Genomic DNA, 576,716 nt, shown 5'->3' with positions numbered 1-576,716 from the left:
TTCCTAAAGGGAGGGGGAACATGAAAAATAAGAATATAATAATATTTTACTAAAATTAATATAATTTAGGAAATAAGATGATGCATATATCTGCTTCTTCATATAACTGAAATTTAACCCTATATGTACTAAAACTTTCTTACTCGTTTTTGACAGACCTCTTTCAAAAGGGTTTTGCTTTATTGCCTCCTTAACATTCACATTTGTATTTAGCATATATTTACTATTTGATAACTTATTTGCCGAACACTGAACATTATGCAAAATTTTGCTTTTTGACTCAAGGTCATTTTACATTTATACTTATATTAGACATGTAAGTACTTTTCCATTTTTCAGTTAACTTCTTCAGTGTAACCTGTCACTTCTCATTGTTATCATTGTAACCTGTTGTAATTTCATCCTTTCCTTCCATCTCTTTGGTTCACTGGTTATTCTGTGATTTGAGGAAATAGATAACCTAGGCATTTGATTGCATTTTAAATCAGTCCTGGCTGAAGGAGAGCTTGATGGCCTGGCCTTTTGAGTCTCTTTCATCTGCTTTCAGGTTTGGGCTGTATTCAGAAAGTTAAGGTGGTAGAGAGTCTGTCCTCTGAATAAGCAAGGTTGTTTCAATGAGTGAAATCTCATATCCAGGGCTCATTGTGAGCAAAGAGAGGTGATTCTAACAAAACAAAATGTACAGCTGCTGAGGGTGGTGTGTGGTGGGAGGAGGGAGGAACTTGGAGGCCAGTTTGGGGCTTGCTGCTTATTCGCTCTGAGACTTTGTGTCAGTTCTGTGAATGTTCAGATTCCAAACTTGTTAAATGGAGTTAATTATGTGATTCAGAGAGAGTTAGTCTCAAGATTTAATGAGAAGGTGTTTTATGTTCTCTTAAGCATAATATTAATGTTAATTATAAGTGTTTTTATTGTAAAGATAAACAGAATCCTAAAAGTTCTATGTTTCGTTTTGAACTATGGCCACCATTTCAAAAATAAATAGATAATGCGATTTCTGTTTCTAAAAGAAAGTGAGGTTTCTGTTTTAGGACCATTACAGAAGCTAATGGACCAGGAGTGAGGACACTTGTGTTTTAAAGCTGATTCTGTACTGTACTTGCCGTGTGATTTTGAGCAAACCACAGTTTCACATTCTTCAACTGTAAAATGAGAATAATATTCATCTTGCCCACCTTTTTAGGATTGTTGCAAGGATTAAATACAAGAATGCATGTCATAGTATTATGAGAAATTTCTGTGTTAGTGCCACCCTAGCACAGTGCCTGCCTCCTACGCAGAAGGCACTCTGAAAGAATGAATGCCTTAAAATAAAGGTGAAATAGAAGATCCTACATGCTGGCTTCTATGTCTAGTGGTTTTTTGAGCTCTTGATTTACTTTTATTTACCTGTAATGCTTATATTATCTAAGTACTTAGTATTTGCCGTAATTTTACTTGTATAAAATTCTCACAGGCCTGAATATAATAATTAAAGATCATGACATTTTTTTGGGCCTTGAGAGGGAACTAAATGATTCCAGGACAAACCATACTAAATGTTTCAAGAAGTTTACTTTTATTCCCTACCAAGAAGTATATTTACTTGTTTTTTCTTCCAACATAGTATCTTTATAACATTATAGTATTTCTTAATATCCCCCCAATTTTTTCCTAAAGGACTATGTATGTTTGGCAGCTTTGAACAAGGATTTGTCCATTTAAGTACTCTCTTCCATCTACATTTAGGTTGACAATAATCCGTGATTTATACTACGTAAGCATAGGTCACACACTAGTTACAAGGAAGAACATCACTACATACTGTGTATCCAGAGATCGATGTGAAAAGTGCACGCTCACATACCAGCACACGCAGATGACAGGCAGCGACCCCTAAAGACTCCTCGTACTTTAGGGCTGTAAAGTGTAAGCTAGCTATTGAGCAGCTTCCACTGCTACAGATATTAGTGGATACTTCTTTAAAATCTTGAACTTATTTTTTCTTGTGAAGTTTAGGTCTTAAAAGTATGCTTTTTGTGAAGTATCAGTCATTATAATAGCATGTTTATGTGGGGATCTTCAAAGTCAATATATATCCTAAGAGCCTTTTCATTTTTTATTCAGTTGCGTTTGGGGGCTGGGGGGTGGGTGAGAAGTGCTGGATTGTATCAGAATTGTTACAAAGGTGGTTGTGTGAGATAACAGTTCTCTCTGTACTCAGTGTGGATCAGCCAGGCTGATAGAACAGAAGGAAAAGTAAGTTCTAGGGAGGACCCGTTGTCTGCACATTAGGACCTGTAGATCAAGTGAGTCCAGAAGCTGGAATGGAGGAAAATCACATTCTGGAGTGTCTGCTATGTGCCAAGCACTGTAGTAGATCTAATCCGATGAGGAGTTTTGATTCCTTAACCTACAGATAAAGAAACTTGAACTAATAATAGCAGCTAACATTGTCAAGTGCTTATTACCATGCATAGCAGTTCCTATGTAAGTAGATTTGTCTTATACAGATGGTGCCAAAAAATGTATACACATTTTAAGAAAGGAAAACTATTAAAATTGTAATTATACCTATAACAAGAGATGAATACAAGTCACGTTTGACTTCTGCAGTTACAAGCGGTGCTCAGAGTAGTTACCGTCGGTGTCCAGACACTTGTGATTACAGCCAACTACTGCTTGTGCTCAAAGTGTCCATTTGTATACACTTTTTGGCACCCCCGGTATAATCGTTAAAACTCTTTGAGGTAACTGCATTTTATAGATGAAGGAACTGAGTCAGGCTTACTCACTAAGTGTTGGAGGCAGGGTCAAAAGAAGAGACGTTCTGAAGGCATCAGTGGGAACAGGGTGTTTTAAACCCTTTCTTCATGTGGATAGCTTTATATAGTTTTCCTTGTTTTTCCCTGATCTTGTGGATCCTTAATTAATAATAGGTTGTCAGGATTTATTGCAAAAGAGAAAGTTTGGAACTTTATAAAATCAAACTTAATGCTTTAACTTAAAGGGGGCTCCAGGGCCTAACTTGCACATTTTGTAAAAGGATCTCCTGTTTCATCCACATGGAGTTTGACCTGCTCAGTAGCTGCAACTAAGGTCCCTCCCTGGTACATGGACATTTCCTAAAGGAATAGAGGTGCAGGGGGACACTTCTGCACACTGTTTTTTGAGAGTTCAAGGCCTCACTGCCCAGGTGTGAGTAGCTCCTGATCTTCCCACCCTCTCCTTTGGTAATACTAAGTTCTTTAGAATATCCAAACCAGCTTCTTTCCGTTAAAAAGTTTGTGATTTTTGTTGCAGTTGTAAGAGTCCAAAGGAAACTGATTCTGACTCTAACTTTTACATAACATTTTCTTTACTTTTTTTTCTCATTCTATGCTGTTTAGCATATTGGTTGGTAACTTTATCCTTTGAGGGGGAAGGGTAATGGAACTAAGGCCCAATAAAAATGTGCGGGGGGCAAGATATAAAATAAGAGCCATAAAAAGGATCACACAATTATATTTTTAGATTGTCATTTGACTCACAAAATTTGTTTGGGCATTTTGCAATGTTGCTTCCTTTTCACTTTTTGTGTTTTTAAATTTTATTTCTACAGGGGTTATCTGATGGGTTAGAGTACCTTTTTGAGAAGAAATTCGTGGATACTGGATTTGCTCCTGTTCATGAAGTTTTAAAGGCTGTACCAATCCTCTGATGTGAAATATAGAAAAGGATGAAAAGCCGCAGAAAAGAAGCATCTAGTGGAAAACATGGGAAGCATATTAAAACTCGGACTACAATATCTTCTTGGTATTGAAGAGATAAGCTTATCATAGTATTTTTTTCCTGCTGACCTATACTGACGTACCAACAATGTTAAGTAGCACTTTCTTCTCAGTTTTTCATTTCTTAAGGAAAATATACTCCATTTCTACAACTATAATTTTGAATAGAGTGATTATTTTTTACAACCCCCTTAACATTTTTTGGAGATGACATTTCTGATTTTCAGAAATTAATGTAACAGAAAGCTGAGGACTCTGGACAGCTGATCAGCTTTACCTATGGTGCTTTGCCTTTAAACGGTGTGTGACAGTACATTATTTCAGATACGTATGTAAGACTGTTTCCTGAACATTTAGGTGTATGAAAGGAGCAGAAATAAATAATTTTCTAATGAACACCTTTTATGTTTGTTTTTAAATTGACTGATGATATTAACCTTTTGGTCTACAGTTATTCAGTCCCATCTTGTGACTTTAGCTGCTGTTTGTGGCCGAAGGCCTCAAAATGCAGGTGGCAGGATGTCTTGTGAAGTAGCAACCCCACATCCCTGTAAGTGCTCAGGCACGGGCTGCATATCTGTGTCAGAGCTGTTGGAAATGTGATGTGTTAGATGAAAGTTCCCTGCAGCCATTCATTTGCAGTAACTAACACAATTTTGAGTGCATCTAAAAACATCTCTAGACCAGTCTGGTCTTCTCATTTCTTCCCACCAGGCCTTTCGGTTCTCCCTGAGTGGCCATGAACTTTACTTTTCTAGTGGCTCAATTCTCATCCCAAGACCTGTAAGTTTACAGTAAAATTTTCTCTCAGGTGAATTTTTTTTTCGAATTCCAAGGCTGATCTAAAAGTTGCTGTTCATTAAACTGAAAAAGAATCATTTATTCAAGAAGTTTTGAGTACCTATTATATGCCAAGCACCACTGAGGATTATAGTGGTGAATGAGACAGATAAAGTCTCTGTCTTCATAGAGGGAAGAGAAGATAATCAAAATCTTGTAGGGAAGCCAGATAATCAAAAGATAAAAATGTTTATAAAATGTCAGATTCTTCTAAATGCCACACAAAAATCAAGCAAGATAATAGTTTATACTATGGTGATGAGAGATGGGTAGAGCTCTGCTATACTCCAAAGTTCCAAAAATGGAAAACAAGACCTGCATGTACTCACCAACTTAGAAGATTTGATTTAACTTTAATTACATTTTTCATTATTTAGACATGTTATAAAACATAAACTAGTTGGACAGAAGATAACATAAGGTGTTAATGGCTTCCAAAGGTCTTTTCCTAAACGACTGAGTTGTGGACAGTTCCTTTTAAGCTCCACCAGGTGGTGCTATTGATATTTGGTGTATTTTTTCTCTGTCACAGCTCTTAAGGTTTTGTTTTGTTTTTTCTTTTTATAATAAATGCACAATTACTAACTACAATGAAATATATCTAAATAATGTTTCTGGTAAAATTGCAATGTTTTACGTGAGGAAAAAAATTGTTGTACCTTGTACTAGATTTAAAATGCTTTTGGAGATACTAGACTAAAAGGTCACAGCCTGACAGCAAGCCTGCCAAGCATTATTAACATCAGCAGAGGTTAAGTAAATGAGAGAAAGAGAGAGTAAATTAGTAGACTAGATTTGAAGCAAACCAGTCTTTGATTTTATCACAGGATTCTCCAGGAAGTGGGTGCTAAAATACTTAGAAGTGCCAGATGGTTTAGTGAAGAGGAACTCCAGCTACAGGTAAAGGAAGGACGCAGAATCAGCCCGGGGAAGCTGTTATTTTGTGAGGCATAGCTGACGGTTGCCGTCAGCCGAGTGGGGAGCACTACAACAGAGCCTGCCTGTCAGGAGTATGTTGGATGGAAATGGCTAGACCGTTGTCCCACTGCCTTGTCAGGTCTTTGGCCACCTTGCAATTACTCGCAGGATCTTGGCTAGAAGCTGAGGTGCACCCTGACAAAACTAACAATGTGCTGTCAGCGAGCCCCACTTCTTGCAGCTCGACAGTGAGTCCAAATGGATCTGAGCCACACATCTCTGCCACAGATTATAAAGAAAACATCCTCTTTACAAGATTAAAGTGAGAGGAAATCCTATATATTTTGCTTATAAAAGAAAAATTAGACTATATTGTTAATGTTTGCTTGAATTGGGAAGTGTGAGGTAACAGGTTCTCAGTAAATGGTGTGTTTCTAAAGTGTAAAGCTGGAATAAGGACTCTTTTCCCGTTTTGCTAGTAAGTAAATTGACATTCATTTGCTACCACAGCTTGAACTAAAACCCAGGTCTTCTGCATAGCAGGCTAATTGTTTCCATCATGTGCTATTTTCTGGTACAGAAGATCACTTCTTGAATGTAGTAATAAGAAGTGTACACTTATTTATAAAAGACAATGCCAGATGATGGGTTACATCAGTGAGCAAGAAAAAGACAACCTCTGCCCATGAGGAATTTCTAATCTGGTGAATCTACACAAACAGGCCAGTTCTCTTTGCTGTAAGAGTCCATGGGAAGAGCCCTGAAACCCAGATTTGGGAAGAGGTAAGGCTTTCATTTGTTTTTGGAATCATGGGCTGCTAATCTGCCTACAAGTTTCAAGTACAAATATATTTTTTCCAAAAATTATTTTACTTGTTTTTCTTTGTTTTATTTATGTACTAAGACTCTTAATTGCATTTAGAGAAACTCACTTAAGCTATCTTAGAGGGTTGGCTGTTAGGATACTAGAGTATCATGCTAAGACAGGCAGGCTGCTGGGGATTAGGTGTCCTGGAATTGAGAACTTGGTGCTATAAGGTCCCTTGTTTATTTCTGACTTACTCTGTGGGTCTGCTGCATGCTTTTCTCCCCATAAAACTGATCACTTCTGTTACTCTGGGTCAGAGTGGTGGGAATCATGGCTGCCAGCCTATCTTGATCATTACATTCAACAGCTTCAGCCACTCTAGAGGAAATTACCTCGATTTGATAAAATTTTAATGGCACTTTCTTGAATGGAAACTCCTACATCATCCCTCATCTTTGCCTATCCCTCCCTAAACCACCACCCCCAGCCCTCCTGTACCCGGTTGTCGAGCTCCCTCCTTTCAAGGTTACCCCAAGTCCAGTTGTTACCAAGTTTATGGCATTTAGTGTAAATAATTTGCTATAAAGTATGTGAGACAACACAAAGCTTAATTGCATTATCCACAATGCGGCCCTCGAACTTCTGTTGAACCTGCCAGTGCTGGGAATGTTTTTACCTCTTGAGGTGAATTCCATCTTCAGATCTCTGTGTCTTTTAGAAAGCTATGTCCTATTTGCTTTAGCTCATTGATTTCAGGTCCATCCCTTCTGTCTAGATCTAGGCATACATAACTAGTACGTAATGAAAGCCAACATTTCAAACATTAAAACCCTTTCAGGAGCCTCCATTTTTTCCAGGCTCACCATTTCTAGCTTTTCAGACTCAGAAACATGGGGACTGATTCCTTTATGATCATCCTCTCACTGCAGTGTCTATATTCCTTCAAAAATAAGTCTCCCGAGAGATTCTGTCCTGCTTTTGGGATGCTTATACTGAGATTGACATAGCCATTTTGGTGACTACACACTTCTCCAAAGCTGTGCTTAGGAGCACATCCTTAGGAGGGCATATCTCACCTCATTCTCAGCTTTCACAGACTCATGTTATACCTGGTCACCTCTAGGCATGGCTGGTTCTGCCTGGGCATCAGCATCTGAGGGTTGCAATGGATCTCAAAGACAAGCAGGTTCAAACTCATTTATCCAGATGAGGAAACTGAAGCCCAGAGAGGTGGAGTGTGTTGCTCTGGGCACATAGCTTTGCCAGAGGTAGGAAACCAAGTCTCCTGACTGCCAGTTCTGCGCACTGTCCTGCACGCTGTCTTAGCCACATTGTGCTCTGATCACTCAAAAGGTTAAATCTGAAATTCTTCAGGAAAATTAAAGAAATATCTTTTTTTTTCCTCCCTCTGAAGTCCAGTAAATTTTTTTTTTTTTCAAATAACTCTAAGGGATCCATGGAAATTTTTACTCCAGTACATCTCAGCTTCCTGAAATCAGTGCTATTCCGCTTAAACATACGGTATGTCCCATCTTAATATTAGCACCCTTCTCCCCACTGCACTGTTTCCTGCACAGCTAAATATTCTGGCCCTTTAGAACCTTGTCCAATTTAAATAAACATAATAGTCACATATTTCTAATAAGAGCACAATTGCCTGCTCCTTGGGACAAATCATATGCTGGTATCAGGGTTCAGCAAAGGTCACTACAGATCTATAGGGGCAATACCACGAGCCACTAGGACCTGACACTTGGGACCAATCAGCTTTGGGTTCATGTCCCAACTCTGCCAATTACTAGCTGTGTCACCATGGACAATTATTTAGATCCTCTGAGCGTCGTTTTCCTCTTAGTAAAATGCAGCTGACTGCCTACCTCATAGGATGTCCTGAGAATTAGATGATGCACAGCCTCCGGAACATACTCAGTGCTCCAGAAATGTTAGCTCTGAACTTATCTTTTGTTGGTTTCCCCTTCACACTGTAGTTTTATTTAATGCATGATTACACGTACTCCCTTGGGGATGGGAGTGGTGGAAATGTGCACACGTAGGCATATGTGATAAATACAGTTGAAGCAGGGTATGTCTGCTTTTAGATATATGTCCACTTAAAGTGTTTTATGATTTATGTTGTATCCTTTGCAAGGTGGAAACAGTTTCTATGCAGCATGTGACATGACGCCACTGCTCCACTGAAGACCAAGGAGCCGCCTTTGGTTAATGGATGGCATCTCGTCTTTCTAAAGCCCATTTCTTCAGATGCCCCCTGTCAAGGATGAACCTTCACACAGGCCATGAAGTGCTTACGTTGGCAATTGCTGCACCTCAGAAAAAGAGTTTTCTATTGAGAGCACAGTGTGGGTGCCAGTCTAAACACCGCCCTCAAGGTCTGACCAGGTTAATAGGTTGGAACAGCTGTAATTCAGAGTCCCCAAACTGCCGTCCTACTTTGATACGACAGGAAATTATCTAACAATTTTAAGCCCACATAGCAAATGTGCCGTATCTTTGCAAAACATGACACTTTATATAACATATTTCAACTTTGAAAAGTGCTTTTACATCTGTTATTTAATCTTAACAACAATGCCAACCATCTTCCAGGTCTCTTACTGTCATAAGAGGAAGTGGCGGGCTTAGTCCACAACGGAAGGTGCTGTGCTGGGTACTTGGTCCATATTACTTCCAATCCTCACAACGATTCATTCTAGTAGATAGCATGGTCTCCATTTCACAGGGATCGGCTGGGATTGAACTAAAGTGTGCCTGGCTCACAATCCCTTCAGCTTTCTGCAAGGACATCATATGCTTTTTGTCCTATATCCTAATTTATGGTCTAAAAGCCAGTCTCTTCCGTAGTTAGAGAGTGGGTGGATACTTTGAAAGGCAGGGTAGTGACCAGAAGGGGACATGAGGAGAGCTGATTGGGTTGCTGGTAATGTTTCCTGATCTGGGCACTACGTAGATGGGTGTGTGCACGGAGAGGAAGTGCATTGAGCTGTGCATTTATGATGTGTTCACTTTTATGAATCTTGTGTTTCAATACAAAATTTTTGTAAGCCAGTTTTTCTTTTCAAAGTGTGAGCTCTTTACTTATCCCCAGAATCTAACCGTGTGCCTGTTCGCTGCACTAGACAAAATGAGCTCATTTGCATTTTGCTCATTTACGATGGAGAAAGGAGAGCCAAATTCACAGAATCAGGGCAAGTGTTGCTTCTTCTAAGAGTGTTGCTTAATTTTTTGGGTCATGGACCAACTGAGGATTTGATTCAATTATGATAAAAAGAATAATCATCAAAACGTGTACTTTCTATATCAAAAATGTGCCAAACTACCTATTTATCTGTCTGTCTATCTATCTATCTATCTATCTATCTATCTATCTATCTATCTATCTATCTATCTATCTCATTTCATCTGTGCCATAACACTCTGAGGTGGACATTGTGATTCTTATTTCATGGATGTGGGAACCAAATCTCAGAGAGATAAGCAACTTGACTAAGATCACACACTCTGGAATGTTCAATCCAAGACTCAAACCCAAGTTTTTCTGGTGCCCAAACCCATCCCCTTATCTCCTGGGCACTGCTTATCTAGACACTCTTGCCAAGAGAATGGACTCTTCCCTCTTCCTCATGGCCTCCAATACACACACACACACACACACACACACACATTCCTGTTATTTCAAGGAATGCATGAACCTCCTGAAGCACATCATCCATAGGCACTTTTTAAGAACACTTTCAGGTTGAAAAAATGACAGGAAATTTTTTCAGAAAGGACTGGACTATGGAAAAACACTCAGATCATTAGTTTAATGAAATTGTAGCTTTGATATCTTACATTCCTTTGTTTCCCCTGTAAAACTTGATACATGTCATTTTTCATATTAACACTTTATTATATAATATGTAATACAGTCAAAAGGATATATGAAAGAGACATGTAAATTGGGAAGCATAATAAAATGAATTAAATCTTGTGAACCAGTAATCCAACATAAGAATTAAAATGTTACCAGTGCCACTGAGCATATCTTTGTGTTTTATATTATCCATTCCCCTGCCTTCCCTCTAGAGGTAGCCACTGCTCTGAATTTTGTGTTGAACATTTCTTTGCTTTTTAAATAATAGTTTTACCACATTTGTATGACTATTTAAATAATATATAATTTAGTCCTGCTTGTTTTTGAGTTACTGTTTAACACATTGATAATTAAAATTATGTACGGAATATTTCACTATGATCATAATTAAAAAAAACTATTTTCAGTTGAGGTCTGTCCTGATGGGGCTTTTTCTGTAGACTTACATCGTTGGAAATGCCTCATAGAGTCAAGATGTGGTTTCCTTTACTCGCAGATCTATGTGTTAGATCTGTGGGAAGGAACTACAAGATAGAGCTGCTATTATGAAAGATCTAATAGTCAACACATTTTTTTATTTTAGGTATTGGTGCATCCCAACAATCTATTTTGGGGTGTGACAGCTTAGGAGCAAATATGATTTGAAGTTATCCATGGTTAGACAGTGGGTGAAATGAAAGCCAGGCAGATCCACCTCCTCTGACCACCTAAACATGTGGGACAGTTTTGAACTATGTCCATATTCAAGTGGAGATCACAGAAACCCAACTAAAAGAACTGTGGACTGACTGACATGACAACTGTGGATTGAGCAAAAGTTCTTTATAAAAGGGCTGTCTTGAAGATTAAGGCTCAAAGTCAGGAGGAACTAAGGCTGTGGCATCATAATGTGAAATTCCTTAAATAAAAATGTATTAACTTTAAATAATTTTGCCTATGCCACACATAAAAAAGACCCTTTACACTTTTAAAAATATGTATTTTCAGTTTTATAAAATTTTATTGTCATATCTTTCTGGTGAATTGACGTTTTGTTATGTAGTGACCCTCTTCATATTTGATAGTGATTTGTTTTGTCTCAAAGCCTATGTAGTCTCATGTTAAGGGGGCTAATTCAACCTTTTGTAGGTTAGGATTTGTCATGTGTATTTTTCTATCATTTTCTTTCAAACTTTCTTTGTTCTTGGGTTTTAGGGGTGTCTCTTATGTATATGATGCAGTTTTATTTGTGTTTTACTCTGACAATCTTTGTTTTTTAATGAGCGAGTTTAGTCTATTTTCAGGAATTGTGATTATTACATATTTAGACTTTTCTATATCTCATCACTTTGTACTATTAGGTTGGTGCAAAAGTAATTGAAGTTTAGAGGTTAAAAATAATTGCAAAAACCGCAATTACTTTTGCACCAACCTAATATTTATCTCACTTTCTCAATGCTTCTTCTTCCTCCTTTCTCACCTTTTTTGGGTTGATAGAATTTCTTTTCTTTTTTTTTAAAATTTATTTATTGGGGAAGGGGAACAGGACTTTATTGGGGAACAGTGTGTACTTCCAGGACTTTTTTCCAAGTCAAGTTGTTGTCCTTTCAATCTTAGTTGTGGAGGGTGCTGTTCAGCTTCAAGTTGTTGTCCTTTCAGTCTTAGTTGTAGAAGGTGCAGCTCAGCTCCAGGTCCAGTTGCCGTTGCTAGTTGCAGGGGGCGCAACCCACCATCCCTTATGGGAGTCGAACCGGCAACCTTGTGGTTGAGAGGATGCACTCCAACCCATTGAGCCATCCAGGAACTCAGTGGCAGCTCAGCGCAAGGTGCCATGTTCAATCTTAGTTGCAGGGGGCGCTGCCCACCATCCCTTGTGGGACTCGAGGAATTGAACTGGCAACTTTGTGGTTGAGAGCCCACTGGCCCATGTGGGAATCGAACCGGCAGCCTTCGGAGTTAGGACCATGGAGCTCTAACCGCCTGAGCCACCGGGCCGCCCTCTTTTTATTTTTTTATTTTTTAATCCTTAAATGGCAGATAGCATTTTCCAAAGATGGTTGCAAGAATAGCTCTTGTCCTACTTGTTTTATATAGAGCGACTTTGCCACACTCCCCATCTAAAAGTGGAAAGGATCTCTAGGGTTGCCAGGCGGGAAGTCCCACCCGTTCTCAGGAATTTCTTTCGCTTTCTCGTTCCCGAATCCTGAGAAAAATTTGTCAGGAAATTGGGAAAATCGGCTCCTTGAAGCCAGGTGGTTGGTAGTATTGGCCGTCACTTTGTGGAAATGATTCATCATGGAGAACGGAAAACAGTTTATATCTCGGGATTTGGGAATGGGAAAGCGGAAAAAAATTCCTGAGAATTGGTGGGAATGCCCTACTGGAAACCCTAGATTTCTCTAACCCTTGCAGCATTTTTGTTCGACAGAGGATGGCAGAAGTGACCCTGTGCCAGTGCTGAGCAGAGTTTTTCACTGGCCTGGCAGCTTTTGTCTGTTTCCTCTTATGCTGGCTCTTGGAACCCAGCTGAAAGAACACGAGAAGCCCAAGCCTCATAGAAAAGCCACGTCTGGCTACTCCAGTCAATACCAGCTGAGCTCTGAGCTGGCCGCCACCATCAATGGCCAGTCCTGTGAGTGAGGCCTTGTGGACATCCACTCCCAGCTGCCATCTGATTGTACCCGCCTGAGATACCCCAAAGGAGAACTGCCCACTGAGCCCAGTCGGCCTTGAAAGGCTTCAGAAATGTTAATAAACTTGCTTTTAGGTGCTAAGTTTTGGGATGGCTTATTATGCAGCAATAAATAACTGTGATGGAAATGTGGCATTGGCTTTGGGACTGAGTGATGAATGGAAACTGACAGGGTCTTGAGATGGAGAATGCAAGCTAGAGGGGTTTCGAGAAGACCACAGGTAACAGTCAACAGGCCCTCAGAGAAGTGTTGATGAGAGCTTGAAGACAGCGAGGAAAATGACCTTGGAGGCTGAAGAAAAGGGACCCTTGTGACCTAAAGGCAGCAAGTTTGCCAACACTGCTGCCTACAGTAATGTGGACAGTAGAAAGGGCACTGAGAACTCATGGGTCCCACTGGGAGATTTCCAGGCAGAAAGTGTGAACTACCTTCTTCTAGCTGCATGTACTGAAATGTGAGAAGACAGAGATGTACCAAAAAAGGAATTGCTCAGTTTTTGAGCTGGGTTTAGAGAAACAGAGAACCCAGAACAGTCTTTCCAGGTAGCAAATGAAAGCTGGTGTATTTAAAACATAGTTTATCCAAGAAATGTCTCTCATGTATTCTTCTTAAAAGATTTTGTTGTTAAATTGGTGATTAAAAGTTTAATCTTTAGTATACCATCTCTCTGTGTCTAACTCATAATTCTCACTTTTAGTTGCATTGCACCTTTTCAATTGACAAAGACCTTTCCTGTACATTACCTCAATTCCAACAATCCTGCTGTTAGGCATGTAGGAAAGCTATGATTAGTCCATAGTGTAAATAATGGCAACAACCACAGTCATCCTTCCACCTTTTCCTCCGATTTTGGGGGTCCTACCGGAAGCACCCTGTTATGCTTTAGATAGGTGATCGCTCATCCTTATAGCGGAGTATTATGATTCACAATTTAAGGATGAAGGATATTAAACCAGAGAGGTAACTTAACCAAGAAACAGCTAGCAGGGGTGGAACTTCAATTCGAACATTAGTTTGACTTCAAATCCAAACTCCCAGTTTACCATTTTCCCTGAGAAGAGCAAGTAGCAATTTTAAACCAGAAAGCGTCTTCAATATGTGCAGTATTTTTAGCTTATAAAATTTCATACTTGTCTGTTCACAGTCAAGTTTTTTCAGACTTACTATATGTGAATTATAATTTTGACAACTTGTCGTACTTTCTCCATTTCTTCTAGTTAGCAATATACAATATTATAATAAGCTTCTTCATTTGTGAAGTAAATGGATCAGATGATCTGTAACACTTCTTTCCCCTTTGATATTCCTTTTCTCTTTAAATTTTTTGACACGTGGTTTTTCTAATCATTGTCTGTAGGGCTACGAATGAATTCCACTTGACCAGCAGATGGGGCCCTTGATCATTGAATAGGCAGAAGCGTTTATTGAGAGCCTCCCAGGCACCAGGCCTAGGCACAGTCCTGTTGCTGCTGCTTCAGATTTATATAATTATGTTCTTAGGCCTATCTCAAATTATTGTTTTTACATGTGGTAAAGATTTCCAGGGAACACTTACTATTTACCAAGAAGAAATTTCTTGGGGCTGCCGGTTAGCTCAGTTGGTTACAGCGCGGTGCTCTTAACAAGGTTGCCGATTTGATCCCCACATGAGCCACTGTGAGCTGCGCCCTCCACAACTAGATTGAGACAACTACTTGACTTAGAGCTGATGGGTCCTGGAAAAACACACTTAAATAAATAAAAGTAAAAAAAAGAAGAAGAAATTTCTTCATGTGGAAAACCGGATTCAGTGATTACTGAGACGTCTCCCAATGTTTAAATGCCATGATTTGAGGCCCAGAGTTAAATCCCCGACTGTCCTGTTAAAACAGGAGCTGATACATCTGATCCTCTGTGGCCTTCAAATACCTCCCAGGAACTCAGAAGCTGGGAAATGCATCTTTTTAAGGCTATAGTGATCATATATAGGAGTGAAGCCATGCAGAGAGTTCAAGAATATTTTCAATTTATGCATACATTTTTGATACTTAGTATCTTTTATCAGTAAATACATACTAATACTAATGCCATCTTTCCCCCCCCCCCCCGAGGTACCAACTAATGATGCTTCAAAACAGGAAAAAGAAAAATCCAGATGTTTCTGAAACTTTGTTTTCTCTTTGTTTCTCTCAAAGCTCTCTTAGGGCTTTTCAATATCAAAATCAAGTATTTTTATTTCATAAACAGCCTTGTTCATTGCAGGGTGGTGGTTATATTGTACTTGCACATTTCTGAGTAAGAGCTGTCTCGAGATAGAAATGCACTTCAGCTGGTGATACCACTTCTCCCTGTTCAACAATCAAATCATAGGTCTGCCAGATCTTTCAGTCACTTCCTGAAGGTAGACCAGGACAAACGACTAGCTCTTCCATTTTCTCAGCTTGGAATGTGTCCTCACGAAAGGTCACATCCCCCTTGGCATAAGCCTCTTCTAGGAGGTATGGGAGGTTGAGTCACCTGTGCAGAGCTTCACAACAAGCTCATCACATGCCTGGACCACGTGGTTGGGTGTCCTCTGCCCCGGGCCGTGCCTGGTCAGCACTTTGAGAAGAGCAGACAGATGTACCCAAAAAAGCTGAAGAGTGACTCTGTCTCTGGGTCTTTTTGGTCTAACGTGAGGATTTGCTTTTTCTTTCTTTCCCGTCCCCCGAACCCCTCAAATGTCACATACCCTGGTTGTTACTAAAGTCAAACTTTAATGAGGAAATTGCTTTTACATCAAGAAGGTCTGTTGTTTTCCTTGTCATTCAAATTCACCTTGGAGCTCTTCCTCTGAGCCTGTTAATCAGTATTTCTGAACAGACAGGGAATAAATAAGGAAAAGTGCTGATGCACCAGCCTTAGCACAGCATTCCGTTCTCTAGGACTTTTAACCTTTTAAACCCCTGATTCTTGTCCTCCAGAGAATTTTCTTTGAGTGTGGAAAGCTTTGTTAGGTATTAAACATAGCTAATGTTTACTGATGGCATACTGTGCGCCGGGCATTGTTCCCAGCACTCCTGTGTCCCCTCACGCACCCTCACACTGCTGTGAGGTAGTGCTGTTAGTCCCATTTTGTACATGAGGAACCTGAGGCTCAGAGAGCTCACGTCACTTGGCAAAAGTTGCACAGATACGAGGTGATGGACCTACAGTCTGGATCCAGAGTCGCTGCTCTTAACACGATGGAGTGTTCCAGGTACATGTCCTTATTTGACCTCACAGGAATAGGAACCTTTTATTTTTTATACAGAAGAATCAACTAGATTGGAAATTGCTTGAGTTCAGGGTCTGATTCTGTTTCTTATTTACTTCTGTACGAGATTTTCTGCACCATAGCTCTAGTTTATATTCATATTCACCTGTTGTAGCACTTACTACATTTTACCTGTGTAGTCTCACTCGTTTGCATCTGAGAAGTAGGCATAGAACTTCGCATATAATAGGAGCTTGATTTATGTTTGGGGACTTAAGTAGAAATAACATTGGGGGAATGCTTTAAAGTTTATGAAATACATTGCTCGACTTATTACTAATTACAGATATTTAACACAGCCTTTAATTTGCTGGAATTTGGAATGTTTTTATACACGGTTTCTTTGAAAGCATGTTAGTTTAATCCTATACAAATTCTGTGTACCAGGTTACATGTAAGTGGCTTACTTCCTTTTCATAATGCAGCTTTTTGCATGTCATTTAACTAAACTCAGGCATGAGAACAGAGTAAGTCAAGGAATTTGCTCACATAGGTTGTTCATGGCTTCAGCAATGAGCTGAACTAAGAAAAATGCAAATGAGAGCACTGATTAAACTAGCGGAAGATTCCCATAATTGAGGTAATTAGACATCTTGAATTATAAATCAAGAAACTGTAAACGTAACACTGAAAGTTTGGGGACAACAACTCCAATCCAGGTGGTCTAGGCGCAGTCTGGAGACTTGCCCACTTGTGCTGTGGCTGGTCTGCAGGTGGGTCAGGGATAAAAGTGGGGGAGGATTGGATTGGCCCAGGAAAAGGAACACCCCCAAACCATTTGGCAAGGTTTCTCCTGTCCATCCCGGACAGAGGGGCCCTTTGGCCAGTAGACTTGAATACTGAACTGTTTGGCAGGATGATTGCAGTAAAGGAAAAAAAGTGCTTCCAACTCTTATTGGAGAGACATTTTTAGGATCACCTAACCACTGAAAACCTCCATCTGACAGTACCCTGACTGCACCTAGTATGTCCCTCATTACGACTCCCAGCTTCTTTCCTAGCTAAATCTTTGCACTTCGTTTAAAACAGCATGCGTGAGCACAGCCATGTCCTTCCAGGGAGAAAATTAGTTTCTCTACTTTCCCTCCGTATCCCATGCCACGGAAGATCACAAATGCTTAGTCTATGCAACTAGTGTCATGGGCACTGTAAGTTAGGTTGGAATTGTATTTCACACCTTAATAACAGGACGGTTCCCTTAGCACAGTACTCACCAGGCAACTGGGACTTGAGCCCCCTTGGGTTTCCTTTTTATCTCTCTTAAAGTACTAAGGCCCACTGCGGATTTGGGATTTTGGTTCATTGTTGCGTGCTTCCTTTCCCCTGCTAGCGCTCTAAGCTCTTTGAGGAGGCACCCGTGGTACCCACTCTGCTGTACGCGGCTTAGAGCTGTGCTCATGGGAGGGGCTCAGTAAATCTCAGGTAAAGGTTACTTTTTTTTTTTTTAAGGTTACTTTTATGATTTGCTTATCTGTTCACTTTTATTATGGAAATTTTGAACACAGGCAAAAGAAGAGTGAATAGTTTAGCTTACCCGCTGTTCAGCTTCACCCATTATGAACTCACGGCCAATCTTGTTTCATCAATGCCCACTGCCATGGCCTCACTCCCATCCCAGGTTAATTTGAAGTGAATCCCAGCTAATATTTATCTAGAAACAAATATTTTTGAATATTTAAGTGTATTAGGGTATAGCTATTAGGCCGGAACTACCGTATTCATTTGAGATTCCATACATATCCGTCACATTTCACAAATTGTTCTGAAAGGGAAGTCATATTATATAAGTCCAGCTCAAATACTATGATTCTGCTCCTATTTAAATTCTATCACTATTCTTCTCTTGACATGTTCACCTGTGACGAAAGTATTCCTGCCCAACTGTAATACTTTTGCCTCCAGCCACTTGTGTTCTTAACCGAGACAGACCCGAAGGTTTGTCCTCTGAGACAATCTTGGCATGACAGTTCCAGGAGGCTGCCAGCGGAGTAAACCTGACATTCCTCCTTCAGGACGTCAACGTGGGGCATGTTTTCCCTTATTGCTTACGAAGACCTGATGGGTCATCTTTTGGAAAAACATGAAACGTCTGTCCCAAAGGCCCTTTACGTACAGTAGTTTAGATTACAGCTCCACTGAGCAATCCCTGTACAGAATCATCTTCCTTAACTTTCTGAGATGCTGCTATTTCACCGTTCAGCGGAGCTACCAGGGCTGCCCTGGCAGTTTGGTTCTCTGGGTCTGACAATGGCCCCTGGCCATTTTGGATGCAGTGGTTGCCATGCTATTCCTCCTTCTAATGGGGATAAGAGTTGTGCTGCTGCTGATAGCAGCACAGTTCCAGAGGGAACAATTATTTCATTTACTTGTAAACCCAGTCTGAGTCTGATTCAAATAGGCAGGGCCTGAAAGGAAGGCTTTCTTCCCAGAGCACCCAGGCAGCAAGCCAGGAGGCAGTGGGGCACAGTGGCAGAGCTCTGGGGTGAGTCGGGTTTGAATCTGCCTCCACCACCTCACTGTGTGACCTTGGGCAATGTACTTGACCCCTCAGTACCTCAGTTTTATTACCTGAAACAAGAGGTTATCATAGCACCTATAAGTTGTTAGGAGATTAAATTTACTTGTTCAACAAATATTTAAAGAACGCTACTGATTGTCAAGTTATTCTTTCAGATGCTGGTGATACAACATAAACAACATAACATAATATATGTGTAATATAATGTAAACAACAGAAAGAGCTTGTCCTCGTGGAGATTATATTCTAAAGGGGGCGATATAGCCAACCAAACAAGTATATAATGTCAGGTAGACGAATGTTATAAAGCAAAATGAATAAGCATAAGGGTATGAAGTTACTGGAGGCAAAGCGCTACACAAACACTTGATGTTATTATTACTTCTCTAATCTAGGTCTAAGGAGCAACCAGACCCATGGCTTAGCTGAGGAGTAACCAAGATTATTTAAAGACTCTACATGCATGAGTGTACACTTCAGAGGAAAAGAATGATCGATCATTCATGTCAAATTGTGACTCTGTACTTGGAAAATGATGTAATTGGATATTTTTTTAATGGTAGTTGGCAAAGCAGGAGAGGCACTAGAGTCTTAATAAAAGCCACAGGAGCAGGAAGAGGGGAAGGGAATAGAGTAACAGAGTCAAGATGACTAGGTGACCCAGACTTGGAACTGTTGGACGGCCAGTCTACCATGGTACCCTGAGTGGCCTTGACTGCTACAAGGCTTTCTGTCTTCATTTCCCTTTGGTACTTTAAAATACCTCCCTATTAACTGAAGCTGAAAGAGCCAAATGTCCACTAGATGATGCTGGTTACATATGGCTGTGAACTTTTGCTCCATGGAGCTATGACCAGGAAGGGAAAACAAAGTGCTGAGCAGGGAACATCATTCTTTCCATCCCCTTTGTTGTTCCTGATCAGGACAAACCCTGAGGAATGTGGTTCAATGACGAATACACTGGGGAATCTGAAAAACACTGCAACTCTAAGATGTGATAGGTTTTAACACCCCAACAAAGATGTAGGTTTGGAGTTTGAGTTGCAACCCTTAAAAGCCACGCTGGGGCCTTTTTAAAGGCTAAACTTGGGGTGACTCATGGACTTCTTTAGATGTGGGAGAGTGGTCAGGTCAGGCCTCCTGGCACTGTCTCTCCTGGATACATAGGCCCTTTGCAACCAAAATGATGAGTGGACAGGGAGCATGGGTCAGAGCAATGATGCCTGTTTTGGGCTTGGAGAACAGTAAGACTGGCTTGGAAAACGCAGAAAATATGTTGCAGATACTGATTCATTCACTTAATATGTGTTCAAATTAGATCCTGTTGAGAGACGGAGTGACCTAACTCACTGTGCTCACTGGGGGAGGGCAGTCACCCTCCTAGGGCCTTGGCTTCCTCAGCGGTGGAGAGCATCAAGTTTGGGCAAAACTAGTCTCTAAAGTTCCAGCTCTAATAGTCTGTGAGTCTAAGGTGGAAAACCTATCAAGCAGGTACTCTGGGTTACTTTATCCTGTGGTATTTTATTTAGTCTGATGATTGCCAACGATGGGAACCTAGGGATGGATCAAATGACATGAATATAAAACATACAAAATTTTGTAAAGAATCAAGTTATTTTTAATTGGGTCACTGTTCAGCCTCAAGATGAGCAGCAGGTGACAGTTGTTTTGTGTCAGATTGGATAGAGCAGGGATCATTGTGGGTGGGAGAATCTCCTGTAGTTTCCCTTCGCAGCAAGTTCCTTCTCTTTCTTCAAGCTCAGTTCTCCCTGCAGACTTTGTTGCTTTCTACTTCGTGTTCCCATAACCCTTTGACCATTACTGGGCTTATAACAGTGTGTTGAATCAGTCTATAAGTCTCTTTCCCCCTCTAGCCTTTGATCTCTTCAAAGGCAAGGACTGGGTCTTATTTATTGTTGCATCCATTATTGTACTTGGAATCTTGTAGCTCTATAAATGTTGCTGAATGCTGAATGATATCTTACTTAAATGTTTATGTTCTGCTGACACTGAGAGACAAACTCTAGGAGCAGAAAATCATAATACAGCCAGTTCCTTATGAGTTTAATTAAATCTGAATAGAAATCTTTACCAATTGGATTTGGAACAAAACTAAGAGGCAAAAGCCAAGAAGATTGAGACCTGATAACCTAGTAAAATATTGAAAAACGACAAAATCCTATTGGCCTCTGTTGATTAGTTAACAACAATAAACTTGGCAAACTCCTTCTGGTGGAGAGCCTGTCTTCCCTGAACACGCACAAGTTCCTGCAGGAAGATTGTTGGCAGCCCATGCTACTGAGGGGTTGAGGTGAAGGTCACCCAGCTAGTACCTCATCAACACGAGAAACCAACAGAGCCCATGGATGGCCTAGTCCACAGCAAAGAGGTGCTTTGGTGCCAGTATTTGAATTTTATTTTCCTAACAATTTACCAATCACAGCAAACTGATCTGCCTGTTTCATTCATCATCTATTCAGTAAATATTTGTATTGAATGCTTATTATTTTCTAGACATTGTTCTAGGCAATGGAGAGCTTACATGTTAGTGTGGAAGACAGATGATAAATAAGTGAGTGAAATATGGTTAGATATGAGAAATGCTAAAGAAGAGAAAAACCCCAGAAAAGGTGGATATGAATTTGGGGGAGGGTGCTTGCAATTGTTGATAGGTCAATGAAGGCCTCACTGAGAAGGTAACTCTTGAGTAAGGAAAGGGAGGACGTGAGGGAGAGAGCTGTGAGGCAATTTAGGGAAGAGTAGGAAGAGCAAGTATAAAGGTCGTAAGGTCAAGTGGGCCTAGTGAGTTCAAGGGGTCCATAAGGAGGCCATGTATCTGGAGGTGCGTGAGCGAAGGGCAGAGCAGTAGAAGAGAAAATGTCAGAAGATAACACAGGATCCTATCATGCTGGGCTTGGTAGGACATAATAAGGACTTTGCTTTTAATTCAAATGGGATGGGATGTCATTGGAGTGCTTTGAGTGGAAGAATGACTCAACTTGACATATTTTAACAGGATCAGTTTGGTTGCTGTGGTGAGAATATCTCAAGAGCAGTTGCAGGGAGACTAGTTATGAGGAGAGTTACAGTAATATAGGTGAGAGATGATAGTAGCTTGGACAAGGCTTGGGATAGTGAGGGTAGGGCTAGCGGTGATGCATATCAAAGGCAGAACCAACAGTGGAGACTAAGTAGAAAAGGGGGAGGAAAAGCAGGCAAGGGGGATGTCCTGGAAACCAAGTGCAGAACGTATTTCATGGAGGACAGAGTGATCCACTGGATCAAATGTCCCTGCTAGGTCAAGTGAGATGAGGACTGAGAAATAATCAGTAGGTTTAGCAATGTGGAGGTCACCGTGGGTCTTGAGAAGAGCAGTTTCAGAGGTGTGGTGAGGGCATTGGTATTAGAATGGGAGAAGAGACATTGGACCAGTGGGTACATGAAATACTTTCAAGGATTTTTGCCAAAAAGAAATGGAAAGAGAAATGAGTATTGGTCAAAGGGACAAGTAGGGCTTAAAATCTTATTTTAAGCTAGGCAAATTAGCAATATACTTGTAAACTGAAGGGAATAATTCAGTAGAGAGAGACAAATGGATAATGCAAAGGACAGAGAGGAGAATGGTGGTGCAATGTCCTAAAGTAGGTGACAGAGGATGGCCTTAGCTGGGAGCACAGACAGTTGATCCATCCATAGAAAGTAGAGAGAAGGTATGGTGCTGGAGATTGTGGATGTTCTTTTCTGATTGCTTCAATTTCTTCAGCAAATCAGGAGCTGGAGATTTCAGGGAGAAATGACAACATGAAATAGCCGTTTTCTGGCAAAAGGAGGAATTCTCTACATATTAGGAAGTTGATACTAGATGGAACTAGTTGTGAATGGAGACATGTAAGCATAGGTAGGATAACATTTGTCACTGATGACTTAGGGAGGATTCAAGTACCAAATTGAGGATGTAGTGATGGTTAAATATTCCTTTCTCAAGTCTTTAATATTTTCTTTCAGAAACTTAAGTCTGGAAGGATTTTCTAGTATTATATGTAAAATCGCAGATGTTGTATAAAGATATAAGCATTTACACACACCTATATATAAATACATGTATTTGTATGTATGCATATACATTCTAATTTACATAAGACTTTCAGAATTCCATCTCATCAAATATCAATAAAATACTTAATAAACTCAAAGATGAAAGCAATCAAATTCACTAAAATCTGAAAATTTAAAATTAAGAATTCTTATATAATAACCTGAGGAGAATGTCTGCTATTTTATAAGCACTGAAAGTCCTCAATAATCTTGCAATAATAACATTTGTACATTCTCAGCACTCAAAGAACTGCTGGGAAATTGCCTCATTAACCTTTATAATACCCTTGTGGGGTCAGCAGCAATTTGATGAGATTTCCATTCTCTATGGTGGACAAATGGAGACAGGGAGATTTGAAAAAAAAAAATTGTAGACATAGCTCAAATATAAGTAAATCTTGTGTTGAGTCCTGTGAGAGTCCTCAGTTTAGGGGCATAAGAATGAATTAAAGTCTATTAATCAACTTAAGATGAACCAGTCATTTTAAACTTGTATTACAGATCTCAAGAATAGAAAGTCATCCTAGAAGAAATGATGAGAGCAAAGGGGAAAAAAGAGAAAATTTATTGAGCACTTTCTATTTGGGTCTTTTAAACTGTCTCCAGTTATAGGTGTTAGAGAAGCAAGGACTCATTAGAGAGAGCAAGAAGTATATGAATAAAATGAATACTCTGAACAAAATAGGAATTCCAAAGCTGCTAAAATGAGAGAAAGGAATGAGAATGAAGTGAAACAGAAGAATCACCATATTAAGTATAAAACGGAAGGAAAGGAAAAAGCTCTGAAATTTTGAAATCTGAGAGAAATGAGCTGACTGTAAATCATATGGTCTTGAACTGGAGTGTGTGTTTTGGGGGTTGAGGTGAAGGAAAGATTTGATAATCTCCTAAAAATAGAATTCCTAATTTGACACCCAAATGGCCTTCTGTTAATAATAAGCAGCAGCTAACATTTATTGAGAATTTACCATTTTCAAGGCACCCTTCTTAGCACTTTACATATATTAATTTAATCCTTATCGCATATCTATGAGGTAAGTACTACTATTATACTTATTTTACTGTATGAAGGCATGAAAGTAAAGTAATCTGCCCAAAGTCGGTCCTTGCATGGAGTGGTCTGATGATCTAACTCAAGAATTTATTACGGATCTGCTAGGATGAGCAGCTACATGTTAGGTCCATAATAAATACCTGTTGACTGAATGAATGAACCACTGAACACGTGACCTGGCACCCTATTCAATGTTAGGGAGAGACCCAGGCGATACTCAAAGTACCCAAGATCCTAAGTGAGGTAGTCTGCCCTCTCTTTGACCATCTTTTCCTCCCTGTCTTCCTTTAGGATTCTCCTTACCCCAAGTCCCCACTGCTTTCATCCTATCCCCAGCGCCTCTGGTGTTTCATTCACTCACTGAAACCAACTTTTTCTCCAAGTTTAAGTTCTATGATCTACCAACACTCATCCTTCTTCATATTCTCTCCTGAGCTAAAAGTGAATATTGTTAATAATTCAGTCATTAACATCTGCAGTCCAAATTTGGCCACCAGAAACTATTCTCAATTGTTAGGAATCAGAGACAAAAGCGGAGGCCCTGGAAACATGTCTTCAGCTAGGTCATTCCTGGGGATCGTCCTTTGGTGGTGTTAACCCCACTAGGTCATCATGCTTACGTCTTTTGAGGAAGCAAAGCTTAATTCTGTATATGGAAAACCTGGCAGACAAGCGTAGCAACTACGCTTCCATAGGTAGGGAACATGCAAAAATGTCAGCCACAACAACTGACATCCATAGACACACAGATCTTTGCATCCTTTTTTGCACGTCTATGGAAATAATAATAGCCATGATTTGTTGATTGTCTACTATGGCCCAGGAATTCTACTAAGCACCTCCTATGTATTCTGTCACATGTGCTCCAAAGACCCCAAGAGACGAGATAACAGGCTCAAGCACTACGTCAACTAACACAATGAATAAGTAGAGAAACCAGAATTTCAGTTCATGCTCTCTAAGTCCAAAACTGGTGCTTTTTTATACTTCAGCTCTGTAACCCAAGTGCTTTCTACTTGTGAAAAAGATGGAAACGAGCATGGTCCCAGGCTCTCCAGCACCTCCCTGAGGAAACGTTCACAGCAAATGTTCTTCAGAAAGCCATGAAAGCTTCACTCATCTGTTTCAGTAATTACCACATTTATTTTCTGGAAACTCTTGTAAGTCAAGTCGCACAGGCCCCAGGGAGACACACATTCCTGTTCTGGAGGTCAGGCAAGAGCGTTCGCCTTGGCCCCATTGTAACTTCTTGTCACTGAGGTGACCTGAGCAAACCACTGGAATGCATCCCTTCTCAGGCCATACCTACCACCTTGGGTGTGGTGATGATAAGAAAATAGCCATTCAGCACATTCTGCATCGTCCTGAACTTTGAATTTTAATCCTTTGTAGAGAAGTTTCTTTCTGTTTACTCTCTTCCCTTTCTCATCCACTGACCAGGAACTTGATAAAGTGGTTTTTGTTTGTGTTGATCTCAGATGCTCTTGAATTGTTATCTCACTCCATCTAATGAGTTGTAAATCTCCCTCAAAGTAACCCCTTAAGGACAAGGACGTGGTCTTGCTTGTCATACTGGATGCCCAGCACCTAACCCTGTGCCTGGTATACAGTAGAAACTCAATAAATGTTAGCTGAATGAAGGAAAACATCAAACTTCTCTACACTGAAGAAAAATGGCAAACTGCCTTAATCCTTTCACCCTAGAGTATTTAGGAATTTTGTAAATACAGATTTCCAGACCTTGCAGTAGATCTGCAGAAACAGAATCTACATGGCAGGAGACTGGGGAATTTTTATTTTTAATAAAAACGCCAGATGCTTTTTAGTAGTGGGCGAATTTTTGAAACATGGCCCTGGGATTTTGAATAAATATACTTTTTACCTGGGTCAGTGTCTCAAAGAGTACTTTATTCCCTGTCATTTAACATTCATTTATTGAGCAACTACTATAGAATTTCTGAGTCAGTGCCAAGCATTTGACTTTTTCCTTGCTATGTAACATTGTTTACAATGATTCCAGGCTATTTTTCATTTAATTAATTCTTTCACGTATTCATTCATTCAACAAACACATACTCAAAGTCCTTCAGACATCAGTTATGTCCAAATATGTTTGGTTGAAAGAAGAAATGTTAACTGAAGTTATATCTCTCGGTCCCTGTTCAACTGTTTTCACTTGGTTTGACAGGCAGTTTAAGGTGGTGGCCAAGAATTGGGGAGGAGGGAGAAGCAGGAAGAGATGTGGCTTGGCCCTTTGTCACTATTACAATACAGTTCTGCCAGTGGCAGTGGACAGACTCTGAGGGACTGTCCCGATTCCTTTATTGGCCACAAATGTGGTTAGATAAAATATTATGTGCCACTGGGGCTTGGAAATTATTCCTTTTTCAATACAAAGATTTTTGAGGGTGAAGGTTATAACTCTGAGTGATTTTCTCCTGCTTGTGCAAGAAGTTATTTAATTGCTAAATTGTTCTTGCCACTTCACTTAAGACCTTGTCTTTACGTATGGGATCTTTCTTGCTGGATGGTACTATTTATTAAGCAGAGCTAAAATGCCAGTTGGAATTGTGGGCTTGACCCTCTGCAGTTTTATGTGTTAGGGGTGTTTTATTCATGGATGTCAAAATCAAGTTAAATAGAATAAGTGTGTGGACAAAAAAGCACTTTTGTGCTCAAGAGACCTGTCTTTCTTTGGCACTGGATGTTGCTGTTATCTGAGCCACTTTGGTGACTCTGCAGAAGGATATATCCATCCTGTCTGCTTCCCACTGCAGCCTCGGCCCCTTCCCTGCCTCAAAACCCCTCACCTTCAGGGTTTCTCATTTTACCTTTTTGACATCAAATAGGAAGAAAGGTTGACAAGCCAGCCCCTCAGATACGTGAAGTGTAACTATTTATTTGTAACTATTGTGTAACCGTCATCCCAAGGAATACTCAATTAATAACTATTAGTCAATTATTATTAATCAATTATTACCATAGTCCAGAGTCTATTCCTCTTCCTTCCTTCTTTCCTCCCCTCCTTCCTTCCTTCTTTCCTTCCTTCTTCCTTTCTTCCCTCCCTCCCTCTGATAAATTTCTCTTGAGAATCTACTATATTGGGGGCACTGTGCTAGAGGAAACAATATAGTTGGGAAACTCTCCAAAGTTGTCTGTGAACCAGGTGTATCAGACTAACCTGGGGTGCTTGAGAGAAAGACTTGAACAAGTCTAAACCTATTTTAACCACATGACATAGGACAAAGGGATGCATTGTTAGCAAGAGCCCCTGGTCATCCCGATGTACATTAACGTTAGAATGGCTATTGGATCGGGAAAGATACAAATTCTGTGACTGAGGAGTTTATCCTTAGTGGAGGTATTTCACTTCCTGAGTTTTAGCTTTCTCAGCTATAAAAACTCCAGGGTCACTGTGATGAATGGAGGTAATTATTGTAAAGCAGTTCCTGGCACATAGCAGGTGCTTAACAGATAGTCATTACTTAAAACTAGATGCCATGGAGGATAAAAATTTTAGTCAACATAATTCTCACCACCTTTAACTTTTCCTAAAACCTGCCCAACTTTCTGGCAACAATGTATCTCCTCCACATCAGCCTTAGCTGCTCATTGAAATCACCTGGGATGCTGGTTTTTAATATCCTGGCAAGGGGTTCCAGACCAATTGCATCCAAATCTCTGAGGCTGGGATCATGATTTAAAAATTCCCCCGGTAGGGAGGAGATCCAAGATGGCAGAGTAGATAAACACTGTGCTTGCCTCATCCCGTGAACACAAATCAAAATTACAACTAAATTATAGAACAATCAACATGGAGAATCACCCGAAGTCTAGCTGAACAGAAGTTTTACAACAAAAGATATAAAGAAGAGCCATGTCGAGACTGGTAGGAAGGATGGAGACACAAAATGGGCTGGCCTCAAACCTCCATGTGGCGGATGAAAATTGGGCGGGATACCTTGGCCACGGAGGTTTCTCTTAGAGGAGCAAGAGACCCCAGGCCCACACCAGCCTCCCCAGCCCAGAGTACTGGTGCCAGGAAGAGGAGCCCCTGCAACATCTGGCTGTGAAAAACAGACCATCCGGATGGGAAGGAAAGCTATGAGAAACCCAGACATCCTATTAAAAGGCCCGCGCAGGCACTCACCCTGGGCTCTGGCGGAGGGACGGTGACTCTGGCGGCATCAGGGACATATGAGCAGAGACTGAGTTGTGGAACTTCAGGGTGAGGACTAAAGGAGGTATAGTCCTCATTTTCCCTCTATGGGGCTCTTCTCCCAGGCAGCTGGCAGGCGGGAGCCATCTTTCCTGTGTTGTGCCTGCCCCCACAGGCCAGAACTAAATCTGATTGGTCTGGTGAGCTCTGCTGCTCCACCCTGTTGACTCTTTGAGACCCTGCTTCACCCAACTTGCATACCACCAGAAGCTTAATCAGCTGAACCTTACAGGAGCCAACAGGTGGTTTCAGACCACAGCAGAGCACCACACAATTAGACCCACAAGAGGCACATACAAAGGGCGGTCTCAACAGGCACCAGAGCCCACTGGGGCAAATTCCACTCCATGGGGTATGGCCCTGAACAGCAGCCCATCAACTGTGGACGTGGCCAAATTCTACATCCAGTCAGCCTGTTCCCCAATATTCCCCAATTTAAAAAAATGAAAAGAATGTTAGAGTGACTTCTTTAACACGGAAAAATAAAGAGCAAAATTATGAATAATAAAATGGCAATAACTACCTATCTCTCAACAATTACTTTCAATGAAAGTGGATTAAATGCTCCAATCAAAAACATAGGGAGGCTGAATGGATAAGAAAACAAAACCCTTACATATGCTGCCTACAAGAGACTCACCCTAGATTGAAAGACACACACAGACTTAAAGTAAAAGGATGGAGAAAGCTATTTCATAAAAATGAAAAAAAAAAGAAAAAAAAAAAAGGCTGGGGTAGCAATACTTATACCAGACAAAATATACTTTAAAACAAAAGCTATAACAAGAGACAAAGAAGGACTCAGTAATCCCACTTCCTGGTATTTAGCCAAGGAAACCCAAATGCTACTTTGTGGGAATGTGTGCATTTGTATGTCCATTACAGCATTGTTTACAATGGCCAGGATGTGGAGGCAGCCTGGGTGTCTGTTGATGGAAGAATAAAGAGTAGGTGGTACATATATGCAATGGGACATTGATCAGCCAGGGAAGGGAATGGGTCCTTGCCTTCTGTGGCGGCATGGATGGACCTGGAGGGTATTGTGCTGAGTGGAGTGTTAGACAGAGAAAGACAGATGCAATGTGGTTTTGTTTATATGTAGAACCTAAGGAACAAAATAAACAAACAAAACAGAAAGAGACTCATAGATACAGAGAACATTTTGATGGTTGCCAGATGGGAGGGAGGCTCGGGATGAGTGAAAAAGGCGAAGGGATTAAGAAGTACAAATTGGTTGTTACACAGTATCATGAGGATGTAGGGTATAACATAAGGAATATAGTCAATAATATTTTAACAACTGTATATGGTATCATATTGGTACTAGATTTGTTGGGGTGATAGATGGGAGGAGGTTGGGGACACGTTGTAAAAGAAGGAGGGAGGAAGAAGTACAAACTGATAGCTATGAAACAGTCTAGTCAGAGGGGTCATTATTTTTATTAGTTTCTGGTGTTCAAAACAATGTAATAGTTAGACATTTCACTCCTCACAAAGTGATATCCCCCCAATCTATTTCCCCTCTGACATCGTATATATCAACCACAATAGGGATCACTTTTTAAAGTATGCAAATGGCTAACCATAGCTTATACCCCTGAAATTTATATAAAATAATATTAAATGCAACTGTAACTGAAAAGTTAAAAAATGGAGAGAAAGGTGAAGGGCAGTAAGTGGTCCAAATTTTCCGGTATAAAACAAACAAGTCATGGGGATGTAATGTACAGCATAGGAAATATAGTCAATAATATTGTGATAACATGGTACACTGTCAGATGGTTGTTGGACTTACCACAGTGATCACTTATTTAGGTATGTAAATGTTGAATAACTATTGTGTACACCTGAAACTAATATAATATTATATGATAACTATATTTTTAATAAAAATCTTTTTTAAAAAATGAAAATTCCCCAGGTAATTCCAGTGTACATCTGGTCTACACTCTCTTCATTCTCTACCCTTTCCTTGTCTCCAAGAACATACATGAGCCCTCTAGCTCTTTTTCGGAAAATAGCCAGTGCCTGTGTCATGCCATCTCTAGCAGTTTAGAGGGATGTACTTTAGTGGTTGTTTTCAAAAGGGGTAGGTCCTGGTGTCTATCCTGTTTATTGTAAAAATGGGCACCACATGATAAATCTGGGATTAGGGCTGCATGACAGTGTTGGTGAGAACTGTTATGAAGCAACCTTCAAAGAGCACAGGTGGAGCTTAAAAGGGACACTTGGAGAAGAGCATGAAGAGCTGTGACAGGAACAGACGCTGAGGGAAGCTTGGAGGCTCTGCTGGAAGGATTGGTGAATGAAAATTCTGTACGTTTTACCAGAGAAAAAGGGGGGACATTTCCCTCTAAAACCCCCTTCCACTCTTAAACTACTTTAAGACAAAAAACAGCCAACCAACTAACTAACCAATATAGATCTGAATTAAAAGGATAATGGGACATTTCAGGGACTCCAGGACAGGTGTGCAGTGAGGTCCAGGAGGCACCGGAAAGGGGAGCCACCAAGCCCTCATGGCTCTTTCTCTTAACCTCATTTTTCTACCTCTTTATGTATCACTGTTTCACTGATCTTTCTCTGGTAAACAGACTTTTCTGCTCCTCTGGGCACAGGGCACATTGCTCCCTCACAGCTCCCGACTTTGTGTTGCATTTCTGGCTAAACAGAGAGGCTCTAATGGCTCTTTGTTCCAATTCCAATTTTTGCAGCAGAGGATCTTATTGGTCTTGGGGCAGGTATTTCTTGTGTCCACAGACAATTACTTTCTCTAAGGTCCAACCAGAAGCTAATTTTGTGTGCAGTTGGTAATTGTATATCCTTCAGATGTGGAACAATTTGGCTATCAAATGTACTTGTGACAATTGGGGTTACAAGGCGTGTGTTCTTCCTCCATCATCTCATTTTTCCCGCAATCACGTATACTCACTGTGCCAGTCTGAGCAGGAGAATCATCATACTTGTTTGTTAGTGCTCTGATATGTGGCCATCAGCCACAGAGAAATGACACAAGTTGGAGAACGTACCATTACTGTGACAGTCATTCATTGCAGAAGCAGAAGACATGTGAGCATGTTTGTATGCATGAATGTGTATGTATACCCACCACTTCAGTCTGTAACTTGTCATTACACAAATTTAGATATACAGTAAAGGTATACTGTACAATTTATTAGTTTTGGGACATTGGGCAAGTCACCACTTCTCTAAGACCTAGTTTACTCATCTGTAAAATGGAAGATAAAAATAGCACATTATCATGTGTGGAGTAATTAAAATAATACACCTGAAGTGCATTATACTTAAGCAAAATACTTGGCATATTTAGCAACCACTTAAAATATCTTAATCCTAATTGCTTTAATTTTTATTATTAGGGGACTAATCTTGGTGCCTATCTCATAAGAGCTGCAAAGGAGAATATATATATATATGTATGTATCTGACAGGTGTCCATGGAAATATTTTAAAGAATCTCAATTAAGGACAAATTATTTAAAAAACCACCATCATTTGCTACAATGTGGCAGAGCTTACCAGCAGGGGTCAAAGGCTACAGATTCACTTTCTCTAGAGGCCAGGACAGAGTGAAAGGGGTGGAGAGAAAGTCCATTGCCAATTGCTGTCTCTGGCAGAAGGCTGATTTAGAGATAAGCATTATTAAGCAAGCTTCACTTTGCCCTACACCTAAGGTGATGAAACTGACAGATGTCATGATTTCCAGAAAGAGGAGGCGATAACCTCACTCCCCAGTCAATATTCCCTTTGTACAGGACAGTGTATGTTCAAGGCTGCGGGCAGGGGACTCCTGAACACGTAATTACATAATTCTCATAGAGGTTGTCCTCTCATCTCTGGTGGATTCTACTAGAGATTGCTGGAGTGTGGAGGGTGGAGTAGAATCAGCATTTTTTGATTATCTGTCATATGCTAAGCACTGTGCTAAGTGCTGCTCACAATGTTGTAAGAAGAGACAAATCTGTGATGCAGGTATTACCTCCATTTTACAAATAGGAAAACTGGGACCAGGAGGCTGTTGCAGAGGCTGCTGTGCCCTGCCCATGTCCTCTTGGACTTCACCATTCCAGTATCTGTGGAAAGTGTCATACTGCAAGGACCTGTGACTCTGCCTGAGCTCTTGCACTTGGTCCAGGCAGGGATCAGCCAGAGTTGTAGGCAACTTAATCCTCCCCAAGCAGCCCTCAGCTAATGATGCATGGGAATTTGAAAGTAAGTAAATGCTTTGCCCTGTAGGGTGGGAAACTCTGATGCATTTTCTCACTGTCTCACTAAGTTCCTGGCAGGATGGAACTCAGGCTGCCCAGAGTGGTAACCCGCTCTGTAACTACTCACACAGATGCTTTAATCAGGCTGGACTCTTGGGAAACCCAACCTGAAACAGAGGAGTGAGGGGACAACTTGGAGATTAGGACACAGGCAAAAGAAAGCAGGTGACTATCTCAAGAAATGTAGAACCAGGGACTGAAGTTCTGCAGTCCTGGCTCTGTGACGACAGCAGAGGAACTGCAGTTAGAGAATGTTTGTTACGAAAGAGAAGACCCAGACTTAGCTAGGTTTGCAGAAATGGGCAGAAGGACTGATCTCAGAACACAGAGACTATGACAGCCAATCGTTGTGATCAGATCTCAGAGCAAAGGAGAAAGCCACAACTGGGCTGTCCCCAAGGAGTATTTGGGGCTGTAATCCAGATGGTTAGATAGCTAGGCTGTGATTTTGTTCCTTTTTATATGCAATCCTGTAACAGGGACAGCTTGCTATTCATACTAACACCTTTTCCATGCCACATCCTTCTGGGCTCAAAAAGCAGTTCCTCTCATTCCCCCAGATGGCCCAAACACCCTGGGCTAGAGTGTGTGTGTGTGTGTGTGTGTGTGTGTGTGTGTGTGTGTGTGCACCCCAGGCCCCTCCCACTGCTAGCAGTCGCTTCTGTTGTCCCAGCGGAATTATTTCAGCAAGAACAACCACTGCCTGTGTTCTACGCCAGCAAGTTAACCTTGCTCTGTCCCAGTATTTTTCCTAGAATTCCTGGGCCCTGGGACAGTCAGAGAACTCATCCTGGCATGAATAGAAATATATTCAATTTGCAAGTCCCATGTCATTGTCACTGCTGATAATAATAATAATTAAGAATAATAATAAAATCTATAAAACCCATCCTATTTTCACATGCTTTTCTTCTTTGAATATTTTCAAACAGCCCCTGTCAGATGAGGGACAGCTTCCATGTATGAAGGCCCTTATTCAGATAGTGACAGGTGGCTTTGGGTTGGGGTTACAGACTGGGCTACAGATCCTCAAGATCCTCAAGGCAGTGAGCTTTCAATTTGACTCCATTCCCTGTTAGTAGGCAGCCCAGCAGTCATTTTCTTCTCTGCCAACCCCCAGTTTCTCCCACCTCTCAGTGCAAACAAAGGTGGAAAAGGAAGAAAGCAGCCTTTCTAATGCTGTGTGAGGATATAGACTCTGGAGTGACTGGGAAGAGACAAGGAAAGGAGTTGCTCTGAGGACCCCACTAGTCTACACACAGCCCCATATATACACATAAACACACATATATACATAGAATAATTAATGTGTAAATTATGTTGCTCTAACTACAGCTTGCTAATAATTCTCCACATAGCTACTTCCAAATATATGTAATTAAGAGCTTCTTACAAATGGGCTTTTACATGGTAGAAAAAATTTTTCAATCTTTTTTCGTTTCTGAATTGTGTAACACATATAAAAAGGCTTTCTGCACTCACGATTACATTTTCTAAAATTCTCCCATTTTTATCTAGTTTGTTTATGTTTAACACTTAAATCTTTTACCTAAGGGAATTCAACCAAGTGTAAGGTGTGGACCATGGATATAACTTTATTTTTCTTCAGTAGTCTGCCTAGTTCTCCCAACACCATTAAGAAATAACCCACCAATTATGAACAGTTTAAAGACAAAGATATGTGGTGTCTATAGCTTATAAGTGAGTTGCATATGTTTTGCCGTGTTGTATTTTATATTATTGCTATGAAAAAAGAAAAACCAGGTTTACATACCTATTACATGAACTACTCAGGAAAAAAGTTGTTCAATATGCTTAGATATCTTCATAGTTATAACATTGTGCCTTTGATGAGACACTGCAATGACACAAGAATGAAATACATATAGTAGCATTTAATTAAAATATTTAAGACAGCAGAGGCAGCGTATATGAAAAGTCAACAGAAATTTTAAACCTCTATAAAGCTATGTTTTGCATTTTTTCCAGAGAGCCTGTAGAGTAAGACAAATGGACAAATCCGGCAGAATACCAGGACAGATTAGAGTCAGTCTGGAGAAGTTCCAGTGCTAGAGGGAGGTGATTTTGTAAGGGCTTTCGTAAGTCACCATGTAGATGCCTTAAGTCAATTCTATTATTTTTGAAGGGATCAAAAATGCTCAGTTCTCTGCCCCATGTGGGTGCTCATAGGAGTGGAGAGAATTAAACTGAATTGGTGGTGGGAGCAGGATTTGGAGTAAGAGGGTGGAACACTCTACACTTTACATTCTCTCTCCTTCTAAGGTATTTTCCCTTAGCTGCCTTTTAAACATATTTATAAGTAACCTGGGAACTTGATTCCTTTTTAGTTCTGTAACTGATTTTACTATTTCCTTATGTAATATTTGATTACACTAAATGAGGAGTAAGAAGCAATCTTTGAGCCAGTATAGCCATCATCAAGTGGCCTTGACAGCCTCAGCATCTCCATCAGTCCCCCAAAGCCACCCCCCAAACTCCTATGTGCTAAGGAAAAACAAGGTGCTTACCTTACAAAATTTCCTCCAAGACCAGGACCCCAATTCTCGGCAATCTGATTGGGATTGCTGCCCTCAACCCCTTCTCTAGAAAATCACTTCTAAATATCTCTGTTTGCTATATATAATTCTAAAATTATGTGACCATATTTTCTTAATTATGCCAAAGACGAGAAGAAAAGCAGATGTTTTCATGAGATAACACTGAAAATGTTCTCAGTAGCATTAAGAAGAACCTTGTAATGGAAGGGTTTTTCTTGTTTGTCATTTATTCATTCTCATTCAGTCAGCAAGGAATAAATATGTACCTGTTAGGAAATGTTAGCTTGCAAAAATAGGAAACGCAATTCAAACTACCTTAATGAACGAAAAGGATTTATTGACTCATTTAAGGTCCAGTGGAAGATCAGGCTTTAGGATTGATAATTTTTTAGTGGTTCAACAATGTGCTTCTCTCCGCAGAGGTAGTACTGTTATCTCATGCTGGCTAAGTGTCTCTAAACATTCCAGATTCACATCGTCATACCAGGAGAGCTCTTTGGTTCCAGGATTTGCTCTGCTAGGATCAGCTTAGGCCAGTGGTCCTAGCACTAGTGCCCAAGGAATGGAAATGCTGATTGACTTAACCAACGTGTTTGTGTGTGTGTGTGTGTGTGTGTGTGTGTGTGTGTGTGTGTGTGTGTGAGTGAGCATGCACACATGTGTGTTTTATCCATTTGAAGCTCTAACACTGCTAAGATGAGGGAAGGAGGAAGGCATGCTGGGTCAGCAGTCAACAAATGTCTAGTATAGAATGTGTGCTCCACTCTGTGGGAGATAAAAATATGAATCAGAGCAACCTGTGCTCTCAAAGACTTTGGGAAATAATTGAGCTACATATATTCCCTGAATCCCTACACACCAATGTGTGTTTACTACAGTATTACCTAACTTTGATGCTGTGATCAAAGTCCCATGAGAGAGAACACAGGTACGTTTTACGTGACGCTATGGGCACTGCTGCCCTGGAATCACAGCTCTTACATAATGAAAACAAACTCATACACATTAAAAAAAAAAAAAAAGTAAAGAAAGCATTGGATAAGAAGAGGTAAAAAAGCTAAAGCAGCCAAGGTACTAATTTCTTTCATGTGAGTGTATCTGCTACTTCTCTGTTCATTTGTAACAAGTATTTCATTCTGCATTGGGGAAAGAAAATGAGACATAGTCTTCCTTCCTAGCGCACCCTTATCATAAAATATTCCCCTTTATTTTAGAAATTCATTTGCCTTGTCTCTCACTTGGAAACTATCATTGTGGTAGAATGAATAATAGCCCCCAGAGATGTCCTATACGAATCCCGGGAACTCTGAATGTTACTTTATATCCAAAGGGACTACACAGATATGACTAAATCAAGGATTTTGAGAAGGGGAGATTATCTTGAATTATCCTCCTATGTCTGATGTAATCACAAGGGTCCTTACAAGAGGGAAGCAAGACAACCAAAGAAGGGAGACGGGATGACAGATAGAGAAGTTGGAGAGATGAACTTTGAAGGTGGAGGAAGTGGGCCAGGACCTAAGCAATGCAGGTGGTCTCGAAAAGCTGGAAAAGACAAGGAATCAGATACTCCCACGGGAGGCTCCAGAAGGACCAGTCCTGCCAACATCTCCTTTTTTAACTCTTTAGGATTCATGTTGGACTTTTGAAGTCCAGGGCTATAAGAGAATAAATCTGTGTTGTTTTAAGCCTCTACATCTGTGATAATTTATTACAGCAGCAAAGGAAATGAATACAATCACACTCTCTCTTCCCCTGCTCCCAGACCTTGCAGCAACCTTAGAGAGGTCTTTATCTACTACACATCTCTTTGCTTAAAGCTCTTCACAGGCCCCTCAGAGTCTAGGAGCTAACGTTCAAATTCTTTTACAAATCACCTTCATCTCCCTTCACCTTTTCTTCCTCCTCTTGTCTTCCATCTTCCCTTTCTCTTCCCTGGCATTTGTTTTCACTCTAAACTTCAGGACTGCCCTGGACAGAGCTGATTGCTCCCTTTTCAGTGTTCCTACCACACCCTCTGTGTACCTTGATGATCCGTAGCACATACCAACCCGTGTGTCCTTGTGTTGTTTACATCTGCTTCTCTTGGCAGAGTACTGGAAAAGTACAAGAAATATTTGCCAAAGGTGGGTGATCACGCCTGTATCACCCTATCCTGCCTCCAGGTCTCCCGTGAGCCACACCATCTCTCTTTTCCTTCTCTAGCATAGTGCAGATAGGCTTTTCAATGATTTTCTGTGTTGCAATTTACCAAACAGACCTACATCTCCGCCCTAGGCCTTCTGGCCAGAGAAAATACTCGAGCAGAGGCTGGGCCAATAGGTGTTCTTGGTTTGAGCTTAACCCCCCCGCACATATGGACACAAATACAGGAAGAGCTCAGCAGGGGAATATTTTTAGAAGGAAAGATAGACAAGAATTTCAAATCAGGGGAAATCAATTAAATTTAATATTTAGATTTTAACTAATGATTTCAAAGTACTGTGAAAAACCCTCACATGAGGGTGGAGATTCCCTCATTATTGTTTTTCTCCCTTTCCAGTCTCACTCCCCACTTCCTCACTTCTGCTTCCTGGGATTGTCTCCAAAGCAAACATCTGCCCCAGCCCCTTGCCTCGGGGTCTGCTTTTAGGAAAACCCAAACTAAGGCATTGTTTAAAACCATATGGCTACTCCTTAGGGAAAGTCATGACTTTTATGACTTCATTACAGGGATGGAGATAAGAGCATTTTTCTGCCCTTTCATTTTGAAGTCTCACTGCCTGTCCTATTCTTCTGGTAAGGTAGAGGATACTATGCTTCTCTTTCCCCCATTGGCAGCAGCTCCCCCTCCAAGGGCCATGTCCATCTGCACTCCCAAATTATAACACCCAGAATCAAGCCAGATCAGATAGAACACTAATGTAGGACTATCTAATGCAAACATGCCATTAAAAAAAAAAAAAGAAAAAAAGACTGTTTTCTATCACTCTTGGACTTGACCTGTGAAACTTTCAAAAAACCAAAAAAAACAACAACACATGGAAACAATCACAATGAAAGGATTTCATGCATTTTTGGAGCAAAGCTTATTTATTCAAATTATCTTTATAGTTGGATTCCATCATGTTAAAGGATTTTACCAGAACTCTTAGGTGTCATATTCAAAGCGGTAGATTTCTTATTTCATAATTAATATTATTATTATTTGGTAGAGATAAAGGGACTCAATTTGAGGGTTCAGTTAGAATTTTATTATATTCCCTGGAGATTTTTCCTATTAAATATGCAAATTGAATCTTTTGTTTGAGGATCCCAAAACAGTTCTTGGTAACAATGATAACTTTTCACATTTCATGGAATGGCCAACTACATCTAAAGAACTGCAGAGGCTTTATTTTTTATTCTAAGGTATCAGAGACATCTTGACTTTTATTTTTATAACTTTGATTGTCAGAGAAAATTCCTTGTCTTGACCCTCCTTTTAAAGCAGGTGCATTGGGACCTCAATGGCTAGAATAAAGAGGATTAAATTAACCTCAAATTCTCATGCATCTGTACTGCACTCCAAGGGCTGGGGTGGTCCTGATTTTCTGAAGAATAGAATTTTGACTCTTGATTCACAGGTAATGTGGAGTCTCAACCTGACATCCTTTGCCCTAAATGGTGGTAAGAAAACTCCCAGCCCACAGAAACAGGTGACTCTAACAGTTCCCCATTAAAGCTTGGTTACAAGCAAAGAGATCCTCTGAGCACCTCTGTGGAAGTAAGAGATCCTCTCTGCCTACACCCCAAGCCTATCATAGGTCAGAAGCTTTGAGCCAGAAATACCCTGTGGACTGAACTGTTCTTCCTTACCTGCCCACCCAGATTCATGTGTTGAACCCCTCTAATATGATGGTATGTGGAGATGGGCCTTTGGGAGATTATTGGGTTTAGATGAGGTCATGAGGGTGGGACCCTCATGATGGGATTAGTGCCCTTCTAAGAAGAGACACCAGGAAGCTTGCTGTCTCTCTCTCCATGTCATGTGAGGACAGTGTGAAAAGGCAGCTGTCCGCAAGGCAGGAAGAGAGTCTCATCAGAAACCTGCCATGCTGGCACTCTGATCTCAGATGCCCAGCCTCCAGGACTATGAGGAAATAAATTTCTGTTGTTTAAGCCACTTAACCTACAGTATTTTGTTATAGCCAACTCGAACCGAATAATAAAAACTCCAGAAGCACAAGTTGGGTATGTAGAGGATTCAAATATTCTTGCTTCTCCCTTGGAGACTTTTCATTAAACATAATTCTCCTGTGTTATCTCAATTTTTATCCATCTTGAGGATTTTCTAAAAACAGCTCAAAAAAGTCATGGCCTACTACTTAAAGCAAGGAGGCCCTCAATTCTGAGAGAAGCTCATCCCAATTCACCCGACGTGAAGGGGGGAGCTGGTGGGGCACAGCAGGCCCTTGCTTGTACCTAGCGAGCCGGGTCTGGGTCTGCAGGGTGGTCCTGGGTGGGCTTCTTCGGAATCCTGTTGACTCTGCCAAGTAAATGTTGATGTAAGAAACATCCAAACCTGTCGAGAAATTTTATAACAGTTTAAGCCAAACCGATGACATATGCCAGGGAGTAAGATCTCAAATGCTCCAGAGAATAACAGTTTTGCAATTTCTTTTATGTATTTGAAATTAAGGAAGGCATGTACAAAAGATTACATGGAAGTGGGAGAAAGCAAGGTGGGATTAGATTACAGGTTAGTTAACAAGATTATGTGCTTTCTTCAGGGTGGTTACACTTCTGCAAAGAGGCATTTCAAAGGTATGTTAACCTAGATGCACAGAAACAATGACAGAGGTTGCTTAAGGCAAAGATAATCTTTTATTAAATAAGTTATATGCTTGGGAGTGACTACCCACTATGACCTGCCCAGTTAGGCATTTACGATCAGATCACCTTGTGAGGTTACTTTTCACAGAAACCCTTTTTCTGTCCATAGAAGAAACCCTTCTGAATGGATGCTGTTGATGCCCACCCCAACCAGCCTTCTTTAGCAGGGGGAGCACCCAGCCCCAGCTCCTCGGAGGTTGGCTGCTGATGGCTCACAGCTGCCCCTTTCTCTGGAGAACTGACCTCGACCCAAGGGAGCTGGCTATCGAGACATGTCTGGAAACTTAGCCCCTCCTTGGCCTATAGCCAATGACCGCCTAGTTTGTAAAGGCCAGGCTCCGTTGCCTGAAGGTGGGTTAATTATATGGTATCATTTGTCTTCCAAAGATCCTGGTGAATTCTGTTAAGGCTACATTTGCTGCCTTCTTTCTCTGACCTCTCCTTTTCCCTTAGTTCCTTAATCCATTCCTCCTGAGAGCTCATCCAATAAATCACTTGCACAACAATCCCTATCTCTGGCTCTGCTTCAGGGAATCCGACATAAGATACCCTTCAATTAATAGAAAATGCATGCGTGCACTGCCGGTGCTATAGGGTAATGTTAAAAACTGTGTATATTTGTTGTTCAACATTTACCATTTCTAATGTCCTTTGAGACTTTTTCTTTTACCCGTGATTTAAAAGTGTATTGTTTAGTGTTTAGAGATTTTTCTGTAAACATTCTGTTATGGCTTTTTAGATTAATTCCATTATGATAAGAGAATATACTTTCTATCATGTATTTGTCAGGGTTCAATAATAAAAATGCAGCTACTAGGAGATATATATATATATATATATATATATATATATATATATAATATATACTACATATTATAATACATACTATATTATATATAATATATACCATATGTATACTATATATACACACTATCATACATGTTATATATAATATATATATCATATAATACATATAGACTATATGTCACAAGGTATATGTATATCTTAGTGATTCTGCTTTTCATATACACACACATGTGTCTATGTTTATATTTATATGGATTTGTCTGCAATGTGACCTATGCAACGTGGTATAACCTCTGCAAGACAGGACAAACATTTGGAAAGGGAAGACAGAAGTAAGGAGGGAGAGCAAGAAGCTGGTCTCCAAAGCAGCAGCTGGAACCCGTGAGGACCGGCTAACACCTATGTCAGTTTTGTGACCTCTGACCCTAGAGGTGGGTATCCTGCATTACTGGGTCCTTTGTCACGGAACTCAACACATACCTCAGGTCTAGGAGTTGAAGGAGCTAAGGTCCCAGGGAAAGTGGAGCAGCTCAGCCCCATCACTGCCTCACACCAAGAAGGTGAGTCAGCACACCCGTGACAATATGTGTTAGCTACAAAGCGCCTGTTGCTTCACTTGCTCCCTCAAAATCTCATGCCAGAATCTCCCTTGTGGCCCACCATCACTAAAAACATACAGGGAGAGGAATTCAGGGACATACAGTTCAGCCTAAGCAAGTTGACCCATTACAAAGCCACCATGGTCCTTCCTTCATCAACTTGGCACCTATTCACATCTCTTTAAACCACACTTAATCTCCAAATAAAGACAACATCAAATTCATGTTTCCACCTAACATGATCCTCCTATACCACATACAACCCAAAACACATATCCTTTTGCCCATAAGAGGATGCAAAGTTCTGTAAATTTTTAAATTTGGGGGTGATACTTTTCTTTTGCACTGCAGATATACTTTTCCTTACCCCTCCTGTATATTAGCAGTACCATTTTCCCTTAATGATCGGAATCAACCAGCCCAGTGAGTTAGTAACCACCTTCTTGCCTGTTGATTCAGTGGCATGAGAGCCCAAAGTGGCCAGGTGGCACTCTCAGTTTCTAGGAGGAATCACTGTTGGGTCTTTCAGTGGAAGGATTACCCCCTTTGGAACCAAGACGTCTAGACCAGCAGTGCCTAAAGCTCTGGGGCTAGGAAGCAAACACTTTTCTAGTGGATCACTGAAGTTAACAGTGAGAGGACTCACTTTCATTTCTACCCCTGGATGGCCCATCCCATGAATCCTGGCTATAGGAGAAAGAACACCATGTATTGCTCACGAATTCAGATAATTTACTGCATTCTGGAGGGCATTTCTCCAGCGTTGCAAGATGTTGGCACCATAACTGAGTCTTTCACAGGCCATTCCATCATTCTTGTAAACTAATTGTTTCAGGATGATGGATGGAGAACATGAGAAGACCAGTGAACTTTATGAGCTTGGGCCCTTTTCCACATTTCATTTGCTGTGAAATGAAATGAATTACTTGAGAAGTGACGCAGTGTGTAATACCATGACAGTGGAAAGTTATTCTGTAAGTCCACAAAGCAGCTTTCCAGGCAGGAAAGGAAAATCCATATCCAGAGTAACTGTTTCCTCTAGTAAAAATACCGCCCTACCGCATCTCTGGTAGAAGCAGTATAATTTAATCAACCTACCACAGGTAGCTGGGATTGGTGCCATACTGGAAGTTCAGGGTTGGCCCCTGCTGTTGGCAGATTGGGCATTCAGCAGGGCTGTAGCCAGACTGACCTTGGTGAGTGGAAATCCATGCTGCTGAGTCTGTGCATAACCTCCATCCCTGCCACCATGGACACTTTTCTCACGACCCCATTGGGCAACGATAGGGTTGACTGGTGATTGCTTCTGACCATCAGGGGTAACTGGTGTTTCTAGAAAAGCAATCTTTATAATTGAAACCTCTTAGAGAAGAGGGATTAAATAAAGAAGCAGTCAGGAAGAAAAAAAAAAAAAGAAGAAGAAACAAATTGGAAATCCCAAGATAGCCATCAAAGGTTAGGATTCGCAGAAATATCACAGAGCCAATAGTTTGGGAATAGAAGAATAAAAGCAAATTCGTGAATATGTGAAAGGACTGAGTGATTAGTTTTGTCTCTCAATTTTCTCTCTTTCACCTTTAAAAATTATTATCACACCAAAAAGAACATGCATTAGATGTGAGGCCTAAAGGGGCCTGGTAGAAATCCTGGTGTCCCCAGGATGTTCTGAAGGTACCAATGTTAGGGGACCGTGGCTCTCTGCAAATGGTTCTTGTTTTCTAAATCTGCACTTTCTGCTCCCACAGTTCCATTTCCACATCAAATCTGGTGTTACTGTTGCAATTTTCTTCCCTCCAGGGGATGGAAAAATGCACTCTGGATTTCTATTTTCCTTAAGGTAGCTGCTATTTATTTCAGTTCAGAGATGATATTGCTGTTGGTATAAAAAGAGCCATGATGCATTCAGTCCGCATTAGGTGTCCAATGTTTCATTATATTCAAGTCAGTATTACCTAGTAAAATCATTGTGCATTTGTTACTGTGTCACTTGGATGAGTTTTCCTAATTGATATTTTTGTGTCTGTCACTGACTGTGTTTTGCTTTTGCTTGTGTGGGAGAGGAAGAAACTGTCTTGTACCTTTCTAGGCTCTTTCACTGAGCTGGTCTAATAATTAAATCTAAGTGATACAGATTAATAAGAGAAAATAACCAAATTTAATTATATACATGCACATGAGAACCCCACATACATAAGAGAGTCAGAGACTCCACATACGTGAGAGATTCAGAGATAGAAAGTTAAAATGAGGTAGATGTGGCATTCTGAGTTAAGGATAAGGTAAGGTGTGTTGGGGCTTCAGAGACAACAATGGTCATTGTAGGACAAGAAAAGCAAAAATTCAGTAATTAGAAGTTTTCCTTGCCATATAGATTCCGTGTTTCCCCCAATGCGGAAGAGACCTAGCCAGACAATCAGCTCTAATGCATCTTTTGGAGCAAAAATTAATATGACCTGGTCTTATTTTACTATAAGACTGGGTATAATATAATATAATATAATATAATATAATATAATATAATATAATATACCGGATCTTATATTAATTTTTGCTCCAAAAGATGCATTAGAGCTGATTGTCCAGCTAGGTCTTATTTTCAGGGAACATGGTAGGTCAAAAAATGTTATCTCTGATAACAAGGCCTCTAATTCAAATTCTTCTAGGTAAAGGGGAGGGCAGTAGTTTCTCTTGAGCGTTAAGGCTCTTGGTTGCCTTTAGCTCAAAATAGTCCACATACCACTGAGGCACATATTGAAGTGTCTTGTTCTATATCCCTACACTTGCTGTAGTTCACAGCCAATTTATCAAAATAACTGCTTTTAAATGTCATTGGTAGATTTGACCATTCACATCAACGGATTGCTCCCTTATGCATCTGACTTCAACATTTTTATCTATCTATTTTCTAATAAATATTCCATTTATTCATGCTCAAAGTGCCAAGTTAAAAAATAAAGACGTTATCCATCTTGAAATAACAGAGAAAACTTTGAGAAAATATAGACCTAAAATATCTACTTTCAGACAAATAGGAAAAGGAGTTTCAGGATTTAGAATTAGATGCAATACGTATGCAATTACATAATCACATATGATGTAGGGATCTATTTTTTAAGAAAAAGTTCCTCACGCTCTCGAGCCTTGTTACTCAGAAAGTGGTCTGAACCAGCAGCAGCAGCATCCCCTGGAAACTTACTAGAAACAGTACCCCTCAGTCCCCACCTCAAATCCACTGAAATCAGAATTTGCATTTTAATAAATTCCTATGAGATTCATATGCAATGAAAGCGTGAGAAGCCCCACACCAGAAAACAACCTTAGTAATAATGTACTATTCTGGTCTCCTAGAACCCTGTTTGTTTTTTGCTTACTGTATTTGATACAATAACTTTTATATATCCATATAATGGAATCACGATACATATGAATGTTATAAATATATATTTACCAACATAAAAAGATGATCATACAATTAAAAATTTTAAATGCACTTAAACATTTTATATGGTTTAATTTTTAAAAAATGTATACATATGTAAGTTTATATAGAAAAAAGTCTACTCCAAATATCAATAATATGTGGGAAAGGAAGATTACAAATGATTTCTTTTTTCTTATTTTTCACTGTTTTCTAACTTTTCTAAAAATGCGTATGTATTACTAGTACAGTTTTTTAAAATAATAAAAATTTTTAAAAAATAGAAAATTGAAACTGGGATAGAGACGTGTCAGGAAACATACAGCTCAGCAAGCATCCAAGGCAATGCATTCCCTTGTATCTTGGATGGCGGCCTGAGGCCCACAGCACAGACAACCTGGAGAAGCTGTGGTTTCAGCTCCACCTCCTCTAAAGACTTTGCTGAGTAGAGGGGGAAGTTTGGACCCTGATGCAGGCAGGTTTCCCACTTGGTTTGTGTTACCGACAAGGTTGCTTCTGGTCAGCTTGCTGAGTAAGTAAGGACTGGGCAGCTCTGTGCTCTGTCTCTTCTTCATCTGTCTTCTCTGCATTAGCATTGGTCTTGACAACAGCACCACTGGCATCCGGTTTGATTTTCTCTTCCTTAAGATGCAAGTTGCTCAACGACTGGACAGCTGCTTCCTGCCTGTCCACCGTCCACGAATTGGTGAAGTCCATGGCCATGGTCCTGGGCATGGATGGGACGCTGGTGCTGATGGACTCTCGGGCCGATGCAGTGTGATTGTGGGCTACCCGAGGTCGCTGTGAGTGCGGCTCTGGTCCCACTGAGAGGGAGGTCATTGGCTCTGTCACTGGGGACCGAAAACGGTGCATCCTGAGTCCAACATTTTTAAAGCGCAGGTAGAAAAAAACACTGGCCCAGCAGTGATAGTTATCTGGGTACCAGTTCCAGCTTAGCCTCTAAAGATATCAGGCACCTCATCCAGTCACTTAACATCTGTAGCCTTCAATTTATCCATTGAGCAAATGAAAGAGCTGAACCAAGGATCCATGCTAAAGGAAATAGTAAAAGAATATTCCTCAAGAAAAAGGAAAATAATTCCAGACGAAAGGAAGAAATGAAGAGCAATAAAAAGAAACACATATATAAAACTATATATTTGGAATTTGCACTACTAGGTGATTCTTTCCTGATTGATTGTTTAAAATTTTCATAATAAAATCTTGGGGAAAATATATAGAACAAATTTAAATACAATAAAAATGATACAACAAAATATAAAGTGGAGGGGGTTCACACAGTGAGAGGGATATAAATGATAAACGTCTAAGTTTTGCTTTGTCTTGTGCACCTGAAACTAATAAAAAAATATATATATATATATATATAAAGTGGCTAGTCAGGTGAAGGAAATTGACATGTTTGCTCAAGATGGTGGGAGGTAAACACTATTAAAAATCAGGGATCCACCATTTCAGTAAAGACGATGATGGCCACATTATAGGCACACTCAGTGGTGGCCTTGACAGGTAGTGGCAAAGGAAACTTGTCCTAATGTAGATCTTTGGATGGTGCACCTGGTCATCCACTGTGTGTGGAAGGAGAAGGAGGTGAGCATATATATGGAATCATGAGCAGTGGTGACTGGCCTGGTTAGCTAGTCAGGAGCCTGAAAGAAGTATTAGAAGGTCTGTGACAAAGGAGCTCTTGGGTAGAGACACATGAATGAATATACGGAGTTAATGCCACATGTTAAGATTTTTTGTATCACATGTTAATGTCCACCAAAAAGCAGCTACCACAGAAGAGGTACTAAAAAACCAAGTAAACAAAATGAGTCGGCTGGTTAATGCTAGCCAGCCTGACACTAGCCACTCCACAGTAAGCATAATGGGCACATGAGCATAGAGGCCACAATGGCAGAGATGGAGCAACATGTTGGCTCATAGCATGGACTCCCACTTACCAAGACAGATCTAACTATTGACCCCTCTGTATACTTAATCTACCTGTAACAAAGACTAACACTGGGTCCCTGGTATGACACTATTCCTTGAGATCAACTAGCTGCTTGGTGACCCAAGTTGACTACATTGGGCCCTTTCCATTCTGTAAGGGCCTGTGGTTTGTTTGCACAGGAAAAGACATCTATATGGGGCACGGGTTTGCCTTTGCTTTTCCTTCTTGCACAGCCTGAGCCAGCACCATAATCCAGGGATTTACAGAGCACCTAATCTGCAGGCATGGAATCTCACAAAATATATTACCCAAAGGGGGAACCCACTTTACAGTGAAGATGTGTAGGTTGGGCCCATGACCATGAGATCGACTGATTGTATTACACTCACATCATTCAGAAGCTGCTACTCTGATAGGGCATTGGAATACCATCCTGAATGAAGGTGTAGCTAAAGCACCAGCCCAGAGGTAGTAATCTGCAAGAATGAGGTGGCATCCTTCATAATGTAGTATCTGCACCCAATTAGGGATCTCTGTAAGGCAGTGTGTCCCCAGTAGGATCCTGGATTCAAGGGGGGAAAGTAGCAATGGCCCCGCTCACCATCAATGACTCAGTGGAGAATTGTGTTCTTCCCATCTCTATAACTTTAGGCTCTGCAGGGTTGGAGGCCGTGGTCCCCAAATGGTGCACTTTTGCCAAGGGAACAAAGCAAGAGTCATGTTAAATTACAAGCCATGGCTGACACCTGAGCATATTGGACTCCTTGTGTCAGGAGCAGCAGGTGGAGTCACCATGTTGGCAGGGTTAATTGACCTTCACAGCAGGAAGATGTAGGGCTACTGCACAGTGGGGGAGGTAAGAATATGTGTGGAACTCAGATGACATGCTTTGGTGTCTCTTGGTAATTCTTGCTTAATTGTGAGTGTGAAAAGACAAGTGCCACAGGCCTGGTCTGAGAGCGGCATGGTTTTGAGGGACTCACACTCCTTATGAATGAGGGTTTGTTGTCACACCACTGATGTCCAGAAGTGATTGCTGAGGGTGAGTGGAATTTTGATGGTGGAGGAGGGAGGAGATGAGGAATACCAGTTGTCGCCCTAAGACTATTTGCCGTGACAGGAGTTGTAGTTTACACCACTAACATCACTCTTCTAAGTCTCTCTTCTGGAAGAGAGACCGATTGAGGAGCGGCTCCCCCAAATGTGTGGGGAAGTGGATCTGCATCGCACAAGAGGTGGACTTGGCAGCTCTGAGAGTGCTGCTCAGCTTTCATGCAAGAGAGAAGTGTGGCGAGGATTGCAGTCAGCTGATGGCCTCCAGCTGCAGCATTTAAGTCAGATGTGCTGTCCCTGAGAGCTCTCAGCCAGTGAGTGAAGCCAACATAGATACCAGAGCCTGGCCATTTGTGCCTAGCGCAGCTCTCCTCTGTGGACAATCTTTGCACTGCAGCTCTGCGATTCGCTGGCAGAGCCTTTCTCAGAGCTGTACCTCCATCTGAGACTTCCTACTCAACCCTCCTTTCTGGTTTTTCTCCTCTCATAGGTGTCAGACCTGAAAGTCTTTCCTGACAACTCCTGCTCCCTCACTCCTTGAACGTTCACAGGTTTTACTCCTATCAATCTCTTGCAGTTCTAATTATGTTGGTGTTAGATCCATTGTGGGACTCTATCACGAGTCTGAGAAGGTGCAAACTGATACAGCCTCTCTTTTGAGGCCACAGAAATGAGGCAACTACTAGGACATCACACACAGGTGGTCTCTGTTGCATTCAGGAAGGAGTCACTAATTTCTTTATCTCTCTTCCTTACAATAAAAACCTAATTTTTAGATTTCTGGTCAAAGTGGTGCAGTAGGTGAATGCTGTGCTTACCTTCTCTCACAAGCACATTAAAATTACAACTAAACTACAAAACAACCATTATAGAGTATCGCTTAAAATCTTGCTAAACCAAAGCCCTACAACTAAGGATGTGTAGAAGAAGCCACTTTGACACTGGTAGGAAGGGCAGAGATATGGAACAGGATGGTCCCACACCTGTGTGTGACCATTAAAAATTGGGAGGGGTATCTTGGTTGCAAAGTTCCATCCTGCAGGAGCAAGGGGTCCCAGCCCCTCCCCAGTCCAGGGTTCCAGTGCCAGGGAGAGAAGTCCCCCTAACTTCTGGCTGTGAAAAACAGCAGAGATTGTGACTGAGTGGGACAGAGGGCATTTGGAGTTCCAGGTGCTCCTCTTAAAGGACCCGCACAATGACTTACCCACCAGCAGAATCACTGGCTCTGAGCTTAGCACTGGGGCAGAAGCTGGAGAGGCAGCAGGGTCATATGGTGGGGAACTGAGTTGTCTAGCTTCAGGATGGGGGCTGGAAGGGCAGCTTTCTCCTGGCGGAGGAGCTGATGGAAGCCATTGTTTCTTTTGTTGAGCCCTCCCTCTTCATTGTGAGCAGACGCAGGCAGCAGCCATATCTGAATCTCCATCAAACTGGCTAACTCTGTTCATTTGCCCCACCTTGGTGATTCTGAAACCACACCCCATCCAACTTTTGGGAACACCCAAGCCACTTCCAGTGGCTTTTTTGTACAAACCGCTTGCCTTGGCTCATGCTGCAGACTTTCCTAGTGTCTCTCAAAGGTTTGCAGAACCCGCACAAGCAGCATCTGGCTTTGGTGTGTCCCATACCTCTGGCTGAGCAGCCCTAAGTGACAGCTGGCCTTGATTCGAGGCTTAGCCTCTCAAGGCACTTCAAAGCATGACATGGATGGTGGCCACCTGCACATTTCTTTTTGGCTCCTACTGGGTGGCCCCTGGTGGAGCAATGGCTGCAGTTAAACTTGACCTACAGTGGATCCACTCCAAGGTGGTCCTGGGGCTGGTGCCCCCAGTGAGAGCTTTGAAACAAGTTGGAGCATTACCCAGCTGCCTCCAAGTTTGACACACCCAAGGCGCAAATTGGGCAGGCACTAGAGTCCTGCTGAGGCAAATGCTACTCTGTAGAGTCAGCCTCTGTGCCACAACTCCTCCACTGAAATGCCAGATGGGAGGGGGTTCGGGGTGGGTGAAAAGGGGAAGGCATTAAGAGTACAAATTTGTTGTTACACAGTAGTCATGGGGATGTAGGATATAGCATGAGAAATATAGTCAATTACATTGAAATAACTAGGTATGGTGCAGATGGGTACTGGATCTATGAGGGTGATGGATGAGAGGGGAGATGGGGGCACTGTGAGAAAGGTGAAGGGATTAAGAAGTACAAATTGGTAGTTACAAAATAGTCATGGGGATGTAAAGTATAGGGAATATAATCAATCATATGGTAATAACTATGTATAGTGCCAGGTGGGTACTAGTCAGGGGGATCACTTCCTAAATTATGTAAATGTCTAACTACTTCCCACTATGCTGTACACCTGAAACTAATACAATATTGGATGTCAATTCTAATTGAAAAATTTAAAAAGGGGGAAAAGATAAAGAAGTATAAGAGGTTTAGAGTTCCAAATATAAGACAGATAAGTCTTGGGGATGCAATATACAGCATAGGAAATATAGTCAATCATATGTGACAGCGTGGTACGCTGTCAGATGGTTGCTGGACTTATCATGGTGATCACTTCCACAGCACAGGGAATGTAATCAGTAATGTGGTGATAACTCTGCATAGTGCCAGGGGGGAACTGTTGAAAAACTATGATGTACACCTGAACCTAATATAATATTGTATGTTAGTTATATTTTAATAAAAATCTTAAAAACCTAAGTTTTAGATAACAAAGGAGAGTGGAGTGTATTGAAGAAAAAAGTCTTAGTTTTTTCTTATTTTATACTTGGAAGCCTAACACAGTGTGGGTTTTCTCCTTCCTCCCTTGAGCATGTATACTAGCTCCAGTAAGAGGGGACAGCAAGGGGTGCTCACAAAAGGGCTGATCTGTGCTGGGAAGGTCTGATTAGCTCGTCATCATCTTCTTTGCTAGAAGCCAACCAGAGACCTCTACTCCTTTTCCTCTTTGCCAACTCTGGGAACCAACCTCAGCATTATCCAGCCAGGATCCAGAATCGGTTATACTTTTAGGAGTAAAAAGTATTTAATAATGAGGCCTTGCATTTTTATAGCATTTTTATTTATGACAAATTTAGGAAGATTTTTACAATAATTTTCCTCCCAACATCCTTCTCAGTTATGATGAAACTGCCATAGCAAAATTATTACCTCTTCTTGATGGAACAAAACATACAGAGAAAGTTTAATAACTATTAGGAAGGCAATAGAGAGATTATGCAAAGTCAATACCAAAATTCAAATATCTCTCCATTCAGTACATTTCCCAAGTGGATGTCTCATGGCACCAGCATGCAATGAAGAGCCACTTGAGGTTCCAGGTTTCCTCATGTCTGATTAGATTGTGTGTGTGTGTGTGTGTGTGTGTGTGTGTGTGTGTGACAAACTCGATGGTGAGAAGAGGAAGAGGAAGATGTTTGGCTCAAAGTTAATTTCTCACCTGCAGGTAAGTGACTTGCCAAGGTGACACAATCCGAGCAGGCAGAGCTGAGTCTTCTGACCGGGAACACAGTGCTTTGGCTCCTGCTGCTGTTCCAGCTACATCATTAGAGTGTTTCTGGGTATATTTTTTGTTCCTCGACCCCAGGTTCCCACAGGATCACGATTAACCTAGTTCCCTAGTCCAAGCTCCCTGACAGAGGTCTGAATTATTCATTCATTTTTAACATTTGGTGTATGTGATTTTTTTCCAAATGGTTTTGATTTTAGCACCCCAACCCTTAATGTTCTCTGCAAAAGAAAGACAAACACTGCGCTAGTAAAAAAAAATTTTGGTTTACATCATATTTTATTTTATTATAGTTCATAAATATATTTTTATATAAATGGAATCATTATAGAATTTGTATCTTAAGGCACTAAGTTTCCAATGTTAAGGAACTTACTGTACTTTGCTCTCTCATTTCAATCATTAAAACAGGAGGAGTAAAACTACCAACGTAATATTCAATGTGAAGCTTGAATTTAGTAGAATAAATTAAGTACATTCAGAAATCTCAAGTACGGAATCAACAGGCTAGAGGCTGAACAAACAATCTTGACGTGGTTTGATCATCACTTGGTTTATTCTCACTACTCACTTACTTTTTTTATTTACAAATCTGAATGGAACGCAAATTCTACCTTTAGAGAGTACAACAGAGGTGTTAAACGGACGCGACACTTCTATTCATTCAGCACATTTATCTTGCTTTAAGACACGAATCTCTCATGTCTTGAGCCTTTTACTGAGCAGTGAATGTTTATCCGTGCACAATCCATTTCTCTTTTGGCTGGGATTTTCTTTCTGGTCCGGAGCACCCTCACTGAGCACTTCCTTAGGCATCTGCAAGACAGGTGCACAAACCCAGTGGGTGCCCGAGCTGTAACCTTCCCAGCCTCCCCGGGGCTGGTCCACTGGCTGATGGACAAACAAAACACAACACAATACTTCCTGTTTCTCCCCACCCCTGAGTAGTGTCTTCCACAGATATTTGACATGTGATGTCAACATACAATTTGGGACTCCAAGCCAACATTTCAGAAATGTGTGTTCGCTTTGCTAACTCCAAAGGAGGATGTCCCGTGGTGAACTCTTTTACTTGGAAGCTCCTTTTCAATGCTTGCTCAGTTCTTAGACCTGTAATTGTGCCCTAGACAGATAAGCTACTCTGGGATAGCAGATAATCATTGATGTCTGAAATTGGTTTGTGCTGTACCAAGAGACAGAAGCGGTCCTGTTAGCAAATCATTTGCTCTCACTCAAATGGCCTCATGTTTTTCAATCAGGAAATGGACTTGCTGACTGCATTGGATGTGCAGGGAGGCTCAAGGCACTGACTGTTCCTTTATGGGTCAAAGTCATAAACAAATTATGCAACAAAGCTTCTCAAGCTTTTGGCCTTACTGTTTCATGACCTGGGGAGCTCTTTCTCACACCCCAGGCAGCTCAGGGAGAGAATGGAAAGGCCCTCTGCTGGAAGCACATCAAATGCAGAAACTAGGCCACTCGGTGCCAGATGGTTCTCAGGCCCCAGCGGCCATTCGAAGTTTCTACTTTAGTTCACTACAGGACCAAACTCTGGAGCCAGGCTGCCAATGCTCCTGCTGATTTTAAAGAGCGGTGTGTGGGCATCTGAGGCAGTGTCAGGTGGTCTTCAGAGCAAATAAGAAGGCGTTTAGGACGTGTATTATCATCTCTCTATATTTTAAAGGCCCTCTTTATGGGCCCGCAGGGTTTTTTGGTTGTTATTATGGGCGTGATCCTATCAGAATGGTTCTTTGGCTTCATTCCTTTCAAGTGGTCTGACACATGCCTTGAAATTTAAGTGTGCACCCAAAATTGCAACAATAAGCCAACCCCAGCAAAGGGGGTTTTATTCTAAAGGTCACTGTGTAATTTTAAAAAATTTACATTCCTTTTACGTAAATTTCTAAAGTTTGAAATGTTTCCCCTTAAAAATAAAGTAGCAGACTCTTACCTTTGTTCGGCAAGGTGTATTCTCGGAGATCACATTCTCAGTTTTGTCTCCGGTGGCTTCTTCTAAAACTATATCAAGGAAGACACAATGGAGAAAACAGAACATAAAAATCTCAAAAAAAACCCTTTGGTATCAATAAGAAAATCCTTATGAATAAGAGATAAATATGTTAAAAAATGTGTCACTATGAAAATTGCTGCTTTTAAGCTTTTATTATACTGTGTTTCCCCGAAAATGAGACTTAACCAGACAATCAGCTCTAATGCGTCTTTTGGAACAAAAATAAATATAAGACCCGGTCTTATTTTACTATAAGACCGGGTAATATAACATAAAATAATATAAAATATATAATATAATACCGGGTCTTATATTAATTTTTGCTCTGAAAGACGCATTAGAACTGACTGTCCAGCTAGGTCTTATTTTCGGGGAAACACGGTAGCGTTTCATCATTATCATTTACAAGTGGCACTGAGCCTGTGTTAGCTATGCCTAGGTCACTTCATTTAAAGGAAATTCTTTGACCCATCATTGACAATGCTTAAGAACTGAGTTGACTTTTAAGTACTCATGACAGACTTGCCCCAACCTCTACTCTTTCTTCTGCCTGGCCCTTCAAGGGACCAGAGGACACGCAGTCGTGTGCGGGATACTTGCCAGGTTTGGGTGTCAGCATCCTCTTAGTCTAAAGGCAGTGACTTATTACAAACAACTTTGGCTGACTCTTGAGTTCCCAAACATTAATGATCTATTTTGCATGCTACATTGATTCCTGGCTTTTCAGCCTTGTCCTAAACCTAAAAGACTGATAAGGGATCAGAGAAGTTGAATCTTAAAAGTATAACTGAAGCAACAACAAAAATTCTAACATTTGACAGTACTTAATGTTTTTCAACATGGTTTTACATTGTTAGTTTACTTTCTAATATCAATTTATGCCCATGACAGAAAAATGAATTAATCTAATTATATAATCAGATAAATAAGATAAATTCCTATGACAGCCTATAATACTGAATGACAAACAAAAGTCCTCAAAAATTATATTGTAATAAGTGAAATACTTAAAATCAAATGATTCAGCACATAGCAAATAATTGTTAACCCGTAGGCTATAATTTTTATTAATATTTCACATACTTTCATGGTACAATGTTGAACTACTATACACTGCAGCATTTGTGGTTCATGGTACAATGCAGACATGCAGTTTTTTAAAAACTGAAATGATAAAAATAAAGCTGTGCCATTTCAGTAAAAGCTTAGGTTTGGAGTTGTGTGAGTACAAAAAGAAAATTTCGATTTAACTAACAGTCCATGATGTTAATATTTTTCAGCTCTCCTTTTCTAATTCTTACTACAAAGTTAACACTCAGTTCTGCCTCCTTCACTTCTGTCATGAATAACAAGATATACAGCCATGTATGACCAGGTTGGGGTCGGGGGGCACGGGTGTGGGGGGCAAGGAGGCATCTAAAAAAAATTATCTGTGGACAGACCTGTTAGAATACCATCAAGTTGGTCCACCATAAACTTTGCATCTTCTTTAGTGAAGCACATAGGTGGTTTTAGTTTAAGCACATTTCTGTGAGGTCCATCAGCACTGAGAAGCACTCGCTTTTCTTTCATCCTAATTAGCATGCAGGAAACACATGTCAGTGCATACAAACGATAACCAAGATTCTTTACGAATGATGTGAACACAGCGCAGTTTAGTATTCTGCATACAAGAAGCCCACATTTATAAATTGCATGTGTCTTAAACTTTCCTTATTTGGAGAGATGGAAGGCAGTAAAAGAAGTTTTCAAGAGGGTGGGCAACCCAGAACCCGGACACCAAAAGGGGGTGGGAGTGCATTTACTTGTAAATAATGTGCTGAGCCTCAGCTGTGGCAGGAGTCCTTTTCTGATGGTCCTTTACTAAGTCAATTCCGATAAAAAGGCCAGTACCCCTGAGAAAGGTAAAGAAAGAAAACTTGACACACACTCTCAAACATTGCATTGTCACAAAAAATTAACAGTCTCTAAACTTCAGTTTAAATTGAGGCTGAATGTGACTCCTTTTAAGGGTAATTGTAATTGATTCTACCTAATCCAAAATACCAACCCAGTGTCCACAACTCTTTCCAGGTTTTGAAACAAGTTTGCTTTTGTCATCCAGTTTCCAGCCCCTCCCCCACACACTTAATTCAAAAGAAAAAGGCTTAAAAACAACCTCTTTAGACTATTTCCTTTCTCAGGACATTAATGATGATAAATGTTTCATGTTTATATGTATATATACCTATGCAAAATATTGAGTTTTCCAGGATATCATTTTAAATAATTTTTAATAGATAATTTAAAGTTATTTTAAGTCCCTTCTTTTCATCTTTTTGGTGCTGAAAATTAACCCAGCTTTACCTTTTTTAAAAAGTATACAAGTTAGGAAAGATATATACCCAAAAGTTAACAGTAGTGATGATATCTGGGTTCTAGATTAAGAATGAGTTTTTAAAAATTTTTTTTTATTTTCAGTGTTTTCTAGATTTAGTTTTATGCAATTTATTTTAAATGTATCAGGTAAAATATAAGTTATTTTCATTTGGAAAAATGAGTAACTACATAACAATGTCATGATAAACATACCTGATATCTCCTATCAAAGTGTGCTTAGCCTTCTGTTTATTCAGTAACTCAATAAGATAACTCCCTACTCTTGTGGCATTTCCTTGAAGGTCTTCATTTTCAATGACATCCAGGACAGCCAAACCAACAGCAGAAGACACTGGATTTCCTCCATACTTCAGAAAAAAGACACATGAGAAAACATGATAGTTGAATTAGTGGTATTGCTTCATTTATAAGAAATGTGGCTCATACATAAGCAAGTAAAGATATCATTTCGATAAAATTTTCTCTTGAGATATTAGTTTTGTAGACTTAGAATATAGCATGATTCTATTCATTCAGAATAAAAGGAAAATTCATTCCAAATTATATTCTCCATGCTTCATCACCAGTATGCAGGAGTAGCAGGAAATTTATCGGTTCAAAAAAATAGAAAATGTATTGGGAATTAAGGATTTCAAAGTGTGCCTCAGTGAGTGGGATATGTATTTCTGTCCTTGTATAGTTGTGTGGAAACAGCTAAGCAATGACATTTTTTCCAAATAATTTATGTCCTTAGAAAACAAATCCTGTTATACATATTGTACAAACAATAATAATTTTTCCAAGCTTAAAGCTTATGACTTTTAGGGATAAAACCAAGGAAATACTATTTCTTAAAGATAAAAATTTAGTATCTCCTATGATAGCCATATAACTTTTATAGTACTGAATCATCTAAACAGAGATGTTTTGGAAATTTAAATAAACTTGTAAATAATGTGTTGCGCCTCGGCTGTGGCAGGAGTCCTTTTCTGATGGTCCTTTACTAAGTCAATTCTGATAAAAAGGCCAGTACCCTGAGGAAGGTAAAGAAAGAAAACTTGACACAAACTCTATCAAACATTGCATTGTCACAAAAAATTAACAGTCTCTAAACTTCAGTTTAATTTGAGGCTGAATGTGACTCCTTTTAAGGAGTAAACAAAATATTATCATCTGTTTATGAAATATCATAACCTCTAGAGTTGAAGAGAACAGCCATCTATCAGTGGAATAATTATCAAGAACATTTGAGGAAAGGGAAAGATACAGAAGGGAAAATTCAAGAATTGTTCCAGTTAGATGAAACATGGTTAGATCAAAGTTTGGCTAGGGTCCTGGGGTGGTTAGCTGGCAATACTGAGCTTTAATCTTCAGTAAATAGGCAAGAAGTATAAGAACTGCATTATTGCCCCTCTTAGCAGTAAAGTCATAGACAAAAATATACCGTATTGAAATACTCCATCCCAGAGCTGCTGAAGGCTTCTGCAATTTCTTTGGTTGTTATCACGCATGCCACTGGATGGCCATTGCCCATTGGTTTTCCCATTGTGACAATGTCTGGAACAAAGTCTTCACCATGCATTTGGAAGCTCCAGAAATGTTTCCCAACTCGTCCAAAGCCTACCTGAACTTCATCAGCTATAAACACACCCCCTGCTCCGCGAACATATCTGAAAAGCAAAAAGGACAGTCTTACGCCTTCAGGTCGCGGAGAGTCCCCACAGCCACCCACAAAGATACAGATTATGGAGGACTTAAAAAGTTGTTTACCTGGAGCCTGTAATCTTTGTTAAAAATACATCAGTGCTCAAAACCCCCAGTGACATCTATGTGATGCCACTGACTGAAATGCAACCACATAATTTCCAGATTAGATTTATTCTACATTGTTTGGGTTTGTACTACTTAAAGGAAGCTCTACTGCAGTATTTTAAGTGGGAAGAGAAAGAAGTGAACAAGACGTAGTGTTTAGGAAGGTTAATCTTCAAATTTTTCCTACTTGGTCAGGCTTAGGCACCAGCCAATCAGAGAGGATGTCAGGCTGGGGCTGGAGCAGAGTCCTAGAGGCCCCCGCGCTGGACCATGTGTACGCCCTTCATTTGCCGGATCTTGGGAAGGTGGAGAAATTTCCAGAGCCCTGGGGTGGCAGGCACTCCGAAGTGACTGCTTACCAGCTAGTTAGGAAGTATGTCAATATTTTAACAACCAGTATGGCCCTACGGAATTGTCACGGTGCCCTCAGTTTGACCAAGGGTGCCCACATCCAGTACATACTCTGCCACTTTCTGGAAGTAGCCTGCTGGAGGAATTATTTGTCCGCCACAACTCTGCATGGATTCAGCAATAAAGGCAGCAATCTATACAAGAGAAGATGGGGTCACAGTCCATTAGGTCCCCCTCATATCACCTAAAAAGAGGACTTCTTATAGAGCAGGGTTTTAAAAATGGCTGCGAATGGACCTGTGGCAAGGGAAAATAGGCCATTTGATTAAAAAGAAAAGATGTCTATGCTGGAAAAGCAACTGATCTGAAGCATTAATTTCTGAAAGTCGAGGGTATCCGTGAAACTTGCCATGAGAAATGGAGGAGAGGGTGCTTTCTATTTCTCCATAATTAATTTAAATGCAGTGTTTTCTTTAGGATCAACTGAATAAAACTGATGTTTTGATCAGTATTGATATGAATCTCTAAAAAAGTTCCCCAGGCTCTAAATATATGACTGTGGTGCCTATTTCCTCAGCTTGGTGAAATAGTGCTGCGTGAGCCTGGAATTTCCATGAACGAAATGGGATGGTGACCTGAGGCCACTGCTAGTTACTGTGTTATATTTCTAATTCTTGCCCTGAACCATGTCTAACTCAACAGAATCAGGCAATTCACAATAGGAACTACAGAGGAAATGTTCTAGAGGCTAAGAAAGGAGAAGTAGAAAATAGACAATGCTGAACTAAGAAGAGAAAGCATGAAAATGAGATATGCAGTCAAGAAACCAAGGTTCTCGTCCAGAGTGCCTCTTAGGAAATAACTGCCTTACCTTGGCTTAAGTCTTTCGCTTTAGAATATTTCATTTATCAGTTATAAAATGAAGTCGTTGGACTCAACAGATTTCTTGTCTACATTTCCATCACTTTGTAAGCACATCTAATATTCGGAAGCATCCGTTTTATATTTGCTCATTGCTTTCAGCGTTGTTAACATGACAGCATCAATTCAAGAACTACTGAAGGCTAATGTGCTCAAAAATTTGTCCAAACCCCTTTAGCAGTGAAAAGACCATAAGATCTGGGAAATGTAAATTTTGTTTTCCTGGAAGCAGTGTTCACTGTTCATGTAAAGAGGTAAAGGCTGCATGTGAGGAGGAAAAGAGTATGAAGCTCCTACAATAGGCAGATATTAGGTCTGCCTGCACAGGTATCACATAAAAAGATGTGAAAATCGAATGGATTAGGAAGAAAGAGAAGAGAGTTAAGAAATGCAAACGACTCTCCAGTCATTAAGACAAAAATACATGAATAGGAAAAAGCAAAGCCTTCACTTTTATCTCAGTTGAGATTTTATCGCCATGTCGATGCCATAAGCACGTTAAAGGCAAAGCCTGTAGCACATCTCATTCAAACTCCACGTACGTCACCCTCAAATGAGCTGAGAATTTAATGTTAAGCTGAAGACAGTGGGGCAAAGTCTGAGAAAATGGAAAGTCTCTTTTCTACTCTGGAGGATTCTGGTTCTGTCTTAGAAATCCAGGCCCAGATTGGAAGAAACGTTTTCTGCCATGACTTATCTAAGCTCCGCGGCTTTGGGAAAGTTGAACCAGTTGAAAGGAAGTGCCAAGGCTCCCTTGTGCGTCCTGGAGACAGCAGTGGTTCTGAGGCTCCAGGGCCACTCTGTCCCTCCCATTCCCATCACCATATATCAGCCTCTTGTGCGGCTGTTCATTAGAGTAGTCTATCACTGGCATATCACCTTCCTTAATTCTCTCTCCTGCCCCTTTGGACCGAGTCTGCATCCCACTGGGAAGGTCAGAGTTAGGCCACCAGCTTTGGAATAGGCACAGTGATTACATTTCCAGGATAAATAAAAATAGATAACCTTAGAGGTATGATTATAATAATGCGCTTTTTGATATATGAACCAAGTGAAAATGTAACCAGAAAAGATCAGAAAGGGACTTGAAATCTAATTCTTTCCCATCTCTCCAATGTATCACAGTGATTTAAGTCCATTTTATAAAAGATGTTAAAATGTTTCCCAAGCTATAAATACAAACCTTCCTTCCATTCTTATGAGCTTCTTCAATAATTTTCTTCACTTCATCTGCATAAGCGCTGGCTGGGTCGGCATGGTCTTCTCTATATTTTCCTCTGTAAGTATCTGGAGTTGGTGCCTGAAAACATCAAATGATACCATTTCTCATGATTTGCCTTTTGGACAAGCTAGCCTTTAAATGTTGGCAATTCCCCACGAGAGCACATTAGAAAGGTGACCATGTAGACTTAAGTGACTTTGCATTATTTTGTTCTATTTCTGTGACATTTCTATTTTTGTGACATTTCTGATCCGTCCTAATTCTGTTAAATACTGAAATCTTTGAATCGTGAATGGCACCTTGGATTTGCTCCTAGCCCGTTAGAAGTCAAGACTGCATCCCTATTCACATAAGGACCAAATTCAAATCAACAAGTGTGATGATATTGTTTGAAAATTTCAATGAATGGAAATTGGATTAACTATTCTAGATTGAAAAATAGATCAACACTTACCAACTACATAGCAATTTGTAATCATTCAGAAAACTAGAGTGCCTTAGCATTGATTCCAGATCTTTAAATTTTGAAAGAAGATATTGATGATTCGCTTAAGAAAGTCTACTGATCCTTAACAAAAGTTTTAAACTTGATTGGTTTATTTACTATTTATTTTACTTAATAAATCTATATAATAATTTAACATAGAGCAATTTAATTTTAAGACAGTCATACACACTTAATTCAACTCTGAATTTCAAGTTGACATCAGTGATAGCAAAAGTAATTAAAGATCAACAGGCAAGAAAAATAAAATGATAGTTGTGAATTAAAGCTATCACTACCACAATACTAAGTTGCCCATTGTGTTACTCATCAATGGATATTTTTAAAAATACATTTTATTGGGGAATATTGGGGAACAGTGGAGAACAGTGTGCTTCTCCAGGGCCCATCAGCTCCAAGTCGTTGTCCTTCAATCTAGTTGTGGAGGGCGCAGCTCAGCTCCAAGTCTAGTCGCCGTTTTCAATCTTTAGTTGCAGGGGGCACAGCCCACCATCCCATGTGGGAATTGAACCGGCAACCTTGTTGTTGAGAGCTCACGCTTTAACCAACTGAGCCATCCGGCCACCCCTCTGGAAGCTCAGCAGCAGCTCGTTGTCTTCATACTAGTTGTGGAGGGTGCAGCTCACTGGCCCATGTGGAAATCTAACCGGCAACCCTGTTGATTAGAGCTCTCAGTCTAACAAACTGAGCCATCCAGCCGCCCCTCATCAATGGATTTTAAGCTACATCCTGTCATTAACTAGCTCTTTGACTTCAGCAAGTCACATACTGCTCTAGATCTTGTTTCTTTTTCATGTTTTCATTTCAATAAAAGGATTGGACTGTATTATCACTAGGCATTCTTCCAGTACTAACATTCTGATTCTTGGATTCTAAAATACTTACCACATGCACAAATTCTTTCTTGACAGCTCTGCCCTTTCCAAATTTATATGGACTGATGTCAATTAAAGATGATAGGTGACCATGGTAAGCACTGAAAAGAAAAAGAACAGTAACCAAGATCGCTTCAAAGAAGGATGTTTTTCTAATACTATGAAAAACAGTATTGCATATCATCCAGGGAGAATCTCAACATTGGTTCCAGATTTAACTATATGGGATCTAATTTTTCATGGCAAGACTGGCCATTTAATTTTTCCAGTTTTCCTTATTTATGTAATAAAACACATGAAAAGCTAAGTATGTATCCTCATAGACGATGTCTTTTTAGCCAGTAAAGAACTTAATTTCTTTAAAGTATATAATATCTGCTGAATTAGACTGTCTAAAGGTAAAAAAAAAATTTATAGTTTCATGAAAAACTTCATACGTATGTATGTATTCTTTAAATGTATTTGATAGTTACATTCTAGTAAATTAAAACAAAATGACCTTGTATCATAGAATGGGCTGTGTTTCTGTTTAGGATGGTTTCCAAAGGATGTCTAGTCGCATATGTCAGGCAAATACAAGTTAGCAAGGAACACACGGTCTCTTCAAGACTGAGAGGTGATCAAGTGGCTATGAAATTCTTTTCTCTTACTTAAAATACAGGTAGCTATGATATTCCCCTTTCTGTGTCTTGCCCAGAGATATAATTGGGAGATCTGGAAGAGAAATATCAAAGGCCCATGAATAGATAAAGCAAAGAGGGAAGGCTTCCGCTATCACAGATTAAGCCATTAGTCTACAGAGCTAGACTAATAAAATTAGTATGGCACTGGAATAAGAACAAAGAGACGACTGGGACAGAGGGCGAGCTTAGAGATACATCCATACATAAATGGTAACACAGTGGACTCCAGATAGATTCGGTATGAGGAGTAATTATAAAGGCAGTAGAAGAAAACAAAGAACATCTTTGGGATCTGGGGAGTTAGGAAAGAGATATTAACAAGATTTAGAAAACACAAACCATAAGATGAAAATTTTATCTATTTGATTTGAACAAAATGAAAGGTTTCTGCTCAAGGATACCAATGACTTAGTTAAAAGACTAAATGATAAATAGAGAAAAGACATTTGACTGTCTCAAACGAAAAGAGATTAATGTCCAACATGGTGGTTCTCAATTCTGCCTCTATATTAGGACCACTTGGGCAATTAAAAATATATATACTGTTTTCTAGAATCCACCTCTAGAGATTCTTTTAATTGGTCTAGACTGGGACCTAGGCATTGGTGTTTTTTTAAAAAAATTCCCTCGTAATTCTAAAACAGAGTTAAGGTTGAAATCCTCTAATATAGACTATATAAGCAACCACAATTCAACAAGAAAAGGGTGGAATCCCAATAGAAAAATGGGCAAAGAATATGAACCGATAATTTTCAGAACAGAAATAACAAATGCATAAGTGTAAGAAGAGATACTCAAACTCATAATTAGAAAATTGCTAATTAAAACAACATCGATACTTTATACCTATTAGAATGGTGGCAAAATTAGAAAAAAAATTAGAAAGCAGGATACTATTATGTTTTGGTGAGGATATGGAAAAATAGGAAGTTTTATGCACTGTATGGTCCTGCAACCATTCTGGAGATGGATCTGGCAGTATTAAGTCAAATTAGCAATGCTTATAGTACCCCTATGGCCTCGTTATCCTGTTTCTGGGTGTTTGTCCCTAAGAAATTCTCAGAAAGGTCCATAAGGGCACATGTACAAGGATGCTCATTGCAGCGCTGTTTGTGGTAGCTGGCGGTAGCCATCACTGGGAGGAATGATAGGCAGTTGTTCCAGCTGCGCTGTCCCCCGTGGCAGCCACTCCCACATGTAGCTCCTGAGCACCTGGAAAGCAGCTAGTCAGAATTGAGATGTGCTGTAAGTATAAGACATACACTGAATTTTAAAGCCAATACAGAAAAAAGAGAGAAAGAGAGAAAATGTTTAATATCTTTATACTGATTACACATTGAAATGAAATTTCAGATATAATGGCTACTAGAAAAAATAAGTTCCCTATGTGGCTCACAATATATTTCTATTGGAAAGCACTGAATTAGAAGAATAGATGTATACCCAGAAACATAGAACCTTGAAACAGTGCTAAGGGAATAAAGTCAGAAACAGAAAGAGCTCTATAGCAATATTTGTAAAATTAAAACAGATGCATGTAAAATAATCTACATTTTACAAAAATAATAACTAAAAGATGTTATTAGAATAGTTGTCTGTATATAGGTAGGGGAGAAGGGGAATAAAAGAGACCCAGAAAATCAACTGTGGTAGCTCCCTCCCACCCCACCAAAGATGCCCGCGTCCTAACCTAAACCTTGGAACCAAAGACTATGTTACATGGAAAAGGGGACTTTGCAGATGTGATTGAATTAAGTATCTTGAGATGGAGAGATAATCCTGGAGGGTCCAATGTCATCACAAGTCTTTATAAGTGAAAAGAGGCAGGAAGATGGTGGTCAGAGACATGAGAGATGACGTGAGGATGGACGCAGAGGCTGGAGTAATATAATGGCTGCCTCTGAAGGTGAAGGAAGGGACCACAAGCCAAGAAATGCAGGTGGCCTCTAGAAGCAGGATAAAGCAAGGAACAGGTTCTCTAGAGCCTCCAGAAGGACCTAACCCTGTTGACACCTTGATTTTAGCCCAGTGAGACCCACTCTGGACTTCTGACATACAGAACTATAAGAGAAGAAATTTGTGTTGCTTAAGCCACTAAGTCTGAGGTAATTTTTTTACAGCAACAATAGAAAACTAATATACCAACCAACACATAAAGTGAGAAAAGTCTATAGAGAAAAAGAAATAAGAGGCATGTTCAATTTAACCCTCTATGCCTAAGATTGGTGGGGTGGAGAGGTAAAAAAAAATTAAATCTCCTTAGTGAAGATGGAAGTTGTTGGATTTCTTGTTTAAAATGTAATAAATTCATGTTTGAAAGGTAAGATTAACTAGCAACTGTGAATAGTCATAAACTAAAGAGAAAGTACTTTTACTTGGCTGCTTGTTTTCTTTAAAATTTGCTCTAAATTTTTATCTTTTAAATTAATTATAGTGCATAATCACAATAGTGAAGTGAATGCTTGGATTTTTAAGATACTAATTGTATTTTTGTCTTGAAAAAGACTGAGTTATACATTGTAGTGTCTCAATAAATAGTTAACATGAGAGAACTAAGCACTGATTCATGCCCATGAGGCCATGACCACAGCACCCAGTAGAGCCTCCCCTGTTTTCATGTACTTGGAAGGAATTTCGGCATCCTGCAGGCCTAAACTGGTGTTGGTCCCCTAATACATAGTAAAAATCACTGTGCCATATAGCCACCCCCCTCTCCACGTGCTTATGGTATTAGTATGGATAGGATCAACACGATTTTGTCTCTGAAGCAGCTTCTTGCTTAGAAATCTTTCATCTAGGACTTACTGGTCAAGAGTGATCACATCTTCGTGGCCCCTGAACTGCCGAGCCAGGCGTAAGGCTAAGTCATTGGCTTCTGATCTATAAGACAACAGAGAGAGGGAACAGTGTCACATAAGCTCTTTTCAAAATATTTCAAAAGTTTAGTTTAAAAGTTACAAGATTCTAACTACAGTGGTCCCCCATTATCTGAGCGGAATATGTTCCAAGAGCTCAGTGAATGCCTAAAACCATGGATATTACTGAACCCTATATATATATTTTTCCCTATATGTACATACCCATGATTGTTTAATTTATAAATTAGGCACAGTAAGAGATTAACAACAATCACTAATACTCAACTACAACAATTATAACAAAACACTGTCATGAAAGTTATGTGAATATGCTCTTTCTGTAAAATTATTTTATTGTACTGTACTCAACTTTTCACTCAAAGGAAGTACTTTCTGGCTTCTCTTCGGCATATCCAAATTGCCGGCACCAGTACTCTTGTGCTTTGGGTCCATTATTCAGTAAAATCAGGGTTACCTGAACACAAGCACTGCAATACCCTAGGTGATCAGACAGTCCACCTGATCACTGAGAGGGCTACTAATGATGAACGGACAGGGAGCGTGTACAGCCTGCATACATTGGACAAAGGAATGATTCATGTCCCGGGCAGGACCAAGCCAGATGACATGAGATTTCACCACGCTACTCAGAATGGAGAACAATTTAACACTTATGAATTGTTGGTTTTTGGAATTTTCCATTTAATATTTTTGGACCACGGTTGGCCATGGGTAACTGGAACCGCGCAAAGCAAAATCTCGAATAAGGGGGAAGCTATCGTGTTCAGAAATGTATTAAGAAATCAGTTGAACTCCTCTCCTTCCCCTTCAATTTTTCCCACCCAACAATCTCACTTCATCCTTTTAATACAAATTCCCCAGATGTCTTCAATAAAGAATGAGACAACTTGGGATATGCAATACGAATAAAGGATATGCTGCCCATTTCTAACTTTAGCAGAGTTCAGTCACCTCAATAGGTGACTAACTTTGAGGACACTGAGAAGCCTGCCTTAAGCCTCATCTCCCTGGGAGGAATGGGAGTGTGAGGGCCCATTACTTGGCTACTAATCTCCGTTGTACTGGCTCAATATTGGATGAGTTCCCTATCTATAAAATGAAGATCATAATTTTTCTATCTGGTTCAGAGAGTCTAACTAGACACAGGGGAAGAAAATAATAATTTGTGGAACATTTTCTATCTGCCAGACATCATGCTGAGTGTTTTGCTATTTACTCTCAGAACTACTCTGCCAGGCAAGTATTGCCATCTCCTTTTTATGGATGAAGAAATAGCCTCAAAGGTTAAGTAACAAGAATAAATCCTCACAGCTAGTAAGAGGCAGAGTCAGTTTTCAGACTGAAGCCTGTTTAACTTCAAGATTATTTTTTGTACCGTCCCAAGGCTCTATCGTCTCCAGTCTTTGGGGATAGTGTTCTTTGGGTCTAACCCCTCTTTGACAGTATAGGATTCCTTAGCAGTGAAAGTCAAATATTATGATATCTAATTTATTGAAAGCAAGAACACTTTATAACAAAATATTTAAATTCTTTACAAAGAAAAAAGAATGATCTTTTGGCTAAAAATTTGCTTTTAAACTATCTTATTGTAAAGGGAAAAGTGAATCACAGAATCACATAGTCAAATATTTACAGAATTTCTAATAGCTAATTTTAACATATATGTACGTATCATTTTAAAATATGAGTTTATGCTGTATATACAGGTTTCCTCCCAATATAACATTGCCTTGTAAGCTGCTCACATGTCATTAGATATGTATTTTCAAAATATACTTTTTAATGTCTGCACAATATTCCCTAGAATGGATATATAGTAATTTGAATTTACAGAATTTAAGAGTTGGAACATATCTATTCCCTTGAATTTATTCCTTCCCTCTTTGTGTTGCAGAAATATGTTCAATTGCCTAAGAAAACAAACCAATCAAAAATCTTACAAAAGTTATAGCTTGTTTGGTAGAGTTCTTTCTTTGTTAAAACACCGCAATCATGCTTTGAAAAAACTACATAGGCTTGTGGATTCTTTAGCTACTTACTCTACTTCCCAAAGAGGTGAGTGGCATTTGACTATTTAGGTTTTCTCACATGAACACCAGACTTGAATATTTTTGCTTTGGTCATGACCTAAGTATCTAACCTTTAGGGATGTTTAAGAGGATGCCTTCCCCATCTTTCACCAAGGAAGCCATGGTAATAAAAAGTTAAGTGGCATGTACATGTTAATCATCACACTGTTACAGGCTGTGCTCAGAAGCTTTGGAACACAAGTCTGGCGTCCCATCGACAACCGGCTCATGGAAGAAAGCAGAAGAACCAGATTGGTCAGGTCCCCAGCATATGACCACTTAGTAAATGGCAAGAATGTCAGGAAACTTTTTGAGACATTTTGTGCTCCACCACAAGGCGAAAAGAAAAGGTATGCGCCAGAGAGTAATCAAAGAGATTGCTGGGAATGGGATAGGTGGGAAGCCTGGAAACATACCCTGAATTTGTAAAATAGCAAACAGAGAGTTTCTCCGGCAGGGTTGCGGAAAGGCGCTTGGCGTACTCGACAATGTTGTCGTGGAGGAACCGAGAATTTGTATTTAGCACCTCCATCTGTTTCTGGGCAGCTTTGACCACTTCTGGGTGACAGTGTCCCACTAAAATTTAGGAGACAAAAACCAAAGAAATAAGTTACAATACTAAATGCCTGGCAAGTGAGGAGGATTCTGAAGCAAGAAAACAAAAATGAGCTTCTTTCTGTTCCACAGTTTGCTACAACTTTTCTCTGCTAGGACTCTGGCCGGGTTCAGCAAAGGAACTGCAGCCCCTGCAATTCCTGAGACGTATATTAATGGGGTCAAGTCTGCCTTACTCCATACAGGTATTAAGGCACAATAAGTCAGGACAGTTACCATGGGCGACGTTGTTGATGCAATCCAGGTACTGTGCCCCATTCTCGTCAAACATGTACTGCCGCTGGGCTCGCACTATTTTGATGGGATCCGCAGCAAAGAAAACTTTGCATGAAGGCCTAGAAATAATGAAAGGAAACACTCCGGTCTGCCAGTGTTTTTCCTTCTCAACGAAAGTCATGATAAGTGGAAAATTACAATTATATAAAGGAAAGGGGAAACACAACCTAGGTGACATAACTTTTTATTTCATATCGGCCTGGAAACTCTTACCTTAATCTTCCATTTGTGACACCGCTCACATTTCTTGTGCTTGTTATATTAAATTTGCCATGATTTGACAACTCTATTTAGAAGCACATGGATCAACTCTTACAGTTCTAATTACACAAAACAATAACTATTTTTCCTTTGGGAAATATTGTTCTATTAGGGAAAAAAAAACCCAAACTTTTTTTTTTTTTTTTGAGGCTTACTATGTGTCAGGAACTGACAAATTCACAAGTATTATCTCATTCAATACTCCCAACAATTATATGAAATAGGGGTTATTGTCGTTCTCATTTTTATAGGTGAGGAAACTGGTGCACAGAAAAATTAAGGGACTTGTTTAAGGTTACACAGCCAGTAGGTGAGAAAACCAGAATCTTATGCCATAGCCCAAGGTAGTGCTTTTTTAATTTCTCTCTCTCTCTCCTTCCAATGTCATTTATAAAGAAATACGTAGCACTAAAGGCTAAATACAAATAACTTAGTGACAAATACTATAAAAGAGATTTTATGGGAGATCATTTCTATGTCTTTGAGTGGTACTTGTCCTGTATCAAATGGATTTTCTATTCTTAAATAATAAAATCCAACTATTCTTCTAAACCTTTAATCCAGTATTTTGAGCATAATAGTCATCCATATTTTTTATTATTTGGATGAATGTCTAGAGTACACATTTTAGCAACATAGAAACATCACAACAGAAACATCTGATATTGACTACATGGACATTTAAAAACTAAAACAATATAATATTCTTATTTTGGTGATTTTGCATGCACAAAAACTGCCAAATGCATAAGAGGTAATTTAGAGAGTAATTAGGTATTTCTATATGAAGGCCATATGCAACTGTTTAGAAAGCGTTTTGATTATTGTGACTAGGTCACCTTAAATTTTAAAATTGCCTAAGATTAAGCATCATCAGCTAAAATAAAACTAATATTTAATAAGAATTTCTTATTGGCTCAAATTCAGCTGTTAGTTTATACCTACGAACTAGAATCCAAAGAAAACCTTTGTTCTGAATATGGGCTGAAAACTGCAGACTTCACCTTGCCTTGTTAATGTACTTTCCACCTTGCCCCTCAGACCTCGGGTAAAATTTTTCCAGTCAGTCCATGGCTACATTCCTCCTTTTACAGAATTTTATCTGCTCACGGCAGAAATCATTAGGTTTTCATTGGGATCTAACTATATAGAATTGAAAACTAACAGAAAAAAGCAGTGATTGGAAAAAGGGAAAGGGGTGGTCGGGTAATGAGGAGGAATGTGACCATTTTGACTGCGGGGTTGAGAGAGCGTCAACTAGACTCCTAAACCCTTTAGCAATTTCCCAGGTCGATATCAGGAACCTCAGTACGAGAACTGCCCAGCACTTCCCCGAAGAGGACCCTGGTTCTTTTCTTTCTTGTGCCCCAGTTCTCTGGCCCGCCCGCTGCAGCGCTTGTTAATTATATGTAAACATGGCAGACCCTGGATTTTACAGGGGCTAAGAGTCGCGGAGGGCCGCAATCATCATTCATTTTTACATGTACCTTAAAAAAACACACACAAAAACCCCGACCAGATCTCACTTATTAATTTCATTTGCTCGCTCCTGGTAAGCAGAATGTTATTCCTACTTTCATAGAAGAGGAAATTAATTTGACAGAGGTCACACTGGTAAGACGACACCCTACTAGGACCAGAGCTCAGGTCTGACAACACTCAGTCTCTTAACGTTCATCAGTATATTACCAAGTTGTTTATAGCGTGGGCAAAACAAACGTAGACTAGAGAACACTGCATTTTTAAATTGAAACGAGGGCAAAGCATGGAAGACTAAGGTGGTTAAATAGCGTCTTAAAGAAGGTGGTTTCAAAGATTTTCTACAGGCTGGGTTAACCCTTTACCGTCTAACCAAGCACGCAATAAGAAAAAGCTCACTTTAAACAAAAGTTGTCAGAATTAGCTTGTTTTCACAGTCATCATCAAAATTATTTTATAGTTTTGAAAAGCTTCCGAGTTGGTGGGAGTGGCGGAGAAGTACCCTTCCTCCTCCCAGCGCCCATCCCAGGAAAGGTGTTTCCCTAGGGCCATTAACCCTCACGTGTCTCCCCCTCCAGCGGGCCCACAGCCCCACTCCTACCCGGCTTGCAGAGCCCGGACCACGCGGGAGGCAGGAGGGCGCCCCTGCAGGCGGCGGCGCGCGTGCGCAGGTGCGGTGGCAGCGGCGGCCGCTGGCGGAGCGTCTGCGAGGCGCTCCTCGCTCTCCCGCTCCCAGCCAAGCTTAAGCTTTTCTGCCCCCTGCTCTGGTTATTCCCCTTCTCTGCGTCTTCCCTCGGGGCTGGGGAGCCCTTACCCGATGTGCTTCCTCCTCAGCGCCAGAGTGTCCTGCTTGCAGTACAGCTCGCACATGGTGGCGGAGTGGCGGGGCGCTCCCAGATGCCTCCCCTGTCCTGTCTGCGCGCCTCCTCGGGAGCCCACGGCCTGCCTCAGTAGCGGGCCTTTCCTCCTCCCGTCATCCAGAGTTGGGTCCCTTTGCCCTGGGCTTCGGAGGGCACTGGTGGCATCGACTAGCAAGGGTCATCTCCCTTTTAAGTCTTGCCCTGCCTTTGCCCTTCCCCAAGCCCCACCCTCCTCGGCCTGGAGCCTGCTTGGCAAGTCACTGGACTAGCCACTCATTCGCCACCCACCCCCCGCCCCCCGCCCCCCGCCCCCTGCCCCTGCCCCCATCCTAACTGGCTGCTGTTCCTGCCCCGCTGATGCTCACTTCCCCTCCCCATCCCTTTACTTCTGACTCTCCTTTAGTTTTCTGACTTTTCTTTGCCTTCGCCTTTCTTTTCTCCTCTGCGTGCGAATTACCCCCTTCCCACTTTCTTGTTTCTTTTTTGTGTATCTCATTATTTTCTTGTAAACATTCAAAGATAGGCGCTGTCTGGAGATACCAAGACTAAACAGTTGTCTCCATTCTCACACTGAGAGTATTCCATTCATAACCTACCATAACTCAACAAAAGTAACAAGTCACAGTCCCTAAGGGTAAAGGACAGACTCAGCTTCGTATATGTTGGGAGTGATAATGTATAGTGTTTTAAACATCTGCTTTGACAATAACTGCACTTCTAATTTCTCTAGTACTGCACAGATTACAAAACATTCACGTGATTTATTTGGTTCAGTCCGGAAAACAACAGAAGGATGAGCAGGAGCATGAGTGTTATCATCCCATTTAATGTGCTGGCAAAGTGAGGTTGTCTCTGTTCCACAATTACACACCTACCTGGTGGTGAACTTGGAATTCATCCCTAGGCTTCTTGAATTCCTTTACGATGATCTTGGCACACTGATCAAATTTGAAGTTAAATAGGTGGACAGAGGAAACTCTAACTATAACATTAAATCACAAATTATTATTATTTCTTTTTTATCCCATTTGTTTATTCAAATATTCTGGTATTATTTTTTTTTAAATTTTATTAGTTACAAATTATTTTAAGAAATGGAGATCATCTGGTTTAACCCCCGTAGATAAGAGCAGAGAGGCACAAGAAAGGTAAAGTCTTATTCAAGGTCACGCAACTACTTAGCCATAGAACTTCTTTCTGTGTTTTGAAAGGCAGCAGAGAAAGCCTAGTTTACCTATAACAACACACTTGATAAATGTTTGCAAATGACCTTTCTCTTGAATAAAGTTGTTAGTTTACATTAACGCACTGCAGGAGTAGAATTATATTGTCTAAGATAGGTTGAGAAATGGACTCCTGTGATGAACAGTGTGTTAAGAATTCTAGGTGTTATAAATGACGGGCAGAAGTCACTTAAGAAATTGAATGAAATCCCAATCATGTAATCTTGGTTTAGTTCCATACCTACAAGATATTGCCAAATGTACATCTACTTCAAACTACCTAGACCTAAATGAAGTCACAGCTAGTCACGCTCCCTCCACAAACCTCCAACAGTCCCTTGTTATATGCAGTGCTTTATAATACTTGTATGTTGTTTATATAATGCTGGACTAAGAGTCTTGAGTTCTAGACATGAAACTATCTGGGCTTCTTGACCTTTTGGAGGCCTAATTTCCTTGTATTTAAAACACACACACACACACACACACACACACACACAAAGGATCTCTCTCTGACTCAAAGTATTATAAGTAAGGCTTAAAAGAGATCATGATTGTGGAATATGTGTCAGGATTATTTATGTCTCAATGCTCTTGCCTTCTTGGTCCTTTTGGGTTTTTTTCACCTGACCTCTCAGTAGAGTTGACCACTCCTTTCTTCTTGATACATTTTCTCTTTTGAATTCTTGAGTCCTCCACTCTTCCTGATTTTTCTCTTCTCTCACGCAACATCTAAATGTTGGTATCTCTCAAAGTCAGGGCCTGGGCCCTTTCTTTTCTCTGTCCTCTTTCCTAAGGTGATCCAAAATGATTCCCTTGGATTTGGAACCCATCGAGGTGCCAGATTTACATTGCCACCCAGATCTTTCTTCTCAGTTCCAGACTCTCCTATCCACTTCCTTTCTTGACATCTCCACTTAGAAGTCTTATAAACACCTCAGACTGCGTGAATCCAAAATGAAAGCTTTGGTCCCCACCCTCCAAACTATTGCCTCCAATGAGCTCCCATCACCAGGGCATTTATTCACTCACTTAAAATATACCTAATGCTCACTGTATGACACTGAATGTTTCAGTTGCTGGAGAAAAACAGTGAACTATAATGAAAGACCTGCCCTCTATGGCTCCCATTCCAGATCTGCACTTTCCAGTACATAGCCACTAGCCAGAGGTATGATTAAGGACTTGAAATGTGGCTAGTCTCAACTGAGACGTTCTAACAGTGAAAAACACACACCATATTTTGAAGACTTAGTACAAAAAAATGTAAAAATATCTCTTATTTATTTTTTATATTATTTGTTGAAATATTTTGGATATATTGGGTTAACTAAAATATATCGGTAAAATTAATTTCACCTCGTTTTAATGTGGCTACTAGCAAGTTTAAAATTACATATGTGGCTGGCATTCATTTTCTATTGGACAGCATTATTGTAGATGGACAGAATAAATAAATAAAGAACTAAATTAACAAGATAATGACTTCAGTTGCTTTAACTGTGGTAAGTGCCTTGAAGGAAATAAACTGAGGGAAATGATCCTAAACCAGAAACCTGAGTCCTGGATTATTCCTTTCTTTTTCTCAACTCTATTCCCGTGTCAAATTATTTTTGAGCCCTGTGGACTCTACTTCAAAACACATCTTAAATCTAACCGGTGCTACCCTATCTACTACCACCCTACGTAAGCCTTCTGCATCTCGCCCAAGGCCTACCCAAAAGCACTCTGTAACTCATTTCCTTGCCTCCCCTTTCCACCCTATGCAGCATCATCAAGTCCTGTCCTTCCATAAAACCCATCAATTCTTCCAGCTTTCTTCTCCGCTTATTCTGGGTCCCTCCCCCCCAACCCAACCTACACACACACACACACACACACACACACACACACACACACCACACACACACACACACACACACACACACTGCTCTCCCTTGTCCTGAGTCATTTCAAGGACTTTGCATTTGCTTCAGTTTCAGTTTAAATGTCCCCAACAGCCTTGGAGAGGTCATTCTTAACAACTGTGTCTCAGTAGTTCTCAATTAATTAAAAAAAATAAAACAAAAACTAATCCTTACTCTGTTCCTCTGTCTTAATCCCCTCTTTGTTTGATCTTTATCTGTCTTGTTCATCGGTGTACCCAGCACCAGCACAGCTCTTGCATATGGTAGACTGATAAATATTTGTTGACTGACTGACTGACTGACTGACTGAAAGAGGAAACACATTTAAAGACTTAATACCTTGCTTTGAAGATGAAAGTTCTTAGGAGCCATATAGCCCTTGAAATTGTTCCTTCTACTTGTATGATGACTGCCAACTTACATTTTTACCATTTCTTTTAGAGAGATTTGACTCATTATCTTTTACGAAAAAGCAAGTTACTGTTGCATGAAAGATCATTTTCCCATTGTTTCCACTTTTGCAATGTGGAATATACAATATTAATCAAGGACGGTCTTTAAATAAAGAACAGACATGCAATAGCACCAAAATAATGATGGATAAAAGTCAATAGGTAACCCTATACGATGCTTTGTCAAAAAAACAAATTCCAAGGTATTTTTTGGTATATTTTTCTCACATATTCTCCATCATATGACTACTTGGTAGGAGTGGTCGCTGGAGTGCCTTTTCTCCCCAGAAGTTGACGTTCGCTCAGTTTTCATTTTGGTCCTGACCCTATTGATTGGCTCACCCTATCGAGTTTGTTCTGACCTGAAGGTCACAGATTTCTCAACTATCTAGGCTTGGGCAAACAAACCGTACTTGTACATGACTGAAATGAGAAGGCACAGCCCACATGAGCTTGGGACAATAAGAATTCCACTTAATAGTCCAATGAGAAGAGTCTGAATGGCAGGTTTTAATTTTCTTGTCAGCAAGAAAGGTGAGTGAACTGTAAGTCCCAAACAACAGAGATTCTCCAGCTTATTATACAATACTCAAGATGGAATGGGAGAAATTTGACTAGTTCCTTACTATTTCCTGTTACCCTGTCTTGCCCTGAGCTACCCTACCTCTCATGAGGACTTGCCTTTTCTGAAAACCATACAACATCTGGGACAAATGTTGCGTGTGATGCTTTGCTGACATGACACATGATATCCAGAGTCTCCTTTGCCCTGACACACCTTGCATGAGAGTGCAGGTCACATGTCTTAACTTCCCCCAGGAGTCCACGCTCACTGATGTCAGCATGTGTGTATAACTGTGCACACAGCTCCTATTAGGTTGGTGCAAAAGTAATTGCGGTTTTTGCAATTGTTTTTAACCTTTTAACGGCAATTACTTTTGCACCAACCTAATACCGTGTTTCCCTGAAAATAAGACCTAGCCAGACAATCAGCGCTAATGCATCTTTTGGGGCAAAAATTAATATAAGACCCCGTATTATAGTAAATTATAGTAAAATAAGACCAGGCAAGCTATGATGTGATATATAAGACTGGGTATAATATAATATAATATAATACCCGGTCTTATATTAAGTTTTGCTACAAAAGACACATTAGAGCTAATTGTCTGGCTAGGTCTTATTTTCGGGGAAACAGGGTAGTTCACATCAGGAGGAGACTGACAGGCCCATCCTTGGAAGTTCAAAACCACTTTAAATGAGCCATTAGACCACACACGGTATGTAGGTATGTGTCCCTGCTGTATACCGATGGCACATTAGGATCATACACACCTATTCCTGTTCTCCCTCCATCCTGAAATTTCCCCCAAAATAAGTCCATAAGAGTCTTCCAGACTTGTGTTTGAGTGTGGTGGGGGTGGGGGTGAGGGACTGGTTGGGGAAAGGGGTGTGGTGGTGGAGTAAAGCTATATTTTAAATACCCTAGGCTCATCTCAGTTCTTACTGGAACCTGTAGCTATCCTGAGTGCCACATAAAAACTCAAGAAGCTGACTACTGATACTTGTGCTTTGTAATGAGCTTATTTCTATTGTTAGCGGTCCAGAATGTGCCACTGTGGCATAAAAATTATTTTGAGCTGTAGGCATTTGAGAATGAACAGATACAGGAGGAGTATTTTTTTCCCCCCGAACTTCTCATATTTGCCTAAAAGCAGAGCCTCCCAAAAGAACTCAGCTGTCATAAATCCTCCCCTCAGTGTTTCACAACCAGGGAAGACTGACTTTTATCGCCTGGATAGAAGACCACTTGAACAGACACTGTCACAAAACTATCATATCTGCCATCTATTCTCCTAAGGGCTCATTTATCTTCCCTAAAAGTATTTTGTTTTCTCATACATGCCGTTTCTTCCCGCCACTAGTAAGATACCTTAAAAAACAAAATTCAACTGAGTAAATTTGAAGATCTAATTGACTTTATTAAGCAATTCACGAATGGGGCAGCATGCCATCTAGCAAATAGAAGGGTACTCCCAGGAGTTACTGGAAGATTTTTATAGGAAGAGGGGTGGGGCAAGGGAGCTATTAACAAAAAAAAAAAAAAAAAAAAGAAAGAAAGAATTATTTTTAGACCAGGACATCTTGTTTTGGGGGGAAGAGAACTGCAAGGGTTTTAATTATACAGACTGCCTCTTCTTTCTAGTGGGGAGGGCAATGGAGAGAGCCCATGTGACAGATTATCTTACTGGTGTTTGACCAGAAAACTTCCAGACTGGTTCATTAAGATTACATTTCTGAGAGAGGTTGAAACTGCAATTAGGTCAGGTACCGAATCCAGGTTTACTATCATGGGCTTTAGCACAAGTGATGGCATTTTGGTCCTGTGCTTTTCTCTTTAAGAGATGGTATATGAGCTCCAAATTCTAAATACCCTTTTGAGTTGCAATTTTCTGAGTGCTTCACGATAAGTGAATAAAATTTTGTCTTTTCTCCCGTCAATCTGTCTTTTGTCAGCTTAATTTGCAGGCCTCCTAGTACAGAACCTAAGTGTGGAGAGAGGAAAATTTTTTCCTCCTAGGCAGTGTCAACTTTCTAGAAGTAAAACCCCCAATACCTCAGAATGTGATTGTATTTAGAAACAGGGCCTTTAAAAAGGTAAAATAAGGTAATTAGAGTGGACCCTAATCCAATATGACAGGGGGAGATTAGGACATGATGTGCACAGAGGCAAGACAAGGTGAGGACACAGTGAGAAGACAGCCATCTAAAGAAACCACCCCTCTGATCTCAGACTGCTGGCCTCCAGAATAGTGACACAATAAATTCCTGTTGTCTTAGCCATCAGTTGTGGTACTTTGTTATGGCAGCCCTAGCAAAATAATATACCATTATTATTTCCTTTTCCAGATGAGAAAACTAAAGAACAAGATTAAGGAGCTTCTCCAGTTAATAAGTAAAAGAACCAGGGTTTGAACAGTGGGAGTCCGATTCTCAGATTTGGTCTCTTAGCCACTGTGCTATGCTGTCTCTCTACGGATAAACTGACAGAGAGGATAACTGGATGGATAGACTGCCAAGAACTTCCTTCCTACTGCAACTGGATAATATGCAACAAGGCCAATACTGAAAAGAATTTTCCAAGGACATACTCCATGTAAAGTCTTGATATTTTCTTCTGGAGAAATTGACAGAGGTTGGAGGCAAATAACAGTCTCCAGGTGAACAACTGATGGGCTGGAGAGGTGTCCCTGAGCTTTGCAGGAATTTTATGGAACGCAGAAGTAGCCTGACGCTCCACTCCCCTGCCCTCCGTTCCAGCTGTTCCTGTCAGTGTTTGCAGTCATGGAGTGCCTGTTTCTTGTCTCCCTTGACAGCCATACATCTATTAATGTTCCAGAAAACTCATATTTCAAGAAATATACTTTTAAAAAACACCAATTCAGATAATTTGAATGTCGGACATGTTATAGCTGAAGTACTTTTAGTTCTACGTGAACTTTTAGTACTTTCTAAGTATGTTTAGTTCTATGTGAACTAAAAACTCTCATCTGCACCCTCCACTGGTTGGGGCATGAAAAGCACGATCTCTAGAAGAACTGATTTATTTCACAGGGACAGGAAGGCATATTTTCCAGTGTACTCTGCGGGTAGCACTGGGCAAACTTGCCTAATGAGAAGAATTACCGGGAATGCTTCCTTAAAGTACAGATTCCCAAGCCTCACCCCAGGACCGTGGAATCTCTAGATTGGGAGCTCCCCTCGGAACCCGTATTTTAGCAAACTTCATAGATTTCCATCATCCGGCAAGTTTGAGAAACATTTTAATAGAAGATAGGCTAGAGCCACCATGCCATTTCAACACATCTCTGGTATTCCTCTTCTAAGATATCAGCATCTCTTGCCTGAATTATACCAACAACCTCTTAATTACGGCTCCAGGCTTCCTCTTGGACCCCCTCCAGTGTCACCCTCGAAACAGCCAGAGTCACACCTTTAATACGAAGGTGGATCATCCCCCCTCTTGTGAATACTTCTTAATGATTTCCCACTCTTCTTAGAAATAAAGCCCACGATCCTAAACGGAGCCTGCAAGCCCTGTGTCCTCCAGCCCCACCTCGCGCCCATTCTCCCACTGCCCACCTGCTTTGTTTGCTCAGTGCAGGTGGCACCCTAGTCCTTCTTGGCGCTGCCTCATCTGGGACCTCAGCAGGAAGCTCTCCTGATGCCCACCCTACTCCCACCTCTCCCACTTCACCCCACCTCAATAATGCTATCTCTCGGCGGCTTCCCCAACAGCCTTTGGAAAGCAACTCTAGCCAGCCTATCTTTGTTTAGGATTTCCATAACATCCCCTACTTTACCTTTGTAGCACTTGTCACAGTTGTAATTAATTAATTAATTCACTGTGTCATTGTGTGTTTAAGGCCTGTTTTTCCTCCCTAGAATTAAAGTTCCATGGGCTGGAAACTGGGTCCAACCTTTCCCCACTCTATTCTTAGTGGCTAGTCCAGAGCCTGGCACATAGTAGCTACTCAATAAATATTTTAAAAATAAATTCCAAATTTAGTCACCAGTGCAACAATCCACAGCTACAAAGTATTGCCCTCCCCACCATGTTGTTGGCATATGCTAGGTGCTTACCATCTCTCCAATCTTCATACCAGCCAGGTAGATATTATTATCTCTATTTTCAGAGGAGGAAATTGAGACTCAGAGATTGAATGATTTGCTCAAGGCCACAGAGCTGCTTTGGGGTAGAGTCAGGACAAGATCTAAAAGCTTGTGTCCCTTCTGTTTTGCCTAACACCTGGGCGACCTGCCATAGTTACCTATCCTCCTCTCAAAGCTTCATTCTTGGGAATTTCTGTGTTTATTCTGTTCTTCACACTGCCAAGCTAGTCTCTGCTAACAAGGAGTTAAGACAGCTCCTCTCAGGTTTGGCTGACACTGAGCATCAGCTGCTTTTCCTGGAGAAAGTCTATGTTGGAGGGTCATAGTCAAACCAAAAAAAAATTTAAGGCCAGCAATGCAGCAGCATTCAGCTTATATGTTAGCTCCCTTTTCTGTGAAAAAGTCCAGAAATGTCAGCCTCTTTTGGTGACTACATACAGAACTAGTTGACACTGCAAGGATAAACATGGAACACGGGAGTGCCAATGCCTCTGGGCAGGATGCCAGGAAGCAGCCTCCCAGGAACTGGCAGGCTTCAGGAGCCACGTGGCTGCCAAGTGCTTGGCTAATGAGATCCCTTTCTTCCTGGTTTGCCCCTGAGACTGAGGGATACAGTAACAGCCAAAATTATATAACATGTATTATCAATTTTTAAAAATGGAAGTAAAGTGTTATTTAAGTTGATATTATGAACTTTTAAAAATGTAAGTATACTGAGGTTTTCATGACATTCTATTTCTGTAGCCTTGCAATGACTCCCAGGCTATTGGTTTCTGATTATATAGCTCTGTGGCAGATTTTGGAGCAGGGGCGATTGCTACTGCAAAAGCCAGAGTCATGCCTCCCTTTGGGAAGGAAAGCTAGCTAGCTACCTTGGAAAGCAAATTGTCTTGAGAAGGTCTCTGGATCTGAAATTGTAGGTCTCAGGGCAGAGTCTTGTACAGAAGACGTCATAAGACGGAACTGCTCTGCCTTGGAAAGGGGAAGGAATGCTTGTTATGGAGATGAAGGACGCAAGGAGAAGAGGGGATGGGAAGAGAAAACAGGAAGAAGAGAAAGACAAGCATCATCAGGGGCAGCTGGGGCTTGTGTGGAAGAAAAGATCAAGGAGAACAGGGCTATCTGGTCCACACATACGATGTTTTCCCTGGGACTGCTGTGGAAATCAGGGGAGCAGGGCAGAATTCCATAACGGGGTCCACAGTGCAGAGTGGGGACTAGGATTCAGCAGAGGCAGGACCCTGGAGCAGAGAAGGAAACAGTGCCTGAACCGCTCTTGGGACGTCCCCCACAATGTATACAGGTGTTGGTTGACACTACTTTCTAGGTTGCTGAGGGGCAGGGAAGCCCCAGCTGACATATCCCAGGGAAGCATCTGTAGAGTCTGTCTCCCTGTCTGTTGTCTTCATCTTTGCCATCTCTGTTTTTATTCATTCTTTTTAAAATTTATTTTTCAATTACAATTGATATATAATATTGTATTAGTTTCAGGTGTACAACATAGCGATTAGACATTTATATACCCTACAAAGTGATCACCCTGGTAAGTGTGGTAACCATTTGACACCCTACATAGTTATTACTATATTGTTGACTATATTCCCTATGGCATCTCTTTCCCTTTTAAGGAAACTGTGGTGGAAGGAACAGAGTTCGGGAGACTGACTGACCTGAATTTAAAATTGAGCTGTTGGACCTGCTTAACCCATTTGGGTCTCAATTTTCTTAGCCATAGGAAGGATGTCACAGGACCTTGGGGAGGTTTAAGTTAAGTGACATCATACATGGGTTAGAGTTCAGGTCCTGGATTCAGACTGCTTCAATCAAATCCTGACTCCGCTGTTGGCAGGTTTTACGATTTGGGGCTAAGTTATTCAACCTCCTTTTATGGAAAATAGAGCAAACAGTAGGTTGTTGGGAGGATCAAATGAGATAATATGGTAAATAATAGTGCCTGGCATCCTTACAGCAAGTGTTTAATTAGTGTGAGCCATTATTGTTAATATATACCTGGGGTGCCAAAAAAACGTATACACATGACTTATATTCATCTTTTGTTATAGGTATATATTCAGTATGACAATGTTACTACAGTTTTTCCTTTCTTAAAATGTGGATACATTGTTTTGGCACCCTCTGTATATTAAACATATATTAAAATGTCTGGTCTTGGTAGGACATTAATAACTTTTGCTGTTTGATATTTTAGAGCTAAGATCTGGGAATTCCCATGCTACTGGCACCTCTTTTTCGCACAAGAATTAACTAAGAGAATCAATTGATCACATACATCAGTTATGAAGGTTCATAGCTTTACACACCTCTCTTCTCATTTTATCCTTTATAAAGACCTCTGGCTAATGGGGTTTAAAATGCTATTGGTACAAAAGTATATTTTATTTGAAAAAAAAATGCTGTCAGTTCCAGGAAATTTATCATTTTTCTCTCAACTTCAACAACCTTCTCATTTGAATTGCCAGTGTTCACACTCTCCCTATGAAGAGCGTGTATAGCTTTTAATATTACTGAGTTTTCTGACACTTGTTTTCCAATTGTTGCTTTAGGAATTCAAATTAAGATTCTGAATGTTACATTAAATCAAGTTTTTTGAAAGCAGGTTCTGAAAAGGAAGAAGCGTCCCAACTCCTGCCTCTGTGGGGCAGAACTCTGCAGCGCTCCAACAGACAGCCACCCTCCTGTGACGAAACGCAGGGTGGTGCCAGAGTCAGGACTTGGCTGGCAGAGGGTCTCGGTTTGAGGCCTGGCTCTGAGCTTATGCCTGTGCCCTGGGTCAGATCATTTAATTTTTCTCTTTGGTTTCCTCAGGTAAAACCGGGTAACTGAGTCTCAGAGGAGAGAGAGTGTCATGCAGGGTCTCTGGTCCTGCTCCCCGTATAAGAATGCAGGATATGGTAAGGCCAAAAAGGAACACCCACGGAGCCATAGGTAGGGGAGTCATACCACTATATTCTCGCTGGTGGCTGGGTTGGAGACACAGAAAGCAGGAGCCACACGATCCGCAACCTGCCGTCTGCTTCTCTGCCAACCAACCCATCAACCCCAGCGTAGCGACGGCTGTTATATCAGTGGCCAATGGCTAACCGGTAACAGCTGATGGCCAACTAGTCACAGCTGATGGCCATCTAATAACTGATCCAGCACCTTTCCCTGTGAGGCTGAGAGCCTGGAAACTGCTCTCTGGGACGCTGTTCCCACAGAGGGTAAATAAATTATCTATATAGTCCTGACATATGGAAATTGCTCGATAAGTGCTGGTTCTGACTCTTAAATTGCTAGGCTACTTGGGTGAATTATTTCAGTGCAGGAAGTAATGAAATCTAGCAGTCCAGAAATTCTAGGAAGCATTTCATGCTGATGGGTGTATTCTCAGCCCTGCAAAGACACTACTATGCACATTCTCCTAATCTTGAATTAAAACGGTTCTGAATCTCGTGACAGTAGCCTCGTGACTCCTTATTACTTGGCAGCCTTAGCTCTCAGGAGAGATCTTGTCAGGTACCTGAAACCTTTTCTGCCTGGAACAGGGTTCTAGTCCTTTTGGGAAAATTTTCCGGGGACAAGAGACCAGAGGAAGAGGCTAACAACTTCATCCTTACATTAAGTTTATTAAGGGAATTTACATACGAGGCGGGATTATCTTCTATGGATATCCTCCTCCCCATAGGGCAGGCACTAAGGGGTTAATATAGGACAGAGCAGGGTGGATAGGGATACTGGGGCATTACCTGCCTCAGATAAGGGGAAAATGTCTATCATGCTTGCCCGAGGCAAGGCAATGGCCTGTTCTAGGAACCAGCTCGAACCAGCACGGCTGTGAGGCTTAGGGGAGGGGTTGATCAGAGAGTCTCTGAGGTGACCTAGGGGAAGCAATCTCTGTTCTACCCTAGATCTAGCCACGGGTCCCACAACGCCCAGGCAGTGGTCACATCATGGAACAGTCTTTCTTCTACAAGTTCCCATCCTCATTTTCTACAGGGACTTACAGCCAAGCATGTCCCTTTCCAAAGCTTGTTTTTATACCTTTAGATGACATTATAATGTGAAATGGTTTTTAAATCGAGGAATGCTAGAAAAATACAATATTTTATGTTATGTTGACAATAATGGTAATAATAATAAGTCCTTAGGGCTTACCTAAGGCTTGGTTTTTTCTTCTTTTAATCATGGTGAGGGCGATGTTAGATAGGCATCACATTCTTTTCTTTTTACAGTTTTGGTAACATCTGGACAGGTTCTATATACAAGAAGGTTATAAAATGCATATTAGTCAAATTGTGCTAATTATCAGCCACAGTAAATTATTTGAAGGTGGAAGAGAGATTTTGGAGTGGGGGAGGGTTATCATGTGGAGCTAAACTATCCATGTGCTTTACATTTGGATAACGTCAGAGTGTAGAAAGGGCTTATTTTAAGGCACTGTGTTATAGATCCTTAATCTCAAGCTCAGAAATGAATGAAAACACACGTTTCTTTACTGCCAAACGCCTATTCTTTTTGGAAATCTCGATCTACTTTCTCATTTGTGCCTCAGTGAACACGCCTAGTAAATAGTGGAGGTCAAGAGGAAAAGTATACACTGTTCTCCTTAGTCTGAAGGTACTCTTTCCCAAAAGAGTCTCTTTCCCTGAAGGTACTCTTTCCCAAATTGAAGGTACTCTTTCCCCAATTGCTCAGAAGTTAGAGTAGAATTGTCAGCTACTCCAGATGCTGGACCCCTCTCTTTGAATTCCTCTGACCTGGAGGGTCACCAGGGCCCAGAGCCATCCCTGGTTTCAGGGACCAGCCCTGTCTAGTCCAATCCCAGACAGGTCCCTGGTCTGCTTGTATAGTGTCACCAGTAATGTATTTCTAGGCCTTTCTCACATAAAACATTTTTATATAAAAGGCTCATATGCAGAAACAAACTCGTCTGCCAGTGTACCAGAACTTCTGCTAAACTCCAATCAAAATGTCCTCACTTGCTAAGAAAAGCCTGATTCAGGGCTTAAAAGCCATGACAGTAATATGAAAGCACTTTTCTTCTGTTTAAGATCCATGAGTTCAAGAGCTGTTTGGTATTTCTTCTTGGTTTTCCCCACAACACTTTTTTTGTGTCACCATTATAGAATTTGTTTTATGTTCCAGGGAATTCCAATGAGCTGATTTTGTTTATATTGATTGCAAATACCATGAGAGCAGGAGCCTCTCATTTTTTTAAATCTTATTATGGGGCTTTGCATATGTTGTGTACCAAAACGTTTTTTATTTAAATGAAGTGTGGGGTAAGAAAATAGACTGATTGAGATAGATATAGAAAAATAGTAAACAAATTTCACTTTTGAACATGATCAAATACTTTTATATTAATTGAATTTTTAGAACTTGCTATCATTTCAATAAAGGTGACTTTGTAAAATGTAACATTACTGTTTTAAAAAGCATGTACATAATTCATTTAATGTTTTAAAATCAAGACTTCATTAGCACTCAGTCAATTTTTTCTGCCAGTTTTCAAATAGGTGGGCCTTTCTGGGGCTAATATTTTGTTTGCAGTTTATTTATTTTAATTGAAATATAAATCTTTATGTTAATCAGCCTGTAGATTTCTGGATTTTATCAAACACACATCTTTCCTGGATTTACTGGAAAAACCTGCTAGTTGTATATGTCAGATTTTGTTCTAATCCTTGTGTTATTTGGATTTGGGATTTGTAGAAACATTTGGTTTGCTTATTTGTTTGCTTTTAATAGTTTTGTTAAAACAAGAGGATGTTATTTGAGAGATAAGACGTGCATCCAAAGGAAATACATTTCACATAAGTGAATTGGATTTGAGGTCACTAATGCTGCCAAGAGGACTTGGAGCTGTAACGCTTAATCCTGCATGAGTTTGTAAGGAAATCATGCCCAAGGGCCTTTGAGGACACACTACTTTTCTGGGCATTCAGGGTCTGCCCTCTGTTGGTGAGATGTGCTATGAAAAATGCCTTTATCCTTCAGAATTCTGCACTAGGTTGAAATACATTTTATTGGTTAGGCATAGTATTTATGGGAAGTCAGGCATGAAAAAGACAGAAAACCCTTCACAAACTCAAAATCAGATTATAATTTTTCTTAGTCTGGGACTTGCAGTTAATGCAAGAAGACAGATTGGGGGAATGCTAAAGAAGTAAGTCAGACAGAAAAAGTCGAGACCCATATGACTTCACTCATAGGTGGGATATAAAACTGAAAGCAACAAAGGAACAAGACAAACAAATAAACAAAAACTCATAGACACAGACAACAGTTTAGTGGTTACCAGAAGGTAAGGGGAGAGGGCGGATGGCAGAAGATGGTAAAGGTGGTCAACTATATGGTGACGGAAAGAGAACTGACTCTGGGTGGTGAACACACAATGTGATATATAGATGATGTAATACAGAATTGTACACTTGAAACCTATGTAATTTTACTAACCATTGTCACCCTGATAAATTTAATTTTTAAAAAGTTTACTAACAACAACAAAAAAAGAAAAATAGACAAATTATAGAAAATTTTAAGTCTCATATTTGGAAGAATAAGTACTTTGAAATTTTCAATCAAATGAGGGCTTGGACACCAGGAGTGTCCATTTTCCTCCATGTACCTAATACACTATTTAACTACATAAAGATGTCCTGATCCTTTTTGTGTACCAGTTACTCCATGATAGTAAATACAGCACTCTTGTTAGTTACCAAAGAGACTCTAATTATTTTTGAGACACAGAAGTTTTCAGTTCAGTGCAGAATACCAGCAATTTAAGGGTTTCTAATTTACAATGAAACTATAACATCATGAAACAATTAAAGTTATAATGTCAATTAAAAATTAAAGCTTAATGGGATCATTAAGCAAAAATAATAGTTCAAAAATATTAAGAATATGTACTATTTTGCATTCTTTTTAATCTCTTATGTGATCTTTTCTTTTGCATTAAAGATTAATATATGTGAGAAATCCTGAGGAAGGAAAACACATTTTAATATATTACTTCCATGAGTAAGTGCTACATGAATGGGCTCTGGAACAAAATGGGGTTTACCATTGACATTTTCATAATTCAAAAAGTATTTTAGGTGATTTCTATTCAAAGTTGTGAGTTACCACCTGTTTGTCCAAGTTGTCTGGCTTGTAGACTTCATCTGAAATATAAATAAATTCCTGTGTTAGCTACATAAAAATCTGTTTTTAATAAGCAACCTCAAAGAATACTAATACCAAAGTTTCTTTATTATGGGGCCCTCTCTTTTTAAAAAGCATCAAATGGAAACAACCAAAGTGTCCTTTGATAGATGATCGGATAAAGAAGATGTGGTATATACACACAATGGAATACTATTCTGCCCTAAGAAAAGATGAAATAGTGTCATTTGCGACAACATGGATGGATCTTGAGATTATTATGCTAAGCAAAATAAGTCAGACAGAAAATGTCAAGAACCATATGACTTCACTCATATATGGGATATAAAACTGAAAGCAGCAAAGGAACAAGACAAAGAAACAACTCATGGACATAGACAATAGTTTAGTGGTTACCAGAGGGTAAGGGGGCAGGGGGTGGTAGATGAGGGTAAATGACATCAAATATATGGTGATGGAAGGAGAACTGACTCTGGATGGTGAACACACAATGTGATATATAGATGATGTATTACAGAATTGTACACTTGAAACCTATGTAACTTTATTAACTACTGTCACCCCAATAAACTTTAATTTAAAAAAAGCAGAAACATTTTTTCAATCCCTTAAAACTTTGCTTCCTGGCAACTGTTGTCAGTTTGGCTCAAATAAACTCATAAGCTTTCAAAGAAAAAAAAAATGCATTGAGCAGAAACAAACAAGGTGCTGTATGCCAAACCCTTTATTTCTAGAGTATCAGCATCACTCCTAGAAAATTACTCAAGTTTTGAAGCAGTTTTCTGGGTATCATGATTTTCAGGGTAGAAAAGCAAAGCTCCCAGGGTGATACCTGTATTCAACTTACTTTTTTCTTTTCTGTCCACCAGTTATGGATTGAAACATGTCCCCCCAAAAGAGGTTGCACTCCTAATCCGCCGTACCTCTGAATGTGACCTTTTTTGAAAATGAGGTCTTCGCAGTTGATCAAGTTAAGATGGGGTCAAGTTAGCGTGGACCCTAATCTAACATGACTGAGTCCTTATACAAAGGGGAAATTGGGTAACAGATAGACAGGTAGAGAGGGAAGACCAGGTAAAAACACAAGAATGGCATCTGTCAGCCAAGGAACACCTGAGGCTACCCCTTGAAATTAGGAACCCCTTGAAACTGCCACGATTCCGGTCTTCTGTTTGTTTGTTTATTTTGTGGTTCCTGGTATGCACTCCAACACCCGTTTATATATTTTACCTCTCATTTCCCCACTTCTCTATGAATCAGATTTTGGTTTTCTGAAAGTCTGACTGTTGCATTCATTAAAGTCTTGGAATACACTGCAAGTAATTCCTACTTATATTTCATTGACACCATGTTGCTTTCCCCCAGGAGGGTTCTGCTTCGTTACATTTTATATGTGAAGGTGCCCTCAGCACTTCAGAAGACAAGTTCAGTATGAACTCAAACTATAATTATTCTTAGGAGATACTATACAGGAAAGTGTTCTGAAGCATGGAGTCTATTAAATGGAAGCTTTTATTGTAATTACCAAGCTCACATGATACATTGCAGTTACATGCATACTTAGAATCCTCTCCTCCATCACTGTGAAAATGCTGATAATTGAGCAGAATCTTAGGGTTATTCCACCATCAAATATTCTAACTCAGAATATTTTATGCATTAAGTAAATTTATTCTAGTTATCAGTTTTTCTCAGGCATACCTTTTCGATATCCGATTCACATCTCTCATGAGTGGTCTTAGTGTAAATGGTTGAATATTTCAGAGTATAGTAAATGTAACAAAAACAGCACCTTAGTCATGTAATGAGACTTGTGTTTCCTTTTTTCTACCTTAATTTTATCCTTACATATTTTGAAATATGGATCAGCTGCTTCTACACAAGAGGGTTGGTTCTGGCTCTGTTTCCTGCTGTCCTGAGACCCAGAAGCACACACACACACACACACACACACACACATCAGGGGTGCCATAAAAATGTATACAAGTGGACACTTTGGTCAACGTTGCTCAGCAGTAGTTCGCTGTAATCAGAAGAGTGTGGACACTGATGGTAACCACTTTGAGCACCTCTTGTAATTGCAGAAGTCAAACGTGACTTGTATTCATCTTTTGTTATCGGTATATATTGAGTATTACAATTTTAATACAGTTTTTTCCTTTCTTAAAATGTGCATGCATTTTTTTCTGGCACCCTCTGTGTGCATGTGTGTGTTTGTGTGTGTGTGTGTGTATGTGTATGTGTGTGTGTATAATGTAATTGATAATGTAATAGTAATATAATAATTTCTATGTAAATATTGTATATATGTTTACTTACATACAATATTTATGTGTATATTTACATATATGCATGAATTTGATTTGGGGGTCTAGAGTTACATTTGAAATTTGTGTCAGTTTAACCACTATAATGGGCTTCTTCCTGCTCTCGGATTTACTCTGACAAAGAAATAGATTATATTATATGGAAGGAGAGTTGTATTGAACTAGGGCTAGATTTTTGGAAATGGGAAGCTTATCAAGAGATAGTGACCCAATTTACTACAAGATTTGATGTATGTGGTGGAGGGGACAGAAGACATTTTTAGCAAATATCATGATTCCTAATTTTGGTTCTGATCTTAGAGAGGAGGAGAAAATTTACCCTCCAGTTCCCATATGGACCAGTTCCAGATGTTGGCCACAGACATTTCAGAGACCAGGGTGGGTTTGCAGCCTCCTCCCAAGAATCCAGCCACATCCTTTTTAGCATTCTTGAGTCATAGAGTGAGAAGTGGAGTTGGGTTAACCAAATGTTCCTCCTTTGTGCCAAATCGTACCTTAACTCAAATTCTGGCTCTGCTACTTTCTAGTTGTGTGAGCTTGGGGAAATTACTTAACTTTTGTGAGTTTCAGTTTTCTAATGTGTAAAATGAGAACAATAATTTATCTGAATCACAGGGTGGTTATGAGGATTAAATGAGATAATACATGTGATAGCATAACGGTATGTGGTGAGCACTCATTCAATGACATGTATTTACTATTACCTCTTTATCTGTACAGATCTTGAATTTGTTTGTGTCATTTTCACAGAGTTTGGCAGCAGCCCTCTGAGAGTATTAAGGTGAACTGATTGATTAGAGCTTGGTCACAGTGCCCAAAGTATATGTAGCCAAAGAACCAATTAGGTTTGGACATGTTGGTGGGTCACTTAAATTCATGCCACTGGACTCATAGCACCTTGAACATGAGCATTTTCTTGGTTCATTGAAAACCCATCACTCACAGCTTGAGCGCAAGTGAGTGAGAGACATTATCTCTGTAGAGGAAGAAGCATCACCAGAGCTAATTATTGATGTCTGGCTGTGCTTCAGTGGCAGCTAGATTCTAGTCCAAATGCAGGTATCTTTAAGAGAACACAACCATACACTGAATTGCTAGGGAGTTATATGACAGAAGAAAGAGTGTTGCAGTTACCTGTGACAAAATATTTATGAATTAACCTTTACTGAGTGTCAATAAAATTGTGCACTATTGAACTTAAACACAAAGAGACTAGTTCCTGAAAAGTCTATTACCCTAATCGAGGTGGTCATAATCTTTTGATTTTTGTTAATATCATGGTATGCCATGTAGTGTCATGCTTGGAACACAAAAGTTCGGTGTTATATACATGTTCTGGCATGTGGAACTGCATGAGAAAGACACTTGAAGTTCTATCTTGTCCAGTGGTTTGACTAGACTGTGAAAACAACATGGGTGAAAAAGTAGCAAAATGCCTCTTTTTCAATGGTTTGCAATTCAGCTGTTTTTTGATGACCTTCCCCCTAATTGTTTATTCCTGAGAGTTCCATATCTTTCTTCTGTCAACAATTAACTATCTTTACACAAGGAAAATTGGTAAGTGTCATGGAAGGTGGTGACATTCGGTATTTTTGAACTCGAGTTATTATTATAGAAGAAAACTACCTGCAGAATTATTTACAATGCCAAGATATGGAAACACCCTAATTGTCTGTCAACAGACGAATGGATAAAGAAAATGTGATTCACTCACACACACACACACAGACACACACAGTGGAATATTATTCGGCCATGAGATAAAAGGAAATCCTACCATTTGTGACAACATGGATCAACCTGGAAGACAGTAAGCTAACAGAAGTAAGCCAGACACAGAAAGACAAATACTGAAGATCTCACTTACATGTGGAGTCTAAAAAAGTCGAACTCATAAAAGCAGAGAGTAAAATGGTGGTTTCCAGGCACTAGGGATTGGGAAGAATGGGGAGCTGTTAGTCAAAGGGTACAAAGTTTCAGTTATGGAAGATAAATAACTTCAGGAGGTGTAATGTACAGCATGGTGACTATAGTTCATACTATGTTGTATGCTTGAAATTTGCTAAGAGAGTAGATCTCAAGTATTCTCACTTCACACACAAAAGGTTAACTATGTAAGGTGATTAATATGATAATTAGCTTGATTGTGGTAATTATTTTATAATGTATGCATATCAATGTATATTTTCACATATTCATACCTATATCTGATTAAGGAAACTATTCCATTTCAGTTTTTATCAGGAATACCAATTGAATTTTATCAAATGTTGTATCTTAATTTCTCCTTTCTTATGTTATATGTTTACCTCCTTTACTTGTGTCAAAAACATAACATATTTAGGCTTCTCCCCCCTTTCTTATATTTTTGGAAAAGGTGATGAGTCAAGGAGGAAAGTACTGTGTCAAAATTAATGCACCTTTTAGCCTAAAAGAAGAAAAGATACCTTTACTGCTGTGGCATTCTCAGAGAAGCACCAAAATTGTTAAATGAATTAAAGAAGAGAAGTGAGAGCTAATTATGGCAGTAAGTTAATGGATAGTAAATTATGGGCAGTAAGTTTAAAACAGCAAGTAGTACAAAATAAGTAGCTAAAATCATTTAAGGATAAATTCTCTTGTCAAACACCTTTACCTAATTGTTCATTATCACTTGCTTTTGTTTATGTTTGTTTTTGCTGAAGGCAGACAGAATAGTCCAGGAAATGCTACAGTTATTCAATACCTAAGTAGCTAAAATATTTGACACTTTGTCCATCTATTGCACATTTCAGCCAACAAAGTGAAGTCAACAACTATTCCTTCTACAGTCTCACCATTTCAATATTCCTAGCTTCTCAGTCATCGACTTGATATATTGTCTCAATATAAATGTGGCTCACCTTATTTCCTTCTTCTCATATTTCAACCACTCCTTTAATTTGCAAGTCAACTAATAATTTAGCAAAAAAAGTTTGTTTCCAGTTGATTGCCTATTATGCACTCTCCTGAAAGATATTTCCCAAATGGGACTTTATCTTGGATCTTGTCATTGCCCTTGAATAATGGTTTCCGGTTGATACTATAATCAGGCTCCAATTCAAGCTAAGAAGTGAACCCTAGTACTTTTAGGGTAGAGATGTGACAGGAGATGAGGGTAGCAATGGAGATGAAAATGGGGAGTAGAAAGGGTGCCAAAGGGTGAGGTGTTACCAGTGAAGACAGCTTTGAATAGTCACTCTTTGTGATAGGAATGCCAACTGAGCAACAAACAAGCTGACTGCTGCATACCTGAGCTATGGCAGATTTTGAATGATTTAGGTCACATAATAGTGTGGAGCTGCATTTTCCAAACTGTGTTCTATGGAAAATGTATCTTTTATCCCTTACATAGACATTCCAGTTCATATTCTTACATTTAATGACCTTACTTGTGAAATACCCATTACTATTTCACAGGACATATGTTTTCTGGAGAATACAACTTGGTCCAAAAAAGTGAGGAATAGTCCGCCTTAGTTTTTGCTGCTATCATTATTTGATATTGATACTATAATTGGTAAGAGAATATAAAGGAAAATTCTGATAGAATTATGTCCCTCTTTTGATGAATTTCTTGTTATAATTTTGAGTTACTAGAAGTCATACAAATTTTAACATAAATTATATGCTCAGTATTGCATTGCATATTCTCACACTCAGTTGCTTATAATATCCTTAGATGGCTTGTTCTGTATCCCTTTGGGTAGTTGCTTTCATTCATTTATTTATTCAACAAATATACATTCCAGGCATTGTGCTGGACATTAAAGACCCAAGAGCAAACAACACAGATGTACCTGTCTCTCTCTCTATGGGAAATGCCATGTAAAAAGTGCTATGATAACTGAAATTCAAGATGCAAAGTTTAAGGACCTAGAGAAGGTTCTCCAGAGGTAACAATGTCTAAACTAAGACCTGAAGAAGAAGTAGGAGTTACAGAGATAAAGTGAGTTTTTAGGAAATGAAAGGATAACAAAGTCATAGAGAGAACATCTGGACGTGATAGAAAAGAGCCTGGCTGAAGAACTGAAAAATAAGTTCAGGGTGTCTAGATAAGGTGCAAGGGAGCAAATGATGAGAGGTAAGGCTAGAGAAGTAGAATTGGACTAGATTCAGAAGGATCTTGTAAACCAAAATAAGGGTTTTGATATTTATCCTGAGAGAAATGAAGAGCTTCAATTTAAAGTGTTTTAAGCAATGAAAGATCATTCTGGCTACAGTGTAAGGCAGGACCAACTTTTGCAAGACCTGCTACTAGAGTAATCCAGGCAAGAGGTACAAGTTACCGGGCCTTAGGTTGTCACCATGGGCATTCTATGAAGATGATAGGCCTAGTATATGTTGAGCTAGAAGAATCAGCTGGTCATGGAGATTGATTGGATGATGAGGCAGAGGGTTGAGTCATATCACAGGTAATTTTTGGTTTGTCAACTGTATGAATGATGATACCATTTCCTGAGATAGGCAGCACGGGAGGGAGAGACTAGGAGGGAGGGCAAGTTCAGTTCACATCTGAGTTTGAGGTGCCTGCTGCACATCCAAACATTGCAATCAAAACTGGAGCTGGAGAGAGATTGGGGCATATTGATGGTAACTTAATTCATGGGTCTTTAGGGAGTTCACTATGGGAGAGAATAATTTGGTGGAGTTGTGGGGGCAGCGCTTGAGGAGTGAATGAGAGGTAAAGAAGTGGGTAGGGTGAGTATAATCAAATTCCTAAAAGGTTGTCTTAGAAGGCAAGGCAGGAAAGAGGGAGGGCAGCAACTAAAGGGGGTACAGGGTCTTGAGAAAATGGAAGACACAAGAATATATTCAAATGTGTTTAGGGCAGAGTCTGAAGAGAAGAAGTTGATGAACAGAACAAGATCCCCGAGAAGCCTGGAGTGGAGCTGGAGCAGAGGTTAGCCTTAAGCAGGAAGTGTGACACCATCTTCTATTATTACAGAAGGAAGAAATCAAGGCTGTAGATGTAGGCATGTTTTCAGTCTCAATGGAGGGATTTGAGGGCATCTCTTCTTTGGTGAATGCAAATAGGTCACAATGTGAGAGGGATGGAGATTAAAAAAGGTTGTAAAAGTTTGAATTACTCACCTTAACCAGGGGAACAGATCATTGATTGTTGGTGGTTGTCATCGCACAGAGAGTTTGAAGACTCTGAATTTATGGATTTCCAGTCAAGATGGTGGAGTAGGTAACCGCTGTGCTCAACTCATCTCAGAACTACATCCATTACAACTAAACCACAGAATAACCATTATTGAGAATCACCTGAGGTATTGCTGAATTGAAGCCCTACAACTACGGACATACAGAAGAAGCCACCTTGCGACTAGTAGGAGGGGCAGAGATACTGAATGGGCTGGTTCTACACCTACATATGACCATTAAAAATCGGGAGGGATATCTCATCTGCAGAGGCGCCCCCTCCCCCCCTCCCCTGAGGACCAAGGGGCCCCAGCCCCTCCTCAGCCCAGGGTTTCAGTGCTGGGGAAAGAAGTCCCCATAACTTCTGGCTGTGCAAACCAGTGGAGATTGTGATTGAGTGAGCTCGAGGGCAGCTGCTCTCCCAGGCACTGCACTTAAGGGGCCCACCCACTAACTTTCTTACCAACGGACTTACTTGCTGTGAGCTCCAGCGCTGGAGCAGCACCTTGAAAGATGCCAGGAACATAAAGGGAGAAACTGAATTGCCTAGTTTCAGGGTGAGAGCTAGAGGTGCAGTTTTTTCCGGGACGGAGGAGCTGGCAGGAGCCATTGTTTTTTTGTTGAGCCCTCCCTCTCACTGGGTACAGATGCAGACAGACGCCATATCTGAGTCTCCATCAAACTGGCTATCACCTGCTTACCTGCCCCACCATAGCGATTCCCTGAGACAACACCCCATCCAACTTTTGGGCACACCCAAGCCAATTCTAGTGGCTTTTCCATATAAACGGCCTGTTTTGGCTCATGCTGTGAACTTTCCTAAAATCTCTGAAAGGTTCACAAAACCTGAACAAGTAGTATCTGGCTTTGGCATGTCCTGTACCTCTTTGGCAGTCCTAAGCCTGGCAATAGTGACAGCTAACCTTGGCTTGCAGCTTGGACTCTGAAGGCACTTCCAAGCACAGTGTGGGAAGCAGCCATCTCTTGATTGCTTTGTGGCTCATGCCAGGTTGGCCTGGGCAGGATACAGACTGTGGCTAAACTTGGCATGCAGTGGGCCCCCTTCTGGGAGGCCCTGGGGCTGGCAGGCCCACTGGCCAGCTTCAGACTGGGCCAGAGCATCACCTGGCCACCTCCAAGGACAACATACTCAAAAGGCAGACTGGGCAGGCACCAAAGCCCTGCTAAAGTTAACCCTGCTTTGTAAGGTCAGCCCCTGCAAACAGCTCCTTCACTGTAGTCACAGCCAGTTCTCACAACCAATTAGTCTGAGGGTCAATCCCTTCCATTGACATGCCAATAGCAATCAAGTCTCAACTACAACAGGAGAGCACACACAATCCACACAGGGAACACACATGGAGCATCCTGCTCAAGTGACCAGGGAGACTGCACCACTGTGTCACACAGGACACCTACTACATAAGACCAGGAAGCAGAACAGTGCTACACAGAAAACAAAACAAAACAAAACAAAAAAACAGTGAGGCAGCAAAAATGAGGAGACAAACATGTCCCAAATAAAAGAACAGAACAAAGCTCCAGAAAAAGAACTAAACAAAATGGAGACAAGCAATCTACTAGATGCAGAATTCAAAACACTGGTTACAGTGATCTCAGGGAGAACTTCAATAAAGAGACAGGAAACATAAAAATGGAGATAGAAAACATAAAAAAGAACCAGTCAGAAATAAAGAATATAATAATGGAAATGAAGGATACATTGCAGGGAATCAACAGTTATTAGATGAAGCAGAGGACTGAATCAGTGATTTAGAATATAAGATGGCAGAAAACACCCAATCAGAACAGCAAAAAGAAAAAAGAATCCAAGAAAATGAGAGTTTAAGGGGCCACTGGCACAACATCAAGCATACCAACATTTGCATTATAGAGATACCAGAAGGAGAAGAGACAGAGCAAGGATTTGCAAACCTATTTGAAAAAATAATGACAGAATACTTTCCTAACCTGGTGAAGGAAATAGATAAACCAACTCAGAAAGCACAGAAGTTCCCAAACAATATGAACCTAAAGAGGCCCACACCAAGACACATCACAATTAAAATGCCAAAGTTTAAAGATAAAGAGAGAATCCTAAAAGCAGCAAGAGAAAGGCAACTAATAATTTGTAAGGGGGCTCCCATAAGATTGTCAGCTGATTTCTCAACAGAAACTTTGCAGGCCAGAAGGGATTGGCATAACATATCACTGTGATAAAAAAACAAGGACATACAACCAAGATTACTCTACCCAGCAAAGCTATCATTTAGAATCAAAGTACTGATAAAAAGCTTCCCAGACAAGTAAAAGCTGAAGGAGTTCATCACCAACAAACCAGTATTACAAAAAATGTTAGAGGGACTTCTTTAAGACAAAAATAAAAAATAAATAAATATAAAAAAGAGTAATATAAAATGGCAATAACTACATATCTATCAATAATTACTTTTAATGTAAATGGATTAAATGCTCCAATCAAAAGATATAGGAGGGCTGAATGGATAAGAAAACAAAATCCTTACATATGCTGCCTACAAGAGACTCACTTCAGATTAAAAGACACACAGAGACTGAAAGTAAAGAGACGGGAAAAAAATATTTCATGAAAATGAAAAAACAAAAACAAAAAACTGTGGTATCAATACTTATACCAGACAAAATAGACTTTGAAACAAAGGCTATAACAAGAGACAAAGAAGGACCCAGTAGTCCCACTTCTGGGTAATTATCTGAAGAAACCCAAAACGCTACTTCAAGGGGATGCATGCATCCATATTTCAGTGCAACATTGTTTACATTGGCCACATGTGGAGACAGCCTGGGTATCTGTAGATGGAAGAATGGATAAAGGTAAGTAGTATATATGTACAATGGAATATTGCTCAACCAGGGAAGGGAATGGGTTTTTACCCTCTGTGGTGGTAAGGATAGACATGGAGGGCTTTGTGCTGAGTAAAGTATGTCAGACAGTGAAAGACAGATGCAGTGTGATTTTGCTTATATGTGGAATCTAAAGAACAAACTAAACGAGCAAACAAAACAGAAACAAACTCAAAGATATAGAGAACATTTTGATGGTTGCCAGATGGGAAGTCAGTTGGAAATGGGTAACAAAGGGGAAGAGATTAAGAAGTACAAATTGGTTGTTACAAAGCAGTTATGGGGATGTAGGTATAGCATAGGAATATAGTCAATAATATTGTAATAACTATGTATGGTGTCAGATGGGTACTAGATTTATTGGGGTGATAGATAGGAGGGGGTTGGGAGCAGGAAGAAAAAGATGAGGGCATTAAGAAGTACAAATTGGTAATCACAAACTTGTCATGGGGATGTAAAGTAAAGCATAGGGAATATAGTCAATAATAATGGTAATAATTATGTATAGTGCCAGGTGGGTATTAGACTAGTCAGGGGGATCACTTCTTATATTAATGTCTAACCACTATGCTGTACACCTAAAATTAATATAAAATAATATTGAATGTCAACTGTAATTGAAAAAGGGGGAAGAAGGTAAAGGAGAATAAGAGACTTATATTTCCAGGTATAAAAGAAAGAAGTTATGGGGATGTAATGCACAGTATGGGGAATATAGTCAATAACATTGTGATAGCATAGTATGGTGTGAGATGGTTGCTGGACTTACAGAAATCACTTCTTTAGGTATACAAATGTTGAATAACAATTGTGTACACCTGACATTAATATAATATTGTATGTCAGCAATATTTTAATAAAAATCTTTTTAAAAAAGACTTTGAATTTATGGTGGGTCCAATCTGTACTGCTGAGTGATTTTCTCCTGTGGCCCTAGACCAGGTAAAGACGCAGAGCGTGGATAGATGTGTTATTATAGGATTTGGCTTTTCCAAAGCGGGCAAATGAAAGAACAGTGGGAGAATGAAGTTATTGGCATCAATGTAGGTGAAAATTTGAACTGTGTAAGTTCAAATTTGAACTGTGTAAGTCCAGTAGGAGAGGCAGTGGAGTTATACGGGGCTGATAAGGAGGAGGCTGAAAGGTAAAGGGAATGAAGTCCTTGTAAGGTTCAAGAACAGATATAGTGGGAGTTATTGGGTAGGATGTTCTGGCAGATAGGAGGGTTCAGAGTGAGGTGTTTCAATATATTACTCCATAGTTGGATCAGTTCCAGAAATTGACAAAATCAGTGTGTCAGGGGAGTAGGTGGCAGAATTGGACAGTGCACAAAGTTATTAGAAATCAGGTCTGAGAAGATAACAGACTCAGGTGTTGGCTGTATTGTTGATTCATCCATGATAATGGCAGCACTTAGGGTGAAGAAGTTCACCAGGAACTGGGTGCCAAAGTCCTTAATGAATGAAGGGATATGACTGGGAGGTCAGTAGATGACTGCAGCAAGGAAGAGTGGTAATAACCAATTAATGTGAGTCCCAAGGAAGCGGGACTTTCAATATTATGGATGGAGAATTAATTGCCTGGAACTGGCAATGGGGAGCAATGTGGATCTGTAGCTTTCTTTCCATTCTTGAGGTATGTGAAGGCTATTGGAGAATTAGCAGCTTCCACTTGAGAGAGTTGCCAAACAGTGAGCTCAGAGTTTTAGATAATATCTCAGAGAGAAAATTCCTTGAAAGCTATTCACAGTAAAAGGAAGGTTGCCACCCTTGTGTTAATGCCACTAACATTTCATTAGATAAACTAGACTAACAGCACTTCTCAAAGAGTGGACCCTGGACCAAATGCATTATCATCACCAAGGAGATTGTTAGATGTGTAAATTCTCAAGTCCTATCTCGCACCTATTGAATCAGAAATTCATGGTGTGGCCCCAGCAGTGTGTAATTTTAGAAACTTTGCAGGTAATTTGGATGAATACTGAAGTTTGAGGATTCCTGGATTAAATCTAACTTCCTAACATGGAGGGGTAGTGAAAGGAAAACACAGATTGAGAGAAAGAAGAATTAGAAGACAAACATTTGATGTTTAAATGGATGACAACACCATGCATACTGCACAAAAGTGCAGATAGTCTCATAAGAAAATCATGGTTCTCACCTTCCCCGGGCTGCTCAACAATCACAATGTGTTTCCTACTGTTTGTTCCTGTTCTCCATAGGGGTAATTCAAATCCTCTCCACTTTCTTTAAACTTTTAATCCTCTTTGGCCACTTGTTAGGTGACATTGCATCCTACTTCATACAAAACGTATCCTTAGTTTAGACTTGATAAAGGTCATAGAACATCTTCCTTTAGTTCAAGAACTACTTGGATTTCTAAGAACTTAGCTGTGTGAACTGCTTTACCCATTATGTACATTCATAAAATTGGTAAGTCCAAGTGAGTTTTGTTATTTCAACTTTTGTCATTCATTTATTCATTTATTGGGAACCTACTATGAGTTGGGTTCATGCTTGGTTAAAAACCCCTAGTGGAGGAGATAGGCAAAGATACAATTATTGACATTTAGATAAGTGGTATAGCAGTGACAAACAAATTATTGGAGCAGAGAAGATGGAGCATCTAAACTTGGCGGGAAGGGGTGTTTAGTGAGTTGACACATGTATTGAGTCTTGGAAGAGCAAGAATTCTTTAAATGGATGGTGGAGATGGGAATGGAAACCATGTCAAGCATAGAAAACAGCCAAAGGGATCCACAAATGGCTTAACATGGGAAGACCTTTGGGTGAGGGTGACCCGTTAAGACATGATGCTAGGTAGAATGGGATCATAAAAAGCTGAGTACTTTATACCAAAGGATCTCAATGATAATGGGGGTCTACTGGAGGATTTTAAACAAGAGAATGGCATGATTAAATTTCCCTGAAGAACTGTTTTTGGTGAAGTTGGTTTTGGCATGTGCCCTTGGCTTATACTGAGGAACATTATAAAAACTTGATGTTACATTCATTGTAGGGACGCCCTAAAATACAGTACCCTCTATAAGAAATCTCACATAACAACATTCTTATCAGTTTTGATTTTTTTCATCCATCACATTATGGATGAAGTAAACATGTTATTGATTTCTTTCTTTTTGTTATGGACACAAAGAAGCTCAGAGCTATACAATTTTATGTCGTATCTTTTCATTATAACTTTCTTTGTGGTCTTGAATTTTGTTTATATATGTTATTCTTGGTTATTTTTAAACTTACATATTTTAATTTCTTTATGTGTTCTTTTAATTTGCCGGAAGTTCTATGTAAAATGAAATGGGAAGATGAATTCATAAATAAGACACAGCCATATTTGCTTTCTTTGAATCCTCACCCTCAGAGTGATATGGAGTATAAGGTGGAGGGGAGGTGGCTATCAGAGGAGGGGAGGTCGGTTAGAAGGGTCTTCTAAAAGTCCAATTGAGAAATGGGGGAGTCTAAACTAAGGCAATAGTCATGGGGATGAGAGGTGGATCTGAGGGGTATTTAGGAGGTAGAATGGGAGAGAATTGATAATGGAGCAGATGCTGCATATGTAAGGGAATGCGTGGGTGGTGACAGGTGGGCAGTGTCCAGAATGATTCTGAAGTTTCTGTCTTGTTTGCTTGGAGGGCAGGTGGCGATGGTATGTTCAGTACAATATAGAAGTCTGCAAGGGAACCGAGTATGAAGATGAAGATGATATGGAACCTCCAGGTGGACATGCCTATATCAGTTGGTCTGGAAGTTAGAAGAAAATGTGCAATGAAATAGAAACTTGGTTTTCGTGAGACTGAATAAGAGAGAAAGTGGCGGAAAAGAGCAAAGGCAAAAGAAGCATGTAGGTCAGAGTCCTGAGGATAATCATAATTATCAGGTGGAGAAGAAAGAGCAGGCGGAAAATGAGAAAGGAAAGGAGAAAACAAGAATGTAGGGACATGGGAACTGAAAGGAAAAATGTCTAGGAGGGTGCAGTGGTCAACTGCCTCTAATGCTGCTGTTAAGAGAAAGATGAGGACTGAAAAGTGAGTGCTTTTAGTCAGAACTTGTAAATAAGTGGTGACTTGAGTGGAGGCATTCATTCATTCATTCATTCATTCATTCATTCTTCAATACATTTAAGTGATCACTATGTACTACATTCTAATTGCACAATGATGACCGATTTGATGTAGTGGAGTTAAGAGTCAATGGAGTGTAAGGAAGTTTAATTCATCAAGATGGAGAATTCTGGAAGAGAAGTGAATTTGGAGGGGAAGCTCAGTCTGGAGGCATTACTACTTGATAAACAGAAAGTACTAATTTTTTTTTTTTTTTAAATCATCATAGCTAGGCATGTGCACTGAGTTGAATGGTGGCATTGCAATATTGTAGGAAAATAGAATAAAATTATTTATGGAGTGTGTTTAAATCAAGAAAACAGGCTAAAGTGTTCATGAACATCAATAAAACTTTATAACAATACAATTCATTAACATTGTTTGGATTAATATTGCAATAATTACACACTTTTTACATTATGAAAATAAGTCATAAATAGTGTAAAAATAATTCTGAAGATCAACTTCTCACAAACTAGGAACACTGTAAACAAGTTAAAAAAACAAATAAAAACAAATTAGAAATTGAACACAATGCAATTATCTTCAAACTGGAAATTGAAAACCACACGCATCTTCTGATTCAGCAATGTCAGCTGAAGAAATTATAATGAAATTCAAATAAGAAATCAAACAGAAAGAATTCAATCTTTCAATTATTTACACTATTGAGAAAAACAGGTTTGTGCCATATTTACAGTGCTAAGACACAACATATTCTTAGAATAATCAATTACATGAGACTGGCCCACAAAACATTAAGAAAAATACGCAGCATAATGCTTGCCAAAATATTTTTTTTTTCATTTTCCTCTTATTTTGTATTTATGTGATTTTTTTGGCAATATAAAAATAGCTGCACATAGAGATGAACTTTAAAATGTAAAAAATACAAATAAAAATATAATATTTTCTAAAGGAAAATCAGATACATACATCTTTTAAAAATGTTAAGTTGCATGAAACATTTACAACAGTATAAAGAATATTCACAGAAATGTCAATACGTAAGACATTCTTTTGTGAACCCAATTTATTAATATTTCTGAGACATGTGAAAATATCCTGCATTTTGAGAAATGATGGTACTTTCTTTGTTATCAATAAATCAACAGATCAGGTTGAAAAAGTCTTCCTATTGCCAAAAGGACAGTTCTGTCAATAAGCAGCACAGGGAATCTTATTCATTTAAATACATTTAAAAAAATCAGACATGCCATTAAAATGTTTCCATATTGGATCAGCAAAAACTAAATCCATTAACAATTTAAGTTGGAAGGGTTATCTCTGCTATGGCATATAGTAAATTTAGCCAATATGAACATATTTCAACAAAAATGGAAAAAAGTAGGGAGTAACGGTCAGTGGAATCCTAATTGGTCAAACATGTCACTTCCACTGGGAATGAATGATTTTAATAGCCAGAATAAAACACATATAATTGTTCTTACTTGTTATTTATGAGAATATAAATTTAGGTTGCTATGGACTTGACTTTCTAGCGATAGCAGGGTTTTTGTTTTGGCAGAAGTTAGAAAAGTTTATTTTTGGTAATGTTAATTATTAATATAACTTGCTTATCAAGAAATAGAGAAAACATCAATATTTTCTAATTCCTATGATTACTTATTAGAAGATATTAAAACACCACCCACCACACAAGCATAACTTACTTCTGGGCAAGATAATATATACGGGGGAAAAAAGTGGTGTTAAGATTTTATGCTAGCATAGAAACATTAAAAAACATAAAAACCTTGGAAAATTAAACTCATTTTCTAAGTGATAAAAATGTAAGCTACCAAAGACAATTTCTCCATAGGTACTGACATGCTGATTCAATCATTTTCCAAAATAGCAAAGGACATGTAGAACAAATTCTGGATGCATAAGTTCTTACTGTTCCATCAGAACATCATGCACAGAAAGTAAAGTCGAGAACAGAATTTTCTGGGGACAGAAATTCAAGACATTCTCATGTTTTTTATAAAATCAAATAAGAAAAATTCTCCAAGACTGCTTTTCATAATAAAAATGAAAACTAGAAGAAAAATTTAGGCATATTTGTGTGTTAGGTACACTATGAATGTATGCAGACTTGTCCAACTCTGGCTTCGTCACACTTAACCACATCATATAAGCTAAAAGATGAGAATGAAAGCTGATAAAAGGCATATGGTATATGAAAAGAACATGAAATTAGAGGATCCATGATCCAAGTGAAGACACATTATCTATAGGTACAATGTTTTGTTTTGTTTTACGTTAAGAAAGACTGGCCATTGAACCACAATTATAGCAAATTCATAAACTTTAAAAATATAATAACACACTAACAGTTTAGGAATGCTATTAAACAGAGAAATGAAATTATCCATAGTAGAGTTGCACTGTCCATAAAGAAAAAGAAAAGAAATACATCAGCACCAACGTGAATTAAAGACAATTTTAAAGCTAAAACACATACCAATTTGGTATCCTTAAAAGATGCTTATCAGAAATGACCTAATCTTGACTTATTTCCAATGTGTTTTTCATGTATTTTTTTCCTCAATCCTCTATTCAATAATAAAAAAATAAAAAAAAGAAATCTAAGAAAAGTACGTAGCTGCCAACACATATATCAGCAGACATACCTTACTAGTTCATTTGGTAATTATGTGAGGAATCTCTATATTGATGACAAAATGGATGGTTGAAAATATTTCAGTAACCAAAAGTTTAAGATTATCCATAGTGGTTAAGACCTAGTAATTCCACCGAACAAAAAGGAGTGCGATCATCCCTTTGCTTCCCCCAAGGAAATAAATGTAATGGAAGTTTACAGCTTCCTTTAATTATGGAATAAAAGTCAACGTGGTCAAGTCAAAGCAAAAACCCAATATACACATAGGACAGCACAGTATTCTTAAAGGGCTGTATTTAAAACAAAAACACATTTTTTTTGTACATAAAATGATTATCTTTTGAGGTATTCTCTTTTGAAGCTGTGCACGTTTAAATAGTGATCCATCTTAATACCGGTTGTTCTAGAGGAGTAGAAGGAAAGATAGGAGGAAATACAGCCGCCAGATTTTTCTCAAGACGCTACTGTTTGTTTTCCTGAAGAAACTGTACTTCTACCCATGTTAGCTCATTTTTCCAATCCATTTAAGACAAATTGTTTCAGAGATCGAACAATACCTTATCCTAACCATGTCATACCGGAGATGGTTAGAAAAATGCCTTCTGTTATTTTAAAAATGTCAAATTGGCTTCAGAGTGTGGAATGTTACTAGACATGTGACTGATTAGATTGATCTAATAGTTTGAACATCTTTCCAATCTTGAAAACTTAATGGAAATAAAAGAAGGCATTTTCTATAACTGAGCATTTGGCTATATAACATGAAAGAGATCATAAGGATCTTAGGATACTTGTCTTATAATTGTATCTTAACTGTTGTTCCCATAAGCCAATGATGAACAAATTTCCTCTCTGGTGGTGAAAACCTATGCATGAAACTAGAAAATTTCCCACAAAATGGCATTAAGTCAGGAGAAAAATCATATTATCCATAGGTTGAAAGAGTAACTACTCCTCATTGACAATGTTTCTCCTAATGGAACTTGACTTAGAATAAGCTATTTCAAAACATGTTACCAACACCTTACTGTGCAAAGAATTACTCACTCTAATACAGTTAGGTAACTTTTGAGCAAGTAGATGAAAAAATACTCGTTTTGGCAACTGTATTTCACAGCTTTTTGAGATCTCAGATTTGGTCTGCGCATAAGACAAACATTTAGAAATGTAAAAAAAAAAAGATAAAGAAATCTAAATATAGACAAAACTTAGATCTAAATAGAACTACAAAAAATAGAAATGAGTTAATATTATCAAATGTGACCAAATCTTGATTTTATCTTAATTGATAATCACTATAAATGTTATAGTCCTCATATGAAAAAAATGTCAAAAAGTACTGAAAAAATTGTTCAACTTTGATACTTTACAATGACTGAACTGAAAGTGGAGTTTCTTTTATATTCTTTTCAATTATTCAGAACAAGACAGTAAGAAGTTAGTAAAAGGTCATCGTGGCTGTTGGTACCAAGTTATTAGGATTTCAACACTTTTCTTTAAAAACAATTGTTCAAAGCAATATGACAAAAGCTGCAACAAATCTTTCCTTAGTATTCCTTGGACTAAGAAAGAAAAGAGAAAGTATTAAAAAGAATAGAAAGTATCTTCCTGTTTCTAGAACTTTGTAGAAAATGTTTGAAATGGGTTGGCTCTTGGAGAGAAGGGAAACTGTCACATTAACTTTGGTAGAAATTGCGGGATGAGCCTTCTTATATCTTCAGGAGAGATTATTTCGACCAACCTCTTCTCAGGACATGTGATTTCTTCAGCAAACTGAACTTTGATGGGACACCCTTCATTCTCAGAAACAGGGGCTGCCATTCCAACAATCTTCCATCCAAAAGAAGTGCTGTATGTCTCTGTCATTTTCCAAAGGCACCCATGTTCACAGCTGCTGGAATTCAGTTTATTTTTAAAAAAGACTGCTGTTCTGGGTGCCTGCATTTGTAAACCTCTTTCCTACTTGGTCACACGAGAGGCAGCGCAGGATGCTGAACCGGCCCTCTTTCCTGGTCTTCACTGCCAAGGGCAGCCCAAGGAAAACTGGCGGCACAACCAGCTCAAACCCTTGATATTTCAACCAAGGTGGCCACGTGAGCCCACAATATTGGAAGCTGTAGATCTGCAGTTGGGACTGCAACTCCCTCAAAATACAAGACCATTTGTGTGAGTACTCTCCGCCACCTTATCTCTTTTTGGCAATAAGCCATGGTGTAACCCCCTTGAGATGACAAAAGAAATAAAAGCTCAGTTGTGATCAAAGGATTCATCAAGTGGCATGCTAGCATCTGAGGTTGCACAAAAACAAGCAGGTTTGGCACACCGTCATGCTTTTTTAGTCAGTTTCAGGGGGTAGTGTGGAATCAATGGTCATAGTGAAGGTGAGTAGGGATGTGACAATAAACTCTAAGATCAGTCGGTATAGTACATAGTCTTAGTTTTGAGTCCATATTTGGTCACAATTTCTTGTAAACTATTTCATGGCACCTTTTGTCCATGCAATTAACAAGCCCAAAGTAAGAAAATAACAAGGACAATCATTCTCTATCAATGATGTGTCCATATAAACACATATTTTCACATAAGATAAAGAGATAAGATACTGATCTATATTTTTTGCAGGCTTCTCACTAGTTTCACATATTGCCCAATTTCAGATGTAAGTGAAGAAAAGATGGACATGTGTACTACTGCAAACGGGAAGAAGCAGCTATATGTAAACATATGTCAGACTTGCAAAATCTGCAATTCAATTTTCAACTATAAATATAAAAAGTGGACCATTATATATACAACTTCATGCTCGGAAGGTTAGATTCATCACTGCAGAAAAACAAACAACAAAAAAGACAAATATATAAAATTAGTGGTCTAGGATAAAAATTCCAAATTAACATTTATTTTAAGCAAACTGGTAGAACCCTGAATAGAGCTTTTTTTTAAAAATCAATGAGTAAATCAATACCTGTCCTATACATTACTTTTCTAAAACTCCAGTTATCAAAATTTCCATCCTAGCTTCAACCCACATTTTCCTCTTGCTGCCAAAAAGTTTGTGGTGTTTGTTTCAGTAACTATTCTGGGAAAGCAGAAAATTAGGATTTTAATATATGTGTGCCATAGTTAAAGTACATGTCCTATTTATAACTTACGTAATCTTCTCCAAGCATTAAAACACACCGTGGAAAAGGCTGAGGATTCTGACCTCAGTTGCACTGTTTATTTCACCAACACCTGACGACAATACTCTACTTCCATTCTTGTTTCATCTTTTGTTTCGCTAGTCCTGCCCAGCTGTGGATGGTGTGCAAGGTAAACCTGCCTGCTATCTGGTCTTCAAGTAGTATTATAGGTTCTATTGTGATCTAAGGTACCATAAATCTCTGGTCCCTTACATCTATAGTTTCAACAGCCATAATTATTAAAGTTTTCTGAGAACAGAAGTTAAGTCTGGAGAACTGAGGAACAATGGTCTTTGAGGTAGACACTCATAGAGCAGATCTTGGAGATGTTGACTTTTACTCAAAAGTAAAAATCAACGAGAAAAGTAGAAAGTCCAGTTCATTAATTAAAAACGTTTATTTTTCTCTCTCCAAGAAAAATAGACGCTATATTAGATATGTTTAAGAGGCAGAGAATTTTGTGATTTTTAGAGATGGAGTTCACTCCATGTTTACGCATCTTGTGTCCACGCCAGAGAATGTGCCTACAGGAAGTACTCCTTTCTCCAAGCTCTCACTTATCTCAAGTTTCAAACAGATGCATTTTTTGAGTACCAATGTTTTGTAAACGATCTACAGAATTTTAAAGATTCTTTCCCACCCCCAGACTTTAAAACTTAATTTAAAAATCTGTCACCTTGTTTTAGGAAGTTTCTGCTGAAAACCTTTCAGCCCTACATGGAAAAATAAGGTTTAGTGAAGCATTCAAAAATACAAAGGCTGTAGGTATTTTTCCTATTAGTTTTAATCACTGGACGGGGATGGATGACAACACTAATAGTCTGTAAGTATTTTCTTAACCATAAATTCTGCCATTTACTTACTGTACCAATTACACTATGAACTGGTACATCACTATTCTTCAAAATTTGGAAAACTGAACAGTATCTAGAAAGGAAAATAATTTAAACAAAGATCAACCCGTTTTGCATGAAAAAAATTATTATGGATAGTAGCATGACCAAGGAGACTTGTTCATTAATTACAGTGATTTATACTGCTGCCCAAATCTGAATTTTCAGTCAAACATTCACCACTGAGCTCTAGAGGCAAATAAACAACATTTAAAAGGGTGATCCACATAAAATGGGACCAACCAAAAGGAATCCACTGGCTGTCTTTTTAAAATATCATTTAAAAAATAATTTGATTTGACTAACAGTGTATTTGAGATAGCTATGTTGACCACATAAGAGATTTCAGAACATTCCATTTTTCTAATTGTTTCTTCTTTTTGGGGAGAGGTTGATTACAATGATTTGCATTTGTGTGGGGGAACAGTGTGGTAAGCAATATACAGTTTTATCGCTGAGTGATTATTCTTTATATGATTATTCTTTATATAAGAAGATGCTAGATTTAAGAGATTCTTAATCTTATGTAGACTATAGTATCTATTCTGTGGAAAAATGAGTACTTAAAAGGGAAATTTCTGATTTTCTGATGCTACTCATATTACCACTAGGTTTGGCATTTTCATGAACCCAAAAGATGATGAGGGCTTTGCTTGTTGCCATTATTATGCCGTCACAAAAAGGAACTGATTTAGAAGTGGCTGAAAATGATGTGAACCCAGTTCTGAGTAGTGTCAGAAGGCTGACAAAGCAAGCCTTTCACATCTCCCTCTATGTAAGGTGTGCCAATAACTGTATTAAAAAATCATGATAGTATCAGATTATAGGTCAAAGGTTAAAGAGTAAATGGTAATTCCAGCTCAGGATGGTATTAAACATTCCGAGAACAGGGGTTATGATGATGAAAGGATACTTTTCTCAGGCAAAGAATAATACAATGATAGGTCCATCTTCCTGAGAACCCCTTGACCTCAGATATGATTGGGATAGTTATCTGACAGTCTGAAAGTGGAGTTTGGGAAGCTACCAAATAAATGACGTTGCTGAGAGAGAAGGAAGGTGTTTCTTTCCCTGGTCAAGTGGGGTGACAGTAGTTAAGCAAGAAAGTGAGTTACACAGGATCTCACCAATGTAGTTGAGCTAAGACGAAACCAGGCGAGTCAAGTTTCTCTTCATCTTTCTGTAATCCTACATAGTTTTGTATAACATGCTGTCAAAAATTACTGAATAAGCCACAGGGTATTAGAGAAAAAATTTCAAAATGATCAAAACAGCATGTATACTTCCCCCTAGCTCATTTTTACATCAGTGGAATTCCTTTATCCTTCAGAAGCACATACACAGTCTTTTATAGTTAGGTTCACACCATTTTTGTGTAAAGGTTTGGTAGCAGAGCACACACACAATTCTTCCTTGCTTAAAGTTCTGCCACTGCTCCCCATCATCTACTTCTTTTTTTTTTAAAATTTATTGAGGCGACAATGGTTAGTAAAATGACATAGGTTTCAAGTGTACAATTCTGCAATGCACCATCTATATATCACATTATGTTCTCACCACTTCTAATTCTGTACTTACAAGCTCGGTGCCTTGGAAGTTACTTAACCTCCTGAATTTCAGCTTCCTCACCGGCATCATTGAGGATTCTAACACCCTATAGGGTCATTGTGAGGATTAAATAAAATGATGCCATTTACATGAAAGGGCTTAGCACACAGAAGGTTAGGGATAAGTTTCCTTCCCTACACAGTGACCATGGGTAGCCACATGAAGATGCTAGAATAAACTAATACCATAAAAGACACAAACTTAAACATGACCAGATTCTCAAGGCATCATTGAAAAAAAAAAAGATCATGCTTCCATTTTCTGCTTTCTCAGCTTTGTGACTAATATTCACAGGGTTCTACCATGTACTGCAATGTTTGCCTAAGTAATTGAGTATAAATAGGAAAAGAATCACAATTAAGAGTAGTGTTAGACAGTAAGGAGACAGGGAGTTTATTGAGAGACAACCGTTAGGAGGGTGCACTGCCTGCCCCTTTCCATTCCAAAGAAAGGATTCGATAGGGAAGGTTCCAAATTACAGTGTTTGCTAGGAACTGTTTTCACTCCTCAGTTTAGGAAGAAATTAGCTGTAAACATACGAGTATTAATCAAAAGGTATTTAATATCCAAACAGCTTTCAGCAATGTCAAATTCAAAAGGTCTGTTCTAATGGAAAAGGCTAGGCCAGGCGAAGAGAAAGGGAGAGTGCTTTTTTAGAAATTATTCCATAAAGCCCACCTTTTGCCAACATCCAGGCATGGGTAATCCATCCGGCCCCTGTTTTAAAGAGAAGAACAAGAATTCCTCAGACTTCTCAAAAGTGATCCGACTCCATAATTCACATGCTCAGAGGCTTAAAAGATGGTTTTCTAGTCATTAGGTAGCTTTAGTCATAGGCATCTTTTTCCAATAATAATAATTAACTCCCATAGCCAACATTAATTAAAATGAAGAAAATTCAAATGTTTTCTAGAGTACACATTTTGAAAATACATAAAGTATAGAAAAAATTACGCCTAATTTTGAAAAGGTAATTTACAAAGCATAGTGGTCTACTCAGTTCCACCTTTAGTAGAACTGTACTATTCCTCTTAATTTCATTAAAACACATTTCACAATTATCTTTATTAAATGAACCAAAATAATTTCACTTCCTGGTCACTATGGTCTATGGTTGAATGCATGACAATGGTGAATAATCAGTGATGAACCATTTCTATCTGAAGTTTATAGTTCTTTACATGCTATCTTTCACTTTTCTATATTGAAAACAGATAGAGAACATATTTAAGTAATTGAATTAAAAGATAGGCAGCCTGTCTATCTTTATAGTAAAATATCCATAGCATTTATTAATTTTTCTATTAAAATTCTTCAGAAGCCAGTCAATAAATTCCAAATAAACAAGGGATTCCTAAATGTTGCAACATTTATTTTCACTTAAAGTGTAAGCACTCTTCAGATACAAATGACACAAATAAGTCAGGGAGACTTGGTATATTATGAGGCATGCTTGTGTTTTCTCCCAACAAAATGATTGTGAAATATTATTTATTATCAATACCAGGCAAACAAAATAAAAGACTGGGCACTTCACATTGATATTTTCTAATTGCAATTATGGACTGAATAAAAATTTTTTCTATAAATACAATCTCTTAAAAGACTTGAGAAACAAATCTATCTTTATAGCATCATGCTTCGCACTAAAGAACAATATAAGAACATGCAGACCAAGTATAACCATCAACACAACCATAAAATGTTTCCCTTTATACCTCAGAAAATATGAAGATGCTTTTTATAAATGTGAAAAAAACAACAACACTTTGAAATAGCTTTATAAGACATTTGGGAAAAATTCGGTAATGCCAGATTGGTACGAGGAGAAGGATCACCCAGTAGAATTTTAGATTTTAGTATGAAGAGGATTTTGAGTTCATGCCAATGGAGATAGGGGAGTTCTGTGTACTTTAGCAAAGTGAGTTTCAAAAGGAGAGACCATTAAATTGGAAAGGTTATGTGACAAAGAAGAGGGTTTGGGCTGCAGACTATTACCATCTTTAGAAGCTCAGAGAAGTTTGGCTTTCTTTCCTACGGTCTCTTAACAGCATTCCCGCAAATTGGCTAACTTTTGACCACAAAAGCTTAACTCTGTAGGTTTGGCCTTATTTACCGCCTTACGGAAAATTATGTGGAAGAGGCAAAAATACCTTTATTTCCTTTAGAGGAAAAGAAAAAAAAGTTCAATTTAGGGGTAAAATCCAACGTTACGGCCTTATTCTGCCTTTACATAGAAGTCTTTTATGCAATTTTAATGTAATCTTTAAATATTAATTGACTAAATTAATATTCCCCAGAATGCAGAACTGGTGGTCCTGTCAGTTGTGAGAACAATGTCAGGATATTAATTTGCAGTCATTGATAGAAATGCATGCGTGCTCTCTTCACTCTGCAGAGTCTCTGAAGGAGCTATTCATGCACATGCTTGCAGTGTGTTTATCATGTAAAGCTTGCTCCGGAAGCACCACTTTACACTGACAGAGATACATATATAATAAACAAAGGGAACTGCATGCAGGGTAGTAGGAAAGAGAAATACTGTACCAATTGGCAAGGGGCATCCAGCCCATCCAGGCCAGGCTGGCCTGGCTCCCCTTTTTCCCCCTTAACGCCACGGAATCCCTGTTTGTAAAGATTAACTCATAATGTTACTAACACAAGAAATCACTTACGCACAAATTCTGCTAAAGAAATAACCATAATAACAAAAGGCTGGGAGAGGAGCAACTCTGAAGTGAAAAGTAACATTCAGTGAAGTATTTTGGATGAAATAAAACAGAGCTTGACATATTCCTACAATGAGGGCTTGTCTGGGAACCGTGACCTCTTTTGAGAAACACAGAATAGCGCTGGTTCCTCTTCAGATCCTACATTCAGGTTCCAGTTGCAGGTCGCTACTTGTGTTAAGAAACCAGGCAGAGCTGGTGTCCAGAGACAAGGTGTGACACATATCAGGATAACCCAATTAGATATTTCTGGTACCTGGAAGTCTGGGTTAAATGACCCTAACCAGAACCCCTGCTGTTACAGGTCCCTCCAGCTTGCTCTTCTCCCAGTTTATCCCTTCACACATGACATCTGGAGACAGAGTTCCATGAGTCAGACATACCAATGGGCAAGGTGCATCTAATCCAGGGGCACCCTGTTCTCCTTTCTCCCCTTTAGGCCCCTTTTTGCCTTTCTTTCCCTTTTCCCCCTGTGGATACAAGGGTTTAAATAAAAGACAGGTTTTATTTGGCGGGGGGAGGGGGACGAGGGGGAGAATAACAGTGATTCAAAAGATGGTTTAGCCAATAAGAGTCTGGAAGGGCATTTACCACTGTTTTCTGGTTTATGAACGTATGGCATGATATTATAAAAATAACAGAGTGACAATGGATTCTGGGTAATGATACGTGGGATTTTGTTTGTGATACTCAGTAAGAAGATAGGAGACCTAAAAGGCCCACATATCAGACAGGAGGACCAGTGCTGACTTAGAGCCCAGTGCAGTAGCCCCCCGTGAACGGGGTGTTTCTGCCATGGATCTGGGGGGGATGGCTACCAATTGTACTGAAGCCAGCCAGTGGCAGGTGAAGTTCAGAGGAATAACGGATACTTCACCCAATTTTCCATACCTGTCAACTTGTTTTTTTAATAATCCTATAATAGATGAAAGCTACACTGAGCCAGAGAAAAAGAAAAGAATTCTAGCAGCTTCTATCTTTCTGAAATACATCCTATTTTATCACATTTTTGTAGTTCTCATTAGAAAACAGTCAATGGATTAAAAATACACTTCTATTTCTTTTAACGTTCCTTTTCAGGAAACTAAGAGCAAATACTTTCCTTATTAAGTCAGGTAAATAAGTTTAAAATGTGCTAATACTTCTCAGCAATGCCAGGTGGACAAACAGACTTATTTATAAACCCAGAATCTTCTTTAATTCACTCTTATTGATCTCATGCCAGGTGTTCACAATGGTAAATGGGTTTCCAGCTTACAATGTAACAAAAGCCAAAAAAAAAATTCTGTTCAAGAGAGGAAAAGCAGTTTGGACTCAGTTGAGCTAATACTAAAAATGAGGTAGGCAGGATAATTACATAGTGGGAATGTAGCCATGGAAATTAGTATTTAGGAATCAAGGTAAAGGTTGTGGAAATCTGCATGGATCATAGGGATGGAGGAATTCAGGAAAGGAGGCAAAAGGAGGAGAAGGTAGGAATGCACCTCAGCTGTTTCACATTAACATAAATATGTATGCGTATTTATAGACAAGAAGTTGGTGAGTACAGAATACAAAATACAATACATATTTAAATTAGTGTATTCATCTGCAATCAGGATGGGAGTTACGATAAAACTGAATAAATTCAGAAGCAAAACAGCATGAATATTCAAAGGTGAAAAGACATATATATAAAACAGAAATATATGCTATGCATTCAAATTAATGTATTCATTTTGACTGAATGAATGAAAGCGCCTCATTTATCTCCTGTGTGCCAAAAAGATTGCATCAGAAGGCTCAGAATCAAAAACATTTGGGTTTCTTTAATACTGGGGAAAGAGAAATTCTGTATGGTTTAGTTGATCATAATCAAAGACAAAGACCTGAGAAGCCAGGGTGAAAGGAGAGCAGGTGTGACAGGAAGTAAGACGGGAGGAGCATTTGGGAGGAAATTGCTCACTCAGGCAAGATGAATGGACATCCCGCCTCAGCAAATCACTTCAGTGCCATGACATACAATTCATTTAAACTTGTTTGAGTGAGCTCTTTTCTCCCAGGAGACAGTGGACTCTTCTTCATGTAGGTGTGACTGACAACAGGTATGTTGAGTATTATTTAGAATCCACTTCATTGTTTGATAGGTAAATCAACTCAGATTATAACTCAACAGAAAAGTGTTGTCATATGAATGCTGACTGATCAGGCTATGGGAATCATTTTTCAGTCATATTTTCGTGAATTTCAAGCTTTATGGAAAATATAGACTATTGTACAAAGAAAAATATATCAGAATTATTATTAATCAACATAGTTTTGTAAGTTAGGGATTCCCTATGTAACACAGAACCATCTGTCATTGTGGGTGTGAGCGCATAAGGGCTCCTGCTAATATTTCTCTCCCATGTCAAAGAATGATATACATAAGGTGTTCACATTTAGAACTGAATTTTCCTAAATATAAAATGTCTATACATGGAATCTGAAATATGGAAATATTTTCTATGGGTGATTAACATTACTCTGAGGATTAAACGTGTAGCTTAATGTTTTCATGAGTTATAACACTGGTATTTTTCTTTGTTTGAAAGATAATTAAAATAAGTATCCTCATAATGGTGACATACTTTTGAGTAAGACTTTAGACTCATACAATCCATTAGGTAAATATAAATGCCTAGAATCTTTAAAACATACACACCTTGAACTAAAATACACAACTGATCTCAAAACATGAATATTTTATAGTTAGAATTTATCATTCAGAATAAAATAACTATTTTTATGCCTCAGTTTCCTTGTCTGTGAAATGGGATGAAATAGCACCAACCTCAGTGGGTTGTTATGAGGATTGAAAGACTTATTTCATGTAGAGCATTTGGGAAAACACATAAGTGCTCAATGACCTTAAGATGATGGTGGTGGTGCTTTTACATAACCACTCCCATGAGCTCTCTTACCAATGGGAAACTACGTAATGTTTAAGGCCTAAAGAACGCACAGCAGGCTTAATACTCTTCGTTCTTTGACAACTCGCATTTGGCCTTGCTTTTCAACAGCTATGAACCTCACTTATAAAAGAGAATTTATAGGGTTTTGAATACAGTGTGTTGTTCAGTAGATCAGGACATGAATTAATCCGAGAAATGTAATTGGTTTAAATTTGAACTGTGAAAGTGCAATTTCAGCCACTTTAAGATTGTCACTATTCTATTGAAATGATGAGTTTTTGTTTGCTTCTTTTGCTGTGTCCAGAGTAGAAAATTATTCTTCAAAGATCCAAGCAAAGGGAAGAGGAAATGAAAACATGATTTTAAAAATCCATAATCCAAATTTTGCTTTCAGATATAAAACCATTTTGCCTGATTCTGGCTCCTATATATTCTGGAGCTGATGGTCCTGAGATAGAACCTAAACACAACCTCAGAAAATACACCGATATCTTTATTTAAAAATATCTGCAGGGTCTAAAAGCAGTAAGTCCTAGTCCCTGTCTAATGGACCCACTGGGGTTTATCAGTCACACTGCTTGTCTCCCATTTTCCAGTCAAAAAGTCAAGATACATGACAAACCTTCTGTCTCTCTTCTGGGAATATTGTGAAGATAACTGAGGTGTGGGCTTTACAGGGTTAGGTGAGCTCTGCCAGGAGATCACTGCACATTTGTGCTATTTCAGTTTACTTTAATGTAATAAATGCCTTTTTTTTTTTGTTTTTTTTTCATTTTCAAGAGTCCCTGAACATTACATCTTTCAACACACTGGTGTCAGGTAGTTGAAAAATTGTAGCCTGGCTCTCTGGGGATTATAATTTTCCTCTGTACTAGACAGTGTCCTTATTTCTAGTGGTGTAGCCTTCTTCATTCCTCTGTGAAGACTTGGTTTTTTAGATCAGGTGTTGGCATGTTTTTGGAGCACAGGATAGAGAAGGATTAGATGTATGAAAGAACTGCACAGGCTGAACAGCAAAGCAGACAGCATGAGAAAAATCAAACAGGCCCATGCTGGGATGGAGAGGTCACCTTTTCTCCTTTTTCTCCTACATCACCCTTCTCGCCTCGTGGACCAGGGAAGCCCTACAGGATAAAAAGCAAACCAAAGAAATCTATTAATGTAACTGTGGCAAAATCATATTGAAAAAATAAATTTAAGATTTCATGTTTCTGAATGCAGATATAAAAAAAATGGCATGTCCAACAATCTCAAAACTTAGATAAAGTAGCACTTAGAAATAATTGTTTACCAACATCTCAATTATCTATATACAACAGGTTTCTTGCTTTCTTCCCCTAGGAAACACACAGTGGAGAGAATATCAAGATCCTAGTTTGAATTCTGACAGGTTCACTGCTTTGGGCAAATCACTTACCTCAGCATTTTAGTGTCTTGTCCATCAAATGGGTTAATGATATCTACTATACAACTGTTGCTGTGAGCATTAAATGTGGTGATATACAGTACCAAAATTACGTCTGTACATAACAGGTGCTCAATAAACAATAATTATTATTACTTTTGTTATTGTTATTGTTCACATAATACAGGGTGAGCAGTGCTCATTTCAAGAGGCATTTAGTTTTGAGATTCTTTATACTTATAGAATTATAAGATACATAGGGACTTCATGCTAAAAGGATAATATTGCATAACAGCTTTGAGAATAGATATACCATTCATTCCCTAAGGGTAGCATGTGAAAAATACTTCAATTTTATGTATATTTTAAAATAAATGGTTCAACTGCAGATGTTGAGCGTATCCCTAATTTGGGAAAGTATTTTGAAGAGGCACTATCAACTGTCGATCATTCATTTTATACCAGATAATCATTTGTTTCTTTTATGTTTATCTTATGCAGACACTAGTTGTGTTTTTCATATTGCTGTTTACACACACAGCCATATGCATAACTATGTACACTGAAAAACATAAGAAGTATTCTTGTTGCTATTGATGATGGAGACCATCAGCATCTGTGATAATAGGAAGATGTTTACTGTGTGTGTATTACTTACATCAAGACCAGGCTCTCCATCTTTCCCCTGCCAAAGAACCATAGTAGCTACGTTAGTGTTCCTGAGTTTCATGAGGAGTTATTGTTTTATTTAAGGCTGCCTGGACATGCAACACCAGTATTAGACCTATTTCAGAGAAGTGAAAAAGATTCTTGATTGATTAGTAACACAAATGTCTTTTACTAAATCAAGTAAAGTGACTGTTAATGTTGTCGCTGAGGGTCATAAAACTTGTTTTCTTCTATATTGGGTTAAACAGTCTGTTATTTTGCTGAAGTTAAATGCTTGGTGTCCAAGTTATCAATCCAGGAGTAAGTTGCAAGCAAAAATAGTGTTTAGTTGATTGAAAAACACACCGGCACTACTAGAGTATGTAAATCAATGCTGTTTTAATTTGATAACAAAGTAGTTAGTTCATAAGTCAGTAAAAAATGTGAAACTGTTTATTGTTAAGTATGGTTTTAATTTGGCTAGACGTGCACCTTGTCTATAAATACTGAGGGTATGAAGGTCACACCTGCAACACTGTTTTTAGGTAAACTTTGCAAATGAATGCTCCCCAAATGTAAAAGGAGTCGTAAGACTGTTGTGCAAGGATGATACATTCACTCCCATAGTGCAGGTTACCAGGGCAGTGCCCTATTGTGTCACACAGCAAATCCACCCAAAGTTACTGACAGGTTGCATTGATTCTGTCAATTGAAATCTCCTTCGAAATCAGCCTTCCTTTGAACTCTATTTTAAAATCAGCCTCTCTTCTAGCACTGACATAATCATGGTTTCAGTTTATTATTTCAGGTCATAAAAACTGGAAGGTACAAGGTATATGGAAGGTACTAAGGGGTTAAAAACCTGAATACAGCATATGTTTCTATTGTGGTCCTCCCCTACCCCATGGAATCATTTATGATTATCCCATAGATAATTTGGAAGCAAACCTGAGGTCTCAATTTGAGATCTGTGTAATTGAGAATCTTCAGAAGACTGAACACTATCAATTTTCTCTGTTCTGACGAGCCCTTGTCATCACAGTAACTTAGAGGTCTCAGAGACATCCACGTCCTCATAAATAACAACTTGAGAAACAACTTTTATTAGCAAGAGAAGTTTTAGTAAGTAACCTATGAGATTAGATGAAGTCTGCAGGAAGTTGTTTTAAATAAAGCGTCTATACCCCTTTTGGTACAGTGCCCTTCCAAAGAAGTGCCAATTATGGGCGTCCAGTCAGACGGCAGAAGGAAGGCGTCATCTGACAGTGGAAATCCAGCTTTCTGGTCAGTATCATTCATCTCATGGACAAAGTCTGATCCTTTCAATCTCGTGAAGTGTGTGGGTGTGTGTCTATACGTGAGTGGGAGAGTATGACACAAATATGACCTAGCTCTGGAGGACACAGTGACATGGGGGTTGTCGAGAATTGTTATTTACTCCTAGAATGTGATTAGTTGGCCCCACGAAGGAGGGGTTAACTGGGCCAGTGACAGGTGATCAATGCATGCTGAAGGGGGAGGTAGCACACATGACAGAGAACTCACAGGCAGACCATAGGGCCCTCTGGGTCCGGGCTCTCCCACAGCTCCCTTTTCACCCTAAAATGAAAGATGGAAAATTCAAATCATACACAAACACCTATAGTCAAACACTTTCCCTAATGATTTATGATTAAAGTCTCTATTTGAAGTATCATTCTATCAAAAATCCAAAGATTCAGGCTCTTCCAGAGTCACTGCCAATGATATAGTAAACGCAATTCAAATTAGACTATTTTACTAAATGACCTTTGAAAGAAGGGCAGTAAGTCAGACTGCTGCTGCCTGGTTTTGCAAAAGAACTGGCACATCTAGGGTGCTATACTTGGGTTTCTTTGACGTTAATGTGAAGCATTTATTTGTTACTAGTTATTTTAAGTTACTACTGTTTAAAAAAAACGTAAGAATAAAATGCCTTTTTTACTTTCTATCAAATGTCTCTTCGTCATCAAGGCCTTACTTGGCCACTCCAGCCCTTTACTGAGCTGCACATGGCACTCACACACCGGGAGACACACACAGGTTATAATCTGTTCATTCTCTGCCCAGCCCATGATGGGAAATATGCAAATTAGGGTGCCAGGGCCTCTGCCTTTGTTACCTGCTGCACCCCCAAGGCTCACAACAGTGTCTGGCATATCAGTACATATTTACTGAATTAATGAATCAAATAAAATTAATACAATCATTTACCTGTTTTGCTTCCTTTCTGAAAAGGGTTTAAAAACTTTTATGCCTTCTACTAAACGCCTGATAAAGTAGGTATGTACTACCTTCATCGATCTCTCTCCAGGTGCCTATTGAAATAGTATAGTTTGCCTGGATTAAATGATCACTTTGAGTGCTTACAAAGAATAAGTGCAATTGGAGGTGGTCCCATGAATATGAAATAATTGTGATAATAAAGAAAGAGTTGTGCTGCATTTCAAATAGTGTTTTTGTCTGCTGCCATCTCCAAAATTAATGCGTTTGTCAATATTTAGCATGAAAACTTCCAGGAGTCACCGTGATGTTTACATGAGTGGCTAAACAGAAAATGTTACCTTCTTATATCACACCCCTGAAGAAGTTTAAAGGTTAGCAAATCTTTTTCATAGGTCAAATGCCAAGTTCAGCTGATAACTGTGCATGCAAATCCAAGTATTTTTCTGTGTTTCCCTATACTTCAGATTCCCATTTGAGCAAATTTCAAACCACTGTTAACATTCTTCTTTAATTTAAACTTGGGGTGGTGGTGGAGCTAATTGGCAATGTCACCTAGAAGTACATATAGTACAGGGAGATTACTGAAAATGAATTATGATAAAAACTTGTTGAACTTTTATTCATTATTACTTTATGTTTATTATGGAAGGAGCAGCAATTGCATTCAGTAAATGGCCAGGCTTTGAAATGAAGCATTTAAATTTGAATTCCAATTCTGGCACTTGCTGGCTGTGTGGCCTTAGGTAAATTTCTTAACCTTTCTGTACCTGAGTTTCATTGGCTGTAAAATAAGAATATTAATAGATATTCTACAATAATTTTTCTGAAGATAAATGTGGTTATGAAATTCATTGTTGCCAAATAACATATCCTATAAATAGCAGCTATCATTATTATTATATAATTAGAGGTCTTATTTTTAATAAAAAGGGCTTGGCAACCCAATGACCATTAATTCAAAATAAATTTATTTCAGTTTGAGCTGACAATGTTATTTATGATTTTAATAAAAAATGGTGATGGTGGTGGGGTGTGTGTGTGTGTGTGTGTGTGTGTGTGTATGTGTGTGTGTGTGTGTGTGTGTGGTGGGAGGTGGGGGCATAAAAGGGGAGTTCACATAACCTGGAGTGGGTCTAGTTTTAAAAAACTCAACAGATTAGAGTAGATTTCATTTGAAAAATCTCCACAGATTATTTTGATATACCTACTTCCTTCTCCCTCCTCTGATTGAGCGTCTCGGTTTTATTTTGTTCTTAAAATGAATATACCATGTCTTATTTGAATTAAGTTCTCACTAAAATATTCACATAACCTGGAGTGGGTTTAGTTCCCTAGGAGTCTGTGGAACTCCTTTTATAGAATTGGCCACCTCAAATAATTATTATAATGACCCCAATAATTTAAGCTAATAATGACGATTCCATTTCACTCATCAATGACTATGTCAGAAGTGGACACATGACCCAATTCTGGCCAATGAAGTGTCGGGGGGAGTCAGTTGGGAAGCTACGGGGGAGTGGTTCCTCACTGCTCAGGAAGAGGCACAGGAAGAGAAGGTCTCCATGTGTGTCCCCTGCTGCTGCCTCACTGGACGAGAGGTGTAGAACCACCATGACCAGTTTGCCTGTGGTCAGAAGACAAAGCCAGCATACAGAAAGGGCACAGAAGCAAAGCCAGGGTCCCGCCTTTGAATGTTTGGTTATATAAAATAAGAAATTTCTTTATTGCTCAAGGCATTTTGAGTTGGGGTTCTATCACTTAGAGCCAAAAGCATTCTAATGGTCCCAGCTTGAAAACTTTTAGGAATGAAATATTAACACAGGGATTGGAATGGCATCTTCTTTTCTTGAATTCAATAATTCCAAAAGAGCTTTTGAACCACTCAAATTTAACATCCTCTGCAGAGTTCCTAAGCAATGACAAGGCCAGATGAAGAAATCAACTGCAGACAGGGACCATCGGGTGCTTGAAGAGCTGAAAACCAGCGCTGTCAGTCATGTAGTTGACGATTTCTGAATAATGTTGTCTGTCAAATGCCCGGTTTCTTTTAGGCTGGTCTAATTTCATTCAGGCTCTGTAATTTGCACGTCTCCACTAAAGGATTATTCTAGAATGGCGCTCTTTCCTGATTCCTCCCTTTAAAATTTGAAACGTTTTCAAGAGCGTCCAGATGGCGCCTCCATCAATTAACTCTGAGAATCACACTCCAGTTTAGCACTTTGGGTGAGGGGCACTTGGAGAGTATTGATATATGATCCAGTTAAGATAGTTAACATGCTGAGTAAATATAAGTGTAACACTTTACACTGCACACCATTTGACTTAAACTATGCTTTCAAAAATTCTTAGAGATTTCATTTGCTCTCCTGGTTAATTCTGCCCCAGCGCGGAGACCTGATACTCTTGTGACACTGTGGGGCTATCGGAAGTAGCAGCTGATTTACCAAATGGTAAACCCTCTTGAGCCCCAGGGCATTCTGCCAAAAGACTACTTGAGATTTGCTGCTCCATTTTTAGTACACGTACTGAATTTCTTGATACGGTGCTTGAATGGTTCAGCAGAGGGAGGCACTTAGCTTTTAAATATTTTTAATGAGGATGATCTTTATAAGTTGTTGGCTTGATCTTCGAAATCAGATCATATAAAGATAATTGCAGACTCAGATTATTCATTCCTTTGGGACTTGCCTCTTTTTAGAAGCATTCTTGGATAAAGCCAACCTTCCTCACCACTACTATTTGTGTTCACTTTGGCCTCATTATCTGGTTATTTTTCACAGATATTTCTTTTCTTCTGCAATTAGGTTGTACACTCTTCTAGATCAGGGAAAATAGCTATTTCCTTTACAGTACTGAATAAATACATGTAGTGTATCAGTAAAAGATTATAGGATGATGAATTAATTACAATGGTATTTATTATTCAATTCAGTGGAGCAGATAGCAAAATAGACTTTACATAAAAGGGAGGAGAGTGTTTCCATTTCACACTAGAATTACACGGTGTTTTGTACATCGCAACATGTGATAAATATTTACTGAATGAATGAATTCACTTTATAGAACATGGAATTGGGATGTGTGCCAAAGAAATCACTATGTGGTCTTCTATTTTAAAGCAAATTATCCTAGACTGATGAAATTCTATCTAGTTTTCAAAAGACCACAAACTTGCACAATGAAGTATTCCAACATTTTGAAGCCCTTACTATTAGGATACTTTCTTTACATCCTGTCCTGGATGGTGGGGAAACTGATGACACGATTCGACACCGACACACAAAAACACTACTAAGTTTTCCAAGGTGAGGAAAAGAAAAAGTAGGAAAAAAACAGAGAAAGAAGGAGAGAAGTTCCAGACAGATGACCAGCTGCTGATGTGCCAGTACATTTTTTTGTGTCAGTTATTTATCTTCTATGCTGTCTTTTTTTTTTTTTTTTTTCCCAAGGATATGGAAACATGGCCTAGCCATAGAGAGGTTAGTGAAAGGTTTTTGTTTTATAATGCACTGAAATTATTTCCTTATGGTGAAGGAAAGACAGGCTATTCTTTTTCTTCTTTTTTTAAAGCAGCATGTGTAACTGTGTGGAAGAGAGTGCTTAGGTTTTGTAATTTTCCTTAAAAAAAGCCATACCTTACTCTCAATGAATACAGTAGCTTTATATAAAAGATTATCAACAAGAATATGTAGACCTGGAAATGTTGGCCCCATTGGCTTCAATTTACTGGGTTAAGGCCAAATAAAAATATCTTCCTTATGTGTTAAGAAGGAATGGTCTGAGCTATTTATTTTAGCCAGGAAAATGTAGGCATTTTTTTATTATTACTATTATTATTATTAAGGCAGCCATAGTCTATGTTAATACTCTGTTGTTCTCTGCTCTCAGTGTGAGAACTTTGAATAGAACTTAAGATGGTATCTATTTTCATTTAATATTAGATAGCTCCTTGTTTCTTCTGGGAAAAGAACTGTTCAGTTCAAATAAAATGGAAAAGACACACTGTTTTGTTTAGGTTACAGCTTAATAACCTCAGGAGCAACTTACTCTTTCTCCTTTGGGACCTGCAGGGCCATGGGGTCCCATAGGGCCATCTGTACCCTAAAAAGAAGACAAAAATAAGATAATATGAGACATATCCCAAGGGCTATAAGAAATGCAGTTACAATTTATCCTGGACTTTTCCTGGGTGAATGATGCCTTAGAATATCAGTGAGACACTCATCTCCTTTCAAAGTGCTTTATAGTTAATTCTTTCATGCCAGTAGTTTTCAAGAAGCTCATGCAAAAGTGCTGAATTATATAACTGCAGATTTCAATGAAGGGCATACACAAAAAGCTGTATATCATATTTAATTATGTATTTCCTCCCTGACTAAATGGAACAGCTTCACTTTGCCCCCATAATCTTAAGAAAAAAAATGTAATTGTTTTTCCTTCACATTATCTCCTGTTCATATTCATTCTCCACTCCCACTGTCACTCCCACTTTCCTTGGCCACGAATGCTCTGCAGCCTTGTTTTCAGCTGTTTAAGAAGCTTGCACAGTTATACAAGTGAAAAAATATTACATAGATAAGAACAGTGTATAACTATTCAAACCAAACTTTCTTCAGCTTTGTTGGGAGCAGCAGGGGGCTTAGAAGGAAGGAATTATTCTTGTAGGTTCTGCTGCCGTTGCTGAAGTCTAGGATTATAAAGCGCAAACCAGGCAGACAAGGATTTAATGGTAGAACTGCCCTCTGACCCCTTGGTTCTGGATTAGGATTTCTGTGGTGGATAAGATCATATCTGAATGAATATAGGAATACTGAGGTGCAGGGAAATTATGATTGTCTGAAGAAGGTGTTTAGAACTGAAGAGCTGAAATTTCTTTTTGATTGTTATAAATGTATCAAGGACTTCAAGTATAGTTGCTCATTTTCAGGAACACTATCCTTATATGTGCAAATAATTTATTATAATATTTGCAAATGGAATCCTTCTGACACAATTTTTTAAAGCATTCCTATTTCTGTTCTACTGTTCCTGTTTATTCTATTAGAGCCGTACGATATGAAATAATTTGGGGTTTTACATTTATCCTAATAAATTCTAAATTTATTCTAATGAATTCTCATCATCTTAAACTGATCTTTTTCTTACTGCTTGCACTCAAAGTCCATCTTCAGAAGACTTCTAAATACTGAGTATCTGTGGCTGAAATTTAAGAGATGTTAAAAACCAAAGAAAAGTGACAAATGACAGAAGACAGACAAGTAATTGGGATGAACAGAGATTTGAAAGTTAGCTCCAATGAAGAAGTTACATTTCTAATATGGACATAAACATAAAAAGGAAAAGCACGTTAAAATAAATTTACATTATTTTAATCCCTTCAGAGGGCGTCTCTCATGTAATTACAGGAAATGTCCACTGGTTGTAGAAATATTTGTCTGGGATTCTAAGACAATGACATCAATTAGAGTGGCCATTCTTCCCACCTAGCATGTTATTCAGACTTGAGCCCAGGCTACAGAAAGATGTTCTACAATGTCGGCTGTGTGACCAGTTAGAGCTGCCACCCAAGCTCTGTCCACCTTTCTCTTTTCTTTGTCCACTTTTCCTTTCACCCCAGTCCTAGGTACCTTCATCATTTGATGAGAGTACATGAGCCAAAAGGGTCTGTCCTGATGCACAAAATTCATCACCACAAACGCGTTGGAGCAAGACGAGGTACTGACTCACCCGGGCTCCTGGCTTTCCGTCTAAGCCAGATGCTCCCTGTGTGATTTGGTTGATAGCACGGTTGGTGGGTGTAACACGAATGACAAGAACAGAGATTAGTATGAGGTACCGATGAAGAAATGTAACACTTCAAACAACATAATACGCAGTCACAGGATTCTGGGATGAATACCACATTGCTACAAATTGTTAGTTAAAAAAAAAACAAAAACACAGGACAATAAACACCCCCACAGATGATGGCATTTTAATGACATTTCCATTTGACAAATTCTTATTTATTTAGAAATCAAGTTAATGAGGTTTATAAAGTGGGCTTTAAAGAGGTTACTGGTAACCATCCCAGGCTGCTAATATCCATATGAAATTCATTTCCTACAGACTGTACTATTTGCAATATTTTTCTTTAGGTTCTGAAGAAAAATAATGGCCAATCTCCTAAAGGGCTCATTATAATAATCAATCAGGGCTAGCATTTCAGAGATGAAGAAAGAGCTCTAGTTTTACTTGTTAAAACAGCATTTATGAGGAACAAAAGCAAAACTTGAACCTGCCAGGATGACTTTGTGGATTTGATATGAACAATAGTCATTGTTTTCTGGGCTGTTCTTACTGTGTTCAAATTAGTCACCACTAGAGGGACTTATAGGAACAGGAAAAGCCATGAGATTTTCATGAGTCAAAACAAAAAAAGAACTGTCCCAAACAAAATCATTCCTCAATTGGCTTCCAATAATCATAGCATCAAAATCTGAATGAAAAATGCTTTAAAAATTTAATGTTATTCTCAGTCAATGTCTGCATCTGTTTACCTTGAATTCCAGGCTATAATTAAAATATGACATTTTCAATGCTTGTTTCAAGAAAAAGCACATTACTTCTTTGAAATGGCTTTTGTATCTCAAAACTCAAATAGGTATTTATAGTCCTTTAAAATATTGATTAGATCAAGGAGTATTTAAGAAGGACAATGCACTAGCCCCATACATTCACTTGGCAAGGCTGCAGAACTAGTTCCCTCTTGTATGCTTCAGATGTAATTAATAATACCTAATGAAAGAAAAAAATTATTCCAGCTGAGAACTCTATCAATGAGGCTATACCATATATATTTTGGATAATTTTAGATTTTTATTTTACAATTCATTCTGTATAATTCTGTTATGAATCAGACTGTAACTGCAAAATATATCTTTAGTTAGCAATGATTGGAATTTTTAAAAAATGTGTGTTTGTTCGTTTGTTTGTTTAATGCCAGCATATGTAGAACTTTTGGCTAAATGTTATATAAAAAATATTACTAGCCCTAAATTTGAAATTAGGGCATATTTTAAAGAAATCAGATTGAGGGTTTAAATAAAATAGAAATCCAAACTTCCTTTTGCCTTTTCGTATTTACTTTCTTCAGAGTCACCATTATTATAACATTTAAAAATAAATAGGGAGATGGTAAAATTTTTGCACTGATAATATTACAATTACCTGCGATGTGAATTAATGGTTCATATATGTTATAGAGGTTTTATGCCTGGGGTCCATTGATCAAATTGGTGTGATTTAACCTATGCTCTAATACAAGGCTTATATCATTCATTCAGTAAATGAATATATACTGAGTATCTACTACAGGACTTATCTATGTAAGGCACTGGCTATTAAGAGATAGTACCCACAGGAAAAAGTAAAACAAGTAGTCAGTAACCTTTTTATGTGTAAATTATGCATATAAACTATTTTCTATTATCAATTTCATGTCCTATTTTAATAATGTAATCTATAATGTTCTTTATTGATTTTTATCTGCATTCACTGAATAGGCAGAATGTTAAAAGCTTGAAACTAAAACCTCATATTCAATAATCATTAAAATTTTTTTTAAATCTTTTTTTTTTCAATTGTTGTGGAAAAAAGACTGGCATAAAGTGCCCGAAAGGTAAAAATCTCCTGCCCCCCTTTTTGTTGTTAAAAATAAAAATCTCTAAACAACTGCAAAATACTTCTTCCATCCTATCCATTATTACCACAAGAACCTCATAAGACGGCATTTTCAAAACAAACAACATACAACATTTAGACCACGATACGGTTGATTAATATAAGGGGCCGCAGCACTGACCTCACGCCATCAGCAATGGCCAATTGCATACCTGCCACCAACAGAGGGCTACAGTTTGGGTATTAAAGGAGACAAATAAATTGAGGGAGAATTTTGAACTGCACTAAATTATAAAAACTGTTGGGAGAAATTATGAAATAATCAGCACAATCCTTTTTGAAAGAGGAGGGTGATGGGAGAAGAAGTGTCAGTTTTAAAAGAGGAAGGTTGGCACGTATGTAATTGAAGGACAGAACACTTATGGCATTGTGTGTTATGGGGTCTTCCTCTGACAAAGAGCAGATATCAGAGAACACAACTGGGCTGAGCTCTGCACTAACATAATGTGTTCTCCAATTACAGAAATCTTAACTGTAAGATAGTCACCGAGTAAACCAGAGTTGTTGCTTAGGGTAGAAAGGAAAGTCTGAGATTTGCACTGAAATGGAAAGTTTTCTTTACTTACTGGAAGACCAAGGGGTCCTCTGTCACCCTTTTGACCTGGTTCACCCTTCAATCCTTTAACACCATTTAACCCTGGTTCACCCTAAATGCAAAAGCAAATGCCAATTTTGGTTGCTATCACGGGCATTTCAACTGTGAGAGAAGAGAGCCAGTCTCTGAAATGATTGCAGATTCCAGTTTTAGGTAACAGCTGAGTCAGGCTAGATTTGTCTTGTATCAGTTCAAAATTAACTTTTAAAAAATTAAAAATAAACTGAAATTGACAATTAAATAATATTCTAAGAAGCAAAAGATCCTTACAATCAAAATATATGCAACTGAGTTCCTGAGTTTTTCAGTTACATCTCGAGAAATTGGTGTCATGCTACACTGTTCTGACCAAGCAAATCAAAGACAATCCGAGAGCAGGATGTGGAAGGGGGTTCAGTAGAGAAACCCACTCTGCTGCAATGGAAAACTGGAATATGCAGGACAGTGTTAAATACAGTCATTTTAAGCCTTTAAGCATTTTGCCCAGGGTAATGCACTGAAAATATTGCAGCTGATGTTTGAAGTAATGTCACTTAGTGAGTGAGTCCTCATTCACTGACATTGCCATGTCTGGTCCCTACATGGATTATTCAATGCAGTAGATAACAAATAGCCAATTCCAGAAGAGAATATGAAGAGCACAGAACTCACATGCAGTTTTACTAACTGTCCATGTGCCCAGTGTTAGAATAAAGCAGGTTTGAATTTAACTTAGGGTGAAATTTTAAAAAGCTGTGAGAAGTGATAAATTCTGTTGACTCTGTTTTTTTTAAAAATCTAAGAATACAGTACACCTATTTTCTGTCAGTAGTATGTTAGAAATAGAATTCTGACCTGTTCCTTTTCAACTTTTAAGCACAGACATTAATTTCATCAAGAAAATCTTGAAAGATTTATGAAAGGAAGATGATTTCAGTCTCAAATATCCTGTAGAGACTTTCTGGGTGGAGTAGGAAGAGGGAGAGGTTATGTTTACATGGCAGAAGGGCAGTATTTTCCCCATTTGCCTGATGATGAAAATCAGTGCATAGCTTGCTAAATATAAAAAGTCCAGGGCCCCACCTAGACCTTAGTAGGACAGGAAATATGTATTTTTAATAAGCCTTCCAGGTAATTCTTCTCATCAATAAATTCTGGGACACAGCTTATCCTTGGAAACATGCTATATATTTGAATTTTCAAAGGGGTCACAAAGTGATGAATGCATTTGGACACACCTAGTGAAATTTTGGGATTCTAAAGGTAGGATGATCACAGTGCTGCCATTATAGGAAATCCAAATGTGCTATGGTTGGTAAAGTATGACCCTGGGAGTGTCACAGAGCTAGAGTTAATGTGAGGTTAAGGCCAAGGCTCAATAGTCAACTTCAGTTAACTGGTCTAAACTTGAGATACACAACTTTGCATGTGTGTCGCCTTCCAGCAAGTGGTCTTGAGATGATGAATTGGCAGGAAAGCGTTGGTAGTCTGTGAAATTCTTTGCTGAGGAAGCATGTGATACCTAGGAGTGGGCTGAGGAATCAATTGATACCTAGGAGTGGGCATTAATTGAGAAGATGAGTTTATAAACAATCAAATTCAGTGGCAAGAAGACTAAATTTCAATGCTGGGCCTAAATTCTAGTTCCAGATCTGTCATTTAATGAGCAGTGTAATTTAGGGTAAATAACCTAAATTTCCCGGGCCTATAATTTATCATCTATAAAATCAAGGAACAAACACAGGTAATCTGTGAGGTCTTTGAAACTTTATAAACATTCTCTGAAATCTATGTTTTAAGTATGATTAAACTGTAGGCAAAAAGAAAATCATTGCATTTTAGATAGCAAAAGAATCTTGGGCATCTATTCATCTAATGGTGATGGGATATCTGAATCACTCATGGAATTAAAAACGCAGTTTTGGTGACTTTAGTTTGAGGCATTACAATTTGGCTTGTCTTTAGAGGTGCCTTATCATCCAAGGAGAAGCCAAGAGTGTGGAAAGAGGCCCAGAGAGGTTAGAGAACTACTAAGACCATAAAGCTGATAGATGGGCTCTCTCTCTCACCACCAGAATGATGCTCTTACCCCAAACTATAATCCATGCTTCTGAGACATGGTCACTCATGGGTCTTATCAGAAGGTAAGGTAAAGAAGACTAATGAGGCATAAACTCTTCCCATGGTGGGGTGAGTCACCTGCCTGAGGAAACTCAGATTTCTGCAGTCAGACCAATACCTGTGCCACCCCGAAAGCAGGGTGGGCCAGAGGGAGTCCCCAGAGAAGAGAGTGGGTTGCCTTTCTGATGCCTAGTGCCAACATTCATGTGCTACCCCACCGGCACCATTTAAATGCACCAACTCACTATTGGGGAGCTTTCAAGAGTACTTGAACCTTCTCTCAAGCAGCCTTGTGGACTAGCTAAAAATTTCTGTTCAAAACAGAGCATCAAATCACAGGATAACAACTGACATTTCTTGGGTGTTTATCAACAACTGCACCAGCGATTTTGCTAAGTGTTTTATAATCATACCTCATTCAATCATTATAACCCTATGTGGTAGGTTGCCTAGTTGAGTAAATGAAGGATCAGAGGGAGTAAATAATCTGCCCAAGGTAACAGCCTGTCAGGGGCAAAGCTGAGATTCCAATATAGGTCCGCATCACATGTGCTCCCTGGAAGAAGATTGTCTTTCAGGGCTCACTTTAATTCTCTAAGGTGTCCTCTTGGTCTACACAAAGGCAGAGAACAGGTGGAAACCATCTTCATAATATAAGCTGCACTAATGCTGACAAGGAGGGGATACTCTCTATTGTTCTCTTGTTAATCCAGAGTATAGAATACATGACTGTAATTCAATCTTCTCCTCAGTATAGCATACCTCATACACCCCCCTCCATTCTAGACTAGTGACCTCTGGGGGAGTAGAAAATTAAGATACTGGATAGTCAAAGCATTGAGATGCAGTACTGATATATGACAAGAAATATCAATAACATGTACGACTAAATGTGCAACTAAAGTTACTATAATGAGAAAGCATGTGGACTAGTCTGAGAACCTTGTCAGATTTACTTCTAAATGGTTGATTTTGAGTATGTTATGATTAGTGATTTAAGAAACTTATATAGTGACAAGGGAAAAAGGCAAAACGGGGAATAATTCATCTCTAGGTGATGTCACTTAAATTTGTCCTAAGTCATTCTGTTTTATGAGATTTAAACATCTGGATACTTAAAGGCTTAAAGATTATCAACATTACTTGACAAGTAAATAAGACAGGACAGACATGCTTCCATCATGCTTCTCCATGATTAACAAGGAAACAGAAATCAAATAATCAAGGGATTTGTTACATTACCTTTGGTCCAGGAAGTCCATGGGGTCCCTGAAAATGAAAAACACAACTTTTAATTAAGAACTGATTCACTGTTTCCCAGCAGAAGTGATTACATAAAATAACAAAAGAGGTATAAAACAAGAATCTTATTGTTTAAGCCACAGCGAGAGGTAGGCCAGTGGATGTCACCACTGGTGAAAGTTCCTTCCAGCTCCTGAATTGTTCAGTAATAGGCAAATAATTAATAGCAATTCTTTCTGTTAAATACCTGTGAGAGGGAGGGAGGAATCTGAAAGGGTTATATGAAATTAAAAAACAGAAAACAAAGTATTGTGAACCCACACTACTCCTATTTCTCAAATTCCCATCTGAAAAAACAAAGAAATCTAGCTGGAATATATGAAATACTTTATAAGTTTATATGGAATACAGATAGTTCTTAAAAGAGAAATTTGCCAAAGAAAAGTCCCAGACTTTAAGTACCAGTTAAAAGTGGACCTTTTCCATTTCTAACTGCTCTAGCCTCAGGTGTTGAGGTATCTAAAGTAGAAAGGAAATGAAAGATGATAGTCAAGTCTGGAACCCTGTTGTATCAGTTATTTAATTTATGACTAATGAAGGGATTATAATACAGTAGTGGTAAGCATTATTATTTAGAATGCATTTATTTTTACAAAGATGAATTCTTCAAGGTTCTTATAACCAATATTTACCAATGGAAGGAAGTCATATTGCATGCATGAATCAGAGCTTTTCCCCTGTATTTTGTGGAAAATCTAAATATAGAGACTAATTAGCCAACCTAAATTAACTAGAGGTTACTGTGAATTGCTTTAAACTTCCAAGTGATTTCAATAAGCCATTAGAGAGAAGAGTATTTAAATACCCATCAGTGAAATCATAAAACAGTAGGAAAATTTTTTTATCAAGCAATGCATAGATATTTGTTAGGTATGTCTACATTGGAATAATATTTTCTCTTCAGATTAAGTTGTGGATAAACATTTTCAGAAAATGATATTTCATCAAATATTCTTATCTCATTTTAGTAATGATTTAAAATTCCTTTGAACTAATTAATTTTATGATAGAACAGGATATCATGTTTTTAAATTAATCTTCGAACTTAAAATGGATTATGAAAAAGCCAAAAGCATGCTATTTACTTAATTCTTAACAAACTGTTTAATTTTAAGAAAATAAGTTTAATTATAATTGTTTTGTGGATAAAATAGAAATGACAGTTAGTAATAAACAGATGATTGGATCTGGGGCTACTCTCTGTGGCTCAGATCATTGCAATGATGCTCTTTCATAGAGCAGCAGGAGGAAAGAGTGACCCACAATTTATTTAATCCATATGATTAGTTAAACCTTAGACATGAACGTGACCTTAGAAACTGCCACACTTGTCTCCATCCTGCCCCAGTCAAAAGCATTCAAAACACTCTGCATTCCATATTCCAGTCTTAACAAAGCTGTCATCAGGTAGACATTTGGAAAATTACACTGGTTTAATGGCTGCCTTCCTCACTGGACAGACGCCCTATGAGGGCATGGTCATTGTCTCCATTGGTCATTGATGGATACTTGCCGTAAACATTGTATCTACCAAAGTACTATAAACGTACAAAGGAAAAGATTCAATAATATATGTCATCTGTAGAACTGAGCTTCAATTTTTATCATATTATTTTATAAATGTTCTTATTGAACATTTCATTAAAGGTTAGAAACAGTCATTAATTGCTACAAATATTTTGCTACTAATGGCCTAGAACAGAGATTGGTTAAAATGATTTTCTGATGTTGATGTCATAAGGTTGGAGGAAAGCTTGACAAATCTGTCTGTCTTCAACTTTCCTATCACAAAACTATCTCTTCCCAATGGATGTGTTTGGGGAAGTAAACGATAATACTGTAAAGTCAGTATATCTCAAAGCAACTCGTATTTTCTATCCATTCCATGAGAGCAGTACAAAATACAATCTGTTTGCTTCCTTTTCTGTTTGGAGGCTGTTTGGAGGAATGCATTCATGTTTTCTATAGTAGCATGCTCATAAATAAATGATTACATTTTGGAGAGAAGAGAGACTTACCATGGGGCCTGGTGGGCCATGGGGCCCTGGTGGGCCTGGTGGGCCTATGATCTGTATGTCCAAAAAATAAACATGGATTTGGTTACTTCATTTAGACAAGGTGGTTTGGCTTGAATCTTTTGCCGGGGTTCTGCTAAGGCCACTAATAGTTGCAGAGAAAGAAGGATACTGGAAAAAGTGATGTGTTTGATTCTCTAGGTTTAGAAATTTCTTCATGAGAACAAAAACTTAGAAAAAAAATACAATTGTTTCACAAAATCCAGAATAAATCAAAACTACATTAAAAGAAAAGGAAGCAACTGATTACCAAGAAACGCTATAGTGCCACAACCACTATTAAACTTTCATATATTTCACTAAGTAACAACAGGGCTCTAAAAAAAAAAAAAAGAATGTATGTTCTGTATTCACAAAGCTCTACCCACAAGCATTGTGGGAAAACCATTGATTTTCTGCTCAGGATTAGACAGTCTTCTGAAAAATTGCCTCTGGGACATTTTGTCTCTCATTGTACAAGGCCAACAGATATTTCTTCTACAGTTTGACAAACCAACGGGTTGACGGTCTTTCCATTTTTGATAAGCCATCTGGCACAGGTTGAACTAGATGAATAATAGGCCCGTTTCAGAGTTTTTCAGAAACCATGGAAGGTTAGCCATATAGACTTACGGAAGGGCCCTGAGGACCTGGCAATCCAGAGTCTCCTTTGTCCCCTTTCATTCCATTGGCACCCTACAAATAACAATTAAGAGAGTTGAGCTAGTCAAATTATTTCCAAAGTGTAAGAAGCAGCTGAAATTTCTCCCCAAACCCATCATACTCTTGACATTTTTATAATATTACACGTATGATAAGTAAAAGAAGGATTTATCTCCCTGCATTTTAGTCTTAAACAGCAAGCTTCCTCAAGCCCCTAGGACTGTGGGTAACATGTGAAATAAAATATAAAGTAAATGCAAACAAAGTTAGGTTTGATTGGTTAAACTTATATATTTGCTTAATAAATCAGATTATAAATGTTATATTTTTTATGATGATGCTCACTTTATAAGGCAAAGGTCAGTCTTTTAACTATGTTGTCATTGACACTTATTTACACATTTCCTTGTTTTAAAAAAGATCAAGGGCAGTGAGGTTTTCTATTTTTTGTCCTACTTTTTTTTTTTTTTTGCAGTTTCCCCTCCCAATTCTCAGTAAATATTATGAGTGAAAAAACCCCATAAAAACACCATCCCATAGTATCATACACATAAAGAACACATTCCAGAGTAATTTGTTTTTCAATTGTTTTACATTGTTCAATTAATTTTCTTTTATCATGGTTTATTTTTAAATGATCAGTTATCACCATCTTATGCATGCTAAGTAAAAGTGACCAACTTTATTTTACTATATTCTAGTGAAAATAATTCAGGAAAACATGAAGGCTTTTTTTTTATAGTTCATTTGCTTAGATGCTTTAAAATTTGTTTTAGAACCCCAGCTGTAGCGATTAACCAATAATACTCCAATTATTTAAAACGAAGACTATTGTATGAACCGTTAGATGATACTGCAGCTTATAATACAATTCTCCTGCTAGCTTTCTTAATGTGAACACATCACAAAAAGTATAAACATACCGGTAATCCTGGAAGTCCGATGCCTCCTTTTTCACCTGGCATACCTGGGTCCCCCACGTCTCCCTTTGAACCTTTGAGTCCCTACAAAGTGATATGGTTTGCATTTAAGAATCATACTGACCCTTGGTAGTTACATCCTAGGGAAAACAGAATTCCAGATCAATTTTGCCAATAGACAAGTCCTACACAGAGACGATCCTCATTTTCATTTTTAGGTAGAGTTATTTCCTGTAGCAACCTTCTACACTGAATCAATACTATTTACCTACATAGTAGAAGTGATTAAATTCTATGACTGAGGCCATTTAAGTATGGAACACATGGACTTAGGTGTTGACATCATTTCTCCTGATTCCATAGTTTTACCTGGCAGCTAATTCTACATCACCTGTCCTGAAAACAATTGAATGGATTTAATTCTCAAGAGTACAATATACATTTGAACCAGGACCTAGTGCTATAATAACAAAGGTCCAAATAAATTTCTCCTATCTTCACCCACTATACTCCCCTTAAAAGCAGGCAGAAGTTCCCACACCATCAGTTTTCAATGGTCCAATCTACAGACAGGTAAATCATTCACTGCACACTTTTGATCAATCCATGCTTAGAAATACTTCAGCTTTTCCACAATGTTCTTATTTTGTTCTTATGAAATCTCTATGAGGTGATCCAAGTTGTTATTTTTATTCTCATTTTTACAGTGAGGAAATAGGTAAATCTGTATTTTGAATGCTAACAAATCTGAATTTTGTGATACTAATACTGAAATTAATTTATGTTGTTAAGCGTTTTCATCAAAGAGAACTCAATGTGATATGACCAGATGACCCATTCCTCAGTAGAGATAATCATAGCAAGGGGCTCCAAGGCTATACAACCTATTCATCTTTTCTATGCTAAAACCACTGTGGACAGAAATGTGTCTCTTCTTGTTACTTAAGCCTATTTCATAGCACCTACTGAAGAATCACCCACTGGGTGGGTGGAAGGGTAGGTAGGTGTCTCAATGGATAAATGAATCTTACTGGTAAGTCAGACCCTGGTTGATTTTAGGAATCTAGCGATAGCAGAAGACTAGCCAACCTACTGCACTTAGTAACAGAAGAAAACCTTGTAAAGCCTATAGGAAAAAAAAAAATCCAGCTATTGGATATTTAGGGACAATGGATTATGTTGTTACATATGTCAATTTATTTATAATGACTAATAATGGGAAAGGTAATATACAAGCAGGTTTTAAAATTCTAATGTGATCTCTGATTGACATAGCAATCATCTAAAGTCTCTTTAACTACCACGTTTATTTAACGTGACATTATGTAATTTCAACATACATCTCTGATATTAAAATAACTCTTCTCTTAAACTTAATTTCCTTATCTAATACTGTCTTCTGAGGAGTACATTTCACTAACTGTATCAAGAATCCCCTTGATTTCTTATGATCTACTTGATTTTAGCTATTTCTTGGGTAAATAATGGGAGCTCAGAAAAACCAAATAGCTTAAAACTAATCCTGTGATTCGATTCTGAATTTTGAACACTGTTCACAGTCTCCTGGCCAGATTATTTTTGGCTTATCAGCCAAATCCAGCCCAGGGCTTGTTTTGACACATGCTGAATGTTTTTAAAAAGTTTAAGGGTTGTTAAAAAAAAAAAATGATAAAGACTGTATGTGCCCTGCAAAGCCTAAAACAGTTACTTAGTATCTGATCAATTATAGGAAAAGTTTGCCAACCTCTGTTTTGGGGGAAACCCTTGGAGAAACCACCACATTCTGCAAAGCTACTAATGTCTTGCTTGTTTCTGTCTTTTCTAATGATCTAGAAAATTAGGTATAATGTTTTTTGGGAAAAGAAAACATTGTCAAAATAACACAAGCAATATCTAATTTTGTGGAAACTATGGTCACTAATTTTCATCTTGAATTATTTGTATTCACTGACAAAAATTAGGCTATTCTTACTAAATTGGTAATAATTTTACAAGTCTATTGAAAGTTCACAAAGGAACCACTGGTAGATTGATAAGAAGTAGTAAGACAAAACTAAAGTCATATGGTAGCTTGTACTCGTATGTTTCTGCAAAAAACAAACAAACAACAACAACAAAAAAACTGTCTAAAACCAATTTCTTTTTTTTTTTTTTTTAATTTCTTTTTAAAGTTAATGTAGTCTCCAGAACAGATGGTGAAAAAAAAGAGAGGATATCATGTATCAACACTCATGCCTTTTTGGCTTAAAACTATAATAAAAGTAGTGATCAATAATGATGCTTTAAATGACAGTATGTATTCTTTGAAAATTACCTGCTCTCCATCAACTCCTGGGATTCCTGGAGATCCTGGCTCTCCCTGTTAAGATAAAAATTGATGGCTTCCTTCCATTTATCATTGGTAGCATACTAAACTAAATAAATATGTTGCTAGCTGGTAACAGCACAATTTGACTTTCAGCAAATGCATCATAATCCAAGAATACTCTTACATCATACCACATATCTAAACTAAGTGAAATAACATTTTCTTGAATATTATGTACAACAATACTTATATGTAGTTAAGATCCAATGTTTTTATTTTATTTTTTTCCCATGTGAGATGCTAGCTAAAAAAAAAAAAATTAGTGAAAGAAAACTGATAGAGATCATTTGATGGCTTACCATATCCTACAGCAACAACCTATAGGCCTCAGTTTGTTAATTTTTTTCTTCTTAAACAATCTTTATGATTGTTTGAACCGTGGACACAAATTCATTATGATTGGAAATGTGTTACTTTCAGATAAGCCTCACTGAAGGGTATAATAAATCAGATAATAGCTTAATCCACATAAAATTGTTTTTGGATCAATTCAATTTCCTCTACTATGCTAGGAATGAACTAAATTTAGTATTTATATTATGATTTATTAGAACCCTTGACAAACGCAAAATATATAGATTTATGTTTTCTTAACTGAGGATCTTCTATTAAAAACAAACTTAAACAATGTGCTAGAGATTTATTCAAACAACAAATGTCCAGTCACCTTTCGGCTGGAAAGGTACTGAAAAAATTCTTTGAAAGGCTAGATATTTTATATCAATGAATTACGTATTTGGATTCCATTATAAATATCCCTGCTTTCCACATTGTGGAAACTTTGTAAAAACAGGTCTTTTGAGGGTGAGTGGCCTGCCTCACAGACAGATTTTCAAGGGAGCTGACTTGAGGCTGTATTTTTCTAGAAAGGCTTGTTTGGTAATGTTATAAACCACAGTATTGGAATGGCTAGAGCTCTTTTCCCTGGTAAAAACTTTAAGAGCTATTGGCCACAGCATGAAATTTGAGCTTCCCAGTGTTTAAGAAGGCATGACAAACAAATGAAAAAAGAAAAGAAAGGCCTTTCCTTATTTCAGATTTCCTGCTCTTTGTGGTAGCAGCAAAGTTTATTTTGCCACAAACAAGCCTGCTGAGGTTGAATGCAACTGGCTAGCCTTAGTTTCATTCCGTCTGAATACTTGTCAGCACTCTGGGTCCAATAATGATTGCTTTGCTAAACTTTTACCTTTAAAATGTGACCCATGAATGTTTAAAAGAAAAACATAATTCATGAGTTATTCATTTATCCTTCAGCCATCGAGAGTAAGTTGTAAAGTTATTGGATGTGCAAGAGGTTGAACAATCCCCGTTTGATAAAGGAAGGAGAAATGTTAATTGAATAGATTCCCATTCATTCTGAGGCTGAGTCCTGAGTGAGAATGGGTTTTATATTTGACTCTGGTTGTATTTGTGGCTCATGGCCATGTGCAGCTCACCCTAATTATCCCAACTTTCTCAAGGAGAGATCATGGAAAGCATAAAGGACTATGTCAACTAACCTCAGATCTCAATTACAAGACCATTGTGAGGTGTGAGGGGTGGGACAGAGTGACAGTACAGTGGGAAGGGTGGCAGGAGTAAGAGTTAAGAGGGGAAGAATAACCGCTTCCATGTACCCCACTTGTCTAGACATTCATTTGGCCAATTTCCCCATCTTTAAATATCAGCTTGAAGCCATCCTTGATTCCCAAGGCAGAGATGGGCTTTCCCATTTTGATTTTAATCAAAGCAGTTATTCTATTTGTAGATAATTATTGCTTTACTTGCCTATCTTCCTCCCCAGGCTGTAAGCCCCTTGTTGAAACTCCTTAATATACTTTGGTATCTTTACTAGATATTAGTATTTATCACAGAGTAGAGACTCAAAAATTACTTATTAACTAACTGAATTAAAAAGTGAATAGCAATTGGATTGTAAAACAAGGGGGATGTGGATTTTGGCTAGGTCGTCCTTTTTGACCCTTTGGGTCAATGGATGGGTACCTTTTGGGCTTTTGTAGGCCTTTGGGGTGTAAAGGAAAGTCCGGGATGGTGTTGAGCTTTGTAGGGAATGAGGTACGTATTGAGCACTGGGGAGAATTTTGGTTCTGGAGACTTAGCCAAGTGAAGAGATGAACCAGGAATTCAGACCTTGGTTGATTCTACACAAAGGAAAAAGGAATCTGTATATCTCCTGGTAGGTTGTCTACTCCAGCTCATCAAGATATTTACGATAAGAATCCAGACCGACTTGCTCACCAGGAATAAAGATTGTGTGTGACTGGAGCATTTGTGTGAGTTTGAGTGTGTGTGTGTGTGTGTGTGTGTGTGTGTGTGTGTGTGTGTTACATCTCTCAGGGACCAGAATGCGGTGGAGAAACAGAAAGTTAAAAATGCCAAACTGACATTGCTATACAGGAAATCTGTTTGAAATTAAGATCTATGTTCAAATATATCTCACATAGCCAAAGAACTCAGTAATATTTTACTTTATACTCCTTTTTTTAATAGAAAAAATTACATTTTTATGCTAGCTTCCTCTGTTTTTAAGTATCATGAAAGGTAAGTGTACAAAAGCTGGTGAGTGTGTGTGTGTGTGTGTGTGTGTGTGTATGATAGACTTAGCAAATAAACTGCCTTACAAGGCATAAACAAAAAACGGATTTCTAAACTACTTGAATCGACTACAAAAATTCAATGACGAAAGTCATATTTCAACACATGTAACTCAGTTCTGAAAAGCCAGAGTGACTGGCCTCGTGTTAATTGATCAAATGTGCTTGTATAACTAAGCTTTAGATTGGAGGGAAAAATTTAACGCCACCAACAAATTTCAGATATAATCAAGTAATTCTAGGTTTCTACAGTTCATAGCTGGCATGTTGCATTAGATAAGATTTAAAAGGCAGAATGTCTGAATATGTATAACAGGATATGTTATAAAAAAATGATTCAAAAATGATTCCTAAAATTGTCATTTGTGGATGCATAATGCTAGAGCTTCCCTCCAAAGGATTGGAGGGAAGAATATTTTTCAGTGTCAGAGTAAATGTTCCTTCGATCCTCCTCTATTTAAATATTTTCCTTTCTTCATATACCACAATTAGTGTTTCTTTACATTTATAATTTCTGTAAAACTTGTTCTTCCCTTGTCTAATATTCTGTTTTTCTGAATGTCCTTCTTCTAAATTTAATGCCATTCCTATTTCTCTCCTTTACTTCCTAATTTTGCTTTTGTTCTGATCCCGCTTCCTTTAGCCCAAACCTGAATTGTGATTCTTAGCTCTTTTAAGTAATATTGCTAATCTCAGCTTCTCTAACATTTTGTAAGATTCATTTTCAAAGATACACTTATTTAGTATGGGATTCTCTGCACCACATGTGATAAATGGAAACAAGTAAAACAAGAATAACCTTTGGCCCCTGTAGTCCTTGAGGTCCTGGTGGTCCAGGGGGACCCTAAATCCAGAAGAGACAAAGTTTAAAAAGTAACCCAGCACATGCATTAAATTTTATGCTTTAAATAATAAGTATACTATATACCTTCCTAATTTTATCATAATCAAATGTCCCCCAATATTGATTTACAATGAGGAAAAATTTCAACAGTTACAGAATTATAAATACTACCTACTTATACACAAAAACATCAACAAACATTTAGGCCAAAATAATACTGAAGATGCTTTTGAGTTGATTCATAAGACAATGAAAAATTGCTATCCCACATTCATTTTGTTGAGTTAAATTAGCTTGCTAATGTTATCTGTGTTTCTAGACATTTCTCCTCTCCCTCTCCAAAGGCTTTGATTTCCCAAACACCAAAGAACAAAGCTGTATTGTTAAGATAAGGCTAAAGATTTTTAAGAAAAACAGCTCCTTTTTTCTTGACATTTTTCATGAAGCACACAGAGTGATTCAACTTGTAAAAGGTTATTAGTATAAGAAAACATAAAGTTAAACATCAGATAAAAATAATTGCTACATTAGTACCATTATAGGCAGCATGCATCAACATCAAATACAAAGCCACAAACCACAGAAATCATGCAATAGGAGTTACCGTGACAGTTAAGGTGGTAATCCTCTGTTGGGAAAATGCATTGATAAAGACAGTTACCTATCTTGTGTGCCAAAGTACAATAATACATTTCTGAAACAATCAACTTTTTGAACATGTTTTTGCAAGACTGATGTCATCGGAATTGACAAGATACTGAGAGCATATTATCTTCAAAGGAATACAATATATTGTAAAGTTTCTTTTAAAAATTATTTTTAGAAGTTTATTTTAAAAATCTATGGATAAGGAAAAAAGCAAGTGTGAGAATTTTAATTCATCTGATTTAAAAATGTTATGTAGTCAAATAGTATGCCCTAGAGGTTTGTGACCTGAGAAATTTCACTATTCTTAAGAGTTCCATTCTAAAGTACTTTGATTAGAGAAAACCAACCGAAGTATCTAATTGTGTAAGTGATATTTTTTCTCTTTTAGTCTGTAGTGCATTTGTTGCATTATAATCAGCTGTATGTCTGTGTGTGTGTGTGTGTGTGTGTGTGTGTTACACACACATGACTAAAGACAGGAGCTGACATGGGATTCATCTAGTTTTTTAATGTAAAGTGCTAGAGTACTGTAACAAAACATATTCTCTTAAAAGTATGAATCTCCAAAACACCCAATCCCTAATCTATGAATCGTTTTTGTATTAATCTTTTCTAGTATAAGTCTTGTGTTAAATATTCTACAGGATCTATAACCACTTCATGAATCATAGAGGGGAAAACATTCTCCATTAGGGGCTCCAGTCATAAACATCATCCAATTACGTGTCAACTTGTGAAAACTGGTTTAACACCATCCTTTTGTTTCCAACTACTCCATTCCAATTTCTAATTCAGGTTGTTGTTGCTGTTTTTTATTATCGTTGTTTTAAAAAATAATCTTAACATTATCTTATTTCAAACAATTGAGTCTCTAGTGACATGGTGTCATTACTCCTTAGAAAACAATATATGGATGCATGTGTACAAATGGTTCAGCTTTGTACTCTATGATAAAATCAGTTACAGCAGCTTCAGAGAAAACATAGGAGTGCGTCTAAGATAAAGGCAAAATGACCATGATTTTTATACAATCATATCTGTGTAACATAAGACACCACTTAATTTATTCTTAGGGGATTCACCTAAAGCAAGAGCTGGATAAATGGTTCCAAAAAGCTACGTCTTTGCTCCTATAAGTAGATGAATCATTTAAAAAAGGCTAATAGAAAATTATAGAGTAGAAATAATTTGTTTATCATTGCCTTCCAATTACATAGTACAATTTTAACTAGAAAGCAGAATCCTAAGACCTTAAAAAGGGAAGGGAGTTTAAAATTTGAACTCTTGGAGGTTTTTCAACATGCTCCATATATGATTCATTCTCCACCTAAAATAGTTTGTCTTCTTTTTTTTTTCTTTTAAATTTAAGGATAACAACATATTTTATGATGAGGTGCATAATAAAAGAATATTATTAATGGTAACTGAACTATCTAACAGATGGGATTTAAATCATCTTGTTAAAAAACTATACCTCTGAGAACTGAAAATTATATAGGGGAGGTCCCATTGAATTAATAGAACAAATAACAGAAAACTAAATTAATTTCCCAAAAACAGAGCTTTATTACTACTATCTTGAAGCACCAGTGTGCAGACACATAGAGTAAGGCTGTTTGCTCACTTTGGACTTCTTGTATCTGGTTCCTCCAAGTTAAAGCTACATAAAACTCAGTACGATTCTCTCTTGAAGTTATTCAGTAATGATTTGAAAACCAGAATTTTGGGTAGTGATAAGGAAAGGCATGCCATTCTCTCGTGAGGAATGAAGTGAAATGGGAGGCATGCGCTAGAGTGACTGCCCACTGAAGAAGGTAGCGGGCTGCTTTGTGATTTATTCCCTGAGATGCTTATGTGACTCTCTTTAGAATTAAAGGTTATTTTCTTTCATTTCTCATCAAAATGCAAGCTTAAAATCGTGATTTACACTAGAGAACAGGTTTAGTTTAAATGGTGTTGAGGAATTTTAAAAGCTTCAGTTAGGAAGTGGAGAGATTTTACCGCTAATTGTGGAAATGTAATTGCCTGAAATAAAAGTCAAAATAATTGGCTTATGGCAAATGTTCCTGTAAATAACTTTCAATAGAGGCAACAGTAAAATTTTATATTTCTAATTTGATATTTTTACAACTGTAATATACTCCTATTTATCTAATTGTCTTAGTTTTTTTTGCAGATTTTTTTTGAGAGGAAGCAATAACCTAATGAAATCAGCAACGCTGTGAAAATTCATCACTGAATAGAGAATTAGAAAAATAAATGTCTACTACTTCCTCTTACTCTAATAGTTATTTTAGGTTGGTTCGTTTTATTAGGGACTTTTAATCCACTAGAGTACCTTATTAGGAAACAAATAAATAGTTTTGAAGTGAAGAAACTATAAGCTATTTATAAGGACAGCATATATACCTATACTTGTCCTGATAAGCCCCTAAGAATGATAAATCTTTAGGTTGCGATATAAACATGAACTAGTTGACTATGATGAATATTGACTTGTTTACAGTCATATAGAACTCAAGGTGAGAAAAAGAAACTGAGCACAAATATCGTTTCATGTCAAGATGCAGATGTCAGAATTTTAACAAAGTATAGTGTGTTTAGAAACACCACAAAGAATGTTCAGGAGCTCCTGAAAAATAATCCTAAACATAATATCCGATTTTATAGACTCTTAAATCTATTCCAAAATATCCTCATTTTCCAGATCAGATCAATGAAGTATAGCTACATTAAGGGACTTCCCCAAAATGACTTAGCTAGTGAGTAGCAGAAGGGAGCTCGAAACAGCGTCCGGTTTTAGGCGAAGGGTAGCTTGCTCCATACCAGGTCCTGTTCATGCACAGCCTGCTTTAAATAGACTCTTTCACAATTTTTTTCAGAAAATGGCCAATAATATTGGAGCATTCCTTGAAAGGTAAGAGAATGGATATCTCTTAAAGATGGTAGTAAGAATTATGGTAAAAAAAAAATATGGTGACATTGGAAGCAGTTTAAGGGAAATTTATAACACTGCTAATAAAGTTTAAAAAAAAATATGTCCCTATGTTTTATAAGAACTTTGAAAACATAGCAGGTACACCTAAATGTCTTGTTCTGTTTCTCTCTTTCATTACATATGCTGTTAACAACTTTTGTGAAAAGGGAACAATTTAGAAAGCTGGTTCTAGAACTTCACGATAGCCCAGAGGCTACTACTCGTGTGTAACCACTTGGACTGAAGAACACAAAGTCAGGCTCTTTCCTGAACATACTGACCCAGCAGCATTTCTTTAAGCAGTAAGCATGCTTTTTTTTTGGTATTTTACCAGAAGAAAAAGAATGAAAAGAACAGAAAAGGAGGCTGAGCTGAAGATAGATTCTGTAAAAACTATTTATTACTCTACGAGTTAAAAATGGTAGCAAAGGACCCATAGAAATATATGTTTACCATCATTAGAGAATGTTAGTGAAGTCATAAGGATGGCAAAAAAACCAAGCAAGTACAAAATAGCAAATATTTCAAACAACTGATTTGGCTTTCAAGCAAACAAATGGATTGTACATATGAACTAAGTGTAGTCACTCACTGAACCAATAACAGTTTGTTTAATATTTACACCCAGACCTGTACAGTCAGGCAAGTTGCAGCATACAGAGTGAGCATGAGATACGTTTCCTGGAAGTCACCAAGTAACTTCGAGTCCAGTAAGTGGCAAGACTAAAATAAATTATGCAATTTGAGAATAATTAAATGTTAAACAACTGGGCCCTGACTGCTAATGTTTAAAAGGATTAAGAGGAGGAACTCATCTGGATGGTGGCAGTTGGAGAAGATGTAGATGGATCAAATAAAGGAAAGAAGAACGGGATGAACTAGGCAAAAAGAGGGGGATTTTTACGGCTGTGATAAATACAAGCACTTCAGAGGAAAACGTCTGTTGTGGAGAAACAGAAAATTCTGTACAGCAAAGGCAAAACTATAGAGCCTTAAAAGTCAGATGGAGACGTTTGAGCTTGATAGAGTAGATGAAAGGGTCCATTTAGGTTTCTGAAGAGATTGGAGCCATCCAAATAGTGATAATTAAGAAAAATTAGTCTTGGAGTGATAGACAGGGTAGATTAGAAGGGCGAGGAGGCATTATGGCAGAGGAACTGGGTGAGGGCTTGTTGCAATATTAGACCTGAAATAAACAGGATGCAGACCTACTTGGAAATGGATAGAATGGGGGCAACTTCAAGCGATACTTTGAAAAAGGAAACAGTAGCATCTGATGAGATATAATGGATGAAAGACAAAGAATAGTTTTAAAATGACTGAAGTTTCTATCTCAGGAAATTCAAAGACTTTTGGTATCATGAACAGAAACTGGTCAGTTAAAAAGGGGAATCATTTGCTGGTGGGAAAGGTATCCAGTTTAATTGTGTGTACTGGTGGAAGTTAATAAGGCAATGGTGCATCCATACTAGAAATATTCCTAGACAGCTGGAGGTACATACAGATCAGACCTGGTGATGAGAGATTTGGAAGCAGCCATAACATGGAAGAACATGGAGTGATTGTACCAAGAAAAGGCCAGAGACTTGAGGATACTAAAACTTAGGTAACGTACAAACTGGAAATACTAAAACAGAGTGGATCCATCAAAGAAGAAAATCAAGAAGACATAAGAGTAGAGGATCAGAGAGACCGGAAAGAAAAAGTTTCAAAAGGAAGGTGGGCTAGTATACCAGGAAAATGTCACAGAAAAGTCAAGGGCCATTTGCACAGTGGGCTTGGCCTGGAGGTCATTAGTGACCCTTACAAGAGAAATTACAATGGAATGATGATACAGGCTACAATGCAGGAGTCTAAGCATGAAACGGATGAATGGGAAGCATAGGTAGTGGAACAAGCCACACAGTCTATGGTTTTTACTTAATGGCAGATAAATAATTAAATAGTAACAGGAATAAGAAATGCCTATAGGAGGACTAGTTATGTGCCAGGTATTCAGCCATTGCTTGTAACAAACCTACGAGGGAGTTACAAACGAGAAAACTGAGGCACAGAGAAGTAAAATAACTTGTCCTAGGTTATGCATTTAGTAAGCCAGAGAGCTGAGATTTGAACCCTGGCAGCTTCAACTCTAGAGCCACGGGGCTCTATATTGCTTCGATAGTTCTACATTTCAAGTAAGGAGACAAACATTGGTGACACAAGGTTTAAACCTGAAGCAGGTAAGACTTAAGCAGATCTGAAGGTGGAAGGGAAAGGAAAGATTGAAAGATTGAAAAGTGCTAAGAAATAAAGAGGATAAACTGGGGCAGGAAGAAGGGGATGGGTTCAGGACAGGGAGAGAGTGCTTTGAGCAGTAGAGCCCTCCGGGATGCAAGGGGTGTGGAAGCTGATATTTACACACATTACATGGTGCCCACTGGTGTCACTGTTTGTGTCACGTCAGGGAGCTGTCACTTGCCTGCAAGGCTTCGTGAAGGTTGCCGTTATAGTCTATGATCTCGGTGGCTCCTTGATCCCCCTTCTGACCAGGTGGCCCCTATGAAAAAGACCAACCAAGAGAAAATCCTGGGGGTTAGGCTAGGATATAGAGGGGACCGTGGCAAAAACAGAAATAACAGCTTGCAGCTCTCTTTGACCGTAATTCCCGACTAAGACACAACTGTACTTTAGGATACTTAATCATGTTAGAATTCTGTCCTTATTTCAAAGGAGACAAACTGTTTCTAATTTCCTGTCTGTGGTACGTTAAAGATATGAAATCTTAAAAAATAAAGATATGATTCAATCTCTGAAACTGTTTTCTGAGAATTATAAAATGTAGGCTAATCTGATTTGACTTGCAAACACTTACTGGCTTGATCCATATTCATTAAAGCAACCCCTAACATTTTCTATAAGTCGTACATCGCTTCTTCATTCTTTAAGAAGATAAAACACTGTTTTTGGAAATGCCTGGTTTTCCCAACAGGAACAGCATTCCATTAAAATGAAACCAAATACGGAACACAAAGAAGAATACATATATTTTTAAGCCGTCTACCCTATTCACTAGCTCTGCCAATGAATTTCCATTAGTCATGTCCTAATTCCCTGCCTGTGTTTCAAAAAGGCTCTGAAAGTATGGATCATTGTTTTCTTTATAATTGGGTTAACTGAAAAATGGAAAAGTATACTAGTTGGATGGCTATGGGCTTCCTATTGCTCATGTAGCAGCGGGAAAATAGATTGAGAGTTCTTTAGACCTTCTTGTGAGCTAATTTTTGTGTTTAAATCTATATCCTCATTGCTCTTGGTTACTAGAATTAAAAATAATAGGAAGTGGGGGGGTAGCAGCAATAATTATAGTAGTCTACCTCCAGTGCTATTATTTGTTACTATTAGTCAGGTGCCTTATGAAAAACCACATAGACATATACTTCAAATCTAGGCTTATAGGAGGCAAAAGCTTACATGAGAGACACACTCACCCTTGGTCCCAGGGTTCCAGAGTCTCCTTTGTCTCCACGGTCACCCTTTCCCCAGTGAAAAAAGAGAAAAACTTAATTAGTAGTTGAGCAAACAGTCTAGAACTATGTCAGATCTAAGAATGTATTTAATACTATATAGCATCACCCTTAATACAAACTTCAGAAGTGGAAATAACTGGAAGAACAATAACCACTGACACGGCAAATGCTTCTTTAACATGCACCTTGAAGTAAATTAGAATTCCCCTTTCAGATAGTAAAGTATGTTGGAACAACAATATATATGTTAGCTCTCTCACTAGGGATCTTCAAAAGCAGGTGGTTTCCATGACACCCAAAGTATGCTTTTACCTCTCAGATTGAGCCATATTCTAGCCTTTATATGAAAACACTTGGGACAAAGGGAAAAACAGCTAACCACTTCAACTGTCTGTCCTCTGAGAAGAAAAGTGTAAATAATCAAGACAGGGAAGGAATGGAGAGCTCATTCTAGGGAGAATCAGGAGGAAAAGTTCACCAGCTAAGTCTGCTTCTGATGATGGGACTCTAAGGAAAAGTTTTTCTGTAGGTACAGGCATTTAAGACTCAGAAGGTGCTGAAGTGGACAGCAGCTAGCTGGGACGAGTGGGCATGGCTGAAGGTCAGGGGCAGGGCAAACTCAGCTTTCTCTTTATTTTCAGTGCAATACAGAAAATCTCTGAAGTTCCATTTATGGTGTTATTACCCCACCTGGAGAGACACCAGGAGTAGTCCAAGCCTCAGACTGCACATACATCACTCTGAGAACACTCAAAATTCTCAGAAATCTAAACAGGAACATTGAAGAAAAGACTTGAACCTGTGTAGATTTGAAGGTCCTTTAAAACAGCCTCAAATTTATACAGATCTTTTTCTAAATGGAATTCAAGACATTTTGATATGTCTTTCTACATATTCCTATAACCTGGGTAAGGACCAACAAAGATAAGCAGGAAAAAGGATTATAGTTTTTATCCATCCACATTATGCTAACAACATTGATGATAATAATTAAAATTTCTATAAATGGAGAATTAATAATTTCTGCTCTTTTCCTCATTTTGCATTCATTTTACCATGTTATTAGCTAATAGCATCTTAAATAACCTCATTCTGCTAACAGCATATAGATAATTGTAAATACTATAGACAGCATGGAAAAGGAAAGAATTTCAACTGGTGGTGACATTTTAATGCAATGAAAGGAGTCAGCTAACTTAAAAGCAAAATACAACTTGAACATATATCACAAAGAGAGCCAAGAAATGAAAAATAAGATGTTACCATTCATAAATTAAGTAAATTACTTAATTTTTCCAAAGAAACTATTCTTATGAAATTGGAAATACAACTTCTCTTAAAGAACAGTCTGAAGCACAGAACACACCAAATTGAACAAGATGAAACAGACCAATTGTTTGAGATATCATCATAAGGATGAAATTATTGCAGTTTCAGTGTGTGAAGGACTTTAATCTAAAACATGATTCTCTGTGCAAGAAGCAAAGAGCACAGCTCTTAAAGGCCTCACGTTACATTAAAATGATTATCCGGTTACTGACCTTTGACCCCTTTGGGCCTCTAGCTCCTGATTCACCTTGTTTTCCCTATTATAGGAGAATATGAAGATGAACAAGAGAAACATACAGAGGAGATAAGAACAGAAAAAAGAAATTAACAGTGACTCAGAACAACGAAGAATGGAAACACTTTATTTAACTGCCACAGTATCTGGCTCCATGTAATGCTGGCTATTAAAACACTTAACATAAGTGTCAACACTGTATCATTGGTTCATTCTCTGGTCTCCCCATCAACCTTCATTCCACTATAAGTGAAGATTTCCCTCCCACCAGTGGATAGGAAGAGCTCTGTGACTAATTCTCATTAGTCTTAACAGTGTTTGCATAAATTTCCTTTTCATCAAGGAGTAAATCATTTCCTGTGTCTCTAGGATGGGTTATTAAAATAAAGTGTTACCATATTAGTTTACAAGGAGTTTAGAGGAATAAAGATTAAACAGTCAAATAAATCCTTCACTCTAATGTTTTCAAGGTGTGACCATCAAGTCACCATCGAAACTTACACAACACACAGCAATACTTTCTCAGTGTTTTAATACCCAGTGAGTGATAATGTGTTAATGATAGTACCGCCCCCTTTACATTCGGATGTGTTATTAAATCTGTTCATTGAAAGGAACAGAGAAAACTGGAAAAGTTGAACTGTAAAATCCCTTTTGAAAAGAACCAATTTGTATCTACTTCAATAAATTATTTGTGATTTTGGCTATATTAATATCTGTTGAGGAACTTTTAAGTTTTAGTTTCATTTTGCAAAGCAAATGGCACACATTCCCAAACCAAAGAATGTTATTTTTCAACATAAGAATAACTGACCTTTTGTCCAGGGATTCCGGGCTCCCCTCGCTCACCTCTTCCAGGAGGTCCTGCCTCCCCTCGTTCACCCTGTCACACATTGCAAAGCAGGTAAATGGCAATCCGCCTCCCCACCCCTCACCCACAGCTGGCAGATTAATAAGTTGAACAAAACCAAAGAAAGTGGAGAGTTGCCATTTCTTTGTCATGTACCCAGCACTGTATTAATCTCAACATGAATTATCTCATTTAATAAAACAATTGTTCAATCAACTGTATTATTCCCATTTGCTAGATAAGGAACTGGATTGGTAAATGCCTGTCAGATACCTATGTTGGTAAATAGAAAGACCTTTAAAGGGACTTGATAAGGGCTGTCACGATACCTCAAAACAGAAATAGACACATATTTCATTCTGTAGCCACTTTCTAAGTCCTACTGGGAAGAAGCACAACGAAGTGGTTAAAGCTGTACAATGGCCTCAACTTGTCAGGCTTTGTAATCTCACATCCTGGGTCGTAACCCTGGCTCTGTTATTTACCAGTTCTCTGTTTTGGGGCAACTTAGTTAAGTTCTGAAAGCCTCAGTTTCATTTGTAAAATGTAGAAAATTGTAGTACTGATCTCATAACTTATAAAGTGCTCAGCATGGTACAAAACACAGAGGTGTTACAGCTTTTTCTTCTGTTCACATCTCTGTGAAGTATGAACCTGGTCACTGCCCCCAAGGAGCCTAACAAAATCCACATGAACAAAATAATTAAGAATTCAGGAGTAATGCAGGGCCATACGTGAGAGAAGAGGAAACCCTATAGGGTTTTCAGTGATCCAGACTGGCTCCCTGAAGGTGAGACGTGAGCCATGTCCTGAAGGATGAGAAGGTGTATTTTATAATTTTTGCTGTTTATGACCATGCTGTTAATGAGTGCAGGAACTGCTGCACAAACCACTTTACATGCATTATCCTATTCAGTCCTCAGAACCAATGAGAAACGTATTAGTATTTATAGTCTACAGATGAGGCAACTAAGGCTCAGAAAGGTTAAGTAACTTTTCCAAAGTCACAAAGCTTTTAAAGAAGAGAGCTGTAATTTAAAATGGATTGTGCTCAATCTTCAATTTTTGTTTAAGTATTTTTGTATGTTGATCTTTAGAGCATCACTGGTCCTTTTCTTAGGATACATTCATAGTTGGGGAATTTCTGTGTCATAAAGTAAGAACATTTTAGCAGTTTGCCAAATCACCCTCCAGGAAGACGGTGCTGATTTATACTCTCTGAAAACAGAGTAGCGTGTCTGGCTTCCTGCATGATGGGTGCAATTTCAATAATCAAACGGATTATGAATTCAGACAGGTGATAGAATGTTTATGGATGAGAATGGCACCCTCCTCACTGAAGGAACTGAACATCTTGGAAAGGAGAAGAAAGTAGGATTGGATCTGTGATGGGTGATGTAGGGCTTTAAATTCCATCTGTATCGTTCCCTCTCAAAGCCTTTGTGGTTTTACAGGGGAGGTGGGATAGAGTTGAGCAAGGATAAAAGAAGACTCAGTGGGTTTCTCAGCATGAATGGAAGAGAGTGGAAAAATGGACAAGGTGGGAGGAGGGCAAAAGACTTGATTGGATGCAGGAGATGGAAAAGACGCTCCAGAGAGATTTTCCAGATTAGAGACGGAAGCCCTTCTGTTTATATATGGAAGTCTTATTTTTAAAAAGTACCATATTTGGTGTTTCTCTTAATATTTTACAGAAGAGTTCTAAAATAGTAACCATAAGCTTATTTTAGGGAAAAACAAAAACCTTTGAAAATCATTTATCTGTAGTATAACATCGGAGTGGAGTCTACGCATCTTTACCTAGAAACACTTTTTAATTTCAGTGCCCCTAATGAGTTGGTTATCATCACTGGAATTATATTATTTGTTTGTTTACTTCTTTCTCTCCTCCCACCCTCCCTCACACATAATGGAATGTAAGCTTCAGGAGAGTAGAGACTGTTTTTGCTGCATTTACTCTCTATTCTCAAATACTAGCAGAATGTCTGGCAAAAACAAAAACAAAAAACAACAACAGAAAAACTGATCTAATGAATAAACAGTATTATTCAAACTATTCTAAATTATTGGGAATAGGCCCCATTTCTTTACACTAATGTAGGTCTCTCCCAGGACTGAGGTAAAGTTGAGGCTACAGCAGTGTAGAAACAGATGTTTAGCTGCCATTATACATCTTCCTTCATTATGGTTTCTCTACTATGTTGGGGGTAAAAAAATGCAGGATTAGTTTATTTTTTTAATCTGAATTGTGTGGTACAAATGCAGACCGCTTACACAACTGAAAAAAAACAACTAGTGTTTGGCTGGACGAGATTTTTCAATAATCATGACCTTTTTTGTTGTGATACCAAATTCATGTTAAATAGGCAATTTAGGTGAAAATAAACTTCACAATGTTATTAATAAAATGAATTTCCTATCCACATCCCTTCCTGTGAAAAATACAAAACAGGTACAGTACATTCTTTACTTTTACTGGGAATTCAGACTAGTATCTATTATAAAAATATTTGGTCTGCAAAATCAGGCTGGGTTCTTCATGAACAGTAATTAATGTTGATTTTATGGCTCTCCATCTGGGTTATTTGGGAACTGTGGAATAGTTTAAAATCAGTGAACTAAAGAAAAGATATTTAGGGATAAACTCCACTCTGTACTGCCTGTGTTTCTTCTATTTTCCCTTGTTTAGCAAACCAAATGCCGCAGACATTTAGAGGTGTAGTTCATTCCTGGCTGTTGGTGGGACTGACCAGGTTTCCACTATTTGCGTCTATCCACGAGGGCGCCTTCCTTCTCTGAGGCTGCAAGTCTGAATAAGTACCACAGTTCTTATATGAACACAGAATGCTCATTATTCGCTTGCTCTCTTTCTCTTTTTATTCCAGAAAGTGTGTTTCTTGTGTGAATCTGTTCAGGCTAAAACCGGCATTCTTCATATTTTGTTAATAAGCCTGACAGCTCATTATGTGAAAAAGAAATTGCTCGAACAAACAGCAATTTTGCTTAAATTTGATCGAGTCTCAGTTCCCCTTAGGCCACACAGTTTCCATTTACTAGGATTAGAGTTATTTTCTTTTGACCAGTGGGAATGAGGACTCTTCTGTCAGAACAGACCATGAACACATTTCTCTAGCTCCTGGAAATCATCCTGGCTGATTTCTGGTGAATGCAATACATATTAAGGCAAAGACTGCTATGGTTTAAAAATAAAAGCATGTAGTTTGATCTAATTTTGCCCTTTCTTTGATTCATGAGTCTGTCATGAGTCAAGTTCCATCCTCAGAACTGTACCATTTTATGTCGTAGTGTGCAGATAAAAAGAGAACTACAGGCCTGGCTGTATCCACAGCAACATAATTTTTTTTATATGGTGGTATATAGATTGTGCTTTTAGGGCTCTCTCTAGGGTTGCCAAGTGGAAGATCCTGAGATGGTTTTCATTACAGAATCTTTCTACAGACGTTATTCAGGATGGATCCTTTTGGGACGAGGCGCTTAGGATTCTATATAATATCAGCACTCCCTGAAATCTAGGAAGTGATACAGGAATAATAAGAACGTTTGATTTAGAAGTATATACTAAAATCAACGATAAAGAGCAGGAGTTAATGGGTTCTAGCGCACTTCCTCAGAATTTCCCCACTTTTCCATAGGACCAGGAAGCTAATAGCATCACATCAATTTAGGAGCAATTTTGGGGAAAATTAGAACAATTAATATATTCCACGTTTGTGTTGTCTTGACTAAAGCTTTCTAAAATTAATTGCCTATTACTCTACTTAATATGGTATCCCCATTAGAAGTGTTAGGAAGGCGTGGTAGGCTGCTTCAGTTTTCTACTAGGTGAAAACATATGGTCATAAATAGTAAAGTTACCCCACATTTCTTTGAATATAATGGACTAAAAACATGACAAAAAAATTCAGAAAGAAATGAAGGGAAAAAAGACTCCACTCACCTTTGTTCCTGGTAACCCTGGTAAGCCTGGCTCTCCTTGAGGACCAATGAAACCTGGTTCTCCCTTTAAAAAGATGGGCATATGAGATAATTATTCACTTGATAATAAGTAAGTAAACTGATTTCCTTCTACTAGGATTTTACTGCTCTGATTGTATACAGTTTTCTTGCTGAGATCCAGCTACTGACTATAACATGAATCAGATTAGGTTTTGATCAATGAAAATAGTTGGAGCAAAGCTTTGGAGAAACTTTAGAAAGCAAAAGTGGCAAAGCAACCACATAGATGTCTTTATAATTTCCTTTGTCACCTGTAGTCCAGTGCTTCTTACCCATTTACCAAATCCAGTTATGCTTGGGCAGCTGTGGTAGGTGGTGGCCTCTAAGATAGGCGTAAATGATTCCACCTCCTGGTATTCACGCCCTTGTGTAATGCCCTCTGCTTGGGTGTAGACTGGATTTACTGACTCATATCTAATGAACAGAATATGGCAGAAGTAATGGGATACCACTTCTGAGACTAAGTTATAGAAACATTATGGCTTCCATCTTGGGGGCCTTTTCTTGTGCTCTCTCACTTGGATTATTTGCTTTGGGGAAAGCGAGCTGCCATGCTGTGAGCAGCCCAATAAAGAGGTCCACATAGTGAGGTCCGAGGTCTTCCAACCGCCACATGTGTGGACTTGAGAGCAGATGTTCCACCAGAGTAGCGTCTTCAGGTGAGAGCACAGCCCTGCCTGACAGCTTGACTGAATCCTCATGGGAAACATTGATCCAGGGGTATCCAGCTAAGCTATGCACAAATTCCTGTTCCTCCGAAATTGTGAGATGTGAGATAATTCTTGTTTTAAGCCACTCCAGTTTGGGGGGTAATATGGTATACAGCAATAGATACCTGAATAATGGATGTGGCTAGGGAAAAGATTCAGAATGTCCAGCACGAAAGGAAAAATCTCTCTCTTTGCCATATCTCCATAACCTCTTCACTATCTGGAGGAAACCCAGTTGTGGTATAGTAAAAAATATATTTGGTCTTGTTCCTGGTTCCTTGCACAGAGCTCCTAAAGACCTTGGAATTTCCTGAGTGATAAGAGTAATAGAAGAATCTTCTGTTATTCTTAACAAGCCCCTTTCAAACATACCTGAGTTTATGCTAATGAAGTGACTCTTGGTGGCTCCTAGATAGCTTTAGGATGGTGGCTGTGATAAGAAGGTGAAAACTTTCAGCCCTTCCCTGCTCTCACCATCTCCAGAGAGGGGAGAGGGGCTGGAGACTAAGTTCAGTCACCAGTGGCCAATAATTTAATGCATCATGCCTACAATGGAACCTCCATAAAAACAATGGGAATTGGAGTTGGTGAACACATCCACGTGCTGGCAGGATATTGCACCCCAATTCCATGGGGACAGATGGCACTGAGCTCGAGGCCCTTCTGATCTTCACCCTGTGTACCTCTTTATATGGCTGTTCATTTTTATCTTTTATAATAAGCTGTAGTAGTAAGTATGGCATTTTCCTGAGTTCTATGAGTTGTTCTAGCAAACTTGAGTGGGGGTAGGAGTGGGTGGTTGTGAGTACCCCTGAATTTGTAGCTAAGTTAGACAGAAGGGCAGGTAACCAGGGGACCCAGTATTTGTGATTTTCGGCTGAAGTGAGGGCAGTCTTGTGGGACTGAGGCCTTAAGTCTATGGAGTCTAATGCTAACTCTGAGTAGTTTAGTGTCACAGTAGGATTGAATTATAGGACACACAGTTGATGTCAGAGAATCAGAGTTGGATAATCAGTGTTGGAAAAGACACCACTATTTGGTGTCAGGAAACACCTGAGACCAGTGTTCACGTTTTCTTGACTATACTATCCATAGTTTTATTTTCTTTTTAAAAATGTGAACGCAAATGTAAGAGCTTAACTTCCTGAAATCTATAATGAAGCAAGAAATGCAATGGCTCTGTTCCCATATTTCCTGTTTTTTCATTTTTTTCCCAGTCTTTGTTGGATTATTTCTGGAGCAGTTGCTAATATTGTTGATCCATTTGATTTGTTTCTAAGGTAGTGATATTTTAACATTTGTTTTTTGATACTTGGAGTTGAGTAAGAAGGAAGATACAGAGAGGATGTTTTATAAGAAATGTTAAAATGTCATCAAATATTTTTGAAACAAGTGAGCTTTTAAAATATGCTATATAAAATCTTGGGTATTGGGTGGGAAACAAATTGATATCACCACCACAAAATGTATCATATTGATATATAACACAAACGGATTTATCTCTAGCTCTGATGCTCATGGTACTGGTTTAAGGGGGGAAAGGTAGATGGGAATTAATGCTTTAGGTTTATTTGTGAAATTTCTCTCACTCTGTTCTAGCTGTCCCCATGCCCTTGCACGTACTGGAAAGGAGAATCTTAAGAACGAATTTTGGGTGGATCTCTTAATGGTCTAAAATGAAAATCAATTCTATTCATAGAAAGCAATGATGACTATTCTACTTCTTGTGAAGGAGTTTAACTTGTTATTTTAAGCAAAAAAAAAATCATAAGGAATACATTTACTTACAAGTAAGATATTTCTCCCAATACAATTATATATGTAAATATATAAATATTCCCTCTGCACCCTCAAGAACAAAATTGTATTAAAGTCAATGTCTATCATTAATAATAACTTACTGTCATAGAAATATAATGCAAGTTAATAGGTCGAAAGTTCATATGTAGACAAGACTCTTGCATATCTTCAAGTAGAAATAAAATGATTTAATGTTTAGCAAAGCAAATAGAAGCACCATTAAAGCATACTAATAAAAGAGAAGAAAAAACAGCAAACATTGCAAAAATGCATTTCTTATTCATGTTAGTGCTTAGTTTATAAAAAGATGAAGCATGCAGTTTCATAGTTCACAAATAAACAAATAAGGCTTTGTGATCTCAGTGGTCAGACAAAAGTGTTTTTTTTTTTCTTTTAAAAAACAGAACATAAATTCTCCTGAGTAAATGCACAGAAAGTTCTTTTACACAGAATGTTGAGGGGAAATATTTTTATTTCAAGATATAAAGTTAGCAATGCATTTGACAGCCACAACAAATTTAGCACAATTAATACTGGCTAATTCTAAAGACTTTGAGTATGCTTATACCTTATCCAGCCACCCTAAGAAACTTTCTATCATATCCATACATGATATTTATTTATTTCAATTTATTCAAGGAGAAAAATAGCATACTTAACTTTAGGGTCACAGTTTTAAGCTTATTTAATTCCAGAACTCTTAATCACTTTAGAAACATTAGCTCCATCCTCTCTATACCTTCGCAGGATGGGGAGGAAATAATCATTGGTCTCTTTTTTCATCTCAGGCTTGAAAGACAATTGTGGAAGTAAATAAGGCATAAATGTATTGACTCATGGTCCTGATTGAGTCTGTTGGACAGCTTCTCACCTTCCTAAGCTTATACCAGAGGATCTCAAAGTGCCTTTTCACTTGTTCTTATTAGTGTAGAGAAGGGAAAGTTCATTGATATGGTTTCAGATTCCACGTCACCTAACCTTTAAGAAACCACCACTTGTAGAGTTTGGGGTATGATCAAAGAAGAATATCCATAATTTTATGGAGAGACTTTATTAAAATAATCTACCCTTATCCAATTACATATCTGTACAAGGCTGGTTTTTCTTCATATATTTCAAACAAAAACAACAAATTCCAACAGATGGAATGCAGGTATGAGAATCCAGCAGCTTTCTATTAAGCCAGACATTAAAGAGATTTGCAAAAAATAAAAAATAATTTAAAAATGCCACTTTTCTTACTGAAGATTCAGTTATATTTCATAAAACATGTTATTTAATTAACACAGGACGGGTTTTTTTTAAATTTCTGAGTTTTAATTTCTAATACAGAAATGTCAATAAATATAACCTACATAAGCAACTCTCAATCCTCATTTTTAAGCATGTGAAAGGGTTTTGAGACAAAATATTTGAGAACGGTTGGTACAGAATTGAGTTAAAGCCTAGCTTTGCAAGCTGGAATCTAGAGGTGCAAAATAACGGAATATTCTGGCATTGTTAGGGGTGGCTTAGTTAAGACATATTATTATAAGATAACACAAGCAAAGCACTTAGCATGGTCTCTAGAATAAAGTAAGTAAAGAATAAATGTTTGTTATTATCACTGTCTTTATCTATTGGCTCAAAAATGTTAGCTATCATTATTATTGGTAGTAATAGTAACAGAAGTATTATATCTCCCAAACTAATTGATAATATAAAGGTGACTTCTTGTTTCTTTACAACCTGGATGGGGCTATACTCAATACCCCTTAAACTTATTTTAAGAAGTAACCCTGTATTTTCTCAGGTGAATATATCATCAATTTATGATATAACATCAAATTGCTAGAGCATTTAGGATTGCAAAACCAAAATTGTAGAGAAGTGACAGGTTTACTATGACTAAGAAAGGGAAAGGAGAAAATAGTCATACCTATTGAATTTTCCTAAATAAATGCAATCCTTTTTTTAAAAATCTTGCCTTTTTGACAAGGGCTGATGTAGAGTTCAAAATTTCTACAATCTCCTAAAATGTCTAGTAGAAAGGCTATGACAATATATTGTTCTATGTGATAATATATTAACGTGATTAAAAAAAAAAAGCTACTGTTTATTCTACTGTAGTCACAATTCCAGTGAACCAGAATAGAGGAAGACTGGATCAGGAGAAGGTAGGGCAAAGCAGCTGAAACATGATTCAAACACAAAACAATTTGGGGAAATCCTCGTTGGAGTAAAACAACACAAAAATGAGGTTATGTGTTTTCAGGGCAATAAACAGGAGAATAACTATAAAATGATTCTCAGAGCTGTTTTTACATATCTAATCTCATTTAATTAAGGAGAAATAGGAGATTGCTACATTTAAAATTATTCACAGGTATTCGTCTGAGTAGACAGGTGGGAATGAAATACAATACAGGAAACTGGCACTACAATGAAATTAAGCTCTTACATTACTTTTAATGAAGAAACAACTAAAGCTAGAGGCTTTTGTTTTTTTTGGTTTTGTTTTGTTTTTTGCTTTTTACAAAAAAATTACCTGAACTAGAAAATCCAAATTATAATTTCAGTGAGCTATTTTAGGAATAACATGGGAAACATAAGGCAGAGATCCTTTGAAAAGGGCAGATGCTGGCCATCATATTCAGGGAAACACGGATTTACACAGGTAAACAGAAAATAAAATAGTTCCACAACTGACGTGAAAAGAATAAAATAGGATATTTTCTGGAGCAATATTAACCTTTTTAGTTTATGAAAGGTTCATTGTTGTTGTTTTTTTAATGATAACAAAAAAAAGTCTAAGAAAAATGAGGAAAAGGCAAAGACTGTAAACACTGGTTTGTCATGAACACCAGGGCACCAATGAATAGCATACATTACGAAGAGCACTAATTATTAATTCTTCAGAGCCACTTTTTTTCTCTGAAGTTTCCTACACACACACAGACACACACACACACACACACACACACACACACTTTTCTCTTGTTTTATATATATAGTCTAAATTTTCCTCCATCTATCTATTTACTCACCATCTCTAGTGAGGTAGCATTTTAGGTGTTTACTTTTATTATCAGTGAGAACAAGATCACAAAGTCAATTGGGATTCTATTCATATTGGTGCTGCTGATTGTGTGCGGAAGGGAATTAAAAGAATGATGGCAACCAACTGACAGATCTTAAAATGCCACTGCTTGCAAAGTTAGTGCCTAATTACAGAAAGAGAGAAAAGTAAAAAGAAGGAGAAGAATAGTAGAGGAGTGCAGGGGCTGGAGGCAGGAGGTAGATGCGGCAAAAAAGAATAGAGAGGAAGAAGCATCTCAAATTTTCTGTTCCACTATCATGGCCATAACAATTGAATCCAGGTTTACTCTGTTATTGTTTTTGTACTGTTTTCACTGGTCCTGGAAACGTCCAACTAGATCTACTCTTGGACAAACATAGAAAAATATAAACAATATCACGTTTAACTCTTAAAATAAACAGAAAGCTATGATTTAACGAAAGCCTGTAGATAAAATATATACAACACTATTTATCAGAACCCTTAACATAATCCAAAATGTTAATCGCTAAAAAATAGCTGGCACCATATTTTGATACACAAACCACATGTTAACCAGTGATGTAAATGGTTGTCAGAGACAGAGAAATCTCAACTCTGTTAGTGCTATTGTAATATGGCACTAATGCAACATCAAATCCCAAAATGAAGAAAAATTTGGTTAAATTTTCTGGTCTTGTCCTGGATATTGTATCTGATTTCTTCCTGAGTTGTTTCATGAGTTTTGTCTTTTGTTTATAGTTAACATTAATTACATAGCTCACCACCAATAAGTTTATAACCTAGATTTCAAAACCAAGACTGTAACACATTTCCCTGTGTTGAGCTGGTAGAAAAGAATCAAGTAGCTGTGGTTTTGAAAACTAAACTGGGACTCAGGTTGGGCACTAGAAATGCTATGAATTCAGGAGGAAGCACAGTGTAGACCTAGCAGCAAACTGCTGGAAGCAGCCGCAGGGGGGAGGGGATCCATCCGAAAAATCTCACACACATTGCTAATTTGAATGAAAGCTTTAAACAACCAGGGCACATAAAAATGCAGAACCAAGTCTATGGAGAATAGCTATAGCTGAAATCAAAGGTGGATCTTCACATGACCATGAGCCTAATGGTCTCACATTGATCTTTCCAACTATAGCTAACCATTTCAGCAGCCTTTAAATCCTAGGTCTAGAAATATCTCTCTCCCTCTCCCTCTCCCTCTCCCTCTCCCTCTCCCTCTCCCCCTCCCCCTCCCCCTCCCCCTCCCCTCCCCCTCCCCCTCCCCCCCTCCCCCTCCCCCTCCTCCTCCCTCTCCCTCTCTCTTTCTCAATGTGCTCTTCAGAGATCTAGCCTTTCCCTGATAACCAGCAACCACTGAGACAGTGGAAGACTGTAGTCCAGACCTGACTAATGGTCATGTGGTCAGGACTTCCGGCAGGCTAAGACAACATCTTGACCTAAGCTATGTTTCAGTTCCTGAGCCCAGGAAACTTTCCAATGAGACCAACAGAGGAACTCCAGAAAAGCCCTCAGAACTGTCCTCAAGACCTGAAGTGATTCATTACCCTTCTCTCACCTCCAACCAATCAGCTCCCAGCACGACCTCAAACCCCTAACACTAGGTGTCTTGTGATTTTGCTCCATATACTTGTAACCTACAAGCCATCGGGGAGCCAGGTCTTTCAGCACTAGCTTCCCTGTGTCTCTGGGTTCCGTGCATTTCCTGAAATAAACCTCTACTTGCTTTGCTGCAAACTCCTGCTCCAGTCTCCATTAGCTTTGATGCGTGCAGGCAAATGAACCCTTGAGTTCGGTAACACAACTTTGATCTTGTAGTATGAAGCTCAATAAAAATAAGTCACAGTAACTAATAGGTACTATATTTGAAATAATATTCTATTTTTTCACCAAACAAGAGATTCCCTTGCTGATTAGAGTGTCAGTATAGAGCTCTCTCTCTCTTTCTCTCTCGCTCTCTGCTTTCTTTCATAAGTTGGCAATATGTACAGATTTAGGTATAAGAAGGTGGGATCTATTCACTCTATAAGATAAAAGGGAGATACCACAAAGTAAGATTTTGACTAAAGCCACTTTTGCTCAACTCATTTAGTATTACTTTTTAAAAATGTAAACAATCTATTGAGATAGCTTAAATTCTGTGTATTCTGTACCCCCCAAAACCCCAAAACAAAACAAAAATCCCCCCAATCAATGCAAACAATTACTATCTTCACAAAACAAGAGGGCAACAAAACCTGGCCTTCTCTATTACATAAAGGCCAGGGAAAGCTAGGAAATGCCTTAAGAACATGACCTTTTTCTGAAATCTAACAATGACCACCAGTGGTCTCATTAAGTCTTAGAATTTTGTAATACAATCTGAGTCTGATTTTTCTTCAAACTTACCTTTAATACATAGCAAGGAAGTATTTCAGATGACCTTTATCTTTTAAATGGCTATTGGGACAGTTCACCTAACACTTTTTTTTTTTTTCAAGTTTACATAAAGGATGTCCTTCGTATAGATAAGAGGACTCAACAAATTCAGAGATGGAATTGTTAGTCAAGGTGAAAAAGGAAGAGAGAGCTTCATTCATACAGAATGGCTTACCAGATGTTTCCCTATAAACTTCCAGAACTTACCATCTGTTAAATGGAAGGGTGGCCAGAAAGTCCTAACTGATTAGCTCTTGCCCATAGAAAAATCTCTGGTTTTTCGTTTAATACCATTTGTTTTATTTTTATAAGTCATTATCAATTAAAGGAATAAAAGATATCATTTTTTAACCTGTCTAAAAAAACCCTCTAATATACCAGCTTAAACCAAGTCATGTTTTCCATGATATTTATTATCCCCAAGCAGATCCAATTTTCATTGCCCAAAAAAAACAGTACAACAGGGCTTGAAAAATATGTGGTGATTTGCCTGGTTGCTAAAAGCATCACCAATAATTTTGATTAATGTGTCTTGACAATGAATGCATTAGCCATACAATATTATTCTTGCTTAAAGGCTAATTAGAATTCAAGTCAGCATGATACCTGCTTTTGAGGATTACAGCAAGAACATTTGTTGTAATAAGAACCTCCAGGCAGCCAGTTTTGATAATGATTGATTTGTAAAATTATTGAGGGGAAAAAAAAAAAAAGAGAAAGTAGACTCTGTCCCCAAAACACTTATTTCCCTTAAGGATCAAATTTGAGTGTAAATTAAAACATCTTGGTGGTTATGATGAAAATGAACTACCGTAGCAGGTTTATTTAAAACCCAGAAAACATACCTTTCTGCTTTTTTTTTTTTTTCTTAACAGGATTACATCATGAAAGCACATTTGGTGTATTTATTGGAGGTTTCATTCTGGCTGCTGAGCAATCTCTGATTTCTGGTTGTATGCATTTCTTAATTGGACTCTTAAATTATTCAACTGCTCAGATGCACTTTGTGCAAGCAGGAAATAATTATAAGTACCAATAACACACTATCCTTTTAACCAGTATTTCTTCCTTTTCTTCTTTCTCTTAGGAATTTATTTCACATTCTATGTTACTTCCAAAAACTTTCCTCTGCTATTTGTAAAATGTGAGTTGATGTTGCGGAGGAAGGAATCTCATTTTCAGTGGATTCTAAGAATGCCAAAGTAAGTGTTCCCGCCACCTGTAAAAGTTAGTCTTTATATGCCTTGATGTCAAGGATGATTTCATATAATGAGGTACAAACAGTTAGTTATTGTCTCATACCCTCCCAATCGCCAAGTTCTTGCTCTAAATGTCAAATTTTCACCAATGGAGAAGCCAGAACAACAATATCAAGCTTTGAGGGGAAAATACCATAAAAATTTCTTTGCCAACTAAATGATTTGTATGCTTTTCTCCTGATTTGATGTAATTTTTGATGTATTAGGTCTCCCTACTGTATTAATTTTACTGTGTTATATATTTTATTTTTTTTTCCAATTTACTTTTTGAATGTGATGAGATAAACTGGTGGTCTACGTTGAAAGGAGGAAAGCAAGCACTGAAAATCAATATTTGTAAAAAAATGTCTTGGACTAGGCAACACCATGACTGGGGCCTAGAGAATTTCCTTATTAAATGTCGTTTTCCTTTTGCTTTTTGTGTGAATAGGGTCGGGGAAGAGAACTTGTACAGTACCATGTCTTATGCCCAGAACGGTATGTTCCCTCATCCTTTGCTCCTGGAGTACATTTGGGTTATAGGAAAAGGAGAATACTGTGATGCCGTGGTTCAAGAGAAAGCAGGTTACCTTATTGCTCTTAGCATTCACCTGTCACTGCAAAAGAATTTACACCTATTAACCTGTGGAGTATAATGGCTTCATGTTCTTTAGGTTAACATTACTCACATGAGGAAAGACTATACAGAACAGGGAGGTATGTAACCAATGTTTCCAAAATTCTGGGCTGCTCCAAGAGGAAGAAAGAACAATAGCTAAAATTCATATAGCATTTGCTTTATGCTTGGCAATATTTTAGGAGCTACACATATATTAATTCATTTAATCCTCACACCAACCCTCTGAGTTATGGACAGTAATGATTCTCATTTTAGAAGGAAATTGGAGTGCAGAGAGGTTAGGAAACTTGTCTCACATCAGGCTATAGATTCAGAAACTGCTGAGGGGTCGGACCAGTGATTTGGTTCTACACTCAGGACTCTTCATTACTGTTCTATTTCTCCTTCATTACTAGGGTCATGTAATCACCTAAGGGCTAAGTAATGTATCTACATTTTTCAAAATAAGCATAGAGAGAAAAGCTTTTTAAAACAGGGACTTTGAATCTTACTCTTTTATGTAATACCAGGAAAGCTAGTTACAATAAGTTTTGCCAATGAAAAATATATCTGAAGGCTTGTTTATAAAAATAATTTTCTGAGCTCAAATCTTATTCCAGAAGATTAGTCTGCATGGTACATTGTGCATAATTTAATTTTCCCAATTGAACATCTTGACACTATATGAACCATGAATGCATGAAATAGGAATTTCAAATGTCTTCCACATGGTGAGAGGACTTTCCAGTACTTGTGCCGGAAGCTTAAGTGTAATTTGAAATTAAGTTATGCCTGTTCTAAGTGACTTTTATTATGTATGCCTAAGGTATTAGCACTTTTCTCTGAGTGGGACCCTGACGTGATAGATAGACGAGTCTGCTGTCTGTATTTAGGCACTTTGCTCATTTCCTGAGAGCTGTGTGGAAGGCATTTGGATGCTCATTAAGTTTCCAACCATTCCCCGAGAGCAACAGGTGGCAAATCAAAGCTCCCCTGGTATGTCATGGCTGGTTTCCTCAACGTCTTGGAAATAATGGATGGCATTTGCATGCTCTCTGTAGTACCAGCAGATAAGAAGGAGATGAATAGCAACAGGAAGTATTTCCAAAGAATAAACAAACACAAGTCTAGGGAGGTTATGACTAATGTTCTTGCTACCACGCTTTCAAAATCCATACACGGTGGTTTCATCTTTTAAATATTGTTATGCTTTCAAACTATAAAATCATGCTTAACTCTCCTGTGGTTAGCTACCTAATTGAAGCAACATATATTAGAGGAATAAAGAATATCCCAAGTAATGAAGCTATATCATAAAATTATAAACTATTAACTCTACATTTATAAATACCCAATGACTACTAGTGACTATGATATGTTCTTAAAATGTTTCCTTTACAAAATTACTTATTGATACGGAGCATTTACTGCATTATGAGGAAAGCTTATCACTCACATCTTGAACTAGAGCAAGAAGACAAAACTTATTCATCCAAAAATAGAATCCGTGACTTAAATAACATACTAGGTAGTTATCCAACAGTACTTGGCAATTACACAGAAAAGTGAGTGATAAAAAGGTTTTTGTCAATTGATAGCTTCTTGTCGCTATAATCACTAGTCAATGTTAGAAAAGCAAAGGAAAATATCAGCTATGTGATCTCAACAAAATTTGTCTGGCAAAAAATTTGACTATGAGCCTAGGAACAAAAGCATTTACTGGAGGTGGCATATCATCAACATCCTTCCCAACTTGAAAAAGTTCAAAACTTTCAGATTAGTCCACAGAAAACTAGAAAAATGACCTGGGATATTTTTCATGGTGGAGGACACAAAATAACTTAAAGGTAATGATACAGAATAGTAGTAATTGAAATTGTTTTTTGTTTGTTTGTGTTAGAGGGGAAAAAACCAAATACCTTTACCCTATATACTATTCTCTCTCAACAAGGAAGTGCACAACGATTTCAGCACAGGACTGAGGTTCCTGTCATGTGACTCGGTGTTGGCAGCACAGCCCTGCTGACCTACAGACAAGTGCTGTAGGAAACCCCCGAGTCCTTCCAAAATGCCCCCCTCCTTTAAAGGCTTTGCCCTTATTTATAATGCTACCACGTTCTTTATAAATCATGATGAATATGACTTTCTTAAATTTATTTTAAAAATCTATGATCCTCTAATCATTTTTTAAAAACTCTTTTTAAAATGTGTGGGAATTACAAAGGAACTGCCATAAATTTACTCTACAGCACGAAATCACATATTGTTTTATTAAATTGTTTTTGCTATATACCAAATAATGTGGAAATAACTTTGACTCTTTAGTAAACTATTGTCATAGGGTGTATTTTTTCACTGAAGAAGCCAAAAACTAAAAATATATTAAAAACACACATCTGAATTTCTACAACACTAATCTGGAACCATCAAACAGAAAGCAGAACCAAAATTTCTGAGTGCCAACCTGGAAGACAGCTTTCATGTCTGATAATTATACCAAAATATGTACATAAAATATTATATATGATACCATATGATGTCTGGGAACTCAATAATTTAACATATTTTTTCTAAAATCATATTATTTCATATAACACACTTCAAATACAACATTCATGAAACACTATATACAACCTTACACTGAAACTAGGAATATTAATTTTAGAATGGTCTAATGTGCAGTTGAGAACAATTCAAAACTCTATAAGGTGAGAATGTAAGGAAAAATCTACTTGCATTATGCTACCCTATCAAAAAATTATGGAATTTAGAAAATAACTTTAAAATAAGAAGCTGATTTTAAAGGAGTAACTACATCTAATGCAGTAGAACTTTTAAGCCTTGTCAGTTGCCATGTGAAAAATTTTAAACAATTTAAAAAATATATTTCTTCACATTTTCAGATGGTTTAAAAACATGTAAAACAATGTTTCAAACTAAGCTTGAAGCAATTATTTCAAGAGATACATAAAAAGTATATAGGTTAAACTAGTTTAGTGAAATGATTTGTACTTCTCTGTGAGAATTATTGACAGGAAGTGGAAACACAAAACATTTGGGGGGGATTATTATAATGGGTGAATCACAAAAACAGCTGCCTAAATGTTAGATTTATGGGGAAGTAAAGACTCTAATTCTGGTCAAAATTTGATAGGCTCTTAAGAATAAAATGTGAAGGTAGACATTCTAGACTTTCAAGAATTCCTATGACTTCAAATGAAGTGGCTTTTACATTTGCTTAATGGCAAATGTACATTTGCTTACATTTGCTTAAGGGGCATAGTAGGGCATTTGCTTAAATAGCAGAATATACAGTCCAGATAGCAATGGAAAACTTTAGAAATACCTGTGCTTAATTTTTAATTCAAATATTTAATTGGTTGAGATGGTTGGTGAGTATTTAAAGAACAGCACTATATGTTTTTTTCTCTATTTTCCTCCAACTTTCGTGACTCTCACAGTTGCAGTTCTATGAAACCAAGACTGTCCGTGCAGTATTTACCTTTATCCCCGGAAGTCCAGGAAGCCCAGGAAGCCCTGGTTCACCCTACATAGGAAAATCACACAGGATTACAGAACAATATCCACTCAGTCAGTCCCTGGAGAAAAGCATGGCAAATGTTCCTAGCTGAATACTTGCCACCTATCTATATATACATGGTCTCTTTTCAAGAAGTTTGGTGAAATTATACAGTTCAGTCAACTCTTGATTCAGGGATTGGCTGACCATTTCTGCAGATTTTTCAGGGATTTTTCCCTTTTCCTGCCACTTCATGGCTCACTGGCATCTCTACCAGAAGGCAAGGAAGAGAAGTAAAAGGAGAAGAAACTCCCATGTTTTATTACTTCCTGGTAAATGATTTGTTGGGGAGGCGGAAGCTCTTTGCTGAAATGAGGATTATGCATGTATCTAACTAATACCTCCTAGTTCAGTGCTCTCTTACCTCAGATAATCAAGAGTTGGCTGTATGAACAGATGGTTACATCAAAACAATATACATTAAAAGTCTTGCTCACTTAAAAGTATAGTAAGATTTCTTTTCCATTCCTGAATGATGAGAAGATAAATGCATGGTTAATATTATACTTAACTCCAGCCCATATTTCTGACAATTGCTGAGTCTGGGTAACCCGGGTTAGCAATTTAGGGCTAATGGTACCATGCAGCTGTTCCTGAATACAGGTTTGAGATTAAGTGGTACATTTTGGGTGAGCACGCTGGAGTCACAATAAACCTTCTCATTTTCACAGAATGGTCCACGTTATTTTAAGTACAAAGTATAGTGACAAGAGGTTACATTACTTAGAAAATCTCCCAAATTCCACTAAAGAAACATAATGGAATTGCTGGAGAAAATGAAAGCCCATCCTGTGTTTGACTGAGGTGACTATTTGTGGAAATAACATTTGAAGGTAAAAGGGTCACACATTTTCATGATGGTCAATCAGTGGGATGACAGCTATCCTAAAAGAGATAAGAGCATCAAACTAACCATTAAAGTAGTAGAGGGAGGCACTTCTTTTAATCTAAATGCTTTAACAACCCTCATTCCAGAGAAAACCTACTAAGAACAATCAGACACTTCATATTTAGTATTATTACTTTCAAATTATGAAGTCATAACTTGCTCTGGTAATATCACAAAATGAGCTCATATACTGTTTATTAAGCTGTATGGATAGACATAAAAAGGACAATGACTTCCTTGATGGTTTAGGGCAAAGGTGCTTCAGGAATGCAAAAGAAAAGCTATTCTGTCTGAAATGACAAATGAAAGTTTGCACTGTGAACAATAACACTGCGATGAGATTAAGCCAGAGAAGAAAGGATGGATATGAACAATGTGATATTCCATTCAAAGAATATATGTCCACGTAGATTAAACTTTGTACAGACACAACATTATACGTTTTATTTTACTTTTTCTTCCTCTTTCATTCTTCAATCAATACATTTAGGAAAATTTAGGGAAAAGGGTTTGTATCCATATTTTACTGAAGATTCTTTTACTTTTTTAAAAAAAGTATAAGGCCTTGAAAAATACTAAATTGCAGTAGAGTATGCAATACGCACAAGTAAACATATTGGTGATAAATCTATTGTTTTGTATTGTTTTATAAAAGTCCCCTAAAACTCAGGACATCCTATTTGAAACATGTGTGGAAATGTATAGGTTGTAACACCATTTCCCAGCAGGAGTTCTCACTACACCCTTTCCTCTCACAAAATTGAAAGGATCATATGACCAATTTGAAGAAAGGTATTTATATACACATGCATACATAGACACGCTCCCATGTTTTCTAACAATGAGAAAGATGTATAGGATATTATGTAATATTTTATAATGCAGACTGACTACTTACAGAGACTTTGAGCATTAAGCTGTTCCCTATATCATATGTATGTGTATATATGTATGTATGTATGTATGTATGTATGTATGTATGTATAGAGGTTATAAATGTACTTACTAATGAACAAATGTTTCAGGAATTATTATTTAATACTCTTGTATTTTTATAAATTTGACCTTTCCAAATTTATGTTTACTTAAAAGTTGACATAATGAAAAATTATAAAATATTTAATGTTACCCTTTGTGGAACATCTCTTAATATTTTTAGGAAGACATTTCTTCCTATATAAATTTTCTATCTTTATACCATGAAGGCTTAGCTTTTAATTAAGAGATGGTTATTTAATTTCTCCATTCTTCCTGTCCCTTCACTCAGGAACTTCTCTGAGTTGAGTTCTTGGTTATACACAGCCCAAGGTCAGATCTGGGTCATAACTAAGATTGTTTTGGTATTCCATTTGGAGAATACTTGTCCAAGAAGATTAAACTTCATGCAGATATATTATCCTTCTGCTTTTCTTTCCCTTTCACTCTTTATTCTCCATTATAGGAGATCCTTGTCTGCTGTCAAAGTTGGAACCTGCTTCCCTGCAATGTCCATGTGTGACAGACTTCAAGATATAATTAAACTGTGAGGGTCCCTTCCACTATTTTGAAATATCCCTTCGAAATTTAAAAAAATAAGGTAAGGATTATGTGGTGAAACATAATACCTGTTTTATAAATCTACACACTCACTTTACAAACATATAAACGCACTAACTCATGTATCAATCATACACATTGTTGTTGAGTCTGTAAAAGGAAAAAAAAAACCTATAGTGAAATCATTCCTACATTCTGAACGTTAGTCTAAAGAACAAACTTTCCTATTGCAAAATACCAGACAGTGGAAAGCTAATCAAAGGGCTTTTCCTTCTGTCATGATATCCTCTACTTTTCTGGGAATGTCCCTAATGCAGGAGCTTAAGTATCAATGAACCCACAACATAGTTTTGCAGCGGTGAGAAAAATACCACAGAAGACCTCTTGAATTGATTCTATACTCACTTCTGTTTGTCATTTTCTAATCTAAGTAAGCAGCAAGCATGGAAATACTCTACTTTTAAATCAATGCTTGGGTAAGTATTGCCAAATCCAGATATTAGACAAAGGAAGTCATAAATATTGTGGGAAAGTGAGATTGCGTCAAAGGGTAGAATCTGGCCTCAATATTAATGAAAAAGATGCTGCTCATTTCAGGGCACATGTTCATTCAGATTGGTTGTAAGCTTCTCTCAATATAATTTAAAACAGGTGTTTAATGAAATACAAAAGAAATTCAATGTTTCCATATGTAAACCTATAAACTTCCAGAAATGAATCTAAACTGTATTTCTAAATAATCACAAGGCAATGTTTTATTAAGCGATTGAAAATCAATTTGGATCTTCCACTCTGAAAACAGTGGAACCTATATGAGATTTTGGCAGATTTGTTTTGTTTTTTAAAAAGGATGTAACAGTCTTGCAAACATTTCTTTTAGCACAGAATTGAAGAGCAGTTTAAATTTAGCCTTTAATTTTTAAAAACTAAGAGACCTAAAATTAGACCATGTGAGAAGATTAATTGCTTTTTCAAACCAAAGCAGCCAATGGATCTGTGACGATATCACTAATTTTAAGTTTCTCAAATAAAGAATCAGTAGGAAATCTTAGGAATTGAATAGCAAAATTTTCAGAGTTTTGCTGGGCTCTTTGGAAACGTCTCAACTTTACCAGAAACTGTGCTTCATGAATCATTACTACTCTTAGATTCTTAGTTTCAAGAGCAAAATCTAATTTTAAATTAGAGAAACATTGAGAGACGGTGAAAGACTGTCTCAAAAACCACTTTAATCCAAAGTGTTTAAAACAAAGCAATGATCCTCTCAGATTTCAAGAATATAGAAACTTTATTTTATTATGTTTTAAGGTTCCAAACTAACACGAGGGAATTTATTCTCTTTCCCTTTACACTAATGAGGTAAATTCTGTTTCTATTCATGTTGTTTTTTCTTTTTCTACAACATCAGCTAGACAAAGGCAGACTCATGATCTTCAGAGATTTAACCTAATATGGAGTTCCCATTTACTTGTTAGCGATAATACATCTGTTATCTCAAATCTGACTGCACTGGGCATTGATATCCAGATGCTCAGACGATAAACTGCTAACAGTTGTTTCCTGCCTCAGACTGAAATGAGAATATGAATCTAAACATATTCACTGCATGTCCTCTAATTTATCACTGAAGTGAAGCACAAATGATGAAATAAATTAATATGTATCTATAGATTGGTTCAAGTGGTTTGGTTAGTGTCTCTAATTAAATTTCACTTTATGAACAAACCTCTTTGTATGACATTCAGTGCAGATAGATGTTATTCACATAAAAAATCATCAGTTAGGGAAGTATTTGAAATGAAAGGAATATAATTTTTTAAAAAACTGTACATCATTCCCTACTGGGTCGGTTTAGTAAATATTCATTTCTTCTCATGAAAGATAGAAACAGGTAGAGTATCTCTAAACATGCAAGGTAAGTTGTTGACATTCCAACCCAACTTATCTTTGTTAGTCTCAAACGGGTCAGTACATGCAGACTTTAGTTCCTAAAGCTTTGTTTTACATGTACAGAGTATGTTTTCACTTTTGCCGTGGTCAGCTTCAACCCTTTTAAAATGCAAATCAATAACACTTGGCATGCAAAGCGTAAAAACTACAACACTTTGCAATAATTGTTTTTGTATTCCACAGTGGATAGTAGGTATAAAATGGTGAATACAAGACAGTACAAAGAGCACACCAGAATAGAGATATTACCTTTTGCCCTGGACGACCCGATTCTCCTGGTTCTCCCTGGTCAAAGAAAGCCAAAGATGAAAAGGACAGTCTTACAAGGATTTTTCCAAAACATTAGGCCTCTGGACACTCTCAAAGAGATGGCCCAGCTTCCCGGATCACATACATTTCATTTATTTCATTCTGTTACTCTCTGTGTCACTAGACACAGGAATTTTTTTTTTTTTTTTTTTTTTTTTGCTGTGATTAAAGCTCACATACAAATCCACATTTCCATAAAAACCAATCAATCAGAAAGGCAAGAGAAGGCAAGATGTCTTATTGAAGTCTTTATCAGATTTCCAGCAGATACTCTCTGTTGCATTTGGAAGCTGATTATTGCTGGAGAATAGGCACAGAGTTATAACCATTAAAGGTGTTAAAAGAGAAGAGAAAGCAGAGGCTTATAAAAATCAACACTGTAACTCCTGGGGTACAAACACTTGCAAGGCTATCATTACCTTAATTCCTGCAGCAGATGATCCTGGGTCACCCTAAAATGAAACCCATGAGAGATTATTCCAGAGTCAAGGGAATAGGAAACACACAAACACGCAGAGAGCCATTATCGACAGGGGCACGCTTGACAGGCACCCCATAGCTAATGGGCCTAACCAGGCTCGGTAACACTTCGTATCAATATGTCAGCTGTTAAGATGTCAACAATTTCCAAGATAAACACTGTGCTTTTCTAAAAACATGGGTCTACTTTGCATGCAAAATACATAAGGACTACATTCCTTGAAATAAACAGAAACATATAAATACGGATCTTTCCCTGTACCTAGTGCTAAAATTGTATTTTAAAGCAATAAATTATAATTTGGGGATCTGGAATTTTGGTTTTTACTGTTTCTGGAATTTATTAATGTCAGTGACTACCATTTAGTGGGAGTTCCCTGACCCTTTCAGTCCTCAGAAAGTCAGGGTTCAACAGATGAAGTCAAGGGTTAATGATGTTGAGCTGGAAAAAGCCATGTAGCAGGTCAGACTGTCTTCCTCATGAAGCACTGTCACAGCTATGACCGGCATTTTTTTTTTTTTAGCTTTACACTTATTTCATTGTAACCCAGTCACCGGAAAGTTACAGGATGATGAATGACTTGTGGGTGACAGGGACACATGCAAATCTGAGAGAAAATCTTGATGGAATCTGGTTTTCTAACAGGCACTGTTTTCCATCCGGATTTCATAGAGGGTGACTACATTTTGAGAGCAAATGTGTTACGAATAAGCAGATAGGGACTAATGGAAAAGAATATGGAGGATAGCTGAGAATGCTGCTTATTTCTGAAATGAGGCCAGCAAAGGGTGTACATTTCCAAGCTCCTTCTAGCCTTCTGTCTCATGAACAAGCTATAAGGAAAATAAAGGGAGAAGACTTGGTTGTTTGAGATTGTCAAGAAAATAGAAACAGCCACAAGAAGGAAGGCACATATTGGGATTTTCTCAGCTCTCGTATTGGTGCAAGTGCTCAAGGAGCTCTAGGAGTCTATTTCCTTGTAGATTTGGGAAGCTACTCATCAATCTCTCTTAGAGAGAGAGAGTAAGGCCTCAGGCCTCCGTACACGTGCCCCTCCCTTGATTACTCTCTCCTCTTCCTTCTTCCCATGGCTGGCACCTTCTCTTTCTTTGGGTCTCTGCTCTAGTGGCTTTGCCGCAAATAACCGTTCACCAGCCAACCTAGAAACACCCCTCTTGCACACACATCATACTGTGCAGCATAGCTCACTTAGTAATTATGTTTTCTGCCTATTCATTGTCTGTCCCTCCATTAGACAATCAGATTTAGTGTCTATTTTTATTCAGGGCCTGGCCCATAATATATGCTTGATGATATATATGGTGAATGAACAAATCTCAAAAAGAATGTTTTAAGCAAGTCAGAAGTCCAGAATCAACATGAAAACATCTTTAGAAAGCAAAAATAAGAAAAAAAAGCTTAAAAAGGAGAAGGACATAAATTAGCTTATTAAGGAAACTGATATATATGTAAGATTCTTTGACATCTGTAATTACTAGTTCCCAAGGAAAAATTAAAACATGATGAAATATAAAGAGGAGGACCCCAAATACTGTAGAATGATACTGATTTCTCTTACCAATCATTAACATTCAACTGAGTTCTTCATGGGAAGTGAAATAAATGTGACTAATAAAATAATAGTTATTTCTAATTCTACTAAATCAAGTCTGAAAGCCATCAACGCCAATGAATCAGGTTCACAGTATTTTGCACAATAAGACCTTTGTATTCATAAAAGCAATTTTGACTTGGCTAAGTCCCCTTTTTCATCTAACTTATACATCACAAAACTCCCAGGAGATGAAGCAGATATTACTATTTTCATTTAATAGATGAGGGAATTGCAACAACTAGAGGCTAAGTGAATTTTGGACTTCCTAAATTCTATTGCCATGTTCTTTTTTATTGGACTAAGAAAACAATTATTGGTTTATTTCATTTTGACAACAAGACATAAAGGCTGTAGTAAACTTGTAAATAAAAGGAAGTGCCGTGTATTAATTGTAATTTAAAATGTTTTCTAGTGTTTTAACAGAAAGTTAAATCTGTTTCTAGTGAATATAATCCATTCACTAAGGAGAATAAAGACTAGATTTAGTTCTCATAGAAAGTGGATGGAAAAAAAGGCAATTTTCTGAAAGGCTGATTTATTTGTAGATATTGGAGCAGTTTCATATGATGGACAACTATAAGTGATATTTTAATTCTCTTTTTAAAAAATTAGAACTGTGAAATCTCAAAGATTTTTATAACTTTCAAGTGATAAGGCATCTGCTGGAAGACATTCATAAGTTAAACATTTTAAAGGATAATGCTGCAAATAGTGGAAATGTAACAGTCAGTGTTTATAATCCTCATTCCTCTACCAGTGAAAATGAATACAGTATTAAAGTTGGAAAAAACCCACTGTGCCTTAAGTAAATTCCTAGCTTTATAAATCAGTTGGTTTGAAAATAAAAGTTTTCAAGGGGCAAATCATAAATGGGGGAAATACTTTGAGAAGATACTTGAGGTAAATGAATTTGACTTTGTTATTTATCATTGACGCACACAGAGTTTTGTTTTTGGTTTAATTATTTTCAAACACAAAACTCATTATGTAATTATATATGTGTGTTAATAACGTCTATGTGGCTATATGAAGTGAGTGTGGGCACATTTCTATCATTCAATAATTTGTTTAATAAATATTTATTGAGCACCAATTATATGCCAGCCATGTTTTGGATGCAGAGATGCTAGGAGCTGGGAGACACAGTTGCCATTCCCATCCTTGTCCTGTGCATATGATAATCATTTACTTCTACATGTGTACAAAAATATTACTGATTGAAAGCATGAAAGACACTTTCTTTTCATTAAAAAAAATCTGGGCTATGAAGAGATTCTCATGTTTGGAAAAGTCTGCATCTACACAGAAGACATGATAAGCAAATGAATGGTACAGGAAAAAGTTCTGCCATTAAATGAAAATGAGAAAAAGTTGAAAGTAAAAAAAAAAAAAAAAATAATGGTTGTTCATTCAATAAATATTTATTATCTTCCAACTATGTGCCAGGAACTTGGATTGGTGCTAGAAATTTAACAGTTGGTATCATATAGTTTTGTGTTCATTTGTTTGTTTTTTCTTTTTCAGTGAGCTGGATGCCTAATAAACAAAGGATTACAGATTATAATCGTGATACAGCTATGAAAGGGATCATAAAGAGGGCTGTGGAGCATACAGTAGGTAACCTAACCAATTCAAAGGAGGCTGAAAGGTTTCCCCAGGGAAATGACATAAATTTAGATTTAAGTGGACCGAGGAATAGGATTAGAAGCTGGAGGTGGAGGTGGAGGTGGATAGAGAGCAAGAGTGTTCTAAGCTAAGGGAATCATACGTTGTTAATTTAGCGATGGCTCTGCACTGATTGTGGGCGCGCCCACTGAGATAGCTAGCTCTTCATGGTGATTTTAAGAAAAGAATACAATTTAATTGGTGGTTGCAAATATGGGTGTGGCTTCCGCAAAGGCTCAGAGGATGCAAATCAAAGATGATATAAGGCATAAACCAAGAAGACAGTCTATTTATAGGAATGGAGATGGGGGAGCAGAGAAAATGAAGGCACAGGCAGGTAATAGTGAAGATGCATCTGAATCAACAGATACAATTGTGACTAGAGTGGCATGATCATTCAGTGTGCTGCAAAAACACCTACTTTCAAGCGGGGAATAATAGATAAGAAATCCATTTTTATGTTTGTTGGTGGAATCAACACTCCAAAGAGCAGAACACACCCTTCCATAGTGACTCCACACACAATTGGAATCAGTCTCTGGCAGGTCATTCTTAAAGCTAGAGTGCACTGTACTTGCTAGGCATGGAGAAATCCAGCCTAGTGGTTTTTACAGTTCCACAGTGTTTCCAGATGACCAGTCTGGAAAGGCTTAGATTGCTTTACCATCCAAAGGCACTGAGTTGGATCAAAAGGAAAAAAATCCTATTAAAGTGAATCAGTCACTGACGTAATTTACTACATCAATGGCAGAAAAGAAGCATTTTTTGATTTTACATCTCAAACTTGGTAAATGATGAATGAGTTTCACATACTGAAACCAAGGCCATGAGAAGACTGTTTGCAACATGCTGGAAACAAATTATGTGACAGAAGCAGGAAATGTTTAAAAAAACACATCAAAAATTATATTCCAATTACAGCATTCTCGGGGATGAATGCTACAGGTCAGATTACATATTATACGTTACAGATTCCTATTTACAATTCCCTGTTTAGACCCATTGAAAGTTTATAGAAATGATTTCCGTTTTAACTGAAGCATTTCTTGTACTTAATTTCAGTTGACTAATAAAACTTTTTGATAAAAAAGGAAAACAACCAATCTAGTTGATTTCAATTTCCATGTGGTAAGAAAGCTAACATTTACTGAGAGTTTACTATGTGTGAGTCAGTATGGTAAATGATTTGCATTAATACAAAAATAAGAACAGTATTCCTTTGAGATGAACTTGGTCTTTCAAAGCAAAAAAGTTGCTTTACTATTGGAAAATTAAATTTAAAAAAATCTATGACTAAAGAAACAATTATTGACCTACATTACAAAAATGAAGCTTTAAAAATACATCTTCTGAAGCATAAAATTCTCTACATAAGTTCACATAGGCATAGTTCAGACTTGGCATAAAGTTTTTTCTTACTTGAAGAAACTATTCTCTATTTAGATTTCCTTTCTCTAAGCAGAGGTTGGCAACTATGGTCTGTGGGGCGAAATCACCTACGCACCTGTTTTTGTGTGGCCCAAAAGCTAAGAATGGGTTTTACCTTTTTACATGGTTAAAAAAATACCAAAGGAATAATAATATTTCATGACACATAAAAATTACATGAAATTAAAATTTCAGTATCCAAAAATAAAGTTTTATAGGGCACAGCCACACTCAGTTGTGTACGTACTGTCTACAGGTGCTGTCATGCTGCAATGACAGAGTTGAGCAATTGTGAGAGAGAGCATATGGCACACAAAACCTAAAATATTTATTTTCTGGCCCTTTACAAGAAAAGTGTGTTAACTTATGCTTCTAAGCAAAACAAGAAAGTTAAATATAACACCTACATTTATATATTGGGGGTTTGAAATTTTGACTCTGGGTGTAATCGAGATATATCATTGGTCTCATTAGTATTAAACATATTCATGCTATATTTGATTATAGCACAATACTTAAATTTGACAGGTAAATAGAAGCGATTCTCAATTAGGGGTAATTTTACCCCTCAGGGGACATTTGGCAATATCACGAGATGGGTTTAGTTGTCACAACTCAAGGGTGCTAGTGGCATGGAGTAGACAAAGGCCAGGAATGATGCTAAACATCCAACAGTCCCCACAACAATTGTCTGGTCCTATATATCAATAAGGCTGAGGTTGGGAAACCCTGGTCTACAAGAAACTGAGAGTCTACTCTAATTTCTAGACTGCTCCTTGTATACAAACACAATTGCTACTTGATGATACCAATTCATTCCACCACATACCATATTTATATCAATATTTACAAGAAAGAGAAAGATAAATTTCTCTTTATTTTATAAGTATGTTTTTATAAGTAACCATTATCCATCTGTACAGTAAGAACTTTTAAAATAGAATATTCTTATTCTGAACTATAAGCCTAAATGAATAATTCAATTCTTTTTTTCATTACTCAATTACTTAGCCTGATTTAAATTAAAATCTGACTGACTGTTTTATTTTCAGTTTCTTAAAAGATCTTTTTCTTAATTCTTAACATATAGCACAAGTGAAGTAAAATATCCTTCTGACATCAGATATGTCTGTAAGCATGAATCTAAGCAAAAGCTGTACTGATAGACTGGGGAAAAAAGAGATAGGAAGATGAACCACGAGATTACTGTCATATAAATGATGGTTTAAAAGATAAAAAATAATGACAAAACAAAAGCTGACAAAATATCTGGATATAGCAGATTTCAAGTTGAGGCAAATCTTCAAGGCTGCTCTAATCAAGTGACATTTACTTTCAAACTTTTAAATCTCATCCCAATCCTCTGACATGTTCTCTCCTAAAATTGGGACAAATGGAATCACTTTAGGAACTCTCTTTTTATCTCTGCATATAAAGGAAGTGTCCCACTTATACACGAATAAGAGTTTTTATTATTGAAAGCCATATTACTGTAAGCCTAGCTACACATTTTCTAGAATTTGTGACATATCATTTATGTTTCTAATATTTAAATTTGTAGCTAGGAGCTTGTGGAATAATTACCTTTTATAAATTAAATATTCAAATATTTTCTAAACTTGTAAAATCATCTCTGATCTTGTCATATTAAAATACTACCATTCACTTACTTTTCTCAAAATCTCCTATTTTCATATATACAAAATAATATTTCTGCTCATATACATACTCTTCCATATTTCACAACACTTGTACCTTTTCGCCTGTGTCACCTTTGGGGCCGCTCTCTCCAGCATCTCCCTAAGAGGGGGAAAAGAGCGATAGATGTGAAATATATTGGTGACATTAAGCAAAGAATATTACCCATTATCTTAAGTTTTCTTTCAAAAGCACTACCGGTATATATATATATTAAAATCTATTGTAAGTGTTCTACAGAGCTAACGTACTTTTACCTGAGCAGCTGCCTGATGTCACTGGTCCAAATACATTTTATTACAGTGAACGTGGCTGAACAGTTTTAAACTACTCCATCTTATTGACAGAGAGCAGCAATTTCTCTCATTTCTAACAGCTTATCCTGGCTTTTAAAGCCTCCTTAACGCCATCTCTTTACGCCTCTGCTCAAAGCTCCACTGTCACAGACTTTCTCCTGACCATTCCCTCCATGTGCCATGTGCCTCACCACCTCTGTGTCCTTCCTCAGGCCATTCCTGCCACCTGGACCCCTGCCTCTCCTTTCCCTTCGATCTATATAAATCCTATTATTCTTGTCTTCAAGACCATCTCAAATCTCCAGAGCCTCAAAATGTATGATCTGGTCCTCAAAACCTGTGCCCTGAGTGTTTGATTTATCTGTGCCAGCATGTTGGGCATTTGTGAAATGAATGTTTTATATTTTATTAGAAAACTGCTTTTTTTAACCATAGTAAAACAAATTGGGGAGTTTATGCTTCGTTGGTTATTTTTGAGATTTCCTATGTCTATTCCCTTCCTGACATGTGCTTTCTACCCAGAAAGCGATGCATTAGGGGGAAAAAATCATTTATTACCCATGCTTTGCTTCCTTAAATTCGGAATTCTTTCATTTAAATCTTACAGCATGTTGTGGTAGAAGCATCATGGATTTGAAGCCAGAGAGACCGAGCCCAGCTCCAGCACCTACTGGGCAAAATTCTCTTTGCATCCAATTTCTCACGTGTAAGGGCAAGAACACTTTATGGGGTCCTCAGAGATAAACAATATACTGTGTGTAAGGCAACTAGGACAGTATCCGACACACAAGCTGCTAACGATAGCCAGTAGCAACAGTAATGCACTATTGTTCTTCCATTCCATAAGCTGGCATGCCCTTCTGTCTCGCTTCATTAGAGGTCACTTTTCTATCATTTAAAAATTTCCTTAACGTAAGAGAGAAACGACTGATAATGGTTTCCCTGGGAGAAGGAGGCATGGCAAGGGAGGGAGACATTTACTTATTCCTATTTGCTTTTCTTGTTTCAATAAGCATGAAGCTAACCTGCTCAGGCATTTATCTCTGGTGATGGACAACCCACAGAAGCCTGGGGAGCCTGAACCGCTTTATCTGCTGAATCCCGGAACGGTGCTGGCACTACTCCTTTTCCTTCCTTAATTTCCAAACAAGCGTCATCTGATGACTAATTAATTTTAAGTTAATTACCATGAACTGGTTGGATGCCAAGTAAATGTACTGATAATCTATTTTAAGGGAACTTTGATAGGCAGTCTATTAGCATACTTTTAAAACAGCTGCTTAAAAATCCTTTCATTAAAAAAGCAAAATAAATGAAACAAACTTTCCTATTAGAAAGACTGGCTCAAAGTGGTCATACAATGGAAGGACTGACTGACCTGGTCTTTTGCTTTCCTTCCATTGAAATAAATTTTTTTTCCTTTTTTTTTTTTTACCATGCCAAAAATTACACTTACATTCAAGAAAACTGCTGGGTCTTTAGATGTACTTCTTTTGGGATCAGAGGTGATAATACTGATTTTTCAGAAAGATCGGATCACTTACGAAGAGCATTACATAGTACGGTGGTAGTTTCCTATGCAGATGACACACTGCTCAAACACTATTAAAGTAAATAGTATGGGAACCAAGAACACTAGCACTACAATATGTAGAGGGTCTAAAAATAATCAGGAGAACCCAAAGGTAGTAAGGCAGGATGTCTAGGAGAAATTTAACATATGGCACTCTCCTTCTTTTGTTTCTCTTTTTGGTTTTTATGGAAGTTCTTTGTGGGGCAACTCTGTATATTTGCTGCAGGTAAACATCTGTATTCTTTACTTAGTGACCTAAGTAGCAGTAGAGAGATGTGAATGCTTAGAAAGGTACCGAGTGGCATTAGCGAGTAGGGAGAACAGAAATTTTGCAGGCCCAGGGGTTTTTGAAAGCCATTTAAAAGACAGATAATAGAATATTTAAATTTGCTCCTTTTCTTTCCTTTCTTTAAACCTTCTGTCTATACATAAGAATTACACTATTTTCTCCTTCCACTAATTAATTGTTTGGAAAAAAATAGTGGTCATAATATCGATAACTATTTATCTATATCTATCTATTCATACTTATATACAGTTCAGTTGGTACGTTTTCTGGGGCGGGGGAATATACCAGTAAATGCCGGAAGAATCATTCTCACCTTTTCTCCTTGTTCTCCAGGTTCTCCCTGGGCAAAAGAACAAAGATTGATTGACATGTTAAATTATAAAACCTAATTAAGCAACACCAAACAAAGTCAGATACTGAACATAGTAGGTAAATCATATGTGACCCTTTCTTTGTATAGCAATATATAGTTGCTATATGAAAACAAATGGCAAGATGAGTTTCCTGGAGAATTGGGTATAGATATCAATGTCAAATGTAATCTTAATTCTCTGCTTTGAGAGGACTAAAGAAAGATATTTAAGATTATCATTCTTAAACTAGCTTTTGGGACTCTAAGGGGAACAATGTGGTGGCAATTTACCATCTTGGGTGGCTTCTTAGTCTAGGACTTTTTGTTCTGTCCAAACTCAGAATCAGTAAGGCGGGCTAGCACATCCTTCCATGAAGTCTTGATTCAAAGCAGCTCCTGGTACGTGGACTATTTCAGGAGTCTGGAGTCCCACTGTAGTTCCCCAAACTGTCTTCCCTTAACAGGACCACAAACACAGTCCTGAACTTGGGGCCTTCACAATGTCATGAACTCTTTTTAGCCTACTGGCAACCAGCATGTTCTCAATCAGGTGTATTTTAGGAGGCACCAGTACCTTCAGGAAAGACACTAGAATGGGGCAGAATCAAAGGGAGTTTAGGAGAATGTCTTTACTCCAAATGATGACTAGGACAGTATGAGGACTAAAGTGAAAAATTGTGTTCTGAAAATAGTCTCATTTTCACTTTATGCAGGAAGGGACAGGGGATGGAGTGGGAGAGTTCTTAAGCAAATGACACGTTATGATAATATTCCCTTTGTGAAAAACATGAATAAATGTTGCCATGAGATCAACTACTTAAAAAATGGTTTAAGGTGATTATTGTGTTTTTAAAAATTATAACCCACTTTGGAAGTCAGTTTGGAGGCAAGATTCTTTTAATTTGCTGGAAGTCAGCCTGACCCTCTGGCTTTCTGAATTTCTGACCATCTTTCATTGCTCAACATCCATCCGGATGGTCGCTAGGCAACAGAAGAATAGCACTGAGAACATGCATTGAGCATTAACTCCTATCATTTGTTTTTTTTAGCATGGAACAAGAGAGGGGAAAGACAGGACGATGGTTGTAGTACCAGAAGGAATATTTTTCTTTCCTCTCCTGCAGGACAAAGGACAGGTCTATAAATTTTAGGTCCATCCTAGGCGCCTGTCAATAGCAATGTGATCTGTAAAATCAGCTGACAGGCATCTGTGGGTATGGATAAATACCAGCACAGCTGATGGGATTAGACGTTAGTTTTGTACTTCAAGGGATGTTCACTCTTCAAAGGATTTGGGATTTGTCTGCCTGTTTGGTTTAAACTAAACCGACACCAATCTTTTTATATTTAACAGATTCATTTGTTCAAGAAACAAAGAAAACTTGCAATCCAAAAAAAATTCTTCATTACATTTTTTCCCTATTTAGTAATTGACTACATCAATTTTTAAAATTTTAAACATGCCATAGCTTTATTCTGCTCTTCATTTGATTAATTAGTTATGTTTTATAAGTGCTGGAGATGGCCAAATCTTGAGGAAAAGCCATAATGGCACTGTTTAAATCATCTTTAAAGTTTTGTAACTATTATGCAAATTGTAGGCAGTATGTATATGGCGTACATTTTGATATGCCCATATTAAGTGGCCAACGACAAGTCACATTTGAAACGTGGTTTTTCTCATGTTATTCAAGTATCTCAGAATACAGATTTTAAACAGTCATATCCTGTATTTGTTTTTCTGCATCTGGAATGCTAATAAGAATCACAAACATAATTTATTCATTAGTCACAAAGTTCTGTACTGTAGTATATTATACTATTAATAAAAAATTCCATCCAGGTAAAACTAGTGGGATATTAAAAATTGTGTAATAGCTTACGATTTCATTTAAAGTCATATCTCAAATGATTCTGCTTGGTTTTATTTGTACTAACCTTTGGCCCTGGTATCCCGTCCTGTCCTACTGTTCCAGGCAACCCGGGCTCACCCTCAAAAAAAAAAAAGGTACTACTTAATGAAACAGACAAAGTCAATACATTATATAGATCATTAGAAGATACGGTCATCCAATACTGCTCTAAAAGTAGACAGAAACTAAGTGTCTACCAGTGGAAATACAAGTTAGCTTGTTTGGTTCAAAATTCTATGTGCTGGGCACCAAGGATAAAACAGGGCTCATTTCCTTTGTTCAGTGTTTTCTCCATTAAGAAAGCTGAAACAACTTACTAACATGAAATGAATATCTAACATGATGCTGGGTACATTGTAGGCATCAAATAATATTTGTTAAATAAGTAAAAGACATCTGAAAACACAAGACTTCTTGATGGAGAATTTTCAAGCGATTCATCAGCTCAGGAAAATATAGACGAAATCATTATATTGATTAGATATAATCAATATAATATCTAATTTACTCTCTAAATGTGCATTTCCAAATCTAAATCTTGAAGAACATACTCATCTTTGAACACCTACTTAATTCATTTAGACACATTTGACACGAAAATGAAAAGTAAAAATGGCCTTGTTTTCTCTTTCCAATTTCACTGTAAAAATAATTAGAATAAAACATTCAAACTTGTGGCTCTCATTGTCATATTGAGTGATAGGCATTTGTGAAAAAGATGATGGCTATTAGGTTAGAGAGTGTCCCATTTCAGAAAGATGATGATGATGTATACCTGTCATTCTAGAGTCTGAACCAGCCATTGTTTTCCAAAGAGGAGAAGTACCTTGAAGGGCCCAGAAGCAAAGGAGACATACTCTGGCTCTCGATGCTTCCACATGGCTCAAACTATCAACTAGAATTTCATTTTCTTTTTAAAACATTCCAAAGCCTTTTACTGTGTTTTCTAACTATTGGACAACTTCCTTCTTTCACTGAAGATAGTAAAGTTGCTCCTTAGTTGGTTTAAAAAACAAACAAACAAACAAACAGATTTAATTATTAGATTAGCTTTAGGTTGATTTTTAAGCATGTTTTCTAAATCACTTGGAGGGCAGGGATCGTGCCTTACATTTGTGCTCTCAGCACAAATATAGTAGTGTATAATGATAGTAACATTTTTAAGTGCCAGGAACTTTACATTTATTAACTCACTTAATTCTCACAAATTTCTATGAGGTAACATCTCTACTTAACAGATGAAGAAATTAACGCACCAAAAAGTGAAGTAATTTTTCCAGATTTACACAACTGTAGCCAAAATTTGAACTCTCACGATCTGGCTTAAGAGGTTGTGCTGTTAATGATATAATGCATTGCTGAATGAATGAATGAATGAATGAATGCATGCATGCATCTAGAAATTGGGAGAGAGTAAATGATGAGTATTTCTATCCTCATTATCATTTGGTTTATACTCATTTATAAATGACCTTTCAGAATGTATAGAAACCTGAATTGAACCTTACATATAAACATGATCTATGTACACCCAGATAAACTAAGCAATATGAAGCTCATGATGTCTTTCTAGAAGAGCAAAAAATGTTTTACTATTATACTAAATTATTAAAATTGTAAAAATCTTAACTTCCTGGAAGAAATTCTGCTTCCTATATAAAGTTCACTATACTTGTAATTCTTGCACTTCCCTTGGTGAAATGGCAAAAATGTTGACTTAGAATAAAGATGGCCTTATAGGAAAATTTTGATTGGCCATTTGTACATCACAAAGGGTAAGAATGGAAATAGAATTGGAAATAGAATATACCCCGAAAGAGGACTATCATTTTACCCTGTGACCAGAAAAAGAGCTATCAAGTCTGTTTTCTTCAAAGACTCTCCAACAGGATGCACTCATGTCATAACTCATGATTTGATGCAAACAAGAGATGCTGCCAAGATACAATACAAACTTTGTTTAGACTTTCAAAGAATAACCATGGTAGCCAGAATAATAATAAATGGTTAAGCCCCTGGAACCAAACAAAATACATGCTGAAATTTTGAAACAAGGAAGAGAAATGTTGCTTAGGTATCTGCATAACATCTTCCTTAATTTATGAACATTGAGGGACTAAAACTTGATCCCTTTCTTCTTTGATTTTATACATTGTTAAAATAATCTTTTAACATAAAAGGAAACAAAAAAATTGCACCCATAATTCCATCACCCTATAATAATTGTTTTCATTTTGTCCCATTTCCTTCTAGTATTTTTCTTATGTATGCTTATATATTTTTAAGCAACTGTAAGCTGACTACATAGTTTGACATTACGGTTTCATATTATTTTATACCACACATTTGTTTTCACACAGTATTCATGATTGTCTTATGAGTAGTTTCATAATCATCTATCAAAGTTAGGTGTGATCATTTGTTTAATCTGTCCCAAATTGTTCAATACTTAGGTTGTTTCCAATTTTTGTTATTAAAGATAAACTAAACACCCTCAAAATATTTCTTAATTGCTTTCCAAAAGGGTTCTGAGTTTTATCTGCTCGTGTAGGCACCCACTCTGTATTACTTTTCCACAATTTCATCACCACTAGATGTTACAGTATTAATTATTTTTGTGGCTATTTTAAAAGCACAAACATGAGTTTCCTGCTGCTCAATTTTACATTTATCACTTGTAAGATTAAATATTTTCCATGTGTTTATAATTTAAATAGATATCTCACAAAATTTTAAAGCTAAAAAGTGAGTAAGCTGTTTCCTGAACGAATCAAACGAGGATGAAAAGAAGGAAAAATGATGTATAGGATTTTACCTTTCTGATAAATTATATCAAGAAAAATATATTCAGACTTAGAATCAGGGGTTATGGAGCATTCTGTTATTATTCAAACTTAGTTTCCCAGGTGGTGAGAAAGGAATGTTAAGGATAAATGCTGTACAACTCTGAGTACCAAGGCCAAACTGTGGAATACTGAAGGCATTAATTCACTTAACTAACACTGAGTTTAGTGAAAATTTATTATATGTTCTACTCTGGGCTGAGTATTTCATGGCATACAAAGGTAATAGACAGGACATGCCTGTGCCAAAAGAGCTTATTTTTGAATGAGAAAAAAAGATACATACAAAAATAACTTGAGGCCATCTTATTGAAATCATAGAACTTTTTTTTGAGCAAAGTTTTGACAAAATATAATTACCATGAAGCCTCTTCAAATAAAGTTACAATGGTATTATTTTATTACATAATGTAATAAAAATGTACATATGCAGAAAAATATATCAGAAAAGTACAGAAAAAAAGGGGGAATTAGGTTTTGTGCATGTATTAAGAGCTAGTCTTGTTTGTTGGGTAATCTATCCATCTATTTATGAATGCATTTCACATTCACAAGTACTGAAAGACATTCCAAAGATAGTAATAAAGAAAAACAGCAGCTAACATCTTAACTGCAAGTAGTTTGATGGGGTTTTCTCTACTATACCTTAAATTCTAAGACTATTCCCAGCGTATTACTACCAAATCACAATTTGAGTATTGAAGCTAAAAATACGTTGGACTGACTTTTAAGAAGCATGGCTTGCTGCTTTGTTTTCTTTTTCCTTTTCTTTTCTTTTCTCTCTCTCTCTCTCTCTCCCCCCCCCCCCCCCCAAACTAAATACACTTTAGAACTCTAATGTAAAACATCACTCAAGGCTTTTACAATTATTTCAGGTACTGCCATTCAGGGACAACTTGAAAGAATACTTAAAGATAAAAAGAACGCAGTTGTCTCATGGACTTGAGTGCTAAAGGGAAATAGGTCATTTAGCAGTGACATTGCTCGCCATCACTCAATCACATTGTTTTCCATTCTGGCAATGGGAACTTAGAATGAGTCATAGCTTAGAATTTTTACCATAATATAATTTCACATTCACTTGTCAAAAACAGATTTGTTTCCTTCATGTCCTACATTTTCTTAAAGAACTCATCCAAACAGAAGAGGCAAATAACTACAAGAAACATGGACCGGCAGCAAAAGAAGTGGGAAGAGTCAGGGCAATGAGGTTTCTGCTCTCCATTCATATGGATTCCCTATCTCTGGTTTAATTTAGCTTTTCATTCTAGTCCCCTAATGGCAAATGAATATGAACATAAACTTGGGTGAAGGTAAGAGGTACAAAACAAGCAACGTATTTTACCTTGAAATTTATAGAAATGTAGCATTTTACCACATAATTATATTAAGTAAGAATCCTAGCCCCAACCTTCAAGTGTTATTAACACTCTAGAAGAATCCTTTGTGTTTTTGTACTCCTGCACGTGTCTGTGAGCTCCCAGGGATACACACCCCCAGCTGAAGAAGCTGGACGTAAGGGAGAGAAAGTTGACACTAATAACATACAGTTTAGCTCCACTATCTTTTTAACAAGTTTGTGTGGGTTGGCCTGTTGAGCTATTCATCCCAGCAAACAGTTCTTCTATGTACGCTACCTATATATATTTGAAATCTGAAACACAGTCCGCTTGTATATTGGAGATTGTCAATCATTGTACTCAATGAGAAGCAAAATCTTTGGTGACATTATAGTTAAAACAAACACATTTAGAAATGTACAACCTAGTACTGAACAGCACGAAGTAGAAGGAGAAGCTGGGATCAAAACCCAAAAACTGAGCCCCACACCCACACTGAAAGCAGAGCAGCCCATGTTAGATTCTTACACACGGCACATAAATGGAATAAACATAAAATTAGTAATTTACTTGTTGTGGGATGTAAACAAGTAAATTCCATCCATTTCACGGATGTCTAGCACCAATGTATTTAGAATCCAAATGGAAAAGTGTTCTTGGTCCCACAGTATTTGATCCAATTTGCTCCCTGGATAATTTTCCCACTTCTCTTTGAGTCTAGAACTGCTGACCCCCTGTTCTCATGCCGTAAAGACTGTGATATGGACTAATCCTTGCGAATGAGCAGAGTTTAAACTTGTGTTGTCCAACATGCACCACTAACCACATGTGGCTACTGATCACTAGAAATGTGGCCAGTCCTGATATGTGACAAAGTGTGAAATATGATTTTTGAAGACTTAGTAGGAAAAGAAAGCAAAATATCTCATTAATAATGAAATATTATTAATCTTGAAATATTAATTTAAATTATGCCGAAATAAGTGTTAGATATATGAGTTAAATAAAGTCTATTAGTAAAATTAGTATTAACCTGTTTCTTTTTACTTTTCTTAACGTGGCTCCTAGAAAATGCAAATTTACATACGTGGTTTGTATTTGGGGCTTGCATTATATTTCTGTTGAACAGCACTAGTTAGACTATATAATTCTTTAATTATGAGAAGATGTCATAAACCAAAAGCCTTTAAAAAGCAGGGAAGGAGCCCAATCAGTATTCAAGCAAATCTACATACAGCAAAACTTCAGGAGACAGGCTTCACTGTGTGTGGAGTCAAAATCCACCACCGAAGTCTGTCGATAGGACAGTGGGTGTGGGATCCAGCACACACAGGAGCGCTCAGAGCAGAGGCTGCTGAGGGGTCAGGGAGAGCGAGGCCCTGTGTGTGATGTGGCAGCCCCAGTCAGCCTCTGTGCAGCCTGTGCCATTGGCCAGGGGTTAGAAGCTGACTCTAGTGACCTCCTAACCTACCTCTTGGTCACCCACCTGCCCCCAACATTTTCCTAAAAACAAGTCAGCCATACAGCTGCTTTGCTCAGTTCTTGCCATGTCCACCCCACTGTACTAAAAATAAGAGCCAAAATCCTTGCAAGGGGCCCCACATAGTCTGGCCCTGCTGCGTCTGACCTCCCCGTTTGCTGCTTCCATATCACGCTCCAGCCACACTGACCTTTGTTTCAAGATGCTAAGCGGGAGCCAACTTGGGGTTCTCACTCGTGGATCACCTTCCCTCAGATATTCCTGGAGTTAATCTCTCCCCTCCTTCAGCTTTGACTCAGACGTCCCCTTATTACAGGGGTGCCCCGGAATCCCCATCATAGCTACCACTCCCTATGCCCATTGCCTTACTTTATTTTCTCTGTTGCACCAATTACCACCTAAGGTATAATTTTTTGTTCCTTTTTTGTCTTCCTCAAGGATTGCCAGATTTGGGAAATAAAAATATAAGGCACCCTGTTAAATTTGAATTTCAGATAAATAGCAAATAATTTTTCAGTTAAATATATCCCAAAGATTACATGGGGCCGTCATATGAAAACTTACGATTGTTTATCTGAAATTTAAATTTAATTGGGCATCCTATATTTCATACGATGACTCAATTTCCCAGCCCCATCCCCTCATCACCGCTAGAATATAAACATTGTCTATTTTGTTCACTATTCTTTCCATAGGGCCTAGAAAGTGTTCATTACACGTAACATAGTTCAGGACACATATGTTGGAGGAACGAGTGACTATAGGAGAAGCAAACACATTAAACTCACGTGAAGATATGAAGCCCTTATAGCCATTTCTCTACTGGGAAGCTAGAAAAGACCTATAACCATGGTGGCAAGAGATGACTCTTTGTCTCAACTCCAGCAGGACCCAGGAAAAAGATGGGAGAGATGGGAACCGAGCGGGACCCCTCGAGTCATGAAGCTCCATCTGGAACAGGAAGACTGAAGAATAAGGGAAGAGTGTGGGGTCAGAGTGAAGGGTGGGAGTGAGTGTGGGGAGGAGTCCCGTGAAGGGCAGGATGCCAGGAATGAGCTTTGCAGGAAAAGCCCTGAGCGCCTCCAGGACTCTGACAATGGAAACGTGGTTGCCTAGAAGGACTAATGGCTCCCACAATTCTGCCTGTGGGTACAGAGACTGGCCATGAGAAATACTTCCATATATTCGGTTATCTACCCTCTTCCATCTGCTCCTTCCCCTCACCCCATGTGCCTCAGGCGAAGGGTGAGAAACAGCTGGGGCAATGCTGGTTATATAAATTATCATGTTATCTAAAGTCCCCAAAAGACCAAACATACCCACGTGTCATCATTTACCTCATGAACTCAAGCTAACATCTGCTTTTCCCTAAGCAGAAGTCCTCACAAAATAGTGAAATATTTTCGTTGAAAGGATCCAAGCCAGTCATTCTTAACACAGGAAGAAACACATTCAGAGAGGGGAAGGAACTTCTCCAGAGGTAAATAGATGCAAACAAGGAGATGTGAGATTAGAACCTAGGTCTTCTGACTCCCCTTCCTGTATTACTTCTATTTGAACAACTTGCGTCAGGAAAAAAAAAAAAAAAAAAAAATCATTCATTTTTGTTAGGCTTATCTCTTTAATTTTAGCATAAAATAGGGACTTGTTTTGAACTTCCCTAACTTAGGAAGCCTCCAGTCTAGCACCATGGTCTCCACTGCTGGTCCTGGCATGTAGAGCAAATTGCGTGAGCTTCTGTGGGGCTCAGCTTTTCTTCTATGCAGTCAGTGTGTGGGAGTATATTGAATGTTTGCTTTCTCCCAGCTCTAAAGGATTAAGATTTAGTTTTATTATTTGTTGCTGTCATTGGACTAAAGATGTCACTGGTGGCTCTTTATTCCTCAGACATCTGATTAAACTTGGCTGAAGTCCCAGTTTCACAGGTTATGAAAGTCAAGGCCTGCTCTCCGGGTCCCTCTTCTGAAGATCCTGCATCTCTGTTTTGCCCCAGACCCATTCAGATGGGTCAGCAGTTCTTCACCGGTTGCTTCAAGAACCCCACTTTCCCCGGGCCTTTTGTGAGTTCAGGATTGAATGCTTGGTGTTCTTGGGAAGCTGTCACATCACAGAGCATGTAGTTTTTCTTCATCTCCCTGGCTTCTCCTTTCTCCCCTTCCCATCTCACCTTCCTAGACCATCCTGGAAATTCAGCATCACTCTCTCTTATGTGAAGTGATTTGGTAATTCTGAAAAAGCTTCTCCGAGCATACCCAATCCCTAATTCTTTTTCTGTGTCTTTCCTGGAGGCAGAGGAGACTTTGTAACACGGTGAGAGTAAAAAAAAAAAAAACCCAGAAAACCCTTAGCCTGGGCAGTTAGGTTTTTGTTATGCATCAGAGCTCTGCCATCCCTGTAGGGAACTTTGTCTTGTTTCTCTAATCAGCAAACTCCCTCCCTAAAATTAGAGTCTCTTTGTCCACACTGGTAATATGAACACTCATGAGTAGAAAAGTAGACAGGTCTATCAGCCAGGAACTTATTCCATTTCAGATAATATACTGAAATGAGTCTTAAACTGATTAAAATCATAACTAAAGTGAACCCAGTAATCAAGCCTTCATTATCCTTTTTCAAAAAAAGGACAAATGTCTTAAAATGTAAAATAAGAAAATATGATTAGTTGTATCATTAATATTATGGTATGGACTATTTCAGAAATAAGTCTGCTGGTTAGCACTTTTTATTTTAGTTTTCTATACTGTGACTGTAGAGAAAAGTGTACAAAATATAACTTGAACAAAGAAGTTCAAATGCAAAGGGAGAGCTAAGAATTTAGGGGGGTCACAGAAAGTAGCTAAGTTGAGTTTATTTGGGTAAAATGTATACAAATGAGAATTTCTGCCTTGAGCATACCCCTAAAATTTGAAGGTCTGGACAGGAGTCCACATGGATGACCCCCCACCCACCCCATGAGGCTAATGCCCTCCCTTCTCTTCCCAGACCCAGCTCTACTGTTCCCCAGGCAGAGCCTTGGGGGTTGTGTGTAAACTCCCCAACCTGCAAGCTCTTTCCACAGATTCCCCAGTGATATCTGCTCCAAAGCCACCCACAAGTTAAGGGGTGTACACTCTAGCTGTGTGCTCCGCCCTTGGAAATATGGACCTGGGGACAAGGCCAACACAGGCACTGGAAGCAGACTCAGGACAGTTGAGGAGGAATTCTTGCTTTCTGGGTACATGGCATGTGATCTAGAAGTAGGGAGACTGGGCTTTGAGTAGGCATGTCTCCTTGGCCTTGTGGACTCCTCACCCCATGGGAAGGGTCACACCACCAGAGGGACAGGGGTGCTAGATGAGGAGCACCGCTTGCCTGGGTCTAAGGGAAAAACTCTCCAGTACCTCCTTTTTAAATAGCATATGAAAGATGCAAAAGTGAGCAAAAACCAGACAGAGAGCATGATGCCACAGAGGGGTACTCTTTTCTGCATACAAAACACATTGTTCTCTGTGTGTACTCTTATGGGGAGAAAAAGGATTAAGAACAAAGACAAGTGTTAGGAAAACAACATGTCAAACTGAGTGAAGGGAGTTACGTGAAGTGGGAGAATTTGCTAGGACTGGGGGAAGCCTCATACAGCACAGTGAGTGGGTTCAGCTCCCTGTGTGACACAAATGTCTTCTAAATCACACAATTAGTGTTTATTGCAACTTTCTATGAGACTGGGGATCCTAGAAAAGAAATTACAGTGGCAGTAAATAATCAGCATCTCACCTTCCCCTAGCAAGGGACTACGGGAGAGGCTATGGACTATGTGTATTCAATCACAAAGAGACCCAAAAGTTTTTTGGTTGTTTGGGGAAAGACACACACTCACTCTCTGTAGATAGATAGGAAAGAACGAAGCCCCAGGACTGACTGGCAGCATCTGAACAACCATGACAGCAGGACCTGGGATGAAGGCAGCAACGGGGAGACAGGATGAGGAGATGAAAGAACCTGCCTTATTAGTGATTAGGCTTAGCTACTGAGCAAAGTCAAGCTGAAGCCTACATTAGTGCTGCACTTCCAAGTTACATGACCTTTATTTTAAAAACTGGGTCTGTTAAGTATTCTATGACTTGCAACATAATGTGACCTTGATAATACCGGAGGTGCCAAAAAAATGTGTACAAGTGGACACTTTGATCAACGTTGCTCAAGCAGTAGTTCACCGTAATCAGAAGTGTCTGGACGCTGATGGTAACCACTTTGAGCACCTCTTGTAATTGCAGAAGTCAAACGTGACTTGTATTCATCTTTTGTTATCAGTATATATTATTACAATTTTAATACAGTTTTCCTTTCTCAAAATGTGTGTACATTTTTTGGGGGGCACCCTCTGTATGTCCATTTTAAGTTAAAAAACCCAGCGAATTCCTTCTTTCCTAAAGTATGGTTCTTAATAACAAATCTATATATAGCTTAAATGATTGATAAATGATTCTTTTCTCCTGGGAAGACAATGTGACTAATTATTAGTGGAAACGTTAAATGATTATGTCCAACTAGAAAATTTCTAAAGACCAGTAGAAAGAGAACAGTTCTTACTAACATTCACTTATACACCTAAGAGGTTTCTGAGTCAGGAAACCTCTTATTAATGTGTTACATAATAATCCATTTGAATAAACAGTTACATTTATTACTTTCTTTACTTTTTCTGATTAAACTTTGAGTAAATATTATAATCCTTATTTGGCAAATGAAGAAACTAAGGCTCACAGAAGGTAAGTAACTTATCTAAGATCACACAAATACTGAAGAGCAGAGCTGAGACATTCTGAATTTAAAATTCTCACTCTTAAGTCTGGGGGCAGACCTCCTGGCTTTGCAGCTGAGCTCTACAACAAATACCTGGGTGATGCCAGGCAAAGTATTTGTCCTTCCTGTGCCTCAGTTTCTCATTAATAAAATTGAGATAATACTATACTTACCTCCTAGGACTGCTATGAGGAATAAGTGAGCTAAGTTAGTAAGTACTTGAATAAGTGTTAGTAATTAGGATATAATGCACTCTTCTATTCTCTGCATCAGACAGAGAAGACAGAGAAGAGTACCCTGGAAGAAATTTAATTCCTCATAAGTTAATCCTGATTGATAGAAGCTGTTTCACAGCTGGATAAGGGATACTGTCCCCTTGGCAATGTAGTCTGGTATCACAGAGATGGAACTGGGTGGATGCTAACCTCTTACAATGGTCACAACAAATTATTTCATTGCAGCCTGATTTTTAATACAAACTTCAAAATCAAGAGCATCATTAAGAGGTCAGATCTAATGATATACGAACAGGCTTTGTGGGTTATACTGACTTAATATTTTAGCGGTCAGAAACTTAGAGAAAAGGTAGTCTACGATGAAAAAAGGTAGTCTATGACACCCCTATAGTGGGTGATAATATGGTATCTTAGAAACAATTCTAAGACCAAGCTTGTCTGTAATTGAATTTGGAAGTACCGCAACTCAGTGATAGCTACTCTTCCCTTTGCCAAATGCTGTGCAGCTTTTCAGTCTCCCCTGAAGTCACTTTTTCAGGGAAGCATTCCTGACCCTGTGCTCCAGGCCAGGCTGCCCCGGGCTTCTCCCCGACAGTCCTTAACAGCTTTGTACTTTAGCAGATTTTTAGTGTAAATGTTCATTGAATGTTCCCATCCCCAATCAGGCTGGAAATTCCACGAGGGCAGAGACAGCTTTTATGTCAGTGCTCTGATGGTGCCTGGTACTTAGTAGTTAGGGCGGAAAGGATGATTGAAGAAATCAATGAGTGAATCAATGGACACACTTAAGGGAAGTTTTTTTTTAAAAAAAAGCTTTTGAAAATTATGTACACAATTTAATCAGTTCTAGTAAATCAGTATTTTCTAGTAAATTAGTAACATATATAGTGTTTTTTGAATTAAAATGGAAAATAAATGGACTTGATGATATGATAATCCATTCAGACAGAGTTGCTTTGCTGTTTGTTTTGTGACAGCCAATGAGCAGCTTCTTTTCTTCTCACCCACCTCACCCCATCTGTCCCACTCCGCAACTTTTTATTCTCCCCCCAAATATTTTGATTTAGTAGAATGATAACTGGTATCAAATGTGATAGTACCACGCCTAAATAACGTTCAGGGGGAACGTGGTTTTAAAAAAAACTTACTGTCACTGCTTTATTTCAAGCCAGCATTAAATTACCTCTTTCAACTAACTTTTTATTCCTCTCTGAAGGAACTTAAATGACATAAAGAATAGAAATATTGTTTGTGCCACTTAAGTAAAATGGAGTGAAATGTCTCTTTAAAAGTAAGCTTATATATAAAAATGCCTCAGAATGTATGAATCACACTCAGGGATGAAGGGATTTGACAATATGAATATCCTGTGATAGATAAAAATGACGTTTCTTTAAAAACAAAGAACACATTCTATTATACATAGTTACTAGAGGAAAAACAGTCATGTATTCTTCATATTCTAAAATACACAACTGCTAACATTAAAAGATAGAAATATTAATAAAAATGAATTAATTCTCAACTTTAACCTGCAAAAGGGCTTAATTGCTGTAAGGTACATTTCCTGAATTATTACTTAATCTGGAATCAGAAATTAATCACTTCATTTACTCTAAACATCTTCATTTAAAATAAAGTCTGAAATAAAAAAGTCATAAATGTGTTGGGTAATAGATCACAGAGTAAATTCCACTACTGGAAAATTTTAAGCTAACTAACTAGAAAACATACAGAACTATAACATATTCAAATCCTTCAGTAATTTAATTCAGACTGTTCAATGATAGAGTTAAGGTAGCAAAAAAAATGTATTTAGTGGTTACAGTAAGTAAATCAAGAATGAAAAATATTGAGTTCATTGCATAGCCCACTGTATAGACTTGAATAAACAGCTTGACCTTTGGAAGCCTGAGAGATTAAATTTATCTTCTCTCTAAATATACTTACGATAAAAATGTCATTAGAAGTATGCTGTGAGCATGAATGTCAGTGAAGAACTGTGAGACCCACGGATAAGAGATGAAAAGGAACTCTAAACACCGTAACTATAAACTAATTAAAATTTAATGTGACTTAAAAATCACACAGCTATCTATCTCGGGATAGATTCATAGATGATGCACTAATAGCAATTTTTTATTTATATTATATTTTGAAGTTTTAAAAATAAATTCTAGAAAACACTTGAAAAATACATGAAACAAGATCATCTGGTATTTATGTTTTGCTTTGGAAATGATCCCTATGACGCTGTGGCCTCAGAACAATTCCAGCTAAGACAAAATACTTTGTTTAGAATCCTGAAACCCTAACGTTATTTTCATAGTGCCGAGGATGTGTACTAAGGGATGCACAAATCAGATTTCTAATATACCCTATATCTCTCCCCAGACCTCCTCTGCTATGGTATTTACATAGCGATGGGAGCTGACTGCTAGTCAAATAAATTGTCATTATGATGATTTATTCTTATGGATGCCAACTAATGTGAAAATGTAGAAAGAGTAGAAAAGGACAGGGTTATAACAATACTGATTAAAGATTGAAATTTAGAAGTTATATACATATATGCATATATATATATATATATATATATATATATATATATACACACACACACATACGTACATAAATATATATCCATGTATTTTGTAGAAGGATGCTTCAGTTTAAAAAAGTTCTACTACAAAATTATTTTTAAAAGCCCAACTTCTCCAGTATATCTGAGAAGTAGGATTTAATTGACAAATATTGAGATATATCTCTGTGAGTGTGTGTGTGCGTGTGTGTGTGTGTGTGTGTGTGTGTAAGAGAGAGAGAGGGAGAGAGGGAGAGAGAGAGAGAGAGAGAGAGAGAGAGAGAGAGAGAAGGCATCATGGGGCACAAATAAAATACTGATTATACCTTTACCAACAAGATCTATTCATGAGAATCACAAAATTTTTTGTGTACAATTAGCCGGGGGAGAAGAGGGCAGCTTTTTATATTTTTAGGTAAGACACCATAAAATCTTCCCTAACCTCTTCAGTTGTTAGAAAGAAATCCAAATTATGGAAATGACAGCTTTCAGAACTGGGAATAGAAGATGTTCCAAGTTGGTGGAATTGGAAGTGAGATACAGGTGATTTTTTGTCGGTGCACAGTATCACTTAGGGCCTTAGAGATAAATCAGTGCAGCACCCTCTCTCATGTTACAAATGAAGCCGCTTGACCCAGAGAGGAAAAGGGCCTTTCAGAGGCTGCATGTGAGGTGTAAAAGCACAGAGTGTCTGGACCCCAGGACACGCTCCCACACCACGCCATGCTGATGGCTGGGCTTTCAGATAACAAGACGAGACGTGTCCTTCTCTTTCCCTTATCTACAGTCCCTACATCCCAACTAACGACCTGGTATGCAGCACGTGGGGCAGGGGGCGGGGAGGGGGGGTAAGAAGTGGGGAGCCAAGTGACAGATAACTATTTTATATTCATATTTTGTACATTACATTTGTGTGTAATTTTGCATATTCATTTTCTCTGTATCATGAAGTCAATTGGCTTCTGCTCCCAACTTGAGAGTAAGCCTAAGGTTTATTTGCTGATACTCTTAAAGTGTGATAATACTGCTAATATACTTGACAACATTTATTGAGTACCTATTACATTACATTCACTTTAGAGGCATTATCTAGTTAATCGTGCAAGGTCTGTGTTTGTGGTTTACACTTGAGCCTTAGAAATGTTCAGTAACTTGCCCAGTCAAGGAGAGAGGCTGGAAGCCTTCTCCCTCTGACTGCAGAGTCCATCCCTCATCCTACACAGCCTCCCACTTTTTACAGAAAGGTGCTTAGTAGTCCATCATAGATCGTGATGCAAGGAGCGAGATTGGAGTTTAATGCCATGTTACTGCTTATATCAGTCTTTTTCCTAATATGATCTGAAGAACTGGAAGACTATTACAAAAATAAGAAATACTCAGATTAGCAATCAAGGTGACCAAAATTTACAGGAAAGGAGTAAAACAATGGAAAGTAAAAAAAAAGAAAGAAAAGAAAAGTCACCACCAAGTTTAGTAGCCAAAGCCAATCACTAATTTTGTTAATTTGAATGGATGGAAAATGTTCCGGTGGAAAACAAAATATTTTCTAGTTTTCTTTCTTTTTTATAGGAGAAAAATTGTTTTATTTTCTAGTTATTTGCCATATTTTTCTGATGGCTTAAAAAGCATATCCTTTCTTAACCATTGTCTGAAAACTATTTTCTAAGCATTAAAAGTATGTCTTTGGAAAAAGTAAAATTGTAATGTGGAAAAGATGTTTTCTCAAGACAGTTTAAGGACATTGAGGTGCTTTAAAAAATTATGTCACTGTAAGCTCTCTTCTTAAGAGAAGCAAATTCTAGAGATCCAAGACTTATTTCGTGTTTTCTAAGTATAGAACTGTTACTCTATTTAGAACTTTGTTTTTACTGTCTAAATGACCTGCTGTTTCAGTGAAGGGGACTCTTTTTTGCACTTTATTTTCCTAAAGATGATACACTAAATATTACAAATGTTACATAATGACTAGGATTAACAGAAATTCCACACACAAAATTTTAGGTTAAGTTCTATGGAGTAGGAAAAACAAATTTAAACTATATTTTGCCGATATCATCATAAAAGTGTGAAATCATTTAGCTTCCCTAGGTCTTATAGAAAACACTTTAAAAGCCAGAAAGATGTATAGCAAGACATAAAACTGCAATATTAACTGTCTATTTAGTTGAAATATAATTTAAACTTGGTAACTAGGACAAGAAAATGTCACATTCCTTTCTCTTGCTAAGGAAATTGCATATTTCCTTTGCAAAAATAGAGAATATGTAGTCTTCATAAGCATACATATGACAAGTTTAAAGTTGTTTTATTTAAGGTTAAAGACTTCTATAAATTTTCCTGATTGTTTCAAAGTTGAAAAAAGTAAAGAAATGAAGAAGAAAAAGGAAAACATCAACCTTAGGTATACAAGTCTTGTTTTTCACCAATATTAAAAACAATGCTTATGCTATATACGTATTTTGTCCTTTCTAAATATTATCCTGAGTTATGTAATTTTCAAATCCATCTTCTAATGAATACACTTTCACATTGTTGCTTATGTCCTTCTCCATGCTCTGCAATTTCTAAACAGAAAGTTAATCTCCACCAGGATTTGTGAAACAAAATGATATGCATTTTACTAAAAGGAAAACAGCTGTGGCATGGGCCGTTCACTTCTGGTGAGTGTGCACTGTTTGTTTGGTGGACTAAAAGATACCGTGAGTCTTGGCTGATAACATTAATTTCACTTGGGAATTGAGGAATTCTGGAAACAGAGAGACTCTTAGAAAAGAGCAATCAATCAAATTTCCAGAATTTCACTGAAATAAAATGAAGGAAACTGTTTAGTATTAATAGTAACATCAAACACTGTCATAGGGTTTTCCCATAACCCTGTTAGGTAGGAATTGCTATTCTCTCGCTTCTACAGATGAGAAAACTGAGGCCAGAGAATTCATAGATTTTGCCAAAATTCACGGTCTCTAAGAGGCAGACTCATGCTCGTAAGCCACTCAGTAGGCTTTAAATTGTGATTATTGGTGTCTTATTAGAGAAGAAAAGATGGACAAGATGGAGAAAGTCATGAGGGGGTTTATTCTGTCTGTAAGGGTTGGGCTCCTTATGATTTCAGAATTCAATGCATGGATTTAAAATCCTCTGGGAAGACCAGCTGATGGATCACGGATTTCACAGAGCCAGGCCAAAACCTATGAGGGAGACAGGAAAGTCCCTAGCTCAGCTCTCTGGCTCCTAGTACACTGGCCCAGCTAGTGGCTTTATTAGCTGCCACCATGGCTTTCCTGGTCTCTGTAGAGGTTCCAGATTGAAGAGCCAGTCAGTCTGTTGGGAAGCACAAAATATCAGACCTACCTGTGGATAAAGCTAGGTGTTTTTTCCAACTAGTAAGTATGTTGCCAGGATAAAGGTACACATGTACATAGATATATCTATGTAGACCTGTGAGAGTTTCTTTTTTTTTTTTTTTCATTTTATTTCCCCCCCTTATTATTAACAGTACAATAAAAGTGTGCCACCAGAGCTTGGAAAGTCTACTTAATTCTCAATTTTGCTTTACAGTAAAAAGAGCTTGCTTCTGGATTCAGAAGATTCCAATAGATTCCCTCTGTAAGATTAAGTTTTGCTAATGAAAGAAATAATATATATTGCTTTTGGTATGACAAGAATGAACTAGAATGCATTTTGTTTATCACAATTTATGTTAAACATAGTATTTTCCGGACTCCATATATATTTATGGAAAGATATAGTTGTATTTCATATAACTTATCAAAATAAAATGGAAAATTTTCTGAGTTTCTGACTGTTTAATGCATCTTTAAAATTTAAACTACTTTGATCATTTGCACCATAATTTCCCTATATTTCAAAAGTATATGTAGAGGTTTAATAAGCATACAACTTATTACTAACATTACAGGACTGGAATAATTTTCAAATTTTAATCATCTCCAAATGATCAAAAACCTATAGAATACCATATTCTGTAGAACTCACCTTTTGCCCATTTATCCCTGGAATTCCAGGTGCTCCAACAGAACCCTATGGGGACACATGATTAAATTAAATTGATATCACAAACATTTCAATTCTAAATTTATACTGTATTAGTTATGTCAGTCATAACTCTACCTTACTCAATCACATCTGGGAGGCTATATTTTTCAGTTCTTATCTACTGTGTTTAAACATACCATAATGTAAGTAGATTCATCAAGCTTTCCCAGAAACTATGGAGTTAAATTTAGCCATGTTTCTAATTATCCACTTAACTGTAATATGATTTTTTTAAAAAGTCACATCATAAATTGAGATTCGTGGCTATCACAAGGCCACATGGCTCTAAATTTAAGTGCTTTTAGGAAATAAATAGGCTTAGTTCCACCTGGAAAGAGCTTAGCAGTAGCAGTAACTCTTGTATTTCATAAGTTTAAATACCATAAAGCAAAAAGTAATTGAAATAATAACCACTTGTTCAACAATTAGTCAAATAAGGGATCTGTGTTGTAAACTCAAATTTGTTGTATTTGCAGCATTTCCCCCTGGACTTTCAGGGAATACATTTAGGCCACATGAGTATGAATATGGCTAGCAAAGCAGACTAGAAAAGTTGTTACAACTGTTAAGTATTCACTAGAAACAACATGACTTCTGTACACTAAATATTAAAGTACACGTGCATGCTGGGGTGAATGCCAGTGGTTGGACAGAGATGGGGTGAACTGAGAATAAGAGAGCTAATTGTTACCCGAGGAAAATCTATGACATTTACCTGGATACAGTAACATTAGAAAATGTTTTCAAATAGTGATGTTATTTCCCTCGAGACACCTCCCTTTTATGCTCTGGAGAAACCATTTTTTTTTTTTTTTTAAAGACAATGTGCTTATTCTTTGCCTAGCACTAGAAAATAACTTTTTCTTAGTAGATGTATAATATTAGATTTCTTAACAATAAGGAGCTAAAGTTTTAAAAATACTCATTATATAGCTAAAACTGCTCTGATAAATAGTCTATTAAAAGATAGTCATTATATACAAAACAAATAGAGATGGCAAGTTCCTTGGTGCTTTCCATGATTGTATTGAGTGCATCATTAAAGGACTTCCCAAAGCCTGAGGCAGTAATTTTATCCTGGTTGCATGTGGATTAGGGTAGCTTTACAATTTCACACCAAGCTTAATAGAGACATTATTGCAGAGGACAAAGTGTTCCTATACACAAATTGTCTCACAACTCATTGGCTTTTACTTGGTTTGGAGGATTATGTTTCAACAGATGCCACATGCCCAATGCTTAAGGATAAAAAGTCTCCATCTTTGATGGATTCCAAAGATAAAGATAATCACTTTTCCACCTGTTGTCATACAATTGTTTTATTTAGTTTTCTGCAGGTTAAATATCCTTTCTTCCCTCCCCTTGCAGGGTGGGAGGTGGAATGAGGACTTAGTTATATTTTTTTGGCAAAGGGCCATCAGCCTGTTATTGATGTTTATTACTGCAGTACTGATTAATTTTAGAAGTTTTAGACCCTCTCCAGCAGAATATAATGGTCAATTCTGATGACTGTGGATAACGTTGAAATGACAGTCAGGAAGTCACTTTGTAGGTTACCTCAGCAAAAGAAAACACTAGTGGGCCATTCCAATACAGTCACCAAGCAACAAGTACATCCTTTGTTTGGTCATTTGGCAATCAAATATTAGAGCAAGGCTTCGCATTCAATTTTCAATGTCCTATGAACCTTCACATTCAAAGTTTTGCTGTGTTTTACCAGTATTTGAATTAAAAATTCAATAACCTACAAGTTTGGCAGACAGCTTTAAAGCAGTCTGCTCTGGATTTACTGGATTTTCTGTAATGGAGTTGATTAGAAAGCTTATGGTTCATGCTATATGATTGTATTTTTTAGAAAGCAGACTGCACAAACCAGAGGGTTTCAGCATAGTTTACAGTGGCTAATGTCATTCAACTTTCATGCTTAGCCATTAGGCAATAGGAACATAATTACTTTCACAGTATCGTTTATTATACTCTACCTTTTGTCCTGGAGGCCCCAGGGGACCCTAAAAAAAAATTCAATTAACATAATACTGTAACCATTTAAACTTAAATGACCAATTAAAACTGTGCTATTCTATAAGGTTCTCTTAACTGTGATGAAATATGCTCATGTTTTTACATCAAGGAAAATGAAAACTTTCAGTTGGAAGTACACAAGAAATCTTTTCTTCTCTCGTGTTCTCTTTGAAGAACATTAAGCATATGCAGTAAGATCCTGATTTTTTTTCCTTTAAAAAAGAAATAATCTTTGTTATCCCAGCGCATCTGTTTCTTCAAATACCTGCAAATCTATCACACCAGTCTCATTTAGGAAGATTGAGATGTTACTGCTAGAAGCAGTTAAAATGTAGTGCAGTTCCCTTCCCCAGTGAATGAACACATTATATGACTTCTGCAGCTTCAAAACTTTGGTCATCAGATTTGCAAAGGAAATAATTGAACAGCATTACAAATAAACATATTTTATTCTATTCTTCCTCTTATGAAATGTGGCCAATTGACCTGCACAAACATTTGTTTACAAATAAGGGATGACACGGTGAATTGTGGCATCTAGTATGTACCAGAAAAGGGAACAAAAGATGTGGTCAGCTGTTGCACAAACTATAATATTAAGGGGTGGAGTGAGGGAGGAAGAAATATAATATTTAGGAAGACGAATGGAAATATTTACATATAAAATGGAAATGTGGCAGTTCTGAGATTTAGCAAGTTTTCAAGCACAGTCAGTGTTGGAGTTCAGTTGGCTTTATTTAGAACAAGGCATGGCTTTGGGACAGTGGAGAAGATGCACAAAGAGATACAGTTACAATTCTAACTATTCATGTCTATTTTTTTAATTAAACATTGTAAGCATTTTCTTCCAATTTTTAAAAAAGTACTTTTAATTTTAGTATATTTTAACAACGTTATAGACACTCTATCATTTTATATAAAAAGCTCTTTATCCCATTACACTTAACTAATGGGTAGCTTATTTTCAATGAGTGACAGATATTTCAGTTGATCAGCATCTTACATTCATACTCTGAAACATTAAATAAAGCGCTAGAGTGGTCACTAGAGGAAAAAGTGATCATGCATAATTTTTTTTTATTAAAAATACACAATGTTTAGGAACAGTCGAAGAATCTGTTCCTCCTAAATTATTTTGTAATCCTCACAAGACTAATAATCTCCTCCTATAATTTCCTCAGCTTTAGATTAGCGAAGGTACACTGTACACTATCATATATAGATGATTCTTTTAGATTATTCAACCAACCAACTTCTTAATGAGTTTGCTATCTGACATATCTGTGTGGTCAGACATTCTCCCCACCCTGCGCACTCCTTCTATTTAAAATTCTCTCTGTTTTAGATTTTGCAGAGCAACTAGAGGCTATCAGGTGTAAATTCCCTCAACATCATGTCTCTCATCAGTTCAAACCCATTGGACCTCCCTCCTGTGTCAGAGGAAGAAGAGGCTCCTATGCAGGGCGAACGCACTGTGTAGACTCTGGAATCCATCCTTGCCTCCGCCCTCTGGGATTTGAGAAAATCAATTATCCCTGCATCCGTATCAGAGCCTCCTGCTTTCCACTAGTTCCTTCCCCTTAGCACATAAACATGTTTAATCATTTCCTCACTTGGGTAAATTGTTTGGGAAGGGAACGTTAGTGCTAAGTAAAGGCAGAGTTTGGAAGCTGTAGTGAGTAGTGATAGGAGATCTGAGAGTGAAGAAAAGACTTGGGTTTTATCACTGTCTGTGATTCCATTTTTCCAAGCGTCTCCAGAGTATTTCACTTCTTAAAATGTTGATGTTAGAAAGGAAATCATATAACAAAAAGTACATTAATTCAATGTTTAGACTGAGAATGTATATGTTCAATTCAAAAACGTTTGTTTCCTATTATAAACCAAACTTTGCCACTTGAAACAATATTGTTCACTAAAATTGGATACTTCATTACACTAATGTATAACCCTGGAAGGGAATACTTTATACAAAAATAAGAGCAAATGTTAAATCAAGTGATTTTAACTAAAGACTAACATATTTGGTACTTTCTAATTTGGTCTCTGTTGCATGATCACATTAGATCAGAGATTTAGAAAGACTACTTATAACTGAAATCCATAAAATTATATTAATTGAATATTTTAGGACTATTTAATGCAAGTCACAGGATTGCTAAAATGAAAATAAATATGTTTTTCTTCACTTTAGGAAACTACTGCTATTTTTACTAAACTCAAAAAAATAAAAGCAGTGTTTAGGATACAACATCTATTTTGAATTGTGAATACATGTCTTGTGGATTATTCACAACTATTTGCTGAGGATATATTCTCAACTACCCAAAATGTGCACATTCTCCTTTGATCTCACTGGCAGGAAAAATGATAGCAAGCCAAGGAGAGTGTCATCCGTTACTAGGAGGGGACTGAGAATAAAGCAGAGTTGAATATAAGGCACAGACACACACTTGAGTAAGTATACACCTGTGCACACACACACATAGATGCCAAACAGTTGTTTTACCGATAAAGACTTTGCTTTTATGTATGTGCTTTGAGTATCCTTAGATTAATAATACCATTTTATATTTATGATATTGTGGTCATAAAATTTGAACTTACAAATGAAAGTTTCACCACTCAAAAATTGATTTTGAAGTTAGGGTATATTGCTACCAGTTGATTAAGATTTCTACATTTGATTAGTTTTGTGGTTTCTAGTACAAATATAAATATATAAAGTATGGACAAATGCCATAGAACCATTCATTAACTTATCTACCTAATCTTTTATCTTATTTATATTTTCAGCCTGCATCAAAAATCATTATGATAATGACTTGGATAAAGAATGTCATAAGTTCGTTACTTACTAGTCTAACTAGTGTTTCTTATTATTCCTAAAATTAAAGTCACTTTTGGTGTGTTCTAAGATTTCTAAAATAATTACATTATTGTTATCCCCATGACTTAATAAGTTTGGATCAAATAGTTTTCCAAGCCAAAGAGTCAATCTTTTTAGTCCATTTTAATTAATCAGTGAGTTGTTCCTTTCTTAGATATTCTCTTGGCAGGCGCCTTTATATTTCCATATACTTTGTATACAACCAAGTAGACGGGAATAATCTCGTCTCTTTCACTTTTCAAAATAATTTCTTTATATATGTCTCAAGATTATACAGTGTGTAACATATAGAACCTCAACATATTAAGCTATTTTAACTGTAACCCCAGAAGTGTTAAAATATAATTTGAACCTTAAAATATGCTCCTTTCAATATGGGTTCTGGGTATTGTAAAATATATAAACGGTTTTCATTGAAAGATTTTGTATAATGGACATATCTTTATTCAAACGAATAAGTCACTGAAAACTTCTAAGTGTGAAGCAACAATATCACTTGTCTGCAAAGGAACTTTTACACCAAAGTTTTCATGATCTTTCAGAAGAGGCCATGGAGAGCTATGCAAAGTTAAAACTTATAAATGAGTAAGAAATTTACATTGTGCACATGATTTTCTTTCCTATATACGCCACCCCTGCTAGGTTCCATCTCTAAAGTTTATGTAAAATATTGTGTAGAATATGGTGAGCAAGTAAGTTAAAGAAATGTGATAGTCCCCATTTAGTGATTGTCTTTGCCAAAAGTATGTCAATCAGGACTGAGAGGATCCTTTACTCCTTCTGCTCCAAGTCCACCAGATATTTACTCAAGAATATCTCTCTGCTCCAGCCTCTTGTTCAGCTGCATTGTTATGCTCTTGTTCAAACCTGCTTCTCACTCACTAGCTGATGTGACATCCACCTAAGGTCCACTCTGCTTTCACTCTCCTTCAGTCCTTTCTCCTTCAGTGCTGCCTGAGTGAGCTTTTTAACAGGCTAACGGGTTCATATCTTTCCTTTGCTGAAAAATCCTTCAGTGGCTTTCCATAGCTTTTGAGAGAAGTCCAAGCTTTTGCAATAGCAGTTCACCACGTAAGTCATGCTTTCGCATCTCTACACCTCTGGCTGTTGGTTTCTACAATGGGCTTTTTTCTCTCTGGTCCTCTCTCTTCCATGTACTCCATAATTCAGAGCTCAGTATCCCCACCCTGAGCTCTGAATTATGGGGTTATGTCCCCTTCTTTTGTTCTTCCAAGCACCCCTATGAGAGCACTTCTTTCATAGACATTACCAACAGTATTGTAATTGTCTGATTACTTCTTTCTTCACTCTAAATGTCTTTTGTCACACACAGTAGTTGGCATGTAGTACTTGTTCAGTGAACCCTTTTGAGTTCATTCATTAATTCATCCATTTGATAGTTTTTGAATGCCCATTGAATGTCAGGCAATGTTGTAGGCACTGGGGATACAACAGTGAACAAACTAAAGAAAAATGCATGCCCCCCTGGACTTCATATTCTAGTGAATAGAAAAAGACAGCAAACAGATAAGGAAGTAAAATATAAAATTGTATGGGGTAGTAAGTGTTAAAGCAAACAGGGTAAATTGGGGGAGGGGGTGGTCAGTGAAGGCCTCACTGATAGACTACTGGACGGAGCTCTGAAAGAGGTCAGGCAGGGAGCCAGGCATACAGAGGGAGAAGGGTGTCTTGGCTGTGGGAACAGCAAGGTCAAAGGTCAAGAGGTAGGCTCATGCTAAGTGTGTTCAAAGAACAGCAGGGAGGCCGTAGGTAGGAGCACAAGATGGGGATATGGGTAAGGAAGGGAGACCATATTTGTATGGCCTTCTGGGTGATGATAAGCGCAATGGTGTTTACTTTGAATGTCATAAACATTATAAAAATGAAGAAATGAATCCATGCATAAAGCACATCAAGTTTTTTCTTATACCATAGACAAAACAGTGTCTCCAGACAGGAATGTCAAGAGTTTTCACCCTGTGTTCATGAGCGTGTTTCTAACACTATGGGCTTTGCTAACAGCCGGTAGATCAGCTCTAAGTGCAAGAGTGAGTGGAGGATTTCAGTTCGTGGCTTCCATACTAAAACAGCAAAGCCCAAACCATCTTAGTTCCACGATCTCGTTAACACCCAGAGTGGTGTGGGTGCGGATGTAGGTGTAAGGTCGCTAACGTACTTCAGAAAGCCATCATGCAAACGGAAGGTAGAATTATCCACCCAAGGGAAGCTTCAAAGCCAGCGGTTAAGAAAAGGATGTTTTTATAACCATTATGCACTTACTGTACTTTCCAGTTCATAAACATTTTTTTGTAAATTTTAATTTGAAAAAAACTTTTGCTTGTAGGTGATGGAATGGGAAAAATTAATGAATTTTTCTGACACTGTCGATGTTAGCACAAATTTGATTGAGGTATTAATTATTTAAACAGGAGGCAGAGTTTCTAAATGATGTGCTTTCAGATGCCTCTTGGGAGGTGTTTGAAGGCCAGTGCTGGTTGCCTGCTATTAGGAAATGATGTTGTGTGTGAGCAGGGGGAGGACACAGTTCCTGTTCTGTCCCTGATGGCTGACAGTAAAAGGTGAAGCTCTGAAAGCTGCTGGTCATTTCTAGATACAAGAATATACAACCAGCTTCTGTAATAAAAAACACAGGGAACCAGAAAGAGGTGGTCCACCTGTGAAGGGAAGGATAAAAGCCCCAAACGATTGAGCCATTTAAAAGTATTTCCTTTTCGAGTTAAGAAATTTTCCATGATTTAATCTAATAAAATGAAGAAAATACTTTTAAAAATCTGGTTCCATAGGGAAGAATGATAACACATATAATCTAACTTATAGAGTCATAAAATATTAGTATCAGACGCTCTCAAGGGTTTGATGCAGCAGACTTTAATTATACCTTTTTGAAAGATATTAATCTGGTCAAATGCATCACAAGATCAGAAAATCTATAAACTTGGTTTATAAAGAGTAAGAGGAAATTTGAAATAAATAATGGAAATTTGTCCTGAACAAGATTCACTTAAGATGTACTTCTATAAAATTCCATGTTCTACTTGGATGTTTGATGAGGGAAGGTCAAGAAACATAAACCCTAGCCACAATTATATGTATGTCTGGAGTATAATTCAAGCGATATTTTACAAGATTCAGATTTCATAGCTTAAGTGTGTGGAAGTGCCAAACTAGAAACTACTGGGAAATGTTTAGAATATAAGAGAGTGTGCTGAAATGTTTTCAGTGTAAAAGCCAATGAATGATTTAGTTGAACTGGGTATGAAGGAACGCAGCATAAACAAGAAAAGAACGGATGGTGCAGACATGGGAGAGCCTCATCTCTTGTTTTGAGTCTTTCATGGACTCTGTCTTCCATCCCACTTAATCATTTGTATTTTCCCAAGCAGCCTCCTACTGGCCTTCATGTGAAGTTCTTAATCATTCTTCTAGGTTTAGTGGTCATAATTCACTTCCTTTGTGAGCCTTTCCCAATGCACCCAGACAGAGTTTGTTTTTATCCTCTGTGCTTCTCAAGCACATTTTAACTGTCTGTATTTTAATATATTTACATATTTATAAAATATACTCGGCTAGGCAGCAAATTCCTCAGTCCATATATTTTACATCCTCAGCACTTAGGTCAGAGCCTAGCAAAAAAATAATTACTGACTCAACTGAAACAATGAATTAATCAACATAAAAAATATTAAATTCCATTTATCAGATTTCCTCCATTATTTTACTGCTCAAACTATCATGCCTACCTCAACCTCACTGGAAAGAGTTACCAGTTTGGAGGCAGTTGTTTCTGTTTAAGGATCTGGTATTTTTGTTTCAACAATAGCACTCCATAATTTCTATTATTTGAAGAAGTTCCTCTAAAACAGGTCTCATTTAGGTCTTGTCAATAAGATGGCACTTCATTACATTAATTCATAAATATTTGATGAAAAACACTTTTAAATGGAGTAATTATTTTTTAAAATAAATTATTTCTGACTTTTCTATTTTATGTGCTGATTGTTTTGGGGAAATATTAAACCAGGATGACTCATTTACTGGTATTTCTCAAAATCATGAAGCTGTGACCTCTGTAAGGGAGGTCTCTTAAAGCTCAGGAAATTAAAGAATACATTTTTCTCGCTATGTGACAAAACTAGGACCCAAGACTAAATGTTTAGCATTAACTATCACCAGCAGATTAAAGACAGATCTAGGTATTTGAGAATCCACGTTCTGATTAGGTTCCAAAACAGAGACTATCACCTCTCACCATATATCCAGGGCTGAAATTAGCTTGCTCCATCCCTTCTAAATATTGAATAAATTGTTTCTCATTGTTAAACCCAAGATGGAAATGACCCGGAAAGAAAGAAAAAATTAACAGGCTTCCTCTGCCCTCAGTGATTAAGCATACTTCCCCAGTGTACCATAAAGGAAACAAATTTATGGTTCACAAAGGCCTATCACCCTACACTACACTCAGTAAAAAGTATTTTTAGTCAGTTATAAGTGCTTTTCCTATTTTAAATCAACAATGCTGAGAAACACTAGCTGCTGAAATTTAAATATCCCATGATCCACAGAAGGAGGACTTAAATTTAGGGGTATAATATATATTCGTTTACTAGTGAGATCTGTTTTCTATCTAGATCAGCACTGTCCAACAGAACTTTCTGGAATGATGAAATGGTCAAGATTGCTCTATCCAGTACGGTAGCCATTAACCACATGTGGCTACTGAAATGCAGTTAGTGCAATTATTGGGAACTGGATTTTAAATTTTATTTAACCTAATTTAAATTTAAATAGCCACATGTGGCTAGTGGCTACTGTATTGGAAAGCACAGATCTGGCAGAACTGAACTGTAAAATGCATAAGAATGCAATCAGGTGAACTGGACTCTAGTTCTGCCACTGACTACTTTGTATCTTTGTCAAATAATGTATTCACTCTGATAATGATTCTTTATCTACGAAGTGAGAAACTAGATCATTCCTAAGATTTCTTCTGTCTTTTACATTATAAAAATAGCCCCATGGTGACTAGAAATTGATATACTACTACTGTCCTCATGAAAATCAGTCTTTTAGTTACACCTTGCACATTCATGAACACAATAATCTGTAATTCAAATAATCTGTAATATTTGAGTGAATAGAAGAAGATTCTGGAGAAATAGCAGTTTTATAGTATTCTGTTGGATCTACCCTGCCTAATCCTACCCCTGGAGTGCAATGATACTGCTCGGGAGAAATATGTAACCCTGATTCCTTTGTATCAATACCTGATTTACTGACTCACTGATTCATATCATTTAGTCTCTCAGTTTATTGAATACACTAAGTACCAAGCACAGTTATTATATGACGTGATAAATGCTGTGAAGGAGAAGACAGCTTCTCACCTAGTTTGGGGGAGAGTGAATGTGTGTGTGTGTGTGTGTGAGAGTGTGTGTGTGTGTGTGTGTGTGTGTGTGTGTGTGTGAAGTTTTCCCAAAGGAGGTGACCAAAGCAGACATGGGGACTCTGTACTGCCCTTCGCCCTGGGCCGTACTTTAGAGGGTTCTTTTCTGGTTCATTCCTCCTCACTTGGTGGTTGACCCCTGACCTTAGGCTTTGGGTAGGAAGAACCCTGGAGCTCACTTCAAAGGCTGTGAGTGCCCTCTTTCTTAGGCCTGTTCTTCCAAAGGTGAACTGCACTACTGGTGTGCACAATAATAAACTGAAGGAGAGGGCAAAGAAGTGGGGATTCTGAGGTGTGTGCGTGGAGTTTGATCCTGTGAGCATCCCAGAATGTCTACATGTGAGAGCTAGAGTGTCATCAAGAGGAGGGATGGAGGGAGGTGTGGGAGAGGAAGGGAGCAGGCCGGGGCCGGGATGGGGCTGTGTTACAGCTCTCCTCATCCAGCATCACCGCCACGGTCTGGCATGGATCTCCAAGGAGGGCAACAATTCTGCACTTGAACTTTCCAAGTCATTATGAAACTATATCCATGAAGGTTAGAGGATAGAACATACTTACTAGTTTATTAGTTTGGTTTATACCTTTTCAGTATTTAGACATATTGTACAAGGGTTTCCATTTATACTCTTGCCCTAATATTTGTACATTTGCCTCTAATCTGCAGATGTAAGGCACAGGCCTTACATGGACCCAATTTGATTTTGAAGTTTTTTCTTAATCTAATGATAAGGTGTGAGAATTTGGTAAAAGAGATTAATTATAATTTCACGAATACCCTCATATAAGAGTAACATATTTTGCATCAGTTTAGCCACACTAGGTTGGATTCTAAAGTTAAAAGAAATGATAACTTGAGAAGTTGATTATAGGTTTTGAAGGAGAAAAATTTTTTAAAAACATAATATACGACTGTTGTTCACTGTATCTAATTATTTATAGAATGTATAGGTGTACATATATAACATAGATAAATGACTATTAATATATGTCTTCTGCATTAATAATGACAACATAGTAGGATGACAGGATGATACCTGAGCTGGAAGTGGACTCAGGTATCACTTAGTCTCACCATTTTTATAGAGGAGAAATTTAAGGTACAGGTATCTTAACTCATTCATTATGATAGAGTCTATTAGACCTTTAACTGGAACTGTGCAAGCTATTAAAACTAGAGCTGATCCACAGTCCAGGAGTTAAAAAAACCAAAATGAGATAGAGAAGAATATAGACAGTCATCTCTTCAGCCTTTTAGACGATCTTTTCATGTTTATGTTACTTGATTATGTTCTTAAATCACTATGGAAAATGTTTCCCCAAAAGCAGACTTTTTGTTTCTAGGCGACCAAACCTACTTTAAAGCAAAGTTAAATGTTCCCGTCTATTACCACGCTAAAGTGAGCTTTAGACACCTCTATACAAGTCCACGCACACAGGAATTCACCCAGAATGAGTTCCCTGCAGTCGGGCACTCGGATGGGGCAGTGGGATAGCACCAGAAGGGGAAGGCATTATTTCTCTGCTTTCTCTCTGTCCATTTGGAAAACCAAGCATTACAGATTCTGGACAAAAGGACCAAGGATATGGGAAGGGCTCCGTTGGTGTGGCATTTACATGCACTTCATGGAAAATCAGATTCAGTGAGGATAATAAAGCATTAAAACGGTTGCTAAGCCACCCCAGCAGGCAGTGTGTACAACTAAAGTACACATAGTTTTACCAAACAAGATTTTAATGTGAAGATCTAGTCTAATAACTAAATAGGCTAAGATGATTGGGTCATTTTTGTTATTTGTGATTTGAAGGTTTGAGGCTTTGCTTTCTCTGCCAGATGAAAATCAGGAAGAGAAGCATGCCTGCTGTTGTCGCTGATGTCTGCCAGCCTGCTGATCAAGACAGCTGGCAGAGCAAGGACAATTAACTAAAATGATAAGTCTTCTCAGATCTGAGGGATAGAAATGCATTATAACTGGATGTATTGAAAGGGAATCTGCATGTATTGGTTATTTCAATTTTATTTTAAATGAAGCAGAAGCACTTATTTATGCTTATGTTATTAACTAACTAAAAAGCATCATATGTGTTCACTCGATCCAAATGTATTATATGCATTTACAGGCAAAATGAAAATGAACTGAAAATATCTGTGATCTCTTTGACACAGTCCAAACTTCACTTTAAGGCACAATAACAGCAAAGTTTTTCTGGGTTTTAAATTCTCAGACAACATCAGGACCCAAGGAATGACATTTTAAATACTCCTATAATTCAGAACGTATATACTATGGAGTTTGCATATAATTGGAGGGAGAGAGAGGAATGAAGAGCGAGTTTCAGAGTAGGGAAAGTAATTTGGTTTTTGAAACCCTGGATATACACATTTTGTATCAAAAAATAATTTCCGGGAAACTGGGACTAGTTGTGTGTGTGTGTGTGTGTGTGTGTGTGTGTGTGTGTGTACCATCTATCTTTTATGCTTTTGAGAACTATTGCATTTATCAAAAAAATAGTGAGAATACCAAAAGGAAGACAACTTCAAAAATACTATTTTAACAAGGATTTAAATACCTGAAAAACTGAAAAATAAATATCACTCATGCTAGGGTTCAGAACTTTAGCACTTCCAATTGTGGTCAGTCCTTGCTTTGATGTTTGGGCCAGGTTTTATGAGCTAGAGCAGTTCTCTTCTTATGTCGATGGAGTCCAACTTATTTTAGCTCAAGATTCTGTCTTTTAAAATCTCACCCTGAATTTCTTAGAAAACCCAAAGGTCATGTTTACACAATAGATGCACAGCAAGATTAAATAAATGTGGAACTGTTTGAGCTACATGTCTTCTTTATTCTATCAGAGATGCTGTTAGTCTTCCGACAGTTACTTTTGCAATATAAAATATATATCCTGGATTAGGAAAACGAATTCCCCACCTGACACACTCATAAACAGTTTTTTAAGGGCTAATTTTAGATTGTTTCTAGTTTTTTATTTTATTTCATCAACAGGGACATTTTAAATTTTGAAGAATTCTCCAGTGACTTTCAAGACCCTCATGTACGCAAACACTCCTCCATACACAAACCAACAAATGTGGGGGCTTTTGGAAAGATGTGTTATGAAAAGTGTTATGAAAAATTGATAATGTAAGATGATGTGATGTATAGAAGAAGGCTAAAAACAATGACAAACAGCACGAAAGTTGTAAGTGGCACGATCATCGATCATCGCAGTATCTGATGCACTGTAACTTTACGGCTGTGATCCTTATGTTCTGAGCCCTTACATTTCACAGTGTGGTCTTTCCGTATGCCAAGTTGTGCCACCAGAGTTTTGTTTTAACTGCAGTACTTCTCATTTATGAACTCTTTGTAGTTCATAAAGCATTTTTGTATTATTATGACTTCACTAGCTTCTCACCATTACCCAGAGAGATAGGCAAAATAGGAATTTGCCCACATAGTATAGATCAGGAAAAAGGATCTCTGACTATAGTCATATACCCCTAAGTAGTTCTGGTGCCAGAACTACTTATAGTATAATATAGTTTTCTCCCTACCAGACTTTGAGTCAACACACACACACACACACACACACACACACACACACGCACAAACACACATGATTTAAAAGAAAAGAGAAACTTTCTAAGGAAATTTTTCTCCTCATGAAAACTACTATTACATTTCCAGTCTCCTCTTCTCTCTTTGAGATTGGTTAATATATACAGGTGCTATTTAAGTTAACAAACATAAATAGTGGTTTTTAAAAATGATAGCTTTTTAAATCATAGAAATCTTTCACTTTAAGCAAATATAAGATATAAAAATTCAGTTTGCTGGGAAGAAGAATTAAGGGATTATATTACTTTACAAAAAGACTCTGAATTGGATTGCTTTAAATAGCAAAATTCCCCAGCATATTTAAGATATGTTGATTTATGAAATTCTGATTCATACAGAACTTTACAGGAATACATCTGTTATATAAATCCACGCTCACCTGTAATTTACTCTAGAGGGAACTATTGAGTGATAATAATAATAACATACTCATATAGCTCTTCGTTACATATTTTAAAGTGCTTCCCCTAATTTATTGCATTTGTCGTTGGCAACCTTATAAGGAGGCAGAGAGGGTATTATTACCCTTTCTTTACAGATGAGAAAGTGAGAGGTTAAGTGACTTGCCCAAGGTCAGACAGACTATTCATTCATTCACTGCTGTTTGAGTGATGGAGTTTTAACGGGGTAGTCAAGGAAGTAAGATTCTTCCTCCTAATTTTTTTTTAAGCAGCTGTGAAGGCTATTAAAACAGACGTGGATGATCTCACAAATATAATGCTGAACGAAAGAAGCCAGACACAAAAGTGTACAATCTGTATGAGTCTATTAATGTAAAATTCAAATGCAGGTAAAATTAATCTATGGTGGCAGAAGTAAGAATAGTGGTAAACTTTGATAAGAGGGGGTGGTGACTGGAGGGTAGTGGGGGTTTGCTGAGATATGATAATATTCTATTTCTTGACCTAGTTTTTGGTTACATAGTTACGTCACTGTGAAAATTCACTGAGATGTAGACTTATGATTTGTCTACTTTTCTTTATATATATTATAGAAGTTTTCTTTTAAAAAAGGATTTTACATTTAAAAAAAAACAGTACAACGCACATTAGAAGATCACAACATTACACTTTGAACTTAATTTGTGATTTCAATTAAGTTTCTTAGCTGTATTTTTAAAATGAGAGTATGAACTCAATCTGAAGAGTTTAAAGACAGAAGAAAAAGTTTATAGAAAAAAATAGCCAGGATCATCTTCACTCAAAAGTTGCTATAAGAAATGGAAAATTGGAGCACATTAAGATAATAACATAATTCATTTAAGACTAGGTACAACATTTGTATTTAATGATACTAAGCTAGGAATTGTAGGGAAATGGAATTAAGTTGTTATTCACACAGTATATTCTAGAGAGAATATATGAATTTAAGGAAGATAAGATTGTGGTTTAAAAAACATCCATTTGTGTTCTAGCACTGTGTATATTAGGGTGCTGCACTGGGCATCAGGGTAGAACACCAACGGTAATAATAAAAATCGGAGCTAGATGTAAATATGTGGGAACAAACAAGAGCTCCTAAGGGCCCCAAGTAGCCTTCAATATAAGAATGTCTGGGAGGAATATGTTTTGACCATTATCCTGGATAGAAATCACAGGTGCATTCAATTGCCTAAAGCAATTTCAAAATTTATATTGTAGTTTTCCAAGAATCCTTCACCCCCTGTGACCCTATAACCCTGACAGCTAATGCTGCTCTTGTATGCAAAGCTACCACTGATGACAGATGTTTTGTTTAGTTTTTACATATGGTCTTTTTTGTTATTGTTTCATTTTATTCTCTTTAAAAAGAATCCACTATAGTATCCCTCCCAACCCCCCATTATCTATCGGTATTACCAAATACCTATCTTGGTATTATAGGTCAGGAAGAGAGAATTGCCAGGGGAGGGGTTAAATTTGGTCCTAGGGTGCTTTCACTTTACCAGTAATGTTTCAAAGGCAGCTATACTATAGCTATGATTACAACTTGGTGAGTTTTGCCCCAGGAGGGCTGTTGAAGGCATCGTGTGAAGGAAGAAGACTTTGACCTTTAACCCAGTCACACATTTGTTTTAATTCTTAACCAACTGTCGTGTTCCTGTGTATACGTTTCACTAGGATTTAGCTATTTTTTTAAAAGTAATTTTTTTACCCTGAACACCTGCATGTTGCACGTCACATATTATGTGGAATAGACATGATCAAGCTTATTGTGATCCCTGCATCCAGGATGAGTACGAAACGGAGCTGTCCTGTGGAATTAGGGTTATTAGAGTGTCACCCTGTGTTTCCCAATATTGTTCATGTCATGAAATAGATCAGAAAGGCAGCTCTGGTGACAGGGAAGAGACACAGCGAGAGGCCAGGGTGAAGGGCTTGTACTCTTCAGGGCTCAGCAAGCTGCCCCACTTCTCTTACCAGCAAAACATAAACAATCAGGAGAAACTGGGACCTGCCTGTCTATGAGCGAATCCATGTGGAATCATTTCATGACCTTTTTTAATGACAGAGATCAAGTGGGCACAACTGTTTCTCTCTGGGTAGAGCCCTTCCACAAAAGAAAAACTCCTTGAATCACTGTGGAAGCTTTCCTATACTAATTCACAGTTACTCACACCTGATGCCTTTGAAAACATTTTATTTAAGCAAATAAGCAGATCCCTAAATTTAATCTCCCTTGTAGCAGAGCTGCATAAAAAAATTCTCTCCTGTGATCTTCCTAAGAGTTTCTCTGTCACTCCTCCCACCCGGAATCTCCCTCTCTTTTTCTCTTGGGTCAGCTCTGTAGATGTGTTGTCTTGTAACCCTTACTATACAATAGGCCATATTATTTTTAAACTTCTACTAATTTTCACCCTTTTTGTTATATACATAAGACAGATACATTTGTTACATATAATCTTGACCATAGCTTTGAATAACTTGTTGGACTTCCATTATTTTTATAGAAATTGTATAGAAATTTATAGAATTTAACAAAAGAGATAAATTGCAATACTTGCCATGAAGCCTTGTTCTCCTGGTTTCCCTGGTTCACCCTTAAAAAAGAATAATGATAATTTTATTAATGCTATGAACATTAAAAATTTTTTTCAATCTTTTTTTTTTTTTCCTTTTTCTTAGCACCGACTGGGATGCATGAATGTCAAATATACTTCTCAGGCTAAATTGAGGAATGCAAACACAATGCAATACAAAAAGGAACCAATATTCTTTCTCCAAATGCATTTTATAAACATTTGAGTATTTAATAAAAGGACTCTAGATTATAGCAAAGATTTAAGATTATGCCAGAATGTATTCTAAATAAAATTAATAAGAGCAATTATATTGTAAGTCAATAAATGGTCCTAGAAAAATATTTAATTACAATTACAGTAATAACTCATTTGTTATGTCCTGTTTATAATGACACAAGATAATGACATGATCCTTTTTATGAGAACTCAGAACTTCTATATATAGGGCAGAGAGACAATTGTTCTTAGTGCAGGAATTAAATTAAAAAAGGAGCAGAGATTGATTTTGAATTTGGCTTATTTTCAATCAATGATGGCTGAAGGTAACATGCTTTGTTAAAATTGACAGCATATAGTAAAATAAAATTTTCTGCCATATCATACCACTATCATACTATCATAACTTTCTAATATGCAGATTTATACAGAATTCCTTATCATGTTTTATTATACTATTATAATGACAGTCATTGGTTACATGTATTTTCTGGAAAAACCATGCTTGTAATGCCAATATACAGAAGGCGCCAAAAATATATATATATATATTTTTTTTAACAAAGGAAAAAACTGTATTAAAATTACGCTGATGGTAACCACTTTGAGCACCTCCTGTGATTAAAGAAGTCAAACGGGACCTGTATTCATCTTTTGTTATCGATGTATATATTGAGTATTACAATTTTAATGCAGCTTTTTTCCTTTCTTAAATGTGAATACATTTTTTTGGCACCCTATGTATATAGATGTTGCTGGACTTTAAAAATAAGTACTTCTCAGTTTATCTTTATAAAATATTTTTCCAGTGGTTATGATAGTATATAAAAATTAACTCTGAGACTATAAATCCAGTTCAAATTGTATTTGTGGAATTAAAAAAATACTCGTACCTTTGTATAAAAGCTCCATTTCTTACTTAGATGAATAGACTACAGTCATCTAAAGGATGACATAATATTTGGATGGTTTACAGTTTGTCATTCCTTAACTTTATCTTGTTTCTTGGAAGCAATTTATACCTTGAATTTTCTGTAGAGTATACAATACTCGATGATCTGATTCATTCTGTGTGATCAAAAACGGTTTTAACTATTCCTCTTATTTGAAGAGACACTCATTGTATCTTTGTTGGCAACCAGCAATCAACTGGAGAGCTTTAAATATCCCTAAAGCTGCGGCTTTCTCTATCTTTTGAGATATCCTCCCAAGAAAAGGGGAGACATTTTAGAATGAAACCACTGTCTCTGATGGTTCAGTGAGAGCAGTCCCAACAACCAGCAAATCATATGTTCCAAGTTAATTCCTCATTTCATATGACAACTAGCAGCAGATTTCAGAAAGAGAAATGGGGCTTATGGAAGGTTGTCTCAGAAAAGTTTTAAAGCACCCTATGTGAATCATTCTTTGAAAAAAAATACAATATATGAATATAAAAATAAAATATACTAAAACATTAATGACTGTGGCTGCATATTTTTTTCTTTTTGGTTGTCTTTATTTTCAAAATTTTCTACTCTGTGGATAAATATTTTCATTATTATTTTTGTGCTATGAAAACACTAATGAAAATATTTTAAGCTAAAGCAATACATTAATTCAATTCATCAATGAACCTGAATTTCATATCCTAACTTCATAATATAAGCGTAAAATTTTTTCACCTTTTCCATGTAGTTCTTTCAATTTCTGGATTGTGTCTACCAAACCAAACCATTTATCTAGTGTCCTGTGCCACTATATTATTGACACTTGATTAATCTTAATAGCTAACTACTTAGTAACTTAGTACTTAGATCTACGTATTGAGATCACTTTTATTTTCTATGAAATTTTTTGGGTTAATGGAGATCACTTTTAAATCATTTCTATTAATAAGCTTCACATACAAAGGACAAAAGATATTCAAACCATACCCACTGATATTTTGCTGTTTTATTAGCAATTCATTTTTGGTCAAGTTATTTACAGGGGATTTAGTATTAGAAAGATTTAATTTCTTTACTTTTCATACATTCTATGGGAGTTTTTTATCTTTGCCATTGATCTTTGGGAAATGTTATTACTCCCCATGCTAGTTTTTCAAACAAGTCTCCCATTCAAACCAAAGGCATTGATGCACTCTATGGCAGTTAGGACACAAGTGACATCAGACATCTCCAATCACAGACTTCTGGAGGCTTACCTGAAAACCAGCTTAGTGGCTGTCGCCAGGTCTCTCTCAGTAGTGTGTGTGGGTTCCCCGTGGATTGAGTGGTAAAGCTGAATCCTACTGGCAGTGCTTCTTTTCTTGGGGACTTTCCTAGCATCTGATTTACCTCAACCCACTCCACTCACTCAACCCCCTAACCCTACAGCCTCTCCCAACCCCATTCCATTCCAATTCTTAGCCCTTAAAACAAAACAAAACTTGTGAGAACAACTGATCCATAAAGCAACTCACGGGCACTCCGGGCATTCCACGGGGGCCATCTTTTCCTGTGTCCCCGGGAGGTCCTCTTGGGCCTGGAGGGCCTGGGGGCCCTGGAGGCCCAGCCTGTCCTTGGTCACCCTACAATGGAGAAGGGGACAGAACAACCATGACTAGGAAAGATGAAGACTCAGGTCTCCTTTCCAACACTTTAAATTTATATTATCTAATCCACATTTATACTATGAAAAAACCAGAGCAACTAGAAACATGAAGCCTGTAGGCAATTTGCCTGCCAGCAGGGATCAAATAAATATTCATGCTGGGTGAGCAGAGTAGAGCTATTAAAATCAAAGCAGCTCAGGAACCAGCACTCTCAGCTCTTGGAAATGGCGTGTCTATTATCACTATATTCAGAGCTGGGACAAAACTTTTGCATAACTTTATTCATGATAATGCTGCATCAGTTACAGCCACATTGTTTAATAAAATGGCTGCATTTGAAGTTGGGCAAATGTGTTTACTTTTTCATAACCTATAACATTAAGCATACAAAGCTCTTGTCATGATGTATAATAATGTATACATCACCAAAGCTAGAGACCTTAGAAACTGGGTCCATTACTAGATATATCTTAAGCTGTCTTTCTTTTTTTAATTAAGAAAGAACTAGTTAGGCTCTCTCTATATTTTTATTTTGGTACTTTCATATACATTTCAAATAAATGCAGCTCATTGAACATAATTTTGTTCTAAGGTATTTCCAAGTAAACTGCCCCCATCCCCATCCCACCCATGAGAGATAAACAGCAAAGCAACAGTATACAGAGTAATAACTGAATGCAAAGAAGAAATTAGACGTGAGCAAGAATAAGCACTACCTTAATCAGGCGGCGTTTAATGAGCTGCTGATCAGCAGAGAGAAACCCATGATTGATTTTAGGAAACACCATCTGATCAGTCAGGTGAGGTCAAAGGTTGAAGTTCAGAGATGAGAGAGTTGAAGAATAGACATCAGAAGGCCCCAAGAAAGAAATAAAGATACACACATTAGACTTATAATGACTATTAAATAAAACAGAACTGGCACTTGTGTCTGACATTAGACCTTCTGGCTCTTCCTTGAAAGAAATATAACCCTGAAACAGGATGGTGAGACCAGAGTTTTATTAGACATGAACCTTTTTTGCTTTTTTGTTTTGTATCCCATCATTTTGCTGAGGGTGTTGGGCCTTCTAACATAGTATATTAAAGAAGCAGGTAAGCGCGAGTCACCTGCATTCTGTGCTCTGAGCAGAAAGTCCATAGACAAAGCGCCAGTTCAATTTCCGTCAGACTTGTCAACCAGCATAATGTGGCATGAACGCAACTGCCATTTTATTGATGCCGAAATCCAGAGTATTTAGGATTATTTAATTGACATACCACAGAGCTTTGCAATGAATGCAAATTAAACCATTGAGGCATGGCACAGACCTAGAGTCATGTCTGCCTCTCTTCACTGTCCCTGCTCATCTTCAATACCCTCCTCTCTTACAAGCTCAAGATTCTCCTTCTTAATATATATTTGACCTCATTGATGTAGGTGAGGTCCGCAGGTCCCAATAACCTGACGTGCGTGATTAAAGGCAGCAGGGGACTCGGCAAGCCAGTTTCGCTGTTCTTGCTCACTCTTATGCTGATTGTAGGCTCTGACCGAGCAGGTATGGATGCCAACCACAAACCTTGACGGTGAGGATCTGATTACTGTGTAGAGCAGCAACTGTGGGGAAGCCTGGCAGACCCTATGGACATGGCACAGCACCAAAACACGACACAAAACGTCACACAGACATTTCACTGGTGGACAAACAAAACAAACATGTACCTAATACCACCCTGTCCCAGCTCTAAGTCTTGCCTTGTTTGACATACCATAAATAAAATCAGACATACAAGGCTCACAAATGAACCGTTTCTTAAAGGGAATGGCCCGACTGAGAATTTGCAACTGCTTCTTGTGGCACGTACAATAAGATCTGTGTATATATAGTCTTAACATGTCTGGAATCTTATGTACAAAGTGTTAGTACAAAATGGAGATAGTTACAGACACTGTTATGAAAACAACACTGCAATTTCCCCCTATTGATATTCTGTTGACTCTACAATTCAGGACAGACAATATGTGTATTGATTCATTTTTGGACAACCATGAGCAGAATTTTGCAGTCAGATCAGAAGTATTTCTCGGAATAAATGCAGTACGCCTCATAAAATATAGTCTTACCACCCACATATCAAAATTTCTCTCTCTAATCATATGATTCTCAGGTTTTTCCTGTTTCAGAAATTCCAGCAGAGGTGGTAGATGGAAATCTGTCTCTTATAATATGCGTATTTCATGTCAGAGGGAGTTATGGTCACACTTTGTGGTAATTACTTGTGTCACATAACTTTTCCAAAAGAACTTGACAGTTCACACACCCCTTGAAGCAGAAAAGTGGTTTTGAATTCCTTAACCAAGGAGAACGGGGAGAGATGTTTTAGGGTCCTGTACTTCACTAACTATATGAACTCTTCCTCTCAGGCATTATGAATTGGGTAGGTCTGAGAGAGAAATTTTGCCTTTGTTCTATTTCTTTTCCAACAACATGTGATATGGGACCCTTTTATTCCATTTTTTTTCACACAGAACATGTTTAACATACAAATAAAACAAACAATAACCACAGCAATACATGGCCTCAAGTGTCTGCAGGCTGCCTTCCTCTGTTCTCTCCTCCTTACTGTCTTCTCCTCTTCCCACCCAAATCTATTTTAGGGATATTTTTAGGCAAGGGCAGAAAATTTTCAGTTTTTTAATTTGACCATTTTGGTATGTTTTCTCCCTTATTTTCCCCTTGTTAAGAATATAGTTTTTTCTTTTTAAGTAAGCCAATAAAATTATGTTTGTAGTGTGACATCACTTCAGCGTTAATGTCTTTGATTCTCATTCTTTAGAGCTGAGCCTTCTCAGGAAGCAAAGCAGAGGAAATTGTATCCCTTTTGCCAAATCCTTTCTGATAAGGTTATTAAGTAGCTGGGTAGTTTCAAGGTGACCTGTATCCTCTTTTTCTTCCCCCTAAGTAAAAGTCCTTTAAGCATAGACTCTACACAAATTCAGAAATGGTACAAGTTGGAAAACAGATGTGTACAATTTGCTTTTGTTTTACTATAGAATATGAGTTTAAAATGTTATTAGATGGTAATGTGCCAGCATCCTTCCATCTGTGACTCATTAGCCCTATATTACACAGTCAGAATTTTATATATAAACCTCATATTTATGTAACAAAGAACAAAAACAGATACAAACAAGAAGTCTATGAGGGATCAGAATCTTGATTAGTGGCGATAAATCATAATGTCACTTTAAACGGGATTATCTAACAAAAATAATTTAAAATTAAAAAGCTTTTAACAGCACACATGGCAGGCCTTACAAATGTTTTGAAATTTGAATGTATAAATAAGTCACTTCTTGTACTCATATCTGAGCATGATCAGCTTGCTCTTTGATCATATTTGCTAAATGCTAAAAAAAAAAAAAAAAAAAAAAAAAAGCATTAAGTTTTAGAACTTCTTAGTTTAGTTTCTAGCATTAACCAGATCTAAAAAGGAAGTAGACAGCTATTTCTCACCTTGAACAGATCTTTTCCTCAAACAGAAAATGTCTGATGAAGCTGATTTTATGTTCCTCAATCATTTTAACTGTGGACATGCTACCAATTAGGTGCTTAGAGTTCCATTTTAAAGATTTCATCAGTGATCTAGGCAAAAGGACTTCAGGAGTTTACATGTTGCAAGATCGAAAGGGGACATGTGGAGGAATTCTTTTAAATTTTAACAAAAATCCCAGGGCCTGGGCTGCAATGCCCTGGGACCCTGTGCTTTTCGAATGGGGGTTAATGCTTGAAGGGTACATGCCAGTGTCCTGGGAGCACTTAAAGGCAATAATAAACATCGTACATTTTTCTTAAGAGTTTATTTTAATTAATGGTAAATCATTTTAAACATTTTTATATAAAGCAAACATGGACATAATTTGGGGTAAAATGTGAAATTTGCACACATTTAAAAAATTTTACTGTTTGACAGTGGTAGAGAACTTGTCATTGGTGGTTATCTCCAGATCACACACAGACAATGAGCTGACTCTCTGCTTCCTGCAGGTGGTCTCTGGAGGGTAAGTGTGAAAAGCACTGGTGCTGAATCTTATCTGTAGGTCATGGCTTTGTGTAGCCATAACTTCTAGGCTCCCCTGCTGTTCACACAGAAAGTATACCTTTTCATTAAATATGTCATTTTCCCACAGTATCATTAGTCATAGGTCTTTCTAAATAAATGGAATTCAGATATTTCACTTGGTTTTACATCTCAGAAAACTTGCCTGGTACACAGATGGTTTGAATGGGCGTGGAAAAAAAATGTGTCTCCAGAAAAACATGGAGAAAGAGTCCAGGAATAAGCGGAAATACTGAAATAATTTGTACAAATTTCACCCCCAAATATTTTAAATTCTTAAGAAATGGGATTTACAAGAGTACCAAACTACCTTATACAACCCATTTTCTTCCTGAGAGCAAAAAGACTCAAACTGTTTCGTGAATGTTCCTGACGTGCTGTGAAGTAGGTAGCCATCATCTCAGGACCAGTGTTTTGACAGCATTAAAGGAGGCGCTCTCTCTCCCTTCATAACCTTCTAGGAGGAAAGACGCAAGCCTACCCCAAAGGGATGTTGAACAAATAAATAATTCATAAGAAATGCTTCTCACTACTTAGAAGCCATAAATTCAAGATGCTATAGTCATTTTTATCGTGTACTCGGTAATGATGAGTGTTATGTGTTACATGGTTACACTATAGTGAGAAAACTTTGTGTTTTGTCAAAAGTATTCAAGGCAATGATAGAGCCAGAAATTCAATTCAGGAGTTCTAATTCCAGATTTTGTCATCATGTAATTTATGTGTTTCTAATTTCTGTCTACTTTATTTATAGGTTAAGCATTAGAAAGCTTAAAAATTGACTAACAGTCTACAATATTGAAGAAGTATTTGTTGAATGCCTTCTGTGCAGCATTCACTGCATTAGGCCCTGGGGATTGAATGGTGAGTGAGACCCTAAGCTCACAGGGTGTCACGTCTAGTGGGGAAATGAGGGAAAGTAAGCAAGCAGTCATCATACGGAGTGACAGCTGTTATGACGGACAAGGAGAGTAACACGTAATGAAGGCAGTAACACGTGCCCCTAACACCAGGTTTGAGGAGCCGTAGAAGACTTCCCCAGCCGAGTGAATGAGGGGATGGCAGTTGGCAGAGCAAGAGGAAAACTGAACACAGAGACTGTTTAGGAAAATGCTGCCATAGTCTAGTGAAGGGACTGTGTCCTAGAACTAGGGGAGGGAAAAACTGATAGTTTCAAGTATGATTAAGGAGGTTGAATTTGCAGGACTTGTTGCTTGGCTGAGAGTATAGGAGAAAGAGGAACGGAGAATGATCCTTGGTCTAGAGGGGACAGTAGGAGACTGGGTTTTCTGGGCAGGTAGGTGGTTACAGATAATGAATTCAGTTAGGGACTTGCTGAATTCAAGGTGTCTGTGGACAGCCTCGAGGTAGAGGTTGGATATGCACATAAAAGAGTCAGGAGACAGATAGGAATTATGAGGCATAGGGCTGTGGAAATCATGTAGGAAGGTTGTAGACAGAACATATCCAGGAAAGAACACTTGGAAAGACTTCGGTTTAAGGGCTAAGCAGAGGAAGAGGCAACTACAAAGAGGATGACTATGAAGTGGTTGTAGAAGCAGGAGGAAAGCTACCTCTGTTCTACACAGGCAAGGGACTCAAAACGACAGACATGCATACTTGACCTCACTGTTTACTGCATCATTAATTGTGCTGTACAAATGTACATAAACGACCCATAGTAAGAATAAGCTAACAACGGCCAATGTCACTGACAGTTAGTGTTCACTGATAAGCACTGGGGGTATGTATACCTGAGGCTGTAGAGCTATGGAGGAGAAAACAAACAATTATTTTAACTGTAAAGGTGTTTAAGGGGCCATAATAGCAAACCATATTGAAAGAAAAAATATGTGTTATGTTGGGAAATGAGAATCCCTGAGGTTTTCCATAATGTAAATAGTATCATGATTCTGTTTTCCCCAAATGTAGCATGCATTACAATACAACCATTACAGTGGCTATGTGTGCAGCCTAAATAAAGATAAATATTCCTACAAGTTGATAAAATGATTTCTAGCTAAGAGACACCAGATGGGAAAATATTATAATAGAATGCAAAAATATTTAGGTGAAAGAATAACGTTAGTTTAACAGCAGGAACTGTTAGAAGGCTAAATAAGGAAAGAAAAGAAACTAAGAGAAAGAAATATGCTGCTAAATCATTCTCTAGTGGAGTAGATGGTATAATCTGTTTGAGTAGAAAAATTAACTATATGAAACTCTAAATAGTGAAGGGAATCCTTTGAAAAGCCATAATATGAGCATTTGGGCCAATGAAAATCAGAATTTATAATTGACTGAAAAAATTGCCTTATGGAAATGCTAATGATGGAAAAAACTAGCTTTCTGTAGTTGAATTGTACAATATTGACTCAAAATGTTAACCTTTGTTTTTATAGATACTCTAAGTTTCATTCTATTATTGTATGCTATCATAAATGTTAATCCCAGTCACTCCAGGAATTACCTGTTTATTTGTAAATGATAAGTATAAATTTACAAATTATTTAGAAGAGAAAGAAAAATGCAATCTTTACATTGACAAATGTGATTAAATACTATAGCTACTAAAATGCTAAGTAAAGACAAACTGCAAAAGCTCTGTGAATAAGCAGAGAGACAGCAGATAACTTTCAACACTGGCAAGTGTGAAATTTTTAAAAACTGCCTAAACACTACTGAGAAAGGCTCTAGCTGTCATATATGATCTAATAAGGGATTCCAGGTTGTGGTGTTTCCTAAGGACATATAGCTAAGAAAGGACAGCAGGAGATGAAAAGAGGTCAGATTCCCGAAGAAGCATGGCCCTGTGGGAACCAGAGTAGTGTAGACACAGGATACATGGGAGAAAAATAAAACAGCCTAGAAGTCTGGGAGATCGTACAAAAACAAAATTTGCTATCGTCGGATAAGAGCTGTTCTTTCTGTTAGGACATTAAAGGAACAGTCCTGTCTGAGGGTTTCTCATCATAATGAGCATAATGGTAACGACAGTGGTAAACATTCACGTGATACATAGTATGTGCCAGGTATTAGCCTAGGAGCTTTATAAACATTAACTCAATTAACTCTTAACTCCCAACCATCTGACAGATGAGGAACTTGAGGCATGAAGAGGTTAAGGGTTTTGCCCACCTAACTGTAAGGAAGAGAGCCAAGATTCACACCCAGACCCTCTTCTCCTGAGTCTATACTTTCCATAAATCCAGTTTCTGAATTTCATTCCCATTTATTCAAGAATTTAATAGGATCCTGCTATAAACAAGGCAGTACTTGGACATTGGGATTAGAAAGCTTTATCCTGGGCTTCATGGAGCTCAGAGTATAACCGAGAGAGAGAGAGACGTCAAACAAGCAACTACAAATGTGACTGAGATCTCTTTTGATATATTTATCGATGCTCTTTTTCTCTTAATTTTTTCTATTTCCTTTGCTCCGCCATCAGGCTCTTAGTTGGCCATCTGTTATTGCCTTAGAGGAAGTATGAGGAGACAGGGTGGAAAACCAAACTTGTCTATCAATATTTCTGGAAATCAAGAATATCTAGGAAGATACTCCCCCAAACTGGAAGAGTGGAAGGCCCATGGTCCCCAAGAGCAGAAGGGATCTTAGCCCTGCTTCCCAGCAGCACTTCCAGGAAGGCAATAACACCCCAAAAAAGAATGGCTATGTGACATGTCTAGATGCACGGGAACACAGGAAGCCTTGCAAAAGATTCCCCTATCTGAGGCAGGGCACAGACACAGTAGAAAGTTTCCTACGCCCCACGATGCAGCAGTGACACACTCTACACAAAGGGCCATGCAGGTCAGTCAAGCCATGCTGCCTTCTCAGCAGCAAACTGTATGGACTGATGACTGAAGACCAGGGGCCTCTCATTCCCACCCCCAGGTCTCTTGATGCTGTAAGACCCCAGAAGTGTGAAACAGTCCTAATGGAGGAGGCAAGTATGGAGAGCCCAAGAAGACTGATAGTTTCTTCTTTTGGTCAGCTCAGAAGAATGGAGGCTCAGATTCAGAAATCAAATGTTTATAGAAAATCAAGTCCTATTTCTTACTGATATCAGTTTTTGGCTTGAGATTCATACCTCAAAAGTGAATATAATGACTATAAACAAAACAAAAGCTATGAGTGCACAGAAAGGGGACCGAACCCAGGTTGGCCGGTCAGGGAAGACTTCTCCAAGGAAGTGAGATTTACATTGAGACCTACAGAACAGAGTAGCCCTATGGCCCGCGGTGTCTGGCCACTTTCACGGGCACTGGTACCTCTCCTTCCTGATAATATCATTACGTTGCATACTAGACCCAAAGAGAAAACACATTTTCCTTTTCCAAAGTAATACTAAACCTACACTTGGAACACAAAGATTCTGTCTTGTTCTAGGTACTCCCTTGAGATCTCGATCCTGTTCTCTGTATGGGAAAGGTTAGGACACAGGGGCAATGGCAGTGATTATGGTGATTATGGGGTACAGGATTCCTGTGGGTGGTCAGATCAATGCAATCAAGAAAGACATTAACGAACACATTCATTCTTTCATGTAACCAATATCTCGTAAACACTGAGGGTGCCAAAAAAGTGTATACACATTTTATGAAAGAAAAAAAACTGTATTAAAATTGTCATACTTGATATATATCGATAACAAAAGATGAAAGATGAATACAAGTCATGTGTATACATTTTTTTGGCACCCCTGGTACATGCTCTACACCAAGTACACTGAACGAAGCTGCAAGGGGTTAAATCTAGTCAGGTGGGGAGGCTAGCACATGATTACCAATTCAAATAGAAAACATACTAACTTAGTGCTATAACTAGAAGAGCAGGCAGTATTCTACTAAAGCACATTCTGACTAGGGAATGGAGTAAGGCTCCTGTAAAGGTGGGATTTGAGACAGGAGAGAGATGACTAGAATGACAGTATCTGAGATGGGTTGTGGACTTGCGCCTCTGTTAGAAGGTAGTGCAGTCTGCAGGGCACTGAGCAAAGATGTGGAAGGTGCACTCTGGGATTGCTGGTAAGTTGAGTTTGGTTGGGGGTGAAGCACACACTTTTCAGGGAAGAGCTTGGAAAAGGCTATAGATGTGGGATGTCTTAAGGGAAGCTTAAAGAGGGAAGTAGTGGGAAGCTATGAAGATTTTTATACAATGAAGGTTCCATGCCAAGAGGAAGTCTGAGGAAGACAACCCTGGCACAATTATGAAGAATAGATTTAAAAATCAAGATACAGTCCTCTATGCCTTATCTGTAATTTCCGAATCCAAAGATCCCAACCCCCCCCCAATAAAATATGCCTTCATAAGTTTAAACTAAAGTTTTCTAAAGTTCGCAGTAAACTCATTTGGTGGCACTTATTTGAAGAGATGTGAGGCCATTTGTGGTCACTAATAATCCTTCTTCGTGTGAACACGCGTATGTCTCACTGCAGAAATTGATGGTTTGATTACAGGTGCCTCTGGCTCTCTAAGGGCGCCAGACAATACGTGGTGTTTGAACGATATCAACTTTCTAAGGCCTAAAAACTCTACTTTCTGAAATGCATTTGACCCTGAGAGTTTCGAGAAAGGATTGTGAGCTTGTTTCACACTTGACAAAAAAGATCCCTTTAGCAGAATTAAAGATTATAGGAAGAGTAGTAAGGTTTGAAGGTTAGGCAGTTATTTAAGTTTTGAACAATAAAATTTGTTAATATAGGTTAGTCTAGGAAATGTCTATCTAAATACATGATAATCTGAATTATACATTATGATTTACACCAGTTTATAGTAATTAAAGATAAATTTACCTTTATAATTTCAATTTAATTTTTAATCAGAACTATCCTGATCAATTTTCATATAGTTCACATCTTTTAATTAACTTTTAATGAATAAGCACGTTATAATTAGTATATATGTTTTGCAAGTAAATGCAAAAAAAGACCTGTGAAAATTTTGTTCTTTTAGGAAATTAAACAAACAAACAAAAAACACCTCCAGAAGTCTTGTTTAGAAGATCAATTTGATTACCAAACAATGCGTAATAATTTTCTTAAAAACTCCCTCTTTAAAAAAATAAACAGTGCAAAAGCAAGCTTTAATTCCACCCCATCTGAATTTAATGCAATTTGCATTTGAAATACAAATCTGAATTATGGAGCCCAAACTAACACTCTTTTAATTCTCAAGGACTCTTCCCTCTAAGATGGTACAGTATCACGCAGGGTGCAATACAATATTTTGCATCTACTCTTCAATAAAACCGACAGTGCTTTCTAGTTGAGGTTGCCAGGTCAAGGGCTCACCTCAACTTGAATGTACCCTATCCATTTTCTGAAAGGAAACAGTCTACCTCTGGGAGAGCAGGCACAGCAGGATCAGGAAAGAACAGTGCCAGAAAGTAGGAGATTCATTAGCTGACAGGGCACCTTATACTGACGGGAAAATAGGCATTTATCCAGTAGCCTGTGAGAAAAATTCAACTTTTTTGCATTCTTCATTCTGGGAGAGAAAGCAAAAGGGTCCTGTTGTTCCCTAGAAACTCTGTTCAGTATCTGGCTTCACGGATATTTGCTAAACTTCCTTTGTATGATACTAGATTGACTTGACTGTAAAATTCCCTGGGCATGTTCCCTGGATGGCAGCTTCTTTTCTTCTTCCAACAGAAGAGGTAGATGGCTAGAAGCCAGCCTGTAAAAGAGCCAGCTGTAACGGGTGCACAGTTATCCCTGTACTTCCTACGCCACCTCTGAAATTCACCCTCCCTCATAAATAAATGTGAACCCACAGTAAATGCTTGATAGCCCTCTGCAATAGTGGAACTCGTCAAAAATGACCTTAGCAACACTAAGATAACAGAGTGCTAGGAAGAGTTCACTAGCACTTGGGAGCAGTACTACTTGGAGCAGGACTACTCTAGGGACCTTCTGCCACTAGTTAGCTGGTCCTATTCTCTAATACTGTATCCTCCTTTGGTCCACATCCTAAATTTTTAGTGTTTTCCCAGGGTTTGTTCAATTATACAAAACTGAAATATCTGTGGTTTGAAAGCACACCTGAAATTTGCATGTTTCCATATAGGACTAAAATGTTGACTACAATCCAGGACACATTTCAGCGCCCTATTATTATCTTTATATTTGATATCACTTATGCATATGGAGTAAATTCAAGTGACTTTAAGGGCTAGACAGATAACAGTCAAGAAATGGAAGCAACCTAGGTGTCCATCAATAAATGAATGGATAAAGAAGATGTGGAATAGATGGAATATTACTCAGCAATAAAAAAGAATAAATTCTTGCCATTTGTAACAACAGGGATGGACCAAGAAGATATTATGTTTAGTGAAATAAGTCAGACAGAGAAAGACAAATACCATACAAATTTACTTATATGTGGAATCTGAAAAAAAACCACAAAACAAACTTACAAAACAAACGGATGGTTGCCAGAGGGGTGAGGGGTGAAGGGATGGGTGAAAAAGGTGAAGAGGAATACGAGATACAAACTTTCAGTTATAAAATAAATAAGTCACAGGGATATAATGTACAGTACAAGAGAGATAGTCAATAATATCGTAATAACTTTTTATGGTGACATATGATTAATAGACTTATCATAATGATGGCATTGTAAATGTATGTAGAATCACTATGTTGTACACCTGAAACTAATATAATATTGCATGTCAATTATACTTTGATTAAAATTAATAAGAGATCAGGTTTAAGACAAAACAGAGTGGGGAGATTTACCTGAATGGTAAGCCAAGCCAGGACTAAAAGGAAATAATGAGGACACAATTGATTTTGCTACAAAGTAAAGCGAACCTTATGCTGCTACGTCTTTACATATTTCAAGAAAAGCCAGAAATCCAAGGGTTTCCTTTTAATGACTGCTTCAGATTTTAAATGTTTGTTAGCAATTCAAATTTACCTTAAAACATTTTATAGTCCAAACAAAAATGCATTTGACAGGAGGATTTGGCCCACAGACCACCAGTTAAAGATCTCTGATCTAGTATTTTTGAATGTTGAATGAAAAATAAGACTAGTGTTTGCTTCAGAAGGGAACTAATACATTAGCCTTTGAAGGAACTTTACTTTGTTGCATTAGCTTTTGAAGAAAGAAATGGTTACAAGTTCTCATTGCATCAATAACACATTGTAATTCAGAACACTAGTTCTTAAATCATAAGAACTTCAACATGTGATTGTTATACAGGATCTCTAGGAGGAAGAACGGAATGAGGTGTAATTCCTCTTAGAAAAGGAAGGACTACATCCCATAGTGATGGATCCTTTCATGAGGGGTACCATGATTTGAGCTCCTTATGAAAGAGGCTGTTGTCTTCTATGTGACAGTTATGGTTTCTTTGGGAATCTCAGAACAGAATTTCCTGATTTCTGGGAAGTTAAATCTAAATTTTAGAATAATATAGATATTAGAAATCATAATATGAAGTTTCTAATTTCTGGTGGTAATTTCCTGGCTATGGTGGATGATGTTTTTTAATGGAATGTAGTACTGCATTTTTAATATTAAGTTGCAAGACACTATAATGTTTATCATATTTAATTTTTAAAAGTGATGTTTATTTGCACATATAATTTACTTGAAATAACTACAATGATAATATTCAAATTCTTTTTTACTTCAAATTTCCTTTTATACCTCCCAATTTCAAATATTTAGAATAATAAGCCAGCCAAAAATGTGAAGAGTAAAGAAGAACTTGTTTGGAAAGTTACTGAAAAGAAGGACTCAAAATAAGCCATAGCTGCAATTCCTGATAAAATTCTCTCTTGATTTAAATGTACTTAATATTCCATTTATTAAAAAACTTTGCCACATATAATAGAAACAATATTTTTTCCTTATAATTACAGGAATTAATTCAAAGTGTAACATGGTCTTTTAATTTAGTAAATATTAAATGAAATGTTTGCCTTATGTACTAGTAAAGGAAAAAAACAGTAAGTAACTGTTTTTTGCATTTGAACACATGAAATGATGGATATGTATGTGCATACGTATAAGTAAGACCAAGGAAAATATATTTCTCTGATGTCATAAAAGATCTAACAGGAATAACCCCATTTCCAAAATACAGACATATTTCATAGGTCTTATTTTTTTCTTCAGTGCATCTTCAATTTCATCACCCATATGGAACAAAGTTTACATTTTGAAAACCAGTTGGGTCTGGTATACTCAGATTAGTAACCTATTTTACTACCTCATCAACTACAACTTTTATGATTCCCATATGAGGCTAAAAAAATTACAAGATGTATGCCTATGCTATCATTATTGAAATTGAATTACTTAGTTATACATAAGGCTCTGTCAACCTTTCTCCTTGTGTGATATAGAATATTAGCAATTAGAGAATACAAAAGTGAGGAAGAATAATTTATCGTTTTCCAGAACTGGGATAAAGCTTCATAAACATGGATAGTAGAGTTGTCTGTTTCTTGACTTCTGAAATGTATGGGGAAATTTGTAAATGTTGGGAAAATGGCATGAAACAAATGTGACTAAGAAAAAAATTATTTTCAAAGGAACTGCCAGAGTCAAATTGTGTATAAGGAATCATTATACAATTTGTGAATTATTAGGCCTTTAATTTCCCTTCCACTCTCTTATTATTTGTAGGCTTTCCTTGTCATAATTAGATGTAAGGAGGGGAAGGAAAAGGGAAGTAAAAGTCAAACTAAGGATTAATATAGCAGAGTGGTATGGGACATTAAGATAGCTAAAATAAATGAACGGGACTATATCAAATTAAAAAGCTTCTGCACAACAAAAGAAACCATCAACACAATGAAGAGGCAAGGAACCAAATGGAAGAAGATATTTGCAAACAATGCCTCCAATAAGGGGCTAGTATCCAAAATATATAAGGAACTCATACAACTCAACAACAAAAACCAAATAATCCAATTAAAAAATGGGCAGTGGACCTGAATAGACATTTCTCCAAAGAGGACATACAGATGGCTAATAGACATATGAAAAGATGCTCAACATCACTAATCATCAGAGAAATGCAAATAAAAACCACAATGAGATATCATCTCACAACTGTTAAAATGGTTAGCATCAAAAAGACAAATAATAAGTGTTGGAGAGTCTGTGGAGAAAAAGGAACCCTCATTACACTCTTGGTGGGAATGCAGATTTGTGCAGCTGCACAAAGGCAGTGTGGAGGTTCCTCAAAAAATTAAGAATAGAATTACCATATGACCCAGCAATCCCTCTCCTGGGTACCTACCCAAAAAATCTGAAAACATTTATCTGTAAAGATATGTGTGCTCCCATGTTCACTGCAGTCTTATTTACAGTGGCCAAGACATGGAAATAATCAAAGTGTCCTTCGATAGATGATTGGATAAAGATGTGAGATATATATATATATATATATATATCATGGAATACTATTCTGCCATAAGAAAATATGATATAGTGCCATTTGCGACAACATGGATGGATTGTGAGATTATCATGCTAAGTGAAATAAGTCGGACAGAAAAAGTCGAGAACCATATGACTTCACTGATATATGGGATATACAACTGAAAGCAACAAAGGAACAAGACAAACAAATAAAGAAACAAAAACATACAGACACAGACAACAGTTTAGTGGTTACCAGAGGGTAAGGGGGTGGGGAGTGGTAGAAGAGGGAAAAGAGGATCAAATATACGGTGATGGAAGGAGAACTGACTCTGGGTGGTGAACACACAATGTGATACGTATATAGATGATGTAATACAGAATTGTACACCTGAAACCTATGTAATTTTACTAACAATTGTCACCCCAATAAATTTTAATTTTAAAAAATATCTGTCAGGAGTACTAAGGACCCATTGGGTTTGGGGGAAAATACAAAGGGCAAAAAGAACATTTTCAGTTAGAATTAAAAAGAATAATAATAAAGGAATAGCCTTTTATTCCCTTCAGTCAACTGAGAGTTAAATGTTAATTTACAGAAGAAATCAATAGCAGCCAGTTCCTATTTAGCTTCCAATTCTGTCAAACAGAAAAATATAAATATTTGGACTAAAACTTGGTACAAATATAGGTAGTATAAAATGCCAAGAAAAGTAAAGAACCTGTAAGTAAAAACTTTGGGAAACTAAATCAGTCTGAAGAAATGACTTTCAAAATACTGAACATGTGAAAAAAAAAAAAATCAAACCATTCAGACAATTTTTCAGGAACTGTAGAAAGTAAAAGAAATAATAGAAGAAAAAAATGAAGATACTCCTGCAAAATACAGACAGATTGGTAAAATTTTATTAAGTCAAAATGAGAATAGATTATTAAAAGGGTTATTAGTGAAAGTTTGGGAAAAAGTACAGTTTAAAATACGATCTTTATTTCCTTTTTAAAAAGGGTTATTAGTAGATGGATGTACATATATCACCAGATTACAGCAAAAGGTATGTCTAAGTTTCGTATATTATTCTTAGATACTAAATTAAGAAAAGTGAACTGAAACCAATGAAAAATAATGGATTTGTAACTGGTTGAACAACTTACCTATGTAATACTAAGCAGTTCATGCTCTCAGTCGTGCTCCATTAAACATTTATAATAATGAATTAGGTTAGTTTTCTCAAGCTTTGGGTCTGGGGATGATTTTTCTCTATATATGGATATCTGTTTCTACAGTTATATCTCAGATATCCAGAAAAATGGGACAGAAGAAGAGATGTCATATTTATTGGATGGCAGAATCACATTCCAGAGAGGATCTCAACAGGGTAGAGTACACTAATAATATGGGAATAAAAGTAAGAAACAGTGTTCGGATCTAATAAACAAGCTATATAAAAATGCAACTGGGGATCTGAGGGTTATTAACCAGTGAAAAACAAAACTTTAGAATTTAAGTTGATAAAAAACTTATATATCAATATGTGGCATGACTGCCAATGTTGTTTAAGGTAATCTAATTCCAGGCTGTATTAACAAAAACAGAAACATAAGCAGGTAGGTGAAATCCCACTTGATCCAGGCTGTACCTGAATTAATGTGTTTAATTTCTGTGCATTAACCTTTAAGGAGGACATAGACAGTCAGGAGTATATGCCTGCACAGAACAACCAGGCGTGTAAGAAGACACAAAACTGTGTCCTGAGGAGTGGATGAAGGAGTTGGGGTTGGAGCAGGAGCAGATGAGATGGAATATTAGAGCGATTTTAAATAAGCTCAGAACTGCATGTAGAGCATCACCACCACCACCATCACGGGGTATAATCAGGCTCACGCTAGGCCAGTACTAGTTGAGGGATGTGGCAAATGAGGGTTTGGACTAGAAGAGCTTTGGGGTTCATTCTAACCTTGAGCTTCATTCAGTGTTTCCATAAAATCACTTATGGGTTGTCGTGTGGAAGAGGAATTATTTCATAAAGCAGGACTAAAACTAAACATATAGGAAGTAGAGAAGAGCAGATACTGATTCAAAAGAAGGAACAATAAATATTTTTTTGAATGAATGGTTAAAATACTTGTAATATTTAGAACTATTAGAATAGTCTGCTTTGTAAGAGAGTGACCTCCTTGCCACCAGAGGTATTTGAATAAAAATCAGGAACCATGAGCTTAGGCCACCCTATATAAGATTGTAAGCAATTGGCTAGCTGTGAAATGGGTTTATTTTGCAGTTATAAGAGAAAATTTGAATTTCACACAAAAAAAGTGAATTCATCCTGTCCATATTATCTATTCCCTCACCACCCTTTTAAAAAAGGACAATCAAGATTTATTGAGAAACCCTTCCTGGCATTGCCAAAAAGATTTATAATTCTAATAAAAAGGTAATTTTCAGTTCCTATATTATCCAACAGTTAAAACCACTATAAGAAAAAAAATGTTTCAAATGCATACCATTCTCTTCCATAAAAAGGAATATAATCTACCCTGTAAGATCCTTTTTCTGCCATGTTTTTTTTTAATCCGTTGTACCACACCTTCAAATTCTGTATTCATTACACTCAGACAAATCAGGTTTTAATTTATTCTTATATCAAGGAGGACACAGGGAAAAAAGGATCAAATAATACTGATTCAAATTAGTTATTTTTCTTAAGATTTGTCAGCATAGTTATAAAGGGATTCAAACAATTTATGAACTTGTTTTTTATTGGTGCCCCCTCAGGGCAATTTTGTTGGAAACATAGGGGAGATGTTTCTATTAATCCAACTATACAATCAGAATAACAAAAACCTAACCTAAAAGACATGGACAAGTTCTTAGAAACATATAGTCTTACTAGACCAAATCACAAAGAACTGGAAAACCTAAATAAACCGATCAACAGTAAGAAAATTGAAACAATCATTCGAAACCTTCTCCTAAGCAAAAGTCCAGGACCAGATGGCTTCACTAGTGAATTCTACCAAACATTCAAAGATAATTTAATGCTTGTCCTCTTCAATACTTCCTAACTCATTTTATGAGGCCAACATTACCCTGATATGAAAACCTGGAAAAAATAACATAAAAAAAGAAAACTAAAGACCATATCGCTGATGAGTATAGACGCAAAAATCCTAAACAAAATTCTAGCAAATTGAATACAACAATACATTAAAAAGATTATACATGACGATCAAATGGGGTTCATTCCGGGGGCACAGGATGGTTCAACATACGCAAATTGATCAATGTGATACACCACATAAACAAAATAAAGGACAAAAATAGTATGATTATATCAATAGATGCAGAAAAGCATTTGACAAGATACAATATCCATTTATGATTTAAACACTTCATAAAATAGCTATAGAAGAAAAGTACCTCAACATAATAAAGGCCATTTATGACAAAACCTCAACTAGTCTCACACTTCATGGTGAAAAACTAAAGCCTTTTGCTCTACGTTGGGGAACAAGATAGAGTTGCAGCCTGTTACCACTGTTATTCAACATAGTGTTGGAAGTCCTTGCCAGAGCAATCAGGCAAGAGAGAAAAAAACAAAAGGCATCTAAATTGGGAATGAAGAAGTTAAATTATCACTCTTTGCAGATGACATGATGCTGTATATAGAAAACCCTAAAGACTCCACCAAAATGCTATTAGAAACAATAAATGAATACAGTAAAGTTGCTGGCTACAAAATCAACATACAAAAATCCATTGCATTCCTATATACTAACAATGAAATCTCAGAAAAAGAAATACAAAAAACAATTGCTTTTGCAATTGCAGCAAAAAGGATAAAATACCTAGGAATAAACTTAACAAAGGATGTGAAGGACCTTATGTACTGAAACTATAAGACATTCTTAAAAGAAATTGAAGAAGACCCAAAGAAATGGAAAGACATTCCATTTTCATGGATTGGAAGAATCAACATAGTTAAAATGGCCATATTACCCAAAGCAATATATAGATTTAATGCAATCCCCATCAAAATCCCAATGGCATTTTTTAAACAAATAGAACAAAAAAATCAGATTTGTATGGAATTACAAAAGACCCTAAATAGTCAAAGCAATCCTAAGAAAAAAGACCAAGGCAGGGGTATACTCCTAGACTTCAATTTGTACTACAAAGTGACAATAATCAAAACAGCAACAACAATTGGCAGAAAAACAGACACAAGGACCAATGGAATAGAATTAAAAACCCAGAAATAAATCCACATATATATGGGCAGATAATTTTTGACAAAGGAGCCAAAAATATACAATGGAGAAAAGAAATCTTCTTCAATAAGTGGTGCTGAGAAATGGAAAGCCATATGCAAAAGAATGAAACAAGACTATCTGTCACCATATACAAAAATTAACTCAAAATAGATCAAAGACCTAAAAATATAAGACCTGAAACAATGAACTGCACAGAAGAAAACACAGGTACACCTTGGGCTCAAAGAGGATTTTATGAATTTGACCTCAAAGGCAAGGATAGTAAAAGCAAAAATAAATGAATTGGGACTATAACAATCTAATAAGCTTCTGCACAGCAAAAGAAACCATCAAAAAAACAAAGAGGAAATCCAACTGAATGGGAGAATATATCAGGAGTGCCAAAAAAACGTATAAAAGTGGACACTTTGGTCAACGTTTTTCAAGCAGTAGTTCGCCATAATCAGAAGTGTCTGAACACTGACGGTAACCACTTTGAGTACCTCTTGTAATTGCCGAAGTTGAACGTGACTTGTATTCATCTTTTGTTATTGGTATATATTGAGTATTAAAATTTTAATACAGTTTTTCTTTCTTAAAATGTGTGTACATTTTTTTTGGCACCCTCTGTATTTGTCAACAATGCCTCCAATAAGGGGCTGATATCCAAAATATATAAAGAACTCATACAATTCAACAACAAAAAAACAATCCAATTAAAAAATAGGCAGAGGAGATGAACAGATACTTCTCCCAAGAAGACATAAAAATGGTCAACAGATATATGAAAATGCTCAACTTCACTGGCTATTAGGGAAATGCAAATCAAAACCACAATGAGATATCACTTCACCCCTGTTAGAATGACTATCGTCAATGACTATCAAGACAAATAATAACAAATGTTGGAGAGGCCGTGGAGAAAAAGGAACACTTATATACTGTTGGTGGGAATGTAAATTGATACAGCTGTTAAGGAAAACAGTATGGAGGCTCCTCAAAAAATTAAGAATAGAATTATCATATGACCCAGCAATCCCTCTCCTGGGTATTTACCCAAAAAATCTGAAAACATTTATCCATAAAGATTTATGCACCCTGATGTTCACTGCATTATCATTTATGGTCGCCAGACATGGAAACAACCAAAGTGTCCTTCAATAGATAAAGAAGATGTGGTACATATACACAATGACATATTACTCGGCTTTAAAAAAGATGAAATAGTGCCATTTGCAACAACATGGATGCATCTTGAGATTATCATGCTAAGCGAAATAAGTCAGACAGAACAAGTCAAGAACCATTTGACTTCACTCGTATGTGAGATATAAAACTGAAAACAACAAAGGAAAAAGACAAACAAACAAAGAAATAAAAAAAAACTTGTAGATATAGACAACAGTTTAGTGGTTATCAGAGGGTAAGAGGGGAGGGGTAGGTGGTAGAAGAGGGAAAGGGGGATCAAATGCATGGTGATGGAAGGAGAACTGACTCTGGGTGGTGAGCACACAATGTGATATATAGATGATGTATTATAGAATTATACACTTGAAACTTATATAATTTTACTAACGAATGCCACTCTAATAAATTGTAAAACAAAATAAAACAGAAAAACAATAAAGTGCCTGAAAACATGAATGTTTCTAGATGTATAATATCTAGTATTATAAAGAAAATTATTTGGGTCTAATAAAAATATGCAACTAAATTCATACTATGATTCTAAATATCTATGAACATTAGCTGCAACCTATATAGCTGTCTGAGTTATAACATCTTAAGTTATAAACATACATAGAGACTTTTAAGACAAACCTAGAGGAAATTTTAAATTTGGGGCCACATTTTCCTCAAAGGAATGACTCTGAAGTGCAAGCCTTCAAAGGACTAATATTTACCTTTTTAAAATTATTTGCATGTTGTTTAATTATTATTCTATTTTATATAGAACTGTGGTGTGTTTTTTTTAATTCTGTTATTCTATAATGCATATTTCAGCAAAATTCTTCAAGATAGCATAAATTATAGTGGTATCTTGATATGAAATTACCAAGTTTGAACCAGTACTCATTTTAACCTTTTAACAGACTTAGTATACTAATTAAAAATGCTATAGTACCATAGGTTGACAATCACCAATGTAAGAAAAACTCTAATTAATTTAAAAACAAATGGTATGTAAATTAGAGGCAATAATGCAGCATTCTTCCTAGAAAATAAATGATTCGTCATTAGTTGTTTTGTTACTTGTGTATCTGCATATTTTCGTGAACTTTGTCATCATAATATCAGAAGCAAAATCATCTTAATGATATAATCATCTAATTCAGGTATTGCAACTCCAACGCCAACAGGAACCATGTACATATATGTAAATAAATGAAGTAGGCTGCGTGTCATGATATATAAAGCGGAATGTATGCTCCAGATAGACTCCATTGAGCTTCCGCCAAGTAAAATTATAAAACATGTGTACCCAGGGGTGCCAGACCTTCTAATTCTCCAAGAGAAATAAAAAATAAGATTTTACATGAAATTGTTCAATATTAAAATGTTAGCAACTAATTTTGGAAAGCCAAATAAAATATATTTACTATCAGAATATAGTCCACAGGCCACCAGTTTGTAGCCTCTAACATGCCTCATGAGAATTATTAATTCAAAACATAGAGGAAAGATTGCACAAAATAGTGTACATCTTTCAAAAATAAGGAAAAATAAAGACATTAAAGTTGCCTCCTCCTGCTACAACCAAGGTTGTTATTCGCCACCCTAAAAAGATATCCCATATAAGCTGTGACAGTTTCTCAAACTACAACCCCCCCTTGGCACATGCCATTTCGTTTGACACATTCTAAAAATCTTGAGCTATTGTAACAGTTACTATATAAAATTCTGGGTAGATATCATGACTCAAACTTTGCATTCTTCTCTGACACATTTTATTACAACTACAGGGCTCCAAAGTGGAAGTAATACCACAGACCAGTGTAGAGTTACAGCATTAACATTCAACATTGTCCTGGTGACATAGTAAGCTTTCTCCATTTCGATTTTGTTTGACTTTTCTGCCTAAAAGTGTAAAATGAAGGGTGAAGTTGTAAATCTCTACATTACTTTTATGAACAAATCTAAAACGTCTAATAGATCTCCAGACATTCCCTCTTTCCTGTAACTCCTCAAAATTCATTTCCTTTTTATGATATTATTGAATAATTGTGAATGACTACTAAACAGAAGATTGTAAGACTGAAAAGTAATATTGTACTGAGCAAAAAAGGCAACAAAAATAAAATGGCTTTATAATGCTGTATTCTAGAATATCCATTAACAATGAAGATTTTTTAGAAAATTAATTTTGTTAAAGTAGAAATAACGTATCTTTATCTTTGCCAGAAAATGGAAGTGGTGTGTGTAGGGGGTAAAGGTCTTCAATTAAACATAATAGTTACAGAGGAAGAACAACATATTATTAAAAAGTAAGATATTCCTTACTATTGTTTTCATCAAAATAATAGTGATTGTCATATGGATTACAAGTTTTTAAACAATAAAAATCTAATATCAAAGAAATATAAAAAAAAATTAACCATAAAAATGATTAAATTTTAGCTAGTGGCTTTTTGCCATATGATGGATACCAGCCATGCTAATGAAGACAAAATAGTTTCTGATTTTCAAAACATTTGAAAAACTATGCTAACTATACAATCTTTCCAATATTTTACCTTCTCAAAGAACAGTTCAATAGGATAAAAATAAATTGAGAGTAAAGAAGAATCAAGGCTGAAAAATTACACGGTGCTGCTGTAACATGTTAATGCAATCAATGCAAAGAATATGTTTGAGTTCCTTCCATATCAAAAAGTTTATATTCCTAAAAGAAAATTCTGGTCCTGACATTGTAGGAACTTCTGACTTCTTTGACCACTAAGAAATATAAAGAAATAAGACAGTTAAGCAACAGCAACTGAATTCTGAACTACATCTCAAACTTTTCTCTGACATTCAAGTCAAGGCAAGTATTTGTCCCTTAAGGATTATTGAAAAGAAGCTGTCAGTGGACCCCCCCTGCGAAGTCAGAGCCGATGTTTGATGAGATAGTTAAGAACTGTCACCATCACCGTTTCCATCTAACTTTGCAAAGGAACATTGAGAATGAAGTTCCTTGCAGTCTAAGCACGCAAGAAGAAAATTTAAGCATTCAATTATTAATAGTAAATTTACATTCTCTTTAAGCACTTCTGAAATACCACAATGAATAGAAAAAAAACGCTTTTAAAACAAGCAGTTAAGGAAGACATATAAATTTAACCCCCCCAAAATTTCTCAGTTTGCTTTGAATTTGCCTATCTTTTCTTAATAGGAATTAGAGTATAAACAAAAGTAGGCTGACATTTGTATGTGTTATTTAGGTCTTGTGTATGTGACTAGTAATCTCTACTCGTGGAAACTCTGTTTCATAAAGATAGTATAGACAGCTGCAATTTTACAGAAATATTCACACAGACATATATGTGTATACAAAATATCTCTATAGATGAAAAATGTCTGTTAATAAGAATTAATATATGTACAAACACCCACATACATAATGATATACAGTATAATAATTTAAATGATAGGTTGTGAGAAAGGCAAGTGTTTGATAATTCGTAATATGAGAAACAACTTGTAAACCTTGAAAAAAGACAAAATACCACAGCATATGCAACTTAGCACTAGGCATGTTTTAGCAGATTCTGTGTGTGTCCTGGGTTTGGGCACGGCTGCCTCAGTCACATCTTTCATTCCATGCTTCCTACTTCACCAGTGGAAGAACTTCCCTTCTCCAGTCCTGGAAATCTCACCCAATGATGACCTCCCCTAAGTCACAGTAGCGTCAGTCAAGACGTGGGTGAGATATTGCCAGGTTGGCCCACAATTTTAATAGTCTAGATAAAAAGATTAACTCAGCTTCTAAAAATAAGCCTGTTTAAAGGCCCAAGGAATACAAATATTTTTAAAAACATTGAATGTTTTCTTAATTAAAACTTTGATGGTGTCTCCTTTACCTTTTTCCTCACCTGCAAATAAGCTCAGAACGTTCAGGCTGACATGTTCTTTTGAAGAAATAGTGACAGGCAGCAATTACCATCTGCAGTTTCCTTGAACACATCACACAGGCTTCAAGCCAGAACTGCATACACTCAGCCATGCCAATTTCTCCCTCCGCCTGCTTACTCAGCATCAGTTCCCTATCTTAATTCTTAATTATAATGAAATCCTTCAGGCCTGTACCTAGTTAAAGTTCCTGTCCTGGAAAGACTGTTCTGTGTTACTAGTTCTCTGATGTTTTGAATGCTACATTGGAGGGTTTTGATATCACCTTTTCCATCACTCAGACTCCTTTATCAACAGATTCATGCTAGACTCACAAGCTAATAGCATGATAAGAATGCCCAGAAGTTTTCTTGGCACACGGAACTATGAAAACAATAACATTACATTATTACTATTGTTGTTCTTCTTCTTATTATTACTACTACTATTATTAGTGTATGCATTAAATTATAAGTTTATTTGTGCTAATACAAAACAACTAGTGGTCTGTAAGGGTTTCTGTTAATATCAATATTTTTCAAACAAAATTTAACTGACTTCTAAGAGATGAGAATCAAAGCTTCTCGACTCCCTCCAAAGTCGCTACAGAATTGCATTTGAAGTAGGACCTCGCAACTAACATCCTTTCCCTACAAAGCCTGTCCTGTTTGCCACTTGTGATTTACAGGCTGTGTCTGCTGTGAGAAGCTGCTGGACACATTAGTGCAGGTACGCTTATGAAAGACACTGCTGTCTGGCACTAAATGACTTTCCAGAGACCCATCTCATTCAGAACTACAGGAACTGTTCTCCCTAAACACAATCTGTCAATGCATAAGCCATTATTCCACCCATTCTGAAGGGAAGAATCAAAAATAGTCTCACATTCTAGTCCCTTCTGCAAATCCTGATGCACCGTTAAAAATCTGCTGTTTCATACTTTCTTGATTTCCATTTGGTTAATCCACTTCACTAACATTTTTGTTGCAATTATAATTCTGCATTTGGGAGTGATGGAAAAAGAATGGTGGTAATTACATTGGATTTTGATAGTGTAAACTGCTTATAAATTGCTGAATTTCCTATCTGCAATATGTTCATTATTCATTGATCTTATCAACTACAGTATGTTCGATTTTTTGTCCACTTCACATACAGATTTTAACATATTTACCTAAAGGCTTACTTTCTCTTCCTTATATAATATTGAAAGTCATCCACCCCAAATCTATCTTTCCCTCCACCTTTTATTATATGCTTCAGTTGCAGGCATTGATGCAAAGCATAGCTCCACTTTATATGGATTAATAAACATAAGACTTGTGTTTTAATTAAAGAGAAAATTAACTTGCGTAAATATGAGACAAAGAAAATCTTCTGCATAGTTTTGTTTGAGAGGCTATTAATGTATCAAGTATTTTAAAAAATATTTTACAGAAAGTGGCACTTGCAAATATGCAAACAAAGGAAATATAAATGCATAATATTAAAGATATATACACTTATTCTCTTTCAGCTAAAATCTTTCATTTCACTCATTTTCAAGAAAAATATGAAATGGTGCACATTAGCCTGAAAAGACTGTAAGGTATATGTCCAGATATATAAATCATGTAAAAGAGTAAAATGAAGAATATTGAAGTTGATATAAGCAATGAGTACAAAAGTGCAGACAAATGAAATCTTTCTTTTTCTTTATATAATGGAATGACTAATTATTTTATTATAAAGGTAACTGCATTAAAAATACTGAAAGAAATCCAATGGCTATTTAAATTGGTTGGCATCATTCTCCAGAATTCCTTATCAGAGGATATGCTTAGGATTGGATTTTGGTTTTATCTGAATGCATCCGTAGTCATTAACAGAATTTTCAGTTAAGGGCTCAAATCTCAGGCTTTCCACTATTTGTTGTTTTAATATATGATTTTGCAAAATGTCCACTTTTACTTCCAAATATTTTATATAAAAGTTTACCCAACTGGATTGCTATATTTATAGATTTACTTATATAATCTTTTACATTAGACAGTAATGCATCAAATCTGAAGTCATGTAAAATAGGTAATTATTCCTCACACTTTCCAAATATATTTTTCTTTTTCTTACTCGATGAGCTCAGCTATACAACCAATAACTGAGACATAATTTACAATATTTCCAATGGAAATATTGTTTGTACATTAACAATTGTTTGCAAAGATAATTTATTTTTTTAATTGACCCACATTGGGACAAATTTACAAATGTTCCTGGACTTAGTTCAATATACCAGCTCTTAATGGTTTAAAGTATGACAGAGAACACTCAAAAGAGAACTTTGATTATAAAATATAATAAGAACGTTTGCAAATTTTAATGAGCTTGCTGTTTCCATGCCAACTTCTTCTGAATCTGGAAAGCATTAAAATAATTTTCTCACAATTTATTTCTTTCCATTGTGTTATATCAATTCCCTTTTCACAGGCAATACATTCAGTATCAAATGAGTAGTGTACTCATTAGGACTAAAGAGAAAGGCAAGGGTTAAGTAAATAAGAACATCAAATTAATATCCAGGCCTAAATGCTTTAGCAGAGCCAAAGAATCTGTTTAATCATTCAAGTCAACAAAGGTTAAGATAATAAAATAAACTTCTAACTGCTTTCCTTTTTGGAACTTAATCTGTCTTGCTGAAGATGTTTTTAAGATGCTATCAGTTTTACATAGTCCCAGCTGTTATGAAAATTTACTTGAATACACTGGGAAGAGAAAAGAATTTTATGAAAATAGTTTAGCAGAGCTCCTGGGTGGCTTATTGAAACTGTGAGAGCCCAGGACTCATTTAAAACCAGCTGTTGGCTGATGATGTTGAGACCAATAACCACTAAATCTTTTCTTTATCAGGGCTCTGTGTTATTTGGCAAGGTGATGGTAGCCAACCGATTAGAATGGTGACATACAGTCACAAGATAACTTCATGATATTTGCTCATTTTATTGCCTAAGTTTCATTAATATATTTACCACAATTTCAGAACATAATACCCTAATTTAAAAAGATGATATTAAACATTAAAATAGCTTTGCTTATTTTTAAAGCTATGTTTTTAAGTTATGAAGATATAGAAAAGAAATATGAGCCATTAACATCAAAGCCCAGGGTACCAGTGTGACTCCCAGGGCTATGGTTCAAGATGAGGGCAGAGGCCTTATGAACTGGGCAAGCAAGAACTCCTCTTTGATAATGAAGAGAGACAGTGGTAGTTGCAGTGGGTACAGACAACAATGGGAGAATCCTTAAAAGTCTTGAGATTTTTACACTTGACTTCAGGTTCTGTTACAGATCAAGAAATGTAATTCAATCTTTTGAAAAGAGAGGCTCAACTAAAAACAGAATCAACAAACTACCTTGTAAAACATACAAACACAGCATTATGAATAGCAGAGAACAGACTTCATTCATCTGGTTATCCTATAGGAAAAAAAAAAAAATCACTAACAGCAAATATGCCAGGATCTTGATTTACACAATTTTCAAATTGGTGCCATTGAGTTGAGAAGCACGATTGTATTATAACAAGGTAACTGGGTACTCTGACGCCTCTTGGTTGGGGGTCAGCATTGCTCTGCCTCCCTATGCTCCATGCAGACATGTTCTGAGGTATTACTATGTAGCATTCATTCATTCGTTTTTTGGAAGATTGACAGTGCATGGATTGTCATGCTACGATTATCCTAATTGCAAAGAAAAATGGTGCACCTATTTGTATTTGTGTTCCGCAGCTTTTTCAATGGTTTAAAGTATTTTTCAATTTTCTAAAATCACAGAGGCATGGAATCAAAGTTGGAAAGGTCCTAGCAGCCATGTGGAGGTAGCTTGGCATTTGGAAAGAGAGCAGCTCTTGAAATTGGGGTTGGTGTCCCCCAATTGTCTTTTGGTAAATGTATGTGAAAGAATGTGCACAAGTCACTTAACTTGTTTGAGCTCAATCATCATCACCAAAAAAAAAAAAGAAAAAAAAAAAAAAAGAAATGTCATATTAATATTTGTGCTACTAACTCACAAAGTTACTTTTAAGGATAAATGAAAGAACACCTGAAAAAAATGTAATCTGTAAATTCCTAGGCTGAAATCCCAGCTGTGCCACTGACTGGCACAGTTAAATTGGAAAAAATGTTTAAACTTTCTAAATCTTGGTTTCTTCATTACATGGAAGTAATAAAGATAAGTATTTCATAGGGTTCTTGAAACAAGATAAAGCTTCATAGAGTATTTGGCATATCTTAAGAACGCAATAAAATTATTTATCATTATTATTGCTATTATTTGAGCCACAGATATTTCTACAACCCCTATTGTTCCACATGGAGGTTGATGACCATAAGGGCGACCTTACCAATAGGGAAGCTGCTGATCCACTGGGAACAGCACAATCTAGAGGGTGACAGAGCTGAGTTTGAACCCCAATTCTACCACTTACAAATTGCATGAACTTGGGCAAGTTACTTTATCCCAGATTCCTCATGTGAAATTTGGGGAGAATAATCAGCTATGATCTGCTGAGGACTTATTATAGATTTTTCATGTTATTTTATTTAATCTTATCATAACCATAGAGACAGACAGTGGTAGAGTTAGAATTTGATACGTGTCCAGCCTTACCCCAGCCCATACGGATACAACCATCATACTGCATTTCTTTTCCTCTTTTTTTTTTCCTGATAACCTACCTTGCTGAACTGAATAAGGCGTAGAGATGATGTAGGAAACTTACCTAGAAAGGTGTTCAGCAAGTTGTAAGACTCTAAGTAATTAGCTCTTATAATTATTATGTAAAGTATTATTTCCTCATCCAACATTCATTCAGTCTAGGAAGGCCCCTACAACTCCCTTACAGCAGGTCTCCAACCTCTGCTTGAATATAGGGTAAAGGCATAGCCTCAATATTCTGTAACACAAACCTAAGAGGATGAAATGAAGAAAAACGAGCATGGGCTCGGGGTGACTGACAGCACAGAGAAAGCACCATCCTGATCATAGAGCCTAAAGGCTTAACTGCTGAAGCAAAATGTTTGACTGTAAAAATGAAGTGAAGATTAATGGCAAATCTGTAATGACATCTCACCAAGAAGCAAGGAGGGAAGTGCAATTCTAATGTCAGGGTGCATTCATATATGGAAATCTAACATTCAGTGTCTTATAGAATAAAACCAAATAGTATCTATGGTTGTTATAGTATGCCTAAAATCATAAACTTGAAATTGGTTTAATGTATACTGACAGAAAGCTCATGTCAAAAAAGTTAGCTCACTTTCCTCTGCATTAAATCATATGCCATCAACAGTATTCAAAGATAGTCAACTTTCCTACTATTTACCTTTTCAACTTCTTGCAATCTTTCACTTTCACTATTTAACAAAAGGCACTTCCTTAATATCCCACACTCCAGAACACCAAGTCCAAAAGCTTTTTATTGGTTTCATCCCTGTGTTTTTCTTTTTATTAAGAACATTTTGTTGCCTCTCCCACCCCTTTTTAAGTAGTTTTTCCTTTAGTGCTCAAATGTGTCCTGGTGTTTCTTTGAAAGCTCACTCTTTTGTTGACTCCCTTCCTTGTCCCACTCCCTAACTGCCGATATTTCTGAAGTGGTTCTTGCTTCACCCTTTCACCTACCATTTTCTACTCCTACGGTTTCAGTGCTCACTCTGTGACATTCAGCTATGTGACCTTACGTCCCATTATGACACCATCTTAGAGTTCTAGTCTCATGTTTCCAACTGTTTGTTACATTATTCAAGTGAAAAAAATCTATCAAGATCAAAAGTTCAACGTAACTAAAATTCAACTTATTCATCCTCTCTACTTTCTTCTGACCAAGTTTATCAAGCAAAGCCAGAAGCTTGACATATCTGTATCTTCTTTTTCAGTTTCAGCCCCTACATCCAACTAACTCCAAGACATGTGTTGAATTTTCACCTCAGTATCCTTCAATTTTATTCCCTAGCTGCTTAATTTTTTTTTTTAAAACTTTAACATTGCCACAGTTCCACCCATGGCCAGATCCTGGATGTAAATACTGATCAAATTCATCTTCCATCTTCCGCCTCAAAACTTCTCTCTTACCAATTTCTCCTCTACTAGTGTCACCTCTGGTTTTCCCTCTTTGTCTCCCCGGGTTTTTGTTTGGCACTTATGACAAACCCTACTGATGGGATGACCCAAATTCCCTTTTCAAGCCCATTCTCCTTGGTTCACTTCCAGCTTTGAGCTAACTATGTGAAAAGTCTGGCCAATGAGACATGAGCAGAAGTGTATTATGAAATTAATGGGAAAAATTTTGTTTTCTTGATACAGATTCTCCTCCCATTATCTTCCCTGCAGATACAGGTATAGATGTAATGGTTGAATTTGAAGTCTTTCTTGTAATTATGAAAGAAAGACCATTAGATTCACAGAGACTTCCATAGTAACAACATTGAATTACATATGTGTAAATAACACCATCAACTGTCTTCTCTGAACTTCTCATTACGTGAGAAAAGTAAACTCATATTCGAACTCCCATAGAAAACATGGAGCTTTCGCTAATACTTTGGTGACTCCTTTGGAATCTCTCATTTGGCTCACCAACATAGCCCCTCCCCACGACTGAGCTTCTCATTTTGACACTGCACTTTCTGCTCAGTATGGCTGGCTCCTGACCTCCAATGATAGCTAATGTTCCAGGTTGGGCCAGCCTACCCCCTCTGCTCATCTCTCTGCTGAGGACTAGACATTATCCTTATAGCCCAGATTCTTATAATCTATCTTGTCCTAATGACTGACTTAGTTTCTTGGTCTACGCTGTTTCCTGCTTTCGGTCTCTTCCAATTCCTTCTCATACTGGTTGCTATCACTATGTGGACAAAAAAGGGCTCTGTAATAAATCTGACAAGATAATGACCTCACAGGGTGATCTAATCATAAATCCCTAACTGGGCAGGTCAAGGGGGTAGTCACACCCCAGGTCTATAAAAAGTTTATCTTTCCTTTAAGCAAGCCCTGTCCATTGTTCTTGTGCATCTATATTAACTCTCCTTTGAAATACCAGAGTAATCCTCTTTTTTTTAGACTCCTTGGTGGGGTGGCCTGGCATAACTACCCTCAAAGGAGCACATAATCTTGGTAACTATTCTGTAATTCAATCAAGATTTCCCTACCTTACTTTTTCTCACATCATGTAATCTTACTGATGTTCACTCCTTACTTCCAAATGTATAAAAAGAACTGCAAAACTGTCATTCTGTGGAGCATTTGAGATCTTGCTTCCTCGTGTGTTGTGAGTTTGGCTCAAATAAACTCGTACAAAAATTATCTGTAGTTTGAACATTTCTTACATCAACAACCAAATATATTTCCATAAAGAACATTTGGTAATAACACCAAATAGTCTGGTGGTAATAGACATCAAATGATGTAACCAAAAATCTTAAATAGCTTCCCATTCCCTACCACACGGGACATTCGAAATGCTCCATAATATCACCTCGATAACAATTTTCAACCTTACATGATATAATTTTTCTACATTTAACCTATTTCCTCGACAAATGAAATATTATTGTTCCTTAAATGAATGCTGTTATTTAGTATTTGTGTAATATTGTTTGTACTATTTCTTCTTCCTGGAATGTGTAGTTTTGTTCTTAATCTTATCTTCTAAAGATTACCCATTCATTAGGTCCTAGCTCAGGTGACAGCTCTCCCAAAGTCTCTAGTGATTATTTAAAATGTAAGAATGTTCACTTTTCTAGCAACTCTTGGCATAGTTCTTTAAGGTCCATTAACATACAACCACATAGTTTTCTTATTCAGGCATCCATGAGATAATCAGATCCTTGAGGGAAGTAATGATATAATAATATTTTATTCTAACATTCAATAAATATTTATCGAATCCTTACTATCCTAGGCAATGGTGGTATGAACAAGGCAGACCAAGTATTTGGGGTTTATGTTTCAAGGAGGGGTGTCATTTACAGATAACAAGCAAGTAAATAAAGAAGCAAAATAGGATAATTTCAGATTTAGATTTGATAGTTAGGGAAGTTCTCCCTGAGGAGGTATTTGTGATGAAATCTCAATAATAAGAAGAACCCCATCCCAAGAAGACCAGAAGAGAGCAAATGGAAACTCATTGTCAAGTTAGGAGTGAGTGTGGTGTGTTTGAAGAACACGTGGAAGGCACAGTGGGTGAAGGGGAAGACTAGTGTGAGCGAGGTTACAGAGGGAGGCAGGACCCAATCTTGAGAGTCTGTGTAGGCCAAGCAAAGTGGTTTGCATTTTATTCTAAGGTTTAAAACAGGGAGTAACACTATCTAATTTACAATGTAAAATGATCTCTCTGGCTGCTGTGTAGAAAATGGATTATACAGGCTCAAGAGTGAAAGCAAAATTCATTGGAAGTCTACCACAGTAATCAAGAACATGAGATAATAGTAGGTTGAAATTGATGGGAGAGTGAGTGAGAGAGAGAGAAAGAAAGAAGTGGAGACATACGTATATAGTCTCTATAGATTAAGCATAGTATCTTGAACATGGTATACCATGTTTCCCCCAAAATGAGACCTAGCCAGACCATCAGCTCTAATGCGTCTTTTAGAGCAAAAATTAATATAAGATTGAGTCTTATATAAGACTCTTATATAATATAATATAGACTCGATCTTATATTAAAATAAGACTGGGTCTTATATTAATTTTTGCTCTAAAAGACGCATTATAACTGATGGTCTGGCTAGGTCTTATTTTTAGGGAAATACAGTATGCTAAGCATGTATTGCTAAATATATGTCCAAGAGTTTCGAGATAATTCACCTTCTTAATTTCTATATTATCTTCACTTTTTTCCTTTGATTCACGTATTATACCTCAATATCGTCTTGTTTAACACTTAGGAAGCCAAAGAGAAAAAAAAGAACTTTATATTCAAGTAAACAGTATAGATCTCACAGTGGAAAATCAGTAACAAAGAATTGAAATGATGGAGGGCCATATTGTTAATTATGGAAAGAAATAAATTACTTGAAACAAATGGTAAAAATCAGAATTCAAAATCTTTGATAGGATAAAAATGATCAGGGTGTTCAAATACAAAGATCTACATTTAAAAATAAGAGTGTCTCCATCAGCATCAGCTAGAATAGTGTGCTAGAAAAGAGGATGTTGGTAAAATTAATTTTTATTAAGTTGAAGACTTTTCTAGTTCTAACTTTGATTTTTCTGGAAATATAAAACCTTCATTTTATTATCTTGATATAATAAATTTCTAATAAGTAGCTAATACTATCTTACTAGAAAGAAATGTTTATAAAATTCTAACAGCACTAAATGTGACGTGCCTTGTCTCTAAATTAGGAATCTGAGGAAAGACAGGCAGTTCGGTAGGTTCTCATTTTCTTTTACATATACTTCCCAGGACATTTAGATTCTTACCCATGAAGATTTGTCTTGCATTATTAATTCAATCCAAATTCCTTCAATACAAAGGAAAATAGTATCATTTTTTGCCACTTTCCACCTGAAATGCTAAATGGCCCCTGAATCGTGTGAAACTTGGCCCCAGTCAGTGTGAAAACTGGCTGAAATCTGTATGAAAGGCAGTCTGGGTTCGTCAAAGTAGTTCATGAACTTTGGCCAAACTTCCAAGAAACCTGGTCCAAGTCTTAGTTTGTAATGCAACATGAAACCAGGTGAATTTCACATGGTTTCAGGTTTCATCCTGAAAATTTGGCCTAGCTTTATAATCAATCATCACTTTTTGGAACGATGAAAGCCAACACACCTTTTTGAAAATGAGGACTGCATGCATACTGATGACAGCTAAGCTGTGAACCACCCCTTCACTTCCTCTGCCAAAAGAAGATTTCTCAAAATGGAAACAGTCTCCCTCTTACCTGGAAAGGGCAAGTTGAGTGATTTTGATATTGCGTGTAGAAAGAAATGATACTCAATACATGGAAACATGCCATGTGAAATAATCACCACATACAGAGCAAGTGGCTATACTCTAATCATTTAAGGTTTGAGAATTTTATTCCATTCACATCCATATATCATGATGTTTAATCTCCTCGACCATAACATGAGCTTTTAGCTTGAAGCTAGTCATCAGCTAGAATAACTGCCATGAGAAACGAAATGCTCTGAGGCATAATCATTATTTCTACATGAAGAATAGCTGTAGAAAGGACAGTGAATTATTTTATCTAGTTTAATAAACATGAGGAGATAAGACTACAAACTTTTCAAGTTTTCATTAACTACATCTTTTGCAATAAAACTTCTACATGAATTCAATAGTTACACAGGGACCAAAAAATCCTACACAATTGTGTTTTCAACCTGAAAGTTTTAAATGTGCTTTTCCACTGTAAAAAATGACTCTCTTCAACCAAATACTCGCTTTTGTGCGTAGTGACTTGAGAAAATTGAGAGGTATGTCTGAACGGAGCCACTACATCATTGGAACAGTATGTCTGAACATTTGGGTAATAAGGCACAGATGTGAAGCAGAGGACTTGGCACTACCAAGGTAACAACAAAGCATTCACCATTGTGTTATATTGGTTAAAAGAGCCACATTCAAGAAGAATAAAAGAATGCCCTTCCTCCCTGGAATGCTAAATTATATTACACCTTTTGTCTGCTTAAAAATCTATAAAACATAAGAAATTCGAATAAGTATTATTCAAACATGATGAAGAATACAAATACAAAATGCATCGATATTTTCATCTATAATATAACATATTTATGCAATAGCACATAACGTTTAACTGCAGAAAAAGGCCAAATTCAATAGGAATCCATATGGCCTTTATATTGCAAAACAGTGTATGCAAATCTGAAGGACCCAATAGCCATTCGAAAGGTGTTGTTGTGTTTTAGTAGGGATTCTGGCCCTTAATCGGTAGGGCTATTCTAGAGTATTCTATTCACAGATATCAAATTAAGATAACACAACAGGATATATATACACACTAGTTATTATCAAGACTATTACACTTACAAGTGGTATGGTATTTTTGCCAGCCATTACTAAGCTATGTGACACATAGGCAGTTATGAAGCCAGGGCTACTTTTAGTCAATAAGTTTGGAGCTGAAAGCTAATTTTCTGTTCAGGATTGGAAGAATACAACTTACCCGAGGTCCCTGATCACCTTGTTCTCCCTGTAGAGTAGGAAATGAGATGATAGACAGTCTTAGCATGAAGTCTGTATGTGATGCTCGTTAAAAAGATAAAAGTAAAACAGTATAGGTCATGCCAATATGGATTTCCACTAACTTAATTTGTTTCTGCTATTCATTTTCTTACCTTATCACCTTTTGGACCAGGAGGGCCCTAAAAGAAGAAAGAGAAAAATGAATATAAATTTTTAAAAATTGTAACTTGAAAGATGAGCTAGGGTTAGTTGCAAGGTTCGTGTAAAGGGCACGGAGATATAGCTGTCAATGAAGTTTCTCAAGAAATTTTGGGTTGTAAACTATAATACGGTTAGAATATAAAAATTACATATGGTATGAAGGTATATATACACACACAGAAAAGTACATATGTCATAAGTATATTACATGCTGAACAAATTTTCACAAACTGAACACACCTATCTATACAAGTAGAACCAGCTAAAGAAACCCAGAAGTGCATATTATGACATTTTCTTGTCATTATTCTACCAATGGTAATCACTACTTTTGACCTCTGACAGAATAGTTCATGTGCTTCACGTAAATGGAATCATACAGTATGTGTCTGTCCTCTTTTGTTCAGTATGTGTGAAATTCATACATAATTTTTGTGTGCAGTTGTAGATCATTTTTCTTACTGTTTTGCAAGACTCCATTGTGAGAATAAAACATAATTTATTTACTTATTCTACTGTTAAGGAACCATTTGTTTCCAGGAGTTTCTAGGTCTTGACTATTACGAATAGTGTTGCTATAAGCATCCTTTGCTTAAAAATTGTATACATTCCTGTCTTTTTTTGATAGGGTAACATTTTAGCAAATGACATTTTTATGCATTTATGTTGGGTATGTATCTAGAAGTGGAATTGTTAGGTTCAGTGTGGTTCTAACAATTTACACTCCCATCAGCAATGAGAACTTCAGTTCCCCTATAGCATCACCAATACTTGATTATTTTCCATATTTTTCACACTGTAAACATTCTGGTGGGAAGTGTAGTAGTTTCATATTGCAGTCTAATTTGTATTTCTTTAGTGATTGATTATGTTTAACTTCTCTTAATGCACGTATTGGCCATTTTGCATCCTCTTCCATAGTGTTTATATCTTTTGCCCTTTTTCTATTGAATTGTACTATTGATTTGTTAGAGTTCTTTATATATTATACTATACGTTATACTGTAATACCATATATTACATATATACATATATACATACATATATACACATATATACATACACACGCACACACACACACACATATATGAGAGAGAGCACACAAATACATTCTCCCACTCTGCATATTGTGTTTTTATTCTCTTAAAGGTGTTTTGGTAAACAGTTCTTAATTTTAATAAAACTCAATTTAACACTTCTTTCTGTTTATACTTATCTCTTTTTTTGTTCCATTTAATAAGTCTTTGCCTACTTCAAGATCATGAAGAGGTTCTTCTCTTTATTCTAAAATCTAAGAGCTTTAGTATTTATCTTTCATATTTAGATCTGAATTCACAAAAAAATTGATTTTGTGTCTGATGTGAGGTCAAAGCCAAGAGGCCTTTTCCCTCCATGTGGATATCAAATTAACCCAACACCATTTTTTAAAAATGCATCTTTTCCCCATTGTAGTACATCATCGTCTTTGGCATAAATTAGATGCCTATATGTATGTAGATATTTTTAGGAATTTCTGTTTTGTTAGGCATCTGTCTGTTCTTGAGCCACACTAAGGTTTTCTTTACCTTTGAACAAAAATACTAGCAGGAAATACTAATTCTAGGGCATCAATACTTTTTTTCCATAGCTCATAAAAATAAAGTCATGTTTTGGGCTCTGCCTACCTGAGGAACAGGAGCATTTCAGAGTTACCCTTCAATCTCTCACGTTGACCTTCAGTAGAGCTGGGCGACAAGGAGAAGTCTAGACTGAAGGTAAAACCAAGGTTCTAGCCAAGTACCCTTCTTAAGTCCCAGTGGAGACCACTGTCTCTTCAGGTGGGCAGGTAGAAATGCTCTGCCTACTAAGCTATCTGCTGCTAAGTATCAGTGACAGAGGAACTGTACTAAATTCCCATTCTCAGCTGTGGCACTTCTGATATGATGTTTCCTTGAAAATCAGGCCTAGCCGGACAATCAGCTCTAATGCATCTTTTGGAGCAAAAATTAATATAAAACCCGGTCTTATTTTACTATAAGACCGGGTCTTACATAATATTATATAAGACTTGGTTTTATATTAATTATTGCTCCAAAGGACTCATTAGAGCTGATTGTCTGGCTAGGTCTTATTTTTGGGGAAACAGTCATAGTTGAGAGATTATCATAAAATTAGTAATAACAATAACATCATGTCTTATATTTTGTATATTTTACCATCAACAAAGAACCTGTTACAGCATTTAATCTTCTCCCAACCCAATGAAGAAAGTATTAATACTTGTATAGATGTCTAAAATTAAAGAAACAACATCAAGGGTAGGCCTCTTGTAAGCAAGTTAGCCAGGTCTTTAACCAAGCCTTTGGGACTTTAAATGCAGTATGGGTTGCTAAGTGCTAGGACTCAGCTGTAGCACAAGATTCTCAGAGAGAATGATGACCATGTGTCTGCCTTCAACAGGTACCTTCCGAAATGCCTCCCAACTGCATTTCCCACAGGGTTGGGGAGAGTAGCCCCAAGATCTCAAGTTCAAAATGAGAGAAAGAGAAATTATAGAAAATCAGGGAAGGGAAGAGGGAGCTCAGATAATAGAATCAACTTGACAAAGTCTTTTATCTCTTACTTAGAATATAATTTTGCCGTTAAAAGAGGGAGGATAAGAAAATTATTTTTCTTAATATTTTCAGTAAATTTTTAATGTTTTTATCAATGTTTTCAGTGAATCAAGTAGTGAGTAATTAGTACAGTCTGTGTGCCTACCTCTGTAAAATTAAGTTTAAGGAATTTACTTGATCACTTTAAACACACACAAAATGCTTACTAATACTCTATCAGTATAATTTATCTTTGGTTGGGCCAAGGGCAACCCAAAGAAAAGAATGAGAGTATACCTACCACCAAGTTTAAGAAATATAATGAAGATTTTAGTCTCGATTTAATTAGCATGTTTTTTTTAACTCCATTTTGATTTTCATGTACATTTGTTGAATGCTTGTAGAGAGTTTTACAATGATGTTCTAAGCACTGGTGGAGAATATGGCGGGAGAAGCTAATTAGCAAAGCAAAATAGTTTGTTCTAGAAAAGCCTGTGCTACAATCAAACACTTTCCATATACTAGCATTAAGGAAAATCACCTCTAGAAAATCCAGCTACTCTAAGGTCACTTACAGTTACTGGGGAGCTCTCCCCAGCTTTCACCCCTTCCTTCCCAAAAGCTGATCCTCTTTAAAGTTCTATTTGCTTTTGCTGGTGAGATTTCAGAGGCCACGCTTCTCATTGTACCAGTCCTCTAAAGTCACTTTGTCAGGTTATATGGCATATTTGAGGTCAAAGCTTTTCTGAAATAATTTTATACTGGAGAACAGAGATGACTGTTTCCCAAAGTCCCATTACTTATGCCAAAGCCACATGTGTCAACTAGAACTCTTTAGACAGCTTGCCATAAGCAAGGTTGCTTAATTCATGAACACAGGAAAATCTGCATTCACAACAGAGCAATAAATACCGCTGCTACAAAAGGGGCTGGTTCGAAGCAGACAGAATGGCGTCCTGGCACCTGCCAGCTCAAGACAGAACTGAAGCAGAGGTCAACCTCCATTCACAGCTGTGGTGGCTGCTTTGGACACTTCAGACCCACTTGTGCTCTTGGGATTAATGGCAGGTGTTTTTTTTCTGCTTGACAGAAATCCCACTCTTCTTTCTGAATTGGACCCTCTTCACTGCACATATAATTGACTTTGAAGAAATAAAAACATGGGCTACCTTAGTAAACACAGATAGTATTTCAAAATTTTAAAACCATGGTTCTTTTCTAAGTCAAAACATTACAAATAAAAGAATGGTTTCCTTGATTACTAACTTTTAAAATTACAGCCGGGTCATTATATAAGCTGTTTTGTTTGTCTTTAGAGTAAAAGAAAAACTCACTGATATTAACTAAATGACTGGCAGCAACACAAATTAATGAATTATTTGAATTAGACTATTTTTCAATTGCATTTTCTTGCTTCCAACTAAACCAATATATTTATTGTGCAAGTTTCAGTATCAGTGACTGGTTGGTAACTATTTGAAGATAAAACTTTGTCACTAAAACATGGTTAAGATCAATGGAAAGTAAATATGGTAAAATTAGTGGTCATAAATAAGTGAATAGTGAGTCACAGGTTTATATAAGAATTCTTTTGGAATTCCTGTTCTTCTCATCTGGTCTCATATGTTAGAGTCAGATCTTCTATAATGTCCACTTAGATAAATAAAAATATTTGAAATAATCTTTCTAATTAGTTTTATGTAACCAGCTCTATTTACATAAATTTTAAAGGTGCCACCAGAATTTTTATTATTAGTGCTTTTACTTAGTAGTTGGAACATTTCGCTTAGAGTGTTGTTAGAGTATTATTAATTTACTACCAACATATTTAAAATTTTCAGTGGCAAACTTCAAATTAGCTGCTATTCAAATGACTTTATGGTAACAATGTTTTTATTTGTACCAAGCCTTTAATGTGGGTCTTGGCTTATACCAATTTCAGTCTCCCAAAATCTGCTTCTATTCAAGTAACTAAGATTTTAGTTTATTTTCCATGTTCTGTTATCTATTTCAATTAAATGATAAAGCCAAACTAAAAGCACAGTGAATAAGAGGCACAACAAATGAGATTCAGGAAAAATTGGATTTCAATTTGCATAAAAGTAATTGAAAAACAGCTGAAAAAAATATAGGTGATATATTCATAGGGGCTGGATGTCCCGATAAAGACTTTTCATTCACTACAATTGTAAATTTTGCCTACTTTGAACTGGCAATGGTTGAAGAGGGAATGACTTTAAAAGATGGCAATCATGAAAATAAAATTAGATTCTGCTAGCAGTAGAAAAAAAATGGAAAAGGAGCAAACTCTGAAAATTCTTGGCAGCCAAAGACGTTGGAACAAGAATGGGGTTATGATTTCTATCCCAGAAAATTGTAGGCCATTTTTATTTTTGAAATATGACAAACCTTTTTCTGATTAATCTTTTTATTATTATAGAATTATGAGAACAAGCAAGTTTCATTTTCTAAGCATTTATGGCCAACTATTAGCCAGGCGACATGGTCCGAGTCTGGAGGAGGGACACGTAAATTTAATTATACAGTGGAATAAACACTGTGTTGTGGGAGTCCAGAGAGGAAAGAAGCTAGGCAAGCTGGAGTGAAAAAGATGACATTGGAACTGGCTCTTGGAAGTTGGCCAGAGATAAGGGGTACTGGGCAGGGGTGAAGCAGATTGGGCAGCAGGGAAGAACATAAATCAGTGTGAGGACCTCGTGCTATCAGAGAAAGATGAGGAGTTCAACTGGTAAGAACACAGTGGTGTGGGAGTGGAGATGGGGAATAGTAGGAAAGAGAGATCTGGGAAGGCTGGCTAACAAAACCCAGGTCCCTAAGCTAGATTCTGTCATCAGTTTAACAAGAGAGCAGCAAGATCAAGTGTGATGGGTGGAACTCTCAGAGCATGGAATGTTATTCTTCTTAGGAAGCTGTTACCTTGGTCCAGAAGAGAGATTGGTAAAGATCTGAATTAACATCATGACAATGGGAAACTAGGGAAGATTCTAGATTCAGAAGACATGTCTGAGTGAGAACCGACAAGATCTGTTAACTGATTGGACATGCGGGCCATGAACAGATCATCAACATAGTTTAAGAAGTCCCATTCATTTGAAATCTCACAAATTAGTGCATTTGCATAAAAGTGTGTTGCCCTAAGCTGGTTCAACCCTATTAAACACAGCAGCTCCAGAGCCAAGTGAACCATACAGAGTTTTAAATCTGGTTTCAGGGGTGTATTTCAAATCCAGCTTTGGCTGACCCAATCAGAAATCACTGAGAGAGAGAGAATCCTCCATCGTCACTGTTGGGTAAAAGGAGCACAGACAATACATGATGGCCGCCCTGTGGTGCTACCAGGCAGAGGCCATCCTTTTTCTGTGTTAACTTAGGAATAAAGTGCACCTTTATGATATTTCCCTTCCTCCACTGTTTAGACTGCAAACTGAACATGGGCTGACTGTATTTCAAAAGCCACAATTTCCCTAGTCTTTTAAGGACACAGAAGACAGAGTTTGCTGCACTGCCCATTCTGTAGGCGCACAGGACACTCTCAGTGGTCACCCTGCGTTGGATGTGTGTGTGCTCAGGCGCTCCCGCAGACGTGACTTTATCAATGTACAGTCTCCCAGGGAGGAGGGACACAGGGGATGGCCAGTCTTCCCTGGTTTAAGTAGGATAGGAGCCTCAGTTCTACTGATGGTAAGACCTCTGCCTGTTCTCTGACTGCGTCATTAGCTTGTGCCATTATGCCAATGAGGTAGATACTCGTAAGCCATACATTCATGAAGAAATAGAACTTGGCACCATGATATCTGAAACTGCAGGTATCTGAAACTGCAGAAAATCATATTGCAAATAGTATTAACAATGGAAAAATCGACCGTTTGCTTCAAAAATAAGGGCCCTACCTATTTGCATGTGGATAAATCTTCCTTACGTCTGAATAAAGTGTTTTATGCAGTTAGCACAGGTTCACCTCTAACTAAAATGTGAACATGTGTTCTTCCAAGTACATTCCTCAACCTTGAATTCATAGGTGAATAGTTTTCTGGATTACTAGCATAATATATTTTTTAGGGACATTTCCTTCTCAAATCACTATTTGTTTGTTTGTTTTATAGACTTCCAGGTTGGCAAATAACTTCAGCTAGTAACTTGCAAATTTTAAACTTTTTATGGAAAACCTGATGTGAAAATGTAGAAGTTCCTCTATATTAAGTATAGATCAATGTGTCTCTCTGTGTGTCTTGTACATAATTTCTGTTTAAGTACCTCAGAAAAAAGGAAAACATAAAAAGTAAAAGTATAATTTGGGGAGATTTTAAAATAAAGTATATATAAAATAAAGTATCTTGGTGTTAAGAGCTCAAGTTTCGGAGTCAAACAGATGATGACCTATGTGATCTTTGGCAGGTTAATTAACCTCTGTGAGCCTCAGTTTCTACGTCTATAAAATGGGGAAAACAATGCTTACTGTTTGACTAAAATGAAACTGTCTGTCAAGCAATTTGTAGAATGCCTGATTTACCAATGAAAGTGATTATTAAGTACACACTCGATATATTTAATATGTTAATCATGGCAAACAAAATAAAATTTCTTTTCCATATAGTTGACCTGAATGTGAAGAAAGTACACATACTGATTTCCTAAAGTCAAAAGTCAATGTGGTGAGAAATGTGTTAGGTGGATGGTGAAAACATTGGGAGAATATGCAGGTTTAATATAGTATACCTCCATGTTCAGGAACTATTACCAAACAAAACAAAGCAAAACAAAAATACTTCATTGTAGTTTTCACCACATTACTTTAATGACCAAACCAGCTTAAACTTCAGGCCTTAGAACCACCTAGTCATTCCTAGCATATAGTAGGTGCTCAATCAATTCTTGTTTAATTGAAACACCAGAAAGAAAAGAATGCAATAAAACTGTGTTCAAAGCAGCAACACATAAAGAATTATACAAGAACCAGATTCAGTGTTGCTGCAGAAGAACCGTGTTTATTAAAGTGTCAAACTCCGTTAAGTCAGGGAAGGGAATTACAGCTATAAACGGATTTATAGCTTCAGACTTCACACCTTTCATTTTGCATTGATGATTAAAAGAGACCAAGCAGAAAAGGAGTACGTATAAACAGAAATTTAAAATACCAAAATCAGCCCCACTGCTTGCAAAACTAATTTTTACATCTATTATTTTCTGGGCATTTTCTGTAGTGAGATCGTAACTGTAAGTTCTTTTGTGGTGTCATTGTGAGTCCTGAACAAGGGACTATACGTGCCCACGATCAGTCCTAAATCACAAGCAGCTGCCATAAGGAAACAATTAATGGGGTCTAGCACTAAAAGAAAATTTAGAAAAACCAAACATTAAAAAAGGACTCTCAAAAGTAAGACTGATGCAGCTCAATGGAGTTAAGGGCTTATAAAACAGCAGGAATCAGGGAAGCTCACTCTGGCTTTCTTTTCTAACACAATACAAATTAAATACAGCCAAATTACCGCTCCTGCCAATCAAAACCAAGGGGGCCCTCCTTCCCTGCGTCATTCCTTGCCTCTAAATGTTTTAAGGGATTGCTCAAACTTTTTTGTTTAACTTTGCATTTTTAACTTATTTTTAAGAGGTCAAATAAAATGAACTCCATGGTGAAAGACTTGGAATCCTAAACATTCCTTTTGTGGAAAGAAAGTATCAACTTGCTCTCCAAATGTCCACAGTAGCCCTGTGATTTTACAGCTAATCGTGTAAACTATCCTACAATACTCTCAGTGTCCTCAGTATAATTCAAATATATTCAGAGGTACATGCATCTTTAAACCTTGGGTTTAATTTATAATTGCCTATTTCAGCATGTTTCCCAAATACTGTCCCCACATCATTTTGCCCAAGCTACTTAAAAAAACCTGGTTTGAAGGTCACTTCAAGTCTTTGCTTCATTTGTAGTTTCTTATAGAATGATACTGGTTTTGTGAAAGGCAACTGAGCACAACACAGAGGCGAGGGTAGGCTGTCCATTTGAGTCTAAGAAGATATGCAGAGGAATGAAAAAACAACAACAACTGTCAGATGAGGCTAGGAGAGCCTGAATCCAGGGTTTGTCTATGATTCTCAAGCTTCCAGTGTAAATTAGAAGCCCAATCTCCCTCATTTTCAGCTGATGACTAAAAAGATTAAAAGCTTTTAATGTAAGCTTCTGCAATTACCGTGCTCTCAGGTTCCAAATTTTTCTGTATCTTCATGCTCTTCTTTCTATAGGGTGAAGATCATATTGTACCTGTCTCCTCCCCAGCCTTGCCCTGCTCTTTATGTGACTTTCACTTCTCTCTTCCACCATCACGGCTCCCTCGGATTCTTCCCCTTGGTCTCCACACATGTTCATTCATCCTCTCCCAAAGTCAGGAGAAAGAAACACTGCCTTCGCCTTCTATTCCTTCATTGTAAAGTCCTACCTTATTCTTACTATTTCTACCAAACTTCCCTAAATAATAGATTGGTCATGGAAAGAATGGAAATTGGACTTAAGGAAAGAGAGGAGGTGGCAGTATAGACGTCATATTTTTACAGTCTGGTTTTGGGAAAGATAAGGTAACAAGAGCTGAAATACACACGGGTCTTGGGGCATTTCTTTCCCTTAGGAAGAAGAAACCTAAGCTATGGGAAAGGAAACTGCTGAGCTTGTCCTCAGGGCATGGAAAGGAGTTACCCTGGGCTAAACTAAAACTAAATAAGCGGGAGCTTTGGGGAGGAAGGGTTGATAAATTTCATAAATGTCAGGATTGCCCAAATTTGTGTCTAAACCTTTTGTCTTTTCACTTTACTCCCTTCATCAGCTATCAAATAAACCCTCAAGGCTTTAACTATTACCTGACTTATGTTCCAAATTCTTTTCCAGGCTGCAATCCTGCATTCCCAACTGCTCACCAGATGTCTAAGCTAAGATATGCCATCATCAGCTCAACTCAACATTCTCAAACCAAGCTTCTCAATTTCTGTTTCAAGCCAGTCCTGACTCCAGACTTCCCTATTTTTGTTAAACAGACCACTACTTCTCCATGCCTAAACACTCAGTGTTCTGTTCGATTGAGTAAATGGACTCTATTGCCAAGTCCTACAGATTTCATTCTCCACAAATTCCACTGAATCTATTTTCTCATATTTGTTGCTGGCACCCTTGTTTCTGGAAAACAGGACTAGTCTACAAGCCTCTCCTGGTCTTCCTTTAATCTACTCCATCCTACACACTTTTGTCAGATTATGCTTTCGAAAGCACATTTCTGAACATATTCCTTAGCTCAAAAAACATCAAGGGTACATTTGTAATCTGTAATGAAAAACTATTATAGGAAACAATCCTCCTTGGATGCAAAGGAGGTGACAGGTGTGGGGAATCCGGCCAATCCCACTTGACCTGCTGACCAACCAAACACTACATGTCTCTTGATATGGTGAACTAGGATACAACATACCTTTATACGAGAGCCTTCCTGAAAACTGAACCAGAGCCTAATCAAACCTCTAAACGGAACTCACAATTTATAAGAAATACTGAAGATAGGGGAATAATCTGAATAGCACATGAGAAAGTCATTAGACCAGTTCAGAATGTGGGGCATTCTACATATAGGAAGAATGTCTTGGAAAAAATTGACATCATGAAAAAAAAAAAAAAAAAGAGAGAAGAAAGACAACTGTAGAGTGAAAGAGATTAAAGAATTATAGAAATTAAATGCCAAGTGCGAGTTTCGGGTCTTGATTCACATGAACCATCTGTAAAGAGACATTTTTGAGATAATTAGGGAAATTTGAATATGATTGGGTATGATGATATTGAGGAATTATTGCTCATTTTATTAGGGTTGATAATAAAATAATGGTTATGTTTTAGCAAGGCCCTGTCAGTTACAGATTCCTAAATCAGTACTTGCTAATGCAGTGACATGACATCTAGGTTTCCCTTTTAAGCACATCAGCAAAAACAGAACAGATGAAGGAAAGGGATGCATAAAACAAGATTAGCCAATGATCATTCTTGAAGCTGGGTGATGGGTATAGCGCAATTTATGACAGTATTTTCTCTTCCTCTTCAGAATGTTCGAAAATTTCCAAAAGAAGTAGTTATATAATTTAAGATTTTATCTTAGATGACCCTTCAGATTCCTACCAAATAAAATGTTAACTTCTGCCTATGTCCAAAGTCCTCTAACTCTGCCCCTAACATTCCTTTTCTGCTGGATGCCCCTTCCATCCCTGCCATAAGGACCTTCTCCTCCAGTCAGTGTTGAATACCAGCTATTCTCAGAATGCCCCTCATCGTATCACTCTCTGTATCTTTGTTTATCTCATTCTTTCTGCTGAATAAACATCAACACTTATCATTCTACTTGGAATAATTACAGCCCTCCTTCCTTGAAACGTGTTATCTGGAAATCTGAGCAATGAAGTGCCTTGGGGAAAAAATAAACAACAGAAATTTGAGTTTCTGAAAGAAATGTTAGTCCTTGCAGCAAAAGTCCCCTCTTCACCTCTTCTACAATCTCACTATCATTATAGCCAGTCATTGATGGCTCATCTCATTGACCTCTCTTCCCTGACTTTACCTGACCCACTTTTGGAAATGTTCTTTCCCTATGTTTGAACTCCTAAAGCACTTGTGACTCATTTATAAAACGTAGCTCACCCTGCAGGGTATAACATTTATACTTCCACTCTAAACTATCAGAGCCCTTACGCACAGAAAGAAGGTATATGGGGAAATGTAACAAACATGACTCTGGAAGCTTTGATATGTACCACCACATGACCTGGGCATATCACTCAACCTCTCTGAGCCTTGGTATTCACATCTACTGTAAGACGGAACAAATAATCAGCACCTCATACGGAAGTTGTAGGAAGTCATTAAAAGAACATATGGTCTTCCACAAATATTACTTCCCTTCTCCTTTTCTCTTTCTAATTCAAACGTCTAGCCTTGTACCTTGTACACGATAAGTATCTAATAAATACATTAGCAGACTTTCTGCAACAGAGGTCTTCAACAAGACATCAGGGCAAAAATTAGTGTTCCCTGAAGAGACTGTTGACAATCAGGAAATCACAGGTGTTTGTATTATGTCCACTCTGCTTCCAATTAATGCTTATGAGGATATATTTGATTTCAGCTAGAAACTGTGCCTTTCGGGTGACTACAGTTTCTCATTTGTTGACTCATGAATCCATATCACAAAAGTTAAGACTAACAGCAAAACGAATAAAACAACTTTACGCAGTTCTTGAGGATGAAATGAGCTCTATCCAATGAAAGATTTTCTTCCTCACATCCCAAACACAGACAGGTATTTTTGACTCCTGTCTCCTTCCTGTGACTTCAAGCTTTTAGAAAGATTATTTGATTTCACTCTCAGCACATTTTCAATACAGAGTCACTCCTAAAACCATGGTGACACTGCCTTGAAAATCAGCAGGTTACTAAAGTTACTAAATGACTCCTAATTGCAAGCCCATTGACAATACTTCACGTGGCTGGTCACTCCTCTTTCAGCATCTCTGGCAGTTCCTTTTTCTGGGTCTTTTACTGTCTGATGGGCTTTTCCTCTTCTGTACTTCATAATAAACCCTTCCCCCACCATGACTTCTTCTCTTCCCCTCTACACACTCTATACACTCTCTGGGCACCTCACTCACTGCCACAGTTTCAGCTACTACTTAATTTACTCCATACCCAGCAGTGGCTTCCCTCTAGGGTGACAGCTACAGCCTACTCTACCTTTCTTCCTGGATCCATTGCACCTTAGATCCAATGCCCTCCACTAAGACTCTGGTTAGTGTTTTTTGTTTGTTTGTTTTGTTTTGATTTTGTAGTAGTAAATTTATGCACTTCCTTCTGTGTCCTCATGGCCCAAATTGAGACTTCGTATGATTTAGATAAGTAGTCTTTCCTCCAGACAGATGCAGCCCTATGCCAGGGCGCAGAGCTTGGTAAGTGAAGTACCGTGTTTCCCTGAATATAAGACCTAACCGGAAAATACGCCTTAGCATGATTTTTCAGGATGACATCCCCTGAACATAAGCCTTACCGTGTCTTTTGGAGCAAAACTTAATAAGACCCGGTCTTATTTTCGGGGAAACATGGTAGGAGCTGGATTTCAGACCTGCTCTTTGCCTGAGCAGCCTTGTGCAGTGCACAACTTGCACAAATGTAAATGGTGACCCTGAGTTTATTGCAAGGAGCAAAATTTCTTACAGAAACTCAAAATCCCACTATGTTTATTGTTGTCCAAATAACTCCATAGTTCTGGTTCTCAAGAAGGTTCAAGGAAGGTGTGCCAGAACTATTCAAAGCAAAATAATAATGATATTTATTCAACTATGTCAACTGAGGATGCAACACCTTTGATTGATCTTCAACTCTATACTTTTCTTAAAGAACAGACAGATATTTTATTTATTTTTCTACCCATCCCCCACACCCCTCCCCTTTGGCAGCCATCAGCTTGCTATGGGTCTGTTTCTGTTTTGTTTTGTTTGTTCATTTGTTTTGCTTTTCAGATTCCACATATAAGTGAAATCATATGGTATTTGTCTTTCTTTGACTGACTTATTTCACTTAGCATAATACCCTCTAGGTCCATCCATGTTGTCACAAATGGCAAGATTTCATTCTTTTTTATTGCTCCATCATGTGTGTGTGTGTGTATATATATATATATAATGTATATGTGTGTATATGTGTATATATATGTATATATGTGTATATATATATGTGTGTGTGTGTATAATATATACATATGCAGAGGGTGCCAAAAAAAGGCATATGAATTTTAAGAAGGGAAAAAACTGTATTAAAATTGTAATACTCAATACATACCAATAACAAAAGATGAATACAAGTCATGTGTATACATATTTTTGGCACCCCCGATATGTGTGTGTGTGTGTGTGTGTGTGTGTGTGTGCCAATAAAATGTACACAGGTGGACACTTTGGTCAACATTACTCAAATAGTAGTTCACCATAATCAGAAGTGTCTGGACGCTGATGGTAACCACTTTGAGCATCTCTTGTAATTGCAGAAGTCAAACATGACTTGTATTCATCTGTTTTTATCACTATATATTGAGTGTTACAATTTTAATACAGATTTTTCCTTTCTTAAATTGTGTATACATTTTTTGGAGATATATATATGTGTGTGTGTGTCTATATGTATTTATATATACATATATATGTGTGTATATATATGTGTGTGTGTATATATATATATATATATATATATATATATATATATATATCTTCATTTATAGATGGACACCTAGGTTGCTTCCATATCTTGCCTATTATAAATAATGCTACAATGAATAGAGGGGGGTACATATCTTTTTGAATTCATGTTTTGAATTTTTTCAGATAAATACCCAGAAGTCGTATTGGTGAGTTTTATGGCAGCTCTATTTTTTGAAGAATTTCCATACTGTTTTCCACAGTAGCTGCACCCCTCTACAATCCCAAGAGTGTACAAGGGTACCTTTTTCTCCACATCATCACCAAAACATGTTAATTTGTTAATTTTTTTGATGATAGCCATTCTGACAAGTGTGAGGATATTCACAAATTATATATTTGATATGTGGTTAGTATCCAAAATACATAAGAAATTCATAGAACTTAACACCAAAAAAATAAACACTCCAATTAAAAAATGGGCAGAGGACCTGAGCAGACATTTCTCCAAAGAGGACATACAGATGGCTAACAGACGTATGAAAAGATGCTCAACATCACTAATCATCAGGGAAATACAAATCAATTCCATGTATTTTTTATTAAAAAAAACATATTTATGGAATGTGAATTACTATGATAGATTCTGCTGATCTAAGATCTTAAACAATTAACATTGAATATACTGACCATTTGAAAAAAAATAAATCTTAGGTGTAAAGAATCACTTCGGGTTTATTAGCTTAGGGAGACAGTAGAGTATCCTATAGTCATTATTTAAGGTAAGTTTTAATGTGGCCGATCAAAAGAGAGAAGACGGAGTAAAATGTTTCTGGAGCTATCATTTTACCTACTATCTTATAGCATTCCTCCATTTTAATCTTCACATGATCCAAGAAATATATTCTATATGAAAAATGTGCTATCAATTGAATATGACTGGAAATATTTAATAAGAAAATAAATTTAGTCTATTAAGAATTTTGGTTATGATATCAAAATTATCAAAGGAACCCATGAAAATATATATTGAAATTATATATATATGTAATATACTTGAGAACATTTATAAAAATTTAAAGTTTAAACATTTCAAGCTGAATTAATTTTCACTAAAGAACAATATTTCTAACTAAAACTTTTACTGTCTTTAGAAAGAATTAGACACACTGACAAATGAGCACATAAATGTTTGTTATACATAGAGTCCTATGTTATAACCATATCTAACAGTGATAATCACTTTTCATGAATTTTTTAATTTTAAGATTGAATTACCTATCGTAAACCTCTATATGCTCTGAGGCCATCATTTCATTGGGCATTTATCCATCAGCTGAAGTACCACTGTAAGGGTAACATGCCTTTATGTATCTATCTCTGTGTGAGCGCTTATGTGAGAAGGTTTGTGCATAAATAGGCCTCAAATAATAACACATGTGTGTCATAAACTGTTCTAAGAGCTTCATTAAGTCATGTATTATTAACTCAAACCAACCACCCTTATTTTACATTGAAAAACTGAATGAAAAGATAACTTGCCTGAAGTTATACAGTTCATAAGTGGGAGACCAAGATTTAAACCCAAGTCTGCCCATGAAGCTACCCCTGAACCTTAGTCAATGCATTCCATATACTGCTTTAAAAATAGACTGCTAAAAGCTGATATTTTCATTCGCTTCAGTCATTTCATCATCAAATGATTATTATCTTTAAATTTGAATTGTTAAATGCATATATTTATTTAACAGAAATTTATTGTGCCTTCTATACTATATATCAACACTGTATAAAGAAATTGAGATACAAAAATGAGTCAGAAGTTCATGGAATAATAAAAGCTTCCACATATGCAAATCAACATTGGATTAACTTAATCATTCATGAAAAGCTACGTGTTATTCACCTTTATTCAGACAGAATTAAAAGGAATATGATTTGATAGAAAACAAAGCATAAAGTTGGCAATAAAAGTTCTTTAATTAATTTCAGTGGCAAAAAATTCTAAGCTAAAATTAAACTTCGAGAATGATGTTATACCATTTCAATACACAAATGACCATGTAAAAATAAAATATATGGGTTCTAATACAATAAATAAGCTGTTATGCTATGTGTATTCTTAAAGATATAAGCTATTTGGAGTACAATGGAGTCCTTTATATCATATTAACTATTTATTTAATAAAATACCCCCCAAATTTAAAATGTTAAGATAATTCTCTTTATCATCTAAACACTACCTAAACTATAGATAATGGGAAATGATAATAATTAGCAAATCTAGCATGATTGATGTAGTTTAATAAACAGTTCTATTATGTAGTGAGCAAAATAAAAACTTTCTACACACACACACACACACACACACACACACACACACACACACGCATATGCTTTCTAAATTGCTTGGAGAATGTAGCTGTCGTTCCCTTGCCCCCAAGTCAGACTATATGGATCGGAAAAAGGTTGGACTGGAACACAAACATAAAACATGGGAATTGCTAAAGTGTTAGGTTAGAAGGATCTTAGTATATAATTAAAAACATATGAATAGAAAGTTAAATACTGCCCCAAAATAACAGAAATAATTCCTTACAAGGCACATATAGCTTGATTTTTATAAATTTTAGTAAAATATGAAATGGCAATGACAATGCCAGAACAACAACAAAAAAAAGCAAAAAGGGTTTTGGGGGGGAAAAGGTAAAGTGACATCTTCCACTTTTTTTCAAATGCATCTAAAAGAAATACAAATGGAAGCCACACGCCTCCATGTGCAGTTGCCTGATGGTATTTGCTTGTGGTTTTCTCTTACATTTTTTTCTCACTGAGTAATACAGAATTACAACATGCACGCAGCTTTGGTACTCCAAATTCCTGAGGGAATTATATCTCCTTTATGTTCACGTGCAACTCCAAAGGTGAGTTATTTTGTGCAAAATAAATGTCCTGGGTATGGAAGGGGTATCTTTCACTTAACACAATGCTTCCACTCTTTCATTATCCTCTATTGAATATACTGATGGAGTAATTTGGGGTGAAAAAGAAGGCCAACGTATCTTTCTAAAGTATATGAGATGGAATTCTGAGAAGGTTTTTTTTAAAAAACTGGTTTCTACAATTTGTTTTAAATTATTTGCTAGTGGGATAATATTATTGTTTAAGCAAGGTGGCATTACACACAACTACCATGAACTACTTTCTATTATTGTCTTGATTATTAAAAATCAAAGTCAAGCCTTGAATCCTACACATAAAATGTTACAAAATAAATAATACATCATTAGTATGGCCCTGGGTTAATTTTATCTGTTTATTTTCACCAAAAATTAAATATAATTATAAATAAACTATGCAAGGTAAGGAAACAAAGGCATCCAAACTCTCCAAACCACATGAAAGTGAAATATTAAAATTGATTAAGTTCAATAAAATGTCAGAGCTTTGAAACCTTAGAGACCTGTTTTAAATGGCATTATTGATGACACCTGGTATTTGAGTGGCGCATTTAGAATTATGAGAAGCTGAGCGTTTTCTCTCTTCTTCAGCTTCCATTTCCTTAAGCTCTTGTATATACCACTCAAAACTCACTAACATTTGTTGAACTATTATGTACAAGGATCTACGTTAAGTGTTGTAGAGGATACTAAAGATAACAGAAAACAAAGATCCCACTCTTAAAGATCATAAAAGTTAGTGATAAAGGGAGAAAAGATGTTTATAAATAACTATAATACAGTAGGCAGAGGAAAAGGGAAGGAGGGAATTATTATTTACTGAGTGCATGCTATGTATTAGGTACCAAGTTAGAAGTTATACATATAGTACTTTAATCTCCACACCATCTATTGAGATAAAACATTATTATCTCTGCTTTACAGGGAGGAAAATGAGACTCAGAGTAATGAGTAAGTTGCCCAAGATCACAAAGCTTGTTAGTGGAAGAGCTAGGATTTCAATTATGATCTGTCTGCCTTTGCTATCCATGCCCTTCTATTTTAAGTTTAAAGTAATATAAAAAGCTGTACAGATAAAATGCTGTAGGAATTCAGCAAAAGGGAGAAATTACATTCAGCTAAGGAAGAAAAAAGACATCTTGATGGAAGAGCTGGCATGTAAGGATGAAAGGTGATCATATTTGGATGTGTGGAAACAGAGCATCTAGGGGCTGGGAAGAAAGCAGTTCTGGAGAAAAGACTATTCGAAGAAAAGACAAATGAAGAAAAAGAGATTTGAAGGGAAAAAGAGCAAGTGGTTTAATTTGGTTTGAATGAAGCATAGTGTCCAGAAAGGGCATTAATGAAAAATTAGCAGGCGATTGGGTCCAGAAAAACAGGCCAAATCAAAGGATTTGAATCTCAGGCAAGGAGCTACATTGTATTCCACTCTAAATGGTAATCACATTGAGACTCAAAGCTTTGGGGTCAGAAGAATGACATAATCAGAACCATGACAGAAAACCTTTATCTTGTAGACACATATAGGATGACATTGTTTGATGCTTTACTCAATCCCCATACTCGATGTCTTCACTATAGAGATAGGAAAACGCTAAATGCTTTCTTTCCTGAGTCACTTCGCTTGTAGCAACGACTGGGCAGAAAAGCACGTCTTCACAGTGTGCAGAACGGCAACGGGGAAGTCAGGGTGAAAAGAAAAAAAAAGAAATGTAAAATCCTGTCAGGTGGGCAGTGAGCTAGAGGGATTTAATTGTTCTGGCAGCCATTAGCAAGGTCACACAGAGCACGAGAACCATGACTCTAAGACCTGGGAGTAGAGGGGAAAGGAAAAGGAAGGCCTGGGAGGAAGAGAGTAATGTAGACAGGGAATGCAGGAGTGGGGAGTCAGGAAAGGACTCAGTTACGAGAATAACAGTGCCTGGATCTAGGCAGTAACCCAATTGTCAGAACTAAGGCAGGGCACCAGGACCACACTTAGAGCAAAAGCATTGATCACCTGCATATTGGCAAAAGTCCTCCTTAAATGCCTCATGTGGAAGGTCCCCACTGAACCCGGGGATGTCCCAGCTGTGCAGCTCTAGGGCAGGACTAGCAGGGCCAGCGTCATTCTCCCACAGTGGGTCTGCAAGAATTGACAGGACTTCCACACTCTATTTGACTATTAATACTCAAAGAACGATCAAAGGAACAGAAGTTGACTCTGTCTTGTTCACCACAATTTCACAGCCTCATCATTGTACCTTGTGTGTAGCAGGAGCTAAATAAATACTTGAGTAATTAAATGCATTATGTTAATATGAATTAATGAACAAATATCAGGGTGAATTTTATTTCAATAGATTATTTTTGCCCCACCCCCAAAAGATTCTTATTACCTCTAGTTTGAAATACAAATGCTCATCTGTGTTTTTTTTCTAATTTTCTTTCCTTCTTTCCTCCCTTAGTTACTCTCTGCTATCACTTGCTATTATTTTTTCTTTTTATCCAACAATTTTTTCAAGTCTCCATGACCTTATTTACTCTATCCTATCCCTTTTCCTCTCTAAGAATTTGATCTCCTTTGTTTCAGTGGATTCACAGCAACATCCTCTCCATTCGTTTCCCTGCCTCTTTCCCCATCTTAACCACAGCTGCTGCAATTGCCTTTTCTCTTTCTAATACCCTTTCACCATCTCATTTCCCTTGTCAAGACCCATTTTCTCACCCATTTAAGTAAATGCAAAGACTCACCTCTCTTCCCCGAGGCCTATTTTCGTATTCAATTTCACATGATCATTGCAACTGGGTTCACTGTCATTTAGCTTTCCAGTCTTCCCCATGGTGTAAAAATCTAAGCTAAACCCATCTAAGTGGCTGCAACTTTAGGAAGATGATCAGAAGAACTCCTTGAATAATACACATTTTCCCTTTTTGTCACTGATCTGCAAAATAAAACCTTATTATTCTGGAAGGCCTTACTAAAGAAGTGTGATAGCGAAGAAGCAAAATTGAGATTTTCCCTCTCTGAGGAAGAGTTTTGTACTGTATAATAAATAATACTGTGAATGAGACGAGGTGGGGATGTTCACCCTACGCAAGAAAACTCGCGCTGACATAAACATGTGCACGTGAAAAACAAGTTGCCAATTATAATTCTGTCCAAATCTTTTAATAAACGTGAAAGGATGTAGAGCTTCCCAACTCAAGCATTTACAATTCTTTTTTTTTTTTTTGGAATTTAGTTGTTTGGAAATCTGATCGCAAGTTCCCACAGAAATCATAATATAAATACAGTTTATGTTTCCAGCCCAATCCACAAAAGCCTATTCCTAATGTATTAAAAAAAAATTCTTATTGTACAATAGAAACAGTATTGATAATACTTTTTCAATGGGGAATCCATTGAAAGTTGGCATTTGGAATTTTAGAAATGTATCTCTCACAATGGTACCCAGTCACAGGAAGTGTGAATTTTCAACAGTTAGTCTAGCTAAGGGTCATCACTGGGTGACATGGTTATGGCTGGGGGGGGGGAGGGGGGCGGAACCTGGGTTTGAGAATTAGTTAAGGAATCTTGTTTAGAGAAAGCTTGTTTAGTTGGAAAACTGACTACTTCCTTTTCTTCCCTTAACTAATTGCAAAAGGAGATGGGGTGAGAAGGTAAAGAGAAAGTTTTGCAGTTTCTGTGCCTTACGCTTTCCCCACAATTAACTATATATGCTAAGAAGACAGATACAAGAATGAGGGAGGAGCAGGATCAAGAGGGAAGAAATGTAGATAAATTCATTATGTTGAATCATATATATATATATAACAAAAAATAAGTTATGAAGAGTTTTGGCCCTGAAATCTTATACAGCCAGGGAAACTGAAAAAGTTGACATTTTAAGAAAAAAGTAGATATTGTTTTAAGTCACCAAAAGGATTAAAAAAAAAATGAATGCATACCTCAAATTATGTAAGTTATTATATACACTATATGTGAATAAAATCCATTTTAGTGACCCAAATAAATTATGGACATTTTAAGAGAAATTTGATCAAATAAAAGAAACCTTACAGTCATTTAAGAAGCTATTATAATTTCCTAATTTAGCTTTTAAATGTACATTGCTTGCTTTTTCTCTGTGTGTACCTTATGAGTCTCTATTAAACAGATTTAATATATAGTTTATGTAAATTTACTCAAGGACAAAGTGGATTCACGGTAAGGTGTTAATGTGAGATATAATTGTATAAAATACTATAACTGCTGCACCTATTGAATTACACCTACTACACAGTTCATTTCTAAGTGTTCATATTTTTAGACAGATAAAATCTGTTCTTGGAGTTAAAAGCCTATTTAAAGTCCACTTTTTATTTTAAAAAAATTCCAAGAGTAGATTAAGGGCTGGGAAAGTAATGCATTACAATAGGTAACAAAGAAAATTAAAATTATAGATGAAAAGGCGCCTATATATAAAAATTCATGTGTAATTTATAAAAATCTCAGAGCAAAGTTAATAATCAAGTACTAAATGAAGAACATTAAGAATCATTTCATTTAAAATCTAAAAATGGAAGCTTCTTCTGAGAAATATTATAATGATGCAGACATAAGAGGTAAGGCAGACTTATCCTGGGTGACATAGCAACAAAACTGCCTATTTTTCATGCCTTAGAAAGATAATGTGAGGGTATTCCTTGGCTCTGCATTTCCCCTCATCCCTTTCCTTCCTGAATTCATAGCTTTTCTTTGGCTGTGTCATGAGGAAGGCATTTTGAATGAAACGATCATGTGATTTGAGTGTCCATCAAAGACAAACCGGTAGCCAGAATGAAGGAAAAACAAAGTAGGTCACCATTTGAAAATGCCAGTCCTATCCTCCTTGAAAGTTTCCAAAATTTTCAAGTATAGGCAGTTAGATAGATTTTATTTTTCTGAAGAGCTATAGTAAATATAAGACCTGATGTGAAGGTATCCTGAAGTGCCATGATATACTTTCAAATCTTAGCTAGAGTGATCCAGAATGTTCCAGGTTCTGTCCATTCTTGGCTGCCTGTGCTTGTTTATCAGCTTTCTTCTACTCATTGATTGTGGCCGTACACTCAAGATTTATTATGACCATGTTCTTCTTTTTACAGTTATTCTTTTTAACATCTCATTAACTAACATGCTTTTAAAGCTGTCTTTTTGTCCAATTTCCAAATCTTAATTTCTACTCTTTGTTTTGTCTGTAGGACAGTGGCTTTTGATGTTTTAGTAGACGTAGGTGTCAACACACACCACTGCCTTCTTCGAAGACGGTGTTAGAATACAGGTCCCATATGTCCCTATGGCTCCCTGCATTCCTCTAGCAGCTGGAGCGGGCTAGCCCTTCTGGGTGCAGGTCGGAAGTGCCAGCGAGTTAACAGCCAGGCACGACTCGCAACAATGAAGAGTGAGAAATTAGTAGATTAATACATCAATTTCCCTACCCCACAGTGGGACGATTCTGAGGCAAGCTCTACACAGTCTTTTATAGATTATCAGCAGGATGGATCCCCAGTTATCCACAACAGTACCCTGTTCATTAATGCATCCATTTTCTGGTTTCCTTGCCCTCCCTGTGTGATTTTCCCATCCCCTCGCAATGCTTCCTGGGATCATCTCCCAAATGAACTACTTATGCCCAAATCCTTATCTGAAGAACCGCTTTGGGATAGGGGCGGTGATGCAGGCTAAGACAGTGGTCCTATGAAAACTTAAAATAGGTTGAAGATTATCATCTTCTCTCAAACCCAACACTCGAACTGCTTTTATCATCTGTTATCTCACCTCTTCTCTTCTCTTGAGAGCTACAGGGGGTATGAAGGTTTTAGAGACAAACTTGACTTCTGCTCCCAGTTTTATGGTGTCACCCCAGGTGAGTCATTTATCTGTTCTGATTATATATATACTTTGCAGGGCTATTGTAAGCATAAAATAAGATAAAGCACGCAAAGCACCTCTTACTTTGTCTTCATCCCATTATAATGTGGTAGTTTTAAATTTAGAGAATAAGCTACAACTTTCTTTTATGGATATTTTCTTTCCAATAATCACCTTGAGCCAAGAATATAAGAATGAAAATCACAAATAATGAGAGTATTCTCTGATAGGAATATAAATTAATTACACATCAACATTTTTCTCATGAGTGTAATATGAAAAAGACTCCTCTACTGAAGCACGTGGAGTTTTTTGTTTGTTTTGTTAGACATTCTTAATACACAGAGCTCATAAAAACTATACATAACATTCTCATGATCTAGTATGAGAATTAACACAATACACAATTTATGATACTAACAAAAATATCATGAAAATCCTTTATTTATCAAACAATCTAGGACAGAAGTAGTGTTCAGCATATCAAGGGGAAAGAGACATGTGGTGAACTCAAGAAATAATTATGTTATTTACAGGTATTGTGTTAAAGGTAAAGCAATAATGGCATTTCCTTCTCTATAGCTTCCTATGGAATGCAATAAGTGTTAATATTTAATTTGTTGGGTTTTACTCACTCTGCATGTCTGACAACTCCCTTTGCTTTTACTTTCATCTTTATACACATTCCTCCCCTTCCTAAAATTTCCTTTTTTTCTTTCATATGATTTAGGGCTCACAAGATTTTCTGTTGACTGCATTCACATTTAATTATAAATCATGTCTTCAGCAGTTGGTTTATATTAAAAATGGAGAATGAATTCAATATCTATCTATCATGAATCAAAAGTAGCTGGTAGGATCACAGTCCACATAATCAGAGTCTGTGTGGATTTACAGTGACATTATTAGTACATGATTAATCAGTACCTAATGTGAACCAGTTTAGACCCGACATCTACTAAGTCATTTTGTCTTGCATTAAAGTCCCATGGCTCTGTTTCATATCAGTTAAGAGTTTTGCTTTATATGATAGTACATTGTTAAACTTGCCATCTGGTCCAACAGCTGACGTGGCTCATACAACCCTGAAGAGGCCCCAAAGCTTTACTCCTGGGAAATATTTGGTCTACTGTGCGGTGTCATTATTACTGGCTCATAGCTTTTAAAAATATCATTTGGAAAGAGTTACAGTGAAACCTGCACACTGGAAAAATCCTGAATTGGAATTCATTTGCTAGAAAAGAGGTCACTTACCTGAGGACCAGCCTGACCCTGAAATTGAAAAAAAAAGAAAAAAGGGAAATAGTTACAAAATTGTTTTCTTAAGGAAATATTTCACCACTAAAACTTAAACTAGTTCTGAAAATCCTTTCAAAGTATTTTCGAAGATAATACCTAACTACTGACAAACTTCACTTTGTGGTTTTAAAAAAATCCTATTACACCTTAGCTAGCACCTTAATAATTTTACTCTATGGTATTTATGTAAAATCTTAATGTTATGGTCTGTTATATTAACTCCCAAATGACTCAAGGATTTTAGTATGCTCTAGAATTAGACTGGAGAAAGAGAAGGCAAAAGGTGAAGTATACCTCACATGATCATAATGAAAGGGTCAGTTAAAGGGAGCGTCTACTAGCACAGACTATTTCTATGAGCTACATCTTCAAAGATGGCACAGAGTTAAGAAAAAAAGAGGCAGATACTTTAGTTCTAGAACTCACTAAGTCTTTGAATTTCTCATTGTTGCAATAATACTTTAAGTTAATCTTTTTAAATAAACATCTCTCTCTCACTCTGCATAATCTAAGCAGAGGGCATTTTAAAAGGATATGAGAGGTCTTTGGCTCTATTAACGTGCGTCATAACTCTTCACACTGTCAATATATTACGTAACCTCCTGCCAATCTAATTCATTTTGAATGTCACTTTCTTGTTACTTAAACTGGTAAAAATTTCAAAGTAGCATAATTTGTAAATGCTTCTTAGTAAGAGAAAATCACCTGTGAATAAAAGTATTGATTACCTATCATCTTAAAATCTCCAGCTGAGTTTTGTGTAAGATGAAATGAAAGAAAAAGTTTATACTGAGTTAGGGAAATCTTTAAAAACAAACTAAAAATGCACAATGTCATTGCATCCTCTGTACGCCAAAGGTGTTATACAGGAAAGCATGGAGCTAACACAACTCCCAGAGAGGCTCTCTCTCTTTTAGCCCCTCTCCAAGCTTGGAATTTCTTTAGGTACTTGTTCTCTAACTGGGGATGGAACAGATGATTTGCAAAATCTTTGTCTGAAATGTGGTTGGCCAGATTTTATATAATTAAACCAAGCTGCTGTGGAGGTTACTCACTCCACTCCTGTTCTCTTTAGTACTGGGGAGAGAGAAAGAGAATAACATTAATTCCTTACCGAGTACCAGCACTTTGGGATATGTTATTCCATTTATTACTTCTAACTGCCCTGCATTTTACAAATGAGGAAACGGATGTTCACAGAAAGAAGCTAAAAATCACACAGTCTATCGGCGGAAAAGCCAGAATTCAAACCCCAATCTGATCCCGAAATTCATGCATTTTCCATCAGGTCATTCTGCCTTTCTCTCTGGAAGTTTAAACTCACAGCTGTGTTTAGACTTGCTCAGATCAACAGTGACACCAGAGCACTCTTCAAGTGAGTGGATGCTCTAAACTTCCCCACCACTCCCCAGCTGGAACAGTGAAATCTCTGCTTCCAGATACAGACCTCGGACCAGCAGGCAACAGCCTGTTACCTGATACCGGTACAGAAACCAGGTCAGCAAAGTTCTTGAGGGCAACAGACAACCCTAATAGTAGCTCGAAACGTGGAGAACCTACACGGGCAGGGCTCTCCACCTACATGAAAATATGGATCTTCCCAGATCCACGAAATGGAGAAAATTACAGGTGCTCACTCTCACCTGCACGCTAGCTCTCACTCCAGATGCTCTTAGTTTCTGATCTTTCTGAAGTTTAAAACTACTGCAAAGTTAGAAATGTGAACATGTATCTTTATAGAACCTCAGAATACATTACACTTCTTATATGTTTTTTTGTGAAAACTAAAATGTAGGATTCTCTAAAATTAGAAAGATTTTTCCAAAAGAATATATTTTAGCATTGTGGCTGAGATTCTTTAACTCCTATGGTTGTTCTACACATGACACTTTTCCTGTCTATCATTAAAATGTGGCATTTCTGCCATCACACTAAACAAATAATTTTAGCATGTGTGCATACATTTATATGTTATTATACACAAATATACATTGTGTTATGGATTTTATGTTAGTGACAATGAGAACAATTAGTAAATGATGGTAAAATGAAAAAGTTGATTTTCACATGAGCGTTGGAAAGCACATAGCATCAGGAAACTCAGATTACCTTCACATGTGATAAGAATTTCAGGTGTGTATGGTGTGTGTGTGTGTGTGTGTGTGTGTGTGTGTGTGTGTGAGTAGGAAGGGTAGGGAACATGAAAAAGAGGAATGGAAGTGGGTTGGTAGGGAGGTTTTTCAGAAAATCAATGTATTTCAGTAATTCTCCCTGAAACATGGATTACACAATGCAAGCCTGACAAATCTTACCCAAGATTCTAGGACTGCCTACACTCAATGTGATGTAACAAACGACTCACTAGTAGACACCTAAAGTACCCGCAAGAAAACAGTCTAGCAGCTGAAGTCTTGTAGTCATGGCAATAGAGACATCTGGCCACATGAGGGAAGTGATCAGAGAAGTGTCAGTGGGCAGGGCAGTGCCCTCCTACCTGTGGGAGTGCAGAGCACAGAGAACAGACAAGAGCTCAAGAGTGAAGCCCACTCAGAAACTCCCTGTCACTGAGGGCACTGGGTGATAAAGCCTTCTTCACAGAAAAATTGCCAAAAGAAATATTTCAGAATTTCTTCAAGTTGCTTCTGAGCAGTTCATTGAGAACTACAATGATTATCCTTCATTAGTAGACATTTTTCTAGTCTATTCTAATGTATAGATAGTGAATATTACTAAGAATCAAATGTGAACGCTAATTTCTTTCGGTTTTCTAAAATGCACTCTAAATTAGAAGATGTAAATTGTGACTAAGGCTCACAAAATACAACTTAAGATGAGTTTTTAAAAATGGAATTCCTGAAAAGGACCTTTTCCCCAAGCAAATCACCAAACTGTTTCTATATAAAAAAACACAAAAAACCTGAATCTACTATAATCAAGAACCATGCCAAGGGAAATAGTTAAATCACAGAAATACTGAAGTTTGGAACCAACACACATGTAAAGATGGAGAATGCTGAGTGCTCTGAGTCAACAGCTCAACGCAATGCCCTCCAGGCAGCTAAGGCACCAGCGTGAAGAAAAAGAAACAGCAGGAGGAACTGACTTTAAAAAGTGGTAATCAGAACAGCATGGTGGGAAGCAATTAGCCAGTAGCTGATGCCTGACAGAAAAGTGTTCAAAGCAAGTTGAAAGTTTTGTGAGGCAAGTAAACCACAATGGAACATGATAAATGAGACGATGTATCACTGGAGTATGTATTGTTACATTAGGCAATTAAAGAGCAATATTAACCATTCTTTGTTAGACTGTTATCACAATTATGGTTGCCAGAAAGTGCTAACACTCTTCTCTAAATTGACAAAGTCATTTAGATTCCTGACAGAGGCAATTAGTTTCACTACATGATACGTTTTTATGTATGATAACACTGTGTCATTCCTTTTCAGATGGGACAAGTGCTGTTTTTCCATTAACACATGTACAGATAGGCAGACAAAATTGGCGCTTACAAAGTACAATCTTACTTTGAAATACTGGTTAGGATAACAGAACCACGTATACTGTTACTATGATAAATTTGAAATTTAAAAAAAATCTTTCATTTACAAAATCTTGAGGGAATATTAGTATTGATCATGCAACTTTAATAGGTGCTACCTCTGCTTCAAGGTAATTTGAAAGAAATTACTTCAATAACTTAGAAACTCTTCACTAAGAAACCCAACCTTGATGACCACCATTAGTACTTACCCTCAATTCAGATTTATTTGATTCTCTTGAATTGAAAGAAAATACTTCAAAACAATAATTTCTATGTTTTGCATTTTGGAACCCTTACTGCCTAAAAAGAGCATTTGAAGTTGATTAATTTCATTATCTCTTGAAGTATCTGAAATCCACACATTTGGATGTCAAGCGTATTTTTCCCTCAGGTGAAAACAGCACGTGGGCATCCAGGTAAAGCTTTAGAACATCGGAGGAACTCTGGCAACAGGATTGTCCTGGTGGCAGGAGGTTTGGAGGAGCAATAGAAATCCTCCCATGGAATCATCTCCTCATTGGGGTCCTTAACATCTCAAGAGTCGCAGTTTGACATAGAATCTGTTTCAGTAAGTGGAACACATGCACTCTACACTTGCAGCTCCAGGAAGCAGGAATCTTGCCTATTTTCCCTGCACCGTGAATGTGTTCACATTTAATGCCCAATATCCCAGTGCCCAAGTTACAAGCTGTTTCAGAAACAATTGTTGAATGGGTGAAAGGTGAGAATATTTTGAATGGTCCAAAAATGGTTTGTAATGTTTTTATAGAACTGTTAGAAAGTTTACTATTCTTACATCATAGGCTTATATTTTAAAATGTGGTTTCTCAATCCAATAATTTAGAAAGGGGGCTCTTGAATTCTGGTCATTGCACAATAAACACATCCATGCCACAGAGGAAGTCTCCCCACTCACTGGAATTGTATTCAGATAATAGAGATGGAATGGAGGCAGGCAAAGACTACAGAGGCTTCACAGGATTTTGGTCCTTTACACGTGGCACAAAACAAAAGCCATGAAAAGTCTATCCTGAAGAAAAAATCACTTTCTAGTTTAATTAAGCTCCCACATCCAATTAATATGAGGCTATTACATCAAATTACTTTGATAATTATAAAATGCTATAAAATTTAGCATGGCAACTTAAAGTTGGCTATATATCCAATACCAACAATTTATTCAACTAATTCAAATTTAGATAAAGTCTATAAATCTTAAAAACCAATTAATATGCAAATGGTATACTATAGAGAAGAGCAATTGAACTAAAGCATTAAGGATTATGTGTATTAATTTTAAAATGGCTTTGTAAAGACTGCATAATCTCACAATGTATAAGCTGCTCATGCTTCCAAGGACTCCCACATGCTTCACTGAAATAAACATTATTCATAATTTATATTGCTTAATGTGTTACCCTACATGATATTAGTAATTTTCACCTTAGCTACAGTCACATAATATTACTTAGATAAGGGTATTTCAATTTAAGAATTTTTTTTGAAAAATACTTAAGCCTCACTGGTTTTCATTCTGTAGAATAAGAAGCCATATTCTAATCTCGAGGAAAATACACAGCTATAGTCTCAAGCCTGGAGGATATTTCATTTTTAAAATTTGAGAGACAAACAAAGAGAGCGAGAACAAACATGTAAATGGTTTTGTTGGGTTCACGTAAAGAAAATAAAAATTGATTCAAAACTTGGAAGATTTCTTCCATGTTTACCTTTCATAAATAAATAACTATATTTAAAGATTTAGTCTTATACTTAAACAGGTTAACAAGTTCTTCCCACAATAATTAAGAAACATTATTATATTTTCTAATGCAATACCATATTTTTCTTTCCTGTAATTAAATGTTCATAATGGAAACAAGAAAAGAATTTTATATGTGCTTTTTTGTCATTAAAAATTGCTCACATAGAACATAAGAATAAGACTGTTATTTATGCATTAACTGACATTAAAATTCATTGAATACCTCATGTCCCACTGAGGTCAATTCAAATTTTTGCTATTATAAATGATGTTTATATCTTTCTTTATAAACATTTGACTATATCCCTGATTACTTCCTTATGATTCAACACTGAAAATGCAGTGTTATTCCAATTATGAAATTTATATACTTTATTTCTTTATATTATAGTATATAAAATACAGATTATACATTTTCTAGGATATAATTTTACATATATATATATATATACATATATATATTTACTCTGAAACATATTTGTTAATCTACCTATGTGAAGAGAAGAAAGAAGAAAGGAGAGAGAGAGAGAGAGAGAAGGAGGGAGGGAAAGTATAAGAAAATAGTAGTTATTTCTGAGTGTTGGAATTATGGGTAATTATTTCTATAGAGTTTTCTATACTTCTCAAAATTTTACTAGTCCCATGTCTTGATATAAAAATATTTATCACATGATACCTAATTCACTGCAGAAAACTTTTAAACAGAATCTTGTTAATTTCTTTCCATACTAGATCCATTCACTTAAAGATCTATGTCAGTGATTTCAAATACCATTTGCCAACATTTTCTCATTTCAGGGTATTTTTAAATTACTTGAAAGAATGTTGCAAAATTTATAAAACTATTCTTCAAAGTTCAATAAGTAAAGGTTTTTAATTCACTTTTTGTGTATGCCCCATATCACTTTTAAGAGTAGATTAGTAGTAGAGAAAGGGACAAGAGAGTTCCAGAGGCAAGCACCAATTATGATAGGAGGCCATGGCTCCCTGCTAGGCAGCTTGTTGGAAACTTCACTGTTTTGTAAACCAAAATATTTGATTTGGGGATTCAGCTGTATTATTTCATGGAGTTATTTAACGAACTTATGATTTTAGCTATAAATGTTTATCAAACTCCTAAACATGATTGACTAGTCCCCTGTTATCTACGTGAGATATCTTCTGAGACAACCCCCCCAAAACCACAGATAGTACGGAACCCTATATATACTATGTTTTTCCCTATACATATGCCTACAATAAAGTTTAATTTATAAATAAGGCACAGTAATAATAATATAATATAATAACAGTAATAACTGTAGGTCAATTATAACAATATGCTACAATAAAAGTTATGTGAATGTGGTCTCTCTCAAAATATTTTTATTAAAGTTTATTGGGGTGACAATGGTTAGTAAAGTTACATAGGTTTCAAGTGTACAATTCTGTAATACATCATCTATATATCACATTGTGTGTTTACCATCCCAAGTCAGTTCTCCTGCCATCACCATATATTTGGTCTCGTTTACCCTCATCTACCAACCTCCTTCCCCCTTACCCTCTGGTAACCACTAAACTATTGTCTATGTCTATGAGTTTTTATTTGTTTGTCTTGTTCCTTTGTTGCTTTCAGTTTTATATACCACATATCAGTGAAATCATATGGTTCTTGACGTTTTCTGTCTGTCTTATTTCCCTTAGCATAATAATCTCAAGATCCATCCATGTTGTTGCAAATGGCACTATTTCATCTTCTCTCAAAATATTTTTTGTACTGTACTCAGCCTTCTTGTGATGATGTGAGATGATGCAATGCCTATGTAATGACATAAAGTGAGGTGGAGACACTGGACAAAGGGATGATTCATGTCCCAGGCAGGATAGAGCAGGATGGCTCGAAATATCATCACGTTACTCAGAGTGCTGGGCAATTTAAAACTTATGAATTGTTTATTTCTGGAATGTTCCATTTAATATTTTCAGACCACAGTTGAACATAGGTAACTGAAACTGTGGAAAGTGAAACCACAGATAAGGAGAAACTACTGTATATATCCAAGTCTTTTCACCAATGAGCATGGAATCAGAAAAGACTAACAAGGTATAAATAAATGAAAAGTTTTATAAACATATATTTTAATAGGATACAATAAACATATGGAATACATGTGAGAAGAGACACCTAATCAGCTTCCATAGTTTTAAAAACACATGCCTTCTAAAAGAATGCACAGGCAATTTTTACTATCCTGCCAATTTTTTATTGCATTGTATATAATGAATAATTTGGTTTCTTCAATGTTTATCAACATCTTTAGAAGTATGTTACTTTATTGCTCCAAATAAATACTGGAAGCCAATGTATAAACATCTCTCAATATGATTAATTTATATAAGTGCCCAATTTAATTTTTCTAAATATTGTACAAAACAATAGACCTGACTGCTCTCTGCAGCTGTCTGTCTTAGTTTGTGTTAATAAATGTGTGTTAGCAGAGCCAATAAATTCATAATTCATGAGCTACATAATGCTTATTGCTCCAGTGAGACAGAGCCCCAAAAGCGAAAACCTATTTTAAAATTGGGGAGAAAGGAGCAGCTCTTCAAGCTGACAAGCTTATGTGCTTTAGGGACCGAGATGTTTGAGGCTGCATCATAAAAACTACCAAGAGGTTTGTGATACAATAACTGCAAATTAGGGGTCAATTCTCCCACTTTGTAGTTGAACAAAGCAAGTTTCAGAGAGGTAAGGTAACATTCCCAGAGACACACAGTTTCTAAAAGGGGAAACTGAAATATGAACATGGATTTGTCTGACTTGAACCCTGTTCTATTCTCATGTGCATCATGTTGGTGGTTGAAGCCATGGGCTTAGGTGAGATTACCCAGCAGAAGCAAGTAGGAGTGATGCTTAACTCTTTTTTGAATTAGATAAAAGCTGTAGCTGCTCTACTTAGAAATATACGCACATGAAACACTTAAAATTTTGCACACACACACACACACACACACACACACACCCTGAAGTCTATCCATGGATTCTCTAGTGAATATTTCACTCCAGGTTAAGATCCCCTGGGTAGAGAAATACAAACATTTCAGGAGTAAGAGAGGAAGAGTATCCCAAAAGGAAATTGAGGAGGAAAAGAATTAAGAACAACAACAAACTCGAGTTAAAGAAGCCAGGATTTAAGAGAATTTCAAAAAGAAACTTAAATGAGGACTGCACAGAGTCTTGAAAGGGAAGTTCAAAGCTTTGTAGGACTACCTCAAGAACCAAGAAAAATCACAAATAAACAATCTAGCTCTACACCTAAAGTGACTAGAAAAAGAAACAACAAAACCCAAAGTAAACAGAAAGAATGGATCCTCTTGAGATTAGTGGTTGAATTTAAAATGAAACCAGTTAACAGGGTTACTTTTCTTCACCTGTATTCAGGACGTGGGTACAGGTGCAGCGTATAGGGTGAGTTGTATGTAGTTAGGCTTGGGGTTTCCCTGGGACAGACCAGAGGGAGAGAGCGAGGAGACTTCAGGTTATACAAGAGCATGGTTATAATGATGGACCATGGCTTGTACCATATTTTGCTGTTTATAATGCACACCCACATTTTGGGCCCAAACTTTCAGGGGGAAAAAATCTTCCAATTTTTTTATGTCAATTTTTATTTGTTTACATTTAGGTACTTGTTTTATGTTTTAAAAAGGAATTTTAGCATTTATTTTTTAACATTGTGGTACAGGACATTTTATGTAACACATAATTACAAAACACAAGAACAGATACAAGGTACAAGACATTTTACGTACTGGTAACAAATTTACCATATTTCAGCATCACAGAAGGCTAAGAAGTCTTCATCGTTGCAAGTTAATCATAAATTCAACGAAACTGATTCTCGTACTCCAGGGTGTTATTTTGCATATGGATATCGTTATCAATCTCTCAAGTTACACTTTTAACTCACAAGCATAAATAAAAGAATTAAAAACATGTACATAGATACAGAATTAGTACTACCCATGTATAATGTGCATCCTCATTTTTCCCTCACAAATTTGGGCCAAAAAAGTGTGCATTATACACTGCAAAATACGGTAATCTGTTAAGGAGGGAAGGAGTGAGGCTTTGGGAGGTGGGAGGCATAGGGGATAGTGGTCTCCATTTCTTTGTCAGATATATTTGTTATTCCTTCTGCATTACTTTTGTGATATTCCCACTAAACTATATTTAATAAGTTCAACTGTATCAATGCTTTTATCAATTAGCACAACATCTGATGTGTTGATCTATTATTATAGTTTTCACCACTACTGTTTTAACAGTTTTTCAAAACACGTTTTTAATTTATTTTAGCTATTTTATATTTATATTTTTAAGGCCTACTTGTAAAAATATAGTCTCAAAAACATAGTACAACAATAATAAAGATAGTATTACATATATTTATTCAATAAGGACTCAAAAATAATTGGAAGTATAATCATGCAAAATATGTTGCCTAAAAGACTCTAAATTTTTCTACAATTATTATTGTCTTTAGACATTGTTGATGTTGAGCTACCATAGAATTTATATGAATCACCCATTCCTACATTTTCTGTAACAAGGCCAAAGAAACTGTACTAACCAAGTCACAAAACTTTAAGGGTTACAGTGGCTATGTAAACACAGTGCCACTGAAATGCCAGAGGAAGAAATATGGCACTCAGAACACTCAGGCAGTTCCAGCAGGATGGACTGATCAAATTGTAAAACCCCACTTTCACTCTTTCAAAGGTAACGACATCTCATTTTAACCAAATCAAGGCTCAGACCTGGCAGTCAAAGCCCTTGGCAGCCTCTGGAGAGCCCTTTGGCCCTATGACTTCCCTCCAATTGTTACAGGCTTTCTTCCCTTGGTTCACCCTTGCTCTTGCTAAGGTGACCATTCATCCCATTTGTCAAAATCCCATCCAAGCTTTAAGGCATTCACCTCTTCCAAAAGATTTGCCTGCTTTCCTACAGCTGATGGAAACTTGATTTCTTCTGAATATCCATAGATGGTTTTCTTAATACTTTTATGACATTACGTTCTGCCTAACATTATAGCTATTGATATCTTCTCTCTCCTATTAAATGGTATGTTCCTTGAACAGCTAAGACTTATGGTGCTGGGATAATATGCCAAGCACTGTGCTATTTGTTTTGTGGACATTATGGGTACCATTATTAGCCCATTTTATAGTTGTGGAAACTGAGACGGAACAGTTAAGGGACTTGCCCAAGATCACACAACTAGTACATGGAAAGATGAAGATATAAATTCAGTTCTATCAGATTCCAGAACCTACATTTGAACAATTATGCTATACTACACCTTGGACAGTGAAGAAACACATACAATAAAGTTTTGATTTTTTTTTAAATTCACCCTTATATGAATTTTTATTCAACCAACCTATGAAATTCCAGGCACTGTGGTAGTGTTAGAGAAACAAGGAAAACACAAGGCATGGACACTTCAACAGGGGAATTTATAGTGACACAAACAATTCTGAAAAGCTAATACATTCTCAGATTCCCATACTTTATTGGGCTTTTTCTTCCCAAGCAACTGGAAGACCTTTGACAAAGGCTCAAATTGTGAAAACTAGTTATAGTTCTCTTTTCTCACTGCAATAAAATTAATTGTATTGAACAGTAAACCACCTTAATTTATTTTAACAGGTAGTTATATAGTTAATGATACTGGGACTAAATTAGATACTGTAAGTCAAAAGAATACTGAATACGTTTCACTTCTTCTATACTATAAATGTGCTCAGTTGAGACAGGAAGTATAACTTAGCACTTTAGAGCCACTAGCTAAATTACCTCTATTGATGAGGCTCGGCAGGTTCTTTCGGAATGATTCGAAATAACAGCTGAGGGATAAAATATACCCTTTGGTGGGCCGCAGCCACAGCGTGCTCAGAGCCTACTGGGGAGAGAATAAAGCACAAGCTCCCATGCATGAATGGTTCTATGTCTTGCCTGGAGCATGGCTGACTGACCATCCCTGGAATTGTATAAATGAAAGGAAGTAGGCCAAGGTACTCGTTTGTATTAATAATTGGTATACATGAAGTAAATTAGTCTATCCCACCAGGCCCTTCCTAAAGGGGTGGGGAGGCGGTACAAAACTCCAGGAATAAAGTCTGCTAAAGCAATCTTTTCAAAGCTTTTGACAAACTGCAAACCTCAGCCATTTTTTTTCCCTCATTGAAAGGAGAATTCAAGGAGAAGTTTCAGTTCAGTTCACACACATGCACACATGCGCACACACGCACACAGAATGTATAGGTGTATGAGGCATGAACTAGGACATGAGAGTTACGTAGTACTGTCCTTATTCACAAAGGAAGTCAAGGGACCTGGTTCTGCCATTAAGAAGAGGGAGGATTTTTCATTGATGTCAGAGGGCAGGTGTAGTGCAGTTCCGGGTTCCTTTAGCTCTTGTGTATATTCCCACGTGAACAATCTGCGTACAATGGAATCTGGTCTCCTTATTTGTACAGCCATATTGCGATTGCAGGCAAGAACAACGAAAAGCAGTCCCAATCGGAAGACAGAAGTCAATTCAACCAAACCATGATTCAGATTTTCAAATTTTTGAAGGAACCAATAAATTTGAAAACTCTTTGCTTTCTGATCTAAGAGAACAGAGTTTAATCTGCCTTTTTCCTGGTGTAGAAATTTCCCAGGATTCGAAATTTTTCTTTCTCTTTCATGAAGCGCCCATAGTAGGTAAATAATGAAAAATATCAAACCCATTTAACAACGCTGTAGAATCCATTTTCTTCTAGACGTTGTTGGAAAAAAAACATAATTTGTTTTTGCAGCAATATCCTTTTCAACAAACATACATATCATTCAATCTTATATCATTTTATAACATATTTTTAGTCTTTCACTTACACAAATATTAACTTTGCTTAAATAAGATTTGACTCCAAACCAATAAAATCAAAGTTTATAAATAATGCTAAATTATTAAAATATTTTAATTCAATTCAATAGTAAATAGATCCCCAAACTTTCTCTTAACTCTATTTACACTTCAATCAAGGGAAAACATATGGAATTAAAGATGAACAAAGTAGAGTTTTAACTAAAGTAATTAAAGGATAACACTTAAAAGTAGGAAATAGATTTCCTTCATGGTATTATTCTATTTCTTAATCACACAAGTATTTAAAAAACAAAAATGTAAAATTTTATGGCTGACTGAAACCTGAAAGACATCTTTATCTGAAAGTCCTTATTTTTCTTAAGAAACTGAAACTCCATGTGTAGAAACAGAATGCACATGGCTAATTCATCTTGAGCATCACTCAAGAAATACACTTGATGTGGTTTATGTCATGATGATGAGAACACAAGAAACTGTGAAAAATGTCATTTCTGGAAAATTAGTTGGCTGTAGTTCAGCAAGAGACGAATCTTTGTAACAGATGTGATATGATGACTTTGATGAATTGAATGTTTTAAAATATGGAGCATTTTAAAAATATTCTCTTAGAAATAAATTAATTTAAATAAAACATACTATATACCATTATTCATACGAGGTCTGACAATTAAGCTTGCAAATTCATCCTAGAAAAAGTACTACATACCTCACTGCTGAATATCACTACAGTCACCTTCGAAGTACTCCCCTTGGGAAGCTATGCACCGATGCCAGTGCCTAGCTCACCCTTCAAAGCAATTTTGGAACTCTTTTTCTGGAATGGCCATCAGAGCTGTCGTCATAGTACCCTTGATGTCCTGAATTCATCAAAATGTCTTCTTTTCACTATTTCCTTTATCTTCAGGTAAGGAAATAAGTCACTGGGGGCCAGATCACGTGAGTAGGGAGGATGTTCCAATACAGTGATTTGTTTACTGGCTAAAAACTCCCTCACTGACAGTGCAGTCTGAGCTGGTGCATTGTTGTGATGTAAGAGCCATGAATTGTTGGCAAAAAGTTCAGGTCATTTTCATCTTTTTCACGCAGCCTTTTCAGAACTTCCAAATAGTAAACTTGGTTAACTGTTTGTCTAATTGCTACAAATTCATAATGAATAAACCTTCTGATATCAAAAAAGGTTAGCAACATCGTTGCAACAAGTTAGCGAACTTAATTATCACACCCTGTATGTCCACTTTCATCACCGTGTTTCCCTGAAAATAAGACCTAGCTGGACAATCAGCTCTAATACATCTTTTGGAGCAAAAATTAATATAAGACCCTGTCCTATATTATATTATATTATATTATATAAGATCCACTCTTATAGTAAAATAAGACTGGGTCTTATATTAATTTTTGCTCCAAAAGATGCATTAGAGCTGATTGTCCAGCTAGGTCTTATTTTCGGGAAACATAGTAGTTCTATGTAGTTTGACAATGTCTTCCTTCAAATTCCTGTTCGGGCTCCATTCTTAGTTCATTAATTTAAAAAATGAAGAGAAAACTTGGACTCAATCTCCAATGTTCCCATCAACTAAAATTTTATACTTTTCATATTTATGTACTCTGAAGCCTTCCAGGATTTGAGGATAAAATTTCAGAAAAAGATCCTCTTTTTAAAATGATTTATTTTCTACTTAGCAGAAAAGTTTGATTTATAAGCCATTCTGACTGAAGAGTCAATATCTTGGTCAATTGCTACAGATTTCTAAACTTGTTAAACTTGCATCATTTCTAAACTTGTCAAAAAGAAACTAAAAGACTTTAAATACCAATATTAGAACTTAGTATTCCACTATGGGGCATTTAGTGTCCTATCAACATATATAGTTGAATGTTAGTCAAGGAGCTGGTTTTACATAAGTACATATATTTATATTGCTGGGCATCATATGATGCCCTTAATGGATACGCCAAACAACCTTTACCTCGTTTTGGTTACAGATTAAAAGTAAGAAGTTTGAAGATCTGTAGTTTAGGATCTTGGTATCCTAATATATTCAAAAGGCTAGCTAGCAGAGTGAGACAAGGTGAGAACCAATATGTAACAAAAGAGATGTCTTTGTCTAAGAGATTCATCATATTGATTTTAATAGTGAGCCATCGCTCTAGCTACTGTCAGCGAGCAAAAGCAGGATATAGCAAGGAAACATTTCTCACCTGAAATGATGCTGACTACCAGACCCCAAACAAGAAACATTCTGATGTAAGCCATCCTCCCTGTTTGTGTGTTATCAAAACCCTTCCCAAAGGGAATGCCTGTATTATCCTGGCGTCCAATTTATTGACAATATGATAAGGATATTACAAATCACTGAAAGTACTAAAGTAGGTTACATCTTGGTAATCTCTGTACTTTAGGGCAATAGACTGAGTTCCCACACAGGGAGAAGACAGGTCAATTTTCAGTAATAATTTGCATGAATGAAAGCTTTCTATTTATTTTAACAGAACACAAGCCTAGAAAATTACTGAGGTGCTTTAGTTAATAGAGTTTCTAGAAAGTACTGGAAAGTTCTAGAAATGAACATGAATAAAAGAAACTGCCTACTTAATGACACTTTTTAATGACAAAATAAAAGCTTCCGCTTTTCACAATGATGAATAGGAGGTGGTTTCCCTCAAAACTCATTTGCCTTGTGGTTTTGATTATTTATATGCACATAGAAAACTTCATATTATAGGGAATATGTAATTTCTATAGTGAGGTTTTTTTAATTATGATATTTGATACAAAGTCAAGCAATTTTTCATTTTGTTCAAAATGTTCCAATGATCTGAGGTTGCCATCAGTTTTTTTATGTTCTCCTCCCAAACTCTACTAACATCACCAAACTAAAGATAAAATAGAGAACTTTTCCCCCGCTAAATAGGGCAGTTAATGCCCATGGGAAAATAACATTCTTAACAAATAAAACCCAGGGGATCTAGTCAAGCGAAGGAATAAATCCTCATCTTTCACACAACTTTCAAACTGGTAAACAATACAAGAATTTAAAAATAATTTCTTTTCAACTCATGCCACATAATGCACAAAGTAAGTTTGTATGTAATTGCAAGGCCAGATCAACTTTCCAGATGGACATGAAGAATCAATCAATGATTAGAGGCTTAACTTTAATATGCAAAATAGAGGGTTTGGTGGACTTAGAGGGGGGCATCAGGATAAATAACCCCACAACTGGAAATGGAAGTTTAGGTCATTTCCTGTCTGAGGATATATAGGGCATATTGGATAATGGTCAGAGTACCTGAAAGGAAACCACAAGCTGATTAATTCCACTCGAAGGGATGGTTTTTAAAAACCAGTTCTTATTCTTTACCATTGATTAGAAGTCTAAATGGAAGGCTACATATGGTGAAAGATATATACATTCAGCCATTACAACAGAAGAGCGATAAATTATCCAGGGTGCCTGCAGAGAACTCTCTAATCCACTCTTTCAATTTTCACTCTCACCTGTGAAAAAGACTGAAACTGTATGCCAATTGGTTGTTAATAATGTGCTCTGGAAGGGAACAACTTGAAATTGTTCCCAAAACTGCAAATCAAGAGACAAAGTATGCATGTCTACTACTGTTGAATGAAATTATATATCAGAACAAAAGACCATGTCTGCAGTACAGGACTAAAGTATGCTTTCATGTGTCCTATCAAATCCATGGCTCTGGGCCGCACAAACTCTGGGGCGCTTAAGTTTCTACTCCCAGAAGAATATCCTAACATAGATGTAGCTCATGGAAGCCTCCAAAAGGAAGTTTGTGATATGAAATTTAAAATAATTGTTTTTAAATTTGTAGCTTCCAGATTGGGTTTCTACTGTGCCTGCCAAACATTCTCCTTCCTTTTCAGCGGGTTAGCTACACAAATATGGATTTCATCTGTTTATTAATAGAAGGAAGTGGTGATTCAGTCACTTTGTGTAGATGCCCTAGTTTTCCCATCTCTACTCGCCTTCCACGGAACACTGTAAGATGTGACCAGTCAAAGGTCAGGCGGAAGAGAGAGGACGGTGGGGGTGTGACTAGAAAGAGCAAGCCCCTTGCTCTCTGGCTTGGTCTGCAGCCTTTGGACCTCCCAACTCATGCTCACCTCAGTCCCTGGCCAGCCCCTGCTGCTCCATTTTTGTTCTTTTCCTGAATCTGGATGTGAGCTCTGGGCAGCAGAAATGCTATCACCAAATGCATTCTTTTACATAGATTCCAAAGGCCAGTTTTCTTCAAGTGTGTTTCATCTGCAACTCTGTCAAGTAGGAGAGACTCTCCTGTTGCCTTTCTCTAAATAGTTGAGAGGTCTGCATTTTTATGCTACAGAAAGATCACACATAAACATTCTAGAGCTTGGTGCTGTCCACTTGCTCTTATGAGCCATGTGCGGCCCAAGGATATTACTCCCCTTCTCTGAGCCCCACTTATAGGTAATGAATAGAGCAATACAATCAGCTCTACCTACTTCAAAGGGTTGTAGCATCAAATGGTCTTTATGAAAGGGCTTTGAGCTCTAGCTTCCAATTAAATGTATTACAATAATTAATAGTGAAGAATGTTTGTCAAATGAAGACTGTATATTTACACATTGCCACCAAAGTTATAAGGCTAAGCACATGGAATATGAAAGCTGAATCATGGAAAGGGCAGGAGGAGGGAGGAGGGAAGATTTCCAGAGAAGACAAGACAGCAAGAAAGGACAAGTGTGAGGGTATACCCTGCATGCTTGGAGGGAATCTGCAGAACTATGGCTAGAAGAGGTGTTTATTTGGAAACATTACCGTAATGACTACTTTTGTGTCAATATGACTAAGCGGTGGTGCCTGCTTGTTTGATCAAACATTAATCTAGATGTTGCTGTGAAGATATTTTATAAATGTGATTGACATTTATAATCAGTTGACTTCAAGTAAAGCAGATTACCCTTGATAATATGGGTAGGCTTTGTCCAATCAGTCAAAGGCCTTAGGAACAAAAATTGAGGTTTCCCAGAGAAGTAATTTTGCCTCAAGACTATAACATAAAAACCATGTCTCAGTTTCCATCCTGCTGGCCTGCCTACAGATTTTGGACTTACCAGCCCCCAAAATTGCATGAGCCAATTCCCTGAAATAAATCATATATATACACACACACACACACACACACACATATATACATATATATATACATATACATATACAGATGTATATGTATATGTATATGTATATGTATATGTATATGTATATGTATATGTATATATATATGTATATATATGAGAGAGAGAGAGAGAGAGAGAGAGAGAGAGAGAGAGAGCTATTCTATCAGTTCTGTTGCTCTGGAGGACCCCGGCTGATACAAACACTAAGGCCATTTGTATTGGAAAACCCTGTGGATTCTTCTCAGTCTTTATTTGTTTGCCAGTTAGCAGGAGCATGTGCACTCCAACTGTGCCAGCGTACAGCATACAGAGACTATAACCCCAAGTGAATGATCATTTTTGGTCACAATGAAAGGAGTTTGGTATCTTTCAAAGTCAATAAATATCTCCAGATATCTTACCAATAACTCAAACTCAAAATACTCAACACTGAAATCTTCCTCCCCTGCCCCAATAAAAGGCTCCTTTTATTGAGTTGCTGCTCCTGCAGTGTCCTACACTGTGTCACTTCGCCTCTGGCTGACTCCTTGTCATGCAGGGTGTCAGGCAGGGGCTCAGCTCCCGCTCCCCACACAAGAACGCAGGATATGCTGAGGCCAAAAAGGAACACACACGGAGCCATAGGTAGGGGAGTCATACCACTGTAGTCTTGCTGGCAGCTGGGTTGGAGACACAGGAAGCAAACATCCACCAGTACCCCAACAGGGACCTTCCTATACCCCAGTCTCTCTGGCAGCCGGGCAAGACGCACACAGGCAGTAGGATCCACACAATCTGCAACCTGCCGTCCACTATTCTGCCTGCCAACCAACCCCTTGTAACTGCAATCTACCGTGCTAATGGCAATCGCACTTGCCAGCCACCATCTGCTGCTAGCATAGCCACGGCAGTTATATTAGTGGCCAATGGCTCACTGGTTACAGCTGACGGCCAACTAGCCACAGCTGATGGCCATCCGATCACAGTTGATGACCATTTACTATCCAAGTCAGCACCTTTCCACGTGAGACTGAGAGCCTGGAATCTGCACTCCTGGCTGTCCCACTCTCCTCATATCCATTCTATAGACCTTAGATTGTTCCTTGGTAACTTTCTCAGGTAGAGTCCACCCTATGCGTACCTTTAACCCAGTCCAGACTTTCTTCAGGTTGCTTCCAGCAGCTATCCTGAAAATCACTCTCAGAACAGTCATTCTCAACAGGCTTTCGTTTATTGCTAATTAACTGCCCACAGCTTCTTCTATTAGCATTAAAAATTCAAACTGCTAAGTCTGGCATTCAAAGCTCTCCATGTGGAGTCTGACCAATCCCCCTAGGATAACTCTACTACTCCTATCAGCAGCCGTCTACTCCAGACACCTCGGCCTCTCCAATGGCTCATTACCACCTCTCAGCTACCCTCTTCCACTTCACTGATCCCATCTTTCAAGTCTCAGCTCAAGTTCTAATTCTCCTGGCCATTCATATGCTTAATTAAACTTCTCTTTTCTGAACTATTGCTGTGACTATCTGGCTCATTCATGTGCCATTTAAGCACAAAATGACTTGTATTATTAATAAACAGTAAACATAGGTGGAGACTTTTCTTTTCAACCAGATACAAAGCTGTCTGAGACAGGGACTATATTTAAAAGATTATTTAAGGAATGAAAGAAGGAGAGAGGGAGGGACTAAACAGGGGACCTCCCTTTGTGCTCATAAGTTGTGAGGTACAACTTGGCACTGGGTGTATGTATCTTCCAACCAAATGCTATATGTCTTATTTCATTCACACTGTGGGAATAATCAAAAGAGACATTTTAATAAAATGTGCTGTCCTGAGGATTCATGGGTTTTCCAGCTGTGGTTGATTTGTATTGCATCCACTTTACCCATCCTATATAAAGAGGCTTATAGGTGTAGACCATAGTAAGGGAACAAAGCGATACTAATTAATAAGCATGAGGTTCTGAAAAGCAGCACCAAAGCCTTTTGTATTGGTAAACACAGTGTACACTTTTCAATCTTTACCCTATTTGCCATTTTAAAGTCCCTGACACTGTTTAACACTCTTCATTTTGAGAGTTTTTCCTTTGTGTCTTCCATGACAGTAGTGTGTCTTAATTCTCCTTCCACCTCTCTACACACTCCATCTCAGTCTCCTTTAAGGGCTCCAATGTGTCCACCTATTTCTTAAATGATAAACTCTTAGGGGAGGGGATGTCTCATTTTCATGAGCTGAGTAAACTGATCTGCTTCAATCACTTCAACAACCAGCTATACTTTAATTATTCTGAAAGCTCTTACTTTAGCTCAGACCTCTCCCCTGAGCCAATTGGCTACTCGATGTTTCCATATGGATGTCCCATATGCATCTAAAACTCAACAACTTCACATCAGACCTCAGCATCATTCCCTGCCCAAACTTGATTTTCCTTCTTTACTCTCTATTCCAGTGGCCCACACTATTATTCCCCAAAGCAAAACTTGAGAATCACCTCTACCCCTCCTTCCTCCTCACCCCTACATCTAGTCACACATGTCTGCCATTTCTACCTCATTACTACCACCTGCATATATTCCATTCTTTATATCTCTCTAGGCCATTTTATTTCTAAATAACCAACAATACCTTAACATATCTCTTTTCTCTTTTGTCCTCCTGTTCTTTAGCAAGAGTTATCTTTCTCAAATGTTTGACCATGCCACACCCTTTCTTAAATCTTTCAGACTCTGTATGCTTTTAGGATAATTACTTAACAAGGTATGCAAGGTCCTTCACACGCTCATCTTACTCCAATCTCTGTTCTGTTTACTCCCTAACTTCCTCCTTGAACTTTACATGCCAACCTTATTTAATATACAGTTTCCCAAAATGCCGTTCTTTCTTGTGTCTGAAAGGCTTTGAAAATGCTCATCTGCCTGCAAACGTGGCACTACTTAGATTTTCCACTTTAACAATGCCTTGACTGATCTCAGATCCAGAGGCATTCCTGATCCCTTCCCCACCCAAATCTGGGTGACTTACTTCTCTACTGTTCTGTCAATGTACCTTGACATATCCTGAGTAAACCTGTCACATAACATTGCTGTGTTTTTGTTTCGTTTTATTTTGTTCTCACTCGACTCTAAGTTCCTTGAAGACAGTGGCTACGTCTTATTTGCTATTTTATCTCCATCAGATATACCAGAGGGCAGGGCACATATGAGGCACTCACTATGCGCTTGATGAATGAATCATGAATGAATGGGCACTGTACCAGAGGTGCCAAAAGAATGTATACAAGTGGACACTGGTCAACATTGCTCAAGCAGTAGTTCGCCGTAATCAGAAGTGTCTGGATGCTGATGGTAACCACTTTGAGCACCTCTTGTAATTACAGAAGTCAAATATGTCCTGTAGTTATCTTTTGTTATTGGTATATATTGAGTACTACAATTTTAATATAGTTTTCCTTTCTTAAAATGTGTATACACTTTTTTGGTGTTTCTCTGTCTCGCTCTCTACACACACACATATATATACATATATATATATATATATATACATATATATATATATATATATATATATATATATATATATATATATATATGCATGTGTATATATGTGTGTTTGTATGTATATATATATGCAAGTTAAGAAAACAAGAAAAACTTTTATTTTATTTAAGCCTAAGCAAATCTTAAGAAACCATGAAGACTTGTGAAAATAAAAGGTGCACTAAAAATATCATTCATAATGACTAAAAAACACCCCTAAGAACATTTAGGTGACTTGGGATACTTTAAGTTCCATGGCTAGATGTCTTTTTAATTGCCAAAGCAAGAACTAACGTTCATTTAACAACAAAAGGAGGGAATTCTTTCTATATTATAGCACAGGACCCAGTTCAGATCCAACAGGCCACTTAGTGAACTTAGGCCAAATGCAGGCCAACTTCATGGTGTCCACATGATCTGAAATAAGCAGGAGCCACTCTTTGTATAAGAGGAAATCATAGCATTTTAAGTAGGTAGTTTGGAAGAATAAGGACATTGAGGCTTCAAAGATTATTCAATGTTTGGCCATTCATGAGAAAACAATAATGTACCCTTAAATCATTCATTTGACCTTGTTCAAAATATTAGCATTCAAAAAATATATCCAATCTGCTTTCTAACAGCATGTTATTTTAGAATGGCTCTCCTGCTATCTATGGCTAGTTATTGCCTCACAAATCCACAGAAGTCATATAATTACTTCCCTAATTTGTCGCATAAGATATTTACAGTTCTGCATAGGCAGACAACCCTAGGAATTCAGAAACATGACAAAGTATTTGGTCATAAGAAAGTCAAACAAGAAGAAGTAACATGACATCCCCTTTGTTTGTTTGTAGACTAGATATCAGAAAGGTAGGCAGGTGGCCAACGAACAACCTGAAGCAGACTTTAAAACTGAAAGGTTACTTTCTAATGATTCTGACTGTTTTGTGCCACCTGTTTCATTTTTTTAAGCTAAAAACAAAGCAAACAAACAAAAAACACTCTCCTAGTTCTCTCTTATTTCATCTACCAAGTATCTTTGGGAGAGAGAAGATTCATCCTTAAACTCTCACATTTTTGTTTTAATCATGTTTTTCACTATAAGAATGGCATTTGCTCATTCTTCAAACCTCATAAAAGTGACTCTAAAAGTGTTAGTCATTTTTTCAGAGAAGTATTGCTAAAAACTAAACTGTCACCTGAAACCATTGGGAATAGAAAATAAAATAGATAAACAGAATTATTTCCAGTTGAGGAAGTCACTCCAGACCCAAAATAAGGTAATAAAGTCACTCAGTGGCATGACAAACAATAAGGAGAAAAAAGAGAAGACCATAACTGTTGGTGCTTGAAGATTTTGTAAATGCTTAAAAATAAGAAGCCCTCCTTATCAATGAAGTTATGAAGTAACCCAGGGGGGCCTAAGGCTCAAGACCTGGCAGTAATATCCTATTCTTCTTACAAAGCACCCCCCAGCTTTTGTGTTTCTCTTTATAAAAAAAAAAAAAATCTCTCCCTTTTATATTTCTTTTTCTGTTTAAGTTTCTGGTGATAGAAAATAGTTTTGATGTAGTTTTTCTTCATTTCTTCTAAAATGTTATGATAAAACAGGTCACATTATTACCCAAGTGACATACCTATGTATATCTTTCTGGAGATTTCTGGTTCTTTCTATTTCTTCCAAGAATTATTTCCAGACAGGGCAGCAAAGATTGGCTGGTCACCAAATTTGTTTACTTTTACTTCTGAGCTCACAAGTACATTTCTCTCCTTTCCATGCTTTTAGGTGTGAAAATGTGACTTGACTCTTGCCAGAGAAATGTGGTCAGAAGTGACATAAACCATAAAATCCTGTACTTCTGGTGTTGGCAAAAAAACAACAACAAAAAATAACACCTCCCCTCTGACCCTCCATTCTTTTTCCTTCTTTATCTTATCTGATGGCTATATGTCTACAGCCAGGGAACACACATATAAAAGATGGTAGAGACTCCACAAATCTGGGTCCCTACAAGAAGCATTGCCCCTCAATTTATAAGAAATAAATTTCTATTGTGGTAAGCCACTAACATATTAGGGGTTGTCTGCTATAACAGCTAAACTTATTATAAAACAGATGGTATCTAGAAATAGACCACAAGAAAAAATAATGTTGCAAAGAAAAATATTGTCAATATTTTTGTATGTCTATTTCCTCCTCCTCATCTTCATTTTTTAACTTAACACTCCTATTTATTTCATTTTGTGGGCTCTTGACCCATTATCTTTCCCCTTCAAGAATTCCAAACTTCTGTTTAATCTGGCACTAAAGCTACATAAACAACATCAGAGGAAGCATTGAAACAAATTACCACTGAACACTGTTCCGTCTTCAAACAAGGCAGCTTTAACTACTCAAAACAAGATATAAAAGACAATGGGGAATCCATTTTATGTTAGAATCACAGTTATATTCTCTTTTTCTACTTTCTGTTCCAGGAGACAAACCAGTGTTCAGGGTCCCAAAATGAGCTACCCATCTCTGACAGCCTAAAGTCATTCTATTATAACTCTGTCCCCAAACAGCCTTTAAACACAAATTAATTCTCCAGGTTTGTTTGGTTTGTTTCTTTGGTTTGTTATGGTGACTATATCAGAATTTATCTAGCCATCCTGGTATTTTGTAGCAATACTGCTTCCTACAAAGACAGATGGTTTGCTCCCTCCATTAAAAATAATATCCCATTATTATAGAAAAATAACAGTTACTACGCATTCAAAAGCACACGCTTTGAACCCTAATTGAAATCAAAATATTTTTAATAATTAACAATTGAATATAATAGGAATACAACAATTGAAGTCGTTAAAGAAAAATTTGCTGAAAACTCCATGACAATTTTATGTTGTTTTCTTGACTCAAGGGTCAAAGCTTATACCTCCACACAACTTACTTCCACACTAGATGAGAATTAGATGATTAATAAGTTTGCTTTGAGTAATTGTCAGTATGAAAGAGCACATAAAAGATGTAAAATCTAGAGACAGCTAAGAAAAGCTTGAAATGAACCATAGATAGCAGATGGTAGGATTAGTTACAACAACAAAGATACTTGCAAAAAAGGTGGTAACACTTAAACCTTACTTAACTGAAAAACATCTTGTAGAAATCCAGGGGAGAAATGAGCTTTGAAGAGAGCTAGGCTTGGATTCAAATTCTGGTTTTGCCTCCGCTAAATGTAAGTCCTTGGAATGATTACTTGCCTTACTCAACCCTCAGTTTCCTCCTGTGTAAAATGGGTACAATAAATCTCTCATTCACAGGGCTGGTATGAGAATTGGTGTTACGTACAGTAGGTAGTTACTATAAATTGTAGTTATTAGCATATCTGGAAAAGATCTACTGTTGACTTACAAGTCATTGTTTTTTCAATACGATGTAAGGATACCAGAGTTTCTCATTTAAAAGTTCTATAGAGATCTCTTTTCCTAATTCATCTACCACATTGGCCAAAAGAGCACCATAAGCTTAACTTGGCTAAGTCTGCTTCATTCATCTGTCAACAAGTTGCTGGGTTTCATATCAAGTTGACAATGATTGAAAGTGGGTGGACCAGATAGGCTGCACAACAGCGTCACATGCACACATCAGAAGGTTTATACTCCCAACAAGAACATCATAGATCTGTCAGCCAAGCACAATAATAGGGCTTGATAGACTGATACAACTAAAAAAGCCACTTAAAACAGGTCTCCTGACTTTTCTGGCTATAGTTATAGGACTTACTTGAATTTGTTACCTGTGAATATTAGAATGGCTCCTACTTTTGGGACAAAAGGACAGAGAAACTACATCCCCCATTGTCTCTCAAAATGGTCAAAACGATTGCAAAATTTGCTACATTTGAAAACCCTGAAGTAATTTGGTAAATTTGATCATGCTCTTTGCTTCTTATTGAAACACAAATCCATTTGATCCAAAATACAAGGTACTATCTCATGTCATCTGGAGTCAGGTAACACAATGGTCAGGTAAATCATTCTAGCAAATGCATTTATGTATCTGAGCTAGGTACCCCAAGCACTTGCATGGATTCCTTTAGAACAATGTTTTCATACATGTTACCTTTATGAGAAAGAAAACAGAAAAAATTATGTGATATCCACATAAAAATAAATTACATACATTATCATAAAATTGCTCTATTGCAATCTTTTATAGCAGGGATTTTGTGGTAGCAATATATGTTTGTCAAAACAGATAAGGTTGGAGAATAAACCGAACAAGCTTCCTAAAGAGTAAATTGATATGAGGGATCTAATTCAAATTGTATTTCAAGTTTTAAATTATAAATGATCTCAATATGCAAGATACAGAAACTGACAAGAGAAATGCTTTAGCCACACATTATTCTAGAGTGATAAAGCCAAGTTCTTCAATTTACATCCAATGAAAATGTAAAATAAGATTCCTAAATTAAATTTTATCATTAAGTTGTTTTTTTCATTTTTTTTTAATCTTACTTGAGAGTATTACATTAGGAGGGCAATGAAAAATGGTGACTCAGAGAAAAAAGAAATCTGCCATTGCCTATCAGGTGAACCAATATTTATTTGTTTGTTTTAATGAGTGCCCTAATGCTGTCTTCTGCACTGCTGAACACTATTGAAAGTGAATGACAAGAAAACACACATCAGGAGCAGGTTATACCTCAGCATAAACCACAGGATCACAGAATCTCATGGCCAGAAGGAAGTTGGAGGGATGTACTTGATACAGGCTTTGTTCCAAGGATTGCTTATCTAAAGCAAGACTACTTAACTTCTCAGACTACCTTTGCGATTTACATTTAATTTACAGAATGGAATCATGGGCAATTGCCATTAAAATGGTAATGTAATCCTTGATGTTATGCATAATTTCTTATTTGTGGAGATAGTGAAATAATTTTTTTAAAATACAAAACTAGTGAAATAAAATTCTCTAAAAATAAAATTATAGAAACTTTTAGATTTCAGTTTATGAGTAGAAGGAAAAATACACAAAATTAAATGATGCTAAGAACAGGAAGAGTATGTTAACTGCAAGTTACAATTGTCAATGATTAAATATTGCATGTAAATAAATATAAAATTTATCAATATATCTAATCATAATAATGTCACTGTTCATTCACTTTTATTCATTTGCAAGAAAGATAATGGAAATATTTCATAAAGCCACTTAGTCTAAAGCAAAATTTGATGAAAAGCAAATACTTCTTGAAAATCATACATGAGGGGGGTTTAAGAATTTGAGGCTCAAGAGGATTTCATTACAAGGTAGGTACTTCACTCATAAAGGTCCTCATGTTATGGGGTCCCAAGTACTATGGCAAGACTCCACTGTGTTAGTAAAGATAGCATATTATACACACACACACACACACACACACACACACACACACACACATATATGAATATATGTATTATCTTTTTCAAAATCAGTGGTTTTTCATTTTGTCAAATGTGAACAACCTGAATTATCTCTTAGTATGAAAACTTGTAATTATACCTTATTTGTTGAATTTGATGTAATTTGTTAAACCCAGTATAAGATCTTTAAGATGCAGTTGAGATGGGGCAGTATTAATACTTGTCTTATGTATTAGCTATTTTACATTTTTTGTCATGCTTTTATTTATGTAATTATTTATATCAAGGAATATTATTTGACCCATGGTCTTCCAAACGTGTGTACCAATCATTCATGTTATAACACATCTATCATTCATAAGGAATTGGGGTAAGGTGGTAGTCAGAACATGTTTAAATCAGACATATCTAATTGAATTCCAGCTTTGCAAACCTTCTCTGACTGTGCAACCATTGATAATTCAGCTCTATGACCCTCAGTTTCTATACTGAACAATAGGAATGGTAATATCAGAGAACAGTTTTGAGATAAAATGAAAAGTATGAGGGTTACGTGCCTAGAATATTGCCTGCCATTTACCAGGGGCTTAAAACGTATGAGTCCTCTTTTTATATAATAACAAAAGGAAGAACAATTGAAATCCTTAGGTAGAGAACCTGGACGAACAGATAGCTCCCAGAAAGCAACAGCTACACGGCTGCCTAAATTTGCGCAGAGCCAAAGAGGAAATTCTGGAACCCTAAAAGTCACCATAAGGCAGAAATGAGATTTAACTACCTCTTGGTCTGTGTAATACTTACATCCACCAAAAAAAAAGCCTTGAACACTCTATTCTGGCTGTAATCTCCGGAGTTTCCTCTGGGTAGTAGTGGTTTGTTTCTAGTTTTAAAGGCAGAGGATTAAATAAGAAGCCAAAGAATCAGGCTCCTAGGCCTGGGGCATGCCATCTGCCTAGTATTAAGCAAGAACTGAAAGTCAGTTACAGAAGCACAGTCATTTCTAACATGATTTATGTTCCATCCTTGAATGTGGCAGGAAGACTGCAAAAGATATTTGGAAGCCAATGCTTCCTCTGAATAAAGTAAACGAGTATAAGCTAAGCCCCTCTCCCTGGACCATGCTGGCCTGTTAGGTAAGTTGCCAATGTGGAGTCTGTGAACCCTGGAGCAAAATGGCTATTCAGGATGAGAAAGTATCTTAAGGCCAATGATCATTGCTACCGTAAATGTACAGTGCACAGCACAAACACTGGGGTCAGACAACAGATATCCAGGATATTACTCAAAAACACATCTAGCTCAAAGCTGACAAGATAATCTGTTCCTGTGAGTGCAAAGCAGACTGGAATGCTGCCGCTATGACCTACTCAAGCAAAGAAAAAAGAAAGTGCAACTCTCCAAGGGCTCCATCTCATGCTCTTTATGCAGGCAAAACTCCAGCGGACTTCAAAGGGAGTGTTGCCTAAGGAGGAGTGTTGGACCGAGCCCATGGGGGGTATCATTTCCACGATCATGTTGCCATTCTACATTTGGTGGACGGGCAAATGCAAATACTTGAGATACAAGGTTAAACAGATGAAAAAAGAAGTGTGAAAGAGCTTGGAGATTTGCTTGCAAAAACCCTCAGAATTCCAGGAAAAGCGTTTAATATCAGGAACTTCATAAGTTGTTTCCAAAGTACCAAGAGAGTAATTGGTTTGTGATGATACTTATTAATAAAAGTTCTTTTAGTTGACACATTGCACTCCAACACATCACACGGTCACAAACTAGTGCATTTAAAAAATAATTTCCCAAAGTTAAGTACTCTTAAAAGGTCAGTAACATTTTTCTAATTGAAATATAGACTATATTTTGATGTTATAACCAAGTTTTAACATACGTGATCCTGATAAATGTAGAACAGCCAAAATCCAGCAAAGATACTTACAGGAGGACCTATACAGTGGGGAGTGGATAGAGAAGGTAAGAAAAAGGGAGAGACAAATTAGTGAATATGCAAAATATTAAGATTAAATAAAAGATTAAAGCATCGTCATAATTATCAGCACAATACAAGAGACACAGAGGTCATTTAGAATTCAATGATTCTTAATCTTTTTTTTTAGATCACGAAACTTTTGACACCATATCAGAAAAATACATTTACATCTATGTGCACAAAAAATTTTTCATAAAATTTCAAGGAATGTTTGCATTCCCTGAGACCTCTTTATGAATTACTAATATATTCACATATCTTAAGTAAAGACTGTCTAATTTATATATCAAAAAATTTAGATAAAATATGAATCAGGAGGATCTTTGGTCATTTATGATAGACCAGTTATAGAGAATTGATATAAATAACTTTCTTGAGATTGGTAAAATGGCTAAATTAAAAATGCACTCATTATTTGTTCTAAGAATGTGTTTTATTCAGTAGTATTGCCAATATATAAAAGAATAAACTCTGATATTTATATAAGTTTCTTTAAAACTATGCATTATCATCAAAACACTGGCAAAAATCTAAGAAAATTTCAGTATTTCACACACTGTATGCTCAATTAAAATACCAGTTCTAAGTAACCAGAAAGTTAGGAATTGACTTTTACGTTTTCTATAAAACTGTGTATAAACATAAATTTTCACTCTTTTCCCTCAATCCTTTTCCTTTCATTTGACATAAAGATCAATTCAGTGATTATTTGACTTTAACAATGTTTTATCATTTGTTTTTCCTCAGAACAAATGCATAAAGCATCCTCTATTATGAAACTTTGCACTTTGTGAAGGGAATACCTAGACAAGTTTCCAATTATTTAGATTCAGTGAGGTTTAATGACAAGTTGTGAGAATACTCTTAAAGAGTACGCTACCCAAATTACTGAATTTTCATAAACCCTTTCTACATTGACATCTTTTTTCCAAAATGAAGAGGAAATTGGACAAAAAAAATCAATCTTCTATCCTCTTTTTGATAGATTAGTACTTCTAGTCTTTCAAACCTCAGTAACTAATTGTTTTTAATACCGAAAAAATATAGAAAGTAACATTTCTTAGCAAACACTAGAATCAGACCTTAAATTACCTTCCTCTTATCTTGCAAGGAAGAACTGATAGCCTGATAAGACTTCATTTATGTTTTCAGAGTCATAGACTTTATAGAACAAGTAAAACAGTACATGAACTCACTCACTTGGATATCTTGCTTTCAAAAAAAAAAGTTTTTATTTGACTCTTCTGTTTCACTTTACATACAGGGATTTGGCCTGAAAGCAAAAACTCACTGAAGTGGGCGTCAGGACAATTGGTTGTATTTCAAGTTCTGCTTATAAAAAATTGCATGGTCTTGGCCAAATCACCTGACTGTTCTGGGTCTCTGTTTCCTCAACTACAAAATGAAAGTGCTGGATTGATTACTAAGGCTCCTGTCATCACAAAATTTCTATGGTTATACAAGAGGAATAAAAATTCTCAAACTTTGAAAAGAATGAGAATAAAAGCATGACAAATTGTACCAGTTGGATAAAATAATAATAAAGCTTTCCAAGACATGTGCCCTGGTATCCCAAGGCATATGTTTTCATAGAGAACCTGCATTTACTGACCAGCTATGAAGATGAACGCATAGGTGATGTTGCCACAGCGTGTGCTGCTAAGAAACCCTCACTATACACTGAAAAGTCAGACTCGACACAATAAATCAGCCAAATTGGGTGCTAGTGATAATTACACACACCCGCACGACCTCTGACAAGACAATATAATCTGAATTAGGAGGAACAGATGCAGAATATGAATGACACAGAGCAGCTGAAAGAGAGACTTACCAGATTCTCCTCTTCGGCCCCTCTTACCTCGTTTTCCTGGAGGGCCTGAAATACAAAGAACAGTTTTTTGAATTTTTGGTTCCAAAATGGCCAGTAAATAACTTCTATATATTTTATCACTCTTTTTAACTGAGAACTTCAAGAAAGGGACCAGACGTTTGTAAAGGCCAGCTCTATTGTTGGTATTTCAACATAACTTTTAAGCTTCATTTAGTCCTAAAAGTTGTACTTGATCTCTTAGCATCTAGTGTGACATAGGAACACGAAAGATTCAGAATTTTTGTTCATCCTGTCTTGGTGTTATCAATAAAGGCTTTGCTAAGCAAATTGATGGTGGTGAGATTTCATGTTGCTTAGGAAAATTTCTTTTCGGAAGGTTTCAGGATATTAATAATTAAAAGTACTAAGTACAAATAACTATGGTTTCTCTTCAGTCGGGTCCATCACGATTCTCTTAAAAATATTTAGTTGGCAGTTAGTTAAACTTATATGTTAATGAAAATAATCTTACAAATATTTCTGTTAAATGTGAATTTTCCTATATTGGCATTTCTCTGAGAACCAGCTAAGTTAACAACCGTTTTAACCGTAAAGTGCTTAGGTAGTAACTACAGGTCTCATGCTTCTAAGGGGCTAGCTCATTATTGTCATTAAATAAATATTTAGTCTGTATGATGATCCCATTTTAAAAATGGAGAAAAACTTGTTTTTTTTTCAATGAGTTGCCTATGAAGACCACCAAGGTAGTATGTATCAGACTTAGCACAGGATTCTAGCCTATCATGGCTTTCAAACCATTATTTTCAACTACATAATTTCTCCCTTCATTTCTTTGGGTAGGAATAGCTCCCACTGAATTGTGATTCCAGCAAATAGAAGAGAATAATTAGCCCACAATGAGAATTGAGGTCGTGTAACATTTGCTGGAAGAAAGAGGCCAAGGAAAATACAGAACTTCCTGGTTTTAAAGAATGAGCTGCTAAGTTGGACTGATGACTTCCAAATTCGAAAGTTCAAGACACAAGCAGTAGAGGCCTTAGCATCCAGCCGACTCTTAATGTGATCCTGAGCTACTGACTTCCACATGGAAACACTATGATGAGAAATAAGAACATCAGCGGGCCAGTTAGTTTCCCCTCAAGCCCTTACACAGAACAAGTCTGGCCATCTGTGTTTTGTAAGAGGTTAAAAACAATCAAGCAATAAAATCAATGGAAAATTTTAGGAGAAACAGCTTTATAGCAGAGTCCAAAATTGTCATGAGAAATTTCAGATTTCTTTCTGTATTCTAGCATAAAAAGAAGATCTTATCATATTCAGGATATTCATGGCAGATTAGAAGTAAAAGGAGAATCATGTAAACAGGTAAATAAATCCAGTGGGACCCTAATAGGGATATAAAATACACATTTATACACACACTCTCACACACATACACACAGATATATACTGACATATTCTGATAGTTATAGTATCCTTAAGATTAAAAATCAGATATTTTTCTACTACAAAATCAATTAAAGTAAGAAGTTTTTAGCAACTACTATATACTTATGATTGTCTGTGATCTGCATAGTCGGAATTATAGGTCATAAATAAGATATATATCTTATCTGAAAAGGCAAAGAAGTTGAAAATATTAAAATATACACATGAAAATTTCATTAGTAGAATTATGTGAAGATGGTACAATGAGTTTATACTCTGATTTGTTCCTTCTATTCCAAAAATATGGTCAATTGTAAAAAGAAAAAACATTTTAGAATTATTTGTATTAAAAAAGAAACGGACATGTTCACAGTCCAGAAATGCAAAGTGGAGAGCAGGGAAAAAATCACGAGCCTGCTGGGTTCCAGTTCTAGAAGTGGGAATGGTGGCCACGAACTCTATTCTTGAAGAACAAATGCTCATAAGTTCTCTAACCAGAGCCAGAATCACTACTTAAAGCCAGGGGTTTGAAAATGCTAAAGAGACACTGAAAAAACACCTAGGTCTCTCACTTAAAGGATGAGGAATGTATAGATATAATTGCTCAATCAGAAAATGAAGGAAGCATCTGCTGATATGGTGCCTAGTTCTATGATATCCCCAACATAAATCTGGGACAGAGTCCTAAAATGCCATTTTAAGACAAGTCTGGTCTAGAAGGCTGGGAGGGCAGATAAAGAGAAACAAAATGGTTAGGTAAGAAAGGGTGAGCACAGAGGAAAGAAAGGTAGACAAACACAGGGAGAAAAGTACACCAAAAACAACAACAACAAAACCCTACTATTCATAATGAATATACAAACTAAAATTCCAAAAACATATAAAGACATCTAATGCTAAGAAAGACAGCACTCAATAATAAGGTTATGAATTATTTCCAGATAAAATTAATTTTAAGAAACCATCAGGCAACAGTTGGTATGTTAATTAAGCTTTAAGAAATAAATGAAGAAGTAACATCCATTAAAGAGCAGGGATTTTTAAATGTGAACAAGGGGAAAAAAAGAAAAGGGGATTTGAAAAAGAATCCTTTAGAAATCTTAAAAATGAAAAGTAAAGTCATCGAAATTAAAAAAGAAAAACATAAACCAATTAAGTGCTAGCCTGCATATGGTTGAAGAAAGAAATGATGTGGAAGATACAGAATGCACACCCTCAAAATTTACATGGGGAAATTCTCACCCCCAAAGATGACAGTATTAGGAGGTAGGGCTTTGGGCAGGTGCTTAAGCCTCAAGGCTGAAGCCTTCATGAATGGGATTAGTGCCTTATAAGAGACCCCACAGAGCTTCCTAGACCCTTCCACTCTGTGAGGACACAGTGAGAAGGCACCTGTTATAAAGCAGGAAGGTGGCCTCTGCAGAGGGCAACCCTGCTGCCACCTTGATCTTAGACTTTCCAGTTTCAAGAACTGAGAGAAATAAATGTCTGTTGTTTAGAAGCCACCCAGTCTGTATAGCAGCCCAAACAGACTAAGACACTATCGATCTATGTATCTATGTATCTATGTTAAGAAGAACGATATTACTTAGATCAATAAGAGAATCCAAAAGAAATGATAAAGAAGCCTTTGTTTAAGAGATAATAGATGAGAATTTTCCAGAACTGAATATAGGAGTCCTAAGATTGAACTTATACTCCAAGTGGCAAGTGAAAATAAATCACAGTTAAGCACATAGAAGGAGAAACTTCAGAATATTCAAGGATAAAGAGAAAATGCTAGGAACTACCAGAGGGAAAATTACTTAGGGAGGTACTTAGACCGACTGCTATCTCACCCACAATAAGTGCCAAAGGGCCCAGTCCTGATTTGTATGACAAATCTTAGGGCCTATGATTATATTTGTTTATTGGAATTAGTTTATCACTTGCTCCCTGAAAAATATTCCTCTTTAATAGAATTCATTATGTAAAAACAATAGAATGCACAAATATTTAAAACAGTTTGAAATAAACTTTTAAAAAATTATATTTAAAAGAAATCAGACAATGAAAAAATCAGCAAAGAAGCAATAGTATTTTTTAAAGAAATCAAGAAACAAAGTTAGAGCACTTCTGAACATGTTTGCCATGTTCTGTTATTCAAACAGAAGGCTTAGCCAAATGAATCAAATACTATGGGAAACCTGATTATATTGAGAATTGAGAAAAATAGAATCTAAGAAAAGTAAAAAGATATATGACAAGACAAACATCTATTAAATATGATAAGGTTTTACAAAGAATTTCATAATATTTGAGAGCGAAAATGAAGGAAGCTAAACTAAGTTATGAAAGGATGGGAACCTAAACTCTATTGGATTTACGAAGAGAATACTAGATTTGAGAAGAGCATGTTACAATTACTAGAAGAAACCGAAGACTGGAGTGGGCATTATACTGAGCTAATAAATTATACAAAACTCTCAGTAAGACATAAAGATCCTGCTTACAAAAAGAATAAACAGAAGTTTTGAAGATGTCTGCTATGCAAATGAGACAATTTGATATTGCTTCTGAATTTAAGAGTAAAATAATAAAAAATTATATGGATGGGATAAAATTGACAATGGACAGCTGGCAGATCACCAGAGTGAGAATATGAAAAATCAAAAAAGACAAATGATGGCTGTTTCCCAGACAAAACTGATGTTAACAATAGTTGAAAAAGATAGTGGCCATTTCCATTCCAAACTGAGTGATGAAGTGTCAGCCAGGCATGAGCTGTAAGAACAAATATAGAAGCTGGAACCCGACTCTTATTCACTGAATTTGGCCAGATCCTTGCAGTAGAAATTCTCAGTACATTCTATCAGCAGAAAGGCATGACTCTGCAAAAGAAACTGGTTCAAGAATATGAATGGGAAGAGAAAAAGCAGAAGCTATCAGCAACAGAGAAAGTGAAAACTTACAAGCAGAGAATTCATGAAATGAAGAATGAATTATAGAAAACAGAGGGAGGCTATAAAAGCAGATTGCTCTTCATGATAAGAAATTTCATGATAACCAGTACTGTTCATGCTTCAAAAAGTTTTTGCTTGAAAGATAATGCAAACTGTCAGTATGAGACAGAAATTAGTAAAAATTATCCATGGTAATACTTTAAAAACCAATGTTAAAAAATCCCAACTGCAAACAGATCATTAAATCACATCATCGCAATGCGTCTTAAGCCAAACCAGTTTCTTTGGCCCACAAGTAATATTGCTGGAGAACTCTACTCCTCACTAATGATACCTATCTGTGATAAGGCTCTTTTCTAAGATTAGATATGTGCCTAGAAATAAACATATACCTATATAGATGGGCCGTTCCATGGTCTTGAGGGCAGGCGGTCATTGCAGGTATCTGGAATAGCCTTATCTGGTTTATCAGATAAATTACCAATACCTTATCAATTCTACTCCTATTATTCGGATCTGATCACTCTTCTCCACTCCTACTAGTATTTCAAGCTGAGCTTAAATATAACCTTTCTGGGTACTCGGAGAAGAAATTATTTTTTATGGGGATTTTATTTGTATTTAAAAATATTTTTATGTCTTATAAGCATTAAACACATAGGAAGTGTTTGAGAAAAGTTTCAAAATTCATAACTGGATGGGTATTTTGTTTTGTTGTATATCTCTCTCTATTTGAACATACATTTCTGACTGTGGCTGCTTTTTGAAGAGAAGAAATAATGTGGATAGAAACAAAAGGGATCTCCAAAGAAGACATACAAATGGCCAATAGACATATGAAAAAATGCTCAACATCACTAATCATCAGAGAAATGCAAATAAAAACCACAATGAGATATCACCTCATACCAGTTAGAATGGCTATCATCAACAAATGTTGGAGAGGCTGTGGAGAAAAAGGAACCCTCATACACTGTTGGTGGGAATGCAGATTGGTGCAGCCACTATGGAAGGCAGTGTGGAGGTTGCTCAGAAAATTAAAAATAGAATTACCATATGACCCAGCAAACCCTCTCCTGGGTATCTACAAAAAAAATCTGAGAACATTTATCTATAAAGATATATGTGCTCCAATGTTCATTGCAGCTTTATTTATGGTGGTCAACACATGGAAACAACCAAAGTGTCCTTTGATAGATGACTGGATAAAGAAGATGTGGTATATATACACAAAGGAATAATATTCTGCCATAAGAGAAGATGAAATAGTACCATTTGGGACAACACGGATGGATCTTTAGATTATCATGGTAAGCAAAATAAGTCAGACAGAGAAAGTTAAGAACCATATGATTTCACCTATATGTGGTATATAAAACGGAAAACAACAAAAGAAGAAGACAAACAAATGAAGAAACAAAAACTCATAGACACAGACAATAGTTTAGTGGTTACCAGAGGGTAAGAGGGGCAGGGGGTAGTAGATGAGGGTAGAAGGGATCAAATATATGGTGATGGAAAGAGAACTGACTCTGGGTGGTGAACACACAATGTGATATATAGATGATGTATTACAGAATTGTACACCTGAAACCTATGTAATTTTACTAACAATTGTCACCCTAATAAACTTTCATTTAAAGAAGAGCAAAAAAAAAGAAAGAAAAAAAGAAACAAAAGGGAGAAATCAACTCAAAATGAATTAAAGACTTAAAGAACTGAAACCATAAATGTAGAAGAAAACATAGGGACAAAGTTCCTTGACATTGGTTTTGGCAATGACTTTTTAGACATGACGTCAAAAACACAGGCAACAAAAGCAAAATAAACAAGTGGGATTATATCAAACTAAAAAGTTTCTGCACATCCATGGAAAAGATCAACAAAATAAAAACTCAACCTCCAGAATGGAAGGAGATATTTGCAAATGATACATGCAATAAAGGTCCTACAAATTAATAGCAAAAAATCAAATAACCCAACTAAAAAATGGGCAAAAAACCTAAATAGACATTTTTTCCAAAGAAGACATACAAACGGCCAACAGGTATATGAAAAGGTGCTCAACATCACTGATCATCAGAGAAATATAAATTAAAACCACAATGAGCTATCACCTCACACCTGCTAGGTTATTTTTTTAACAAGAAGATAAGTAGAGAAAAAAGAACCCAGATACACTGTTGGTGGCAATGTAAATTGGTGTAGCCACTAAGGAAAATAGTATAGAGGTTCCTTTAAAAATTAAAAACAGAACTACCAAATGATCCAACAATTGCACTTTTGGGTATTTAGCCAAAGGTTTTGAAATCAGGACCTCAAAGAGATACTTGCACTCCCAGGTTCATTGCAGCATTTTCCACAATAGCCAAGATATGGAAACAAAGCTCATCAACAGATGAATGGACAAAGAAAATGTGATATATAGATATAGCTATAGATATATAGATATAGATAGATATATACAGTGGACTATAATTCAGCCTTTAAAAAGAAGGAAATTCTGCCATTTGCAATAACATGGATGGACCTGGAGGACATTATGCTAAGTGAAATAAGCCAGATACAGAAAGACAAATACTGTATGATCTCATTTATATGTGGCATCAAAAATAGTCAAATTCACAGAAGCAGAGAGTCGAATGGTCATTGTCAGGAGGTGGGGGTGGGGAAATGGAGAGGTGATGGTCAAAGTGTACAAAGTTTTAATTATACAAGATAAATAAATGCTGGAGCTCTACCATCCAGGATAGTCTATGCCTATAGCAAACAACGTAGTACTTTACACCTAAAATTTGCTAAGAGGGTAGATCTTATGTTAAGCATTCTTAATAATAATGATGCAGAAAGAAACTTTGGGAGGTGATGAATATGTGTATGGCCTTGATGATGGTGATGATTTCATGGATGTATACTTATCCCAAACTCATTGAATTGTAAATATTAGATATACACAGCTTTTTCCATGTCAATCATATTTTAATAAAGTGCTTTAAAACAAAGAAAGAGAAGGGTCAGCCCTTGGTGATTGTGCGTAGGTATGTTGTCATAAAAACCTGAGGACAGAGAGAAATGTAGCTATACCATTACACAAATGACCTCAGGGTCATTAGGGAATTAATTCCTGACTGAATTTCTGTGAAGGAGGTAATGAATGCATGTAAAAGCACAAACTAGGAGCCCAGTAAATAATGGCCTCCCTTCTTTTGCTTTATTTTTATTTTCTTTTTATATTTAGTTATTAAGTGATCGTAATATACTTGAGCATTTGGTAAGAAACACTGAATATGTATGTGAATAAAAGTGTGAGAGATCAGCACTACCTTCTATTCAAAGAGGAAATTCAGTATAATGAAAAGAACATGGAACAGAGTTAAAAGGTTTGCACTACTGTGTACATTAAGCCAACTTCCAATTAACCTCTTTCATTTTCGTCTGCCAGGAGATCTGGTGACTAGAACTAACTACCACATTTATATGTCTGCTGATGAACACTGTAAAGTGCCATATACTATGTTAACGGACCGTTTCCTTTATTTTTCATTAATTCAGCAAGGCTTATAAACTATTTTCATGATATATTACTGGCATCTTTGTCAATAAAAATAGTAAGACTGCTAAACAATTTGACACATCCTCATAAAAAGCTGAAACTTCTTATAAGTTTCATCTCTAGAAGCATAGAGACTCCTGAAGGACATTAGAGAAAATACTACAAAATACCTCAAACAATGGTAAAGATTTCAAAAAGCAAACACTCTTATCCAGAATTCTGAAGGCAGACGAAAGAGCAGGAGGCTGAGCTTGTGGTCAGGGAGGGAAAGAGTGAGTCTGAGCAGCGAGAAGATGAGCAAGCCCCACGGTGAGATGCATGCTGGGATAGGGAGGCTAGAGGAGAGATGCGTGCAAACCTAGGAGACCCCAGGAATAGGTCTCCAACAGCTGCGGATGGCTCTAGGGAGGGAGGAACCTGCTGTGCACAGAGGAGACTCCGATCATCCTTTCTGAACCATCCATCCCATCCATCCTCCAGATACTTTCAATAGACTAAACCAGGTTTACCTTCAGATCTAGATTAACCTTACAAGCAGGAACAGGTTCATTTCAGAGCGTTCCCCAAAGTCCTCCCATGTGCTTGCTTGCTGAATGCCTGAAATTCTTTCAATATAGACCAAAGCCTTTCATTCTACAATTAGAAGCAAAAAAAGCTTAAACAGCCAATAACTGGGAGAAGTCGAATATCAGCTAAAATGTGTTTTCTCCATACTCACAACACGTCTCTACTACAATATACCCAGGAAGTGATACAGCCCACAGGTTTTCACAATATGCTTCATGATGGACCGTCAGGGCAGCTCCAATTTGTCATATCAAGTTGCAACAATTTGCAGTAAAAGTTCATTGGCTAAAACAAGGTTATAAATCAATGATTCATATTTCTGCAACTATAAAATCAAGGTGAAAACAACCTGCTGAAGGTCCCACACAGCAGACACCAGCTTCCTGATTCCAACCAAGTTGTCATTCAGGGTGTCATGCAGGGTCTCTGGTCCCGCTCTCCACATAGGAACACAGGACATGGTGAGGCCAAAAAGGAACACCCACGGAGCCATAGGTAGGGGAGTCATACTACTATATTCTCACTGGCGGCTGGGCGGGAGACACGGGAATCAGGATCCACACGATCTGCAACCCGCCATGCTAACTGCAATCCGCGCTTGCTAGCTCAGCCACCACCTTCTTGTTAGCCCCCATTTTCTGTTAGCGTAGCCACAGCAGTTATTTTAGTGGTCAATGGCTTACTGGTTACAGCTGACGGCCAACTAGCCACAGCTGATGTCCATCCGATTACAATTGATGGCCATTTACTACCTGAGCCAGCACCTTTCCACATGCGGCCTAGAGCCTGGAAACTGAACTCCTGGCTCTGTCCCCACACAAGTTCAATGCTCTTTGCCTTACCACGCTGCCTCTCCCTTTTGAACTCACACTCCATAGACTGAGAGACTAGACACAGCACAAACTTTCCAAACTGCTTTATTTTATCAGTGGCCTGCCTCATATTTTTATAACATGGCTACTTAGGCAAATATATATGTATATTATTACCTGTTACAGTCTCCCACTAGACTGTGAGCTCTTAAGGAGAGGAATTCTCTCATTCATCCTTACATCTCTAGCAACAGGCTCAGGGCTTATCACCTGATGAGACTTAAAAGGAATACTGCCTATGGGCTATTTGAAGCACGCCAACATTATTTCATACCATGATCATTTTTAAAAGAAATAACTTTTTTATTCAAGAGATTTATTTCCCAAGATATTTTAAATCAGCATGTACTCCACTATATATAAAACAGGCTTGTTTGTTTTAAATATCCTTCACGTGTGTGCGTTTGTTTTAAAGTTCCTGGAAATGGAATGTCTGTTTATAAAATAAAGTTAATCCTAATAAATAATAGGTATTAGGTTTACAACAGCCATGATCCAAAACTCTCACTATAGAGTATTATTCAGATATACAGTATTTATTTTAAAGGCAATAAGTTCAATTGAAAAGTTGTGAAAGTATTTCTCCCTTTTTTAACAACACAAGAGACATGCTAACAAATGTTTCAAATTCTATTCTTACACGTTAGTAGAGTAATGAAAGTATAAAAATTAATAGTTTTTTAGAAAAATAGTTTATTACTACGTTAGTAATAAACCACAAAACTTAAGTTGCTATACTTATTTGTGTGTCCTAACCAGGACATATCATAACCTCACCAAGGCTATAAATATCTATAACGTACTGGCCCCCTAAGATTAGTAATCAGTTGTTTTGTCAAATTTCTAGAGGGAATTTTAAAAATCAAACAAAACTACCAAATCTTCACATTAATTTTATAAATATTTCCTTCATAAATATGCTTATTTTCTAGGTTATATACCAGGAATTTTTTCCACAATTTTAAGTAAAACTTCTGAAATATAAGTATGTGCAGAAATTGTGTTCAATGAATGGGAATAAAACAATGTGACTTATGGAAGGTATAAAAAGACAAAACAAAACAAAATAACTCCCTTCAGTGGCTAATGAATATGAGGGCATTAACAGTGTACACATTACGCCACCTACGCCAATTGGGTGGATATGAGTGTGTGCGCTGATTTAAATGTAAAATGGCAACGCTTCCTTGGGGTAGTAGCCAAAATGGTTTAAAAGCCACTGATTTAGAAGACACTGGGCTAGTTATTCCAAAATATACTTCTCATGAGGAGAGTACTTAAGCAACAAGGCAAGACCTTCTGGCAAAGTATGTTTTCATCTTTCTCATGATATACATTGAGAGCAGGACTCCTGTTTTATCTATTTCTGTATTTTTCCAATTTTAGCAATTGCTATGAAAAGCTTTTAAATAAACACAAGTAACTTACATCAGAATTGTGGTACATCTAATTCTCAACACTACTTGATCATTAGAGTTATTTTTCACTGGTTGAGTTTCTATTCCTCGTTGAAAGAGGCCAATAGGCAAAAACTGCCTTTTCCTTGTAACCCTTCTTCCCAGTTATTTCAATATAAGTTCAGTTCCAGCTGGTGCTAAGCTTAAATGAAACATTTCAAGTTTACCCAAGAAATAATTGATTTGTAAATTTTACAACTAGGGGAAAATGACCATGTTTACAAGACAATTGGAGACTCTCACAAGAACATACTGAAAAACCACTGTACTTAATAAAAGAAACGAATTTCCAAACCAAGTGCAAAGAAACATTTCCAGGCTTTATGTAGATGGTTTGTTTCCATAAATGGAATTCCAGCAAATGAAGAGTTGTCTTTATTTCTGTTTTCAGTATTTAGATAATATAGTAGAATATTCAATAGAAACTGTTCAAGAGAACACAAAGCCCAGTGTTGTAGTGCACTGACTTTAATGAGGTCTGATGTGGCACGGTTGTTATTTCTATCATTCTTCTCCCACACATAAAGTGTTTCATTATTATGGTATAGAATGTTTTACCCCATGATCCTACAGGGGATTTGTCATGACAGCTTTTGTTATTTCTATTTGCAGGGGAGGGAGCTGCAAGATGTCAGAGAGTAGGGGTTGGGAAATAGGAAATATATGTTTCTTTGTGCGAATATATGCTATATAACAAGAGTGGTTATTATATATACAAGGCAATATATTCACTTTTAAAAAGTTGAGCTCCCAAGCTTGTAGAAAAATTTAAATGAGCTCTCTAGATTCCATGTTTCCAATGGAATGTAGAGTGGTAAAAAGATCTTTTAAAGATAAACAGAATTTTTAGACTAACAGAAAAAAAACTTAATTGTTGAATATAGTTTGTCACATGCTCAATAAATTAAATAATGTTAATTCACAATTTATCAGAGATTGAGACAATCTTTCTTTTGGGAAATGGAAAAAAAAAGTGGGCTAATGGAAACTGGGATTTGTTTTCATTAATGGCTTTGCAATGTCACGGGCTTTTGCCAAATTGCTGATAGATGAATTCATATGGCAGCAGCACATACACAATTTACACACATGTAAATGGCCCACAGGTCTTTAGGTTGGTGTTAAATGAATTATTTAATATGCCTATAGCAGAAATTAGTCACCAGTAGGAAAAATAATCATAACAGGAGTAGTTTAACACTGACAATTAGTGATGGAGAATGAGTAAACAAAATGTCGAGATGAAACCACCAGAAGAGAAGGAGGAGTGCTTCAGAGGCAAATGGAAACATGGAAACTAGACCTGACGAAACTAGCGTGAAGGCGTCAGTGTACTATAGCAAGTAGAGCAGGAGTGATAGAAAAAGGCTGCCCATGGAAGCCAGCGAGTCTGATGACCACACAGTATCATGGGCAAAAACCCCCACAAAATACTTGACCATAATAAAAGGGATAATGATGACTGTTAATATTTATGAGTGTTCACCACCCATCTCGCATTTGGTAAGCACCACTCATGCATCATTTCACTTATTTATACTAGCTGTGTAATCACAGTATAATTTTGGAAGGTGATAACATAGAGAGGTTAAATGACTTGGTCAGCATCACACATCAAGTAAGAGGTGGGCTGGGGATTTATACCCAGACAGTCTGACTCCTGAATCGTAAATTCTAAAGTTATGGACTTACTTTTTACTGAGCACTCTATGGATCACTCTATTTTCTGATACAAACACACAGAGCTGCCATTAAGAAAAATAGGAGCTTTTAATAAACTTAGAAAGAATAGATTCATGAGCATTTCTGAAGGCCTCTGTTTACAATTCTAGTTTATAGGCTTATTTTTAGCTTCTCATTATAAATGTAAAATAATCATGAGAAATTATTGGCCATAGTTAGTACAATTTTATTTTACAAAGCTCAAGAAAGAATTATTCTCTCTTCACATACTAAAAACACTCATGGTTAACCTAGGGGGTTGTGATTAGCACATATTTATGTATATGCTCAGTTAATGTACTCTTAAACCATGCATGCCAATTTATTTTATTTTATTGATGGTAAGAACACTGGACATTAGCTCTACCCTCTTAACAAAATTTGAAGTGTACAATACAGTACTATTAACTATAGCATACACATCACTTTTAACAAGTCTGTTATATATAAGTTTAGAATGAGACAAATAAAAATATTGATCTTTTAGAAATGAGGAGTAGTGTCTGTCTTATTCACTATTATATTCTCAGTGCCTGGCACATAATGAAATATTAGTTAAATGGATGACTATTTTTTAAACAGCTGAACAAATGACACTTCTGTAGTATTTATTCTGGTTAAAAAAGGATAAGACAGCAGAGTACGAGTTTTGAAATCAGCCATGTGGACATATGTTTGAATCTGATTCTTCAACACATTACCTGTGTAACTGGGCAGATTAACCTACATCTACAAAATGTAGATAACATCGACCTGAGACAGTTTAGGTCTTTGCTCTTCAGTAAGCTCTGAATTCTTACTGGTCTCGCTCAAATTCACCTAGACACAATTACTAGGGTAATCTTTTTAACATATTTTCATCATGTAATTCCCCTCATCAATAAGCTTCCATTAAATATGGGATGCAATCCTTACAAGATTTTCCCATTAGGAAAACCTAGTCCCAGTATTTCTCAACCCCAAATCTCCATGTTACATACAAGAGTCTCCTTTGCCCAATCTTTGGTATTTTATTATTCTTGTCCTCTCCTTACTTACTTTCAATTTCAAGAAGATATAACATAGGACTGGCAATCCTTTCTCCCTCTCCATATATGTGGCTCATTTTTTCTCCTCCAATCTTTTTTCCAGCATACCTATGAAGTGATATAAATTCTGCCTTCTTGTAATATCACTACCAGTTTAATAAACATTTTAAGAGTTGCTAAGTAAAACCACACATTTTTTTACCATTATTCTTAGTTTCCTAAATAGGAATAGGAATGACATTTTATACTTCAAACCACTGTTTAAGGAGAATCTGCTATTTGCCTATATAAGGAACTAATTTGCTCAATGCTATGATGTATTCGAAATGTCATACATACGAAAAGTACTCTACAAAATGTCAAATTATCTTGTTAAACTAACTAGAACAAAATACAGTGCAAGTTAGGATAATGGTTGGCCTCCCATATAAATGCTAACATGGGTGATCTTCACTAGGAAATCAAGTCACATTTGGCCATTAAAAAAGATACTTGAAATCTCTCAACCACTCCACAGTTTCCTTGCCTCCTTCAACATAAACACAGTTGTTTCTTACAGTTAATTCTCAGATTCATCCTGACAGGCAAATTCCCTAGAATACAAAACATTATGAGTAGATTTCTACAAATAAAATGCTTCCACATATGATTTCATAATAATTCTGGCACTTCATTGCTGCTATATCCATCACACGGCAAACAAACATTTTCCAATGAAACTGCAGAAGAACCAATCCAAGATGAACGATTTTAACTTTGGGGTTGAGTTTCTTTTCTATGTTGTATAGAAACTAACACAAAGTTATAAAAAAAAAAAAAATTAAGTCTTTTACTTCAGTAGACATACTCTCTTAGAGACTTAAATAATAAAGAAAATACACACCAAAATCTTCTTGGCTTTCTATCAAGCATCCTTTGTTTTAACTGAGATGGGAACCTTGAAGCTTGCCAATGTTTGGATGTGTGTCAGAGGCCAATAAGTAATATGTCTAAAACCTGACGACAAATGCCAATCATCCTTAAAGGACTTATGAAAGATAGAGTAGACCAGGAACTCTAGAACTAACAACCAGGGGTGAAAGTTCAAGAGTTACAGGGTAATTTCAAAGTAGAATTTGAGTTCTCTTATTTTGCAACTTGTTATCATAAGAGTTTTTCATAAAATAGAATAGTTTAAAATATGGCACTTTATTATGATACCAGGATAACATTAAAATGAAAACCTTCAAGGAAAATATAAACTGTACAAAGGAACCAGATATTCAGAAATGGAATTGGTTCTATAAAATCTATTTTATGCTCCTTAGTAAAATGACTCATACGTATTTTTTAAGCTTTTCTTTATTTAAGTGTGTTTTTCCAGGACCCATCAGCTCCAAGTCACGTAGTTGTTTCAGTCTAGTTGGGGAGGGCACAACTCACAGTGGCCCATGTGGGGATCGAACTGGCAACCTTGTTGTTAAGAGCACTGCGTTCTAACCAACTGAGCCAACAGGCAGCTCTCATATTTTAAATATGTCAATAAATAGGCTCATTAGGTGCCTTTCAAAACACAAAAGAAGGGGTTTTGAATAAGACAATTTCACAATATAAGTAAAATAAATTTCTTACACAAAGAGCTTTGTGTAGTGTTCAATGAAATAAATTTTCATTTATAGTGATTCTCCATATCTGCATTTGAGTATGAACAAAAATGAGGAAAATTAGGTTCTTAATCCATTTTATACCACCTATATTCTACCGTATTTCTGAATATATATAACTTAATCAGTTCATGCATCATTAATCATCCTCCATATTCAGTCCCCTCATTACACAATCATTATTAAGAAACTATTAAATTCTACCAGTAGCTTTGAAGTTAGTTATTAATACTCAGTATGAAAAAGGATTTCTATAAATAAAATAAATCCCCTAGATACCTGATTAAACTTGATTGTTCTCTGAATATTTTATGTTGAGATAAAGGAGGGCATATCTAAAACAGTTGTTGACTGTTAAAATATTTAAATTCAAAGAATAAGCAAGAATGCTTTATGCTATCAACACCATTTATGGATGGTTTCTTCTGAAAAGATCTCATGACCTTTTTAGAGATACAAGACCAAAAACAAAACAAAAACAATTAAAGAGTCATGTTAGCCAGTATAATATAGTATTATACTGTATAGGGCGTTTGTTATACCACAGAAGCTCAGAGAGGAAAATTGGGAGAAGCTTCTCAGAGAGGTGAAACTTTAGCTTGACTTAAAAGACTAGATAAAAGAAGATAAGGGAGGATATTGAGTAAGCCGTGAATAAATACAGCTAGCCATGCGAAGTGCAGCTAACCAAGAGACCACCCTCACTGGAATTTGAACTTTTGTTTGAAACAAGGTTGGATAAGTAAAGTAGGTCTAGATTATAGAAGGCCTCAAATGACAGGAGAAGAAGTTAGGAAATTCCCCAACAGGTAATAAGGTAATAGGAAGCCTTCCATTATAAATTGAGTAGTAAGATAATGACATCAAGAAAGTGGCATTTTAGGAGGACTAACCTGGCAGAAGTCATCAAAGTCAATTATGAGTCTCTTCCAAAAGCTAAGGCATAAAATGGCAATGGGGACAAAAATTAGATACAAAAAAATAATTTTGATAAGAAGAATCAAACTTGGATGCTTAACTTGATATAGAGAAAAATAGGAGAAGTTGAAAGTTAAAGGCGGCTCCAAGGAGTTGAGCCTTATTGAATAAAAAATCGGTGGTACTATTTATATACGTTGGGTAGATAAAAACAAAAAGTCCCCCTATCATTAACACACTAGTCAGATGTCAACCTTAGGCATTGGAAATAGTATCAGAATATTGGCATGTTAATATGAATTAAGTTCTCTTCAGAGTCTGCATTTCTTCTTTCAAGATATGTTCCACAGACCTTTACAATAGAAGGTGCAAGCCTCAAAACTTGGAAACCATTGCTGTTGTATTTGAACATCTATAGCATTCAGGGTCCGTTTCACAGACAAAAATTACAAAGTTCCAGCCAAGTGAAACGGATAACTTGATGATATTACAGAATCTGTAACAACAAATCACAAAACGAGGCCAAACCTATTAGGGTTATTTGTATCTTTCTACTGATTCCCTTTCAAATCTGTGAAATTCCTTCCAATATTCCCACTCACATACACTGACTTAATTCTGGATTTCCATCAGTGGAATATTTATTTGAATCCCCCCTGAAATAGGAGACAGCAGGATTAATGGGTGAGAACCACAGACCTCCTATGCCTTGTTTTGCAGAATCTTAGACTGCTCATCTGTAACATGAAAAGACTATACTAGAGCTCCTACCAATAATAATATGTTCTTTGTGAGAAACAAAAGAAAATAAGTCATTTCCTAACAGCCACACGTACTCTCTAGTACCTACAAAAGTAGTAACTCTAGGTCCCCCAAAGGAAATGCAAGAATGCCAGTCTAGCCAATTGATTTCACATCAACAAGGTAGATAAATCATTAAGTAGGGACAATAATAGCAGCCACTGCCATATTTTTCTGTGTCAAGTGTGGACATCCTGCCTTGAGAAGGTAGAGATAGAGGGATGCTGTATCAAATGCAATGGTAGGGAGGTCAGCCAGGCCCACAGTTCATTGGCTTTTCAGAAATGTGGCAAGAACTAGGCAGTGGTAACGAATGAGAGCAATGTGGTCTGCTTCTTTCAGGCACATCTAACCCCTAGGACTGATGGCTGCAGCTGAGAAATTCCACAGGGATTGAGGACGGGAAGTGCCCAGGGCATGATGCAGGCACACAAATCCCTCTGGAGTCCTAACCATTCTGCCTGAATACACACAGCCATGAAGCACAGTTGTTTGATCTTGCTACACACGCTGGCTCCCTTGTGAAGCAATGTTCGGAAGTAGGAACACTTCCATTCAATTGCATCACAAGTTGTAATAAATCAGTAGCCAGTCTTTGTTCAGCTTTGTCACTTATAATTTAACCAGATCAAGTTCTGCATTCCAGAATAATGTATAGAACTGCCTTCTATAACCACCTCACAGAACATTTTGTTGTATTTTTGGTACTATAAAATATGGATGCAGTAACCCAAATAAAGCCAAGTGGCTTGTAAGTACCTTTGTGCGTTTTATGGGTGTGTGTGTGTGTGTGTGTGTGTGTTTAGCAGCACCATGCTCTAACCAACTGAGCTAACTGGCCACCTGCAATATGTGTGTGGTTAAAGAATAAGTTTCTTCTCAGTTTTATTCCTTAACTTCTATTTTATTGGATGAAATAACCAAAAATATTTAATATTAATTTAGAGGAAATACAAAGATAATTACTGAATAACCTCTATTGTTATTTAGCTCCAGTTTGGTCATTAAGCCTAGATTTTCGAGCCAAGATTGACAAGGCCTTCTTTATGACAATAGATTAAAGTATTCACTATATGGCAAGGTTTTTCATTTCAGTGCAGCACCCAGTGATGAAATGCAATACGGTCAGATTAAAGGTAGAACATAACTACCCTTTTGTAATTGTAATAGCTTTGGTGAACCCACACATGCTATCAGTCATTTAAATCCAGAACCTCAAGCTGAGCAGAGTCCCATCAAAGTCTTTACAGTCCACACCTGCCGGAGGGTGATACATATATCATTTGAAGCAAAGCTTAGTGACAGCTGCAGAAATGTACTCAATGAATTTAAAATAGACAGTAATCTAGAATAATCGTGATGGAACTATCTGAACATTCATTTTTAAATGAATTATAACACTCCAAATGCAGAACTGATATGGAGCTGGTACACATCAGCACTACCACACTGATTACTGGCCAATTCTGAAGGCACTACCCTCCTCCCCCGCCCCCCACCAAGCAACTTTGACCATCCAGGCTCCTTCCTTGAAGCCCCCTGGGTCACCCCACTAAAGGAGAAAAGACCTATCCCAGCAGGAGATCTCTCAAAATCTTTTCCAGCTTTGAGGCTGCTATCTGTTCAGATTTGTTGGAGCCCCTACCATACTGCTTGATCAATAGTTTGAATACCACCTTGCTCACTTCCACCATCATCATAGCACTTACGTTATAAGTGTATTGTAATTACTCCTGTACAAGTCAGCTTCCATCTACTATTCTCAAGCACCTGAGAGCAGGGGAGTAGTCTGATTCATCTTGAGCGTTAGTGCCTTAAAAAATGATATAGTATTAACAGATGTTTGGTGAATTTATGAATGAATGAGCTATAAAAATCAAATTTCATCATGTCACTTTGAGAGTATAAACTTTACGGATAAAATCATTCTCATTCTCATATAGTATCTGTGATTTCTTATAAGGATTTTCCTGTAGACACATGTGACCTTTAAATTTTCTTTGGCTTTCACACAGAGAGAGAGTAATGATAAACTAAAACTCCCAAGAGCTGACTCTTTTGAGTTGTGCTTTTTATCTCTCTTCTGTAACTTTCCAGGAAGTGTAATAAGGTTCAGAAGAGACCAACGTATGAGTATAAAAATATTTTAAAAATTTAAAAACCTCTTTCTTCTGACTCACTATAGAAATCCTCTTTAGAACGTGTGTTCTTCAAGTACAATTCCTAAGAGACTCTACTGCACCCCACAAGCCCTCCTCCGCTGCTTTAATGGGCGGCCTCATCATCTAAACACAGTGTAACTCTTTGACTTTCAGGAAGAAAAAAATACTGAAAACGTTTTTATCTTAATGCTTTGGTGCCAGACGGAACCCAAATTTTGTTTCATAACATTGGGGACCGTTTAGGATATCAGGAAGCACAGTGGAAAAGTCTCTTTACAGCAGAATATATTCTCATTCTTCTGGTGAACAAGTTTTGTTTTCTTTTCCAGGGAGTAGTTTATGTGCTATGTTTAGGCCACACATGAAAGTAATATTTCCCTCATGAGACTGCCTTTGGCTTATGCTGATTTTTTGAGGCCAAGATTATGGTAATGATTTAAAGAGGGAAAGAAGCAATGGAATAGGAGGAAAAGATGGAAGAAAAGGGATTAGAGAGGTGATACTTTTCCCAGTCTAATTCAACTCAATTAAAGTCTGTCTTAGGAAACGGAGAGGAGGTTCAGCTCTCAAATAAAACCAAAGACACTGAGATAGTATCTCCATCAGGTAAACAGTACTGGATGTTCTTTTCCCCGATACACCAAAAGAATGTCAAAGAGTCCAACAATCAGCTAAAACTTAAAACTTGTCTAAGGTTAGGTCCTAGCCTACGAAACACCCAGAAGTCCACTGGGGCATGTGCTGCTGCTTGCGGAAGCTCCTCCAAGGCCAGCTGTGCATATCTTCAGTAGCTTGGAAGCTGGCCAGTGGAGTAAGCCCCATGCTGAACTTGGAAAACGAATCCCCTCTATTATTGCTTTTTCACAGGTGGGACACCTGCCCTTCTTTTATCAAGGTCTTCCTAATGACATATTATAGGCCTCCCCAAACTCAACACAGCATTTGGATCATTATATTTGAATGAAAAAAATAAAAGCGATGAAGAAACAATAGTCATGGGTAAGTAGGATATTTAGTCTAAGGCCCTGGTGCACATGCAACAGATTTATCATTTTTGACAGATGAGTAAAAGGGAGGGAGGGAAAGTGAGAGAAAAGGAGGGAGGGAAGGAGCGGGAATGGATCAGGGTACTTTGTGCAAAGCAAAACAAGCACATTTTCGGGCTCTACTTAAATGAAATGCTCATATCTATCTAAGGCTCTATTTTCTTGGAGGGAAAAAAGAGAACTGGGATTGCCTAGATGTGGAAGCTGCTGGCTTTTAAACATTTGAAAATTCATTTTATTTGTTCATTGTAAACTTGGCATAATGCTACTTACCTTAGATAACTAAATTTTAAAAGATATAATTTTGAGAAATAAAAGCAGGACAACTATGTAATAGGAAACTTAGAAAATTAAGAAAGGCAATAAAAAAAACCCCACTTCCCTAACAGATATTGTTTGACTTTAGTACATGCTTGTTTTATGTACATAACATTTTAAAATCTTTTGTTACTTAATCTCACACAATAAGCATTTCCTATATTGTATCAGTCTTCATAATCATTATCTTTAATCATATTTAGTTAAAAAGATGTCTCATTTTACAGTAAATTACATAATCCTTGATTCTGTTGAACATGTTGGTTGGTTTCCCACACATTTTGAGTATTGTTAACAACATCACGATGAACATTTTTGTGCATATGGCTTGCCATGGTCTGAATGTTTGTATCTCCCTAAAATGTATATGTTGAAATCCTAATTGGCAAGGTGATGGTATTAGGAGCTGGGGCCTTTGGGAGGTAATTAGGCCATGGGGGAGGAGTCTTCATGAATGGGATGACTGCCCTTATTAAAGAGGCTTCCGAGAGAACCCCGGCCCCGTCCACCATGAGGACACAGTGAGAAGGTAGCAGTCTGCCACCCTGAGGAGGGCCTTCATCAGAACCCAACCACGCCGGTGCTATGACCCTGGACTTCCAATCTCCAGAACTATGGAAAATAAACTCCTGTTTTTTATAAGTTACCCAGTCTATGGTATTTTGTTATAGCAGACTGTATAAATGAAAGCAGGTGTTTTTGTTTTTGTTTTCCTTAATAGAGATTATTTCCTTATAATGCAGTTTCAGAAATATGACTGCTGAGCTAAGAGAGTCAAAGATCCTTTTTGTGGAAATTGACCAGAAATACATGATCTTTCCAGTCTCCATATCTACACCAGTACTGGATAATTTCATTAATTTTGAAATTTCTAAGTTAATCGATGAAAGACGTTACTTCAATTTAACTCACACTTACTTTTTTACGCATTGGGGTGAACATTTTGTACTTACTAGTTACATTTCCTCTTTTATAAACCCAGTTTATGTCTTTTGTAGGGGTGAGTTTTGAGATGAAAACAATGAGTTCTTTGCATTATTTTGAAGATTGTTATTTTAGGTTACTATTATCACCGAGATTTTCTTTCCAGTCTACAGCATACCCAGCAGACCCATATTGTAAGGATCCCAGATTTTGGAACTTCGCTCCTCCTGCAATTATAGGATCAATATGGGTCTTTGAAATCTGGTGGTTGACAGTGACTTCATCATTTCTGCCCTTCCTAAAGTCTCTAACATAGACCCACCCACATTCTCAGTTTGAACCCTGTGCAATGTTTCTGTCTTCTTTCTGAAACCCTTTGATTACTCTGAAATGACAGGCACCAAGACCATTGCACATCCCCAACCTCACCAAGATGTCTTATTTCTCAATAATAAATGTTGCAATCAGCACGATAGCTGCCAAGCTATTCTTTACCCAGATGTGCTAAATCAGTTACATAACTCTATAGGGGGCCCACATAAACTTATACTGCTCAGCACCACCCCATTCCAACCACTAACATGAGCTTCCCTGACTCTGCAACACAGTATAGGATTTAATGGCTTATTCCATTTCTCCCGTGTCCTGGGTTGAAGCTTTTCAGGTTGAGGCTTTTCTCTGAGGACAGATTTACCATTATTCACTATGTGTCTAGATAGGATCACTGTACTGTGATACACACAATCTGTGTATAACAATCTCAGTGTGTGTGTGTGTGTGTGTGTGTGTGTGTGTGTGTGTGTTGGGCGGATGGCAGAAAGGGAGGGGTGGTGTTGGAAGGTAAGAAACCAAGACCTTGGCCTCTTATCTCAATAAACAAACACCTTAAACATCTTTTTATTCCTGAACATAACTAGGGCTGCTGATCGTCTATTAAAATCCCTCTAGGGTTTGGAAATGACTCTCAAGAGAACCTCTGTCATGTACATCATGAGAACACTGAGAGCTATTGGACCAGAGATTCCATCAGCACAAAACTCATTTTCATCCTTTGAGCTGGCTCCTCCACCTGGTGTATATTTATTCAAAAAGAATAACACAGTTGCAGCAGATCTTCCTTAATAAGTATACCTGGAATTTTGGTTTAATAATACAGCATTTCATTGTTGATTGCTAGATATCTAAGGTTTATCTCTGAACCACAACACAATATATCCTTTGGAATACTCCAGTTTTATCTGTTTTTGTGGTCCACTGATAATCAATATTTTTCTACTCATTCTATCATTAACGTACAGACTTTAAGACGTTAGCATATCTTTCCTGGTTGCTTTCCTACAAGGCTGCCATGAAGTCTTTAATATCTTCTCATAGATGATATCTTCAAGCCTCTACTGTTTTGCTGTTCACCCTTGGATTCTAATTGTTCAGTGTCATTTCCATGACACAATGGCCACAACTGAAAATAATAGCTTAACATATGTATATAAAACCAAAACAATGTCCTTTTGCCCAGACTATAATCATTCAGCCCACAAAAAAAGTAAGATGTAGATTATATAGGCAGGGTCAACAGTCAATATTTTTGTGGCTGTTTGAAAAACAAATCAAAGTGGCTCCAGAGAATATGACCAATTCTAGCCCCCTTCCCCAATACACACACAATATTACTGGCTTTTTTTGCTTCGAAGAGGAAATAAGCAACTACTACTAAAATTTTCTGTTGCTGTCATAGAAAACAAAGCTTACAACATAAATGTGCCAAATGATACAAAATGTTAAACAAAATCCAAAGTGTTCTCCCAAGCTTCCTAAACTGCATCAAAATCTCACTTACAGGCAGATGGATTCCTGATGATGTGATTTAGCTTAAGTAATGAAATTAACACAAGCTCCAAAGGGAGTTCTGTGGATTACTCTCATTAATTATGAGAATATGATTAAATGATTTACACTACAATAGTGCCACAATTTAGGCATTCAATGGAACCTTATAGTTCCAGAAAATCACAGATGTTTCATTTAAGAAAATTGATCTTGTTTCAGTACATTTTTACAAAGTTCCTAGAGTGCCATCCATACTCAGGCCCTAGTAAATAAAGCACACAGTTGCTTTCTTAATAAGGCTGAGAGGACTGTGCACATGACGAAAAAAATTAGTGACTCCAACTCATACATTTCTACCCAAAACAGTTACCCTAAAACAAAACACTAAAGCAAGGCGGTCCTTTTCTTATCTGTATCCCTAACAAAAAAGCAAAAAGATAAAGAAAATGTAATTTCACTAAAATAAGTGATTGAGGTTCTCAGTAACAGATATATAGATGAGTCTGCTAAAGGCTGGTAACATTCCCCAGATGGCAGTATCACCTCATAGTTTTATGATGGGAATGTGATAGTCAAACATTAATTCGAAATCCAGAAAACACCAACATTTACTGAATTGCTAGTATCTGTGGTGACATTCTCAATAAGCAGAATGGAATATCATTATTAGTTTTATTTTTTTTGTTCTTTAAATTTTAATTTTCAAGTGATTTATACACATGCTTGTATCTTATTATAATAACATACTTCATTGCTAGAGCAGTTGTCTATGTGTACTTTAAAACAGGAAACATTTAGGAAATAGGTGTATATACTAACAAATAAAGAAGAAATTTAAATTATTCCATAAATTTGGGACTAAAGTCAAGACATGACCAGAATCATGTTTGAAGGGGAAACATAATAATTGGTCATAAGAGTTGCTATTATGTGATCTGAAAAAGAAAGAACGACAAAATAGGCAAAAGATAAAAGTAATATTAAAACCTCATTTTTTCATGTATTAAATCTCATAAAATTGTAGGACAGCACACATTTTTAATTATATTTTCCCCTCAAAGACTCATTAACATTGAAAAAAACATAGTCCCAAAGGAAAAATAGTTAACACAATATGAAAAAAAAATGCACTAAGAATTTTAAGGAGTATTTCACTTTCTGTGTATATTTTTACCTTCCATATAACCCATTCAGACTTAGTCAAATCAACAACTGCATGATCGTATAGTTTCACTTGAAAGCCCATATAAATGCCAAAACATCACTGGAGTTGTAACTGACAACGTAAAATTTAAATGCTTAAACACTCACAATAAATATATCTATATTCTAAGCATTTAGCAGAATGCTGTAGATGGAAGGGACATGTAGATAATATTTTGGGGGTGTTTTAAACTTGGTAAGCAATACCTGCTTTGTAATTTGCAATAAAATTATAACTTTTTCTTTAAGTAAAACTTGATTTCTAGCCTCACTGTCAACTTTTAATAATCCTAGTAACTTATTCATTTATTAAACAATTTAGCAGTTTTGAGTGATTACGTGCCTCACCTTGGTGTTCTGTAGACTCCTAATTAAGAAAAATGACAAAATTTTCCATAGCATTCCTAATAAGAATACTTGTTATGCTAATAAGTAGAACAGAGAGTCCTGTAGTGATCACTATTAGTATGTTTAAAATAAATCATCAAATAAACTCACTGGTACATCACATACTAAACAAACAGTCTGATAAGTAAACATAGGCAAATGAAAATGGAAAACCAAATCAGGAAACATTAAAGTTATATAAAGGAAAGTTTTTAAACAATGAACTTTTAGAACAGAAATCTAGTAAACAAGTGGAGATTGTAGAACAGATACTAGATAGATAGATAGATAGCTCTAGCTCTAGCTCTAGCTCTAGCTCTAGCTCTAGCTCTAGCTCTAGCTCTATCTCTATCTCTATCTCTATCTCTATCTCTATCTCTATGAGGCAATACTTAAGTACAAGGCCAACCCATTGCTCTAGGGAACATGGGACAAACTATCAGCTTGTGGAATTTCTCTCCAAACCTGTATTTCCATAATTCCATTAAAAACAAAACTAGCCTCCCATGTTTTGCCTCTTACCCCAGCTCCCACCAAAGAACAAAAGTGGCAGCAGTATCTTTAAACAGTTCAGCTAACACTGTCTGCCATTATTGTGTCTAACAGGCTAGGCCTAACGGCAGCCTGAGGGTTTTCAACAGCCGTAGGCCCATGTTAGGCCTCTGAGTACCAGCCTCCAGCACTTCAGCGCCAGAACAATGGGCGGCCATTGATACATGATGTCAACTGTCTGAAGGGTAAGAATGAAACCATTTAAAAACGGAAACAGACAAAAAGGCAAACTCCCTCAAGCATTTTCAAACTATATCATAATCAGTGGTGTTGAAAGCTGTACTAAGATCAAGTGCCTAAGGATAAGACTGGAGGAGAAAGCAAAATCTGCAATGTAAGGAAGTCATTTATAACTCTGACAGGGTCGTCTACCCACTCACTGTGTTTCAAGGTGACCGAAATTTTCACATTTAGAGAAGTGTGATGGCTATACATTCAACTCTGGCCATCACCCAGACAGGGTAATTCTGGGAGGCAGAGAGCATGGAGGAGGTCTCCTCTTAATATAATGCTGGTAGGGGGTTTACTTGTCATTTCTTCTTGACTTATCCTGGGAGGTCACCATTATAGGGTCTACCCACAGAGACTCTTGACTTATCTTTTAAGAAGCTTTTTGCAATGTTTGAGTTTCTCTATTAAACTAATTTACCACAAATTTTCCTATACCTTCTAGAACTCAAACAAACATTGGAATAATATCACCTATAACTTATTTCCTAGACCGATATGGAAGTTTATGTTTTGCTTGGCTTTTAAAACAAGAATCAGGGATCTTGTAAAAGTTGCCTCTGATATTTCTGATGCTCCATTACAACATTTATCACAGTGCAATTAAATCAATCATGCTGGTTTGGGGAATGTTAGCATTATTTTATCTAATTTCTGGGGTTATTTATTTATCATATATTGCTAGATAATCTAAAATCTGCAAAAAGACAAGAAACATTTGCATCATCAGAACTGTCAAGCAAGCTTTTTTCAAAAAATGAAGCATGTTTTTACAAAGTACTTATTGTACAGTTGCTTTCCACAGCTTTCTAGCATCAGATTAAAAATGCACATGTATTGAAACAGTGGATAAAGATTCAAGTAGATTGTGGGAAAAAAGACAATTTGCCACAAGCCCACTGAAATGCATAAGTAGGGCTAATAACATATAGGAGAGTTATTTCTGGGTGAAAGGTGAAAAACCCATTGGGGCAAAAACCAGAAGATTCACAAAGCAGGAGAATAGTGTGGACTATGTGGTGATGGAACTGCCAACACTGTCAAATGCCTGCAACACTGTCGAGTACTGCAACTCAGCCTCACAGGTTACTGTTGTGTGAGACCTGGTGCTGAAATCCTAGGGGGTTCTTCCTGCCTGCCTTTGTCGTAAATCCTGCACACTTCTCTGGTGTGGTCAGCCGCTGCAGCACGCTGGTGCCCTGGGACACTTCTCAGTGTGAGTGTTGGGGGAAGAGCAGCCTGATTCTTGTTTCCGCTTACTACATGGCACACCAAATACAAAAGGCTAGAAGAACAACATGCATGTTTTCACTGGCAAGCTTACAGAGCCTCGTGGGCAGAGGAATCTGACCATTTCTGCTGACACTCCTGGAAACAGGCTGATGATCTAGGTTACTGTGGTTTCTTGTTTTTGTTTTATTTGTTTGTTTGTTTTTGTTGTTTTTCTTCAGGAGGTGAATGAAAGAATGGAACTAAGTAAGACAGATCATTCTGAAACAGAGTTTCATAATAATCCTGAGATTCAGATTGAATTAAAAAGCCGTTTCACAATCTTTTAGGTGAATTTTCTTCTACGTAAGATTTTCCTGTGTTTTCATTTGTTCTTGCTGTCCAGACAGATTCTCCTGCTAGTCACTTGAATGCTCTCATTGTTCTACTAAAGAACATTCTCCATTATTCAGTATTAACCCACTTTAACTGGATAGGGTAGTGTTTAGCATAACCGAAAACTCTTTGTAATTTTTTTGGCAGTCATTTTGGATTGATTCATATATTCATTCATTCAATAACAACAAAAAACTTTTGGCACTTTCTGAGCTAGGTACTTTGCTAAGCGAATGAAAAGCAGAAAAGTAACACACTGCCCTTATCTGTAGGAGGATTCCAGTATGTAGATGGAGGTGTACAAACAACTACAATGATAAGATGATGAAAAGAGCCATAATAAGCTCAAGGTCAGAGAGCTAAAAAGTACACACAATGAGTTCATTCGTCGATGGACAGCAGCTGGGAAAAGTGCATGTCTTTTCCCTGCAAAAAATAAGATAATATATTTTTATTTATTAAGGGCAGAGTTTTCTGCATTTTGGAGTCGACACGCTAATTTTTGTATCACATATTTCTAATCCCTCTTTAAAAAAAAAAAAAGTCTTATTTTACAGTCCAGAGAGTTGAAGTGAGTGAAAGCTGGTAGTTTTGAGAATTCGGTCACATATACTGAAATCACTAGAGAAAACGGAGCAATGATATGGAATCAAAACTCATATGGCAAAAGGTGTAGAAATAGGATATGCAGTAAATGGCTTTCTTTCCAGTCAGTATAGATTCAATCAGTACAGCGGTTTAAACTCACAGTGGGTGACTGCTTGCTTTATTTAAGATCAGCGGACTGTGCCAGCTTCTGTTTGAACATCGTCACCACTGAATTATGTTGTCATTACCATCATCATCATCACCGCCACATTAACAACTAACACATATATAGCAAAACCACTCTGTTAGGCACTGTTCTATTACAAATATTGACTCACTGAATCCTCACCTCAACTTTATGGGATAGGTGCTATTGTTATCCCCATTTTACAGATAAGAAAACTGAGGCATAGGGAAGTTAGGTAACTTTTTAACTATTTAGTAAGTAGAGCTGAGGAAAGAACCCAGGCAGTCTGATTCCCAAGTCTTAGGTCTTAACCACTATACTAAACTGCTTCTCTATATATTTTAAAACACAATAAAGACAAAAACAGTAATATAATACCTAAGAGAGATAATCCTAATAGAGAAAAATGTTAGGTATATATACACAAGAAGTAAGGGATAAGTCACCTCTAGGACTCCCTAAGTCTGTGATACACTTTCACAAAAAGTTCCCACTACAAAAATTGACGAGTTCTTCTCCAAAAACTATTCTGTACCTCTCACCATTTTACATAAACCCAATTTTTAGAATTTTTAAATATGTTATTCATTAAAGTTATCTTAAGGACAGTGATGAGCAGCTATATTTTTTATGTAACTATCAAACGATGTTGAACCCAGGGTATCTAATGAGTATCATATGGGATTTCTACATGTTTTATGTTCTTTAGGCTTAAATTCAAACTGCCTCCTATTTATTACTATTCTTTCACAACTGTACTCCTATTAGATTTTATCTCTTCAATTTTATGAATATTTCCTAAATATATACCTTCCTTCCCATCCTCAATGATAATGTTCTATTTTCAACTTTCTTCTCTCACTTGAATTATTGCAATCGATTCTCTTACATTACTGAACTACTTACTATATGTCATTCATTGAGCTAGAAACATGATATATTTCTCTCATTTGATCCTCATAAAAGTTCTAAGTAGAGTAGTAGGATCCACACTGAACAGATAAGAAAAAGTTTCAGAGATTAAGTAACTTGCCCAAGGTCACACTGCAGGTAAGCAGTACAGTTGGGTGAACTTAAAGCCATTTCATGTATGTTCCATATTTTTCCCAAGATACTATCTAAATTTACTGTGCATCTTGGCTGTCTCATACATATGAATTGATTAATATACATCTGGTGCATCATAGTAAAAATGCACAAGGTCCTTCAAATCTACTATCCCATTATGGCTTAACTTCGAATAATCTATTACTCACCAGAATTTTATTGCATTGTATCAAATAAATATGTTCTGAATCATCTATTCAGAAAAAAAGGAGAGGAACATATAAAAATTTGAGTAAATGTCTGTAAGTGTGAAAGACTGAGAGAAAATACATTCCATTTGTTTTCATTTCTTCCTGTTATAATTTTTAGTAAGCATTAATAATGAACCCAAACTGATCTAACTGTACCATGTTTCTGGATTAATATTTTCGATAAAATATTTTTTCCTAAAGAAAAGAATTTCTCATGGAATATTATTGGATGAGAAATACAGTATGGAGAAGGAAATTTATGAAAACTGTATATCAGACAAGTGTAATATAGCCATTTCTAAAATAAAACTTTCGAAAGGAAACAAGCAGTTTTAAAAATCTGATAGTATAATGAAAATTTAATAGGACTTCCAAACAAAGAAGCGTACATGTACTTCAGGACATTTTGAGAAATAGATTCAAGTATTTGCCTAAGAAGTCTAGTCTAAGAATTTTTGATATTGTTAACTCCATAATAGTAAGATATTTGATTTACTGATATAAATTAGTCTGCTTAGTTACTGCCTTTAAATGTCAAAAAAAAAAAAAATGTGATTGTGACAAGCTATTAGGTTGGTGCAAAGGTAATTGCGGTTTTTGCAATTATTTTTAATCCTTTAAACCGCAATAACTTTTGCACCAACCTAATAAATCCTAAAATTTGAAAACCAACTCTAAAAAGAAGTATAACCATTTGTATTATTCCATACATTCCAGACTGCTTCATTTCTTCTTTAACTATATAGTTTGTATGACCAAAATAGAGCAACACCAATAATTTTCATACTAAAATACTTTCATACAGAGTCAACAGGTTTCTGCAACAATCTTCCATAAGGAAAGATATGAAATAAGGGGACAAAAAAGACTAGCTTTCATCTCCCCAGTTATTCATGTAGATTTCCCTTCCATTTTTTCTCTCCATCGTCTATTCTTTTAAATTCAGCAATAGAAAAACTATTTAAATAAAAGGAAAAAAACTACCTGCACTTTTTTTAAGAGAGAACATCCCACCTACACATATTTCAAGACTTATTTTATGTGTCACCAACTTTCCAAAGCTTTTTTCTGATGACCCTGCCCCCAAGAACTTAGAGTTCCCTTGTTTTGTGTCCTCTTGAAATCGTGTACACTTGTCTTAGAAGCTACGACCAGTTACTGCATTCATGGTTTCATCTGTTTCCACTATGGGACTGGTAGTTCTTTAAGGACAAGGGACATGTCTTATTCACCTTTGATTCTTCAATGCCTGGTACAGAGTTTGGAAGGGATTTCATTAACTAATGTTTGTGGAAGAAAAAAATAATAAATGAAAGGAAAAAAAGAATAAATTATAATTTATTATTAATATTATTAATATTATTCTTGTATTAATATTATTCTTGCAAAGTTGAAGTTTAGAAACCAAAACTGTAATGAAGGAAGCTGCTTACAAATTATTTCTTGAAAAGAAAAACAAAATCTGCAACATAAAGTAGAAAAAGCATTTTCTACTGCAAATTCTCAAGATATGGTAATTCCTGGTGACCCAGATGGCTGAAGCATGCTTATTTTCATATCACACACTTACTCCTTCTAACACAACAGGGGAGTATAAACCACTTTTTACGTTAAATTGAATTCTTTGAGAATTTATTCTGGTATGTTATTATACAAGCAATGCTACACCAAGAACCACATACCAGGTTTTCGTGCCCAGTATCCAAGCCCATAGTCCATTATGTTCTGTGGGCCCATCATGGTTCACTTATAATACAATGCCAATCTCTCACTTGGTATAAATCAGCAGTTTCACATCTGAAAGCTACCTGGGTGGTTTTCAGATTGTATCATTTCGTCTTGCTTTGTTTTCTGGGACATACTATTTAGTGCTCCTCTATTTTCTCAAATAGTAATCGCAAGAATATTTTCATATATGCCTTACTCTTTCCAGCATTATTTTTTATTTTTGTCCTCAACAATTCTAAAAGAACTCTCTCAAAATTCAACAATAACTTTCCAAACTCAGATTATTTTTTCAGTCCCCAACCTCAGACTTCACAGCAACGTTTGGTTTCTGCGACACCACATTATCCTGTTCTCATTCCACTCTTCTGGCCATTGCTTCTCAGTCCTCTTTGATATCAGTGTTGCCTTCACCATGTTTTTGTCCTTGCCCCACTGTCTTTTCTGTCTACTCTCTTATCTACTTGACCTTGTCCCGCATTGATGTGCCAGCCCTGGGCCCTATACAAGATGAAAGCCTGTCTTTCTAATTGTCTTATATGTGCAACTATACAAACTTCAAACTCCTCAAATAGAAAACTTTTGAAACAAAATTTATCTTCCCTTCAGATGCACCCCTTGGATGTCCTCTCTGTGAATAGCTGATACTGTACTACGGTCCCTTAGGTTCCAATCTTACAAACTGACGATTCTCTTTCTCCCTTGTCTAGTCAATGTATCTCACACCTGATTCTGCTTACTCCACCTCACTTTAGGTCTTTGATTCCATTCACCTGGACAATTGTAAAATTCCAAGTGAATGCCTAGCTTGCAGTCTTTTCCCTTTCCAAATACAATAAACCTACTGTTCTTAGTATAACCTTCCATAAGGACATCTCAGATTAAATATTTCCACTGTACAAAAAGCCATCAAGGGATAGAATGCAAACACTTTAGTCTAGCATTCAGGGTCCTCTGCAATGCCTGCCACTTTTCTAATCTCATCTCCCTCTGTGTTGGGCATTTCAGCGAAACTAACTCACTAAATCTTTGTGCTCCATGTAAGGTGCCCATCTGTGCACTGCTAGCACCAAGCATACTGCCGACCACATGAAAATGCCCAATAAATATTTGTGAAGAGAATAAATGGTAGCACATAAGAGTTTTTTTGCCCTGAAAACATACCCAATATAGCTTACAAGGGTGAGATGTTAGTTACTACTGTGTTTCCCCGAAAATAAGACCAGGTCTTATATTAATTTTTGCTCCAAAACACGCATTCGGACTTATGTTCAGGGGGTATCATCCTGAAAAACCATGCTAGGGCTTATTTTCTGGTTAGGTCTTATTTGGGGGGAAACACGGTATAAACTTTACTAAATATGGAGAGCAGCGTAAGCCACAGGAGTAATGGGAGTGGAAGCTACTAAGGAAGCCCCAGGAGGACCCTCCCCCTAAAAAATATTATTAGCTCCGCTGGAAAGCACATGAGTTTTCTAGACTTAAAGTAAAAGAGCAAATGGTAACTTGCCAAAGCAGCTCCCAGTACTACACATTTTTGAGAAGAAATTCAGTTCCTGCTGTTCCATATTTATTAAAAATGGGTGTGACCTATCCGAGTCATTTGTCAAGGACTGAACAGTTGCAGCATAACAAATGTGAACCTTTCACTATGAATAATATATAATTAACACACTAGCCCAGGGATGCTAAATGTTCAACTCAAAAACACTCTGGTACCAAAACAAAAATGGAATCTTACTTGGTAAAATAAAACATATGTTGCATGTTTGACTTCAATATCCATAAAACTGAAGGGATAGAAGCCAATTGGTTTAATAACAATGATAAAGTTGGAAAACAGTGGGGAAAATCAACCTTTAAATGACTATATTACAGATAATCTCTCTCTTATCCTTGCTTTGAGAGATGTTTTGTGATGTGATCTTTACAACAGGATTTGATCCATGTAACATAAAACATAAATTCAAAAATAAATAGAGAAGCTGTGTGAGCTGTTCTCTAACTGGTATTCTTGATTCTATCATTATAAGTAGAGTTCTTAAGGCTTCTAAGTAAGAAATCAAGGTTATACCCAGTCCTATGCTGGACCATTAGAATTATTGCCTAACTCTTAGTAATTAGGCACCACCTGTACCTGGCTATGCAAATAAAATTCTTGTTAACTCTTCTTGGAAGAGTCCCCCCTTACTTGTAGGAACCTAGGAGAGCTGCTTTTTTAATGAATAGGCTCCCTTTACACACCTTTAAAGGAGTTAGTTGAATGTCTCTTAAAAGTGCTCAGAGCATTATCAAAATATCACAAATAGGAAGAATTCAAACAGTATTTCAGCCAGGTGATTAAACTCAACATCAACAGTCAAAATCATGTAGCGGGGTGGCCAGATGGATCAGTTGGTTAGAGCACGAGCTCTGAACACCAGGGTTGCAGGTTCAAATCCCACATGGGAAGGTGGGCTGCGCCCCCTGCAACTAAAGATTGAAAACGGCAACTGAACTTGGAGTTGAGCTGCATCCTCCACAACTAGATTGAAGGGCAACGACTTGGAGATGATGGGCCCTGGAGAAACACACTGTTCCCCAATATTTCCCAATTAAAAAAGAAATCATGTAGATAGCATGTACGTTTGATATCATGTGATGAAATTGGCACTTTACCTTAGTGGTGTTCCTTCTCCAAATCCATAACCCCAGTCTAACTATGAGAAAAACATCAGAAAAATCCCAACTAAAGGACTGAAGGACATTCTATCTGGCCAGGAGGTAATCCTCAAAACAGTCAAAGTTATCAAAAACCAGGAAAGTCTGAGAAACTGCCAGAGACAAAACAAGCCTAAAGAGGCCTCATGACGAAATGTAATATGGTATCGTGGATGGGATCCTGGAACAGAAAAATGACATTAGATAAAAACAAGGAAATGTCAGTAAAGTTATTTTAATTAATGTTGCTCTAGTTAATATTACTGAATCAATATCAGTTCATTAATTATAACGAATGTACCACACTAATGTAAGATGTTACTGACAGGGGAACCTGTGGAGTGGGGATGAGTTCTGTGAAACTCTCAGAACTATATGCTCAATTGTTCTGTAAATCTAAAACTGTTCTAAACATAAAGCCTATTCATTAAACCAAAATATCACAAATAAATTCACTTATAGGACCTCTGACATAGGGTGCTGTATTACGGGTCAGCAGAATGGGGTGGGGCAGGAAGGACAAGAAAGAGGTCTAACAAATAGAGAATAATGGGACACCTGCTGTCACCTAGTCTGTGTGGAATCCTAGTCAGAGTGTGAATAGTATGAGGGCTGAATATGACCTGCCTATTAACCACCCAGTGTGTGGGCAAAATGTTCCAAGAATCTGATGGAGACACAACATTCAAGTAATCCAAGCGCCATATTACTACTGTTAGCATTCGTGCTGTGGCATTATTTTCACTTTAGTAAAAATAAAACAGAACCAAAAACTCTCTTTGAGGGAAACAGCATATACAGGATGATTAAGGTCAACATCGGCAGTCATAAATCACGTAGATGGTACCTTAGGATCCTCGGGATTACATAAAGCCTTTGGATTGAACAGAGCAATTGAGGTGTTCTGCACCTATGCCCACATTACCCATCCCCCAACCTCTCCCTTCTGAGTGTCCACCCCAACACACTGAAATAGCACCAGGCACAGAAACACCACTACTTAACCTATGCCTTGAAGGCTAATGACTTCTCCGACATGATCCGAATACCTACCACCCTTGCCTGAAAGATAGACTCTAACGTGTATGCACAGACCAGGAAACAGACTCATCTCTAATGTACAAGATCCTTGTTTCATATTCAGTGGCCCTCTGCTCCTTTGATCGCTTCAGGTTTATTAAGATCATTTAATACATTACTGATTGAGCTGCTTGCTACACCCCTAAGAAGGCATGTTACTTTTATTTTGCCTTCTTTATTTTAATAAGCTCTGTTATGAAATACAGACATTCAGGTGTATATATATATATATATATATATATATATATATATATATATACACACACACACACAGGATATTAGGATACATATTACTCAAAAATGTATTGCTTTCTGCATGTGTTACCAGTACTTTTTCTTGAAGAATTAGAATTCTCATAGCTAAATACTGGGTCAGGTAGCTGCAGTGGACTAAGATACACACTGTTCTCTGATTATTATTTAAGCCTTATTCTATACACTATTCATATCATTATATTTTAAAAACAACACACAACTTGACTAGCATCCCAAAAGTTAGTAGAGGAGTTATTTAATACTCTGAAGCTTCTGGTGTAATGAATAGACTCTAAGTTTCCTTTTTGTTAACTTGAAAATACATTTATACAAAAAACATATTGAACACTTGAAATAATATTTTAAAATAATCAACATACAACGAAAGACATATTTTATGTTGATCATCGTATGTATTAGATAAATGCTTTGTGTTAACCCTATTTATCTTATCTGACACTTGAGAATGTTAGTTAAAACAGTTGAGGGGCTGTCTTAGTTCAGTTTAATTTCTGAAAAGCATCTTATACAGTGCTCTGCACAGGTGTTCACCAAAACACTATTCTGCAGATATAAAGTGAAGAGGATTTATAAACTAGAGAAGATACCTTTGAAAGAAAACCTTTTGTCTTAGATATTGACTCATAAAAACACCTATTAAAAGACATTTAGAGCAATGATATATGTATCATGAAATTTAGCAAAAGTGTCAGAAGCATTTTATGTAATCCATAATTATCAAAGTTAGGGGTAATATCTGTGACTTTGTTTTGTAGAGTCTGTAACCCCATCATTCTCTAAGTTTCAAAAACAGGCAATAGATATACATTGTGTGTTTTTTCCCTAATCTGCCTAGGTATAAATTTAATTTGAATGACCCAAATGAGAGTTAAATATAAATAAGAGTAAATGGAAAACATCTTTTATTTTCTCAGCTGTATGACTCTACCTTTCTACTATCACTAGATGACAAGAATAATTCTGAATTTGTTAAGAATTAGAATAATTATAGCTCCACAATGAATGTCAGTCAGGGAGCACAACTTCAGGTTCTGTTGCCAACTGTGGCAAAACTGAACCGAGGTTTAAATCAGTGGTTCTGAGCTCTTAATCCCATACAAGTTGCAAGAACAAGCTCAAATTTTAAAAGTCCACATGAAACCATAAATTCTCAAAACTTTCTAGCAGTAAGAGGGCTGAATTATTTTGAATCCACATGTATGAGACAATTCCCAGCTTGCTAAAAAAGATTTCGCACTAAATATGATTCATAATGAATATATGGTGTTATAATTCTTACCAGCTCCATACTTTAGACAGAGGGTGCCAAAGAAATGTAGACACATTTAAGAAAGGAAAACTGTATTAAAATTGTAATACTCAATATATACCGATAACAAAAGATGAATACAAGTCACGTTTGACTTCTGCAGTTATAAGCGATGCTCAAAGTGGTTACCATCAGCATCCAGACACTTCTGATTACCGCGAACTATTGCTTGAGCAACGTAGACCAAAGTGTCCACTTGTATGCATTTTTTTGGCACCCCTGGTATATAGAAATTATTAAACAAGATGAAATTTTATTTTTCCAATTTTACTGATCCAAAACTGCATAAATGAGAAAACTTTGCATTGTCAGATTCTATGGGGAGGACAAACATGAAAGGCATAAATGGTAAATAATTTTGCCATTTCGTGAAAACACTACTACTGTTAGTACATTTTATAATAGTTCATATTTATTGTTCATTATGTTCCAGGCATTATGCTGTTTCATATGCATTATCTATAGAGATCACAAAATGTGTGCCAACTCAGTCTCCCCTGCCCACTAGAAACAAAAACAATGATGAATCTAATGATAAGAAACCATTAAGGTACATTTTAAGGGTATGAGTTATTTATAAAATGCCTTATTTTAACTTTGGCATAATCCCACAAATTAGGACCAAGTATCTTATCCCCATGTTAAAAATAAGAAAACACTTCCAGAAAATGTATCACTTTAGAACTTGGGGGCAGACCCAAGAATAGAATCCAGTTCTCTCTCTCTCTCTCTTTCTCTCTCTCTCTCTCTAAAACAGTATACATTTATTATTTCATGGTCAGGAGTTCAGAAATAGCTTAACTGGGTTCTCTGCTCACGATCTAGCAATGTGGCAATCAATGTGTTGAATGTGATCCCATTCAAATTTCACATGGACGTTGGAATATATAGAACTTGCATTTATAGAACTTATCGTGACTTGCTTATTAAAGACCAGTGTGAGAGAGAAAGTCTCGAAGTTCCTCCATCTCTGGTCCCTAGATACTTTCATACGGCTCACAGATTAGATAAGATCCAACCAGCAAAACTGCCTTTTGATTTACTTAGAATCAATTGATTAGAGAACTTAATTCCATCTGAGAAATCTCTTCACCTTTGTCATATAATGTAACATCATCACAGCAGTGGTATCCTATCAGCTTTGTCATATCCTATTGGTTAGAAAAAAGTTACACATCCTGCCCACAGTAAAGGGTTATACAAGGGTGTGGGTCATTAGGGGTAACTTTAAAATTGTGCCTATCACAGGAAGTAATAAGTAACATTTATTTATTTTGCATAATGCATTGAAAATGTCAACAAACCCACTGATGCAGCTGCACACATTATATCATTGAACAAGTTGGCAAGGAATGGTCAACATGGGTGTTCCCAAAGCACTCGGTACATATCTTCGTCATGACACAACAGATGTGATCATTGTTATTTTCTAATAATTCTCAGTTTCTTAGGTATTGACATTTGTCCTTAATTGTTGTCTTCCCAGTTCCTAATAATATGCTTGCTTTATACCACGCTTTCTATAATAGATTAACAGATATATTAGCACTCAAAATGTGTAAAATATTAGAACAGTTCTCTTTCATCTCAATTGTACGGAACTTACAAAAATTAAGTTGACTATAAAAACAATAGTGTCTATCCCTAGTTCTTTTTAAAAAACGCCTCACGATATTCAAAGACTAGATTTGAGATGTTTGTTCTTTCAGGGAGCCCACTGGGTACTTCTACCATCACAAGAGACATCTGTTCTAAAATGGCTGATTTATCTGTCTGCTTCCCCCATGAATCTGTAAACTTCTGGAGAGCAGGGACCTGGTCTCATTCAACGTGGTCTCGTGAAACTTAATAACTCTTTATTAATAAAAGATTTCAGAGAAGACTGAAAATGGACTTGTGCCTGAACATGCCTGGCACCTGAAGAAGAGGGTTGGACAAACAGTGGGAAACTTGGAAGGTGTAGTTCAAGGGCATCTTAAAGAAAACATCTGAATTGAAAGAGTCATTACATGTCCTAGGAAAAACTGACACAGAACAATCAAATTGGAGACCTAACCTTAAGAAGTTACAGATAAAGAATCATGTAATCATCCTGGCAGAAAAAACAAGTCATTTCTAATAGAGAGAAAAAGGAAAAAAAAATAAGATTGCACTCATCCATCCTTCTCCATGGCAAAATTCAATAGTAGAAGATAACAGAGTCATGCCTATAAAAAAAACTCAGGAATGAGCAATTCTTCCAATGAAATGACTTTAATCCACTTTGGGCAGCTCAGTGTTGTTTCCGATCTTCAATATCTTTACTAAAATGCCTACCTCACAGGGTGTGAGGAAGTACATGGCAAAAACTCTTTTTAATAAATATTAGTTTCTCTTTCTTTCTACAAAGTAGAGAATTCAAAAGTGCTTGGAAATAATTACATATATATATATATATATATATATATATATATATATATATATACTGATTTTATTTACTCTGTTCTTTCATTAAAAAATGCAAAGCTAAACTGCAGCTCAGTTTTTATTTGAATGATCATAAACAATGAGATCAGATCTATTTGAGCATTTAGGACAGTTGTATCTGTTATGTGACTTATATGAATATACTTTACAACTATATTTGCTGAATAGGTACATTTTTTTTAAAGATTTAACCGAACTGACATAAATCTGAAACTCTGTATTATCCAGAAAGTTTAGGTTTACAAAATTCATTATATACACATGTAAAACATTCCTATTTCAGTTAAAATATATATAAATATTAAATGCTTCTATTTCAGAATAAAGTGAAGTTATTTTTTAAGAAAGTTGCTGTTTTCTCTAAACAGAGTTTAAGTCCAAATTAGTACATCTGAACTATAAAAAGCATAGAGAGCTGATAATTTTACATAATTCTTTCTATAACAAACCTTTGATCATTTTTATCCATAAAAGTTTAATCTTCATCTTCATCTTCTATTTCCTTGTTAACAGGTTTTCTTTATTTTTCTTGTACATTCTATCTTCACATAGTAATTTTTTTCCCTTTGATAAATGGCTTTGCATCTCAATTAAACACGGAGGAAGATATCTATCATCAGTCATCTCACTGCATTTATCAAAAATTCAAAAAGCTGTTAGGAAACCCTGAAAGTGTTTTCAGAAACTAAATTTAAAATATACAGTTCTAGAACTTATAGCAACCAGAACTAAACAAATTGCTTGCAAGTGCTGACATATAGTTATGTTATGTCTAAATGTCTTATTAAAAATAATATACTTATAAGTAAGTGCTATTTAAAGAAAACAGAAACAAACCTACTTTACTCCTTAGGTTTCATATACTTACTCTTGGTCAGAATGCAAAGTAGAACACATCAGTTTTAAATCCCACTTGAATGTTTATTTTCTGAATTAACATCATTGAGAACTATAGTGAGCCCTACCTGATATGATGTAACAACAAAGTGTCTTTTGGACTCAGCATTAGTGATTGACATCTGTAAAGGATGAATGCACATCACCAAAGTTAAATCAAGGTTGCTAATTTCTACGGTCTGGATTGAACAAAAGACAATTTTTTTTTAAAGTGAAATAGTCTGAGGAAGGTACTACTACTGTCTTCAGCAAAAATTGCATTTTTTTTATGTACAGGAATAGAATCTAAATTTTCTGGGTTCTTCCCCCCACCCCGCACTGTGAAGGGTAAAATATAAATTCGGCAACACCCCCTAGAAGACAAAGAATCATAGAAATAGTTGAATGGGAAGTTGGTGGAAGCATTTTTTGAAATGCTTCAGGATGAAGTCCAGTCCTTAGCCTGGCATGGAATTAGATACACTTTCCTACTCCTCTAAAAGGCTTTCACATGTCCACCCCCCACCCCCCGCCCCGCTGTGTTTTTGCTCATCAATAGTTTTGGTCCCTCCAAATCCCATCACTCTGTAAGATGCAGCTCAAACTCATTTCTCTCAGGAAATCTTCCTGAGTGAAAACGACTCCCTCTGCCCTCAAAACCCTACAGCAATTGTCTATACAGTTCAGTTCTCAATTATCATACGTTTCTTTCTGAGATGTCCTATGTTGTTGTTGAAAAAGCTATTTTAATCCAAATTGCCTCTGTATGTGTGTCCGTCCTACGCTTCTACACATATCTACAACACTTAACACCAAATTCACGATAGAGTGCTCAAGAGCATATATCATTTCCTGAGAGCTCTTTCAGAAGCCCGTCAAAGCATTTCCAGGACAATTCTTCCCTTACCTGTGTAGTAGCTTATATATTTGACTAATAACTCTTTGGGTGGAAAAAGCCCTGTGCAATACTGTTGTCCTTAACACCAGACTCAGAAAGAATCCATTTTAATCTGAAGTAGGCCAGCACACATCACCACTTATTTTGAAGAGTCTGGCTGCTCTGCCTGAACACACAAGTGAAGGAGCAAGTTTTCCAAGATTCCCTGATATGTGAGCCTGTTCTGTGTACCTCAGATTAGAACCAAGCCGGGAGCTGAAAGAGCTTCAGACTCTTAACACATTTATGACATGTTGGTCAGGGGCAATGGATGACAGCCCAAGGAAACAGTAATGTGATACTGAGCTTTTCACCTTGAGGTAACTGGTTAAAACTCAGCTTGGGATCACGAAAAATTTATAGCCCTTTAATGCAATAAAGAAAGCTATTCGTGACCCAGGTAAAGTGACCGTAAGAAAAGGGCCACTACCACTGGGCCACAGTGAGACGTGAAACAGAGGCACACAACCTGAAAAGAAGTTAAAACACACACATGCACGCATACATATATAACGTATCACGCCACACACACACTTACACACACACTGGAATAAATATTGCTTTCAACAAAGAATAGACTTGCTTTGGGGCAATTCTCAAAATTCATTCCCATTCCTTCTAACCCTTTTAGAAGCTACCTTTTATTTCAAGGTACTTGTATTAAATGATGTATAAAACAAAGCTGCTAAAACTTGCTTACCTTACTGTCAATCAAAAACAAAAGCGTGACTTTGACAACTATAGGTAAACAACAATGTTCATAAGACTACTCTCGTGCCTCCTCTATTCAAAGCGTTTCTTATTAATTCCCAAGGATTGCTGGAGGTAGCTACGTTGTAATGAAAAAGAGGATACAACTTGGCATGAGAAGCTCTAGTTTGAGTCTCAACTCAGCTGAAGTTGTGTGACCTTGCGTAGCTCCCTCAATCTATGTGGAGCCCCAGATCCTCATCTATAGGAAGGAGATGACAATAACTCATGTTCATAAGAAGTTTAGAGGGTTGAAGGTTAAATCGAATGTTAGGAAAAAAAATGGTAACTCTGACAACCACTTTACAAATTAATGTCAAATTACAGTCACTTTTTTATCCTCACTGGGGAAAGTTACACTTTCCTACTCCAGGCCTGAACAAAATAAGAAATATTAGACTTAGTGATCTTCCATGTAGAGATCGTCTACATGAGACTCAGTGATCTTCCATGTACACTTCAGATGATAAATTAAAAGGAAACTATGAGAAAAGGAAACTTTAATAATACTTTGAAAAAGATAAACTAAAATGAAAAATCACATCACTGTGCCACCCATTAGTTCACCACCCTTTTGTGGATTACAACCAAAAATCCTTTGACATCACAACTAATTGAATTCTTCCTCTTAAAAAATACACACAGCCAAAAGATAGGTTTAAAAATAAAATGCTGTGTTCTAAGAACTGTGTTGTATGAAAATTTTCCAGAACTAATGACAATCTTGTGAAATAATATCTGAGGCAAAGCATACTGGGACCAAACATTTTAACAGCACATATTTATAATATAAATATAATATATTAACATAATGTGAATATAAATTCTGGTTACTTCAACATTTTCATCAGAAGACTTAGCTTTCTCTAAATCCATATCGACTCTTGATGACTTCTTTCAGTAGTTCTCACTACAAAAATGTTTTTAACTACTTAAGAAATTTAAGTTGGAAAATATCCATAACAAATCAAAAAAGGCATAATTTCAAAGGCCCTGTATTTTTATGTGTCTAGTGAAATTCAGCATAGTGTCTATAAGTGCTTCAATAAATGTCTGTTGAATAAATGAAACAATAAATAAAAGAAATAATGAATCAGTGAATGAATCACTAAAGTTTATCTTCAGGGTTCTGTAAACCTTTCTATGTATGTAAAGTAGACTTCCAGTGGGGGCCAGTAAGCTCTTCCTTTCTCAGTTGACAGTTGCATAAAAATACAAAGGAAATCAATCCAAACCACAGGCACATGTTGGATAAGAGATAGTATTTAGGGCTGACTAGTCAAACAAGTCCTCATTCAGATCCTGCCAGAAGAACTGGGGTTTCACAAGGCAAACTCTTGAATTTAATTTTTCTCATTTCCATTACATTTGCTTGGCACAGACACTGAACTTCATCAGAAGAGAACCATTAAATATATCACCATAATCCTCTTGAACATTCAAGTTCACTTTGTACCATGGTTATTTTTTTTCTTTCCTTCCTTTTTTTAAATAAATTTTACAAATGATTCCTCAAAAATAATGTGTGGCTTTATATTTACTAACATAGGAATCTTCTGTTCCTTTACTCGCCAAAACTTTCTTTTGGACTTAGCTTGATTCATACTCATACCTCGTATTTGACATAAGGTTCTTATGTTTGGTAGCTGACTGTCAACTTAATCAAATCATTTACATCACACAGCATTCAGACACTACATTCTGGCAATATACTTCATGCCTCACGTCTGAAAACTTTAGGATTTAAGACATTTATCAGTGGAAATGTGGATTGTTGATTAGTTTGCAAATCCCCCTCTGAAAGTCAAAATAAGCCTTCTTTGAATCATCTGATGAATTATAAAGACAACATTTGAAAACAGCTTTTCAAAAACTACAGGTGAAACAGAACCTTCTAAAGATTAGACAGGAACAAACCAGTTTAAATATATACTAATCATGCACTTGAATCATTAGCCCATATTTTTTCCTAGTCTAATTTCTTCAGGTTTTAAAAAGAATGCCATTCACTTTACTCCCATATAATCAACCACCATTTGTTGTTAATGTGGCAAAACATTATCCCCAATAAAATGTTTTCAGCTTGAATATTGTTACAATACACTGGAAATTTTAAGCGCATGTAACAAAATGTGTCACTTAAATATCGAAAGGGATAACTTAAAATTCCCAATATTTCTTACATCCTAATTCTTTAAATGATAGTGAAAAGACATCCTATCATTATGTTGATACTAACTAATCAGTGATTCTAGTATGCACTGAGAAGTAATTCCATTTTACATCTTCCAGAACGCCAAAGACGGCACACTTTTTAAGGACTCAGCTTCCCTTAGAACAAAGTAGATGATGTATGTGTTTCTTTTCTAAAAATATGCTGGTGAGTTTTTCTGCTTGTTTCTGTTTTACCTAGAAATAGTGAAAATTTGCTGCTCAGACATGCTTTGGGGAACAAAGGAAACTCTCCTCATTCTTCTTTATTGGAAGGTGGCATAACAATGCAAAACCAATATGCTAGAAAATGGACAGAGACTGAGGATTCTCTTTGACTTACTTTCTCCAGTGCACATTACTAAGTGCAGCACATGTGCGGCCATTTTGTCTGGGCCCAAAGGTTTCATCCCATGAGAGCTCATACAGAGACAATGCACGAGCAGCTCATGCTTCTCTTGGGAAAGCTTGGAGGATCCTACCCAGCCTTCCCAGACTGAAAAGCAGCTGAACTTCTAGCTTGTTTCCCCGAAAATAAGACCTAGCCAGACAATGAGCTCTAATGCATCTTTTGGAGCAAAAATTAATATAAGATCCAGTATTGTACATATTATCATTATCATTATATTATTATTATGTTATGTTATGTTATGTTATGTTATGTTATGTTATGTTATATTGACCTGGTCTTATTTTACTATAATATACTTATATTAATTTTTGCTCCTAAAGATGCTTTAGAGCTGATTGTCTGGCTAGGTCTTATTTTCAGGGAAACATGGTAAGAAGCCTGTGAAAGTATTATTCTGGATCAGACGACAGTAAATGGGGTGGAAGACCAGGGTATTTGTAACACAAGGCCTAATTGGACTTAATAAGGTGATCTGCTGACTTCCCAGAGGCTCTTATCAAGAAAATAAGAAGAGATCAAGCTGTCGTATTACTCCTGGCAGCCCCGGATGGGCATACCCACATTCACAGAATGAATCATGTAAAGGTAGCAATAGTAATTGTTTACCAAAACTACAAATTTGCTCTTTGCATACACAAGCGTTAGATTTGTGCAGATTTTGAAGATGAATTCATGAACTGAGTCAGTTTAGGAAGGTTTAGGAAACTGAAACGAGTGAAAGTGTTTGGAACTGGAATGTAGGGTTAGACAGCGATAGAAAACAATGCGTTTGGTGACGTGCTAGCCAAATGAACACTGTCATTATCACTTGGAATTTAATGCATGTTTTCTTCATGGATAACAAAATGGTGTACTGACTGCAAATGGATTTTGCCCTATTAGCATAATTTTCCCTATTAGCATAATTGCCCTATTAGCATAAGTTTTATTCTATGAATAAAACTTTTTCTTCTACAGTTCACTATTAAGACTTGCTTTATTATTATTATTATTATTAAAGTTCTGTAGATTTAAAATTCCGCTTGTCAACTAGTTAACCTACTATAAACTTTTTTACAAGTTTAGCTTCTTTTGTTTTTGATCTCATATAAACAAACCAAACAAAAAACTGGCCTGTCCTAAAATGGCATTCAGCCACTGAGCTCCTAACGAACAGTGACTTCTATCCGATTACAGGACAGATGCTGATAGGTGAACCGTGTTAATTGAAATTATATCATTTCAGGTAAACAACAAATTTTACTTTTTAAGGTGTAAATAACAATCAATTGACATAATGAAGTGATACCATTCACTGAGGACAAATGGTATATCAATTTTGTGAAGGCCTCTGTTTCAGTAACTATTTACTTCTATCACTATGTGAATGTGCACACACGAGGGCCTTTTTGTTGCTCTAGGAAGCACTTTTGTGGTCCTTCATCAATATACTTCCTAAAAATTGTCTTGATTTTGGGGGTGCTATTTTTCTTTAAACTGACACAGAAGTGCTAAATTGCGTAAGCTGATGCCCAGTTTCTAAGACCCAAACTGTCTCACAGGTAAGCATCTATGAGCCAGAGAAAGGCCCTGGGTAATGTGATGGTTAAGCAGAGCTGCTCCAAAACACAGAGAGACGGGAAATGAGAGTCCATACCTCTGGACAAGTGGATGTTTGTACTGGTGACACTAGCACTTGCTTTAAGTGAGGAATCCATAATCCATGCAAGGCTTTGGATAAAATGATAAAGCAACCTGTCCTATTTAGTTAAGTATTTTCCTGTGTGGTAGATGCAATTCTTTTTAAGTATAATTCAAATATCTTTGCTCTTATGAATCATTTCCACTCTCTGAGTGATATACTTTTCTATTCTCAGAAAACAACAGCAACAAAACTTCAATCTTACATCACTAAAGTCTCCATCAGGCTTTTTACTTACATTAGTTTGCTTTACTAATTTAAATTCACTTTACTATCTGGGTCTAATAATTTCACCAGATAGTAACAAATATAATTCATCAAGAAGATAAATAATAAAATTACCCCTACCTCCCAACCTGCTTCAAACACAAGAGATTTATATTATCACTGGCAATTGCATAACTGAGAGATTAGAAAATTGACTGAAATAATGAAAAGGCCATATTAGGTAGTGATTAAAAGTATGAATTTTGAAATCAAGACTGTCTTAGTTCATTTCTGGCTTCTGCAGTTACCAGCTTTGTGAGCTTGGAAAGGTAACACAACCTGTGAAAATTCAGTCTCCTTATCTGTAAATGGCTATGATAAAATAAGCTACTTCAAAGGACGTAGTGATGTAAAAATGAAGGAAGAAGAAAGTGAAAGTGATGCTTTGGTTATATTGTCAACGGCATATGTATATGTAATACTATAAATAAATGGTGAGACAAAACTCAAGAAGTTATGACAGCATAAAAGAAACATGCAAGGTAACAAAGGAATCATTTTGGGGGGAAAATTCAGCTTATATAATCATATCTATGAAGGCAAAGGCTATGTACAGCAAATTTTAAGTTAGATTTAAATTATATGCAGCCACCTTCATCCTCCAATATTGTTTTAAAGTTTCCACGGTCAACTTTAAATTCATTATATATGTCAACAAAATCTTGTACTAAACACAGTTATAATTCCTCTCGTTTCCATTCCTACCATAACATATTTAACATGTACCACTAGTTATACTCATGTTTTGTCTTTCTCATGCATTTTTTATTAAATATAATCCATTAGAGAATGTTGACTACACGTTAATTCTAACCTTTAGTCTTGAACCCCTAATCTCACCCATAAAATCTGCCTGAGTTTCTAAGTGCTTTCAGATAATTTCTTACATGTCACCCTTCTCTCAATTCAAAAACTTTTATTTAAAGACTGGGAAAATGTCAGAAATACTTTTAAGTCATTAGGAAAATAATATAATGAGACACTGAACCCTGTGCTCTAAGAACGTAGCCCACAGGTCCACTGTTCTTTATGTCTAATTTGTTCCCATGTCTCCATGACACATAGTTCTGGCATCGGTGAGCGTTTCTTTCTAGATCAGTAGAAATAAGGACGTGTTTCAATAGCTAAAGATTCTGACAAAACACCTCTCTTCCACAAACATATCTATCTTGCTTACCAACATATCCATAATATTAAAAACAGTAACTGATATAGAGTAGGTATTTAATAAATACTTGTGAAATCAATAATTGAATATTAGACATAAAACGGGATGGAAAAACTTAAAAATAAGTTCTCTCAAACATTAAAAAATCATAAGGAAAAAGAAATAATACATTTGAATACATGAAAGTTATGTGTTCTACATATCTAAAAATACTATAAATAAATATGAAAGATCAATACCCTGACAGAAAAATATATATAATTAATATATAAAAAGGTCTGATGTAAACATAAATAGAAAAGTGGACAAAGACATGAAGAGTTCATTTACAAAAAAATAAAAAGGTCAACAGACATATTTTTAAAACTATATGAATTGCTAATATTTAGATATCATTTAATCAAATTAAAATAACAAAGCGATAGTATTTTTTTCTCACCAAACTTTCAGATTTAAAATGATAACACAAATATACAGGAAACTGGGCCCTTTCATATATTGTTAGTGGGAGTAAAATTTGGTGCAATTTTTCTGAAGGGCAGTTTAGCAACGTGTACATACTCTTTGATATATTATTTTTAGTAATTCAACCTACGGAAATAATTATGGATGTACTCAAGGATTTGTCTGCAGGATTTGTCACAGTAAAACACGTAGTCATAACACAGGAGAAACCACTAAGTATTCAACAATGAAGTATAAGTAAATTTTCAAAGAACACTAGTGCTTATTAAAAATTACAAATTAGAATGCCAATAAGGATACGGAAACAGTTTTAAAAAATGTTAAATGAAACTAAAGCCAGTTACAAAGGAAAAAAAAAGACTGGAAACAGACTTAAAAGTTAACAGCAGCTTTCTTTGGGCAATTGAAATAAAGGAAATTGTTATTTTCTATTTGTTAATCTTGTTTATATTATCTAAATATTTTTTTACATAAAGAGAAATATATATATGTACATATTTTCCCCATAGTATTTCGAAACTTAAAGAATAAAAATGTTTGTAAAAATCTCTCTCTTTTTTTTTTTTTTTTTGGTAAAAATCTCTTAACCTTTAACACCATGTTTATCTTCTCCAGAGAATAATGTTAACCTCTAATAATTATTGCTAATCAAGAATTTCCATAAAACAACCCTGGGAAGACCTGTCTTACAGCGTGCAGAGTTTGGGATGTAATACTGGAGAAGGATGAGTATGCTATACACTGCAATCCCAGAAACATGAAATACTCCCAATTGCCTTAGAATGAGCCCTCAGAACTGAAGGTAGAAGACCGCACAGTGATAGCTATGAAAAGATTCCCTCACTCACACTTTGATTAGTTTTCTCTGACAATTTATATAAGTTTACTAGTACCTAGCTCTGGTCTCAGGATTCTAGAGAGAGCATTGCAAGGAAATTAAAAAGTGGCTACTTCAAAGGAGACTTCAATGAAGATCTCAGTGGGATACTAGAGGAGTGGGAAACAATGCGTAACTCTCCCTTTTAAAGTGGGATGAGAGTATATTGTTTAGATCACAGAATTGTCCCCAGACAATCTGAAAACACTTCAAAATAGGATTTAAAGGGAGTCAGGAAGAACCATAAATATTCAACATATTTTGTAAAACATTGTGTGATTTAGCCATGATAGTGATTGGAAAAGGAAAGGTAGAAGTTGAGGAGGAATGAGCAGGTAAAGCCAAACTCTCAGTGACTACAGGTAAGAGCAAGGTTAATGAATAAAAGCTGTAGTCAGTAGCAGCAAAGTTTGCTAAATAAACTACAGTGAATAGTTCTTGATGTCCCAAACCTAAGCTTATCTGGCCTCATGGAAGATAAAGTTGAAAAGAAGAGTGTGGTTTGGGAAGGATATTAGAATGGAGATTTCAAAATATGTAAAATGTACAAATCAAAATACTGAAAATGCAAAAACTGAACAAGAGAAAAAAAATCCCATATAGGCTAACACAACCCTCCTGTTTTGCCATAATAGGCATTACTTTCCTTATTCCAGAAATAAGTCTAGGTGTCTCTGAAGCTCATCTGTGCTCTTCTCCTATTGCCTTTCCCAGTAATTTATTCCATATGTTTATTATCCCTTTCATGACATTCTCTACCTAGCACAGAAAGCAGACAAAGGCTCCTCTTTAGGCTGACATCTGGCTGTGTCTTTCACAAAGCTGAGACCGTTTCAATACTTCTCTTAGGTTTCCCCTTCACACACCCTGAACTGCTTGAGCTACCGCTGAAATGTTCTTCCTCATCCCCTAACAAAACCCACACCCAACAGTTCAGTGAACTTCATTGTATAAATAAATTGTCGATTATCCAAGCTATCATTTTTATAAAAAGCTTAAAGGGTCATATGAAATGCATCGCATTTATATTTTTGTGATATTTTGTTCCCCTTGGGAATTCAGTTCTTTATGAGGAGCACTTTCCATCATACCAAGCATGATTATCCTGTTTGCCCTATAGAAATCCACAATCAACAATTCTAATTCCATTCATTTCAAATAAACTCAAACATATATGAAACTTTCAACTTGAAATGCATGCACATGTGTGTTTATATGCAATAAATTTATATGTAATAAAATGCGATATTATATAGTTATATATATACAATCATCCATACAGGTAGATAAACATATTTAACTACTTTGTGAGTTGTTTTCTCAACCTTTGTGCAATTTAGTTGTGTACTGTCTAATTTTCAGATATTTTTCTTTTATCAATTTCTGATTTAATTTCATTATGGTCAAATAATATATTCTGTATGGTTTCAATCCTCTTAAATTTATTGAACATTGTTTAACAGCTCAGAATTCAGGCTAGCTGGTGAATATACAATGGAGAATGTTCTGCTGTTGGGTAGAATGTACTAGAAATATCAACAAAGTCAAGTTGGTCAATAGTGTTCTTCAGACCTTCTATTTCCTTATTTGTTCTATCAATTTATGAAGGAGTTATTAAATTCTTTACAACTACAGAACTTTTTATTTTCTCTTTGTAGTTCTACCAATTTTTGCTTCATATATTTAGAAGTGCTTTTATTAATTGTATATACTTTTAGGACTGCTATGTCCTTTTGATGAATTGACTTCTTTATCATTATGAAATATCCCTCTATCTCCCTGGTAATCTTCCTCGTTTGAAAATCTACCTTACCTGACATTAATATAGCCACTCAGCTTTCTTTATATTTGTAGTGAATTTCTGAACATTCATATGATTGAGTCTTGCTGTTTATCCAATATGACAATATCCGACGTTTAATTGGGAGTGTTTAGACTATTTACATTTAATGTCATTATCATTACGTTTGGGTTTAAATCTACCACTTTTGCTATATATTTAAGTAAATACTTACAAGTCATGTAAATACTGATGTGATCAAGAGGAACCTGAGGCATTTTGTCATACTAGGTAGCGAGGATGCTATCAAGACTACCAGAGTTCTGTTCAAGGGCTCAGGAGCCAAGTTGGAGAAAAATGGGGCAATTTAAGCACTAATAAGAATAACTACAAAGTATTGACTCATTAAATTAATGAGTTTTTAATGATATTAAAACACACATATTGATCACTTTTGGCAGATGCTAGGAAACCAGTCCATGATTTTGAACATAGATAAATAAAAGGCAAGAATTAGGCATGAATCCTTCCTTTCCTATAGAAACCATAACTCAGTGTAACTCAAACAGATAATAACGGGACGTTCCTCTTTATAGAAATATTCCAATTAATGAGTGAAAAAAAGAATACTAAAATTTAAAAATTCACTTTTTTGGCAACACCAAATGAATTAACAGTTCCAGTGAATTTTCATCAAAGCCAGATAATGAAAGAGAGCAAGAGTCAGACATTACTTACTTAACAGAAGCCCCAAACTCCCATTATGACAGTCTTGCCAAAACATGAAGTTAATTTTGATCAAGCTTCTAGCTCTAACTACTAATTTGAAGGAAATACAGGGAATAGAGGGACACATTAAAAGACACCTTTGGGAATGCAATAACAAAATCCAGACTTTGGGAAACTGTAGGAAAAAAATACCTAATTTCTTCACAACCTATAGATGAAAGAAAATTTACGAGACATGTCAATCAATTTTAAGAAGTTTGGACCCTGATTCGTACCAAAAAAAATTAGAAATTCACAATACTTGGGGAAATGAAAATATTGTGTAGATATTTGGTGATATTAAGAAAGTATTGCTATTTATTGGGTGTGAGAATGATGCTGTGATTATGGCAAAGAAAAAGTCCTAAATTTTTAGAAATAAATTCTGAAATATCTTCATATTAAATATTTTATCTCAGATTTTCTTCAAAATAATCCTGGCATTGGAGTAAGTGGGTAGGAATGGAGGCCATATGTTGATCATTGTTCAGGCTGGTTGAATACAAATTAATTTCATTAATCTATTCTCAATACTTTTGGATTTGCTTGTAATTGTCTATGATAAAAAAATTATTTAAAAAATTCTGTTTCTCTTTTTATTTAAACTAAATGGTTAAAACATGAAAGAAACTCATTACATAATTTTACTTTGATAATTTCATAATATGTAACAGAATGAAAAATGGAGAGCTATGAAAAGGTAAAATGGACTATAAAAATAAGTCTCTACCACTTGGAAATATTCAATTTTCTTTATTTTAAAGGGTATACATGTAAAATGACCCTAGAAAAAGCTCTGGTACTTGTCCTTAAGGCTGGTTTTCTCAAACAAACAGAAGGTAAAGATATTGAATAAACCCAAATCCTTTTCAGCAAACTTTAACATACCAAGCAGCAGCTTTTCCTTTTAAATGTACTTTAGCTTCCTTCATAAAACCTGTCAATTGTATTTCCATTTATTGAATGTGGTTAATTCTAGAAGCTGTAAAATTTTCTGTCAAAACTACTTTGCTCTAACAATCCTAATCACCAATTTTACTCAAGAATATACTATTACTAAGATGTCAGACATGAGCCTCTACTGCACTTAATGAGTAAACTGCCTGTACCATCTACATTTTTAGTATGAGTGCTATCTCTCATGCAATTGGGCTGAGAACATAGAAGAGACATTCTTAATCTCCATATTTAAAAAAGTCAATTTTTAACAAAGCAATTAATTATACAATATTACCTTTCTTCTCTGTCTCCCCAGTCCCATCCCAGAATTTCCTATTACAGATTATTGTTACAGTGACATGACATACAGTTTAAAATTTCAGAAAGATGGGCTGTGAAATTCTATTTCAATTCTTCTTCATTCCTCAACTTTAGCACAAACTACACCTACTTAAAATCAACAAATTGACATTTATATTTATTTTGAGAGTGCAAAGGGTATTTTCTTTACCTTAAAATGTGCCCCCCCCCAAAAAAAAAAAGAAAATCTAGGAAATTCTAAAATGGTTTATTTTATAAGAGAGGCTGGCTATAAAGACTGACATGCTTTTCCCACACAGCTACTTTATAGTATTATTCATGACACATGAATACCTTGAAGAGGTAGTCAGCTAGCTCAGAAGCCATAGAAAAATCAATAAATCTGTATAGGAAAGGTATGGCTAAACGCATTTATCTTATTAACATTGGACATAACATATTAGATATAAGAGTTCTCATCAAAATAAGCAATGAAAAGTTCTCATCAAAATAGAGCAAAATTTCAACCCAACAATCACTTTGGAACTATATGCATGTATAATTCTCAATATCTATTAAAAATTTAATCAATGTTCCAATGAAAGGTCTTTTAAAACTTAGTTTAGTGTAAATCCTAATGACAAATTTAGTATCCACCATGAATTTCCAATGGAAAAAAAAAATAGACAAAAAATGATATTAAAGAAAATAAGGCAGTTACTAAAAACACTTTTTCTCCTGCCTCCATGAAATTCCCAAGGAAAGATTGTTTTCCAGATTCTTAATGCACCTTCAAGAGTTATTTTCCACTAAGTCCAATATTTACAGATCCCCACCCATTTCATCCTCAAAGATGATGAGATATTTTAAAATGTAGACCTCAACACGATTCAGAAGTAATATGTATCATAGTTCCCTTGAGCTAATATAAAAATTTTCATCTCTTTCTAATGAGAAAACTAACCATTTGTCATTTAGTAAGATAATAAACTTTTTTTTTCACCTTTGACAAGTGAAAAATAAAAATGTTGGGTGTAGGGAGAAGAAAAGACCATAGGGGGAAAAAGGCAGATGAGGGTCAGGTATCCCTCCCTTTCATCACGGGACTTCCCCTAAAATAAATGAAGAAAACAGAGATACCAGCCCCTCCCTGTCAGGGAATAATACTGACAACTTTAAAGTCACACCAACAAATATCAGAAACTGACAGACTTCACACAAAAAAGGACCATCAACATGACTACTAATGACTTTTTTTTTTAATAACATACTTAAAAATAAATCCAAGATCTTTGTTCTTTTTCTCACTAGGTGTCTCATGGATACACAGCTTAACTGAGCAGAGGACAGCATCAATGTATAACATTGTTTTCTTAAATTCCATTTAACTTTGAATTCCATGTGATCAACTCTTTGCATTCTTTTGTTCTTAAAAAAAAAACACTGAAATCTATTAGCATAAACTGTCTATATACCTTAAAAACCTATTCATGTACTTGGCCAGTTTTCATAAAATCTGTATCTTACATGAGAATGTAGATAATTATTTATAGCATATGGTGGGAAACATTTTTTTTTTTTAATTTTACACTTTATGTTAAAAAATGTCAACTTTTGCCTGTGAACACAGAAATGAAATGTTGTGTTTAGGTTACATTTATTTCTATGCACACTCTAGCCCACAACACATATATGCAAAAATTATAGAAACACTTAAATATATACATATAAGTATTAAATATTCAAATTATTATTTCTGATATAGACACACCTTGAATAATATAAAAAGATACAGAGAAAGTGTGTGCTATTGATTCAGAGGACAAATAACTGCTGGGAAGAACTTTTAAAGTTTAGCATGAATTTATCATCATTCAGGATGGAAGAGAAAAGCAACTACTGATCATCAGAAGTGTCAGAGATCAGCATTATATCCATGTCTTCCATGTTTCTTGTCCTTCCAACCACACCACATGGCCTCCTGTGAGGTACAAACCCCTTGCTCCACTATTCAGTGATGAGCCTGTGCTATAAAGTATGTTCAGGAGCTCCATCACAAAGGATGGAGGAGCACTCAGAAATTCCATTGGGCACCCAGCCATGCTTCCCCTTCTCTATTCTTGCTGACCTACAGTCATTTGCTACTTATTTTCTGTTGACCGAAACCTGTCAGCACCATTAAACTTTAGACTTTTCTGTTATATTATAAATAATCCCTCTCCTTCCTCTATTCTTCATTAAGATAATTTTAATATGATTTTTTAAAATTAAAATAGTACTTATTGTTTCTTTTTATATTAACTTATGGCCAGGTTCCTAACACCATTATATCACAAGGCTAGAGGTAACCAGGTACTCCCAAAAAGGTACCAAATCAGTGATCTGTGACGTATACCCAGGGTTAATATTCAGCTGGTTCTCATCCAGGAAGCCTCACCTACTCTCTGTAGTGTGGATGTTTTTGCAGTCTCCTTGAAACTTCTTTACTCTTGGTTTTCATAATCCCATTCCGTTATTTATAGACTCCACTTTTTCTCACTATCGCTGGAATGTTAATGTTTCTCAAAGTTCATATCCTTTACACTCTTCTCTGTTAACTGTTTTTCTTGCAGGAGTTTACCAACCTCTGTGGCTCAACCTAAATATCCATGCCTCCCAAATCTGTAGCTTTAATTCATATACTATGATGGCCAGGTCGATAGTACCAATTTCCCATGGGCAAATTCCCCAAATGCCTCCAACGTGATTTGCACAAAACTGAGTTGTTCAAATTATTCCTTCACTCCTCCTCCTTCTTTGTCCCAAACTCATACTCTCCTACCGTGTTTCCCCGAAAATGAGACCGGGTCTTATATTACTTTTGGCTCCAAAAGATGCATTAGGGCATATTTTCAGGGAATGTCAAATACAGTCATGTCATCTTCTGGAACATCGTCATAATGTACTAAATGTGTCTGTTTGGCTGACGATCTTAACTGGGGCTTATTTTGGGGGTAGGTCTTGTTTTCAGAGAAACACGATAATTTATCCTGCTCCTATTTATCCTTTAATTTCAACCAAGAGTACCCCTGTCAAGAGTACCCCTGTCTACCGAGAACGTGAAGATTTACCCTTGACACTTACTTCTGTGTCACCTCATACATCTAATAGGTCATCCATACCTACAGTCCAGACAATATATATTTCCCTTCCCCCTTTCCATGTCTACTATCCCTGTCTTAGTTTAGATCTTCATCTGTTATTACCTGCACTATTGCAGTAGCATTCTACCTTATCTCCATGATTCAAATCCCATCTCCCTGAAACTTATCTCCATACCAGTTCCAGAGCGAGCTTTCTAAAATCCAAAGCTGATAACATGTATTCTCCAAGGATTCCTTACGTGTGGAATCAGTTCAAAATTCCATGTGGCACATTAGACCCTTCAAAGTCTTTCCCTGATCATCAGTCCATATTTTTCTCTAACCTCTCCTTGTATGAGTATACCTACACGTGGAGTCTTTACTCAGTCATAAATTGTGTTTCCTAAATGTGCTATACTATAATTTTGCAACTACTGTTTGTTCTGTGTGGAAAGTCTCACCTTCCACTTCTCTGCATCCAGCAGAAATTGACAGCTTTACAACAGGAATGAGAGTCCGGGAAATTGTATCCTGGACTCGCTCTATCCCAGTGCTCTTTAGTTATCCTTAGCCTCCTCTGGATTTGAAATGCCAATATATCCTCCTGACTTTCCTTTTATATTTAATCCTCTGTCTATAGTTGGTTCCTTGCTTTACAAATTCTTCAGCCCACAACACCTTTCACCTCCTCTGTCACAGCCTGTTTATGTTATTTCTGGCCCGGTGCAAATAAACCAGTAAAATGTCTTCTCTGATCTGGCTTTGGAATCTTTCCTCTGGAACTTCTCTCATGTTCACTATGGTACAGCCCAGGGCTCCCAATTTAGATTTGGCCCCAGCCAATTGGGTAGTGGCTACATCACTTGTAAATTTCTTCTTATCCTTTAAGTCTCAGTTCAAACATTACATTCCTATGTGAAGCCTTCCCTGACCTTCTAGTCTTGGAATAAATTCCATTTTATAGGTTTCATAATGTTGTCATTGTTTATTTTTCTCCCTCATTAGGCAATAACTTCTTTCAAGGAAGAACGTAGTGTTTATTTTATATTAACAATACCAAATACTGTCAGGAATATAATCGATGCGTAATTACATGATGATTAAAAAAAAATCTTGTTCAATGTCATTTTGTACAGTGTGTATTCCCTTAAGACTAAAGAAATTCATGTTGCAAGAAATTCGTGTTGGAAGACTATCATTTTAATCTTTGAGACTAAGATTAAAGTTCCCCCAGGCTTCTGGTTATTCTCTCGGTTTCTGTTCACCTGTTTTTCTCTTAGTCCCTTTTGCTCTTTCTTCTTGTTTTTATTTGCCCTAAATAAACATTTATTGAGTAAATCAAAGAAGTAGTAAATGAATGACTGAATAGATTTAGTAGTACAAATTAAATTACCGCACTCTATTTCAATTTTCTTATGAATAAACACGGACATGGATAATAAATTCAGTTGTTACGGAAGATCTTCGGGATATTTATATGAGGCACGAGGCTCCTCCCCATCCCCCCGCCCAATTCTGTAGTGATTTACTGCTTCTCAAGAGAAGTAAATGAGATTAAAGATGATGACTACAGTTTATTTTTCTTAAGGTACGTACATCAAGGCACATACATCCTTTCCAAGCTAAATGAATGCGGTGGATTATGGAGTGAAAACATTTTTTACGCCAAATTCTTGTTTAAAATTATGTGTGTTTGCTTCTTAGAGTATGTGATTTTACAAGAAATTAGAGAAAACTGCCTTAGAACATAACATCAAACTTTTCATAGCAAGGTAGCTCAGAGCACAGGCTAAGAGACAGACTTCCTGGGGTTTGAATTTCAGGCTACAACTCATTAGCTACAGGTAGCAGATATAGTTGGCCTGACCCCCATTTTCTTCATTAACAAAATCCTATTTTGTTCACTTTCCTCTGAGGGTGTATTTCTAGGAGACACTATGCCCCTCTCCTTCTCCAGAGACTGAATCTTAATTAAATTAAGCCAATCTGGTGGTGCTTTTCTCCTTTTTGGGTGATTGGTTTAAGCCTGAGCACATGCTGCAATTCTGGCCAATGAGACATCAGTAGAAAACTGCCCAACCAGTTGCTGGAAGAGATTCCTCTTTCTTAAAAAGAGAGTTGAGAAAAGGGCTTCTCCCATTTTTCCCTGTCTGATGACAAAGCTTTCTGCCTATGATGCCTGAAAATATGGCAATCATCTTAGAGGGGAGCTGGGAGGACAAGACAATTTGCTAAGAAGAGGGAAAGAGATGAAAAGAAAATCAGTCTTTGATGATATTGAGTTAATCAACCCTAGAGTAGCTCTACCTCTAGATTTATAGTTCGGTAAGATAGTAAATGTACTTATTGTTTTGTTTTCTTTTACTTGTCTTCAAAAGGATACTAACTGAAATGCTGTGTGACCTTAGAAAAGTTTCCTAACTTCCCAGTGCTTCATTTTTCTCTTTCGTAAAAGGTAAATAATAAATTAATTAATCCTCATAAGATTCCTGTGAATACTTAATAAAATGACATGTAAAACAATGAGAACAGTTTGTATTTATAAATAAATGCTCAATAAATGTTAATTATTTTTGTCATTGTTACTATCAATAAATTTAATTATGAAACTTTGAGAATTGTTTCTCCCCTAATGTCTTTCAAGTTTACCTAAATGGATGAATAAATTATAAAAGCAAATATTTCTATTTTGCTATGCTATCTATAAAAAAGTGAATTTTATTTCTTATCCCTTGAATATGTCTCCTTAGTATATATTAAATTTTTACAATAAAACTAATACACAAGTATTTCCTTATTAAGAAAATTTATCTTCAAAAAAGAAAGAAAAATGAGAGTCATACCAAAGAAAATAAATTTTACATTTAATATAACCTGAAAAATTCATATCATTACAGAGTAGAAAAAAATGAGTAAGTATATGACATAAACTACTCCATCACATTTCCACAAAGGTTTTTTCTATTCTCTGTGTAGTGTTCTTTCTTATCCCAGATCTCTTAGAGCTGGAATCTTGCCAAGAATGTAAAAAGTCTGTTGAACTCTGTAGCAGTTTTACAAAATTGGCAAATGTCCATAAAGACTTGAAGAAGGACCACCAAATACAGCTGAGCTTTGAACTAAAGACCCTTGTACAGTCAAGTTAAAATCTGACTGATACAGGAAAAACCAAAGAACTGACTCAGCAGTGGTGGCAGCACATAGGAGCAGTTCTTCACTTTCTTTGATAAGTAGAGAATCAGAAAGGCTTCTACACTAGAGAGAGAAAAAACAAACAACTGTTTAGTAGCATAGGGGCAAATGTGAATAATCTCCTCTTCTGATGTATTTCCCGGATCTCTTAGGGGAAAAAAGCCTCTCTCAACAGCACAGGAAGAAAACTGCTTCTTTAACCCCCTGATGACAGAAACAAATTGTTTTGCAGCTTTGGGAAGAGATTTGTCACAAATGTGCAAACCAGATCCTGTATCCTGGACACTGTGCAGAGCTGCAGTATCACATTTTTAGAGAATTCCAAAGTGATCCTCTAATAATACATTATTTTTTTTAACACAAAACTCTGTCTTGATGGTTTAGATGTACGGATTTGTGTGTGTGTGTGTGTGTGTGTGTGTGTATAATAAAATGTAATTTCATTTTTAGTTTAAGCATTATTAATAATTTCCTATAATTATTAAAGTATTCAGGAGACTATTTTTATCGCAATATGGATTTTGAAAAAGCTCACTCTCTGTTTAACAGAGATCTTTAAAGCCAAACATGTTTAAAACTAAATAGCTATTTATGATAAATTGGGCAATATAGCAGGGCTGGTGATTGAGCTTTAATGCTATTTCCATAAATGAAAATGTTCTTACAATAACTTTCCTTAAGCACTTAATATGCATTTAAATAAATATAATATATGTAGTACAAAAAGTAGGAGCTCTAAATAATAGATATACCTAGAATTCAAATCCTGGCTCTGCCACTTAACCACATGAAATTGAACAAATTACTTAACTTCCCCAGTGTCCCGTTGCTCAATCACATAATGAAGATGATGAAAACCAATCTTAAGGGAACATCATAAGCATTAAATGAGAAAACATACTAAGCACCTAGCAGAAGGTCTGAGATACAATAGGTGAACGGTAATCGCTAATGTCTATCCCTTACAAAAAAATAAAATAACAACGACAATAGTTCTGGAATAAGATCCAAATATATCAAGAAATGAAAAAGCCCTTCCCATAAGATTTATAACTTGGTATACCAGCAAGCTCTGCATACGTCATCTAGATAGAATAGAAAAACCAGAAGGAATACTCACATAAGTGTCTACAAGCAATGCTGCCATCAGTTCATTAAACATTGATGGCGATCTACTATGTGCTGCCAATATAGAGATAAATGGCATAGTTCCTAAGATCAACAGGCTCACAATTTAGGACAAAGATCTAAAAAAGTGCATACTTTCAAAGACAACAATTATGTGCAAGTATGAATGCAGGATGGACAGGCAATCCAGACTTGAGGGTGGGGGCAGAACTGAAATAGGCTTCCCAAAGGATGTGACATCCGAGCTAAGTTTTGAAAGATAAGGAGTTATGCAGGTGTAGAAGGTGATGGAGAGTGGGGTCGAGAGGTGGAATGTGACATCTAGGCTAAGGGAGCAGTGTGTGAAAGTCATGAGGACATAAGAAAGCAGTCAGTGTCCTGGGAATTCAAAATACTTCAGTAAGGCTGGAGCATAGGACTCAAACACACTTACCAAGAATATCAATGTGACAGAGAATTTCATTTTCGGCAGGTACTAGAGTGTGAGGTTGCCAATGTTAGGTAACAGGGTCTTTTCTTTATATAAGGCATGCACAGTGCTGGTAACAAATAAAAGTGTGACTCTGGATGCTAAAATTACACTTGAATGTAAATTATGGTAGTACTACATCATCACGACCTCCTAATTTTCAGTCTTCTGAGGGAAGGAGTGGCTATATAATTACGGCATAAAAAAGTTGCCAGTATAGTAAAGAACAGCTTCAATAAAGTATTTGTTCAAGCAATATCAAACAGCAGTCAAATTAGATAGCTAGACCACTAATCGCTACAACAGTAGGAAGCAGGATATTATTAAAAATTTATGAATATAGGCGTCCAATGAAATACTTGTAAAATAGACACAGAATGTATTGAAATGGTTTTGGTCCAAAATCAAATTCACATGTTTAAATAAGAGTCAAAATAGGTATAACATTCTTGTAATATTACTTAGAATCATAAAATTACATACATCAAAAAAATTTCTTATAAATCATCTTCTCCAGTAGATTTTAAACAGCAACTGAAAGAACACCCCCAGCCCCACTTCTAGGGGATTTACTTGAGTAGAATGAAAACAGATCTTATTTTTTTCCTTTCCATTTCCAGAGATTATTATAGGTGACACCTTAACTCAGAATATGAGATGGCATAAGGTACAGAAAAGTATAATTTCAAGACCATGCCAAGAGAACCAGGGAGCAGCCACCAGGAGGCAGGTAATATGCCTACTACTTTGGTAGAATATGGTAATAGACACAGGCCTCACGCAAGGTTGAGCTCTGAGTACAAAATGGTCATAGGGGGGTTGCGGGCATAGGAATCTGCAGGGCTGGTTATATTTAGGGAAAGACCTTTGTTTAGTATGGATCTCTACTACTCTTCCACAAAAATCACTTTTCTATTTGGGGAGGGTGTCTGTATGTGAATGTGTGTGGGTGCTTGTATGTACTTGATCCAATAGTTGTCCACTTGACTATCATGAAGAATAAAGAAGCAGAGAAATACTTTGTATTACCGTGTTTCCCAAAAAATAAGACCTAGCCAGATAATCAGCTCTAATGTGTCTTTTGAAGCAAAAATATTAATATAAGTCCCAGTCTCATTTTATTATAAGACCGGGTCTTATCTAACAAAATATAAGACCAGGTCTTATATTAATTTTTGCTCCAAAAGACTCATTAGAGCTGATTGTCTGGCTAGGTCTTATTTTTGGGGACACATGGTAGCAGGGAGACCTAAAAGAGATCCAGAACTGAGGTAGAAAAGCCCCCTAGCCCCTTCTGTTGGAGCTTCACCACCTAACAACATAGTCCCTCTCCCAGGCTAAACTGAATTATTTCTGGCTGCTATAGGATTCATGCATTTGAAAGATTTTCTTGTGTAGAAAGGAAGATGAATTCTAAGGGGACCAAATGTTATTGGGTAGGATTGGGTGGAGGCAGGTAGAGAGTTAACCTGTAGGTTTTTGAAGTTCTGTCAAAAGTCAAAGAGTAGGCATCGAGTCACACAGCAAAGCTAGAAAATGAGGTAGGCAGGGCTTACATTTTTTTTTGCTCTTTTCATTTGAACTAAAGGAACATTCACATCAATTTTATATCTGTTTTTGTCTGTGTTCTAACTTCCATCAATCATCCCCATTCCTTGGATAAAGCTGATGAAAACTGTAAAAGTTGCGTAGAAATATGAGGAAGGTCCAGCAGGAAGAAGGTTAAGGAATCAGGCAATACAAAGAATTGTGGCTTTTGTTACATAATCCCTCTACTGAAGCCAGGGTAAGGATAGTTGCATCAAGGAGCCAAGAGTTTGAGAATTCTGGCTTCTAATACATCAATGTGAGAAGTAGCCCTAGCAGCACTTAGATCTGCAAAAGGAACATGAGATACGGAGAAGCAGCCGCCAAGATGCTATCTCAACAGTGCACATAAAATACTTCCTATGCTTAACATGTATCATGGAGAAAGTGACCTTTGGGTTACATGTAAAACTGGTAAGGGATAGTTGCCCTGATTCAAGTTGGGACAAATTCCAGTTACATAACTCATTTGTAGATTCAGTGTTCACACCTGCAGCAACAAAGGTGTCACATTTTAAGACAGATGAAGGGGCAAAAATGGAATTTCGACAGTAGAAAGGGATCACAGAAAAATTTATAAAGTGTAGGCATGTATCTAGTTATTCATTTGAAAGTATTTATTGAGAACCAGCAATGTGGGAGACATCATGATAACTTTGTAATGGGATATATACAGATGAACTCACCATAATCTGTGCTTTCAAGAAACATAACTTCCAGTTTCCAGTCCAGCATATAAGGAGCTTAGAAGTCACTACTCAGTCCTAACCACAGGTAAAAAGTTGAACAAATTGAACAAAATCAACAACTCTTCTTAAATCTTTCAGAGAACTGAGGTCACAGAGAATCACAACTTTCACAACTTATTGAAGCAGAACCCCCAAAGCAGAAACCAGCACCTGAACTAGTGCTGGGGCAGGGAAGTCAAAACTATAATTGATGAATTGCTGGAAGCTTGATGTGTGCAAGTCTTAGAGTTAAAAACTCCAGGAGAAACCAGTCATGTCAGGGTCCCCATACATCTGTGAGTTCTACCTCCAGGACCTCATAGTGAATACTGGAGAAAAATCCCCTCAGGCTTATAGCAGGGGAAGATGGAAAGGAACCATATTAAAATACATGAGAACATTGTGGGTTTTTTTTTTTTTTTTTCGTTTTTTTAAAAAGGCCTGCCTTCAGGAGTATCAATTTTACCACAGCAAAACCTGCTGCGGTTATGTCAGAGTCTAACTTACCATTTTTTAAAAGGCCTGCCTTCAGGAGTATCAATTTTACCACAGCAAAACCTGCTGCGGTTATGTCAGAGTCTAACTTACCAGGGGGAAGAAAAATACCAAATCTAGTCCCCCCACCCCCCCACCCCAATTATCCTGTCCCACCTAAGAGGGAGGGGAATCTGAGAAGCACTGGTGAAATTCATGGTCCAGGGGCCTTGGCTCACCAAAAGATTGAGACGTAATCCTAGAACTATAGAATGCGCACGCGCCCCCCTCCCCTGCCCTGTAGCTTACCGCTATATTATTAAAGGCCTATTTATCACACTTCCTTTTTCCCGGTACATCATGTCCATCTTTTAACAAAAAATTACAAGGCCTACTAAAAGACAAGAAACACAATTTGAAGAGAATGAACAAACATCAGAGACAGAGTCAGATACAGCAGAAATGTTTAGAATTATCAGGTCAGGAATTTTTTTTTTTAACTATGATTAATATGCTAAGGACTTTAATAAAAAAAGTACACAACAATACAAGAACAGATGGATAACGTAAGCAGAGAGATAGAAATTATAAGGGAGAATAAAAAGAAATAATAGCGATTTAAAAAACACTGGAACAGAAATGCAGACTGCCTTTGATGGCCTCATTAGTAGACCGGACATGGCTAAGGAAAAAAATCTCTGATATTGAGAAAACGGCAGTAGAAACTTCCAAAACTGAAAAATAAAGTGAAAACAGAATAAAAAAATTTCAAAAGCAAAATAGAATATCAACGAACTATGGGAAATTACAAAAGTGCAGCATAAGCCTAATGGGAATACTAGAGAAGAGAGAAAGAAAGAAAAAGCAGTATTTAAAGTAATAAAGTACTTGAAGAAATTGGGAATTTCCTCAAATTAATGTCAGATACCAAACCACAGATCCAGGAAGCTCAAAGTACACCAAACAGATAAATGATAAAAACAAATAAACAAAAGCTACACCTAGGCATATCATATTCAAATTTCAGAAAATGAGATATGAACTTTAAATCTTGAAAAAGCCAGGAAGTGAGGGAAACAAAGATAGGAGCAAAGATAAGAATTACATCCAACTTCTCAGAAACCATGGAAATAAAAAGAGAGTGGAGTGATATATGTAAGGTGTTGAGAATTCTATACCCTATAAAATTATCCTTCAAAATTGAATTCACCAACCAAAAATTCTGTATCCTGTGGTGACGGAGAAATAAATATATCTCAGACAAGCAAAAATTGAGGGAATTTGTTACCAGTACACCTGCCTTGCAAGAAATGGTAAAAGAAGCTCTCCAGAGAGAACAAAAAGTAAATAGCTCATAAACTTGGACCTATATAAAAAAAGGAAGAGCATCAGAGAAGGAATAAGTGAAGGTAAAATAAAATCTTTTGGTTTTCTTATTGTTAATTGATCTAACATATAACACCTTCTTCAAAATAATAACAATGTACTCAATTATGTATGATTATGTATATATGCATGCTTAGGAATAAGTGAAGTGAATGACAGCAAAGATACATGGAATGGGAGAAAGGAATTTGGATTGCTTTGTTATTTGCTTTGTTGTTATGAGGTATTCGCACAACTCATGAAATAGTATAGTGTTATTTGAAAGTGGATTTACATTAATTGTGAATGTACATTGTGAACTCTAGGGGAAACACTGAAAAAGGTGAAAAAAAAAAGAGAAGTATAATTGATATGCTTAGAAAGGAGAGGAAAGGGAATGATATAAAATGCTCAATTAAAACCAACGAAAGCAGAAAAAGTATGAAGACAAAAATTAGAACAAAAAACAAGGGCAATAAAAATTATGGGTATTAATCCAACTATAACAATAGTCCCTTTAAATTTCAATAGTATAAAACACCAGTTGAAAGACAGAGATTGGATCGAAAACAGAGTGGATTATAAAACAAGATTCAAGTCTACAAGAAAACAGTTTTTAAATAAAAAGACACATAGATTAAATGTAAATGGATAGAGAAAGATATACCTTGTACCTAAATAAAGCTAGAGTAGCTATATTAATTTTAGTCAGAGCAGACTTTAGAGCAAGAAATATTATCTGGGATAAAGAGGGGTATTACACAATAATAAAGGGATAAATACTCCAAGAAGATATAATAATCCTTAATGTGTATGCACCTAACAAAAGGGCATCAAATCAGGGAAAACCTGACAGAACTGCAAGGAGAAATAGATGAATCCACTGTTGTAATTGGAGACTTCAACACCGCTTTATCAGAACTGGACAGATCGAGCAAGAAGGAAACCAGTAAGGACATAGTTGAATCTAACCACACCATCAATCACCTGGATATAATTAGCATCTATAGACTACTTTATCCAACAACACCATATTATACATTCTTCTCAAACACACATGGAACATTCGCCAAGATAGATCAAATTTGGGGTCATAAAACATACATTAATAAATTCTAAAAGATAGAAATTATACAACATTGCTCTCAGACCACATGGAATCAAAGTAGAAATCAATAACAGAAAGATAGCTAGAAAATCCCAAAACACTAGGACATTAAAGAGCACACTTCGATTCTATTTGATTCCAACTATATGACATTCTGGAAAGGCAAAACTGTGGAAACAATAAAAAGATCAGCAGTTGCTAGGGCTTCAGAGGAATGAGTAGGTGGAGCACAGAGGCTTTTTAAGGCAGTGAAATCACACTGTATGATACCATAATGATTAATACATATCATTATACATTTGTCCAAACCTATAGACTGTATAACACCAACAGTGAACCATAATATAAACTATGGATACTGGGTGACAATGATGTGTCAGGGTAGGTTCATCAACTGTAACAAATGTACCTTCTGGGGGAGGATGCTGATAATGAGGGAGACTATGCATGTGTGAGGGTACAGAGTATATGGGCAATCTCTGTACCTTTTTCAATTTTGCTGTGAACTCAAAAGTTCTCTAAAAAAATAAAATCTTAATTAAAAAAAAAAAAAAGCAAAAAAAACACTTCTTAATAACACATGGGGCCAAGATAAAATTGCAAGAAAAACTAAGAAATATTTAACTAAATCAAAATAAAAAATGTAACATTAAAATTTGTGGGATGGAGCAAAAACAATGCTTAGATGGGGCATTAAATGCACATATTAGAAAAGAAGAAAGAGCCAATAAAATTAAATATCTAAGTTTCCACCTAAGGAAACTAAGAAGAGCAAATTTAATCCAAAGTAATCAGAAGAAAAATAATAATAAAAATTAGAATAGAAATCAATGAAATTGAAAACAATAAGTCAATAGAGGAAAATCAACAAAACGAAAAGCTGGTTCTTTGAAAAGATCGATAAAATTGATAAGCCACTAACCAGGTTAAGAAAAAGAGAAGACACAAATTAATATCGAAAATGAGATGGGGGCCATCATTACATATCCCATGGACATTAAAAGGTTAATAAAAGAATACTATGAAAAAAATTAATGCCTACAAATTGGTTACCTAGGTGAAATGGACCAATTCTTTGAAAGACACACTGTCAAAACTCACTCAAGAAGAAACACACAATCTGAACAGGCTTATACCTATTTTAAAAATTGAATCCACAATTAATAAACTTCCCAAACACAAAGTACCAGCCCCATATGGGTTCACCGATGCATTCTACTAAATATTTAAGGAAGAAATTATAACAATTCTCTACAATCTCTTCCAGAACATAGAAGCAGAAGGAATGCTTTCTAACTCATTCCATGAGGCAAGCATTACCCGACTACCAAATTAGACAACGATGTTACAAGAAAACTACAGGCCACTCTCTCTCATGAACATAGATGCAAAAATCCTTAACAGAATGTTAGCAAATTGACTCCAACCATGTATAAAAATACTTAATAAACTATGGCCAAGTAGTATTTATCCTAGGTATAAAAAGGCTGGCTCAATCTTTGAAAATCAATTAATGTAATCAATCTATCACATCAATAGGCTAAAGAACAAAATCGCATGATCAGATAAATAAATAGATGGTGAAAAGCTTTTCACACTAACCAATACTAATTCATGATGAAAACTCTCAGCAGACTGGGGATAGAGGGGAACTTCCTCAATGTGATAAAAACACCTACAAACAAACTTACTGATACCATATTCAGTGGTAAGAAACCCAAAGCTTTCCTGCTAAGACCGGGAAAAAGGCAAGTTGTCTCCTCATACCGCTGCTTTTCAGAATCATATTGCAAGTTCTAGCTAATGCAATAAGACAAGAAAAGGGAATGAAAGGTATATAGATTATGGAGGAAGAAATAGAATTGTCTTTGTTCACATGGCATGATTGTTCATGTAGAAAATTCAAAAGAATCAACAACAACAAAAGATTCCTGGAACAATTATAGCAAGGTTGGAGAACACAAGATTAATATACAAAAGTCAAACACTTTATTATACATAACAAATGAACAAATTTATTACACATAAATTTATTATACATAAAAAATTAACACATGGAATTTGAAATTTTTAAAAAATTACCATTTAGATTTTTACCTAAAATATTGAAATAGTTAGGCATAAATCTAACAAAATACAACAAGTTCTATATGAGGAAAACTACAACACTCTGATGAAAGATATCAAATAAGAACTAAATAAATAGAGAGATAGTCCATGTTCATGGATAAATAGACTCACTAGTGTTAGGATATCAGTTCTTCTTAACTTGACCTATATATTTAACATAATCCTAATCAAGATTCTAGCAATGTTTTGTGGACATCAACAAACTAATTTTAAAGTTTATATGGAGAGTCTAAGGACCTAGAATAGCCAACTCAGTAGTAAAGAACAAAGTTGGAGGATTTTTGAAGTTATAGTAAGTATTGAAGTTGACACTACCAACTTAAAAATTGAGCAAAAACAATGCTTGACACTATCCAACTTCAATACTTACTATAAAACTACAGTAGTCAAGACAGTATTGGTGAAAAAATACACAGAAAGATGAGTGAAACAAAACAGAGAGTCCAGAAACAGGTCCACATAAATAGTCAACTGATCTTTGACAAAGGAGCAAAAGGCAATACAATGGAGCAAAGACAGTCTTTTCAACAAATGGTGCTGGAAGAACTGGATATTCACATGCAGAAAAAACCTGGACTCAGACTTTACACTCTTCACAAAAATTAACTCAAAATGGATCATAGATTTAAATGTAAAATGCAAAACTACAAAACTCCTAGAAGATAACATAGGAGAATACCTAGGCGACCTTAGGTATGGTGATGACTTTTTGGATGCAACATCAAAGGCACAGCCATGAAAGAAATAATTGATATGCTGGACTTCATTAAAATTAAAAACCCATGTGCTGCAAAAGACGATGAGAAGTCAAGCAAATGAGAAGACAAGCCACAGACTGGGAGAAGATATTTGCAAAAGACAAATCTGATAAAGGACTATTATCCAAAATATAAAAAGAACTCTTAAAACCAAGTATAAGAAAATGAAAAATCCAATTAAAAAATGGGCCAAAACCTGAGTATACATCACCAAAGATATATAGATGACAAATAAGCATAGGAAATCATATCTCAATAGGTAATTGAAAATTAAAACAACAATGAAATACTGCTACACTACCTATTAGAATGACCAAAATCTAAAACACTGACAACAATAAATGCTGGTGAAGATGTGGAGCAATAGGAACTCTCATTCCCTGTTGGTGGGAATGCAAAATGGTACAGCCACTTTGGAAGAAAGTTTGGTAGTTTCTTACAAAACTAAACATACTCTTACCATACAATCCAGAAATCATGCTCCTTGGTGTTTACCCAAATAAATTTAATGCGTCCTATGTCCACACAAAAACCTGCACACAGATGTTGATAGCCATTTTATTTATAATTGTCAAAATTTGGAAACATCCAGCATGTACTTCAGTAGGTGAATGGATAAAGTGTGGTACAATCTGACAATGGAATATTAGGCAGGGCTAAAAAGAAATGAATTATGAAGCCATGGAGAAAACTTAAATACACACTAACCAATACTAATTCATGATGAAAACTCTCAGCAGTCAAAACTCACTCAAAAAAGAAGCCAATCTGAACTGGTTACATATTGTATGGTTCCAACTACATGACATTTGGGATGATGCAAAACTGTAGAGAAAATGAAAAGATTAGTGATTACGGGATGAATGAATAAGCAGAGCACAGAGGATTTTTAGGGCAATGGAACTATTCTGTATGATATTACAATGGTGAATATATATATATCATTATACATATGTCAAAACCCATAAAATGTACAACCCCAAGAGTGAGCCCTAATGTCAACTATGGACTTTGGATGATAATGACGTGTCAGTGTAGGTTCATCGTTTGTAACAAATGTACCACTCTGGTACAGGATGCCCACAGTGGGAGAAGAGGGTTGGGGAGAGTGGTAGTGGGATAGACAAAAGGTATAGGGGAAACCTCTGCATTTTCCACTCAGTTTTGCTATGAACCTAAAGCTGCTCTAAAAAAAATAGTGTTGTTAATTTAAAAAGAAACAAAAATTCAGCAGCAAAAAAGGAGATGAAATATGAGATGTGCTGAAGTGCTTACAAAGAAAATGCTATGGGAATTAGAAAAGGAAGACATTACTTATACAACTTACAGTAACTTTCATTATGGGTCTGTGAAGTAAAGAATTCCCAATGAAATTTATAACTAAAATTATTCATAATTCTAATTGAGAGACATTTTGTGCTGTGAGTGTATCAAGGAAAAGAAAAGAAAGAAATATACATATAAGTTTTAGATATACCAAAAAGTATGTTTGATATTAAATCTTCTGACCAATGACTTTCCATGAAAAAATATGTGAACCCTGAACATGGAGAAGTATACTTCTTGAGTTATTCAGATACTTTGACAGTCCTCAAAAGTAAGGCAATTCCAAGGAAAGAGGATAGAGTAAAAAAGTGGAAGGGTAGCAAAGATGTCTGAAAGATTTCACCACGTCTGTTCATCATTACTCAGGTACATCACACTCAGGAAATGTAGGTAATTATCTGCAATAGCTTATTGAATAAAAGATAAAATTTAACCACTGCAAACCCTCTAAGGCTATGCAAGAGGAATCAAGATTCTTCTAATTGAGCCTACTACTTGAGGGTTATGAACTTCTTCCCAAAGATCCCAGTGATATACACGTACATTTGATACCTTTCAAGTGTAGAGTGGAGTATAATGACAGATGTGTGGGGTGTTTAACCAACTTTGCTCTGTTAATAAGAACATTAATAAGGATGCCTTCTCTCCTCAAAAAAAAAAAAAAAAAAAAAAAAATGAACAGCAGAAGAATAGGATCCAATGTCACGATTCCAGATTTACTGCCCCAAATTACAGATTTTTGCTTTAAATTATAATTTAAATCTACAGATCTTTGCTTAACAAAACAAAATTATATCATTCTATTAACTATGTGCTTCTAAATGAAAACTATTTCTCCTTATTTTCACAGTCTGATCTATATTAAGCCAAGTTCCTAGCCCGTTTTAACAATGTTTGTTGAATGGATAAATGATTTAGTTCCTATGATTAAATTAGGGCAAAAATAGGGCTTAGGTAAATCAATAAGTACATGGAAAAACAAATAGTAAAGTATAGGGAACTTCTCCCCAACGAAATATGTATGTAGTCATATATTTATTTCGGGGCCAAAGATTAAGAAATAAGACATTTCACAATAACAAAGAAAAAATATTCTATTGATGATATTGGAATTGAAAAATGAAATTATTTCCACATTTGTGTAAAGAACCATGATATATTTATAATTATTCTAAGGCATTGGATGAGGCCAGCTGTTGTTCTTGGACATGCGCCTGGGCCCTAAAGCCACCATGGATTACTTCTGTCTCCCTAGGATTTCTCCTTCATCTTGAAACCCCTGCATCTCCTGATCTTTGCTCACTGCCTCTGACATACAAATGCAAACAAACAGCATGGTGAGTTTACACAAATTGAGGGACAGATACATAAAATCTACATGCGACTTCAACCCATTCTCCCCAGGCCCAGATTTTACACTGATGACTTTACATTAAAGGTTCAGAGTATGTTCAATGCACGAAGCAAAAGAAGTTCACAAAATGCAAAACTAGAAATACAAGAAGGAAAACACTACTTTCTACAACCATTTTTATCCAGCTGTTTCAGACATTGAGATTGACTTTAAAACATATCAAACCAGCATTTTACTTTGTGCAAGATGGTATTTTTTGACAATCTCTGCTCTCTACTTAATCAGTGTTTAATTTTATGCAGCAAGATATTCAGCTTCAAACCCCTCCCATATATTTCTCAGCATTTGATCCTGACTTAAATTGAAGGTTTTAATTAATGTCCTAAAATGTAAAGTCAAATTACACCATGTAATTATGTGGGCAAAGTACTCAGTGGAAGCTAGACATTATTAGCTATAATCATCCTCTGAAATAAAAATCTAAAATATATGATTTTGTGAAATTTTCCATTCTGGCTATAATCTCTCCTTAATGATACACAAACCTTTTATTTTTCTGCTCTAAAAAAATTTTAAGAAAATATCACTAAAGAACATGAGCTCACAAAGAAAGATGAAAAAATTGAAATGTGTCGTTTATTTTCTTTCCAGAGTCTAATCTTTTATACCTAGTGGAGAATGAATAGTTATCACACCTTCAGAAAAAGAGAAAAAAAAGAGATGTGTTAACAATTGAAAAGTAGTAAAGTTTTCCTTTGACAGCAGACACTGAACAATAAATGCAAAATGGTTGGTCTCAACTTGAATTGTCCTGATTCGTACAGAGATTTCTACCCAGACTTTTGTAGCCAAATAATTCAGTTCTACTAATTTGTTACCACCTTTGGATAGAAAAACATAGCAAAAACATAAAATATTATTTTTATTTCCCCTTTTACTATACCTGGGACTTTCTCGATGGATACATTTAACTGTGCTTGATATTTTGAGTGTCCTGAAAGCTTGAAATAGCCTATTTATTTATCATGTTTGCTTAATACTTATATAATTTTTAAAAACAAAACTTCAAATTTTTCCCTAGAATAACAACATGCTAAGCAGAAGTATTCTGAGATATAATTCCTGCTAACAAGACCCTACTTAGCAATAGAACCCATGTCTACAGATGGGAAACTGCTTTCCTAACAGCTTATTAAAGAGATGTGTAAACTTAAACTTAAATTTTATTCCTACAATGTATGTGTGGAAGGAGGCAGACAGAAGACTACTATCCTTTAGGGAACAAACCATGATAGCATTACATCACTAATGTATATAAAGATTTTTTTTAGAGGCAGTGCTATAATCTAGATAGTCTATTCGATACACAGATTTATCTGCAGTGAAAGGGGAAATAACTTTCTCAGGAAGGACTACTTCTAAATTACAGAAGCTTTGTGCTAAGTACAGCTGGCAGGGTGCTAAACTCCCGATTTCTTTTAAGGGGTATATTTCTATGCTCAGTCTAAAGCTATCGTGAATGAATCTTCAAAAATTGAGACTAAACTAGGCAATGTCAATACATCTTCTTAAATAAAGTATTTCCGGAGTATAAAACTGTCAATATTCCACTTCATTTCTCTATAAAATTACTAATCCTCAGGTATTTGTGCCCATGCTCATTGGCTGAGAAGGCTAGTAGTTATTAGAAAAGATATTTTAATATTAGGTTGGTGAAAAAGTAATTGCGATTTTTACAATTTTTTTTTTTTTTAAGATTTTATTGGGGAAGGGGAACAGGACTTTATTGGGGAACAGTGTGTACTCCCAGGACATTTTTTTTTCCAAGTCAAGTTGTTGTCCTTTCAATCTTAGTTGTGGAGGGTACCATTCAGCTTCAAGTGGTTGTCCTTTCAGTCTTAGTTGTGGACGGCGCAGCTCAGCTCCAGGTCCAGTTGCCGTTGCTAGTTGCAGGGGGCACAGCCCACAATCCCTTGCGGGAGTCAAACTGGCAACCTTGTGGTTGACAGGACGCGCTCCAACCAACTGAGCCATTCGGGAGCTCAGCAGCAGCTCAGCTCATGGTGCCATGTTCAATCTTAGTTGCAGGGGGCGATGCCCACCATCCCTTGTGGGACTCAAGGAATTGAACTGGCAACCTTGTGGTTGAGAGCCCACTGGCCCGTGTGGGAATCGGACCGGCAGCCTTCGGAGTTAGGAGCATGGAGTTCTAACCACCTGAGACACCGGGCCAGCCCTGTAATTATTTTTAACTTTTTAAACTGCACTTACTTTTGCACCAACCTAATATTTTTATAGTAATCATCATCAATTTTTAGCACTTAGAATCAGTAATCTATCTCCATTAAAGAGTAAACTAGAGCTAGAATAATTCCAGTAGAACATACATGACAGTTGTCTGACTTTTGAAGCCCCAGAGGGCTGATAAGATGAAAATTGCAATTGATAGTAGATATAAACATAGAAAGAATGAGTAACTGAACATGACTTCAATATCAAATTAAAAACAATGTTGGCCATTTTTCTGATAAGATTAAGTAAATAATATTTTGTGACTTTAAAAATACTACCTATTAATAGTTCCTCCTTTGAAAGAAACAAAAAGATGGGAAAAGATACAAATAACTCTAATTCATATTCCAACACAAAGTTTTTTCTCATTCACCAAGCTCTATAATTATTTCCTGGGTGCTTTGTTGTGCCGAAGTGTTCTTTTTAGGAAGCAAAAAATGTATAGGGGAAAATTTCACTATTTTGCTAAATGAAAAGAGGTTTAAAAATATCCAGAATTTTTTCTTAAGTCTTGTGATAAACAACTAAAGTAAAGCACATAAGTGAAAAGTATACTTTCCTGATAAATGTTGACATTCTTTCTAAACAAGGCAAATTGAGTCATTAGAGGCCAATTTATTCATGTTTTACACACTTCTCTTAGATCAAGACTTTCAAGGCATCAGAACGTTTGCAAACAATGAGATTTACATCTTAAATTCATCCCTGGAAATGAGAAACTGAAAAAAGGCTTCCTAACCTTGTCTGCTCTGATTTGAGAAAAGAATTCCAAAACATTTCATTATCATATCACTAGGTCCTTACTGACAGTTAAAAACAAAACAGTATAATGATGTTAGAAGAGAAACTCAAATCAGTGCACAACTTAATAATATTCCGAAGTACAGCTGCTCTTCATGTTTTAAGGACAAAAAATAAATTGTACTGGATACCTCTTACAATCTAACATAATGTCTATCATATTTATTCCAAATATCAAAGATGACCTGATAATTTTCATTTTTAAAGCTATGGGATACTACCTCACAGCATACTTCTCTCTTCACTTCCTTTCACATTTTCACTTTCCTAACTCATTTTTTCATTCATTAAAGAATTAGATGAGGGCAATAACAGAAATGAAAGAAAAGACAAGAGCTTCAAAATACTGGGGGGAAAAATCACTCATGAGGATGTGGAGAAAAGGGAACACTTGTGTACTGATGGTGGGATTGCAAATTGATGCAGCCACTGTGGAAAACAGTACGGAGTTTCCTCAAAAAATTAAAAATAGAACTACCATATGACCCAGCAATTCTACTCCTTGGTATTTATCCAAAGCAATCCGAAACACTAATTCAAAAAAATATATGCATCCTTATGTTTACTGCAGTGCTGCTATTCACAATAGCCAAGATATGGAAACAACAGAAATGCACATCAATAGATGATTGGATAAAATAAATTATGGTACATTTATATAATGGAATATTACTCTGCCATAAAAAAGAATGAAATCTTACCACTTGCAACAATATGGATGGACCTAGAGGGTATCATGCTAAATGAAATAAATCAGACTGAGAAAGACATATATATGATCTCACTTATATGTGGAATCTAAAGAACAGAATAAACAAACAAACAAACAAAACAAGAGAAAAAGACTCATACAGAGGAAAAACTGAGCTAGAAGGGAGGGGGGTTGGGGACCAGTGAGAAAGGTGAAGGGATTAAGAAGTACAAATTGGTACTTACAAAATAGTCACAGGACTGTGGAATATAGTATGGGAAACAGTCAATAATATTGTAAAACCTATGTATAGCGTCAGATAGGTCCTAGACTTATTGGGGGGGATCACTTCATAAATTATATAAATGCCTAACCACTACAATATACACCTGAAGCTAATATAAAATAATATTGAATGTCAACTATAATTTTAAAAACTTAGTCATGAAATATAAAGCACAGTATAGGATGTATAATGTTATTGTAATAGCTATGTATGGTGTCAGATGGGTAGTAGACTTCGGGTTATCATTTTGTGAGGTGTGTAAATATCTAATCACTGTTATTTTGTACACCTGAAACAAACAAACAAACAAAAACAATCAATCATGACCAGGCAGAACATTACACTGGTGCCACATATCATTCTCTGGACATAAAATATTCTAAAGTGCTTGATATATTTGAGTATTAGGACAATGCCTTCCTTCCTCAGCATGTGCTGCTCAAATTAAACACTTATAAGTCATAATGGGAGATTATATAGAGTTGGACACATTTATGAAGCCCTTCAAGGACGGTCTCTAAATTGTCCCCCACTTTTGCAAAGACAAAGTTGTTTCATAAAAGAATTGTGGTCTGCTAACAGAAAACTCCTGGGCTTCACAAAGCGATTAATTATTTATTAAACCCATCTTTCCATGGAACATACACACAGAGACCATACTGATGAGTATGATTAAAGTATTAAAAAAAAAACACAGTACTTAATTCTGATTCAGGTAGTCTTTATTTACATAATACTTTGTAGCTCTATACATTATAATAGGCTCTAAAAGGTCATACAAAGACAAACATAGTCCTTGCTTTCAAAATACTTAAAATTTAATCAAGAAAACAGAGCATACACCAAAAAGAGGATAAATAATAAGAGGTAGTCTAAGAAAAAGATGTTGAAATAAATGACACAGAAAAAAATAATATAAGGATTCAGGCTAGAATGCTAGAAATATAGGATGAAGTGATCATTCAGGGATGATTTCTAGGAGTTGGAAACTGTGCTAAATCCTGAAGGATAATATTTTTATAGCTGAAAAGATTAAGGAAAGAAGCAAACAAAAAAATAAGCTTGAGCAAAAATCACAGATATGAAAAGTGAATATATTGGGTTCAAACAAATAAGTTAAGGAGGATCTGGCTTTTGCTGGTGGCTTTAATTTAGAGGAACCATGGGGGAAAGTACTGACAGCTTCAGTGGGGTTAATACGTGGGCAAGGAAGAAGGACTTTAAAAACTAACCTGAAAATTTTGGACTTTATCCTGATAACCAGTGGTCATCAAACATTTTGATCATGTATTACTTTCAATTTTGAACATACATTCATAACATATTTATAATTATTTATAAATTACATACTACTGAACCATTAGTTTATAATTCATACACAAAACTAGAGGTATTAAAAGAATGACATAAAAAATAAATAATTTTAAATATCTTGCTAATCATGATAGTTTTATACCATCGTTCATATCTCAAGGTACAATATCTACTTGGGATGAGTTTCAGCATAACAGTAGTGAACAAAAGTTTATGTTTCTAACAATCTTTTGGCTTATGTCAGATTACTTGGCAATATGATCCAATTAAACAGTAATGTTTAACATTATATGACAAAGTGCTCTTAAGAGGAGATAAAGAAGAGGTGGCTCTACCATTTTTGAAGACAGTATGAGAAAAAGAACGAAAAATATGTATTAGTAATATTTTTGTGACTGTGTTTTGAAAAGAATATTTTGGATACACTGGGTTAAATAATATATATTATTAAAATTAATTTCATCTGTTTCTTTTCACTTCTTTAAGTGTAGCTATTAGAAAATTTTAAACTGTGTATGTGGTTAGCAATGTATTTATTTCCATTAGACAGCACTCTTCTAGATACTGAAAAGGCTGAAATGCAAAAGATGATTGAAAGCAAGATTATTCTGAATAAAATTATAAACATACTGCTGTACTGCTGCCTGACTTAAATCAGATTATCTCTGGTAGGGTATAAATTTTGTTTTATAAAACCACATATTTTACAGGTATTCGATGGGAATATATAGGGAAAAAAGATGAGGGGAGTACACGAGTACGGTACCAGGAGACAAAAAACACGTGATCAAGATGTTGCTAACAAGGGCAGTAAAATCCTTTGTCTTATACAACATTATCCAGATGTCGTCTGTATTCAGGAGCGGAAGTGTGACGCACACGGAAAGGCAGGGGCAGCACATCCCAAGGCAAACTCATCACCGAAGCCAGCCATCCTCATCTCCATGTTCACCAGCCAATGCACGTGAATAGTGACACTGTACCGCCAGACACACTGCAGCGCCAAATGGGGAGAATGTGCCCCTGCTAGAATATGTCAACGCACTCACCAATGGCACCATTCATTGAGTGCAAGACGGAGAGGCCGAGTAAGGCTTCAGCTCTCCCCTAGCTACCAAGCTGCTGTGGGGTCAGATAGGAAAGAAGACCATCCTTTGATGGAGATACAGGTTGCTAAGTAAGTTCATCACAACTATCTCTGGAGACTCCTGGTGCTGAAAAGGGCCAGGAAGGTTTAAAACATTAGATTTGAAAAAGAAAAGTGAATGGGTGTAGAAGGATAGCTAGTCACAAATGCATCAATAAACACAATAAACTGTGTCACAGAGAGAAAGAGGGGTTGGTGTTCATTCAAGGTGGGAAAGCCATTAGACTTTAAATATTATATATATATATATATGTATGTATGTATGTATGTATGTATGTATGTATTTTTTTTTATTGCAATTTTGGTCCTAGATTCTCAAGTAAAATTTTCAAAGAGGCTACTTCCAACACCCTTTGAAGAACTTCCTTTTACTTTTCTTGGAACCCCGTATTGCTGGATCGACAATTGGTAGATATAAAGTAAGAGTCTTAGCTCAGATTTGCTTTTTCCCACTTTTATGCTTGACAATATGTAAAAGAATTTTAATTTAAATAAAATCTCAAAAAGTTTAGTAATTTGATTCAATAGGCACATTTTAAATGAATTATATCACATTAATTTAATAATAGGATCTTTTAAAGTAAAAGGATAAATTTCTATTAGCTATTAGGAAAATTTAAACCAAAACATTGAACCAAAATAGAGCTTTTGATATATTAGAATTCGTTTTCTGATGTTATGCATTATCCTCTGAAGATAAAGAATTAATGACACAGACTTTTTCATTTCTGGGCGATATAAGAATGAAAAGGCTATCCTTCAAAGCCTCTTTTAATAATATAATTCTTTAAACCTTCCAGGGTCAGACCTTATTTTGTGGAAATGTGTTGTTTTGATTTTTCCACTTGAATATAAACAGTAGTATTTAGAGCTATGAGGATAACATCGTGGTGATATACTATGGCACAAAAAACAGGACAATTCATTTAACATATTCATTTACATTTTTTCTAATGAAATACTTGATTTGTGGACCTTATTTTTTCCTCCTAAAAATAACTAAATTCATTATTATTTTAAAAGACAACTTTTAATATAGAGCCCATTTATAACATTAATTAGAATAGCATCTACTACCATTAGAGTAGAACTATAACCTATCAACAGGTATATTCTAGACTCATAGTTTCAAAAATAAGATATACTTCCTCTCTTTCTTGAATAATACTTAGTGTGAAACACCTGTAAGGAAACTAATTTTGCAGTTTAATTTGTACAAATGTTGGAGAAAGAATACATTCTGTAGTTAATAGGATATTAAAGGAAGGTTTGCTACTGTGACCCAAGTAATAAAAGTAAAAATTTAACTGAAACACTGGATCCTACCTTAATATTACTTTTTACTGTTGTCCAATATGGTGTAGTATTTACTATTGTGACTTATTGGGTTTTTCTACCTAATGAGTACTTGCCCTTGAAAAAATGTTACAAGAAAAAACATCTATAGCACAAATTTTAAAAAATAATTAGCAGAGACTCAATTATTCACCAAGAAAGGGCCCAAATTTTTCAATGTTTATGAGGAAAGTCTGTTATTACATAGACATGTATTAGCAAAATAACGTAAGACCTATGGAGGCAGGAATTTATTATCGTTTTTTAAAAATCACTATAGCACTCTGAGTGCAGACTGGTGGTTGGCACAAAGTAAGTAAACAATAAATATTTTTAAGTGGAGAAATGGATAAACTGCTTAAATCTATTAATTCACCTTTTCCTTCAGCAAACATTTATGAACATATAGAGATATTATATAGACACTAGAGATTAAGATGAGTAAGACCTAATCCTCATCTCAAAAACTCTTTGTCAGTGGAAAGAAAATAAAAAAACAGATAATAGCGGCGAACTACGGCAAGTGCAGTGATACAAATTTTCACAAAATTTTACAGGCACACATTTGAACATATCTTGGGAGAACTGTGGAGAGAAGGCTGTGCATCGGGAAATGTTTCTTGAAACAAATGAGTATTAAATGTTTGTCAGCCAAATAAAACACAGTAAAAGGATACCTCAGAGGAAAATGCTAAGACGAGAAAAAGAAACGGATACTCAGAAATGCCAAGTTCCACATGGCTGTGGAATCAATGAAAGGCAGAGAGACAGAGGCCAAACCACAGAACTCGTTTTTGTTTTCTTATGGGTAATGGGGAGGCTTTAAAAGTCTTAAGTAGGACATGATAGACTATTTATTAGATAATTACTCTGGTGACTATGTAAAAGATAGGTTAGACTGCAGGTGAAATAGTGTTCCAGCCATCAAGTAGGGAATTGATAAAGGCTTAACTAAAACAGTAGCATCTGCGAGGGTGAGAGCATCTGATCCCCACAATGCTTCCAACAGCAATTCTCAGTCTCAGTCTCTGGAGTCTATTAGAACCATGTAGAGACCTGCTTCAAATTGCCCTCCACTTCCTCAAAGGATTTCCCCTAAGGACCGCACCCCCACCTCCAATGACAATCACTGATACTGTGACCTAATGTTAATGGTGTCTATAAGTGTGTGATAGCTCTCAGGTGTTTGGGGGAGAAAAGGTTAAGAACCATAAATTTAGAAGGTAAAATCACTGGGAGTAGGTAATTAGATAATCACATCAAGGAGTAGGTGATGGAAAAGAAGGAATCTAGAATCAATATGTGAACTGGATGGATGGTAGAGCTATCAAGTGAGAGGGGGAATAAGGTGCAGAGAAGCAAGTTTAGTCTGAGGTGCTTTCAGAACATCTTGGTGGAAAGATCAACAGAGACTGGAAATAAAAGTCTAAGACTTGGAGATGCTAAGCTGGAGACTTGAAGTCATCAGAATATAGATGACAGGTAATAGGCAAGAAAAGGGATCCCTTATAGACCAAAGGGAAAATAGAGGGACAAAATAGAATCTGTAGATAGATGTCCTTACGGAGCAGACAAAGAGGAGCTCAAGAAGACAGCTAAGAAGAAAATGAAAAAAAATGGTGAAGAAGGAGTAAGAGGAGAAACAGAAACAGGAGAGGGAGAAGGAAAAGGAGAAGAAGGATTAAGGAGAAGGAGGAGGAGGAGAAGGAGAAGGAGGAGAAGGAGGAGGAGGAGAACCACCACCAGGAGAGTGGTACCTTCAAGTAGAAAGAGTTTCAAAAAAGAGGTGGTGCTCAAGAGTGAAGCGCAGTAGAAAAGTTCAATTAGAGGAGCCCCTGGAGGCCCTGCATTGGGCAGTAAGCTGATAGAGGTGAGCTTTGCCAGAAAAAGTCCATGGAGACATGGAGACAGATTATATAGGACTCAGAAGTGAGGAGGAATTGAGGAAATGACCAAAGTGAAGAGACTACCCTTTGAAGAATTAAAAATATATACATTCTTTCTGGCTGTACTGCTTCATTATTGTGTTTACTCACTGAAAAAAAGTTTTTCTCATTTTAAAAATTTTTTAGTTTTTATTAGTTTCAGGTGTACAAAACAACGTAATAATTAAACATTTACACCTCTCACAAAGTGATAACCCCCTCATCTACTAACCCTTTGACATCGTATATAGCTGTTACAATAACATGACTATATTCCTTATGCTGTACTTTACATCCCTGACTACACACACACACACACACACACACACATATATTTATTTATAGTTGACATTCAGTATTATTCTACTTCAGCTTCAGGTGTACAGAGCAGTGGTCAGGCAGCTACACAGTCTATGAAGTGATCCCCCTGATAAGTCCAGTGCCCATCTGGCACCCTACATGATCTTTACAACATTATTGACTATATTCCCCAAACTGTATTTCATATCCCTGTGACTATCCTGTGACTACTAATTTGTACTTTCTAATCCCTTCACCTCCCCCATCCAAAAAAAGAAATGCATGATCACATAAAGTTGCCCCAATTGTGAAGCCAGGAAATACAAACTATTATGTCCACATTTTCAATGCAAAAATTTAATACTAACTAAGACTCTATCTAGACTGAAAGCAATATACCATGTTCAGACTAAATTGTTTTTATTCTTCTTAATGTAAGCCACTACCACCTTTCAAATCAAGTGAGGACAGTTTAAGTCCAAACAAGAACAGGTTTCTACCAAACAAATGAAGCTCCTTTTAAACAGCACTTTTCTCTTATTCTCTAAACTCCAAATTCAATCTGCAACAAAGGTCTAAGCATTAAGTTATAAAAATGAGAGGATAAATAAAGTTATAAAACAGAAAACTGACTTTTTTTTTTTTTTTTTTTTTTAAGCAACAGACTTCAGACCTGGTTCAATAAAATGTATTCAGAGGAAGTTACATGTGGTGACTCTCTGGCAGATCCATACATATGAAACCGTTAAGTTTGTTGACCATATCTTGGGTATCCTGATAGTCACTTAGCCATTCATTCAACAAATATTAATAAGTATCTAGTATTATGCCAGGCAGAGCCCTAGTGTTAAGGATACAACTTATAGTTGTCACAAAAAGCACACGAATATGAAAAGCAATAATCTTAGAGTCTGATATACGCTAAAATTGAAAAAGGAGAAAGAGTTCTCACTGTAATTGCGGAATTAGGAGAGGAAATAGTCAGGAAATGCTTCCTGAGGAAATGATACTTAAGCTGAAATCTATAGGGCACACATGAGTTAGCCAAGTGAAGAGGAGAAGTTCTGGAGGCAAGAGAACATGGAGCATTTCAGGGACTGAAAGAAGTTTCATTTGTCTGGAGTCTACTATGAATGGACACTAGCAAGGCATGGAACTGGAGAGCTGGGTAGTTAGGGTCCAGATGATGTAAGCTGTGTGTGGTAGACAGCCTCTGAGAAAACACACAGGTCCCCTGGAGTGTGGGCTGGCTTATTGCCTCACTTCTAACAAATAGTGTACCCCCAAACTGATGGGCTGTCACTTCCAAGGTGACTTAGAAAACAACGGTGGCCTCTGTCTTGGATGCTCCTTCTCCCTGTGGATCATTCCTCCATCTCTCACGTTGGGGGAAGCTGAGCACCAGGCCATGAGGCAGTCCTTTGGAGAAGCCCACATGTTCTTTATGGCTCACGTGTATGAGAGCTTAGAAGCAGATTCTCCCCAAGTTGCCCCTTGACATGACAGCAGCCCTCCTTGACTGCAGCTTTGTGAGAGACCCTGAGTCAGTACCACCTACTCCTGGACATGTCACCCACAGAATCTGTGAGATCATAAAGGTGTATTGTTTCCAACCACTAACTTTTGGGGTCATTTGCTAACACAGCAACAGATAGCTAATATACCAGGTTAAGGAACTGGGTTGAGCATTATTAACCTAAAGAAATGAGATTTAATTACACGATTTGAAGCAGGAAATAATATTAAATACGTTCCATTTGCAATTTTAGACATTCGTAAAACTGTTACAGTAAGCATAAAAGAATAATCTGGAACCATCAATGAAAATAAACATTTAAGCAAATAATTTCTCCTGCAAAATTCTAGTTCGAAAGTTCACTATCGTATATAAAAGGACCAACTCACTTCTCAAATTAATTTGTCAACAATCAACCTGATTAATTTCTGAAAAACTGTAGAATCACCCCCTTCCTATTCAGATTCATTGACTCACTGCCTTAATTGAGGCCTCAGTCATCTCCAACCTAGACCATTGGTAATAGCCTCCAAATCATTTCCCCCACTTAGAGTCTGAAGCCCTTGCAATCCATTCCCCAATTGCCACCAAAAACAAAGCGGGGGTGGGGGGGACAGGGCAGTAAAGGGATCATAAAAGGGAGGACTCATCACATTATGCCCCCATCAGAACACAGGCAATGATTTAAGCTGTTATGCAAGTCACACATACACTTCAGTCATGACTCCTGCCTCTCCTCCATCATCTCCCAAATCCCAACTTGATACAATACCTCAAATTTATTAGGATCTCAAAAACATCTGGGTGTCCTTAGTCAACAAATTAAAAGAGCTGAGGCCACTAATCAATGAGTAAGTCTGTCCTACAGGCATTGCAAAGGAGTCACGAGCTTGTAGCACTTCTGATTGTTATCACTCCTTTCAAATATACATTCTAATTTAGAGAAGTTAAAATACTACGGGAAAAAGAAGCAATTTCATTCTTTTTGATCCGTGAAGCCAAACACATTTGGGAAAAAATTTCAGACTTCCATCTCATCAGAACACCATTCCATTTACCAGGTTGACACCTCTGCGTCGCACTTCACAACACAGGTTAAGACCATGGCCCAGTGGGGAAACACAATTTTGTAAGTATTCAGAAACAAGACAAGATTAGTACCTCAGGAGTCATTAGCATTTCCAAAAGTACTACATGAATTGTTCCTGTGTGAGACATTTAATTGTAAAAAGGAAACTGGTAATTAATTCACAGTCATTTCAACTGCATGATTCTTTCTCGTAATATTGTATGTCATAAAACCCTTTAGCCAAGTAAACTGTTAAATGAATATGCAATGTTCCAATAATCAAGAAAGGAAAGATCTCTTTTCTGCTAAAATCCAACATCCCTATCTACCCAGAAGTTTTCTACTAAAATCTTAGCTTTTATGTATCTAAATGATGTAGCTATATTCTGTGAAGTTTAATAAAAATTATACATAATCATTTATCCTTATAATTGCCTTTCATCGAGAAAAACTCTAGTCTTTACTTCATTCCTTCATAACTTTGACAACAGTCTAATTTTGAGTTCAGTGGTGCCATCAAGATAGAAAGTAAAACATACTCTTTTTAACCAGTTTTCTATCTCCCCAAATGTGAAATAATTCTCCATGCTACAGTAATACTAATTTGTCTGTAAGGTAATTCTGCAAATTGAAACTCATATTTTCCAATTTAGATGCGTAAGTCAAAATTAATGTCAAAAACACCTATAACTTATTAAGTAAACAATCAAAGAAATTCTCCATTAACATCCTGACATTTTAGCATCAAAAGGAAATATCCACCTTCCTGTAAAGTCAGTTTAGAACGGCTTTGTAAAATCTTCTGGCTTTTTTTCTAATCAGAATTCTAAGTAGAATAACTATGATGAAGTTAAGACAACTGTTAAGTAAACATATATTTTCTAAAATATTAGGAAACTATCATTAAATAATAATATGCCTATAAATACTACTTCCTATGAAAAATTCATTTATGTCTTATTTGCAATTTATACTATTAGATGGTTCAGAATCATAAAAGCATCCATGGAGAGAGATTTAAAAATCATTACACGACAATATTTGTATAATAGAAAGTGATGGCTTAAATGTTACAATATGTTTCTTGAATAGCTTCACATTAAATAGTAATTGAACAAAAAGCCCCCTGGTTCTGCTCAAGGGCAAGTCCCACAAAGCTCCTCATTATTGGAATTTCCAACTTGGAAGCCAAACTAAATAACAAGGAGTAATTTGCCAATTAGAACTTCCTGCTCTTTTCTCTTTATTCCTTAAACACCATTCAGGGGCTGAACCGGTCAAACACTTTTAGCTTCAAAACAGCAACTGAAAGGATTTAATTTGTGTCTCTCCAAGGTGAACCTGTCAAGAGGCAGCGGTGATGCAGACCATGTCTGATGCAGCAATTTCCCTTAAAGACAGAGAAGTGGGTTTCCACTCTTGCAGAATATGGGGTTTCCTTTTCTCATTTCCCATGATTTCACTTCAATTAATGACCTCCAAATTTTATACTTGCGTAACTACTGGGCTTAAGAATGTTGAGTCAATGTATCCCTGGAATCTGCAAATGTCTTCAGACCAAGCCTGTATATAGTATACTGAAAGGAAATACCACACAGGAGCCTGACACAAAGACTGGAACAAGGACCACAAAAAGATATGGGTAAAACCCCAAACTGTGCAGACCTAGAGAGGATCGTAGTATTTTATTAGCACGGGTCATGGCAAGAAAAGGGGTCAAATACACAGCACTTAGAGGCCCTTGACATCACGTGTATTTCTCACCTGCATTTTCCTCAGTGTAGTCCAGGCTTGCATGTCAGTTTGTTATCCAATTTAAAATGCCCGATGAGGAACAGAATGTAGATGCAGACTTCTAAATTGCAAACATATTTGCAATTTAATCTGTGAAGATTAACACTAAGCCATTGAATCCGTTCCTCTTTTCCACCATAAGGAGACCTAACATGAGGCTGTGGGCTTCCCGGTTGGAGATCCATGAACACTATAAACAGAGGCTTAGCTTTGCTCACTCTGAGCCTGTGCATGACCCCACGGCAACTGCTCACTCTCTGACCCCTCTCTGGAAAATTAGTTAAGGAGAAACAACTTTTGAAATGTTTACTTACAGAAAGTATTTATAACCAAGATTTTTTTTTTTTTTAATTCTTATTTGGGGGCCTGATTGACAAAACAGTAGAATATACATCTATTTGTATATTTAAAAATCAACCTTAAAATGAGAATGTGTTGCCTCTATCAATGGATTGCTTGAAAGGTTACCCAAGTTGAGAGAAAAAAATCATTCTACTGAAGTAGATAGCAGTGGGCCAGGATCTCTGTACTAAGAGGTGACAAAGATTCTCTCCATGACCAAACTTCAGTCAGCCTCTTCTGAGCTCTTTTTCAACTAGGCCTATACTTTAGGGCTTTTATGTTCATCTCTGCATTGTCCAATTTTAGCAGAATCTTGTGAAGTTGGTTTAGCCACAATCCCCCATCCTCTGCTCCATCTGATCAAATTCCTCAACTTCCGCCATCCCCAGATGATATCTGAACACTCTGGCCTGCCTTCAGCAGGAATCATGTTAGGTCGGTTTGGCCAGAACTCCCCATAAACCTCAGGTTTCCTTTTAGTAATTTTCCATCCATTGACCCCCACCCTGCTCTTGGCTCTAAATCCCCACTTTTCTTAATTGTGTTTGTAGTTGAGTCCAGTCTCTCTCCCCCACTGCAGTGGTCCCTATACCCACCCATCGGATAGTCTCCCTGAATAAAGTCTGCCTTATTGTTCTTTAACAATAGTGTCATGAATAATATTTTCTTTACTAGAGGTCAAAACTCTGTTAGTACAAGCTTCATCACTTCCTAGGTAGTTTAAAAGGGCTCAGAGAGTGTAAATTAAAGTGAAAATAAATAATGTAGAGATAAAGTATCGGTAAGCATAAAGAACTTGAACTTCACTACCAGTGTCTTACTATTACTGTTCCGCTACCGGAATGTTTCAGCTCAAACAAACTAGATCAACAGAAATTTATAATGACAGAATTTAGAACATTAGCAAAGCTTAGTGATTGTTTAATTCTTAACTCAAGCCACACAATTTTCCAGATAAAGAAATTAAACTTACAGAAATGAGACTTAACAACAATATTTTAAAATACTAACAGAAGTTGATTTTACTTATACATATTAATTCCAAGTATTACTTAACTAGTAAAACTAATAGCGTGTTCTTTACAAAAGAACTTCAGGATCCATTTATCCAAAGCAGACATCCATTGTACCATCTCACCAGGTGCCCAAATTAGGAAAAATGAAACTCTTGGATGCCTGTTTACAGGACTCACGGACGACTCCTGAGTCTGTCCCCTGGTCCCGTTTACACTGCCCCTGCTCTTTCCCAGGAGCTCCCTGCCACCAGTCTCGCTCGGCTCCATGCATACTGTTGCGATACTTATTTCTCATTACAGTTTTGATCTTGTCACTCCCTTGCTTTCCAAGCTCTGGTGGCTTCTTCTCACCACCCTTTAGAACGGCGTTCAATGACTTTTCACACTCTGGCCTTAACCTCTGACCAGTTTCCTCTGCTGCCTCTCCTCCACCAATATTTTGGGGTGTAGCTGCACCAGCCTTCTCACCATTTCACAAACGTTCATGCCTATACATCTCAGCTTATACTTCTCCCTCTTCTTGGAATCGTCTTCATACCCACTTCCCTTCTCCCCCTTCTCTATCTTGGATATTTTCAAACATCTTCACTTCACCTTCTCTTTAAAATATCTTTCTTCAAAAGCACACCAAATAAATCAACTGATTGCTCCTCCACAACAGTTTATTATTGTATTTTATTTGTATTGTCGCATCTGCCTCTCTGAAATATCTTCATTCTCCACTTCTACATAAGCCCCTAAATTGTGAACTGCTTGTTCATTTTTATAGCCCTACTTTCCAGCAAAGTGTTTGCACACAATAAGTATTCTATGAATGTTGGTGGAATAGAATCACTTTGGCAATGAATCCATTAATTGCCAATAGATAATGATCAAGAGCCATTTAAAAATGATTTCCTACAGGATCATTTGCCATCATTAAAGAAAAGTTGAATAATATTGAATATAATTTAACATGTATTAAACTTCAGCAATTTAATATTGAAATACTTGAAAAGCTACACTATTCTTAAATGCTCATCAATAAATATTGATTGACACTAGTATAGTGCATGACAGTGCTGTTCAATGAGGTGATTTTTAAAAACATTAATAAAATATAATCCCTGCCCATGGGAATTTACAATCTAAAAATTATGACATTGGCAACATACACAGTTCTGTCTGAAAGCCACAAGAATAATATATGGTATGTCACTGAGGTTAGGAGTTGCTAAATATAAATGAGTCTACAAAACATGGAAAATCAAACAACTATATGGATGTTGAATTGAGAGCGTTGTGAAATATCTGGCTCAGTGCTACCTGTGTTTTACTTTATTTGCAGCTTCCTTCTTAAATAATTACGATTTTTAATGAATGTAATGTATATATATATATATATATATATATATATATATACACATATTTGTGAAAAATGATGTGACGTATATAATAGCTGGCTGTTCTACAGGATTAGATGGATGATAACGTAGACACATATGAATGATCAAGAGGCCCTTTCTGGTTTTCATACTTAATGAAAGTTTTTGGATTGATAGTCTGCTGGAAATAATTTTATATGACTGTGTAATGAACATGTAATATAAACACACAGATACAGAGTCTCTAATTTATCTAAGCTACTTCAAACAAGTTGGTTGCTATTACTTTGAGATACAGAAAGCAAAGCCACAAATAGGCCATTGCAATATGATGAATGATCACATTCTGATCCATTTTTCTGTGCTTTTCCTAAAAGCTACTTAGCCCCATTGCAATTCTTAAAAAGAGAATCTATTAGGCTTCTTAAGTTTCTAAGGTCTTTGGCAGTTTGCTCCTGTCTAGTTAATCAAGTAATACCTCCTAAGGGGACTTACGAGATGAGTAAAAACTGTGGTCATAATTTCTAGACTGTCAAGAAATTGGGAATTCATACTTTGGATAAACACGAGGGATGTTACAGAGTAAGAAGCTCTATTTCAGACTGGGGGGGCAGGGTGAAGTGTCTTGCAGCTCTCTAATTTATTTTAACAGCATGTTTCAAAAATAACTATTAATATAATCAACAGTTACATAAGATCGGAAAATTACATCTAGAGTTAAAGTGGGGAAAACAACGGTTTCTAGGAGAATCAAACTTGACACTGGGACTTATGTCTAGTCACAAATTTCAGTTCTGGAATACAGTATATATGCATTTATATTCTTTAGCATTCTACCATCTGAATGATCAATATTAGATCTCAAGATTATATACACATCAAATTGTCATTGACTTTCTTCAGAAAGAAAAGGTTTACTCTTCAGATTATTGTATTTTGCCATGTATAAAGCACACTTTTGCCCAAATTTGTGAGGGAAAAATAAGGATGCGCATTATACATGGGTAGTGCTAATTCCGTATCCATATAAATGTTTTCAATTCTTTTATTTAGGCTTATGAGTTGAAACTGTAACTCTAGGAATCAATAATGATATTCGGATGCAAAATAATACCCTGAAATATGACAATCGGGTTTGTTGAATTTAGGACGAACCCGAAATGACAAAGAGCTGTTGGCCATCTATAATGCGTAAATATAGAAAATTTATTACCGGTACATAAAATTTCTTGTACCTTGTATCTGTTCTTGTGTTTTATAATTATTTGTTACATAAAATTTCTTGTACCATAATATGTTAAAAAATAAATGCTAAAATTCCTTTATAATACAAGTACCTAAATGTAAACAAAAAATTGAATTAAAAAAAACACAAATAAAATAAACTCTATTATCATTAAAAAAAAAAATTAAAACAAAAGATTGTTTTCCCTGAAAGCTTGGGCCAAAAACGTGGGTACGTTTTATACATGGAGGTGCAGTCTACACACACGGTAAAATACGGTATATTCCTTGACTGAAGCTTTGAAAAGGTAAATTATGTTGTCTATTCACTTTATTAATTTAACATTTTTAATCACATTAGCTCTCCAAATGCAAAAGAAAATGATTATTAGATATCAATCCCTGCTTTCCTAACTTCTGTTTTGGTTGGTTGAAAATTAACTAGGTATGACCAGCAAAAAAGAGAAATTTCAAATCTTTTAAAAGTTCTTTAACTTGGTAAATGTAGTTTCTAAGAATGTCATAGATATTAATATCAGTTAGCACCTAGTAAAAAATAATGTATATTTTTCACAACAATGTGAATGTCCAAAATACCACTAAACTATATGCTTTGAAATGGTTAATTTGATCTTATGCGAATCCTACCTCAATTTAAAAAACTATATGAATGTAACTAGAGGTCATTTCTATCCTGCTGAAATTTACATACAAATATCAAATGCTCTAATGAATAATGTCTTCCTAATTATAAAATCCTTCTAAAATGGCTGACCATTTAGTGTCTTCTAAGACATACTAGACTTAGCTGGCATTCTCTTTATCAACTTTCCCATAATAATATAACAGATATTAGTTACAGAATAACCACAGTACTTTACATCCATTAGAGTTTCAGCATTACTATTTTATTAAAATTCCTTGGTGGAGAAATAATCTATGTAAGTTTATTTGTTTATTTGATTTCCAGTAACCTGATTTTTAAGCAAATTCTTACTTTTCCTGAAAAACAAAATTTAAGGTCTATGAACATTAAAAATTCTTTAGTTAGTATCAGCTGCCTCCAAGGAGACCTCCAGGTTACCCTTAGGAATCCTAGAAATATTGGAAATAAAATCTCTCACTGTTGGGTTACACAAACCACCATTTTCGAACTTATCTTTCAATTGCTCCAAAGCTAGCTAATCTCTCATTGATTCTCAGAAATAAAATCTTTCATGTTTCTAAAGATGCTCTGGATATATGACTTAAGCTTTTACCTGATCTGACTACAGCAGGCAATATAAGCCAAGACTAAAGAAATATTTACTAACCAGTGAATAAAGTTAACTTAGCCTGCATAAAAGGGCATTCATTACAAAGAATTGTCTATGCTGAAAATTCTAAGAATTCTAGGCTATTTGCTAAACTTCCACTTAACTGGATGTTTGACTAGATCTAGTCCAGTATCCCTAATGATGTTCCTGGATAAAATACATGCAATAAAAAAGTTATTTCAAGCTTACCAATTCTCTATATGAACAGGCAATTTTTTAAGAGAAAGCATACTTTAATCAAAACGAAGTGAAATTTCCCCTACACTCCACAATAAACACAAAAGAAGATTAATAACCCTTAATATGTATTGTAATAAAACAAATGGAGCAAATTTTAACTTAGTAAAACATAATTAGTGGAGTCCAAAAACTGTACTTAAATTCGGATGAGTTTACATTATACAAACCCATCAGCATATGTTTAATTATAGCTGGTCAGGGAAAATTCAGTCACAGCAACTATGAAAAATAAGGTACCCTTTACTTCGAAATAATTAGGGTTACTTAGCACATTTTTCCTTAATTTTGTTTCTCCCCTGATAACATTAAATGTAAAAGTGTCAGTATTTCCATGCTAATTGTATTAATTGCATATAATTGTATTACATATTTAATTATCATATTGTGAAGTGTAAATGGTGCCTAATTATGCAATTAAAAAACAAAAGAAATAGCAGCATTATTCACAGCATTATTCATTATATCATTAGAGCCAAAAGGTAGAAGCAACACAAGTGTCCATGGATGGATGAATGAATAAACAAAATGTGGTATATCATTTAATGGAATATTATTCAGCCTTAAAAAGGAAGGAAATCCTAACACATACATTAGGTTGGTGCAAAAGCAATTGCAGTTTTTGCAATTATTTTTAACCTTTTAAACCACAATTACTTTTGCACCAACCTGGATGAACCTTGAAGACAAGCCAGGTGTCATAAGCAAGTCACAAAAGAACAAACATTGTGTGATTCTATTTTACCTATAGTAATAAAATTCATAGAGACCAAAAGTAGAATGGTTGTCAGGGGCCTGGGGAAGAGGGAAGGAGGGAATGGGGAGTCATTGTTTAATGCATACAGAGTATCAGTTGCGGAAGATAAATAGGTTCTGGAAATGGCTGGTGGTGATGGTGAATCAACTGAATGCTACAGACCATACACAAAAATGGTTAAATGGTAAAATTTATGTTACATGTATATATTTTTTACCACAATAAATAATACTCTATATACATGTTTTTTAAAAAAGACAAAAAATGAAAGAAAGAAAAACAGGAGTAACAGCACTTGTATAGCTAGGGCCTAAGGCAAAGGGAAACACTTCACCAAAGACAGCTCGTTCTAATTTTTATGATAGAGTGCATATGCCTCCAAAGAATAACCACATATTTTACTACTCATCTTAACAAAACTTAGTAGTCACAAACAACATACTCCTTCGGTGATTTTTATGAAAACACATAATATTTGAATATACCAGAAAAGGGATTTCAGTACTAGCTCTGTTGAATTCATGCACGTTTAATTATATTTATCAATCAATAATTATTCAATTAATATATTTCCACTATCTTTCATATGCTCATCAAGGTTGTAGGCTCTATGTAACTTATAAAAAAGTTAAGAGCAAGTAATAGTTAACTTTTATTAAGTGCCCTGTTGTGTACCAAATGCTGTGTACCATTGTATCTTAAAGATGATTACCACCCAGTGTTACAGTTGTTATGCCCCTGTTGGGACGGTGTCAGTGTTACCATGCCTCTTTCCAGAGGAGGAAGCTGAAACACGGAGTCAGCAGCTTGCTGAGAAGCACATACAGTGTTGGAGGGAGGCCTGCCTGAATCCATACTACCAACACCCTGCCCTGTCCCTAAGCGAGTAGAAACCAACAGACTTGAGCAAATGAAATTTTAGAGCGGTAGCAAAAAAATGTTTTAAATAATCTATCTGTGAACTAGGAACAGTTCAGGGGTTTTGACTATCATCACTATAGTAAATCAAATCTAGATTCAATATATTTTATGTGTGGGTGGCAATGAAAGGCTATCCAGGGACACAGTGGAATTTCTACATATGGGAATCTTGAAGAATACAGCACAGAAACAACCATCTGTATTACACAGTTTATGTACAGTATTACCTAAGATCGTTTCTTGAGGTCCTTCACCACTCAAGGACTCTCTCCAGATTTCTGTTAAACATGTATGCACTTTCAGTGCCTTAATTGCAGCCCTAACCCAACTGCTGTGGTTTATCCAGTTTGTTTCTCAAAATCAATCTCTCTCTCTCTCTCTCTCTCTCCCTCCCTCCCTCTCTTCCTCCACACCCTTCTCCCCCGTCCCCCAACCCCCCCACACACACACATGTACAAATACATACACACTTTAATTGTTTCCAGAGCCCAGGAAGAGATGGGATTGCTGAAGACAGTGGATCTGAACAAAGTAAGGGACTATGTGATGTGACGACTGCGGACGTACGTGGACTTAATGGAGACGTTGGCAGGAGAGTCTTTCCTCTCCATACCTGAGGCGGTTCCCTCATCAGCAATAACACGAAAACACCTCTGAGCATGAGTGGGAAAGAAAACACTCAGGGTCATTATCAATAAGCAGATGCAAATAAGCCATGGGAAATTGAAATCGTCAGCAGAAAATGAGAAATGCTTCCCTGAGGAATTAGAAAGTTTGTGTCAACTGAAGCAAAGCATATAGAAAGTTTCTCTTCTTTTAATTTAACTTCCCTACTCTTAAGATTTCAATCAGGAAAAATCCTTTCTAATATCCAAATACTCTGTCTTCTTTCTTTAGTGGACAAGGGAGAAGGGCCTGGCAAATGTATCTTTAGCTAGAAGGGAGAAAAGATAATCCTATTATACCCTCTCTATGCCTCTCTGTTTCCCTCCCATGTACTTAGATCTCTCTAACCACAAAATAAACTCTGATATCACTCAAAGTATTTCAGAGCAAGTCAGGAAAGATGTTTATGGTGTTAAGTATATTCATAATGTGAAATTTCCCCCTTTTTAGACAACTCTGGTCAAGGGAGCATAATGCCAATCAAACTTTACAGCACTTAGATAAGAGCCACTTGGCACTCTCGCTTCCACTGTTCAGAAACAATTCCTCTCCTTCTTCTACAAGAATACCACAGAGTCCAAGAAAAAGAAACAGATTTAAGTTGTCTGACCTCCCCTGTTATCCCTCAGGCTGTTGGCAAAAAAGAAAAAAATACTTGGGTCTCCAATGTATCACTCTTATTTTCAGTCATAAATTACTTCTCAGGCTTTAAAACAATAGGATTCTAAAAGGATACTGTAAGGTATTTAAATTCCAGTAACTAAACTCAGATGTATGAGGCAATTTAAAATCTTTATAAATGCTTCCTCTTTCAAAATTACTCAAGATGGTATCCGAGAAAATCTGTGTACCAAAACACTATAGAAATAAGATTAATCAATTAAACATATATCTTAAAAAGTCCTGGTACATGGTAAATAGTCAATGAATCAATGAATCTTTTGAATCTTAGATCACATCCTGTCTTTGCCAATCAATTAATTTTGGTTGTGATAATGTCCAATATAAATTATCACCACCTAATCTATAACATATTATCTTCATCAACAGACCGACAGAATGACGCAGGTGTTCAAAGTTCTATTTTACTCACTCAAGCAGAATGAATTTTCCTAAGAGGTTAATAAGTTCAGGAGGTTGGTTAAGCCAGGTGCCATGATGTAAGTGTGCTAGATATGATACGTAAACAAGAAAGTCAGCAAATGCTTTTGAATAAACTGAATCACAGCAAACAAAAGACAAAGCAAAAAGAACAAAGCAGAAATAAGGTGCTTAAGGGGAAAACCATGGTTTGGGCACAGATCCAGAAGAAAAACAAAAAATGTCTATTAGGTACACAGTCAGCGTAGGACCATTTGTCAAAAGTCTGTAGGAACAAACTCTAAGTGGCTGTCTTACATGTCTCAAGAGGCAGAATTGAGCTGATGCTGTCGACGGCCAGTGCTGCAGCTCCAATCACAGGAGCTCTAATTTGACCCCCCTGCGAAAGCATCCCAATTAGAAATACAGAAAGGAAGCCGTTTAGACTTGGTGCTTTGGGACAAGTCTGACCTAGTGTGTCAATGTCAACTGAAACAAACAACTAAAGGAACTTTCTCAAGCACATTGTCTGTTCTAGATAAAAGCTAAGGACCTTGGAGACTCAGTTTTTGAAGTAGGCCTCCCCGGACTAGAATGAGGACAACTACAATATGGAAAGCTGGCTTGCTTTTTTTTTCTTTCCATGCTTGCTGGTGTGCTTTGTAAAAACCGAGGAGTACCACAGCAAGTCATATGCTAGCAAAATCAGCTAGTTAAAAATGTTTAATTCTTAGTGATCAGACAGCAAGCAATGAAGAGTATTCATCTGTGAGTGATTTTAAATCAGGCTTCCTATCTCATTTTGCCATCACTGACAATTCCTTTTGGAATTGCCCCAAATCTATACTATGTTGCTATTACATCAACTACAAAGCAAAGTGATCTGTTGAGATACAAAAACTAGTGCCTGGTTGGGGATTTAGGAGGGCAAGAACATGTGGGGGCGGGGGCGGGGAAGGATAATTTAAGATCTAAACTGTAAATCACAGAGAAACAAGAAAACAGAATGAACAAAACCAAAATTTTCTCTGTTTCATCCAGTTCTTGTTGGCAGTGAACCACACATCAAAGGTTCTTCCTTGCAATCCAGCAAGTCTTTTAACTTCCTAAGATTACATGCAAAAACTTTTGCATATGTACTTTTTTCTGTGTATAGATACCATAGCTTTCACTAGGTTTCAAAAGGAGTCTGTGACCCAACAAAAGTCAAGAGCCACTGTTGTAAATTTACGTGAAATTGCACCTGGGTCCTAGGTACCTGTGATAACACCTGGAGCACCTCTTTCATTTTCAACTTAAGCTTGAAAAAAGCGAAAGCAAAAGCATCTCAGTAAACAAGTATGCAAGATCATACACCTTCATTCCAGTTTTCAGCTGATCGTCAAGTGCCTTTCATATAGCTCCTGAATTTGAAGAACTTAAAAGGCATTCGCAGGAAGGGCCAAGTGACCAGAAAAACAGAGGAGCTGTGTATCATGCATAAGTTCAACTGGTGAAGAAATTGAGATGAAAGTGCACAAAATGATTTTGACTCAACCAAAATTACTGGGATTTTTTTTTTAAATCCCATATCTTAAAAATCAAGTCTCAATTTAAAAATATGAGTTAAGTCAACTAAAATCCAAAGAGCACACTCCAGTAAGATCATCACAATTTTCTTTTCTTTTTTTTTAAGTTTATTGGGGTGACAATTGTTAGTAAAATTACATAGATTTCAGGTGTACAGTTCTGTAATACATCATCTATATATCACATGGTGTGTTCACCACCCAGAGTCCTTTCTCCTTCCATCACCATATATTTGATCCCCTTTACCCTCATGTACCACCCCCCTCTGCCCTTTAACTCAGCTTAGGAAACCAACCTCAGCAGACGACCTCAAGAGTGCAGAGCAGAGAGTCAAGTCATTTCATAATTTAGTCAACAAAATAAGTTCTGGTGCTTCCTCTGGGGGTTCCCTCAACATATTCACCTCTACTATTTCATAACTCCTCAAGGGAAACTTGAAGACAATATGCACAATGTGTTTCAACTTCCCCAAAGAGAGATGGCAATAAATTCCAAAGCACTCTTGCTGTTCTTGATATATATTCAGAGTTATAATCAGCTGAAGCAAAATAAAAAAATCATTGCTGCAATTTTATTTCATATTTATTTTAAAATCACCAATCCTGTCTGATAAGATCTGAAGGCTATTGGTAACAGCACAACTGTTTCATATATTTTAAAAAATACATCTTTTACAAGTACAGCTGCCTGTTCCGGCCCAGGAGGAGTGGCTGCTGCCACGAGAAACCAGCATATTGGCACCAAGCATACAACTCAGCTCTGCTGCTGAGCCCTGCGTGGAGGGCTGTGCCGTGCTCGACACCAAAGCACACATGGATCAAAGGCATGCACATAACTGACATGCCATCATCTGCAGCGCTAAAGCCTCTGAATACTTCTATATAAAATTACATGGATGTTGACAAACCACCTGTTGGACTCAAGAATAAAATAAATTAACTTGTGCACCACTTTCCCCTGTATGCTCTCAGAAAATGTGTTCTTTAATTTTGTTCAGTGCACATATTCTATTTTAAATGCTTTGTAGTATCCAGCCTATGGAAAGTCATGACCATTTAACTGAAGAAAAAGAGAGAGAAAATTTGTTGTAAGTTTTAGCTTATCAAAATGCTTTAAAGCTGGTAGGGGGAGGGTCGGGAAAGGCAGATGGAACTATCCTTGTTATTTACCAATCTGTGTGCCTTCCTATGAATGGCAATGTTTTACAGTTAATGAAAAAGAAACAGATAAAGCATTTTCTCAATGATGCATCCACCTCTCCCCACTAAAAGTTTCTAGGAAATGCTATCAAAAAGCTGCATTCTGCTCTATGTATAGTATTTTATTCAGAATATACTGAATACCCAGCACAATGGTAATCAGGCAAGGTAGAAATCAACAGAAAAGACAATCAAACAAGATGTTTATTCACTCATTAAACAAATACCTATTTAAGTTCTAACAGTATTCTAGGAGCAACTATCGACAAAGGAGACATAGATCTAAGGAGACAATTACAGGAACTACATGTAATCAGTGGAGTAATCGAGGTGTGCACATGGTGTTGTGCTTCAATGATTTATGAAAGGCTTCAAGGGAATACGCTTGAGAATTCTAACGAGAATATTCTAAGTTCTAAAGTTGTAACACTGCTTGTTAATAATGTAGTCACCTGGTTCAAAATTCAATGGGAACAAACACACCTGTGCCTGGTGACCTAGTTGCTCTCTCTATAAACATGCAATGTTAACACAGGAGTTTCTTATAGCATCCAAATATTCCTTCCCTGATGAATAAGAAAGACTTTGCCTACCAATGACACTTGCATGAATCTAGTGTATGTTATTATGTATTGCTGTATTATGCATTTTATTTTATGATTAACATCAGCTCTGTAGTTGGTTGTATTAATTAACTACATGGGAGAAATCCTTTCCCAATGTATACATATATCAAATCATCCCAGGGTATAGTACTTTAAATATCTTATCATTCTATTTGTCAATTATAAAGCTGAAAGAAAAAAAGAAAGCAACTCTGTAGTAAATGGAATGATCCATAAAAACAGACTTCCAATGTAACTAAATATCAAGTAAAAAGGTCTATTAGTACATACTAAAATGTCTCATAGTACTCCAAAATAGGGACGATCATGAATAGGAACAAAATACAAGTAAATATCAGATACATTCTGGATAAAAATAGAAAATAGCCAAGAATACTATACAAAGTATTCTCCAGTACAAAGGCTTTAATTAAATCTAAAGATACTGTCACAGGTTCAGTTGAATATGTCACTCTGGTGGCTCTTGCTACAATCTAATCAAATGTTTCCAATGCTAAGAGTGGTGAGTCTGGTGACAAATTCTTAAGGAACTAAAAAAGATAATTTGCACAAGAATCAGTTCTCACTTTTCTTCCTAACAGACACCTGCAAGAGGACACTGATATCTGACTGGGACTCCTCTACCCTCATTCCTCTCACCATCACAGCAGTCTACTGTCCTTTGCTAGGTCTTTCCCTCCACTGCACTGGCTCCTCCTCTCAGGATTTCTCAACAAATAACTACTGTGTTTCCCCGAAAATAAGACCTAACCGGAAAACAAGCCCTAGCATGATTTTTCAGGACGACATCCCCTGAACATAAGCTCTAATGCATCTTTTGGAGCAAAAATTAATATAAGACCCGGTCTTATTTTCGGGGAAACACTGCTAACAGTTAAGTAATTGGATAGGATAAAGCAGGGCGTGCAGTAAGAATAGATGATTAAAAGAGAAAGAGCTCTGGAAAGCATTAATTGTGAAGAAAACAATAAGCAAAAGGCCCTGATTTTAGGTAGTCTAACCTCACAAGACAGGGTCCTGGATTTGGGGTTGGAATGACAGCGGGTTTGGTGTATTATCAACATTGGGATGGCTTCTACAATTCTTGACGTGGAGGAGTGAAATCCTCAGGAACGGAAGAAATATTCATGAGCTGAGAGTGTTAAAAGTATCCAAGTGAGTAGGCTGGTAGGCATCAGAAACAAAAAGCATAATCTCCATAAAATAACAAGGCAGTTCGAACAAAGAGATTGGTAGCAAGATAGAAAATAAAATTCATTAACAAAATAGAAAAAACAAATATTTAAAATTGTGCACTTTCAAAGAGGTCAAAGTATAAAGTAACAAAAAATTAACTTTATTATAAATTTTGTTACTTTACATATTCTAAGAGAAATTGGTTACAAAACTATAACCAATTTTTCTTAGACTATGTACACAGAAAAACTATAAAAGCCATCATGTTTGGGAAGAAATAGTGTAATAAAATCATGACTACAGCTTAAACATGAGAAGCAAAATCTATGTTGCTTTTTCTAACTTAGGTTCCGCTATAAAAATTTATATTGCTTTTCTTAACTTACAGTCAAGGTGCATCCATGAATAATAAAGGTCTAAGAAAAATATAATTTCATTGCTCAGATGAGAGCTCCCTAAAAACTGAGTATGTGTATAAACATATTAAAGTTGAAAAGAAGAAAAAAAATCTGTTTGGTTGATTTTTAGTAATGTTTGAATTAGCAAAATGAAGTCAAATGTAAATTTTAAGATATGTTTGTAAATAGAGCAAACTGTTAGAAGTAAAATTGTCTTGGAAATTGGCCATAATTAACCCAAAATAATAAATATTAGCACAAATTGTTACTTGATTTTAAGGCTATAAACCCATATTATCTTTAAATTGAAGGTAAACATAAGCAGAGGAGACTTTTGCTTATTTTATATTTTTATATCTAAGGTTTGCCGTGCTTCATTCAGTCTATCAATGGATAAGCCACTAACACCTAAATGTTCTCTTGTGACCAGCCTATATCCATCTGCACAATTTAGCACATTCACTCTAATTACGACAAGAGTAGTTTATTGTTGGTCCAACAGACAGTCAACGAGCTAGAGGTCAGCAGGAAGAGCTGTGTGACCCAACCATTGACCCCAAGGGGAAACCAGTGACCTGTTGGCCTGACCTGTAAGTGAGGAAAGAGCTAAAACTTCTCATTAGGATTCACTGTTTTTCAATCTCAAAAAATAAAGTTTTTAAATAAGCACCCCCAAAAATCTCTTTACCATCCTGCATACTATATAAGTGGCTTATTTCCATTCATTGCAGTAAATCATTTCCTCATAAATTTGAATATGGTTAGACTCCGGAACTTTTATACAACAATACAATAAATATTTATAATGCTTTACATATCTCAACTTCTGTATACGGACTTCCACTTGAGCATGTTCTAGGTCAGAGGTTCTCAATCAGGGTAATTGTGCCCCCCAGGGACATTTGACAATCTCTGGAAACACTGATTCTCACGACTGGAAAGCAGTACTGGCCGCTGGCGGGCAAAGTCCAACGGCTTTGCTAAACAGCCTGCCATTCACAGGACAGGCCTCCGACACAAAGAATCACCAACAGTGCTAACGTTGGTCTACCTGATACAAAATCAAATTAGTTCTTGTTACTGATTTGCCTTCTAATCTAGTAAATCAATTCTTTCTTTCTTTATCCCTACATATCTACATCAAGTAATATTAGATTATACCTATAATAGAATTACCTGGATTAATTGTTTAAATAAAAGCTTCCTGAACACTTGACACTGAATCTGAATTGTGAGGGAAAGGAGAAGGGAATTCACATTTCTACCCAAGACCTACCGCTTCTCCTGCACTCTAAATTTTGAAAGCCAAAAATTTTTCTTTGTTTTATATAATAAAGTATTTCTTTTCCACACTTGAATTCTAGAAGTTATGGTCTGTTTCCTTAAACAAAATGGATACATTATTCCAGTTACTACATTAATATTAATATTTTAAAGTCATGTCGAAGCTGGAAAAGATGTTGGAGTTCACGTATAAAACTCTCTCATTTTATAGATGAGAAAATTAGATGGGAAGTGCCTGAGATCACAGAACCAGTTAGAACCTAAGCAGGGATCTTGTGTTAACTAGTATGATGTATGAGGAAGCAGTTCACTCCAAACCTCAGACAACAGGTAATGTTTAATGAATCTTCTCTTTAGGGGCCCATAAGTTCCCTGGGTGGTCTCTGCCTGTCATTCGAACACTTTCATTCAAGGCTCCGAATATGGGGTCAGGAAAACAATGTTAAATAAAGAGCATTGAGAGAGACTTGAGAACATTTTTAAGATACCATAGAATTCAGTTCAAATTACTGGAACATAGTGCAGTAGACATAAATACAGGCAATTGAAGATAGAACAGAGGAAAAGCATATCAGAAAAAGCTTCCTGCAGAAGGTGAGCTTTTAATCACACTGTCAAGGAGAAAAATCAACTAGGAAGAGGTGGGGGGGGCATTTTTACTCATCAACTGGTATACACAAAGGCCCAAAAATAGAAATTAGTAAATCAAATTCAGAGCTTTGCAAATAATTTTAAGACTCTGGAGCAGGGAGACCATATTGGATAGTAATCAGAAGATAATTTGTCGAGATTAACAAGGCATTGCTGAGCAGGGGAAAGACTTGGGAAGAGCTTCTAAGTGCCAAGCTGTACGGATTCTCAGGACACCTGCAATTAGTATACATCAGCAGGTCTTGTTTCCTCCATGGCACTTATGACTCCCTGAAATTATCAGGTTTATTTGTTCACTTGACTTTTGTTGGTCTCTGTAACCGCAATGTAAGTTCAGTGCCCTAAGAGTTTGGATTACAATGAGGAATATCTAGAGTCAAGGAGACCACTTTAAAACGAATTGGACTAATATGGGAGCTAGAGAAATCAGAATAGGTATGGCCAGAAAGAATTAGATGGAAAGAACCAAAGTTTCTGGACTTAGTTTGTGTGTCTTTTCCCACCCCTCCCCCAAACCCCCATTGGACACTGGTTTCCAGCCAGAGCAGCCTCGGCAGCAGCAATTCCTGAGGGCTTGGAGCCAGACCACGGCTGCAGCTGATGCACCCACTCAGACGCGGTGGCCCCGCGAGGCACTGAGGGACTGGCTGGACTGGACTCATGGGGAACTGGAATCCTGGCAGCTGCTTAGAGATGCAAGTGACAACCCGAAAGGGCACAGGAGTTACTACCACCCTCCCTGGGTAGGAGGGGGAATTTTAACTGATTTTAACATGAGAGAGTCAGTGGATAAATTCTTCTCTCTTCCTCTCCTTGAGAGACTATTCTGAAATGAAGTAGTTCATACATCCTCTCTCATATTGTCCTATGAGACTGAGCTACCTCTGGAGAGCTTGTAAGAAAGCTGTGTCCAGGCTGGAAGTGGACCACCTTGTATTTACTCACCTATCTTCCATCCTCCCTGCTTTGCTCCTCTTTCCCCCTCACTTCTGCTTCCCGGGACTTGTACTTCCCAATAAACTGCTGACAGGAAGCTTCTCACTCAGGTTCGGTTTCTTGGGCATCCCAGGCAGACAAAAGCTATCCTACCTAGTAAATGAAATGTAACCTAAGCACTCAGCTGTATGGATTCCCAATCTATCTGGGCAAATCCAGCAAGGTTTAGAGATGTGTACAAAGTTATTAAGTTGGTGGCAGAGACTTTAAGTTGCCAGTGCATCAGCTCAAGATTTTTTCCACCAGATACAGTGGCCTTTGCTGCAGCCAGGTAGCAATCAAGTCTCCAGTCTTTTGTTTTATATGACTAGACGATAAGCAGGATGGGATGTGAAGGAACTGAATGAAAGAGAGGTGGGCTAGCAACATACGAAAAAGAAGCAATCGGGAAATTGAAGCAGACTAATTGCAGAAGATCAACCATTTCCCCTCAGCAGGAAATTCTGGTACGAGTGTTACACAGGAGCCTTTGGAAACCTCAACAGCATAAATGGCTAAAGGTGTTTTCTGATGAATGAGGCTTTACTTCTTTGGCAGGTAACTAAGTCTGACTTTGGGAACAAGAACACCTGGACGCCAGCTCAGCTCTTGAACTGCTCCAAATTCCTCATATCGGGTTCATTATGAGAAGCCACCTGTGTCTCTGCTCATCAAATCCGGCCAGTTTCTGGTTCTGATCTGTTGCAATACACCAAAGAGTCATTTCTAATTATAGAAGTAAAATAAATAATTCATGGGGATTTCCTGACCCTTCAGCTTAGAGCCCATGTGCAATTGGTCTATGTTGATGATCACAGAATTGCAAATTGCTTCAACACTTCTGCTAACTAATTACCTAATCCAAGTAGTAAAATTTAAGTAATACAGATTAAGGAGTGGCATGGCTCAGTTTTAATTAGTGAACATTATGAATTACAAAATGTCTTTTTAGGAAATGTTTGCGGAAGAGAATGCTATGTATTCACCAAACTGTTTCCTTTTTCTTGGGCACACAGTGGAATGTGGGCAGAAGTAACGAGGACCGCTTTTAGCCCTCTATGCAAATGCTCCTGGATTTTTCTCTTTTCCTATCCTTTGTCATAAGAAACGGAGACAAGGATCTGAAGGGATGTTAGTCCAGAAACACAATGAAAGGATCCTGGACCCCTGAATGACTGCACTGAGCAGAGACAACCCCTGCACCCCACACCTCCATCCCCGTACTAGATGTGACCTCAGCAGGAAACACACTTTTTTTATTTTATTTTTTTTAATCTTAAGAGACTGGATTTGGGGGGTTTGGGGGAATGAAAACAGTGAGTCCACCCTAACTAGTGCAATACAATTTCAGATTCATAATCCAAACTAGGTGAACAACATTCATTTAATCCTCTATATAACAAGGATTATTCACCTCACCTCGTTTATTCAACAGGTCTTTAGGGATCATCTTTTAATGAACGGATAAGACTGAATAAAATTATGCAAAATTACAATTTTTCTGAATGGTTCTAAGTTGTATAAGGATGCCTTTTGTTCTATTAAATATTTTAAGCATTTCCACAATTTGGTTTATGATATTAATTGGCAATATGAAACTTTCTCTATCTCAGCCCAGTGTCTCTGAATAATCACAATTACATCTAGTTTGGTATACCAGCATCTTCCTGCTTTTTAAAATACTTTGCTTATTAGTAAGCCTGGTTGGACAGCTCAGAGAAATACGATCCCTGAACCATTTAGTCCCACATCATTCTGTGGTTTTAGACCACACCTGAACCCAGAGAACCATCCTTCAAACCTTTGCAACAAAAGACATTACTTCCAAATAGGAAAACAATATATGATGGTATGTTGATATGGTGTTTCCCTGAAAATAAGACCTAGCCGGACCATCAGCTCTAATGTGTCTTTTGTAGCAAAAATTAATATAAGACCAGGTCTTATTTTACTATAATAAAAGATCAGGTCTTATATTAATTTTGGCTCCAAAAGACGCATTAGAGCTGACGTCCGGCTAGGTCTTATTTTTGAGAAACATGGTATGAAGATAATCATGTAACATCATCTGTTCATAGAACGTGATTATATATTCTCTGAGTTAACAAAAAAAAAGAATTTAAGTATGTTCATTAACCTAAGTTTACGTTAACTTCAATAGTTAATAAACAAGAAAGGGTGATTTTTAAATTTTTGACACAAAATTTTATACCTTTAAAGTAGAATACGTAAAGTGGTCATAAAGTCCCTCTGCATTAGGCTGAGGAAGAAAAGACTTCTCAACTCTATCTAACAAGTCAAGACCCATAATCAGATATTGGGATCATCTCTAATAATTCCCAATCATCAACATGAAAAAAAAGAAAATGTGGAGAAAAGCTACAATTAGTGCTTACTTATAAATTTTAAGGATCTTTAAAGGGAATTGTGGAAACTCTACATTGTTAAAAAATATAACTAAGATTAGTAGTCATGATGGTGTAAACCAGTGAGAAAAATTACAATTCACATTAAGCTTATGCAATTTCCATGACATTAGAAACACTTTAAATAAATGACATATAATATAGAGTGTTAACATAGGATTTGTTTCTAGAAGAGGGCTTATGCATAAAGGGTGTTCAATATAAATGTTTCTTGAGCTGAAGCATCTTCATCATCTACAAGTACCTGGAATTTCCACATTAAAATTTCTAATTTCTTGAGCCCTTACTTTAAAAAGTTGACATTTTTAAGTTTAGATTTCAATTTTTACTTTTAAAAAAAGTTGCACCAAGGATGGAATTAGTTCAAATTTTCTCTTTAATTGTCATACATGTAGTACCCGAATTTCAAATCAGTGTAGTCCATGTCAATGCGAGTTATCCATGTGTGTGAAAGTGCATTTTCAGTTGCAATTTATAAGATTAGCTAAAGGTAGTCAGTGGCGTATTCCAGATTCCCCACTGAACAACAAATGTATTTCATTTGGCGTGTCTGTTAGATCAATTACTCCAATCTCCTTCCTTCCATCACTACTTCTGCTGAAAAAAACCTTAAAGCTTTCTTTTAAATACAGCTGGGACTCATTAGCTCCTCTCTGCCAATCTAACTATTATTCTGTCACTTTTCCTTTTTTCCCTTTGTGTCCTCAACCAAGTAAGTGTCATTTTCCTGCTTTCATTTTGGCTGGGAATTCAATTGACTCAGCTTTCCAACAAACCTGGTGTGTAGAATTCTAAGCTTCCCTATTACTTTTGGCTCCTAAATAAAAACAATTAAGACATCTTCTAGTGGTGCTGTGACTCTGTTGTTTATTTGGGTTCTGCGTTCAGAGTTGGAACAGGTGCCATTTCTTCCTAGAGCCTAAACATCAAAATATTTGTAAATTGGGCTTTGCACTCTACTGAGCAGTGTCAATTTGTTACAATGAAGCATATTTACAACAAAAATATTTCTGGCACTGTGAGAACATACGTCTTATTAAGGTTCTAAATGTAGCACTTTGCCATTGTTCTTTGTCTCCGGAAAGTAATGCCAAATAATGTACTCATTGAATACGAATCAAATATGCAAATTATAGCTTTGACCAATGGCTTTTTCAGGAAATCTGAATTCCTTTTTTGTAATGCTCAGTGATATTAGAAATTTCTACTAAATCTGCTATAGCTGACAATTTTCTTTTATTCTAGTTAGTGAATGGAAAATCTGCAAAAAGAAAGTTCATTGTAGGTGGTAAAAAAAGCATCACGTAAATAATGTGCCGCTGAACTTGGAAAATTAATTTTAATCATATTTCTAGAAAATGGATATGTTCAATGAGGTCTTTGTTAGGTAACTTTTTAACAAATATGCGCTTCTTAAGTATCATAAAATGGAATGAAAATGAGAACTTTGCCCTGTTAGACAAAAGCTTGTAAGAGGGGGAAACCCTATAGGAATTTGTGTAACATCTTAAGTAGGTTTAAATAATCCTTGAAATTGAACCAGAAGTACATTTTATAAAACTCATCTTTCTCTCTCAAGAGTCCCATTCAGGGTAACATGTGTGCAAATCCTAGGCAATATATGGCTGCAAAGTGAGGCAAGGGACACATCAAGAATTGAGCCAAGTTCTTTCTGAGTTATGCCCCGTAACTCCTCTATATTTTCAATCACTAATTTTACCTGTATGGCACAAAATAAAGTCTTTTTTCCTATGGCTTACTGAATGGATGAAGAGTAAGTTTGAGAACATGCAAGAAAAATGAATATTGTGCCAGCCACTATTCTTAAAATATCTTATTATAATGTTTTTCACCTTTTAAGAATAGTGTCAGTATAATTACATTTGCAACTGTAATTGAAGTGATGAGATTTTACCCTGTGCTGTATTCTCTAAGACCAGCTTCCCTTTTTTTCTCTATCCCCCGATCTGCCCCACCCTTTCTTTTGAGACATATATAATATGTGCCTTAGCTTGGGGGTGGGCACTGGTTAAGCTCTATATCTACCAGTCAACAAGATGTATATAGTCTCTGATAGTCTAGTAGAAAAGACCATCATTGAACAGGTGAAAGTGAAAGAAAAGGAAAAGTTACAGGTGTTCAGGAGTAAATGACAGGAGGAGATCATCTATAGTGACACAACAACTTATCAATGATTTTGGCTCGCTGAGGGTGGAAAGTTGGCTGATGAATGATTTCTGGAACGAGAGAAACAATTCAATCAAAGTTGCTCACCTTGGCTTCTATTCATATATATCCTTAATCCCTTAATGCAGTAAGTTTGGGCAGAGAGGGTATGGGTAACAGTGACTAGCTGAGCTTTTAGGGGCCCAAGGATCCTAAGAAAGAATGCTGAACGAAGAATTGAGAATCGTAAGAATTGAGACTCCAACTCTCCCATAATGGCTCATCGTTTCTGTTGAAGGAGGTTCTGCATCTTGATGAAAAATTAAATGTACTGTGACAATCCCTTGGCTAGGACTGTTTTCAAGACATGAGAAATGTCAGTGTTATCCCTCTGAACTCCTCCTCTACAGTCTTACTTTCTGTTATGACTTTAAAATGCTGAAGAATTTGGAGTGAATTTACTACAGCAACCTCACCATCACGGACTGAAGAAATACTACCAAATAAATAGAAGAGATCAAAAGCAAGTACCAGTAAGAGAGTGGGAGTTTTTGCTAGTTACTTTGGAAATGCAACATATTTCATGTGCCTCACAGCTTCTCTACGAGTTACATTTCTTTCTTTTACTTACAAATAGGAAAAGATAATTATTACATCATGCCAATGCATTTTACTACATGCATTTTACACACATATACATAAGCAATGCTCAGTCATAAAAGACTCACAAATTTACATTATTTATAGTATATCCCTTGCTGAACTCAAAGTATACCCTCTGAAGTTCCAGTTCCTGTTGACATATATGACTCTCAGGAGCTGTTATATATCATGTTCAAGTCTCCTTGCTGGGGATACTATTTCAGTGCTGCGCCAAAAGTTGAATCTGGAACCAGACAAAACTAAACCAAGCTGTGATTCAAACTACTGCACGATTTTACTTAGAAAGTATCACAAGCTTATAAAACAAATGAAATGTTAACCATCCTAGGGAGAATTAAGTACTTTTTAACTAAATGTATGAAAATGTCTTTATAATCTCTTGATGAGAATTCAGTGGAATGTCCAAAATTGCTCTTCTCCATCCCCCCGTCTGTGGGCTTAGCCCGTCTTGGCATGTCTCACCTGTACTACTGCCTGTGTCTCTAGTCTATTCTCACCACTTTCTCCCTCCTCCACACCGTTCTGAAAATTATCTTGCTAAAAATCTGATGATGTCACCCTCCTGTTTAAAAGCCTCCACATACTCCCCACTCTCTACAGGACACATTTTCATTCTTTAATTTGGCATGAATATCCTTGTACAAATTGACTCCCAAACCACCTCTCCAGACTCAGCTACTACTCCATTTCATTCAGTGTGTCCAGCCACAGGCAATACCTCACTTCTGCCCATCTGTGCTCCTCAGGGAATCCTGTCCTGTACATACTGCTTACTTGACTTATAATTTCTTTTCCCTCCATTTTCTGCCTGGAAACCTTCCTAACTCAGCCGTCTCTAAATTTAGCCAGGAATGGTTAGCAACACTGTCACAGTGATTTGTTCATTTCTGTTATGACACTTACTCAGATTGGTCTATATTCCCTTCTCTTTCACTTGCAGTAGGCTTCATACTCTTTGGGGGCAAAGAGAATGTCTTGACTATCTTTTGTGTGTACACATAGGTCTATATCTGTATCTACAGCTGTCTATCACCTACCTGATGCTTAAAATCACCTAACTGGTGCTCAATGATAGCTGAATCAATAAATTTTCTAAACGCATATTTAGACTAAGTTGAACCATTCTGGCTAAGTTGATCAGACCCCATTACAGTTCTAGAGATTTTAATTGAGACTAAGTAGTCCAAATTAATCTATATAATAACTTATTCCCACATAATATAATGAAGTATATCTTTCCTTCAACTAATTTATTTGGATTTACATATTTAAATTTTTCTAAAGTCATATAAATATTTGTTTTTGTTTCCAAAAGGGCAAAGAACAAAAGAGACAAATCAAAACATTTTAGATTTCCTTATTACATAGCATGTCTCTTTGCAACATACAGGTATTGTGTAACTAACCACAAGAGTTACACAATTCAGTATTTAAAATTCCATGACTTATTTGAAAACTATGTTATTTCATATATTCATTTATATATAATTCATTTATATAATAGATGGACTAACCTCCATTAATTTTATGAATACTTTATTTTCCATAGGAAAGTTAGGTTGAAATTAAATGGTACCCTATGTATATTTTCCTGATATTTTATTCATTCGGGCAAAGAGACATTTCCTAATAGGAAAGATGAAAATTACAGATAAAATTTTGTTTATATGCTAAAATGTGTACTTCTTGAAATAGGAAATCCATACCAGTTCTTTCTAAATACATTCTATAATAAACATTTACCATCAGCTCTTCTGTTTAACTCAAGTACAGAGCTGAATTTACATACAGTTCAGTGTAGGCTAAGCAATTCACACATCTTTTTAAGTGGTTGAACACTCATATTCAGTGAGAAGTCTTGCTGTTTCCAAGGGATGCAGGGAAGGAGGTGGAAAGGGCACAAAGTTTCAGTTATGCAAAATCAATAATTTCTGGAGAGTTAATGTACAGCACGGTGATGATAGCTCACTGTGGTGTGTTGTATACCTGTAATTTGCTAAGAGAATAGATCACAAAATGGTAATTATGTAGAGTTAATGAAAACAAAAATAGTTTTCCTGAAGGCATTTGGACTTGACATAATAGCTGCAGACATTTTAAGACCTCATATGTTCTTGACCTGAGTCACCAACTCTGGAGGCCTGAGACTATGTAGGAGCAATTTGCTTACTGACCTCACTGAGAATATTCTCTGGTTTAAAGCTCCCTTTGCTTCTCCCTTTACCCACTGCTCAGTAAATCTTTATGTGTGAGGCACTGTGCAAAGGATGGGGATAAAAACAGTAAACTATACTATGATTATAGTCTTTGCCCTCATAAAGTTCACAGTCTAACAGGGGAAACAGATATTTAAGCAAACAAATACAATAAACCGTGATAGAATAGAGGAAGAATAAGGTACTTGGCAAGGACATGACCCAAAACGGTGGGAGTCGGGGTAAGACAGGCATCTCTGAGGCAGTGATGTCTAAGTTGGGACCTGAAGATGAATTTAGTTGATTTAAGCCTTTCTGTAAATCCACGTCCTGACCACAGTCTGATCCTTTCTGCCTCCTGCCTGCAGGACCATAATCCATCTTGATTGTAATCCATCTTGATTATACCACTTTGCCACAAACTACTCAACTAATGACTGGACTCCTTTTTGTTCTATTAGGACACTAAAATTCAGAATCCCTCTCTGGGGCCAAAATTCAAATGTTTCTTTAATGCAATTCAGTTGAGTAAACAGCATTCTAGGGTCTCAGGAGGCTGAGAGTAGCAACTCAATGTTTTGGGGCCTTTAAACCAGCCACATCTCCTGTCAAGCATTCACTGTATCAAAGTCAAATATAAAAAGAAATCAAATCTACAACATGGAACGATCACTATGGGGTAAACAGTAACATGATTGATCAACAATCTTCCAATACAAGATATTATGCAAATACTTAAACACTAAGAATGTTATACTTAAGCATTTAAAACATCTTAGGGTAGACGAACATTCTATCTAGTAGCTTTCAATGTAGAAAAGCTTGATCCTTAAGAAGGTACTGCTAGGGGCAGACAGATAGCTCAGTTGGTTAGAGCGCGAGTTCTGAACGACAGGGTTATGGTTCAAATCCCACATGGGACAGTGAGCTGTGCCCTCCACAACTAGATTGAAGACAACGAGCTGCTGCTGAGCTTCCAGAGGGAACAGCCGGATGGCTCAGTTGGTTAGAGTGCGAGCTCTCAACAACAAGGTTGCTGGTTCAATTCCCACATGGGATGGTGGGCTGTGTCCCTTGCAACTAAAGATTGAAAATGGTGACAGGACTTGGAGCTGAGCTGTATTGCCCACAACTGGATTGAGGGACAATGACTTGGAGCTTATGGGCCCTGGAGAAACACACTGTTCTTCAATATTCCCAAATTTAAAAAAAAAAAAATGGAAAAGAAAAAAAGAAGGTACTGCTAGAAGTTGCTGGGGTTCTTAAAATTGAACATGGTAAAAACCATGCAGTGAGCTAAATAAATTTTTTATAAATTAAATGTCCTTCAGTTTGAATCTTAACTAACATATATTATGGGAAATGTTATTATGAATGTATTAAGAAATTGCATTAAAGGTGTACATATGAGGACATGTGGTTATACTCTTTCTCAGTAAGAAATTTAAAGTGATTGTTTCTCCACGAGCTTCTCTATGAGTATTTCTTCTCTCGCAACCATCAAATGGCAAGCCTGAGCTGGCAAAAATACCAATGTAGAAGAAATTCAATTATAGAAATTCTCACAAAGAACTCAGTTTAGTTACAAAATATGTCATAATTACAGGAAGTTTAAAATACATGATCCATAAACTCAAAAATATAATTATTGTCAGATATAATTCTTAGATATTCAGTATTGCTATATTTTCTAAGTTTATGAGGATTAAAAGCTAAAGGCTGAGAGAACATGCAAAATATAACCTTTCAGCCACTTTCTAAATTCTGCCTCTAGACTACAAGTGAAAAATTATCACCTTCTGAGTCTCCGAAGTTTATGCGAAATGAATTTACCTCTATACCTAAAAACACTAAAAGCTTGTGAATCACAAGTAACAAGTGTGGTACAAGGACTAAAAATTAAGGCCCAATATTATGTGTTGCCTTGAGACCTGAAACCAGTAGGGCCTGGAATAGCCTAATTACATGTTCCCTTCCTCCCTCTGCTCCCAGAGATAAAATTCCCTCCAGAAAAACCCTGTTTTTGTCAAGGGGACCAGGCACAGTTCCTGCTTATCCCTAAGTAGTGGGTGTTAGTTCCCTGTCAGTCCACAGAATTTCATCCTCCTGGGGAACCAGGGGCAATCCCCCTTTTTGATATTATGAAGCCTGCCTCTCACAGCCTTTGGTTATGCAACCCCTTTGTGGCCCTGCATGGCGTGTGGTGTCTTCCTACTCCAGCTAGGAGAATATGTGACTAGTAAACTGTTGTTAATCTCATCTGTTCAGCGTCAGGTGTTGTGTGTTCAGCCATCTCTCTAACTCTAAGACAGGAATCCTTCCTTCACCAAGGGAGTGAAAAAGAGGCAATTAAAACAGCAACTTTATTGGTTGTTCTCATGCAAAACCACAGACTTGCTTTCATTCATACAGACCATCGTTTTAGTTGACTATTAAGCTCTATTACCAGAAAAACGGCTTCTACTTATGGTCAAAGTCATGGAAAAAATGATATCAAGTTTCTAGCATTACACAGCAAGTAGTTTCTACCAAATCCAAACCTGCATTTTAATGCAGCTAACAATATATTTTAATTTGAAAATCAGGGCGTTGAGAACAACCTTTATCACTCAGTACACATTCCCTCAAGTAATAATTATTAAACAACGTTAACTAGTTTATATTAGTGTAAGTTCAGAAGAATCTTATCTAACTAAACCACAAGTTTGGTGAACTATACAACATTCTAATAAGAGTTCTTCATACAGAACACGCAATGGTGATTATATCTCAAAAACATGTGACATTTTTTTTCTCCTCATACTTTTTAAGTTTAAATAGTTCCCTACTGGTACATAAAGTCAATCTACCCAAGTAGTCACAAAACATGAGGTTTTGTTTATTTATTTATTTATCCCAATATATTGAATTTTTACATATAATTAGTCTCAGTTTTTCTGAGAATAAAATGCTTCAATATCTATTGAACTTCTAGCCATTCAACAGATATATCTAAGGCCACACAAAACGCCATGGTAGAACTGAAAATACAGGTCAGATCCTGTCTAATGAAGACCTACAGACATCCAGCTGCATCTAATAAGCTTCTCCTACATCCTTTAGGGGGCCTGTGGTATCGGTATTTTCTAACTGATTTTAAATTATTTTTCATTTATATTTCATGACCTGCCAAATGTCCTCCCCAGTAAGAGTCAATTCCTATTGAAGATGCTGCTTGAAGTAACTGTATTAGAGAATAGTACAATAGCTCATTAAGTGTTTGAAAAGTTCTACTAATTGTCATGCATCTACTCAACAAATATTTGTTGTATACCTAGCAGGGCCATCCACTGAAGCTACACAGGTAAAATATACAGTCCCTGTCCTTGAGAAATTCATACAGGACCTAGACAGGGGACTTAAACTTATCAGGATAGAGGATCCAGGGAAAGTGCTGATAAATAATGTTTCTCCCAGACGTTAGAAAGGATCAATAAACACAGACTGGAGTGAAAAGAAAAAAAAAAAAAAGAGTGAAAATGAGAAAGTTCCTATAAAGAGAGTAAAGTGCTGCGTGAATGAAGATACCCTAAGGTACAATGGGTTGAACTGCAGCCCCCGCAAAAGATATGTCCAGGTCCTAAAGCCAATATCTGTGAATAAGACAGTGTTTGGAAAGGGAGTGTTTGCATATGTAGTTAACGAAGGTTCTGAAAATGAGATCATCCTGAATTAACCAGTTGAGCCCTGAATTTAATGCCAATTGTCCTTATAATAAGAGAAGAAAACAGACAGAAGAGAAGAAACACGGGAGAGGTCATGCAAAGACGAAGGAAGAGATAGCAGTTATGCTTTCACAAGCCCCTCCCCCCCAAAATACCTGCAGCTGCCAAGAGCTGTAAGAGGTAAAGAAGGACTTTCCCCTAGAGTTCAGGGAAAGTGTGGCCCTTATGAAACCATGATTTTAGATTGCTGGCTTCCAGAACTAAGAGAAAATGAATTTTTGTTTCAAGCTACCATGTTTATGGTAATTTGTTACAACAGCCCTAGGAAACTATTACAGGTGGAGTATCTGTATATAGATTTTCTGGTCTGGCAACAAATCGCAGAAACAGACATGGAGACAAATGAAATCAAGTTTCTAAATTGGCAAATAACATTCTCCTCTGTGGTGACAAGAGATGGAACATAGAAAAGTCTGTGTTGGCCTAGATCAGAAGTCCCATCTGTCACTGCCTAGCTGTGTCACTTGGACACGTTCCTCTCAGAGCCTCAATTTCATCATCTGTAGAGTGAGTGAGACTGAAGAAGAAAATGTCAGAGGTAAAAAATGTAGTGTAAACAAAACCTGAATAGCAGCCTACAGAACCACCCACCCGTCACCGCAATTGGGGATTGTTAGTAAAATCAGTAAAATCTATACTCAAAAATATTAAATGAAGGATCTTGTCTTATCCCAGGACCAAAGCAGGCTGCAAAACTTTTTTCCTCCTAAAACTTACCTTCATCCTCAGACCCTATTCCTCCATTTTGATGCTGAACCTTTAGGCCAAATGTAGTGGGCACCATCTGCTCTCAATACACCCTCCAGTCTTCCCAGCCAAGATGAGTTCCAGGCCAAGTTTATCTTGTGAGTTAACAGGAGGTGACAAGCCTGGCAGGACACAAATTCTCCCTGCATGACTGATTCAGCCTGGCTGACCAGCTCCATGCTAATGAGGACGTACTAGAACTCATAACAAAAACATTTTTGAATAATTTAAAACTTCAGAACATTATTTGCCATATAATGTGATTCACTGTGTAATTATGGCTCCAGTTAAATCTGCTTCTGTGGGTGTCTCCATAGCAAACATCAGTGACAGCAGATGACCTGTTATCAAAATTAACTATCTAAATAATGCAAATGAGCAGCGAGGTAAACATGTAAGACAGTGGAGGGACAGTGGCCTACGCTGTCAGGGATTGATACTTTATAAAGAACTGAGTAGTGTTTCAAATGTAGTGCTTTAAAATGTACAAATGAATTAAACACAAGTAAAATATCAATTCTCATCCATTACAGGAGGCTTCCGTACAGATTGATACTTGCAATTTCTGGTGAATTGACTTTAATTTCTGGTCCTAATTCAGTTATCTATTTAAATCGTTCCTTTTTACTATTCTGGCAATGTGTGTTCCTCCTGTGCACATCCCCACGCCGCTGACTCAGATAAGGTGTAAGAAAGTCCCATACCTGCACCATTCTTTGAAAGAGGGAATTGTGAAGTAACCGTCTTCTAAGGAATTGAAACTCAAAAAATTTCTCAACTGTGTTAAGATAAGGGTTTATTAACTGTGGGCCCAGAGTTGTTGTTGTGTTTTAAGACATGATCCTTTTGCCTGAATATTGGGGAGTTAAAGGAAAAATAATAATAACCAAAGCTTACCATCTAGACAGAGTCTAGTAGAGTAGCAAGAGCACTGAACTAAATGTGGAGCCAAACGATCAGATTTACATTTGACCTTGAGTGCGTTTGCTAGGATGAGGGTGAGGACAAACAAATCTAAGCCTCAGTTTCTTCATCAGCAGAAACGCATTTCAGAGTATCTGGCTGACCTTTGGGCTTCAAGTCAAATGGAATATTGTAACATCGAGTTTTTCTGGGACAACAGGCCTTCACAGGAAAGGAGAATATTAAGCATTAGAGCAGGAAACATTAAGGAATAAATCCATTTAAGCAATCTTAGACTTCCATTTAAAAAGGAAGGGGGTAAAAGTTGTCCTAAAATGCTTTTCCATGTTTCATCTGCAACCAAGGTCAAGTATTCAGGAAACTATATCCTCACTTCCTAGGCTGAAGGCACAGCACATCATGTGCCACTAATATCAGGAGGGCCTTCAAGGTGACAGTTGCCACCTGTGTCCCACCCTATTAAATCAGCGAGTCCTGAGATTCCTCCAAACTGGCAAAAGCGGCACATCCTCTCCTGAGTCACAAACAGCCTTTCAGCAACCTGCCTCAACTGCCCTTACCTCCCCCCACTGCACCTGACACAACAACTGTTTGGGCAGCTCCCATAAGAGCTGTCGATTTCAAAGCCCTGCACCGGTCAGCTATGCGCGCCCATCCCATCCTGTGACACCGCTGTCATCTGAGACTCCTGACATGCATTCATGATCCTAAACATTTGCTCCTCGCTTCAGTTTCTTTGAATGTCAGAAACCAAACTCCTTGTTAGAAACCCTGCATGACAGGGTTAAAGAAAGGTAGCTTCCATGTGAATATATAATATTTACCTCAATGTTTTATGAATCTCATTATTTAAAAGAACCAGTCACAAAAGCACTTAAGAAACAACTGCTTGTTAGCTACTGCTGTGTTATCTACCTATATATTTTTTTCAGATCTTCTGCACAGCCAAGTTTTTGAAGTTGTATTTTCGTTGGTACAGTCTCCTATAGAGTGTGGACACTTGGAAACTTACTGGAAGAGACTGTTGCTTTATTTTTTAAATAGAGGTTTAGAAAGTTCCTGTCTGTTTCTTGTTATTTAATCAACAATTAAAACTTAATGACAAAATGCTTCCCAATCTGAAATCAGTGGGGTTTTTCCATGAGCAATGACAGTAAAATCAGCCCGTTAGGAAGATATTTATATATTTTAGTTATTGTGTTTGAAGGCTTTCATAGGATAGATGCTGCAATGCAGTGAGTTAAGGTACCACGTTACCTCTTACTGTATGTAATGATTAGGAGCCAAAATATGTTAACGTGGGAATATGCTTTGTGAGAGTAAGGCTTTCATTTATTTTAGTGCGAGTGTTTAAATATCTTGCTCTCAGAAGTCATTTAGAGAATGGCAAATTTAGACAGATTAAAATGTACATAAATTGCTTGTAGATCTCAAGTTAATTAGTAAATGCACACAAATGACCATAACATAAGACCTTTGGCAACACTCCCAAGTGGCCTCAAAATACAAAGCTGATTTCTAAAATAATCTTGACTTTGAAGCCAGATAAGGAGTCAGACACACAAGCATTCAGGTTTTTAATACTCCAGCTCTGATAATTAGATGGAGAGCAAAACGAGGATAGTGAAATTTAACCATTCATTTGTTCACTCATTTAAATATTAGAGAGAGAGCATGTTGGGCAAGTTACTTAACCTCTCTTTGCTTCAGTTTTCTTATCTGTAAAATGGGGCTAATAGTATTATCTACTGCATATTAATTAATACATGAGAAGTACTTAGAAACATGCCTGGCAATGGTGGTGATTATATACAGGTATAGGGATTCTGGGACTCAAAGATTAAAAACAAAGCAAAACAGAAAAAAAAACCTTGTATTAAAAATGTTTCCACTCCAAAGTTTACAAAATACGAGTAAGCTTCAACTCTGTATTTCTGAAATTTAAAGAGTCCTTTGAAATAATATCATAAAACACTGCAATTTTAGAAAATAAAAGCAGTTTTTGCAAGTTACTGAAATTTTCAATGAAAAATTAAAATATTGGTTGTCTAATTTTTAAATATGTAAACTAGGCTACTAAAATAACACCTTGATACACGTGTTTGTAACATTTCTGGAGATACACTGTTTTCAGAAGGAAAGAGAATTGAACAAATAATGTCGTAATTCCTGATATTACTTCATCTATACAATGCGAGTGAAGGCTTTTCAGAAGGTCTGCACTGGAGGAATTGAGAGGTCTGACACGAGGAAGCACTTCTTCACTGAGCTCCAGGTCATTAAATCATTGCTATCTTGGAAATAAATCCTCACATCATTTTACCAACCCACCAAGTAAGTTTTTGCTAGCCCCTTCTACTTTTCATTAATCCTCTGATTCTTGAATTTTGTATGTGGTTGTGGGTGGAGGTGGGGGACAGAACCTCTCTGAAAAAGTTATAGACTTCTCCCTGGAAAATTCATCTACACACATTTTATATCCAATTTCAGGGACTTCACAGACCAGAGGTCTGCCCAGAGAAGTCCCTACTCCAAATGGTGACTATTTGATTTTACCCTGAAATTAAATTTAGTAATTCAGTAAAACATCATTTACCATATGAAATACAGCTGACATTAATTAACATAGATTTAGCTTTGATGTCAAGACATTAGATTATATTATTATCTATACTAAAGATACTGCTATCTATCTTTTGAAAGTAGAGACCAATTGCTCAATGTCCAAACAGGATATACAGTACTACTTTCAAAACTCTTTGTTATTGTGTTAAATTGTTTGTATAAAGGACAAAGCAGGAACTATGGGCAAGAGGGTAAGTTCTGTTCAACACGAAATATAAGGAACGCAAAAGGGTAAACTATCGGATGAATAACAGAGTATTAAAGCACTAAAATGCCCAGGTAATAGCTAAAAGCCTAAGTCATTTAGCTAGCACTACATAAAATTTATAAAAAGTGTTCTATTAAATAAAACCTGAGTTGCAGACATTTAGAGCTCCCTCACTTTAAAGGCAAGTGATTAAGGCCACACACACCACAAAGCCATTAGAATGTCCTGGTAGTGGCCCCAGCAGGTGTTAGGATAGATGGCAAATTTTTAGCTTGAGAAATTTTTGTATTGTAATATAGAATAGGTTTCCTATTAGCCTTTCAAGCTTCAAGCTGCTTTTCTGAGAACAATAGAGGTCACAGCCCCCCAAAACACCAGAACCAGCCTCGCTTTAACAAAATCCTTTTTGTCTCCACTTCCTGGCTTATTATACTGCAACCTTTTTACCTGGTGTAAGGAATTTTAAAACAAAGATTTCATTGCATGCAATTATTAAAATTATCATGTATTAATCTTGTAGGGCCATTAACCTAAGCAACACGGTGACAGAGAGAGAAGCTCCTCACCACTCCAGACCTGCAAACATAGTGAAAGAGCTTGTAAAAGAAATGAACACGACCAGGTTGTTCTCCGCCAACATCCTGATCACACAATGTCACGGATTCGGATCCTTTGCTCCCATACCCACCTGCCACAAATCTAAAAAGAAGAACAAGAAAAGAGAATAAAAGGCAAGGGTGAGAGGAAGAGACATTGATGATGAAAAGTTTGTACTCACACCAAATGGCAAACAAAAAATCAAGTTCATAGGTTTCCATTCATCAGCCACATCTCCACTCCCAGAAGCAAAGAACAAGCATCTGTTTTGTAATCAGCGGGAGAAATGCAAAGACTTTTATTTCAGTTTACAAGCCTCACTTTTCTGTGCTTTCGTCCTTCTTTTCCTCCTACCCCAAGTGACTTCAAATACAAAAGGTCATTTGAAAGATGTTTTGGAGATACAGCAAGAAGTTTTTTATCTTTATATTCATCAAGAACTATAACGAGGTATTTCAGATTCTCTAGGGCATCTTGAAAACATTTGAAACTCAAACGCAAAACAAAAAAAGGCTACATACTTTAAAGTATTCTTTGTCATTAGAAATGTAAAACATAAAAGCAAAATTTTCAAAGAGAGCACAATATATATGCCTGTATGTACATTTCCCTTGCTGGATTTTTTAAAATTTTATTAAATGTATTGGGCTGACATTGGTTAATAAAATTATATGGGTTTCAAGTGCACAATTCTCTAATACATCATCTGTATATGCATTATGCATTCACACTTAAAGTCGAAGCTCTTTCAGTCACCATATATTTGACTCCCTGTACCTTCTTTTACCTCGCCCCACCCCTTTCCCTCTGGTAACCACCACACCGTTGTCTGTCTCTGTGAAATTTTGTTTGTTTGTTTGTTTTATTTGTTCATTTGTTGCTTTCAGTTTTATATCCCTCATATGAGTGAAATCATAATAAGGCAGGTAAAATATTCAGAGCAGCATTTGTGATTTACAGTGTCTAAGTTGAAATGGTAAAGAATAAATTGATTTTTAAACTTCAAGTATTTATGAAGCGCATATTACTAAAACCTTTAAAATACACAGCAGCTTTAAAAAATGATTGAGCTTGGGAAATGCTTTCAGAGGTTCTTTCACAAATCTGCTTTGAAGCCCGCTTCACGAAGAAAATGCTGCTGTCTGAAATTCTTCAGCGTGGAGAATACAATGTTATTATTGTCCTGCACTTCAGAGCTAGGAAAGCATATATTAGTTTTCTTGGCTCTAGGTTTCCATGGCTGAGCAAGCATATGGCTTTGTTCCAGATAGAAGTTTTCAAGGAATTTTGCTTACAAGGAAGTGCTAAACCAGGTATTTTAATTAATATTCATATTTACTTTGTTGCTAAATGAAGCTAAGGACTCTACTGGCATGGATTAACTCACTCCTATAAATTCAAAACTCTCTAGAGGATTCTACTCTGGGAAGAGAATGAGATGCATTAACACTCCATTAATATCTTCCTTGGAAAACATTCTTTTTAACATTTATCTCTTCATCATTTCCTGAATCTGTAATGAAATGCTTGTGCTGGCATCTAACAAAAGGACTGTGTCCCGAGCTTAATGAAGTGTTAGACACCAAGGTAAGAAGCAAGTCTGCTGCCCTGGCTCCTACAGTCGGATACACAATGGTACTTTCTACACTATATTTAGTTCCAAAGTCATGGTCAGTAGCCCTAAAACTTAAGGCACTATCTGAAAGAACTTCAAGTTCCAGGGCTGCCTGAAGAGGCCAGTCAGAATTTTGTGTTCTAAGTCATAAGCCAGACACTGAGGTAATTTCCATTTGTACATCCTTTTCTAAAGCAAGAGACTTCCTGTAAGTGACATTCTGTAATCACAGAATTTCAGGGTGGAAGAGAACTCTGAGGTCGCATACAGCAGCTTCCTGTCTACTTCTTGAAACCCTACCACAATATTCCTGCCAACTGGTCCTGGATCAGAAATGACGAACTCACCACCTCATGAGAAAACACAGTTCTATTCAGATGGTTCAAACTGTATCACCGTTCCTCCTTTAGTCGAGATTAAACCTTTTTCCTGGGAAATTCCATCTCTTGGACCTGATTCTGCCCTCTGGAGCCCCCAGAACAAGATAAGTCAATGGGAAATCTTCACTGGTATAAACTGGTTTGGTGTTTTGAAATTCAAAGGTTGTAGAGAAAAAATACAGTGTTATTAGCAGTCAAGAACCTTGTTAAGGTTAAAGAAAGTCATTTTTAAAGCCATTAAAAAAAAGTATGCATACTAGAAGATACCACAGGTCTGTTCTGGACTGAATGTATGTGTCCCCCACTCTCAAAATCATATGTTGAAGCCCTAACCCCTAGTGTGGCTGTATTTGGAGATGAGGCTCCTAAAGAAATAATTAAGTTTAAATGAGGTCATAAAAGTGAGGCTCTAATCTAATGGGATTAGTGTCTTTATAAGAAGAGATACCAGAGAGCTCATTCTTGCTTCACCATGTGAGGACACAGCAAGAAGGCAGCTGTCTGCAAGCCAGGAAAAGACCACTCACCAAAAACCAACCCTGCCAGACCTTGATCTGGGACTTCTGGCCTCTAGAACTGTGAGAAAATTAATTTCTGTTGTTTAAGTCACACAGTCTACGGGATTTTGTATGGCAGCCCAGCAGACGAATGCAAGGGCATCCTGCCACTTGCCACAATCTACCTAATATATGAGAGAATAACAATAAGGCATCGCTTTCACCGGGACCTTGCATTACTCTCCTGACCTTCAAGTAACTATGATCTGGTGGAACAAAAGAGAACCACTCTTAAGTCTCCTTCCCATGGCCCATTTGCTGACTGTGTCATCTTAGAGAAATCACTTCAATTCTTTGTGATGTCAGTCTTCTCAGTAAACAGAGATCTCAGTTCTAACACTCCATTATCCTATTTGCATGAAAACAAACTTCTGATCTATATTCATTTCTTAATCTTTTTTTGCATATTTTTTCCACTTCCCTCTTTTCTCATATATTTGCCACTTCTTTGGATTTTCAAAGTAAAAAAATCTGAAGAAACACTTGATATAAATGGTAGACATCTACAGAAAAAAAAGGATCTCTAGCTTTAAAGTTAATTTTGTCTATAAATGCATGCTGGAGCATATCTTTTATTTTATTGCATGATGCCTACAAAGACATCCCAACACAATTTTTCGAAAAAGCATCCCAAGAATATTCTAGTGGATGCAGGGATTCTTGAAAATGCAAACATGCTCACCAATGATATTGGAAGCCCTTCTGTGATAGTCCTTTCAAGTTGTCCCTTCCAGAAGGGCAACTCATTCCACAGACAAATGAGATGTGGTTACTACACCCAAGAGAAAATAAAATGTAAAGAAATGTGGGAAGAAGAAGCATTTACATAATGTTTGCTTTTCAGATGTAAATAATCTGCTCTCATGAGCTGATTTGATTAGAGAATGTTTCTAAGATCCAAAGTCATGAATTTAAAATCAGTGTATGATTTGCTCTTCTGTGGCCAAAAGCTAGATAAAAATTATGTTCATCCATCTCACAAATTCAACCTATTGATGGTCTATGGAAAGTCGTATGAAAAAATACACAATGAGCCAATGCTATTTTATCATTGCTATAGGGAAAAACTCTTAAAGGAATAATATTGGGAAATCATTGGCGTTATTTTTATATACCAAAAAAGGCAATATTATTAAAATTACTTCCAAAATACTTGGTAAAAAAGGGAAAATATAGAAATAATTGTAGTGGGATACTACCATTTTTAATACTGACGTATAGGGTGTTTCTCTCTCTCTCTCTCTCTCTCTCTCTCTCTCTCTCTCTCTCTCTCCCTCTTTCTTTCCCATGTTTTCTTCTTCTCAGTTAAAGTTTCCCCAAGTTTTTGTTTTGTTTTAACTTATCTAATACTTAATGACATTCAAAAATATCTGAATTTGGGATTTTAGGATAAAAAGTTCAGTCATTTGGCTTCTGGTCATCTAACATGATGATTAAAAGCACAGAATATGGACCCATACTGTCTGGTTACAATCTCTACCTCTGACACTTACCAGCTATAAAACTTAGGGCAAGTTACTTGACTTCTCTGTGCCTCAGTTGCTTAATCTTTAAGATTTTGAAAGGAATGCTTACCTCATAGAGTTGGTAGGAGAATTCAATTAGTTAATATATACAAAATATTTAAGACAGTAGCCACACTTTAAGAGCTACAATAGTTAACATTACTAATTCATACTAATAAATCATGGCATAGCTTCAAAATAAAGCTACTGTATAATTCCATATAGTCATGTTTTCTCTACCCTCTGTGATTGGCAACTTCATTTGATTATAGTGATATAATGTGGTAAAGCAAACTTCAATGGAGAAATGCAGTCATTTAGCTAAAATCAGCTGTACCCCTTGCCCAAGCTACAGAGGTATGATGCCTTCTCTCTCATACTATAGCAAATAAAGGAAATCAATTGAAGAAAAATGATATAAGGGTTAAAAAAATCTTTTCTCCTTCTTCCTACTTAAAATTATATTTTGCTAAGCAGCCCTTGAAGTAATCTCTTGTAACTTCATGAGAAAGCACCTATGGAGACATACTCCCAAAAGGGAGAAAAGTCACATCATAAAAAATGAGAGTAATGACAGACCTGTGACAAGAATCCTCCATAGGAGGATTCAAGACAACATACCTTCCATGAAAGAAGATAAATCTAAGAGAAAAGGCTATGATTAAATGACCACAGGATTAACTTAATAGTAATAATGATAAATATATGAAAATTGCATGTGTAGAGAGAGGTTATCTAATCAATGAAGATCATACACAATTTTGACTTTTTCAGTTAACATTAAAGTGAATAAAATGAATGTTTTTCACACATTAAATTCTCTTTCAAAAAAGAATTTTTAAAAAGATGCATAATATTATATATCATATATGCATTCTATCATGTATGATTCTGTTAGATATTTAGGGTTTTTATTTTCCAATTTTAAAGCATAATGAGCATCCTTGTACTCACAATTTTCCAAATATCTTTGATTATTTCTTTAAGATAAATTCTCTCAAGTAAGATTGCTGGGTCAATGAATTTTCTCCTTTTTAAGATTCTTGACACATCTCAACAAATTGGTTTCAAGAAGTTTGTTGAAGTTTCCTCTCCTATCAGCAAGATCTGTGATTATCCAAATCTACTTCAGCACTGTGTCTACTTTTTACTCTTGAAATTTCATATTTAAAAGTATTATGTTGGTTTAAAATTGTTACTAATTAGGTTGAGCTCTTGTCCTGTATTTGTCTATTTGTCATCTTCCATGAATAGCTCACAATCGCTTCTGATAGTTCTTCTCTTATGATGTTGCAGAATAATATAAATTGGTCTCTGCCCCTGATTCATGACACAGACTCCTGAGACCCTTGTAATTTCATAAGTGATAAGAACACTAGGAGCATGTCTTGTTCTAATACTTGGTCTTTGACCCAAAGTCCTGACATAGAGCTCCCGAAACCTTTGTAAATTCCTGGGTGATGGGACTATCTCCTGCTCTGAGGCGACTCTGGGTGGGCTCCTAGATGGGAGCTGGTCACCAGAAAGACCAAGCCATGATTAGAAGTTTGGGATTTTCTCCTCTACCCCATCCTCCAGAGAGGGGAGAGCGGATGGAAATGGAATTAATGATTGATCATGGCTACGTGAGGAAGACTCCATAAAAATCCCAATAGTATGAGGTTCAGAGAGCTTCTGGGCTGGTGAACACATCCACATCTGGAAGGTGACACACCCCAGCTCCACAGGGATAGAAGCTCCTGTGTTGGGGACCCGCCCAGAACTTCTCCCATGTGTCTCTTCATCTGGTTGTTCATCAGCATCCTTTATCATGTCCTTCGGTTAACCGGTAAATGTAAGCAAGTGTTTCCTTGAGTTCTGCGAGCTGCTCTAAGAATCAATCAAACCTGAGGAGTGGGTTGTGGGAACCCAGATTTGTAGCTGATCAGTCAAAAGCACAGGTTACAACCTGGACTTGTGATTGGCATCTGAAGGCGGGGGAATGGGCAGTCTTGTAAGACTGAGCCCTTCACCTGTGGAATCTGATGTCATCTCCAGGTAGATAGTGTCAGAATTCAGTTAAATTGTAGGGCACCTAACTGGTGTCACAGAGAATTACTTGGTAGGAGAAAACCCCCACACATTTGGTGATCAGAAGTATCAGAAGTGAAGTGTTCCGTATGAGTAGCAGTAAAGGAGACGCACAGGAGAAAAGCACTGGAGGAAGGCCTGCGTTTTGAATGTAGTTTTTTTTTTAGAACTGGTGTTGATATTTTTTTCAGTTGAAAGAGCGTTTTTAGCATTAAGTTTATAAATCATTAACATTGGTGGGATTTTCCCCACCAAATATTTGTCCTTTGCCTTTCATTTCATTTATGGTATTTTTTTTTTAATGAATGGTAGTTTTAAATTTCATGTTAAAAAACTAAGAAAGCAGGTATAAAACAAATTGAGCATAAAGGCAATAAAGAGCAAATTTTATGCTTTATAAAATATAACCAGTGATATGAAAAAAAAAAACTTGAAATGTTCTCTATTAATGCAGAAGAAAACAAGTAGATGAAAAATGAATGAGAGAAGATGACATGTTTGTAGACAAAGAATAAAGAGACAGCCAGTTATTGTAGTATTTCACCAAAGCAATTGGAATGGAAACAATAATAAAAAATATAATCAAAGAAAAATTTTCTTAGATTGAAACAAATCACAGATATTCAAATGAAATGGACTCATCACATTTCAGGCAAAATATATGGTAGAAGATCAATGCCAAGAAACATAATGACAAATATTTTTAATCACAAGAATAAGGAATATTAGCTAAGTATTAAAATAGAGAAAGAAGAGGGAAGGGAGGAAGGGAGAAAAAGAAGATACATAGATACATGCACACAGCACCAATCCATAGCCACACCCTTATGAGTTAAACAATTCCAATGTTGGGATCACCTGATTCTCTCTGGAACATAAACAATACAACTTTGGCAGAGGCACGTAAGAGACTGAAGTGCAAGTAAGGCAGTAGGTTGGTCAGTGTCTAAAAAAAAGTCATGTGTATTATTAGCAAACTTATGAGTGAGTATGATGGAAATTATGATACCGTGTTTCCCTGAAAATAAGACCTAGCCAGACAATCAGCGCTAATGCATCTTTTGGAGCAAAAATTAATACAAATCCCAGTCTTATTTTACTATAATATAAGATCTACTATAATATAATTAATATAATATAATACCAGGTCTCATATTAATTTTTGCTCCAAAAGATACATTAGAGTTGATTGTACAGCTAGGTCTTATTTTCAAGGAAATACAGTATAAGTGAGTATGATAGAAATTTTTAAATAATAATGTTTTTACAGGCCTGAAATTATCTGATCTGCTCATTCAATTTCTTCTTAAGGAAGATATGGAATAGATGGATACAATAAGAATTGATCAGTTATTTAGGAAAGCCTAAATATTCTAAGCCTTGCAGTTTCATTACTGTTTCATAACCTGTATCTCTTTTTTCTTTTTATTAGCCTGTCACTTTTAAAGCTAAGTAATAAAATTCAGTACACACATCAAACCTGACATTTAGAGCAGCAGAGAGGCATCTTTCATCTTCTGTTTCACATAAGGAAGAAAATGATAATCCAAAATAAGTCCTTGAAAATGGCCTTAATTTATGATTTTGAAATTATTGTATATCTGTTGTACGAAGCATATCTCCCTTCTGGGCTACAGAAGTGTTACATTTACAGAAAAATGGCAAATTGCTTCAGCATTCTCCTGCAAGGTCACTAATACACAGATCACTATCCCAAAGCAGACAGCTCACTGGAACAGGACACAGAAAGCAGTGTTTTAAATAAGCCACTAACCATGCTTCTTGGTTTTGTTTACATTGGTTCCACACATTACGAAAACAATTGGTTTCACAGTAAATTCAGTGATGAAATAAATTATGCATTTGCCCGTCAGGTTGGGGAAAATACATTCTTGTGGGAAACCGAGACGGACAATGCAAAGGGGAGGAGAGAATTCGTGCTATTTGACCAGGGAAACAAATTCAAACAGCTGAGGCCCTGAACCCCAAACTCTCATTTTCATTCCCTTGCGTGCCTTAGAGATTTGGTACTTGTCACCCACAAGAAAGGGACACACAAAACACAGAGAGCTCAGCAGCTGCTCAAAAAGATTGAAGGCTTAGTAGTCCGCTTGCATTCACCCACGTTCCTGAAAACCTCTCCCTCAGCCCAACCACCTTCAGCTTTGAGGACTCCTCTGTTTTCCATACGCAATGTGTGCAGCCTTAAGCGTCTCCACACATGTGGAGTTAGTAGACCAATGTTTGTTGTTCAAAAAGTGGACGCTATAGTTTAAATCATTTATTGAATGCTGATAGCAAAAAGAACTATGAGAAGCCCTTGCATGTGCAGCTTCTTAAAAGTCATACCACAAATGATTGAATCCTTAATGTTACTGAAAAAGCATCGAAGTGAGTTTATATTCTACCAACTATATGAAAGCACTGTAGGAAACACAAGATTCACTCTCCGTGTTAAAGGGATTTACACACTGGAGCCACAGATAAGAGTCATATAAACTCCCAGAATCAAAGGAGAATGTGGCAACTTCTCTAAGAGAAATGAAATTAAGTGCAATAGGAGTAGCAGTCAGAAAGGCATTCATTCCAACAGAGTGTCAGGAAGAGCTACATAAGTTAAGTAACCATTTAAGCTGAGTCGTGAAGGACGGGCAAGATTAGAAATAGGGAAAGCCAAGGGAAGTGCAGAATCTGCTTGGGACACAGAAGTAATTTCGTTTGACTATAACACAGGGTATGTTGAGGAACAATGGCAGCCAAACCTGGAAAGACAGATGTGGCCCCGTGGTGGAGCCACATAGATGTCAAGCTAAGAGTGTTCAAGGTGTCACGGATGAAAAAAAGTATATTTTCTTCAGAGAGATTAATCCAGTGATCAGGGGTAGGAAAGTGGTGAAAAAAATCAAAGCAGGATATTTGAGAAGAGGGGTGGGGTAGTAGAAAACTTCGCAATAGCTGAGGCAAGAAGTATTAGGTTGGTGCAAAAATAATTGAGGTTTAAAAGGTTAAAAACACTTGCAAAAACCGCAATTACTTCTGCACCAACCTAATAATATGTTGACTAAAGGTTATCAGTGGGAAAGGCAGTGTTATGGGCTGAATTGCATCTACCCAAAATTCATATGCTGAAGTCCTACCCCCCAGTACCTCAGACTGTCACTGTATTCGGAGATGGGGTCTTTAAAGAGGTAAATAAGTGATAACGAGGTCATCAGGATGGGCCCTAATCCAATCTGACTGGATCATTTTAAAGGAAGGAATTTGGAAACAGACATGTACAGAGGGAAGACCACGTGAAGACACAGGGAGGAGGCGGCCATCTACAAGCCAAGGAGAGAGGCCTCAGGAGAAATCCATCCTAAGAACATCTTGATCTCGGACTCCTAACCTCCAGAATTGTGAAAAAATACATTTCTGTGGCTTAAGCCACCAAATCTGCGGTACTTTATTATGGCAGTCTTAGCAATGTAATACAAGAAGAAATACACAGATATGAAAAACTAAGGGAAGAACTAATTCAGGAAAGTGAGAAACAACTAGGAGGAGGAAGGGACAGGTGTAACAGTTGGCAAGATGTGAGTTCAGGCAGCCAGGAAATAAGGAGTAAGAAATAATAGAAACTTAAGAAACTGGTTTGAGGAAAAATGATAATTGAGTTTGAATAATGTTAAGTTTGAATTCTGACAAGACATCTTTACAAAGGTATAAATTAAGTAACGCAAATGTAGCAAGGGAGCTCAGGACAGGGCTAAATTTTGGAGTCATCCTGAGGGAAGTGGAAGTTGAGGCTGTAAGAATAGAAAGGTTGTTCAGTAAGTTTATGAAGAATATAGAAAATTGAAGACAAAAATTGGAGAAGCACCTAAAGCTTACAGGCAAAGTGAAGAGACAGAGTCTATGAGAAAGGAGTGGTCAGTGACCACAGAAATCATCTGATTTTATGGCAATAAATACAGAAGTGACTAAGTCACCACTTCTTCATACTTTGTTTTTCTGACATACAAACCTCTGTCGGAGACCTGTAATATTTCAGTGTTTTTCCTCACCTGTTATTGCGTAATGGGATGCTCAGTGGGAGGCCCCGCTGCTCCTGATCAGACTCATAGTGAAGGCCAAAGAGGCACTAAGTAGGCCAGGTTATACAATCACCACAATTGGAACTAGATGTCTCCCCCTGGGTAGTACTCAGAAGTTGTAGAACCAGCCCTGCTATACCTCTCCTATTATAAAAACTGAAAGCTAGAAATGAGGAGGAGAGGGGATTTGAAAGAGCTAGTTACCCATTTTATTAGGGAGTATTGAGTTTGTGGTGAAAGGAAACAGAGTACTTCCCTACCCACCTCCATTCATAGGATGAGGTTGGGGTTGCCATAAATAAAAGGCCACCGTGTTATGTTCTCCAGTTAGATTACTTTTAGGTGGAGGACTTGACCATCTTCCTTGCCTGTGCCTGTCCAAATAGGACTGAAGAGACCTAGAGTGAGATGATAGGGCAGAGAATAACAGCCAGTGAGTGAGGCAGCTGGACCTCTCCCCGTCTGGAGTGGAAAGGAAGTGTAAGTTTCCTATGGTCTAGTGGACACTGAAAAAGGTGGGTGGGCTTGAGCTACCCATTCCATAAGCCTACCCACTGGATGAGGGGACCTCATCCCTTGTACCTTTTTTCACTCTGCATATAAATTCATTAACCACTTATTATAGCCTCACCACTACGCAAGCTTCCTAGAATAAACAGATACATAGAACATAGCACTTATCATATATAAAAAACTAGTTTATTCAGGAGTCACAATTTTGTGAGGGCACCAACATAAAACGTGGGGACCTAACATCAAGGAGCTGTGATGATGAGAACTGCAAAGGATGGAGGAGGTTGATTTATGTGGCTCCTTCATCTCAAGGTGGGGTGATGAGATAAACTCACACCTGTCCCCAGAAGACAGCCGACATTTGAATCCTAGCCACATGGGGGGCATCAAATATCAGTCAGTATTGACCAGAAAAACAGTGACACCAACAAAGTGAAGATGAGAGCTGTGCACACTCCTCAGGAGAGGGAAGGGTGGAGCTGGCTACGTTCAGAGCACATCCTCCCATCACCACCCCAAGACGGAGAAGGGGGATAAGGAGTAAAAAGCAGATGACAGCCTCTCCTCTCTTCCCCTTCATATCCTGGGAATCACTAGTCAAGTCAGCCATGGGCAGAGGAGAGGAGATGAGATTTAAATTGACTTTGAGATGTAAGCTCTAAACTAGACTGAATTTTCAATAAATGAATGCAATCAGAAAATTATGGTATCTTTTTAAGTTATCATTAAGAAAAAAGTAAATTCAACAGAAGATTGAAGGTGGTGACTTGAAAATTTTTGAAAGTTTCACGTTGGTTCTCCCACAAAGTTGTGATGCCCCAATAAACTAATTGTATGTGAAATCCTTGTATGCCAAACACTGTGTTCTATACATTTGTTTATTCCAGGAAGCTTGCATAGTGTTGAGGACATAATGAGTCGTTAATAAATTTATAAGCAGAATGAAGGTCCAAGAGATAGTAATGTTTGGCCACCACTACAAAGAGACGGGGGATGACACACCTTAAGAAAGGCTTTAGGTTAGGAATTTGATCCTCAGTGAGCAGTGGCAGAACTGGGGTCAGGTCTGTGAGATAAAAGGTAAAAGAGGAGGTGGAAACCAATGAATTAGAAACAGTCTGCAAGTATAAATCATGCCTTCAAGGAATCTGGCAACAAAGAGAAGAGAGATGGGATGGCCCTAGAAAGTCAGAAGATCAAAGGCTTACAATATATCAACTTGAGCCTTGTTATATTTAGAGGAAGAAACCCCTGAAAAGAGAAGGGGAAAAATTTGATGAACAAAGATATTAACTGATATCTTTGATACCATTTAATACCATTCTCTTTCTTTAAATATTAGACTGTCAAGCAAGCAGGTTAAGTACTAACTGGGAAAGTATTTTAGCTACCGTGTTTCACTAAAAATAAGACCTAGCTGGACAATCAGCTCTAATGTGTCTTTTGACACAAAAATTAATATAAGACCCGGTCTTATTTTACTATAAGACTGGATATAACATAATATAATATAACGTAATATAATACCAGGTCTTATATTAATTTTTGCTCCAAAAGACACATTAGAGCTGATTGTCCATCTAGGTCTTATTTTCGGGGAAACAGGGCATATCTAGTTAGCTTAACTATCAGATTCCTAATGACAAGATCTCAAATATTTGGGCAAGAGGGAATGATTTTGCTAGCAGTAAAGCCACAACTGCTCATCCTGCTGGATATTTCCATAAATTGTGAAGAGAGGATTGTGGTGGCAAAAACCAATGTAAAAAGTAAATATTTACTCATGTTTCTTATCTCCTCTCTTTGAGGCCAGAGGTTATGACTTTTACAAAGTCATCCCACACAGTGCTAATCACAGCATATTACATATTATAAGTGCTCAATGAAAGTTACAAATCAATTAATCATGGAAATTAACAATCCATTTACACTTGCATCAAAAAGAATAAAATATCTAAGAATAAATTTAACCAAGGAGGTGAAAAACCTGTACAGCAAAACTATAAGACAGTGATGAAAGAAAATGAAAAAGACACAAATAAATGGAAAGATATTCTAAGCTCATGGACTGGAAGAATTAATATTGTTAAAATGTTCATACTACCCAAATCAATCTATAGATTCAATGCAACCACATCAAAATTCCAAAGGAATTTTTCACAGAAATAGAACAAATAATCCAAAATTTGCATGGAACCATAAAAGATCCTAAAGAGCCAAAAGGATCTTGAGAAAGGAGAACAAAGCAGAAGGCATCACACTTCCCAATTTCACATTATATTACTAAGCTATAGTAATCAAAACAGTATGATACTGGCATAAAAGTAAACACATAGATCATGGAACAGAATAAAGAGCCCAGAAATAAACCCACACATATACAGTTAATTAATTTAAAACAAAAAAAGCCAAGAATATACAATGAGGAAAGAAGAGTCTCTTAAATAAATGCTGGTGGGAAAACTAGACAGCCACTGCAAAAGACTGAAGCTAGACCCCTATCTTATAGCATACACAAAAATCAACTCAAAATAGAATAAAGATTTGAATGTAGATCTGAAACCATAAACTCCTAGAAGAAAACATACGCGATAAGTTCCCTCACATCAGTCTTGGCAATGAATTTTTGAATTTCATCAAAAGCAAAGATAATCAAGTGGGACTACATCAAACTAAAAAGCTTTTGAATAGCAAAGGAAACCATCAACAAAATGAAAAGGCAACCTACCAAATGGAGGAAAATATCTGCAAATCATATATCTGATAAATGGTTAGTACCCGAAATATATAAAGAACTCAATAGCAAAAAAACATAACACAATTTTTCAAATGGGCAGAGGATCTGAGTAGACATTTTTCCAAAGACATACAGATGGCCAACACACATATGAAAAGATGCTCAACATCACTAATCATCAAGGAAACGCAATTAAAACTATAATGAGCTATCATCACCTCAAACGTGTTAGAATGGCTATTATCAAAAAGATAAGCAATAAGTGTCAGAAAGGAAGTGGAGAAAAGGGAACCTTTGTGCACTGCTGGTGGGAATGTAAAAGGGTACAGCCACTATGGAAAACAGCATGGAGGTTCCTCAAAATATTAAAAATAGAACTATCATATGATCCAGCAATCCCACTTCTAGGTATTTATCCAAAAGGAACAAAATCACTATCAGAAAAAGATATCAACACCCCCATGTTCATTGCAACATTATTTACAATAGCCAAGACATGGAAACAACCTAAGTGTCCACCAATGGATGAATGGATAAACAAAATGTGGTATATACATTCAACGGAAAATTATTCAGCTGTCAAAAAAAGGATATCCTATAATTCCAGACAACACAGTTGGACTTAAAGGCATTATGCTAAGTGAAATAAGTCAGACAGAGAAAGACAAATACCGTATGATCTCACTTTTACGAATCTGTGGAATCTTTAAAAAAAATGAACTCATAGATGCAGAGAACAGATTGGTAGTTGCCAGAAGTGAGGGGTGGGTGAAATGAATGAAAAGGGTCAAAAAGTACAAACTTCCAGTTATAAGATAAATAAATCCTGGGATATAACGTACAGCATGATGATTACATTAACAACAATGTATTGTATGTTTGAAAGTTCCTAAGAAAGTAGATCTTAAAAGTTCTGGTCATAAGAAAAAATATTTGTAAGGATGTGTGATAACGAATGTTAATTAAGTTTATTGTGGTAATCATTTTGCAATATATAAATACATGAAATCATTATGGTGTACACCTAAAACTAGTACAATGTTATATGTCAGTTATGTCTCAATTAACCTGTTTCCTCAATTGATTTTAGGAGAAGCCTAGCTTTAGATAAAATTTTCTAATTCATTGTAATAATATATGCTGAGCTTTCATACAAAGAACTATTTTAGACCCTGGGAATAAAATCATTAAAAAAGATATCATCCTTACTCCATGGAGCATATAGGGGAACAAGAGGAGGAGAAAGCTATATAATCAGACAGTTATATACCCAATCAAGCAATAGATTGAGATGAACTGCTTCCTTTGGTTCCATCACTCCATTCTATCTACATGCTCTGTTCTTATCAACAGTACAAAAATAAGCAATATCCCTTTTGGCAGATTGTGTTCATGGCACAATTTCTCCAATTTGCAATTTCTCCAGTAAAGAGAATGAGAATATTTCTCTGCTCCTTGACTTTGAGTTTATCCATGTGAATTGCTTTGACCAGTAGAGTACCAGTGGATATAATGTGACTCCCCACCCCCACCCCCCATTGAAGAGCACATAGAGCTTGCAATAGAGCTTGCCCTCTTACTTCTACCATTGCCATAAAAACATACAAGGCCTAGGCCAGTGTCCTAAGAAAAGAAAGAAAGACATGTAAACCAGAGTAGCCTCAGACAGCTCCCCTAGATGAGCCCAGTCTAGATCTGCTGACATCCATCTGACGCACAAACAGCTGAGCTTAATAAATGTTATTTGTTTTATGTCACAGAGATTGTGTGGCAGCTTGTCACACAGCATTACTGTAGCAATAACTGACTGCTACAACTTTATATACACTTATCGGAATAGATCCTAATGCTCTGTTCATCTGATAGAATAGAATAAGCACTTCACATGGAATAAAAATGTAGTAGGATGTTCTTGGACATATAATTACGTGTTCCAATCTCAACAGTAAGAAACTAAAACATAATAATATGAATTGCATAAATGGAAAAACCAAGTAGAATACCAGTCCATTTCTTGTTACCAGACTTCTCATTCTGACCAAAGTGAAGTTCATGACTCAGCCTTAAGACCTTGCTAAAATTTACTATTTCCCATACTGTCATATTGAACAGATCATGACATACAGAAGCCAAGGAAAATAAATGAAATTCGTGTTTTACCGGGTCCCACATGCTGTGGTGTTTTCAAACCCACATGCATCCACCGAGAAGCACTTAGAATGTTTGATTTTGAAAACAAATCATAACAAGAATAGAGTAAAGAATAAAAATCAACTCAACAAGTCACCCCATATGTTTTTCATTTTCTTGTATTCTGAAAAGGAAGTGAATGTGGTATTGTATACTTGGCTCCCAGCATACAGACTTCCAGCTATTCTTTTTAATTTCATATTTACAGAGAGGCTTGTGTTACCCTCTGTACTGCCTCTGAAATAGCAACAGAAGTGAAGGAAATAATCCACCAAAGAGTAAATGTTGTATCTTTCCTAGTGTAATGGGTTTGGACTCATGCTCCATGCCTAATACAGTGGTATTTTCTGTGCATTGTACACAGGTTGCTGGGATCCACTACAGAGAACATAATGTACCTCCATTACAGGGAGAAGAGATCTCTGGCAAATCACTACTGCAGTATTGAAAGGAAACTCATTCAGATCCCTTTCTTTATTCTTTAAATCCAAAGCAACATTTAAAGATATGTACACAGTATGGATGCCTTATCTAAACAACAACAACAAAATTTCTCTGTTTCGAATGTATGAAAAATATAAAAATATCATATGTATCATAATATATGTATACATCTGTATGTGTAGTGTGTGCATACATATATAATACATATATTTTATATATATATATATTAAATGTGTTTATCCTAATATGGCTGTATACACAAACACAAATCATATACTTTCAATTGCATCTTTACCAGGATTCTATACAAGAAATATGACAGAACTCTCCACTTCAAATCTTTCAGAAGAAGACTGTTTTGGTTTTGTTTGTTTTTCAATTGTCCTCAGAAATACAGAGTCTATCATTTATGAAAATGTAGTGCAGCTTCTGGTTATAGAAAAGCCATTTCAAAGCTTTCTTCTGTGCATGTAGAAATAAGAACAGATAAACATACTCCATTTTACGTATCTTACACATCAAATCTACTACCTCTGTAGTGAATTTAACAAGAAAGTTACAGTTCTTGTCAACAGCACAGAAAATCAGTCAATTGCCGAGACATTTTGATTATGAGTGTGTGAATACTGACAAGTGCCAGAATTATTTTAGAGAGGCTAGTCTTAGACATAACTATCATGTACTATTAAAATTCAGACTTTCAGATGTATAGTATTGCTATTTTTTGTTACTCATGGTCCATTTAATCTATGAACCACACATACACACATAATATGCAATATAATATATATATATATATCTATCTCACATATAGTCAAACTATATGCTTAAATATTAAATATTGAAAGCCACATGAAAATATTTTTTTAATTTCATGTTAAAATTTGAAACACCTAAATTCAAAGCCTATATACAGAGGGTGCCAAAAAATGTATACACATTTTTAAAAAAGAAAAAACTGTATTAAAATTGTAATACTCAATATATACCGATAACAAAAGATGAATACAAGTCATATGTATACATTTTTTGGCATACCTGGTATTATTTTCATAAAACTCATAATATACAGGCCATTTCTAAACCTTTATTCCATTTAAAATACCAGGTCAACACCTTAATCCAGAAACTAATTTCTAAGACTTAATATGCTGACCATATGCTGAGTATTATTACAGATTCAAAGTGACTGATTCAACAGATGAATAAGTTATTCATCTGTCAAAACATTTTATATTCCATGAAATGAAATAATTATCAAGTATCAGTAGAATGCCACCCTAGTATAAACTAAGATTATTCATAATACACACGAAACTTTAACATGTTCCTAGGGTTATATCCAAGCAATACATTTTCTCATTAATAAAAATCTATTTTAAACAAGCTTTGATCCTTGATAACAAGACTTCATTTTTCTCAGATTGTATATATCATTAAATTAATTCTTTCTTGTGCTTTTATATCAAATGTTTGCTTTTACTTTGAACCTTTTCTATTTTATCCTACCCCAGTTGTTTCAAAGATGAGTGTGTGGCTCTAGCCAATGCTTACCTCTTTTGTAGAATTTTTGGCCCAACACAACAGAGCCAAAAAGGCCCTCTTCAGAAATAATTCATCTCTTCTCAGCTCCCTGAATAGTAAAACCAACTTTATTAACCACGTCCAACTCTACCTATTCACACACCCACAAAACTGATGTGCAGCTATTAATACTATGTAGCTATTAATACTATTATACTTCATTAGGAGAACACCAATGTTTAAGACTCATTACGTTGTATCTCTCTCACAGGCTTTTGACATCTGATTTGACTCTTTTTACATGTTCCAAAGGAACTTTATTATGAGATTGGTGCAAAAGTAACTGCAGTTTTTGCAATTTGTAACCTTTTAAACCACAATTACTTTTGCACCAACCTAATAGTATGGCAAATAGACTCCTTTTATTTCTTAAGCTCATGGATAACTATGTAGAACTCACTGAACAATCAAGTCCTGCAGAGAGACTGTAGAGGACATCAAGAAAATGGATGTCACCCAGCAGTAATAACACCCTGATTGCATTCTACGCTAACACCAGAGCCTCACTTTTTAACAGACACAGCAAAGTGTTACAAATAAATCTGTTTCAGCTGTGATGAGAAAAATGTTTCAAAATCCATATAATTACTATTTCTGCCATGCCATACTTACAATGCTTTGCAACTTAAATCTTTAATAATGCCACAAATGTCTAGGATGCTTCCCTGAAGACTTCTAATATGCAGATTTGTGAAGAATTTGTCAGATTCATGAGATTATGCTGGTACTTGAAACTAGGATAATAAAGTACAGCTCTTGATTTGAACACTACATACATCCTTGTGCAGCATTTATAAATTGCAATTGGGGACTGAATTCATACTAAGCCAAATGTACACAGTCACTTGTACAAAGAAAATGTATCCTGTTGGGAACACAGAGAATGTTTTGAACTGTGGCTGTACAGTTAGAGAGAGCTGAACTGTTAGCCTGAGAATTTGATCAGAGTGGCCAAGTTCAGATCTTTGTTTCATCTTCTGTTTTCTTGCTTTATAGCACTTGACATTGTTTAAAAGAATTACCCAGAATTTTTAAAGAATGAAAAGGATCTTTAGTCAACTAGTTCCAAAAAAAATGTCTGTTAATAATTTAACAAATTTTCTTATTTCTAACTTTAATTTTAAAGTGATAGTTGGTAAAATCCAATATATTCCTTTCATGCTTCTACCACCATGATACCTAGTGGGAATTACATTTCTAAAATTGGCACTATAAATGTAAATGAGCTATAATTCAATTATATTTTCCCCTTTGAAGCAAAGTTGTAATATAAAATTACTTTCCTGAAGAAAAGCCTAATGCACAACTTTTTATAAAAATGAACATAAATGTTAGATATTTTGATAACTATAATTCAATGTAGTAATACAAGTAAGTATACTCCTCATAGTAGCCATTAGGGGTGTTTACAAATACTCTCTGGCTAGGTCTCCTTCATGAATGTGTAAAGGTTGTACTTACCCACCCCTGGGAAAACAGCAGGTCATGTGCCTTGATTTGGCCAATGAAATGTGAGTGAAAGTGACTAAAAGTCACTTGAAGCTTTAAAAGCCAGTGTATAATTTACCATATCTCTCTTTCCTCTGCCAGGGTACCTGGCAATGCTCAGGAAAAGGAATGCTCTATTAGCCTGGATCCTACAGTAAGAATGCACTGCAGCAAAACCCCCAGCTTACCCGTTACATGATATACATGGAATGTCAGCAAGAAACACACCTCAGTTATTTTAAACTACTGATATTTGGGGATTGTGGATTATTGTAGAACCTAGCCTATACTAACTGATATACCCCTTTATATGTTAAAGTATTAAGCTTTCTAAAAATATCTGAATCATTCAATAACCGATCACATACTCATAAATACTGGCTTATTCTGAGGCAGCAATATATTAAATGGTAACCTCATTTTATCTAATATTCCCTTTCCATCTTCAGTGTCTCTCTCTAGTGGTTCCTTTCAAACAGCAGTCAAACAAGCTAAAGCCTCATGACCGGTGAGATACATCCTTTAACTTTGTTATGCCTTTTAGTTAACTTCTTTCACTTGTCTTTACTGTCAACATTTCTGAAAGCATATTCTATGATCACCACCTCCGTTTCCTATTTTACTTTATGCATCCTGGTTTCCACTCCTTATACTTTAAGGAAAAACTTCTATCCATGAACTTCTAATTATCAAATCCATGGCTCTTTTATTGGTCCCCATTTTTTTTTCAATTTTTCTTTCATATCCAGTGTTGACTATCATCCCTGATCCTTGCACCTCCTCCTCTTACATTTGTGAAATTGTATCACTTTGGTTCTCCCCTAACATAAGTCTTCTCTGTCTCTTTGTTGGTTCCTATTTCTCTACGTGTATGTATTCCTTAGAGCCCTTTTCCAATCTTTCACCTCTTTTCCATCTCTCCCTTAACAATGTCATCGACTTGTACAGCTTCAACTGTGATTTATATACAGATGATTTCCAAAACTCTATCTTCAACTTGTTCTCTGCTTATTCCATTACTTGATACATATCTCCTCCCAGCCATAACTCTAGAACCATAAAAATAAATATTTTTTTAAATATCATCACTATCCATGAAAGAAAATACTGACAAATTGGATTTCATTAAAGTTAAAAACGTTTGTCCTTCAAGACATTGTTATGAGAATAAAAGACAAGCCACAGACTGGGATAAGACATTTGTAAAACACATTATCTATCTATCTATCCATGCCTATATCTTTACATGTAACTGTGCATATATACACAAATGTAGATATACATAGCTATCCATATAGCCATATGTATATATATATATATGAAAGAGAGGAAGATGGAGGGTGATGAGAGAGAGAAAGAATGAGAATGAAAAGCGGCAGTAGAGGGGCAGGGGTAATCAAAGCAATAATACTCCCTTCCCACCAAAATCCCAAACTAAAGGAAATAATACATTGAAAATGCCTTCCCCAAGTACCCAAATTAATGACTGAATAAGACACATAAAAGCATATCATACTTAAATTTCAGAAAACTGTAGACAAAGAGAAGCTTTCTAAAACTACAGCTAGAAAAGCAGGACACATATGAAGTATAATCAGGAAAGCATTAAAATTCTCAGCTACAATAAAGGAAACTAGAAGACAAATGTCTCAAATTTTTGAGCTAATATGATTTCCAACTTAGAATTCTTTAGTAACGAAAAATCAAATATGGCAACTGAATAAGGACACCCTCAAACATGAAAGGTCTCAACAAGTTACTTCCCATACAACCTTTGCCAGGAATTCATGGTGATGTAGTGCACCATTCCCAGAGACTCACCAAGGAAGAGGACATGAGATCCAGGGAGGGTGGAGAGGAGGCATAGGCCACGCATAGGGTGATGGTGAGCGGAAGCTTCAGGACAAGCTTCCCAGGCCTAAAGAACACCAGCCCAGAAGGGAGGAGTATTGAGAGCTCTGAGAAGGATGCCACCAAGAAAACAAACAAAAAGAATCCTACAGGTAGGCTGTCTGAGTTTTTTGTTTTGTTTTGTTTTTGTTTTTTACCATGGTGAGATGAACAGGACAGCTTAGCAAAGGGTTTTATGGTGAAATGAATAGTGAGAAGTACATAGAAAAGTAAACAAAAACAAAGCAATGTTTAATGCCAAGGGGAAAAAGTGATCATAGAACACTACATAGCTCAGCAGTTACAAGTTTCTATATAGGCATAATAAAATAATTATTGAATAACGATTGAACTACAAATAATAAAACAATTACGTTGAAAGGGTCGGGAGAAGATATGTTTGTGTTGTGGGGGGAACAGTTGTAAGCATAGTAGAATAAAATATTCATCTTAAAAAGATAGATATCAATAGAAAATGTGTGCAAACTTTATAAAATAAAAATACAGTCCTACATGCATATTATTTAGACCTAGGGAGATCAATAACAAAACTGAAAAAAGCTAAGTAGTTTCAAGTCGTTGCTTCTATGAAATAGAAATTAAGGGTGGAAAGAGGATGGGGCCGAAAAAAAACCTATTTTATCATTTGCATTATGATTTCTAAAACTATATATCTATATTAGTATAATTTTAAAACTTAAAGGAAAACATTTGATCCTAAAGGATCCCAAAGCAAATCCCAAAATGGTCGGTTTACTCCCAGTTGGAATTTGACAGATGTTATCAGTTTTGCAACATAACTTGAATAATAATTCTGAAAAATTCTGTACCAAGGAATGAGGGAAATAACACAACCAAAAAGCTCTTTTCCCTCATGCCTTAGGAATAATAAGGACTTCTGGTTTGTGCACTCAGAAGTCAGAGGTAGGTTTCCACTGACCTTCACCCCTTCCCCACTGATTGGAACACTGACATGAGAAGGGAAAACAAGAACAGTCATGTTAGACCATGAAATGAAAGGTTTGCATTGAATACAGAAGACAGAGGGTCCTGGGTTCCTGATACTGTCGGGCTGCCAGACCACCCTGACCACTTACCAGACTTACAAGAGAGGATAACTACTTCTTTTTTGACTGTCACCGTATTTTTAGATTCCCTGTTGCCTTAGGAAAACCTGCATCTTATCTAATAAAGTTCCTCCTAACACTTTCCTCAGTTATAATTCAGGGGCTCTTGACAACATATTTAATTTACCAAACACCTTTTTTTCTAAGGAGTCCAATTCACATCCCACAATTTTTTCATCCTTTTTCTTCACAGCATCTCTGATGTAATATAGTAACAATGCTTTCAATTTGGCTCAACCCCCAGATTCCAGGACCAAGGTGCTCATGTCCGGCTGCTTTCTGCCCTGGAAAATAACATCTGGTTCTGCTTCACTACTGCTAGGCAAGCGAAACTTCTAGTTTTCAAGGAGGAAGCACGAGATTATTTTAACCCATTTTTCAGACAGATTCGTTTTCATTCATAGCCCTCTCAACTCACCAGAAATAGACTTACTATATCAGAAAAGTGATTTAATAGATAGCCACTTACATTTTTTTTCCCTAAAGTTATCTTATGGCCCAAAATGGTTAATATCCTTCCACTGTACACAACTCACCCCTAATAATTGTTTCCTCGTGGAATAAAAATAGGTGTAGATATTTATAGAGTATTTTCACCTCTTTGGAAAGAAAAACACTACAAAACATAAACATTCTGTGGCTTTCTAGTTTCCCTTGGCACCCAATTTCTCTCAGTATAAAAGGGGATAATTATACTTGCCACAAGCTATTTCATGCTGATGTTATGAAGATAAATGAGATAACCTATATATGAAAGCATTTTGTGCTCTTAGGAAGAATAAATGCACCTAAATCTAAGATGGTATAATTCTTTATAATGTTTTCCAGGGATTTTCTGAACAGTTCCAGAGAAGTCATTACCCACAACAAACTTTTGGCACCAAAGGACCACCTTTCTAAAAAAAAAATTTCATCCCCTGCACCTGACAACACTTTTCCATTAATTGGGGGTAAGTCCAGATGCCGTTCTGTTTGGTCATCTCCAGTGCTCTAAAAGGATCCAGATTTCTCACTTCAATTTCTTGCACCAATGAAATGAACAAAAAGTCCTCTAAATCACAGGGGTTTCGGTTGACAGGTTAACAGTGAGACCCATTTCAATCAACTTCAAATGCAAAGCAGATTTGGCAAGAACCAGGGAGGGGATAAGTGGGAAAAGGAAAGCCCCAGTGGCAGTCTGACAACTCCCTCATGTCTACTGTCTGCTGCAATACATCAGCGACCCCCAAGGACCCGTCCAATCAGCTGAACTTGGCCTCAGACTTGACCAAATGGGGTTCTTTTAGTTGACATTCCTTAGTTGTGTACAGAAATCTGTTTAGATACCTAATTTCTGCAGAGAATTTAGAAATAAAAGTGTATGACTGCAAACAAAAAAGCCAGCATTTTATCCATCCAACAACCCATAAATTACATCCGTTAACCTGATATGCAACGCATTAGTGACCCTAGTTAACATGTGTTTGCCCTCACACTGGGGTTAACTAACAGACTTCTTCACTTTTCTGTGAAGTGCCAAGTGTTTCTGGTGCCCCATGCTGTTTTAGGAAGTTGCCAAACAAAGAATCAGCAAGGAGTATGCCAGCTGCCGGAGGACCTCACTGTGTGTGTATGTGATACAGTTGAGTCAGGCATCCCATATCAGATCATCAATTAGCTCTGGGGTAGAGGGGGAAGCTTTAACATCTTGGCAGTCTTCCTGGAGCACAGTTAGAGTGATGTAAGGTAATATCAGAGTCTGAGTGGATTGTGAGAGGATTGTCCGAGGTCCTCTGTACAGTTCTATTCTCACTCCTGATGCTTCTATCCTGTCCCTGAGGCTTCTGTCACTGACAAAACACTTAGGATGTAGCTCAGGGGTTGGCTGTCACTTTGCATTGAAATTGCTCAAAATTCTAATATTCTATTGCACAGTTTTTCCTTACGCAAACGTTAGTGAGCAAAGAGCAGCTTATTTGTTTAGGTAATGTGGAACAAAACAGAGATAACAGGTTAATAATTGTTTTGAAATAAGCATTGAACATTGCCCCATTATTCAAGACTTGTTCGAAATTTTTTACAATGAGTTAGTGATTACAAGCCATACTTGTTATTGCTCATTACAGAATATTCAGGGTGTTGAAAAAGTTAGAAACAAAGAAAAGTGGATATTTAATTTGTAACTTATCCAAGTAGACATGTAGTTATGTTTTGCAGATCCGGCTACCTACAGACTGCTCCCAATAACAACAGCAGAGCACGCTCTATTCAAGGATTGCTTTTCAATGTGACACCATGACACCAGGTGCTAAGACATTCTTAAACGCCTTCCAAAATCACTGAAAGTCCTGGCCTGGTCTTTCTAAAGCAGGCCCATTTGTAATCACCACTTTCCCAGTGGTCATAAACTTGATGTTTTACAATTTAAAAGAGCACTCTAGAAAGAAAGAGACACACATATGTACCCTTTCTGCATGCCCTCAGCTCGTCAGAATATAACATGCAATCATATTTTTTTAAAAAGTCACACTAGTGGAATAGCTGAAATATAACAACTATGAAATGAACCTTCCGTTTTATCCATGATGTATCAGTTTGGGTAAAACTGCTTTGGCTGGAGAAATGGGTTCCTCTAGCTCTTTTCAGCTAGCTCTTATGCTTCTGAATACAGGCAACCCACTATGACAAAATCAATGAATCACTTAACATACTGGTGTCTTTTGTTCCACATGCATTCATTCAACAGATATATACTGAGGCATCTCTTTTTAGCAGACACTGTTCCACACCGAGTTGCAGCCTCTACCTCACTCTGCCTAGCAGAATTTGCAGACCCGTGCAGGCAAAATTATTTTTTCCAAGAAAGAAAATACAGAGGGTGTCAAAAAAATATGTACACATTATCAGAAAGGAAAAATCTGTATTAAAATTGTAATACTCAATATATACCGATAACAAAAGATGAATACCAATCATGTGTATATATTTTTTGGTACCTGGGTTTTAGTAAATAAGAAAAAAGTTACATTTTTAGATCTCATTGAGGTTGTTTAAAAACAGGAATTTTTCTCAAAAGTTAATCAGCATAGTGATTTCAGAATTTTTTTTTTAATTCCAATACTCAGGTTTATGTTATAAAAAGACTATTAATTGTATTGAAGACACTACAAAGAATCATACTATGAAGGAAAAGTGATAACTGAAATATTTTTCCTTCCGGTTCAGAGAGAAGGAGACGCACATATACAGGAGTCGCACAGCTTTCCTTGATCATACCACACTGAATTTCCTTAATGCTGAGCTAGACGTGACAGGAGCCTCTCACAGGCGATACAAGGTGCCCGGAGCACGATCATTTCCCTCTCCCTCTTCTCTATTCTCATTTACATGCACAAACGCAAACCAGACTACAGTATTTCTTACGCTTTCTACCTTCTTGCTTAGCACTGTCCTGGGAAAATAGGTGGTATAAAATGAATAGTAACTAACTGAAATCTTTTATTATTGCATTAGTGGTTATATTCAGTGACTATATCTTCCATGTATATGATAAAGAATGTTAAATAGAGGCAGCTTTTTTGCAGATTCTCTTCCACTAGATACCTGCTGTTAAAGCACAATGACTTTTTATTAATATTTTCAAGTAAATTTAACAGCCTAAGAGAGTTCTATGCAATAAAGAATGACCCAGAAAACAATGTGTATATGTTCCTCCATCCATAGTCAGAATAAACTAGTATCTATTTCTGTTTCCAAAAGCAAGTGACAATACTGAATGGTAAGGACTTTATTTTTATTATACCAAACAGATGATAAGAGATTATGCCAGGAAAAAAATGAGAGGTCCTGATACCGTGTTTCCCTGAAAATAAGACCTAACCGGAAAATAAGCCCTAGCATGATTTTTCAGGATGTCATCCCCTGAACATAAGCCTTAATGCGTCTTTTGGAGCAAAAATTAATATAAGACCGGTTCTCATTTTCGGGGAAACACAGTTAAAGGGGAAAGACCATAGGCCTGCCTTTCTGCTGCTGGAATGATACAGTATGAGAATTAGTGACAGAAGTCTCCAGTTAACATTCTTCACCGTATAAAAAGAAGAAATATTTTCTTTTTACAAATAATAATAGAGATGCATAATCAAAAACCTTTTGAGACCACTGACAAAGGGTGGCCTGTTTCTGCCCAGAAGTGGTGATGCCTTCAAGTTTACTACAGGGGATTTATGTGCTAGTACGTACCTAAAAACAGGGAAATACTATAGAAAAGCTAACTATCAAATCATGGTATCTGTTGACTTGATTCTATTGTTTTGGAGTGTTACCTACAGATTCCAATCTAAGATTACAGAAGTGATCAAGTACCTATATTTTTACTGAGACAATAATAGTCTTCTCCATTTGCTGTAAGAAGTATCTGTTGTAGATTATTGACAGCTACAAATTATTTGACACTCCTCCCATTAAGGTGTGAGGCCTACATCCCTGCCCCTTAAATCCGAGTGGGCCCTGCAACTGACCAATAGAATATGGCACAAGCAATATTGAGCCAGTTTCCAGACATGGAAACTGGCTTAATATGCTGGAAGTTTATATTTCTTGTCTTCTGGAATACTTGCTCTTGGAATTTGGCTGCCATGCTGTTGAGGAAGCCCAACCAGCCCAATGGCGAGGCCCATGTGGAAAGGAACTGAGAACCCTGGTCAATAGCCCCAGTTTAACTCCCAGCCAACAGTCAGCACTAACTTGCCAGACATGTGAGTAAATCATCTTAGAAATAGATCCGAAGCCCCAGTTGAGCTATCCCAGTTGACTCCACATGAAACAAAGACAGTTCAGTCCAAATTGCAGGTATGTGAGCAAATGAAATGATTGTTGCTAGTTGAGAGGTAGCTTATTACACAAAATATATATAACCAGAACAATGTCCTAACCTTAGCTGTCCAAACTGTAAACTTACTTTAATACTGCCTTTGTTCCCCAATAAATTAAAGATAATGAGTTTCATCTAACATGAGAACTCACATCTTATTTTAATTAACCCACATCTGGTTTGATCTAGTTTTCAGACAAGTAATGCAACACAACTCTGGTATGACACTCTATCACATAAATAGGAAAAAAAATAATGTCCTGTATACGATAACCTTCATCCCTGAAAGTGACCCTGCTGTCACACATCAGAAGCTGGTGTCCTATAGTCATGATGGATTAGCCTCAAGCTTTCCTTACCCTTTTGCCTGGATTCCCTCTATAATCAGTGACACATACTGGTGAGATTTTGATCTGTGATCAAATGGATAGTGTGTGGCCATGAAAGACAATAAAATTTCACTCACAGGTACCAAATCTGTTTCATTGGCCTTATAAATGGCCCACTTTAATCAAATTAATCCCAAGCAAAAAAATGATAATAACAGCAAAATATATTGAAAATTTAATAATATCAAGTACGCTGTTTCATACAATAGCATTAAAATGAGTTTCTATTGTAGTAAACCAAAAAATTGTAGAGGGAATATAGACAGTATCATTCCCTGACTTTAATATTTCATATTACATAGTTTATAGGAAACTGGGAGTGGCTACAAAATCAATCTACATTGTTTGTGTAAAAAACCTGTAGGACTAAGAAAAGTTCTAGATTATCAACTTTGTTAGGAAAAGTAATAAACAGTAGTTTTACAATTATTAAAATGTACATATTTTATTTCCTAACAACAGGACTTTGATAGTCTCATCTTGGATATAAAAAAAAAAAATCTGTAAAATAAGTTTCGCGTTGGAGGAGGGCCAAATGGAGAAAAATAGTATCAACATGAGCTAAAACACACCACAAAAGGGAAGCAAGGAGGCGTCTAATCCACGGCTTCAGTAAACCAGGAGAGCATCAGAACTGGTCATGGTTTGTCTGTCAAAGGTGCCAGATAGGAACTTCACTAAGCACTCAGGGAATGCCAAGGCTGACCTTCGCTCTTAGCATGGCTGCCATAGCACTAGAGAGAAAGACCTTGTCGGGTTCCACTCTGGTTTAATCTGGTTTTTGGACTAGTAACAGATGCGTTCCATAAATTTTGTTTTAACATGATATACAAGAAAAGCTAAATATACAATCTGCCTGTGTGTCTGGAGGGTTTTTTTCCTCAGCTTGATGCATTGCCTTTTGATGAACATTTAGCTCAGCAACTTTTATTTCTGTGTGCTAAGGAATTTTATAGTTCTAAAAGAGCTTTTAAATCCTTTGGCAGAGATTCATTCATCTTAGTAAAACAATAGCTGGCAGATATACACAGTCTACAGGAAATCAGGGTAACAACTTGAGTCATTTTCTAGGTGAGCTATTCAGCAAACTTTGATTTGTCCTCTACAAATTGAAGATTTGTTTTCTTAAATGAAAGTACATGATTTTCTTTTATTCTATATTCTAAAAGTCAATAAACAAATCATCAAGCAAAATGTGGCTTATACCAGCTTTCATAATTCACATCTGGGCTGTGTAGCTCGCAATAATATTTTCCAACATAATATTTCTGTAAAAATAACCCTAAAACATATTAAATCAAGAACAAAATACAGTTTATCTGGGATTGGCCATTAACCCTCATACTAAAAATTTTCTTACCTCTCTGTAATTCTCATACATGACCTTTAGTGAATAAGCTATGAGTATTTAGGAAATGTCTTTTAAACAACTGATGAAATTACATTCAATTCTTTTGCCTAGAGATGAGCAGGAAATATACCAATAACCAATATACCAATCACCTGCTGGCTCTTTGTTATCTAAGAATGTTCCTGCATTGTATCAGGATTTTGAGAGGCACCCCTATAACATACAGTCCCTTGAGGACAGAAGCTGCCCTTTTGGCTCACCATTTTGTATCCCCTGCCCCAAGCACAGTTCTTGGCACACGAAATACTTAGTACATATTAGTTGAATGAAGACTTCAAGAGATACTCCTCAAAGCCATCTTGTCTACCTTCTAAAATCAAACCTGTATCTGCACCATTCCTCTGATTTAAGGAATTATTTCTGGGAAGATCTTTTTAATATATTACATGAGTGAGTCAGTACATTGGATTACTGATAACCAGCAAAAGGTTCAGACATGTTTGTTTAGCAGAGTAGATAGCTGGCACTGACCATCCTGTCTGAAAATGTAGTTCCCACACATGCCATGCCTGATCTATCCCTGTAACTCTTGATCTTCTTTCTGTGCTTTATTCATCTTTGTTGACAGTTATTAAGATGTTTTATATAGTTAATGTCTTGATTGTCTGTCAACTCCTAATGGAATGTAAGTACATGAGGCAGGGATTTTATTTCATTCTGTCCTGTACCCCCAGTGCCTATGACAGTGCCTGGCACACAGATTTCATTGGATGGATGGATGGATGGATGGATGGATGGATGGATGGATGGAAGGAACAAGATCCAAAGATAACAGAAAAGAAACTCAGTGAGCTGCTATAGAAAAGCTTAGGAAATTAAAGATGATACATGGGTGCTATGGGTTGAATTGTGTCCCCCAAAAAGAAAAGTTCAAGTCCTAAATCACTGGTACCTGTGAAAGTGAACTAATTTGAAAATGGGGTTTTTGAAATATAAATTAAGATGAGGTCATACTGGATTAGAGAGAACCCTAATCCAATCTGACTGTTGTCCTTATAAAAAGAAGAGAAGAGACTCAGACACACAGAGAGGGAAAACAGCCATGTAAAGACAGAGGAAAAGACTGGAGTTAGGTGAGGGGTGGGAGATGAGGGTAAGGGGGATCAAATATATGGTGATGGAAGGATAACTGACTCTGGGTGGTGAACACACAATGGGATTTATAGATGATGTAATACAGAATCGTATACCTGAAATCTATGTAATTTTACTAACAATTGTCACCCCAATAAATTTAAAAAATAAATTATTTTTAAAAAATTAAAAAAAAAAAAAAAAAAAAAAAGACTGGAGTTATGCAGCCATAAGCCAAGGAACACCTGGGGCCCAAAGCTGGACGAGGCAAGAAAGGATCCTCTCCTGGGGACTTCAGAGGGCGAATGGTTCTGCCAACATCTCAAGTTCTGACTTCTATCCTCAAGAACTGTGAGAGAATAAATTTCTGTTGTTTTAAGCCACACAGTTTGTGGTATTTTGTTACAGCAGCCCTAGGAAACAAATACAACTGGTATATTTAGGAAAGGAAGGGGTCTCAAAAAAGGAGTAGAAGATCTAAAGATACTGAAACATTTACCTATATATTTAACCAAAGCTGGCAATAAAAAACGAATAAAATATTTACCAGAAGTTTTAAAAAGGAAATTCGAAGAGCAACAGGGAAAATTATTCTTTCTTAAAATTATTTTTCTTGGTTTATTAACTTGATCTCTCTTAGCAAAAAAAATCTAATTTTTATGCCAATGTTTGCTTAACAAATGCTTTATTTTGTATTCTTAAGATCTTAAGAAATAGGACTTCTTATTAATAGGCTAATATTTTATCTCAGATGACAAAATAGAACTCTTCAGATTGAAGGTATCTAATTTTTATTACTTTTCTTATTCTATTAAATCAACTACTTTGCTATTATGAATTTTTCAAAGAAGAGATCCCTAATAAAGATATTTTATACTTCATTAAAGTTATTTTCAATTAAATCATTAAAAACTTTCCCAACTTAATAAATTCAAATATTATTTTTCAAACTATTTACTTGGTAAAAATAATTGGTCCCTGCTCTTTCAATTAAAAAAATAAAAAGCTATTGAAAGTCAACTGTAATTAAATTTCTTTTTTAATTTAAAATTAAAATAAAATAGTTAAAATATATCCTTAAACAGATAAATCAAGAGGTGGTTAGCTTTATAAAATATGTTTCATTTTATAATGGTAATCTCTGGGTGGTAAAACTCCACTATGTATTTAAAATTATTCTATTTACAAAAATTTAATTTTCGATTTCCAGGAATATCACTACTATATGTACAAACATGAAATGGAGACGTTCAAGCCAGTCCCTTAGCTATTATCAGACTTATAATGCAAATGGAAGAGATAATTAACGAGCTCATCAAGAGAAAATCGGGACTACAGTGAGACACCAGTTTCTGGTCCCATTTAGCTCTAACTGATGAGGTCCTTGAGCATACTTTTATCACCAGCATCTTCAAATCCATTGAGGGTATTTGGCAAAATAAATTTTAATCAGTTAAATAAAATCCAATATAATCTAATAGTTCCAAGATATTGCTAAGGAAGCAGGTGGGGCAGCGTGCAAATTTTGTTTCATTTGGATTTTTCACTGATGTCTCTAACGAGTAGAAAGTTATCTTCCCTTCTCATTTCATTTTGACTTTCTCCAAGTCCACACAAAATCTGAATACTTGATGGAAACTTTGCCAATAGCATTAGCATGTTATGACATGAAAGTGTTAGAGGTTAAGTTAGAGGTTGTAATTGATAATGATCTTGGTAAACCTAAAAGACAGAGACGGGGAGAGGTGGGAAACTGCAAAGGTAATTTCAACATTTTGGCAAATGAGTCAATCAAACAGATGTGGCTTGTTTTACAGCCAGTGCAGAACCTAGATAAGACAATCTCTCATAAAAATGAAATTCTCGGGAACAATAGTAAATCTGTAATTCGAGTGTATTGGGGTTTACAGAAAGGTCAAGGAAAGAATTCCTTAATGTAAGTTTTACTTCTCTTTTGAAAATTATACTAGATTTTTAAGTGAATTGTCCTCTAGAAGCTATGAAAGTTTTCCCAATCTCTCTCAAATTTTCTTAATATTAGAATTATTCCATATGTCTCTTCAGTTATACAATATTTACCCTTTTGGCTACTAAAAAAATCTGTTGGTTTTTATCTTAATGGTAGTGTATTTTAGGTGTTTACTGCTGCTGTTTGTTGGAGGGTATTGTTTATTTTATTTATTTATTTTTTTTTAACAAAATCCAACATCTCAATTACCTAATCCTATACAAGCAAATATTTCACCCTTCTACACTAATTCTTCAATTAAAAAAGCTTGGGGCTTTTAGAGTGAGGTTAGGGTATAATCTGTGTAACTGAGATATTAGTCAAAAAGTAAGAATACACTAGATGGAAAGGTTACAGGTAAAGAAAAACGTATTTAGGAATTCAAACTAACAAAAACTACCTTGTTTCAAGTGAATCTGATAGTTGTAGAAAATTTTAGTTTATTACATATGAATTAAAGAACTAGATATACAATAGATTTGTAATTCAAATCCTTTTTCTAGCTACAAAAAAACTGCATTCAGATTAATATTTTTCCTCTGAATATACTACACTAAATAACATCTAAATAGAAGGTTAATTTAGTGATGTACTGCAAGGAGGACAAAGGTTATTTGACTTAGAGAAATAAAAGAAAATTAGTTTGAGCTAAGACATTAAAAAAAGTTGCATAGTAATAACAAAGAAACTGCCAATTATAATGATTTATCAACTGAATGAAAGGAAAAGATACTTTATTATGAAATGTCTTTAAGAAAAATCACACTCAATTTTCCATTCAACTGGAACAAATTAGATAAAGTCTAGATTTTTTAAAGGATATGGGATTTACATTTAGTCAACTGATTTTTGACAAGGTTGCCAAGTCCATTCAATTGGGGAAAAGATAGTCATTTCAATAAATGATGCTGAGAAAACTAGATATCCACATGCGAGAGAAGGGGGGGGATATGAAGGAAGGAAGGGGAGGGAGGGAGAAAGGAATTGAACCCCTACCTCGAACTATATACAAAATTTAATTCAAAATGGCTTATAGAACTAAATGTAAGAGTTAGAACGATAAAACCTTAGAAGAAGAAAAAAATAGAAGCAAATCTGCATGAATTTGCATTAGGCAATGTTTTCTGTTTTTGTTTTTGTTTTTTAATATGGTACCAAAAGCACAAAAGACAGAAGGAAAAAAACAGATAAATTAAATATCAAAATTTAAAACTTGTGCTTCAAGGAACATCATCAAAAAGGAAAAGACAGCCCACAGAATGGGAGAAGATATTTGCAAATCACGCATCTGATAATGGACTGTATCCAAAGTACTTTTAAAATTTGATAATAAAATGATAATCCAATTTAAAAGTGGGCAAAGGATTTGAATAGACATTTCTCCAAAGACATTATACATATAGGTAGTAAGTACATGAAAAGATGCCTACTAGCAAAAGAACATTGTTTTCTTTCAAGCAATGTAACTACAATTGATGTGGAGTCCTTTCTTGTACTTGGAAGTAGCATTCCTTGCTATACTTTTCCACCATGATTTTTTTAAAAGTAATATTCAGTATGGTTTGTATATAAAATAATAGTAATAATCAATGCTCTTTATATTTCTTCCAAATGAAATTTAGATTTTCTTTGACCACATTTTAAGGCTAATTCTGTTTGTTCCTTTGGCTATCTAACCATTAATACAACATTTATTTGAAACATAAACAATAGCTATAATAATATGATAGCTAATATTTTTAAGCAATTATTATATGTTAGACACACTTGTAAGCCCTTTCTTGTGGATTCAATTTTTAAGCTTCAAAGCAACCCTAAGAGGGAGATACTACTAATATCCTAATTTAGCAGATAGAAACACAAGCTTTGAAATGTGTAATGCAATGAGTCTCAAGGATGTCAGCTTGGTTATAGGTAGGATCTGATGAGCCACAAATTTTGTCACGGAAAGTCACATGTAATCTGTCTTCCATTCCCATAGCTAGTAAACGGTGGGGCCAGCTTTGTTCTTAGGTAACCTGGCTCCAGATCCTATGAGCTGATGCACTATTATATATGCATGTCTTTTTTGGAGGTATGTGTTTTTCTCCCAAAATTGGCTTACTCATATAAATAATCAACAACAGTACCATGGATCAACTAAAAGTTACACAGTAAAATCATTTTTCAGTTGCCAATAATGGTGATGACACATTTTAGGATCAATCCTGTAATATGGGTTGCTCTGTTTGACAAAATGTGACTTGAGGCTCCACAATACTTTGTTGATTAGGAGATATGATTTATTATTGTACTATAGTAGAAAGTGTTACTAAATACTAAAGTTCTGCAGAATCAATTGCTTTTTTTTTTTTTCTACTGGCTTTAGAACTAAACTTACTCTTCATGGCAGCTAAACAAGGGAAGTCCCATGAAGGTTATAAATTCTATCCAAACTCAGGACAATCTAGCCTCTGTCTAGATTTTTGTCTCCACCCATTTCAGATTGTGATATAATCTGTCACTCTGCCATGTCCTTGCTCAAATTATGCAGTCTTTATTCTCTCCGCTCTTATGGCACAAGCCACGTAAGTCGCCTAACTTCAGGATGTTGAGTACATATTCTTACCCAATGAACTGCTTTTGAACTTCTGTTGATTTGAACCTAATATATACAACACCAATTTGCATCTTATTCACTTCAGAAAAAATTCACACCTTTAAACATGTATTCCTGAATATGTAAGCTCTGTACTGACCTAGCAAGAATGACCAAATTGGTAAGCACCATTTTCATGGGAGTTTTTGCTCTAATGAGATCATACTGATCTCTAAAATTTAAATCAAAAACACATTTGGACTTAAGACCCAAGTGATCATTCTTCCTCCTTTATAGTATCAGCTACCAAAGCAGGTTCATAGTTAAAATACCTCTGTGAGACTCTGGATGCCTCACAAGACTTCTGCAATCTATTAGGTCTCCATTAGATTATCAACCTAGTTATAGGTGGAATCTGATTAGCCAGTTATAAATTGCAGAAATTAGTCAGGGGCAAACAAACTTAATTTTATATTAATGAGCTAATATAAACTTTTCCTGGGCAGTTGAAATTCTTCAACTGGAAAAGCAAGGAAGCCAGTCCAGAAGGCTTTACTTACAGAATTATCAAATCATGATAAGATAGAACTAGAAGGAAATGTACAGATGATCTATAAATTCATTGATTTATAGGTGATAAAATTGAGGTCACAGAAGATTTGATTTACGCATGACTAGATTTCTGGGTTATTTTATTTCTAGTGTACTATTCACTAATTCATACTGTTTCTCACTTCTCAGAAGCCAGTACAGTTGACCCTTGAACAACACAGGTGTGAACTACGTGGGTCCAGTTACATGCAGATTTTTTTCTATAAATACTGTAAATGTATTTTCTCTTTCTTGTGATTTTCTTAAAAACAATTTCTTTTCTCTAGCTTACTTTACTGTCAGAATACAGTATGTAATACATATAACACACAAAATATGTGTTCATCAACTGTTCATGTTATTGGTAGGGCTTGAGGTCAACAGCAAGAAAGTACCAAAAAAAATACTGAGAAAAAATTATTCAAGTCTTTTAATGACCACTTTTTAACCTCAATCTCCATTCCATGTTACTTGCCTCTTCCTCCCATTCTCCCTCCCCTGCCCACCCTCCAGCATCCTGCACTCTCTATATCATCCCCCCAAAAAGCAAACATAAACCTGGACATGATTTTTTAGTTACTTTTTAGCTCTCCTATGCCATGTCTTTATTTTCATTAATACCTGTCTGTCATTCTCAATGAGCTTGAGAGAAAATTATATATCCTAGTAAAAGCTGCCTGCCTATGACTTTACATAGTTTAGTTTTGCTTAGCCTGCAGGAAAAGGCTAATACTTTCTTTATGTCCAAACTATAGTTATAATTTTAGTTTCTTCTTGGGATCGCCTCCTATGTGACATAAAATTACAAAATATCAATTTAGCTTCCAATAAGTCAACTTCTTTGTACCCTACAAAAGAAAAAGTCATGCTAGAATGAAAATGGTTGTATGTTTATTGTTTCTATACCATTACAATCTCCTGAAAGACAAGTCAAGTTTATTTGTATTTATGTTCAATACTGTGATGGGAAATCTGTATGCATTATTTGTTTTCTAATCTGAAGTAGGCTACAAGGTACCATATGTGATTTATAGCCTTACTTCTAAACTAATAAAATCAATAGACCCCATATCATAGTCACTGATTGTTTCAAGTTCTCAGTCAATTGAGTCTTTGTATATTCTATAAGGGAAAGATTCATCAAAATAATACTATGAGAAAATCTCTGTTTTCTGGAAGACATTTAGTATGATGTCAGCCACTTGAACTATAGTTCTTTTATTGGTTCATTACATTTTATTTTAAAGATTAACTGATTTTGCTCTTCAGTGAATCCATATTTCTGAACCTGAAGATTCCTTGAGACTAAACAGACATCCAGTTCACTTTAGGTACTTGTGGTTTATCTCAACTGATGAGATATTCAGAAATAACTCTACATAATAGATTTTTATGAACAAAGGCAACTCAGACTAGACACAGAGACTATTTAAAAAGTTTTTCACCAGGCACCCTGTGGTTTCCCCAATGGAATGCAGAAAATTCTACTGTTATTTTTTAATGAAGAATTGAAGACTGAATAAATTGGACAAAGTATCAAGTATGGTAATAACATTTTTGATATATACATAGTATTATCTAAATTGAGTAGATTTTTTTTCATAAGTATATAGAAATGTGCTTTGTTATTAAGACCAAATCAAATCTCACTAGGATAATGTCACTAAGATTACAATAGTAGAAAAAGTTCAAAAGTACTTTATTGAAATCTAAATTCTGGAAACTAAATTCAAATTCCTTTAAGGAACAAGGAAACCATTTTCTTTCTTTTTAGGAACCAAACATAATATGATTTATTTCCTGTAATATTGGTATGTCACTGTTTTCAGTGTTATGTTGTTTATGCATTTTCCGCATTTATAATTCTTCTGAAATGAATATAAAATAGACAAATATCTTACTAGCATGTATGAGTATTTTTCCAGAAAATTTCATGGCTGAAATATAGAACCAAGACTGAACAATGTGCAAACTGAATGTAAGAGCCAAAGGGTAGATCTACGAAGCAAGAGTTTTCCAACCTAGTTCAATGTCTTATATATATCAAGTACTAAATAATTTGGGGTGAATAACTTATAAAACTATATTACCCTTTGTGTGAATAAATTTTCATTGAAAACTAAGACAGTTTCAAATTTTTTCAAGTTTGACTAATCTCCATTAAATCAGAGTAGAATGAAAATTCATGCAAATTTATCTGATGAGTTCTGAAAGTGTCAAACCAGCTTCTAAATCTATAACTATAGGGGTCACATCAAATTACAAACTTGTTTGAAATAGTAATGGATGAAATCACCATTAAAGTTTACAAGAATTTGCCGAAATATATCTGAACCCAGCGGGCTTCTGTTTTCCTTACAACACATTATGTAAATGCTTCATTTATAATACTTAAAAACATATATTAATATCTGTTATAACAAAAAGTGAATTAGAAATAACTCTTTCAACACTTCTATTATTTTAAGCAATACAGTTTTGAATATCAGATTGAGGACACTGCAATGCTGTTAACAATTAGGAGACCCAATTCATACCTTCTGTAGAAAAGGCTCCAAGCCAACGGTACTGAACAGCTAGCTGCCTTGGCCTTCCTTTCACTGATCAACCTACTGAATGTATGAGCTCATGATCATGTCTGAAATGTAAAGACTTTATTAATCAATAACTGTATGTTAATATTTATGTCAGTCTTCTTCAGTGTTATAAATTTTAAGGACAATGTATGCCAAAAAAAGCTTTTTAAATACCCTCATAAGCACAGAGTCAACAGCCAATGTTGCTGCTATTATAAACCCTTAAAAGGAGGGGAAATAAAGTGGATGCAAACCTCAACATAATGGACATAAGTGCTTCAAGAGAAACTAATAAAATTTAGAAATAAAACCATTAAATCACATTTTTGTAATTATACTTATTATCATGCTTTATAATTGAAGCATAGTATTTCAAATTATTCTTTATTCTTTAACCTCAATCCTAATACTTCTCAACATTTGAAACATTTATATCAGAGAAACTTGATAAACTAAAATATCACTTTTATAAGCTTTAGCCCCCTACTAAGTATTTATAAGAATTTATGTTCTCACCCCAATAAGCTTTAATTAAAAAAAAGAATTTATGTTTTCAATAATTAATATTAACCTACTTAATAATTTAATAGTTACTCTATAGATAAACATTTTAATATGTTAACTTATAAATTCCATCTCCCTTTATATTAATGTTAAATGTAGAATTTAGAATCCTTACTTCACACACCTAGTCAACTATTTCCTCACTGACCCAAGAGAGTTTTAAAAGGTCATGTTGTCTTCACAGCTATAAACCAGACATACTCCCAAAGGAGGCTGTCAGTCCTGAGCTCAAGATGAAGTAAATCTATGTTTTTGAGTGGAAAAGCTGCATTGTTGCTTTTGGTTTTTGTTTTGCATTGTTCTAAATAACGCCCTGGCTAAACAGATTCTCTACAAATCCACTTTATTGTTTCAATCACTCTGTCTTGTATACATCTTAAAAGACATATGATTTGTTTCATTAAATAAAAATGATTAGAACAAATAAATAAATTTTAGGAATGAATGCTTGTGTGTATTATTAGGTATATGTGTGTTGTATTCAGAGGGCTAAGTGGGGCTACAGAAGCTAATCTCCTGCCTTCAGCTGATCTTACAGATAAACCAACTCAAACAGACCAAGAATTAATTCTTGAAGGTGGGATATTTCACTATCTTTTCTTAAAATGCTTTAAGTCCATACGCTATCAGGAAATGCTTCTTTATTCCCAGCCTAAATCTCTTCATGCTATAATTTTTAATTTTCTGTCATCTATGGAAATAAAATTTTAAATGTTACATAGTTATAGACATTTGCATCTTTCCAATCCATATCAGCCTATTAGGATACCATTTCAGACCTTACCCAAAAATAAATTTACTATTCTAATATATCAATTGTAACCAGGCAGGCCTCAATTTCTTTTTAAGTTTTCCCTTAGAATTTTGGGGTGCATTTTTACATGAGAATACATGAGAATATTAGACTTTGTTATTATACTCCAAGTTCACCTAGAAAACTGCACTAAGGATTATTCTGTGTCCTAAATACTGACTTTAGAACTCTAACTCCCCAAAATTTAGGAGTATGGGGAATTGGTTGATGGGAGTTTCCAGCAGCTGGTAGTATCCACAACCAAGTTAGGAAAGAGTCCTGAGAGAAAGGGAGTGGGGCATGTCTCTCACTCCCACCTTGATATTAAGAGGGAAATGAAATTTCATCTATATCTGTGTAAAGACGATGATTCCCTTCCTATAACACTGTAAGCTCCTTATTAAACTCAAAACTCCACAGAATACAGGAAACTGTGTCTTAGCTACTGTATTTACTTGTTAAGTCCTATTAGTAAGCCTACTGCCTAACACAATGTATTGTATCTCACCTCAGTAAAGGTATTAAATGATTAAGTATTACTATTCCATGTTTATTACTAAATAATGTCTTTTACAGCCAGGCATAGAATGCAAACTAGTGGTTGACTGGTGTTGAGTATAAGACATTAATATCAATGAAGATATATGAATTACATATCTATGAATATACCTTATCTACTAATTTTGAAATATACATCTCAGAATTTATATCATCCTCTTCCAAGTAAACACCGTTAAGTACCATATTGATAGTTATTTCATTGTTATTAATATTTTCTGAACTCCCATTTGAGAATTACAAATATTTTTAATATCCTCAGTGTTTTTTATCCTTTAAGAGTACACATGTTTTTTAGAAATAGTTACAGTTATTCTTAGCCAGGACTTGTGATAACAGTGACAAACCTGATGGATAATATCATTTGTGTTTAAAAAGAAAGACGGGAAAGGAAAAGAAGGAAAAAGTCATGAGACTCATTTACAGATGCTATCGATCAGGTTCTAAAAAACTCCAAAAGGAAATCCCAAAAAAATCATTGGAATTGCCCACTCAAGTATGAGTGGAAATGCTTAAGGACATATGGTAAAACCATAGATGAAGGTCCTTTGAGTGATAGCATTAAGACTACATTTCTAGTTTGGCATATATGTTTAAATGTCAGTCAGCCCACTATATATGTGAGAGAGAGAGAGAGAGAGAGAGAGAGAGAGAGAGAGAATATTACTCAGCCATAAAAAAGAATGAAACCTTACACTTAGGACAACATGGACGGACCTAAAGTGTATTATGCTAAGTGAAATAAGTAAGACAGAGAAAGACAAACACCATATGATTTCACTTATATGTGGAATCTAAAAAGCAAAATAAATGAACAACCAAAACAGAAAAAAACTCACAGATACAGAGAACAAACTGATGGTTGCCAGATGGGAGGGGCGTTGGGTGACTAGATGAAAAAGGTGAAGGGATTAACAGGTACAAATTGGCAATTACAAAATAATCACAGGGATGTAAAGTACAGCATAGAGAATATAGTAATACTGTAATAACTATGCATGGTGCCAGGTGGGTACTAGACTCATTGGGGGGCTCACTTCATAAGTTAAATAAATGTCTAACCACTATGCTGTACACTTGAAATTAATGTAACATTGAATGCCAACTGCAATCGAAAATTTTAAAAATTAAAAAAATAAAAATCCCATCCTACAGTTTATCTATATTTTCAAATACTACTGTGTTTCCCCAAAAATAAGACCTAGCCAGACAATCAGCTCTAATATGTCTTTTGGAGCAAAAATTAATATAAGACCCAGTCTTTTTTTCCTATAAGACCAGGTCATATATAATATAATATAATATAATATAATATAATATAATATAATATAATATAATATTGGGTCTTATGTTAATTGTTGCTCCAAAAGACGCATTAGAGCTGATTGTACAGCTAGGTCTTATTTTCAGGGAAACACGGTAAATTTACTTAATTTGGGATGGATATAGATAGATACAGATACATTATAGATATATAGATATAGAGACAGAGAATACATATGTATATATAAACACATACATATTTATACTCCTTAGACATTAAAAAAAAAAATCAAACCTATTTCAGCCAAAGAATGCAAATTACTTGACTAAAATATGATAGGAATTCTGGTTTTCTACCAACTCAGTAGAAGGGAGATCCTCTCCCTTGGGTATTTGTTTAAAAAAAAAAAAAAAAAAATAGATAACCTGGGTCATACTCCAAGAAAATCTGATTTAATCATTCTGGAGTGAACTGTTGCTAGGGAATCTGCAAACTTCATAATCCTCCAGCTGATCATGCTGAGGGTGGCTTTAGAACCACACTTGAAGGAACACAACATTCAATTCTCATAAAGGTTGAACTTTCCAATTATATGACCACATCAGTAGGTGTCTGACAACTGCTTCTAAAAATGACCCACAAAGAACTGTTAAAAGATAAACTGAGACATATTAAAAATTCTAAGTTTATTTGAACAAAAATCAATACTAATCAAGCCAAATTGTAGTGGGGTTCGCAGCACCCCACCAACAGGAGCTCAGGAAGAAACTTTCAAAGAAAAAAGACAGAAGCAAAGCAAGGAAATTACTGACTGGCTCTAGCTTAAAGCTTTCTTGGACGTTTGTCCTTAAGTTTCAATTTCATAACCTTGAGGCATTTACAGGCTTAGATTTTGGTTTGCTTACACAAGCTGCCATGGTATTGAACCACCTTGTTTAATTAATTTAACAGAACCATTTTCAGTAAAATAAATATTTAATATTAACTTTGCCCCCCAAATTTAGCAGAGATTTATGAAAAGCACCATTCAATCCCTACACGACATATTACGCTAACATGTGCAATATTAACCAAGGCTTATCTCCTGTCAATCCGAAGGAAAAATCTCAGGGCTTCCCTTCTTTCTTAGGCCATTAGAGCAGGCAAAAGTGAATCCCACCAAGGCTTTTCCTGCAATGTGAAAACTTCCTGTAGCACTCTGAAAATCCTTTTCTTAACCAGAGACCAAATATGGTAGGACCATCATCCCTTTAGGTACAGGGACCGCTAAAGTTTTTGGCATTGGCATTCCTGATAGTTCAGTGACTAAGATGTAGGAAAGACTATTTTGTCTCTTTGTTAATGAATAGCCTATCTTAGGGTTACCTGGATGACTCTTACAACAAAAATCTCTTTTTAAAGGCCCAACCACTTAACTAACTAAAATATCACTTTTCTGAAAATATGCAGCCATTTACAGTATAGATGTAGTAAAATCTGAAAGTGAGAATGAACCAAATTGCACAAGAGTAATGTTAATATCTTAAGGAAAATCCCAGGAGAGGCATCTAGCAAGAACAAAAAATAGCTTTAAGTTATGGGGTTGCCCCCCTTCCCTAAGAAAAATTGATTTCTAAATAGCTACATTTGAAAAGTCTTCCCTATCCTTTTGGAGGCATTTTGTTGTGACTCTAAATATAGTCTATTCTTGTTATTTGCAGTAGTTAAGTTCTATAAAGTCACCACAAACATTAAATCAGTAAATTCTGAATCATTGCTCGTAAGGACAATACAGGGCTAGGTTCTGGTGAGCCTTTGATCATATCATTTTCGTCAACTGTTTAACACATAACCTTGCTTTATGTATGTTCCTGTTTAATGATACCTTATTTAGTAGATATTTCTGATTCATTAACGTTGAATATAGTATGGGCAACAGCACTACCATGTTTCCACGAATATAAGACCTACCCCGAAAATAAGCCCCAGTTAAGATCGTCAGCCAGACGGATGCATTTAGTATGTTATGACAATGTTCGAAAGAAGGTGACATGATTGTATTTGAATAAATGTAGATTGTTGTACATGAAAAAATAAGACATCCCCTGAAAATACACCCTAATGCGTCTTTTGGAGCAAAAATTAATATAAGACCGGTCTTATTTTTGGGGAAACGCAGTATAAGACCCAGTCTAATTTTCAGGGAAACATGGCAGTATCACTCATGCCTGAACAAAGCTTATCTAACACAAGGGTTTTCTCCATAAGGCACATCACACCTTTCCTGTGCTAACACTAGACCGCCCTTCAGCACTCTGCCTGGGGGCCATATTAAATAGTGCAACAACCCAAAAGAGCACAGAAATGTAAAAAAGGTGGCACTAAGTAGACTGCAAAAGGGACATTTTTTTGCAGTTAAAGAGTAGAACCAAGAAGGCTGTTGTTGGACCTCAACTGGAAATGTAAGCTTTGGGCGACACATTTTTCAGCACACTGTGCATGTCCACAAATGACTGAAAGTGCCACAGGTATTAATTTGGGGACTTACAAATACATTTTTTCAAGTAGGTGAAGTGCAAATATAGAATCTATGAACGATCAAGGTGCAAGTCCTTATCTTTGGTTTGATACACACATAGCAGTACTTTCTAAGGCCCCTTTCCAGTGATATAATACTGCAGTGAAACATATCACTGTGCCATAAAATAGTGTTATTTTAACATTTTCAATGATTTATCTTTCCTGCCTCAGTACAATCAACAGTTGTTGCATTTCATAAAAAGTTTCTAATATTCTCTAATTACATATGTGTTTAAACATTGTAAGTGTTTAAGTGCCCAGAAGATGCTATAAAATTTACCAATGATATGTGTATGGCTACACACAGGCTGTTTAAGTTGTCAAAGGGGGGAGCATCTTTGCCAATGTCAATATGCCAATCCAAAGGTTCTATTTCAAAAGGACTTAATCAAAAAATAAATGTGTTTTAAAATGGAAAAAGTACATTCAAACAGACTACTTAAATCAGTGGAACAGAGAAGAAATGGAGGTCAGTTGAAATATACTGAAATATATTTCTAGTACCAAAAATACAAACTCAAAATTGTTGATTAAAAATTAAAAGTTAATGAGTAAAATTATTCATGGCCCGTGAGAGTTATTTAATATAACTACTGTTATTACATACTGATTACATTTCAGTATTCAAAACCACCGAATATTCATAGTCAAGTCCATATTATGTGACAAGCTAATCTATACATCTTGGAATTTTCCAACTTAGAATTTCCAAGATTTAGCTATTACTTAGTTCAACTTCCTTATTTACATATAAAATGTTATTGACGACTAGCTCAGCTTAAGCCAGTCTCAAGCTGTACCACATTCTTGTTTGTGGTGTGTGATATTATGTATCAAAGAGGGCAAAAATTCACAGAGAAATCCAGGAAAGACAACTGCAGACAGCGAGTGCCTCTTTTTACATGACATGAGGTGTGTGGTAAGAGATGCAATAAAAGAAGTCTATTTGGAAAAGCAAATGTAGCTCTGCTTACTTTATTTTTTCTTTTAACGTACAACGAATTCTATCCTGATCACCCAAATTAAATGGGATTTTTTAAACAGGTTTCCTAGTGCTTAGTGAGAGAGATGTTCCTTCTGTTGCTGAGAAGCAACATGGCAGAATGGAAAAACATGGCTTGCAATTCAGACAGACCTGGTTGAAACCTCAGCTCTCCAAGTTACTAAATGTGCAGTCTTAGGCAAGTTAGAAACTTGCTGAGCTTTTTCCCTCCTGTGCAAAATCAGGAAATTAAATCCTTACACCAAATGGTTGTGTTGTGAAAACTAAGGTTAAACTATAAATAGTAGCTAACATAGAACTTAGTCATATATAATTGCTTTGGCACAGGAAAATAGCAAAGATTTCTGAAGACATCGCCTCAATTTCTCACGTTAGTCCAGATAATACCAAAAATCCAAATACAATTGTTGTTGATTTCAGAAGTCATCCAGTTCTATATACAATTAATTTGTAGAGTAAGTAGATAAAAAGAGAAAAATGTGCCTAACTCAAATATCAATACTTTGTCAATAAGCCACACCGTGAGCAAAAAATCATAATTCATGCTGATAATTTTCCCAATGGATCTTTGGCACAATATACTCAGAATTCATCCTACCAACTAATTTTCTAACATGGCACACAGAAAAACAAGTGAGCTAGTTAAGTATTACTATTTCAGTCAATAAAAATAACAAGTTAACTTTAGATATTGAATCAAAAGTGTTGATGCTAAACAACACTCCTATAATTTTGGTTGAAATATATATATATGTATATATATTTTTAAAGCTTGTAAGAGTTTAATTGAGTCAAACTGATGACAATAGCTGGGAAGCAAGGTCTCAACAGATTGAGAAAATGCTCCAGAAAATGGCCATTTTGCAACTTATTTTATACATTAGAATCAAAGGAGGAAGGTTACATAAAATCCATTGGTTGTAGATTAAGGGAGTGGGAGAAAGCAAAGTGGGGAAATCTCTGGGAATGGATAAAAAGTAAAATGAAGAGACACATACTTCTTTTACATTTGGGTACAGGATAGTACTTTATAGCACATAGAAATAGTATTTGGGGAACAAGATAGCAATGAGGGATTTTGCAGTTTCCTGCTCTAGTGTGGTGGGTTGTTCCCCCTTGGGGGTCTGGAGAAAGAGATTACTTTGAGATTACAAGGGTATGTTATCTTAGATACAAAAAGATGACAGACAGGCTCACTTAAGGTAAAGACTGACCTTTGTCAAGGAAGCTACAGGTCAAGGATGTGACTTCCCACTACAGCCCACCTTAGTTACGAATTTTTTTTTTTTACATTTTTACAATGTCAAATTTAATCAGACTTCTTTACTGGTCAGTTATAAACAGTATCATAAAAGTTCAGTCGTAACGAAAGTAATGGTGTTGTAATAAAAAAATAAAAATTACCTCAATTAAAACATTACTTGACATGTAATGCACGTTTGTAGTAAGTTTAAAATATTATTTTAAAATTTTATTTTTTGATAAAGAACAATAACTTTGGTTGAAATTTTGATTCACTTTTTGAACATACAGAGTCAACAAAACTTTGTCTTCAACAGAAAGACTTTCAGACTGAATTATCCTAATAGTTGTGTCATCATTTCAATGCATTTGTATAATTATCAAGAAAAACATCAAAGCCCTAAGCCCATAATAATTCCCTAACATATAACTGCAGTCTCCTTTAACACATACACACGCACACACACAAAAAATCCATTCAATTGTTCTACAGTTACATCAATACTATGATTTTTCCTGAGAGATATACATAGGTAACCTCTGTGACAAACCATACGTAATTTGGTCTAGACCAGAGGAACAATGCATTATAAATCAGTGTCTCATTTTGCTATAACTGCCTCCTTAAAATAGATGCAACGGGATCAATGTCTCAGATTCTGTTTTATTATACACACATTCATAAAAGCATCAATGACAAAATGCTAACTGACTAAGGCAGAAGAGCAGCTGGTTCCTTGGCTCCATGAAAAGAATGTTCTGAAAACAGTTCAAGAATGTTTGATGCACTTCACAAGGATTCTGTTCTAAAATTTCAAAGCCACATTAAAAAGTGATAATTGCTATCTGCAGTGGAAAAGAGGAAGTCCAAAATGTTGGAATTAGACCAAATGTCAGCAACAACTATCTTTTGGGTACTTAATGAATTTTGTTTTCTTCCTTCCTACCAAATATGGCTGTAACCTACATATTATGAATTGCAGGACCTGGGGCTGTTTTTATTTCTTTAAAGAAGACACAGCTTTTTATGGCTAATCTGCTATGAAGCATTGCAATCCATTTAGCAAGACAGAGAAATGTGCTGCCCAATGAAAATATAATCACTCTCATAATTAAGTACTTAACAAATATATTACTTATAATTTTATTTTGAGACTGATAAATGCATGTTCTCTTGTTCTTTCTTTACCCCCATGTTAATTACACTTCGGTTTCTCTCTATAGTACCCTGATACCATATTCACTCTGGTTCAACTAATCCAAAACTATCTCACCTTATGAACATCAGGAAACAGACGATATTAAAAGACAGTACGTGGATTTTTTCCTTTTCCTCACTATTGGAGGAAATCATGTCTAAGTCCATTTGCTGAAGGAATCTCATTGAATGGGCCTTGAGCAAACACTGGAAGAACTGATTCAGAACTTATTATAAGCTATATGTGTGATCTTTAGTAAAGTGATTCCAGTTTGTGAGATTCAATTTAGTCGTCATGGAGGAGACAGGTAATGATTATAATACGGATCCACTTCACAAAGATATTGTGAAGAATTACTAATAAATGAGCCACCTGCTTTTACCATATAGAATAAGAAGCTCCACTACTCCTGCTGCAGTGGGTAATTATAAGTGATAGGTACAGCTCCATCACCCTTTTCTAGCTACTGAATAATTTTATGCTCTGCAGATCATCTACTGCTTCCAAACATAACAACGCCCTCTTAACAACTTGAATAACAGAAATACAATAGGACACTTCTCAGCTTCAAATATATTCAGATTTCCTACCTACTTACACCTTATAAACTTTTTCTCAATGACCCGTCCATTGTCCCACGTGATTTGTTGAAACAACCTTACTGTCTACCAGAAAAGTTTTACTGTCTACCAGAAAAGAAAAAGGTGAGTAGAAGCCCATATAGACAATTTTCTTAATTATTCCATACTGGGACTAAAGTGAATATTCTTCCCATATCAAAATGCATCTTTGCATAAACAAGGATGAAGGCAAGAGCTGAAGACAAGGCTTGGGCAAGAATTCCCAGTGAATGTCTCCAGTCTTCCCTTTCTGAGCTGTTTTTCTCCTTCAAGACTGTGCTTTCCCCTTATGTATTCTCCAGAAATAACCCTGCTACCAGTGTAGTCAATTCTCCAACATCCATTCCGCTTCCAAATGTTTAAATCAAGCCAACTGTGATAAATTTCTCCCCCCTTGCTGGCAATTAACATTAGTTTCAGCAAAGAGTTGTTCTAGGTCAATTTGGTTTTCTCAGAGAAACTAATGTCTCTCTCTCTCTCTCTCTTTCTCCTCCTCCTCCTTCTCCTCCTCCCTCCCTCCCTTCCTCCCTCCCTCCCTCCCTCTCTCTTTCTCTTTCTCCCCCTCCCACTCTCCTCTCTTTCCCTTTGCCCCCATCCTAAATGTCCTTTGATGAAACCAGGAAACATATTGTCCCAGTTGTTGCTGGCAGCCCTAGTAGTTCAAGAGAGAAACTTGCTTCAACATAAAGGGAGACTTATTGGTTCAACACATTTAAAGAAATCTCTGCCCAATCATTAGCTGACCACTGAGCTGAGCAGAGACTTCAGTGGCAACATATGACAAAGAATACAGACCTTACAGAATTCATTCATAAAACCATGAAACAAATAATAAGGTACAGGTGAAACCCAATCCATGACACAGATTATACAGTTAGGTCTCAGTGCACCCTCTTGTGTGGCACAGATTCTGCCGTTGGATTCAGGTGTACTCCTCTATGGCAAAGGTAGTTATTATTTATTTATGGCTGAGGATAACCTCCTACTTGACAGATTGGGCAGTTAGCTCTAGGTATAACCTTCTCTGTGGCATCATCTGTGCAGACTACAGTGATTGGATACAGGGGTGAATACATTGTTTTTGTTTAATATGTAACACTGATTTCTTATATATTGCTTATACTTTGTAGCTACTTCATTTGTTTTCTTCATAAAATTGCTTGAAGATAAAAAGTTCCATCCTATCATAAAATAATAACTGCTGGAAAAAATCACCAAGGTATAAAATTTTGGATTTTTTAAACATATATAATTTTAAATATACTTGTATAAGTAACTTTGGAGAATGATTCATTTTGCCAAAGACTTCTTCACTTTTGTAATATCAAATAAATCAGAAGTCCCAATATGTATTTAAAACATCTAATTTGCAAAACTTTGTTACACAAAATTTTTCAAGAATACATCTGTTGAACAAAGCAAGATACACTTAATAAGAGACTAAAATAGATAAATAAGAACTATTTTGAATTTTCTGTTTTGCCAGACATCAGAAGCAATAGAACCTGGCAGAGAATATTAGTCCTGAATTGGATGAAACCCAAACACATTCCCCAAACACCTGTAACTTCTCCAGTTCATTCTTAAAAGCTCTCGTAAAACTTGTGGGTACAACCCTAAATGGCCATTCCCCCCACTCAATATTTCAGGAAATGAATAAATCATGTTCAGTCTATAAGCCTGGCACAAAATACAGGTGTTTGCTAAATAGTATTTATATTGAAAAAGTTATCCAAATCCAAGAAAGACACTTTAACTCTGAGTCTCCTCCAAATAACTAATTTTTAGAAATGTCTTGTTATTTATTGTCCTACTATACTTTAAAATCAGCTTATTATTTGTTTTGAGAATACTCTTTGATTTAATATTCTTCTCTAATGATTTCCATTTTCTAAATATCAATTTACAGGCCATGTTAAAAGCTGTGAAAAGGGGAGGAAAATTAAGTGAAAAAGAAAAAACTTCTAGGAACATTGTTATTTTGTTATATAGCATTAAATTATGTAGAATGATCACTGAAAATGAAGGAAAGGCTTCAAAGTGCTTTAGAAACATGTAAAATTAAAATCTGGTGTTTTTTAACTAGAAGCTATACTACTAGTTCATCAGTTGACCATGTTAAAAAGCTACGTGAGTGATTGAATCAATTATGTAAAGAGATATAACTTATAATGTGCCCTGTTTCATAAAAACGTTATTAATACACATTATCCCAGCATCCCAGTAGCAGCTCTTTGCTCTTCTTCTTGGATACCAGAAAGGAAATATAAAAACATTTCTAAGATGATGTATACATTACAAAAATAAAAAATAAAACAAGTGCTGAGACCTGACTGCTCAAATAAGTGGTACAACTAGAGAAATAGAAAGCAAGGGCAATTCATCCATCAGCGGAGACAAATAAAGCATCTCACGCCTAAAGCATTTTGAAAAATTCTCTTTCAGAACTCAACATATTTTGGGGGAAAATTAGGGTTTGCCCAGATGAAACCTTTCAAATGCAAAATTTACAGGACTATAAACCTTCAATCAGGGCAGTAAAAAGAGAAATAAAAATTATATGAATAAACAAGGGAGTGATCCCAAGAATTATTTAAAGCCTAGATTGGCACATTTCCATTTATACTAACGCACAGAATGTACACTGGTAAAGGAATGGTTTAAATGGCCATTTTTAACCAATTATTCTGGAATCCATACCATCATTGCTAAAAGAAATTATGGCCTCCTTAAACTTTCAGGAACATGCTTCTTACTAACGTCTATCTAAAATCCACCATCTTTCAAAAGCCATTACCAGGACCACTATCTCTAGCAGAATCTACCTCCAACCCTGCTGTCCACCTTGGCCCACATGATTTTCTCCAATCTTTGAATTCCACATATAAGTCCATATACCTCTTTCTTGCAGTATATTAGCATTTTTCCTTGTATCCTCAGAGGTACAGTGCTGGCTCAGCCATGAACAGACTCTGCAAACAGACCTGACTGCAAACTCTCACATTGTCACTTGAGCTAGTAATTTAATCTCTCCGTGCTTCACTGTCCTAAGCTGTAAAATAGGGAGGACAGCAAAAATAATACCCCATCAGGTCACCGCAAGAATTTAATGAGATAATACATTTGTCTGCCCAGTAGTTTGGCAGCCCATTAAGTCCCACCACTGCTACTGTACTGTGATCACTTGTACATCTTTTTATCCTGTATTAAATTATAAATCCTCTCTGGAACAACACAGGGTGCAAATAAATAATTCCTTGAGAGTACTTACTTATTTACTTTTCCTAAAATCAATTTGGTATTATTAGTTTATCTGAATGGAGATGAATTCTTCCAGAACACTACACAACACCTCCCAGGTTTATTGGCTGAATGTCTGTTCACTACCTCAGTATTCACCCCACCAGTCTTTCAGTAGAAGAATACAGAGACAAAAGAAACACCTTTCGGCAAATCAGGAATTTGATTTTGTGTGTTTGTTTGTTTTTAATCTATACATTTAAAGAATTGAACTATGTAATCTCAAAGATGTCTTTCTAATTCTCACATTCTAGAAATTTGTTAATATCTATTAGAGCCAAGTCTTCCTTGCTCTACGCTGAAGCTATTCCCTTTTAGCTTTGCCAGCATTCCTTGCCCTCTTGCTTAAATGCCCTCTTTCTTTCCAAAATGCCATCTATATGGTTTGTATTTCTGGAGTGCCATGTTTCTTCACTTTCACCTTCTCTGTCCAATCCCTAAAATAATAGATACCTTGTTTTAATCAGCAAGATTTATTGCTAAAAATTGTATTAAGTCATATACAAACCAGGGAGGGTGGTCTGGTTTTCCACATAGTAGTTTCTGAATACACTATCATTAAATCACCTGTTAGCCACGTAATGGGAGACCTTTAGAGGAAACAGGTCAGATGCTAACTCAAATCTATGAAAACTCGTACTCGCGTAGCAAAAAATATTTGGCCTGAGGAATAAATGACTCAGATAAACACAACCCATTTTCACCTTGGTACTCCTTTAGTCCCCAAGTCATTGTGAGCATACACATGGTATTAATTAAAACAAGTAGATTCTAATTTACAACACAGGAAACATTTAGAATTTGTTGTTGAAGTAGAGTTAGTGGAACCTAGTAACCCCAATCTTACCCCCAGACAACTACTTCCATGACTTTAATTCATTTGTACAGGTTCCTGATGTGTTCATAAGTCTTTTTTATTACAAATATAATATACTTCTATTGCACTTAAACTGAAAAAAAAAAAAAGTTGACAGAAAGACAGCATATCAAGTCTTAACTTTTTTCTACCTTGTGACCTTATGTTGTGTCAAACTTGCAATGGGAGCTAAATACAAAGACCGATGGGGCCTGAGTCTGAAACATTAATGGCCGATGAACTTCACCTTTCATATCGGCCACATTCTCTAACTGTGACATCAGTGTCCTGAGCCTGTATGCCATGGAATACTGCTGGCTTTGCACATGCTTGCAAGCTTGTCATCCAGTTTTTCCTACAAACACTCCAATAGCTGTTGTGTTTCACAGCCACGTTTCCTCAGCTTTGTGACATTTGTGTAACATGAAGTCAATTCCACCAACAATTTTTCTACTAGTCTATTCTGCTTGAAAGTCTTTTGCCTCATTTATTTTTTTAAAAGGCAAACTCTAACCTTGGAATAATGAATGTCTTTAACCCATATGCATTTCACTTCACTCCCTGCAATAATCACACACACCAACACATAATTTGTCAAAGTTTTTCAAGAGGTGAGGGGGTGGGGTTGAAGGTCAAATGAAGAATGGTAGTTTTATGCTCTGGGAGACTAGCCAATATTAGTGTTCATAAGATGGAACTTGAACTGGACAAGACTTATTTCTAAATACTAACTATCCTGCTTAAAATATTCCTTTAACTAATAGTTATATTCATAAACTAAATAAAAAATATTCCATGTAGGAGGGGAGAAAAATAGGAGCTCAGAAAGAGTATCACCTGAAAATTACGGCTTCAACTCTTTTTGACCACGAGTTATCATGCCATCAACACATGTGGAAGAAATTGTCTTGTGAACATGGAAGTAAAAGGTCTAGGAACCATGTCTGTTTCTGGGATGAAAGGGGCCTCTGGGTGCAGCTATAACTCTGCCAAATCTTTGTAGGACCAGAGAATTACTCTTTATTCTAAAAGGAACAATTTTTTTAAAAAACCTGTGCCCAATTTGTAGGGTTCAAATTTAACTCTACTAAAGTGGAGAAGAGCCACAAAGATGATTAAAGGGTTGGAAAGTAATATCTATGGGGAAAGATTAAAGGAGCTGAGATTATTGCGCCTGGTGAGGGGAAGACTGATGGATGATTTAATCACATTCTTAAGGTATTTGATCAGTTATTCCAGTGACCAGCTGTTCTCTGTCTACAGTGAGGACAGAACCCAAGGAAATGGCCTTAAATTCTAATATGAAGGACTTGGGTTAGATCTAAGAAAGATTTCTCAGAGAGAGGTTATCTAATATTGGAAGGGATGATCCTCTCTAAAAGTCTTCAAGCTGACCTAGATGACCATCTTCCTGGAGTGGGACTCAGGGTGCTTAACAGAAGGTAGAAGGAAAAATCTCCTCCTGTCCCTTCTATACCTATAAAATCATGATTTTGAGTCAGGTTCTCTTCTCTTTTAATACACAATTACTTATGTAAAAAAGTACTAGAGGCAGTGAAGTTAGACGTCAAAGTCAAAACAGGTCTAGGAGACAGAGACTCTTTCCTACATAAAAGATTTTCAGATCTTACATGAAGAGCCCAAGGCTCCAGTGAACTGCCTTTGTTGATCTTACACTCATATAAAAACACCCTCGTCTTTACCTATCCTGAAATAGGCAGAAGGATATAAAAAGTGAAAAAAGATTTTTTTTCCTCGTCAAGAAAAATAGCCCAAACATAGACATTTAATTCCCTAAGTCAAAGTAAGTTAGGCATGCACAATGGAAAGACATAGTGTTTACACTGCAGGTGACCTTTTTCCTTTTTCCAATATCTTACTGTCCATCAAAACATTAGGAAAAGCAAAATAATATCTGTAAAGTTCACAGAATTGATCAGAAAAATTGCTGTGTCATCTTGTAGGCCTTAATATGATTGTATTTCATTTAAATGTAGTCACAAGAGCCCACTGTTCCCTTTCTATTGCAGTAATTTGCAACAGTTTTAGGAGACTTTATAAAGTGAATAAAAAGGAGTTGGAGCATCTGAAATTCAAGGCAGTTAAGCCTTAACTCACAGACAGCAGCCCTGAGAATAATTATCAGGGCCTAGCTATTTTCTGCTCCACTGCACATGAAAGGCATATTATCACTTTTTTTTTAATACCCTGAGATGCTATATTTTTAGAATTGTTATCATTCCTCACTTGAGTGATTCAATAACTATAGCACTTGCGATATGGTCCCCAAAAGAGCTTCTATAACTAAACATATACAATAAAGACACTCAAAATTAAGTGTCTTAGGCAGTGTATTGGTTTACAGAATATTCGATGAAGGGCATGAAACAACTCCTTTAAAATTGATTTCCCAGGAATTCTTAAGCCTATGATAATATAATGCACAATAAAGGTATGAGCCTTGAGAAAAATATTTTGTCATGATTTGTCCATTTGATATTTTTATAGTTTATAATTTCTATTCCAATAGCTATAAATTCAAAATCACTTAAACTAGATACCTTATGTGATCTGATTTAAAAAAAACTAAACCTCAGAGTTTCTCATTAGGACACTAAAACTGACACAGATAAGACAAAGTTTAAAAGTTCAGTTACTATCATATCTTAGGAAGAGGTTACGTGACCATATTATATAATTTACTATCCCAACTGAGACACTGTTGAGAGTGAAGGGGGTTCTATTAATAAAAACAAACCAGAACAGCAGGCAAAAACCAGAACCATCGTAGGCAGACCTGGAAACATGGACACTCCTGTCATAGAGCAACATGATTCAGTTTGTTAGGGCCAAAGAAGCCTGCAATGTCTCCAGGGACTCGGCCCTCTGAATGGAGACAGGGATGCAGGAGATAATTCACTGGTATGAAGGAGTGGAAAGAAAGTTTATTTGGAAGGTCAAAGTATCTATCAAAAGACCACTCCAGAGAAGCCAGCAACAATGGAGGCCCAACCTGAAATAACAGAAGAATCCTACCATATGGGCAGAGCATAGAACTGGGCAAAGAAAACGCAGGAAAAACTCCAACAAGCAGGGAACACAATCAGCAAGCAGCAGGTTTGACTGCAATTCAAGAGCTGGATCCAGTCATCCAATCACTGCACAAATATTCAATGAACACCTACTATGTTAACCCTGGCTACAGAGACTGAGGAACCAGAGCACAGTGGTAGATACGGCACAGGGTAGCGAGTAAAAATAGAGCAAATGATCATTTACCAAAACTACAGCACAAAGTAAGGATCAAACCTAAAGAAGATAAAACAAGCCTGTATTAAGAACTAAGACCATGGGGAGGGGAGGTAGGCAGAGGCTGCACCTCACGGCCACTGGATTTTTTTAACAGATGACCTTCTAGTTGTGTTTTACTAAATAACAACAAATATTTTGCTGAAAAAGCATAAGTAACACACAAAATGAAAATACTAACAGCAATAAGGATATCCAAAGTGACAGGAACTCATTTTCCAGCAGGAAGATACACTATCACAAGCAGATATTTCAAATTCCCTAAGTCTGCTCAGAAGCAACATTTCAAAACAGTGATGATTATAGTGATCGATATTCAGATTTTCCTTAAGATAGTGTATACAAACACCCATCTCTTCTTATAAAATCAAGCACAGACATTAAACGCAAATGATAAATCATATAGAAGCATATGATAGAGCCAAAGAACTACTAATTCTAGCAGTAAATAAATCATTAAAGTAAAAGTAAGTTTTGGAGACTAAATCATTGTCACTTACATCACTAAAATTCTGATCATTAGATATTCAAACAAATGTAACAAAAGGAAAGGTACTCTAATTGGTGATGCGTGATTACCCCATCATATCTCAAGGCGTTCTTGTTTTCTCTGGAGTGATTTAAGATCTTACTGTGTGCACTTTCTTAACATATTTATTATAAATTAGTATATCTGAATCTTTATAGCTAAATTAAAATATCTCTGAATAAACACGCAACAAAACTTAAAATTTTATAAATATTTTGGCATTCAATTGTATTTCAATTTAATTCTTCCATAGAGTTGACACCTCTGTGCTCATTTTTCTCCATATATAAGTCTATCCTCTTTCTCCGATTTATTCTCTCTCTGTTAAACTTTTTACAAATGTGTTCAATTATCTAGGAAGCGGCCTCTGTTCTGGGGTTTGCGAGGGGCACAAAGATAAAACCACAGGTGAGTGTGAGCTTCAAGACGTTTACATGGAACACGCACAGAAATGAGCACCAGAGTGCAAGGCAGACCGTAACAATTGTCACTAAAGAGAAACAGAATTGGTGCCCTAAACGTTCAGATGCTGAAGAATTATCTCTAAATTAGGAGACCTGCATTCGACATGGGCTCTAAAAGATGGGAATAAAAGAATGTATGTAATCAAAACCCTAAAATGAGAGGCTTGATGTCTGCATATTTGAGATATTTACAGTGTCCAGATTGGGCGGGGGGCATGTGATACAGAGGAAAGGAAGTAAAGAGAGAGAGACCTGAAAAGGTAGAAAGGAGCCTGATCATGGAAGGGTCCGAAGGTCAGGTAAGAAATGATGAAGGTAAGGAAGTAAGTTGGTTTTATATAGCAAAGCAAACCGCAACTACAACTAGCTGAAAAACCATTAGTGGTAATGTGAGCCTGGATTAGGGCAGGGGGCACACTGTGTAGGTACAATTGCAGGGACATTAAAAATAATGAACAGGAGAAACACATGAAAGGAAGGCCTAGATGTTGTCAGGAACAAACAACCAGTAGGTGGACAACAGGAGGAGCAGATTTAGCAGATGAAGTTCATCTTGGACATGCGAAGTGTGAGGTAAAACTAAGGCGTTCTGCGTAGGATAAGCACCAGGCAGGTGAAAATATGGGGCTGCAGCTCGAAAGATCAGAGCTGAAAGTAAAGATAAGGGATTCACCCGAACAGAGGACACCAAGAAAAAAACTATAAAGATATAAGAGACAAAATCCAAGTAAAAAATCATGAGGTACTGTTAGCCAGCAGATGAAATAAGGGGATCTAGAAGACAGCAAAGAAAGAAGAGAATCAAGAGAGCTGACTGTCATGGATGCAAAGGGCAAGAAAGTTTACAGAAGTTATCGTCAACAGGGTGAAATGCTAAGAAAGTTGACAAGAATGAGAACGAGAACGCGGAACAGGCCACCTTGTTCAACGGTCAAGATAATATGTGAGAATGTTTTACCGTCTACACACCCCATAGAAAATTATTTTTAGGATTATAATTACTATTATCTCTAGTCTTTAGCCAGGGTAATTCAAAACATTTTATTCTTCATCTAGCTTGTTCAGAGTTATAATTAGTAAAAAGATGATTAGTACTTTTTTCAGACTCTTATCATTTCTATCAATACACGTGTGGATATTCAACTATGGTAAAAGTTTGTTTTGCTCGCATGTGTGTCCAGACTATATCCTGATCTAACATGGAGGATGAAATCGTCATCAGTTATCCGGGCAGCTGTGTTGGACAATCCCCTACCTCAGCTACTCATTCAATTAGCAGCAGTGAAGGCACATGAACCCTCAGTGGCATTGTATTAGCTTCCGTGCTCTGCTCGGCTTTGTGAACACAGCATTTCAGAGCCGTCCCACACAAAAACTATCCGCATCTCCCTATCGTCACAACTGGCTTGCAAATAAGCAGCCACCAGTCTCCACCCACGCTCTACAATAAAGCCAAACAAACCTGAGCACTAGTCACCTCCCAGTGGCTGGCTACTCTTCCTCCCCTTCCCTGCAGGCAATCATCTGTTTGTCAGATGTCAATCCAGGTCGCTGGTGAACAGCTGATTAGTGAAGGGTGGGTGACATAGCCATCAAGCAGCTGCACCATTTTCAGGGACAAAGCACGGTGCTGAATGTTCATGAGAAGATGAATGTAGGGAAACAAAGCAGTTAAAGTCCCTGATAAATGCAGAGGCACTGCTCAAGTCAGCACATGGGCAAAAATTTTCCAATTACTTTTCTGACAACCTTCATATAAGGAAGACAGTTGGCTAGTGGCATACAATTAATTGTGTAGTTCATGCACTTATTCAGCATAAATTTATTGAACACTTACTGGGTGCCGGATGTTGCAGTAAGAATCAGATCTCTTAACCACCTTAACTAACTCATACAAATGGTAGAAACTGCTCAGAAATATCTCCCTTTTGCTCAAACCCAGCTTCGCCTTTAAGAGTCCAGCTCAAATGCCAGGTGTGCTTTCAGTCTCCCAGACAAAAGTAACAACTCTTTTCTCTAAATTCTCAAAACATTCTAGTTGGACCTCTTTCATGGAACATGGTAATTATTTATATGTGCCATCTCCTAATAGACTATGAGTAAGAAGCAAAGTCATGTCATCTTAATATCCCCTTTATCTTCATATTCCTCAGGGCATAATGCAGTTACTTGCCTAATAACTATATTAATGAGCTACCTGCTGTCCACCTTGGCCCAGCACAGATTAGATGCTTAGGGAGAAAACAATGTCTTATTCTCTACAGCAGAAAAAAGAATTTCACAATCTTAAAAGGAGAGACAAAATAAATTTTAAAAATTACATATATAAGTGCAACACAGTAATAATCATAATTCCAATACCAATAATACTGAATTTATTACACTTTGATCAAGATAAGATTTAACCTCACCTTTGCATCTATTTAATAAAAAAAATTACTAACGTAAATATGCGTGACTTACTTAAACTTTCTAGGTGAACTGTATTTAAGTATTTTAGAATATTAATTACATGAGAGTTGTATGTGTTCATTAAAGCAGGACCAATGAGATTTTTACTTTCCTCTATCAATAAAACACTTGTTAGCAAGGAAATTGGGTTACTGTATGTACTCGAAACTTTTAAAATGTATGCTTCTTTATAAATAATCTACAATACATACAGTTTGCTAATTCATGCATGCTTCCTTCAAATGTTCTAATTTAGTGAGAGAAGGCTAGCGTTTTGGAGATATCCTGAAGCACTTTCAGCTACACTAAGTAAATGGGAGGTGAGACTAAAACCCACCTTCTTTCTCGAGGAACTGGGCATCCAGTAGAAGAGGCATGTGGCATAGTGGAAAGAATAAGGGGTTAGAAGTTTGGAGACCTGGGTGCTATGTATATATGTTTATATGAATATATGTGTGTGAATGTGTGTGTGTATATATGCTGTATTGAATATATGCCCACTCACATTCACCAACTTTGGATTATAAACTCCTTGCACACAGGAGCAATGTTGCACTCATCTTTGCTTGCTCTATAACGTCTATATTGGTGCCTTGTGTATAGTAGATAGCAAATAAAAATTGGTTAAATTGAGCTCAATTGAATGAAATTCCTTTAATAAGCTTGCCTGTCACTACGTGTTGATCCATATACTTGAAAATGAGACATATCGCCCAGAGGGAGAGTTTTCTAATTTTTTGACAGGGTTTCCAAATCAATAAACATGTTAATTTCTTGAAATAAATTCTGTACATCTCTTAATATCTCTTGAGAAAGAAGAAAAGGGAGAAAGAAAATTAGCATTTCTTGAGCGTCTGTCACGCACTGGGAACTGTACTGTTTTCACAGAATTCTCTTCCTTTCAAAAAACACTAATGCAGATACAAGGCTTACAAAATTTCATCCATTAGAGATGAATCGGAGTCATAGGCAAAGAAAATGTTATCTTTTTCTATAAGGTTTATGAAATCTGGCAGTTGAACTCTTTAAAAAAGAAAGTATCCTGTTTGGGTGGGACAATACCTCTTCTCAGTGAATTTTTTACTTGCTGGGAGAGCTCTCTCCCTTGGAACAATAAGAATATGACTTCCACAATTTTTCAAGAATTCTGAGCTTAGCCATAATGAAAAATTATTTTGCTCATAAATAGCATCCTTTGGAAGATTTAAACTCATATATTTCAAATGTGACTTCAACTTATACTACAATTTAATTTAAAAATAAAACTTAAATCATGAAACCAAAAAACTGCCACATTGCTAAAATAAACCCAGACTCCACTGAAGTTGAAAATTTGGTGCAAAGCTCACAGGCTTCATGGTTTGGGTGCTTTCCAAATATATTTTAACTCATTGCTCCAAAGCCGTGGTTCTCCCCCAGGGCAGACTATCTCAGAATGGGAAAGAGGGTGAATATTTGTGGTTGGGCAGGCAACCTAGATAATTCTCATGTGCTGCCCCTTCCCTCCCAGCAACTATACCGCCTCCCAAAGGAGAACCACTGCTTACTCATTCATTCAAGTAATCGTCATTATTATGTACTTGACTGTTTTAAAAACCCCTTTACTTTTTTTCTGATTTCCCCTCAAACCAGGAAAGTAGAAGAAGCTGATGAAAAACCAAGGTAGTAATAATGAATAAATTCCTCTCACTAAAATACTAACTTCAAAATATTAACGCCTTCTGACAATCTCATGTATATTTACCTCACACCGAATATGGCATCTGTTGTACACACTAACACAATTTGCTTTGAGTATTGGACACATCAACGTTTCTATTCCATTTTGCTCTGTGTCTTTACTTAGGTACGTAAAATGAGCGTTTTCCAGATTTCAAGAGATAGTCCAAAAGTCACAGCCAGGCTTTAGAACAGAGCACACCTAGTTCCCACATTGTCTGTTCATGGGCGTTAATCTCGTCTCTTCTCCCTTGAAGCCTTTTGGAAAGGAGTCACATAGAGAAATTATAAACAGATACTTTGTGGTGCTAATATATTTCCAATAATATCCTAAATAAAATAAATTTGTCCAACAGTTACATGGTAAGATATGTTCATTTAGACAATGTATAAACAGTTCATTTTCTTAAGATGAAATTCACCTTGGGGCAATGCGCACAATGGCGACTAGCTTGACCGTAAGTGTCCTTTGCGGTATCTTCTCAAACCCGAGGTCACATCCCCCATTAGAATGTCAGTGCCCAGCATACCAACATGATGTATACTCCTGAAACATCCACTTCATGTGAATATCTGAAATATAACTAAACCTTTGTGATCTAAAAGAGTTTTATATTTATTTTTACAGAAATATGGGATAGAAAAAGTCATCAGAAATAATGACTAAAGAAGCTTTAGTTCCAAGTCCTATTATTTATTTTTTTCCAATTTCACAGAAACCTCATTTCTAGGCCAGGGTTTCGTTGAAATAATGTTTCGAGGCCCATGGCGTTTTGTTGCAAAGTGGCAAGAACACTGGGAGTTAAGAGACCTAAATTTGATCTCTGACTTGTCACCATTGTTATGTGATGTCTTGGGTAAGTCTCTTTCAACCTTTAGGCCCAGTTTCTTCCTCTCTAAAACAAAGTGGTTGTACTAGATTAAACCTAAAACCTCCTCTATGTTCTGAGATTATATTTAATAATTTCTTATTTTGTGATATATTGCCCTTGAGATATTGGAGTCCATGCAAGTTAAATGGATCAGGGAAACCTCTCCTGTGGGTCATTTCCAAATCCCTAACAAGAACTTAGATAACTTGACCATTTTGACTAGTTACCCATAGCAAATATTATCTCGGCTCATCTATTTATAAAAAAGATGCTTCCTCTCATTTTGTATGTGTCAGTATTTTGCTGAGATACATTCTCTTCATAATAGCATCTGTTGAATCAAATAAAATCCCTATTCTAATTGCTACACAAAAGATCAATCATTGTATCATTCATAACATCTGTACAAGTAAATTTTCTAGATATGTAAGGGGTGTAGAACATTTTATATTTCATATATCATGTTTCCACAGCTTGTCTTCCGCACTTAAGAATCCAATTTGAAGACAAATTTTCACGCCCTGTCTGAAATGTAATTTCACATAAAACCAGTATATTATTACATCGCTTTGTAGTTCATATCTTATCTTTTTAGAGTATTAACTCATTCCATGTTTAAAACAGAAAGACAATCGCTGTGCTATTTATCCATGAAAGATGATAATGTACAGCTTAACATCTGGCAGAAAATCATGACTATTCCTCTTAATGTAGGAGAGCCCCCATCAGGGAAGCAACTTGAACCAAAGGGAAACATTCAAATAGGAGAAAAAGGAACAAAAGGAGCAAATAAAACTAGGAAAGGGACTACTGTGTTTTGAGCCTTTTTCCTAGACTCATTTAGTGCTCATAATAACTCCATAAGGTAGGTGTCATTCCCATTTAGAAATGAGCAAACTCAGATCAAAGAAATTGTTATTCCACAGCTAGTAATGTGTAGTTGGGCTTCAGGCCCAGCTTTCTCCCTTCATGAGGTTACCCTGCCTCCACATTAAAGGCAACTGGACAGCATACACCGTCTGTACTAAAGTGGGCAAGTAAAAGAAAGAGAAATGAGCTCCTGATTGAGGCTTTGAAGGCTGTGCACTACAGGAAATAACTCTGAAGGAGCAATTAGGTAAGAGGAGAACCAAGGCTTAAAAATAGTCACCAAAATAAAGAAGGAAAGAGAATTGCAAAAGGTTGCTTGAATGTTAGGCATTCAGAAGTTGGTTAAATATGAGGACAGACTACCTATTAATGATACCGCATTAACCTAAGTAAAACACCTGTAAATCATCACTGACACCTTCTTCTCCCCCACCAACTAGTAACAGAGCCCAACTAAATCTTCCTTTCAGGCCCTTCCTGTCCATTCTTCCTGACCCCACCCAACCTCAGACCCTTATAATTTCACAACTGAAAACTGCAGTGGCTTGGTCTTACAGCTTCCAATCCCTGTCCTTCATACTTTCTGGATTAATCTCCCTAAAATACTGTCTGAGCGTATTACTCTTCTGTGCAGAAATCAAAATGGCTTTCCATTAACCATACAATATTCATCCTCATAGTCTTTTCGGTTACCCACATGCATTCTTATATTTAACTGCTCTCCATTATACTGTACACCTTAAACTGATGTCAATTATATCTCAATAAAACTGGAAAAAATAAAAAAATAGTTAAAGAGTTGAAAAAATAATAAATAAATAGACTGCTCCCTAGTATGGCCCTAGTTAAACTTATGAGCTCTATGACCATTATACTAGCTGTTTGATCTTAGGCAAGTTAGACTATCTGTGCCTCAGTTTATCATGTATAAAATGGGAACAAATAATAATACTTACCTCATATAATTATTTTGACAATAAAACGAATATATGTAAAACTCTTAAAACAGTTACTGTGCTGTTTAATAAGTGCTCGATATCTATTAACAATCATTATCATTTTTATTGTCTTACTAATAATTTGTAGTAAAATTATTGGTTTTATTACTACCTTTTCAGACAAATATTGTATAACACCCCAACATGTTATTAACAATAATGAAAATAATAGCAGTAGTGACGCCAAAATTTGAATGCATGCAATCTGACTCTAGAGTTATGCTTTAACCCCTATGCTATAATGCTAAAAAGAACTGGTCGGATTGCTGCCTCTAAACTGTAATTTCAAGCATGTGTTCTTACTATTTTTTCTATCTAAGGGATCCTTCCATTCTCAAACAATCAATTTCTTAAGTATAATCATTAAAAATCCAGTCTAATTACCACCCTTCTCAAGACATCTTCTCTGAGCTTTCCAGTCAAACTGGCTATGGTATACCATTTTGAATTTCATTTGCACTTTTTTCTTTATTTTTTTGTGACATATTAATTCATCATTACTAAAATTTAAGTTATAATTATAACTCTATTTTCATATTACTTCAAAGTTTACAAATCACTTTCATAGATATCAGTTCCTTATGTTTTATTTCCCTGGCTCAGGCCCTTGAGGGCAGGGATGGAGACTTACACTTCTGAGTAACTTCAGCATATGCTAGTACCATGCCTTACAAAGAACAGATCCCACAGTTACCTGCAGGGAGGTCAGTTGTTTCCCATGTACAAGAAGTTTCAATAGAGTGATTGAGAAAGAAACCAAATTAATTTTCATGGTGGGAAAAATTAATCTAAGTGTTTAGATACAAAATCCTGTTTTTCTTTATAAAATAACTTCCCTCAAAGTATACTACAAAGCAACAATAATCAAAACAGCATGGTATTGGCAGAAAAACAGACAGACACTCAGACCAATGAAACAGAATTGAGAACCCAGAAATAAATCCACATATATATGGGCAAATAATTTTTGACAAAGGAGCCAAAAACATACAATAGAGAAAAGAAATCTTCTTCAATAAATGGTGCTAAGAAAATTGGAAAGCCACATGCAAAAGAATGAAACTAGACTGCTATCGGTCACCATTCACCAAAATTAACTCAAAATGGATCAAAGACTTAAACATAAGATCTGAAACAAAAAATTGCATAGAAAACAGTATAGGTACTAAACTTATGACCTTGTGTTCAGAGAGGATTTTATGAATTTGACCTCAAAGGCAAAAGAAGTAAAAGCGAAAATAAATGAATGGGGCTGTATCAAACTAAAAATCTTCTGTACAGCAAAAGAAACCACCCACAAAACAAACAGGCATCCAACTGAATGGGAGAAGATATTTGCAAACAGTGCCTCCAATAAGGGGTTAATAGCCAAAATATATAAGGAACTCATACAACTCAACAACAAAAAATCAAACAATCCAATTAAAAAATGGGCAAAGGACCTGAACAAGCACTTCTCCCAATAAGATATATAAATGGCCAACAGATAAATGAAAAGTGCTCAACGACACTAGCTATTAGGGCAATTCAAATCAAAACCACAATGAGATACCACCTCATACCTATTAGAATGACTATTATCAACAAGACAAGTAATAAGAAGTGCTGGAGAGGTTGCGGAGAAAAAGGAACCCTCATACAATGCTAGTGGGAATGTAAATTGGTACAACCACTATGGAAAACAGTATGGAGGTTCCTCAGAAAATTAAGAATAGAGCTACTATATGATCCAGCAATCCTTCTTCTGGGTATATACCAAAAAAAATCTGAAAATGTTTACCTGTAAAGATATATGTACTCCTATGTTCACTGCAGCATTATTCAGTGGCCAAGACCTGGAAACAACTAAAGTGTCCTTTGATAGATGATTAGATAAAGAAGACGTGGTGCATATATATAATGGAATATTACTCAGCCATAAGAAAAGATGAAATACTGCCATCTGTGACAACATGGATAGATCTTGAGATTATCATACTAAGCGAATTAAGTCAGACAGAAAAAAAAAGTCCCACCTAATTTCACTCATAGGTGGGATATAAAATTAAAAGCAACCAATGAACAAGACAAATAAACAAACAAAAACTCACAGACAATAGTTTAGTGGTTACCAGAGTTGGTAAGTGGGGAGGGGAGGAAGAGGAAAAGGGGGTCAAATAGATGATGATGGAAGGAGAATGACTTTAGGTGGTGAACACACAATGCAATATACAGATCATGTATTACAGAAACCTATATAATTTTTGTAATACATGATTACTGTACTGTAATACATGATTACAAGTATTTCTGTAACACCTGAAACCTATATAATTTCATTAACCAATGTCACCCCAATAAATTTAATAAAGTAAAAAAGAAATAACTTTCCAGTTTCAAAAAACTCAATTTTCATTTAAGATGTCTCTTGCTGCAAACTAGCATCTGTTTCTTCCAAATACCGTTGAGACTTCCTAATTACTAGAAAAATGGGGCTTCGTTGCCACAGTAACTAAAAGAAAGAGTCTGTAGGAAGGAACTACAATTCTGTCACTGAGACTAATGGCATTTTCCTTTCTTGAGTCTTTATTTTGCTTTAATGGATAAGGCCCAAAGGTTATGTTGATTAATTTCAGTTATATAAGGCATTGCCCTAGTTCTGATGCAACAGGAATGCCACATTAAAATACAACAGCAGAATCTTCCCAATACTTTTGTACACCCCCCAAGGGCAGCAGTTAGGATTACCATAAGCATGAATTCACATATGAAACATATATTCATGTTTATACTGCTAAATAATTATATTAATATAAGTAATCACTGATACGCGTGCAAGCAGAGAGCTACTACCTATTTCCATTTTTAATAGTAGCTATCTGTATCGTCTTTCTCCATTTAATCCTAGTTTCAAACCAACAACAAAAGAAAAACAGAAAGGAAAAAACAAGCAATATAGCGAGAAGCTGCCGTATCATTCATTCATTGCATGCACTGTAGGGAGAATCTTAAAAATAAATAAAGAGTTACTGTGTGACTGACAAGAGATGAATGAACTCTTTCTGAAATTTTTAGTAAGCTGGAATTCCAATTTATGACTCAAGGTGCAGCTGCACCAGGTACAACATGAGAACAGGCGAGAAAACTCTCCAGAGTTTAACCCAGTTCCTTTTACAAAGCTGCCTGTGTTGTCCACATCAAGATTTTTAAGATGTTTTCTTTGAACTACTGGATATCATACTGTACAGTCTTTGAAACATCTTTTTATTCAATGAGTACTGAGTAACAGGGGGCAAGAGAAGAGAGATTTTTCATAATGTGCTCCCTTAATTTGGAGAGAGCTACAAAGTAAAATGAACAGAGAAAAAAATAGTTGAATCAAACTAAAAGAATTAGGTAAAATGGAGAACTACTACTAAGGTTTGGGAACTTAAACAGGAAGTAAATACTTATACAAATAACCAATATTGTTTTTAATGTGTCTTATTCCTTCCAAAAGTCTTACCTTGAGATGATACTATTTATTAAATGTCTGATTATAAGAAAAAAAATGTACATAAATAGGTAGAAGTATTGTAGAAATCATGGTATATCTTTACCACGTAAATATCGAGAATGATGTTTATAAAGCTTTTTAATAACATGGGAAATGTTTATTGAATAATGTTAAATGAAAAATAGAACACAATTTTATCTATAGCATATACTCCCAACTATGTAAACCATATTTAACATTTAAAAAAAAAAGGAAACATGTTTAAATATGAACAGTCACTGCCTTGGGTTGGTAGAACTATCTTTTACATAAGTTCTTATATTCTATATTTTTCCTCAACAAGCTTATATTACCTCTATAAGGGGAGGGGAGTATTACTAATTACTATAAGAAAATAAGTATATTTTCAATACTAAAAGAAAAAGATTTCCAAAATTTAGTTCAAATAGAAAGTGCTAGCCCAATTCATTTCTATACCTAAATGTAATCTGTAAATTACAAAGAATGACACAAATTATTGTTATTACTATTATCATTTAAAAATAAAGCAACCAAGGGAGATTTCCTATGAAAACTGGAAGGTAATAAAAACCATAAAAATGTTTAAGCTGCCTTATTCAAATTATAGTATTTTCAAGAATTATATTTCTTTGAGATGTGATTATCTTTAACATCTTAAAGTCAAAAATAGCATTCCTCATGCCAATATTATTTAATGGTTATTGTACATTTCTATACCATCATTGAAGACATGGGGTTCCTCCCTAGCATGTTCAATCTAGTTCAGAAATGAGATCTAACCACATGAAATAAAGAACAATGCAAGAAGACAAACTACTCAGGGCTACATCAGAGGTCAATGTGCCCCTCCAGAATCCGACGAAGAAGTCAGTATGGGTAGCTGTGAGGAATGCTTTGTTAGGGAAGTGGGAAAGGGAAAAATAAAGCAGTGTTTGTTAACGTAGGATTTGGGGATAATCTATGATTGACGCACTGGACAAGCTAGTTTAAAAATATAAAACCAGATGGTGACTATTATTAACAATAGTATATTGTACAATTTGAAAGTCGCTAAGAGAATAGATTTTAAAAGTTCGTCTCATCACAAGAAAAATAATTTTAATAGAATTCATCACAGTATACAGTTTAATGCTAGACACATTATAAGTATTAAATAAATACTTCTTGAATTTAAATCGGCTTTATCAATATAAAGAAATTGCGTTTCCCTCTAATAAGCAGCATTCGGCCTGGTGAGCAGCTCTGTAAGCATCTGTCAAGGTGCTCTCAGAGCAAATCATGACTGAGGTAATAATAGTGTAGCCATCTAGTATTCTGATATATAGTCATTTAAAATAGCCTTGGGCCATGTTATTTCCCTTTTGTTCCCTATAATAAAGCACCGTTGCTCAGTGTAAGAATACGTGGTAAGAGAATGTGCCTTACGGTCAGCATGAGCTTGACTGCTGACCTGTACATTTTCAGAGCATTTCCCCATCATCCCATACATTTACCTACTAGATTCTTAAATGCATGATCTAATGCAAGCTCTAAAACTCTCCCATCTTAGTCATAACCAACTTTACCTGCATTCAACTTTACCTTTATTGAAAAATAAAGATTATAGTATATAATACAGCATCATATGTATAACCACTACAGGCCTGAAAGAGCCATTCCTCTTAGGTCATTAGCAAAAGTTATTGATGTCAAGAAAAGAGTGGCATCCAATTTTCAAAGAACATATTCCTTCCTTTAGAGTTTCTTAGACAAAAGGGTCAGAGTTAAGTCCAATCTGGACAAAAGACTGAAATAAGGATGTGTATTAACATCGCCATGGATCACACAAGGTGATTTTAAGCTCTTCATGCATAATAACATTTTATTGAAGGAATCATTTTCTGGTAATTTGTCCATCAAAACCTTTCAGACTAAGGGCAATAATATTTTTAATCACAAACTATTAAATCATTTACAATATATCATGTGGAGATCTGCTGGAGATATATTTCAAAAGAGCACAATAATGAGCCTTTATAAGGCAGTTCTCTTTTCACTGTATTCAGTTCTAATCAAACATTGATAATCCCGGTTTGCCACTTCAAGGGTGGCAAACTCAGAAAGGTTCAAACATGAGCAATAAAAATAATTAAAAGATTAGAAAAATAAGATTGATATAAAAGGGGGAAAAACCTTGGATTTTGGAGAAGAACAGAAAACATTTGGTAATAACACAAATACATACATAGATTGGAAATGACTTTATATTATAGCAAATACAAGTTTATGTAAGATATTAGAAAGAACTGTCTAATTTGAAGTTTGTTGGCTCCTACAATGCACTACTGTGGAAAACTATAGACTTTGTTCCACTGGAAACTGGTATGAGGTTGATGGATAGATTGATACTCTGAACAATGTTTAAAACAAAGCCCTCGCTGCCTCCGGAATTTTATACATATTCCTGCCTCATTTTCTATCACTGAGCCCTATGCCCTCTACTAATTACATTTTCTAAATTCTCTTCATTGATGCTACCTTGAGAATATACTTTGCAGAGTAGCATAGGAGATACTATGATCCATTAAAAAACAAAACAGAACACAAAAAGCACACCTCAATCATTCATTAAATAAATATTTTTTAAATGTCCTCTATGGGCCAAGCACCATGAGAAATTCTTGGCATACAGTGATGGGCAGAGAGAATCCCTTCCTGTGGGTACCTTAGAGTCTAATGAAACAAACCATCTAACAAGAAGTAACAAAAAAGGATTATAAGTACAATTTTTTTTTTTTTTTTTAAGGTACTGAGTTCTATAGAATCCAGACAGAAGTGCATAAGCAGGAGAACTTAAGCTCAGGATGGAAGAGAAGTTTAAGCTGGAATTGAAGAATTCAACTGAAGAATACAACAGGAGAGAAGTGGAAACGGTGCAATATGGCTCCAGGGCAACCAGGAGAGGAGAAAGGGGGCTGGGAAGGCTGATGGAGGTCCTGTCAAAGACCATGTTATCTGTGTAGGTTTAAATATGCTTCAGGATTTATCAGATTTTATTTTAGAAGAAGCACTCTGGCTACCGTGTGGAAAACAGACTTGGAGAAGAGCAATAAAGGAATAGTAGGCTGTTACCAACCTCAACGAAAGATACTAGTGGGCAAGACTAGAGGGGGAGCAGAAAGATCCGAAAAAAGCTGACAGACATGAGAAATTTAGGAGAATAGATGGGATTTGGTAAATGAAAAATTACAGGGAGTGCAGGCGGAGTCAAGGATAGTTCTCAAGTGTCTGGTTTGGACAATAACCACCATTCACTGAAAGAGGTGCAGAGGTAGGGAGCAAATTAGCTTGAGAAAGGGGAATGATAAATGTCAGTCTGAGCCATTTTGAGTTTGAGATGCCCAACTAAAAAATCAGGCCTGCTGATTAAATGCCTCTAAGGAGATTTCAAATGAAATCCAGCAACATGTGGTATTATTGGCAGCACCAGGTTCACAAATATCTTCAGCAATCCCACTCATTCACACTAGTGAGTTCTGACTTCTGTTATTTTGAACTATGTAGTTTTTGCCTCTGATATTGGTAATTAATTAATTTAATATATTTTTGAGAGACCAACATCACCTTAGTTGAAAGAAGCACGTTTTCCAACTTAGAAACACAGTCTTGCTAAAAGACAGATTAATGCACAATAATTTCTGGTTAATCTATTTATAATGCCTTTTTTCTAATAAAGAAATTTAAAAGCAAGTTCAAGTTCAAGTCCATGAATCATGTTCTTGTTCAGACATTTTTGACATTTCTAATTTTAACCCTGTCAGTAAGATGGAAAAATTCATGATTTAGTAAGTTGAGCAAAGCTCACTGATCATCTAGTATTTAATTAGAAAATCCTCAAGTTTTCAGGGCAAACCATGAGCTATATTGGTTCAACTCTCCTACTCTAATCTATTAATCTATCTATTAAAGAACTGAGACACTACAAAGTATTCAGCATGAGCTAAAACTTTGGACTAATGATCATATCTGCAATAATACTGAGGTGAAGACCAAGAGACAATTTAAACAGCACCACTTTCTTTAAACAAACTGACTATGCTTTCTCTTTAGTATTTCTTTCCAATTAACAGTGAAATTTTCCTCATACTTTTTTCATTAAAATGAACTTACTCTTGCATGTGTTTTCTTGATGTAAAAACACAGTATATACTAAAGAGAAGCAAGACGTCTGTGTGCTTTTGTGCCATTTAAAACACATAAAGCATTAAAGATGTAACCATTTCAGAATCCCAATGTCAGGATTCTTCTCCAGAACAGCCTTTGTTGTGGCCTTACGCTACATACCACCAGACCTTCCTGAATTTTACTTTCAGAATATTTGATCTGCTTTTCTGATTATCTACCTGCTAAATGGCTATTAAAAACAAGCAACGTTACAAAAATAAGCACTTAGAAAGTCAACCTAAAAAAATAAAAAAAGAATTAAACAAATTTTACTGGTACAGAAACTACAGAAACTACAACCAAGCCATATAGATGAACACAACCCTTTCTCTGGTTCCTCTCATATTAATGGAATACTTTCCCACAGTCCTTTTCTTCTCCCTGGTACTGTTCTACTCCCTACCCATCCTTCCTGCTAATACCAACTCCAAACATTTCCTTTGCTAAAGATGTTTTAATAGGGTCTTCTCTTCAGGAATAGGTGTAATAGTTAGGAGCTAAAAGTTTGGACTCTGGAATAAGACTGAGCTAACCTCTACTTTCAAAGTTACATGATCTGTGGATGTTATTTTACCTCTTTGGGGCTCATTTATCCCACCGATAAAATTGGGTGAATAGGGTGCTGTAAGGATTAACTGAGAAAATACATGAAAAAGACTTTTTAAAAAAATGCTTGGCACTCAACCTAATGAGTATAAGCTATTATTTTTATATTTGCTTGAAAAGCTATGGATGAGCAGCTGAAGAAGTAGACAATCTACAATTATTCTCTGGAAATAATGAGGTGAAGATCAATGATCTTCAGAAATCTTCACACAACAATGGAGTGGTGTGAAGAAAGAATGCCAAGATCAAGCTTATGCTTTAAGCCATATAACTTCCAGTATCCTAAAAAGGCCCCATTGACCCCAAAATATACTTTACAGATTGTTGATGTTGAGGGCACTAAAGTTACCAAGATAGACCAAGGGAGAATGCACTAATAATCTAGGACTGGCTTTCATAAATAAATGGTTGCCCCCTGACTAGTCAGCATGACCTCCTCAATTTGTAATGTTTACTACCCTCTAAAAAAAGTATTCGTTGTAGAAAGAGAAGATAAAGATTATTCCCAACCTTGGGGAAAATAATGACATAAAAAATGTGGATACAAATCTTTTTCTGTACAGTTGAACTGCATGGTTTTTTTTTCAAGAGAAAACCAAGTAGCAATTATAGTTATAAACCCAACCTATGATTTTTGTGCTGTCAGCCTTTTGGGAGTCCTCTGAGACCCTTCACCACTGCCCTCCAAGTTTATTCTGCACTGTGTCTTAATTAGATTAAACTGCATCACTTGAATCTGAGATCATCCTAAATCATGTGGTGGAGAAGCTAATGAACCCAAATGCTGAGCTACAGCTCTTAAAACCAAATGGGAAAAGTCTACAGAGTTTTTCCTGTGGGTTTTTTAAAATGGTCAACCTAGTCACCTTTCCAAATAGACGGTCAGAAACCCCTACTCATTTATTTAGCACAACTGGTGACAAATTTTCATTCCTATAACTGACAAAATAATAAGGCCCAATAAATCAGGTGAAGTCCCATATTTACCTGTTATTTGAATAAAAGTTTTCCAAATTGACAGTAAACAAAATAAATTTTCACACTCAAACATGGCATGTTCTTTCCTATTCATATATATATATATGTGTATATATATATTCTTTATATATATAAAAGTATATATATACACACACACACACACACACACACCCAGGGATCTAAGAAAGAAAAGAAACTAGAAAATCACCCAATTAAAAGAAAATGTTCCATGCCCTTGATCAAATGAAACAAAATTCCATTGTAAGTTTTGAGTAGAAAAATCAAGCAAGAAATTTTAACTCTTCTTTTTTTTTTTCTTTAGTCAATATGGCTTTGTATATCTTCCTTATGGATAACACAGTATAAAATCGCCTAAAAGACCTTTAATCAAATCTGACTTCATCTGAGGTTTGGATTTAGCCCATACTGTCTTTTCTTACTTATGACATCCATTCATCAAGATTATTTCACTAGTATGGAAAAATTGTGCATTGTGAGAAAGATTATTTGGGGGAAAATCTAAAACTTAAAATGCTAAATTTAATTTACCATAAAATCTGGACTGCAAGTAAATTATCAGTGATTGAAAATCACTTTTGAACATTTTTTTAAAAGAAAGATGTGAATATCTACAATATACTGAAAGAGAACATTGTTTTAACAAAGCGCAATTATTTTCACCACACGTAACAGCATATGCATTAAGACATTTGGGTGACCAAAGGATGTCGGCAATTATGAGCATTGTCCTTTTCTCTTTGTTTTGTTTCCTTTTCAAGAGATAGTTATAATTAGGACAAGTATTTATGCACATTTAATCACGGTGGTTGTGTACCGTGTTTCCCCGAAAATAAGACCTAGCTGGACCATCAGCTCTAATGCGGCTTTTGGGTGCAAAAATTAATATAAGACCTGGTCTTATTTTACTATAAGACCGGACATATAATATAATATAATATAATATAATATAATATAATATAATATAATATAATATAATATAATATAATATAATATACCGGGTCTTATATAATATAAGACTGGGTCTTACATTAATTTTTGCTCCCAAAGACACATTAGAGCTGATGGTCCGGCTAGGTCTTATTTTCGGGGAAACACGGTATATTTTATGCTGTAAATTACTGCTGTTGTGAGGTCAGAAAGTGGTGACCATTGTACAAGTTTTTAAAGCATATGGAACATAATATACTTGCATGCATGGACCACCACTGGAAAGATACACAATAAATACATTATTGTGATTTCTTCTGAACAGATGAGAAGTTTAAGTTAGGGATGGGGTGGAAAAAAGATAATCTTTTTTATTCTTGTACAATGAGCCTGTGTAACCTATTCAAAAATAACAAAATATTATGTAATTAAATGTTTGGAGCCAAAGACATGCACATATTTAATACTGTTGTTTATGAAACAGAAAAAGATGGCAGGCCAATCACGACAATCTAATATGTATAAACCATAACGGGTAATTTCTAAATAAGACTACTTCGCCTGCTCAGGAAGACAAATCTAGATGCCACAAGGCTCAGCCAAAAGCTGGCTCCACAGGTATGAGCTGGCACAACGGGACATGATGCCCAGCCTCTGAAATCTGAATGCTCCCCTTTCGAAGGAGACCACTTCCTCAACCAGGAGGCTTCCCTGGGTTCCCTCCTTCACAGTTACCTCACTGTCGCTGCCCCTTCACCCATCCTGGAAGTATGTCAAGCCTTGAGGGGCAGGTCTCTTCCTGGAGCAGCCCTGGGAGGATGCCGTCCAGCGCTACTCCGTGACAGCTCAGGGATTTTAGGCCACTTCTCCACTCTTGAGTTTCTCTTCAGTTATCCCTATTTTATATTTCTGCTACATGACACTAATGGTATATGTGACCAAGCCCCTTTTGCACAAAATTACACTAGTTCATTTACTCAGTAAATATTTATCGAGACTCTGCCATGTGTCAGGCCTTGTGTTCGGCACTAAAAAGATCTGTGGCATATAATGCTTTTAATAAACAAAGATCATAATTATCTAAGACTTAGCCAGTGTAATTATTATATTCCATTTATTGAATACCTTTCTATGTGCCAGTGTTTTATTAGATGCCTGCTGTACATTGTTTCTAATTCTTAATGATGTAAATATTTCTATTTTATAAATGAGGAAACTGAGGCTGGAAGGATTTAAGTTATTTGCCGAAGGTCAAACAGCTGGCAAGCAGTAGAGCCAGAAATAGGGCCAGTTCTGTCTGGTTCCAAAGCCTGAGCTCCTCCTACTGGCTACACCAACGCCGCCTCAGTGGAAAATAACCAACACTGGTTTTTGTATTGATTTAGAGTATAGTACTCTTTTTCCTTTTTATTATTATTTTTACTCAAAAAAAACACTTAAATGCAAAATTCCTAATAACATAGAAAAGCAAAACTAAAATGTAAATTTAACAAAGGCAAAGAAAATAATGTTGGATGTTAAAGAAAGATGATAGAAAAAAAAATGCCAAGTTTTATAGTGTACTAAATTCTATTTTACCTAGTTTAAAATGATATTACTTCCTCTAGCCTTCTTTTCTCTTTGGCCTTAAATAAGTGGCTATTAAAGAGAACAGCCTTTCCCTTGCTAAAATAAATTAGACGAACATAGCTCTTTCACTTACGTGATGAAGCACCCCCAGGAGACCAACTATATCAACTTCTACCTTGTCTTCACAGTAATGTGAAAATCCCATCTACCATTTTGGATTTGGTCTTCAGAGGCCTAAATTTTCAAAGCCTCTGTAACTAATTATATTAAATATTATTGAGTACCAGTTACATGCTATGAACTATGTAGAAAAGAAATTTGACCAGCACCTTTCAAGGGAGTTCTTTATATAAAAAAACTTCAACCCTGGACACCATAGTTATTTTTCATACTAATGAGTTACTTTTTACTTCAAATTTTAACATGGGGTGGAGAACCTAGGGAGAGCACATATAACTTTTAAAGCATTCATGTTAAACTTTTCCAAAGAATTAGCAGGGAAAACAAAATCTCAAATCCTTTCAAAATTCTAGCAATGTTTTTATTGTAAATCCTTTTTTCAGAAAATTCTCAACTTAGCAGGCAGTATATTTTTGGAAATTTTTGAGAAGTTTCAAGGAGTCTTTTTCCAGCTACATCACAATAAAATCATGAAAAGGGATGACGGTTTCATTAATATGTGCATCAGTGTGCAAATGAACTACCACTTTCTGCATGCCATTATTAAAATACACCAAATTGTTACTGCCCTCACAAGGCCGAATTTTAAAGCAAGAATATACTTTGGAAATTATTTAAGCTAACTCTATTATTTAAAGGACATAGAAACAGAGGTAATTGTGAAAGCGTTATCTAGGATTAACCAAATAATCTTCTTCGTAATATGGGTTCATTGATACTTGTATTTGTTTCCCAATTCTTCATAAAGTTTTTTGAAAGAAGCTTTCTGTCAAATGCATATTGAGCATATACTATGAGGAAGGCACTGTGGAGGATAGTCAGGTCCAGAAATAATTGAGATACAAAGAGGTATCACTACGAGAGTGATATATCAAGTTCTCATAGAACTTCTAACTATTTGAGTGAGTCTATTTCAGTGCATCTTGAAGGATGGGTAGGCATTTACCGGGCAGGGAACAAGAATGAAGAAAGTTCCTGGCAGAAACAAAGACAGTAGGTACCCAGCATGTCTGAAAGAATGAGGGCTTCCTGCGGCCAGATACTAAGCACTGTGAGAAGTGGGCTCCATCCTCAAAGCAATGGGAATGACGGAAGTATTTTAGCATGACAAGATTTGTATTTTATAAATGAACAAACAAAACAGAAACAAACCATAGATACAGAGAACAAATTAATGGTTGCCAGATGGGAGGGTGCTAGGGGATAGGTAAAAGGTGAAGGGATTAAGAAGTACAAATCAGCAGTTATAAAAAGTCATGGAGATATAAAATACAGCATAGGGAATATAGTCAATAATATTATAATAATTATGTGTGGTGTCAGATGGGTACTAGACTTATTGGGGTCATCACTTCGCAAGTCTGATCACTGTGTCGTACACCTGAAACTATAATAATATAATGTCGTATGTCAAGTGTAATTGAAAAATAAATTTAAAAAAAAAAACAGGAAGGAATTGGGCTCAGCTAGGAGGAGGGACATGTTGTCCACAATAACAGAAGAGAAGGAATATAGGATAGATATGACTGCAGATACATTTATAAATTGAGGGAAGGGGACTGTCTCATAGCTTCTATTTTCTCAGTGAAGTAGGGGGCAAGGTTATATCCTTTGCTGACAAGGGAGGGAGGCAGCATCGTAATGATTGTGAATTTGTCGAAAATCAGCAAATGTATATTTAAGACTTGTGTATGTCATTATATATACATTGTACATCAAAAGGAAAAAAACATAAATATTAAACTCTAGTTTTAACAAATGCATGTATCTTTGTATGTAACCCAAACCTCTATCAAGATATAGCATGTTACCATCACCCCCAGTAGCTTTTAAAACTGCTCGACTTATATCAAATGTTTATCTGACTCACTGTTGTATCCTCACTACCTACACCAATACCTGGCACAGCAGATATTTGCTCAATAGATATTTGTTGAATTAATGAACATGTGATATGACATTTTTAAAAGATTTGCATTTTAGAAATGTCTCAATATGTGCCCAACTGGGAGAGGGAAACAGGAGCGGAAAGGGAGGACATCTGAACTATGAAAAAGAGGATAAAGAGAGATCAGAGGCCACATGTAGGATTACCTACCTCTCTGTAGCATCCCAGTAACCCATCAGCCTACTAAAATACCTCACGCTCACCAGATTCTCAATTTATACAAGAACTAAGATTATGGCAATTGTCTGATTTACTAAGCAAAAGCCTTCCAATAAAAGGTAATAAGATTTTTTAACTAAAAATAATTAAATTAGATGCTAATAATTGAAATTTTTCATTTAGCTCAAGTTAACTAAGTGCCACGCAGAGCCTTATATAGTCCTGTTAAAGGACCAAACTGGCACTGAACTATATCAGCAAATTAGGCAATGGAATAACCATTAATATACAGAAAATGAATGTAATTTTTGTATTTCTTGCTTGCCAAAAGACAATAAAATGGCTAAGTTTTCAAAATAATATGTTTTCATATGATTATTACTTCTGATTGAAAGCAATTATGTCTGACCCCATGGTTTCCAATATCGCCAAAAGTTCTAAACACCATCTTTCTCGGTACAGCAGCAGCAACCCTAGTTTAAGGAAACAATCATTCTGTGCACCAGCAGATCTTTCTGTGCATCCTAATAATTAGGAAAATAAAGGCTAACACCTCCACCTTGGGCAGGTGGCATGACCTCTGGGTCTCCGTTTTCTTATACGCAAATTGTGATAGTAATGACTATCACATCTGCTCTCCAGGTTACTACAGAGGTCAAACGACATAATTAATGTGAGATTAATTATAAAGTGTAAAACAAAACTGAAAATAAACTAAAGGATTTTTAAAGGGCATTTCTTCTTTATGTGGCAAATAGCAGATTACCTGACACACAGACCTGAATCTTCTTTCCTCTGAATTCATAGCACGTACAGCCAGTACGACTCACTATAAAAATCATGTATTATGCTATGTTTCTTTGTATATACATTATACAACTCCAATTTTTTCAAAGCACATTTGATTTTCCTGTCAGTCAAATGTTCTATTTTTTATTTAAAAAATCTTGATAATCAAAACTCAATTAAAAATCTGCTTTTCTGATTCATTATTAAAAATACCCTAACTTGTGTACAGATTACTTTCATCACAAATTTCTAATTTTTGATATAACAAAAAGAGATAAAAAGAAATTTAATAAGATTCTAATGATTTAATAAAATTCTAATAAATTAAAAGCTACTCCTTTTAGCTTTAGACTGGTTTACCGAGGAAGAAATCATTCCCACAGATTAGTTGACAACAATGGAAAAGCATGTTATTGCCTTCAATACAATGAGTACATTATAAAGGTCCTTTCACGTAATATTCCATATCATTGAACATGTAGAAAATATGGCAAAATACCCTAGGGGAAAGAAGTAATCACTTAAAATGCTAAAAATTATCTCAGCAATTAATTTCTGTTAAAACAAATCGTTTACGAATTCAGGGAAATAAACAAAAAAATTTAAAGTTAATTTTTTATTTAAACTTTAAAACCTAAGTACTTAAGACTTGAAAATATAAATGGAAAAATCACATTCTATTTATAACTGGAAAATAATTACCAAATTTAGCAAGTAAAACTGGTATAATGGATACTTAAGTACTTGGTGCAGAACACGTGGTTATAATACTTACAAATTGTCTAGGAACACGATAAGGTATATCTTCTTATATAACACCCAGATGATTTACCTTCTCTGTGAAACTTTTCAGTATGTGTTAGCATAGTAAAAACCATTGATTATATTTTACCACAAATAATTGAGACCCAGAGTTATTAGTTGTTGAACTTTCCTCTGATTGTGTTTAAAATACAAAATTAGTTTTCACAAAGAAGGTACATGTACACACAATGGCCCTCTTTATGGAGCCAATGTTTTACTAAATCCCCTTTTTGTCACACTACAAAAGGGCAGTCTTAGCATACCAAGAAAACAACTGAAAAGAACAGTAGCAACGAGTAAATGTGCCCCCGCTGGGTTTATAAAAAGTGTATGTTCCCATGTGAAGAAGGCGTGCGTAAAGTATAGTAGGGAAGCAAGTCTGGAATCTATTGTGTATTGTGTATGATCTCAAGTGGAGCAAACCATTCGTTCTTCTGCCCCGCAAAAAGGACCCCCTGTGAGCCGCCTCTCATGGACCATTAGAGTTCCCTTCATCCCTGACACTGCATAGGCTTTGAACTGATAGCTGTCTGTCACAAAAAGTTCCTCTCAAGCCACTTTCCCCAGAGGTTTCATAGGGGTTAGTCTGAGGTGACCAACCATGGCCTAACAAAAAGATTAGTGTGTCTGGGCACAAAGCAAGACAGAGATGTGAGTGACCCTCTTTGTAGCATCTTGCCACACAGTGAATGTAGTCAACTACAGAATATGCAGAGGCGCCTGAGGGAGAAGAATAGAGGGTTGGAGAGGGAATCTGTCTTCACTTGGAATCTGTCTTTAATGCCATCAGGCATTTTCCCAAAGAGTTTTAATGGTTCTGTCTCCTTCACTCTTTATACAAGAAATATTAATAGAAATGACAATTTCTATTGAACCCCAGGCAAAATTAAGGATAGAGTACAATGTCAGGTTTCTCTCTAAAACTTTTTTTAGAAGGCAATCACTTGGTGGAGTTGTAGAATTATTATATATCTTTGGGGTTACATACCTACCACCCTGATGTCAAAACAGCAAAAGCCTCCCACAAAGTCTTTGACAGGAAGTCATGCAAGTGTTTTCTTTCCTTTCAACCTCCCTCTACTGGGCAAACACCAACATATATTGTTCAATGTTAAAGAAAATGTCTTCTATAAAGTCTTCCTTAGCTCACTGTTCTCTTCCACATGTGCTGCTCTCACAGAACTAATAACATTTCATTATTCTTATTATATGTGTGTATCCTCATCCTGGATGATAAGCTCTCAAGGATAAAGAGTATGTCGTATTACTTTGTACACCTAACACAGAGCTGACACATAGCAGGCACATAACTATTTGTATTGTAATTCTTGAATTCTCCCAATGATGGAGAGCTACCACATCAAAAGGAAGACATTTTTAAACAATCTTATTGGGGGCGGGGGAAGCGGGAGGGGGCTTGGCAGATGACAGAAACCTGTTTCCTGTTAACTTCCACACCTGGCTCCAAGTTTTGCCCTGTAGTGCTAAGTAGAAATGGTCCACCACATATCTGAAGATAACTACCCTGCTTTCCTTAACATGACCACCACAATCTCTAGCTCTTGTCTTTTTCAAGTTAAATGCTCCCATTTTCCTCCTGTCATTCCTAAAATTTACAAGATACATTTTAGATGCCCTTCATCCTCATTGCTGTCCTCTAGAACTTCTTTAGCTTCTCAATATTTCCTTGAAAACTAAACAAAAAACTGAATGCATGGTTCAAACTGTGCATCACATGGCAGAAATACTACCTAACTTTGTTCCAGGCATAACAGCGTTATTAATGCACCATTAAATGTTCCCCCTCAGCTTTTTCCTTGGTATCCCTCCATCCACGCTCCTGAAAGGTGATCGAAAACTTCAATGGGATTAGGAACTCTGTTTGCTCAGTGACCAATGTGTTTAATCAAGCAGACAGGAAACCCCTGTCCATCATCATCCACACATTCATACTCATTTAGAGCTTTTCTTAAAAGCACAAGATTATAAGCAGTTGCTTCAACTAATTAGCCTGATTGAAAGACAAGAGGCAGGCCAGGAGTGGGGCAAGGGGAAAGGAGACAATCAGACTGATTTCTTCATTTTTGAAATAGAATTTTTAAAAATTTCTTCTTTCAAAGTATCTATCAACTAATTTAGATTTTTCCTGCACGTAAATATCAGAACAATATCCCAAGAAACCTTGTGTTTTCATATATTTTAAACAATAGAGTGTTCAAAATATTAACATAGATCACAGAAAAATTTCACTCAATGGTAAATAGCTTGGGAATCTTTCAGATAAGTTAGATTGTACATCATCTCCATGTATCTGGTTCAGCCTTTCAGTGTAATACTAAGGGTTTTCTGGCCCAATTAATACCTATTATATTATTATTACTTTATTATTATTATTATTATTATTATTATTTTACACCATGACTTGCATGTGAATACTTTTTTTCATTTCTATAATGGCACTCTGTGCTATTATTTCAATGAACATGAGTTGAATTAGCACATCAATTCAGGCCACCTCTCTGCAGCACAATAACTCGATCTATATAATTTCAAACCTTATATAATCTACTACTCAGACAGCATGTAACTATATAGTTTTATAAATGTACAATGATTATACCCTCTGTCTAGCATTCATTTTTCTCATGTTGAGATTGTATATTAAAATAAGAAATAGTTGGCAGTTTCACCAAAGAAAAAGGCTGGATGCCTTAAACTATTCATTTTTATTGAATTTTGTTCTATACTTCCTTGGAAAATATTTTATCTGTTTTTCATATGAAAGTTATATTTGTGGAGCTGAATGGCCATTTACCAGCTCCTACAGTAGTCTGAAGAACTAAATATAGTGCCAAATATATGAGAAATGCGTTTCTTATGAAAATTTACAATATGCTATACTGAGTACTAAGGTCCGGCTAATTGTGAGAAATTGCTTTCTGTTAATGATGTATTTAAAATGAGAACAGTGTCCCCATGGAACACCTTCCAGCTTCAATTCTGTTCATGAAGAATTTGGTGACTTGGAAATGTTCATTTTCCTTGAAGAATTCTCTCAACAAGTGATTTTTTTTTAAAGTAAACTGATCCTCCAATTTGTTACAACTGGTTTAACATTCAATTTCAACTTCTGCCTTAATTATGGCTATAAGATTTTCATAGTTAAGAACCAAGGAATTCAACTGACTCACTGTTTAGCCATGAAGAAGGTAATATTATACATTTTTAAATATACCTCTCCCATAATTAGAAGCAAACTATGAGTTCTTGAAAAATAAAATGGGTATAAAAGCAAATAACCTAATATAAAAGATATTTTATAAAACATGTTTTCTGCAGACTACGCCAGTTCTGGAAATCATAACATTAAGAGTACAAATATGAATAGTCTGTTCTAATAAAGAAATTCCAATCTCCATGGTTATTGAAAGATGGGTTAGGGTCTAGGATTTAGCAAAGGGTCTACATCATCTTATGAGGAAGCTGGGGTTCCTGGAGCTCTTCCGCAAGCTGATCTGCACCCCCAGTTTCAGAGAGAGGATGTTCTAACAAAAGCCTTCGGATTAGAGCCAATGCGAAAACACTTCACTATATGGTGATGAGCCTTTTAACACTCAGATTCAAGTATTTGCCTTGGTCTTAAATTGGTGTCTTTCACATAAGTGAATGCCAATTCTCTGGATCTTCCATAAACCTAAGAAAATATAAAAATATTAAGCACTTCAAAAGGATTGAACAGGACTGAACAAGAAAGATGAAAACATGAGCATATTTTGAGTATTCCCTTCTCTTCAACAAAGTGCATTACTGCATGTTTAAAAGCGGTTTTAAGACAAGAAACAACCCAAATGTCGATCCATTGAAAGTATTTTTTAAATACAAATCCATTCAATGGAATTCTATTCAGCTGTTAAAGCAACAATAGATGAGACAATATCACCTATAAAATATTTTTGCCAAAAATGTGTAACCTGAATCTTATTGATTTTACAGGAAACACACTGTTTGGCTCTCTGAGCAGCACCATGGCAGTCAGCAAAAACAAGCACATTTAAAAAGGCAGCAGAAAGGGAGCCAAGAAAAAGTGGTTGATCCATTTTCTAAGAAACATTGGTACACTGTGGAAGCACCAGCTATGTTCAATATAAGAAATATTGGGAAAACACTCGTCACAAGAACTCAAGGAACCAAAGTTGCATGTGATGGCAACAAGGGTTGTGCTTCTGAAGTGAGCCTTGCTGATCTGCAGAATGATGAAGTGGCATTTAGAAAAGCCAAACTAATTACTGAGGATGGTCAGGGAAAAAACTACCTAACTTCCACGGCATGGATCTTACCCAAGACAAAATGTACTCTATGGTCAAAGAATGGCAGACCATGATTGAAGCTCATGTTAATGTGAAGACTGTTTACTGATAGTTATTTATTTTGTCTGTTCTGTCTTGGTTGTACTAAAAAATGCAACAATCACATTCAGAAGACTTCTTATGATCAGCACCAACAGTTCTGCCAAAATCAGAAGAACAAGATAGAAATCATGACGAAAGAGGTGCAGACAAAAGACCTGAAGTGGTCAATAAATTGATTCCAGACAACATTGAAAAAAAAATGTAGAAAAGGCTTGCCAATCTATTTACCGGCTCCATGATGTCATTGTTAGAAAAGTAAAAATGCCGAAGAAGCCCAAGTTCAAATTAGGAAAACTCACGGCGCCTGGTAAAGGCAGACATTCTAAAAAAGCTACTGGGGATAAGACAGAGGCTAATGTTCAACAAGGTGGTGGATGTGAGCCACCAGTCCAAAACTGAAATTTCTAATGGTGGCAAATGAAACATCTTATTTTTGGGGGGGAAAGAAGGTTTACAGGAAACACAAGAAATAGAGTGAAATAACACCATGCACAAATAGATAAATTTGGAACATGAGATATTCTACAAGACAACTGGCCCAGTGTCTTCAAAAAGTCAGTCATAAAAAAAAAAAAAAAAAATTTAGGAGAGAAAATCTTCTACCCTAAAAGGAACTGGAGTAATAAAGCAACCAAATACAATGCGTAAATCTTGAATTGATTTGGTTAGAAGAAAAAATGGTAGCTAGAAAAGATACTCTCAATGTGGAACAATGTTCATCATGGCATTATTTATAACAGGGAAAAATTAGAAATTGTATCTGAACATACAACAATAAGAAAACACTTGAAAGAATTGTAGTACTTTCATAATATTAACTATTTGTTAATAATAAACTTAAAACAGAATAATGTAGGTTAAAATAAATGATAATCTTATGATACTACTAGGAAAGGATGGGGCATAAATCTGTATATAAAATATGGGCCTAACATACAAGAGTCTATCTCTGGATTGTTTGTTTTGTGTTTTTTCATATATTTTTCTCCATTTCTGATGTTTTTATTTAGTGAAAATATACTATTTTTATACTTTTTTAAAAATGATTTAATATTTTTAAAAAATTAAGAAAGTTTGACCTCTAAAAAAAGCATTTCTCAAGAAAATTGGAGAAATTCAAATATAATATATGATAGTAGATGACATTAGGAAATTATTTATTTTCTTAGGTATGATAACAGTATATTTATTCTTAGGAAATTTATGCTGAAATATTTAGTGAAGTATCATAATATCTACATCTTACATTCAAACAGTTCAACAAAACGCACACATATAACTATAAAGGTATATAGATGTAAATACATAGATACAGAAAGCACATATAGGAAAATGTTAGACTTGGATATTAAATAGGAAAAATATTAATTGAGATAGTACAATTAAACATTTTACAATACTTATCTGTAAGACAACATTCTCCACTTTTATCAAAATTGGTGTACAGAGGGCTCTTCTAAATAAATATAGTAAACTACAAATTATTACATACTAGTCACCATTCACTAGTTTACAAATAAAACAATTACAATTAAAACTAAAATTGTTAATTTGATGATGATTATTTCACAATGTATATTAAATCATAATGTTGTTCACCTTAACAAATAACTTTGTGCAAATTAAATACACACAATTTTTTTTTTATTGTACCTTAATAAAGCTAAAAAAACCTAAAACTTTGCAGGACTCTGCTTGATTTTTCTTTCGTTATCAGCAATGCGATCCAGCAACTATAGAGTATACAAGGGTGCTATGAATTGACTTTGTCATGCTCTGAAAATTTCTATCTTGAACAAATCCTCGAAATCAGCTGGTTATATTTTTCAAATTCCTCTTCTTTACAAAAAAGGTAAAGAAAACCTTGATTCCAAATAAGTAAGGTATTTTAGAAAGTGGGAGGTATGGGAAGTGCAGTTATTTTGACATTTTAGATTCCTTTTTAATGAAACAGTAGAAAATCTAATTTTATAAAGGACTAGCACTCCACCCCTCAAACTGGTTTTAGAACGTTTAGGTGACCAGGTGGTCCATTCTGGAAGGCACCTGGATATGAGCTGATTGTGACTTAAAGGGACAACTTAATAGTTGTTAACTACTAATAATTTATTCAAAACCATATTTTACACGCAGGAAGCAAAATAGAATTAAAAAACAGAGAAAGCCACTTCCACATTCTTAAATGGTTATCAATCTGGTTATATCCAAGAAAACTTGTTTAAAAGGTTGTATCTAGCCCATTAATAAGTGCAACACTAAAGCAAACAGTGCAACGGAGGGTTTTCTTTTCAAAGTTATAGCTTTATTTTACAGCAAAATAAGCACTTTTGCTAGTTACACTACTAGAACTTTCTTCCTCAAAACCCCTAGTTCCTTGAAAACCCCAAGAAGAGCGACAGTTGTAAGTTACAGTCAAATGTACTGTGATTAATATAACCATAAACTCTGATAGCCGAGCTTGTAGGGTGTGCCAATATGCAATCCTGCAGACAGCACAATACCAAGCTAATGGGCAAACGCTAAGTCACATGCAGTTACATTATATTTTTGCTTCACGTATGTTTTTAAAACTAGTTCATCTCTCAATAAAATCGTGTTTTTATATGAACACAAAAGTTCATACTAAGCAATTCTTCAGCTACTCCAAAAAATACAGTAGAATGCTGATGGATTTTTGGCTGGGTTTTTAATCCAGCTCCCCAAAGAATAAGAGGAACAAAAACAGTTTCTGCAAAGCCTTCAGGACAAAACTTCAAGAACAACAAAAGTGCTTCAAGAATGATTATTATAATTAGAATATTCTTTGTACTTAGAAAAAAGTACAATATTTTTTCCCTCTATAGCACAAAAATTGAACCATAAGCCAGAAGTGGAAAAGAACTAAAGTTGTTAAATTATATGAGACAATATATTATATCTATCTGTCTGTCTGTCTGTCTGTCTATCTATCTATCTATCTATATACATATAAAAGACTGTACCCACCAAAATTATTGATTTGAGCCAAAGGGTGAAAAATTAACACCCTTTGGAAAGAATTCTGAGAAGATTTCAAGTAACTATTTGTAGAATCAAGCACAGTTAAAAATATTCCTAAACATAATTTGTTAATTTCTGATACTATGGTTTTATTACCTCCGCTTCAAGAGTTCCCTATAATGCCAGTGAGTGCCAGGGGATCAGTACTTTCATTCACTTTTTAATGTGAACTGTATGCATTATGGGCTGTAAAATGTTCATAAAATTTGAATCATTATAGGTAATTATCAGCGATGCACACCAAGATGGGTCAGATTATTCACTGTAAAGTTATTTATAAAAGCATTGAAAATAATCTAGAGATATAAAAACAGAAACTGTTAAATTATGGGCAATCCACATGATTATCACCTAGAGATTTGGCATGGTTTTATAATGACTATATAATGCCATTATAAGAAACTATTTTTCTACTTTTACAAGAAAAAAAATTTTAAGTTTGCTGTCTTTTCAATATACATTTGAAGTCTTGAGAACATATTTGAGCCATATAGTATTAGAGTACTTGATTCAGACTTTACATAAGAGGTTTTGATATAACTTAAATGCTTATTGTAACTTATGTCTAGTTACCACGTAAGTTCTATTATTGTTGCTCAATTCCTGGTGCAGCATTGAAGAAACAAAGGATGACAATCACTTTTAAGGAAAGGAAAATATTACAATATTCTTAATCAGCTTAAGAACAATCTGATACTCTGAAATGTGTCACAAACAAAACTAAACAGCATTTACTAGGGAGGATTATGGTACTGAAAAAAAAGTTTATATAAAACATGTTATTCAATTTTTCTCCAAAAATGAAATGAGTACCTCTGTGTGTAGTTGAGGTAGGTAGCTGTTATCATGAAGTTCAGCATTTTGACCAGACTAAATAGCACCCAAAGATTTGCTTTATTTGGCAAAGTGTTTTAAAAAGTTATTTGAATGCTTTTAAGTGGGTCTTATCTCCCATCTGATAACAGGATACCCCAGTCTAACAAACATTGTACATTACTCATCTGGTATTTGAATTTACCTTCTGGCTTTAGACTTAAGTCTTAACCCTCACTTACCCTATATTTTGTTCTCTTTCTTCTCCTCCATCTCCTCTTTTCTACATACTCATCAAACTTTACTTCTGCAAGTTGGGAACCATGTTCTTCATTAACCCTAGACGATCTCACCTAAAGTTCAGAAAACCCCCAAACTACTTCTCTATATTTTGCCCTGGTGAAAAACATTTATCAACCCACAGAATAATTTACTCTTAGCCACATTAATTCATCTAAAAGGAAAAAAGTTTTCCATGAACAAAAAAGTTTAGAAAACACGATACATTATATTCCCCATTTTGGAGATTCACAATACATAATTGCGAATTATGTATTGTGATAAATACATAAATCCTACAGTAAATAAATCTGTTTAACCCAGTGTGTCTCTAATTTGCCTTGAAAACTTTGTCCTCAGAACATTTGTGAACATGAAAAAGAAATGGTGTTCTGAGGAACACAGTTGGACGCATTATAATACATGAAAGACAACTGAGTGGAAGCAAGACAATTCCAAAGGTGCTCATAAACAGATTAATGGCAGCCAAAATGAAAAGACTACTAGAAAGCCACCATGCTCTGTCCTGTACTCTCATGCTCAGACATTTCATCAAAGAATCAAAAGAAAATACTGTAGGTCAGTTCATCAAATTTCTAAATTATATGAATCCAAGAGGAGTTGGAAATTTATTGAAAGAATCATGATCCCAACAACTCCTGAAAAAGCTAGAATTGGGAGTCTATAAAATAGGTGAAATTTTAATGAAAATAAATATAAAGTCTTGATTAATCTTCCCCTTTCAAGAAAACAAAAACAAATAGTATACAACCAAGGATAAAGAAGACAGAACTTAATAGTAGCGTGTACAAAAATACTTTGGCGTTTTCATCAACACTAAACTCATTGTCAGTCAATAGAATTACCAACAAGAAAAATCACTGTAACTTTAGGTTGCATTAGTTAACAGTATAGGATCTGGAACTAGGAAATCAATCAATCTCTCTCTCTCTCTCTCTCTCTCTCTCTCTCTCCCTCCTATCAGGCCCCATCTGGAGCTGTATTCTAATCAATGTACAGCACTTTGAGAAAGAAGTAGACTAAGTAGAACACTGGAACAAGCTAAGGACATTTATTCCAAAAACAAAAACATCAACAGGAAATATAACAGGTGATTTCAAACATTTGAAGAGTACAGAGGTATTCAATTTATTTTTTATGAGGTAGGCAGGATGGTGTGAAGAACCAAATGGTGGATGTTCATAGGAGATGAATTTAAACCTCACAAAAACATGAAGCTTTTTAACAACCAGTCCAAAGACTGAATGGTCTATTCAAGAGACAATCATAAGTTGCATGACCATTTAACCAGAATGTCACTGAGAGAATTCAAATATCAGATGCAACATAAGTCCAGATAAGCTTTAAAGATCCTCCCAACACTGAGATAATAAAATACTATAGGAAGCAGCATCACCACTTAGAGACATTACCAAGAACAAAGCAATACACTCTCTTTGGAAACAGGGATATCAGGGCCAGTGGGCGCTGGAAGCTGACTCAGAAGAGCTGACTATTCAATTTTCAGGATTTTGTAAGACCATTGCTGACCACAGTCAATATTAAAATTCAAATTATATAAACTTACAATGAAAAAAACTATTAAAAACAAAGCTAACAAACACTTCCTAATGTCACTTTGTTAACTTGAAATCAACCCTTGTGGAAGAGTTGCACCCTGATGCTACAAATCAGGGCTTCTCTTGAGAGCAGTTGTAAAATATTTGTCATTGGCACACCACATCGGTAATATATTTTGTCCATATGTATTTATTAATCTTCCATACATACGTGTACAGCTTGAGGCTGTGTGGAATAGAAATAGGAATCAAAGAAATCTCCTCCTCCAGAAACAGGAAAATCAAAAATGGAAAGCAGTATCTGAACTTGCAAAAGTGATCTGCCTTCTTATTGAATCCACTGTGGTACATTTACACAGTAGAATATTCTACAGCCTTTAAAACGAATGATGTAAATCAATCTGTGTTGGGAAGACACATAACACATTACTAACACTAGACTCCTCTGTGGAGAGAGACGGGATATTAGCTACCGTTTTTCATTCAAATGTTTGCATTTGTGGCACATGCATGTATTATTTTAATAATTATAACAACCATGTTATAATCAAACACAAAAAAGGGGGTCAACCATGAGCAATATCTTGACCCAAGGCAACGAACAGACGCATCCACAAGTGGGAGAGGAGAGGAGCCTTGAGAAAAGCAGAAGCAGAGATAAATGTCTTAAGCCCAGAGGGCACTGCACCGAACGCCTCCTGCTGAGAAGATAGTACAGTCATCCTGCAGGATGTACTCTGCATCCCAATTGTTCCGGCTGCCCTCCATTTCCTGTTTCCTCCGGGAGCCTGCCCAGAAGAGATATTCCTGCCTTCCTTATTCCCTGGGTATCCTTAAAAGAAACGTTCTCAACCGGGGGCAATTTTTACCACTAGGTGATAGATATCTGGAGACATTTTTGGTTGTAGAAATTAAGAGGCGCAACTGGCATCTAGTGGGTAAAGGCCAAGGATGCTGCTGAACAACCTACAATGCACAGGACAGCCTCCCACAACAAAGAAGTATCCAGCCCAAAATATCAATAGTGACAAAGTAGAGTATTCCCTGCACCACTGTTACTAAAGACCACCCGAGAGGATCTCTGTTTTTTATTACCCAAGACTGTCTAGCCAGGATCTTCACTAAAAAATATGGCCAGAGATTCTGAACTGATGTTAAAGCGAACCCACATGGCTCCTTAAAAATAACTGCCATGAAAGGTAGCCTGGGGAGGGGTTAAAAATGTTACACTTGACCTAACTGACAGATTATTTTTCTTCAGAAAAACCATCTAATTGGTGTATTACCAGCATTTCTGCAAAGTATCGTAATACTCATTAGAGAACTTTTCCATTTTCTTTAAAGAAAAATATCAAATACCAACTTCTCTAATAACATGTTACTATTTTTTAAATCATGAAAAGTAAATGAACTGGAATTAAGAGTTCAAATACCAATTATCATTGTAGTTTTAAATCCATTAAAATTGGATGCGGTTGGCTACAGGGTATACTTTTATAGCTTTTACTTTTCTTGCAGTCTTCAGTCTGCATATCTGACACCACGATTCCTTCACAGGAGCTTAGCAGCCTACTTATTTCTTTAAACGGTAAGGCATATGGCACAGGGTCTCACCCATAGTGAATTGCAATACATTTCTTTATTAGTTAATTGAATAAAAAGATTGTTTAAAGACTACTATACACGTGACTTTTTAATTTTTGTGAGAGTTGAGTTAGGTAGTACCAGAGATAAGTTACCATCCACAGTATATAATTTTTAGACATTAATATCCAAAATATTTAATATAATCCATAATATAATATATAATGAATCCTCTCCTCCATCTAGTAATATGAGGCTACCAGAACATAAGCTGCTTCTGAGAAGGTAAATATTTCCCTACAATAAAACACCAATCACCATGCAGCTTCAACATATCCCCACCCACCCTCACCCCCTTTCTGACATGTTTTCTTCGTAGGATGTATAGGCAGGGCCAATATCTAGCCAATATCTAGTGTGAGCCTTTCTTCTACCAAAACCCACCTGGGCTCTGATAAAAGGTAGCAGCAACTGAAACAGGTAGGAGCAAAGACAAGCATCCATACCTGGGCGGCGAAGGGCTAAGCTGTTTAAAGTACTAGTAAAACGAACATTGTGCCTAGGTAACAGTAAAGGTAGAGATCAAACAAGGCAGGGGTCACCAGAAGAGGTAACTGACCAAGAATAGGCGAGTAAGTCTTAGAAGTATTGACTAAAGACAAGTTGTCTGAAGCAGAATGACCATAAGGGAATTGGATGAGAGTGTCCAAGTTGCAAAAGTAGTAGATAAGATCTCTAAAGTCAAAGCCAGAATTGTCAAAATAGCACAGGATCCCAGAACCATATGTGGCCTGGGTAAATAATATAATAGCCTGGGCATAATATCCCAAACCACAAGGGCAAGGTCAGCCACTCTGTCTTTAACATTAGTGGAACTATGCACTGACATCAAAACACAGGAAGCTGAGTCTTCCAAAGTGGTCTCTACATTAAACAAATTTTCAGTATTATAATTTTAAAGGCCACTTTATGTAAATCATGCCAATAATACAGGCCTGGCAATCAGTGCTATCCCCATGGAACATGGAAGGAGGTAGAATAACAACCATTACTACATTGAAGAGTAAAAACAATTTGTTTTGCTTACCTGAAAACTTTTCCGGTGTAATTGCTTTAGGAATATAGGAGAAAATATGTGTTCCAATGGAAAACTATGCATTGTCTAGAATGTACCCTTCCCATTTATTTGATTCTTTGTGAGCTGTTTTAAAATTTGGTAAGGTTGTAGGCATCTATAGACATGCAAATTCTTTCTGACTGAGTGAAAATGACTCCCTCCCTCACTGTGGAAAAATCCAGTTTTGCCTCCATTATACACTGATTTCAATATTCTGCAACTCTAAGTGTGTCTGTCTTTAAATTCTCAATTGAACAGGTTATGACATCTTGCCAATTACTTCTTTAGTGATTTAGTAAAATCTTTAACACATGCTCATTTTATACCTGTATGAAAGTCATAATTTTACTTTTGAAAATTATCTTTTACCAGTAATTTTTGAGAAAACAATTAGTAACTTTTTAAAATTTGGGAGAAGTACTGATATTTACCAGTCATGCTTTCTTAGTTCTGCTGCTGGATTTAATCATCAGTCTAGCTATTGCCCCGGAAAGGCCTCGAGTTTAGGGTACCTAAGGATAATAAAGTCCCTGACTGATCAAATCAGAGGTGAACAGTAAGCCAAGTAGATTCTCCTCCATAGAATGGAGGCAAAAGAGTTTCTATTTGTACCAGAGAAGGGGAGGGAGGATAGAGAGGAGAGTCTGACTAGAATGAGAGTTCTTCTTGAGCAGTACAGAAGATCTATTATCGTAGTTTCATGAATACATGACTACATCCCAAAGACAATCCTGTCCACTCTGTTTGCGAGTAACAGATTGCAGTAGGACAATACTTGCTCACTGCCTGACTGCCTGACAGACCATCATTTCTATCTGTGTGTTTGCTGTGTTCACTCTTGGTTTTCAGATGAACATTATTAATCTTACCATATCCTGTAACTGTGAATGCCGTGTGAATGTTCAAAATGCTAGCAGTTACATACTGTGTGAGTCCAACTATATGACATTCTGGAAAAGGCAAAACTATGGAGACAGTAAAAAAATCAGTCAGTAGATAACAAAGTTGGAGATCTCATACTTCCTGATTTCAAAGCGATGGTATCAAAATAGTGTGGTACTCACATAAAGACAGAAATGTGGACCAATGGAATGGGACAGAGAGCCCAGAAAGAAACCCTCACATATATGGTCAAGTGATTTTTGACAAGGGTACCAAGACCATTCAATGGGGAAAGGACAGTCTTTTCAACAAAGGGTGTGGAGAAAACTGGATATCTACATGCAAAAGAATGAAGTTGGATTCTTACTTTACACCATATACAAAAATTAACTCAAAATGGGTCAAAGACATAAGAACTAACACTATAGAATAGTTAGAAAACTTCATGACATTATATTTGACAATAATTTCTCAGATATGACACCAAAAGCACAGGCAATAAAAGAAAAAATTGATAAATTGGACTACATCAAAATTAAAGATGGTTCATCGAAGGACACACTAACCAGAGTGAAAAGTCAGGAAATATTTACAATTCATGTATCTGATAAGGTATTACTAGCAAGAATATATGAAGAACTCTTACAATTCAACAACAACACAACAAATCACTTGATTAAAAATGAGCAAAGGACTTGGTAATATTGTAACATAAGAAAAAATGTGGGGCCGGCCCGGTGGCTCAGGTGGTTAGAGCTCCATGCTCCTAACTCCGAAGGCTGCCGGTCCGATTCCCACATGGGCCAGTGGGCTCCCAACCACAAGGTTGCCAGTTCAATTCCTCGAGTCCCTCAAGGGATGGTGGGCTCTGCCCCCTGCAACTAAGATTGAACATGGCACCTTGAGCTGAGCTGCCGCTGAGCTCCCGGATGGCTCAGTTGGTTGGAGCGACACTCTCAACCACAAGGTTGCCGGTTCGACTCCGCAAGGGATGGTGGGCTGTGCCCCCTACAACTAGCAACGGCAACTGGACCTGGAGCTGAGCTGCGCCCTCCACAACTAAGACTGAAAGAACAACAACTTGAAGCTGAACAGAACCCTCCACAACTAAGATTGAAAAGACAACAACTTGACTTGGAGAAAAGTCCTGAAAGTGCACACTGTTCCCCAATAAAGTCCTGTTCCCCTTCCCCAATAAAATCTTAAAAAAAAAAAAAAAAAAAAAAAAGTAAGAAGTTCTTTAAAAAAAATGTGTATATACTTGGTCTTCATCCCTGGTTCCTGACATAAGAGCTTCTAAGACCTTTGGCCTCTCCAGAATGATAAGAAAGTTTTTTCGTACCTTCATGAGGTGACTGGGGGAGGGGGAGACTGGAAAGCTTCAGAATGGGGGCTGGTGGCCAGAGGAATCAAATCATCTAATTAGTGGCTTGGAACTTTCAGCCCCACCCCCAACCTCCAGGATGAGAAGGTCCAGAGATTCAGTTAATCATCAACGGCCAATGCTTCAATCTTGCCTATATAATGGAACTTCCATAGAATCCTAAACAACAGGGTTGGAAAACTTCTGAGTTGAACACATCCATGTGCTGGGAGGGTGGCGCACCCCATCCCCATGGGGACAGAAGCTCCTGCACTCAGGACCCTTCCAGACCTTCTTCTATTTGCCTCTTCATCTGGTTGCTCATCTGTATCCTTTATATATCCTTTATAATAAACTGGTAAATGTAAAAAAAAAAAAAAAAAAATGCTAGCGGCCTATGACTACAATTAAACAAAAGTGAAAAGACTTGTAAAAGAGTGAAAATTTGAGAAAAATGATGTATGATATACATACATAGGGGATAAATGTGACTGATTATAAACTTCCTCTCTGCCTAGAATTTCTTCTTGAAATTTGATGCTGAAAGCATGGGTTTTCTGCTCAGATAAAGGCATAAAAGAATAAAACACATTCTGAGTCTCGTGTCCTGGGCTCACATGTAGAGAACAAAAAGTATACCTCGGACCTCTCAATTCAAGAATACAATAAATTATTTTTTTAATATTCTAAAAATAATATACATTTAACACATAGCATTCCTCATACATATCTTGATTGTAGAACCAAACCAATATTCAGGAACATATCCTCAGACGTAGCTGAAATTTAGAGCATTAAATAACTTTTCACAAAAGGAAACTATATACAAGAACATAAAAGCTCTGGTTTCTTTATGGATGTAATTTCTCAATGGTAGAGTTTTTCTTTTATTAAAAACTTCCAGATGTATAACATGTATAGTAGTACTAAGCCATCTTGTCAAGGCTTCTACTTAAACTCCTGGGAAGTTGTCAGTATGTCTGGAAGGGTTGGGGAAGTAAATTTAAGGAATACTGTTGTTTTGGTTAAACCTGTTTTGCAGCTTACAATAGCTCTGACTGGCATACACGGCCTTTCCAGCCTTCAGTACTTGGTCAGCCTTCCTATCTTTGCTGCTTTACTGATAGTTGTCTTCTCTCAAAAGGCAAAGTAACTAAAGTAGCTTTTAAAAAAAAAAGTCATTTTTCTCTTCCAGACTTCCTGGAAGTCCACAGGGTGAGACTATGTATTAAGGAGAAAATAAATTGCTCACCAAAGCTCAATAACTTGAACTGTTGCTGTGTCATTCTATTATCTGTCCAATAGGACACTTGAGGAAGGTGTTGCACTCGGCCAAACTACTGTCCACAACTAGATACTCAAACAGTAAATAGCATTGCTGATGACAGTGGACATTCATTTTGATGGGAGCTAGAGTATTGTCTTTCAAATTTCCATTTGCAGTACTTGTTACAGTACGACTGCACTCAGATTTACACTCTCTCTGAAATGTACTACATATATCACTCAGGATGGGCTAGAATAATGTTAATTCCTGAAATTTTTTCTATTATTATTTAAACAAAGATGCATAATTCATATATTCTCTTTGCACTGTCAATTTAAATTTCAATACATAGACATCATGAGCTTAACATAAATAAGAATCAAATCAAGTAAGAAAATCTCAAAGATCTTAAAAGCAACTTTAATAACTTTCTCACAATATAAATTCTCTATAAATAATACAATTTGGGGATAGTTATTTTTCATATACTACTTTGCAAACTAAGTATTAACTACTTTTAAACTTAAAAATCAATTGCTTTAAATAAATATATTTAAAAGGCAATGGAGTGATGTTACTTGGTGTTAAATCACCACATTAATGTATAGAATTAAAAAGTAAAAATACAAAGGAAGAAATTTGAAAAAAACACAAAAGACTGTCATTAAAAACAAGAATTATATTGTAACTTGAAGGCTTAAAAATAGGTGACTTTGGGGTGGCTGGTTGGCTCCGTGGTTAGAGCACAGTGCTCATAACACCCACGTCACCAGTTCGATCCCCACATGGGCCAGTGAGCTGCGCTCTCCATGACTAGATTGAAAACAATGACTTGACTTGGAGCTGATGGGTCCTGGAAAGACACACTGTTCCCCAATATTTCCCAGTAAAAAATAAGTGACTTTAAGAAAAAGGCTGAGGTTGATTTCCTGATGAACAGTACCCTGCTCAGTTACACAGTATATTTTCCCAGATTTCTGGTGTTACTACTATTATTACATCTCCTTTGCTGGACTAAATGACATCTAAATAACATCTCCTTTGCTGGACTACTACAATTCATTAAAGAACAACACTATACTATAGTCATTTCTAGATTCCTCTCATTTTAATAAGTAATTTTACTTCCTTTATGCCTAGTAATGTTTCTAGTTACAGAATTTTGGAGATGATTTCTGTATTGACAAATATATGGTATCTCAAGATATAGCAACTGGGATCATGCTGGGGACTAAACTTACAGTAATTTTCTAACAGTATCCTACAGAGTCCTAAAATTCTCTGGAGATATCTCAGGGGCCATCAAGGGGGAGAGGGGAGGGCAGCAGAAAGAAAGAGCATATAGGGTTTGGGTCTCTGTCCCCTCTAAACCTCACGTTCAATCAGTGTGTAACTAACATTGCATCCGATTTCTTATACCAGATTTTCTCATAAAATTTCACTTTTTAAAAAGGTTCAGCCTCTTTAAGACATGATAGAAAATGCCTGAACTATTTGATCTCCAAGATTTGTATTAGTTTTCATGTGTTTTAGCTCACAAAGTCCTTAGAGAAAACGTTTAAAAAGCACAGGGATGAGACTATTTGTGTATGTAAAGAGATAAACCACAATAAAAAGTTCTCAACTGGGGGCTGGCCCGGTGGCTCAGGCAGTTAGAGCTCCATGCTCCTAACTCCTAACTCCGAAGGCTGCCCGTTCGATTCCCACATGGGCCAGTGGGCTCTCAACCACAAGGTTGCTGGTTCAACTCCTCAAGTACCACAAGGGATGGTGGTCTCTGCCCCCTGCAACTAAGATTGAAAACGGCACCTTGAGCTGAGCTGCCACTGAGCTCCCGGATGGCTCAGTTGGTTGGAGCGACACTCTCAACCACAAGGTTGCCGGTTCGACTCCGCAAGGGATGGTGGGCTGTGCCCCCTACAACTAGCAACGGCAACTGGACCTGGAGCTGAGCTGCGCCCTCCACAACTAAGACTGAAAGAACAACAACTTGAAGCTGAACAGAACCCTCCACAACTAAGATTGAAAGGACAACAACTTGACTTGGAGAAAAAGTCCTGGAAGTGCACACTGTTCCCCTTCCCCAATAAAATCTTAAAAAAAAAAAAAAGTTCTCAACCAAGTCAGGCTGACAGATCTGCATTATGACCGTTATGAATTTGATAGAGAACCTTCTATAGAGAACTCTATAATAAGCCCTAGAGATATACAGATGCAAACCAGAAACCCGGCCATGGAATGCGTAAATGAGATTGGTAGACTGGACTCCTAACCCATTCCCTCAGGAAGTAAAATGCAATTATACCATGAGAACACTTGACAGTTAGCACCTGCCCAGGAGGGTCACCTCATCCTTGACCCACTTATCTCCCTCCACCTCCAACGAGGTTGATAACCATCCTCAGAAAGGCTTTTTTAAGAAGTTTGTTTCCATTCAAACTTCCTCTGCGCTGACCTTGAGCACTAATTCTTTCAGGAAAAAAAAACAATTTTTATTATTCCAAAATTCACTGGCAAAGCTCTAGAACTTGCCATCATTTCTAGCATGATTTTAAAGTCAAGAGGTTGGTTTGTGGAAATGTTTCATCTTATGATCATATCATGTACATCTAAAACAAATGCCAGCTAGATTCTAAAGCCCCAAAGACACACATTAGAGGTTTTCATAATTCCTAGAAGGCTAATACAAACAACTTATCTTTCATAGCTGCCAGAATTGACCTAAGATATGGAAATATTGGAAAATCATTGTGTCAATTTTCCGGACATATTTAATTCTAGCATCTTAAGGATCAAAAGTAAGAACACCATTCTGGCCTCATAATAGACTTGAAGGAGAGGCACCGATGAGATCTTTCTCTCCCATTAGCTGCTACAAGAGCAAAACGGATGCTGGAGACAAAGATATAGTGGAGAATTCCTCCGACTCTCAAACCATTGCCCAGATTTCCATTATAATAGGAACTCTAAAATACCAGGCTTGTTAAGTATGATGGTAAAGAGATGGTGTGGGGACAGAGCGATTCCGAGAGATTAGAGGACATGGCTGACTCTTTCCTCCTGTTTTTACTCACCTTACATGTGAACACTTTGGTAAAGAAAGGAAAACCAGATTCTACCCCTGCCACTGATGCAGGGCCTGGCTGGGACCCCCATAGTAGAGGCCTCGCAGCAGTGGGACATGCCGGCCTCACCTTTCCTTGACCTACCTATAACTTAACCATAGATCACCCCCCTGCAGCTTGGGATGGGAATGTCTCCTGTCCCAGGTTCTGTTTTTAGAAAAGTACCCTGAAACTTATGATTAATACCCTTAGTCTTATTGATCACAATCTCTGTGGTCTAGCATTCTTTCCAAGCTACTCTCATCCTTGTTTCTGGGTTGCTGATGCCAGAGGAGAACCACACTGCCAGAGGGAATGCTCCATGCAGACCCCTAGAACTTTCACGTAGCCTCTGGAGGAATGCCCAGATTTTCCCTTCAATACCCCACGCCAGACTTGAGAACATGAAGGCAGTTTTTGAAGGTGTTAACCTGCTGCCTTCTCAGACCACCGATGCTTTGACAATAAACGCTCATTCTATAGCCCAACTCCTGTGTTGGTCTATTGGCTGAGTGGCGCAGGCAGCACAAGCCCCGGACTCGGTTGCCCTCTGGCTTCACAACCAGGCTACTTCTAGTTAGATGCATTCAGACTCTCAATATTACCATAACTCACAAACTAGAACTGACCCCAAGTCATACAGTTTACTCAGCCATTTGGCCTAAATGTGAAAATTGTTTTTAAACATGTGCTGACCACATTTCAAATATAATAAAAACTTTGTGCACATAATCCAGAAGCCTAGAGCACCTAAAATCTAAATTACTAATATCCAAATGAACAAACAGTTTTTGGCATTCCTGGCAAATCAGAAAGCAATCAGACTAAAGAACACAACATGAGAAAAATAAAGAACATATTTCAACCGTCATATTATGTGGCAACAGGTTGAAATGGAGACTCGGGCTGAAATCATGTCAAAAGAATGATAGTGATTACAAATGATTTCTTGATTCTGAGAAATTACAAAACGTAAGCACAAAATCCCAAACTGATAAATTCAATTACATTTAGTTCATTATTTCTAGCTATTGAACTACAAGCCTCAAGTTCATATCTGTGAGTTTATCTACTAAATAACTAAACTTTTTGACTAATACAAATGTAAAATTGAGTAAATTATTTTAACTATCTTAAAACTGCTAGGTAGGACATTTTAGTTTTCAAATATAGATGGAAGAAATTACTTGCTTTCTCTAGAAATCCTGCAAACAGAAGTCAAGAAACAGAGGTCAGCTAGGAATTTAATTGAGGATATGGAAGAACAGAGGAAGTCCCACTATTAAGCTCAGTTCCTCCTCCTTGTGGTCACAAAGGGAAGGTGCCTGCCATCTGGTGGCATTTCTTCAGGGAATCCTACCATTTAAATGACTTACAGAATAGTCATTTGAAGGAATATATGATGCCAATGAAAAGTGCTCCGTTTTAATTGGTAAGTGATTTCCACTTACTTCTGCTTCCCACTCGTGTGCATTGCCTCCTTTTTTCAAGTGGATTTTAAAATATTTTTTAATTTTGCAAGACTGCTGGACACATCCCAAATGAAAGAGTAACTATACATGTCTAAGAATTCAGTATGCCAGTATGCAACTACCACTTCCAACACAATTTGAAACAAAAAAAAGCGTTAAATATTATGGTGCATTAAACCACTGTGTGGAACTTCACCCACGCTGGCAAACCAGGGAGGGCAGGGCAGCTTCTGTGTTTAGTGTCCCATCCTGGGTTACAGACTGCAGCCCAGGCTGACTCAGTCATTGTTTTCACGTTCTCAGCTTCCAACAAAGCACCAAGTAATGTTCATCAAGTGGAAGGATAGAATAAAAACACTTTTTCATTATGTGTTTTGGATGGTTTCCACTCAAGGTAACACAGATTGATGTTATTTTGATGAATGTCTAGTAAGGTTCCCTTGCAACAGAAAATGCCTCCATGGACTGCAAAACAGTCCTGATTCTGGCATATTTTCCCATCAGCCTCCCATTTACCTAATCTTGTTAATAAAAAATGCCCTCGTTCTCCATTCCTAGACCTAACTTTGACTTCAAATGCTTTTGTTTTTTGTTAATGTCATGTAGTTGATTTTGCAGTTACAAACCAATCAGAAGCAGTGGGATATTATGACCCTGAGAAGTTATTTGAACTTGTACATTCTTCCAATGAGCTAGAAAGAATTAACACCTATGCAGAATTTATGCCCTTCTTTTAAATAATTTCCAGCTCATGGAAAAACAGAATTACTAAGGTAAGAAAAAGAACGTTTGAAAAATTAGCTTATTAATAACTTTTAGACAAGAGAAAGAGAAGGTAAGAAGAACACTGCTTCAAAAGGCAATTTTCCCCCGGTTCTTTGGCTGGCAGGGCATTTTGCAAGCTGTCACTACTGGATCAACTGAAAGTGTTATACCCAAACTGTTGTACTTATTATGACTGAAACCATTTACTATGAACGCTTTGAGGCACTTGGATGTCACATTGTGTTGTTCAGCCTTACAAGAAGAGGAGATTGCCTGTTATTCTCATTTAAGTAACATTTATAGCATTTTAGTTTGCTTTCTTTCTGCAATCCTTTCTGATTATTGTTTATCTCAGATAATTGAAAATCTACACATTATTACACCCTAACTAGATGCACTCTTTCCATTCATTGTGCTGTTGGTTAGGAATAATATACAACAATAGTGGAAAACCATGTTAGTGGGTAATACGAGTTTTACATGATGAAGTAAATTTATGCTAGCAAGGTAATTTAAAGATCTTTTCATACAATGGGAAAGGATACACAACCTTAAAGATACAGTTAACATTTATTTCCACCCCAAATTTAGAAGATGCCACAAAGCCCGTAACCAGAGGCTATTATCACTCACATTTATGAATCAGACGGACTTTACGTGGCTACATTTATTCTTATTTCGTATACATTTTCGCAGACTTGAAGGTATATAAGGACCTCAGAAATCATGTGGTGTATCGTTTTTATCTCTATCAAACTTGCCAAGCAGATGACTAGCTGTGCTACATTTCATCATTATCAGTGAATGTAGAAAAGCCAGGTCCAGGTCCACTGGCACTGTTCAGTACCATCAGGCAGGAAGTTTCAAATCTTATCCAACACAAATCTCACTGTTTCCAGGAGAAAGGTAGAAGAATAAATTACATCCTGTCTGTCACAACATATATTTTACCCCACAGGAAATCAATGTTTATTAAAGTGGGAGATTGGGGAACTAGTTCCTTTAGGAAAGGAAACTGAGAGATGCAAACAGACCCCCAGGCAGGAGCCCAGGGCAGCATTTTTCAAGCTCTAATCTGGGACATTCCATTCTCTGCTCAGGCATGGCCTCAAGCCACTCTCTTAGGTGGCCTGCTAGGCCCCACCCACTGTCCCGAGCAGCCCCTCCAGGCCTCACGTTGGCCTGGGCCCCCAGCACCTGCCCTTGGCCTGTGGAGGCCTCCCATCACTGCCAACGTCCAACTTCCGCTCCTTTACTGGCCCCTTCTCGCTTGGAGGCCCAGTGGGTCCTCTCCGCTGGGCCTTCAGGAATATGTCTTTGTCAGTCTCCTCACCCATTGTCTGGCGGAAATACTCAGCTTCCTCCTTCTCCTATTGACCTGCCCCCTCTGCCTCTGGGAGGGCCCCAGGCTCCCTGGCATTGCTGTCCCCATCAGCCTCTGCTCCTGCCCGCTTTATGCCCTCCAGGCTCTTGTTCTTGTGGGCCTGTCGCTGCTCCTGCTTGCAGTGGACATTCTGGGCCTGCCTCTGGGCCTCAAGCTGTAGCTTCTCCTCCTTGGCAGCCAGGATAGCCCACCATTTCTTCCATCTCAGTTTACTAAACTGTGGAACAACATGTTCCCCCCTCCCTGACGCCCTCCTGGATCTTAATAAGCTACAGTGTCATCCGAGGCCCAATCTCAGTGAGCCCAACCGTGCTCTGCTGGGCCATGACCAGCGACAGCCTGGGACAGCTCCATAATGTGTTCACCATCCGGCTGTGCCTCATTCGCCAATAGCCCTGCGCCTGAAGCCAGCAGTTCACTGATGTCCTGCAGGCGGCTCATGTTGGGGAACTTCTTCTGGAGAAGTTTCTTCGTCTGGCAACTTGCTCCCACGGGAACACCTTTGATGCTATCCTGGCGGAAATCCAGCTCTTGGGAGTTGGGGTTGTAGTTGATGAGTAGGCAGCCTTGATGGTGTTCAGGTTCACCTTGTGCATGCTGATGGAGGGGAACAGGTTCTGAAACACGGTGGCCATGAGCCTCATGTGCACGCCAGGAGGCCAAGTGGCCAAGCTGCTGAGCACCAGAGGGGCGAGCGGGTGAACTGCTGCTCACGCATGCAGTGCGTGCACAGCGTGCACTTGTTGATCCCAAAGGTCAGGTGGGGCCTACTGGGAGGTGCATCAGCTTAAAGTAGATATTGGTCTCCGTTTTGCTCAAGATCGGGAAATGTGTGACCCCACGCGGCGCAGCCACTGCTACACAATCCTTTAGAGAATTTTTCTTGCATACTTGCAGGCCGACGGCAGTGGCGGCTCTATGACCCACCGTAAGTCCAGGCTGAGCTGCCAGACGCCATGAACCGTGCTGCCCAGACAAAAACAAGTGGGGCTATGCAGGGTAGGCCTTAGAGGTTGTGGAGCTGCACCGGGATGCGCCAGCGCTTCTGGTGCCTGGACCGCCCCGACTGACTCTTGCAGCCATTTTCTCCACAAAGCCCCTTCTGCCCGCCACTTCCGGTGCAGCGCCCAACCCCTTATACCTACATTAAAGCCACATTTTTTGTTTCAGTTGTGTATCAGTGCAGGTAAACTAGGTGTCTATGTACTTTCACCTGACCATAAATTCTTTTGGAAAGCCAAAAGCCAGGTAAGGCTATGCCAATTAGCTTTTCCCCCTTTGCTACAGCTTTATCTGTAATCAGAAGTCAGATTTTCTCATATGATTTTCTCCTACTGTGAATGTCTTCTTTCCCCAGAGAAAAGAAAAAGAAATCCTTAGTATTTACATGGAAGAACTTTTGGTCACGTGCTCCAAATCACACTGTTCTCTTCCTTGGCTGCACTTGTCACACCGGTAAATTCTTGTCAAATTTAAATAAATGTCTGTCATCCTCATTGAAATGTAAGCTCCATGAGGACAGATACCAAGTCTGCCTTGTTCATCAGTATATTCCAACTCTCTATTGATATTTGGCACACAGAAGGCTCTTTATACCTGGAGAACTGACAAATGCCCTTCAAAATCATTCTAGTCCAACAATCCTATTTTGGGGATATGAAAATAGAGTCTATAAAAGTCATTCTTAGAAGTGACTTGCCCCAGATTGTATAACATGTTAATGACAAAGACAGGATTAGAATTCTGGATTCTTTATTGCCCATTCACATTCTCTGCCCATTACACCACAGAGGTTCGTATTCCTAATACCCTAGGCAGGCAACACTACTGATGAGTAAGGCACCAAAACCTTTGTTATCTAAACATCATTTGGTTGGCTGCCTGGCTCCCAGTGTTCTGTATCAACTGGAACATAGAAACCCTCCCATAAATATGCCTGGTTTATATATACTTTATGTAAGACTCCAAGAACAGAACCCAAAATGGAATTCTACAGCCAGAGCAAAGAGCCAATTTATTCTCAAATAGGAGGGTCAAGTTTTACAGAGACCAAGCCACATATGCCACCTGAATTTCTATGGTTCAGCCGCTGCTAAATCAAATATTCTGCTAAACACAGCTCCAACTTTATGGTTTTTAAATTTTATTTTGGGGTTTCTTTAAAGCAAATATTCAAAAAAAATAGAACTTTGCTTCAGCATATGAAAAAAGTAAATGTGAATTTTCAGGGGTGAGGAAGGTGCTCTAAAATTGGATTGTGCCCAAGTCTATAAATTTATTTTTAAAATCTTTAAATTACACACTTAAACTGGGTAAATATATAAATTATACTTCAAGAAACCTGTTAAAATTAAGTGTGAAAATGAGTCAGATAGTTAAAGTATTTCTTTTTGCAAACATCTGGTATCAAAACTGTAAAGACATTCTTATATATCCCCACATTCTTTTAAGCCCAGGTTTTATCTACTTCAATCACGGTTTACCTACAAGGTCAAAAGTTTTTCCTGCAATTTTGGTAAAAATAATTTAGTAGGTTAATGTAAATATCTTGGTGTAGCACCAATAGATACTGCATTCTTTGATTGATTATCCGCATGAATGATCTACAGATATATTTGTTTAATGAAGCACAGTGTTCAAGTGCAAAACCTGTCATTAACCAGCCTTTGGGTTTTGAGCAAGTTATACACACATCTCCAGACCTCAGTTTTCCCACCTATATCACATGTCCCTGTAGACCAGATAAGAGTTAAGCAGCACATAATATAATAAAAAGAATAGTAATTGCTATCATCTAATGAATAGCCACCAATACGCCAGACTGTTTAAATTCTCATACTATGAGGAAGTTAATATTAGCTACTTTTTTGAAGATGAGGAAACCGGAATTTCCTCATAGAGTTCATTAGTTTGACCAAGGTCACATAGTTAGTAGCAGACCCAGAATTCCAATCCAAAACTGTCCAACTCCAAAGCCTATACTCATTCTCTATTCTTCATTAGGCTGGACTTTTGATTCTGTCAGATGTGAGTATGAATCCTGACTTTTCCTTTATTTACTATGTTAAGTTAGTCACCTTCTCTGAGTCCAGTTACCTCATCTATAAAATGAAATCACTAATATTTAACTCACAGGGTTGTTGTGAACATTAAATGAGAGAGTGCTTACCCTACAATTAGAAACTATTCAATAATAGTCTTTTGCCTCCCTCTCCCACACAAGTTCCTTGCTGTGTTTTTAAAAAATCTATAAAGTCTATGATTTCCTTATAGCCTATCTGGATAAACCTTACTGGGACTGAGTTCTATCAAAAGCAATTAAAGTGAACACAAACAACACAGCATTAGTCCTTTGCTATCAGTCTTTGGCTCTGTGACGGGTACTGTCAACAAGAGTGTCAACTTCAAGGGGTGGGCATCTGTCCACAGGAACTGAGCAAGCTGAGGTCACAGACTTGTCTCATTCTGCCCTACAAACAGATGTCTGGGTGACAACTCTTAGTCACTGCAAACCAGGGTTAGAGCCAAACCAGGTGGGAAGTGCTATATCTCCTTTCTAATCCTCTTGGCCAGCCCATTCATTCCCTAAAACACTACTCCACTGACTATCATTCAAAATAACTAGTTTTCCCCCAGGATACTATTTTCAACATAACGCTTTTATTTCAAGGATGTCTAATTATTCTACAAGCAGAAGAGAGTATTTCTATAATAGTGATTTGTCAGCAAGAAACCTGTTTGATTCTGTGCATTGAATGTGCACCTTCAAATATTTACCTCTCAAGTAACCTGGTGAAAACTGATGTAATGTGGAGCTCTAGTGGTGGCAAGAAAGTAAAGCAGCCATTAGTGAGAGCCAACAAAAAAGCCAAAGAACTCACCATTGATATTATTAATTTATTTGTTATCATGGTGAAATCACCATTTGTTATTCAATTAATATGTTAAGAAGAAAAATAGTTCCAACTGACCTTCCAAGATAATGTAAGGTAAACTCGAAATGTGATAACTTTCAGATTACAAATTAGACCTCAACAATTAGCCTACATCAAACATGAAGCAGTTAAATCCAGAAAAAAAACAGTGTTGTAGTTATCACTTTTCTACTTTTTACTAAGTTCACTAAGAATCCTATTAATTAAACATTAGTTATTTTCCACACAGCTACCAAGAATACTGTCTAGAGAAAATGCTAGTCTTTTACGTGGTATGATCAGTGAAGTCCTATACCAACTGTCCTGGGAATTTAAATAATCCCTACAAGCTGATGAGGTTGTTGCCAATTAATTCCTGCGCTAGAAAAGTGCCTTCCTTGAATTTTTGACTTCTGAGGTCTTTCCCAGCTTAAAACAACCAAGAATGAAACCTACAATGTCAAACATTAACTCTTTGTTTTCCTGTTACCTAATGTATATGCCTTCTCAATTGAAAGGGCTTGCTTCATTTAAAAAAAAAAATACAGCTTCATTATTATCAGCAATGTAGCAGAAGACAAATAGTACAACTTTTATGATGTACAACTGGGAGTTGACATTTAAGATGTCTAAACATGGTGCCTTGTTTAGCTGTGTTATTGGGAGGAAAAAACAAGTTATTGTGAGAAAAATAGTTCAGAATATGAAAAAATACAGGAACTAGCCTTTCCATATATAAGTATGTTCCTGAACATTACAGAAAACGTAGAAGACTCACTTTTCCACAAGAGATGGTAAGAGAAATTAAATTTTCATAAATTAACATTTATCCGAAATAAAAGTCTCGACTCCTGGGAGTTTTTCATGGCTTTTATCAGTGAATCCACTAGAGGTTTTTCAATGGACATATTCCAAGGGCTTCTAAATTGTTAGATCTACAGATGACTATCAAGTCTCAGAGGTATGAAGGAAGACTTATTGATTACCTAGGGGTTTTATTCATTAATGTCTCTCTTTTCCATCCTTCTACTAATATGCTGTCATTCATATGGTTCACTAAAGCTGCACAGAAAAATGGTAAAAATATAAGAGCCTTTTCTGAGAGGTCATTGAGAATGCAGTAGTTTGCAATGGGAAGCTCAAGATAAAGAACTAATTTCCTTTAGCTATAGGATAGGAGAGAGAACCTACAGTGTATTTTGATAGAAAAGAATAAAAGCAGGAGAGGAAATTAAGGTGGTTTAGTAACATAATCATATGTCAAAAGGAACAAACGGAAACCTGTACTAATCCAACATTAGCCACCAGAGACTTTGGAATCTAACGTGTTCTGCAGTCCTTTTCACCTTAGACATTAAAACTGAATAAAATTAAAGAATACTTTTCAATCTGTGAATCTAAGAACTTCATCTTTGTATATCATCTTGCCTCTATTTTCCTTGGCGATTATCTCTCTCTCTTTTGCTTTCCCATAACAGACCTTGGTATGTTGCTTAAAATAATATTTGGAGCTTTATTTGCCATTCTTTTGACTGAGACATGTTGATTTTATTAAAGTAAGTTGGGTCTGCATTGTTTCTTTACTATTATTACAGGTAGACTTGACAGACACAGGACTTTTGTTTTAAAATGTTCTGCTATGGAGCAAACCTTGTTAAATAAGTTCCATTTTACCTGCTGGGCAGTTGCATTCTGAAGGTGCTTCTCTTGCGATTCTTATTTTAGCCATATGTTCATAGGATTTCTGCAGGGGGGGAAAAAAAGACGTATTAAGAATCATCAGTAGCATGGTAAAAAAAACAAAAAAAATGGGTTCTTTAGGGACTCTGGCCATATGCTTGATTTACCAGCATTTGATAACCTGCATAACTAAAGTTTACATATGTACTTGGACTTTAATCAAAAGGTAGCATTACCCAAGCCCTAAAAAAAGAAAATGACCATTGACATAATATCAAGCCTTCTGGACTTACATAACATCTTTCTTCTACTCCCTTCACCCTCTCTCAGCTCAAGCATATGCAATCAGTGCAAACACCTGGCATTAACATGCTGCAGTTCTAGGTAAGCTACGGGTTTTGAAACAGTCAATATTTTATACATGAAGGTCAACTGCTAATCATGTTGTGCTGCAACTACTGCCAAACAGCCTCTCTATTGGGAGAGCAAGTTCCAGAAAACCCCCCTCCTAACTCTAATCTAAAGCTGCCCCTGGTTTTGATAAACATAATGCACATTCCTTTCAACTCTCAAGTCCAATGGCTCTGCATTCATAAACACCCCTGGAACTGCATCTTTTACAAAAAAATTAAGCTACTATTTTTTCTTTTTAAACATTTAATATGAAAACATTCAATGTGGGAAATGACTGAAGTTAAATCACATTTAGGGTTCTTTTACTTTTAAGAGTGGTTATCATTTGTATGTTAAAAGCACCTATGGCCCTAACCTTCTTAGAACATATGAAGGACATAACAGATGTTATCTATTGGAGGAATGGTCTCCACAAAATTGGAAAAGATTCACGTGTGATTCTGGGAAAGTAAAAGGAGATAAAATACCACCCTGCCATTCTGGCCACCCTTCCCCCTTTTAGACAGACTTCCGTATAAACATAACATGCAAACATTCAGAAGAGTGAGGGAAGATGATACAGACAGAGGTTAATATCAAAGGATATGCATATACAAATGTGCGATACAATGATGGTCGCCTAGCATATGCACACACAGCCACATCAAGAATGCGGACAGTAAGGGTAGAGGCTGGTCGTGTACACAGAATACCGCCTGTGCAAAATGTTATCCACATGCAAATTACCCCAGCCTTTCACACCTGAGCCAGAAGTCGCTCCACTTTCTCTTGCACCACTGCTTTCAGCTGATCCAGGCAATCAGGAAGCAGATGGATGGAAGGGTCCCCTTTGGCGGATTCGAGAGCGGCGATCCTCGCCTGGAGGTCGTTGGTTTTCACGCCCAGGTACAGACAAGACATTACGGCCACCACTGACAGGAGGGCCGCCAAAGCTGCGCACGGGGGCACGGTCCGGGCACATCGCTGCCCGGCGGGGTTCGGGTCCTCGGAGCCTGGCTCCAGGGCGCCTCCTTTCCCCGCAGGCTTCTTCAGCAGCATCGTGGCGGGGTCGGCTGCCTCGGTTTCGCCTCCCACCCTCTCTACCACTTCCAATAATCTTAAAAGGAAAGAAAAAGGACGATTCCTCCAAAGTTCAGTCCCGGTGGCCACACAACTAGTTGGCAGAGTGGGAGCCGGGGCTCGGAGACGGACCCCTACTCTCCTCAGCGCCTAGAACAGCAGTCGTGGACCGTCCTGCGCCTTCTTCCCTCCTAGCTAGGGGTGAAAAGGACCCTCAGTCCGGGGACTGGTGGCAGTAAGGTAAAAACCGGAATGAAACCCACCCAGATGGCCCTGCTGGCCCCCCAAGAGGAAGACACCTCTTCCGAGGTCCCCGCGAGCGGCCGCGCAGGGGGCCTGGGGCCAGCGGGCGAGAGAGCTGCTGGGGTCGCCGCTCGCCTCGCCCGGGAGTGCGGACCTGTTGCGTCTGTTAGTTCGCCTTATTTCTACCTAGTCGGTGTTTTTCTGCACGCCGACCTGTTTCCCACCTGGACTCGGTTCCAGGCAAAACGGCTGAGAGAAGGCGGGAGCGCAGCGCTAAAAGGGTGGCTGAGCGAGAGAGGAGAGAGGAAACGAAATAACCCAGGAGCAAAAGCAAGCAGCGAAGCCGATGTCACGACTGCCCCAAGGTTCTCCGCAGCCTCGCGCGTGCGAGCCTTAAATACCCTTCGGGATGCTAGTCTGTGAGTGTGTGAGTGCGCGCGCGCCCGGAGCCGACGTCCCGCCTCCGCCCCCTCCCGCCTCGGCTTCGGGCCGGCGGCCCCGCCGCAGCGCGTCCCCCTCCTAAGCCCGACCGAAGCCTGCCTCATTATCCTAATATATTCACCTTCGCCCGGCCCGCTCCGGCCCCAGACCCCCTTGGGTTGGGGAGCTGAGCAGGAGGTCTATATTAGCATAATATATGCAAATCGAGCTGCCGCCGTGATTGGAGAGGAGCTTGACGACTCCGCCCCCTCCATAGAGTAACTTCAGCGTCCCCGAAGGCCACTTCTCCCGCCCAGGCCAGGGGCCGAAGTGGGGCTGTTGTGGACTAGGCGGCAACTCTGGTTTGGACTGACTCGGCCCAGCGCCCTCTCTTTATCGCGGTTAAATCTGGAGAAACGACCTCCAGGAGGGAAGAAGTGGAGCAGAAAGCTCCAGCTCCCCAGATCTTCACTCAAAAGCAGCGGCGGGAGCTCTTGGGATCTCGCTCTGGGCAGCCTTTCTCCCTCCTCCTTCACTTTTCCACATGCCCAGAGGCAAAGGGTCTGGCTGACGCCCGAGGTACATTTCCCCACTTCCCTTCTCTTCCCACGGCCGCTGCAGATTCTCCGCCTACGGAAGTTTTTTCTCCCCTCCCCCAGTTTCCTTCTGTCTTGACGGGGCCGAGTCTCCTCCCCGCTTCGTGTTCCTAGTCTGTACTAGGGTGCTAATGCGTTTTCCTGATTCCCTGTTTTGTGGGATTGAAAAAGGGAGTGTTGAGGTACACATTTCTCAGGATTTAGGAAAGGACTGAAGAATGAGGTCAATTTTTCCTCTTACCTGACTCTCCTCATACTGCTCCCTCTGGATCAAATTACGAGTTCTCTAATGGGATTTTTGTAAGTAGGTAACAAGTAGCATTCTACATCTAATTGACTTTGGGGTGGGGGAAAAATCCCACCTCTTAGTCCAACGAGTTTCTTCTTATGCCCTCCTCCCCACAAGAAATACCATATATTTTTCTTATCCTTCTTAATCAAGCTAACCTCAAGTTTTGCTCGTCAGTGTAAACAACCAGCAAAATACTGCGCTAAAATGACCTTTCACATACGTCAACGCATATTGCTAGGTAGGAAACAGGGTGAAAATGTTTCAACATCTGCTGATGGAAGATACAAGAATGAAAACAATTCGGGGATGAAACAGATACAACATTGGAGGAAACCTCAGTGAATTTTGCTATAAAATCAAAAGTGAATTCCTTATATTTGTATTACACAGTCGCTGTGCTTTCAAAGGGTGGTCTATACCAACAACATCTGCATTATCTGAGAATTTATACAAAATTTAAATTCTGGGCCCCACCCCACATCTATTGAATCAGCAACTACTGCTATTACTGAATCAGAAACACAACAATCTGTGTCTTCGAAAGTCTTCCTAATGATTTTGATGCACACGAAATGTTTGAGAACACTGGTGTAACACTTCACAAAATATTTTCAAATACATTTTTCAAACGTGAACCTCGTGAGCCTGTGATGAAAGTATTGGCCCCATTTTATGTATTAGGAAACAATTTTCGAGTCACTTGTAATTGTGATTAAATGTGTTTCCAATAATAGCACCCAAGGAATAGGTACAAATTTTTCATATGTCAACTCTGATTTTTCAATTACGTCTCTAACCATTCCTTAGCCTCCTTTGCAGGCTTTTCCTCTGCCTGTCCTCTAAATGTTGGCACTCCTCAGGTCTCTTATCTTACTCCATCTTCTAACTGTACACTGTCTCCAGTAGTGCTCTCAATTACCACCTTACACTGATGAGTCATAAACCCATATTGCAAGCCCGAATCTCTCTCCTGAGCTTCAGACCCGTAGCCAATTGCCAGTCTGCCATCTCCACTTCGATGTCCCCTAAGCAATTCCAACTTAATCTGTGTCTTACTTCCAAACCCTGCTCTTCTTCTTTTGTTTCCCACCTCAATAAATGGAGGTGCCTCAAGCTAAATACTCAGTAATAACCCTGGACTTCTCCTTTGCCCTCCTCATCTACCTAAATTTCCTCAATACCGCCTATTGTCCTTATAGTGGAATCGTATCTCTTACAAGTCACTGCCTGGTGTCTGTCATGTCTCCTTCCTCATTATTCATCTTTCCCCTCACACTTTCCACACCAGTTTCTCTAATGAAAGTATGGGGGAAAAGAGAATGAAGAACTTTTGGGGCACGGCAAACATCTCTCTCTTCAAATGTCAGTAGAAAGACCCTTTTCCCTGCTGACTGATGCTGACAGTAAGTCACACATTTAATTTGATGGTACAATGTTTTTGTATCATGCTTTGTGTAAATTGGCCATGAGAAAATACATTAACAACTCCTGCAAGCTTTCAAAACTGTCAGATCTTAGTGGAAAGATAGAGTTGGAATTCTGTGGATTTGGGATCTTTATCCAGAGGATTAATTTTGCTTTATTTGTTTAGTGGGCACAATAGCTCAGAAATGTACTGTCATTAACACTAAGGTTTCAAAACCCAGTAGATTCTCTGCATCAAGCACAGAGAATGCGTGGATCAAGAAGGCTCTGGGGATTTGAACGCACGTGGTTCTGTAGATTCATCACACCACAGTTGGTTCTTATATGGAGAAGGATTCAAAAAAGTAAAAATAGCACTAAAAATGGTACAGTCCAGCTGACTCCAATTTATCTAAGACTGATATCAATAGTAATAAAAGGCAGGCAGCTGGTTGTAAAACAGGTATTCGTATGTGATTGGAAGAATAATGGACCCCCAAAGATGTCCATATTGTAATCTCCAAAACCTGTAAGTGGGGAATGTTACCTTACTTGATAAAATGGATTTGCAGATGTGATTAAGCAAAAGATCTTGAGATGGGGAGATTCTCTTCAATTATGTGGGTGGGCCCAATGTAACCACAGGGGTTCTTATAAGAGTCTCAAAGAGGAGATGTGATGACAGAGGCAGAGGTCAGAGTGATATGAATACTAGCTTTGAAGATGGAAGCCAAAGAATATGGGCAGTTTTTAAAAGCTGACAAAGTCAAGAAACAAATTCTCCCAAAGAACCTCCAGAAGAAATGAAGCCTTGCCATCCCTTTGATTTCAGGACTTCTGACCATCAGAACTGTAATTAATAAGTTTGTGTTGTTTAAGTCACTGAGTCTGTGGTAATTGTTACAACAGCAATGGGAAACTAATAGAATCACAGTCACAAGAAATCGGTTTTCATCTGCTACAGCATCACAAGCAGTATTGTAACCACCGTAATACCCTAAAACTCCAGCAGGCCCTGTCATAACAATCCCTGTCTCCGAAATGTTTATGCATTCCTGTTTCACTGACATGCCCATTGGGAAAGAATTGGAGAGATATGCCTTCTCCCATGTCATGTAAAATTAGGATGCCCTCTACTGAGGCATATTCAACTGAATAAAATGTGTTCTGTTTCTTTGATGTCTCCCGTTGGTGCAACTCAAAAACAATAAACCAGTCAAACTGTACAGCCACTCTCATCTCTCCTCCCTGCTAATGCTGGCGCAGCCACGATTCTGACCCGGGACTCAGTATCATTGCTAGCACAACTGTTACCAATCTGCAGGCCCCAGGAAAAGGCAAATAAACAAAGACTTCTGACAGAGACATGGCAGGAAGTTAAAGTGAGAAAGAAAGTGACTGGGAGAAAAACAAGATAAGGAGAAAAAATGAATAAGGTAGAGGAAAAGAGCTTTTCAACTAGGTAGAAATGTTAATGTTTTAAAAAGGCATAATCCACTCCTATACGTATCTAAGAGGCTGATCAATAGGAACTATATAATAGCATAGAGGAGAACTAGCACATGTTCAACATTTTAATGTCTTATATGTATTTAGAAAGATTCTCTGAGCAAAACAAATAACTGGGATAAACATATTATGCTGTTTTTAGATATTAATTACATGACAGAAAAATAAATTTAAGTCTGGTTAGAAAATATCTTTTAGCACCACTAATTTTTTAGGCTAATTAGGTTCCTAAAACCACAATTTTAACCAATATTCACCACCAAAGTTATTAAACAGAAACAAATGTCTGAGGGGATTTGTGGCTATCTTTGTACACCCACAACCAGCCACTTAATAAAGAAAATTATAGAACTGTGTGCTGTATGGAGCATGCTATTTCATAAACTTCAGATGAGAATGTGTTCTCAGAGGAACATCTTTTAAGAAGACAAAGTTGTCCAAATAGAATGAAGTAGGCAGTGAAGTGAATTTAAGAGATGCAGTTCTCCCACAGCCAGGTGAATTTCAGTACATCACAAATTATAAGTATCTCTATGAGTAGAAGAGAAGGATTTGGCTCTTAGTGACAGGCTGAAGAAATTCTTTCAGGCAGATCAAGGACCGGATCCCATTTACACAAGCCTGTTTAAGCAAGAGGCTTACAACTGTAGGAATCCAATAATCTGGATAATACAAGCCCCCCAAATCCCATTCCTCTCTACAAAGTCAGTTTTATGTTTGTTGTTTTGTTTCTGATTTGTTTTCTTTTATTTGAAGAGAGGAGGTGAATTTTTTTTCTCAAATCTTAAGTAACAAGATAATAACCCCATTTACATTTCCCCCAAATTTGCCAATTATACTGCTAATTCTAACAAGGAGCAATTTTTCATTGACTTTACCAAATTAATATTTTGTTATAATGCTATGTAGATAGAATGTGTTTGTAGCATTGATTCAGATCATGGTTACAAATACAGACTCTGAGGCCAGACTGCCTAGATTAATAATCCAGCTCTGCCATTTAATAACTGTGTGACTTTGGGTAAATTAGTTAACTTTTCTGTGCCCCAGTTTTTTCATCTATAAAACAAAGATAATAATACTTACTTATAAAGTTTTTCAGGGTGAATAAATGGAATGATATGTGTAAAGCATTACAATGCCTAGTAAATATTAAGTGCAATATAAATTTTAGCTCTTACAGGGGCTATTATTATTTTTGCTTTAAAAGTGTCAATCTACTGATACATAGGCACTGAAGGGCAAGAAAAGGTACAGTCTTATACTATCAAGCACCTATATGTCTTAATCATTATTTAGTCCTATCTCAGTTTACAAAAATAAAATAGTGTCAGAGCCACTTTTCAGCTCTTAGATGATTTAAAGAATTCTCTATCCCAGGCAACCATTGATGGGTTTTATGTTATCTTAGATTAGTTTTGCCTGTTCAATAACTTCATATAAATAGAAGCATATGGTATATATTCTTATGTAGCTGGCTTCCTTTGCTCAACATAATGTTTTTGAGATTTATTTAGTGTTGTATATAACACTGTTTTGTTTATTTTCATTGCAGAGTAATATTCCATTGTATACCACAACCTGTTTACATATTCAATTGTTGGTGGACATTTGAATTGTTTCCAGTTTTTTGCTATATGAACGAAGTTTCTATGAATATTCATATACAAGTTTCTTATTTTGTATATTTTTTAAAAACAATTTTTTTTTTTCATTTAGAGATGGCTAAGATATTTTTTATAAAGAAGAATAAAAAGAGGACGTGGTTCTGTCAGATACCAGAATATATTATAAAGGTATAGTAATCGACAGTTTGGGATTATTGCAGGGACAGAAGAAATTAAAGAAATATTATGTTGGTGCAAAGTAATTGCAGTTTTTGCAGTTATTTTTAACCTTTTAAACTGCAATTACTTTTGCACCAACCTAATAGAATAAAGAGACTGCAAACAAACCCACATGTTGGCATTAAAATGGGAAAGAAATGACACTGAAGAGTAGTGAGAAAAAGATGGACTTTCAATCAATTATGTGGTGTAATTATACATTCACACAGAAAAACATACTCAGATTTTTAGGAAAAAGTAATATGAAGATGTAATATCACTTGAACAACTGGATATCCAAATTTCATGCAAAAGATGAATTGGATTCTACTTCACACACCATGGTACAAAAATTAACCTGAAATAATCAAAGACCTAAATTGATAAAGTCCTTAGAAGAAACAGAAGAGTAAATCTTTATGACCTTGGTTTGGGCTATGACTTCTTAGATACAACATCAATATCACAAGCAATAAAAGAAAAAAATAGGTACATTGGGTTTCATCAAATTTAAAACTTTTGTGTTTCAAAGATCAAGAATGTAAAAAAACAATCCACAAATTAGGAGAATATATTTGCAAATTGCACATCTGATAAGGTACTTGCACTTACAAAATACAAAGAACTTTTACACCTCAATAATAAAAAGACAAAATAACCCAATTAAAAAAGTAGATAAAGGATCTGAATGAACATTTTTCCAAAGAAGATACACAAATGGCCAAAAAGTATATGAAAAGATGCACAACATCATTAGCCATCAAGGAAATGTGACTCAAAACTGCAACACAATACCACTTCACACTCACTAGGATGGCTATAATAAAAAAGACAAATAAAAAATGTTATCGAGGATATGGAGAAATTGAAACCTTCACACACTTCTGGAGGGAATGCAAAACAGTACAGCCACTTTGGAAGAGTCTGGAATGTCTTCAAAAACTTAAACAGAATTACCATATGAACCAGCAGTTTCACTCCTAGGTATATCCCCAAGAGAACTGAAAACATACATCTGTACAAAAACTTGTACACAGATGTTTATAGCAACATTATTCATAATAGCCAATAAGTGGAAACAGCCCAAATGCCCATCAACTGATGAATGAATAAATAAAATATGGTACAGTCACACAATGAAATATTATTCAGCCATAAAAGGAATAAAGTACTTGATATATGCTACAATGTGGATGAACCTTGAAAACATTATACTAAGTGAAAGAAGCCAGTCACAAAAGACCGTATACTATGACTCCATTTATATGAAATGTCCAGGATAGGCAAATCTGTATATAAAGCAGATTAGTGATAGTCTGGGTTTAGGCGTAATGGAGGAGATAAGAGATGACTGCAAAAGAGTACTAAGTGATAAAAATGTTTTAAAATTGTAATGATGGTTGTAGAGTATACTATTCAATGGTTTTTAGGATATTCCCCCACGTTGTGCAACCATCACTATAATTTTAAAACATTTTTATCACTTAGTACTCTTTTGCAGTCACCTCTCATCCCCTCCATTATCCCTAAGCCTAGACAGTCACTAATCTACTTTATATACAGATTTGCCTATTCCAGACATTTCATATAAATGGAGTCATACAGTATAATATATGGTCTTTTGTGACAGGCTTCTTTCACTTAGTATAATGTTTTCAAGGTTCATTCACATTGGGAATATCATAAAAGCCACTGAATAGTATACTCTAAATGGATGAACTTTTTAAATGGGTGAATTAGGTCTCAATAAAGCTGTTAAAAGAAAAGATACACTATGTTTAAAATTCAAAGGTAATCAGAGTATACAAAACTTGGTTATATTTTAGCAGTTCCTCAAAAAGTTAAGCATAAAATTACCATATAATGCAACAATTCCACTCTTAGGTATGTACCCAAGAGAATTAAAACACATATCCACACAGAAACGTGTACATGCATGTTTATTGCATATTCATAATAGCCAAAAAGAAAAAACAACCCAAATGCCTGTCAACCGATTAATGGACAAATTGTGATATATACGTACAATGGAATATTATTCTGCCATAAAAAAAGAACAAAGTACTGATAAATGCTAAAACTTGGATAAACCTCTCAAAAACACTATGTTAAATGAAAGAAGCCAGACACAAAGGTCGCATATTATATGAGTCCTTTTATATGATATACCCAAAATAGGCAAATCCGTAGAGACCAAAAGCAGCTTAGCAGTTACCAGAGATGGGGGAGGGGAAAGGTGAATGATTACTTAATGAGTATACAGGTTTTTCTCCAGGGTGATGACAAAATTTTGAAACTAGAGAGAGGTATGGTTGCATAACGTTGTGAATACACTAAATGACACTGAATCATACACTTGAAAATGGTTAATTTTAAGTTTTGAAAATTTATTTCAATTTAAAAATAAAAACTTGGCTATTAAAACTCTCTTTTCATTAAAACAAATATTCAACAGAATGAGAACATTTTAAACAATGAAAGTTTAGCATCTCGTTCATATAACATATCCATCACAGACATCTATAAAAATTGAAGTAGAAAAGAATAAGTAGCGTTTATAGCATTTTAGGGGAAATTTTTTTTAACAAATTTTATTCAGTTCTCCCAACATGATGTATTTGACATGTTGTTCCAACATTCCTAAAAGTAATTATTATTAAAGGCAAAAATGCTCATTTGTGAAAAGTATATAGTTTTTTCTGGAACATGTTGACACCACAAAAAATATTTGAGGCCTCACTCTTTGAGATGTCATTTAGTATAATTAATAGGGTATTTAGCTCATTGCTAACATGATGTACACGTTCTTACTCTTGTCACTACTATGTCTGGATCTAAGATGTGATTAAGTAAATTCCTAGAAGTTAGTATAAGACGGAAATCTTTGCAAGTGGTTAGAGTGTGGCATCAGGAGGGGTCTGGCAGTGGGCTGAGGGCAAAGATCCAAGCAGGCTATATATAATATTTTAATCACCTCATTTGTTAAATTTTCCAGGCCACCCATTATATAGGCATCTATTATACATCTCACACCCAAATAAGAGCTTTCCCTGATTTGGGAATCCAAGTCTTCCAACAAGACTGATGTTAAGTACAATTTTGTCAACATGAGTTGGCTACTCGCATGTTATCATAGCAACTAGTCCAGTTCAGGGACTCTTACAAACCTCAGCTTCACTAAGTTCCTAGAATGGCTATTTCTTTTCAGTAATCTATAACCCAGCACTATGTGGGATCGTGTGGGCATCCAACCCCCAATTCCACACACACACACACACACACACACACACACACACACCTACAACCTACCCTGTGGTTACCCTAGGGACCTAGTGATGCACATCCCAATGGCAAGGCATGCCCTTTGGCAGACAGGCCTGAGAAAGAAGCCCATGGGAGCCTGGGAAATGGGCTTTGGCACCATTTGGTGAGGAATTTCACTGTCTAGTACCCTGAACATGGCTGGAGATAGGGACACAGCACCGAATCAGCACTAGATGGGCATATCCCATTGGCCCAGCGGACCCTTCACTCTGTGGGGAGTGGGTTAACTGCAGGAGGATCCAAACAGAGGCTCTGAAAAGGTGAGGTCAGAGAGTAAGAGTGGCACTGCCTCAAGCTAACATTCAGCACACTTCGTAGAGCTTTAACAGTTCCATTGACCACAGGTTCAAGAATCATTTCACTTAAGATTAGCCGTATCAGAATGAGTTACAAGAGAAAGAAGCTGAGTGGGAAAAGTCAAGTCACCAAGCTGTTCCAGGGTAGGTTACATAAGGTTTCTGACCTTAGATGTTTCTGAGCTTCTACTCTTATCCCTCGGAAGCCCAAAGCACTGCTCAGCTATTTCCCCAGAAAGGTCACATACTGAATGTTGGATGCAGGAGAGGTAAGGACACAGGGAGAGTCCCAGCCAAAGGGCAGTAGGTGAGTCTCCAAGGTGTCCATCTTGTTTTGCTGTCCTAGCCCACTTATGACCCTTCCTTCTCTCCTCTGCCACCTGCTGTGCATGGCAAATGTCCCAGGATAAAAAACATATCAATTCACCAATGTATACTCTTACCCTCTCCCTATTCTCTCAAAGCAATTCCTCGCTATCTTGTTAGGTCTTTGATGCTATTAATGAAATGTTTTCTATATTTTGTCAAGATATGTTAGTTTAGTTTGCAAGAAAGTCAGGCTGAATTATAGTAGACTATTCCTGGAAGTGGAAATCCCAAAATGGCTTTAAGATATTTGTCTTTTGGCAAATTGTGATTCAGTGAATGAATGGACCCCAAGTAGAAATTCAACTTTCTTGTGACTAGCTTTGAAAAGGCATTATTTAATAAATACCTGTTAAACTAGCTCTTACTGAGTGTTACACTATTTAAGCACTAGAGTAACCCACTGAGAAGATACAAAATTGAAAAAGATGCAGTTATATCATCAAAAAATGTATAATCTTGAGGGGGTGTCAGACATGCATATAAATAATAAAGAAGCGAAGGAGGAAGGTGGAGTACAGAAAATGAACTGAGGCTGGAAGTAAGAAGCCTGAGATTACAAATTGGAACAGAAATGTCATGTTTTGTGAGGACTATAAATCAAATGTCTCAAGATGGTAGGTCACAGACTGGATTCAGCCCACAAACGTGTTTGGTTTGGCCCACACAGTGTTTTAAAAATAGGAGATTTCCCATTTAAAAAAAATCTGGATTTCCATCTTCTGAAAACTCAGATCTGGCAACTGTCTTCATTGCCAACTGGCAACCATCAGCTGGAGCTAAGTAGAAGCTGCCTCCTTAGGGAGAGCTTAATTTCTTCAGTTCACCATATTTCCCACCAGTTCTCCACCACCATCCTTCACACCCCGCATGTTTCCCTTTCTCAGTCTAATGAAAGTGCTATATAAATGCAGCTTTCAGCCCTTCTCTTTGCAAGACTCCAATTGCAAATTTTAGGCCTTCAAATCCACATCCTCCTACATGTGCACACACACACACACACACACACACACACACACAGTTCAATCCTACTTTTCTATATAAAAAAATCTGTGTGATAAGGCCTCACCACCACCACTTTCAGTTACTTAAATATCCTTTCTGGAGGTGTTTAAGTTTATGACCTCCATGTTTTTATCCTGTCCCCACAAGATATGTATTTAAAGTTTCCCCATGCACTGTTCTCTCAAAAAGAAAAAAATCAGGCTCTATTTTTCGTAGACTATTCGAGAAAGAAGAGATCACCTCTTGCCTTGAGGAGGGATAACTGGAGAACTGGACTTTGCATGTGGGAATGGAGAGAGGTGAAGGCCCACAGAGAGGGCACCACTCCAGGGGGCAGGAGCTACGTTGTGTTGATCTCTTTGCCAAATGATCGCCCAGTCTTTCCATGAGAAAAATCTCCCACTGCCTTCATTACCTTCTGAGTATTTCCTGTGGATATGCTCCAGCTCTTGTAGTTGAAAAAAAGTGTTCGAGCAAGGTATGCAGATAGCCTTTTCTTTCGGGTGAAGGCTGAGCTAAGGGAGACTTACAGGTGCATTCACTGAGATTTCAAAGCATTTTTTATGTCTGGTGGTTAAATGCTTGTATATAGTTCACAAGATAAAACAACATACAGTGTAAAGTCAGACAAACCCGGCCTTGAACCCTCACTCTGTGCTCGTCATCATGTGCCTTTTTCTCTGAGGTCCAGGGTGGTTGTCAGGATTAACCAAGAAAATACATGTAAAGTTCTGAGGACAGTACCTAGTATACAGCAAGTATTCAATGTTTCTGTTACTGATTTACTTTCTTAATGATTCACTTTGCATAGGGTCCTGAAATCAGTAAGTATCTTACTTTGGGTCTTTGCCAGTCTTAATTGCATTGATGAGCAATTGGAATTAAATGAATAGATAAAAGCTGATGTACTTGTTACATCATGTTTTACATGTAGAAGTCAGAATGTAGCTTGAAAAACTGGAAAATTTACAAGTACAGAGCATGACTATATGAGTAAGTGATTTATAAATAAAATGGTAAGCCATGTTATTTTGTTCTCTAGCCTTCCATATAAACCACACAAAGTTGCCAAGGCCTCATTCATGGGCAAGAGAACTTGAAACCCAAGCAGGGTTTGGCAGGCCACGCCAAGCTATTGTGTGATATGCTGCTCATACCTCAACGATTATGCTTTCTGAACTCTGGCATTCCAGCCTGCCCCTGTCTCTAGTCTTATTCATTTGAAACCCATATTTGTGTTTATTCTGACTCAAGCTTGGATCTCTTCAGATCTTTGAATATTAATGCTCAGTATATATTGTTATTTATCATGACCTAAAGTTTTACCCAAATTCAAATTCTATCCCCTTAAGTGATTAAAGACTGGGTGCAAAGACCACACCACCCTCCGAACTTTTCTTCCTGTTTGAAGCTTGACATCACCCTTTCTGCCTAAAGTTCTTCCCTGATGACTTGAGTTTCCAAGCTTTCACAGGGCCTATATTTATTTGAGGAGGAGGGTAAACTTTTTATTGCACACCACATACAAAAGTAGAAATTGCACAAATCATACACGTACAACTCCATAAATTTTTACAAAATGAACACACCTGGGTAACCCATGCCCAAATTAGGAAAGAATCACAACGCCCTCTGTCATTCCCCATTAGAAAACTACAAGCTAAACATAGTTCAGATTCACCTTCTTTTTGATTCTTTTTTTGATTCTAAAAATGGAATCAAACAATACAAACTTGTCTTCCCCGGACTTCTTTGCTCAATACTATGTTTGTAAGAGTCATTCATACTATTGCAAATGATATGCATATTTACTCCTGTTACTGGATGTATTTCTTTGCTTAAACATAACACAATTTGTCCATTTTATTATGGATGGGTTTGGGGGATGGATCCAATTTTTGGCTATTACAGATATTATTGCTATAAACATACTTGCTCAAGGCTTTTAATGAGTATCTACACATTTCTTCTGCATATATATTTAGGAGATGGCTGGTTCATATGATTTGCAAATGTTCAGCTTTAGTAGATACTGCCACAGAGCTTTTCAAAATGGTCTCAACAATTACACTACCACCAGTCATGTTTGAGAGTTCTAGCTGCTCTACATCCTGCCAACACCTCGTATGGCAGAGCCCTTTTTCATTCCCTTTTCATTGATGCGGCACAGATCACCTATTTCTCACTGTATAAAGACAGTTTTCAGGTTCCCATTCCACCCTCTATTCCTGCACCCGACAGCCCCATCTCAGCAGTGTCACTGCACTAATTAGCATTTACATTAAAACTAAATACACCCTTTGGGTTCAGGTACGACCTTATATGCAACAGCAGTACAGAAATGACATTGCACATTTTATATTCTTCTCAGATTACCCATATTTAACTTTTCCTACCTTGGAGCAAGTTGATCTTAGCAGTCATAGACTTCTACGCACAACTGGTGCCAGTCCTGGGAATGTGTGAATTTTATAACCCTTTTATTTCAAAAATATTGCTGTATTAGATCCTCAAATGTAAAGAACTCTTTTAAATGATTAAAATAAAGTGAACGGGAAGCAGTATGACTTCAGTGCCATAACACTGGAGCTATCATAGAGTAAAGGATTAAAGTTTAATGCAAGTATATGATAGCAAGTCCTTCTAAGATCTCTCTAAGATCTGCTTCTTATTAAAGTCAGCCAAAGGAGAATTCACTCACATTCTTCTTCCTAAATGTAGTTTCTTTTACTAGAAAAGAGATCACATAAATTCTTACGTATTTAATTTCCTTCTAAAGCATTTCTCAGTGCTAAATTCAGCCTTTTCCAAAACCAGAGGATAGCTGAGACACTTCAAAGAAAACACTTTAGGTAAGACATTAAGTTTTCTTTTTTAAATCTACCTTCACGTTTATGTATTCTTCTTTAGTTAAATGTTTGAGCACCTATTTAATACACATAGAATTATGAGGAATAAAGTAGAGGATTACAACATGCCTGGTTTGAAATAACTTATGGCTTATAAGATATAAGTAATAAATACTCATAAAGAAAGACTTTATTCATAACCCCCAACTTTTTTTCTATAAAGAAAAACATTCTTGGTTTTCTGTCTCTTCTTGATAAAGAATTTTATTGTTCACTTGAACTATAGCAAAATAATCTCAAATTATTCTTCCAGAAACAATTTCTCCCTTGATTAAGAGATTCCCACCTACTAGTTTCTGTACAATTAGTCACTTAAATAAATAAAAAATCTGGTTTGATTATGCTCTCTTTTCTAAGTAACCAAAGACCAGAGTTTTGTTTCTATGTAACTCTCTCTCTCTCTCTCTCTCTCTCCCTCTCTCTCTCTTTCTCCATCTCTCTTTCTCTCTTCTGTCTGTTTCTTCTTTCTCACTGTGAAAGCTAGGAAAAATGGGCAGTGGATTTGAATTCTTTATATAACTCAACATTCCAATCTGAATGCAAATTATAAATCTTTCACAAGGGGTCAATTTTACCATCTGGAATGCAAGACTATATCCCTTAAATTTAAGCAATAATTTTGAGAGTTCAATTTGGGCTTATTTTCCCTTTTCCATTTTTATAACTTTTGTCTTTAGCAAAAGAAAAATGCATTATTCCATTGATGAAAATTAAATGCCTCTCTTGCAGTTATCTATAAGTCTATTAGACTCCCAAACTACCATTTGTGGTTTTTAATTGACTTTTCCTAGACTTCATTTAATTACATATACACAAGTCACTCTCTTCTACCCTTGAGCCATGCATTTAGGTCCCATTAACACTAATGGAATTTATATGCATGCACGCTGAGGGAGAATAAGCCCCTTAAACACCTTTTTAATGGAACAGTTTTGTTTCTTTCCATTCCTCTTCACACTCCTGTTTGGACTTTCCCTTACCAGTATGTGCTTCCAAATAATGTAACTCTGATTTCTTTTTCAGCTCTTATACTTTATTCTTTATTGAGCCCCAGTGCTCCAAGTAGGACTTGACTTCCCCTCTTTTATTGATCATTCCTGGAAAACGCAGCATGACTAAATCATTACTACTGCATTAGATTTTCTGGTTTCAGAGTGAAATTCAGATGTTGCTTTCATTCCAGCCCTGTAGTTTCCAGCAAACATATTTAACCCACAGACTATTTTTTATCCTCCTGAAGACTTGACTAGCCAGAAGTACATTAAGATAATGAATATTTACCCAGGAGGCTAAAAAGTTTTCCACCGTAACGTGAAAATAAATAGGCATGTTTTCAGACTCTCCCACTTTATAATGTTTTTATTTGTTTACACTTTAGGGAGGGTTTTGTTTTTTTGGTTTTTTTCCATTTTTTAAGTACCTATGACATAAGATTTCAGCAACATGTTCAAATTTAGAACAGTAAAGTAACAGGAAAATAAACTGTGCCATAGGAACCATAAATCCGCAGGAAGTAAACTATGCTTCCAAAGCATTTACTAACAATCATATTTTTGTTTAGCGCTTAGAAATGTATTATTCTTTATTGTTCTCATAATAGCTTTATCAATGGACTTTACAAGTCAGCTTCATTTTCCTTTCTCATTTGTAAAGTGAGGGACTGAATAGGACGACTATGACTTTGGGCCTTGCAGAGTGACAGACATATCGCAGTAATTCGAGTCACATAAAATTGCCATTTTGGTAGGTCAAAAATGGTTGAAAAACATCTATTGAAAACTTCTGTTAAAAAATTAATGATGAATGAATGAATGAAGTCTCTTTCAAGTCTAGATTTTCATTTTTATTCTATTTTCAAAAATTAAAAATATAGAGTAATTAGTTAGTCTGAGGTACTAAAAAATATACATTAAGCATGGACTGTTTCCAATCATTTAATGGAATAAAACTCCTAAACTGACTAGTCTTTGTTGTTTTCTCATTCATTTTTTTGGTGTAACAGCAAGCCTGGTAGTAGTTGCTTCTCAGAAGGTAAGCTTAAACTTTACATTATAAAGAGATGATATTCTAACACATTTGAGTATTTGGAAAATGCAATTTATACATGATAGATCTGATAGTGCGTGTGGAAAGAATTGAGGATAAACATATGAAAAACAGAATAAAAGTTCAGAAAAACCATAATGCAAGAAAAGAATCAAAATCGTCATATGTTACTTACCTGTTCAGTGAATAATATTTAGATATTACAATAATATAATACTACTGATTTATCCCAAAATATTATCTAAAAATATAAATGTCAATACCACCAAGAACAGCTCAAAATGTTGGAGGATATTATGTCTGGGGAGTGGAACTAGCGGTGTGGAAAGTCAAGGGGAGAATTGCTGCTTTTAACTATGAATTGTAGAACTACGGGGAAACCTGTTGCTGATACGCCCACAATCACATGAATTCCAATGTAATTGAATGAACTGGTGATTGGTTCCTATGCTCTGTACTAGACTCACCCTTATTATTTGTTAACTTCAGAAGACTGCAACCCCATATTATACTTAATTGAATTTTTTTGGACTCAGTTTAGAGTGCTATGTGGGATTTTATATCATTTGCATTTTAACTATGTGCATGTATTAACTTGATAAAAATACAAATTGGTTTAGAAAAACTTGAATTTCATATTGAACCCGTCCAACTTTTACTCTTTTAAGAATTCAACCTTAAGTTGGAAAGTGAGAGGTGATAGTGAGAAAAGAAGAGAACCCAGCCTCCTTCTAGATGACTTTAATATGACTTCCCAATCTTTCTTTCTGCAATTTTTTACTATTTCCAACCACCTTCTCTCAGCTGACTAGCAGGGTGGATCGAGGCACTGTAAGTGTTATAACCAGAATGGATGAAGAAAAATGCACTCAAGTTCCTTAGTTTTCCTGCTGTAAGCCTCAATGTAGCTTCATTATTTTGACCTTAAATTTTGCATTAATGCAATAAAATAACATTCATTAAATTGTAGTGATATAAAAAGTGTGAGAGGGTAATAGAGTTTATGAAAACTATGACTTTGTATATTCTGACATTCAAGGTTGGCAAATTTTAACTCTGCAATAATGTATCTACACTTTTTTTAAAATTAATGTATTCTCCATTATGTCTAACGTATTATGGAAATAAGTCTTTATTAGAATAATTAATCAGATCAAATAGTTTGGGGCACATCCTGGATCTGTGACGTTTGGAGGCCTTGCATACAAAGGTGAGCATTATGCATGAAATATGATACTTCATACTTATTTAATCAGAAATGTTTTTAAATTCACTCTTGGAGTTGAAGGAGGATCATAACTAAATAGTGGCTTTTAGTATTAGCGCTTTGATGACTCGAAAGAGAAAGGAGCCCAGATAATGAGGGCCAGAGCAGAAGCAAAATAATTCAAAAATGGGAAAAACAGATTAGGTAATATTCAAAAACAGAGACCATCAATGGATCCATGTCTAAGAATATTTTTTCTTTTGGTCAGAACTGGCAGCTCACCATCCCAGGTCTCGTGAGAATCCTCTGGGGTGAAAACCTACAGTAGTCCCAGAATAACCTTGCACGCAGGTTCCAGTTGGAGTTCCAAAATGCTGGCACCTGGCGTCCTCCTACTACCTAACTGCTGCTGCAGACCATTGCTCTACTAACTCATTCCTACTCCTATAAGTCTCACAGCATCTTTTTGTAAACATTTTCTCAGAAAACAAGCAAAACATAGTGTGATTAGGAATATGAACTCCTGAGCCTGGGTTTAAATGCCAACTTCTCTCTTATTGGGTGTGTGACCTTGGGAAATTACTTAACCTTTCTGGGACTCAATTTCCTCATCTGTAAAATGAGGGTAATAATAATACCTGTTTCACAGAGTTGCTGAAAGCATTAAACGACTTAACACATGAAACAGAATAAGCATTGTGTGAATACCAGCTATCTATCATTAAGCAGGGTCTCTCTCTCTGTCTCTCTCTCTCTCTCTGTCTCTCTCTCTCTCTCTCTCTCACACACACACACACACACACAGTCCCTTTAAATCCAACCTAAGAATTTGTTTCTTCTGATCCCTTGGATAAGATCATGAACTGGTCCTATAACTTTTCCAGAATTTTCTTGGTGACTACAATCACTATCTGTCCCAAGAAGTTATATTTGAGTAATTAAAATATCCAGTAGCAAGAAATCATCAAACTTTCTAACTTTTAGCTAATGTAGAAATTTTCCTGTACCCTAGCTTAAAACCCATGAGACCTGGAAGGCTTTGTATGTTAGTGTGGGAGGGAATGTGAAGGGTCAGCTTCTGCTCGCCCTCCTAACTTTACCTCCTTCTTTCCCTTCTCTCATGGAAGGACTGGCTAGCCATACCACAAGTCACCCCAAAGGAATCTTCTCTCCCAGCCTCTGTGGTCTCCATCATGCAACATGTTATGAAGAGGCAGATAATCCAGCACCTCCCTTGGTGCGTAGTGGTGACTAGGCATGTGCTGTTTTATTCTCAGCCTTTGGAGCTTCAGCCAAAACTGTGATTGGAAGTGTCCTATCTTATATTGTGTCACACTTGTTTCTACAAGTGCTCACCTCTGAGCCATTCTCCACATCCCCTAAGGTCTTTAACTGCTGGATTAGTCTTATATATACTGAGGCCTCTTTCAGAAGAGGGATTTAATTTATGTGAATTTAATTATACATGCCCATGGAACAAGGGGTGGGAATAGTGAAAAGATAAATACCAATTTAAAGGAGGCCTGTAGTTCCACAGCCAGTCCTCTATGAATTTATCAGCCCATCTAAGCTCAAGCCCGAGTGGGATCTGCTATTTCCTAGGACATAATTCTGTTCCTGACACTTTCTCATACTATGAGCATCTCCTCTATGAACTCCCAGACTGAGCATGAGTCTATTATTTAAAGATAGATGCTTTTCATACAATGGCCCCTAAATGCAAGCCAACATGTGGTTCTTTTTTTTTTTTTAAGACAAGTCAGCCTGTATTGCCTTGTTTGACAAATAAAGCTGGCTATGCTGGTTCCTGCATGTGGTTCTTAATGAAGAAAAACGGATCGTTCCTAAAGATGGAGGGGAAATTGAAAAATAGCTTGAGTAAAAAAAAAAAGAGAGAAAACAGGACTAAGGTGCACACTTCATCCTGGTTTGTTCAAGACTTTCCTGGTTTTAGCACTAAAAGTCCTACTTCCTGGGAAGCCCCCTACTCCCAGGCAAGCTGGAATGGTTGGTCATCCCACCAGCAGAATCCAGGCACCAGAAAGAGCAGGGATTCTTGGAAGACTGGGAGGCTGTGTCCAAGCACACTCCAGCCCAGGCTCCCAGTCCCCTCATCAACATTTCTTCCCCCAGCTCTCCCACGTTCGTCATTGCCCAGGGTGAGTGAGAGAAAGGAAAATACGTCTTAACTGTGTCTTGACTTAAACTAAAGGACTAGAAAGCTGGGTTAGTAATATTTGATGCAAAGGTGTTTTTTTTGTTGTTTATTTTGTTGTTGTTGTTGTTGTTTGTAATAGGGATTTTTAGAACTTTTCTCTGTATATTTCTGAGACTCTTTTGTACCACAAGGAGGAAAAGGAAATGAACCACAGATAGCAACGTGGTCTACCCTAAGCCACACAATAAGTATGGGGAAGATCTATGGTTTCCTGTTCGTGGCCTGGCTTGCTGAGCCATTTTGCCTTGGTAAGTTACTTAACCCTAGCTGGGCCTCAGTTTTATTTTGTTTGTTTTAGAATCTTTAACTTTTCTTAAAAGAGACCATCTATTTTCTAGCTAACCCGCTGAGTGATGGTGAGGATCAAATAAGAAAAATGCGGTAATTCCTGTGAAACATACTTCCTCGGGCCTCTTTTCTCCGACTCTCCAGATCGCTCACACGGCCAGGTCATTTTGGCTCAGGCCTGTGCTCATTTTCTGTATACCGAACATTAAAATTACTTGTCCGAGATTCCTTAGCATTTGTTTCAGTATGTGTGTCAAAAGAAAACCAAGGAATATGCAAAGAAACCAAACCTGTGGCTAATGGGAGCAGGTAAATATGTCTCTCTCCTAGTTCTCATCATGGGCTTCTTTCTACATTTTTCTGGTCCAAAAGAGTGGCATCCAAGGAGGGGAATATCACGTCAAGTAGGAGGTGGTGGCAAAAAAATAGATGGAAGAACTATTTGAGGACAGAGATAATTTTGGAGAATTTTCTGAAACAGCACTAATTCATCTATCATGGATTGCACCAATTCCTAGGTAACATCCTGCAGAGAAAGAAAAAGACTTCAGAGCTAGAAACCCACCTGCTCGATCTTAACGGTCAAGTCGAGGAGAGCAGGTGTGTTTTGTTCTACTTCCACCAAGTTTACTGTTTCCCCGAAAACAAGACCTAACTGGAAAATAAGGCTAGCATGATTTTTCAGGATGACATCCCCTGAACATAAGCCCTAATGCATCTTTTGGAGCAAAAATTAATATAAGACTCAGTCTTATTTTCGGGGAAACATGGTATATATTAGCACGAAAGTGTCTAAAACTATGGGCATTTCCAGGGACAAGTATAGCCAAACTCAGAAGAATGAAAATAGGTAACATATTCTGAAATTAGAAACATGTATCTGAAATTGTCACTTGAAAAGCTAAACTGCAGCCAGTTTGGGAAAGTTAGTGCATAATATTGATGTCAGGAAGCATTAATTAGTAAGGATGGCTGACATGTGGGTGTATTCAAATGACCTTTGCACATTGTGTTGGCTGTTCATTTACCCTACAGATCCATTCTGTAATGGGAAGCACTTCCAGAAGATCAGAGAGAGCTGGAGGAGGGAGAAGTTGGGGGATACATTCCACATCCCTTCCTGCCCAACTCCCTCTTCCTCCCTGCCAGGCTCTAGCTTGACAGTGGCTGCATTACTATATGTGAGGCCACAGCTCCTGTTGAGTGGTACTCATGACATGGCTAGGCTAGAGCTCTCACAAGCTTCCAGGAAAACAACTTCTTCCACTTGCCCCTCAGGTCTCAGGGCTGTGACAGGTAGGCCCCAGATAGACACCCTTCCTCATGGGTTCTCCTAACTATGCTGTATTAATCTGCTAGGGCTACCATAACAAAATCCCACAAAGTGAGTGGCTTAAACCGCAGAAATTTATTTTCTCACAGTTCTGGAGACTGGAAGTCCAAGATCAAAATCCAGTGGCGGGGGCCGGCCCGGTGGTTCAGGCGGTTAGAGCTCCATGCTCCTAACTCGGAAGGCTGCCGGTTCGATTCCCACATGGGCCAGTGGGCTCTCAACCACAAGGTTGCCCGTTCAACTCCTGGAGTCCTGCAAGGGATGGTGGGCTCCGCCCCCTGCAACTAAGATTGAACACAGCACCTTGAGCTGAGCTGTCTCCCGGATGGCTCAGTTGGTTGGAGTGCGTCTTCTCAACCACAAGGTTGCCGGTTGGACTCCGCAAGGGATGGTGGGCTGCTCCCCCTACAACTAGAAAACGGCAACTGGACCTGGAGCTGAGCTGTGCCCTCCACAACTAAGACTGAAAGGACAACAAGTTGAAGCTGAACGGGCATCCTCCACAGCTAAGATTGAAAGGACAACAACTTGACTTGGAAAAAAGGCCTGGAAGTACACACTGTTCCCCTTCCCCAAAAAAATCTTAAAAAAAAAAAATAAATAACCAGTGGGGTTTGGTTTCTGGTAAGGGCTCTCCCCTTGAGCTGCCATCCAGCTGTGTGCTCATATAATCTCTTCTTTTTGCTGGAGTTGAGGGCTGGGGAATGAGATAAGGATGCTAAACCTATAGGATCAGGGCTCAACCCTTATGATCTCATTTACCCTTAATTACCTCCTGCTAGGCCCTATCTCCGAATAAGTCACATTGGGGAGTAAGAGCTTCAACATACAAATGGTTTGGGGAGTGGGGAGACACACAAGCATTCCATCCATAACACATGCCCCTGCCTCTGTAAATAATCTAAACCTCCATTAAACTTTCTTTAATTCTTCCCTTTGAATGTTATCTGCCAGGACATTGATTGATACATGCCCAAATGATAAAACGGTCATTTGAGGCAATCTCTGGATTATACAGGTTAAAAAAAAGAAAAAGAACCATTTATCTGAAATTTTTATATAATTAAAGTACCTTAATACTTATTTCTTCTCTGAGTAGACAATCCAAAACTCAATTTCTTTCAAAACAGTGGCTTCATTTATTTCTAGCTTTTTTATACAGGCTCTTAAAAATATCTTAATTATAATGCTACTTTTCCCCCCTTTTTTTATTTAATTATTTTCAGTTACAGAGGACATTCAATATTATTTTATATTAGTTTCAGGTGTACACTATAGTGGTTAGACAGTTATATAACATGCAGTGATCCCCCCAATTAGTCTAGTACCCACCTAGCATGATATCTACTTCATACAATATTATTACTATATTCTCTATGCTGCAATTTATATCCCTGTGACTATTTTGTACCTACCAATTTGTATTTCTTAATGCCTTCACCTTTTATACCCATATACCCCCAACCTCCCTCCACTTTGGCAACCATCAGTTTGTTCTCTGTATCTATGAGTCTGTTTCTGTTTTGTGTGTTCATTTATTTTGTTCTTTAGATTCCATATATAAATGAGATCATATGGTATTTGTCTTTCTCAGACTGACTTATTTTACTTAGCATAATACCCTCTAGGTCCATTTATGTTGTTGCAAATGGCAAAATTTCATTCTTTTATTATGGTTAAGTAATATTCCATTGTATACGTGTACCAATTCTTTTTTTATCCAATCATCTATTGATGGGCATTTAGGTTGCTTGCTTCCATATTTTGACAATTGTAAATAATGCGCCAATAAACATAGGATTACATGTATCTTTTCGAATCAGTGTTTTGGATTTCTTTGGATAAATACCAAGAAGTGGAATTACAGGGTCATAAGATAAGTTCTGTTTTTAATTTTTTGAGGAATCTCCATACTATTTTCCCACATAGTGGCTGCACCAATTTGCAATCCCACCGACAGGTCATGAGGGATCACTTTTCTGCATATCTTTGCCAACACTTTTGTTTGTTGATTTATTGATGATAGCCATTCTGACAGGAGTGAGGTAATATCTCATTGTGGTTTTAATTATATATCATTGGCTACAATTTTCTCTCATTTAGTAGGTGGTCTTTTTGTTTTATTGGTGGTTTTCTTTGCTGTGCAAAAACTTTTTAGTTTGGTATGGTTCCATTTGTTTATTTTTTCTTTTGTTTCCCTTGCCCAAGGAGATACATAAAAAAAAAATTTTACAATGAGTGATGTCAGAGAGTTTACTGCCTATGTTTTCTTCTGGAATCTTATGGATTCAGGTCTTACATTTAAAATTTTAATCAGTTTTAACTTTATTCTTGTATATGGTATAAGAGGATGGTCCAGTTTCTTTTTTTTTTTTTTCATGTATCTGTCCAAAACCATTTATTGAATAGGTTGCCTTTACCCCATTGTATATTCTAGTCTCTTTTGTCATAGACTTAATGACCATATGGGCATGGGTTTATTTCCAGGCTCTCTATTCTATTTCATTGATCTATGTGTCTGTTTTCATGCCAATACATGCTGTTTTGATTCCTATAGCCTTGTAGTATAGATTGATATCAGGTAGCATGATGCCTCCAGCTTTGTTCTTCTTTCTCAAGATTGCTGTGGCTATTGAGGGTCTTTTGTGGTTCCACATAAATTTTAAGATTATTTATTCTAGTTCTGTGAAAAATGCCATTGGTATTTTGATAAGGACTGCATTGAATCTGTAGATTGCTTTGGGTAATATGGACATTTTAACAATGCTAATTCTTCTTAACCATGAATATGCTATATGCTTCCATTTATTTGTATCTTCAATTTCTTTTCTCGGTGTCATAGTTTTCCTAGTAAAGGTGTCTTACTTCTTTGGTTAAATTTATTCCTAAGTATTTAACTTTTTTTTTTTTTATGCAATTGTAAATGGGATTGTTTTCTTAATTTCTCTTTCTGATAGTTAATTATTGGTGTATAAAAATGCAAGTGATTTCTGAATATTAATTTTGTATCCTACTAGTTTACTGAATTCATTCATCAGTTCTAATAGTTTTTTGGTGGAATCTATAAGGTTCTTTACCATCTTTCCCCAAAAATAAGACCTAGACGGACAATCAGCTCTAATGCATCTTTTGAAGCAAAAATTAATATAAGACCCGGTCTTATTTTACTATAATATAAGACCAGGTCTTATCTAACATAATATAATATAAGACTAGGTCTTACGTTAATTTTTGCTCCAAAAGATGCATTAGAGCTAATTGTCCAGCTAGGTCTCATTTTCGGGGAAACACGGTGTATATAGTATCATGTCATCTGCAAATAATGACAGTTTTACTTCTTCCTTTCCAATATGGATGTTTTTTATTTCTTTTTCTTGTCTGATTGCTGTTGCTAAGACTTTCAGTACTATGTTGAATAAAAGTGGTAAAAGTGGGCATCCTTGTCTTGTTCCTGATCTTCAAGGGAATGCTTTTAGTATTTCCCCATTGAGTATAATATTAGCTTTGGTTGGCCATATACGGCCTTTATTATGTTGAAGTATGTTCCCTCTATTCCCACTTTGCTGATAGTTTTTATCATAAATGGATGCTGGATTTTGTCAAATACATTTTCTGCATCTATTGATATGATCATATGATTTTATCTTTCATTTTGTTTATGTGGTGTATCACATATACAATTTGCGGATATTGAACCAAACTTACATCCCAGGAATAAATCCCACTTGATCATGGTGTATGATCTTTTTAATGCACTGCTGAACTTGATTTGCTCATATTTGGTTGAGGATTTTTGCATCTATGTTCAGGGATATCAGCCTATAATTTTCTTTTTTTGTCATATCTTTGTCTGGTTTTAGCATCACGGTAATGGTAGCTTTGTAAAATGAGTTGGGGAGCTTTCTCTCCACTTGAATTTTTTGGAATAGTTTGAAGGATAAGTGTTAATTCTTTGAATGTCTGGTAAAATTCACCAGTGAAGCTGATGGTTGGGAGTTTTGTTTGCTGGGAGTTTTTTGATTACTGATTTGATTTCATTTGTAGTAATTGATCTGTTCAGATTTTCTGTTTCTTCTTGATTCAATTTTGGAAGATTGGATGTTGCTAGGAATTTATCCACTTCTTTCAGATTGTCCAATTTATTGGCATATAATTATTCATAATATTTTCTTATAATTCTTTGTATTTCTCTGTTGTCAGTTGTCACTTCTCTTTCATTTCTGATTTTATTTATTTGGGTCCTCTTTCCTTCTTGATGAGTCTGCTAAAAGGTTTTTCAATTTTGTTTATCTTTTCAAATAATCAGCTCTTCTTTTCACTGATCTTTTGTATTGTTTTCTTAGATGACTCTATTTCATTTATTTTCACTCTGATCTTTATTATTTCCTTCCTTCTACTCACTTTGGGCTTTGTTTTCTGTTGTTTTTCTAGTTCCTTTAAGTGTTAGATTAGATTCTTTATTTGAGATTTTTCTTGTTTCTTGAGGTAGGCCTATATTGCTATAAATTTCCCTCTTAGGACTGCTTTTGTTGTGTACCATAGATTTTGAGTCATTGTGTTTTCATTTTCATTTGTCTCAAGGAATCTTTTGATTTCCTCCTTAGTCTCATTGTTAAACCACCAACCCATTCATTATTTAGTAGGATGTTATTTAGCCACCATGTGTTTGCGTATTTCTCAGTTTCTTTTTTTTTTTTGTAATTGATTTCTAGTTTCATACCATTGTGGTCAGAGAATATGCTTGATATGATTTCAATCTTCCCAAATTTTATAATATTAAGTTTTTAACTATCCTCCAAAATATTATTTTACCTCTTGAGGGCATTTTGAATTATTTCACTTTGGTATAATGCCAAAAGAAAACATTACATAAAAATTTTTAGCTAAAATATATATGAAGGCATCTAGCTTTCTTGTTTCCAAAACACATCAAAGAGGATGAGTCTAAATTCAGGGATATTGGAGTTGCTGAAGAAACCAGATAAAAGCCCTAGGGCCCTAAAGAACAAAAAAATCACTACAATAAAAAACTAAAGACCATTAGACAACGTCAAAGAAAAGCAGCTATAATCCAACTCTATTCAATAATATGTTTTGACTTTTATAAAGCTATTTGAGGTTAGAAAATGTTTTTAAAAACAAACCACACTCATAGAAAAAGAGATCAAACTTTTGGTTACCAGAGGCAGTAGGTGGGGGGACGGGTAGTTAGAGGAAAGTGGTCAAAAGATACAAACTTCCAGTTATAAAATAAATAAGTAATTCAAGATACAATGTACAACACCATGTGTATAGCCAGCACTGCTGTAGGACATACAGAAAAGCTGTTAAGAGAATAAATCCTAAGAGTGCTCATCGCAAGGAGAAATTTGTTTCCTTTTTCTTCCTTCTTTTCTTTTCACATGTATATATATATATATATATATATATATATATATATATATATATACACATAGACACACACACAGCTTTTCTATATGTCCTACAGCAGTGCTGGATATACACATTGTGTTGTACATTGTATCCTTATTACTTATTATAAACATGCATAAGTGATAACTGAAGGGGGTTAATGAACCCAATAAGTTCAGCTAACTTCTGTCTTCATATATATCATTTCACATATACATCATTTCACAATACATGCAAATCAAACAATCATGCTATGTACCTTAAACTTATACAGTAATGTATGTCCACTTTTCTCAATAAAATGGGCAGGAGAAAAAATGTTTTTATCTATGTGGAAGCTTGCTAATTGTTTCCCAAGTACATTTCTCCTCTTTTTACCTTGGAAATAGAGCTAGAAACTGGATTTTGGCTGAGCATGTAGCCACTAAACTAACAGACTGTACTTCCCAGCCTCCTTTGGAGTTAGGTATAAACATGTAATTAAATTCTGGTAAATGAGATGTAAGGTAAGTGTGGAATGCACAGAACCTCTCCTTAAGATGAGGCAAGAGTGCTCTCCTTCCCTTTCCTTCCTTTCTGTTGGCTGGAATGCAGGCAGGATTCCTGGAACTTGGACCAGCTGTCTTGGACCACAAACAGCATGCTAAGATGACAGAGTAGTCATATAGAAGAAGCCTGGGTCACTGATGACCATTGAATTGTCATAGCAACCCTGGGCCACCTACCTCCAGGCTCTGTTCATGTGAAGGAGAAATAAATTTCTATCCTGCTTAAATCACTGTTAATTTGTATTTTTTGAGTTATATAAAGCCAATCACAATCCTAAACTAAATAGCTTATATTATCTATTTATAAGCTAACTTATTAAATTATATAAGGGAAGAGACCATGTCTTTCTTCTCTGCTGGATCCTCACAAGGCCTGGAACAGAGTAGGTACACAAAAAAAGGTTTCTAATTAAATGAATGAATGAATGAGCCATGATAAAAACATCATGTAAAAAATAATGTAAACTGTTCCACTTTAAAATGGAGCTGGAACTGCCATTCCAGAGGAATTGGGAATAGCTGGTGGACTAACGTGACAACTAGGAATTCCTAGATGAGAGAGGGTTCTTTTGTGTTGTAAACTTCTGTCAAGTTACTCAACAAGCATAAGTCTCCTTGTGATGTGCATTAACTATGCATGGTCTATATCTAGCACTATAGTAAATAGCAGTCAAGTTCCAGAATTGGTAGTGTGAACTGAAGGCAGGATGAGTGGAGCTGATTTCTGGAAAAGAGACGGCAGAGCAGTCCTGTGAACTCAGACTTACTGTTAAAACTACAAGTTAAATAAACTCTCAGTTTATTCCTCAAAATTGAAAAATGGATGCTGTGCTCACCAGCATTAGCTCTGGAATCAGCAGACCCATGCGTTAACGCCAGCTCCATAATTTCCTAATTTAGCAGTCCCGGGCAACCTTAGTTCTCTTGTTGGCAAAATCAGGAACTAATACCTACCTCAAAATATTGGGCCAGTGAGCTGTGCCCTCCACAAATAGATTGAAGACAACAACTTGGCTTACAACTGATGGCTCCTGGAAAAACACACTGCTCCCCAATATTGCCCAATAAAAAATTTTTTAAAATATATTTTTTATGTGTTTAAAGGATATAATCTGTGTAGAGCAAATACCTCAGTGCTAGGTCCATGGTAAGTCTCAGTAAGTGGCTGCCATTATATATACTACCTGGCTTTGTCTTTCTCTTTAACAGAGAGAAACTCTTAGCTAACATGTAAACAAAGATACAGTTATTTCAGCAAATATTTTAACATACTTTAAAAATAATTTATGTGGTGAGTTTCATTTCAATTACAAGAATCATATTAATATTCAATCCCTGTACCTCTTAAAATTATAGGAATGTGGTAAGCAAAATAAAAATAACTCATTTTAAACGTTTCTAATTATAGGTATTTAAAAACCAGTTCAAGACACCTTCTTCTAGAGAGCTTTGGCTGAGGAGACCATAATTTTGTCACTGAGGACAACGGTGGTATTTAGAGATTAGAAATCTAAAACAGAATGGACTGACACATTCATCTATTCATTTACCCCCTTCAGTTATCATTTACTGGGTGTTTACCATGGGCCAGAAGCTGTCCTCTGCACTCGGGATTTAGCTCTGAACGACACAGATATGAGCCCTGCCTGTGGTCTAGAGGGGAGAGGAAGAAGGGAAGAGCATGGAACAATTACACAAACAACTGTACGATTATAAACGTGGTACATTTCAAGAAGTGTTGCTAACACCAGGGCACATGTGATCCAGTCTCAGCATTGCTGCAAAGAAAGCAGTCCCAGAACGAACAGGGAATTCCAGTATAACAACGGGAAGGAAATACTCATCCTCAGTAACATTTCCACCAAGTCCATCTCCTCAGTCACTTGCCTCACTCCTTGGAGCCACAAAACATCTCATCCTCTAGCCTGAGGCCACATCAATCCCTTTATTTCTACTTTTTCACCTCCTGGTTTCTTCTCCACTTCTATCTTCCCACACAGCATCCCCAAATTCTCCTTGAAGGTGGGAGAGTGGAATAGACAAACAAGCACACTCTTTAGCAGTTGAGAAGGAAAAGGCTGGGATCATCCTATGATACAATGTTTTATTTCTGCACAGAAGGAAAGGTTTAATGGAAGTGCTCAATAGGAAGACGTAACCAGTCTGGTAACCTGGAAAAAGATCCCTGGGAAAATAACATTTAAGCTGAGACTAGCAGGAGAAGAGGTTAGCCAGGAGAGGGAAGACAATCCGACACTGTGAATGAGAGAAAGGAGTGTGGTGTTGCAGGAACAAAGAGAAGGCCTACGAGGTTAGCACCGAGCAAAGAGAGAGATTTGGGAAATGAGGCTGATTGGCAGGGAGGCCAGATCATGCCAGCTTTTTATCCCCAAAGCAACAGGAGGCCACCTGAGAGTATTTATTTTATATTTATGGTTGTAAATATTCTTTATGTTTTTCTGTAATTTTTTGGTAATACTATTTTTTAAGCCAAGATCTATGATTTTGTACTCTAAACCTCTCTTATGCATAATAATCGCCTGGATTTTTTTGTTGTTGTTTATTTGTTTGTTTTTTGCAATGAGAATGATCTGTATCCTTTTTTTTTTAACTTTTATTTATTTTAAGTGTGTTTTTCCAGGATCCATCAGCTAAGAGTCCAGTAGTGTTTCAATTTAGTTGTGGAGGGCACAGCTCACAGTAGCGCTACTTGCTACATTGTGAACCCCAAAATGACTTGTGAAACAGGTTAGTTTTTAAACATTCAAATACACAAAATTTTATCTTCCTCTATGCTTGTAGCAAAGAGTCTTGTAATTCTTGTAAAAAAAATCTTATAACAAAGATTTCTTTTCTGTGTGTTCACAGTGAATGGTTGTGTTCAGCAAGAAATAAACCAGTCTCTCATACCATTCTTTTCCTAAACACCTGGTTGTTCAGTTTTAACAAGGTGACTGGTTTCCACCATAACTCAGCTATTTTTCCACTTGGCTGGGTCCCCCCGGACCTTAAAGTCAAAATCTATGTAATATTAGCTTTCCTACTAACACTATGTGGGGTTTTCCACCTACATCATGCCACTAATTTATGAGTAGTTCTGTGAATAATGCAAATGGGGATTCCTTCCTCGGCTCTTTCTTTTACATTTCTGTTAGATATACCAAGAGGCAATATTATTTAGATCTTTTCGGTTCTGTGTTCTATCTCACCCTGTATTTCATTGGTGTTTAAGCATAGGTAAAACTCTTGCATCAGCTACTAGCTCCTTCACTAGTTTATTGTGTATTTGAAGTAACCATAAAGCGAAAGGCTTTTCCAAGTTCCTTTATTTATAGGATTAGAATAATGGTTACCATTTACCTTTCAGACCAAAGTCCTGTCAAATATAACTAGAAGGACGCCATTCCACATTTGCAGTCACCCTTCCCAATGCTACAGAAATGCAGGGGAAGAATGATCTCCATGTTGAACCACTAGGTTTCACATTTTATGTGCGGCAGTAAAGCGTTTACCTTGTCTTCAATGAAATCATTCCTAGTTTGAGAGCAGATGGGCCATAAACACCAGGTAAACAATTACTGACTTGAAGCATTCTTAATTAGATGGAGAACTTAGAAGTTAAGCACAAAGTCCTCTCCCTCTCTGGTCAGAGCGGGGTTGTACACTTTGAGGTTTGAAAGAAAAGCATTGTCCTTAGACCCAGGTGAAAGAACCCTTGTCCTGAGCCCCGTGCTGCTGGGCATCCCGCTCTGGCCCTCCTCCAGCCCTCCCCATCCCCACGTAGCAAATGAGGGGGGGCCTGCCCTCCCCAAGCCTGAGCTTTCCCTTCTGCACCACTTTCTGATCCATGACCACCAAACTCCTTGTCCAAATCATCTTCAACCTGCTTCCTAAGGGTGAGCAAAGGGCAGCTATCAGCAACAGGGTGTGGATGGAGCCTGGATCTGTGAGTTGGGGTGTCCGCACATGTGCACAGGACGCCCCGTGCAGTGCGGGACAGAGCCTGTGCAGACAGAGAAGGGGATCAGCTCCCTTCATATCTCCGTGCTCCGGTGGGAACGCCAGGTTAGGAGAAAACATCTCCTACGAAATGGTTTGCTAACTTGATTTATAACTTATAAATATTTAGCTATGTGATCTGTGGGTCTCTATTTATATTCTTGCCTCAAACTTCACAAATGTGAGGGGTGGGCCTTAGAAGAACGTCTAGAGTTCAGAGAAATCATTGAGTAACAGTAAATTGGGAAACTTTACACTCTTTTCTAAACATAAATCACTAGGCCTATCATACAAAAGATGTGAAGGAAGAAAGGGGGAGTAAAGCTCCACCATTTAGATCAAACAGTAGCTTCAAGCTCTTAAGTTGTGCTCTTTGTTCATAAAGCATGAGGAGCCAGATAGAACATTCTTCCCTCTGCCACAAGAATTCCATCTGTAGAACAGTGGCTCCCAAGCCGCCAGCTGCTCTTCACTCCCCTGTTGTAAGAATGCAGCTGAGGTTGAAAACTTGTCACCAAGTTGGAACCAATATCCACCTGTCCCTCTTGTCAGTCTCTTTCTGTAAAGTCTCCCTGGGATTTAAAATCTAAAGCCATAAAAATGGGATTTGCCTTGACTCTTTCTAGAGCAGCTATACCCTGTGCATGCATCATATGTCCCAGGATGACGGCGTCTCTTTAAAATTGTGATATTTAAATATAATAACAGCTGTGCAGTACTATGAACAGCCATTACACATATTCTTAGGAATTGTTTCTGTATTCAATTCATTGGGTGTGAATTTTATTTTTCAAGTAAACTCCTCCCCCTGAAAAAAGAAAATGATAAGAGGAGAGAGATGTTCACAGAGGTAATTTATTCAAACAGTATATCAGCAAATTAAGATTATTTCTCATAAATAGAAAGCGAATATGTATCATTATATATGTCATGGGTATAGGCTTTTTTCTTTTATAGTAGGAAAGAAAATATTTTTGTATAATATGCTTATTAACATACTATTAATACCAAATATATTTTGAAAATGTATAAATCCTTCGTGGATTTTGTTTCAGTGTTCAAATTATATTTGAAAATATGTCTCTCTTTCCATCAGATCATTAATAGGAGGAAATGACTATGACATACATAAAAAATAAATGTTAAGCTCTTTGGAAGAAAAGGACTGTATCATGATATTTTACATAATCTCAAATTTTGTGTCTAAAATTGAAGAGTGGATTTACCTAAAATTCCTTTGGGATCTAAAGAGTATCACTGGAGAGTGAGGAATCAACATGGTTCCAGCTGTGGCTCAACATGCAATGCCACTCTGCAGAAACCAGAATGGGACAACGTGAGGTTTCAAATGGGTCATGGTTGGGGCATAGTGGGGAAGTCATTCACACATTTTGGAGTACTTTCCTTGTTTCATGGCTGTCTCTGTAGCAAATAGATGCTGCTGCTGCTGCTGCTGCTGCTGCTGCTGCTGCTGCTGCTGCTTAAAACAGCTTTGCAAAACAGTTATGTATTCAAACCCTCTCAATGGAGAATTTGAGAAGAGAAAGAAAGTTGACTTCTATACTTCCCAGCACCACATGGCTCTTACTTAGGAACCAAAAGACCTCATCAAGTTAGGTATTGTGGGTGCTGACTATTAATTTTGATCATACATAGATCGATTTCCGAAAGGACATCCTTTTCACATCTCTTAACAATGCTCATGACTAAGCCACATATAATAAAGATCTTATGCCATGCCATTGCAATCATTAAAACACAAAAGAGCCTTAAGAGCCAATAGACTAAGGCAAGATGTATTATACACACTAACACAGAACTACTATGACATAGAGTTGTGGGGAACAGATACTTAACAGAGCACAGTCTGCCCTCCTTCAGGGTAAAATCTTTAGAGATGGTGTCCATTGACAGATTTTGATTGAGCTCTAGACAGTGAGTGAATAACTGTATTTATCCAATTTGGATATACCTTGATCTTTGAGATCTTTCTAATTTTTAAGAAAGAAAACATGTGTTTCTATATTTGAGAGGTTAAAGTGAGTATACCTTGGAGAAAACATACTGAAGACTCACAGAGCCTCGTGAACACATACTCTTGTTCTGCTGACACTGAGATCAGAGAGTAATGAAGGAAAGCAATTACATTTATTGACTCCATGGAGTTTAGCTATTCCTGAACCAGCTTATCAATGAGAAATTGGCTAGGAAAGTCACTTTCGGTTCTCAACATTTCAATCATGGAAAGCGATGCAAATGTTACAGGCTGTGATTTTTCTGACTCCCTAATTGGTTTTTCGTTATGCATACCACTGTTTCCTTTGGAGAGGAAGTAGCAACTGGAAGCCAGCAGCTGAAGGTTAGTGCCTTTCAGTTATTCCCCTCAATTCACACTGCTCATCTCCTCTCACTTTACAGGCTCATGGCCTCTCACTTCACCACTGTCTTCACCTGGAATGCCATGAGCTTATAACACATTCCAGGGAGCCAGGAAGAACTTTGTAGTAGGGCTGAGGTTTAACAAAACCTAAACCTGTTACATCCTCTCCTGAATCAGAACACATAACTCCACCGGCCAAGGAAGGACATCTACTTTTAAATTATACACTGTACCCAGACACAACGTGAGCACTCAGTGCCACACGTACATGTTAAATAGCAATAACTGAAACATGTGTTCACCACAACCTCTGAGTATGTTCATATAATACGGGCTACTTACGTTTCACTGCACGTGGACTTTTCTACCACCTCCATGGCACAGAAAGCTTATTCAAATTTAAGTCTTAGCAAAACAGGAACATGTTTATTTATAAGATTATTTTCCAGTTTGGTGGGAGAGCCAATTTATACACATTCAATAATTTCAAAAAATAAATAGACTGTATCCTTCCTATCACTGTCTTCATTGTAAATCTATTTTATATACAGAAAGACTATTTTATTAACATTGCCATGCCACATGTGTGTGTGAATTGGTATGGGTCTAGATGGAGACATAGCTAGTTGCCATTCATTAACTGCTTACTATATGCCAGACAATGAGCTAATCACTTTACTCATTCACTTAACAAATATTTGTTGACCACCTCTGGAGCTAAAAAGACAGATATGGCCCTAGTCCTCCTGAAGTTTACAGTCGAGTAGAGAAGACAAACATTTCATAACAGCATTATATATAGCAAGGCATCTAACCAGAGAGTCTGCTTCTATGACAAAGCAGCATTTAAACTGAGACCTGAACGGATAGTTCAACAGGTGAAAAGAAGGGGCAGAATGATCCCGACAGAAAAAAATGTATATGAGAACGCGAAGTGAGTTTGAGAAATGAAAAAGAACTCAAGAGAGGGAAGAGAGTGGTTAGTGGCCATGCTGGAGGAACGGACAGAGGCCAGGCTTTTTTCAGCCAATTAAGGAATTTGGTCTTTACCCTGAAGGCAATAGGAAGGCCGGGAGGGGATTTAAGCAGGTTAGTGTCACCATATTTTCATTTCATAAGATTACTCTTGCCTCAGTATGGAGCAAGGATTAAAGACAGATAGACCAATTAGAAACTATTTGCAAGAACCCAGACTGGAGCTAACGATGACCTGGACGAAGGCGCAGAAGTAGAGGAGCAAAGGGAATGCATTCAAGACACTGGTGTGGTCGTGATCGAAGTAATAAATGAACAAGACAACAAACAAAGGAACACAGATGCATAGACAGAGACCACAGTTTAGTGGTTACCAGCGGGTAAGGGGGGAGGGGAGCTGGTAGAAGAGGGGAAAAGGGGTCAAATATATGGTGATGGAAGAACAGACTTTGGGTGGTGAACACACAAGGCAATATACAGATGATGTATTGTAGAATTGTACACTTGAAACCTATGCAATTTTACTAACCAAGGTCACCCCAATAAATTTAATAAAAATTTTTTTAAAAAAGAACAGAGATCACTGTCCTCATCAACAGGAATGAGACAGGGCAACAAATCTACTTCCCTGAGGGAAACCACAAAACCTTTCTCTTTCCTGAAAAAAATGATGTAGAGGTCTTTTTTACCCCAGGACAAGTACATTAAGTCACAACCCACTACAAACCAAGCTTCCAAAATATTATTAACATTGCTGAGTGAATTCATCAAGGGCTGAATATAACTTTAGCTCTAGCAGAAAAGGTCATGATGTCATCTACTTCAACAGTAGAAAGAAAGGGATGGGGCGAGAGAAAGGGGAGAGGAGAGGAAACGGGAGAAAGAAGAGGAGTAAGGGGGGGAGGAGAGTGGGAAGGAGGGAGGGAAAAAAATAAAGATCCACAAAAGGGTAAGTCATCTCTAATAGAGTGAAGACAAACTGCCTTAGTGCCTATAAGGCCAAAACTTAATTCTAAAGATTCTCCGATAATAACAATAGCAAAATCTTACGTGGTATTTACTTTATGCCAGGTTTCACATGTAGTAACTCAGACGTTCAATTAATATGCTCTTTACAGATGAGGTCACTGAGGACCAAGGAGGTAAGTAACTTGCCCGAAATTACTAAGCAGTGAAACCAGGATTTGAACCTAGTGGTCAGTTCTGGCACTAGGATCTAGTTGCTATGTCCTTAATCTTTATTGTAGAGTCTCTATATACAGTGCTACTCAAAGTGCTAGTCATGCAATATTTATTACTGATCCACAATGAGGTAAGGCACTCACAGCAGAACATGATGGCTATGTCACCAAACCCACTGTTCCGTTCAGCCAATGTTTTTGTGGGGGAGGGGCATAGGTCTCCTGAATGAAAGAAGCCGTGCACATGATTTATACCCTGGTTCAAGCTGCTCATTTCATCTTCTAACCGGTAACGACAGTTCATGGACTAGCAACAGACTAAACTACTGTTTGGACAACACAATTCTAGATTTCCCTCCTTAAATTCAGAAGACGGAAGGGAACTCACATTTTTGAGCAAGAAAACCAAACTTAGTTTTGTCTATATTCTTTACCTCTGATGCTGAAATCAACCTTCTGAGGTACTTGTTAATCGACACTCTGAAACAGAGCCTCCGTGGCTAATGAAAGGTCTAGCCCATGGTCTCACAACTAAGCATGACAGTCAGGATTAGAACTCAGATCAGACTGGTACTCAGACAAACTGCAGGCCATGCCGTGCTGGACCAAGAATAAGGAATAAAGTAGGTCCCGCACATTGGAAAATTTGTGAAGTAGAAAAATTTGGGCTTTGTTTCTCTAAGCTTCCTATGCTTGCTCCACCACCATCCTTCCAAAACATTATTACACATCCACCCTCCAGATGCACCCTCTTTTGACACATCGAGTAGATGAGTTCTTTTCTTTAAGCTGGATGCTTTGTTTAATGAAGTTTCCTCCATCCTGAGCAATGATAAGTTTTCCTGTGAGTCCAATTAACACATGCCCTCTTCCCAATAAGGGCAAAGTACAATTGTTATGTGAGTTTAATCTCAATGCATTCATACTGGGAACACCATTTTCCATTTTGAAGTAGAAAATGGTCCCTCCCCTACCTCCAGATGCCTGTGGAATGCAGGCTGCTGTAAATGAGAAGGAATTGCTTCTCTTTCTCATGCTAGTGAAGCAGTTCTAGTCTCCAGCAATGGTCCCTTTCTTACACTGCTCTGGACATCTAAGGAGGCCATCAGATAAAGGACAGGTGAATTAAAAAATCTACAAGTTGGAAAGGTAAGTCTGAACGTCTACGTCAAGAATTTTATAAAGGAAAAAAAAATTTTATACCCAAGAGATGGTCATCCAAGGTCAGCATAAACTTTGTGATAGAGAAGTAGTCACTTTGAATAGTAGGTCATATTAATGTTTTATAGCTCCAGTAGTTTTAACTTTTTTAAGTTCTTAATATTAGGCTATAATCTTCTTCTCTGTATTGTCTCTATCACAAGCTCTAGTTTTCCCTTTCTGTAGTAATATAAAAATTTCATCCTTCTTTTACATCATCCCTTCACACACTGGAAAATTGTCATGTCCCCAACAAGCATTCTCTTTTCTCGGGAAAATGCCAGTTCCTTCAGCCTTCTGTCACACAACAGGTTTTCTAGAATGCAGTCATTTTACTCTTGATATACTCCGGTTCTAGTGGGTGGTTAAGAAAATGGGTTCCAGAGTCAATTGCCTAAATTTGAATCCTGGTACTACCAGTTCTTAGCCATGTGAATGGGAAAATTCATTTAACCTCCCTGTGTCCCATTTTTTTAATCAACATAACAGAGTACTACCTTAAAATACTGCTGTGAATATGTGGTATAATAACAGTTATAAAGCACATAGTAAAGTCTCAAAAAAATTACCACTTACCATCACTGCAGAGCACCATAAGACTATATATTTCTTGTGTGGAATTTGTGATTCTACTAAAGTACTCCAAAACTCCATTTGCTTTCTTAACGGCCATTATTCACTCTTCCATTCAGCAACTATTTATTATGTTCCTACTGTGAGCAAGTGGAGGGACTGGTGACGTGGGGGGTGAGGAAGCAAGCTGTATTAAACAGGTTCATGAGGAGAGGCCTCTTTGAGCAAAGACTGGAAGCTAGGGAGTTAACCATGGGGAGGTATATCGGGAAAAATAGTGTTCCAGCAGTACGATGCACAGATTTTGAGGTGGGACCCACCTGGCATGTCCCCAGCACACAAGTAAGCCATCGTGGCTGGAGCACAATGAGTGAGGGGAGAGCAGTAATAGAGGAAGACCCAGAGGTAAGGAGGAAGGGGAGGATCACCCAGAGCCTCTGCAGTTTTGAAGGGTCAATGATCTGAGTTGTATTTTAAATAGACCATTCTGGATGATTTGAGAAAAGACTTAAATAGATTCCTTCCCCTCCTAACTCACTGAAGAGAAAGTGAGTTAGGAGATTGGTGCCATACTGAGGGAGAAAGACTACGATGGCGTAGACCAGGGTGGCAGCCTGAAGGAGATGAGAAGTAGTCAGGTTCTGAATGGAATCCAGAGGATTTTCTGGTGGGTGAGATAGGAGGTATGAGAGAAAGAGGAGTCAATTACTGCAAGTTTCCAGAGACAGTCGGAAGCTTGGAGCTGCTGCCACAGAGCTGAGGAGGGCTGCTAGTGGAGAAACTTAGAGAGAGAAAGCAGGACTCCCACTCAGAGCATGATGAGTTTTAGCTATAACTAAACCTAAAATGGAGGTGTAGAGCAAGAAGCTGAGTGTGCACCTCTCGAGGAGGGGAGAAAGTCTGGGCTACAGACATAAATGTGGGCACATCTCATGGATTAGATGAGATCAGCCAGGAGGGAGAGTGGACTGGGTGAAGAGTGAGCCCGAGGACTAAGTCCCGGGACTCAAACATTCAGAGGTCAAGGGAGGAAAGGGGGAACCAGAAGAGGAGACTGAGAGGGAATAAGCAGTACCATGGGGAAGAGAAGGAAAGTGCTGTCCTGAAAGCCAGAGGAAGAGATGCAGCAAGTGGAAGAGAGCATTCAAATGCAGCCATGCTGCTTACAGGCCAAGCAGAGCAGGGACTGGGAACTGGATTTCACCCCCTAGAGATCAGTGATGACCCAGAAGAGAGAAGTTCAGAGGATATGCTAGGGGCAGCGGTCTTCCTTCCTATGCTTCCAGCCATAGTGAAGCAGTAGAGACTGGATTTACCCTCCCACTTTAGACGCCTGAAAAACTGGACAAAACACATGAAACAGCAGTTTTCAGATTTGGAAAATAGGCAACATGGGTCAGTGATCCCTGCACCAGTTTATATCCTATAGAGAGTTTCTGGCCACAGCCTGGAGGGGGCAACCAAACAGACCTCCGAGGTCCTTCTGAGTTGAGGAGACGGAGCTGAGAATTCAGGGAGGACAAGCAATGCAAGGACACAGAGCAGAGTAGCAGAGTGGACGAGAGAAACAGCACAGAGAGAAAGTTCTGGAGCTCTGCAGGGGATCCTGCTAGAGGAGCTTCAGCTGGGGACCGAATAGCACATGTCTGTGAAGAGGAAACCCCCGGATGCCAGGGAAAGAACCATAGATAAGGAGGAAGAGGCACAATTTTCAGATCACACAGGACTAGAAGTAGTTCACAGAGTAATGACAACATGACTTAATGCTGGTGGCAATTGCCCACAGAGAGGGAACAATTGATACAGACAAGGAAGGGAGAATTGCTAGGATGATATCTCTGGAGGCAAGAAGGGTGGGATCCATTGCACAAATAGAGGCAGGTGCTGGAGAGTGTTCTGTTGCTGGCAAGAACAGGTGCGTGGAGATACTGAGGGGTAGGTACACATGGTGGCAGGGAGTCTGTGCACATTCTCTTCTGCCTGCTTCAGTTTTTCCCGTTAAGTAGCAGCCACGAGCATCAGCTGAGAAGGAGGATGAGGGAGGAGACGCTGAGGATTTGAAGAGAGAGGCCAGTAAACCAGCGAAAAGTCCTAGCTAGCGCACCCAGGAGCGTTTATATGGTTCTATGACTACCAAGCAGCATTAAGGGCCTATGTGTTCATGAATTTGAAGTGAGGACTTTCAGTGTGGTTGTATTTTCTTCCAGCCACTTTCAGCTGCACAGGTGCAAGTGTAGGGTAGAAAGGGTTGGGTTTCCCCCGTGTTGTGGATTTGCTGAGTTGGATAAAGGAGAGAGAGGGGCAAGCAAATCATCGCAGTTGACTTGGACTGAATGTAGTCCTTTTTGTTTTTTCCCCACAAACTGCTATTAAGCCAGATTCTCTCTCTGCTATATGTATGTGATTGATTCTATTGAACCTAAGGCTGTCCATTCTGTGCATGTGTTTTTATTCCATCACCTATTGTAATAGTTATCCTTCCAACTCTGGATCAGTGAACATCTATCTCTTCTTCCAGTCACCACCAGAAATACTGAAGTAGACAAAGTCAAGGGGAGCGTCTACTGGTTCACCTCTAAAGACTTCTTAGCTGTGTAACATTAATCGGTTTGTCAATATACTAGGTAAATATATTTAACCAGCTTTAAGTTCAGCTACTCCACCACCATCAAGTTAAATGGTGGTAGAATATCTTCTTTTGCAATGACATTAAGACAATTTACTAAATGCCCTGCTAAAAGCAAGATACTCTATGTCTACAGAGTTTCTCGATCTTTTCAATCTAATTAAAAAAAACATGTTTTTAAAGTGAGTTTGGCATGATTTGTTAACAAATCTATATTGTTATTATCAATTACTGTTTGGGGTTTTTTTCTAAGTGCTTTAACTCTTCTGGACAGGCCAGCTACATTCATGTAAGGAGGGGGGTAGCAGAATTATGATGGCTGATAGGCCAACCAAGCTCCTCCATGCTGGTTCTAATTTAGTTCAAGACTCACTCAAGTTACCCAAATGGTAGAGGC

The 576,716-nt window shown here is 36.8% G+C and overlaps 3 protein-coding genes, 1 long non-coding RNA gene, 1 other non-coding gene and 1 pseudogene across 6 annotated transcripts in view; 3 read left to right on the top strand and 3 right to left on the bottom strand.

Moving 5' to 3' along the window:
• Positions 1-4,145, top strand: part of OSTC (oligosaccharyltransferase complex non-catalytic subunit) — a 12,791-nt gene extending 8,646 nt beyond the window's left edge. For both annotated transcript variants that reach the window (XM_019741924.2, XM_019741923.2), the window contains one exon: positions 3,581-4,145. In XM_019741924.2, the coding sequence (XP_019597483.1) occupies positions 3,581-3,599 (19 nt within the window). In that variant the 3' untranslated portion in view covers positions 3,600-4,145. The remainder of the gene's footprint in view (positions 1-3,580) is intronic.
• A 6,450-nt stretch (positions 4,146-10,595) lies between these two features.
• On the top strand, positions 10,596-10,726 carry LOC141570282 (small nucleolar RNA SNORA18). The gene has a single exon (XR_012494287.1). It is a non-coding gene; the product is annotated as a small nucleolar RNA SNORA18 (small nucleolar RNA).
• A 4,904-nt stretch (positions 10,727-15,630) lies between these two features.
• On the top strand, positions 15,631-25,688 carry LOC141569439 (uncharacterized). The gene is made up of 2 exons (XR_012493055.1): positions 15,631-16,078; positions 24,795-25,688. It is a non-coding gene; the product is annotated as an uncharacterized LOC141569439 (long non-coding RNA).
• Positions 25,689-51,330: 25,642 nt separating this feature from the next.
• Positions 51,331-70,482, bottom strand: ETNPPL (ethanolamine-phosphate phospho-lyase). The gene is made up of 13 exons (XM_019741922.2): positions 70,202-70,482; positions 67,588-67,706; positions 67,173-67,332; positions 64,614-64,688; positions 61,136-61,226; positions 59,707-59,823; positions 57,714-57,796; positions 56,884-57,109; positions 55,653-55,807; positions 54,887-54,976; positions 54,524-54,654; positions 53,022-53,089; positions 51,331-51,886 (listed from the first exon to the last, which is right to left on the bottom strand). Exons 1-13 carry the CDS (start codon positions 70,255-70,257, stop codon positions 51,770-51,772), a joined length of 1,488 nt encoding a protein of 495 aa, XP_019597481.2. The 5' UTR covers positions 70,258-70,482; the 3' UTR covers positions 51,331-51,769.
• A 30,019-nt stretch (positions 70,483-100,501) lies between these two features.
• On the bottom strand, positions 100,502-536,944 carry COL25A1 (collagen type XXV alpha 1 chain). The gene is made up of 38 exons (XM_074322592.1): positions 535,826-536,944; positions 534,665-534,734; positions 308,944-308,988; positions 307,059-307,066; positions 278,791-278,808; positions 254,854-254,880; positions 254,682-254,708; positions 220,401-220,472; positions 219,553-219,660; positions 216,876-216,911; positions 201,882-201,908; positions 199,840-199,884; positions 182,607-182,660; positions 180,630-180,656; positions 178,216-178,260; positions 171,691-171,723; positions 171,212-171,247; positions 166,510-166,554; positions 153,106-153,168; positions 149,112-149,180; positions 148,275-148,319; positions 146,695-146,739; positions 145,686-145,763; positions 140,204-140,227; positions 139,555-139,599; positions 136,108-136,152; positions 133,797-133,877; positions 132,844-132,906; positions 132,175-132,225; positions 130,097-130,123; positions 126,726-126,806; positions 124,165-124,200; positions 122,485-122,538; positions 117,739-117,792; positions 115,211-115,264; positions 111,591-111,677; positions 109,157-109,195; positions 100,502-105,618 (listed from the first exon to the last, which is right to left on the bottom strand). Exons 1-38 carry the CDS (start codon positions 536,120-536,122, stop codon positions 105,616-105,618), a joined length of 2,064 nt encoding a protein of 687 aa, XP_074178693.1. The 5' UTR covers positions 536,123-536,944; the 3' UTR covers positions 100,502-105,615.
• LOC141568449 (suppressor of SWI4 1 homolog pseudogene) lies at positions 528,695-530,567 on the bottom strand (annotated as a pseudogene).
• Positions 536,945-576,716: the final 39,772 nt, after the last annotated feature.

The sequence above is a fragment of the Rhinolophus sinicus genome, linkage group LG02, assembly GCF_036562045.2.
Source record: "Rhinolophus sinicus isolate RSC01 linkage group LG02, ASM3656204v1, whole genome shotgun sequence".
NCBI classification, from domain to species: domain Eukaryota; kingdom Metazoa; phylum Chordata; class Mammalia; order Chiroptera; family Rhinolophidae; genus Rhinolophus; species Rhinolophus sinicus.
Note: the sequence above shows the minus strand (reverse complement) of the source record. Positions and strands in the feature narration are given on the sequence as shown.

Bases quoted from the DNA above. Each gene is read 5' to 3' on its own strand.
- ETNPPL (XM_019741922.2), bottom strand. From the start codon at position 70,257: ATGTGCGAGCTGTACTGCAAGCAGGACACTCTGGCGCTGAGGAGGAAG. The intron at 54,977-55,652 runs GTATGTTTATCA...TACCTTTCTCAG, and splicing joins ACTTTGATAGGAGATATCAG to GGGTACTGGCCTTTTTATCG. The intron at 54,655-54,886 runs GTAAATGCACTC...CATGCTAATTAG, and splicing joins GCTCAGCACATTATTTACAA to GATGAAAGAAAAGCGAGTGC.
- COL25A1 (XM_074322592.1), bottom strand. From the start codon at position 536,122: ATGCTGCTGAAGAAGCCTGCGGGGAAAGGAGGCGCCCTGGAGCCAGGC. The intron at 132,907-133,796 runs GTATGTTTATAC...TGTTATTTGTAG, and splicing joins TCGGACTTCCAGGATTACCG to GGTGCCAATGGAATGAAAGG. The intron at 117,793-122,484 runs GTAAGTTGCTCC...CTTTCATTTTAG, and splicing joins CAGGTCCCAAAGGAGAAAGA to GGTGAAAAGGGAGCTGTGGG.